Source organism: Schistocerca cancellata, chromosome 1, assembly GCF_023864275.1.
Source record: "Schistocerca cancellata isolate TAMUIC-IGC-003103 chromosome 1, iqSchCanc2.1, whole genome shotgun sequence".
In the NCBI taxonomy this organism is placed as follows: domain Eukaryota; kingdom Metazoa; phylum Arthropoda; class Insecta; order Orthoptera; family Acrididae; genus Schistocerca; species Schistocerca cancellata.
Window position 1 is genome coordinate 958,227,256 of NC_064626.1, and position 576,716 is coordinate 958,803,971.

Sequence of the window (576,716 nt, forward strand, 5' to 3'; positions counted from 1 at the left end):
TAACTGGTTCTAAGTTCTAGGGGACTAATGACCTCAGCAGTTGAGTCCCATAGTGCTCAGAGCCATTTGAACCATTTGAACTACCCTTAATTCGATCCCAGCGAAACCCTACATTTCAGCAGGATAATGCACGATCGCTTGCTGCATGTCCTGTACGGGCCTCTCTGGATACAGAAAATGTTCGACTGCTGCCCTAGCCAGCACATTCTCCAGATCTCTCACCAATGGAAAACGTCTGGTCAGTGGTGGCTGGGCAACTGGTGAGTACTCTTGGTGAACTATCGTGTTGAACCCGCATGGCTAGCTGTACCTGTACACGCCATCCAGGCTCTGTTTGACTGAATGGCCAGGCATATCAAGGCCGTTAGTACGGCCAGAGGTGGTTGTTCTGGGTACTGATTTCTCAGGATCTATGCACCCATATTGCTTGAAAATGTAATCACATGTCAGTTCTAGTATCATATATTTGTCCAACGAATACCCGTTTATCTTCTGCACTTCTTGGTGTAGCAATTTTAATGGCCAGTAGTGTATCACAAATATTACTTTATTTCTTTACACACACCTTTGAAACACTGTCAACAAATTACTCACTAATAGCTAATCTGCATTGCACCACACTTCCATACCAACACCTTCTAGTACTTCTGGCATCACTGCCTCTGTTTTAGATACATGATTGATTATTATAGTTAGTAAACCCACACTGTTTCCAATACGCTCCTGTTCAACAGCATTGTCTCTACTAAATAATTCCATAACGCAATAAGCAGAATACTCATTACTTTCATTCTTTGGGCCAGTCTCGCGAACCATTGTTGAGAGTTTGACACGGTTTACACTAACATGTAGACTGATTTACGACAAAGTTTTGCGCATGGCGTTCATTGGTATTTCGTGCAAAGTGATCGCACTATGATGAAGCCCTCAGACTCCGTGAAAACGATGCCATTGCTAACTGATGAGAATGCCAGAAGGCACATGTCTTTGATATCGTTGTAACTTGTGCACCCTGTCGCTGTTGTGTAGCAGAGGAAACTTAACGCCGATATTGTGTCTCCTAGTGTTTTCCATAGGAACGTTGTGTGGTAGTGTCTGCTTCCCACTGAGAATGTGTGGCAGAGGGAGGTTAGTAACGATGTTGTGGACAGCATACTGCTAGTTAGAGCGTGCATCATAGTGATGCTAGGAAATGCTGTAGAACAGGGCTTCACAATATACGTGCTCGCGGAGCAAGCTGTGAGCAGCAAGGCGCGAGCACGGAGCAGCGCGAGCACGCTACCCCCACTACCGGACGAGAGTGGAGAGTGGGAAGAGTCACGTGGGGCACATAACATCTGCCGCCAGTCAATGTAAATCCGCGGCCACCTGCAGGGATATCACTCACGAATTATTTCTGCGACAAATGAAGCAAATAAAGGAGAATGTAAACGTGCCACATAATTTTATTAGCTTAGTATACGCATATACATTCATAATAATTTGTGAACTGTCACACAATAAAAGGTATCACTGAAGTGTGGGACTCTCGGTTATCTTGTACGTTTTGCCCTTTACAATTGCGTCTATGTTCAGAGTAATTGTTCTTGCGCAATGTAGGCGCAGCGTGCAGTTTAAATTTCGATCAGACAATGCGTTTCTCAGGCGCGTCTTGTTACGTTTCACTGCAGACATCAGTTGTTCACAAACATACGTGGAACCGAACGTTGATATTATTGTAGCCGCCAGTTTGTGCAAACCAGGGAATCCATCCTGAGGGAAGTGTCTGTGGAATTCCAAAATGTATTTCTTGTTCTGAAATTTGTCTCTGTATTCTCTGTCACACTGCAGGTTAATAATTTCTAGTTGCAGCTCAGGACGAATCTCTTGAATATTCGCTGAATATGGAGAGGAGAACAGATCAAAATCACTGTCTAGTGCTGTCAGATCTTGAAAGCGTTGATAAAATTCTTCCTTAAGGGCAACTAAACTATGTGAATAACGTTCACAGTCTTTGTGAACATCTTGCATGGATGATAATTTAGGAAAATGAGCTAGATTTCCTGTTTCCATCTGACTCACCCAAAGTGTCAATTTCATTTTAAAAGCTCGTATTCGATCTATGAAATGAGTAATTAGCAGATATTTATCTTGTAGTGAAATGTTCATAGCATTCAGATGGCTAGTTAAATCTGCTAAGAACGCGAGATCACATTTCCGTGAAGGCTCCTTCAATTCAGGAACACACATGTTATTTATTTCCATGAACATATTTATCTCATCTAATAGGCAAAAAAATCGATTTAATAATTCGCCTCGACTAAGCCAGCGGACCTCGCTGTAATAAGGCAGGCTACCATACTGGCATTCTACATCCTCAAGAAAGCTTTTAAATTGCCTGTGTTGTAGCCCATGCTTCCGTATATAATTGGTTGTGCGAACAACACTCATCACATTTTTTAGAGCGATACTCTTTGCACATACGTTTTCCTGGTGGATCACACAGTGAACGCCCCTTATTTCATTCGGCACGGTCAGTTTTTGCATTTTCTCCTTCAACAGCGCAACGAAACCGGTTTTTTTCGCTGTCACCGCTGGTGCACCGTCTGTAGACACTGAAACTAAAGAATTCCACGACAATCCTATATTTTTAACACTTTCTTCAACACTACTTAAAATATCACCTCCGGTTGTAGTGTTATTCATGGCTATTACATAGAGGAGCTCCTCCCTTACCTGAAGATCTCAATTAACACCTCTAATAAATATGGCAAGCTGCGCTATTCCAGTGACATCAACACTTTCGTCCCGAGCTAGAGGATACGCCATAAAATCTTTACAGATATTTGCAAACTGGCTCTGGACGTCGTCTGCCACGTCCTGTATGCGACGCATAATGGTCATGTTAGGTAATGGCACAATCCGAAACTGTTCAACTATAGATGGACACAAATGTTCTCGTGCGGTTCTAGGCACTACAGTCCGGAACATCATCACCCTACGGTCGCAGGTTCGAATCTTGCCTCGGGCATGGATGTGTGTGATGTCCTTAGGTTAGTTAGGTTTAAGTAGTTCTAAGTTCTAGGGGACTGATGACCTCAGAAGTTAAGTCCCATATTGCTCAGAGCCATTTGAACCATTTTGAACAAATGTTCCGCTGCAACTACCAAACATTCTTTCATTAAATCGCCATCAGTGAAGGGGCGCAGGGATTTTGCTAAAGGCAAAGCAATTTTGTAACTCACTCTGAGAGCGGCCTCAGTTGATTTTTCTTCGTCGTCTAGATCTTCTTCGGATAGCTTCCTTTTAAGTTAAATAACTTCCTGTGCACGATCTGGTCCATCACATTTTCCACTTCCGTATTCTTTCGCATGGTACGACATATAATGTAGCTGCAAATTAAATTTCCTAAATGAATTCAGCGTTTTGTGACATACTAAACATTTTGCAACACCATCTTTTTCTGTAAACAATTACAATTCCTCCCAATGGAGGTTGAACTCCGAAAGCATGGTTTGGGTTACACAACGGCGACTTGACATGATTCTTAACCAGCGAAGTGACTGTTAGAGCTGATCGTAGTACTTTAAACGTTACACAGCCGGCGCGAATTCAATAGGCACGCTGCGGCCCTATTCCAGCGTGCGCGCGCATTTCCCCTCCTCCCTCCCTCCCTCCTCCACGACCTAGCACCTGCTCGCGAGCACGTGCCTGAGCAGACGCGAGTACTCACGCTCAACAACGGCCAGTTGTTAAGCCCTGCTGTAGAAGGTCACACAGAATACGTGCCTTGTACCAGACTGGCAGAGTAGTCTGGCAGGCTAGGTGACAGGGCAATTCACAGATCCTGTCGTAGCCACGAGGTATCACTCCAAACGCGAGTAACACTCGTGACCCCCAAATGTTTTCCTGATATGTGTTGCTTTAATCTAAGGAATGCTGCAGCACACTTCAGGGGTTGTAGAGGATGTCGTGAGGAGCAAATGGAGGATAGGAATCCATGTCGGGAAACATCATCCACTGACGCGCCAGAACGTCGAAGTTACAGGCGCCGGATCCTGCCTTTAGACCAGTAGTAAACGAGACTTTGTACGATGACGGACAGTAAGCGGAACGTCGCCATGTTTATTTGTTATTCAGTGATAGCGAGTGAATTCCATGATTGCCAGTGGAGATGCAGAAGCTACCTGCTGCGTCGTCAGACCTTGCCTCCTATGAACGTGATGCTGTGTTGGATGACGGTGGATGCTCGGTGGATGACGGTTTTGGGCAAGGGTTTACATCTGTAGTATACCGAAAAACATTAGAGATTTTTAATGGCTCCAGAGCTGTGGACTATAGCCGCCCCCTGTGTCTAAATTATACCCGTTTGGCATAGGTGACTGAAATGAAAATGTATATGGAATGGCGTATCTTTTGTATTTTATGATGAGAAGCGAGAGTGTGGAAGCCGATGCCAGTAGGGAGACTGCTCTTCTCTGTCAACACCAGCACGATACTGGGCTTATTGTCTCCTTCCGGTGAACGGATCCCCGAGCCTGAGTGCATTAGGTAAAGCCGGCATATTTGTAGCTCTTTTGTCTCCATCATTCGTGAAGACCAGGCAAAGTATGGGCCACAAGGAATAATGGACTTCGCATTAGAGACAAAAGAAGCACCATTAGCCATTACCAGTGGCCTCTAATTGAAAAAATGTCTTATCACGATCTCTCCACTGGCAAAAGATTTCGTAGTATTGCCCCCTTCGGTTCTCCAAGAGGGGGCGACCGATGGGAGGAGGCCATGAGAAAACGATCGAATAACCAACGAAAGGCGAACGTTCTACACGTTGCAGTGTGGAATGTGACAAGCTTGAACTTCGTAGGGAAGCTAGAAATCTGAAAAATGAAATGCTAAGGCTCAATCTAGAAGTAGTAGGGACAAGTGAAATGAAATTGAAGGAAGACAAGGACTTCTGGCCGCACGCGTGTAGGGTCATATCAACAGCAGCAGGAAATGGTATTACGGAAGTAGGACTCGTTAGGAACAAAAAATGTTTCAAATGCCTCTGAGCACTATCGGACTTAACATCTAAGGTCCTCAGTCCCCTAGAACTTAGAACTACTTAAACCTAACCAACCTAAGGACATCACACACACCGTAGCAGTCGCGCGGTGACGGACCGAAGCGCCTAGAACCGCTCGGCCACCGCGGCCGGCCGTTAGGAACAGGAAGGTAGGAAAGAGAGGGTCTTCCGTGATATGGTTGCTCTCATCATAATCGAAAACAAACGAACACCGACTTCAATAGTTCAGGTACACATTCCGAAGTCGCAAGAAGAGGCAGAGCAATTGATGATTTGAACTAGTAATTCAGTACGTGAAGGGAGATGAAAATCTAAGAGTCATGGGAGGATTGGAATGCGGTTGTAGGAAAAGGAGTTGGAGAAAGGGTTACGGGAGAACATGGGCTTGGTGTTAGGAACGAGAGAGAGGAAAAAGACTAATTGAGTTCTACAAAATTTTTCACATAGTAGTAAAGAATGTTCAGGAATCACAAGAGGATGTGGTATACTAGGAAAAGACCTAGATCTACGGGGAAGTATTTCAGTTACACTGCACCATGGTCAGGCGGTGATTCCCATGTTAGATATTGGACAGTAAGGCTTACCCAGGAGCAGACAGAGACTCAGTAGTGATGGTGAATATGCTGGACTTTAAGAGACTAGTCACGAAGAATCAACCCGTAAATAAGTGGGATACGAAAGAACTAAGGAAAGAAGAGGTACGGTTGAGATTATCTGACTCTACAGATACTGCGATCAGGACTAGCTCAGTAGGTAGTTCAGTTGAAGAGGAATGGACTTGATTGACGAAACAAGAAAATGAAAAAATGGTCAGGGAATTTCAGGAATACCGTAATACTAGTCACATAGGAACGAAATAAATATGAAGTACAGTGAAGGTGAAATGGCTGCATGAAATATGTGAAGGATTCGGAAAATAAACATTGTCGGAAGAACGGCCTTAGCATATAGAAAATTCACAAGCCATCGGTGAAATTATAAACACGGATGGCACCGTAGTGGAATGAGTGCAGACGAGAAAGCGGATATGTGGAAAGATTACACTGAAGGCTTCTTTGAGGGGGGAGAATAGTCTGATTACGTGGTACGAGATGAAACAGGAGTACAGTAGAGCGTCGATTATCCGAAGTAACTGGGGGACATGGGTGTTCGAAAAACTGGTTTGTACATGTATTTGCCAAAAGAAGTACTGTGCAGTAAATTTATTCATAAAAACAGACATCTCTTTTAGTATTACGAAGTAACATACAAAGGCAACTTCAGTAGGTATACATAGTAGCTTCGATACTGCCGCTACTTCCACTGCCAGTGCCAAGCCGACAGAAGTGTGCTGATTGTTGAAACACAGCGACTGGCTGCTTGGCAGGTCAGCAGCGCCTTCTGAAGGCCCCATTAGAAGCAATGTTCCACCAGCAGTGGCCCAGTGCGGCGACTACTGTGGGGAACTTGGTTTGTGAGTGAGGGTGATGATGGACGGAGGGGGGGGGGGGGAGAGTAACAGGTGCGAGTGAGTACACAGTTCGGTTAAGTGGTCTTTCGGTTGACCGACGTTCGGATAATCGACGCTCTACTGTATATATAAAAGAGATAGGGGATGCAGTACTAGAATTTAGAAGAACTTTGAACGATATAAGATCAAATAAGGCTGAAGGGACAGGTAACATTCCATCGGAATTTTTAAAATCACTGGGGGAAGTGTCAACAAGACAACTATTCACATTGGTATGTAAAGTGTATAAAGCTGGCGCTATACCACCAGATTTTCCGAAACACATCACCCTCACAATTTCGAATGATGCAACACGTGATATGTGCAAAGATAATCGAACAATCAGCTTAACCCATGCAATCAAATTGCTGACGAGAATAATATACAGAAGAATTGAAAAGAAAATGTAAGAGTTGTTAGATGACGATCAATGTGGCCTTAAGAAAGTTAAAGGCGCCAGAGAGGCAGTTCTAACTTTGCGGCTGATAATGAAAGCAAGGATGAAGAACAATGAATCATGTCGATTGGATTTGTAGACTTCAAAGAATGTTACGATAATTTAAAATGGTGCCACGTGTTAGAGATTCTGAGGAAATTGTGTTAAGCTATAATAAAGGACGAATAATGTGTACGAGAACCAGGAGGAAAAATAAGACTGGAAGACTAAGAACTAAGCACTCGCATTAAAAAGTGTGTCAGGTAGGGGTGCAGATTTTCGACCTTACTGTTCAAGCTGCACATCAGAGAAGCAATGAAGTAGAAAAAAGAGAGGCTCATAAGTGGGATCATAGTTCACGATGAAAGGACATCAATGATAAAATTCGGTGATTACATTACTACTCTCAAAAATTGTCCTGCAAAATCTTGGCCAATGATCCAGACTATGAGAGCAAAACAGGATGAAATATTTGGTGTCGATGGCCTTTTGATATCTGAATCTGCCCCTGTGGATGAACAGTGGAGTGCATACGCTAGCAGACTGCGTGGCTGTGCTTCAGAAGTCTTGGGAAAGCCTCAGAAGAAGCACCAGGATTGGTTTGACGACTCAGATCCAGAGATCAGAAAGCTAATTAATGATTTCAGAACCTCTCTTCGCACCCCTGATGATAACAACGTAGAGCAGCGCATTACAATCTGAAAGTGAAGGTACGTGCTCTCAAAGACAGTTGGTGGGCAAATGAAGCAAATGAAATACAGTTCTATGCCGACACACACCAAACGGGCAGATTCTTTGAGTCCCTGAAAACTATCTTTGGTCCCAGAGTTGGGAAGATAGCACCAGTCTATAACAAAGATAAAAGTTGTCGGCTGACGCAACAGAGTGACATCCTGTCTCGGTGGGCGGAACATTTTAATGACGTTCTTAATCCCGACCATCAGACAACCGATATTCCATACACAGAAGCACTTGAAGACCTGCCAGTTGAGTAACAACTTGCGGACGCCCCTTCCTACGATGAATTCATTTCAGCACTGGCTAAGCTGAAAAATGACAAAACAGCAGGATTAGATAACTTGCCATCAGAGCTATATAAATATGTGGGCCAAACATCAAGAAACCATTGTTTGCTCTGATCTTAAGGATTTGGGAGTATGAAATGATTCCACAAGACTGGAAAGATGCTTGTACTTCCAAGATCTATAAAGGCAAGGGTGAAATATCAGACTGCAGCTCCCACAGGGGCATTTCTCTTCTCTCAGCAGCGGGAAAAGTCCTTGCCCACATAATTAACACCCGGTTAACACACTTTGCAGAAAAACTGCTACCAGAGACCCAGTGTGGCTTTCGCCCAAACAGAGGCACAGTGGATGCCATATTTGTTGTCAAACAAATGCAAGAGAAAAGCTTAGAGCAACATCGGCCTTTGTTCATGTGCTTTGTAGACCTGGAAAAAGCTTTTGATCGTGTCCCACGGGAAGCTCTCTGGATTATACTAAAGAAAACTGGGTGCCCTGACAAAATTGTCAGTTTGATTCGGCAGTTTCATGAAAACATGATGGCAAAAATCCGCCATGAGGACAAGCTCTCAGAACAGTTTCCCGTGACATGTAGTGTAAAACAAGGCTGTGTTCTGGCTCCCACACTCTTCTCACTTTACTTCGCAGTTGTTATGAGAGACGCGACCAAAGCCTGTAGTAATCAAATTAGTCTCGACACAAGGACAGACAAAAGTGTCTTCAACATCTATCGCCTCAGAACAAAAAGTCGCGTAACCAAACTATCCATCTTAGAGATTCTCTACGCGGATGATGTATGCATGATGGCTAATTCTTGCGAAACTCTTCAGACTTACATAAATCTGCTAAATGCCTCCTGCAGAAGATTTGGCTTAGCCATTAGCATCACTAAGACGCAAGTTCTCAAACAGCCACTTAGAGGTCTTAATGCAGATGACTCCAGTATTGAGATAAATAACAAACCCTTGCAAAATGTGTCAAATTTCAAATACCTGGGAAGCCAAATTAGAAGTGACAACAGCCTGACAACGGAAATCGCAGCGCGTATAGCCAGCGCAGCCTCAGCCTTCGGTAAGCTTAATGACCGAGTATGGAAATCACATGGTCTCAAACTACAAACAAAAATTGCAGTCTACAAAGCAGTAGTATTATCCACCTTACTCTATGCCTAGGAAATCTTGTGCTGTTACAAAGCTGACATTAAGAAGCTAGATAAATTTCATCTTCGATGTCTGAGATCAATTCTGCGCATCAAATGGGAAGACCGTGTCCCAAACACGGAGATTTTGCGCCGCGTGAAACTGGCTGGTATTGAAGCTTTAATAATGAAACATCAACTGAGAAGGAGTGGTCACATAGTACGCATGGATGACAGTAGGCTACCTAAAGCGGTGTTCTACTCGCAGCTCTCGTGCGGGAAGAGGAGGAAAGGTGGTTAACACCTGCGATATAAAGACACCATTAAACGCCACCTTGCAGCCTGTGGCATTCCAAGCAACCGTTGGGAGGAGCTAGCATTGCGCCGATCGGAGTGGCGATAAACTGTATATAAGAGCATCGAACAATTCGAGCAAAAGCGTCTAATGAACCTGGTTGCTAAAAGAGAGCTCCGAAAATCTCAGCTCAAGCCTGTCTACACGTATACTTACAACTCTGCTGGTCAACTTCACTGTGCTTCATGCAACAGGATATTCAAAGCGAAATTCGGAATCGCGAGCCACATCCGAGCCTACCACAACAAGGACAGAGAAGACTGACGGAGTCGCTGTCGCCGGACATGGCGAGGAGGACATCACTCTCAAAAAAAGTGGAGAAGAATAACAGGATGTAATGAATGGAATAAACAGTCTAATGAGTACAGATTATGGACTGCAATAAATCGAAGAAAGACGAAAGTAATGTGAACTATGAGAAATAAAAACAGCGAGAAACGTAACGTTAGAATCGGGGATCACGAAAGAGACGAAGTCAAGGAATTCTGCAAGGTGGCAGTAAAATAATCCACGACGGGCGAGCAAGGAGGACATAAAAAGCAGACTATCTCTGGCGAAAAGTGTATTTCTGTCCAAGATAAGTCTCTCGGTATCAAACGTAAGTCTTAATTTGAGGAAGACATTTCTGAGAATACACGTTTGGAACACAGCATTATACATTAGTGAGACATGTATTGTTGGAAAACCGGAATAGAAGGGAATCGAGGGATCTGAGATGTGGTGCTACATAATAATGTTGAAAATCATATCGTCTGATAATGCAACGAATTAGTTTCTCCACGGAATCGACGAGGAAAGCAACATGCGGAAAACACTGATAAGAAGAAGAGAGAGGATGATAGGACACCTCTTAAGACATTAGGGAATCACTTCTACGGTACTAGAGGGAGTTGTAAAGGGCGAAAACTGTAGAGGAAGACAGAAACTGGAATGCACTCAGGATTCATACATAGAGGCTTCTTGTTGGCAAACAACTTCAAGGTTACCCAATTAATAAAGGGATTCTTTGTTATCTCGCCCATTATTATGCCAAATCTATAAATTTGTCCACTTATGGAACTTATCCCTGCTATTTTCGGTATTTTCATTAATTGCTGACATTTGGTGATGCATAAAACTATAATGAATGAGTATGAGGATTGTGATTTCGTGTGAATCAGAGCGGGAAAATTTGCGTTGCATTGAAAAAAAATGTAATTGGAGGATGATATTAGAATGTATTGCATAGGTAATATCTATGTTCACAGACATAGAAACACAGTGACTGTATATAACCTCATTTCCTTTCTCACATAATGTGGAGCAGGCTCATCTTTTTATGAATGACTTTTGTCTGTGTGAAAAAGCACAGCACATTGAATGTGAGATGGGAAGGACATGGAATTCGGCGAAAACACGGGTTTTAGGTAACGGGCAGAATCAGTGGTTGCCTTTACAAAAGCAGAGATGTCTAAGCACAGTGTGGGGTAGCGGCTCTTGTGTATCTCGTTCCTCGTCTATCCCAGCAGCCATAATGGGGCCAGGTGACACCAGGAAAGGGCAGGTTTTTCTTGTTGTTCAGAGGGCTTTTATACACAGCCACGTATTTGGAAGAAAACATGGCCAGCAGAAATAAAGGCCTAACGTTGTTGCTGCTCTCAGAATTTCAGAGAGGCTCTGATGCAAGTATAGTTGGCAGTCATGAAAATGCGCCTTGGGAATTTTAGTCACTGATGTCACGGAGACGCGGCTGTAACAGCTGTTTTGTAATGATAGGAGGGAGCTATGCGGTGTGATTGGCATTAGAACACGACTCACTATTTTCGGCAAAGTTCAGTATGTTGGAGAAGCATCGCTATTGGAGTGCTGGTTTCAACAATTTTCGTTACTGTCGAGGAAGCACAGTTCGCCGGGAGACGAGTCTTATGGAACTGGCGCAAAATTGGGGTAGATATCTCAGATGTAAAAAACACACCTATCACCTATCGTTTATGTCGCGCAACTCATTCGTGTTAAGATTTTTTTTTCGACAGTGTATGTCATGAACACAATCACGAAGATAAAAGGACAGAAAAATGAGAGCTAACGTGCAATCAGTTTAAGTGGTCATGCATCCAGGTGCTGACGAGAACAATTTATAGCGAAGAATGGAATTTCTCTGCCTCGCGATGGCTGGGTGTTGTGTGCTGTCTTTAGGTTAGTTAGGTTTAAGTAGTTCTAAGTTCTAGGGGACGGATGACCATAGATGTTAAGTCCCATAGTGCTCAGAGCCATTTGAACCATTTGAAGAATGGAACAGAATTTTGAGTATCATCTAAGTGAGATTTGTTGGGTTTTAAAAAAGATAAATACACAACAGAGAAATTTGCCGTCGATAATGGACGTAAGGTTTAAGAGAATGTAAGAGATGTTGATATGATTTGGTGGCGCAAGGAAATCATTCGGCAACAAGTGTTGAAATTCCCAGGAAAATTCAGGTCATCTATAAGGAAATACGGATGAAATGTGATATGTAAAAGAAGCGCGAGAGAAAAGAGCGTGAGATCATGAACGAAATACTCTGCTTATAAAGAGCCGTTTTTCACCCATACTATGCAATGTATACAGCGAAGAAGCAATAATGGGAATTCTTTTTTTTGGTCATCAGTCTACTGACTGGTTTGATGCGGCCCGCCACGAATTCCTTTCCTGTGCTAACCTCTTCATCTCAGAGTAGCACTTGCAAACTACGTCCTCAATTACATGCTTGACGTATTCCAATCTCTGTCTTCCCCTACAGTTTTTGCCTTCTACAGCCCCCTCTAGTACCATGGAAGTCATTCCCTCATGTCTTAGCAGATGTCCTATCATCCTGTCCCTTCTCCTTATCAGTGTTTTCCACATTCCTTTCCTCTCCGATTCTGCGTAGAACCTCCTCATTCCTTACCTTATCAGTCCACCAAATTTTCAACATTCGTCTATAGCACCACATCTCAAATGCTTCGATTCTCTTCTGTTCCGGTTTTCCCATAGTCCATGTTTCACTACTATACAATGCTGTACTACAGACGTACATCCTTAGAAATTTCTTCATCTAATTAAGACCGGTATTTGATATTAGTAAACTTCTCTTGGCCAGAAATGCCTTTTTTGCCATATCAAGTCTGCTTTTGATGTCCTACTTGCTCCGTCTGTCATTGGTTATATTACTGCCTAGGTAGCAGAATTCCTTAACTTCATTGACTTCGTGACCATCAATCCTGATGTTAAGTTTCTCGCTGTTCTCATTTCTACTACTTCTCATTACCTTCGTCTTTCTCCGATTTACTCTCAAACCATACCGTGTACTCATTAGACTGTTCATTCCGTTCAGCAGATCATTTAATTCTTCTTCACCTTCACTCAGGATAGCAATGTCATCAGCGAATCGTTTCATTGATATCCTTGCACCTTGTATTTTAATTCCACTCCTGAACCTTTCCTTTATTTCCATCATTGCTTCCTCGATGTACAGATTGAAGAGTAGGGGCGAAAGGCTACAGCCTTGTCTTACACCCTTCTTAATACGAGCACTTCGTTCTTGATCGTCCACTCTTATTATTCCCTCTTGAAATAAATGGGCACCAAGACCGACTTTAGAAGAATCCGTGCTAAGGCAGAAATCTTATGACAGATCTGGACGAGCAAGTATTGGCGCGTTAAGTAGCGATTCTTTCAAAGAATTGAATGCCAACTGTGCTTGTTCGGCCCAGTTCCAAATAGTATTTTTTCCAGTGAGAGAACAAAGTTTTGGTGTAATTAGAATTTGCATATTCAGAGAACGACGGTAAAAATTTACAAGACCTAGAAAACTGCGGACTTGTTTTATTGTGGATGGAACTGGAATGGCTCTTATTGCTTCTAACTTTTCAGGATCCGGCTGAATGCCTTCAGAAGAAATAATATGTCCCAAAAACTTCACCTTTGTCCTACCGAATTCAGACTTTTCCAAGTTAACTGTAATGCCAGATTCTGCAAAAATATGTAACACGCTCTTGAGGATGCGATTGTGTTGTTCCCATGAGGCTTCTGCTATCAGAATGTCGTCCACATACAAGGTGATGTGACGTTTTAAGAACTCAGGTAATATGGAATTTAGCCCGCAAATGAATACTGCCGAAGAAATGTTCAAACCAAAAGGAAGTTTCCGAAACTGATAACAAACGCCGAAACAAAGGAAAGCGGTGTATTTTCTACATTCTGGATGAAGTTCGATCTGCTAAAAGCTGGATCTGAGATCAATAGAAGACAACACTTTTACGCCATTAAAATTTTGAAGAAGTTCTTCCATCGTTTGCGGCCTGTCTGTTTCAGGAATGATGATGGTATTGATTTGTCTCGAATCTAAGACAAGTCTGATCGATCCATTTTTCTTCTCAACAACATGTAATGGATTGTTGTATGAGCTTACTGCAGGTTCAATAATGCCTTCGTCAAGCATAGATCGTATTTCTTTTCTAACACGGTCCCTATAATGTGCTGGAATTACGTATGGTCTAACACAAAATTTAGTATGCTCACGAACACGAAATTGGTATTGAAATCCCTTGATTATTCCTGTTTTGTGAGTAAAAACTGTGGAATGTGCTAGTAAAATCTCAAAAACGTCGTGCCTGTCAATCTCATTACAGTTCTCAATTGTTTGAATTTTATTCTGAATTAACTCATCAGTATCAAATACGCCGTCGATATCATCCCTGTCAGTACTTGCAGAGTGATTGTTAATGTCAAGTTTCGTCGAAAATTCCGAACTGTTGTCTAGCAGAAGGTAAAGCCGGTTAATTTCCTCGTCATGGTTTGAGAGCCAATCTTCAAATTTCAAAGCAATTGACTTACCTTCTTTCTCTAAACTTATTTCAGCATCATGAAAGTTTAAGATTGTTTTGTATTCATTAAAAAAGTCTATTCCCAATATAATTTCCGTCTACAATAATGGAACAATAACAAAGTTCATAAAGAAGCTGTGGCTTTGACAAAAGAATTTTAAGTTGGTTTGTTGGCATACATCTACACTTTTTCCAAAGATTGCACCTTGTAATTTAATCTTACGTAACGGAAGTGTGGGACAATCGTTCGATTTGTTGCATTTGCTAAAGGCTGTTTCACTAATTACTGAAATGGGACTGCCAGAGTCAAGTACTGCCGTAAATTTTACGTCATTTACTGTAATGTGAATCACAGGATATGCAACGTTGTTATGTTTTATGTTGTGCTCCTGGAGTAAGATGTCCCTAATGTCTTTCATTTTTACGTAATTACTAGCTACGGCAGCTGCGACGTCAGTTTCATAAGCACGTTTTGTGGCTGCCAGCGGTATGAGTCATTGCCTATTGTGTCTTTGTTGGCGCGCGTCGTTATTGGGATTTGGAGACCTAACTTCTAGAAATTCACCTTGTCGAGAGGGCCCTTCTCTGTTTGAATCCCGCCAGTTCTGATGCAATTCAGATCTGTCGTTACGATCATATCGTCTGTCGTCGTGTCGGTAGATTCCATAGTTTCTTTCTTGTCGGTCACATGGTGGAGAATTTCTCCCTGAATCGTAACTGCGCGCTGGACCGTTGCATCTAAAGTTATTGTGTCGCCCTTGATAATAATTATTTTGGTTCCCAAATTGTCTGTTTCTCTGATTGTCTCTGTGATAGTCACTACTGCGGAGAGGTGATCTTTCCCTGTAATTATTACTACTCCGCCAAAGGTTGTAATACGGGTGGTGTCTGTTTTGGTCACGATCTGTGTTGTGAGAATAGCCTTGTCATGTCCAGTTATTATTTCTTTCATTGCGGAATTGCGACGGATGTGACCTGTAATTCTTGTGTTCCTGTTTTCGCGTTCCGCGATTTTCAGCGACAATTTCTAATTCTTGTAAGAGTCCCTGAAAAGCTTCAATGTCGTCTTTGCAAGTCCTGCCAAAATAATATGTCGTAAATGTTCAGGTAATTTGATTAAGCAAATGCGGATGAGTTCTGAGGGGCTGTATGGGTTTGACAGGTACTGATTCTTATGCAACATGTCTTCAAAATATTTCATAAGACTGGAAAATTCAGATTGTTCGAACCGTTTCATCATTATGATCCTATGTTTTTCTCGGTCTTGTGTAGCTTGAGACCAATACACTGAGAGGAAGGAATGATAAAATCCTAATTCACTGTGACAATCATGAATGACCGATCGCATTCTTACAGCTGGTTCATTCTCTAAATAGCCACACATAAATTCTAATCTGTATTCTAATGACCAGTTGGGAGGAAAACAATGAGAGAATTGATGGAGCCATGCTTGTGGGTGAATGTCGTTGCCAGAATTCTTAAATGTTTCAAATTTACGTGTAGTAATGAACAGCTTATAGTCAAAATCATCATGTTGGCGAGTCTCATGTCGGTCACTGTTACGTCGTTTCGGCGGTTCCATCTCAAAATTCGGTGTACCTTGCCAATTAATTTCATAATTTCCGAAGTGCCCTGAGTTATTATTTTGTGGCTGTTCCATATCTCTATGTCCCTCATCCCGTATTGGAGCGCGAGTGGCCTCTGAAATACGTAATTCTTGTATTACCTGTGTCAGCTGATCTTGTACTTCCCAGATTTCTCTTTGGTGTTGCGTATTAATTTGATTTTGATTTTGTTTGAATTTTCTAATTTGTTTGCACTCCTCTGTGTCATTAAAGACTACCGCTTTCGTGTCATTCAGATTATCATCTACCTTCATAGATAAATTATTTAGCTGATCCGAAAGTTCAACTACTTTCTCTGATAATGAACTAATTTCCTCCATGTGTCTTTCTACTCTGTCCTTTAAGTTTTCCTGAGTTTTTTCAAGTTGCGTAACCGAATCGGTAGATGCAACTGAGTCAATTTTAGCTTGCAAGGTCTCATGATTTTCATGAACAATAGTTTGCAGTTCTTTTACGGCTGCTTCGTGATTCTGTAATGCATTTTCATGACGCGAAAAAATAGGTTGGAAATGCTCATAAGTTTGTGTTTTTACGTCATTACAGACTTTTTGACATTTCGATTCTATTTTATGTAACTCAGTAGTTAAATCTTCACGTGTTTGTTCAAGCGTGGTGTGAAGATTTTGTTCTATTGCATCTAACTGTTGGTGTGTTTGTCTCTGGTGTTGTTCCATTGTGTCTAACTTTTGAAGCTTTTGCTGTGTTTGTTCCATTTGTTGTATTAATTGTAATAACAATGCACTGGTGTCTGAAACAGGTTCCTCAGTGCTTTTCGGCAGTGAATTTGCACCGGCAACATTCACATTTTGACAAGCAGAAAATGTGTCTTGACTTATTTGAGAAAACGGTGAGGACCCAAAACCTGAATCTGCACTATTTGCGAGATTGTGTCCTGTCCTTTCGGATTCCTGAGGCAAGCTGTTGCCGACCGATCGATCGATAATGCTTCCCTGTTCACTAATTGTTTCACTGCCTACACCATTATTTGCAGCCCACTCCATTTCCCTAAGCACAATTACCAAATTACTACTTTGAACATTAGTTAATTCATTACACGATGGTGCTAACACACTGCTTTCGTCTTCACTGTCATGTCTCAGTTTACTTTGGAGCCTAGTATTACGTTTTTCTCACGCCATTGTTGTCACAATATTTCACACGATAACACAGAAACACACAATTTGAACAACAAAAATAAGAGACCACATTAACATAGCACTGAAAATAATATCTAGTTAATTGCAAGCGCAGCTGCGAAATACTTGGTGCAAATCTACATGCATGCCACAACAAAAAGCAACTACAAAGGAGATTCTCTCTACAATTACGCGCTAGCAATAAACAATAGCTACACTAATTACACAAACTACAAGAAAAAAAATCAGAAGATTGCAGTGAGGTATCCTCGGCTAAGGGTCGACATGTGAAACGTCCCCTTAGAACAATTATACATAACTGTGCTTAAACTGACACAAAATATTTTTTTAGCGCAACGCAATCTGACTTTCAAAAATCCCTACAAAATAATGGCCCTGACTAACAATAACGTACACCTTTCACAAATCACTTACCTCACAAAAATCTTCGTTACTCGAACTACTGCAATACAGCGAGCGGCACTACTGCCAGCTAAATAAAAGATTCAAAGTACTGAAGGCACTAACTACTAATAGGCATAGTTAGCAAATGAAAGATTTTGATAGGGAACAAACAATGTGTTTACCTCAATAGTGTTCAAAAGTCATAATGTATATAGCAGTTCATGACATCCAGTCTTACAAATTTCAAAACTCCGCCATCTCTCTCCCCACAGCCAACACTCCTGGCGGCTCACCTCCAACTGCGCCACGCTACGCGCTGTTAACATCCAGCTGCCCAACACTACAATGGCGGACAACAATGCAAATTAGCCACAGACTGCACACAGCACAGCCAGTGATTTTCATACAGAGCGCTACGTAACGTTGCCAATAAGAAAACATAAACAGCCTACTTACAGTTGTTGTACATATTGTATATGACCCGTCTCTCCCTATAGCTTACCCCTACTTTTTTCAGAATCTCGAACAGCTTGCTTCATTTTATATTGTCGAACGCTTTTTCCAGGTCGTCAAATCGTATGAAAGTGTCTTGATTTTTCTTTAGTCTTGCTTCCATTATTAGCCGTAACGTGAGAATTGCCTCTCTCGTCCCTTTACTTTTCTTAAAGCCAAACTGATCGTCACCTAGCGCATTCTCAATTTTCTTTTCCATTATTCTGTATATTACTCTTGTAAGCAGCTTCGTTGCATTGTTAAGCTGATTGTGCGATAATTCTCGCACTTGTCAGCTCTTGTCGTAATCGGAATTGTGTGGATGATGCTTTTCCGAAAGTCAGATGGTATATCGCCACTCATATATTCTACACACCAACGTGAATAGTCGTTTTGTTGCCACTTCCCCCAATGATTTTAGACATTCTGATGGAATGTTACCTATCCCTTCTACCTTATTTGACCGTAACTCCTCCAAAGCTCTTTTAAATTCCGATTCTAATACTGGATCCCCTATCTCTTCTCAATCGACTCCTGTTTCTTCTTCTATCACATCAGACAAATCTTCACCCTCATAGAGGCTTTCAATGTATTCTTTCCACCTATCTGCTCTCTGCTCTGCATTTAACAGTGGAATTCCCGTTGCACTCTTAATGTTACCACTGTTGCTTTTAATGTCACCAAAGGTGGTTTTGACTTTCCTGTATGCTGAGTCTGTCCTTCCGACAATCATATCTTTTTCGATGTCATCACATTTTTCCTGCAGCCATGTCGTCTTAGCTTCCCTGCACATCCTTTTTGTTTCATTCCTCAGCGACTTGTATTTCTGTATTCCTGATTTTCCTGGAGCATGTTTGTACTTCCTCCTTTCATCAATCAACTGAAGTATTTCTTCTGTTACCCATGGTTTCTTCGCAGCTACCTTCTTTGTACCTATGTATTCCTTCCCAACTTCTGTGATGGCTCTTTTTGGAGATGTCCATTCCTCTTCAACTGTACTGACTGCTGCGCTATTCCTTATTGCTGTATCTATAGCGTTAGAGAACTTCAAACGTATCTCGTCATTCCTTAGTACCTCCATATCCCAGTTCTTTGCTTATTGATTCTTCCTGACTAATGTCTTGAACTTCAGCCTATTCTTAATCACTACTATATTGTGATCTGAGTCTATATCTGCTCCTGGGTACGCCTTACAATCCAGTATCTGATTTCGGAATCTCTGTCTGTCCATGATGTAATGTAATTGAAATCTGCCCGTATCTCCCGGCCTTTTCCAAGTATACCTCCTCCTCTTGTGATTCTTGAACAGGGTATTCGCTATTACTAGCTGAAACTTGTTACAGAACTCAATTAGTCTTTCTCCTCTTTCATTCCTTGTCCCAAGCCCATATTCTCCTATAACCTTTTCTTCTACTCCTTCCCCTACAACTGCATTCTAGTCGCCCATGACTATTAGATTTTCGTCCCCCTTTACATACTGCATTACCCTTTCAATATCCTCATACACTTTCTCTATCTGTTCAGCTTGCGACGTAGGCATGTATACCTGAACTATCGTTGTCGGTGTTGGTCTGCTGTCGTTTCTGATTAGAACAACCCGGTCACTAAACTGTTCACAGTAGCACACCCTCTGCCCTACCTTCTTCTTCGTAACGAATCCTACACCTGTTATATCATTTTCTGCTGCTGTTGATATTACCCGATACTCATCTGACCAGAAATCCTTGTCTTCCTTCCACTTCACTTCACTGACCCCTACTAAATCTAGACTGGGCCTTTGCATTTCCCTTTTCAGATTTTCTAGTTTCCCTACCACGTTCAAGCTTCTGACATTCCACGCCCCGATTCGTAGAACGTTATCCTTTCGTTGATTATTCAATCTTTTTTCTCATGGTAACCTCCCCCTTGGCAGTCCCCTCCCGGAGATCCGATTGGAGGACTATTCCGGAATCTTTTGCCAATGGAGAGATCATGATGACACTTCTTGTATTACAGGCCACATGTCCTGTGGATACACATTACGTGTCTTTATTGCAGTGATTTCCATTGCCTTCTGCATCCTCATGTCGTTGATCAATGCTGATTCTTCCGCCTTTAGGGGCTATTTCCCACCCCTAGGACAAGGGAGTGCCCTGAACCTCTATCCGCTCCTCCGCCCTCTTTGACATGGCCGTTGGCAGAATGAGGCTGACTTCTTATGGCGGAAGTCTTCGGCCGCCAATGCTGATTATTTATCAAAATTTAGGCAGTAGCGGGGATCGAACCCGGGACCGAAGACGTTTTGATTATGAATCAAAGACGCTACCCCCTTTTTTTTGTCATTCCATTTTGTTCGTTATAGTTCGTTGCAATTGTTCGTGGCGTGCGTCCCCAGACGCCCTTTGAAGTTCGTTATCGATCCATTCACTCAGTTTCTTTTATTACAGAGGGCAGCTAACCCTCTGACCGGACACGCTGAGCTACCGTGCCGGCACCCCTAGACCACGGGTACCTCATAATGGGAATACGAGAACAGAATTGGTATTTCCACTACAGCCAGCATTTTCGTTACAAGGAACTTAGCTGTTGAGTCGAAATTTTAAATATGTAGTTTATTTTGCAGTCTCAGTTGTAACTTTTTTAAATTTAACTTTTTGGTTATGGCCTGACAAGTTTCAATCAAAGATGATCGTTCTGATGTGATAACATCGGACTGCTTACACAACTAGATTAACCTGAAGATTGGATAAAAGCTTTTGATATTTTGAAAATGGTTTTGCAATTGAGACGTCGAAGTAAACGGAGAACTTTGAAAGGAAATAAATGATATCATTGACGACGCAGCTTTCCACAATGAAAGTGATATACTGTTGGGGGAACAGTGAAATGTAATGAACAGTTCAATAAGCGTACACTATGGACTGAGAGCAGAGCGAAGAAAGACGAAAATAATATGAAGGAGAAACAATATTAGCGACATACTTAGCATACAAGCTGGGGACGACGAAGAAAACGAAGCCAAGGAATTTTGCGACCTTCAGAGCACAATAATACGTGACGGACGAAGCAAGGGGAATATAAAAAAGCAGACTAACACACGGGAAAGGGCATTCTTGGTCAAAGGAAGTCTACTGGTATAAAACATAGGCCTAAAATAACAAAAAGTTTCTGCGAATGTACGCTCTGTACACAATGTTGCATGGAAATGACCCACTGACTAAGGGGAAACCAGAAGCGAAACTCCACAGAAACAGCGAGGAGAGGAACGTGTGGCAAACACTGACAAAAAGATGGGACAGGACAACAGGAAACGTCTTAAGACAACAAGGAATAACTACCATGGTCATCGAGAGAGCTTTATTGCCCGCATCTCGTGGTCGTGCGGTAGCGTTCTCGCTTCCCACGCCCGGGTTCCCGGGTTCGATTCCCGGCGGGGTCAGGGATTTTCTCCGCCTCGTAATGGCTGGGTGTTGTGTGCTGTCCTTAGGTTAGTTAGGTTTAAGTAGTTCTAAGTTCTGGGGGACTGATGACCATAGATGTTAAGTCCCATAGTGCTCAGAGCCATATAAAAAAAAAAGAGCTTTATGGGCTCTAGAGGGAGAAACAGGTTGGAACATATCAAAGATACAAGTGACGAAAGTGGCTGCAAATGCTGGTCTGAGATGAAGAGCTTGGAATATGAGGAGTAATCGTGGTTGGCTGTATGAAAACAGCCAGAAATGAGGTGACCCAAAAAACATGTAAGATAAATAGATAAAAATAATAATAAGGTAAGAAAGCAGCAAGTCTCTGAGGTGATACGGGGGATTCTAATTCCTTAAATTTAATATGTATTGCAAATGTTAACAAATGGAAGAATAACTCGGGCCGAAGAATGGTCTATTTACGATAAACAACAGGAAAAATTGCCATAAAGATAGGACAATGTATCGCTAACTCTTTCATGAACTTGTAGACTAGTAGTCAGAACTTCTGGCTATTCAGTTAACTTTAGGGTCGACCAATCTATTTGTATTTGCACAAAGCATGTGTGAACACGGCTGTGGATGGCAACTGACGGCAGTCGACGATAAACCGATGCTCCTGCCAGAGTGTTAGCCATGCAGGACGTTACGGGGCGAAAGTGACGCAGCCGTTAATACGTCCAGGCGATATCTGATCTTGTTGCCGCAGAGCACCGTTCGGTACCCACTGGGAATACGGCAATGCCATTACCGTGACACACAGTCAGTCGAAGTGATAATGGCTCATTTGTGGGCAGTTCAGCTTGCGGGCGCTGCCATAAAATTTAACTGAACGCTGATTTCGATCAGATTTCTCTCACTGTGGCGGCCGCGCCAACCGAACGAGCGTTCTATTGACCGGAAGTGCTACAGGCCCCTACATCCTCTTCGCAGCAGTCACCACACAATTACTGTTGAGCCGTACCGAGTACACTGCTAAACCTCACTTCTATAACATTTAGCAGTACGTTAGCGACCCTCAAATAGTTATTTCACTGGTTGTTAAGTGCTAAATTATAAACTTCATTTAGCAACAGGTGTACCATCATTTCTCCCCTTAATCATAGCTACATTTTGCGGTTTTATCCACCATTTCCTGTTCTCTTATCACGCAGAAATCGAGTTGTCAACCATAATTTAAGATTCTATGGGTTTCTCTGAATGAATAAGCTAAGCATAAATACATTCCTTAGCAATGTATGACTTCGACACTCCAGCCACATCATTCTCTGCTCACGTCTGAAATACAGTACTGTTGCCATGCACACTTATTTAAGAGCACTCTGGATGTGTCGAAAAAGTAATTCATAGTTACAACACACTTTTAAAAATAAACGAAATTTAATAATGTTTATATATCTAAAATTAAATAAATGGATATCCAAGGACACCGGTTAGTTAATATTAACTCCTGTAATGACTGTACACGAGATTCGGTTTTTCCCAGTTGACATTGGTAAAGTGGCTTGACAGTGATGTAATCGAACACAGAAATTGGTTGTGTAAATAGACTAAATGACAAAGAGTGGAATGGAAGTGTTTTAATTTTCATTTAATACTGAACAACCGAATTTCTCGTAACTATCTACTACAAGGATGGACATAGGTACTCCTGGTAGGGAGCTGCATCTGTTGTTGCAGGTACATGTTGCATATAAGCTGCAACTAGAAACACCTTTGCGCGAAATTTAATTACGAAATGAACTTTCACGTGATGTGTTACCGCCAAGTAATATAGCTTAATGAAACTTGGACCACACCTAGGTAGATGTGCTGCAGTACTGCACACAAGGTGGGAGATAGAGATACCCAATGCCGCTAACAGAAGTGACACGTTCATGGAAGGACAATAAGAACACTGAAGTCATTTCGATTTACGTTGGTCAACTAGACTCTAAAGAAGATGGGGGGAGGGGGGGAGGGGGGTTGTTAATAAGGAGTGTGATCACCACGGACATTAATGAATGTTCTGCAACGTGCATCGATTCCTGTGGTAGGTGATTTACAGAGACTGGATGGTCGTTAGTGTATGGGGACGTGATGCTATACTTCTTTCTAATTGACATGCTCGACGGGATTTAAGTCGAGGGAACGGGCCGGCCTGTCCATTCGCCGAATAATCCTCTCATTGCAAGAACTTCTCCTTCTGTGCCTTCCAAGCTGTCGTGCATTATCATCCAATGGAATGAAGTTGGAGCCTATTATATCCCTGAAAAGAAGCACATTGGAAAGGGAAAGGAGTAACATGTCACAATAACATTTATCGCTGAGTGTACCATAGGCTCGAGCGGAGACATGTCTGCGAGAAGTCTTTATAGCTATTGGGAATATGTGAAGCGTTAACGACGTTGGTAAAACATAAGAGTTCACTACTTTGTCCTCAATGTTAACCAGCCTCGGCTGTTGCACATTCAGCTCCGTGCTGAATGCTAGTTGACGTCCGCCAAGTCAGTTCAGCGGTTGCACCTCCAGGAAAAGATGTCTGCGACCCTGGCGCCGCGGCGGACTGCCGGCTAACACCAGTGGCCCCTGCGGACTGGCTGCTGGAGTATTCTCGGTCCCTCTCCGAATTCTACGATGCCCGTTGACGACACCTCCTCAATGTACCCGGCGTCGGTGCTCGTGTGGTCTGTTGATCCTCTGCATTCCCCCGGTACGTGGTGGCGCCCAAAGGCGCCTGAGTGTTTAACAGGAACGTGGACCCCAAGAGGTCCTGTTGCAGGCTTCCGCGTCGAAGTTCAGCACTGGGAGTAATCTCAGATGTGGTATTGTCTGAAGACAGTCAGTTTCTTCTTCAGTAGATGGTAGGCGTCGAGCAGCATGTAGTTCCTCGGGTTATGGCCATCACCTGGAATACATCTTCGCTAGTTCATACCCTGTGGAATCGAGTGTTATTATTGTGAAAGCCCTCAGTCCCAATGGTCAACTCATGGTTAGAGCTGGAGGGCTGGAGTATTTAAAGGGAGTTAGCGTAAGGTTTTGACTCAAGGTTCGGTTCGTAGTGACCTCACGTTTCCTCCTTATTCTGCTATAATCTCTTCACTGGGTATTAACTACTGCATCAGTTCCTCGCTATATGCTCTTGTGATAGAGTAGAGTTCCTTGCAACATGTCTTACAAGCTCATCAATATGCCTGTATCGCTACTTTTGGTTTCCTGCCACGATCAGTTGTGCTGAATACATACCCTCACTCGAAGACGATGTCTTAAATGTCATCGGCGTGACCCGCTTGCGACCTAATGAGTCGCTTCTCACGTACTATTCTGTCTCTCTCATAACTTCAGTTTGCGTATGGCAATGTGAATGAGCTGTAATAAAACTTTCTGATTTCAACCCCTTTACTATTCTGTGCTGTAACATTGTATTCAGTGTCAACTGGTTAAAATTGACCAGTGAATTTTGTCTAATTGCAGCTGCCTATTCAGCAACTGTTAGTATTTTTTTCTTTGCAGTTCTGCATTTTGCTTTCTACTGAACGCCAGTGGGTCATAAGTAATAGTAGCTGGTTAATAATGATTTCCTTAAAATCTGATCAGAGAATTTTGGCTAAATGTTACTGCTTATTCGGTGACTGTTCATTGTTTCTAAATTCATTATTTTGCTGTCTACTGAATAACAGTGAGTTCATAATTAATAGTAGCTGTTTAAATTGCATATGCTCAAAATCTGATAAGTGAGTTTTGGTTAACTGTAGGTGCTTATTCAGTGACTGTTAATTTTTTTTTAATTCTGTGTTTTGCTGTCTACTGAATGACAGTGAGTTCGTAATTAATAACAGCTGTTGAAAGGACATTGCATATAATCTGTTTAGTGGAAATTGGCTAACTGTAGGTGGTTACTCAGTGACTCTTAATTCGTTTCTATTTGTTGTGTATTTTTCTGTCTACTGAATAACAATGGGTTCATAATTAACAACAGCCATTAAAAATCATTTGCTTAAAACCTGATCATAGAATTTTAGTTAACTACAGCTAATATTTAGTGACTGTTAATTGCTCTTAAAATTCTGTACCCTTACTGTCTACTGAGTGACAGTGGGTTCATAATTACTGGCAGCTATTTAAAGATCATTTAGTTAAAAAGCTGCTCAATTGATTTATTTAAGTGTAGTTAATTTTTTTTTAAATTTTATACTTCTTGTGTATACTTATTGGTTGGTGTCTCATAGTTAGTGGTAGTTGTTTAACAGTCGTTTTCTAAACTCTACTTAGTCAATTTTGCTAATGATTGCTTTTAAAACTCGTTCAACTTTAAAAAATACAAGTTATATGTTAAAGCAGTTATGTGGGGACCTCAGCACTTCCATTAGGGTTACCAGATCCCAAATCTTCACACCTGAATTCCCAGTTGTCAGTCGTTTCTTTCCGATTAGTGCTCGTAGCACACATTTTCGTAACTCTACTTGCGGGAGCTGACAAAGATGGAAAACCACCAAACAGCTTCGAGTCTAAACTGTGACTCAACACCAGTATACTTAGGAAGTTTGAGACCTCAAAGTTTCAAGAGTTTCATCATCAAAAGAAATCCTTCTTCCTAGATGTTGATATCGAACAGTATTCTAGCGATTTTCCTAGTGTTTTAATGTCCATCCGCTGACAGAGTAATTGTAACAAAACTATTACAGAAAGGCGGAATCGGAGATGCCAAATGCATCAACAAAAATAGATGAGACTGAATACCCAGGTGTACAGGTTCTACGTATACTGAATACAGACAATAAGAAATTCAGCCTTCAGTTGCAAGGTAAAATTTTTATTTCGGTTTACCTAGATTACGATGCCAATAATGGCATCTTCATCAGAACCTATAAATTAACCCATACGGACATATATTAAACATTGTAATACATCATCAATCTAATAATTTCATAATAAGGAAAATCTTGATACCTACAAAACTAAATTATTTTTAATGTCAAAAGTTGGCCATATCACAGAATAAACCAATTCAGAATGAAGACGCATAATCACAAGATTATGTCTGTCAGTACTAAAAACAACAGAAAGACATAATCTTATGATTATGCGTAAGTACCTTTCTATCTAATGACTGTGGGCCACCAATAGTATCCACAAGAGTTTATCCAATAACGCCCATTCTTCTACATCAGCGTGGCCATATTATCCTATGACGATGGTTCACTAATGGTAGCCACAAGAATTTTCCCCACTGCTAGCAATAGTGGACACCAGAAGATCCTGAAGAAGATCCCAGCAGAGCGGTCGAAATGTCGTTTATTTTAGAGGAAATACGACGCGGCCTAACACCCAAGAAGATTTTAACTTTGGTGACAACGTCCACTAATGCCTACAGACTTACATAAACAATTTATTTACAACTAATGTAAATATCGTATGTGTATCATAGGTGTATGTATGTGTGAGTGACTCAGCACGTTTTGCAGACTGGCTGAGGTGACACAAGAGAATGAAAAACTAACAAAAAACACCCATGACGTGCATGTTTAGCTTGTGTTACAGCAAGTTTATTTAGAAGCTTCAGACGCACTGAGATGTATTGTTGGGACTCATTGGCGCAATTACTTGTCATGGTATATGGCAGATTTCGCAGTGTCATGCAAACGATCCTCTTTATCTCAAGGTTTGATTCAAGGGAGGTATGTAGCTGAAACTGAGTCGTCTGCTGCGCTGTTGAAAAAAATGTAAACGATGCAGAGTAGCTGGAGTTGCTGAAGTAGTTTTTTGTGGAAAACATGTTACTTGTAGCATAAAAGATAAAACATCACTAAACCGGGACGGCTCTTATCGACTTCTCTTTCCGGCGACTTCCTCAGCTTGGTTTCTCCTCTGGTCGTCCGGTGGCGCTACCGCCGCGCCGCTACTGGTGGCCGAATTTTCGCGTTTTCCGTTTTGACAATGCTGGGAGGAATTTAGGGTTCCGAGCTGAAGCGATCGTTACGACGACTAGCCGATTTTGTGGGAAATGACTATAGACTACTGTGTGGCCGCCGCCGCCCATTGTCTTGGTTCAGATGGTTCAAATGGCTCTGAGCATTATGGAACTTAACAGCTGAGGTTGGTTCAAATGGCTCTGAGCACTATGGGACTTAACAGCTGAGGTCATCAGTCCCGTAGAACTTAGAACTAGTTAAACCTAACTAACCAAAGGACATCACACACATCCATGCCCGAGGCAGGATTCGAACCGGCAACCGCAGCGGTCGCGCGGTTCCAGACTGAAGCGCCTAGAATCGCTCGGCCACACCGGCCGGCCCATTGTCTTGCCGTTCGTTGAAATGACCTCATGGTAGCAAGCTGTCAGTTGGCGATTCACTTGCTATCTTTTCCCTTGCCCGTGATTTCATCGGGAACGACCGTTGGTTGGTTGATTGGTCGGTCGCCTCATCGGACGACGTGTAATGGGTCTTCTGGCCGCTTCTGGATTCTGTGTGCCCCACTTGCAATTGGTCCTTGTTGGTGCACAGCCACTATTTTTAGTATTGTTTGAGTTTTTTGTGGAATTTTTTATTTTTTATATTTTATTTATTTATTTATTGGATACGCGAAGTGTCCCAACAAATAGTAATAGGAGTCCTACTGGGATAACAGGGTAATTATTGCGCTAAGTTGTTAAACGCTATTTTCAAATTGTGTTTTAGAATTACATTGGGCATCCAATGGCGTGACCGCTAGCCCCAACCGCACAGCGAGAAGGCTGTCATGTAGCGGACACTTTGGGCTGTTGATAAGAGGTCTCTATTGGTAAAGAACATTACTTGTATCTAATGAAATTTTTGGGTGAGCAGTCAATCTTAACGCCTGCTGAGTACTGGATTTGTGGAAGTAGGCCGGTCAGTGTGGCCGAGCATTTCTAGGCGCTTCAGTCTGGAACCGCACGACTGCCTCGGACATGGATGCGTCTGATGTCCTTAGGTTAGTTAGGTTTACGTAGTTCTACGTTCTAGGGGACTGATGACCTCAGATGTCAAGTCCCGTAGTCCTCAGAGCCATTTGAACCATTTTTTGTGTGTGGAAGTAGCTTGTTGTAGTTACCTGGGATTACTCTTGTGTTTAAATATGCCCTCTTGTTTAAATGTTTGTCAGTATATATAAATTAAGAGTTCTTTGGACAATGAACAGTTGTACTGAAGTTAACTTTGATTATTTTAATCAATTCAATTTGTGGTAAGGACTATGGGACCAAACTGCTGAGGTCATCGATCCCTAGGTTTACATACTAGTTAAACTAACTTAACTATGTTACGCTAAGGACAACACACACACACACATACCCATGCCCGAGGAAGGACTCGAACCTCCGACGGGGGGAGCAGCGCGAACCGTGACAAGAGGCCTCAGACCGCACGGCTAACCCGCGCAGCTTTGATTACTTCTAGGACTTAAGTGTTTGTAATTTTCTTAAAACAGACCGGAACAGATTTGCAGAAGATTCAACTGGCGAACTATTCTCGTGTTTTACGTACTTACGAAGTTGATCTAATACTAATATGACGTCAGTTTTGCAGGCTTGGCTAGTTAGCCACATTGTATGCTAACCAATCTCCTGGTGGGCCACCGGCCAACAAACTGTTCCGGTGGGAGAGGAAGCAGGCGCGTTTCTGGGTGGTGGCCGGTACTAGTGTATCATTGGGACCTTTATTCTGTGCCGAGTTACGGTTGCGGGTCGTCGGTTACTTAAGTTTTTATGCTTATTGCGATGTTCTGTCCAGCGGATCTTCGTAATTCTCCGTCCCTCGTTAAATTTGCACGTGTCCGCCTTCACCTCCTGGAATCAAGACTCAAAATTGTCCAAATAAGAAGGTTTCAAGCCATCAGACTGTTATTAAATTTCACGAAGTTGAATCTTATTGTAAGTGTAGTTAGAACTGCTTTTTACATTAAAAGGGAATATTTCTGCATCGATCTTGAACTTGCTGTAATACTTAAAAATTTCAAGGCAGTTTCTTAGCTTTCTGGCGGTGGGTGATTATTGATTTTGATTTTGCCGTAAATTTTCCTTTGAAGTGAGAATTTTAAAATACATTCTAAGCCTTGTCGCGCACTGTGATTATCGTTGTTGATAATGTTGTAATCTTTTTTAAAGAAAGATAAATTTCGAGGCGAATTTTTAAGCCGTTCTAACCTCTCTCGTTATTACTTGTTCTTATCTGGCCTCTCGTTTCATTCCATTGTAAAGGAAAATTTTAAATGTTTTCACGAAATAAATCTTGACGTTGTCGACCACAAGTGATGTTGGCCCCTCCATGAATTCCTGCCGCAACCAATGAAAGTCCATTTCAGTCGTACCAGCAGTATGGGGTTGGTGGTTGTTCCATTGAAGGAACTGAGGGGGGTAGGGGGGGGGAAGGGATGTTTGTCTCCCCCTTGTTGACATCTCTTGTGGCTTCATTATTGAATTGTATTACTAGTTGATATTCTTGTCTAATATACGTTGTGGTTATGTAGGGTTGTATTAAAGGAGATGGATTCTACACTCATGCTCATAAATTAAGAATAATTGCAGCATGTGGCGCCATAAAACGTGGCACTACACAAAACTGGCGCTAATAGCATAGGCGCTAATAGCATAGGGAACACACACGACGCAGATCTGTAAGTCCACGGTATTGGTGATAAGTTGAGAAAACCGTCCCGAAACACATGTGCTGCAAAACGCCACTGTTTCCTGCGCATGTACCCCGACATCAATATGGGATATTATCATCATGCACAAGTACACAGGCCGCACAACGGGTTGGCATACTCTGGATCAGGTGGTCGAGCAGCTGCTGGGGTATAGACTCCCATTCTTGCACAAGTGCCTGTTGGAGCTCCTGAAGTGTCCTAGGGGTTTGAAGACGTGCAACGATACGTCGACCGAGAGCGTCTCAGACGTGCTCGATGGGGTTTAGGTTTGTAGAACAGGCAGGACACTCCATTCACCTGCTATCTTCTGTTTCAAGGTACTTCTCCACGATGGCAGCTCGGTGGGGCCGTGCGTTATCGTCCATCAGGAGGAAGGTGGGACCCACTGCACTACTGAAAAGGCGAACATACTGGTGCAAAATGACGTCCCGATACACCTGACCTGCTACAGTTCCTCTGGCAAAGACATGCAGGGGTGTAAGTGCACCAATCATAATCCCATCCCACACCATCAAACCACGACACCCATACAGGTCCCTTTCAAGAACATTAAGGGGTTGGTATCTGGTGCCTGGTTCACGCCAGATGAAAAACCGGTGAGAATCACTGTTCAGACTATACCTGGACTCGTCGGTGAACATAACCTGGGACCACTGTTCCAATGACCATGTACTGTGTTCTTGACACCGGGGTTTATGGGCTCTCCTGTGACCAGGGGTCAGTGGAATACACCTTGCAGGTCTCCGGGCGAATAAACAATGTCTGCTCAGTCGTCTGTAGACTGTGTGTCTGAAGAGAACTGTTCCAGTGGCTGCAGTAAGGCTACCTGAAGTACTCCGTGGCCTTCTGCGGGCACTGATGGTGAGATATCGGTCTTCTTGTGGTGTTGTACACTGTGGACGTCCCGTACTGTAGCGCTTGGACACGGTTCCTGTCTGCTGGAATCGTTACCATAATCGTGAGATCACACTTTGTGGCACACGGGAGGCCATGCTACGACCTGCTGTGTTTGACCAGCCTCCAGCCGCCCTAGTATTCTACCCCTCATAACGTCATCACTATGTGTTCTTTGAGCCACTGTCAACACACAGTCACCATTAGCACGTCTGAAAACGTCTGCACACTTACTCGCTGCACCGTAATCTAACATGCACCAACACACCTCTGCATATGTGAACTGCTGCCAGCGCCACCGTGCGACGACCGCAGGTCAAATGCACCGCATGGTCATATCCCGAGGTGATTTAAACTCGCAAACTTCCCACCAAAGCGTAGTTTCACCATGTATCAGCATTATCCTTAATTTATAGACATGAGTGGCTGGCCTATTTAAAAGGTGACCAGCTTTAATAAGAGTTTAAGTTACGGCGGGAACCAATAGTTGGCGGCGTTGCCGAGTTAGCTGCGAGTTTGCGCCCGTCCTTGGACAGCCCGTTTCATGTTTCTTCCAACCTGATTGGTGAGGTAAGTGCAGTGCTTTCTACTTGTTCTGGTGCTCTCAGTGAGCTTAGTGCAATATTTAATTTCTTGAAGAAGATCAGCTGAGTCACAAGCAAATGGCGAGAGTTCAGGCTCAACTTTTCCATTTGAGGAACCGTATCTCTGATTTGAGGAACATCCATCTTACTAAGGAGCAAAATGTCATGATTAGTCAATTGTTTACTCACGGCAAGGACTGACGAGGAACCACTATGGCGACGAGTTTAGAAAGAGAGACAAGTGCCATAGAGGGGCGGCGTCACCCAGGATTTGACAGGTGACGCGGGCCAGAGTACTGATGCTTACCTTCCCAATAGATCGGCTGTAGAATCATTTGCTAAGTTGCCCGACCCACTTACGCATTTGTTTCGGGGTGTTTCTGATCTAGCCACTGACCAACTGCCCCAAGTTGAGGACCTGTTATGGCTGATTGTCCTATTTGAGATTCATGCTGATGCATTGCATGTTCCCCACTCAGTTACATTGCATTTAATATATTCTTTGATCCGTTGTTTGCCGTAGTGTACTTTCGGAAATAGGAGATATGAGGAGCCGCGACAGTTAAAGATATCACCCCGCGCCCGTAATGAATAAGTGGGTGACCATTATAGGCGGGTACAAGGGCATAGTGAGAATTTGCTCAAATACATAGAACGTGTGCGCAAGGCAGTTGCGGATTTGCAGATGACTGTGTCGGAACATGGCAAATGTGCTCAACATTCTCCAGGGAATGAGACTTATGTGTCTCCCATTTTTCTCTTGGCCACAGGATAAGACAAGGGTTTTAGGCCGGTGGTCCATTATAGGACCCTCAACCGAAAGATCGTCCTTGACTCTGTGCTGTTGCCCCATTTACACAATTGTTTCACGTGGTTCTCTGGGGCCAGCTATTTTACTGGGCTTGATCTTAACCAGGCCTACTAGCAGATAGAGCGTCATGAGGATTCCAGGCAGCTGACTGCATTTTGAACCGACTGGGACCTGTATGAATTCAGTCGGCTTATCTACCGGGCAGCGGTCTTGTGTCGTCTATTGGTCCATTTGTAGGGCTATTTCAACTTTGGCTGCGTGTATGACTCCTCGACGATGTTCTCATCTGTAGTAGTTCTTTTGATCAGCAAATGTATCATATTCAGAGGTGCTATCGCGGCTTCGGACAACTGGATTAACGGTTAAACCATCTAAAGTCACCCCAGATAGAAGTCAGATCTCCTTCCTGGGGCATCTTGTTTCAGAAGACGGGATCAGCATCGGCAGAGAACGCACCCTCTTCTGGCGACGTTCTCTCCCGCGCCAAATAAAAAGGGAATTATTCGATTTATTGGTACGGCCAATTATTTCTGTAAATTTGTTCCAAATTTCGCCCAGCTTGACACCCCTCTTAATAGTTCACGTAAAAAGGGGAAGGCCTTTGTTTTGGAAGAGAGTCAGCAGTCTGCCTTTGAGGTCACTAAACCTACCTTAAGTAACCCTCCAGTCTTGGCCATCCCAGACTTCCAAAAGAGCTTTAGCATCCGGACCTAAACCTCCAATGCTGGTGCTGCCGCTGTTCTATTGCAGGCATTCTCTGATGGGAGGTGCCCTGTCGCCAATGCTTCAAGGAGCTTAACATCGACTGAATAAAAATCCTCCATTACGACTATGAGATTTTAGCCATACTCTTTATACTCTAAAAGTTTAAATTCAACCCGGAACATAGTGAGTGTGATCTCTAAACTGACAATCAGGTAGAATTTCTAGATAGGCAGAGTGCATATTCGAGTTCCGCTTTCGGGTGCAACTTATAAGAGGGGTTGATAACCACGTGGTCAACGCACTTAGCCAGATGCTTCAGGAGGCCGGCGAGGAGATACCAGACTGTGACGAAGCATCCAAGGAATTGGCAGGTGCCATCTTAACCGAGATGCTGGAGCTCTTTGCTGATCTTGGATTTAAGCAGGACTGGGACCCCAAGCTGGGCACTATTAGAATGCGTCTGCTTGCCTGGGAGCGGGTGCCAGGATATCTGTTGATTAAGGGACTTTTGTCATTAGGTTGGGAGACCACCTGAGCAGAGAGTTTGTTTGCCCAAGGAAACTGTCTCGTCCAGTTTTGGCTGTCTGCGGACATTTGGGGTTTCACAGGAGCATCGACAAGCCGAAACTTTGGTGTCGCTGCGTAAGGATGAGTGGGAGAGTGCGAGCTATGTACGTAAAATGGGAAAACCTAATCACAAGTCACCCAAGGGCTTCCTTCGTTCGTATGGGCAAGTCATTCATCGATTACGTGGGCCCCAGTGCCCACACTAAAGTAGGCTGTCATTATATCTATGTCGTTATGGATGGCTTTTTCTGGTTCAGCTGTCTTATTCCTAGTAGGGGAGTTACAGCTGCAATTACTATCTATCTTCTTTCTAAGGTCAGCGATGCTGGTATTTCTAGGAAGCTTGTTCCGATTTTTCTAGGACAGTCAATTGAAACAAGCCCCTCCTTTCTCCTACTCTACTGTCAGGAATAAGCTCTGGGGAGGGTTTATTCATCCAGAGGGGTGGTTGAGCTGTGTTGGCCCGTATAGATTTCTTTTCTAGGCAGCTTCTCTGCTTGGTTTCTCCTCTGTTCGTCCAGTGGCACTGCTACCACGCTGCGGCCGGTGCGCTGAATTTTCGCAGTGTGCGAGTCTCGTTTCGAAATTGTTAGAAGTTGGAACTCTCAGCTGAAGCAGTTGCCACTATAGTTGGCCATTTGTGTAGGAAGTGACCAAAACCGATTCTTCATGAGAGGCTAGTGGCTGTTCGTTTTCTATCGAAAGTGTGTCCACCGTTGCCCATTGAGTTCCCATCCGCCGAAGTGACCTCCAGGTAAGAAACTGTCAGTGGGCGATTCTCTTGCAACATTTTCCCTTGCCTCTGATTTCATCGGGAACGACCGTTCGACAGTTGATCGGTAGTCTCAGCAGACGACGTGTATTAGGTCTTCTGGCTACTTCTGGCGTCTTTGTGCCATTGTTTACTTGCAGTTCGTCCCTGTTGCTGTACAGTGGCTGGTTATAGTATTGCTTGATTTGTTTGTGGTATTGTTTTTTTTTCGCTTGATCCACGAACACGTCCAACTAATAGGAGTTCTGCTGGAATAGACAGGGCAGTTAGGGCGCTGAGTTGTTAAACACGTTTTTTTAAGTGTGTTTCAGAATTACAATGGCCATTCAGTGGGGTACCCATTAGCCCTAGCTGGAGAGTGAGACGGCTTTCATGTAGCAGACAGTGTGGACTGTTGACGAATGTCCTATATTGATAAGGAGCAGTATCTAATTGAGTTTTTGAATGAGTAGTCAATCTTAACGTTGTCTGAGTACTGGATATATGGAGGCAACTTGTGGTAACTACCTTGGACTAATCTTATGTCTAAATATTAACGTGGTTGATGGTGTGGGTTCCTGGTCTCATGTCCTAGTTCATGAACCACGGGCAACGTATGAGTGGCTAAGTAAGTGGTCCTGACAGTCGGGATACCAGTTACTTTGGAATAAGGCTGGGCATCTCGGACATATTCCGAGTCGTGGCCACCTTTGTGCTCAGACGGCAAAGACTACCAAATCCACCGGTTAGTACTTCAACCGTCAGGGGTAAAACTCAATGGGACACTGGGCAAGTAAGGCTAGCAACCTGCTTCCCTGGTAATATAAATATGATGCTGGCAACAAGCAGAGCAAAATGCCTCGGACCTTTGGACGTGACGGAGATCCACCTCTAATTGACAAACTAGAGACTCCTAAGATACGACTCGGCAAACGAATAGTAACGAGATGGGGAGCTATTAATATCAATGGGGGCTACTCTGGGAAGAAGGTAGAGCTGGCAGACGCTGCAAGTAATATGGGGTTGGACGTATTAGCTGTTAGTGACATTCGGGTAGGGGGTGAGAAAGAAGAGGAAGTGGGAGAATACAATGTCTACCTGTCAGGAGTCAAAGCAGGAATAGCGCAATGGGGTGTACGGCTTTTCATCAGGAAAGAAATAAGGTATGTAAGCGAACGACTGATGTGGATAGATTTGACAGTGTCTAGCAAGAAAATTAGGATTGTGTCAGTATATTCGCATTGTGAAGGGACAGATCAAGATAAAATGGATAGTTTTTATGACGCACTCAGTGATGTAGTTGTTAGAGTAAAGGACAAAGACAGTGTTCTGCTCATGGGTGATTTTAATGCCAGGATTGAAGAGGATATGGAGGCCAACAGGAACGGGAAACAACTCTTGGATATCTGTGCCAGTATGGGCTTAGTAATCACAAACTCCTTTTTTAAACATAAGAACATTCACCAGTATACTTGGGAAGGCAGGGGAACCAGATCTATCATTGACTATATAATAACAGATCAGGAATTCAGGAAGGCTGTGAGGGACATTCGTGTATTCAGGGGATTCTATGATGACACTGATGACTATCTAATCTGCAGTAAAATTGGTATTGTGAGACCGAAAGTGCAGGAGGTCAGGTCCATGTGTAGGAGGATAAGAGTGGAGAAACTTCAGGATAAGGAAATCAGACACAAGTACATAACGGTGATCTCAGAATGGTACCAGTTAGTTGAATGTAGTCAATTGCAGTCACTGGAAAAGGAATGGACAAGGTACAGGGACACAGTACTAGAAGTGGACAAAGAATGTCTTGGAACGGTAGTGTGTAAAGGTAGTATGAAGCAAACAGCTTGGTGGAATGACACAGTCGAGGCAGCCTGTAAAAGGAAAAAGAAGGCATATCAAAAATGGCTACAATCTAGAACTCAGGTAGACTGAGAAAGTTATGTTGAAGAAAGAAACAAAGCCAAACAGATAATTATAGGATCCAAGAAGAAATCTTGGGAAGACCTTGGAAACAGGTTGGAGACCTTGGGTCAAGCTACTGGAAAACCATTCTGGAGTGTAATTAGCAGTCTTCGAAAGGGAGGTAAGAAGGAAATGACAAGTATTTTGGACTGGTCAGGAAAACTGCTGGTGAATCCTGTTGATGCCTTGGGCAGATGGAGGGAATATTTTGAAGAGTTGCACAATGTAGGTGAAAATACGATCAGTAATGTTTCATATTTCGATGTACAATGGGACAGGAATGATGACGGAAATAGGATCACATCTGAGGAAATAGAGAAAATGGTCAATAGGTTGCAGTGCAATAAAGCGGCTGGGGTGGATGAAACTAAGTCGGAACTCATCAAATACACTGGCATGTCAGGTCTTAAATGGCTACACAGGATAATTGAAATGGCCTCGGAGTCGGGACAGGTTCCATCAGACTGGACGAAGCAGTAATCACACCAATCTTTAAACATGGAAACAGAAAAGCTTGTAACAACTACAGAGGTATCTCTTTGATCAGCGTTGTGGGTAAAATCTTCTAAGGTATTGTTGAAAGGAAAGTTCGAGTATTAGTTGAGGACAAATTGGATGGAAATCAGTGTGGGTTTAGGCCTCTTAGAGGTTGTCAGGACCAGATCTTTAGCTTGCGGCAAACAATGGAGTAGTGTTACGAGTGAAACAGCAAATTGTATCTATGTTTTATAGATCTAGAAAAGGCATATGACCGGGTTCCCAGGAGGAAGTTATTGTCTGTTCAACGTGATTATGGAACAGGAGAGCAAACTTTTGCAAGCAATTAAAGGTCTTTATATGGATAGTCAGGCAGCAGTTAGAGTTGACGGTAAATTGAGTCCATGGTTCAGAGACAAGGCTGCAACCTGTCTCCACTGTTGTTCATATTGAGTCCATGGTTGTGAGTCCATGGTTGTGAGTCCATATTGAGTCCATGGTTCAGAGACAAGGCTGCAACCGGTCTCCACTGTTGTTCATATTATTTATGGATCATATGTTGCAAACAATAGACTGGCTGGCAGAAATGTAAGGACTATGGTATGAAGATTAGGATCTCCAAAACAAAAGTATTGTCAGTGGGAAAGAGATATAAACAGACTGAGTGCCAAATAGGAGGAACAAAGTTAGAACAGGTGGACGGTTTCAAGTACTTAGGATGCATATTCTCACAGGATGGGAACATAGTGAAAGAACTGGAAGCGAGGTGTAGCAAAGCTAATGCAGTGAGCGCTCAGCTACGATCTACTCTCTTCTGCAAGAAGGAAGTCAGTACCAAGACTAAGTTATCTGTGCACCGTTCAATCTTTCGACCAACTTTGTTGTATGGGAGCGAATGCTGGGTGGATTCAGGTTACCTTATCAATAAGGTTGAGGTTACGGATATGAAAGTAGCTAGGATGATTGCAGGTACTAGTAGATGGGAACAATAGCAGGAGGGTGTGCACAATGAGGAAACCAAAGAAAAAGTGGGAATGAACTCTATAGATGTAGCAGTCATGGCGAACAGGCTTGGATGGTGGGGTCATGTTAAATTTTAAAGGAAAATTTTAAGTGTTCCCTCGAAATAAATCTAGAAGTTACCAACTGCAAGTGATGTTGAACCTGGAGCTGGGCCCTTCCATGAATTTCTACCGGCTCCAATTAAAATCCATTTCAACCACGTATTTTCGATTCATGTGTTTTTCCCTCGTGCAGTTGTTCTCGAACAACTATTTCAAATTTTAGGTTGTACATCACAACATTATGATCAGGTGGCTACCTTTTCATTATTGATCGTATTTATTACGATACTTCCAAACTGAGAGAAACACTGCCCATTTTTCAAAGGACTTCCAGATATTTAAGGGTGCTAATCTCATTTCAGCAGAAATTGTCAATGTAAAGTTAGAGCTAGGTAATTGGCAGAGTAAAGGAAATTGACCCAAACGGGTGTCGATCCATGCCTGGACTCTTCCGACGTCTGTTGCAGGGTGTTTCCTTTAAGTCCGACGGAGTGTCAACGCGATTCATCTGTCCGACCAATTTCGCAGGGTGTTTGCTTTCAGTCTGGTGTAGCATGAACGCGTTTCATCTGGAAAGGCCACCTGTCGCCACTCAGTGGACATCCAGTTTCGGTACTGATGTACAAATTCCAGCCTTCTTTGCCGACGAACAGCAGTCAGCATGTGTGTACGAACCTGGCGTCGGATTCGGAGACCCATAAGCAGCAATTTTTAGTCAACAATCTTTGAGGAAACGCTGTTACTAGCCCCTTCGTTCATCTGGGCGGTCTGTTTCTCGACAGTTGCACTTCTATTCGCCTGTACACATCTCCGCAGCAGTAGTTCCCTCTTGTCATCTATGGCCAGTGTTGCACCACGATCACCTGGGCGCCGCTTTTGAAAAGCGCCATTTTGCCCTGCACGGTGTAGTTTAACCACTGCGGCATCCAAACAGTTCACAGAGTCGACCATTTCGGAAACGCTTCCGCCTTTGGGCCGTTTGAACGTCAGATAAATCGCTCCCTTTCAGCGACGACTGCACTATTTTCCCGTCCCCACAACACGTTTTATGTCACCTCCACTACTCATGTTTCCACCTGCCGTCTATGAGTGGTTATCGCACGTTGACGGCGAACGTAGACGATGGGCACATAAATGTGACTGGACCGTTTGTGATCACCCCGTATCAGGGGTAAGAAGAGGTAAGAAATAGAATAATATGAAATAAACATCACATACCCTGGTGTCCCAGAAGTCGTCCCTAATTACAAACATAGATCAGGCATAAAATAAAACACACAATCTTGATTTGCATGTGACACATTCATGTTTCTGTGCTCATACATACATACTTACTGTTACTTTGTCCCAGGACCCAACGACGTAAAAACAGCGGAATAGGACACCATGCGCAAACAACATGTACTCACGCCAGGTGAAAGATTAATGTGTCTCCGGTGCCACAATACACAGACACGAAAACCAGTCAAGGGAAAATTCCAGACGTCATACCGTAGAGAGCCAAAAGACTTTAAAAGCATACATATGTTGTTTGCGAATTGATACAATTGATGGTGAACCTTCAGGTGTCCTTTATTTTGCACAATTCGCTTCGTTACAAGTTTCTGTCAAATGACGATTATGAAGCATAAGCAGGCATAAACCGCTGCTTGATAATGGTCATTTGACAGAAACTAGTAGCGAAGCGAACTGTGCAGGCTGGAGGTTCACCATGAATTTCAACAATTATTTTGCGGCTGAATACCTCCACCAGGAAACATACGTAAATAGCTTTATGCGAAGTTTAAGGGAAAAGGGAGCTTATGTGGCCTCCCTAGAAGTAGCAGCTCTGGACCTAGTTCACAGACAATTTGAAACTACCTTCTTAATTATTTTTTTTACTAAACATTGACTTACATAACTTTCTCTGACGAAGACAACTCAAACTTAACATATTCATTTATTACCCACAATATACAAGCCCAACGAATCTGACTGTTTTACATTGACAGCATGACTTCCAATAATTAACACAAAAGAATGCCCTGAATTGCAAGAAATCCTAACAATAATACAACTATGAAATTAAAGAAAACTGAAACTACCTCCAACTCTGTTAATCTGCTGAACTCATTTCAGTCACGAATCCCGATAGTGGAAACCTCATTCTTCTTCATAAGTCACTTACCTCAAAGAAAATCTTCATAACACGAACTACAGCAATTACAGCAAATAGCAACAACAGCCAGCTAAATAAAAAGATTCTAACTATTGTAGACTCTAACTACTAGGAGGCATATGGTTAGCAAAAAGAAAGATTTTGTTCAAGAGCAAACAATATATTTAGAAAATTTTACCTTAGTCATGTGACATCCAGTTCCAAAAATTATATAGTTGCCAATAATTCCACTACCGAAGCATTATCAACACCATCGATCGTCATACATTTCCTTGTATATTTTTTTATAAACACATCATTTCAATCCACATTACACTGTGGGTCCTACCAGCACAGAGTCTCCACTAAGAAAATCATGCCCATGCACTTCCCTATCCACTCCCTAAATGCTAGTCTGTCCAACCACAGAATTTTTGCCGAGGGCGCAGAGCGCCATCAGCGATATCAACACAGTCCGTAGCGCTGCCAACATACAAAGAGGCTACTTCCAAATTCCGTGGGAGAGGACTTCGTGAGATGCCCAAGGTAGTCAGAGTCTTCAGTGAGTTGCAGATTACGAAGACATCCTACGCAGGCAACTTCGTTTCCGTGGGTGCAGGCCCCGTCGTGCAGTCCCTCCAACCAACGGATCAGAGTGCTCGTAATTACTGGGCTGTTGCGTGAGACTGAGATCGCCCCGCTGTATGTGGGACAATCAGAGGTATCCGTAAGTTGAACGTGCGGTACAGTCTGATACAGCTGTTGTTACGTCACTGCGCCCTGTAGCAAACAAAAAGTAACAGTAAGTATTTATGCATGCAAAAGTTTGAATATGTCACATGCAATTCAGGATAGAAAGTATTTGTTTATGTGTCATATTTTATGACTTATGTATGATTGTAATCAGGGGAAGACGTCTGGTAGTCAGGTTCAAGTATTTCTGAGTTCTAGGGGACTGATGACCTCACATGTTAGGTCCCATAGTGCTCAGAGCCATTTTTTTAAAGACGAATGGTACACCTGGTATTTTAAATTCAAATGTCTATTTCGCAATTTAACTTTTTTCAAATGGTTTCAGGGACATTATTGGTTTAAAATACACTACTCGCCATTAAAATTGCTACACCACGAAGATGACGTGCTACAGATTTAACCAACAGGAAGAAGATGGAGTGATATGCAAATGATTAGCTTTTCAAAGATTCACACAAGCTTGGCGCCGGTGGCGACACCTACAACGTGCTGACATGAAGAAAGTTTCCAACCGATTTCTCATACACAAACAGCAGTTTACCGGAGTCGCTTGGTGAAACGTTGTTGTGATACCTCGCGTAAGGAGATGAAATGTGTACCGTCACGTTTCCGACTTTGATAAAGGTCGGATTGTAGCCTATCGCGATTGCGGTTTATCGTATCGTGACATTGCTGCTCGCGTTGGTCGAGATCCAATGACTGTTAGCAGAATATGGATTCGGTGGGTTCAGGAGAGTAATACGGAACGCCGTGCTGGATCCCAACGGCCTCGTATCACTAGCACTCGAGATGAAAGGCAACTTATCCGCGTGGCTGTAACGGATCGTGCAGCCACGTCTCGATCTCTGAGCCAACAGATGGGGACGTTTGCAAGACAACAACCATCTGCACGAACAGGTCGACGACGTTTGCAGCAGCATGGACTATCAACTCTGAGACCATGGCTGCGGTTACCCTTGACGCTGCGTCACAGACAGGAGCGCCTGCGATGGTGTACTCAACGACGAACCTGGGTGCACGAATTGCAAAACGTCATTTTTTCGGATGAATCCAGTTTCTGTTTATAGCATCATGATGGTCGCATCCGTGCTTGGCGACATCGCTGTGAACGCACATTGGAAGCGTGTATTCGTCATCGCCATACTGGCGTATCACCCGGCGTGATAGTATGGGGTGCCATTGGTTACACGTCTCAATCACCTCTTGTTCGCATTGACGGCAGTTTGAACACTGGACGTTACATTTCAGATGTGTTACGACCTGTGGATCTACCCTTCATTCGATCCCTTCGAAACCCTACATTTCAGCAGGATAATGCACGACCGCATATTGCAGGTCCTGTACGGGCCTTCCTGAATACAGAAAATGTTCGACTGCTACGCTGGCCAGCGTATTCTCCAGATCTCTCACCAATTGAAAACGTCTGGTGAATGGTGGCCGAGCAACTGGCTCGTCACAATACGCTAGTCACTACTCTTGATGCACTGTGGTATCGTGTTGAACCTGCATGGCCAGCTGTACCTGTACACGCCATCCAAGCTCTGTTTGACCCAATGCCCAGGCGTATCAAAGCCTTTATTACGGCCAGAGGTGGTTGGTTTACGTACTGATTTCAGGATCTATGCACCCAAATTGCGTGAAAATGTAATCACATGTCAGTTCTAGTATAATATATTTGTCCAATGAATACCCGTTTATCATCTGCATTTCTTCTTGGAGTAGCAATTTTAATGGCCAGTAGTGTATTTATGTTTCGTACTGTCTCACATCATAGCCTGATGATTTTGATTATAGGTCATACGATTTTTTATTGGGATACTTCAAAATTAACTCACTGCCCTTTATTCGAAGAATTTGCAATGAATAAAGACTGCGAATTGTGATTAGTAATCTGAGTTAAGCAGAAACTGGCAGCCTAAAATTGAAGCTATATTAAAGGTAGAGCGAAAACAACTGACGTAGGTGCGATCCTACAATCTTTGTAAAGGCAGATAATTTACGGCTAGACCACCACACCACATGCAAGTTACACAGCTCCTGCTGCGCTCTCCAATCACTGTTCCTCTCTCGAATTATAGCGGCAATGATTTGACAACTTCAATTCATCACAATTCAGACGATGTGTACGAAATATTTATAAATTATTTACGAAAACCTGATTCACGGAATCAGTGTATCTATTAGTGAAAACCAAATAAAAATCACTTAAGTGTCTGAGCATGCATATACGGACGAATGTAAGCAAGCGATTTCAGTTTATGCTCTATGTATAGATAAGTATAAGAACCTAGAAGGTTCAATAACATGGATCTGAGGCCGACTTGTTGTCTCTTACCTGTACTGCTCAATCTGTACATAGAATAAGCAGTATCAGGTATAAAAGGAAGTTTCAGAAGTACGATTAAAATTCAGAGTGAAGGGATGTCAACAGTAAGATTACTGCTGGCAGTTGTAGCGACTTGAAACTGAAGAAGAGTGACAGGGCCTGTAGAATGGAATGAACATTCTATTGTGTACATAATACAGGAGCAGAGTATATCGAAGAAAGATGGAAGTAGTAGCATAAATCAGAATGTGAGATAATTAATATCAAAATTAGGGACTTTGAAGCAGACGATGTCAAAGAGTGCTGCTATCTCACAAGCAAGAAAGCACATTACGGACGAGGCAAGATATACGCAGAAATGAGAGTAGCTCAGGTGCAGAGGGCATTTCTGGCCAACAGATTCCTATTAGTTTCAAACTTCGACCTTAAGCTGAGGAAGAACAATCTCATAATGTATGTATGAAGCTTAGCATTGTGCAGAAGTAAATAATAGAACATTAGGACAACCGGAAAAGAAGAGAATCGAAGGGTTTCAGACGTATTACTATAGAGGCTGATTCGCCGAAGAAAGGAACTTATCTAGATCACTGGAAAGAAGGGGCCGGATAGTTAGACATGTGTTAAGACATCGGGGAATAATGTTCATGGTATTAGGGCGAGCTGTAGTTTGAAAAAACTATAGGGGCGGGCAGAAAATTGAATCCATGCATCAAATAATCGAGGAGATAGAGTGCAAGTGCCACTCTGAGATGAACGAATTTGTGGAGGCCGCTTCAGATCAGTCAGTTATCTGATGTAGCCCCCTGCCCTTACACCCTAACCCACTTCAGCCAAAAAACGGACACTAGACTGCACTTAAGAGAATGGCAGATCAGATCTTCACCTGGAAACCAGATTTAGTTATTTTTTTCTGTAGATTCCCTAAATCACCTACAGAAAACGCGTCAATGGTTCTTTGGAATATTACACGACCGTTTTCCTCCGGCATCCTTCCACAATCAGCTGACCGTAGCCAGTAATTTTTGCTCATTATCAATAAATTTGTAAATGTCCGTAGATCTACAAAATAAATTAACTGAAATAATATTATAATTATGAGATCGAGCAAACAAGTCAGCTCTGAGCATTATTGCGTTACATTAAGGAGATTAACAAATTCTGTAACTCATTTAGAGCATAAGCCAAAAATGATTCGTAGCCAGTGTGGTGGTATCGTAAGTTTATAATAGAACAATAACTGTTCACAAAAGACTTAATAGTATGTTTTCTTCGCTGTAGGATGTGCTTACTGTCGATCCAAGAAGAGTAACGTGGTCCATATGGATGAAGGGTGAGGTACTGACAGCAGGACTGGTCTCGATATGTAAGTAACGGAGAGATGATATCCCTACAACACAACGTATGGTCATTCCCCACTTCTTTTAAAACTGAACTACAATTCTGAGGAGAAATTTCGTGGTGCTTACTTAACTACACACATCAAAAAAACTTTTGCATCACACCTGTTCCCCGAACTTCTGAAGATAGAAGTTGACTATGGACACGGTCCCTTTGACTGTTAGTGCTGTCACTAAAACCGCCCAAAGATGTAGAAAACCATGCTTGAGCAGCTCCTATTAGGTGGAGGGGGTCGGACAGCCGATCCGTTCCAATCATTCCATCAGGAGGGGGTTCACGGCTCGTGTTGTCTGTAGTTCAATCATGCCTAGACGGTCAATAACGCCGTTAAATCGCGTGCGCGTTGTTACTTTGTGCCAGGAACGGCTCTCAACAAGGGAAGTGTCCAGGCGTCTCAGAGTGAACCAAAGCGGTGCTGTTTGGACATGGAGGAGATACAGAGAGACACGAACTATCGATGACATGCCTCGCTCAGGCCGCCCAAGGGCTACTACTGCAGTGCATGACCGCTATCTATGGATTACGGCTCGAAGGAACTCTGACCGCAACGCCATCATGGTCAATAATGTTTCTCGTGCAGCCACAGGACGTCAGTCGTGTTACGACTCAAACTGTGCTCAATGGGCTGCATGATGCGTAACTTAACTCCCGACATCCATGGCGAGGTCCATCTTTGCAATCGCTACATGCAGCGCGGTACAGATGGGCTCAAAAAAATTCCGAATAGAGCGCTCAGGACTTTCTCTTCGCCGATGAGTGTAGCACAAGCCTTCAACCAAAAACTAATCAGAGACGTGTTTGGAGGCACCCCGGACAGGCTGAGCGCCTTAGACACACAGTCCAGTGAGTGCAGCAAGGTGGAGGTTACCTGGTGTATAGGGGTGTCCGATGGTGGTCACGGATGGTGCTATAACGGCTCTACAATACGTGAATGCCATCCTCCGATCTATAGTGCAACCATATCGAAAGCGTATTGGCGAGGCATTCTCTTCATGGGCGACAATGCGCGCCCCCATGGTGCACATCTTGTGAATGACTTCCTTCAGGATAACGACATCCCTCGACTAGAGTGGCAGCAGACATGAACCCTATCGAATACCCTGAGAAATTGGTCGGACAGATGAATCACGTTGACACTCCGTCGGACTTAAAGGAAACACCCTGCAACAGACGTCGGAAGAGTCCAGGCAGGGGTCGACACCCGTTTGGGTCCCTTTCCTTTACTCAGCCAATTACCTAGCTTTAACTTTACGTTGACAATTTCTGCTGAAATGAGATTAGCACCCTGAGATAGATTGAAGAGGGCTGTTTATGGAAGACGTGGCCTAGCAGCAACTCTGAGGGATCTTCGCCGAATCGCCGTTGAGGAGTGGGACAATGTGAACCAACAGTGCCTTGATGAACTTGTGGATAGTATGCCACGACGAATACAGGCATGCATCAATGAAAGAGGACGTGCTACTGTGTATTAGTGGTACCGGTGTGCACAACAATCTGGACCATCACCTCTGAAGGTCTCGCTGTATGGTGGTGCAACATGCAATGTGTAGTTTTCATGAGCAGCAAAAATGGTGGAAATGATGTTTCTGTTGATCTCTATTCCAGTTTTCTGTACAAGTTGTAGAGCTACAACGATGGAATTAATATTGCGACGATGTCAAACCTTATTTTCATGATTTAAATAAGTATTCATTATATTAAAAATGTAATTATAATTTTATTATTTTCATTTTTGTGCTCAGTGTATCAAAGACTTTCTAGTGCACGGAATAAATTAGCCTCGTTTGTACTACGAAACTAAATATGATTGTTAAGGGTTAAGCATGTAATAATTCGATGTGAGACATTTTGTTGAGTCTGAATTGTGTTCTCGTACTGGTCGGTAGAGAAGGAAAAGTTCCTTAATCGATGTGAAGGTATAAAGGCTGTAAAAAGGAGAGAGAGAGAAGGTAAATACAAGTTATTCAAAACAAATATCTTTCAAGTGTAACGTCTTATGATTCCCTATAACTAAGAATTGCAAGGTCTAATCTGAGCCTGTACTGAATAACAGCGAAGAACATTTATGTTATCATATATTTTCTTCGTTTGATCACGGTTGTGATTTGCATTTTTCTTGTTGTTACGCGACGTGTTATGAATATTTTCATTATACGCGCAAAAGTGCACACAGCTTTAATCATACCTGTGTCTTTCGGAAACGATAACTTTTAATCAGTACGATTACGCGAATACTGTCTAAATCGCAACCGTGATCGCAAAAGTGTTTCCTGGGCCAAATAATTCTTATAAAATGTGTATTCTCCAAAGCGAGCAGCATTGCACTTTCGCTGACTCGCAACAATCGAAAGAGTAAAAACAGCGCTTAAATAAAATTGCCACCTTTTAATAATTATTATTATCCCATTAAATAAATAAATAGTAATTCAGTGGCTATTCAATCAATAAACAGAGTTGGCAATTCAGTGGCAACCTATTGACAGGACTAGCTTATATATGTGTGCTAATGTGTGTTTTTTCTATTTGTTTCATGCTGTATTGACCGGAAATCTACGACGACCCTAAGTACGATATCTTTGCTGTACCATTCCATCCCAGCGGCTGCAGAACGAAGCACTGCATAAGGTAGGCACAACATCTTCTTCAACCTGGTGCTGTATCTTACTATAAAAAAAAAAAACAATCGAAACAAAAAAAATTACATTTTGTGAGTGTCCTCTTAGGAAGCTATGAGTCAATTATATTTAAATAACTGCGAGAAGGATCAGTAAAGTACAGCACCAAGTGTTTTCAGTAGAGGTTAACTGAACGATATTGGAACTGAATTTTAATCAAACGAAAGTGAACCTTTATAGTAGTACTGATTCCAATCTCGTGCAGTGTAGTAGTTATTTTATGTTTTGTGTGACGGAATAATTGATGTGTTGCGTGTGACGTTTTCCCGATTAGACTTGCACCCAAACATTTGCAAACATGGTGAAAACAGTGCGACGAGTAAGAAAAGCTACACAGCAGGAAGTAACTGTAGAACATTTAGAGGAGAAGGAATAACTAGTGATGTAGAAATTGATAATATTTTTTTCAGATCAGACAGAGGATATAGAACAGGACACTAATATTAAAGTCAGTGATCCATCTGCTGTAGAACACTCAGGCGGAATACAGACGGTAGTTCAAGTGCATACTGAAGCAGAACCACACGAAACACCAGTTACAGTCGATTTACCACCGGTAGAGCCAACACAAACAGTAATGGGTCCATTTTCTCTCTTAATTATGAAAATGGAACAAATGTTTAAAATAAAGGAACAATCACAGATACAGCGTGAACAAGAAACTGCTAAACAGCTTGCAACTGAGATTAATAATAATTTAGATAAACGTATTAGCAGAGTAGATGAACGGATTAGGACCTTGGATGAACGCATTAGTCAATTAGACGAGCGTACGTAGTTAAGCTTTTCACAGTTCTCAAAAGAGATAGATCAAAAGCTTGAAAACCGATTAAAAGAACACGATCGCCAGCTGCGACAGCAAATAGATATCCAGTTGTCTGCTATACAGAACAACATTTCAAGTATGCAACAAACATACCATCACTTACCACAGAATGTAAAGCAAGTAACCCACGATGTGGACAAATTACAACAAACACACACTTCTTTGGAAGCAGAAATACCCAACATAAGTACACGTATAGAAAACCTTACGGTTGATAATCAAAACGCAATAGAACAAAAATTCAAAGAACAAGGAGAACGCGTTGTGACCACATTCAACACATGGCTAAATGACAAACAAATTAGTTCTGTTATACAGAAGGAACCACCTGTGATGTTACAACGAGCAGGAACACAACTGATACATGAAAACAACACAAAGATTCATGAAATCTATACTGAATTACAAAAAGTGCAGAAAGTGCTTAAAGAAACACGTATGCAAACATCTTATGACAGTTCACTGGAGTGTGTTAGTATCACAGGAACACACCCTGATCATTATGAAACGCCTTTAACACAAAGTAGGGGGCAGACGGGCAATAATTTCAACCCAACACGTGGAGTAACATCCGTTTATGAAGACCATACACAATCATTGGTGACTCAGGATGCTTTAGTGAAGAATTCATAGTTTCAGAAATTTACCAATGATAAGAACGGACCCATCCAATTGTGTTTATCAAAGGGATCCGCGGAAAAATGCCAAAAAGTTGTAACGAAAGTGAGAAAATTGTCTTTACCATTACCCATATTCAAGATGAGCCAGCGTTGTTCGCGACACAGAAAGCTGAACAATGCAGCTCCTTCGATGAATTTGAACAAGCTTTTCTAAACAAGTATTGGTCGCGTGGGGTACAAGAACGATTAAGAAAAGAAGTTTATAGTCCTGAGCCATTTAATAGAAAAGGCGGTACTTTGCGGAAATATTTCGAAAAGTATCTGGACAAAGTGAAATATTTATCCACACCAATTCCTGAGTGTGATGTTTTAAAGATATTAAAGGAGAAGTTACCGCGTGATCTAAAGGAGAAATTGTTTCACATTCCTGAGGACAACGTGGAACATTTTCTATCTGTACTGGACTCTTTAGATTTGGATGTCGAAGAGGAAAGACACCATTATGGGAATAATTCGTCGAATAATGGTAATGGTAATGGCAACGGGCGAAACCAAAAGAACAATAGTAATAGAAACACCTACTATGGGAATCAAAATCATTGGAATAGTCCGAATTTATCTGGATGGCAGAACCACAATATGAACACAAATGAACTGTACGGTAATGCACCGAATCACAATTATCATCCACAGAACAATAGTGGACAAAACAATAACAGAAACTTTTCAAAGAAACGGAAACGAGATTTTAGAGCTAACACCAATTACAGTAACGGTAATTTTTCAAATAATCAGCAAAACATGCAACCACCACATAACTGGTCAACACAGAATTATGCACAACAGCAATGGCAGCAGCCTAGGCCACCGCAATATCACAACAACAATCATGTACAACCCCCGTACAATACAAATATGTCAAATAACATGCAGCAGCATATGAATGTGCAGCCATGGCAACCACCGAATCAAAATATCAAGATCATTGAGGTAAGTGAACCGCAACCATCAACCAGTACCAACTAGTCAAACTAGATGCGACGACATTCTGCTCCCGTGTGTCAGTCGCAGGGTGTGTAGGGGGCACTTGCATGAATTATGTTAGTAATAACGAGCAACCAAGCGTGCAGACAGCCAGCTGTAGCAACACTGAGAATGTGTGTCGCATAGAATCAGCAGCGATCGGGTCGAACGACGCAAAAGATTCAGTGTGTAGGAATAATTCTGGTGATGTTGCTCAGCAATGTAGTTCAACTATGCAGATGTAAAGCTATAATGACGGAGTCGATATACGAGAGGAATTATGTCAAGATTTTCGGAAGAAGTGTAATTTGTTTGAACGGGAAGTTGTACAAGCAGCTATAGTTTGTGATATTTATGGTATTCAAACTACGGTACGGTGATTTTAGATAGTGGAGCATCTGTTTCTGTGCTAAATTAATCGTTCTTTCTTCACTTAATGAAGATTAGAAAGATTCCGGTTTTTCCAGTCACTAATTGTCGAGTTACAGGAGCCATTTGTCAGAAAGCCCAACTATTTAGGGAACAGACTCGGATTTGTAGTAGTTTTGGAATGGGAGCCAAAGAGTGCACCTTCCTTATTGTAAAGAATTTAGCCGTGAACTGTCTCCTCGGATTAGATATCTTGCGAGAGACGGAAACTATAATCGATCGCGCGACGGGTGAATGCAGCATGTGTTTCGGTGACATGAGAGTCAGGTTAGACTTGGTAAAGACCAAAGAATTGCATGCAAATATTGTCAAATTTTAAATATAGAACCAATTCGCGCACATTTATGGCACCTTCAAGATAGTTTCAATTGCAGTACATTCCCGGTCATGGAAGATGTGAAGGAGGAGGAGAATATCCACCTCTCTGAAATAGTAGAAAACGTACAACAGTCCTCTGGTCTTGACAGTCTGCAACAAAAGCAATTATTAGACACTCTTACTAATTATCGTAAAGTATATTTGAAAAAACCTGGACTAATTGAAGGTTACGTGTACGACATGCAAGTGTTTCCCCATGAAATTTACTGTCATCAAACGTACTCAATACCCAGCGCGGAAAGGGAAGCAGTAACAAAAGAAATTAGACGAATGCTGGAATGGGGAATTATTGAGACCTCGTTATCACCATATAGTAACCCACTTTACCGGTAATGAAATCCGATGCCATCCAGATCTCAGTAAGGATTTTTGCATAACCTCAGATGCTTCATGTACTGGGTTAGGTGCGTGTTTATTTCAAACAGAAACAGTAGACGGACACGAGCAAATAAAAATAATATCTTTCGCAAGTCGTGTATTATCGGAATGCGAATGCGCATATTCCACTACAGAGTTTGAAGCATTGCCAGTGGTATGGGCGTTTCGCAAATTTCATTATTACGTTTATGGTAAACACGTTCGGGTATACTGTCATCATCAGGCTTTGAGTTTCCTGCTGACCTGTAAACTTCTCCATGCACGTTTGGCAAGACGGACATTAGCGTTGCAGGAGTATGATTTCCAGATTATTTACATCAAAGGAAGTAATAATATTGTGGCAGATGCTTTGTCTAGGCTACCCCAAGATTTACCTCAATTTAGTGAACTCACAGAGCAAGCATCGGAATTTAAAGTGTTACTAATGGTGGACAATGTTAATCGTAAATATTTTCTAGACATGTGTAAAAATATGGCACAAAAACAGGATATAGATAATATTTGGCACGAGATCAAGGATCAACTGAGGACGGATCCTGCTTCGAAATTGCATAAATATTACATGTTACATCAGGATGTGTTATTCTTTAGAAGACATGAGGATTCACGAAACTGGCTAGTATGTATTCCGCAGCAATGTGAGCAAAAGCTAATAATATATACACATAATGTTTGGGGTCATTTCGGTTCAAGTAAGTATAGAAAGATCTTACGGATGACCCGAGCATGTGACATTTGCCAGCTCGTAAAGCCGTGTGCTTTATCATCGCAGACATTAATGCAGTCAATTGTTCCAACTGCTTCGCGCCAACTTTAAGTACTGACATCTGCCAACTGCCAGAGGAGGGGTCAAATACCTCGTAGCAGTGCTAGATAACTTTACTAAGTTTGTAAAGCTATTTGCTACAAAAACAACAGCCACGATAACGATAATAAGCCGATTGGAAAATGATTACTTACCTCATTTCGGAACGCCAGAAACATTACTCTCTGACAATGCCTCAAATTTTACGAGTGTTACCTGGATTAAATTCTTAGAGAAACATAATATAAAACCAATTTTCATTTCGAAGTTCCACCCCCAAGGTAATCCCACGGCACGTGTGTTCCGCGAGTTTAATCGCTTTGTGAGAATGTACTACTCAGCTAAACAAACTAAGTGGGTAGAATACATAGAGCCGCTTGAAAGTGTTGTAAACTACATACCACATTTATCGACAGGTTTTACTCCAGCAGAGCTCACATTAAAAACAAAAGAGAACAATAGTTGTGTCAACCCACTTCCAAAACTAAATACCGAACCGGAAGACTGGGAGACAAAGATAGACAACCATTGGTCATACTATAAGAGAATGCACAGAAACGGCAAGAATCACACAACCGGAGACTACAGAATACTCAATAATTTAACGCGGGAGATATGGTGTTAGTAAGGAATTATCTGATGTCGTCATTATTAAAGAGAAAAATAAAGAAGTGGTTTCCGTTATATTCAGGACCATTTGTGATCTTAGGTACGCCACATAAAAATAGTTATTTCTTGCTCTATCCCAACTCAAATAGACAGAAAGGACTATACAATCACAAAGACTTGAAAATATATGTATCTTAAGTACAGTAGATGACCTTTTATGTGCGCCGTGATGAGGTGAAGTCAAACATCGAAGACTGAAATACTGTGCGAGACTAGTGTATAAGTATTTCATGGACACACTGCGATGTGGCGTGTGGGAGAATAGGGACATACAACATTGGAAGCATCAGTACTGCTTGGAGGAAGAGACTCTCAGAATACCAGTAAGTTGTAAGAAAATTTCAGCTCCAGTTCGACGGAGAAAAGGACGCCGAGCTGCAGCAAGGAGAAGAAGAATTGCTTCAAGATGATTCCACCCTAAGACACTTAAACATAATACAAACTTGTTGAGATTTACTAAACTTTCAGGAACTTATGCGCGTGAAACTACGAACAGTGAACCGAACTGCATATTTCACACAACATTAGGATATAGTGACTTTAGAAAATAAACGTTTCATTTTGTTGATTGTTAACTATTTTGAACTCACTAGGGTGAGCAGGTTACGTATTTTTTTTTCTTCTTTCAGACTGTGTACAGGACACACTTACAACATGTAAAGTTTACGTGAGTTACGTATAGGTTTAACAAATTTTCCACCGTAAGTTAGTGCTCGGACTTGCATGAGCTATAAACCAGGTCGAACAAGATGTTGTCCATGAGTGAACAGATCATTACACAGACAAACATATACAAACTTGTGTTTATCACTGCACAATTCTTTGTATGTCCAGGAGCACCATTTCGAGAAAATATATGACTTAGGATTTGCTTTTATATTGTAAATGACTACAATTATGTACAATCATTCAGTTATTTATCATTATGTAACTAGACTGTGTAAAGACATTCTTATGTGTAGCACAAGGACTTTACCTTGTCAGACTTGATAACTGTGATCAAGTGACTATATGGTGGAGTGAACATATCACAGATGACCTATGAACAAAGACTTCCTGTGAACATTATCCTCTGCGCGTACGAACTTTATTTAACTGGCGAAAGAGTGGAATCTAACACAAAAGTGGACGCTCAATGAGTGCGTTGTGTTACCATGATTTCTTTTTCAAATTTTGTGCTACGAGTGTTTAGTAATGCCAAGTATTCAGAGTGTTATTGGGACCACATGCGTGGACGTAACTTTCCAGGCCAAGTAAAACTCAAGAGCAAGTGTTTTTATCGATCAGTCAGCAACAGTGGTGAGTCCTAACAGTGTTGGAAACTGCTACTGACTATATCATTAAACCCGTTGCAGAACTGTATCAGTTTTGGAACGTAATTACATGAACCTTTATTTGCAGATAGTCAGTTACGTCGGAAGGACGAATGGACTTGCATCATGATAAAGAAACTCACAAACAGTCGAACACCTCACAAAAAAAAAAAAAAACACATTCTTCTTGGTGAGTGAAAGAGTGCGTAAAATATGATGTAATTTAGATGTTAATTTAAGGAACTGATACTGCTGTTTGATTTTCATGTGACTGTATGCTGGGATGCTGAGCACACGTGTCGGTGAGGGCAGCATACTGCAGCGACATCATCCGTCATCCCTTGCCGCACCCTGCCACGTCATCGCAGTCCATCGCAGACTTACCTGATGGGGCGAGACATCGGTGTTGCAGTACACCAAGTCGCCAGGCGTCGTCACCAGCAGCACTATCATGAAATTGTACCATTACTAAATGTCACACGAAGTAAATATTCAAATGTTGAAAATTAAAAAAGAGGGTATGGAAGATGCGCTCGCTCCGCCGTGGTTTCTTTCCGGGGATTTTCCCATTGGCCTTTGCCTGAATGGGGGAGCGTAACTCAAAATCACTGAGACTTAAAAGTAAACAAAGCACATGCTTCCAAGTGAAAGAACACAGTTAACTTTAAACAGAACAGACAATGAAAATGAGCCTGCTTGGATGAAACAAGTGTGACTGTTCATCCAAAGCGGGCAATGTAGTGCTACAACGATGAAAATTACTATTACGACCATGTCAAACCTTATTTTCATGATTTAAAGAAGTATTCATGAAATTATAATTTTATTATTTTCATTTTTGTGCTCAGTGTATCAAGGACTTTCTAGTGCACGGAGTAAATTAGGATTGTTTGTACGACGAAACTATATATGATTGTTAAGGGTTAAGCATGTAATAATTCGGATGTAAGACATTTTGTTGAGTCTGAATTTTGTTCTCGTATTGGTCGGTAGAGAAGGAAAAGTTCCTTAATCGATGTGAAGGTATAAAGGCTGTAAAAAGGAGAGAGAGAGAAGGTAAATACAAGTTATTCAAAACAAATATCTCTCAAGTGTAACGTTTTGTGATTTCCTATAACTAAAAATTGCAAGGTCTAATCTGAGCCTGTACTGAATAACAGCGAAGAACATTTATGTTATCATATATTTTCTTCGTTTGATCACGGTTGTGATTCGCATTTTTCTTGTTGTTACGCGACGTGTTATGAATATTTTCATTATACGCGCAAAAGTGCACACAGCTTTAATCGAACCTGCGTCTATCGGAAACGATAACTTTTAATCAGTACAATTACGCGAATACTGTCTAAATCGCAACCGTGATCGCAAAAGTGTTTCCTGGGCCAAATAATTCCTATAAAATGTGTATTCTCCAAAGCGAGCAGCATTGCACTATCGTTGTCTCGCAACAATCGAAAGAGTAAAAACAATGCTTAAATAAAATTGCCACCTTTTAATAATTGTTATTATCCCATTAAATAAATAAAGAGATAGTCACTGGCTATCCAATCAATAAACAGAGAGGGCAATTCAAGGTTCCAGAACTCCCGGAACCGAGGTGACGCAAAACTTTTTTTGATATGTGTATATTGGGCAATCTTTGTTCCCCAACGTTCCTGGTTAATAAAAGGTTCACTAAATAATTAATTTATTGAAGATTATTCAGTGTAACTGCTTGTAACTAGAGTATCAAATTACTAAAATAAATATCTGCTGTATATCGATGAGGAAGCTCTTTCTATAGTTATGAACCGGCTTTTCACTCGTTTACATGTCAAACTGTAGCAGATTATTGAGTCACGGATTAATGACCAATAATAGAATAAATTATTATGTGGATGAGGTGACTCGAATGAGGGTATGAACAGAGTCTACAGGGGTAATTCAGTACCGGTTCTACATGGCCGATTTCTGCAATATACGGGATCAACCGGGCTTCGAAGTTTCTCTCAAGGTGAACAATAACATCACGAATACTGTCCGTGAAAGCCTCCTTTGTGTTATTATGCTGTGTCTGCAACTGTTTTAAGGAAATCGCATTCAATCAGCGCCATTGTGATATATATATTTTCAGCTGTATAAATTAGCTATCATTACTGAATTACTGCACTGTACTCTATTGGCAGACGTTTCTGTAAGATTTTGAAAAATAATCTGTGCAGTTGTGAACCTTACTAAGCAAATGTAAGTTCTGAGTTCGGAGTTTCACTTACGCGAGATAAATTCCTTGTTCAACATTGCTGATATTTGATTACTGGGCCTAAAGCCTCGTCATCTACTACTGGACAATTCACAATAGGCTTTTAACGACTCAGAAAGGTCTTAGAGGCTCCAAATAAACGCAGCAAGCCGAACCGTTTATATGTATCTACTCAACGGTCGGTTCGTTATGTCATCAGACCGTTGCCTAGGATACATACAAACAGTTCCCTTGCTGCGCTTTTTCTGAGCCCGTGACAACTTTCATACTCGCTAAAGCTTCTGACGAGCTCTGTAGTAGTGGAACACGAAACGTTAGACAGGAAATTACACATTGGTCATAGCCTCATGCGCATAAATCAAATATCAGTAACATCATAATTACCGGCCGTGAAAGCCTACTTTGTGTGATTAAACGGAGTCTGCATCTGATTTAGTGAAATCGCATTCACTCAGTGCCATTGTGGTACTTATATTTTGCAAATAACCTGTAATGTAAACGATGATGGTTCATAATAAACCGACTTAAGTTTTCTGGTAGTGCAGTGTACATCTGAAAGCGGCCAGTTTGGGCTCGCAGTCAAATTCAGGTTGTTAACTGCCTGAGCACAGTGTTCCGCTTATATAGGCTAGGCAGAGTCGGACAGAAGACGTAACTGGGTAATGGAAGTAGATAATAATTTGCTAACCTGAAAAATGTACTTGAAAAATCTTAATTGTAGCCGAGATGAAAAATTGTTCAAATGGCTCTGAGCACTATGGGACTTAACATCTATGGTCATCAGTCCCCTAGAACTTAAAACTACTTAAACCTAACTAACCTAAGGACAGCACACAACACCCAGCCATCACGAGGCAGAGAAAATCCCTGACCCCGCCGGGAATCGAACCCGGGAACCCGGGCGTGGGAAGCGAGAACGCTACCGCACGACCACGAGATGCGGGCATAGCCGAGATGAAATTAGCGAGGTGAAAGATGTAACTGGGTAATGGGAGTAGATAATAATTTGCTAACCTGAAAAATGTACTTGGAAAATCTTAATTGTAGCCGAGATGAAATTAGCAAGGTGAAACTGAGGACATGGTGCTGAAAGATTATAAGGGAGATGCAACATTTATTTCCGAATTTCAAAATTTCCACAAACTTTTCACAAATTTAAAGCGAAGATATTGTGCAGTACGCAATCAGACCAGCTACAGAAACTCGATCCGAATATGAATAGAATGTATTTATTGCAGTAAACAGTTTGATAATTTCTAATGACGCTATGAAGGAAACTGAACAGGAAAGCACTATGTGAACAAAAGTAACGTATAACTGGCTGAAAATGGCTTTCTAGTTCGTGGCGCCCTCCAGCGGTAATGCTGGAATTCATTATGGTGTTGGCCCACCCTTAGCCTTGATGACAGCTTCCACTCTAACAGGTCTACTTTCAGTCAGGTGCTGGAAGGTTTCTTGGGGAATGGCAGCGCATTATTCACGGAGTGCTGCACTGAGGAGAGGTATCGATGTCGGTCGGTTAGACCTGGCACGAAGTCGTCGTTCCAAAACATGCCAAAGGTCTTCCGTAGGATTCAGATCAGGACTCTGTGCAGGCCAGTCAATTACAGGAATGTTATTGTCCTGTAACCACTCCGCCAAAGGCCGTACATTATGAACAGGTACTCGATCGTGTTGAAAGATGCATTCGCTATCCCCGAATCGATCTTCAATAGTGGGAAGCAAGAAGATACTTATAGCATCAATGTAGGCCTGTACTGTGATAGTGAGACGCAAAACAACAAGGGGTGCAAGCCCCCTCCATGAAAAGCACGATCACACCATGACACCACCGCCTCCGAATTTTACTGTTGGCACTACACACGCTGGCAGATGGCGTTCTCCGGGCATTCGCCGTACCCACACACATCCACCAGATCGCCACATCGTGTACCATGATTCGTCATTCCACACAATGTTTTTCCACGGTTCAATAATCCAATGTATCCGCTCCTTACAGCAAGCGGGGCGTCGTTTAGTGTTTACCGGCGGGATGAGTGGCTTATGAGCAGCCGCTCGACCATGAAATCCAAGTTTTCTCACCTTCCGCCTAACTGTCATTATACTTGCAGTGAATCCTGATGCAGTTTGGAATTCTTGTATGATGGTCTGGATAGATGTCTGCCTATTACACACTACGACCCTCTTCAACTGTCGGCGGTCTCTGTCAGCCAACGGAGGATGTCGACCTGTAACGCTTTTGTGCTGTACGTGTCCCTTCACGTTTCCACTTCACTATCACATCAGAAAAGAGAACCTAGGGACAGAAGCGTGGGAATATCACGTACAGACGTATGACACAAGTGGCATCCAATCACCTGATCACGTTCCAAGTCTGTGAGTTCCGCGGAGGGCCCCATTCTGATCTCTCACGATGTGTAATGACTACTGAGGTCGCTGATATGGAGTACCTGGCAGTAGGTGGCATCACAATGCACCTAATTTTAGATACGTACACTTTCGGGAGTGCCAGGATACTTTGGTAACATAGTGTAAGCTAGGTGAGTTTAAGCTTCAAATGTGGGTCAATTACGGTTGCTTTATGCTTTTATAGACCACGTAGCAGAAACTATAGTGGCAGAGCACTTCAGAGAGAACATGCGGAATTTCGTGTCCTGATTATTGTCATAGCGGGAGACACCGATTCGTCAGCTATAGAATGAGAGAGGGAAACGATCAAAACTGGTGCCAGCGACAGCAATTCATGTGGCACTGCTCTGAATGTCTCGTCGGAATACTACTTCCAGCAAACAGAGAATCAGTTCGTAACATCTTATAACTGCTAGCGACAGAGAGAATTGAAGTTTTCGAATCAGTTAACATAGATTGGGACAGCAGTAATTTGAAGACGTTGACAGTCTTGGTGGGTATAGAAGTTAAGTATTAATATGAATGAACGTAGTAACATATTTATTTACCAAGGGAGGCAGGATAGAAATTGCATAGTATCTCATTAATCAACGCCAAATATTCTGCTCTGAAGACGAAAATGTTGAGCTGAAACAGATAAAAATCAAACACTTTGTTCGATACGCCCTGAAGAAATATGTGTCGAACTAGGTTATAAGAAATGAAGAAGCATAGTTTATAGGATTATCAGAAGAGAGCGATTTCACTTCCGATAAGTTGAAGCCTATCTGACACACAGTGCTGAACGAAATTAAAATGAACATAAGGAGAGCAACGAGAGAAATGTGCTATTAATTTGAAAGTGAAATTTATCTAACTGATCTGACTAAAACCCATAAGAAGTTTCGGTCTAAAGTATAGCCAATAAGCGGACTGAAACTCCTACTAATTTGCACAGTGATCGCATTAGCAACACAACAACATACGGCAGAGAGAAGGCTGAAATACTGAATTCGGTATTACGAAACTTTCACTGCAGAAGTTTTTATTACGTCCCCTCCTTTCAGTCCTCGCACGAACGCCGAAACAGATGATACTGATATTAGTAACATCGGAATAGAAAAATAGCTACAGTCGTTTAACAGTGGGAAGACACATGAACGAGACGTAATACCTGTAAATTTCTACAGAGATTATGCAAAAGTACATTCCCCGTTTGTAGTAGTATTTTTTGTTACTCGCTGGAGAAACAAGCGTTATCTAGCCAGTGGAGAAAAAAGTGTAGATCATTGCAGTTTTCAAGAAAGGTCGTACGACAGATGTACATAACACGACTATAAGGTAATACGTTTACTTGCTCACATATTATGACGGTTTAAGAATGGAAATGTCTTTTGCGGGAACCACCATGGATTCTGCAAACTGAGATCTTTTGAAAAACAGCTCACTCTATTCGTCCACGAGATCCAGAGCGCCGTAGACGTGGGTGCCCAGATCGATGTCGTGTTGCTCAACTTAAGGTATCCATGTGACACAGTTCTCTGCTGTCACTTAGTGATCAAAATACAAGATTACGGAGTATCGGACGAGATTTATGCCTAGAGCTCGTGCCTAGAGCTCAACACGCGGTTCGTATAGGAAGAAAATCAACGTAGGTAATTTAAGGAGTATTAAAAAAAACTGTGACAGGATCGTCGTTGTTTATTATCTATGTAAATGAACTAGTGGATAACGTCCTCCATAAAACCATTTGCTGGTTATTCGCTTGTCTATAGGAAGGTATCTACGCCGGAAGATTTCAGCGTATTGCAAGACTCACAGATAATCCATGATTGGTGTAGGGACTGATAGCACCATGAACGTAAATAAATCTAGCTTACTCTGCATAAAGAGGCAAAGAAACCACAACTACAGCATTACCGTATTGTCGAATAACCACAGGAAACAGTAAGAACCATAAAATACCGAGAAATGACAGTCCGGGACGAACGGAAGTGCAATGATCAAATAAAATTAATTGGAAAAGTATATGTCCGGCTGAAAGGTATTGGATTAATATTAAGGAAATGTAGTTCATTCACGAAACACGTTGCTTACGAAACACTTGCCAGAATAATTCTAGAGTAATGTTCATCAGCGTGGGATCTTTATGGGATTGAATTACTAGGAGAGACAGGAACTGCGAGATCCATGGAGACTCGAGTAATAAATTAGTTCCTCCCACATATGTCCCACGAAATGACCAGAACCAGGCAATTCACGAAATTAGACATAATACCCTTTGGCGACAAACATACTTCCTACCAGCTTCATCCTGTGCAGTGTGCCTTAAGGTTACCTTTGTAGATAGAGATGTAGATGTGACTCTTCAGGCTTTCCCGGCGGATATGTTGTAAATAGTCTTCACGGGTGTGCCGCCGGATGACGTTGTGCAAATCCCACAATATTTCCTCGGAGCAACTGTCCGACATTATCAGGTGGTTGAACCTCGCTGGTGGCTAGGTACGACTGACAAGGTCTGCATGTCGATGCCGCTGTATATAGAGCACGCGCGTGAAGATTGCGGTGGCGCTGGAACCCCACATGCGCAAAAATTTGCAGATAGATGGCGCCAAAGTCTAACGCCCTCTCCCGGGAAACGCAGAGCGGCCGTTCTGCGCGTGCACTGACGCTTTTTTTTCTAACACGCTGACAAAGTTATGGTGGGTCTATTATCGAAAGCTCTTTGCTTTCTCGTCGAGATTTAAGAGCAGCAAATGCAGGGTTCCAGGCTGTACTCAATTGAAATCCCGCATCCCTGTTATACGGTTATCAGCTGTACGGATATGTATTGCTTCCTTAATGACGCAATCACAGAAAGAGGATGCTGGGGGATAAAACTTCCGTCTTTTCATAAATCATGTGATGTCCTGTGTTCAGACAGTCTTCTGCAATTTCCGACTTCTCCGACTGGCGTAGGCGTGTATGACGCTGATGTTCATCGCAACGTTCTTGTACTGTGTGACATGTCTGACCTAGGTGTATGCCGCCCCACACTGACAATGAATCCTATTCACACCACGTTTCTTCAGACCGAGATCATCCTTAACCGAACCTAACAGGTTCCTCAGTTTTGCAGATGGTCGGTAAACACACTTGATGTCATATCTTTCAAGGACTCTTCCGATTCTTGACGACATAGCACCAAAGTACGGCAAGAAGGCCAAGGTGGTGGGTGTCTTCGTATCTTCATTCTGCTCCATAGATTCAACTCGCTTGGCTTGCATTACGTATCTGTCTCTCAGAATAACCGTTTTGACGGAAGACTCTCTTCAAATGTTGCATCTCACCCGGCAGGCTTTCAGAGTCAGATACCACACGCGCTCTATGAACTAGCGTTAACTGCATTAAAGACACGTAACGTGTATCCGCAGGAAATGTGGCCTGTAATTGAAGAAGTGTCATGATGATCTCTCCATTGGCAAAAGATTCCGGAATAGTCGCCCTTTCGGATCTCCGGGAGGGGACTGCCAAGGGGGAGGTTACCATGAGAAAAAGATTGAATAATCTACGAAAGGATACCGTTCTACGAGTCGGGGCGTGGAATGTCAGACGCTTGAACGTGGTAGGGAAACCATAAAATCTGAAAAGGGAAATGCAAAGGCTCAATCTAGATATAGTAGGGCTCTGTGAAGTGAAGTGGAAGGAAGACAAGGTAATAGCAACAGCAGCAGAAAATGGTATAACAGGTGTAGAATTCGTTATGAATAGGAAGGTATGGAAGAGGGTGTGTTACTGTGAACAGTTCAGTGACTGGGTTGTTCTAATCAGAATCGACAGCAGACCAACACCGACAACGATAGTTCAGGTATACATAACGACGTCGCAAACTGAAGATGAACAGATAGAGAAAGTGTATGAGGATATTGAGAGGGTAATGCAGTATGTAAAGGGGGATGAAAATCTGATAGTCATGGGCAACTGCAATGCAGTTGTAGGGGAAGGAGTAGAAGAAAAGGTAACAGGAGAATATGGGCTTGGAACAAGGAATGAAAGAGAAGGAATTGAGTTCTGTAACAAGTTTCAGCTAGTAATAGCGAATACCCTGTTCAAGAATCACAAGAGGAAGAGGTATACTTGGAAAAGGCCGGGAGATACGGGAAGATTTCAATTACATTACATCATGGTCAGACAGCGATTCCGAAATCAGATACTGGATTGTAAGGCGTTCCCAGGAGCAGATATTGACTCAGATCACAATGTAGTAGTGATGACGAGTAGACTGAAGTTCAAGACATTAGTCAGGAAGAATCAATACGCAAAGAAGTGGGATACGGAAGTACTAAGGAATAATGAGATACGTTTGAAGTTCTCTAACGCTATAGATACAGCAATAAGGAATAGCGCAATAGGCAATACAGTTGAAGAGGAATGGACATCTCTAGAAAGGGCCATCACAGAAGTTGGGAAGGAAAACATAGGTACAAAGAAGGTAGCTGCGAAGAAACCATGGGTAACAGAGGAAATACTTCAGTTGATTGATGAAAGGAGAAAGTACAAACATGCTACGGGAAAATCAGGAATACAGAAATACAAGTCGCTGAGGAATGAAATAAATAGGAAGTGCAGGGAAGCTAAGACGACATGCCTGCAGGAAAAATGTGAAGACATCGAAAAAGATATGATTGTCGGAAGGACAGACTCAGCATACAAGAAAGTCAATATAACCTTGGGTGACATTAAATGCAACGGTGGTAACATTAAGAGTGCAACGGGAATTCCCCTGTTAAATGCAGAGAAGAGACCATATAGGTGGAAAGAATGCATTGAAAGCCTCTATGAGGGTGAAGATTTGTCTAATGTGAGAGAAGTAGAAACAGGAGTCAATTTAGAAGGGAAAGGGGATCAAGTATTAGAATCGGAATTTAAAAGTGCTTTGGAGGACCTACGGTCAAATAAGGCAGAAGGGATAGATAACATTCCATCTGAATTTCTAAAATCCTTGGGGGAAGTGGCAACAAAACGACTATTCACGTTGGTGTGTAGAATATATGAGTCTGGCGATATACCATCTGACTTTCGGAAAAGCATCATCCACACAATTCCGAAGACGGCAAGAGCTGACAAGTGCGAGAATTATCGCACAATCAGCTTAACAGCTCATGCATCGAAGCTGCTTACAAGAATAATATACAGAAGAATGGAAAAGAAAATTGAGAATGCGCTAGGTGACGATCAGTTTGGATTTAGGAAAAGTAAAGGGACGCGAGAGGCAATTCTGACGTTACGGCTAATAATGGAAGCAAGGCTAAAGAAAAATCAAGACACTTTCATAGGATTTGTCGACCTGGAAAAAGCGTTCGACAATATAAAAGAGATTTTGAAAAAAGTGGGGGTAAGCTATAGGGAGAGACGGGTCATATACAATATGTACAACAACTAAGAGAGAATAATAAGAGTGGACGATCAAGAACGAAGTGCTCGTATTAAGAAGGGTGTATGACAAGTCTGTAGCCTTTCGCCCCTACTCTTCAATCTGTACAGCGAGGAAGCAATGATGGAAATAAAAGAAAGGTTCAGGAGTGGAATTAAAATACAAGGTGAAAGGATATGAATGATACGATTCGTTGATCACATTGCTATCCTGAGTGAAAGTGAAGAAGAATTAAATGATCTGCAGAACGGAATGAACAGTCTAATGAGTACACAGTATGGTTTGAGAGTAAATCGGAGAAAGACAAAGGTAATGAGAAGTAGTAGAAATGAGAACAGCGAGAAACTTAACATCAGGGTTGATGGTCACGAAGGCAATGAAGTTAAGGAATTCTGCTACGTAGGCAGTAAAATAACCAATGACGGACGGAGCAAGGAGGACATCAAAATTAGACTCGCTATGGCAAAAAAGGCATTTCTGGCCAAGAAAAGTCTACTAATAGCAAATACCGGCCTTAATTTGAGGAAAAATTTCTGAGGATGTACGTCTGGAGTACAGCATTGTATGGTAGTGATACATGGACTGTGGGAAAACCGGAACACAAGAGAATCGAAGCATTTGATATGTGGTGCTATAGACGAATGTTTAAAATTAGGTGGACTGATAAGGTAAGGAATGAGGAGGTTCTACGCAGACTCGGAGAGGTAAGGAATATGTGGGAAACACTGATAAGGATAAGGGACAGGATGATAGGACATCTGCTAAGACATGAGGGAATGACTTCCATGGTACTAGAGGGACCCGTAGAGGGCAAAAACTGTAGAGGAAGACAGAGATTGGAATACGTCAAGCAAATAATTGCGGACGTAGGTTGCAAGTGCTACTCTGAGATGAAGAGGTTAGCACAGGAGAGGAATTCGTAGCGGGCCGCATCAAACAAGTCAATAGACTGATGACAAAAAAAAAGGATGATCTCGGTCTGAGGAAACGTGATGTGTACAGAATTCCTTGTCAGTGTGGGTCGGCATATACCTAGGTCAGACATGTCGCACAGTACAAGAACGTTGGGATTAACATCAGCGTCATACACGCCTACGCCAACCGGAGAAGTCGGAAATTGCAGAACACTGTCTGAACACTGGACATCACATGATTTATGAAAAGACGGAAGTTTTGTCTCCAGCAGCCTCTTTCTGGGATTGCGTCATTAAAGAAGCAATACATATCCCTACAGCTGATAACCTTATCAACAGGGATGCGGGCTTTCAATTGAGTACAACCTGGAACCCTGCATTGGCTGCTCTTAAATCACGACGCGAAAGCAAAGAGCTTTCGATAAATGACCCATCATAACTTTGTCAGCATGTTAGTAAACAAAGCGTCAGTGCACGCGCAGAACGGCCGGTCTGCATTTCCCGGGAGAGGGCGTTAGACTTTGGCGCCATCTATCTGCAAATTTTTGCGCACGCGGGGTTCCAGCGCCTGCGCAATCTTCACGAGCGTGCTCTATACAGGATGTTACAAAAAGGTACTGCTAAACTTTCTGGAAACATTCCTCACACACAAATAAAGAAAAGATGTTATGTGGACATGTGTCCGGAAACGCTTAATTTCCATGTTAGAGCTCATTTAGTTTCGTCAGTATGTACTGTAATACCTCGATTCACCGCCAGTTGGCCAAATTGAAGGAAGGTAATGTTGACTTCGGTGGTTGTGTTGACATGCGACTCATTGCTCTACAGTAATAGCATCAAACACATGAGTACGTTGCATCAACAGGTTAGTGTTCATCACGAACGCGGTTTTGCAGTCAGTGCAGTGTTTACAAATGCGGAGTTGGCAGATGCCCATTTGATGTATGGATTAGCACGGGGCAATAGCCGTGGCGCGGCACGTTTGTATCGATACAGACTGCCAGAACGAAGGTGTTACGACAGGAAGACGTTTCGAAGCAATTAAACGGCGTCTTAGGGAGCACGGAACATTCCAGCCTATGACTCGCGACTGGGGAGGACCTAGAACGACGAGGACACCTGCAATGGACGAGGAAATTCTTCGTGCAGTTGACGATGACCCTAATGTCAGCGTCAGAGAAGTTGCTGCTTTACAAGGTAACGTTGACCACGTCACTGTATGGAGGGTGCTACGGGAGAACCAGTTGTTTCCGTACCATGTACAGCGTGTGCAGGCACTGTCAGCAACTGATTGGCCTCCACGGGTACACGTCTGCGAATGGTTCATCCAACAATGTGTCAATCCTCATTTCAGTGCAAATGTTCTCTTTACGGATGAGGCTCCATTCCAACGTGATCAAATTGTAAATTTTCACAATCAACATGTGTGGGCTGACGAGAATCCGCACGCAATTGTGCAATCACGTCAACACAGATTTTCTGTGAACGTTTGGGCAGACGTTGTTGGTGATGTCTTGATTGGGCCCCATGTTCTTCCACCTACGCTCAATGGAGCACGTTATCATGATTGCATACGGTATACTCTACCTGTGCTGCTAGAACATGTGCCTTTACAAGTACGACATAACACGTGGTTCATGCACGATGGAGCTCTGGCACATTTCAGTCGAAGTGTTCGTACGCTTCTCAATAACAGATTCGGTGACCGATGGATTGGTAGAGACGGACCAATTCCATGGCCTCCCCGCTCTCCTGACCTCAACCCTCTTGACTTTCATTTATGGGGGCATTTGAAAGCTCTTGTCTTCGCAACCCCGGTACCAAATGTAGAGATTCTTCGTGCTTATATTGTGGAAGGCTGTGATACAATACGCCATTCTCCAGGGCTGCATCAGCGCATCATGGATTCCATGCGACGGAGGGTGGATGCATGTATCCTCGCTAACGGAGGACATTTTGAACATTTCCCGTAACAAAGTCACGCTGGTACGTTCTGTTGCTGTGTGTATCCATTCCATGATTAATGTGATTTGAAGAGAAGTAATAAAATGAGCTCTAACATGGAAAGTATGCGTTTTCGGACACATGTCCACATAACATATTTTCTTTCTTTGTGTGTGAGGAATGTTTCCTGAAAGTTTTCCGTACCTTTTTGTAACACCCTGTATACAGCGGCGTCGGCATGCGGGTCTTGTCAGTCGTACCCAGCCACCAGCGAGGTTCAACCACCTGATGATGTCGGACAGTTGCTCCGAGGAAATATTGTGGGATTTGCACAACGTCATCCGGCGGCACACCCGTGAAGACTATTTACAACAGAGATGTAGTTGTTATGGTCCGGAAGAAAACAAGAGCTGGTGGGTGAGAAAAATAATTCGTAATCAGTCCAGTATCGCATTCATCAAAAAACTAACCGAAGTACTATATCGAATAGTAGAAGAGAATAATAGAAGCTGATAGGTAGAGGCACAGTTTACATTTTTAGGAGAGGCGGTGGTACTCAAGAAGTAACTTTAGACTGTATTCAGTATCGGAGGGTAGATTTGCGAAAGACAGTGAAGTATTGCATTCGTTAGATTATAAAAGATATTTTATGAATAAAATACTCGCAAAAGGACAATTACGAATTTAAAAAATTCGAATCACTAGCCCGAGAGTCTCATACATTCAGTTTTCCTGAATACCCAGAAAAGAGACATGAAAATATCCATAGATTACCTTTGTAAGGATTTTATGTGCTCTAATTCCACATCATTTTCATTAGTCTATAAAGTCACGCTGAAATGGTTTTAACTTATTTGTTTCATGGATTCGGTACTTTAACAGTTAGGTAACGTTCTTCCGAAAGCGATACGGGAGACAAGTAATAATACAATGCATTACAGAATTAATAGCGATCAGATCAGCCGTTTTCAGCTGTGTACTAAATGTCGTTGAGTCATACACCAGTAATGCGGTATGGAGAGAATTGAGGACGACAGCTGTACGTGCCCGAGCAATTGCCCTCTCCAGTTCCACCCCTCCATTCTCTCCTCCCACGACTCACCCACTCACAGCGCCGATTGTCACAGCGCATCACCCGCTGCGTTTTAGAATGGAGTTGTAGGGTGAAATGGGGAGGATGAGCTCATAAGCTTTTATTGAGACTAGTACAGCGGAACAAGAATGCTGAGCGTTCCAGCGTCTGTGGTTCACTGTAGTTTCTCTTGACAACTTGTCTCTTGAATACCCGACTTTAGGAAGTATATCGTTCGTAGAGTTAGTAATCATTTCTGCCCCCAATACAAATTTTTCCGGTCTCAGTACGAGACAGAATGGTATGCATACAGTTCATACACGACACATATTTTGAGTTGTATTTGGCATTACAGTTCAACACGTGTCTTTTAGAATCCAGTCAGGTGTAATTAAGACAACAGCCGCTCTCACGTTGAAGTCACGACCACAGAATTATTAGGACCGTAGTACAAATAAAAGTCGTGTGACTAGGGCCTCCCGTCGGGGAGACATATTGCCGGGTGCAGGTCTTTCGATTTGACGCCACTTCGGCGACTTGCGCGCAGATGGGGATGAAATGATCATAATGAGGACAACACAACACATTGTCCCTGAGCGACGACCACTCAGCTACCGGGTGCGGACAGGACCGTGGTTATCGACACTGGTGTAAAACTAGCATGTGTCTCTTGAAAAGGAAATTTTAAAAATATTTTCTACATCTGTATTTCTAACAATATCATAACAAATGTTCTTTTTTCATTTCAAAAAGGTGAATCAATAAATTATATTCATGTCTCATCACATTTCAAAATGGCTAATTCATGTCCATAAATCTCATAACATTTGTATAATAATCATTATCTGCTGGCCTGATCATTTGGCACCATCTAGCACTACAGGATCTCATTTGTTACATAAAACACATTTTTTTGAATTTGGTTCCCGTTATCACTTTGTTTTATTGAACTTTTTTTACAAATCAAAAGACAAACGGATACTACTTTATATTCTAATCTTATTGCGCGCATTTTGGGGAATAAGACCGCGGGCAGAACCAATGTTGGAAGCTCCATGAGGTATATAGAACATGAGTAGTAAGTCTCAGACGTTCGATTAAAACACTCAGTTTAGTGGTTTCAATGTCGTTTCGGGAACAGCGATAGTATAATGGTTACTACTTCAGTGTGATAGACTTGACATTCTGAAACAAACAGCCTAATGTCTTGTAGGCAACGGTTATATCCCTATTACACATTTACTTTCATCCTACTTTACAAAACTTGTCTACTGATAGTTCCACTGTAGAATCTAGCATTTCTACAAAATTAGAGACTGACAGCTCAGACTTCGCACTCAGAATATCATTGTTAAAAGTGAGTGTGAAACAGCTATGCTAAGAAATTACTTTAGAAAAAAATGGCAGGTGCAACATATACTTCGAGGAAGACTAATGCTTGCTGCGTGACGTGTCTGCCTCACATCCACTGCAGATATTCTAAAAACTGGAAGTTCCTTCGTAATTAATATACTTTCTGTGCATTTTTCAGATTTGTATCAACTTTGTATTAAAACTGAATTAGTAATGTTATTACGAAATGAATCATTGTTTATATTTTTCACCTGCTGAAATTCTAATGCAGCTTAGTAGTATGACCATAGAATTAATGGAAAAGCGATTATTTTGTAAGAATATTATGTGAAAATTGTGGTGTGATAAATTCTGGCTCCATATTTGTGATAAGCAATGTCAGATTATTTCCACTCATCAAAAATTTCTACTCAAGACTCCTATTAAGTACACATTAACGAACTTCTGCAATTACTTCCTTCGCATCACATAGGTTAAACAGGAAATACCGTTTAATTTCCTTTCAAATACCCATCCAAAAGTATTTAGTACCACTACTCCTACAAGCTGATCAGGATGTTTTTGCAATAACATATTTCAGATTTTATGTACGTATCATCTCACGAAATGCAAGGCGTTGATGCAGTAATTGCTGATGCCTGGTAGGCGAGCGTACATAACGAGTTATGGTCTTCCACCGACACTGTCAACACAAAAAATTAAGATACTGCAGTAATGTACTTCGATTTACCACTGAAAGTTGCTGTGATAAAGGACATTTCCAAATTCGATGTCCAAGCAACAAATTCGAATAGAGATATTGCTTGGCACAAAAAATTGAAAATTGAGAAACTTTAGAAATACTCTCCTAAATGGGTGTTCACTAATTCCACAGAGACGTGAGAAGCATATCACCTGTCATATAGTGGGGTTTCGATTCTTTGTGCTAGTCACATTTTATGCCCTCAGTTGTCGTTCAGGCGTAACAGAAAGCACATAATGGTCTTACCAATGAGAGCATTATTGCTCACAGGTTGACTTCCTTGCACGAAGCTATTCATTCCTTTGGGGCTGTGTTGTGTATCTAGTTACAGTTAATAACAAGTATAGCTTTTCAGGAAGGGCGAGTCGAATGGAAAACGGTAACAACTGCAGCGATGAATTATACATTCATTCAACTGAGACGGACCCAATAGATAATTTATGCCGGCCGCGATGGCCGTGCGGTTCTAGGCGCTTCAGTCCGGAACCGCGTGACTGCTACGGTCGCAGGTTCGAATCCTGCCTCGGACAAGGATATGTGTGATGTCCTTAGGTTAGTTAGGTTTAAGTAGTTCTAAGTTCTAGGGGACTGATGACGTCAGATATTGAGTCCCATAGTGCTCAGAGTCATTTTTTGATAATTTATCAACTGTTCCTCAAACATTATACCTAAGCAAAAGATCTCCTGAAAAAATTCTGGTCTTACATAAAATCGATAAGCGCATCCACGACTTGTATCTCCTCATTCGTCAACCAGTCTGGTGTCAGCAAAACGAAAGCCGCAGTTTTAAATTCTACGTTGAAGAAATCGTAGACGCAAGAGAATCCTACAAACACACCATAATAACACCATCGCACAGACCTACGTATGGGCGTCGCAGTAATAGGCTTCTCTGACGCAGAAAACCAACTGAAAGAGTTTAAACCAAACAAGTCGCCGGATCCAAGCGGACTGATAATTTAAAAAAATGACTCTGAGCATTATGGGACTTCTAAGGTCATCAGTCCCCTAGAACTTAGAACTACTTAACCCTACCTAACCTAACGACAGCACACAAATCCATGCTCAAGGCAGAATTCGAACCTGCGAACGTAGCGGTCGCGCGGTTCCAGACTGTAGCGCCTAGAACCGCTCGGCCGATCCGGACGGCCTGATAATTCAGTTTAACCAACAGTAATCTACCCATGGTCTAGGGGTAGCGTCTTTGATTCATAATCAAAACGTCTTCGGTCCCGGGTTCGATCACCGCCACTGCCTACATTTTGATAAATAATCAGCACTGGCGGCCGAAGACTTCCGGCATAAGAAGTCAGCCTCATTCTACCAACGGCCTTGTCAAAGAGGGCAGAGGAGCGGATAGAGGTTCAGGGCACTCTCTTGTCATAGGGGTGGGAAATTATCCCTAAAGGCGGAAGAATCAGCAATGATCAACGACATGAGGATGCAGAAGGCAATTGAAACCACTGCATTAAAGACACGTAACGTGTATCCACAGGACATGTGGCCTGTAATTGAAGAAGTGTCATGATGATCTCTCCATTGGCAAAAGATTCCGGAATAGTCCCCCATTCGGATCTCCGTGAGGGGACTGCCAAGGGGGAGGTTACCATGACAAAAAGATTGAATAATCAACGAAAGGATAACGTTCTACGAGTCGGGGCGTGGAATGTCAGAAGCTTGAACGTGGTAGGGAAACCAGAAAATCTGAAAAGGGAAATGCAAAGGCTCAATTTAGATAGAGTAGGGCTCAGTGAAGTGAAGTGGAAGGAAGACAAGGATTTCTGGTCAGATGAGTATCGGGTAATAGCAACAGCAGCAGAAAATGGTATAACAGGTGTAGGATTCGTTATGAATAGGAAGGTATGGCAGAGAGTGTGTTACTGTGAACAGTTCAGTGACTGGGTTGTTCTAATCAGAATCGACAGCAGACCAACACCGACAACGATAGTTCAGGTATACATGCCGACGTCGCAAACTGAAGATGAACAAATAGAGAAAGTGTATGAGGATATTGAAAGGGTAATGCAGTATGTAAAGGGGGACGAAAATCTAATAGTCATGGGCGACTGGAATGCAGTTGTAGGGGAAGGAGTAGAAGAAAAGGTTACAGGAGAATATGGGCTTGGGACAAGGAATGAAAGAGAAGAAACACTAATTGAGTTCTGTAACAAGTTTCAGCTAGTAACAGCGAACACCCTGTTCAAAAATCACAAGAGGAGGAGGTATACTTGGAAAAGGCCGGGAGATACGGGAAGATTTCAATTACATTACATCATGGTCAGACAGAGATTCCGAAATCAGATACTGGATTGTAAGGCGTTCCCAGGAGCAGATATAGACTCAGATCACAATGTAGTAGTGATGAAGAGTAGGCTGAAGTTCAAGACATTAGTCAGGAAGAATCAATACGCAAAGAAGTAGGATACGGAAGTACTAAGGAATGAAGAGATACGTCTGAAGTTCTCTAACCCTATTGTAATTTTTCCTCTTATCTACGTAATTCTGTAGCTCTCAAGTCGTTCGAGCAATCAATCATTCATGATAGGAAAAACAGTCATAGCTCAGTCACTCAAAATGATTCTGAAATTTTACTTGTTGGAATGAAATCAGGCGATGATTCTTCTTCTCTGCAGGCTCGTGCTTTGCGGCAGATTGCTAATCTGTACAAATAAAATGCCTCGTAATTTTGGGAGCGTTGTATAATCAGACGGGAAACTTCAGATCAAGCGGATATTTGGCATTGATGAAGTTTAACCTTCCGAAGAAGTAATGGAGCTCTTGGATTATTAAATGCAGTTTCATATCCAGTCTTTCGGAAGTCCCTTCTGATTAACAACTACGCAATATATCGATAAATATCATTAATTCTCAAATTTAAAATACACACATTTTATTTGACGGAGCCATCTGCATATATTTCCTTTCAATCGTACAGTTCGTATCAGTTATCTTCTGTTATAAATCTCAATAATCAGATTACAGTTCTTCCAAACCAAGCTCAGGCTAATCGGCACGAAGCCAATCACGGAAGCCCCCTTCCTTTTTTTCTAACAACCACCAGAGAGAGTACTACAAAGAATACTTATGCGCTCATGGCATAGCTATTGCATGAACTACTTTTCGCATGGATTCTGCGAGTATGAAGATAGTAAATTAGTAAACGTCATTAAAGGGTAGAATTGTATCAGAATAATTCATCGAATATAAAGAGATATTACACTATAGATACAGCAATAAGGAATAGCGCAGTAGGCAGTACAGTTGAAGAGGAATGGACATCTCTAGAAAGGGCCATCACAGAAGTTGGAAAGGAAAACATAGGTACAAAGAAGGTAGCTGCGAAGAAACCATGGGTAACATAAGTACACTTCAGTTGATTGATGAAAGGAGAAAGTACAAACATGGTCCGGGAAAATCAGAAATACAGAAATACAAGTCGCTGAGGAATGAAATAAAGAGGTAGTGCAGGGAAGCTAAGACGACATGCCTGCAGGAAAAATGTGAAGACATCGAAAAAGATATGATTGTCGGAAGGACAGACTCAGCATACAGGAAAGTCAAAACAACCTTCGGTGACATTAAAAGCAACGGTGGTAACATTAAGAGTGCAACGGGAATTCCCCTGTTAAACGCAGAGGAGAGAGCAGATAGGTGGAAAGTATACATTGAAAGCCTCTATGAGGGTGAAGATTTGTCTGATGTGATAGAAGAAGAAACAGGAGTCGATTTAGAAGAGATAGGGGATCCAGTATTAGAATCGGAATTAAAAAGGGCTTTGGAGGACTTACGGTCAAATAAGGCAGAAGGGATAGATTACATTCCATCAGAATTTCTAAAATCCTTGGGGAAAGTGTCAACAAAACGACTATTCACGTTGGTGTGTAGAATATATGAGTCTGGCGATATACCATCTGACTTTCGGAAAAGCATCATCCACACAATTCCGAAGACGGCAAGAGCTGACAAGTGCGAGAATTATCGCACAATCAGCTTAACAGCTCATGCATCGAAGCTGCTTACAAGAATAATATACAGAAGAATGGAAAAGAAAATTGAGAATGCGCTAGGTGACGATCAGTTTGGCTTTAGGAAAAGTAAAGGGACGAGAGAGGCAATTCTGACGTTACGGCTAATAATGGAAGCAAGGCTAAAGAAAAATCAAGATACTTTCATAGGATTTGTCGACCTGGAAAAAGCGTTCGACAATATAAAATGGTGCAAGCTATTCGAGATTTTGAAAAAAGTGGGGGTAAGCTATAGGGAGAGACGGGTCATATACAATATGTACAACAACTAAGAGAGAATAATAAGAGTGGACGATCAAGAACGAAGTGCTCGTATTAAGAAGGGTGTATGACAAGGCTGTAGCCTTTCGCCCCTACTCTTCAATCTGTACATCGAGGAAGCAATGACGGAAATAAAAGAAAGGTTCAGGAGTGGAATTAAAATACAAGGTGAAAGGATATCAATGATACGATTCGTTGATGACATTGCTATCCTGAGTGAAAGTGAAGAAGAATTAAATGATCCGCTGAACGGAATGAACAGTCTAATGAGTACACAGTATGGTTTAAGAGTAAATCGGAGAAAGGCGAAGGTAATGAGAAGTAGTAGATATGAGAACAGCGAGGAACTTAACATCAGGGTTGATGGTCACGAAGTCAATGAAGTTAAGGAATTCTGCTACCTAGGCAGTAAAATAACCAATGACGGACGGAGCAAGGAGGACATCAAAAGCAGACTCGCTATGGCAAAAAAGGCATTTCTGGCCAAGAGAAGTCTACTAATATCAAATACCGGCCTTAATTTGAGGAAGAAATTTCTGAGGATGTACGTCTGGAGTACAGCATTGTATGGTAGTGAAACATGGACTGCGGGAAAACCGGAACAGAAGAGAATCGAAGCATTTGATATGTGGTGCTATAGACGAATGTTTAAAATTAGGTGGACTGATAAGGTAAGGAATGAGGAGGTTCTACGCAGAATCGGAGAGGAAAGGAATATGTGGGAAACACTGATAAGGAGAAGGGACAGGATGATAGGACATCTGCTAAGACATGAGGGAATGACTTGCATGGTACTAGAGGGACCTGTAGAGGGCAAAAACTGTAGGGGAAGACAGATTGGAATACGTCAAGCAATAATTGAGGACGTAGGTTGCAAGTGCTACTCTGAGATGAAGAGTTCAGCACAGGAAAGGAATTCGTGGCGGGCCGCATCAAACCAGTCAATAGACTGATGACAAAAAAAAAAAAAAACTCTACGGTATTAGCCCGTTACTTTTATTCCATTTATCGTGATCCTCTCGTCCAGCGCCGTCCGCGGTGACCGAGCTGTTCTTGGCGCCTCAGTTCAGAACCACGCTGCTCCTAAGGTCGCAGGTTCGAATCCTGCCTCGGGCATGAATGTGTGTGATCTCCTTAGGTTAGTTAGCTTTAAGTAGCTCTAAGTCTAGGGTACTGATGACCTCAGATGTTAAGTCCCCTAGTGCTTAGAGCCTCACGTTCAGCGCAGAATCCCAAGCGACTGGCAAAAGGCGCGGGAGACTCGGCAGACCATATTCTTAATATTTGTTTGCTGCAGAATTCTTTAACATATTCTCAGTTAGAATACAATAAATTTCCATCAGACTGAAATGCTTCTGTCCACAAATGAGCATCGCTCAAGTCAAAAATCAGCTTGCCCATTTCCCACATGATATCTTATGGACTCTGGATGAAGCGTAACTGGCAGATTTCATATTCCTGGATTTCCAAAAGCGTTTGGCATGTTGTCCCACTGCGGACTGCTGACGAAGATAGAAGCGTACGTGGTAGGTTCCCAGAGATTTCTTCAGTAATGGAATCCAGTACGTTGTCCTCGACGGCCAGTGTTCATCAGGCCCAATGGTATCGCCAGGTATTCCCCAGTAAGTGTGAATGGACTACTATTATTCTCTATACACCTAAGTGACCTGACGGGCAGTGTGAGCACCAGTCTGCGACTCTTCGCTCGTGGTGTATGGGAAGGTGTCGTCGTTGAGTGACTTGATGAGGATACAAGATGACTTAGACAAAAATTTCAATGACTTGATGAATGGCTACTAGCTCAAAATGTATAAAAACGTAAGGTAATGCAGATGAGTAGGAGAAACATTCCCGTAATGTTCGATTACAGCGTTTGTAGTGTCCTGCTTGATATTGTCGCTTCGATTAAATATCTGGGCGTAACGTTGCAATGCGATATGAAATGGAACGAGCACTTAATGGGGGTAGTAGTGCGACACCCTCTTGTGTACTCCTCGAGTGTTTGGGATCCCCAAGTGGTCTGACTGAAAGATATCATCGAAGAACACAAAAAGCGGGCTGCTAGGCTTATTACCAGAAGATTAGATCGACACATAAGTACAACAGAGATGATTCGGAAACTAAATGGGAATACATTGAAGGAAGGCGGCCTTCTTTTCTAGGAACCCGAACAATAAAAAAATAGAGTACCGGCATCTGAAGCTGCCTCCAGAGCCATCATACTCCAGCCAGCGTATATTTCGCATAACGAGACACGTATGGAGGCATATAGATAGTCGTTTTTCCCTCACTCTAATTCTGAATGAAACACCCTCCACCACGCACCGCATGGTGGCTTGCGTAGTATGTATGAAGAAGCAGTTCATCTGTTTGTAATCTACTTTCATAGCATTTTGTTGTTCCCTTTTTCCTCTCTTTTCTAAACAAATTACCATTTGTGTGGCCTGCGGCCATTTGTGTGGCCGGTGGCTACAAAATCTAATTAATTTTCTTTAGCAGCCTCTTTGTCAGTATGGCTATTTTCTACTAACAAGCGTCTCTTTACTCCATCCAGGAAATTCATTACGTTTATCGGAGCACTTATTTTCCAGCAATGTCTGTGCAGTTCTGATTAGTGTATGTCTAGAGTACAGTTTTTTGGCAAGTAGTCATTAAGGTGGTTACGTATGATGTGTTCTAAAGCCTTGGTTAGTTCTAGATGAAAGTAGTTGTGTCAGCATGGTTCGTGGGCATTTTTCTTTTTCCTTTTTGCTGTTTGGATGACTGTCTCGGTACAGCACTACATCGTACGTCTTTTAGCGAAGGGAATTGGCAATAACTTCCAATATCAATGTAATTACAGACTTACGCTAGAGCCACCGATCGTCTGATTTCTTTGCCAATATTAGTGCAGCCACATCTTTAAAACCTTAACAATATTGTAAGCTGCTATGAAAGCCAATGTCGATGTTTCTCCAGATCTTCCACCAAAATTCATTGTTAAATAACGTAACTGCTACGTCTGTCATGTACATAACATAAGTTTCACCATGTACACTGGCTACAGTTATATACACGATGGTCAGAAACAGTCTGAAAAGCTTGTAATGGTTTTGCACGGTATGTTGTGCTAAGAAATAATTGTTAAGGAAAAAAGTTCGATACGTCTCGCTGTTTCTTAGTTAATTATCATTTAAGTTTGCCCAGTCAAGTGACAGTTAAAGAGGACCGCCAGAGACGGTGTAGCCAAACGTGTTCTTCGTTTGGTTTTCTAAGACCGAATAAGAGAGCCAAAGGCTTAGCAATGTACGCTGTGGGAAATAATGACATTAATTGTACCTGGCGGGCTGCTTGAATCTGCTAGAAAAACAGTTTGATTGACTAACCTCAGTGCTAATTAACTCGGAAACGGTGTAAGGTACCCAAATTTCCTTAAGAGTTATTTCTCAGCATAACCTATTCTAGCCGGCCGGAGTGGCCGTGCGGTTCTAGGCGCTAAAGTCTGGAACCGCGTGCCCGCTACGGTCGCAGGTTCGAATCATGCCTCGGGCAGGATGTGTGTGATGTCCTTAGGTAAGTTGGGTTTAAGTAGTTCTAAGTTCTAGGAGACTGATGACCACAGCAGTTAAGTCCCATAGTGCTCAGAACCATTTGAACCATTAACCTATTCTGCAACACCCTTACAAGCTTTTCAGTCTGTTCTGACCACCCTCTACGTTTGTATCACAGACACAGAGTCCTCCCCCGATTTTTTTTTTTTCGCATATGGCAAGACTTGCGTAATGGAGTAATCTCTTACACCCCTGTTCGGAGCTCGGAGCTACAGTCGATAGCCAAGCTCTATTTCAATTTATAAGAATGTCTAGCTGACAAACCCGGAGTTTCTCGGATATTCATGTCGCCTATTTTCTGGTAGAAACGGAAACAAAAAAGAGCCGTGTTTTTAGTGTAATATAGAAAACGTTCCTTTGCCGTGTATAACACCGTTGAAGTAAGGAAAAATTCGTGCAAATAGGCGTGTCTTCGGCGTGATTTTGTGAACGTTGCTATGGCAACGTCTTTTCGTAGCTCTGTAGATGGCGATTGTTTTCGTCTTCAGAGGTTTGCGTTTCGCAGATGGACGCTGTCGAAAACGTTGCCAGGCGTCATGGATTTTCTTAAGCGGCTCCGACTGTAGGAGTGCCTTAGCAATAAAGAAAAAGAAAGTATGAAAACTTCATGCATAAGGCGCCATTTTTCACGCGACTCATTGTTTATGACGTCATATGTCCTGACTTAAAAAAGGTAGGTGGTTCTTATGACCCCAGCGATTGTTGTCTGACAGTAAAGGATTTGTGTAAGAAGTTGGGTGAATTCGGTTCCGTGGTTAAGGAGAAGATGAAGAGCACACATACAGACACACAGACTCAGGCACTATCATACGTATATCCGTTTTTATAAGAAGTACTGATTTACGCGCTCCATACATAAATGGGACGGAGAGAACTTCTTGTAACTGGTAAAACTGGAAGTTTTACTTGTTTACAAACAGTTGTTGGTAGAATATGCACTCCGTCTTCAGGCCACAAGTGGCCCATTGGTACCATCCGACCGCCGCGTCATTCTGACATGGGAACCTCCCCATCGCACCCCCCTCAGATTTAGTTATAAGTTGGCACACTGGATAGGCATTGAAAAACTGAACACAGATCAATCGAGAAAACAGGAAGAAGTTGTGTGGAACTATGAAAAAAATAAGCAAAATATACAAACTGAGTAGTCCATGCGCAAGATAGGCAACATCAAGGAGGGTGTAAGCTCAAGGTTGCCGTGGTCCCGTGGTTAGCGGGAGCAGCTGCGGAACGAGAGGTCCTTGGTTCAAGTCTCCCCTGGAGTGGAAAGTTTACATTCTTTATTTTCGCAAAGTTATGATCTGTCCGTTCCTTCATTGACGTCTGTGTTCATTGTAATAAGTTTAGTGTCTGTGTTATGCGACCGCACCGCAAAACCATGCGATTAGTAGACGAAAGGACGTGCCTCTCCAATGGGAACCAAAAACATTTGATCGCAAGGTCATAGGTCAACCGATTCCTCCACAGGAAAACACGTCTGATATATTCTATTCGACACTGGTGGCGGCATGTGCGTCACATGACAGGAATATATTGTCGACCCACCTAACTTGTACACTTGGCGGATGGGTAAAAAGATTCTTCTACCTTGCCCGATTCAGGTTTTCTTGTGGATGTGATAATCACTCCCAAAAAGTAATGAAAACATAAGAGTTTGTCACATAAACCGCAACAAATGATTGAACAGTTTCACAGTTTTCCCTGTGCTCTGTCAAAACATATGTTTTTAACGTTTTGAAATTTGTCTTAGTGTAGACCGTCAGTTACCTCGCATCGAACCGACGTACGGACAGATAATAATTATTTGAAAATAAAAAATTAAACTTTTCACTCGAGGGAAGACTTGAACCAAGAACCTGTCGTTCCGCAGCTGCTCACGCTAACCACGGCACACCTCAGCTCACACTCTCCTTGATGTTGCCTATCTTGCGCATGGACTACTCAGTTAGTATATTTTGCTTATTTTTTTCATAGTTCCACACAAATTCTTCCCGTTTTCTCAATTGATCTGTGTTTAGTTTTTCAAGGCCTATCCACTGTGCCAACTTATAACTAAATCTGAAGGGGGTGCGATGGGGAGGTTCCTTTGTGAGATGAGGATGCGGATAGGAGGGGTGTGTGGTCAGTACACCGCTCTCCCGGTTGTTATGATGGTTTTCTTTGACCGGAGCCGCTACTATTCGGTCGAGTAGCTCATCAATTGGCATCACGAGGCTGAGTGCATCCCGAAAAATGGCAACAGCGCATGGCGGCCCATCGAAGTGCTTAAGCAGCGCTTAACTTCGGTGATCTCACGGGAACCGGTGTATCCACTGCGGCAAGGCCGTTGCTCTTTGGTAGAATATGGATGTCGATGAAAATATAAAAACTGAGGTAAAATTTCTTAGCGCAGGCTGACAGATAGGCTCCTGTTGACGTATGATTGTACTGTCTTCTTCAGTTAAATCAGAAAATTTAAAAATGACACAAATCTAGATGTTAGAAATACAAATTTTATGAAAAATCTTGAAATTAACAAATTAATCCCTCACAGAAACAGTCAGCTTTAAAAAAAAATTAGACGATTTGCTCGTCCAGTTGAATTTGGGTGTATAGGATTTCAGTAACGTAAATGCCTCATAATTACTACAATAGTAACCGCAGTTTCGTATGAGACGCTTAAGAAAAGTCAAATGGTTCAAATGGATTTGAGCCTATGGGACTTAACATATGAGGTCATCAGTCCCCTAGAAATTACAACTACTTAAGCCTAACTAAACTAAGGACATCACACACATCCATGCCCAAGGCAGGATTCGAACCTGCGACCGTAGCAGTCGCGCGGTTCCGGGCTGAAGCGCCTAGAACCGCTCTGTCACCGTGGCCGGCAAGAAAAGTCATCCCAGAGAAAATATCGAACTGGTTTGCTTGCATGTAATGCAACAATGTCAAGGTGTCTAAGTGTCAGTATCTCGTTGTCAGTACCACATCCGTAATTTGTAATGGTGTCTTCGGGGAACAGCGTTATTTATATGGCAGTTCAGGGAGCACACGCAGTTGAAGATGGCCGCCACACGTTTTACCGTCACAATCAGAATGTCCTGCAGCTGGGAGCGCCCTCATGACGGGCTGACTTATTACGGCCATACAGCGCCGCCACAAAAGCGTACTCCACGGTGCAAACAGCCTGGCCTTGAGCTAAAGCGACGCTATACAGTGGTTTCAAAACAAATGTCGCTTCACTAAATATTATGCCGCTCCCTACATTAATAAAGGCAAAATTACTCGAGTCCAGCAATTCTTGTCTCACAATAACAGCAAGCGTTTTGTCCTCGCAATGTTTGCGTGAATCCGGAAGCCTGCAAATTACGGCTGTCGAGATAGCTGTTTCGTCGCTCATAAAACATAAACCGCCACGCAGCAAGAGAACATTAATCGTTATGGATGCGAAACAAAGCTAAGTTTTCTTTAGTTAATTTCCTGCCGTATCAAACTTTGGAATACTCTGCGATATGATAAGAAATTTAGTAGAACCATCATGAATAGAACACATGAACGATAAGAAAATTTAAATTATAGGGCGCTGCCATCTACAGTAACGAAACTTAAGAAAAGATACCAGCACTCAAATTCAAATTGCGTTAATTTACTGAAACACTTGACATTTAGTCTTAATGGGCAGAGGCACATGAAGATGCACCGGTATATGGGTAAAAAGACAAAGAGGTCTAAATAATCTGTGCGATATGCAACGCGAAGGCGGCAAATGAAATTTATGATATACGTAATATGCACGTGAGGAGTATTAAAGGCGAGTACCGCATCGTACTTCTAGGAGTTTGTTGGATACACATTATTATACCGTGATTATAACCACAATTAAGGGAACCGAGACGAAAAATGTTGATTGCTAAAGACTAATTTCATAGGTCATCCAACTGAGGGCATACAACGTGAGTTTCACAGAGAATGAGAACGTCATTATATTTGCGTCATTATTAGTTACTCCATATTTAAAGGTTGCTGTTGTTCCATACATCTATACTCGGTTACTTTCTGCTTTGCCGCGCGGGGTAGACGTGCGAGCTATGGCGCCTCGTCATGGTTTGCGCGGCAACCTGCGTCGGAGGTTCGAGTCCTCCCTCGGACGTGGGTATGGGTGTGTGTGTTGTCATTAGCGTCAGTTAGTTAAAGTTAGATTAAGTAGTGTGTAAGCTTAGGGACCGATGACCTCAGTAGTTTGGTCCCATAAGAACTTATCACAAATATCCAAATTTTCCAGTTTCTGCTATATCTCCTTTTAAGTCCCCAGCAGGTTTCAGCCTCCACATGTGGGTCCTTTAAAGCGTACACTGTGCTGTGTGAAGCAACATCCAATGATCATGTGATGTTGTTTCATTTGACGTTCTTTCAGCACAGCACAACGTGCACTTGAAAATGGCCTGGATGCGAAGGCGGAAACATCTCATGGGCTTTGAGAAAGTACCTAATAGCAACGGAAGTGGCTATTCGTGAGCATCTTATTTCATAGCAGAAAGAAAAATAGTTACAAAAAATAATCAGTAAGTTAAATGACGGATCTTCCACAAATTACGAGAAAAGAAGACAACATAACAATGCACACGGAAATAGAAATTCATTTCAATTCTAAACGAGACACTTCATTACATATAGCTTCCGGTATCAGTCACATTGGTACTAAGGCCATTATAGAAAATACAATGTGGTCTTGCATAGAAACAACAATCAAAAAGGCACCAAAACGCAAAGCAGCAAGGAATGATGGGATAGCGTATTCACTGAGCTCTACCTCCAAATTGTTTACTAAACTGGCCAGCACCTAGTCGTCAAATGTTCAGAGGAAGTGTATGACTTCAAATCCCCGATATCTCTGCTAGAATAACTGACAATCTGAGAACCTGAACTCAATTCCGGGAAATTTCAAAGTCGAAGTCTCATAATGTTACTAAAATTCGATTTAAGGTTATGAGAACTCCAACGAAGTAACAAAAAATTATCTTCCACAAGATCCTGGACCTGATCAGGGAACGTAGATATCCTAACAATCTATGTAGAACTTTCTTACAGCATGGTTGTACACAATTCATTCTGTTTAACACAGAAAATAAAAATCAACGATAGCTCGGCCAAATTACGACAAATTATACATCTACAAATTTTGGAATATGCATTTCAGCGACGTAGGTAGTGAACTTGTTTATTATCACTGGAATGCATTCCAAAAGTACATTCCGTCATCAGTTAATTAAAAAATATTGTAAAAACCAGCTACTGATTAGAAGCATCACGTCTCAATCATATTACATCCAACACTGGCGGGACCAGTTTTAAGAGAAAATTTTTAATACATGCACAGTCTACAAACGTAAAAACTCATTGTTTCTCTAGCTATCACGTTGTGAAGTTAGAATATTATTTGCCAAACTACCGAAGATGTAACACTAGGCAAAACTATTAGTTGGAATCCACGCATGCAAACGGTGTGAAAATCAATAAAAGCAAATCACAGTAAAACATTGTGTTAATACTCGAAGATCACCCAGCTATAGAATGGTTTAACCAAGTGGAGAGTAGAAGGCAATTCTTAATGGTCACTGAGTGACTCCCATGGAAACGACAATTTTAAATTATTTCAGTATGCTAATCAAAGACCGGGAAACACGGAACGCACGTTTTGCAAGGAATGAAGTAGACTAACAAGTAACTTTTAGGTAGGCATTAAAATTCACATAACCATGACATTATCTTTCCACAGAAATACTCATCATAGGTTAATGGCACGTTTAGGTTGGTACAACAGAAAAATAAATTAAATTTTAAAGCACCCATCAGATCCATCTATATTTCTTATATGAAAACGACGCGAGTTCAAAGAACGTGCAGTACATAGCATGATCCTTTCACTTGTAAAATATTAAAGGTCAGTCAATACATCCTGTACCCCACCACAAACTGTATAGTCAGTTCGATAACACTTGGATTTTATAAATTACATAATAGCACAGCATTACAGAGTCAATAGGGAATTTACCTACAAAATCAGCAGTCTTCAGCATAGCACACCTTCAATGAATAAATGTTTTCACTCTTAGCACCGTTTCCAAAATACGAATTCTGCTTCTCCTCGTCTTTCGTTAGTGACATTTTATTAATTCCGAGGAGTCATTCCAGTCCTAATGTATCTAATATTCTTAGATAAAAACATAATTCCTAGTTTCCAGAACGAATTTTTCACTCTGCAGCGGAATGTGCGCTGATACGAAACTTCCTGGCAGATTAAAACTGTGTGGCGGTACGAGATGAGGTAATGGCGGAAGTAGAGCTGTGAGGGAGGTCGTGGAACGTGCTGGGGTAGATCAGTCGGTAGAGCACTTATCCGCAAAGAACTAAGTGTCCCGAGTTCGAGTCTCGATCGGACACAAAGGTTTAATCTGCCAGGAAGATTCATAATTAATAGTTACTTCATTATAATATAGTGACTGGTAGACTTGGGAATATGGATGTAATCTACCTACCAGTCGTTGCAGATTTTACCCTTTGGCTTTCTACAGCTTCCGTAAACAAATGAAAGCCTACAGCTATCTGCCACTCCGCGTTCCTCTACCCAAGAACACCTTCCACTGCCTTGTGATAATGTGTGAATATTTCACTGCACAACCCAACGGAGATCCAGGCTCTGTCTCAGAAGCTGGGGCTGCCTCCTTGAATTTTCTGCACTAATGATTCTCAAAAGAAACGTAACTTCTCATACTTCACACTATTTCTGCAAGACTTTACAATTTATTCACCAATATTTCCAGTAACACATCTGCGCCTACCGCTTACCACTCTTACGATGAAATTCCTTAAAGTTCTTAGATATACGAATCTGTGTCAGATGTATAGTTCCAGAAATAATTACCACAAGTTGGTGAAAATAAATCAATCCAGTACAGTTTTGTCATAAAAGAAAAATTCTGTATCCACTAGTTTAGAGCTCCAGTAAACTCCAGTTGAGCGCTCTAAATGAACAAACGAGCTAACGATTTCTTTCCGCGTACAGCCATCGTATGTTATCTTACTCGGGACATCAGAATTCTTTCACGACACACACTTTAAAATCATTAGTTTGCTGATTGCTTTCTACTACTCTTTGTCGGTACTGTATTTGTACATGTTCATCCTTTAGCTTTTGTAGCTTTGCGTGTAACGAATTGTTTTATATTTGACAACTAGAAGATCCTACACACACTTCCAATGACGCAGATGATCTTTACACAAATACGAAGAAGAATATTGGGTGGTAGTATTACGAAATTGTATCCTTGAACGTAAATTAATATACCAGCAATTTTATGGCTGTTGATAAGGAGCAGAGTAATAAACGAAAAGGTCTATAAACATCTGACACGGTAATAACCGTTTATTCCTCCATCGAGAAAGAAATAAACTTTAAAAGAAGATATCGGAGAAATTAAAATGTCTTCTTTTTGTGAAATGAATAATGAGAATTACGTTGATGTTATGCTGAAACACAGATCATAAAATCTGTAACCTTTGTTTAGTGACATTGATTAATGTATGGAAAGTTTAGTGACGGAGGCGTCCGTGGACGTATCAACTATGTTGGTCTTTCTCGGTATACATGAGCGTCGTAAAATAATAGATATTCAGCACTGGAATAATCAACATTTCAGCCGTACAGCTACAGTCTTTCTTATGGTATAAACATCTCATGCTGCTGATATCTACATATTTTTCTTACGTTTCTACTGGCTTTTCACAAATGCCAAAAGTGTTAAATTACTTTTCTAACATCCATAAAATAATTACGTCTTATTATGAGTATAAAGAGGAAATATATGAGAAGCATCTGAAAGACATAAGAGCGACGGTTGCAGTGTCTGAGCCCTCTCCCCAAATTGCGTGACGATGCACAGCCTTACGACCGCTCACACGGGCCAGAGCTGAATTGCTGGTAACTGGGGCCCGTGGCCATTCCCTCTGTTAATTTGATTAGGCAGCTCCAATTTTACGATGCACGTCCTCCGACTGCCTCGCAAGCTCTCATGCCAGCTTAAAGGTACCTTGGTTTCGACCTTCTTTCTCACCCACACTAGGAAGAATTTTAGTGAAAGTACGTGCTTTCAGTATCAGTAGGAAAGTTTACAATATTCTAGCTTAATTTTGAAGCTCTCATGCGTTTTTGATTTCTGCAATTGCACCTCATACATTGCTCTTTTCCTTTGATACCCATAATATTTCTAGACGTATATTTTCTTTCCCTTTCTTTTGAGGTAGTTACATATTCAGCCGACTTTTCCGGTCCTCATAGTGAACAAACTGTGCAAACGTCAGTTAACAATAGAAGCAACATTATGCCTTCTCACTTGTTTGACGTTTTCTGCCCACATTCCGTTCCCAATCCACCACATACAGAAACTTTAGCATTTTATCCATCTTCAGCAATTGGAATATTCAGTGACCAACTGCACAACAGGCTTTTTATTGGCTCTGGCTCTGTGCACTATATGACGTAACAACTGAGGTCATCAGTCCCCTAGAACTTAGAACTCCTTAAACCTAACTAACCTAGGGATATCACACACATCCATGCCCGAGGCAGGATTCGATTCTGCGACCGTAACGGTCGCGCGGTTCCAGTCTGAAGCGCCTAGAACCCGTTCGGCCACCGGCGCTTTTTATTTCCTTAACCGATTTCAATCACTTAGAGCTCTTCTTCGGAAGATTATAAATATCGCATTATTTTGTACCTGTCGCGTTATTTGCCAGTGTCAAAAGCAAGATGCATGCTGCATATTGCCATTGTGCACCTGTGACGGAATTGAGATTAAATATATTTCTAGAGTAAATCACTTCCACATTAACGCATTAGAATATCTACCAAATTTCTCTGACATAAGACAATTACAGGCCACACTGGACGTCTGTATGGAATTTCACTTTAAATATAACCACCCGGTACTTTTGATATATTTTGTCGTCTTATATGTGACAAAAACGGTGGTTTCAAGAGAAATAATTATCGTTGCAGAATTTTTTACGAGAGCATCCTTGTGGGAGATTGGGTGGGGAAGGGGGATTGGAACGTGAGACAAACAGCCTAGTTTTACCTTAGTAACGTCTCTCAACTTCTCTTTTGTTTTTGCTGTTTCAGTCGGATAGGTAGCTCTGCTGAGTTTTATATATCTGGCAGACTTCTCTATGAGATCGAAAAATGTTTGAAATGTAAAAGAACGAGGGAAACAAGAAACGACTTACTTCTGTGCTTTCTGGGTGGCTGCATGAACACGCACAGCTGTGAAAATGTGTCTTTTCTATGTTCGGGAGAAAAAATAATCCTCTTACGTTATACAAGTGGCATTAAATTAGTATCTGGAATTCAGAAATGTGTCAGTGGCTGGAGAACGATTGACATACCGCCGCTCTTATGAATGAGTAAAGGTTTTTATATTTGTTTGCAGTTGCAGGCAGGGATGTTATACAGCAACAGCAAATACACAAGTGAACGTTTCATTATTTCACAAAACGTTACTAATAGTTTCACCAAACCATTACACTCGTAACATGACTGTTTTTCGATCCTGTATCAGTTCCGTTCATTTCATTTCACTTTGGAGTTCCGGCTTTAGTCAGGTTGAGTTTCGATTCTGGGGTGGTTTTCAGGGACTAATCGGCGCATTCTGAAGTCGTGGTTTCTGCGAGTTAATGCTAGACACTCGACCACAGCAGTATCATAGTCTCCAATGTAGCAAGTATCTATTCAGAACAAATGTCAACAACTGACTGTTAGTACTCCCCCGATCCCTGGTGACACACATGCACTGTCCGACGGAAGGATATGCTCGCGAGAGTGCACGAACACGCAAGGACCGGGTTCAGCGAGTTTTAGTTGCATGGACCGTGATATTCGGGTAGTGCAACTTCGACTTGCGTGTTTGTGTCCGCCCGTCGAAGTGACCTCATGGGAATAAGTAGTCAGTCGATGGTTTATACTGGGATCTTCCCCGTGCCTGACTGGTGTGGAGACGACCGTTGGTTGGTCGTTCGGTCGGTCGTCGCAGCGGGCGACGTGGATTTGGTCTTCCGACCGCTTCTGGCTTCTCTGTGTTTGTGCTGACTTATAATTCGTCCGTGTTGTTTCACAGTGACTGGTTTTAGTATTGTGAGTTATTGCATCCATGTGTATGTTGTGGTTTTGAATGAGCAGTTTTGTAATACTGTCTGTGAACTGGATTTGGGGGGGGGGGGGGAGGATTGCGAAGGGACATCAGGTCGGTTTGGGGCGCAGCAGCGAGCAGGCCCGTGCAGTGCCAGAGCAAGCCAGGGCCGCTGGCAACGTACTGCCACTGTACTTCGTTGCACATCGTGCCCTGGACGTTGAAGTTAAGAGTTAACTGCTAATGCAACCACGACTATTCTGAGATTCCGCCTTGGGTCGGCGGGTTGGCGCTCCCAGGGCTGCTGAGCCTGGCGGCAACGAGTGAAGTGTTTGGAGGCGGTATAATATTACATCCGTCTATCTCTATTTGTTATTTATCATTGAATTTTAAACAAATATCACAATCTAAGGAATCAGGACAAGCGGTTGTCAGCAAGTTGTCCAAGCGTCGGCCTGGGACGGTAACTGAAACGTACGGTAAGGTAAAACAGGCAGCCAAGAGTTGTACACACGTAACGGGATGACAGCTGAAACTAGGAACAGCTTAAGCGCCGACCGACCGACTAACCAATCCGCCTAACGTCCGGTCACCGGTACAACGTTGGAATATTTTTAGGCAAGGGCGACGGGAGAAACAGCACCACGTCTTCAGGAAACACCCAAGGCCGAAGGAAACACTAGAACCAAGGTAGACCTCCAAAAAAATAAGCACAGTACAATAGAAGAGGCTGTCGAACTACACGCCGTGTCAGACAGCATCAACACAATGAGGAAAGGTACACTGCCAGAAAAGAACGCTAATCTCCGGGGCAGGTAAATAGGGCATTAGCGGCCACAAGGCAGGTAATACCGCTGGTTGCCCTTCACTAATACGAATATTACTGAATACAATGATGAATAACAAACAGAGATAGACGGCTGCAGTATTTGACCGCTTCGAAATACTTCACTCGCTGCCGCCAGGCTCAGCAACCCTGGGAGCACCAGCTTTCCGATCAAAGGCGAGATCTCACAATAGTCGTGGTGGCATTAGCAGTTAACTCTTCACTCAACTTCAACGTCCAGGCTTTGGCGTGCAACGAGGTCGTCGCTCTCGCAACTACCCCTCCTCCATCCGGCAGTGGCAGCATGCCGCCCCCGCCTCTGGCTTGCCCTCGCCCTGCACGTCTCTGTTAGCTGCTGCACCCCAAAGCGACCTGATGTCCCTTCGCCACCCCCCTCCCCCCCAATCCAGTTCGCAGACAGCATTAAAATAATTGATCATCCAAAACCACAAGATACATACGTATCCGGGAAAACAACTCCACCAACAACTCACATACTAAAAACAGTTGCTGTGAAACAACATAGACGAATTATAAGTCGGCACATACGCAGAAATGCCAGAAACGGTCGGAAGACCAAATGTAAGTCGTCCGCTGCGACGACCGACCGAACGACCAACCAACGGTCGTCCCTACTCGAATCAGGCACTTGAAAGATCCCAGTATAAATCGTCGTCTGGCAACTTATTGCCATGAGGACATTTCGACGGGCACACACACACACACACACACACACACACACACACAGGTGAAAGTTGTACTACTCGAATATCAACTCAAACTCGATGAATCCGGTCCTTGACGTGGTCGTGCACACCACATCCTTCCGTTGGACAGTGCATGTGTGTTGCCAGTAGTCAGGCAAGTACTGGCTGCCCGGACCTCACTGCTGCTCCGTCCCAACTCAACTAGGTCGACACATGACGACCCGGAAATATTAGAGGCAGCTCCAAAGATGGTACCACAGTACGAGCTATCGACAAGTGCTGCTGCTGCCACTCACGGAGAGACAAGGCGAGCAAACGTAGTGACGCCAGTGAACACACTATAAAAACGAGACGCCACTATCGCTATTACAAGATGCCAAGCTATGAACGGCCTCAACACGAGCCGCACACGGCTCAAATCCTGCCTTTCTATTCCCATGAAAATGTGAGAAATTTCGCACTATCACTAATTCTGTTAGGCCAGTTTTCTGTACTATCCACCCTCCTACGCACTGTATATCTTATGTCATCCAATAATATAAGACTGTTCTGAACTTCGGCAAAATTCCAAACAGCCAAGATCGCTGGTTGGTTATTTATTTAGATGGCCGGTTTCGGTAAGACTATGTCACAAGCTTCCAATCTTCCTAACTAAATAAATCCTTTGTTAGCAATATTGGCTCTTTGGAATTTTGTTGATGTTCATTACAGTACAGATCGCTCCCATTCTGGCAATTTAAGGAATATATAAAAACTGTCTAACTTGGTACCAACCTTAAAAATTGTCTACGGATATCTGTAAGTCGTATTAGGGAAATTTTTTCAGAGTTCCCCTCTATTTTCCTGCTTCGAGGCACTTGTATATTCACCATATTCGCTACAAATTTGTTGCCGCCCCTTCAAACCGGGGTTGAGCTGCTTATATAGAACTTGGCCATCAGATCAGTTGGTTTGCTGGAACTCGTCCTGTGGCAACTATCGTTAGCCTCGTGCCTGTCATCCCGTGCTGACTGTGCAGTCTGAAGAAGTAAGTGTCGCTTGTCGCTGTAGCACGAAGAGTTATTTTCTTAGAGTACATATTCTAAGCAGCTCATGTCTGTGCATCTTGAATGAGGAATTCACTTTGCTATTTATCTTGTACTTTATAAAATAGGGGTTGCGCATCTGAGGAAATCTGATTTATTCTTATTTCAGTCTTCGCAACAATTTCAGTCGTATTGCCCCGTTATGATCTTCAGTTTTCCAGTTAATTTTCTGTGTTTCTGTTTTCCAGCTAAAATATTGGAGTAAGATTTGGTGTGGTTTGAAATTTGAATAAAAATTTAGTAATTTATGAAATCTACATCTGTTTATGAAACTTACTTTCTAGAAGTTCTCGAATTATTACGTGACCCTACTTTAACAAATATAATCAAAATACACCATGATGATTTTTCATTGTGATTGTATTCTCCTTGTGCGCAGTGAAAAAATTATTAATGGAATGTCGCATAACACGCGAAGTTATTTGCTGCGGTGACGAGTTGGTAGCGCTCGCAGGTTTTTATTTCGGTGCTAAAACCGGTGTTAATGCTCATTTGGTAAACACTGTACGACTTGTTTATCAGTATACACTATCTATCAAAAAGACCCGGACAGCAGTTAGTGGTGTTTAACATAGGTATGTCTACCCTTCGTGTGTATGACCACTTGAACTCTGCTTTCAAATGAGGCGTCTGAAAGTTTGTGGAGCAATGGCAGTCCATTAGATTAGATTATATTAGTTTTTCGTTCAATAGATCCGTACTGAGGAGATCCTCGTGGATGTAGAACATGTCACATTTTTTTAAGCTGAAATAACAATACTAATAGTATGAGTGTATACTATACATCATTTTTTAACCTGAAATAACAATACTAATAGTATGAGTATATACAATACATCATTTGTTTCTATTAAAAAATTCGACAATGGAGTAGAAGGACTTGGCCACTAGTAAGTCTTTCAGGCTTCCTTTAAACTGATTTTTATTTGTAACTAAATTTTTTATGTTTGCTGGCAAATTATTGAAGATGTGTGTTCCTGATTAGTGGACCCCTTTTTGAACTAATATAAGTGCTTTTAAGTTCTTGTGCAGATCATTTTTGTTCCTGGTATTGTATGTATGAGCTGTATATTATTTAGGACAAATTTCATTAAGGAGTAAATATACTGAGAGGCAGTAGTTAGTATACCCAGTTCTTTGAAGAGGTTTCTACAGGACGTTCGTGAATATACTCCACAAATAATAATTATTACATGCTTTCGGGCTTTTGGAAACTTTCGTTTGACTTGAAGAGTTACCCCAAAATATTATACCATCCTCCCTAAAGAGCCGAACCCAGAGTGAAGTTAGATGCTGGCGTCTGAAGCGAAGTCAACATGCTAACTCGTCCCAATGGTGTTCCATTGGGTACAGATCCGGCCTTTGGCGGTCCAGTCCGTTTCAGGAGCGTTACTATCCACAAAATATTGCCTCAAAGATGTTTAGATTAGATTAATTATTCATTCCATAGGCCCATAAAATGGGGACTCCTCCTGGGTGTGGAACATATCAGATAACACATTACAAAAATGTAATTAGGAAAACTTGAGTTTCATTACTTTTAATGATCCTCAGTCAATAAACAGTAAAATTATGTACATAAATTAAATTTAAACTTCTAATATTTACAGGTTAAATACTTACATCTGCTTTCATGAAATCCATCATTCAGACATTTGCTAGTTTCTTGGCTATTACTACCAAGTATTGTCAAAAAATAAAGTAAATTATTCATTTCGGTGATCCTCAGTTAAGAACAGTCAGATTATGTACAAGATTTAAAATTAAACTTCCACTATTTACAGACTTAAGGCTTACATCTGCTTTCCATACATCCATCATTCACACAGTAGGTAGTTACTTAGCTGTTACAAGCAAGTATTGTCTCAAAATTAAAGTATAATAAATCTTCATAAAAATGGATGGAATAGAAGGAGTTGGCCACCAAAAATTCTTTTAAATCATGTTTAAATTGTGCCTTGTCTGAAACTAAACTCTTAATGGTTGCTGGTAATTTATTGAAAATATACGTTGCTGAATACTGGACTCCTTTCTGGGGAAGAGTAAGTGATTTTAAATCTTTATGTATAATGTTCTTATTCCTAGTATTGATACTGTGTACTAATCAGTTTGTTGGAAAAAGAGATGTATAATTTACAACAAACTTCATTGCTTTGTGGCAGGATGCATTGTCATGGCGATACAATCATCATCGACTCCGAAAGGTCCCTCTGCTGCATGCAGTACACATTGCTGTAAAGTGTATTCAGACCCTTAGCCATCACGCGTTTTCTTAAGCGCAACGAGGGGACTATATCCTAACTCCACGAAAGACGTTCTTATACCGTAGCACTATCACCTTTGTGTTTACCGACTGAGGTGATGCATTGGTTAGCAGACTGGATTCGCATTCTGGAGGACGTCAGTTTAATTCCCTTATGACCATAAACATCTAGGCTTTACGAGATTATCCTAAATCACTTAAGCCAAATGCTGGGATGGTTCCTTTGAAAGGGCACAACCGATTTCGTTCCCCAGCCTTCCATAATCCGAGCTTTCCTCCGTACTTCGCTGTTGGCACTACAAGTGATGGTAACGTACTCCGGAAATTCGCCAAACCCAAATCCTTCGCCCGCATCTCGTGGTCGTGCGGTAGCGTTCTCGCTTCCCACGCCCGGGTTCCCGGGTTCGATTCCCGGCGGGGTCAGGGATTTTCTCTCTGCCTCGTGATGGCTGGGTGTTGTGTGCTGTTAGGTTTAAGTAGTTCTAAGTTCTAGGGGACTTATGACCACAGCAGTTGAGTTCCATAGTGCTCAGAGCCATTTGAACCATTTTTTGAACCAAATCCTTCCACTGGAATTCCACAGCTTATCGTATGAGTCGCAATCCCAATGACTCACAACAATAATCCATTGCCCAGTCGTGTCACTCTTTTCTCAAAGTCAATCATCGTGTCGCTCTTTTCACAGCCTGAATCGTCGCTTAGCACATACTAAAGGACAAAGAAATTTGTGGCGTATGAGGAGCTGCTCGCGATTGTACCCCAGGACAGTCATTGTGCTACCTGTACTGCTGGTGACATTTTTTATCCCGCGATTGATTCCTTACGGTGGTTCCATGCGATTTTCCCCAGCCACTGTCGACAATTTTTGACGGTCCATGTCCGTCAGTAGGTGAGGTATGTCTTTGTCTTGTTCAGCTGTTGTTGTTCCATCACTTTTCAATTAACATACATGTCACTAACAGTCGAGTGGGTAGCTTGAGAAGGATTTAAACGTGTTTGATTTGATACTCAAAAGATCATCGAATAATTAGTTCACGTTCGTAGTCACTGACCACTCCTGACCGACTCATCCCGCCCTTACTGCTGGTAGGCCTCTTGTTATATTTATTTATCAGTTCCTATGACATATGGGTGCCTAAACACATTTGATCTGTTAGTGTAAACAAAAAAAACCACGAAATAAAATTGGTACCAAAATTTGTGAAATAGCTCTGGCTAAAAAAAAAAAAAAAAAAAAAGAAAGGACTGTTTCTGTTTTGTAATACGAACTAATGAAAACAACGTGTCAAATTTCTTGAGTCGCGGTGTGTTTCCGACTGAGTAAATTCAATATTATTACACTCATGTTAGATTTAGGTAGCTTCTATAGCTACACCCTTCAAACTGCATTTGCAATATTTTGAATAAAGGTATAGGAATGAATCAGAATGTCATTAGATTAAGAGAGGGAACATTTTAAAGTAAGAAGTAATGTTTAGTTCTAGTGGCTGTATTATATCTCTCTTTAAGGCATCACATAAAAGTGTTATTTATTTCATCCTGACAGTGCTGAGCTAATGCAACACAGCAGACCGGATATCAGCCGGCCTGAGCAAATGATACCTCCGCTGCTGTCTACGTAAATGCATCGGTCGCGGCGGCAGCCCCGGTCACCGCGCGCGAAGTCTGGCGGACGTCCTGCAAACCGTGTTACGAACAGCAAGTTTGGAGATTTTTGCCGAACAAATTGCCTTTGCATTGATTGGATGAGCCGAGGTTTGCGCATTATTTCCATCGCCGAGCCGCCGGATACGTGACAGTGAATGCGGAAAGAGGGCCGGCGAACCGGGAAATCTAGCAGCGCCGGCTGACGCGCCTTTATTAGTGTGTAGCGCAGCGTGTAATTATTTGTTTGTGTCCTCTTCTGCGTTTTGAAAAACGATACTGCGTTTTTAATCGAATCTGGTGGAGACAGGAGCGCGTGAGGGTGAGTACAGCGCTTTTTATCTTGCGCACAACGCTGCGTGATAAGAGCGACTGCAGAACCGCTATTGAGCAGTGTAGCACCGTAGCTACAGTTCAGAAACTCCAGTTTCTTCATTTTATACATATTCTTCACCCCATACTTGTATCTGCACATTGTTTTCCTCTATCATCTGTTATCTTTTATCTCTCTCTCTCTCTCTCTCTATCTCTCTTTCCCTCCTCTCTTTCTCTCTCTCTTAGGAGTATAATACGACCGTATGAGATCTTTACATAATGTTTCCATATTTTCAAGATGATGAGGTGAAGTTACTGGAATAACACACAGTCGTCCGCCGGCCGCGGTGGTCTAGCGGTTCTAGGCGCTCAGTCCGGAACCGCGCGACTGCTACGGTCGCAGGTTCGAATCCTGCCTCGGGCATGGATGTGTGTGATGTTCTTAGGTTAGTTAGGTTTAAGTAGTTCTAAGTTCTAGGGGACTGATGACCACAGATGTTAAGTCCCATAGTGCTCAGAGCCATTTTTTTGAACACAGTCGTCCACTGTCAACAACCTGTTGTTAACATTTCCTATTAACTCTTTTCCCTCGGCGAAATTAACTCCTGTTTTCCATTTGAATTGTCTGTGACAATATTTCAACACCCTCATACAATGAGATTGCGCTTGTATTATACGCAGGAAGTATACTACAAATGATCTCAGCGGACAAAACATTGACCATATCCTTAAGAGCTCACACTGGACGCTTTGAAGCATTGTATACGGTGCAGAACCCACACTAAGAGCTCCTTTGATTTTACACCGCTGCCAGTATGGTGTTTCTGTCTGTTGGCTTTATGGAATCATTGATGCCGACATGTAATCTTGACAGAATGGTGAAAAAGAGAAAAAGTGTCCTTGCACGAATTACTACTGTATCAACGCGGACTGTCCATCGTGTCTGCAAGGAATTGTGTTCCACTGGCTGCCGTGTAACCGCGCGTGAGATCGGTGTTAGTAAAAGGATCCTCTCCGATAGAGACTGGAGATCAGTGTCACATGTTGTAATGACAATCTGTTTCAAACCCGACAGGAATCTCTCCTGCCAGTTAACAGAAGTCCATTTCAATCAATTTCCGAGAGAAAAATTGCGAAGGGAAATGTATGCCATGGATATCTGGAGTCGGGTAACTCTCAAACGGACGTTGATAATGTAATAGGGTGACGTACAGCTGCACGTCTTCAAACAACATAGAAAGTGGAAAGTAGCTGACTAGAGGTAAGTAGAAGGATCTGACGACTGGCAGTTTCGCATCTCTAAATTGATACTAATGACCGACGCCCTACTGAGTCCCGTAACCCGCTGCGTAAAGTCCACGGACATTGATCTGTGTTGTTTTACTGATTTTTTCTGCACCACGACTCGGGTGCTGAAATTCAGGTTACAATGAAGATGACATAGGATGTTAACATCAACTTCTCGAGTCCAAAATATTTGTACTCTTTTCTACATCTTTATGGTGAATATGCAGTGTCTTCGAAGATGACAGGAGCCGTGGCCATAGGATTGCGTACATACGTTCCTAATTGGCCGGCATCCCGACTCACCTCGATTGGCCCCCGTAAATCACACAATCTTACTCACAAGGTAACTCTTGAGTGCGGGGCCGCAAGTTCCATCTTTCGTAAGGCTCGTTTGAAAGTGTTGTTTTAACAATTTTGACAGGAAAAATAGAAGTATTATTTGCCAGTGAATCACCACGTGCAGCATAAGGGCGACAGAAACTGGGTGTCTGGGAGGTGCAGTGTTAAACCTTTTGCGGGATGTATGTATTACACTTCACAACATGGACATCGTCGACGTTCAAGAAATGTTCAAAACAAATCATTAACTAGCGCTATGAACACCGAATGAAATGGCACGCACCACAGTGATCACAAAGGTTCGCACCGTTGGGATCGGTTGCGAACTGCTTAGGAGTTACAAACTGTGCAGGACGTTCAGCTAGGTATCCTCTCTTAAAGAATGCATACTGAATGATATTGATGTAGGCGGTGATGAGGACGGATGGAATGTGATGGCATGCAACTGAATGCGAAACAAGCTGCCGTGGAGGTTATTGTGAAACAGAGTATATTTTAAGACGTGGCTACAGATAATGCGATAATAGGTTTTACGGCAATTACACACATTTCCGGGAGTGATAGTTGGTTCTAAAGGAGTATGGTTTTTATACGCAGACGGGGAAGCAAACTTAAGGAAGTTATTTTGACCAGCTATTGGCAAAAAGCAGTGCTCATATCATAGCTGTAGTTCTCTTGCTCCCATTTTCCCGCTCTTGCTTGCTGTGACGTAAATATTCCCTACTGCACTTGGAAGGTCACAAACGCGAGAAAGAATCATAGGAGGCTGACCACCTCCAATTTCTGGCAGTACAATAAATAACTTCCCTGCCAGTTTACCAACTAGATTAATAGCTCGAATAATTGTATACGAAGGCGTTAAGGCATTGATGTCAGCTGATCTTGATACAACTCTCTTGGTACTTTTGTCCGCAGCTCGTGGTCGTGTGGTAGCGGTATCGCTTCCCGCGCCCGGGTTCCCGGGTTCGATTCCCGGCGGGGTCAGGGATTTTCTCTGCCTCGTCATGACTGGGTGTTGTGTCATGTCCTTAGGTTAGTTAAGTTTAAGTAGTTCTATGTTCTAGGGGACTGATGACCATAGATGTTAAGTCCCATAGTGCTCAGAGCCATTTTTCTTGGTACTTATAATTTCCAGGGTTCCTTTCATATTCATTCCCTCTTTAAATCCAGGTTGTTCAGAGTTCAAAACAAATTCCTTACTGAAGGATGGGTTAAGTTCATCTCACCTACATATTTTCGGGCCGATTGCACAGTGTGCTGTGCATCGTCGAACGGACACTTTGTTGGAAATTTTGTTATCTTACGTCTTCGATGTCAGCAGCACTGTTTCAACTTAAACAACCAGTCACTGCTTCCCTTGAAAACACTGTAATCCATCTCGAGCGCAGCTTGATGTATATAACGAAGTAGGTCACTACAACGCACATTCTGTAAATTGTGTCGAGCATCATTGAAAAGCACAGACACCAGTTTTTGTAACAAGTGCGCCTTGTCCTTCCTTGAATATCCGTAGTTTTTCTTTTGCACCATACGGTCATATTGCTGAGGACTTATTCAAAATCTCCGTGTGCGTGATTATTATTAGTACCCGCTGCTTGGGCAACAATTATTCTTTACAGCTTTTCACTGGAGACGGGATTTGTGGCTCCCTAGCTGACAATGTCGATGAATTATATGGCTCGACAGCCGTTTCACTACTAGTTTCACTTGTTAAGCAGGTATCGTCATCACTGTAGTCCTCACGAACATCGTATGCACAGTGTAGCGTACACGACACCACACATTCCACTGACTCATCTTGCAGAAACGCTAGTATTTCATCTACCACTTCTTTCTCACTCCGAGAAACTGATTGGGTTCCTTTCTAACGAAATGTTAGCTTCAGTAACGGTTGCAGATATAATGCAATATTTGCGTCGTTTATCGTTGCTACTGTAGCGCTGTGGTTACTAGTCGACTAAGCAGTTCAACTACGCTCCGCAGTCTCATGCTGTGCTCCAGCATTGGATGCCTCCAGTCTCGCTGCCTGTGGCCTTTAGCAGGCATGGTGGACGATATGTTGGGCGTCGAATGCCATACACATCATTGGTCTTTTGCTACATCGCATACAAGGGGTTCCTTGTCAGTTGATGACATCTTCATCAATTCCTTTTGTAGCAAGGAGACTGTCATAAAGCCAAGAAATGAGAAAAAGATATCTGTAAATAAATATAGGCTGTAACTAAAATCCGAAATATACAGTGTATTACAGTATAAACACACACATTGAATTTTAAAACACAAATGCACAAGTTGGCTTCAAAAAGCATAATGAAGTATCAGTAATTTGTGGCTTGTATTTTAGAACAGAGGAAGGAGTGTTAGTTATCCCTTCATCTGGGATTCAGTCGTATAGTGAGAGACCTTTATACAGTTTCGATGGAATCCTTATCAAATGTTCTAGAAACTTATTGATTCAACCTATGTGAGTACACTAGAAACATATTCAGCCCTACGGTTTTCTTGGGACTTCATCTCTATAATGAGAAATTTAGTACTGAAGGTAGAGTCAGGCAAGGAGATTCTATATCATCAAAAGAGTTCTCAGCAGCCCCGTACACGTTTCCAGACTCCTGCAACTTGGAGAGCGAACACGGAATACCTGTCAATGTTACCAGCCTGAACCCCATCAGTTTTGTTGATGGCATTGCACGTTCTCGCGATACTACGGATAAAATTGAACAGTTAAAGATGAACGTCAAAAACGAATGGGAGAACTTAATAGAGAAAATTTGAGAGTAAGCATGAGTATGAACTACAATAAGACTAAAATAAGACATAAGCAGCGAATCCATAAGGATGTATAAAATGCATATTTGAACCATTAACTGCTTTTATTTTATACCCAAACATCTACCGGTTTCGGTCTTAGAACTTCTTCACAAATGAAGGGTTAAAATGATTTAAGCCACCATGCTGCATTAGTCAGTACTTAACATGTGTAGTGCATGCCGTGAATGTAAATATATGGCACAGGACTTTAAAAGAACACATACAAATGTTAAATATATACAGAGGAGTACTGACAAATCTATAAGCAAACAGTAAGAATTAAGGATGGAAACATTAATCCCTGTGAAGAATTTTTCAATATAGATCAGCTGAAGAAAAAGACTGGATGAACAGCCAGGGAAATAAACAGAAAAATTTGAAACGACTAGGGTGCTATTGGTACCCTACATCTCCAAAACTATGCTTCCGACGTGCCTGAAAAAGAGAGCATGTACTCTGTTTGTTTAATTAGTCCCTCATGCTTCTTTGACGAATAGATTGAACATCAGGGGCGACAGAAGACGTAATTGTCTTACAAATTCTTTAACCCGTGCACTTCTTTCTTGGTCTTCCACACCATTTTACAATGCCGATCCCTTATATCACGTCGAAGAATCCTAAAAGCGTGCTTAGATTTGTCTTCAGTCTTGTTTCCATTTTCAACCACAACGTTAGAACTGCCTCTCTGGTGCCTTTACCCGTCCTAAAGCCAAACTGTTCGTCTTACAACAGAGCCTCAGATTTCTTTTCCATCGTTCTGTATATTATTCTTGTCATCAACTTGGATGCACGAGCTTTTAAGCAGATTGTGCGATAATTCTTGCACTTGTTGGCTATTGTTATCTTCAAAAAAGTGTGGACGAAATTTTTCCGAAGGTATATCGCCTGTCTCATATATTCTATACACCAACGTGAATAGTTTTGTGGCCACTTCTCCAGTTGTTTTAGAAATTCCGATGGAGTGTAAACTATCCCTTCTACCTTATTTGACTTATATTCCTCCAAAGCTCCTCTGGATCCCCTATCTCTTCCCCATAGACTACTGTTTCCTCATCTGTCACAAGATAAATCCCCCCGTCGTACAGGCCCTCAGTGTAGCTTTTCCACGTATCCGCTCTCTCCTCTGCACTTAACACTGGAATTCCCATCGCACTCTCAATGTTACCGCTCTTGCTTTTAATTTCACCAATGGTTGTTTTACCTTCCCCATATGCGAAGTCAGTCCTTCTGACAATCATTTCTTTTTCGGCTTCTTCACATTTTTTATGCAGCCATTTGGTCTTGCTTCCCTGCACTTACTACTTAGTTCATCCCTGAACCGCCCTGAACATTTTTGAACTTCCTTCTTCCGTAGATCAATGAAGAATTTGTATACTACCCATGCTTTCTTCGCAGTTACCTTCCACGTAACTATGTTTTTCTTTGCAGCTTCATCTTCAACTGAAATGCCTACTGAACCGTTCATTATCGCAGTATCTACAGCCTCAGAGAATTTCCAGCGTGTTTCTTCATTCCTTTAGTACTTCTGCATCCCACTTTGTGCCATTTATGCCACGTCTATGACCACGTTTATTACATTTTGTTGCTACGTTTTAATGCACAGTATAGGAAGATTTTGTTGCGTGTGTTGGCGAATAGTTACGATCGCATGGCTGACTTACAGAACGACGCGGCAGACGATCACATAGAGTGGGAAAGGCCAGACGAGCAAAATTCTATCGTATTGTAGCAGAGAGAGAGTGAGAGAGAGGTCAATTGGGATATACTTCCCACACTGGGTGCCAAGAAACAAATCCTTTATTCTTCACATTTGCTGTTTAAATATTAAATTACAGCTCCACCGTGCTTGTGACGATAGCTTCAGTGAGAATTTATTAATAATAATTACAGTATCACTCAATTCATCATGAAACGCTAATTTCCAATTTTAGTAACTGTCAGTGCTTATTGATGGAAAGGATGGACTGCTCACAAGTGCACTCTCAGAGGGCAGTTGCGAAACTGCTGAGATAGCTCACTACTAGTCTATGATCGGTTTCCGAGGAGGTAATACTTGGATATGTGTGTAAACCTGACTCATATAAAGACGGAAGAGTTTGTTGAAAAACTGAATCGGATGATTTATCGTACCTGTGCGATGTTGCTTTGGTTAAAGTCAGTCTACGATTGGTTTTTGAGGTGGCAACACGCGAGCTAGTATGTGAAGTGCAACTCCGAGTATGGATGAACTGATTGTTAAATATGAGTCGGAAAACCTATTTGTGCAATCTCGTGTTTATTCTAAGATCGTGTGAAGTATTGTTGTGACTTTTGAGGTTCTTGGGAACTAATGAATACTGACTGTAAACCTTGTTATGAATATAAATGATAGAATGGCTCTCAGAATCTTTATCTTGATTTTTAGCTTCTTCACACAGAAATAAAATCCAGTGGCATCCCAATATTTCCTAATTTCAATTTTGATATTAATGAATTCTTTCCTATTTGCCACTTCTTTATGCATTATTTACTGCAGGTGTGTTAGAATCTGCGGTTAGTGGAGGTGGAACCAATTCGGACGAAACTTACATCTTTACAAATAGAAAGCTAATCAAATTGCGTCCAGTTACGCTGCGAATATTGAACACGGACGTTATTAATTACTGAAATCCACCGTGTTCGTTAATCCTGACACATCTTTTTTTTGTGGGAAGTGTTATTCAGGAACCCACGGTGTATTATTTGAGCATAACAATCTGCATCTTTTGGGAATTATACTTGACGTACCCACATGCATACCTTACATCTGACATCCCGTACCTGGGCAAAATACCTTTAAACGTCAGTTAATTTTAATAGGATGCAGTAAACACTCAGTACGCTTTTCAACTTGCGCATTGATTCAAATGGTTCATATGGCTTTGAGCACTATGGGACTTAACATCTGACGTCATCAGTCCCGTAGACTTAGAACTACTTTAACCTAACTAACCTAAGGATATCACACACATCCATGTCCGAGGCGGGATTCGAACCTGCGACCGTAGCAGCCGTGTGGTTCCGGACTGAAGCGTCTAGAACCGCTCGGCCACCGCGGCTGGCTGCACTGATTCATCCTGACTAGTCCCGTAAGCTTCAGCTTAGTCCTCATTATGACCAAACTGTGATCTAAATCTATATCTGCCCCTGGATACACCTTACAAACCAATATCTGATTTTGAAATCTTCGGCTGACTGTGATATAATGTAACTGAAACGTTCTTGTGTCTCCCAAGATTCTATCTGAAATTTATTGCAGAACTCAATCTTTCTCCTCTTTCATTCCTAGTACGAAGTCCATATTCTCCCTTAACCATTTCTTCTTCTACTTACCCTACAACCTCTTTCCAATGCCCCACGACTATTAGATTTTCATCTCCATTTACGTGCTAAATTCAATATCCTCATATACTTTGTCTCTTCGTCCTCTGCTTTCGACGTCGGCATATATACCTGGACTATTGTTGTCGGTGTTGGCTTGCTGTCGATTCTAATGATAACAACCCTATTACTAAAGTGTTCACAGTAGCTAAATGTTTTCTACCTTCCTATTCATAACAAACCCCATTCCAGTTATACCGTTTTCCACTGCTGTTTTACCCTAAACTCGTATGACCAGAAATCCTTGCCTTCTTTCCATTCCACTTCACCGATGCCCACGATCTCTTTATTTGGCCTTAGAAGTTCTGTTTGCAGATTTTTTTATCTTTCTTGTCGCGATCAAACTTACATTTCACGCTCCGACTGGCAGAAAGGTATCCTTTCGTTAGTTATTCAATCTTTTTCTCGTGGTCACCTCTTCCTTGGCAGTCCACTCCTGGAGAGGTTCATGGAAGAGAGTCCGAAATATTTTGGCAATGAAGAGATAATCATTACAACTTATGAATTACTGATCGCGTGTGCTGTGGACATACGTTATATGTCTTTAGAGTAGTGGTTTCCCTTACCTTCTGTATCATTATGCCATTGATCATTGCTGATGCTTTCGCTTTTTAGGGCCAGTGTCCCAGTTCAATGGCAATAGAGTGCTCAGAAACTCTGTCAGCTCCTCTGCTCTTTTTGAAAAGGCCGTTGCTTGAATGAAGGTGACTTATTACGCCAGAGGTCTTCGGCGGCCATTGCTGATCATTTTCATTGAAGATTTAAGCAATGATGGAGTTCGAACCCGGGACCGAGGATGTTTTAGTTACTCATCGAAGACGCTGCCCCTTCTTCACAGGTGACAGTCAATACGTAGAAGAAGCAGTGAGGCAATAAACAGCTTCAAGAGCGGGATTAAAATTCAAGTTGAAAAGATATGTATGCTAAGATTAGCAGATGACATTGCTATCCTCAGTGAAAGTGAAGAAGAATTATAAGACCTGTTGAATGGTATCACCAGTCTAATGAGTACATAATATGGACTGTGAGTAAAATGAAGAAGTACGAAAACAATGATCAATAGCAGAAACGAGAACAGCGAGAAAGATAACGTCAGAATTAGTGATCACGAAGTTAAGGCATTCTGTTGTCTAGGCAGCAAAGTAACCCATGACGGACGGAGCTACGAGAGCATAAAAAGCAGACTAGCATTGTCAGAAAGGGCGTTGCTGGCCAAGAGAAGTCTATGGTGTCTTAACCTAAGGAAAAAGCTTCTGAGAATGTAGTTTGGAGCACAGCATTGTGCAGTGAGGCACGAACTGTGGGAAAGCATGTGGGATGTGGTGCCACAGAATGAGAAGGTTCTCCGCAGAACCGACGAGGGAAGGAATACTTGGAAAACATTAACAGGACAGGATAGGACAAGATGATGGGACATCTGTCAGGGTATTAAAGCATCAGGGAATAACTTCCATAGTACTAGAGGGAGCTTTAGAGGGCAAAATCTGCAGAGGAAGACAGAGACTGCGATACAGCCAATAAAAATTGAGGACATAGATTGCAGTTCCTACTCTGAAATGGAAGGATGGATGGAGGAAGTTCTTTGCTGGTCTTGAAGATCAAGAAATACCGACAGGAGGATCTAATGGAAGGTGATAGAGGGTGGATGATAGTAAAAGACATACAGGACAACACTTGTGTGCTCGTATATCTGAAGACCGTGGTAATCAGAAAAGTCTAGACGACATCCGTATACAGTTTTAGTAATCCTGCTCATTTAAGAATAGTGCCCACAATGAAATACTGTTTAGACCTACATTTTGCCCAGCGAAACTATACATCCGCGTTAAGTTGTTTTGCAGGGAATGACTAGATATTACAATAACTACTAGAGTGTTGCACAGTGATTGGCAATAGATTTTACGGGATGCATAGGAGACACGCTTTCGAAAGAAACAGTTATCATAGAGCTACAGTAAAATACTTCCACCAATTATCTCGGCTTGACAATCACTAAATCTGAAGATGTTCAGTGCCGAATGAAATTAATTATCTGCACTTTTAATTAATTTGAACAAGGACTGAATTTTATAGTTTTATACACATGTTGTACACACTCGCAATTATAGGCCATATTGATTTTACAAAGACTAAGTTTTATGGTTTCAAACCTGATTTGGAGATATTCGCCATTATAGACGTTACTGATTTTACAAGAACTAAATTTTGTGGTTGTAAACGCATATTGTAGATAGTCACAACTATAGATCATGTTGGTTTTCGTTAGCACCAATCGAACGATACTGCACTGAAGAGCCAAAGAAAATGGTACACCCGCCTAATGTCGTGTAGGCCCCTGCGAGCGAGCAGAAGTGCCACAACGGGACGTGGCACGGACTCGACTGATGTCTGAAGTAGCCCTGTAGGGCACTGTCTCCATGAATCCTGCAGGGCTGTCCAATAATCCGTAAGAGTACGAGGGGATGTAGACCTCTTCTGAACAGCACGTTGCAAGGCATCCCAGATATGCTCAATAATGTTCATGGAGGAAGTCATGTTATAGGAAGTCACATCATATTCTTATTCGAACAAATGTACCTGTAAGAAAACTTGAGCGAAGATAACATAGTTAGCAAGCCTCTTGAGCACCAGAAAGATGTTCTTCCTCCACCTCTTCTTATAATACGGGATTTATCAGAACTGTATGTTTCAAAATAATAAATCATGATGGACAGGCGTTTGGTATTTAAGAGATTAATTTCCGATTATAAGTGATGCAAAAGTAAAAGAACATATATTTGTTTGAACACATATTTGAAAAATATAAAAAAATCCTGCTTTTAACGGAGTTTAGGAGGAGAAGGTAAAAGCTTCATGGAAACTATATTTTAAAAGTTACAAGATTTTAACTTGTTTTATAAGTTCTTCAGCTGGTAATAATGACTTAGTAGTAACTACCACGTTACTTTCTTAAGCGGCAGAAATGCAACTTTCGTGATTGACTATCCATGACGTTATGCCGGAGACGGTGGGAGTGGCTTCAAGTATGTAATTAGCAGCTGGCGTCCTTTACGTTGCAGTACACCACATCCGCAAGCAAGAGGGTTGCCATGCGCTACCGCCTCCGGCAGACATCTATGGTATATCGGCGTTATTTACTGTTTTATCAATATACGATTTCATCTTTTATGTGTTTGTAAGGATTCTTGTTCATTGTAGGTCTGAAGATGATCTTATAATAAGATCGAAACCGGTCACCACATTAAAAAACCTTTATGCGATCAAGACTGCTTCCAGTTAGTTTATAATAATTGTAGATCGCTGTTTCCTATAATAAGAACTGTGTTTTTTAAAATATTCGATTCATGGAAATCCATAAAGGGATTCATTTATGGTCTTTTTGGCAACATAAGGGGTGAAAATTGAGTTATTTGGTGATAGTATTTCTGCAAAAATTCCATAACTACACTTATCTCCTCCTAGTAGTGGAATTGTCAGTGATGAAGAAAGATTCCGTCACGATATTTCTGTCGTAGAACGGTCATATCAAGGCTGCTGGAATGAAACAATGCTTGCGGATTACTGTAGGTCTGTGTGTAGAAATGCTCCAGAAGAAATTTACAAGAGGCAAGCAAAAAGACAATTACACCATAAACCTACCAAATGTTTCTCTTCAGATCCAATTATGTGCCATACATTCCGATCAGTTCAGGACTCTTAGAACGTAATTATTATTAAAAAATATCAGCCGAACCTTCAGTGATGTTGGATAATGCAACTAAATTGTATCATTTTCTCTTAATTCGTTAAGGTAAAATATTTTCACATATTGTGTAGCACAAAATTTGGAAGTAATAGAAATTTTTGTTGCATTAGCTTGTATGAACCCGAGATTAGTTATATTTGGCTTCGGAAGTGAAGGAAACATTGTAATAATAATAACAATCATAATAAAAGCAGTCAAACCTATGTATTAGGACGAAAACAACTTAGAATGCAAACTGAGAAATGCAGTTTAATTAAACGTCTAGTTGTTGGAGAAGTTACTTGCACAAAGTTTTCGCTGTTCAGTTGGAATAGGTAGACGTGGCACTAGTTTAACACTCTGTCAAGTTCACTTTACTGTTTTAGCCATGTTCAGATTAGCTTCAGTATATAAGACGTACATCATCGCCCTAGGAAATTTATTACTCGATTCACAGATGTAATATGGAAAATCGGTTTAAACTCAAATCCCTATCACATGGAAGGAAACCTAACCGATAATAATTGATACAGGTAGAGATGTTCGTTTTTCCAGTCTACGGTAAAAATATCTGCATAAGTTTTTAAAAAGCCAAGAAACCTGTTGTACATCAAATTTTAAGTTTTTTTCTAATGTCGTCACAAGTATATTAAATCAAATAAAATCAATTACTTCAAGTTGTTTTAGATCTAATTTTTGTGATACAACACTGCAGCAGCATCTTGATTTTAAGTCAAAAGATGATCAGTTAAGGTCGTTCAGATAAGGTGTTAATAAGGTCGTCGTTGTATTATTTTTTATATTAGGTATTGAGCCGGCACGGGAGCACAGCCTTACTATTCCTTACAGAACTAATGTGAAGACAGTCCTCTAATCGTAATACTGTAGCTTGAAATGGTCATATCAGGACCTTGACTTAATGTAATTTTAGTGTATCCTAAAAAGTATCTTCGTAACCTAAAGAACCTTTTTTATGGGCAGATGAAGAATTTCTTCTTCAAACATTGTACAGGACACAACGAGTCACAACAACAATATTTATATTCGTAAGGTCTGGATTTAAGTTGTAGTGTAAACTTGGGGACCTAGATGCTTAAATATCATTTCCTGCAATGATTTGGTTTTTTGCATCGTAGCAATGATCAGACCAAACTGATTTTCATAAGCAAACCACAGCGTGGCGTTTCACTTTTGTTTCGAAAATAATGCCGTCCACGTAGGTTAATACTGCGTCAATGGCATGGGCGAACTGGAGACAGTTGTACGAGGTGTCAGTACACTTCGTCGTGTAACAGAGGTTAACCTTATTCTGTCTCCTCCACCTGCCATTTAATGGTTGGACGAACTTGGAATTAGCTCCTGAATTCGTGACTGTCGGAGAAGCCTTCATTGCATCTCTTATTACATTCTCTGTCCCGAGTGGGCTGTCAGCAAGGCAGGATAATTCCCGAAATTTCGTCAGCCTGTTCTCTCAACAACATTATCTGGTTTATATGTCCTGATTTGGTATGCAATGCAGCTTGCGTTCCTCTACTGGCAAAGGGAGCCTTACCAAACATGGGAAAGCGAGAGGCGTATGAACTGTAGCGAGCAATGCAACTGTTAATCTTCGGTAAGTGTTCTAATCTCAAGTAGTTACAGTGATACTGGGGATAGGCTTTGGAAACAATGACTAAAATGTAAGTGTAATCAAACCTTGTCCTGTGTATTATAGTAGATTAGTTACCGAAGTTCCTCTACTAAGCTGATTCATTTCCATCTGTTGAGTTTTGGTTATAACTTGAACTTTCATTTATATCTTCTGTTAGTACTGTCTTGATATAAATTACGTCATTAACTGATATACGTCAAGATGGACTCTGCAGTTTAGGAAGGAAACTCACATCCGGGTTTTCCGTTATTCGAGTCCCTGTCGAGGCACTGTGTATTAGGTATACCAACATTTCCTTAAGCACTTGCATGAACAGAGCCCATCGTATTAACATGTCCGATTTCTTTCATCACACCTCTCCAAAAGAACGGTGTGCTGTTTCAAGAGACCCCATTTCCTTCTCAGTCATTCACGTTGTTGTTCTTGTTGTGGTCTTCAGTCCTGAGACTGGTTTGATGCAGCTCTCCATGCTACTCCATCCTGTGCAAGCCTCTTTATCTCCCAGTACCTACTGCAGCCTACATCCTTCTGAATCTGCTTAGTATATTCATCTCTTGGTCTCCCTCTACGATTTTGATCCTCCACGCTGCCCTCCAGTACTAAATTGGTGACGCCTTGATGCCTCAGAACATGTCCTACCAACCGACCCCTTCTTCTGGTCAAGTTGTGCCACAAACTCCTCTTCTCCCCAATTCTATTCAATACCTCCTCACAAGGTATGTGATCTACCCATCCAATCTTCAGCATTCTTCTGTACCACAACATTTCGAAAGCTTCTATTCTCTTCTTGTCTAAACTATTTATCGTCCATGTTTCACTTCCATACATGGCTACACTCCATACAAATACTTTCAGAAACGACTTCCTGACACTGAAATTAATACTCGATGTTAACAAATTTCTCTTCTTCAGAAACGCTTTCTTTGCCATTGCCAGTCTACATTTTATATATTCTCTACTTCGTCCATCATCAATTATTTTGCTCCCAAAATAGCAAAACTCCTTTACTACATTAAGTGTCTCATTTCCTAATCTAATTCCCGCAGCATCACCCGTCTTAATACGACTATATTCCATTATCATAGTTTTGCTTTTGTTGATGTTCATCTTATACCCTCCTTCCAAGAGACTGTCCATTCCGTTCAACTGCTCTTCCTAGTCCTTTGCTGTCTCTGACAGAATTACAATATCATCTGCGAACCTCAAAGTTATTATTTCTTTGCCATGGATTTTAATACCTACTCCGAACTTTTCTTTCGTTTCCTTTACTGCCTGCTCAATATACAGATTGAATAGCATCGGGGAGAGGCCTGTCTCACTCCCTTCCCAGCCACTGCTTCCCTTTCATGTCCCTCGACTCTTATAACCGCCATCTGATTTCTGTACAAATTGTAAATAGCCTTTCGCTCCCTGTATTTTACCCCTGCCACCTTCAGAATTTGAAAGAGGGTATTCCAGTCAACATTGTCAAAAGCTTTCTCTAAGTCTACAAATACTAGAAATGTAGTTTTGCCTTTCCTTAATCTATCTTCTAAGGTAAGTCGTAGGGCCAGTATTGCCTCACGTGTTCCAACATTTCTACGGAATCCAAACTGATCTTCCCCGAGGACGGCTTCTACTAGTTTTTTCCGTTCGTCTGCAAAGAATTCGCGCTAGTATATTGCAGCTGTGACTTATTAAACTGATAGTTCGGTAATTTTCACATCTGTCAACACCTGCTTTCTTTGGGATTGGAACTATTATATTCTTCTTGAAGTCTGAGGGAATTTCGCCTGTTTCATACATCTTGCTCACCAGATGGTAGACTTTTGTCAGGACTGGCTCTCCCAAGTCTGTCAGTAATTCTAATGGAATGTTGTCTACTCCCGGGGCCTTGTTTCGACTTAGGTCTTTCAGTGTTCTGTCAAACTCTTCACGCAGTATCTTCCATTTCATCTTCATCTAACTCCTCTTCCATTTCCATAATATTGTCCTCAAGAAAATCGCCCCGGTATAGACTCTCTATATACTCCTTCCACCTTTCTGCTTTCTCTTCTTTGCTTAGAACTGGGTTACCATCTGAGCTCTTGATATTCATGCAAGTGGTTCTGTTTTCTCCAAAGGTCTCTTTAATTTTCTTGTAGGCAGTATCTATCTTATCCCTCATGAGATAAGCCTCTATATCCTTACATTTGTCCTCTAGCCATCCCTGCTTACCCATTTTGCACTTCCTGTCGATCTCATTTTTGAGACGTTTGTATTCCTTTTTGCCTGCTTCACTTGCTGCATTTTTGTATTTTCTCCTTTCATCAATTAAATTCAGTATCTCTTCCACTACCCAAGGATTTCTACTAGCCCTCGTCTTTTTACCTACTTTATCCTTTGCTGCCTTCTCTATTTCATTCGTCAAAGCTACCCATTCTTCTTCTACTGTATTTCTTTCCCCCACTCCTGTCAATTGTATCCTAATGCTTTTCCGGAAACTCTGTACAACCTATGGTTCTTTCAGTTTATCCAGGTCCCATCTCCTTAAATTCCCACCTTTTTGCAGTTTCTTCAATTTTAATCTACAGTTCATAACCAATAGATTGTGGTCAGAGTTCACATCTGCCCCTGGAAATGTCTTAAAATTTAATATCGGGTTCCTAAATCTCTGTCTTACCATTATATAATCTATCTGAAACCTTTTAGTATCCCCTGGGTTCTTCCATGTATACAACCTTCTTTCATGATTCTTGAACCAAGTGTTGGCTATGATTAAGTTATGCTCTGTGCAAAATTCTACAAGGCGGCTTCCTCTTTCATTCCTTCCCCTCAATCCATATTCACCTACTATGTTTCCTTCTCTCCCTTTTCCTACTGACAAATTCCAGTCACCCATGACTATTAAATTTTCGTCTCCCTTCACTACCTGAATAATTTCTTTTATCTCGTCATACATTTCATCTATTTCTTCATCATCTGCAGAGCTAGTTGGCATATAAACTTGTACTACTGTAGTAGGCATGGGCTTTGTGTCTATCTTGGCCACAATAATGCGTTCACTATACTGTTTGTAGTAGCTAACCCGCACTCCTATTTTTTTATTCATTATTAAACCTACTCCTGCATTACCCCTATTTGATTTTGTATTTATAACCCTGTATTCACCTGACCAAAAGTCTTGTTCCTCCTGCCACCGAACTTCACGAATTCCCACTATATCTAACTTTAACCTATCCATTTTTAAATTTTCTAACTTACCTGCCCGTTTAAGGGATCTGACATTCCACGCTCCGATCCGTAGAATGCCAGTTTTCTTACCCCTGATAATGATGTCCTCTTCAGTAGTCCCGCCCGGAGATCCGAGTGGGGGACTGTTTTACCTCCGGAATATTTTACCTAAGAGGACGCCATCATCATTTAACCATACAGTAAACATGCATACCACTAAATACTATAGTCATTCACATTATGTAATTGAAAACCTGGAAGTATGGAATTAGTGTATTAACAGGTTCAGCAATAAATAGAAACTTGAAGTGAGATGGTGCATCGTACTGGACTCTCATTCGGAAAGATGTCGGATTAAATCCACGATGGTCCTGCACAGGATTTCTGTAGTTTCACTAAATCCTTTGAATAGGACACGGCCAATTTCCATCCCGATTCTTCAAAAATCTGAGCTTCTGCTCCGTCTCTAACAAGCTAGTTTTCCAAAGGACTCTAAACCAATAGAGATGGACATACGTTTTCGTGACTATAATGCCTTATATTTACTCCACTGACAATATTTCTGCTTTTTTTCTGTGTCATTCAGTGCATATGATAATACTTTTCATTTTAACAACATCACGGACTCACACGATGACGCTTACCTGTTAACAGCTAATCGGTTTCGACCACCACTGGTCACTGACGTTTTATTCGCAGTACCTTGTACGATCTAGAAGGCATGAATAATCACAACAAATTGCCTGAGTGTGACCATGTATCACTCGACTGACTGATAGATTTTAACACAGCATGGCTTGCAAAATTCGTAAGATATAATGGCGTCCCGCTTAGCGGAGGAAGGTGTGCAATGGTGATATATTTCTTTCTATTCTTGCAATTGAACGTCTTAGGAACTAAGAAAAAGAAATCAGTCGGTAATAAATTAGAACTACAAACTACTGGTGTTAAACTCTTAACTAAAATATACAGTGAGCTTACTAATCGTGGTAAGGGTAGCACGTGACTTCTCTTGTGCTGGTTCAACCTACTGCTCATCAAATGAATTTACTGTGTTTGTGAAGATCTCAAGGGTATTGCTAGTAAACTCACAAGTAACATACCACTAAATACTGTAGTTATCATCTTCTACTTCTTTCTGATACGGAATTAATGTTTTTTAAAAGCTTGTACTCTAGTCCCTGGCACTCAGAATATTTTTAATCCGTAGCAGCCATGCTGTTCAGGAAATGTCGTTTTCTCCTCACACTGCTCTCTCAGTAAACGTTCTGCGATACAAATATCGCTAAGTAAGTTTCCACTGGGCCACTTGAAGCAGAAGCTGCTGGAACTTATTTGCTAGGGTCGACATTAGTCTACTACTCTATCATTAAAACTAATCCGTTAATTTGTAAGGTGAACTCAACGAGGCATGTTCCTTGTAGACAGCTGAGTTTGGAACAGTATGCTGCTCGCTTACATTTAGCCATTGCTTAAACATAGAACACACCTGCTCCCTTTCTGTGTAGCGGCACCACCGTTTAGGATAGGGAAAGTTAGATTTGTGCGATATTCGGAGCAGGAGTTACAGCCAGGTGCAGGCAGGACTGCAGTAAGTTACGCATACCAGCAGTTGCGAAGGCAAATAGAGGCCACAGGAGCGTAGAACTGCCAGAGAGGGCGCACACAGCAGTTTCCCTGGCGCAAGTTGCAGGCAGAAGATGGCCACTGGTCAACCTAAGTGTTATGAATACGTGACGCGAAGTGGAATGCTTGACAAAACAGAGGAGCACAGCCGAGTATAAATAGGTGCCGTTTTCCAAAGAGACTCATTCAAGTGTGACAGCTCTCGTGGACGGCGTGGCGTGTTACACCACTGGGCTACAAACAGCAACAGATGAAGCGACAGCATCCCAGTCCATGGCGGGTCATTGGTTCGACCCTCTGAGGCCGACGCGTGGTCTGCAGCCAGCCAGCGACAGGCTACTCTTCGGCTTGCTACTGCGGGCAGTCGTCTTGGCTCCCGACACATGTCGAAGACTTCCAAGGCTAGGGCCGCAGATTCGGACGGTGGATTGAGAGCGGTCGTTGCCGCTGCGTTCTCAGCTTCGCCAGGGAGGAAGAAGCAGCAGCCGGCTTGCCTATAGTAGCGCGGAATCAACAGGGATGGTGGCTGCTGAGTCGGCTGCTGGCGCAGCCATCCTGACATCATCAGGTGCCTCCTCAGCATTGTGGGGCCCTGTGACGCAGACCGAGGTGAACGGAGAACTGTAGCGGAAGCAAATAAATCATTTGGAAAGATCTCACTGAGTTTTAATATGGCACCTCCTGGCACCCATCCACTTCAACTGTATTGTTCCAGTATTTGGAAATCGACATGAGGCTTAATGAAAGTTGTAATATGGACAGAAGGAAATTAGATGACTGTATTTCTACACATACCCAAGTGGACATCAGTTATACATTTACCCCCTCTTCTGTATTTAGCACAAGCACCAACAGGCTTCATACTCAAGTTTCAAAATGTTACTGATTCATCAAAAACTGGCATTTCAGATGTCCATTAAGTCTCTCAGAAATTCTCAAGAAATCTAGACACGTGACAGAAACTAAAATACAGTTATATAAATTCTCCAACTCTGTGACCATGGTACAGAAACTGTGATATATTTTGAGTAGAAGAAATAGTCTGGGTTGCAAATGACATCAGAAACTTTATTGACAAGTTTAGCTTTTTTCAATCATCTTTAGAATTTGTTTGGAATTGCAGGTAATGCATTAGTCACAAGTAGCAAAAACTTCCGGTGTGCACTTTCGGCAAGGCCTGTAACTATGCTAAGAAAGGGCCGCAATTGTAATCCCCATATCTTAGAAAAACTGCAAGCCTTCGCTAAAGGTGCACACCAAAAGATTAATTATCCGCAGTTCCTAAACAAATTCTGGAAACACCTGAGAAAGGTGCTACGACTCCATAAAGCTTCTGTTGTAATTTCAACCTACAGTGTTTTTCCGTACTGCAAAGACTAAAAAGAAGGGGTTTAGTTTCAGCCTTGTACAAATACGATGGAAAATAAAAAACATCTGTACATTTCATGTTCCGAAGTAATGTTATGAATTTGGCTGTGAATTATATTTGACGTATTCCTGTTACAGGTCTGTCTGTCTAGACCAAAGTAGGGTAATCTAGATCAAGACTGTGTAGTCCTAAAGCATCGAATGCACACTGACTAGATCAGCGCCGCGAAATGGCATCAAGAAGACGCAATGGGAAGAGCGGGCAGCGCCACACCTCCAGGAAGACCAGAGTTCAGTGCCCCCTGTCAACGCTGATTTAATCAACCATCTATCGGTGGTCGGCCCAGTTTGGTCACTGACTTCGACAGCATCAGTACTGAGTAATAGGAAGACATGCCCACCCGGTTGGCTGTGCGGTCTAACGCACGGCTGTCTAGACAGGAAGGAGCGCCTGGTCCTCGGCACGAATCCGCCCGGCGGATCTATGTCGAGGTCCGGTGAACCATGGCTGATTTTTGGCGGTTTTCCATCTGCCTCGGCGAATGCGGGCTGGTTCCCCTTATTCCGCCTCAGTTACATTATGTCGGCGATTGCTGCGTAAACAAGTTCTCCACGTATGCGTACACCACCATTACTGTACCACGCAAACATAGCGGTTACACTCGTCTGGTGTGAGGCGTTCCCCTCGGGGGTCCACCGGAGGCCGAGTCGCACAATATCCCTGGGTTCGGTGTGGGGCGGCGGAGGGGTGAAGTGGACTGCGGTAGTCGTCGTGGGGTTGTGGACCACTTTGACTGCAGCGGGGACAGAGCCTCTCCGTCGTTTCTAGGTCCCCGGTTAACATACAAATACAATACGAAGACATTACCTAGCCTGCGTTCTGCGAGCAGTAATATGCACTAAGGTACCTGGAAGTAGGAGGCACTGGCAGCCACCTCATAAAGAGAAGTTTTGTTTACATTCTTTTTAGAAATAACATGTCCTATTAATTTGAAATTGTTTTGTACAGATGATTTTGGATTCCTGCTACCGGCCACCACAACTTCTCTTCTTTCTTGTTTGTGTTGGTGCTGACTCCCCCAGTGGCCGACACAACAAAAAAGCTGTATATTACCAAAATAGCTGTATATTACCCGATGTGAACGATAAAATCTCACCTATATGGACCACAGTGTCCAAGCAGGTGTGACATTCTTCAGCCCCACTTTTACAACACTTCATGCATTAGAAATCTGAAATCTATCTCTAGTGAATTAATCTTTGTGGTGTGATAACAGAATCCACTTAGCACACAGATTCCGTTTTGGTGAAATTTACATGAGAAAATAAAAGAATGGCTTATCTGAGAAGGTGATTATTACCAATCATAGACATCGATCAGAAGACAGAGGCCCAAAGAATTTATACAGCGGTTTCTAATAAATAGTAGTAGCTAAATTCTGTCTTGAAAGCAAAGGTAGTTTCGAACAAAAAACTGCTGTATTAAACGGTTTTGTTCAGTTTCACCTATAAGGGGCAGTCAATGAAAACCAAACACCCGCCACAACGGAATCATGGAATGGTTCCATCCAAAAGCAGTCAGTACACGCATTAACACTTTAGTCCCACTGGGAGAAGACATAATCGATTCCTGTTTCGTGGAACGTGATCGATCGCCGAAGGATCCACAACCAAACCTTCGCTTCACTTCCTCGTCCAACTGAAGCCGACGTCACGCATGTCTTTATTCAGGTCGCCAACGACGTGATATTCATGCGGTGTACGATGCGGGCTGCAGTGTTTCGAAACCAAATCCGACTGACGTTATCGTTGAACAGGATGATTCCGTCCGGCAGCATTCCTGAGCGTTTTGACACCATAGTGCGTAGCAGTTCCTGCAAGTTATATTTCTAGCCTTGCGCAATAAAGTCAGTTGCACACTACAGGAACTCGACGAGCGCAGTGCCCCTGCAGTCGAATTACATGATAATGCCCCACCCCCCACTGCCAATCGGACGAAGGCTACCTTCAGTGATTCGGTTGCGAAACACTGAAACATCCTCCGTATGCCTAGATCCTTCACCTTATGATTTTCACATCGTTGGTGACCTGAAGAAAGGCATGCGTGGACATCGATCTCGATCGAAGGAAGATATGAAGAGAGGGTGCGGTTGTAGGTCCTTCAGCAGCCGAATGCGTTCTACGAAACGGGAATTAGTCGTCACCTCTCCAATAGGGATAATTGCGCTAACGCACGTAGTGATTACTTTTCAATAGAACGATTCAATGGTCCTGGTGTGACGTTTGTTCAGCTTTCATTTGACTGCCCTTCATACTTGATTTTACCTCAACCACCAACCGCATTGAATGAATTACCTTTTCTTATATTTTACGACGTCTATATGCTTTTCACAACACCCCTTCTCAAGCTTCTCTCTCCTTGATTCATGATTTTAAGCTTTTCTGCATTAAATTCATTATAATAATTGATCTTCAGTGCAGAATGCCTCATTATGTGTTTCGCTTGGATGTTTTTCTTAAGTTCTAATTATGAACTCTCGAATTGGCAAAATACACTGAGCTAAAATATTATGACCACCTACTTAAGAGGCTGTTTCTCAGTCTTTAGAACGAAGTATATCAGTGGTTCTGCGTATCATGGATTCGACAGTTTAGTGCTAGGTTTGAGGAGGTATGTGCCATTAGATGTCTACGCACAGGTCACGTGTTAGCGTAAATAACGGACCGCCAATTTTCGTACGCGGTGATGGCACCCGATTGCGACCCAGACGGTTCCACGGGATTTAAATTAGGCGAATTTTGTCACTGAGACTTCAAAGTGAGTCCATTATAGCGCTAATCAAACCACCGTAGCACTTTTGTGACTCCGATGCATCGACAGGTATCATGCTGAAAATTGACGTCGCCATCGGAAAAATCGTCAAGCATGCAAGTGACGCAGGTGCTTCGTAAGTGTCATTTGTCTTTGACTACTAATAAGCACAAGAGAAGGCCTACCGTAACATAATACGACTCACTTTAGCCTGAGTTCGTGGCTCGCTACGTGTTTCGAGCCGACGTTCACCTCAATGACGACGTCTGTGGAGATGACCATCGACCTAGTGCAGCAAAAATTAGGTTCACCCGAAGAGGTGACCCATTTCCGTTGATCGACGGTCGAATCCCGATTGTCCCGTGACCACTGCAATCGTAATTGACGATGTCGTCGTGTCAACATGTGTACATGTAGGGGCGGTCTGCTACGGAGCTCCATGTGCAGCAAGGTACGATGATCGCTGTGCGCCAAAACACTTGTGCTAACCTACTTTACACAGCATACAAGCATCCGAACTCCATGTTCTGTGGAGAGTCGTGACTTCCAACAATTTTTAACCTAGTGGTAGTTTCACTGTCCTTTTACCTCTTTCCGTAGACACTCATGAAGTAGCACGTTAACATTCGACCAGTTTCGCCGTTTTCAAGTTACTCGTTCACAGGCTCTGCGTAATAATAATCTGCCCTTTGTTACACTTGCTTATCTCAATGGATTTCGCCATTTGCAGCCCATATCTTAGTTAGCGTGATAACCCGTACGTATTTGCTTTGCTTACATACTTTTGTTATCACGTCACGCGCAGGCAACGCCACCAGGTAGCATCCAGCATCGCGATGGACAGTCATCTTATGAAACTTCCTGGCAGATTAAAACTGTGTGCCGGACCGAGACTCTAACTCGGGACCTTTGCCTTTCGCGGGCTTCTGTAAAGCCTGGAAGGCAGGAGACGAGGTACTGGCAGAAGTAAAGCAGCGAGGACGGGGCGTGAGTCGTGCTTGGATAGCTCAGTTGGTAAAGCAATTGCCCGCGAAAGGTAAAGGTCCGGATTTCGAGTCTCGGTCCGGCACACAGTTTTAATCTGCCAGGAAGTTTTATATCGGCGCACACTCCGCTGCAGAGTGAAAATCTCATTCTGGTGACATCCCCCACGCTGTAGCTAAGCCATGTCTCTGCAATATCCTTTCTTTCAGGAGTGCTAGTTTGCAAGGTTTCCAGGGCAGCTTCTGTAAGTTTGGAAGGTAGGAGACGAGATACTGGCAGAAGTAAAGCTGTGAGGACGGGGCGTTAGTCGTGCTTGGATAGCTCAGTTGGTAGAGCAATTGCCCGCTAAAGGCAAAGGTCCGGATTAGGAGTCTCGGTCCGGCACAGAGTTTTAATCTGCCAGGAAGTTTCATATCGGCGCACACTCCGCTGCAGAGTGAAAATCTCATTCTAGTGATCTTATGTTTTAGCTTATCAGTGTATTTTAACAATATGATGCTACAGTTCCGCTTGTACTGTTTCTCACCTTCTTCTACACAACTGACCATCCAAAATTCAACACCAAGAAGGACAGCAGATATCGCAGCCACACTGATTGGGGAGATGACACGTTGTATATAGTTCACACGATTGAAAATACAATCCCATGTGAAGTGAGGAAGATGATAAAATCAGAACTATGTGTTTCCGCCTTTGCTAACTACACCACTCCTACATGTCTCGGCGTTGAATCAGAGAGGCTCTGGACGTGTTGTTGGGGTATAGAAGTCCATTCTGGTCCAATATATTTCCAAAGTTGATCTAGTGCAGCAGCGGCTGGTGTAACCCGGTTGGTGCAGCCGGCTTGTCCACCACGCTTCGCCAACACCCGACTCCATGCAGGACCCATGGGAAATCAATATTTAATTGAAAAGTAAATCATCCACGAGACGTTTTCGATAGGCAAGAGGTTGGTAGAACAGGGAGGTCAAGGCAACAAAGCAATCTGTTGGACGGCGGAGTAGCACTGAATATTGCGAGCCACGGTCGCGCGTTATGCACTTGCAATGTGGCGATCGGCAAGCAGCCCTGTGTCATGCTAGATTATCTCAATAAACTTTCTCCATTGGCAGGCAGTACCTGGTATATTCCCTAGGGTGATTCCCTGCTCGTGTCTGCTCGGCTTACATACATTTGTTACCGCGTCACGCGCCCTCAACGTCACCAGGTGGCCCGCAACGGCATAACGAGCAGTGGTCTAATGTTTTGACTTATCAGTGGGAGGACAACAGGCTCCATCACTTAAGAGATGTAAAGCTGGTTGGGTAGTGTATCAGCAACGCGTAGTGGTAGAGGGCGAGAGTGGGATCCAATACCGAATGGTTCAAATGGCTCTGAGCTCTATGGGACTTAACTTCTGAGGTCATCAGTCCCCTAGAACTTAGAACTACTTAAACCTAACTAACCTAAGGACATTACATACATCCATGTCCGAGGCAGGATTAGAACCAGCGACCGCAGCGGTCGCACGGTTGGAGACTGAGGCGCCTAGAACCGCTCGGCCACCCCGGCCGGCGATCCAATACCGCCGCAAGCCATAATACCGGATACAGGACCAGTATGGCGATGGGTAACGCAACAGTTCAACAGTGTCTCAGAACGCCGTCTGCAGACTCTAATCCGACGTCGTGGTGGTGCAAGCAGAATCGGGATTAAACGGTAGAACAATTTCGTTACATTCGGTTATCCATCTCCGTCGTTTATCGCATCATTAGCGGTGCAAACATCAGTGACGTTGGCTCAGTGGTAAATTCAGTAATGGACGCCTTGCGGACAGTCTACTCTGCTGCGAGGCCAACGAGGTGTACAGACCCCCCCTCAACGAGCTTAAGACGTCACGGTAGCTGGCTTGTGACGTCACACGTGGCGAACACTCGGCTCCTTGCAGGGCCCACGGAAAATAAGTAATTTTGCCGTGTGCTATAGAGAACTTGCTAACTTTAACTCGCAATCAAGAATTACTAAACTCGTCTTAAATAGTCACTCGCTACCTGCCGGAGGCAGTTGCTAGCACTCGTGAAGACCTACACGTACGAGCTTCGGCCTGTTTTTGCTTCGCCTCTGCTGCAAATATGGTCGAATGATACGCACGGACACCTACTGTTGTAAAAAAGAAAGAATTTGGTGCAGTACGGTTTGTGATGTGTAAGAGCGATCCATCGCTGCCATGGGCACAATATGCCGGTCATCAAGTGTAGTGGTGCTTCGAGGTGGGTGCAATCGGTCCCATCGGTCCGTCGTTCTCTCTTTCATCCAGCGATTACAGATCCGCATCACAGCTGCTCGGTTCCGTCTGACAAGATTTATCTGAAGGATTATCCGCTATCCCTATGGGAAACTCCTAAACGTGCTTGCTGTCTTCTACGTGGCATATTGAAGCTACTTTGCAGAAGGACCACAAGAAAGAACAATTCTAGTACGTGCGCATGGCCGTCCGTTCCACTTTATATAGCGCATGCAGGTGGTGATACAACAGGTGGTTTTACAACGCGCCCGTGATGTGCGCTTGCGACTGAAGTGCTAATCATGCGCATGTCTCGTCGTTGCAAACACACGCTACAAATCTTATTTTATTCGGATGCTTCCTTCAAGGTGTAGCTTGGATGGTCTACAGTTTATCCTCTTTGGAAGCCGATACAGACTATTGCATTGAATAATACTTTCATGCCTCACCAATCGTAATACAAGGTTGAGATGGGAATTTCAAAATTTAATTTAATATATTTCAGATTTTTTCCTTTCGGAACTGATATATATAGAAACTCATAACATTATTTTGGTGTTATTAATAGTTTCAACATAATTTTATAACTATGTTTACGGCCATGACATCTATTTAAGCGAAAACTTTTACCAGTTTCAACAGCCATTTCCTGTACGAAACATCATAGTCTCAATTTAAAAAAGAACTTTTGTTAAATGAAAATATCTTCTATCATGTACTCTCAATGCCGAATCGCCATTAAACAGGAATTACTAATGGTATATCTTATTTATTCAGTTATATTGTCCAGAGGAAGATCTCACGTTTGTGATGTAAGTGCTACATAGGTAAACACCCACCCTGCAGCTTCTTCATGCGCTCCTGACTCACTGTGATAGCACATCTTAACACAGACACATATGCAGGTTCCAGAGCTGCTGATGGCACTGCTGTGTGGACTTCTGGCTGTCTGCCAGTCCCCGTTGGAGACGGCGTCACAACACAACGGCTTATCGGAGTCCTATACTAGTCACCTGGCCGTGCACCCCAGCCCGCCTTAGAGCGTAGTGACAGATTCGTGTATTTCACTGATCCGGAGCTTGTAGGAGACAGAAATCCTCCTTAACTGCTGCGACAGACTGCCAGATCTTGCTTCTGGTTACCAGATACCCTGGACAGTGGTTGCTTCTTCTTACTTATCGTCACTCGCAATTCTTTCCTTCCAACGAATCACTGCGCAGATGCTTATTGGTACGAAGAAGTTCACTGTACGGGTGGAAGTCGGTCTTTATCACAAATAAATATAAAGTCTTTACTTCACTTGGTTGTAAGCATGTTTATCTTAACAACTTAGACAGTGATGAAACGGTAATTTCCTTAGATTTATGTATTAATTACGCCCTTAATCACAAATCACTTTTTCCATATTAAATTCACACTCAGCGTCTAGTGGATACATCTTCAGGAGATTTTTCTCCCACAGCATCTACATTTATTTATGCACACTGTATCATTGTAGCATTGTACCAGTGCAGCTACTTAAACTAGCTCCACAAACGCAGGAAATGTTGTCACGTAACGTTATAACATCACAGCGCTTACATGAACGAAACAGCACAATGTAAACTCAATGTAACTGTATATAATTTGGTAACTGAAGACGGAAAGTATACGTACATTCGCCTAAGAATATTAGCCTGATTCCTCCTTACTTTAATGCTCAGCTCACCTTGATATTCCATGTTGGTTGTTCTTCCGATCAGGAATGAAATTAATGTAACGTCCACTCATAGGATTTCAATAACTCAATGTTTTCAGTAAGATTTCTTTTCAATCAACATTGTTATTTTCACTCATTCTGATTAGTGAGATGGTGAACGCATATAAATACTATATGGAGCGCGCCTCTTGATAACGCGTGTTTGAATGCAAACTATTTGTAGACAAAGACTCTCCATAATGTCAACAAATCATTAAAAAAACTGACAGATTTCCAACGAGACGAACATGTTTGATCCAGTGTCAACAATTTATTAGACACAATCACTTTTATCTGTTAGCAAGTGACTTTCTTCGACAACAATGCACATCTTCAGATCCCACAACTAGCATTCTGTAATTGTGTGTTAGTTTATATGTCACAACTCATGCTTTGTAGGTACACAAATCAGAACGCTGCTTGCAGGTGTCTAGGGGCTGCCGAAACCGATTAGCTGTTAATAGGGTGAAATGGTTGTGTGCGACAGTAAAATTGTCAAACTGAAGTGTTTCCACACGCACTGAAAGATACGAAACAACATCAGAAGTATAAACAAAGTTGTACATATTGGGAAATTTTAGATGTTGAGACTTATGATCGTTTCTGTTATTTTCTTCTGCGCAAAAACACAAGACTCAGTACAGATCCTTGATATCAGAGGATGTACTGAATGTAAATAAAAAAAAAATGCAGGAAATGAAACAAGCCGAAGAGAACATAGACGAATAAAGTTTGAGTTTCAAGAGAGGTGTAAATGACAAAGCAAGAATACAAACAATAAAACTGTAAGACTGTGAAGATTCTATGACTACAGAAAAATTCAAGAGGTCATTGACGAAAATAGATGCGGCTATTAAAATACTACGAGTCAAGACGGGAAGCCAGTACCAATCAAAGAAGGGCAGGCTGAAAGGTGGAAGGCAGACGGAAGCTGTGACATCAGTATGAAAATGGAAGAGACCATCGTTGATACCATATTCTGAGATAGAGTTAGCAAAAAACTTCAAGAGCTCAGAGACAGTTAGCTATTTGCGTAGATGACATTCATTCAGAATATTTTTTTTTTATCCAAGGAAGAATTACATTCATAAAACTATTCTATCTGAGATGAAAGATGTATCAGACACAAGAAATTGAAAATCGAGAATATAACAGCTCGAAAAAAGGCAGGAACTGACAGGTAGGGTTATTACCTAACCATCATTTAATATGTCGTGGGTGAAAACTGCTAATACTCATTTTATTAATGGAATCATTTTTTGTGTTAGGTTGCATTTTTCTGGAACACTATACAAATAAAATGCCGGCGGTTTGACAGACTATGCAGTGGTTCTTTTTTGGGCGATTAACTGAAGGGCAGAAGGCTGACAGAAAATAACATCGGGGAAGATCAGTCACGGTTTTGCAGAAATTAGGAATGCTCGAGGCAATACAGGGTGCACTGACGAGAGCCAAACTTTCATTTATAGCATTCGCAGGTTTAGAAGAACCCTTCGACAGTGTTGAATGGAATGCACACTTCGAAATTCTCTATATAGTTTATAGTGGAGCGAGCAAAATGTTATTTCTAACTTATACAGAAAACGAACTGCCGATATTAGAGACGAAAGACGTGATTGATACATAGTAATTATGGAAAGAATAAATCTGTGTTTAGCCTATCACCCTTGTTATTCATGCTGTACACTGAACAAGCGGTAAAGGAAACCAAAGAGAAATTAGGAAAGGGGAGAAATAAAGTCTAATCTTTTTAAAACTTGGTTGGTTAGTTCAAATTAATCTATAGTAGCTTGGAATGGGGTTGCAAAGTAAACAGCGACAAGAGTAAACAAGGGTAATGTACTGTAATTGATTGAAAAAGGCTCTGTGGGGACAGTTCTGGTATTTGGACAACAAAATGGCTGCCAATAGCCAAAGTAGAAACGATATGTAACTCGTACTGACAGTAGAGTGATATCGTTTCTACTTCGGCCACTGCCGATTATTATTTAGAACGGACAGAGAGGTTCAGTAAAGAAGTGTGCTCACATAATGCTTTTGAATATAGTCATGGACAACAGCATAACGAAAGATCGCCAAGGATCGATATCAGACGATACGAAAATCGTAGCATTTTCCGATGATGTGATGAGTAGGAAAGAAGATGAGCAGAAATTGGAAACAAATAAATACCTGGCAAACAGTAAATAGAGAAGTAAGCATCGAAATAAGCGTAGTAAAAAGTGAAATAATTAAAATTAGGAGGAAAAATGAAAAAATGAAGGATGTAAGTTGTAATGGAAAAGCTTTAAAGGACATAGTTGATTTCAAGTACCTGGGAATTCAATTAACAAGGAAAGGCAATATTAATGATGAAATTTCAGAGAGAATAGAAAGTAGTTCGAAATTTTATTATTGTGTATCGGATATAACTAGAAATTTGAAAATACCTGTCAAAGCAACTCACATAATCTGCCAGGTTTGACTATGGATAAGTATGTTGGACTTGGACAAAGAAAAATCTCTGTAGAGTACAAGCAACTGACAAGCGCTTTCTACGAGAGATACTGGGTAATACGAGACAGGTCAGGATAAGGAATGACACATTACGAAACAGGCCTGCAGATTGAGCCCTGAAAGAAACTATGGAATGACGTAGGCTTAAATGGTTTGGCCACATTAAAAGAATGGAACAAGAAGAGCCCCAGAATGGACAGAATCAGGACGAAGACTCTTTGGAAGACCACCAATAAGATGGAGAGACCAGGTGAAGGATGACTTGAACCGCAGAGGACTGTAGAGGAAGGAGGTCCTGAATGACAGACTCTGGGTGAAAAGAGAAGCGTGTAAGAGGGTCTGTGAACAGCTAGCATAAACATAAACGTTTCAGGAAGAAGAATGATAAGTAGACATACAACCGCTTCTTTAACATATTACACAAATTTCAATGTTTGATAGTCTTCTCTGAAGGTAATAGTCATGAGTGTAGCCCCTTACATCATCAAGGGTGGGCTACTTAACAAATGAAGTACCGAATCGAAACATGCATGAAAAAAATCTATGTTACTATTGGACCGAAAGACGATGTCGATTGATAGGATGCAGTCTGAGGAACCAAAACATAATCAATTTGGCGATGGAGGGAGGTGTGGCGGTAATATACACTCCTGGAAATTGAAATAAGAACACCGTGAATTCATTGTCCCAGGAAGGGGAAACTTCATTGACACATTCCTGGGGTCAGATACATCACATGATCACACTGACAGAACCACAGGCACATAGACACAGGCAACAGAGCATGCACAATGTCGGCACTAGTACAGTGTATATCCACCTTTCGCAGCAATGCAGGCTGCTATTCTCCCATGGAGACGATCGTAGAGATGCTGGATGTAGTCCTGTGGAACGGCTTGCCATGCCATTTCCACCTGGCGCCTCAGTTGGACCTGCGTTTGTGCTGGACGTGCAGACCGCGTGAGACGACGGTTCATCCAGTCCCAAACATGCTCAATGGGGGACAGATCCGGAGATCTTACTGGCCAGGGTAGTTGACTTACACTTTCTAGAGCACGTTGGGTGACACGGGATACATGCGGACGTGCATTGTCCTCTTGGAACAGCAAGTTCCCTTCCCGGTCTAGGAATGGTAGAACGATGGGTTCGATGACAGTTTGGATGTACCGTGCACTATTCAGTGTCCCCTCGACGATCACCAGTGGTGTACGGCCAGTGTAGGAGATCGCTCCCCACGCCATGATGCCAGGTGTTGGCCCTGTGTGCCTCGGTCGTATGCAGTCCTGATTGTGGCGCTCACCTGCACGGCGCCAAACACGCATACGACCATCATTGGCACCAAGGCAGAAGCGACTCTCATCGCTGAAGACGACACGTCTCCATTCGTCCCTCCATTCACGCCTGTCGCGACACCACTGGAGGCGGGCTGCACGATGTTGGGGCGTGAGCGGAAGACGGCCTAACGGTGTGCGGGACCGTAGCCCAGCTTCATGGAGACGGTTGCGAATGGTCCTCGCCGATACCCCAGGAGCAACAGTGTCCCTAATTTGCTGGGAAGTGGCGGTGCGGTCCCCTACGGCACTGCGTGGGATCCTACGGTCTTGGCGTGCATCCGTGCGTCGCTGCGGTCCGGTCCCAGGTCGACGGGCACGTGCACCTTCCGCCGACCACTGGCGACGACATCGGTGTACTGTGGAGACCTCACGCCCCACGTGTTGAGCAATTCGGCGGTACGTCCACCCGGCCCCCCGCACGCCCACTATACGCCCTCGCTCAAAGTCCGTCAACTGCACATACGGTTCACGTCCACGCTGTTGCGGCATGCTACCAGTGTTAAAGAGTGCGATGGAGCTCCGTATGCCACGGCAAACTGGGTGACACTGACGGCGGCGGTGCACAAATGCTGCGCAGCTAGCGCCATTCGACGGCCAACACCGCGGTTCCTGGTGTGTCCGCTGTGCCGTGCGTGTGATCATTGCTTGTACAGCCCTCTCGCAGTGTCCGGAGTAAGTATGGTGGGTCTGACACACCGGTGTCAATGTGTTCTTTTTTCAATTTCCAGGAGTGTATATTGAGGAAGACCGTAAAATGACTACAGATCAATGTGTGCGTAGGTAGCAGTAGTTAGGAAGCGATGCAAATGCTTTCGCAGGGCAGGCTACCATGAAGAGCTGCGTCACATCAGTCTTAGGAGTGGTCAACAAGAAACTCCCTACGAAACATGTACTGTGCCTGTAAGTTCCCTGTTGATGCGACTGTCATTTCAGATGCGCGATAATTAATTGCCTCTACTTTAACACATTGAGGAATAATAGTGTTACTGGTTACAACTTGAAACCAATGTTAATAAAACTAACTCACGAATGTAAGATTTTTGTGTCTGCATCACTGTACTCTGTAGCAAGAATGTTCGACCTTTGCGTTATGCAAGGATATCCCTCTAAAATATTGTGAAAATCAGAATTACAAGTATTTTCTATTAAGTCTCATTTACACCTTCCCATATATTCTTCTTCTTCTATGGCATTTGACGCTACGGCTTCTCAAAGTCCTTTGGTCGCCACACAATCTCTTCCTTACATGTCTGTTCTCTGCTTTTCTCGGAAACAGCGCCGCATTCAAAGCATTTATTACAGGCCTCCAGGTCATGTAGTTTTCTCTTAGCCTCCGAATTGGACATTATCATGTATTTTGTCTTGTTTCAGTTCACAGTAACACTAATTTTCTAGGATCTCTTCTCTGGTAAGTTCAGGAAACAAATCATCCCACATTCTTGCTCCTGATCGACCCTTCCTTCTGGTGGAAACCAACACTCTTTTCATTGTTATTTTGGGCATCGTAACAGATGAAATCTACCAATACGCCCTCCGCAGATTTCCCCGAGAGTTAATAAGTTTTAGAAATAACTTTTCCCTGTATAAGATGTTGTATCTCATGGTTTCTCCTACTCTCCAACCCTCTGCTTGTCTCATTGACTCATAAATTTTCCGCAAGATTCCTTTTATCAAACGTCCTCAAATTGGTAACACGTGATTCTGTCATCGTCCACACTTCTGACACATACTTAGTAACAAGTCCTACAGGGGAATTGTATGCTCGTAACTTTGAATACCTTGTAATTAGAGAATTCTTTTAAAAAAATGTCGTTGAATCGCGTAATAGGTTCTACCTCCTGTTTGTATTCTAACACATTATATTACTGTCACTGATTAAAAGGAAACTTAGATAACGGGAACAGCGACGCATTTAAATAAATTATTAGGCCTCCAGGTCATGCAGCTTTCTCCTAGTCTCCTAATTGGACATTATCATGTATTTTGTCTTTGTTTGTGTTCACAGTAAGCCTAATCCTTACTCCTTCCACTACCATTAATTAGTCCATTTCTTTAAGGGTACTGCTTTCTCTGGTTATAATTGCAATATCACCTGCATATGCACGTAAATGAATGAATTTAATCAATATTGTGCCGCTTGTGTTTTGTATCAGACTATACAGTGCTAGATGAAACAAGAGACAAGAGACAAACACCATGTTCCACTCCCTCTATAAAATTATATCTCTCGTTCACAATTGATATTCATCTTAAGTCCTTCATTGGACCGAAGAGCCCCAGACGGACTCTCCCCTCCATTAGAGACATACGATTATTTTCAACGCAAATAACCATCTTAGGGATTTATGCAATACAGTCGTTTTAACACCATGGTTTTGCATGCTGTAAGCTATTAACCCTTGTGTTGAATTCAGATTACGTGCAAATATGTACCCTAAACATACCGTTTTTTAATATAAAGTTTGTGGAGATATGATATTGTAACGCTGTCCTAGTAGAATGTCTTAAAGGAACAGAAAAACGAAGTAACAGGTATAGCTTACTTGGCGAACCTTAATAGACGCGAGCATAAGTGCACATCTGATTGGATTCCATGACTGTACTAACTAGCGATAAGACCACAGCAAGTTTACAAAAGCTTGTAGCCAAGTTAAACCGAGTGAGAAAGCTCGGTCTGTTAATATGATATTTTCTAATTAGAAAACCGAAACTGAATGATACTGAGCAATCACGCCATATATAAATTGCGTTTCCTGCTGATGTTAGCCTTCTGGCGTGAATAGCAAGTAACGAAACAGCGGAAGAGTTTTGCTGACTGTAGTTTTGAGAAACGTGTTTACTGATTGTAATAGCGGATCAGTAAGACCTATCTCTGTGGAGGGCAGAAAATCTGTAACATAAATACGTGAGACAGCTCGAGACAGATTCCATACTATACTCCCAATCGTAGACATACTTGAATGTTTAAACTGTGGCAAGGGATCACGAATAAACAACGTAAACTTTAGTTCAAGAGAGTATAATTTCACCCGAAAGATGATCATGGTCACAATAAAGTACAGACTCGCCCATGCATGGGTCACGTAGAACATTAAGTATCCATAAACCAATGATTTAAATTAAAGAATTTCAAAAGCATTAGAAAGCAGTTCACTAGAAGAGGATGAGATGAATTCCACAAAGCAATTCGGATCCCACCAAACGACGGAAGGTAAGATGAAAAATAAGATATACGCAAGCTTAAGCTCGGTAAAAGCTGCAAATACCAAAAACCCAAGCTGTGAAATGTAAGACAGAATATCGGGGAACATATGTAACATGAGATCTCAGATTGATCAACAGAAATTGAGTTCAATTCTACTTAATAACGCGTACTTATACTTAAAGCACAGCTGCTCACAGGGATCCAGTGTGGGCTGTAGTTATTGTGTTGCAGGGAAACTAGGTAGATATCCTGATGCGTTGATACGGAACCAACTTGGAAAAAGAAGTTCCAATTACGGCCACCAGGTGCAATTCTGATATTGTGAATGCAAGACAGACGTATGGAAATGTCCATGTGTAATGTATTAGGAAAGATACATCGGAAGACAGGTCAAACAAGTGGGAAAGGAATAATGCTGATTTTGTTATTAACCATCGATTACACTATATGTTGGAAATTAGCACCATTGACGTCGGTGAATTGCTGCATCCGTAAAATAACGTGATCAATAGTTGCTCACAGCAGTTCCTGTGTAATCTGAGCAACACGTTGTTGTATGTTGGCCTTCAGATCAGCTAGAGACCGACGTGTTACAACTAAACGAGTTCCTTTAGACGTACCCAGAATCAAAAGTCACATGGGCTCATACCAGGAGATCTTGCACAATCATCTGGAGAAAGCACGTTCGTCAAAGACCGCATTAAGCAGATCTTTCAATGGGCGAGTGATATAATATCTTGAATGAAAGCTAGTTTTCACACAGTTTCGCTCTTCCCAAGCGGGGATCACATGTGGTACAAGACGGTCCCGATAACGTGCAGACGTCATGGTACCCCAAACAGGCCCTCTGGTTGTATTCTTTTAAAACAAGAACGGACCAAGAATAAAGGCGTTTGTGAATCCACACCACGAAGACACATACGGTGCTCTCCATGACTCTTCGTGAGCAACACTCGGTTTAACAGTACGACAGATTTGGTGGTTCTGTGTGTTCACTGTACCCCGTGTAGTTTAAAATGGACGTCGTCACCCCACAGAAAGTTGCCAGTGAAATGTGGTTACCCACTTTGGCCTCAGCATAGGTAGCTGTTTGATGAGACAGCCAGGCAATAACAAGTAAATATATATATTTCAAACACCATTTATTAAATAAAGAGTTATACTAACATTTAATTTAAAGGAATAATTTACAAATCACTTATAATGAAACTCTTTAAATCCTGTTTGTACAGCTTTTCCAAAAAATGCAAAACTAAATTTTGAAGAAGAAGCCTTAGGATAGGCGCCATCGGTGACAGTCACAAACGGTTGGGCCCAGTCACCATAAGAAGAGCGCACAAGTAAACGCGCAGACATGGATATAAGGCAGTAGCAATCGAATCAGTACAACAGACTAAAAACCAAAATAACGTTTCAAATAAAAAACAGAGCCCCAACAGACCCTTTTTCGAACAGAAGCTAAAACCCTAAAATCTTAAACCATGACACGGTGGAAAGGTAATATACATTTCAAGAAAAGTTTGGATACACAGCTTCGCTATGCGTACACGGCCACAAAATTTCAACCCCGAAATACTCAATCTCTTTCCGAAACGCTTCCAGGAGGCCTCCGGTTTCATCAGTACAGGTCATAAGAAAGGTATTACAGTTGATTATAAGTGTTGACTTAAGAGCAAATACCTGCTTGACGTTTAACAACTATAAAAATTTCAGGTCTGCAACGGACAGCTCTGCAGTAAATTTTACATTTGTATGGTTAACTGCAATGAAACAGGAAAAATTGCCATGTAGCGGCCCTTCAGCGGCACCTGCCACTTGTGAATTAGACTGCTTAATGAGGTGGGTGTTCATCCCACATGCAGCACAATGCGCTGTAATGACTTCTGGGTGTATTTGAAATTGCACCGTAGCTTTACAGCTTGAGAATTTCAAAAAAATTTCTAGGTAACAAAACGTTTTAATAAATTTCCTCAGTATGAAGCTACATAATATTTAAGGCCAGCATTATCAAGAAATCGAAAACGCTATATTCGGCACATTGGTATAAAAATGTTATTTACTTGGTCTTATTAAGCAAAGTGAAACCGGAAAATAAGGACTAAGAACATTCGTTCAGCACCTTGGCCTCAATACGCTTTCAGCGTTTAGTTAAAAAATACAAAACACACAAAGGATGCAATGCCTATGTCTTGCGTTGCATTCAACTGACAACTTTCACCAGTCACAAATATCAGCGGAATCAATGACATTTAAATTTGTTATGTTTCCTATTGTACAACAGCACAAGCTGCTACTACAGGGTTTACAGAGACTCTTAACTTGAGCCAAACGCCACCAAGCACATAAAAATAGCAGCACCAGATTACACAGACAACTAAGTTGCTCACCAAATTATATGTAGTCTTGACAAATAGTCAGGTGAATTAATACATGCACATTCCCGGTAGAGGCATTTGGCTTCAAAGTGCATGAAATCGAGAGCAAGCCGTTTCACCGACCGGGGCAGCACCAGTAAGCATGCAGGTGACAGGGTATGAGGTACCGGGTGGCCAACCGCCTAAGGTCAAGTCCTGCAGCCACGCTACAACAACTGGTCCCTACTCACCGCATTTGCACTCGGTATTGCTGCTAATTTTTTGATACCTGACCGAGCCGTCAGGCTACGACTGCCCCTTGCAGTCCTGCACCACGTGTGACACTTGCACTCGCTTTCCAGGTCTCCCGCCGTGGTTCTCAGTCAAAGTTTACAACCCCCTTTGGGAAACGAGATCGGGCGGAGGCAGCATGGCTCAACTATACACCAAAGAGGAAATTCAGAACGTTGCTGCAAATCATGAGGTTGCACTCCTTGCACCGTCTGGGTCTTCTAAGGGTACTGGTGAATAATAAACACCAAAACTTTCTGTACTGTTCTTCCTGGGATGGACAGTTCGCGTGACATTGCACGAGCACTAGCACTGCCCTGGGCGCGTGCTGCATGGCCAGCTGTAGCGTCAGCCAATTGTCAATGACTTCCAAGAGCAGAACGCCTTCCCCTTCCAGGTTCCTCACCTAGTTTACCAGTGTTTTACATTTTAATTATGATCTTATTTAAGGACAGGTTCGCATTCAAAATGGTCGAAAATTTTAATGCTTTTATTGCCTTTTTTTGAAAAAAAAACTCGAATTTTACGAAGGTTATACGTGTTTAGACCGCTGGAGCGAAAAGATTTTTAATCCATGAATTACAATGGTTTCTACAGCCCATTATTCGAAGCGGTGTCATGGCCCCCGAGGGACGCTCTCAGCCAGAGACGCCCGGCTCATGTACAAAATTTGTCGTGCAGAGACGCACGTTCACAAAATGATTTATGTTTCAGTAAGCATGCAAACATATTTGCAGGAATGTCTGACGAACAACGTATGCAGGCTGCAGGAGGCAGTTCATCCAGCTCGGCCAGATCGGCTTTTCTTGCCAATAAGGATGAAGGAATTGCTCTCCAGGAACAGCTCAAACTTTTCGAGTTATAGGGAGAGCTGATTTATCGTCTTCGTGTTAAATACCAAGTGTAAATAGCGAAAACGCATTTTTTCGGACAAATTTTGATCAAAACAGGTCACAACACAATTTTGGTCCGGCATATTTGATTGGTCATTTTGAAAATACAGGGTGAGTCACTTAACGTTACCGCTGGATGTATTTCGTAAACCACATCAAATACTCACGAACCGATTCCACAGACCGAACCAGAGGAGAGGGGCTAGTGTAATTGTTTAATACAAACCATACCAAAATGCACGGAAGTATGTTTTTTAACACAAACCTACGTTTCTTTAAATGGAACCCCGTTAGTTTTGTTAGCATATCTGAACATATAAAGAAATACGTAATCAGTGCCGTTTGTTGCATTGTAAAATGTTAATTACATCCGGAGATATTGTAACCTAAAGTTGACGCTTGAGTACCACTCTTCCGCTGTTCGATGGTGTGTATCGGAGAGCACTGCAACATACATCGCGTTTCTACAGAATGATGTGCCAACGTTGCTCGAAAATGTCCCACTGGAAACGCGTCGACGTATGTGGCATCAGCATGATGCTGCACCTGCACATTCCGCAATTGACACTAGGCTGACCCTTGACAGGATGTTCGACGGGCGTTTCATAGGACGTGGAGGACGCATAAATTGGCCAGCCCGTTCTCATGATCTAACACCTCTGGACTTCTTTCTGTGGGGTACGTTAAAGGAGAATGTGTACCGTGATGTGCCTACAACCCCAGAGGATATGAAACAACGTATAGTGGAAGCCTGCGGCGACATTACACCAGATGTACTGCGGCGCGTACGACATTCATTGCGCCAGAGATTGCAATTGTGTGCAGAAAATGGTGGCCACCACATTGAACATCTATTGGCCTGACATGTCGACACACTCCATTCCCCTCCGTTATTGAGAACGGAAACCACGTGTGTACGTGTACCTCATCCCTCATGGTAATGTACATGTGCGTCAGTGAAAAAGACCAATAAAAAGATTCGCATGTGGACGTAATGTGCTGTTCCAGACTCTTCTGTACCTAAGGTCCATCACCGTTCCCTTTGGATCCCTACGTAATGCGGTGCTCTCCGATACACACGATCGAACAGCGGAGGAGTAGTACTCAGGCGTCAACTTTAGGTTACAATATCTCCGGATGTAATTAACATTTTACAATGCAACAAACCGCACTGATTACGTATTTCTTTATATGTTCAGATGTGCTAACAAAACTAACGGGGTTCCATTTAAAGAAACGTAGGTTTATGTTAAAAAACATACTTTCGTGCATTTTAGTATGGTTTGTATTAAACAGTTACACTAGCCCCTCCCCTCACGTTCGATCTGTGGAATCGGTTCGTGAGTGTTTAATGTGGTTTACGAAATACATCCAGCTGTAACGTTAGGTGACTCACCCTGTATAACTTCAGATGTGTGTTCGGTGACATCAAAAGTATATAATGACATGTAGTTTTTGTAAATTGAAAACCACAAATTTTGTAAATTGAAAACCACAAAAGATACGATTGCTAAGGTTACCAAGCGGCCAGACACGGTGGTCTTTCTCAGGACGCTGCCTAGCCAAGACACTAGTGTAAAAAAAGATCCAAGAACTACTGACTACAACCATTGACCAAGTAAAGGACAAGATCAAAATAAACAAAGTCTAACCAAGTAGGAACCCGGTGATTGTTGAGGTTGCCACCGAGGAAGATAAGGAAAAATTATTAAACAACCCCAAGCTGAGCTCTGTGGTCAAGTGTGAACCACCGAGGAAAAGAAACCCTCTGATCATACAATATGATGTTCCCACACCAATGACAAATGAGGAACTTCTTCTTCTTCTTCTGTAGTGGCTACAATGGCAGCTTGTCTCCATTCTGTGCGCCTTTCAACTTTTCTCTTCATTTCCTTATAGGTGTTACATGCCACATCTTACACGATTTGACCCATGTACCTCAGTCGTGGTCTTCCTCTTGGTCTTTTTCCCTCGACATATCGCTCTATGATTGTGTTCAGGAATCCTTTATGTCTTAATAGATGGCCTGTAAATTGCACTCTTAACAATGAAACTCCAGAAGCTTCTCTTCTCACCTGCTCTTTCCAGAGGAACTTCATGAAACAATTAAAGAACAAAACATTGAGCAAATGAATGATGTTGTTGTTGTTGTGGTCTTCAGTCCTGAGACTGGTTTGATGCAGCTCTCCATGCTACTCTATCCTGTGCAAGCTTCTTCATCTCCCAGTACCTACTGCAACCTACATCCTTCTGAATCTGCTTAGTATATTCATCTCTTGGTCTCCCCCAACGATTTTTACCCTCCACGCTGCCCTCCAATACTAAATTGGTGATCCCTTGATGCCTCAGAACATGTCCTACTAACCGATCCCTTCTTCTGGTCAAGTTGTGCCACAAACTTCTCTTCTCCCCAATCCTATTCAATACTTCCTCATTAGTTATGTGATCTACCCATCTAATCTTCAGCATTCTTCTGTAGCACCACATTTCGAAAGCTTCTATTCTCTTCTTGTCCAAACTATATACCGTCCATGTTTCACTTCCATACATGGCTACACTCCATACAAATACTTTCAGAAATGACTTCCTGACACTTAAATCTATACTCGATGTTAACAAATTTCTCTTCTTCAGAAACGCTTTCCTTGCCATTGCCAGTCTACATTTTATGTCCTCTCTACTTCGACCATCATCAGTTATTTTGCTCCCCAAATAGCAAAACTCCTTTACTACTTTAAGTGTCTCATTTCCTAATCTAATTCCCTCAGCATCACCCGACTTAATTCGACTACATTCCATTATCCTCGTTTTGCTTTTGTTGATGTTCATCTTATATCCTCCTTTCAAGACACTGTCCATTCCGTTCAACTGCACTTCCAGGTCCTTTGCTGTCTCTGACAGAATTACAATGTCATCGGCAAACCTCAAGTTTTTTATTTCTTCTCCATGGATCTTAATACCTACTCCGAATTTTTCTTTTGTTTCCTTTACTGCTTGCTCGATATACAGATTGAATAACATCGGGGAGAGGCTACAACCCTTACTCCCTTCCCAACCACTGCTTCCCTTTCATGTCCCTCGACTCTTATAACTGCCATCTGGTTTCTGTACAAACTGTAAATAGCCTTTCGCTCCATGTATTTTACCCCTGCCACCTTTAGAATTTGAAAGAGAGTATTCCAGTCAACATTGTCAAAAGCTTTCTCTAAGTCTACAAATGCTAGAAATGTAGGTTTGCCTTTCCTTAATCTTTCTTCTAAGATAAGTCGTAAGGTCAGTATTGCCTCACGTGTTCCAGTATTTCGACGGAATCCAAACTGATCTTCCCCGAGGTCGGCTTCTACTAGTTTTTCCATTCGTCTGTAAAGAATTCGTGTTAGTATTTTGCAGCTGTGACTTATTATACTGATTGTTCGGTAATTTTCACATCTGTCAACACCTGCTTTCTTTGGGATTGGAATTACTATATTCTTCTTGAAGTCTGAGGGTATTTCGCCTGTTTCATACATCTTGCTCACCAGATGATAGAGTTTTGTCAGGACTGGCTCTCCCAAGGCCGTCAGTAGTTCCAATGGAATGTTGTCTACTCCGGGGGCCTTGTTTCGACTCAGTTCTTTCAGTGCTCTGTCAAACTCTTCACGCAGTATCGTATCTCCCATTTCATCTTCATCTACATCCTCTTCCATTTCCATAATATTGTCCTCAAGTACATCGCCCTTGTATAGACCCTCTATATACTCCTTCCACCTTTCTGCTTTCCCTTCTTTGCTTAGAACTGGGTTTCCATCTGAGCTCTTGATGTTCATAGAAGTGGTTCTCTTATCTCCAAAGGTCTCTTTAATTTTCCTGTAGGCAGTATCTATCTTACCCCTAGTGAAATAAGCCTCTACATCCTTACATTTGTCCTCTAGCCATCCCTGCTTAGCCATTTTGCACTTCCTGTCGATCTCATTTTTGAGACGCTTGTATTCCTTCATTTACTGCATTTTTATATTTTCTCCTTTCATCAATTAAATTCAATATTTCTTCTGTTACCCAAGGATTTCTACTAACCCTCTTCTTTTTACCTACTTGATCCTCTGCTGCCTTCACTACTCCATCCCTCAAAGCTACCCAATCTTCTTCTACTGTATTTCTTTCCCCCATTCCTGTCAATTGTTCCCTTATGCTCTCCCTAAAACTCTGTACAATCTCTGGTTCTTTCAGTTTATCCAGGTCCCATCTCCTTAAATTCCCACCTTTTTGCAGTTTCTTCAGTTTTAATCTACTAGTCATAACCAATAGATTGTGGTCAGAGTCCACATCTGCCCCTGGAAATGTCTTACAATTTAAAACCTGGTTCCTAAATCTCTGTCTTACCATTATATAATCTATCTGATACCTTTTAGTATCTCCCGGGTTCTTCCATCTATACAACCTTCTATCATGATTCTTAAACCAAGTGTTAGCTATAATTAAGTTGTGCTCTGTGTAAAATTCTACCAGGCGGCTTCCTCTTTCATTTCTTAGCCCCAATCCATATTCACCTACTACGTTTCCTTCTCTCCCTTTTCCTACACTCGAATTCCAGTCACCCATGACTATCAAATTCTCGTCTCCCTTCACTATCTGAATAATTTCTTTTATATCATCATACATTTCTTCAATTTCTTCGTCATCTGCAGAGCTAGTTGGCATATAAACTTGTACTACTGTAGTAGGCGTGGGCTTCGTGTCTATCTTGGCCACAATAATGCGTTTACTATGCTGTTTGTAGTAGCTTACCCGCTTTCCTATTTTCCTATTCATTATTAAACCTACTCCTGCATTGCCCCTATTTGACTTTGTGTTTATAACCCTGTAGTCACCTGACCAGAAGTCTTGTTCCTCCTGCCACCGAACTTCACTAATTCCCAATATATCTAACTTTAACCTATCCATTTCCCTTTTTAAATTTTCTAACCTACCTGCCCGATTAAGGGATCTGACATTCCACGCTCCGATCCGTAGGATGCCAGTTTTCTTTCTCCTGATAACGAGTGATGACGAATTCAAAACAAGTCCTGGGGATCGTGATATTGTACATCACGTTGCCGGTTTTACCGCACCCATGTGGAGGAAAGTAATGACAATGGGCAGACTATATGTTGGCTTTCATGCCGTCAACGACAGAGACTATCTCGTGGTACCACGATGGCACAACTGCGGATACTTGGACCTTATCCTAAGGCACTGTACCAGGGGATCGGCGTGCTACAGGTGCGGTGAAGACGGTCGCACCCGAAAAAACTGTGGGGCTGCGGGTGTCTGTATCCCGCGCAAGAGACGTGGTAAAAATTCTTGTGGAGCCACAGGTCGGAATTGCCCTACATACCGGATGTTGGAACAAAGATTGATCTCCAGAATCGATTATGGTTGAGTACGTTAAACAGAACAGGATGCCACAGCGGAAATCCCCGAGCAAAAGGAGGAGAGATGCCATGAGGGCGAACAAGTTTAAAGAATTTTTGAGTTCTCTTCCGAGAGACTCGAAAATTGAGACAGTCGATAAAGGTGTACAAACTGAGGTCCCAACGATGGACAAAGGTATTCAGACTGAGCCCACCCTCATGATCACAACTCCCTCCTCTCACAGCTGGTAAACGAGGCGGATTAAAGACCAGCAGCGGCAAGGGCATCCTGTGGTAGTGGCAATCCCGAAAGATGAAATCAGTCATAAAGAACAGTACAGTAACAAGAAAGTACAGTAACGAGCTCAAAAGATACCCCTGTAGTGTGGCTACCACCAGTAAACCCGATCAGAGTATATCCTAACATTGAAAAGACAATGCAATTGGCAAGGTTGGAGCAGCCGGCTACCCTAACCACTGCCTTACGATATGCGGTTCGTGTGGGACACGAAAACGGCCGAAAAGTCACCTTCTCGGTAATGGAGGCTGTAGACAGGATACAGCTAAAGTCAGTGAATCTCCCCACCGACTTCGGAGCCCAGTGCGACCTATTAAAGAAAGCTTTTGAAAGACAAGGAGAGAAATTCGACCTCAATGACATCTATGAACAATCTATGTTGGCAAATGGACGAATTACGTTTGACTGGAGTAAGACATGGCCTAACGATCATATACACACCTACTTTCCTTAATGACCAAAATTACCATTGGTCAGTTTAACACTCACAACAGCAGACAAAAGCAGACTAGTGATGCAGGAGCTGCATAAGGAGGTGGAGGAGAGGAGGCTGGATGTGCTCTGCCTACAAGAGCCGTGCTCCCAAGCTGGAAAAATAGCTTTTGCAGCCGCGACCTGGCAGGTTATCAGTCGAGGGGAAGACCCGAAAACGGCGATAACAGTTACAAACAAAGCCCTGAGAGCAACAATACTCTCACAATACACGACTAGCCACTGCAATGTCATGGAGGTGCAATCTCCCGTCGGAGTAATGACACTAATTAACATGTATTTTCAATACGGTGACAACATCGAAAAACATCTCGACCACCTGACCATAGTAACCGTATCAATTCAGGGACGAAAAATGATAATTACTGCTGACATAAATGCAAAATCCCCCCTATGGTACAGCGGTACAAGGGACACAAACGGAGAAAAGGTTGACGATTTCATCATGCCCACCAACTAGTGGTGGCTAACAAGCCCGGCAACCCTCCTACCTAGGCTGCGGGAGGAGGAGCAGGCACAAATATTGATGTAACCCTAGTAACACCAATATCATTAATATCTTCACTTAAAACTTCCGGGCTGATAGGCCGTGGTCGAAGTCGCAGTTCGCCGCTTTACCTCCGAGGATGTCTCCCGCAGTCGGAGACGAAACGTCAGGAGAGTGTTTTATACTTCGACCACGGCCTATCAGCCCGGAAGTTTTAAGTGAAGACAATACCGGCCGTGAAAGCTTACATTGTATGATCATTAATATCATTCAACAATGGAATGTCGAAGAAAATGCCACTACTAGCGACCACAATCTCATAATATTCACCTTAGGTGATAGAGTGTCCCGCTGGGCCATGGTGTGGGAGGTGCAATTAAACTACAAAAGAGCTGACTGGGAACGCCTAGCAAGGGAGTGCGACGTTCCTGCCTAACCAGAGGGTGACACACACCTGGACATAGTCATAAATGAGAGAGCAGAGGAACTGTTGAGCGTAATAACTAGAGCGGTGAAAGCAGCGGTATGAACTAGGAGGACGGCCATGGCGGCTTCTCCGTCCCCATGGTTGGCCGAACTCGAGGAAATGCGACGGTCTGTCAGAAGGTTGAGGAGGCACTACCAGCTCAGTGTCATCTGGCTGGAATGGCAAAGGTGGCTGCTGCAGTATCAAGAGGCCAAACTTAGGTTCCAAAAGGAACTAAAAGCCGTAAGGACAAGAAGCTGGGAGAGCTTTGTTCAGAATAAAGACCCCTGGGGCACACCATATAAATTAGTCAGACAAGATCCGCTCTCCTATGGAGTTGTCAATAGTCAGGCATAGGGACAGGATGACGGAAATCTGGCAGGAGACTGCTGAAGTCCCTGCTGCCTGACGATAGCGCGGATGGGGAATCTGAAGGACAGCGGCAGCTGCGACATGATGGCCTCGAAGAATACAACAATAACACGGCAGAAGAGGAGGTAGCTGCCCACATGCGATCACTAAAGAGGGGTAAAGGTCCCGGGCCAGACGGCATTGTGGGGGAGGCAGTGAAATTCCTAGCTCCCCAGCTAACTGCACCACTCACTCACCTGTATAACGAATGCCTCAGTTAACGGAAGTTCCCGAAGATCTGGAAATTGCGAATGTTCTGATCATCAGAAAAGTCCCCGATAAAGATCCAACATAAACAAAATCATATAGACCCATATGTTTGCTGGACATACTTGGGAAGAAATCAGAAAAACTACTACTGGCTGGCAGATTGGCTGCACACTGAGTGCTGTGTGGGATGAGCAGCAGGCAGTTCGGCTTCAGGCCTGGGCGATCGGCATTTGATGCTCTCGCCCTGGCGGCTGAGGTCTGTGGCTCTACCCCACATAAGTACGGAGTGGGCATCATGGTAGACCTGTGGTGGCCTTCACTCTCCTGCTTGCGGGAGAAAGAGTGTCGCCGGCCGCAGTGGTCGTGCGGTTCGAGGCGCTGCAGTCTCGAACCGCGAGACCGCTACGGTCGCAGGTTCGAATCCTGTCTCGGGCATGGGTGTGTGTGATGTCCTTAGGTTAGTTAGGTTTAACTAGTTCTAAGTTCTAGGGGACTAATGACCTCAGGAGTCCCATAGTGCTCAGAGACATTTTTAGAAAGAGTGTCCTGGGCCTCTATATGGCTGCCTGGGGAGCTATTGTGAGGATCGAGAGTTCTGGCTATCATCATCTAGCGGGAAAATGGGAAAATCAATAACAAAGCGATGAAGCCAGGGTTCCGTATTAGGTCCCCTGTTTTGCGACATTCACATGGAGCCGCTATTGGATGCTTCACAAGAAAGTGAAGGATTGCCTACGCAGATGACCTCCTCCTATTGGTTGGCGGCCGTAATCTAGAGGACATAGAGTCCAAAATAGATAGAATGGAAATAGAAATGAATAAATTGCAACTATGGTGCCAAAACACCAAAATGAAAATATCACCAAGTAAGTCAATTTACGTATAACTGATAGGACAGTTAATTAGAAACCCAACTGTGAGAATTGAGGGCTCACCAGTTCTTCGGCCACGTGAGACACGGTAATTGGGGATCTTCACTGACGAAAGGTGGAACTTCGGGAAACACATTGACACCATAATCCAGAAAGCCCTTCAAACATTAAACAATCTCATCTCCATCGGACATAAAAGATCTCATCTTCCCCCTCAGCTCTTAAAACTAGATCACAGCAGTATTCTAACACCAATAGTAGGTTACGGCTCCGGAGTCTGGGCACACAGGCTCACGAGGGTTGTGCCCTCCATGACAGTGAGAAGGGTTTAGAGAAATATGATACTGAGATCGGTGGGGGCCTATAGAACATCCCAGGGGTGAGTCCTAATAGTAATAATGGGGTTCTGCCTCCTGGATATTAAAATTGGAGAACAGGCTGCGTGGTTCTGGGCTAAGAAAGGGAACACCGCGAAGACAGAAGAGCTATTAGGCATTGGGGTTGAGGATAATGGTGAGATAATGCGAAGAGGCGAGAAATTGTGGCAAGAATTATGGGAAGCTGAAGAAACAGGTCGTAGAACTTTTGAACTTCTTCCTAACGTCAGGCAACGACTGGACATGAGATACTTTGAACCTACCCGAGGACTGATCCATTATCTCACTGGTCATTGTCTTTACCCGACATGTTTATGTCGGTTCGGGAAAAGGGCTACACACACGTGTGAATTGGGTGAATCAGAGGGTACTCCCGATCATGTGGTCTATGAGTGCCCCCTTTTCAGTGATGTAGCGTCCACATTACGTGACCAATTACCTGACCATGACACATACCACTTACTAAGACAAGAAGACACTTTTCAAACTCTTAACCAACTGGCGGATGAGGTATCACGAAAAGTGTTAAATGAATACCTGAGGGACATAAACTAACTTAACAAACTGAGACACATCAAATACTGAATTAGCGCCCTATTCCCATACCGCCTGTGCGTGGACAGGCCGACTTCCCTCATAGTCTGGAATCCGCCGCGTACAGGGCTAGGGGGAGTGGGGTATAACATCACCGATAGAGGACAAAGCACCGGACTTAAATTAGGTTAAAGCTAGTTAGTAGGACTTAGATTAGGAAATTAGCTGCTTAGGAACCAGCAACAAATAACATCCTTGGCCTGCCCACTGTCAGGGGCACGCCCATCGGTATTAACTCGATGGGCAAGGCTCTGAAAAGTAGGTTTGTAAACTACTGACACAACTGTGACGCTGCAGGCAGTAGAGTTTAGTTAAGCGTAGGTAATATAAACTTAATATTAACAATAATAAACTAGTTGCCCATTGTTATCTAGTTATAGCTGTAGCTCACTATTTAATCAAATTTGTATCTAGCTGCAATTAATGTTTGGATAAAATTAGGACCCACTAATCGTTTAAGGAAGCGGGTTGTGTTTGTATAATTATTATAAAATTTGTAATAAAGAATTTTCCTTCTTTTAAAAAAATGAAATAATGACATATATAAAAGTTTTCTCTGAACTTTAATCAGGTTTTTCTCAATCACCGATTTGTCAAAACTGCGTGCAGCATACAATAAAAATTGTTCAAGCTATTTACTTCTACCTTTGACCATCGAAATGTAAGGACATTTTTTGGGAACTTGTATCTGTAATATATGAAATTTGTTTTCATTAACTATTTTTTTTGTAAAGCCATAACAGTGAACAAATCCCCCAAAAATCTAACTCAAGGTTAGAGTTAGCACCATATCGTTAAATTTAAGGTATTTCATTCTAGTTAGGCAAAAGCTCCCATAAATTTACTGTAGTATCGCCTTTTGTTACCCATTTTTGATTTCACATAAGTACTGAGGGGCTACTCCGCACGCATTCTGTGTACTTCAAATTCGCAGTCCCTTGGTCAAACCATAACTACCGGCCCCATTTTTGGTATTGAAAATCTATAATAAAATTCAAGTTATGTTCAGCCATAATCCCCAGACAGTATTTTCACTGTCTCAAAAAATTTACAAACTTTTCCTACTTTCTGCTCATTTGGACCAGAAGTTGGTCTTAAACTAGTTAATGACATCAGACCTGTTCTCAGCCTTTTCAGTCGGCGATACTCTCAGTGCCACAATGTCGTTGGTGCCACTGAAATAAAACACTTTCACTATCAACGCACGGTCTCTCTTGTAGACGTGCATACTGTACACTCACATTATGGCTTGTCAATGACAACGTGAATGTCACACAGAAATACAAACGGTGTACAGTGTCAGATTTGCGCCTGGTGGTCAAAACGGGAAATAATAATTTTCCAGCGTAGATCGGTTCCACATTAATGCATTAGATTCGCTACCAAGTTCTGCAGTCATACGATAATTACAACCGACAAAGGACCTTCGTGTGTAGCTGCACATTAATTATAATCAGGCGGTCCATTACTCAACCACAGCAGCGCCCCTGCACTCCGAAACACGCCAGCGGAATCCCAAACCATACCAGCCTTTACTTCATCAGTTTATATCGGAAGTTCTTAGCTGAACACTCGGCACACGCGCCTCTGATTGGCGTTACATTCACCAAAGTGTTTCACTTCATATGTCCCTATCGAGTTGGTCGAAGACTGAGAATTTTTAAGAAATCGACTGCTCGGTACAGTTGCATCTTTCCAGAAGGTCTGCGGCTTTGAATACGGGGAAGAAAAATCAGTTGTGAAAGCTATAGCTGTGAAGACGACTTTCAGTACATTTAATGTCGATTGAAAGCAGTTTTCCTCTGCCCTATTGCAAGACCGAATTTTCTTGCTTTATTGAAATCCTTTAATTCTCCTTGCTCATAAAATTTTGCTGGCAGCCATTCCTTTTTCCTTTTCGTAAATAGCCTATCGGCATTTAAATTTAGTTGTTTATGAACCTTTACATTTTTTTTCTTGTGTCTCTGTAGTATTCTCAGTCTTCCTGCATTTTCGTCTTCTACTGCTAATCTGCATTCCTTCGAAAACGATTCATATTTTTCCTTTCTTCTTATCAATTCTGTTTCTTCTTCTGCTCCTTGAACCGCTTCTGACTTGTGTTCCACCTGTCTTAGCTTCCTATCACTTTCTCGTCTGCTGTCAGATCGTCCATAACTATTATTTGGTATAATTTGCAGTTTCCGGACCATACATTTTTTTTTGTATTCCAATGTAATCTTTTTTCCATTTCAGTTTTATGTATTACACTATAACGCAGTGGTCCGAGTAACAGTTTGTACCCCGTACTCTGTGCGTATCTGGCTAACAACGCAGGATGTACATTTTCTAACATACGACATACTTGGTTAACTGCTACATAAACAGTCGACTTACGTGTTCCAACGCGTATTCTTTTGTGTGGAAAGCAGCTGGTAGCGAACTGACGTAGCTTAGCTTCATTCTCATTACTTTCATCCTTTAAAATGTATTTCCCAAAAATTACTCCACGTACGATCCATCTATTTTAAAAATCAGATTAAAATTCTCTTCGAAATTCCTAAGAGGGAATCTCCACTTCTTCCAATCTGACTGTGTAAGTGTAGACCAGATGTGGTTCAAAGAAACAGTATCGACGGCAATTGAGATATACAATCGTATACTATATAAATTAATAAAAGATGGTACTAATCCCCCCTTGGTATACAAAAAATGTCAGAACACTGTTGCAGAAGATAGCACGCAAAATTTAAAAGAGCGCAAAATCCCCACGATAGATGCCGTTATACAGAAGTTCGAAATTTAGTGCGAACGAGAAGCGTTTAATACCTTCCACAACGAAACTCTACCTCGAAATCTGGCACAAGACCCAAAGTGATTCTGGCCCTATGTAAAGCACACCACTGGCAAGACTCAATCAAGACTTTCACTGTGCTACAACAATGATGAAGTTATCGATGACAGTGTCACTAAAGGAGATTTACTAAACACTGTTTTCTGAAATTCCTTCATAACGTAAGACGAAGTAATTATTCCAAAATTAGTATCAAGAACAAGTGCCAGCAAGAGTTACTTAGAAGAGGTATCTAGACTGTATCCCAGTCAGGTTCCTCTCAGAGTATGCTGATACAATTGCTCTATATCTAGCAATCATATAATGCCGCTCACTCGTAGTATGATCAGTACCCAAAGACAAAAGTTGCACAAATCAATTCAACATCCAAGAAAAGAAATAGAGATAGTCCTGGTAATCACAGATCCATATCACTAACGTCAATTTGCAATGGGTTTTTGGAACATATACTTGCTTGAGATATTACTAATCACCTCACAGAAAATGATTTATTTCCAAATAACCAACAGGGATTTAGAAGATATCGTTCTTGTGAAACACAGCAAGTACTTTATTCTCACGAAGTGATAAGTGCTATTGACAGGAGACTTCAAAACTACTCATAGGCCTTACCTCACAACAGACATCTCGTTAAATTGCGTGCCTCTGGAGTATCGTCTCAGTTGTGGGGCTGTATCCGTCATTCCCTGTCAGAAAAATCACAGTTCGTAATAACTAACGGAAAGTCATCGAGTGAAGGAGAATGAAGATCTGGCGTTCCCCAAGGAAGCGTTTTAGGCCATTGTCAATTACTGAAACGATTTAGCAGACTATATGAGCAGCCCTCCTAGATTGTTTATAGCAGATGCTGTCGTTTACTGTCTTGTAATGTCATCAGATAATCAAAAGAAATTGCAAAATGGTTTAGACAAGATATCAGTTTGATGGAAAATGTGGTTAATGAAAAGTGTGAATTCAGCCACATGAGCATTAAAAGGAAACTGCTAAATTTCAGTTACACGATAGATATTACAAATCTAAAGGCTGTAACTCAACTAAATACTTAGGGATTATAATTGCGAATAACTTAAATTCTGAGCGATCACACATACAATGTTGTGCGGAAAGCAAACCAAAGACTGGGATTTATTGGCAGAACACTTAGAAAATGCAGCATATCTACTAATGAGACTGCTTACACTACGCTTGTCCTCAGTCTCCTGCAATATTGCTGTGAAGTGTGGGATGCACATTAGATAGGATTTACGGATGACATCGAGAAAGATGAAAGAAGAGCAACATGTTTTCTGTTGTCGAGAGGTAAGAGAGAGGGTGCCACGGATATGATTCATGGATTGGAGTGGCAGTTGTTAAAACAAAGTGGTATTTCGCTGGAGCAGAACCTTCTCATGATATTTCGGTCATCAGCTTTCTCCTAAGAATGTGAAAATATTTAATTAGCACTCACCTACGTAGGAAGAAATGATCATCATAATAAAAATGAGAGATATCCAAGCTCGCCCGGGAAGATATAAATCTTAGTTTTTCTCACGTGCTGTTCGAGAGACGAAGGGTGGAGATGTAGCTTAAACGTGGCTCGGCGAACCCTCTACCAGGCATTTAATTATGAACTACAGAGCAACCACGTAGATTAATAGATATGCATGTAGATGTAACTTTCGCATTAAAGTATCCTGAAAGTATCAAAAAATCGTATCTTTGCGTTTTAATGGATGTTGTTTCTAGGTCCAAATCAGTCTGTTATTTTATTTTATGTTCTGTTATTATCCTACGTTCTGTTTTCTCTGTTGGCGCATATGCTGTTATTATCGTTATAGTCCTGAATTTCCCGTTTATTCTGCCTCTGCTGAGTCTCTCGTTTATAGGCTGAAGTTTCAATATGCTTCTTTTTCACCTTTTTATTATTATAAATCCTGTTGCTGACTGACCTTTTCTGCATCACTAAACAGCAAACAATACAGAAGCATAGCAATCTGCCTTTTTCTGTCGTAATAAAGTGCTTAAACCTCAAGGCATTTTCAACTGTTTCTTTCTTTTTTCTAGGCTTCAAGTTCGTTTTGTATATTCTAACTTGTACTATCAAATCTTTTGTCCTTTTAAAAATTGCGTTCCTTATGTCCCTTCCATTATCAAAGGCTATGTTCCAGTATTCTTCTCCTCCTCCTCCTCCTCCCCCTCCTCCTTCTTGTTTTCCTCCTCCTCCTTGTTTTTCTACGTTCTAGGATTAGGCCTTATAGCCTGTGCCGGTCTCACCATTTCTTCCTCGGGCTTCCCACCATCTTTCATATAATAGGACTGTATTCCTTCGCTTTCCAAGGGGTTCTCTAAGTTGACTTAAGCTGTAGACGCTCTCTCTGTCCCTGCTTTCGGAGGATTACTTCTTCAGCTAATGGCTGTGCCACCAGTTCTTCCATTATAGCTTCATTTCTTGCCTTCTCTTGTGCATTTTTTCACTGATCTGAGGAATGTTGTTTTACATCTTTTGATCTTAAAGTCCAACTTCCTGCTACATGTAATACTGTTGCGAGTGCCATGATCTGTAAAATTAATTTTGATTCCTTTTCTAGTTTTACTCTTCAGTGTTATTCTCGTCGTGGCATATATAAACTGATAGATATTAATTTTCTTGTTTATGTCTTTCTCTTTTCCAAAAATTATTTCAAATCCCATATACTGGAAATGGGACACCTGTTAAGCTATTGTGTTACTAATGATTTCTCTGGTCTGTGTGTGATATTTTCCTAAAACTCCATTCGTTTTGTTTTAATTGTTGATATATTCAGGTTACAATTTGGGCTTATGTTGTTTAATCTGTGTACTTCCCCATGTAGTTTGTCTTCACTGTTCTGTATAATTATCTGGTCGTTCCCAAAAAGCGTTGTGTTAAAGAATTTATCTGTCCCAATTCTTATACCTTGTAGTATTATGTCCTCCAGTCAGTTCGCAAAGTCGTCGATATACACGCTGAATAGCTTTAACTTTCTCCCTGCTTTACCCTAATTTCTGGTGTCAGATCTTTGCCAGTATCTATCTTACATAAACCTTGGAATACTTTTATCACGTGCTTATCTTCATTATTGACCAAAGATTTCTTCTGATGGTGCAGTCTGATGCTTTTTCGTTCTCTATAAATGCTAGGTGTGTTTCCAAATTGAATTCTCGTCTTTCTTGTATAAGTTTCAACGTGAATATATCATCGGCACGGGATTTTGCTTTACGGAAGTTTGCTTGCTGTACTGATATGAAACGTCCCCTTAGAACAATTATACACGACTGTGCTGATAAACCTCTTACACTATTTGCTTTTCAAACAGCTGAGCAAAACTGAACGTACTCAAACATTCACTAAAGTGACACACAATATTTTTAGTGCAACGCAATCTGACTTTCAATAATCCCTACCAAACAATGGCCCTGACTAACTTTAACCTATACCTTTCACAAATCACTTACCTCACAAAAATCTTCGTTACTGGAACTACTGCAATACAGCGAGCGCCACTACTGCCAGCTAAATAAAAGATTCAAACTACTGAAGGCACTAACTACTGATAGGGATAGTTAGCAAATGAAAGGTATTAACAGAGAACAAACAATGTATTTACCTTAATATTCATAATATATATAGCAGTTCATTACAAATTATTACAAAACTCCGCCATCTCTCTCCCCACATCCACCACTGCTGGTGGCTCACCTCCAACTGCGCAACGCTACGCGCTGTTCACATCCAGCTGCCGCTGCCTAACACTACAATGGCAGACAACAATGCAAACTAGCCACAGGCTGCACACAGCACAGCCAGTGATTTTCATACAGAGCGCTACGTAACGTTGCCAATAAGAAAATATAAACAGCCTACTTATATAGCCCCCATGCTCCCCAAAAAAAAATTTACAAAATATTTTTGGGCAGTGGCCAATAATGATTTGAAAAAAATTGTCATAATTACAATAACAAAGATATAAAATGCACACACTTATTTATATAATGCTGCTGGTCAAAAGCTAAAATTTTCTCACAGTCCATAAAGACAGTCCAGATTGTTCATCACAGTAAAATTTCAGTGTTTTTTTTTTTTCTAAGTCTGAGCAGTAAAAGACAATGCACACGGACGTAGTGGATTTCCATGCAGTCTTGAAGAAGTAGTGTTGTCCTTCCAACTGAAAGACTGTGCTGACTCTTGACATGCTGACAGGTAATGGCCCACAACAGAGAAAACCCGCAGCAGAGTCATTCGACGATTTGAAGAATATTGGTAGGTAGGTCATCACAGAGCAGACCCACTGCAGTCCTGGTAGAGAGTATTGGTGGGCCACCCGAGGTACAGACCCATGCAGTCCTTGTAGAAATAGTGGCATTGGTGGGCCATGAAAGATGCAGACCCACTGTAGTCCTTGTGGAGACGGCCAGCAGCCATCTGTTGCGACTGTGCTGGTGCACATTCACCATCGAAGAGTCTTGCGGAGAATATAGCAAGTCCATAAACCACCACTTGTCCACTCACAAAAAAATTTGTTTGAAATGTTCTTAGAACCAGCAATGCTGTTATCCAGTCCCTTGCTGAATTATTAACACACGTGCTAACACTAACAGTCCCAACTTCTCACATATTGTCCATATACTATGACCAACAGAAACGTGTGCAGTGAAATGTAACTTACAAGTTACTTAATTTGATGAACTGGTGTCAATTACAATATTATAACATGAGAATACAATTACAAAGGTACAAAATACATCATTAAAAACATAACAATACAGATAACATTTGTAGTAATACAGGCTTTAAAGCTTTAGCTATCGTTTGGGCATTTAACAAATTCCGTTTCTTTCTTTCTGGTAAGCACGTAAAAGTATACAGTGATCATCGTGCATTACAATTTCTTATGTCTTCAAAATTAAATCATGATAGGTTAAAACGTTGGGCATTGTTTCTGCAAGAATTCCGCTTCACAATAGTCTACATTCCCGGCAAGGAGAACATTGTTGCGGACGCGCTGTCACGCGCACCGGCTGGGCTTGAGAAAAGTAACACAGAAGGCAACCTCGAGAAAAATTTCAGTATTCTTTACATTCAGGAAGTCGCCTTTGAAAACTTCATCACCACATCTTTAAAGGACATTGCTCATGAACAAGATAAAGATCCGATTTGGAAAGACATCAAAAGTAAATGGCATGAAAAGACACACACTCAGATTCGGCATTATTACCTGGTTAGAAACAACATACTCTTCAAACGCTGCACTGTTGATGACAAGCTATGGGTACTTTGCATTCCAGACGATTTTGTTAATAAGCTCATTTGGTACATTCATTTCAGCTACGCACATTTTGGTCCACGAAAATGTTATCATATTCTTCGAACGACTTGTTATTTTAACAATATGGAAAAGAGAATTCGAAGAGTCTTGTCTATTTGTAAACTTTGTCAAAAGGCGAAACCATCTACTGTCTCACATCGTGCTCCGCTGTTTCCTATCATTCCCTCTAAATTAAAAGAATTTGCTGCTGTTGATCTCTTGGGACCACTTGTCAGAACATCTAATGGATTTGCGTACGTTCTAGTCGCTGTTGAACTTACTTCAAAATTTGTTTCTTTCACTCCGTTACGTAAAGCCACTGGACAGTCTGTATCCAACGCCTTTGTTAAAAATTTCTTATGTGAAGTTGGACACGTTAGTAAAGTCATTTCAGATAATGGACCGCAATTCAGATCTGCTGTTTGGTCACGCATTCTTCGGAATCATAAAATCAAACCTGTTTTTATTTCATTGTATTCACCACATTGTAACCCGTCTGAACGGATTATGAAAGAAATCAATAAGCTTTGCAGACTTTATTGTCACAGAAAGCATCAGCATTGGGACAGATATTTACACTTATTTCAAAATGTGCTGAATGAAATGCCTCATGATTCCACTGCTTTACCACCTACTCTTGTACTGAAGAATGTAGAACCTCCGAACAGAATCAGAGAGCTTGTACCTTTACCGAATACACGTAAACTTCGACACAAAGACATAATTGATTTGGCTCTTAACAATATAAAATCTGAAGCAGACAAAAGGAGAAAACTACACGGTAAAGCAAATGCAAAGAAATTATGTATTGGTCAGAAAGTTCTCATTAAAAGTTCATTGTCACATAAGAAGAAACACTTGAGTCACAAATTCTTTCTAGTTTACAATGCACCTTACAGAATCCGACGTATACCACATGATAATTGCGTTGAAGTTGAAACTCTGCGTACTAGGAAGAGTAAAGGTTTACACCACATTTCACATGTAAAACCGTTTATTGAAAGATAATCTGCTTTTTAACTTTGTCTTTGCCATAAAATTTTTCACTTCACGTTACTAGTACTCTTTGTCACACTTACAAACTGTTAACATGCAACTATTTTTTAAAGCTAACTAACTATCCAGTCAAGAACATAGGTAACTTAGACAAGTAATTGCGAATGCATTGTTATTGCGAACAGACGACACAGTGTTGTTATTTATACATTCCTCCTTGTTAGTTGCACGATTACGTAACGAATATACGGCTTACATACTTAGAACATATACCAGCACTGCTAATGAGATTTTAATGCAACATTTTGGTTTACTTGAAAATACATTTGGGATTTAAAGTACTTTCTGTGAGATTAAAGATGAATTAGTATTTGGTTTCTTTGACAGCTACACGGTTATATTACGACACTACTAATGTGTGACACAATTTACATTGTTGCTTTTGCGGAGTATCTGTTTTATATCTGCACAGTTTTTCTGAATTCTTCTGGAAAGCAAAACATGTTTTAGTAGTAACTTTTGTGGTATAGCTACAAGGAGACAGCCTTTTCTGTAGCACAACAATACGTTACAGCACAGTACTTTCTTCATCACGGCAATAAGCGTAATAAGTAAGATATCTATACGCAAAGCATTTCACTTTTGTTTACCATGAGGTCAGTACATCGACTTCTGCAGAACTTAGCTTTTGGAGGATGATAACTACGACACTTCCACAGAGATTATCTTACAGCAAGCCGCACATTTAGCGCTACAGGAGACGTATTTGACTGATTAATTTTGTACAAAAAACATTTATTTTTAAAGATTTTTGAATTACAAAGAAAGTTTTCCATAATACATATCATTCCATTGCTGTAATCTGTAACACCTGAGGGTATAATTACAATAATCCTCAGGGGGCTACATGCTTACTTTGTGTATCATGTGTTTGGCAAGCACAAGGAGCCCTAGCTAATATGGTATTTGCTTATACAACTTTACACATCGGTACCATACTTCTCTAACACATAAATTACACAGCTATCTGACCATTTAACTGAGAGATAAACTCTTTTACTACATCAGTGACACATGTTTACACAATTACACAGTTGGATAACTTCACACTTATGACACTGTATTTTGCCTGTACTTTGTGAACTGTTCATATTTTTTCAGACCCATTGTGATATTATGAGAGCTTTGAATGATGTATTTGGTATGAGATCATGATTTTTAAAGTACGTTTGAGGTAGATGACTCTACTGAAATGAGCAGAGAATTTTCTTTAGGTTTTGAAATTATTGCAGAAAGCTACGACGTTTTGGAAATTTGACTGAGGTGTTATGATGTTATTATTACAACGACAATGTGTATTATGCTGCTGAGGTATGTTTATGATTAATAGGCTGATGCTATATGAGTTATTTGATTAGGCTACATACTTCTTAAGATGAATATTGAAGAAGTGTCGACGAATAAGGTAAGGAATAATGAGTAGTGTTTAGGGACTCTGATTTATGAAAAGGATGTTGGAAACCAAGAAACGTACTTTAAGAGTTATGAAATGTGTGTGTAAATGCATGAATGTATCACAATGCTGGCGAAAATTTTTTTGGACACACTTATATTCATAGGATTTTGTTTCTACACATTTGTAACGTAAATTTTCGACCTGTGAAATTTTATATGAAACTGTCACTGTAGCGGAAACTGGTGTCGTAAATATTTCGGTAAGAAAGCCAAGTGACCTTGACGTAATGCGTCTTGAGTGGCCAGCTGTGCGTCACTGGAAAAAAGCCATTAGTGCCTCTCAGAGGCACAGGTAGAAAAAAAGAAAGGGGAGGCCATTGTCCTCGCTATTGACATTTCCTTGTTGAAAGCATACTGTGGAGCTCGTAATTTATGATATTTACTAAAATGCCTAATGAAATGATTAGAAACATTTTACATCAATTGTCTTTGTAGTTAAGAGATTGCTCATTTTGTTTAATATCTGGTTTCCAGCTGTGTTGCAGCATTAGTTTTATAAAATAAACTTGGATGCATTTGCTAATGTGAACACTTTCTGTCAACAGATCTATTAAATAATAATTTTGTAGTCCACATTCTTTAAAAAAGGAGCACTTGGAAAGGAAAGAACAATAAGAAGGGACTAGTAACAGTAACTGGACACATAATTTTCTTTTCAAGTACATGGTAATATTTTTTTTACAATAAGTTGTTGTGGTGCACCACTTTAATTACATAGACATTAAGATGTGAATATACATTTCCCTTATCTGCATTGTTGTTTTTACTGTAATATTTTTTCTGCTTGAGCTATGTTATGTTTAGGTATAAGTTACTGCTGTTTGCCAGGCATAGTGTTATTGAATTTGACTTTGTATTATTCTGTTAAGCCAGTTTTACTAATTCTTTATTTTTATTGTTTGCTGCACATTGCCTTATATTAGTTGTAATATTACAATTGCTTTGCTAATTTCTTAATGCTGCTTGCTTCGCAAATCTGCATTTTTTTTCATTTCTGTTTATATTAATTGTTTTATGTGATGCTGCATTGCCTCGAACCCTTAGTATATATATCTGAGCTCAGTAGATTTAAGTTAGCTTAAGAGGGGTAGACTATATAAGAAACTAACTATGATGACTTGGAAGAAATGTATTGAGAAGCTATATGAAAATGGTTTGGGCAAAAAAAAAAGGATACTGTACAGTGGAGAAAAACTATTTTTGACAGAGGATGTGAACAGAATACAGAAAGCAGGCTTAGATAGGACTTTTGGGAATAATGACGAACGAAGGGAGATCTCCATGCAAAATACTGCAGTAAAACAAACCCTGTCCTTTCCTTTTGCGTCATCCCTCTATATGTTTGTGTACCCTTGTGTATTTGTGTTTTTCCTGTCTTTATGTGTTTAGCTGATGAGAGCTATGTTGTAGAATTTTTCTAATACTCTGTTATTTACTTTGTAAAGATGTTTAGACATTATTTATTCTGTTTTGTTTTAATGCTCATGTGTAAAGTTGATGTTTCAAAAGTTATTCTGATCTTTTATGTATTTACTCATGTCATAATTCCTGTAACACTGATGTATATGTTTATTTCTATTCTGTTGTAAAGCCTGTACTACAAATGTTATCTGAATTCTTATGTTCTTTAATGATGTATTTTGTACCTTTGTAATTGTATTCTTAGTTATAAAATGGTAATTGACACCAGTTCATCATATTAGTAACTTGTAAGTTACATTTCACTGCACACGTTTCTGTTGGTCATAGTATATGTGAGAAGTTGGGACTGTTAGTGTTTGCACATGTGTTAATAATTCAGCAAGGGACTGGATAACAGCATTGCTGGTTCTAAGGACAATTCCAAAAACTTTGTGCATGCACAAGTGGTGGTTTATGGACTTGCTATATTCTCCGCAAGACTCTTCGATGGTGAATGTGCACCTGCACAGTCGCAACAGATGGCTGCTGGCCGTCTCTACAAGGACTACAGTGGGTCTACACCTTTGCTGACTCACCAGTAACGTTATTTCTACAAGGACTGCAGTGGGTCTGCACCTCTGGTGGCCCACCAATACCATACTCTCTACCAGGACTACAGTGGGTCTGCTCTGCGATGACCTACCTACCAATATTCTTCAGAACTTCGAATTTCTCTGCTGTGGGTTTGCTCCATTGTGGCACATTACCTGTCAGCATTTCAAGAGTCAGCACTGTCTTTCTGTTGGAAGGACAACACTACTTCTTCGAGACTGCATGGAAATCCACTACTTCCGTGTGCATTGTCTTTTACTGCTCAGACTTTGAAAAAAAAAAAACACTGGAATTTTATTGTGATGAACAATTTGGATTGTCTTTATGGACTGTGAGAAAATTTTAGCTTTTGACCAACATTGTATTAATAAGTGTGTGCATTTGATATCTTTCTTACTGTAATTATGAAAAATTTTATCAAATCATTATTGGCCACTGCCCAAAAATATTTTGTAAAATATTTTGTGGGGAGCATGGGGGCTATGTAAGTAGGCTGTTTATATTTTCTTATTGGCAACGTTACGTAGCGCTCTGTATGAAAATCACTGGCTGTGCTGTGTGCAGCCTGTGGCTAGTTTGCATTGTTGTCTGCCATTGTAGTGTTGGGCAGCGGCAGCTGGATGTGAACAGCTCTTAGCGTTGCGCAGTTGGAGGTGAGGTGCCAGCAGTGGTGGATGTGGGGAGAGAGATGGCGGAGTTTTGTAATTTGTCATGAACTGCTATATATATTATGACTATTAAGGTAAATACATTGTTTGTTCTCTATTAAAATCTTTCATTTGCTAACTATCCCTATCAGTAGTTAGTGCCTTCAGTAGTTTGAATCTTTTATTTAGCTGGCAGTAGTGGCGCTCGCTGTATCGCAGTAGTTCCAGTAACGAAGATTTTTGTGAGGTAAGTGATTTGTGAAAGGTATAGGTTAATGTTAGTCAGGGCCATTCTTTTGTAGGGATTTTTGAAAGTCAGATTGCGTTGCACTAAAAATATTGTGTGTCACTACAAATGTAGTGTGTGGACAGTAAACTGGAAGTGTGGATCTCACGGGGAGCGTGCCATCAACACCTGTAAGCACCTAATGGTCTGGATTTCATTGTAATTTCAGATCTACATAAGTTTTATCTGACGAATTTTATTCGTTTCGCGTCCGCCGCTCGTGGTCTCGCGGTAGCATTCTCGCTTCCCGAGCACGGGGTCCCGGGTTCGATTCCCGGCGGGGTCAGGGATTTTCACCTGCCTCGAGATGACTGGGTGTTTGTGTTGTCCTCATCATTTCATCATCCTCCAGGAAAGTGGCGAAATTGGGCTGAGCAAAGATTGGATAATTGTACGGGCGCTGATAACCACGCCGTTGAGCGCCCCACAAACCAAACATCATCATCATCATCATCATTATTCGTTTCGCCGCAGATGGCGCAGTAATCGAAGGAATAGAAATGGGTACACCATCGTAATTTATCTCAGGCTTCTCTGAGGCCCTAGAATATCCGTGCTGCGAGGGTAGGACAGGCAAGTATTTCGTAACTTGTAATAGGAAACCCCATTCGCAACGTTGTATTTCTCTGACGTATCGAAAAGGGGTCTACTCGATGGGCCACCGTGGCCATGTAGCGAACTACGACGTATCATACCAGGCAGCACACTGCTTTCGGAGCTCACGTATCGCGCAGACGTAGAACAGATAGCGGCTCTAAACATTACAACACTTTGTTTATTGCCTGCACGCCTATCTATCACTAGGAGAACAGTCGTGCATGTGGACGATGAATGTTTCAACAGAAGAAAAAAATGAAATGATCCTGATTTACGGAGAATTTAGGGGAAATGTTGGGGCTGCTGTTGGCTTGTATGATGACTGTTTCCCAGAGAAAGCTTGCTCTCGTCCGTTCTTTTACAAAAAGTAAACGCTTTTTTGGCTGATGGCAGCTTACAGGCCGGCAAAAGGAAACGAAGCAAATGTGTTACAGGTGAAGCTAATGTATTAGCTGTACTAGCGGCACTGCACGACGGCTGACGGTTAAGCGGCCGGTAATTTGACCGCGATTCCGGTATGTCCTTAAGTCGTATTGTTACAACACTGCATCGTCATAAGTATCATCCATACCACGTGTCATTGGATGAAGAACTTCATGGCCCCGATTTCCACAACCAGGTGGAGTTCCGTGAATGGGCACTTCATCAGATGCAAGGGAGTCCCATGTTCTTTGGCGAAGAACTATCTTCCGAAAAGTCTACATTCAAAAACCATGGTAGCTTTAATCGACATAACATGCATTCCAGAAATGTACATAATCCTCACTGGTAACGACAAGCTGATCATCAACATTTTTGTTCGGTTAACGTAAGATTTGAAATCATGCGGCACAAACTCATTGGTCCGTATCTCATTGACCGTGCGTTGAATGGGTGCAGATATAGAACGTTTTTGGAACAAGAATTGTTGGTGCTACTTCAGGATGTTGTCCTGGACGTTCGACAGCTTTTGTAATGTCAGCATGACTGTTGCCCGGAACATTATGCATCTGAAGCACTCGAATATTAGACTGTGTTTGCACTGGCCGGTGGATCGGCAGAGATATCCCTATTAATCGGAGGGCTGACTCGTCGGATTTGACGTAGCCGTATTTCTTTCTGTGGGGATACTTAAAAGATAAGGTGTAGCTGCAAGTGCCAACATGCCGTTAAGACATGGACGACTACATCAGGAAGCATGTGGAGACGTTCTTTACATCCTGTGTACGGTCATTTGAAAAGCATATCACTAAGTGTATTGAAGTTGGAGGTACTACGTTCGAGCCCTTGTCGTAATTGGAAAAGTAGAGTAGTGTTAATCTCGAGCCACGGTCACAGTGGCGCGTCGAGTAGTTCCCTGTTCAATATGTCGGAGGAATACAACGTTGGTAATGGGGTTTCCAATGAGAAGTTATGAAATGTTAGCCCGTTCTACCCTCACAGAATGGAAGAGGTATCCACGCGCCATTGAATATTCAAGTGCCATTGAGTAGCAAGTTGTAAATTAAGATTATGTATTCATTTCGATTCTTCCAGTTACAGAGGTATCTACGCCAAAGAAGGAATGTGGGCCGCGTGGGGTAGCCGCGAGGTTTGAGGCGCGCTGCCACTGTTCGCGTGGCTCCCACCCTCAGAGGTTCGAGTCCTCCCTCGGACATGGGTGTGTGTGTTGTCCTTATGTCCTTAGCGTAAGTTAGTTTAAGTAATGTATTAGCCTACGGACCGATGACCTCAGAAGTTTGGTTCCATAGGAACTTACCACAAATTTCGAAAAGAAAATGCTTCATAGAAAACGTATGCGATGTTGAGTCGAATCGTAATCTGCAATAAAAAACGGGGGTTCCCGCTGAAGGTTTCAGTGTTTTCCCCCGCCGCCCACGAACGGGTTTATGGGGACGGGGGGGGGGGTTTCGAATTTCCCCGTCTGAGCCAAACAAACTGAAATTGTAGCTTGTTTTGGTCCGAAGCGTAGTTTCCTAGCTATTTAAATCTCTTTAGTTTAAATGACCACGCTATGTACATACAAAACCATCCGAACAGGCTCTGAAGGCCCACGTCACCGAAGAGCCGCCGTGTCATCCTCAGCCCTTAGGCATCATAGGATGCTGATACAGAGGGGCATGTGGTCAGCACATCATTCTCCTGGCTGTTGTTAGTTTTCGTTACCGGTGCCCCAACTTGTGAATCAAGTAGCTCCTCAATTGGCCTCACAAAGGGTGAGTACAAGCACGGTGAACCATCCATGTGCTAGCCAAGCCCGAACGGGCGTAACTTTCATTGTCTGACGGGAACCGGTGTGACGACTGCGGCAAGGGAGTTGGCATATATATAATACTGGCCATGAAAATTGCTACACCTAGAAGAAATGCAGATGATAAACGGGTAATCATTGGACAGATGTATTATACTAGAACTGACATGTGATTACATTTTCACGCAATTTGTGTGCATAGATCCTGAGAAATCAGTACCCAGAACAACCACCTCTGGCCGTAATAAAGGCCTTGATACATCTGGGCATTGAGCCAAACAGAGCTTGGATGGCGTGTACAGGTACAGCTGCCCATGCAGCTTCAACACGATACCACAGTTCCTCAAGAGTAGTGACTGGCGTATTGTGACGAGCCAGTTGCTCGGCCACCATTCACCAGATGTATTCAGATGGTGAGAGATCTGGAGAATGTGCTGACCAGGGCAGCAGTCGAACATTTTCTGTATTCAGAAAGGCCCGTACAGGACCTGCAACATGCGGTCGTGCATTATAATGCTGAAATGTAGGGTTTCGCAAGGATCGAATGAGGGGTAAGGCCACGGGTGTTAACTAATTTGAAATGTAACGACCACTGTTTAAAGTGCCGACAATGCCAACAAGAGGTGACCGATACGTGTAACTAAGGGCACCCCATACCATCACGCCAAGTGATACGCCAGTATGGCGATGACGAATACACGCTTCCAATGTGCGTTCACCGCGATGTCGCCAAACACGGATGCGACCATCATGATGCTGTAAACAGAATCTGGATTCATCCGAAAATTACGTTTTGCCATTCGTGCACCCAGGTTCGTCGTCGAGTACACGATCGCAGGCGCTCCTGTCTGTGACGCAGCGTCAAGGGTAGCCGGTCTGCGAGATGGTGCAAACGTCGTCCAACTGTTCGTGCATATGGTTGTTGTCTTGCGAACGTCCCCATCTGTTGACTCAGGGATCGAGACGTGGCTGCACGATCCGTTACAGCCATGTGGATAAGATGCCTGTCATCTCGACTGCTAGTGATACGATGCCGTTGGGATGCAGCACGCGTTCCGTATTACCCTCCTGGACCCACCGATTCCATATTGTGCTAATAGTCATTGGATCTCGACCAATGCGAGCAGCAATGTCGCGATACGATAAACCGCAATCGCGATAGGCTACAATCCGACCTTTATCAAAGTCGGAAACGTGATGGTAGGCATTTCTTCTCCTTACACGAGGCATCACAACAGCGTTTCACCAGGCAACACCGGTCAACTGCTGTTTGTGTATGAGAAATCGGTTGGAAACTTTCCTCGTGTTAGCAAGTTGTAGGCGTCGGCACCGGCGCCAGCCTTGTATGAATGCTCTGAAAAGCTAAGCATTTGCATATCACAGCATCTTCTTGCTGTCGGTTAAATTTTGCGTCTGTAGCACGTCATCTTCGTGGTGTAGCAATTTTTATGGCTAGTAGTATATATATATATATATATATATATATGTGTGTGTGTGTGTGTGTGTGTGTGTGTGTGTGTGTGCGCAATGAATTAATCGCAAAACATAAAAACATTATTGCACTAATTACTGCTAATCACTTATACTTCATCTAAATATACAACTCGTAAGCATCTACTATTAGCTGGCATCACATCTGTGACTATATTTCTGCCTTAGTGTTACGTCTTTTGGGTTTCCTGTTCATTTGTGTAAAAATGTACTAACATTTCTCCATAACGGGTGGCACAATGATATTAGGAAGATAAAATGAAATACTATCATTCTCCTAAACGTCCATGGGCACACGAATTCGTAGTAAGGTGCACTGTACCGTAGAGACATATTTTGTATGATGATATTGGAGACTACAATGCAGATGCTCGTGGCTCAGGGCTGGGCGTCGGGGACCTCTCTGTCGTTGTTTGCGTTCCTGTTATGCAGAACGCTTCAGGGCATACACGGTCGGCAGGTGCACACAATGGGCAGACGCTTGCAGCAGGCATCTCTCCCCTAACTGCTGCCTGTGAGAGGTCTCTAATGGGCTTTCACAAATTCATGTGGACACCAATGCGGTGCTGGTGAGGTGTGCGCTACAGGGAAGGTAATGAGAATACCTTCCCATATTGTAAGATAGGGATTTAAACGTGTAGAATGAAACGGAAGTCGAAGGAAAATAACAGTGAGAACTGAACGCCTACATCTCGTGGATAACCAGGTCTGACTTCATGTACCTCCGAAATACAGGAACATTAGATATTGACTTATTCAACAAAACTAAATGGGTGTATATTCATTAATGTATCTCGATTGCTGTGAACTTGTTCACAACGGCAAAGTTCAGAGGAAGGTGCAGAATATTATCCCAGGTTCTTTGGTTTGGAGCCTAATGGAGGATCTCAGTGAGACGTTTCCGCCGATTCTGTGATAGTCTTTGCTGCAGTAGTCTCACCCTGTGTTATGAGATGCAGAACTGACGCATTCCTCTTGACAGGTCACATGTATCCTTCACAGAGGCAGCAGCTACTCAGTTAGCAGGGATCATGTGGAGCGGCCTGCCGGTGTGGCCGTGCGGTTCTAGGCGATTCAGTCTGGAACCGCGCGAGCGCTACGGTCGCAGGTTCGAATCCTGCCTCGTGTAGGGATGTGTGTGATGTCCTTAGGATAGTTAGGTTTAATTAGTTCTAAGTTCTAGGCGACTGATAACCTCAGAAGTTAAGTCGCATAGCGCTCAGAGCCATTTGAACAATTTGAACCATTTGGAGCGCACTTAGAGTTGTTAGACTTCGAAACAACTTGAGGTCCATTGACGAATTACGACGTAACATAAGTTGTCCACCTACCTCGATACTGCTGCAGATCTGCACACGTAACACCTCACTGCAGCTACTTAAGAGATCTCAGAAAAGCAATGTTGAAGAAACTGAGATTTCATAACGACACGTCGGAGGCCGCTATAAGTACAAAAAGCTGAAAATAGTCTTGTGAATTCTAAAGAATAAATCGGAAGTGGGTTGCTGTTCCAATTTCTTAGTTCATAGGTCCCATTAAACTTGCATTAGGATTTTTTTTTCATTAAGCAAGATCATCAGCCCATATGTGATGAAATCATTAAAGTTCCTGTTTACAGTCCTCGTCACATTCAAACAGCCAGAAATTTTCCAATCCAATTCCGAAATCATTTACGAGAGTAACACAATCAATGAACTCCTATTTACTTTTGCACTCTGCATTCTGTGGTTGTCTTTAAATAAAGTTTTTGCTCGCCATAAATACTCAGCAAAAAAAATTTATTTAGTACCGCCACGCATTTAGTTCAAAGTTTACACACGCTATTTTCTCCAGAACAAAATATCTCTCGACACCTAAAACGTCACAACTAGTTAATGGTAAACACCAGCTACCTTTATCACTGTACCGAAACGCGGAAGTCACAATATCACTTCATTTTACACATAATGCGTTCGGACACTTCCAGAGTGACCGGCTCCTTCGAAAGATAGGCCACAACTTCCTTCTTATCTCTCTTTCTCTACAAACACCTCTATCTCACGCGTTAGGTGGCAAATCGTCTCACTTCTTATTGGCTGTACAGAATTACGGCCAATCAGAATTGACTTTCAGGGCGCGGCTCGCGCCAAAATCTAGCAAGAACCAACCACTGCGCTCAGTTCATTGACGTCATTAAAATAAGCAACTCAAAACTCTCTTGTTAAACAAATAAAATGAAATAAACTTTGAGCTGTACTTTACATCTGGAATTTAACTATATAGTCGCGAACGTTCTGGCTGCCTCTTACATATTCAAACATGGTTGGACATCCGTCATCCACTAGTAGGGGAACCACGGTGGATTCGTTACCACGATACAAAGCTGGAACACTTGCAAGTTCCTATAGAGAATTGCAAACTCAAAACTGAATGTTGGTGAATGTCCCACATACAAAGTACTCTCTTTCACACTCACCCTTAAACAAAACGTAAGTATCTACTTGAAATTCTTAAAGTTATTAATACAGCAAAATTACGAAAGGTTTTCTAAAATGAGAACTTTCCAAATTTGAATCTAAACACTGAAGGTGTTATCATGTCTTTTCAAATAGTCACAGTTGGTGAACTATTGACACATATATATTGATTTGGTTTTTCAAGTGTCGGATAATTACATTTTTTACTGACTTTCGAATTATGACAGTTATTGACTTCAGATTTTGACAGATTGCTCCTTTTACACAACAGAAGGTTATGTACCTAACATGAGGTTCCTCAGGCTATTTGTAGATCAGTTATTAATTTTTATAGTTCCAGAGAATGTAACTACTCTGTAAGCGCCTCTCCGCTACTTTCATACGCTGCAGTCACGCCTCTATGTTCAAGACGCACGTCTGCAGGACACAGCTCTCCCGTTGCAGATCGTATAAAATTATGACTGCTTACACTGGATTCATTCATACAAGAAAGCTTTAATAGACAAATTGGCGATCGCGCCCTAGCTGCGACACCTCAGAATGAGCACCAGTATACATGAAAGAGAGAAAACATACCGCCCATAAAGCAAAAACACTTATAATATTAAGGCTGTAACAGTGAACTGCCGAAATATTCCTAACAGAGTATAGCAAACGTGAGTATGTTAAGAAAATGGAACAACTCCTCACATCTAATTCCTACCATATCCTTAACAAATATCCCACCGAAGGTTTCAAAGGATAAATTAAAAACTTAACCCAGAACTGCAAATGGATAATACCTTAATATGATGCTAAGTATTTGCTAAGTATTTGGTCAAACTGAACCCAGTAGCTCCTATAGTGTGTAGACTCCTAGAACTCTTGTGCCACCCTACACCGCACCAAACTGTACAACTACCACAGAAATACGTCTTTGTATAAAAACCGAGACAAAATTTAAATCTAAGGTTGGAACTGTAAGTTCAGTGGATCTCGTTAATGAAATTAAAGACCTCTCTAATCCACACAATGAAAGAAGTTAGCAACTTACTTACAAACAAACCAGTCAAAGAATGCCTCTATAGTCCAAAATAACTTCTGTACAGAGCATTTGTCAACCCTATACAAGCAGAAGATGTAGAACTGGCCACCCGCACATGTTTAGAACAAAATTATTTTTAGTCAGAAGGTACTCTATACAAACAGATAGATGGTTTGGAAGTGGGGTCTACCCTCAGTTCTCTATTAGCAGAAATCTCTATGGGCCATTACGAAAAACCTTTCCTACATAATGAGCCTTTGAGTGATAACATAAAATATTGGTTCAGATATGTAGAAGACATACTGTGTCTGTGGACCGGAACCAAAAGGCAACTGAACACATTCAATGAACATCTAAACTCACTACATGAAAACTTACATTTCACTTTGGAAATTGGTGAAAAATTCATTAACTTTTAGGCCTCAGCATAGATACCACTACAAATACACGTAGTTTCAATACAAAAAAGCGACCAAAACTTACTCTGTAATACTCTCATATTCTCAACACCCAGTATCACACAAACATGTTGCCTTCCATTCCAGGGTACATCCTTAACAATGTCAAAACAGAATTTTTAAGCACAATTAGACGCCATTATGAACATTGCATCAAACAATGGCAATTCACCTGAAGTAATTGACAACATTGTAAACAGAAACCAAAGAAGCAAAATGTTCCCTTATGTGTAAGCCCCCTCTACAATCAATTCGTGAGCTATAGCATATTTAGGAAAGCTGTCTGACAAATTAGCAAATACCCTCAAGTTCTACAATTACAAAACTTCATTTTATGTTACAGGCACTACAGCCCACATCCTGTTCAACAGCAAGGACTAATAAGATCTGTTAAGTAACATTAGTGTTTACAAAATCGCTTCCAATGACAGCATCAATCTGTACATTTGTCAGACAGACATGGCCATAACAACTAGGCTCATTGAAAACGAATGTAGGTGGAGGTTGCATTAATAACAACCTTTGCTGAACATGTGCTGAATTAAGAACAGAAATATCAAGTCCACACAGAAGAGCTACATATAACCAACAAAGGAAGAAAAGTGAGTCTATTAGAAGCACTTGAGGTAAACAGACATTTAGCTCAAAATCCCAAGCTGGTTCTAATGGTCAATGACAGCTAAGCTGTTCCCCAATTTTAAGCTTCACACGACGGTGTCAGCCACGACAATAACACATACTGATACACAAAATTAAATCATAACAGAATTTCCTACTCTTTACCCCACAAACGTGAACAAGAAAACTTGTAGTACTTTAATATTACATATTTTAATCATGTAGTATGTAAAATATTTCCAGTTAAATAAACACATTATTTACAATGTAAAACTTGTTTGCTACTAAACGTTACTTGCTGGTGCGCAGATACTTCTCAGCCAATGACACAACCTCACAAACCACAGCATCATAGCCCTATAACCTGTAATATTGTAAAGTTATCTACTCCAATCGTTTTGTGTAATACTGTCCATTGACTAAAGTTTAGTTTTCAAAGTTAAAAAACATGTTTGCTGCACAACATAAACGAAGAATTTTTCGTTTTTGTGGTCATATGGTTAGATGCTTTACAATTCTTGAGCGTATTTTCATTCTGTCTTTGCAACTACAAAAAATTCAAGTTCTTTTTCACCAGAACCGTTTCGCTTTATTGAAGTAAAACATGATCAGAGGTCAATAGTTAAGTTGTTTCCATTTTTATTTGCTTTAAGATCGAAAAATAGTTCGTTAACAATATGGTAGTTTACACTTCTGGTAATTAGCGCTTGATTCCTCGCCTACATCGGGAAATGCCGTCTGTTAGCACTTCGTTGATGTTTTCTCCTTCATACACTGATAGTTGTAGCCTGATTTTTAGTTATTCTGCAGAACTATGCTTTTCTTGTTTTACACATCACATTTTTCGCACAATACTGTTTCCTCTTTGATACATACTTCGAAGTATAAACTAAAAATTAGTTCTAAATAAACAAAAATCAGTCGAACAAAAACAGTGTGCTTGTTATTCAACTTTAAGTTGGATGATTTATTCAGGAGAAAGAGCTATACAAAGTGTTGTGGGTTGGCAGGAGAGCCAACACCGTATTATTAGAGGAAGCCGAAGGGCACACGTTTTAGCTCACGCAGGCTGGCGTGAGGTCTAGAACAGGACAAGGAAATTAGACTTTAGAAAAACGGACGTAGCTGGTGGAATACTTAACTTTAATCCATTAATGATGAGCGTCGCTCTTGACTGTACATAATTCAGTATCAATAGTAACTGGTAATGGCGCCTTGCTAGGACGTAGCTGAAGGCTATGCTAACTATCGTCTCGGCAAATGAGGGCGTATTTTGTCAGTGAACCATCGCTAGCAAGTCGGTTGTACAACTGGGGCGAGTGCTAGGAAGTCTCTCTAGACCTGCCGTGTGGCGGCGCTCGGTCTGCAATCACTGATAGTGGCGACACGCGGGTCCGACGTATACTAACGGACCGCGGCCGATTTAAAGGCTACCACCTAGCAAGTGTGGTGTCTGGCGGTGACACCACATTCCTCCCCCGCAAATCGGCGCACGGTTGTGGGATAAGGCATCCGCCCGCCGTGGGGAGGACCACATGTTGACGTATGCGACGAGATGGGGAGCCTAACAACAGGCGAGGCTGTGCCACCCGCACCCTGCCATTCGGACCGCGGGGAGCTAGGAAACGCCTGAAAACCTGCTCCAGGGTGCACGCCAACATACGGTGTATGCGCCCATAGAGAGACTGGAGGGGCCGAAAGGTCGACCTCCATCGGGTCGGGGCACCCGACGGGCGAAGACGACATATGGTCCGGAGCGGGCAAGAATTCCATGTCGGAGGACAACTGGTCACGGGAAGCGATCGGCGGCGCGAGACCCAGGGAGGCGCTCGGCGGTTGCAGCGACGCGTCCACTGTGTGCGTCGCCGGCGGGAGAACAGGCGGCGGCGGCGGTGGCGGCGGCGCGTCGCCATGGGGCAAAATGGAAGGTAGCGTCGGTAACACCTGGGGCTGAGGCGAGCCAGTAGATGGGTCCCCAGGGCGCTGACCGGACGGCACCGTCGCTGAAAGCAGACGGGGAGCGGCAGATCCCGTGCGACGATAGAGGCGCAGCTGATTGAGATGCCGACGCACCTCACCAGAGGCCCCCAAAACCAGATACATAGCGCGGCCGAGGCAGCGAAGAATGCGCTCTTCGAGCCAACGCCGTGAACCTCGATAGTGGCGGTAGTAGACAACGTCGCCTGGGGCAAAAGCAGGTGTCTGCCGCTCCACAGGAACCTGATGCGGCGGATGTAGCAAAGACATCAAGGTTCGATGAGGGCGACCGTGGAGCAACTCAGCCAGCGAGCGACCATCTCGGGGCTGAGAGCGATACGAGGACAAAAAGAGCAATAACGCATCCTCCCGAGAATGCGACTCTTTCAACTTCAACATCTGTGACTTGAAACTCCTGACCAATCGTTCAGCGGCACCGTTTGATTGTGGCGAAAACGGCGCGGACGTCAGATGTTGAATATTATTGGCCTTGCAGAATGACTGAAATTATGCGGACATGAATTGTGGGCCATTATCGGAAACAATAGGCTGTGGAAGACCTTCTATGCAAAAGATAGCGGATAACGCTTGGATGGTGGCAGATGACGTCGTGGAAGACATCCGGACAACAAAAGGAAAATTACTGAATGAATCTACGACAACCAACTATCGAGCATTCCAGAATGGACCAGCAAAATCGATGTGTAAGATTTGCCAAGGGGAAGTGGCTTTTGGCCATGCAAAGAATTTCCGCGGTTGTGCTGATTGTTGTTCGGCACACACCATGCAAGAAGAGCACATATTCGTAATTGCGGCACCGATTCCGAACCAAGTACAGTGCTGACGAGCAAGTTGTTTCGTTCTCACTATACACCAATGTCCGTGGTGGAGAAGCTGTGAGACAGAGGACTGTAACGAACGTGGGACCACGACCCTGGACTGATCATTATCAGAACGCAACAGCAAAACACCACGTCGTACAAAAAGTCTCTCCTTGTGAGCAAAAAATCGGCGAACTAACGGATCCCCGATCCATGACGTTGACAAGAGCCATTGCGTAGCAACAAAACGCAGAACGGTAGCAAGGACAGGGTCGGCAGCTGTGGCTGTAGCTACACGACGAAAATCAATCGGAAACGATTCGACCACGTCATCGGTTTTCGAATCAATGAACATGCCAGCAAGTTCGGAGGAATCGAATGCTCTATCCTCAGCAACAGGCAAACGGGACAACGCATTGGCGTTTCCGTGCTCAGCAGTGGACCGATACAAGATATCGTAGCGGTACTGCGAGAGGAAAATAGACCAGCGAATGAATTTCTGCGCTGTACGTGGAGGTACAGGCTTGGTCGGATGAAAAAGCGATGTCAAAGGTTTGTGGTCTGTGATGATGGTAAAGTGACGACCATACAAGAAATCATGAAACTTTGTAACACCAAATACGAGAGCCAATGCTTCTTTCTCGATCTGTGAATAATTTCGTAGCGCAGACGACAGCAATTTGGACGCAAAGGCAATAGGGCGATCGTGCGAACCATCTTTGTGCGCAAGCACAGCACCGATCCCGAAATCCGATGCATCCACCATCAACAATAGGGGCTTCTGGGGATCGAATGGCGTAAGCCAAGTATTGGAAAGCAACGCCGATTTCAACTGGCGAAAGGCGCGTTCGCATTCCGTCGACCAGACGAACGTAACACCTTTACTGCGTAAGCGATGAAGCGGAGCTGTAATGGAAGAGGCATGGGGAACATATTTGTTATAGTAATTTATTTTTCGCAGCACACTCTGTAGCTGCTTCAAATTCTGCGGCGAAGGCAAGTCTTGTATGGCACGGAGGGGCTCTGCACTGGGATGTATGCCTTGGGCATTTAGTACATGTCATAGATAGGGTAAGTCACGAGCAAAAAACACACATTTGTCCTTCCGCAAGCGAAGACCATTTTGTCGCAAGACCTGAAATAATGTTCTGAGATTGGCTAAATGTTCTTCTTCAGTCTTTCCGGAGATCACAATATCGTCCAGATAGTTTGCTGCAGTAGGGACCGACGCACAAACAGTTTGTAGATATTGCTGAAACAATGCAGGGGAGGATGCACACCCAAATGGCAGTCGTTTGAATCGATACAAACCAAGATGCGTGTTAACCAGCAAAACGCGCTGAGATTCTTCGTCCACCGGTATTTGCAAGTACGCATCTGCGAGGTCCAACTTCGAAAAATATTTACCCAGGCACAGTTTGTCAGAAAGATCTTCTGGGCGGGGTAAAGGAAAAGATGCAATCACTAGGTGTGGATTCACTGTTGCCTTGAAGTCCACACAAAGTCTCAATGTTCCGGAAGGTTTTGGCAAAATTACTAAGGGTGATGCCCAGAGAGAAGTCTGCACACGTTCAATTAAACCTTGTGATTCGAAATCGTGTAATGTTTTTGCGACCTCATCACGCAATGCATGGGGAACATTGCGCGCTCTGAAAAATTTCGGTTGCACGTTGACTTTCAGTTCCAAATGTGCTTTATAGTTCTTAGCGCAACCGAGGCCCGGTGCAAAAATGTCTGCAAATTCTTCACATAGACGAGAAACACTGTCTGAAGGCACAGTCTGGTTCACTGATAGGACCTGATATACTATAGACAAGTTAAACAACTGAAATAAATCGAAACCAAACAAGTTCACTGCAGAAGAAGAACGAAAGACGTAAAATGACACAAGATTTGTTTGTACCTTGTATGTTGCAAGAAGGCTGCACTGTCCTAACACAGGGATCTCTTGACCTAAATAGGTACTTAACATTTGCGGCATGCAACGGAGGTGTGCCCAGCAGTTTGTAAGTGTCCTTATTGATCAGTGAAACTGCAGCCCCAGTATCGAGCTGAAGTGGTATCACTTTGCCGTTAAGGTCCAAGTTCGCAAAAAGTTTATTTGTCCTGCTGACGACAAGAGCGACTGTCTCGTGCAACGTGAACTGACACTGGTACAAAATCACTTGCGACTTGACGGGAGTTCGGGCGATGTCGACGCACACTATTTGTGGGATGAACACAGTCACTGTTAGAGAGAGTGGCACTGGGCTGAGTGGCATGAATTATATGAATTTCCATGGGCTAAGCGTCGCGAGCCTGAGTATCCTTGGTTCGATTCCGATTCCGGCGTGAAGTAAAGGGCCTGGAATGGTTTTGAGCAACCAATCTGAGCTTTTTCTGGCAAACACTTTGAACACGTCCTTTCTTATTACAGTAAAAGCAAAGAGCCTGGCGTGACGGGCAATTCTCATGCGAATGTCTAGTAGCACACCGTGGGCATGATTTTAGAACTGCATTTGCTTGCTGGCGCGGTACACGTGGCTGAGAGCCTGCCGGCAGCGGCGCGGCTGGGTGCGAGGACTGCTGACTGTTCTGTGCAGCTCGCCTGGCGGGCCGTTTAACCTGACACACGGGTGGCGAAGTTTCAAATGATTCCTGAGCAAAGTCAAGTGTGTCCTGCCGATCCAATATGTCCATCACTTGTTGAAGGGAGGGATTGACTAGTTTCAAAATCTGTTCCATTATACGAACATCAGAAACGTTCTGTGCAATTGCATCACGTACCATAGTATCTGAATAAGGGAGTCCACATTGACACTCAAAAGCACAATCCCTAGTAAGGCCTTGAAAGGTTGCAACCCTCTCCCGATTAGTCTGAGTTGCTGTATGTTTTGTACGAAAGAAGGTATACCGTTTGGCAACTACATCGACTGATTCTTTGAAATATGCATCTAATGCAGAGAAAATTTCGTCGTAGGACAGAGTTGCTATGTCCCGCTGGGGAAATAATTTGACTATCACACGGTACGTGTGCACCCCTAAGGAGGATAATAAAAAAGGCTGCCGTTCGTTACCTTCAATTCTGTAGGCGGCGAGATGGAATCCAAATTGGTGTGACCACTCCGTCCAGCTTGCCAGTGCAGCACCAAAAGGACGAAAAGTCGGTGCAACTGCGTGTTGTGGCTGCGTTAGCAGTGGAGCGGCGGCTGTCGCATCGTTTTGCATTGCACGTTGACCCTGGACGAGCTGTCCAAGAGCATCCAGTAAGGCCCGCATCTGCTGATTCTGTAAGCGATAAAATTCGGACAGTACATCTGGAGATGGTGGCGAAGCCATTACACAAGCAAATCAGGGTAGTATAGTTACCAACGCGGTGTTGCCTCGTCGCCAATGTTGTGGGTTGGCAGGAGAGCCAACACCGTATTATTAGAGGAAGCCGAAGGGCACGCGTTTTAGCTCACGCAGGCTGGCGTGAGGTCTGGAACAGGACAAGGAAATTAGACTTTAGAAAAACGGACGTAGCTGGTGGAATACTTAACTTTAATCCATTAATGATGAGTGTCGCTCTTGACTGTATTTAATTCAGTATCAATAGTAACCGGTAATGGCGCCTTGCTAGGACATAGCTGAAGGCTATGTTATCATATCGAGCGTATTTTGTCAGTGAACCATCGCTAGCAAGTCGGTTGTACAACTGGGGCGAGTGCTAGGAAGTCTCTCTACACCTACCGTGTGGCGGCGCTCGGTCTGTAATCACTGATAGTGGCGACACGCGGGTCCGACGTATACTAACGGACCGCTGCCGATTTAAAGGCTACCACCTAGCAAGTGTGGTGTCTGGCGGTGACACCACACAAAGAGTGCAGGTTTATAACTCGTTGGCTCCCGTTTGCAAGCAGTTACTCGGATTCGCATTGTTGATGCAGATGTTGGTTGTCCTCCTGAAGGATAGCATGCCACGTTCTGTGCGACTCGTGTGCTGGATCGCCAAAGTCCTGGGCTGGATGTGTAAGTGAATATATTTGTACTTTCTGATATATTCATTTGGTTTAGTTACCCTTTCAATAATTCAGAATTATGATAATAAAAAACTTCTGTCAATAATATGTCACAAAGTTATCCTGCGGCAATATTTCGATCAGGTAACCTCTGAGAAAACAAATCTGTTAATCCGACATGGGTAACACGGAGGGTGAGCGAGGGGTGGGTGTGAAAACAAATAAGTCGCATTCCTTGTACCTTTTGTGGAACTTAGAAGCAAACGTTTCATGACTTATAAGATAAAGGCACGAGAAAGACAATTCTGACGTTTCGGTTGATAATGGAAGCAAGACTAAAGAAAAATCAACACATGTTGATAGGACATGTCGACATAAAAAAAGCGTTCGACAATGTAAAATGGTGCAAGATATTCGAAATTCTGAGAAAAGTAGGTGTAAGGTATAGGAAGAGAGGGTAACACACAATATGTTCAAGAACCAAAAGGGAAAAATAAGAGTGGACGACCAAGAACGAAGTGGTCGGATCAAAAAGGGTGTTAGACACGGATGAAATATTTCGCCGCTGCTGTTCAGTCTGTACATCGAAGAAGCAGTGATTGAAATAAAAGAAAGATTCAGGAGTTGAATTAAAATTTAAGTTGAAAAGATATCATGATACGATTTGCAGAGGACATCGCAATGCTGAATGAAAATTAAGAAGAATTACATGATCTGCTGAATGGAATGAACAGTCTAATGTGTAAAGAATATGGATTTAGAGTAAATCGAAGCAAGACGAAGGTAATGAGAAGTGGCAGAAATGAGAACAGCGAGAAAATTAACATCAGGATTGACGGTCACGAAGTAGATGAATTTAAGGAACTCTACTACCCATGCAGCAAAATAGCCATTGATGGACAGAGCGAGGACATCAAAAGCAGACTAGCACTGACAAAAAGGGCATTCTTGGGCAAGACAAGTCTACTAGTATCAAACATAGGTGTCCTTTTGAGGAAGAAATTTCTGAGAATGTACGTTTGGAGCACAGCATCGTATGGTAGCGAAAAATGGACTGTGGGAAACCCGGAACAGTAGAGAATAGAAGCATTTAAGATGGATTCTAGACATGGATGTTGAAATTTCGGTGAACTGATAAAGTAAGGAATGAGAACGTTGTGCGTAGAATCGGAGAGGAAAGAAATATGTGGAAAGTGACAAGGTGAAGTGACAGGATGACAGGACATCTGCTAAGACATCATGGTACTAAAGGGAGCTGTATAGGTCGAAACCTCTAGAAGAAGGCAGAAATTAGAATACATCCAGCAAATAACTGGGGACATAGGTTGCAAGTGCTACTCTGAGATGAAGAGGTTGGCACACGTGAGGAATTGACGGCGGGTCGCATCAGACCCGTAATAACACTAATCTGGCTGTCTAAGATATAACTGATCTGACTTTCCCTTCATGCAGAAGTGGCTGGCACACACCGTACTATAGCTTTTGGTGCAGAAACGTTGTGATCTCAATATGCGGTAGCGCCAGTTTCCTTCCTTCCAAGCTGGCGTCATAAGCAGAAATTCTGCGAGGTAACCAGGTGGAGAGAGGAGTCACATGAATTCCGTTTCTACTGCTCAACAGCGTCTGTCAAGGAAACCTAGCTTTGCCTTAATTTTCGTTACGAGATAGCGCTAACTGGCTGGAAAAATAAATCTCTAAGAGCACAGGTCCCATTCTCTGGAATGTTTTTTAACTTGGCCAACGAGTGAAATTCTTCTTAAGTTTCCTCGGAAAACAGCCATTCTTCACTCTTTCTGTCTCTTTCCTTCCAGCATTGTCGTGGTCTTAGTCTCTCTGGGAAATGTTGCATATGAACCAATGTCCATCCTTCAAAACAAAGTTTTCTTTGTAGAACCTGCGCCTTTAGCGGCATCCCAAAGTTTTCTAGGACTAGGTGCCTTATTTTCACCTGTCCAGTAGCAAACTCAGGTGTTTACGTGCGGACGACATCAGTGCTTTCTGTTAAGGTTCCACCTCACTCCATCTCGTAACGTGTTTTCGCAGATTGTCCCCCCACAAAACTTTCCTGTTGCAGTATTCGGCCGGCGGCATCAGGGAAGGCCGTGCTGGCTCTTTGTCAACGTGTGACAACTCCTATTTAGGGTCCTTCTCCAGAGAAGCACATTGGGGCGCCTAGCAGTCCCAGTGTTCGGTTCACTGGCCGTGTCATCCAGTTTGTTTCCAAACATTTCCTTACCTCTCAGTAGCATGCAAGACCATTCTTAACTACTGCGAGTAAGCAACAGTCATTCATACACTATTATACCTAATTTGATTATTGTGAATAGGCATATGCTGCGGGTCCGTTTCGAACGACAGTCCCATAACATTTGAAGTTCGCTGCCCACAGTGCTCCAAAAGTTCTAAATTGGGGAGAGAACCGCCGATTTTGTGTGCCAAGGTAGGGTCTCGAAAGCATGAAGGCCAGAAGTAGATAATCTCGCTGTGTGTGGGAGGGCATTATCTTTCCGAAATTTAAGCCCAGGACAGCTGACCATGAAGGGTAACAAAACGGGGTGTAGACTATCGTCGACAGACCGCTATGTTGCAAGGTTACCGTGGATGACAAACAAGACTGATAACAGTATGCTCTGTAACTGTTCATTTGTACTTTGTGATGCAATTATTGTTGGCATCTTGACTTGGTTCATGTACTTTGGAAAATGTAATTTTGGCTATTACATGATATGAAAATCATTCTCGGCCTGAAACTAGTCACAAACTAAATAAAAGTGAACTTTGCAACTTTGGCCATTTTTCCGTTGTATTAACTTTATTTTGAACTACTATAAAATTTTTTGAACTTATGTTCTAGACGTCAAAAATGTTGCAGATTATACTGCAAGCATTTGTCATGATTTTCCAACGGCAGAAAGTCCTGGGAGTACGATACGGGCTGAGGTATATGGCAAGGAGAGCTTGTATAAAACATGCTTTATTACGTAAATGGAAAATACATCGATGTACATGAAAACAGCTCAGTTACAGATTTGTAATCATAAATAATGCTCCCAGAAGAGCGAGTGAATTTATACGTTAAGTACACTGCAGGGACGATTCAAAAAAATCAGTCACTCTATCTCTTTCAGAACAACTGCAGAATTATGTCACGAAACATGTCTACTCATAATACGAAATGGAGCAACAGGGAGCGCTAGATGATGTGTAATAGCGTCTCTTTGTATTTTCTAGTTTTATAACTGAAAGAAAGTAAATGGCCTATAACGCGGAACTACCCGATTATGCACTATTAGTTGGAGTCGACTTTAATCAGTCGAGGATACATTGGGGCAGATAGTATGGTGAAATAGTTCTCAGTTCTTTATTGTAAACAGATCTTAAGATATTATTTCGACAAATAACTCTCTATAGACATATTTTATGGACCTCATAGACACAAAATAGTAAAGCTATGAGGACTCAAACGCTCTTTGACCCTTACCGGTTGGGCTGGCTCTAAGGCAAAGGGCACCTCGTGACGTCACAAGCCACTATCTAACTTATCTGTCAAGTGATAAGCCACTTCCTGCTTATCAGTGACGTTACAGGCAAACGCTGCGGTAGACCACGGCCCTCTCCTTCAGTCACAGCGCATTATGTTTCCTCGAAACAGCCAGTCACAGCCCTGTATTTTATCAGCCATTAAAATGATGTAGATTAATCAGTACTTGACAGTCGTGTTCAAAACTATACAAACGACTTTCATTATCTTAAAAAAGAAATTATGTGGAATAAAAATGGTTCAAATGGCTCTGAGCACTATGGGACTCAACTGCTGTGGTCATAAGTCCCCTAAAACTTAGAACTACTTAAACCTAACTAACCTAAGGACAGCACACAACACCCAGCCATCACGAGGCAGAGAAAATCCCTAACCCCGCCGGGAATCGAACCCGGGAACCCGGGCGTGGGAAGCGAGAACGCTACCGCACGACCACGAGATGCGGGCTATGTCGAATACTGTACTCATTAATTGACATAGCGGCACACAACATCAAATATTATGTGAAGTTTGTAATTTGATCTAATTTCCTTATTTTATTTTGATTCGGCCCGCCACGAATTCCTCTCCTATATCAACCTCTTCATCTCGGGGTAGCATTACCAATCTACATCCTCAATTATTGCTGGTTGTATTGCAATCTCTATCTTCTTGTACAATTTTTACCATTTACAGCTCCCTGTATTACCACCGTAGTTATTCCTTTAAGTCTTTCTAGATTATTCTGTAGCACTACAGCTCAAATCCTTCAGTTCTCTACTATTCCTGTTTTCACATGGTTCATTTCCCACCACAAAACAGTGCTGTGCTCCAAACAAACATTCTGAGAAGTTTTGTCCTCCAATTTAAGGCGTGTTTTTGATACCATGAGAATTCTCTTGGCCAGGAATGCCCTTTCTGCAAGCGATATTCTGCGTTTTATGTCCCCCGTGCTCCGTTGATCATGAGTTATTTTTGCTACTTAGGAAGCAGAATTCCTTAACTTCATGTACTTAGTAATCCCCAATTGTGGTGTTAAGTTACTCAAAGTTCTAATTTCCATTATTTCCCATTACTTTCGTCTTTCTAAGATTTACTCACAAAGCCACAGTCTTCACTCATTACACTGTTCATTCCATTCAACAATCCTCCTTCACTTCCACTGTGGAAAGCAATACCATCAGAAAATCTTGTCATTCATACCCTTTCACAATGAATTTTAATCCTACTCTTGAAACTTTTGTGATCTCCATCGACGTATAGAATGAACTGGGGGCAAAAGACTAAGTCCCTGTCATACACCTTTTTTAATCCTAGCACTTCGTTCTTGGTTTTCCAGGCTTATTGTTACGTCTATCCCTATAACGTGCCCACATTTTTCTCAAAATTTCGAAAATCTTAAGCCATTTTACATTGTTGAACGCTTTTTTTGAGTCGACAAATCCTATGTACGTATCCTGATTTTTTCTTCAGTCTTGCTTCCAGTATCAACTGCTACGTCAGAACCACCTCTCTGATGCCTTTTTGCCTTTATCTTTCCTAAAGCTAAACCGACATTCATCTAACAGATCCTCAGTTTTCTTTTCCATTCTCTTGCATATTACTGCATAATAAGTTAAGCAACTGGAATGCGTGAGCTATTGAGCTGATTGTGTGAAATTCTTTCACTTTTTGGCTCTTGCAGTCTTGAGAATTGAGTGGATGATGTTCTTTCGATAGTCTGACGGTATATCGCCAGTCTCATACGTCCCACACGCCAATGCAAATTGCCGGTATGTTGCCACTTCCGCCCATCAAAAATTTTAGAATTTATCATGGAATCCCTTTTGCCTCATATGACCTTTAGTAATCCAAAATTCTGATTCTGAAGCCATATCTTCTACCTGTTCCCTGTCGACTCCAGTTTCCTCTTCTGCGATGTCATCAGACAACTCCTCCCCTGAAAGAGACCTTCAATGTATTTCCACCTATCCGCTGTCTCCTCTGCATTTTACAAAAGAGTTACCATTGCAGTCTTTATGTCACAGCCTTTGCTTTTAATTTTATTGATGGCTGTTTTGTGTTTTCTTTGTGCTGAGGCAGCCCTTCCACCAATCGTTTCCTTTTCGATTTCCTCATATTTTTCGTGTAGCCATTTCGCCTTAGCTTCCCACCTCATCATGTTTCTGTCATTTCTAAGTGACTTGTATTTCTGTATTTCTGAACATCCCACAACATTTTTGTACTTCCTTGTTTCATTGATCAAATGAAGTATTTCTTCTGCTATCCATGATTTCTTCGTAGTCACGTTCCTTGTACTTACGTTTTCCTTTTCACCACCTTTGACTGCGCTTTTTGAGGTTTCCATTCCTTGTTATCCAAAATGCCTTCTGAGATATTCATTATCGCAGTATCTATAGACTCAGACACTTCAAGCGTATATCTTCATTCCGTAGTACTGCCATATTCGACGTCTTTGGGCATTGATTCTTCGTGACTAGTCTGTTACACTGCAGCCTATTCTTCATCATTACTAAACTGTGGTCCGGTTTTCTATCTGCTCCTGGATACGCCTTACCGTCCAATACCTGATTTCGGAATTTCTGCCTAACCATTATGGAATCCAACAGAAATCTTCCCACATAATACGGACATTTCCCAGTATACCTCGTCTTCTTGTGATTTCTGGACAGAGTAACCGTTATTTCTAATTGATTTGTATTGTAGAACTCAATTAGTGTTTCTTCTCTCTCGTTATGCTTCGAAGCCCATAATCTCCGGTAAAACTTTCACCTACTGTCTCCTCTAAAACCGTATTCCAATTAACCGTTCTACTGGTTATTCAACTCCGCTCACGTGCCGAATTGCCCTTTCAATATCCTCAAATACGTTCTCTGTCCCTTCATCGTTTGCTGGCGACGTCGGCATGTGTAGCTGAGGTGTTGTGGTCGGTATAGGCTTGCTGCCGATTCCGTTGAGAACAACTTTTCTCTGTAATTCATACTCTTCTCTATTTTCTTATCCATAACGTATCCTACTCCATTTATGGCATTCTCTGCTACTGTTGGTGTCTGACGAGAAATCTTTGTCTTCTTTCCATTTCATTCCCTATCATTTCGACAGGTTGAAAATCAAGGTCATGTGCACCGAAGCGGTAAAACAGTATTTAAAATTGTTACATTTATTGCTGAATATACAAGTTTTTGCTTCTTCAGCGCCAACTAGCGAATACGTAACCCGGAGAAGAATCCTTTGAATTCAATAGCGGACTTGATGCTGCCAGGGACGCTGCGTCACCTTCGAGTGGAAGCCGATAACTCCCTGGTGCAGCGGTTTTGGCTCTCACTGGCGTGTGAGGAATACCCTGTCGATAGCTGTGCTTTCACTGATGGCAGTGACCAAGACGTGTGTATTTTGATTTGGGAGTTTTTGATCCCTCTCAGAGCACTGGCCAAGTTGTCGCCGCAGGTGGACCGTGATGTCAGATGCAGTGTAATGATGCCAAACGGGAACCTGGCCCACTGTTACTCTAGGATATCAGACTCATGCGACGCTGAAGTGTAGGACAGATTCCGGCCTGTACCGGAGTGTTGTTAAACCCTCAGCCAAACCCAGTAGTGCTGGCTGCTGTGCTGACATCAGTATGGGAATCTGACTTACATCTGTCATGGGTGCGGTTTGCTGATCGTCTCGTGTGGCATCATATGCAAGTTGAACACCAGATCAACCTAACACAGAAGATGCTACTATCCCATTACGGAAAGTCAGTAGCGAACGCCGTCGATTCCACTGATCGAGTGACAAAAGCTAGAGGGGGTGGAGTATTAGTGTCACCTAAGAGAGTCTGTGATCAAAGGCAATGGTGGAACAAGGTTAATACGATATATGATAAAAGACGATGGTGGTACAAAGCAAAGATAAAAGTTCAATGTCTGGAAAATATAGTCATTACACCAAAATAAAACTGATCGGGGAGACCACGATTGTAGTGCCTGTTCATGCTGTCCGACAGGCAAAATATTTCGGCGATCCGACATTTTGCTGTCGTCAGGTGCGGTGACGAACTGAGATCCGGCGCTGACGCTGCACTGAAGAGGGTGGACCCTCTACTTGAGACGGACATTCTAGCGCTGGAGCGCTTCGCCTTCCTCTTGGCGGTGTGGGGAGTGGTGACGTGGTGGTGTGGAACTCTTGACAGTGTGCATATTCAGGTTTTTTTTAATGGAGAATAGGATAGTAGAAGGGACAGTAAGAGAAGCAGGAAAACGAAAGGCTCAACTGACAAGCCGGTTACTGAATGAGAGAGGAGAAGACAACAAGGAGAAGAGAGAGTGAGAGAAGAAGGAAGAAAGTAAAGCGAAGGCCAAAGTGGCCGGATGTCGACAAACCGACGGCGAGGCAGTGACAAGGAGATTGAGGGGGTGGGAGAACCTAGGAAGGGAGCGGAGTGGTAGTAGGGCCCCAGGAGTGGACAGACTATGGAGGGAGTGGAGGACGAGCACAAGGAGGGAAAGAAGAACCAAGGAACGTCCAAGTCGGGTTGGGCATCCAGCGGGGAGAGAGGAGAAAGAAAAGAAGGGGGAGCCAGAAAGGGAGGGGATGACAGGCGATGAGGGATCATTGGACAAGGAGGTTAGGCCAACGGGTGGTGGCCAGGCGATGGAGGCAGGTACCAAGGGAGAGGATAAGAGGATTGGTGGAGTGACAGGACCGGTGGGAAAAGGAAATGGTGGAGGAACATACACAGTCGTGAAGGAGGGGGATACCAACAAGCAGGCGGAGTTCTCGGGTAGGGAAACGGTAGGGGAGGTGGAGGGCAAGCCGGAGAGCACAGTTTTGTACCATCTGGAGTCAGTAGAGATGTGTGGGGGCGGCATTGTCCCACATGACCGAAGCATATTCGAGGATGGGGCAGATCAGGGACTTGCAGAGGAGGATACCAAGATGCTGGGGAATGGAAGAAGTAGGGTTGATGAGGGGGCAGAGCTGGCTGATGTGCCCCAAGGCTTTCCGCCATATGTCCTTAATGCGAGGACGCCAGGTGATGGCCCTGTCCAGGGTGACCATCAGATATTTGGCGCTCCTGGCCCATGGGGTGGGGGTACTGAAGACTGTGACACAGGGGTAATTGACGGGCCACCTGCTCTGACACATGATGAGCACCTGTGTCTTGACCGGGTTAAATGGTAGGTGGCATTTTGTGGCATACTCGACTAGGGAGCCAAGGGAAAGCTGAAGGTTTTGGCGGAGGAGGGCCTTGCACCGGGAGCGAGCATAGACTGCGGTGCCATCGGCATACAGGGCGAGATGCACCTGAGGGATGGTGAGCATGTCGGCTGTGAAAAGGCTGTATAGGACAGGCCCTAGCATGCTCCCCTGTGGAACACCCGCCCTGATGCGCCGCCTGGTACAGGTACTTCCTGGGATACAGACATGGAAGGTGCATCTTTCGAGGTAAGTGGCGATGAGATGGACATGGGAGGTGGAGAAGCCATGCTCGAAGAGCTTATAAAGCAGCCCCCCATGCCAGACTGAGTTGAAGGCCTGGGAGACGTCGAGACAGATCGCCCCAAAGTACTCCCAACGCTCAATGGCGTCCAGCGCCACGTCGACGAGGTGGAGAAGTTGGTGTGTGGTGGTATGATCTTGGCAGAAGCCAAATTGAACGCCGGGGAGCACACACTCCCGGTCGACATGACCAAGGACTCGTTTGAGATATAGCTACTCAAACAGCTTGGAGAGCGCGGGTAGGAGGCTGATGGTACGATAACTGGAAGGGGAGGGACGGTCTTTCCCAGGTTTAGGGATGGAAATCACTTCTGCATGTTTCCATGCAGAAGGGAATTGGCCGGAGGAGAGTGTGGAATTGAAAGTGGTGGGAAGGGTAGGAACGGAGGCTGGGTGAAGCTGTTTGAGATGCTGGTTGATCATGGTGTCAGGGCCACTGGTTTTCCAAGGGTGGAGTGACTTAAGCTATCGGGTAGCCTCCTCATCCTTGACGGGGGTGATGACGTCATCAGGGTCACGGGCGGTGAGGAACTGGTGGACTCGGGCTGTGACCATGCGGACATGGACGGGGTCAATGTTGTCGTCGATCTGCATGAAGCTGTGTGTGAAGGCATCAGCCTAGGCATTGGTCTTAGCATCAGGATTGCACACTGCTTCAGCGCTGACCAAGAGGGGAGGAATATGGGGACGCTTACGCAGGAACCCGGAGACCAGTCGTCATGCATCGCATATGTGTAGGGTGGAGAGTTTTGCCTCCCACTCCTGATTGCAATGGGCTTCATTAGCATCCAAGACCTTGCACCGCATACGATTCACGCAGCACTTGGTGCCAGGGTCCCGGGTTCGTTGCCATTCACAGATGGCCCAGTTATTGTCAGCGATGAGGGCACAGAGGGTGCAGGTGTGTCGGTGGGTGTGGGGGATGAGGAGGGGTTGCAGCAACAGCAGCAGCAATGGCGGCATCTGTGAAGTGTGCGAGCGTGAGGTCAGCCCACACCCTGGCGGCATCAGGAATGGTAGGCAGATCCACTTCGGTCCGCCTCTGATAAGACTCCCATTCGATGCCTTGCAAGTCCGAGGAGGCACAGGGTGGCTCCAAGGACCCAGAAAGGTCGACAGAGTGAATGATGGGGATGTGATCAGAGGCAAGGGTGGTAAGAGTGGTGGCGTTGATAGGGAGGGGGAGACCCATCACAAGGGCGATGTCAAAAACATCAGGAGGGCCATGAGGGGGGAAGCTGGTGGGGTCAAACTGGCCAACAATACAGGCAGCATGCACTTTGGCCACTCAAAGGGGACAACAGCCATGGTTCTTCGTAAGGCAGCTGTCCCAGGCAACGTGCTGGGCATTACAGTCGCCCCCAGACGGTGCCTATGGACAGGACCGCAGCAAAGTCGGGGGCATGGAGTAAGCCACGGAGCCGACAGTAGAGGGCCACAAAAGTTATTGGGCCTCACACAGTGTGCACCACAATGCCAGTAGCTTCAAGGGTGGGTACGGTGGGGAGGGTAAGGGTATGGTGGCGGAGGGAGGCGCATACATACACTGCTGGGCCACCGAACACAGTGGGCTGAATCAGTCTGGTAGCAGCAGAAGTTGGGGACCTGGACACTCAGCCCTGGCTTAAGGTGGGTTTCAGTAATGAGGCAAATATCTACCCCCTCGTCAAGAAGGAACTGCCGAAATTCCCCTTGTTGGCGGTGGATGCCATTGGCATTTCAGATAAGGATGGTGAGGCCATAGATTCTAACAGCCAAGACAGGGGTGGGGAGGGTGGCAGTGATGGGGGAGAGGGAATGGGGGAATAGGAAAGGACGGCAGCCATTTGTTGGGGAATGGAATGGGGGACAGCATCAAGGGCCCCAGTGATTGCAAAGGTAAATGCCTCCACAACACTGCAGATAAGGTCACCAAAAAAAAAAAAAAATGGTTCAAATGGCTCTGAGCACTATGGGACTTAACATCTATGGTCATCAGTCCCCTAGAACTTAGAACAACTTAAACCTAACTAACCTAAGGACATCACACATATCCATGCCCGAAGCAGGATTCGAACCTGCGACCGTAGCAGTCGCGCGGCTCCGGACTGAGCGCCTAGAACCGCTAGACCACCGCGGCTGGCAAGGTCACCAAAATCCAGGGGGAATGGGGAAGAGGGGAGAAGGTGGGGGGAAGAACTGGGATGTGCATGTGGCCGGAGGGTAGGGGGCTGAGGGGAGCTGCAGTGAATTATGCTTGCTGGGGGTAGGGGGAGGGAGGGAGGGACTAAGAAGGAGGGTTAGGGGTGGAGAGGAGGGGGTGCAGGTATGAGTGGGATGCCGGTGGGAGATGGGGGGGAGGGAGGTCGGGGTGGGTGGAGATGGGCCAGGCCGACTGGACCACATGTGGGAACCCACAGAACCAACCCCGTGGAGCTCCGTAGCGGAATGCCTTAATTTTTGGCAGCCAAGGTAGTTGCCCGTGTGGGCGCCACCACAGCGAGCATTGGTGCCCTTGACGCAGCGCACCGCACCCCACGAGTGCAACCACTCGCGATGTGCGCCAGGCCCTGGCACCAGAAGCAAATGAGGATGATGCATCTGGGTTGGGGCTTCTCCATGGTGACCGAACAGCGGGCTATGGAGGTCAGGACTCGATTGGCCGACGTGTCGTTGGCGGAAACAAAGAACAGGGGGGGGGGAGTTTGGTATGGGGGAGACGACGCAGGAAATTATATCTGGGATAATACTGAGGGCGAGTAACGCCTCCAGGAGGTCATTAGCAGCATACTTGAACGGGAGGCCGCGAACGACAATCCGGATCTGCTTCGACTTCTGAGGGGGAGGGGGGCGGTGGAGTAGCCTATGCCCTAGGTGCCAAGGACATGGAGGACCTTAATGAGGTCTTTGGGGGTGAGGAGGTAAAGGCAGTAGAGATCCTGGCCTGCAGGCTTCACACGGAAGTCGGAGCCAGATTACATGGGTGAGGAGGTCAAGTAGAGTCTTATATGGCTCTTTCGGTCATAAGGAGAGGGAGCGGGGGAGGCTTACTGCAGGGGGGCTGGGAGAGGGAGAGGAGTGTCTGTCGCGCCGTCGGAAATAGGTGCAAACAGGTTATGCACTGTGATGACTGGTGGCGTGGTAATGCGGCTGCAGGGTGCCGTCTTCTGGAGGATGGTGAATCCCTCCATGACAGAGGCTGCCTTCAGCTTCTTGCCCCATGTGACGGCAGTGGGGGCGGCCTCGGAGTCGGAAGGGGCGTGCTCTTGCGCGACTCCAGCTTGGCAGCGGCGTGCGGGTAGAAAAACTGCCGAGCCCGCAAAACAGGGTCAGACGGTAAGTCTCTCTCCTCTGCAGCGTCACGGAGGGCAATGAGATGTTCCTCCAGGCCCTCCGCGATGTCGCTGTCGTCCAGGTAGTCAGCAAGGGAGTCGCAGTCCGACGGTTCAGAGACGTTAACGGCGTCGGAAATGTCCGGCATGTCAAGGGCAGACGAGGGGCGGGGGATAGACTTGGAATCTTGCCTCTGCCTCGGCACGCGTGGGCTGGTCCCACGTGAAGGGGGCCCTGATGTGCCATGTGCCCTAGCTATTCGCCTATGGTGTGGAGACAGTGGGGCAGAGAGCGTGCCTGAACTGCCAACCTGGGTACCGTTTTTTCGAAATACATTTCGGCTCTTGGGGCAGACTCATTACGTCCGAAGTGGTGCTCACCTTGAGTACTAGTATTTTTAGAACCCCATTCCTCTGCGAAGGGTCATGGCAGCTGTATGTAGTGAAATATAGGTCAGTGTGTGATTTCAAAATGTAATCTCATTTTGCGGAAAGCCGGAGTTTACCAGATCCCATGTCAATGTGGGTCGACAAGTAATGGGCAGACAGCTTCACCATCGAAGGTCGCTCCCGAGTACACAAGAGGCACACTCGACTGATGTATCCCACTAACTCAGTGGTTGCAGAGCACTGTCTGAGAATCACGCGATGGAATGCTTACGCAGCAGGAGCATGGATTTCCGAATACTGGGACACTGCCGTTAGGGAGTCCACAGAAATTCGCACCAGCGACGATCTCATGAACCAAGATTGCTGCTGTAATCTTAGCAGGGCTTGGGAACCAGGATTGGGTACAATTAACAATTAAGAAGACTCGCAGGAAACAACACGATCTAGCGACCAGGGCGGACAGAGAGCTTACGTCAATTCTATCACAGACGCCACCGCTAGCGTCTCCGCGATCGCCGGCGCACGGCCGCCTGCGCAGGCCGGGCGGGAGCGAATCTAGGGCTAGGGGACACTAGCCGGCGCGCGCCCTCAGGAGCTCAATGCGTCAGCGCGTCTGTCGATGGCGACATGTCTAATCGTCGAAATGTTGTACCTGCTGAACACTCTGACCCGGCAGTACCCCCGCGGACAGTTCAGTCAACAAATACCCCGGGAGAAAATGAAGAATCGCAAAAAATTATTGATCATAATAAATAAAGATACTCAGTACACACCCACACGCACCCACACACACAGGTTGCTTAACATACAAGTTTAATTACAAGTTTCTAATCGAGGACGGAAATTCGAGCTTTGAACCGGAAAATGTTATTTTTTCTCAAAGCAGGGAAGACGTTGAGCACAAAGCATGTATCTCATTACTGTCGTAACTTAATTGTTGTGTAAAAAAATTAAACAAGCGTTGTAACGGGACATTCTCCTCTAGCATTACGTTTCCTGAATAGTAGTTGTCGGTACCAGTATTGTTTTTTGAGTTTTGGACATATCAGTATTACCTCAGTTGCTTTTCTGATAACTTTCATATGATTTTATATGCAATATGTTATATTTCGAGCTAAAATTTATGAAAAGGAATTTTTTCTAAAAAAATTTAATTTTGATGTTATAATCGGTAAGTATTTGTTCTAAATGTACAGCTGAAATTTTTTTTAGAAACATTTGAAATTACGAATTACTGGCACACTTAAAATTTCTATTATGAGTTACATAATCCTGTACTGTTTATTATGTTTATTTTGGGATTCATTTATCAAATAATAATAGAAATTAATAACATAACGGAAACAAGCAGAAATTCATTTGTTAAGAAAAACGTAAACCCTTTGAAATATTGTTATTTCCGCAGAATTGTCCCTGATGCGATCGGACGTATTTTTGTATTATTGTGAGAAGGATGTGATTTCGAGTTTGTTAATGTTGAAAATCAAAATACTGTATGATATACCAAAATGTGAGAAAATGTATTTACTTAAGAGAAAGGCACAACAACAATCTTCAAATTTAGTAGTTCAAACCAACCGTGAGGTCCTGATGACAGATTTTGTGCTTCAAGATACCCCTAGACAAGGAGAACTGAAGCTCTCTCATCATGACAAGCTAAGCAAACTTGAAACATTATTGTTATCTTCGCTCCTCTCTAATTTTCATAAAATACTCTGCTTATTAATTACTTGAACTGGACATTAGGGGGAGGGGGGTCTTTAGGGGGGCTATTGCAGCACGTAGCTTGCATATTGGCACTATAAAATTTACCAGATAAGCAGCACTTGTTAACAACGAAAGTTCGCCAGCCGCTGTGGCCAAGTGGTTCTCGGCGCTTCAGTCCAGAACCGCGCTGCTGCTACGGTCGCAGGTTCGAATCCTGCCTTTGGCATGGATACCTGTGATGTCCTTTGGTTAGTTAGGTTTAAGTAGTTCTAAGTCTAGGGGACTCATGACCTCAGATGTTAAGTCCCATAGTGCTTAGAGCCATTTCAACCATTTGACTATGAAAGTTCGATACATGTACCAGTTTTAGCTAGCACAATGGACAATCGAATTATATATTTCCATATCAAAATTGTCTGTATTACTTATCAAAATACGTGCTGATTGCTTTTTGGGACCACTTAAATAAATTTTAAGTTAGTCAATGAGTGGAGCTCAATTTTTGTATCTCACATGAGATTTATCAAAACAGATAACAATTGGTTCTACAACATGATAAAATGTGCTTGAGTACTAGCTCTGATCTAATGTACAGCTGAAAGTGCAAATGGCACTGGGGATAGTTTGCCCTTTCTACCAAAGTGAACACCGTTACTCCATCTAAACTCAGCTTACTTAAGCTAAAAGCAATATCAAAGTCAGGCAAGCTGCATAGTGATACCCCATGCTCTGGAATTACTTTCAGCTTGCAATACAAAACGTTTGTCATCTTATACTGATTATTCTGTATCATGATGGCATATGGTGAAGACCATATGACACTTCAACTACACTACTAACACACATTTTTTTAGGTAAGAAACGTGGTTGATAAGCTTTCGAACAATGTTGCAGAGGTACCCAGACATTACAGTGACCCAACGTTAGGGTATTAATATTATATTCCAGTATAAAAACTTTGTCATGCCGCTCACCACACACATCGCAATTTTAGAGCGAAACTGTATCAAACTGCTGATTACATAATCTTGTTGTAACAAACTGAAGGAAAGATTGTCAGCTCATTTGGCTAAAATCGGTAAAACCCAGCTAAAACTGTCTACAGAAAATTGCAAGCGACCTTCCAGTGTCCACATTCAAGCATCAACATTTTATCATTTGACCACGTTTACTCCAGTGGCAATACTTTCGCATACCCGTTCACAGTAACTAGCTCTCTGCCTTACCTACCTATTAGTCTTGAACCCTACTCCCAATATACAATTTTCTGCTGATGATGGTATTGCCTATATTCGCCTGAGGAGAAATCCTAATTTTCTCCCATTTTCCTTCACTAATTCTTACAATATCCAGACCCTTTTCAAATATTTTACTTCCATACCACATTCAGACTTCTCACATTCATAATACGAATTGTAGAACACTTGCCTTTCGTCGAGCGTACATTTTTTGTAGTTACCTCTAGTTTAGAAGTCCCCTCCTAGACATCTGAGTGGGGGACTAATCTTTTGGCAATGGAGAAACCATAATGATACTTCTTTAATTACAGGACATTTATCGTGTGGACATACATCAACTTTAATTCAGTTACGTAGCCTCATGCCGTTGATAATTGTTGAGCCATCCACCTTTTAGGAATAGTTTCCCCGCTGCAAGGGCGAGAGGGCGCTCTGTCTGACTGCATCTATTTCTCAAGGCCGTTGACAGAACGAGGATGACTCCTCATGCAGGAGTCCTTGCCTACCATTGCTTGCAATTTTCATTCATAATTTAAGCAGTGGCTCGAAACGAATCAGGGATCTAGGACGTTTTGATCAGTTGTAGAGACTAACCCTACACTACTGTCTCCCATACATAAGAACTGTAAAAGAACGGACTCGAAAAATTACAGATATACAGTCATAACATCCACGTGCTGTAGAGATCTTCAGCATATTCTAAAGTCGTATTTAATGAATTCAGTTGAAAGAGAAAAAGCATTTGTCCGCGCCAACGGAAATTAACTTTCCTTAATCTACCACAATGTCCTGATTGACAACACTGGTATATTTCCGGGAAGTGGTTGACGGAGTGCAAAACTACAGACGGTTAACAAAGGTCCGAGCATTTGGTAGAGATTCTCTGTTACTTCAGTGGGTTGAAGACTTTCTGAGTAACAGTGCCCAGTAAGTTGTCCTGGACCACAAGGGTTCATCAGCAACAAATGCACCGTCCAGAGCATCTTTCAAACGACGAGTCTTCATCAGAGACGTGGCATGGTTAATAGTGTTCTAGGGATGTGTAATACGACGGCTCTTGTTCTCTGTGTAGATATGCGATCTTTCGGTTATTGTCAGCAACAATAAGTGACTGCTTGCTGCTCACACTGCAGTGTACGGAAAAGTGTCGCTGAGTGACTGCAGGAGGGTGCAGATTGATCAGATCAAAGTTCCTGTCAGGTGAGGTAGCAGCTTGCATTACATGCTTAAAAATGAAATTAAATGCAGATCAGTAGGATAAAACAAATCTCGAATATTCGAAAACAGTATTAGTGGCGTGCTGCGTGACACAGTTACGTAAACTAAATGTAAGGCGTAACGGTGTTAGGCGATAAGTAATGAAGCGAGCACCTAATTTATGTTGTAGGGGAGGCGATTATTATTGGGAGAATTCTAGGAACGTTTGAAACACGTCTAAAAGAGACAGTGTGCAGAACAATATTACATCCCATTCTTGAATACTGCTTGAGTATTTCGCACCCCCACAAGGAGGCGTTAAAGGAAGGGAGAAGAAATTCAGAGGGATACTCCTAGATTTCGTACCAGTAGGTTCGATCAGCACATGACTATTAAGGAAATACACTTCGTACGCAAATGGGAAACTATTGAGGGAAGAGGTCTTTTTTTCGCGAAACAATAGTGAGAAAGTTTAGTGAGCATGCATTTGCGAGAGACTGGATAACGATATTACTGCCATCAACATGGACCTTGCGTAATGCCAGCAAAGTAAAGATAAATCAGGGCTCTTACTGGGTCAGGTAGACGGTTAGATTTTCCTCGCTCCATTGGTGAGTGCACCTGGAAAGGAAATGAACAACAGTGGTACAAACGACCCTCCCACGTGGTTTGCAGGGTATGTATGTACATGTCGACGGTGGAGGCACGGGAGGCAACATAGCAGTCGTAGCAAATTCGTGGAAGCATAAAATTATAATTGCTAACAGAAACCCATTTAGGACAACAAATTGAGTTCTATCCAATGATTTAATTCTAAAGTTGATTGATATATCACGGGCATACGGAGACAGGCATCATTTTCACTAGCAGCTTGTAAAAAATTGTGGTATACACTTCCGTCTAGAACGATTTGGGGAGTGTTAATTACAATTCAAATAATTTTGCTGTCAGTATTTAACGAGAAGCTTCACTTAAAATGATGGTAGAAGGAAGAGATAAATGTTTAACTTCCTTTAGACAACTAGGACATTAGAGACCGAGTACAAGTTTGAATTATGGAAGGATTGGGAAGGAAATCGGCCATGCCATTTCAAAGGAACCATCCCGGCATTTGCCTGAAGCGTATTGGGGAAGTCACAGAAAACGACGGAAAACGTGGGTTTGAACCGTCGTCCTCCCGAATGCGAGTCCAGTGTGTTAACCTCTGCGCCGTTAACCATTGCGCCACCTCACTCGTTGTGGTGATACGAGGGGACGTCAAAAAGTAAATTACACGTTATATGTTGTACAGAACCAGATGGCAGTTATAAGAGTCGAGGGACATGAAAGGGAAGCAGTGGTTGGGAAGGGTGTGAGACAGGGTTGTAGTCTCTCCCCGATGTTATTCAATCTGTATAATGAGCAAGCAGTGAAGGAAACAAAAGAAAAGTTCGGAGTAGGTATTAAAATCCATGGAGAAGAAATAAAAACTTTGAGGTTCGCCGATGACATTGTAATTCTGTCAGAGACAGCAAAGGACTTGGAAGAGCAGTTGAACGGAATGGACAGTGTCTTGAAAGGAGGATATAAGATGAACATCAACAAAATCAAAACGAGGATAATGGAATTTAGTCGAATTAAATTGCGTGATGCTGAAGGAATTAGATTAGGAAATGAGACACTTAAAGTAGTAAAGGAGTTATGCTATTTGGGGAGCAAAATAACTGATGATGGTCGAAGCAGAGAGGATATAAAATGTAGACTGGCAATGGCAAGGAAAGCGTTTCTGAAAAAGAGAAATTTGTTAACATCGAGTATAGATTTAAGTGTAAGGAAGTCATTTCTGAAAGTATTGTATGGAGTGTAGCCATGTATGGAAGTGAAACATGGACGATAAATAGTTTGGACAAGAAGAGAATAGAAGCTTTCGAATTGTGGTGCTACAGAAGAAGGCTGAAGATCAGATGGGTAAATCACATAACTAATGAGGAAGTATTGAATAGGATTGGGGAGAAGAGAAGTTTGTGGCACAACTTGACCAGAAGAAGGGATTGGATGGTAGGACATGTTCTGAGGCATCAAGGGATCACCAATTTAGTATTGGAGGGCAGCGTGGAGGGTAAAAATCGTAGAGGGAGACCATGAGATGAATACACTAAGCAGATCGAGAAGGATGTAGGTTGCAGTAGGTACTGGGAGATGAAGAAGCTTGCACAGGATAGAGTAGCATGGAGAGCTGCATCAAACCCGTCTCAGGACTGAAGACCACAACAACATATGACAGGACAAAAACCTTTCACTGAATGGTGCGCTAGTCTTCAAAGTGACATAGGTACACGGCACTATTTTTCACTACAGTGGCCATATCTCTGTAAACAATAGAATTTTCTACCAATTGTTTGAGTCCTCGATGCCAGAAATCCGCTTCAGTGGTTATGAAGAATCGCTATGTGAATGTCCGGAAGTTGGAATATGTCTTTCCATCCACATGTTCTTTCGGCCTGAAGTAAGAAGGGAACCGCTTGGTGTAAGATTTGGGCTTCCCGACCACCATATATTATGTGTGTGTACGGCCATGGTCAAATTTTGGCACTATTTCACTACGGCTGGCGCGTCATGTCGTTAGTTGATATACCGCCAGATTTTCACAGTGAGCCTGTGTGCAATTTATAAATTTTGGTCCACCAGAATTGCACTGTCCCACGTACTTAAGTATTGGAGTACGTTTCCAGTTGCATAGCCATTTCAATCGTACACTGTGACGCACCTGTTAACCGTATCGCAGTAGTACTGTGTCTGCGGGAAACCCGGTACGTGTCCTCTCTTTCAACGATATTCCACTAATTTAATTGTTGGAGTCGCAACGTACTATCAAGTGTAAAAGGCAAAGCAAATCTGTGTAAGGAAATGACAGTAAAATTTTGAAACTATTGAACAGTTAATTACACAGTTTCAGTGAAATGGTATAGATTGTTCTCATTGCTCGTTTACGGTTCAAAAATATCCTTCATCAAGCAGCAAATTCACGGTACTCTATGATGTCTTATGGTGAGAGATTTTCTATAACATGGTTGGTGTACTACTATTTAAAAATTACTGGCGAATGTATGTCTATATTTTTGTAATGTGTTTTGTGAAGGGCCACTAGAACTCAACATAATTTTTTTAAAAAATGGTTCAAATTGCTCTGAGCACTATGGGACTTAACATCTGTGGTCATCAGTCCCCTAGAACTTAGAACTACTTAAACCTAAGTAACCTAAGGACATCACACACATCCATGCCCGAGGCAGGATTCGAACCTGCGACCGTAGCTGTCCCGCGGTTCCGGACTGAGCACCTAGAACCGCTGGACCACCGCGGTCGGCAACAACATAATTTCAAAATTTTATGACACAAAGCATTGTAACATAATCTGTTCACATTCCTGTTGCAGCCTCTCCTAATTTCTTTGTCTATCATTTACCTGCAAATGGATCACTTACGTGTCTTTCTATTATAAGCAAAAAATATAATAAAATTGTATCACTACATTAGTAGGTGCCAAATATACTGCTCAACAAAAGTTTGGGATGTTATCGGAAAATGTAGTCTTCGATACTAGAGGTCTCATTTACCTGGGAACTTCATGCGTTATCCAGCTAGTGCCCATACACTGGACGGAGTTTAGTACTGGCATGCTTTGTGGCCGTTTCCCAGTCATGTAAACGTATCGTAGCCGCAGCGGCAATCCCCAGTAGTCCATCATCAACAACACTTTCTTTCAGTTTACATCCAGCATTGCAGTAACCAGTCACGTAGAGGCGTACAACACTTTGACAGATTCGGGATAGTGGCTTTCATTTCAGCAGGGCATACACAGCAAGACGTTGCAGATCTGTTACACGTCACTCAAAGTGGTGCGTCTGAGGTGTAAAGAAAGCAGAGAGAGGAAGGGAAATGTGAACAACGGACCTCATAGTGGTTGTTCTCGCATGACAGCACCAATGCAGGACTGTTCCCTTCAACTGTCGGCTCGCCGGTGCCCAGCATTAACTGCCAGAAATATTGGAAATGAATTCTTCTGGGCAACAAGGATTCGTATTTCAGGCCACTCAGAGCGTAGAAGATTACATCAGGGTGGTCTTCATTCCAGAAGACCAATGAGAAGTTTTGCGGTGAAGCAATGTAATGGACGCAATCGAAAGACCTGGGCTCTTGCACATAAACATTTGAGAAGCGCTAGACGACACCAAGAGCGTCGATTCGTTCAGGAAGTTCATGCACTGGCAGGTGGAAGTGTAATGTTCTCTATGGAAGAAAACATCGTACTGTGGACTGGACTCTTATAATTCCCGTTTACGGCAATTTGATTTATCCCAGATAACTCCAAGAGGTACTACAACCTATTGTAACTCCCTACAGATGAGAAATCTATGATACCTTCATCCTAGTCAATGACAATGCAAGACCACACGGTGGTCTACCACTGTCTGGGTATCTTCAAAGATGCAGAATCAATTGAATGCATTGGCCAGCACAGCCCCTAGACATGAATGCAATTAAACATTCATGGGACTTGCTGAAGGTGTCCTTTGCAAAGCGTCAGAATCCACCTGACAATCATCAGCACCTCACTGAAGCTGTCATTGAGGAGTGGGACCTCATATCCCGAAATAAACTTGGCTTCATCTACAGCCTCGCAGACTGGAAGAAATCCGTGTGCAGGGAGGACATACAACTAAAGACTGATAACTATCAACATGAGATACAGTTTTTCACTGTTTTTGTTTGCAAGACGTACACACAGGAGAGCGCCTGCATTGTTTTGTGATAATACCTTATAACTATACAAATTCATTCTTGTTTTTCTGAAGGAAAGGTATTTTGCTAAAAAAAGGATTGTACAAACATCAGTGGATGTACTACAAGAAGTCATTATGGTAAACTCTATGACGTTCCAAACTTTTGTTGAGGTGTGTATAAGGTCTCTTACCTTGACCAAATCGGCTCACAAACTTTAGTCGAAATCGAAGTTGTTCGCTCAAATGTTGTTGTTCAATACGTATGGAGCTTGTGTAAATAGCAGTGTTCTTCGCAACAGTGCCATTTTTCCTGTGCACCCTCAGTACCTACACTGGAAAATGGTAAACAGGAAACACAAAAACAGTGCATCAAGCAGCAGGGCAGAGGCAGACGCAGTGGCCGCCCTGCTCGTTGTGGGAGGCGAGGCCTCGGATCCGAGGTACGTGCAAAGCTTCCCAAAAGGAATAATATCAATCTGATTGCCGACGCTGTATCAGGCTCAGTATCGGCAGCAGTTCTAACAAAAATTCGTGACGTTGTTCAGAGGAATACTGCTGAAATTGCCGCTTTCAAAAAGTCTGAGTCTGAGTATGAGAAAAAGACACCTTTGGAAGAAATACTCTATACCGCGATGCACGAGGTAGAACACTACCAAAAGTGAAATAGTGTGCAGCTGTTTGGCGTAGCAGAGGAAGAGGCGGAAATACACACAACCTATTTATACAGGTTTACGTGAGAAATTAGGCACTGAAGTCAGTTAGGCGGAGATCGATAGGAGCCATGGGGTCGGACGAAGATTATCGGCTGCTAAGAAACCTCTTCCAATAATTGTGAAGTTCGTCTCATACCGTAAAGGGGCAGAGATATTTAGCCACAACAAAAAGTTAGCCAGACAGGGCTTACAAAAAGAGAAAATCTTACACGGGGACGTCTGAAATTTTTGAACAATGCCATTTCCCATTTCGGCCTTCAGCGTCTATGGACTCCGGATGGCAGAGTAATTATCGACACTGGAGTACAAAAGAAGGCAGGTAAAATATGAGAGAATTGAATAACGAACCGAAGTGAAAACTTAACAGCTCTCACCTTGATATAACACTAATCTAGTGTAACATCCCTTGTACTCTGTTATCTTCAAACTATATAAATTTCAGAAAGTCTTTGTATCTGTGCCTTCACCTTGTGTTCCCGTAGCTGTAACCCTGTAATTATCTTTGTACTAGTGCCTTCACGAATTACAGTTATAAAATCGAAAGTAAACTCCGTCCGTACAGGCCTTGTATGGCCCAACGGTACCGACCAGTCCCCGTCTCATTCTCAGCCCATAGGCGTCACTGGATAGGGATATGGAGGGTCGTGTGGTCAGCACACCGCTTTCCCGACCGTATGTCAGTTTATCAGACCGGAGCCGCTACTTCTCAATCAAGGAGCTCCTCAGTTTGCCTCAGAAAGGCTAAGTGCAGCCCGCTTGCCAACAGCGCTCGGCAGACCCATCCAAGGGGTAGCCCCGCCCGACAGCACCTAACTTCGGTGATCTGACGGGAACCGGTGTTACCACTGCGGTAAGGTCGTTAGCCGTTACACTTACATTACCCTGACTGTAGTATTATTGAATTTAATTTATTGTTAACTGCCCACTTCACTGATTTAAGATGCATATTTGAGGCCCTCAGTATTCAACGTCATACTACTGCTGGAGAGGTGGCTTCAGCCGAGTACCCCTTCCATGTGTGTGTGTGTGTGTGTGTGTGTGTGTGTGTGTGTGTGTGAATTCCTAAGGGACCGAACTGCTGAGGTCATCAATTCCTAGACTTATACCCATGCCTGAGGGAGGACTCGAACCTCCGACGGGAGGGGCCGCGCAATCCGTGGCATGGCTCCTCAAACCACGCGGCCACTCTGCGTGGCTCCCTTCCATTTCTGTAAGTCTCAATTATGTGCTTCTGAGACATGACAGGTGTAACAGAGGTGGCGATGTGAAAGTACAAAAAAGTATAAGGTTATTCCCCATTGTCGTGCTAACGATCAAAAACCAGGGCAATCAATCTAAATATACACTCCTGGAAATGGAAAAAAGAACACATTGACACCGGTGTGTCAGACCCACCTTACTTGCTCCGGACACTGCGAGAGGGCTGTACAAGCAATGATCACACGCACGGCACAGCGGACACACCAGGAACCGCGGTGTTGGCCGTCGAATGGCGCTAGCTGCGCAGCATTTGTGCACCGCCGCCGTCAGTGTCAGCCAGTTTGCCGTGGCATACGGAGCCCCATCGCAGTCTTTAACACTGGTAGCATGCCGCGACAGCGTGGACGTGAACCGTATGTGCAGCTGACGGACTTTGAGCGAGGGCGTATAGTGGGCATGCGGGAGGCCGGGTGGACGTACCGCCGAATTGCTCAACACGTGGGGCGTGAGGTCTCCACAGTACATCGATGTTGTCGCCAGTGGTCGGCGGAAGGTGCACGTGCCCGTCGACCTGGGACCGGACCGCAGCGACGCACGGATGCACGCCAAGACCGTAGGATCCTACGCAGTGCCGTAGGGGACCGCACCGCCACTTCCCAGCAAATTAGGGACACTGTTGCTCCTGGGGTATCGGCAAGGACCATTCGCAACCGTCTCCATGAAGCTGGGCTACGGTCCCGCACACCGTTAGGCCGTCTTCCGCTCATGCCCCAACATCGTGCAGCCCGCCTCCAGTGGTGTCGCGACAGGCGTGAATGGAGGGACGAATGGAGACGTGTCGTCTTCAGCGATGAGAGTCGCTTCTACCTTGGTGCCAATGATGGTCGTATGCGTGTTTGGCGCCGTGCAGGTGAGCGCCACAATCAGGACTGCATACGACCGAGGCACACAGGGCCAACACCCGGCATCATGGTGTGGGGAGCGATCTCCTACACTGGCCGTACACCACTGGTGATCGTCGAGGGGACACTGAATAGTGCACGGTACATCCAAACCGTCATCGAACCCATCGTTGTACCATTCCTAGACCGGCAAGGGAACTTGCTGTTCCAACAGGACAATGCACGTCCGCATGTATCCCGTGCCACCCAACGTGCTCTAGAAGGTGTAAGTCAACTACCCTGGCCAGCAAGATCTCCGGATCTCTCCCCCATTGAGCATGTTTGGGACTGGATGAAGCGTCGTCTCACGCGGTCTGCACGTCCAGCACGAACGCTGGTCCAACTGAGGCGCCAGGTGGAAATGGCATGGCAAGCCGTTCCACAGGACTACATCCAGCATCTCTACGATCGTCTCCATGGGAGAATAGCAGCCTGCATTGCTGCGAAAGGTGGATATACACTGTACTAGTGCCGACATTGTGCATGCTCTGTTGCCTGTGTCTATGTGCCTGTGGTTCTGTCAGTGTGATCATGTGATGTATCTGACCCCAGGAATGTGTCAATAAAGTTTCCCTTTCCTGGGACAATGAATTCACGGTGTTCTTATTTCAATTTCCAGGTGTGTATGTTCATTGAAATTAAACCTCTTAACAAATATCTTGTCCGTGTAATGTCCAAATCATCCAAATCTGGGCTGCTTTTTAGCTTTTAATCTAAACTCTCAGCTCCTGAATCTTACTTTGAACACATAATTGTAGCCGAATGTGAACATAAATTTCATAAGCAATAGTTCTGGAGTTTCGAATTTCAAGAGCATACTTTCCTGCTCAAATCTTAAACTGCTGCCACATGAGTCAACTCAACATACTGCGGACACTCATATGTCTATCGATATTTTCGCAAGAAAGTCTTCAAACAGGGTAATTCGCACTGATCACATTTCTGCACCTGGATTAACCATTGACGATACCGTATTCGTTGCAGTGTCCAAAGAACAAACAGCGAGTGGCCACTTTTAGAGATATTCAGCTCTTGAATATATCTGAGCTTACAGCTGACGTCTATGATGTCTCTTATCAGGGAATGACAGGAAATAATTTCGACATAAATTATGAAGTATCTAATTTCACTGGGAGACTCAATAATTTATGTGATAAGCATGCTCCGATAAAAACTGTAAGAGTGAGGAGGAAACCCGTACCATTGCTTACCGATCAACTCAGATACCTTTATCAGAGGCAAAGTACACAGGAAATATATATGGCTACGAGTGTGGAAACGCAACCACTTTAGTCAGTCGGAGACAAATGCGAAACTCAGGAAGGCCCACTCGTTAACTGCTGACATTCAGACACCCTCCGTCTTGCCGAAAAATCTAGGAGGGCTAGCAAAAGTCAAACCTCAATCTGAGCTGAGCTCTTCGTTACTATGAAGGATATAAAAGATTATTTCACCGTGTTTCAACTCTGCTTAACCAATGCACAAGGACGCAAACTATCGAGTGCCTTGAATTACTTAAGGTCTGTACAAAGAAAAAATGATTTTTGCAGCCGTAAAATCTTAACACAGTAGAAAGTCAATTGCGCCAATTCGGTCTGATGCTGCATAACACGACAATATTACAATACGAATGATTAGTAAACTCGTTCATTTTTATCGACTGTCTGTCCTCCAACATCTATCCGATGACCTAGAGAAAGGGATTCATAAATCCGCTACCCAAAACAGTAATCTATCAATGAACCTCCTGACTATAGGCCCATTCCATGCTACCAGCATTGTCTTAGGCTTTGGAATACGTAATTCACGATCAGCTTAGCACATACTTAACATCAAATAACTTTCTGGATGAATGCCAATCTCATTTCAGCAAAAACTGCAACACAACGACTGCTATTATAAAAGAGAGCGACGAACTGTAACCAGCTATGTACAAACAAGAGGCGACTGTTATGTGCTATTTGAATATCAGCAAAGCTTTCGACACTGACGATTTGTTCAAGTGCTTTACAATGGTTCACTCATACCTTATATACCGCCAACTATCTGTAATGATCGAAAAAAGGGGTCACAATGGAAGAATGTAGCATCGGGAGACCCACAAGGATCAGCATTGGATCCATTACTTTTCGCGTTATGTATCAATGATACGTCGGCTATCTTCATAACTGTAAATTTCATTTGTTCGCTTATAAACGTAAGTCATACGTAAGTCAAAGCCCAACAAATCTACGAACAGGCATCCAGAACGTAAATGCTGAGCTACTTTGCTTTATCAGAACAGATTCGGAATTTAACCGATCTAAAACGCAAGCAAACTTAGTCGTTCACAAAAGACTTATTACTTCCCAGTTCAGAGAACATCTTCCATCCTTAATCCTAAACAGCATAGCAATCGATCAATGTGTTACTAACACAAAGGCAAATGTTTGTGACAGTAATCGACGTGTAAATAAATGGGACATATCGAGGGTGGCTGATTAGACAACTACCTTTCAAGTCCTGGTGTACATTTTCTACTTTTTCGATCTCGTTTCATTCTATCCTCTGTGATCCACCATCACACCTTATTTGGGAAAGCATTGTCATCCATGCCTTCCAAAGGGCCATACTGTAGCAATCTGTTCCATTCATTAGCTTCCACTATGTTCACTTCCGTCCTTTTCAGTTCTATTATGACTTCATTTCTGGTGTGGTCTAACCTCCAACAGTTCACCTATAGTAATCCATTTGCCCTCATAGCAGCTGACAGTCTTCATTCTTACTTATAACATATCCCGAACGACAAACCTACAGGCGTTTCATAAAGTTATGAAACGCCGCTGGGCTTGCACGCGGGAACGTAATTGCAAATTCTAGCCAAGACAGGAGGTTGCGCTGTTGTATTTGACCATGAATGGCACCTGTACGATGTCCTCAACACTTCATAATCATGGTCAAAACAGTCTTCTGTGTAGCTGGATGTATTATGTCGGATATAAGTGAATTCCAGCGTGGAGAAATTGTTGCTACTTCTACAGTTAGAGCTTCCGTAGCCAAGGGAGGCGAAGTGTTCGGTGTTCCAAGAGGCAGCGGGTCGAAGATCTCTACCGCGCACATTGAAAGCGGAAGTCACAACGCGGATTAAGACTTGCGTGAAGTGATGATTCTGACGAAAAACAAGAAGATGTCGGCTGCAACAGTAACTGCAGAAATGAATTTCTCACTATCGATCCCTATCAGCACTGAAACAACACGAAGACAGCTCCGTGACCACGGAAATGCTGGGTGAGCTGGAATTCCAAAATCATTCAAGAGTGATGTAAATGCCCGAAACACGAAAACGTGGCACCGAAGTCATGAAACTTGTACAGTGGAACAGTAGAAGAAAGTCATCTGGTTGGATGAGTCTTGCTGTACGTGTTTTCAACTTCTGGACGAATTTACATCCCAAGAGTGAAATGTGGCTGTGATAGGGTGATGATTTGGGGACCGATTTTTTGTTAATTTTTTAATTTAGTCTTCTGGCTGGTTTGATGCCGCACGCTACGAATTCCTCTCTGTGCCATACTCTTCACCGCAGCGTAGCACTTGCAACCTACGTCCTCAATTACTTGCTGCATATATTTCAATATCTGACTTCCCCTACAGTTTTTACCCTGCACAGATCCTTCTAATACCATAGAAGTTATTCCCTCATGTCTTAACAGATGTCCAATCATTCTGTCCCTTCTTTTTGTCAAAGTTTTCCATATATTCCTTTTCTCTCCTATTCTGCGCTGATCCTCCTCGTTCCTTACGTTATCGGTTCACCTAATTTTGTGTAGTACCACATCTCAAATGCCTCGACTCCTTGCTGTTCAAATTTTCCCAATGTCCAAGCCAGATTTCTCTTGGTCAGCAATTCCTTTTAGCCAGCGATAGTCTACTTCTTATTTCCTCATTGCTTCATCCGAAATAGGTTATTTTGCAGCCTACTTAATAACCATCAATCCAGATTTTAAGTTTCTAGGTGTATTCATTTCTGCTACTTATCATTACTCTCATCTTTCTTCGGTTTACTCTCATTCCATGTTCTGTACACATTGGGATGTTCGTTCCATTCCGCAGATCCTGTAATTCTTCTTCACTTCCACCCAGGATAGCAATTTCATTAGCGAATCTTATCACTAATATCCTTTCCCGTTGAATTACAATTCATCGCTGAAAACTTTCTTTCATTTCCGTCATTGTTTCTTCGAGGTACAATAGTGGCGAAAGACAATATTCCTGCCTTTCACACTTTTTAATTCGTTCTTGGTCTTCCACCCTTATTATTCCCCTTTGCGCTCTCTCTACGGCTTACCCCTATTGCCCTCAGAATTTCGAACGCCTTGGAACATTTGACATTGACGAGCGTTTTTTCTATATCGACATATCCTGCGATCGTGTCTTGATTTTTCTTAATTCTTGCTTCCATTATCCCCTGCAACTTCAGGGCTGCTTCTCTGGTGACATTACCTTCCCTAAGGCCAAACCGATCGTCTTGTAACACTTGCTCAATTTTCTGTTCCATTTTCCTGTACATTATTCCTGTCAGCAACTTGAATGCATGACTGTTAAGCTGACTGTACGGTAACTGTTGTACTTGTCTGCTCTTGCAGACTACGTGAATTATTTTTTCGAAAGTCAGATTTATATCGCCAGACTCATATATTCTACACGCCAATTTGAATAATCGTTTTGCTGCCAATTCACCCAATGACTTTAGAGATTCTGATGGAACGTAATCTATCCCTTCGGCCTTATTTGGTCTTACGTCTTCCAAAGCTCTTTCAAAGTCTGATTTAAATACTGGATCCCCTTACCTTTCTATATCGATCCCCGTTTCTTCTTCTATCACATTGGAAAAGTTTTCCCCCTTTTAGAGGCTTTCAATGTACTCTATCCGCTTATCCCCTCTCTGCTGCCTGCCGGTGTGGCTGAGCAGTTCTAGGCGCTTCAGTCTGGAGCCGCGCGACCGCTACGGTCGCAGGTTCGAATCCTGCCTCGGGAATGGATGTGTGTGCTGTCCTTAGGTTAGTTAGGTTTAAGTAGTTCTAAGTTCTAGGGGACTGATGACCTCAGATGTTAAGTCCCATAGTGTTCAGAGCCATTTGAACTAACCCTCTCTGATCTGCGTTTAACAGTGGAATTTTTGACTATTCTGTATGCTGAATCAGTCTTCCCGACGAACATTTCTATTTCGGTTTCGTCACATATTTCATTAGGAATTTGTCTTTAGATTTCCTACAACTCCAACTTTTTTTTATTCGTAGGTGACTTGTATTTCTGAATTCCTGAATTTCCCCGAAACGATCAACGGAAGTATTTCTTCCTTTACCTGTGGTATCATTGTAGTTACCTTCTTTCTACCTACGTTTTTCTTTCCAACTTCTGTCACTGCACTTTTTGTAGATGCCCATTCCTCTACAACTGAACTTCCGACTATTTGTTGTCGAAGTATAAATAGCCTTAGAGAACTTCACGCATAGTACTTCAGTAGCATACTTCTTTTGGTGCTGATTCTTCCTGACTAATCTCTCAAATTTCTATTTACTTTTCATGATTATCAAATTGTGATTTGAGTCTGTTTCTGCTCCTGGGCACTGCTTACAGTTCATAAACTGATTTCTGATTCTCTGCCTGACCATGATGTAATGTAACACGAATCCTCCTGTATTTCCCGGCCTTTTACAAGTATATCTCCTCCCATTGTGATTATTGTAAAGAGAATCCGTTATTACTAGCTGAAATTTATTGCAGAATTCAATTAATCACTCTCCCAGTTACTACTACCAAGCCCGTTTTCTCCTGTAGTCCTTTCTTCTGTTTCTTCTCCTACAACTGCCTTCCAGTTCCCTTTGAATGCTATATTTTGATCTCCATTTACCTACTGAATTACACGTTAAACGTTCTCTATTATTTTCTCTATAAATTCAGTTTGCGACGGTATGTACACCAGACACATTTTTGTTGGTGTTGGTTAGCTGTCGATTCTTCTGAGAACACCCTTAAAGTGTTCACGGTAACACGTTCTCTGTCTTACCTTCCCATTCATAACGATCCTACTCCCGTTATACAATTTTCTGCAGCTGTTAGCATTACCCTATACTCATGTGGCCAGAAATCCTTTTCATCTTTCCATTTCACTTCATTGACTGCCACTCTATCTATATTGAGCCTTTTCATTTCCCTTTATAGATTTTCCAGCTTCCCTACCACACCCCAACTCGTAGAAACTTATCCTTTCGTTGGTTATTTATTCTTTTTCTCATGTTCATCTTCCCTTTAGCAATCCTGTCCAGGAGATTTAATGGGAGACTGTTCCTCAATCTTTTGCCAATGGGAAGAGCATAATAAATATTTTTCAATTTTTGGCCACATATTCTGTGGATAACATTATGTGTCATTAATTTAGTAATTTAGATTGCCTTCTTCTTCCCCATGTCATCGTCTACTGTAGATTCTTCCACCCTTAGGGGCAAATTTCCCACCCCAAGGACAAGAAAGTGTCCATAACCTCTGTCAGCTCCTCCACACTCTTTGACAAGGCCGTTGGCAGAATGAGGGTGACCACATATGCCGGAAGTCTTCGTTCACAAACACTGGTGAATTTTATTCAAAATTTAAGTTATGAAGTTGATGAAACCCGGGGCCGAATAATTTTTCATTACCGTTACATTTAGACGTCGCATTGCTCCCAAGGATTATGTGACAACTTTGGCAGATCTGCTCCATCCCATGGTACCAAGCCTGTCCGCCAGTGGTAATTTTCTGTTCCAAGACGACATGCTCCACTTCACAGAGTTCGTGTGTTCCAGGACAGGTTCCGTGAGCACGAGGATGAATTGTAGCACCTACCTGGACAGCTCTGTCACGAGGTGTCAATATTTTTTTAATTTTTGTGGTCTACTTTGGAGAGGAGGGTGCCTGATCGCTATCCATCTCCATCATCGTTACCTGCACATTCCACCATATTGCAGGAATATTGCCTATGGTTTCCTGGAAACCTGGATTAACCCCTCCCGAGACGACTAGAAGCTGTTTAGAATGCCAGTGAGTTTCCTACACGGTATTAGGTATTGAAAATTGTTTTGTTTTATGTGTGTCCATATTTTTGTCCAGACCCTGTATATACTGTAACCTTTTATAGATAATGTTGTGTAGTTATAATATATAGATAAAAAAAGTTCTGTAGAACAGCAGCTGCTTCATTCACGTCTAATATTACCATATAAGTAATATAAATATAGTAAATAATAATAATTTCATGTTTCCACCGTTTTACACATCAAAAACTTGTATATCTTTTGTGGTTTGATAAATCTCACAGACTCCACTCCACGGGTTCCACGGATTTTAACAAATGCAATGTGAAACCAATGCATAGACAACAGAAGGCCACACCTATACTCCACTAGAATGAAAATTAAGAAGAGAACGTAATACTTTTTTTCTTTCTTTCAGTGAATTGCCATGACGGAGCTCGAGATACCTTTAAGGATCTTACATGTTGTGTTGCCTCTTTGTCCTCAGCACTCTCCACCCATCGATCTTCTGTAGGATTCATACGCCTTCAGGGTCAGTTTCTCAAAACCACGCCGAGAGATCGCCTGAATTTTCTCCTAGTAGACATGTGGAAGGAGATCGCTTATAAGGGCAGTAAATCAGTCCCCAGTTACGTTCGCCATCTATGGCGTCTCTACCTCACCAATACGAGGACTAAGTCGCGTGAGTTCACTGATAATGGAAGCTATATTAAAGAAAAATCAAGACACGTTCATTGGATTTGTCGACCTGAATAAAGCGATGTTGGAAATTCTGAGTAAAATAGGGGTAAGCTATGAGGAGAGACGGGAATATGCAATATGTACAATAGCCGAGAAGAACCATGAGAGGGGTCGCCTAAGAACGAAGTGCTCGAATTAAGAAGGATGTAAGAAAGGGATATAGTCTTTCGCCCCTACTTTTCAATCTGTGAAACGAAGATGCAATGATGGAAATAAAAGAAAGTTCAGGAGTGAAATTAAAAATATAGGTGAAAGGATGTCAATGATACGATTCGCTGGCGACACTGCTATCCTGAGTGAAAGTGAAGAAGAGCTACACGATCCAGTGAGTGGAATGGTCTAATGAATATAGAACATGGACTGAGAGTAAATCGAAGAGAGACGAATGTAATGAGACATAGCAGAAATGAGAACAGCGAGAAACTTAACATCAGGACTGATGGACATGAAGTAGATGAAGTTAAGGAATTCTACTACCTTGACAGGAAAATAGCCAATGACGGACTGAGCAAGGAGGACTTCAAAAGCAGACCAGCACTGGTAAAATGGACATTTCTGGCCAAGATGAATCTACCAGTATGAGACATAGGCCTTAATTTGAGAAGGAAATTTTTGAGAATATATGTTTGGAGCACAGCATCGTATGGTAGTGAAACATAGACTGTGGTGAACCCGGAATATAAGAGAATCGAATCATTTGAGATGTGCTGCTACAGACGAATATTGATAATTAGGTCGACTGATAAGGTAAGGAACGAGGAAGTTCTGCACAGAGTTGGAGAGGAAAGGAATATGTGGAAAACACTGGCAAGGAGAAAGGAAAGGATGATAGAACTGCTGTTAAGAGATGAGGGAATGGCTTCCATAGTACTAGAGGAATCTGTCGACGGCAAAAACTGTAGAAAAAGGCAGAGATTGGAATACATCCAGCAAATAATTGAGGACATCGCTTGCAAGTGCTATCCTGAGATGAAGAGGTGGCCACAGCAGAGGAATCCGTGGTGGGCCGCTTCAAACCGGAACGAAGACTAAAAAAACGAATGCAGTGCCCAGATTATCATCAGATTCCCACCATATTTCACTATTGGGATGTAAATTTTTCCAGAAGTTGAAAACAGTGTGCAACACGACTCGTCCAAGAAAATGACATTCTCCCATTGCGCTATTGTCCAAGTATCAAAAATTTGGTACCACTTTTTCCTATTTCGGGCATTTGTGTCATTCATAAATGATTCGAAGAGGGACGACTCAAAAAATATCACTTCACTAGAAATAAATTTAATGACATTTCCCATTCAGACTTATCATAATGGGAGGCTAGAAAATCGCTAAAGTACGGAGAGGTGTCCGATAAGACTGTCCTTTACCTTCATGATCATTTAAGACATATGCGGCAAGTATGACAGGAACAAGAAAAAGTGGAACGAAGATTACGTAAATTAATAGTAATCAGATACAATGTATGTCGTTTTCCGATGATACAATAGTCCGATTATAATCTGAGAAGGATGTGAACCGTATATAGACGAATCAAAACGTTACGATCAATGCCTACGACGAGACTCAATACCGCCTGTCACGTTACGGACATACGATGCGGTAAGGAAAGTGTACAAAAAAGCAGAGGTGAAAGGAGGACCATTCTAATGATGATGCGAGACGCTGTTGGGGAAAACTCGAACATAAGTAATTACTACAAAGGGCAGGTTCTTAGGGCAAAGCGTCTGGGACCGAGTGTCACGGAAACAGCACAGCCACCTGGCCGTTCGCGTGCTACTGTGTTCAGGATCTGTGGAAATTGGTCGAACGACGTGTAGGTGACAAGTTGTCCCTTGTTTTGCTTTGCTGAACGACGTTGGGCTCATGGACATATTGGGTAAGTTGTTGAGAATAAGTACGGTCAAAATGTGCATGGGCACTGTAACTGCACTCAGTCAGGCTGGGACGATGGATTGTTGGAGCCATAAAACAGGACAGATAGAAATCTGTAGCATTTCTGACGACGGTGTACATTGCTGGTGAAGGTCCATGTGTTTCGAAGCACATCATTCTGAGCAGATTGTTGAACATGGGGCCAGGAAACCAAATACTAACTCAACGAAATGATGGTTTAGGAAAGAAGAAAATGTAATCGAAATGGTGACACACATCTATTGATTATTTATAAAATAATTTATTATCCACCACAATCACAATAATGTCAAACAAAATTTCCTGTTCGGGCCGTCAGCGATCATCCTCATGTCACAAAATAGATTCCGATATTCATCGCCGCCTATTGTCGAAATAGTGGGACCGAACCGTGGCATGTGCTTTATGATCTGAGGATGGCCTCTCGATTGATCAGCACACGTGCAGTAATCGGCTGAAAGCAGGAGTGGGGTGTAGGGAAATTTGTGATGTAATAGCGGTGCGGCAGGCAGCGGGGCGTCAAGACGGGGAAGGAGAGTCTGTTTGCTTCCTGGAGAGTAATAACGGCGTCAGAAATAGCCGGCGCCGACGGCCCGTGAGATGTGGGCGCATATTAGAGGGGAGGTGAATTTATCAGGCGCGTAATGAGCGCCAGAGAGGCGCCGGGGGCCGCCGTCCGCCGGGAAATCACGGCGAGCGCCGAACCTACCGACAGCGGCGGCGGCGGCGGCGGCCGTGGCAGCAGCGTAGCCAGCCGGAAACGGCCGCTGACGCTGGCGTGACAGGCGCAGGCGTGCGAGGCGGCGCTGGCCGAACTCCTGGGCGCTGTGACTGCCATGCGAAGGCGTGGGGGGGGAGAAAAAAAAACAAGTCAAGTTCCGCAGGTGGCTGGCAACGTCCGAAGCTACACATTCATGCAGACAAATCGTTTTATAAAACAGAATATAAATTTCTTATGTCACCACCGTACATCACGCACCAAAGGCAGCGCCTCGTTGTTTCAGCCGACCGTCTCTGCCTAGCGCCATCCTTGCCATTTGCTTATACACTGAAGGGAAAGAAATATGGAGGTGACAATTTATATTTTACTGTCGCTTTTCGGCTACATTTTAATGTACTTCTGCCACAACATGTAAAACAGTTGTCAATATTTGCTTCTGAAGACGACGTTTTATATACGTTGAAACCGTGACAAAACAGCTCCAACAAGCCTTTCATTTTGCCATTGCCTATTTGCTGTTTCCACAAGAATTCCAAAAGGCAGTTGTGCGACATAAACGAAAGTTTGTTCAAATGTTCAAATGTGTGTGAATTCTTATGGGACTTAACTGCTAAGGTCATCAGTCCCTAAGCTTATACACTACTTAACATAAATGATCGTAAGGACAAACACACACACCCATGCCCGAGGGAGGACTCGAACCTCCGCCGGGACCAGCCGCACTGTCCATGACTAAACGAAAGTTTATAGGCGTGTTTCTACACCTGCAAGATGATGTCTATTCAAATTTGCCTTAGTCGCCTATGAGTGGCGCCAGAAGCGTGACTGTCAGGATGCAAATCAGATTTTCCTTAAATGTATATCGTAATGGTCATGAGCGTTAGTTACCTTTAGATCAGACGTGGTGAGTCGATGTTAGTACAGAATGCCTTTAATGCCTTTAAGTCGATAAAGACGCAGTAATCAACATCTCACTGAATTTGGAGGAAGTCATATACTACGGATCCGAGAAGCTGGATGTTCCTTCGGCGATATTGCAGAAAGATTCCACAGGAATGCATCCACTGTAGGTGCTGGCAGTAGTGGTTACAAGAATGTACGGTAGCAATTAGTCCGGTCTCTGGGCGGCCACCGGTGTCTGGGCGGCCCCGTGGCATTACCGAGAGGGAAGACCGTCGTGTTCGGCATGTGGCAGTGGTGCATCGTACTGCATCTGCCGCAGCGATTTCACCAGCAGTTGGCAGCACATTCTTACTAATGGTTACTTAAAGGACAAAAAAATGGTTCAAATGGCTCTGAGCACTATGGGACTTAACTTCTGAGATCATCAGTCCCCTAGAACTTAGAACTACTTAAACCTAACTAACCTAAAGACATCACACACATCCATGCCCGAGGCAGGATTCGAACCTGCGACCGTAGCGCTCGCGCGGCGGTTCCTGACTGTAGCGCCTAGCACCGGTCTGCCACTCCGGCCGGCACTTAAAGGACAGCTCCAGCCTAGACGCCCTGTAGTGTCCATTCTACCGACCCCAAACCACAGCCTTTTCGACTTCAGTGACGTCAAGCGAAAGCTTATTGCAGCGCTGAATGGAGGTCTGTTTTGGTTGAAAGGTCTCTGCTGGATTCCTTTCATGTTAATTTCTAAAATCTGTTGCCATTTACGGCATAAATTCCTCTTCTAAATTTACTGTGGCGTTTCTGACTATCTGGGAGGAGACTGAGTAGTGGAACGTGTTACTTTTACACATAAACAAGAACGATCTGTCACACTACTACACTTTAAAACACAGTTTATATGTAATTCATGTCTCACAGTCTCATATGGAACCTACATCCGCTTTCTTTTATATACTGTATATGACAAGATACTGACATCCCCCTTCCCTTCTGTGTGAGAGGATGAATGAGCAAATGTATTTCTAGTTGCATGCTTCAGGGTAGCAGACAAGCCTGTCTGCTAGGGAACAGTAGGACCAACGTCGGAACAGGTAGCTACGCTTTCTAAAAGCAAAGAGGTTTCTATCCTTAGTATGGTCCTGTTCGTCCGTTGTCATGTTGGTATAGGAAGCTGCCCCTCTGGCCACTTCCGTTTGTATTTGTGAACCACCCTCAGGAAGGGACCAGGTCAGTCTGTCCGTGGCGAGCGTCGGAAGTGGTAAGATCTCCGGCTAAGCGCGTGTCTGCTAAGTCTGTAGGACAATGGATTTCTTAAGTTCAGCCTAACTGAAAATTTATTCACCTTTATTTCAGGTTTAGCTCTAAAAATATCTAATGTTATCTTAAATTGCAACGCAGTGTGATTCGAGTGTATAGTTCAGAAATACTTTCAGTAGTTGCTTTGTCACTACTTTGTGAGTAAAGTGGAACCACGTGTTGATCAGTAACTCTAACTAAGATCATCAATCTTAAATGCGAATGTTCGTGAGATTATAACGTCTCGTCTTGACAATATTTTTCAATATAGCAACTTTTCTTTGTGTTCAACCCACGTGGGGTGTACTTTGTGAGACCAGTACCACGTGCTTATACAATTGTTTGACCCATCAGGTTAATAGTAAGACGATAGTAACCAGTTCGAGGTTTTTCTTTTTGTAAATTGCTTTTCGATCTAATTTACTTTAATTATCAAAATTATTGTGGAGTTACACACTTTGTGTAAACCATGTTGACCACGTGAAGCATGTGGTGTAATCATCAAAGTAGCCCTCAGCTATTCTTTTCGGGAAGATTTCACAGAACGTTAGTATGAATTTAGTATACCAGTGTGTGGTAATTACATGACGGACAGGATTGTGCTACGAACGTAACTTCTTTGGGTGAAAATTGAATCGGTTGGTTGTGGTTAATTTCCTCTTGCATATGTTTCAACGTTCTTCGTGTGTTATTTTATGAATGCAGTGTTGTATGCAGTCTCCCAATCTTGGCTCCATATTTGATGTGTTCCGTAAGATTACAAACTCACATTTTCCACAATCCTAAATAAGGCAGAAGCTTAGTTATAACTCAAGTTTAATATGCTGAAATTTCAATGATCAATGTTAAAATAAATTTCCAAATATAAACTGATTTATTTCTTCTTACTTAGATTCTCTTATATATATATATATATATCACCGGTGGTCGTATGACTATTAAAAGATTATAATTAATGTTAGTCTGGTTGGGAATTTGGTAAGCTACACTGGATACCTGGTGAAACAGTTGCTCAGTAATGCAAGGTTAACTTCCCCAGACAGCTCACAGCTTTTAACCAGCTTTTATTGTCTATCAGCACCGCTTTTATAGTAAATTAAAGCAACAACGTTAGATGGTTTCTGATGAAAGCTCGTTCTGCATCGTTGGTCTTTTTCGGTCAGGAAGAAGGCTAGGTGGGCAAGTACAGCCAACCTGTCTGCTTGCTACACACACAGGATCTACACGTGGAGTTATGGTCTGCGTGTGATTTCGTATGACCGCAGGAACACTCTCCTGGCTATCCCATGTACCTTCACTGCAAATTTGTATGTCTGGTGAATCGACCTGTTATGCTGCCATTTATGAACAGCATTACAGGAGAAGTTTTCCAACAGGAAAACGATCCTGCACATACCGCTATTATAACCCAACATTCTCTACAGTCTCTACAGTCAAGTGCCCCAACGGGACAATTCCGACCCCCGTGTCATTCTCTGCAGTGGATGCGGATAGGAGGGGCATGTTGTCAGCACACTGCTCTCCCAGTTGTTATGATGGTTTTCTCTGACCGGAACCGTTACTATTCGGGCGAGTAGCTCCTCAATTGGCATCACGAGGCTGAGTGCACCCCGTAAACGAGCAACATTGCACGGCGGCCCGGATGGTCACCCACTCACGTGCCGGCCACGCCCGACAGCGCTTAACTTCGGTGATCTGACGGGAGCCGGTGAATCCACTGCAGCAATACCGTTGCCTTACATTCTCTACAGACCATTGACATATTGTCTCGGCCTGGTCGGTAACCATATCTGCATCCAGTTGCGCAAGTGTGTGGCATCATCGGATGACAACTCCAGGCTCATCCATGCACAGCATCACGCGTCACTTTATTGACCAACCAGATGCAACAGGCTTCGAATTCCACGCCAAAAATAGATTTCCGAAGTTGGCAGTAGCCCATCTCTTGCTTACATTAACTTTTAATCTTGAAATGTTAGTCACTTAAGTATTTTAACCAGACAAATGTATTCCCGAAATTTCATTACTCTACATTAATTATTTTTTGGTGTTGTGATTTTCTTCTGTCAGTGCAGTTACTGCGGTTTATTTCGCTGGTAAAAACTTTTGTAACACGGATGTTTAAGAGCTCTGCCTCATTTCCTCATGAGAATTAAGAGAGAGTTGTGTTTCATGAGAACGATATTTTATGAATCCGTGTTGACTGTTAGTCAATAAATTGTTTTTTTCGTGATAACTCAAAATGGTTGAACACAGTTCATAGTCCAGAATCCTACTACAAATCGACATTAGTGTTATAGGTATGTAATTCAGCGAATTTCTCCTAGTTCCTATCTTGGATATTGGAGTGACTTCAGCAAGTTTCCAGTCTTCAGGTGCGGATCTCTCAACGAGCGATTGGTTGAATACTATTGCTAACTAAGGAGCTACTATCAACATACTATGAGACGAACCTGAATGATAAACAATCAGAACGGATGCCTTGCCTTTATTAAGTGATTTAAGCTGCTTTGCTACGCCAAGGATATCTACTTCAACTCATATTGGCAGGTTTTCATGGTTCGAATTCTGGAATATTTACTTCGGTTACTTTGGTAAAGGAAGCTTGGAAAATACTGCTTTATTGACACTGTAACATCACCATTGTTATCGTGCAGTGATGGTATTCATTGTGTATTTCCATTGGTGTACTTTGCATACGACCAGAATCTCTTTTAATTTTCTTTCGAGACGGAATTTCGTTGTTGTTTCATTTACTGATCGTATTTCATCTGTAAGCTTTTTATACGTTTCACTCCTCTGATGTCTTAAAGCATTAATGTCATCTCTCAAAGGTTTTGTGCTGTCTGCGCATTGCCTGGCTGTGGCTTCAGTTTTATCGCAAAGACGTTTTTCGCTGGCCCTCATGTCTGTATCCACCTGTTGAAAACGCTTATCAGCCGTTTCCGTGTACGGTTTAAGTTCGTTACATATTGTGGAAAAGTGTTCATTGAACTAAGTAGTGGTGTAAACTTGTACACATACCAAAATAGTTTTGCATCACCACGGATCCGAAAGTTGTGGAACCTGTGCAGAAAATTGGAATAGAGATCTTCATAAACATCATTTCCGCTCTTTTTATAGCTCATGAAAACCACACATTGCATTTTGTACCACCATACAGCTAGACTTTCAGAGGTGGTGGTCCAGATTGCTGTACACACCGGTACCTTTAATAAACAATAGCACGTCCTTTTGCATTGATACATGCCTGTATTCGTCGTGGCATGTTATCCACAAGTTCAAGAAGGCGCTGCGGTCCACATTGTCCCACTGCTCAACGGTGATGCGGCGCAAATCCCTCAGAGTGGTTGGTGGGTTACGTCGTCCATAAACAGGCCTTTCCAACATGTCCCAGGCATGTTCAATTAGGTTCATGTCTGGAGAACATGCTGGCCACTCTAGTCGAGTGATGTCGTTATCCAGAAGGAACTCATTAACAAGATGTACACGATGGGGGCGCGAGTTGTCTTCCACGAAGACGAATTCCTCGCCTATATGCTGCCGATATGGTTGCAATATCGGTCGGAGGATGGCATTCACGTATCGTACAACCGTTGATCCGCCTTTCATGACCACCAGTGACGTACGTCGGCCCCGCCTAATACCACCCAAAACAGCAGCGAACCTCCACCATGCTGCACTCGCTGGACAGTGTGTTTAAGGCGTTTTGCCTGACCGGGTTGCCACTAAACACGACTCCCACCATTGTATAGTTGAAGGCACAAGCGATACCCATCGGTGAAGAGAACGTGATGCCAGTCCTCAGCGGTCCATTCGGCATGTTAAAAAAAATGGTTCAAATGGCTCTGAGCACTATGCGACTTAATTTCTGCGGTCATCAATCGCCTAGAACTTAGAACTAATTAAACCTAACTAACCTAAGGACATCACTCACATCAATGCCCGAAGCAGGATTCGAACCTGCGACCGTAGCGGTCGCTCGGCTCCAGACTGCAGCGCCTAGAACCGCACGGCCACTCCGGCCGGCCATTCGGCATGTTGCTGAACCCATCTGTACCACGCTGCATGGTGTCGTGGTTCCGAACATGGAACTCGTCATGGACGTCGGGAGTTGCGGAGTTGCACATCATGCAGCCTGTTGCGCACAGTTTGAGTCGCAACACGACGTCCTGTGGCTGCACGAAAAGCATTGTTCAAGATGGTGGCGTTGCTGTCAGGATTCTTCAGAGCCTTAATCTGTAGGTAGCTGTCATTCACTGCAGTAATAGCCCTTGGGTGGCCTAAGCGAGGCACGTCATCGACAGTTCCTGTCTCTCTCTGTATCTCTTTTATGTCCGAACATCATCGCTTTGGTTCATTCCGAGACTCCTGGACACTTCCCTTGTCTAGAGCCCTTCCTGGCACAAAGTATAATGCGAACGCGATCGAACCGCGGTATTGACCGTCTAGGCATGGTTGAACTACACACAACACGAGCCGTGTACCTTCTTCCTGGCGGAATGACTGGAGATGATCGGCTGTCGGACCCCCTCCGTTTAACAGGCGCTGCTCATGCTTTGTTGGTTACATCTTTGGGCGGGTTTAATGATATTTCTGAACACTGAAAGGAACCGTGTCTGTGATACAATAAGGAGTTCTGGGAACCGGGATGATGCAAAACTTTTTTTGATGTGTGGATTACCAGTAAGTGTAAAGTGGTTAATCATTTTTTATAATCGTTTATTGAACTGATCCGTTTTGTTACTCTGTTTAACCATCATTTCATCAGTCCCATTAAATTGTTCACTGAACATGTGCATGAGACTTTGAAGCATCGCTTCAGTGTTACTTTGAACTGATGCTACGGGTATCATCTGTGTTGTGCTTTGTGCTGTTTAGACATCATCTACAACCTTGGACGTCTCGTTTTTTGCATTACCTGCATAAAAAAATTATGAGCTGTACATTTTGATTGGCTGAGCCAGTAAATACATAGAAATATAATAAAATTATCTAGACTCAACCTGAAAAGTAAAGATTAAATTATATTAAATGAAAATCGGAAAGAAAATCAGCAGACGCTTTGATATAATTGCAGGTTTGAAGTAAGGAGATGGTTCATCCCCTGTATTGTTTGAACTAATACGAAAAAATGTTCGTATAAATTTAATTGTAATACAAATTACATGTGTAGATGCAACTCACTGTTTGCATATGTTTAGATTATAGCCTCAGAGTCGACACTGAGGAAAGAGTTAATACGAATTTGTGAAACCGTAGAAATTGCAAGAGGTGTAATGGAACTATTCCGGAGAGTACCTTTAAATCAGTAGTAAACGTAACTATGATGCTGGGCCAGAGCAGACACTGTCGGTCTCGAATAGATCATACAGAAAACAGAGAGGACATTTAGGGAAGATGCATCATGAATAAATTTCAAGGCCATGATCCAAGCCGGAAACCGCTGTTTCTCCATCTTCAGCAAACGTTTGGGATAACGTTGTGTCTCAAGACAGTCGTAGATGGGACTACAAAAAATCTTCATATGTGTGTGAAATCTTATGCGACTTAACTGCTAAGGTCATCAGTCCCTAAGCTTATACACTACATAACTTAAATTATCCTAAGGACAAACACAAACACTCATGCCCGAGGGAGGACACGAACGTCCGCGGGGACCAGCCGCACAGTCCATGATTGCTGCGCCTCAGACCTCTCGGCTAATCCCGCGCGGGAGCTGGGACAACACAAGTTAACAATCCATCATGATTTGGTGAAACATGCAGTACTCTGAAGCTTCAGTACGTCTACTCTCTTCAACAGAAGATTTAAGAAAAATCTTTGTATCATTACAGGATATTGCTAAGGGGGAATGGTGGATGCGTCCTAGCAATGGTGAGTCAAACACTGGAATAGAAATAATATTCGATACTTAAGATGCTGAACGTCTTTGTGGTGTGCTTCTTCATAATTTATTAGACTTGCTATTAAAATTAGCACATTTTATTGGTATCCTAAGTGGTTATCCTTCAGTACTCCTATAGTCTTTCATTCTGTCTCGTCTTCCATTCTTCTTGGCGTTTTTTCATTCATCTTGGTAGAAACGAGTTTATGTTGTTAAAATCGAAACGACTTTACTAGATATTTATGGAAGTACTACTAGAATCACTGTCTAGCTATAAACCAACTTCAAGCCATTTTACACCATTCTCAGTCGTGACATTCTCCACTACAGACAAGTGAAATATGCTTATCTTAGTAGCGTGAAAAATAAATCTCACTACCAAACCCAGCAACAGTGACTGTAAAAATGTAATCATAGCACGAATAAGGAGGAAACTCAGTTTCTTCGATGGAAATCAAAAACATCCAGAAATGACAAAACTCGTTTTCAAATAATATGAATTTCTGAAGCAGTATTTCACATCTAAAATTCTTCTTTGAGGATATCTGTTGTGACTGATTGTGACCACAAAACAGTGGATGATTATAATTAAACTTCCGCTGCTTGAGAGGTCCACACGAAAAACGAGTGAACGCACCAGAAAACTTTTAATGACTTGCAGAAGAGAAATAATGAATGAACCTCAGCCGTGGCGGCTCGCTCCGAGTCGACCTTTTACCGAAAGAAAAATCTTTGGTCTGCCGCCTTGCGAGGAAGGCAGGTGGCGCTCCAGAAGCAAGATTAGGTGGCTCGCAAGAAGCAAGTTAGACGGTGTTAGTGGAGTGGGGCCCGGGTCTGGCGAGAGAGTTTGTGAAGGACTGTGCTGCGCCGTCCAGCTCGGCGGTTGCAACCCGTGTCGTATTGAGCCTGGCGGTGTGCTGGTGTCACCTTTCTTAAACTGGACCCATGGATTTGTCGGACGTCGCCTTGCATACAAAATTTTATTTTCTTCAGACTTTCCTCTAGATGTCTCGGGGCGAATGTGGAAGGAATGGTATAACATATCCTTGCCCTCTCAGTCCATGTTTTGTTACCACCTTGTCCTGGTCTTTCACTTCTCGGTGGTGTCAGAGAAAGATAGTCTCTCAATTACGGTTAGAGCCTTGCTGCATCGGCGAAGTTGTATTTACATGCGTGATGTGCTTTGTTCTTAAGACCCCATGTGAGCGACTTCAATTTAATCCTTAGAGCAATGTGGTTGCGCAAGCAGTTGATATTATTTAGTATGTTTTAGTCTCTACGGTGTCTGCTAAATCTAAGGTGTTTTCTATATCACCGTGCTGTTGTGCTATTTGATTTCCAGGGCCTGTTATTTACCTGTCTGCTTGCTGGTGGAACAGCAACAAACTGTAAGTTAAATTCCACTGAATGCTAATCAATGGTGGACGCCCGTCAGGGCCCTGACTTGTTTGTAGTATTCCATTTAATGAAGCTGACTTCATATTTTTATTATGGTAGAATACCCTTCGCATTTAGGGAGACTTGTTGAGTCGCCTAGGGCGAAAATTGTTTAAAGGGCCTTAATATCTTATATTTGTGTGTCAGAACTTGACACTAAACTAACTAGAGTGGCACTTGTGCTTCAGCCTATAATTTATGACTTGTAGTCTGGTATCAGAGTGAAAACATCTGCCTCCCGGAATTTAGCACACAAGCATTGGATGAATTCCCTCCACGAAATCTGCTCGTAGGGTGAAGTCTTCTCTCCCCAGGGGCTACAACCAGACCGACTATAAATGTTCGGTCGCCTATTGTCCTGAGAATTCCGAGGAAAGAAGTTGCCCTATCACAAACTTCCTCAGCATATTACAGCTCCTAATTCGTGGTCAGGCAATGACGAGAAGGGATATGGACCTCTAAACTAAATTTTGAGAAAAATCACCAGTAGAATTAGGAGCTCAAGGAAGGAGAGGGGGTAAGGACAGAGAGGGGGTGAGGAGCTGTTGTAACAATCGACATGGATTTAGTATGTCACGGGCATTCCATTGTCCTATAAGGATATCATTATGTTACGACACCAAGGTCGCTGCTGTGTTTGATTATATTGTTATTAATATATCCCCATTTCGACGTGATTGTTCTCTTCAGGTTATCTGTAAAAAGTGGATACATAGTTCAGTAAAATGTTTTCAGTGTTTAAGTAGATAATGTAACCTATCACTGAACTACGGTTTGGTAAGTACATCAAGTGATCTTGATATCAGCCGGCCACGGTGGACGAGCGGTTCTAGGCGCTTCAGTCCGGAACCGCGCGACTGCTACGGTCGCAGGTTCGAATCCTGCCTCTGGCATGTGTGTGATGTCCTTAGGTTAGTTAGGTTTAAGTAGTTCTAAGTTCTAGGGGACTGATGCCATCAGAAGTTATGTCCCATCGTGCTCAGTGCCATTTGAACCATTTGATCTTGATATCCATATGACATCGATGTCTCAGTTGCAGTCACAGTATTGTGTAAGTATGATACTTTGATGCTGTAGGAGCTATACTGGATGTTAATTTTTTTTTGAGCAACTATTTTTGTAGTTAACGAATTATGGAAGTTTTCTTCATAATGACGTTTCTTGACAACTGTTTTTACAGTCGAGTCGGCGATGTTACTTGGTTACAGGCTGTTTCCTACTTTGGTATTCTGTAGGTAATAATTTTGTTTTCATCAGCTACATTATACTGCCTCTACGATTCGCACTAGTGTGGTTCTATGATCATATGTAATTTAATAGATTTGTTTTTCTTTCTGGAAATGGTTATGTCAGGTAGTGTTGTTGAGCTCAATGTTCGTGACACCTTCCCAATGTTGTTTTCGTAGATTAAATTTTGTCATAACATGATCTCTGATGTGAGAGATGGCTAACGCACAATTGCTACAGCAACCCATCTATTACCAGCTTGGTTTGTATCATTATTTGTTAGAGTGAAATTTAACACTCCTCCACAAAAAACAGAAGGGCCATGCAAAAACACTTGCCCATTAGTGTGGTTGACATCCATATTAATATTATCTATGGCGTGTGCGCCACCTCCTCATGTAATAGTGCGGCATCTCGGTGAATACGTGCTGCTGCTCGTGAGGGTGCTCGGCGACTGACGCACGCACACGCCAGACAGTTTACAAACCATAGATAATATTAATATGGATGTCAACCACACTAATGGGCAAGTTTTTTTGCATGGCCCTTCAGTTTTTTTGGAGGATTGTTAAATTTCACTCTAACAAATAATAGGTATACTTGAAAAAAGAGACAGCATTGGTCGTATATTTTTTGCTATCGCAAAATCGATTTTCTGTCACTGAGTGACCGTCTTCAGTGCTGTATTGTATAACTTAAATTAGGATGCACTGTTGTCACTAAGCTTACGGCAATCACATAGACTCTATGTGATTGCCGTAAGCTTAGTGACAACAGTGCATCCTAATTTAAGTTATACAATACAGCACTGAAGATGGTCACTCAGTGACCGAAAATCGATTTTGCGATAGTAAAAAATATACGACCAATGCTGTCTCTTTTTTCAAGTATACCTGTTATCTGGTCGTAATGCACAAGACGACATGGAGTCGCCAATCAACTAACAAATAATGATAGCAACCAAGCTGGTAATGGGTGGGTTACTGTAGCAATTGTACGTTACCCAGGAGACAAAGTGGATAAATTAGAAGGACTTGAGGCCTTTTATGTTACAGACATTATTGCTTATCGTACATATCATATAGCTGCAGTGTATAACAGGGACATGGGAGCTTCGTATTTTATGTCTACAATGCCTCTTGCTCTAAGGACTAAGAATAACCGTAAAGTCGGTGAATATGAATATGTATGTATCTGTCTGTATCTCTTGTTTGGTAGGATAATTTCAATAAAACCTTCTATGTAATATTTGTGATTCAAAACGATTTCTTCAACTACAATTTCTTTAGGGTAATTTTACATGTATGAATGTATTTCTGTTTCTTCAAGATTACTCTTTAGTGGTTCCTTTTGTCCAATACGTAAAACGTTGACGGCCTGATCTATATCGTCCACTGAATGTCGCTCTGTTTTCAAGTGGTGAAAGACTAGACGGGGTTCTGTCACCATCTATAATGTGTTCTCGGTATCGAATATTGAAATTCCGTCTTTGATCTACAAACAAGATATGGGCAGAAAACAAAATTTCAAACATATGAGAAATCACATATCAGAAATCATGTCATCACGAAACTCAAAGTAAGCACTGGATAGTTTGTATGTTTGAAAATAACTTCGCGAAATTCTCATAATTTATTTCACCACAATACTTTCTGCCATAGCCACTTCCATCAAAAATTGTACGATTAAATTGCATTTTCTCATTGATTTACATAAACACGAATAGTACAAGCAATATAATAAAGCTGATAAGAACAGACGTATGACATAGACAATACCAAAGATGCAAACAACATATAAACTTGTAACACTTCTGACTCAACTGTCAATACCGCTGTCACGAAAAGTCATTATGAAATAAATTTTCATAACTGGACAAGTACATAAATAGCTGCTCCAACAACAAATTTAGCAACTACTATACCACTAATAGCATTAAAGAAGCAAACTTATGCAATACTGTGACAGCAACTGAGAGATCGATGTCGTATGAATATCAAAACCACCTGTTCTTAGCAATCCGTTGGTCTATTACAGGTTATATTATCTACTTAAAAATTGAAAATATTGTACCAAACTACGTTTTTTTCACTGACAGCCTGATGATGGCAACTACACCGAAATAAAATTATAGTGATGAACAATATAATCAATCACACTAGCGTCTTTGGTCTCATAGCATTTTAAAATGATAACCTTATATGATATACACGACGCAGCGCTCCAGATGACCGCAAATTCTGTCTGTGTCGACTGAAGTGAAAAGCAACCCATACCTGGTCACATGACAGACTTCTTGGCACCACAAGGAAACGATTCTATCTTGAAATGAAATATCGCTTTTGGATCGGCAAGAGTTGGATCTTCAAGGACGTTCTCTTGCGAGTCTCTACAATGACGGAGAAACTAGCCAGCAATGTGCACCGCAGATGCGGCTCATCTCGACGTAACACTGTGTAAGCAAGTGCCAGAACTGTCATCTTACAACGCACAAGATCAAGAGGTGTTCCCCAGATAGATAAGGGCCTCTCTGACCCCGAACAACACACAACCTGAAACATCTGTATTTGTTTACCCGTCCTCCTCGCTTCAAGGAATTTGAAAGCAAAACAAACCGCATATTGCCTGGGGAAACTTTAGCGGCACCGTGGGCCAGCGCCACTCAGCCATCGCCTTTTCAAAGGCTTTCCGGGGACTGCGTACGTTGCTCGTCAGGAGAGAACGTTTTCCCTTGGAGAAAGTTCACAAAAGGCCGCCTACTGCTCGCAGTTCGTCAGAGGTCTGTCCATGACAAAAGCATTCATTCAATTATCTGGTGGAAACTTATTCGCTAAATAACAATGAGTAAAAATCGACCTTACGGTACCTCTGCAAAGGAACTCACGTAAGTTACAGTGGAAAGAACAAACTGAGAGTGGTATTGCTAATAGACTTCAGGAACTGTCTCTGATACTTCTTGGAATCCATATTTATTCTTGTTGTCAATATGGCGTACATTGGTATCACATGGAACGAGTCGGCCAAAGAAAAGGCAGATAAGTTTCATGATTCTATTCCCCTGGGTATTTTACATCAGATTACTAATTTTGGAATAGGATACTAGCGGATTCTTCTGTTTTTGGCACAATATTCCGCTATTCCGCTTTATCATTTAGCACGCAAAGAAGAAACGTGTTTTTATTCTAGATTTCACACTACTTCCTTCCTTTCATGCAGACAACGATACAATCTGTGAATAATCGAGAAGTTTTGATGACCCTTTGTCATTAACCGCTTATGAGCAGCACGAACAGAACTCTGTTGTTACGTACATACGAAATAACATAGCTTCCTAGATTTCAGAGCAACATTTGTATCGAGAAAAACATACAGAATAACTTCTGTCAGCCATGCTCCAAGCAAATTAATTATTTATTGATAACTCATGTTACTATCATATCTGCGTAAAAATCAAGAACGAAGTGGTGTCATGTACGTACAGGAAATCTGGTGAGAGTATATTATGTGTTTACTTGCATCTGTCACTTCCATGATAACGTACAAGAAGCATGATGGGTTTCAAACGTCCATGAGCTCAGATTCTTCTATACATGACATGTCAGTATGTTTCAGTTATATTTTTAGGCACGGTTATATTCACCACGTCCAACTCCAGTCATCGCAGGATTTAGAATTATTGCAGACTTCTTGAAGTTTGAGAGTGTAGGAGGCCACAATATTCTACTTTTGAATGCTCTTAAATATCGACTTTACAGAAAATTTCAAGTAGTTTTTTACAGTCCTTTTTTACCTATCTCATAAGAAGGAGAGCCCTTCGGAAGTTTTATGTTACGTGGCAATCTCTGCAGCTCGGGTGATTTGTGAAACTTCATGAAGAAATGGTTGTGAATCTTCTGGTAGCCTTTACGCCCAGGACTTGTTACAGATGCAAGAATAGCAGTTTGCGTGTTCAAACTGTCTTGCAACAAGTGGCACAGGCACCTCTCATAGGCAGCTGTTCAGGAAGTATTCTATAGTATTAAAACAGACAGACAAAGCGCCCCAGGCTGTCCTTCACTAATCGTCATGAGCATCTTATGCTGGTTTCTTCCCGTGTTGTGATGTTCTAAGCTCACAAGTCTGTCTTCCGGATTCGCTTCAACGTTCGGTCTCCAGCTTTATCTTTAACTGTAATCCTATTGCGATCCGTTCCTTGTTACTTACTTACCTTTGCTGTTAGGTGAAGCTTCTCGCGGTAGTCCAGTCTTGGACGTTGTCTGCCCTGAACGAATATTATGACCAGTGGTTGCGCCTTTCATGCTCAGTGACTCTCATTTTAGAATGGACAGACAGTGATTAGAAAACTCTCTGTCAACAGACACAGATCAAACAGGGATCAGGTGTCAACATTTGGTGTAGCTCGTCAGAGGGAGATGCAGAGTGATCTACACGATTTTGGTTGCTCTGAAAATACCTATTCTTTGATTTGGCTAGTAGTATCCACAAGAAAATCCAAGTCTTGTGAGCAACGACTGTGTACCAGGATCCAGTCCATCAAGGTGTCACGCTATAAACTATAAACAAGGTCATTACGTTGCACCATTATCAGGTTTACCTCCAAGTGGACCTGACACGCGGCACGCACGACTAGACAGCTTGGGAAGAGAGAGACTAGGAGAGTGTCTTTTGGACGGACATCTATATATCGCGAGGAGGCAATGACAGGCAAATTACGTACCCAGAGTAATTAGAGCCAAGGAAACGGTGGTGCATCTTCCGATCACTTCATGTCAGGAACAGAATGTGTGACGATAAAAAATTCCGAATCAAGGGAAGAACTCGAAATAAAACTCGAAGAGCAGAATGCACCAAGGCAGAGATTAAGGGATGAGGACGATCCGAGAGGAGTAGCATACCAGATACAGCCATGAGCAGAGAGTTGATGACCAAGACGCTCTGTATGAGATGTACAGAGGTGGAAAGAGCCAGGCTGAGTTAAAGCTTGAGCACTGGTACCCATACAGAGACCGGCAGAAGTAATTGCAGTAGCATCAGCGTAGCTGATGGGATCATAGGCGAGAAGCGGAGAAATTTTTCACGTTGTGTCGTGGGTACAAATCATAGAAACAGCGTCATTTCATAGTGAACAGAACGATGCTAGCCAGGCATCTGCTCTTTACTAAGATTTGATATTTTCTTGGGTACGACTCGTTCAATACAAACACTGTTTCTGAATAAATTTAGGAGTGACAAACCACTTTTACCTGACATTAATTCAAGTCACCTTCCAACCATCACCTTTTGTAATAAAGGATTTAACACTAAAGTCAGTTCGAGGCTCCCTCTCATATTGGCCAAGCGGCTAGTTTCCCGTCGCACAAACCCTGTTGCCCAATCTGAGGCTATATTCACGTTTCGCACGCGACTGGCTGCATTTTTGCAGATGTCAGCAGTGTATTTCAGGCTGGATCGATGCAAGGTCAGGAATGCAGGGTGTCTAGATGTAACGACTGAACGAGCCACATGCAACACAGAATAATGTGTTCTTATGGACCGGAAGCTTCCGCCGTAGTTCGTCAGATTACTTGTGTGGTTGCCTCGGTACTTAACGTCCCTGCACCAAGACACAGGAAATCATCCACGGTAACTGAGAGGAGCAATCGAGAAAATGGCTGACGATACATGAGCAGTACTTTCCATTCTCATTTTGAAACGGGTACACGTTGCCTGGAGACGCTTTCGGCTAGTACCCATTCATTGATTACGTAAATAGACGCATCAGTACACACTCCCACTGGCATGCGGGCGGTGGTCGATAGACTTGTTGTGTATAACCCCTTAGCTTAGGTCGGCTTATGCCACGACACTATGAGATAACGATAATCCGACTCAGATAATAGTACTAACCAAACAATAAACTATACTGGTAGCAACTGGACTCCGTTTTTTTCCTGTGTTGCATCAGGTTCAGCAGCATAGCAGTGGTACAAGCAAATTGTTATAGACGGTAGCAATTCTGTTTATGCAATGTTTTCTGGTGCTACCAAATACTCTCTTCCCCTGGCAGCAGGATCTGTCACATTACTACGTTCAGTCCCTGTGATCCTGCCTGTCTTCCTCACTATTGGCTGTACTGCGTAATACTGTCTCGCCTTAAACTGAAACATATTGCATTCATACCTCTAACACAATTAATATTAGCAGTGAGTGCAACACGTTCAAGAGCAATGCTACAATTATTCCGAGTTTCCCCTTTGCCCTTAATGTCGAGGGGACGTTAGCGCCAACCTTCTTTTTCTTCATTATTCAGTGTCTTGCATTTTTCACCTGTCTCAGAAGAAGTCTGAAATATTCTTTGAAAAAGCGTAAGTTAATTCAATTTTAAGGATATGCTGCAGCAATAAACTAAACGAAGAAATTGATCTTCAACAGGATACGTAACATTTACCGTGCAGAGAGGAGAGGTTCTCACTTTATTTATTCATTACCTCTCTAAAATTACATGGAAATTCAAAGAAGAACGAAAGAAAAAAAGTAGAGAAAATACTGCGAAAAGACTCACAGATGGAGGCACAATTACTGGGACAAGGGAGATAAAGGTAAATGCTCTGGTAGATTTTTGCGTGAGAAACGCGAGTTTGTGAGTTTGATACAGGATGTAATGTATTTTTCTTTATTATGTTCTAATTTTTAAAACATACGGATCCTGTGATTGCAGCATTTTAACATTCAACGTAACAATTGCTGATCATACGTGACACGAACATTCATGAAGAGTAATTATCAGCTCCAACTAAACTTATTGTAACCGCACAGAAATAATTGCAAATATTTTATTGTGGAGATGTTAAATATACTTAATTTGGTAAGAGAGACTGATTGTAATAATTTAAATTAATTATCAGTGACAACGTCTTTAACGAAACATACATACTCTTCACAACGGTTGTTGAAAGCAACCGACATCCATATCCAGATACTTCGCGATTCGGTGGATGACGCTTTTCAGAAATTTTCATAGCACAGCTGCTTCAACAATTCTTAGAGCAGAACGGAAGCCCTCTACCAGTTCTTTCACATTCCCTGGCAATGGAAGGGCGCATCTACACAGTTCGTTCGCGTCAGTGCTTGTTACTAACGCACATCATGCAGATAAGGAAATCCACTTTTAAGTTCTTAAATTAATGTTTAAGTAACAGTGCATCCCTTGCCAAAGTCAACGATATGAATATTTTCGGATGACTTTGGGATTTATTTCCAAGAAAACAGAATAACGATGAGTAATTAATGAGCGGAAGAAAAAGATTATGGTTTAAGGTTTCTTCGATACCGAGGCGATTAGAGTCAGAGCAAAAGGATGGAACGCTTTCAGGGATGGAGAAGGAAATATGTCTTGCCGTTTCAAAGTAACCACTCCGACATTTGCCTAGAGAAATTTAGGGAAGTCACTGGAAAAATGGATGACCGGGTAAGGATTTGAATCACCGTTCTCCCGAATGCGATTTCAGTGTATTAAACACCGCGTCACCCCGCGCGATGAATAAATTAATGGTCTGGAAAATGGGTCGCGTAGCCGGCGTCTTCAGCCATGATGTTAACAATTAATCGGATATGTGTGAGTGTGATTCACGACTTCTTTGATCACAACTTACGTTCTGAATTATTAAAACCAATTACGCCGTATCCCTAGCTGTACTAGACGAACATAAATCTAAAGAAAATAACTAGTCTTTAGATTATGATGTTAATAAAAAAATTCGTAACTACCTGTGATGCGGGTTCGCTCGTCCTGCTGGTGACGTCATAAACAAATGTCATGGACGTGAAATTTCTAGGCCAGATTTTTTTGTATTAATTGATTCAACAAGTGGGACAGGCTGTCCCGGAAATAGGATTCTAATATAGTTGATGAAATACAGCCAAAAAATTCAGCTGGTCGATGTAACTATGTGAGTTACTTGGTTTCACGAGAACTATCTAGGATAAAAGAGGGGATAAAAGTAGGGATGGACTAAAAAGGGGAGTAGTGAAATTGTTTGCAGGTTTCGCTTTGAGGGAAGGGTTATAACTGAAAAAAGACTGTGCTAAGAGTAAATGTTCAAAACTAAATTACGTGTTTAAAGATCTAATAATGAATATTATTATACTCTCATTTTCGAGCTAATCCTAAATAACTGTAGGTGTTTTGTATAGAACCTGCTGTTATTGAACTGTGTTTAGGAATTAAGAAGGTAGATAGCCTGTGACGCAGTCTAGAATTAGGAAATTAAAAAAAAAGGACCTTAACATGGAAAAGAGTTCGTAAACCCAAGCAATGTAACGAAAGCTACCCACTTCACTGCATGGGCAGCAAATTATACAAGATACTTGCCGTTCGTGCGATTAAGATGCTGGCCAATTGCCTATCTTTGACGTCTATTTCCTATGGAGAATATGCTCGGAAACGAATATTATCACACACGTTTTTGGACTGTTGATATGTAAGGAATCGCACTACGACATCTTATTGCGAGAATTTCGTTGTGAAATACTGTAAGAGGAGAAACAGAGTCGAGTAAATTTTAAACGAGGAGAATCATAAGTGAGAGGAAACTAAAAATTATATGATTCACATAACATATATTTGAATTCTCTGCATCAAAATACATTTCCATATTGATGAAGTAAATGATTAGATTAAATTTTCTTTTAATTTGCGTCTATGGTCACAAACGTTTTTTTCACAGGTTACTGGTTTCGGTCTACAATGACCATCTTCAGATGTGTGCTCTATAAAAACAGTGTGCTAATGTACTGCATCCAGGGTGGCATCGTCAAACGTTAAATGCAAAAACAGCACAGAATCGTCAAATATATAAATAACAGTATATGCATGAGTCATATTGTCAGTAGCACTCTTGTTCAAAACGAGCGGCTTTCCATTCAAGTCGCTCAAGGGACTTACAGGCGCTGTCGATTCTTGTGCTCCTTTGTCAGATATTTTGAGACCCATCTTGCGCACAGTTTTCAGTATTCAAGCATTTCTGTGAGTGTCTTCTATAAGAGAGTTATGAGAATTGTGGAAACATTGCAGAAATTTCATCCCCGCCGATGAGTGATCTTCACGAACAGTTTCCTCCATTTTTTTCACCAAATCATCAGCCCGAATGGAAGGTCTTCCTATTCATTCTGCCTCCCTAAACGCCCTACACCGCTTAAACACATTCGTTCTGCTCATAACACCTTTGCCGTAAACCGTTTTCATTCGCGAAAACCTTTCTGTACTAGTTACTCCTTTCGCGAATAGGAAGCGAAACTCAGCACGTAGCTCGCATTTGGTGGGATTCCTTAACGACATATTTCACGCAACAGGACACTGCACCTTGAGTTCACCTTATGCTCGTCGTATTCAGCGAGGTCCCCCTCTTCAACTCAGTATTACCAATACTAGAAAAACAAAGAAACGACAGCCAGTTAAGGTCACAGTACACTTACGTTCTGAACATGCCTCATATCTACAGCGAACCACCTGCATCATTTGCCTTTAGCAGTGTTTACAATCCAAAACGAAATAATATTTTGCGAAAGTTTATAAGAGGAATTATTCCGTAGTCAATAATGTTTAAATTTTGATCAACTCTATAAAACCGAAATTTTAGTACGTTGAAGAAGATCTTGGTAAATGATGTAGAAATGTCAGTTCAGAGAAAATGTAAACATGATTTGTTTGATTATATAATTTTGATTGCATACAGATATACATTTGTATGTAAGTATAGCCATATCTATCATGTGCGAATCTGTGTGTGTGTGTGTGTGTGTGTGTGTGTGTGTGTGCGTGTGTGTGTGTGTATGTGTGTGTGTGTTCTCGTATTGTTCTGGAACAATTTGAAGATATCTTGGGACGAATATAAGTGGTGCTGATATACTATGGCAATAGGGAAGTGGTAGCACTGCTGGTGATGAGGACGTGGTAGGACAGGATAGGAGACAGGGTAGCATAAGTGTAGAGTACAAGGAGAAATGAAAACAAAGACTATATAAATTGGTTTTATCATCTAAATAAAGTGCTGTCGGACTATTCTGCTGTTCGTAGGGATGGTGTGATAATGCCTGGGACATTTTCGATATACCTCTCAAATTGTGCACCAGTAAACTAAATGCGGAAAGTGGCAAAAAACCACCCCGAGTGCCAGGAAGGAGGTTAAACATTGAAAAAAATTTAAGCAATCGATGATAGTGTCTAAGCTATAGTTTGAGGCATTGTTAGGGTGACTGCTGACAGTTCAGGTGACACTGGTAGCGGTTATGGGAGGACAGACATAAAAAAGTGGTCGTAAACGACGAATACTCGTGTCGCATCATCAATATTGCGGAATTTTAACCTCAACGGTAATAGTTAGTGTTTCACTCTGCCAAAAATGCGGTTCACTAGCTTTGGTAAATTACATAAATGACGTAGTAGAGCTAGTACTACCGATAGTACTGTTGGCATTGGTAGAAAAAAGAAAGAAAGAAAAAAAAAAGAAAAAGAAATAGAATGTGTGTGAGAGAAACTACGTGCAAACGACTTCCCCTTGGTTTTCGTTTCTTTCTGTATTTTATATCTCGTTACTTCAGCGCTAAAAGCGCTGATGCAAAATCAGCTTAAATGCTCAATTACACAATAATACATGTCATTATATTGTCATTTAGTACTCAATAAAACTTCTTTATCAAGATCAAAGGCAAGAGTTAATTGTTATTATTGATAGGTGTGGAAGTTGCTCACGAATGGCCGAAACATGTTGTACATGGACTTAAGGAAGTATAGAAGCAATGTTTGACATGTTGTTTCTTTTACATTCTTTTTTACATTTTACCTATCTTCAAGAAATTACGTTTTCTTGCGCTATATGATGTATTTTTTTTTTTTTTTTTTTTTTTTTTACACCATCCATTTATTTCAAGTTACAAGTCTACAATATTCGGGTAAAACCTGAATTAATCATTGACAATTTCAGTTTTGCTATAAATACTGTAGAACTAAAATGTTCGATAAGTTTCCAAACGGTTCACCGCTTCCATTTTGTAGGGGAATCTGCTACAACACTGATCGCTCACGCAAACAAAGCGATCGAAATGAGCCCAATAGGTATGCAACACACCAAACGTAGAGGAAACGCCGTTACAATCTTAACTGACCAACGCTACAAGGAAAGCTACCGTACTCTACGCTTACTTACGATAGTCTAATGTAGCCTAAAGTGGTCTTACAACTTTAGTAATAGAGCTGAAGATAACTGAGGCATAGAGGAAGATGTGGGAGTGGGAGTAGGTAGGAGGCGACATGTAAAGCTTGAGGCTGCGCTGTTTGGATGAGTTTTAGCCAGACTTGGTAGACGTGTTTCTTACTATCTGCAAAGGTACCCGAGGTTAGACTTGCCTCACATCTGTGTGTGCGCCGGATGTTAGGGAGGTAGTGTCATCGAAAAGCTACGGAAAACTGCATCGAAGAACTGATGCTGATTGGGTGTTGTGTGATGTCCTTAGGTTAGTTAGGTTTAAGTAGTTCTAAGTTCTAGGGGACTGATGACCATAGATGTTAAGTCCCATGGTGCTCAGAGCCATTTGAACCATTTTTTTGAACTGATGCTGATTACAGCTCTGAAGGAGTTTGCTACCACTGGTGAAATGGAGGCGAGAATAGGGTAAAACAAAAATACTAAAGGAAGTAACGCTAGGTAATCAGCCATTTTTTTTTCATAAAATGGCTTTCGGAAGGCTCTTTGCTTTACCTTAGGAAGGCGCAGTTGTGTGTGGCTCATTAGTCGTGAGAAGTACATTCAGGTGGAAATCCTAGCACTCACAGGGGGGCTGCTGGTGTTATGTTGGCAGAGGGGACCGCAGCGGCAGGCAGCACAAAGCGGCAGAGGGACGGAGGGCGCGGCTGGCGAGACTCGCTTTGCGGCCGGCGGCCGCGTCTGCTGCGGTACACCGCCGGCTCTTCTCTGTTCTCCTGTCCTCTCACAGCGGGACGAGAGGACCGCCCTTGGTCACCTCGGGTACCAAAGCGTCTGCTGCACACCACCTTCAGCGTGCCTGTATCTCCACACTATTCGCAAAGTTAGAAGATTCATTATAATCCTTCCTTCGTGTGAGTCGGCTGTGGGAGAATACCATACGTTGCGTTATTTGTACGGTTACATGCGGTACCAAAAGTGTTTTCAGTCCTTAATTACGTGGCTTAATTGTGGTGTTTAGATGTACACTACAGAAAAACGTAAATGTACGACAAGAACGCTAATTTGATTACTTTCCATCAATCATTTTACCTGCTGTATAAACGAAGGCGCTTCAAAAACTAAATTTTACCTACATCTACAGGGTGGTCCATTGATAGTGACCGGGCCAAATATCTCACGAAATAAGCATCAAACGAAAAAACTACAACGAACGAAACTCGTCTAGCTTGAAGGGGGAAACTAGGTAGCGCTAAGGGCGCTGCCATAGGGCAAACTGATATCAACTGCGATTTTTAAAATAGGAACCCCCATTTTTTATTATATATTCGTGTAGTACGTAAAGAAATATGGATGTTTTAGATGGACCACTTTTTTCGCTTTGTGATAGATGGCGCTGTAATCATCACAAACGTATAAGTACACGGTATCACGTAACATTCCCCAGTGCTGACGGTATTCGCTTCGTGATACATTACCCGTGTTAAAATGGACCGTTGACCAATTGCAGAAAGGTCGATATAGTGTTGATGAATGGCTATTGTGATCAAATTGCCCAACGCGCGTGTGCTATTTATGCTGCTCCGTATCCTGGACGAGATCATCCAAGTGTCCGGACCGTTCGTCGGATAGTTACGTTATTTAAGGAAACAGGAAGTGTTTAGCCACATGTGAAACGTCAACCACGACCTGCAACAAATGATTATGTCCAAGTAGGTGTTTTAGCTACTGTCGCGGCTAATCTGCTCATCAGTAGTAGACAAATTGCGAGAGAATAGGGAATCTCATAAACGTCGGTGTTGAGAATCCTACATCAACATCGATTGCACCAGTAACCATATTTCTATGCACCACGAATTACATGGTGACGACTTTGAACGTCGTGTACAGTTTGCCACTGGGCACAAGACAAACTACGGGACGATGAGATTTTTTTGCACGCGTTCTGTTTAGCGACGAAGCGTCATTCACCAACAGCGGTAACATAAACCGGCATAATATGCACAATTGGGCAACGGAAAATCCATGGTGGCTGCGACAAGTGGAACATCAGCGTACTTGGCGGATTAATGTATGGTGCGACATTATGGGAGGAAGGATAATTGGCCCCATTTTATCGATGAAAATCTAAATGGTGCAATGTATGCTGATTTCCGATGTAGTGTTATACCTATGTTACTACAAGATGTTTCACTGCATGACAGAATGGCGATGTACTTCCAACATGATGGATGTCGGCAACATAGCTCGCGTGCGGTTGAAGCGGTACTGAATAGCATATTTCATGACAGGTGGATTGATCGTCGAAGAACCATACCATGGCCCGCACGTTCACCGGATCTGACGTCCCCGGATTTCTTTCTGTGGGGAAAGTTGAAGATTATTTGCTATCGTGATCCACCGACAACGCCTGACAACATGCGTCAGCGCATTCTCAATGCATGTGCGAACATTACGGAAGGCAAACTACTCGCTGTTGAGAGGAATGTCGTTACACGTATTGCTAAACTCATTGAGGTTGACGGGCATCATTTTGAGCATTCATTGCATTAATGTGGTATTTACAGGTAATCACCAAACGTAGCGCTATCTGGTTTCCCCCTTCAAGGTAGACATGTTTCACTCTTTGTAGTTTTTCCGTTTGACGCTTATTTCGTGAGATATTTGGTCCGGTCACGATCAATGAACCACCCTGTATATCTAAATTTACATCTACATTTGAACGTCAGTGCTCTCCGTTAGCGCTTGAAGCTCTGATAGTTTCCAAGCATAGCAACAAAAATTCGTAATTCTTATACAAGTGGTTCCTATCCCTACGTTATTCCCGTGTTCGATATGCACATGACTGAACCCATTTCTCTGTTACCCTGAGGCCATCTAACATAAAAATCAGCCCAGTTCACGTCACGCAGCCCCCGCTACCAGTGTAGCCGCCTCTTATGTGTAAAGGACTCTTGATCTACTGTATTTAGCGGAACACGAAACCTCACAACCCTATGGCGCAAGTCGAGGTATCTCCAGCCTGCATGGTCAGAGAACCGTCTGAGACTCTGATTCAGACCCTTGACTCGGCTCTCTACCAGGGGTCCGCAATCGATCCTGTCGACTATGCTGCAAATGGTGAGCTTTGCTTTCATCTAGCAAGCAAGACTAGTAGTCTCTACTACTTCTGACAGCCGCTCGAAACCAGAAGACTCACTTCCAAACCAAAGCGACACCAACTGGTACCGAAGTGAGGCACCACCGGCAGCTGGCTGCACCCTGTGCTCTTCATGGCATTTGGAAGGACCCGTTACAGGTCTGGAATGGCTCCACCGTATATCTGATATATTTTCTAAGTATTCTGCCAATAAAGCGCGGTCTCTGGTTTGCCTTCCTCACAATATTTTCAGGTGTTCTTACCAATTTAAATTATTCGTAATTGTAATTCGTATGTAGTTGATTTATGGCCTTTAGATTTGACTGATTTGTCGTTTAACTGAAATTTAATGGATTCCTTTTAGAACTCGTGTGGATGACTTCTCACCTTTCGTTATTTAGGGTCCACTGCCAATTTGGCACCATATCAAATATCTTTTCTAGTTCGTTTGGCATTTGTGTTGAGCTTCTGATGCATTTACTAGACGATAAGTGACAGCATCATCTCTAAACAACTGAAGACCGCTGCTCAGATTGTCTCCCCACTCGTTTATATAGATAAGGAACAGCCAAGGGCCTCAAATACTACCATGCGGAACGCCAGAAATCACCTCTGCTTTACTCGATGACTTTTCGTTAATTGCCACGAACTGTGACCTCTCGGACAGAATATAACGAATCTTTTCTCATAACTTTACGAATCGCGTCACATATCTGAGACGATTTTAATAAGCACGCAATTAAATTAGAACGCCCGGGTTCCCGGGTTCGATTCCCGGCGGGGTCGGGGATTTTCTCTGCCTCGTGATGGCTGGGTGTTGTGTGCTGTCCTTAGGTTAGTTAGGTTTAAGTAGTTCTAAGTTCTAGGGGACTTATGACCACAGCAGTTGAGTCCCATAGTGCTCAGAGCCAATTAAATTACAAGCCGCTTGTGTGGTACGGTTTCAAAAGCCTTTTTGGAAATCTAGAATGACGGAATAAATTTGAAATGCTTTGTAAATTGCCCTCAACACCTCGTGTGTGTAAAGAGCTAATTGCGTTTCACAAGAGCAATGTTTTCTAAATCCGTATAGATTCTTTGTCAATAGAACGTTCTCTTCGAGGTAATTCATAATGTTCGAACACAATATATATTCTGTGTTCCAATATCTTGCTGCATATCGACGTTAATGATATGGGCCTGTAATTTAGTAAATTACTGCTACTACCTTTCTTTACTATTGGTGTGACCTGTGCAACATTCCAGTCTCTGGGTAAGGATCTTTCGTCGAGCGAGCAGTTGTATATGATTGTTAAGTATGGAGCTATTGTATCAGCCCACTCTGAAAGGAATCTAATTGATATACAGTCTGGATCAGAAGATTTGCTTTTATTAAGTGATTTAAATTGCTCCACTAATCCGAGTGCATCTACTTCTAAGTTACTCGTGTTGGCAGCTGTTCTTGATTCGAATTCAAGATTATCTACTTCGTCTTCTTTCGAATAGGAATTTCGATAGACTCTGTTTCATAACTCTGCTTTCGCCGCACTGTTGCCGATAGTATTTCCGTTGCTATTGCGCGGAGAGACGTTTACTGTGTCTTGCCGCTAGAATACTTCACATGCGACCAGAATTTATTAGGATTTCCTCCCAGATTGCGAGATAAAGCTCAGTTGTGGAAATTATTACGAGCACCTCGCATTCATGTCCGTGCTAAATACCGATCTCCTGTAAAGGATCGCCAATCTTCGGGATTTTGCTTTCGCTTAAATTTGGCATAGAACAGTTTTCTAGCCGGTTTGTGCAACAAGGAGGATCAGCTCCGTCGTCTGTTAATTTATTTGATATAAACCTTTCAATAGCTGTCGATACTATTTCTTTGGATTCAGGAAACATCTGATCTACATTTACACTTTTAATTTGGAAGGTGTGGAGACTGTATCTCAGGAAGGCGTCATGTGACTTTTTTAATAGGTATATTTTTCATTTACTTTTGGAGAATTTGGAGGTTACAATATTCAATCTCGCTACGACAACCCTGTGTTCACTAAGCCCTGCATCCGTTTTAATGCTTATTATCAGCTAAGAGTTATTTGTTGCTAAGAGGTTCAGTATGTTATTACAACCGTTTAATATTCGCCTGGGCTCATAAACTGATTGCTTGAAATAATTTTCAGAGAAAGCGTTTAACACAATTTCGGATGACGTTTTTTGCGTACTTCCGGATTTAAACATGTTTTTTCACCTACATGTCGAGGGTAAATTAAAGTCATCACCAACTATAATGCTATCAGTCGGGAACATATTTGAAATTAAACTCAAATCCTTTCAGCAATTGTATTATCTGAGTTTGGAGGGCAGTATAAGGATGCAATTATTATTTTATTCTGGTAGCCAAGAATTACCTCTGCCCATTCTAACTCACTAGAATAATCTATTCAACTTCAGGACATGAGAGAAACTACTAACACCAACAAACACGCTACCGCTAAGTGTGTTTAGCCCGTCCTTCCGGAAGAACCATTAGGTTGTTCGCAAAAATTTTGGCTTGAACTTATATCCGGTTTTAGCCAGCTTCCAGTGCCTTTAGCGATTTGAGCGTAAGTGCTTTCCATTAGCGCTTGGAGCTCTTGAACTTTCCCAACACAACTACGACATTTTACAATTGTTATGGCGATGGTTCCTATAACTACATTCTTTCTATGTTCTACCGTCACACTTTCAGACTGAATCCCTTATTTGTATTTTCCTGAGACTCTCTAACGTCCAGTCCACGCCACACAGCCCTGATATCTGTGTAGCCGCCTCCTGCATATAGCGAACCCGTGACATATTTAGCAGCACACGAATCCCAAACACCCTATGACGCAAGTCCAGCAATCTGCAGCCTACACGGTCACAGAGCCGTCTGAGCCTCTGATTCAGACCCTCCACTCACCCCTATACCAGAGTTCCGCAATCTGTCCTGTCGACTATGCTGCAAATGGTGCTCTCTACAAGGAAGCCGTTATCACCTCTGTCAAGCGCTTGAAAACAGAGAGAATCTCTTTAAATCGAAAGTGACACACAATTGATGACGACGCGAGTCACCACCTGCGGTTGGCAGTACCCTGTGGTCTTCATGGTATCCAGAAGGATCTATTCACGTCTGGAATGTCTCCTCCGGTATGCACACGGAGTGCACATTGGATTTCTACCACTCCTAAGTAGCCATTCCCTAAGAGGCCCAATAATTTGCCTAACATTGGAGTCCCCAATTACCAATAATCCCAACCTCTGGGTCTTGCAGGTTGAGAGTTTCCCTCTCAAACAGGATAATCAACTGCTGGTGACAATGGACAGTGTCAGCCACAGACAGCACCTGGAAACTATTCGGCAGATTAACCAGATAGGTCTTATGTGCTGCCCAGTGAGAAGTCTTTCGTTACCTGCCACGCCCCAAGGCAACCTCCCACTCGACCACTTGAGAATGGTCATTCTCACTGTGGTCAACCTCGCTGCGAGCAGTAACTGGACTGGTCACCACAGCAGGCCGATTGGCGGAGTCATACGCGCTGGATGTCCATAGGATCTGCGCAGCCAGCCAACAATATTGATGCCCACCCACTGCAGCTTCAAACTGTGTAGCCGAAACTGTCACACCCTGGAACTGAAAGCGAATTGTCTACAACTCAGCTTGCATCTGCACACAACCATCACAGTCCCTATCCACACTACAGACCGCGGGAAACTACACTACACAAACATACAGGACCAGTCGACACAGGCTAAAGATCTTCACTGTGGACAGGCATAAAATCGCCACAACTGTGTCTAATAAATTAGATTCACATACAGAGATTCAAAAACTGAACTACTAAAGCTCACAGTTGAGACTAAGTAATTCGCTCCTAATTAGGAACTTGTAATACACATCAAAAAATTTTGCATCACCCCACTTCCATGAACTCCTGAAGACAGACGTCGACTGTGGATATTGTATCACAGATACAGTCCTTTTGACTGTACATAGATGTCACTAAACCCGCCAAAAGATGTAAACAACCATGGATGAGTAGCGCCTATTACACGGAGGGGGTCCGACAGCCGATCAGTTCCAGTCATTCCACCAGGAGACAGCCACATGGCTCATTTGTCTGTAGTTCGACCATGCCTAGACGGTCAATATCGCGGTTCGATCGCGTACGCATTGTCATTGTGTGCCAGGAAGGGCTCTCAACAAGGGAAGTGTCGAGGCGCCTCAGAGTGAACCAAAGCGATGTTTTCCGGTCATGGAGGAGATGCGGTGAGACAGGAACTGGTGATGACATGCCTCGCTCAGGCCTCCCAAGGGGTTCCACTGCAGACGGTGACCACTAACTACAGATTATGGCTCGGAGGAACCCTGACAGCAACGCCACCATGTTGAAATGTTGAATAATACTTTTTGCGCAGCCACAGAACGTCATGTTACGATTCAATCTGTGCGGAATAGAATGCATGATGCCCATCTTCAATTCTGACGTCCGTGGCGAGGACCATCTTTGCAACTACGACACCATGCAGCGTGGTACAGATGGGCCCAAAAACATGCCGAATGGACCGTTCAGGATTTTCATCTCATTCTCTTCACCAATGAGTGTCGCATATGCCTTCAACCAGTCAATCGTCAGATACCTGTTTGGAGGCAACCCGGTCAGGCTGATGGCCTTAGACACCCTGTCCAGCGAGTGCAGCAAGGTGGAAGCTCCCTGCTGTTTTGAGGTGGTATTATGTGGGGCCGACGCTGGTGGTCATGGAAGGTGCCATAACAGCTGTACGATACGTGAATGCCATCCTCCGACTGATAGTACAGCCATATCGGCAACATATTGCCGATGCATTCGTCTTCGTGGATGACAATTTGCGTCCCAATTGTGCACATCTTGTGAATGACTTCGTTCAGGATAACAGCATCGCTCGACTGCAGTGGCCAGCATGTTCTCCAGACATAAACGCTATCGAACATGCCTGGGATAGATTCAAAAGGGCTGTTCATGGATGACGTGACCCACCAGCCACTTTGAGGGATCTACGGCAATTCGCCGTTGACGAGTGGGACAGTCTGGACCAACAGTGCCTTGATGAACATTTTCCATGATTAATACAGGCACGCATTAATGCAAGACGACGTGTTGCTGGGTGTTAGAGGTACTAGTGTGTACAGCAATGTGAACCACTACCTCTGAACGTCTCACTGTATGGTGGTACAACATGCAACGTGTCGTTTCCATGAGCAATAAAAAGGGCAGAAATGATGTTAATATTGATCTCTATTCCTATTTTCTGTACAGACTCTGGAGCTTTCGGAACTGAGGTGATGCAAAACGTTTTTTGGTGTGTGTATACCATAAAATGTGTTTATTCCGACGCAAACGAAAACATAGGACCTGGGGGCTATTAAATATTAAACTGACATGCGGAAAGTCAAGAGACTAAACTACCAAATCAGACAGATGAAACTACACAATTTGCTCCTGGTTTGCAACTCATGAAATGGAACAAAATCGATTACTTCCCTGTGGTTGCTTGTGTCTCAGATGGCTACTTCTGACTAACTAGCTGACCCTATAAGGGCCCATTATGTGCCTTACATTGCAGTTCCCATCTACCAGTTATCCCGCCCCCGTGACTGCCTGGATCTTATAGGCTGAGAGGTTCCCTCTGAAACAGGACAAGCGACTGCATCATGCTGATGAACATTGTCAAACACAGGTAGCACCTGGAACCTGCATGCCAGGCTAACCGAAAGACCTTATATTTGGCCCCTAGGGAGGTCTTTCAGAGGCTGCCACGCCCTAAGGTAACCTTCCGCCTAACAGTGGGTGAGGGGTCAACCTCAGTGAGAGCAGTAATAGGATTGTCCATGGATGCAGACCGATCTGTGGACTTTTGTAGCTTGTGCTGGATGTCTGTTGGATTCCAATGGAAGGTCCACAATAGTGATGCCCTCCACCGCAGCCTCAAGCTGTGTAACCAAAGCCAACACAGGCTGGAGCAGAGAGCAAAGTGCCACCAACTTCCGTCTGCACGCAGCAATCACAGTCCCTATCCTTACTAAAAACTGTGGAAAACAACTCTACACAGACAAACAAAGGACTATCGAGGCATGCAACGAAACTCTAATGTAGTAATGATGAAAACGCAAGAACTGTGCTTATTAAATGTTAAATTAATATTCAAAAATTCAAAAAATAAACTACCTAGGCCCGCAGATGAAGCTTTATAAATCACTCCTCGTTTGCAACTTGTAAAATGTCGCAAAATCGGTTAATTTCATGATGCTGCTCCGTCTTGGATGGCGCTTGGCTGTCTTCCATGACACAAACTGTAGTTTAGTTTTTACAACATATTTTCACCAGCCGATCCGTCTTTATGCAGACAGTAAAAATACAGAATAACTTTAGGAAAGAGCCACATGAGCCGACACAGAATCGTTCAGTTAAGTGCTGTGCAATTTCTAATGTGAAGCAAACTTGTCATTAGCGATAAATTCTAGCCGTAGCATTTGAAATCTATATACAGCCAAGTACAATAATTTTCATATGAAGTTACATTACATTGTAATGTAAACGGGCTGATGCCTCACATAATGGAAAGATGATGTTATTACGACATATCGAGCTACTTTTATTGAAACCTGGAGTACACTAGAAATCGATACAGATACATTACACTATTTTTCAACACAGTAGTGAAGATTCTGTATACAAGTCACGTTCTACCAGTCGTTCAATTCCTCCATGACGGAAATCTGCTCCTTCATCGTGGAGCAAATAGAGAAGTGCTGTGTGAAGGTTCACATGTTGTAAAATCTCTTTCTCCCCCATATGTTCTTCCGCACCTGCCTGGACATCTACTCTGTGTGGTAGATGTCTATCGCCTTTCTTCCCGATCGGCGTCGCCCGTTTGTAGCCTTAATCAATTATTGGCAATATTTCTTTACGTCTGGACGAGACATTACATTTGGTCCATATGACGCCAGAATATCGCAGTTAATCTGTGTGCAACCTAGACGTTTTTCCCCCGAGGATCGCACTGTTCCGCGTACTTCAACTTGTTTTCACCATCCAATTGATGACGACTACAGCGAATAAACAAGGAACTGTATCATTGTTACAAAAAATACGTCATTCAAAAATTATCATAAGAACTGTGCTACGGGAATTGTTATACAATGTCCCATGTCAATAAATCAAAGTCCACGTGACGGAAATCAGCTATGAAGCACTACCTTGACTTCCATTCCTCTGCCAATCACTTGTGTAACAAATGTGTTTGCAGCAGTTTGTCTGTCAATATGAACCGTGAGTTTTCAAAAAAATTAATGACTTGAGACATTTATGGTATGTTTTAAGCTCTTAAAATTTCGTGTGTGCACTTTGGACTTCACGCTGCATGAGGCTACGTTCTCTTGTCACGACCGCGTCTGTTTATTCACTAATTATCGCGCTATTTACATAGGGATATAGAAACGGATATTGTAAGCGGTTCTTCGTGCAGAAAAAATGAGTAACATTAACATTTATTTAAAAAAATAACTCTTACAGTGGGCCTTAAGGTCACTCAGGAGGTATAAAATGGAAAGAGTTATAGTGCATCATCTAGTATAGCTGCAAAGCTCTTAAAATTGAGTTAGTGGCAATGCTCTTCCTTATGAGCTTTGCAGATACACTAGATAATGCACTCTTTCCGTTTTCTACTGCTTGTGTGACCTTAATAAATGGCCATTCCTAAAGCACTGTTCAAAACATTAAGAATTAGATTATGTTGATAGTAAGTCTACAAGTTTTATATTTTTTATGTTCTCTATTTTATTTTTATTTGTGTCTTTACTGCTACATATTTGCGATAGTAATACTTTTAACAAGTTGTTTTAAAAAAGTGAAGCGGTTTTATATTTGGTGTATATGTCTGTGGCTCACAATGTAAATTAATAATGCGTGATTTCTGAGGCACGGGCATCATACTTTACATCATCATAACTTTTGATTTGCTTATGCTCTTGGTTCAAGTTTTGTGAGACCAATAAAGTTAAAATTGTGAATTTATGACGAACCGCAGGTTTCTGTGCACTGGAACAGATTTTTGAGTAACTCTGTCACCGTTTACAATTTAGAGTCTTAGTGCCACTTTGTGCTAACAAGAGTCAGCTATTTATTTTTATACTAAAACAGAACCTCAGAAAACTACTAGGTTCACCGAACCAGAAAAAACGTAACCTAATATTATTGTTACCCCTAAAGATGAGAGTCAAACTATAGAAACCGGCCGTGGTATGAAATAAAAAGAGTTACTGATCCAGATATTTACTGTATTTGAACTTTTACTGTCCTAAACAGTCGCACTGCGCATTTCCTTGCAGCAGTCCAACATAAACGACATCATTTTATTTTGGCTTCACTTTTACGTAACTGGATAACTACTGTATGAAAACAAAAGCAATTGATAGTGGCTTTTCCATTTACCTCTATCTACATAATTACTTTATGAAAACAAAAGAAGTTGATAGCAGGTTTTACATTTACTGCTCTGTTTATAATAATTTAGAGCAGAATATTCCCGTGTGACTGGTAAAAATCGCAGATCACTTCAATTTTCAGCAAGAGCAAAGCATCGAATACGCAGAAATAGAAACCAGCATCGTTGACGTTCTTCTGTCATCGGATCCTAGGACATACGCTTAGACGCAAACATGACTCTCCCAAAGAATAGGCATAATTTGTAACACAGCTTATTTTATTCGTTAACAACATCTTTCATAAATTATACGCAGGTAAGCAGGTTCATCAACTACAGACCAAGATGCTGTCATATGGCATGTCTTCGCAAATATGTGACTGGCTTGAGGAATATTTGACTAATAGAACCCACATGCTGTCACTGGCTGCCGAAAGATGCACAGAAACTAACGTAACGTTCGCTGTGCCACAAGGAGGGGTGTTAGAACCTGGGCGATTTTGGATATACGAAAACGATTTCGTAGATTCTATCAGCAGCACATTAAAATAGTTCGCTACAGATGTTGTTGTGTATAGGGAAGTACCGTTGTTGAATAATCATAAAAATTGCAGAAATCTTTGGACGAAATGTTCACTTCGTCTAATGAATGACAGGTCTCTTTAGAAGGGAATAAACGTAATAGGAAGCCAGATAGTACCTGACTGCAAGTTTGGTGGTGAATATCTTGAACACATCGTATGATTGACAGCAGTCTCTCACAATTGCTGGTTTCTCACTAGATTATTTGAAGTATTATTAAACCGCATGTTACTGTAAAGATACATTTCTATACCTAGTTATTGATTACTACCAACATAGTTTATGTTTGGCACAGTCTGCAAAGTTTTTATGATGAATTCTTTGAGTTCCAGTTCAGCGGGCCAATCAGATCCCAGCGCTACTAGCGGAGAACTTATGTAGGGTGTTTGAAGGCACACAGCAGTTTGTCTGAAGCTAGCGTGGAGTCTTATTTGGGCTATTTGGTGATGTGGCAGGGTGATTTGGGCACGTCGGTGGGGTAAAGTGCCATTACTATTGTCATCTCTTGCTATCTCATTAAAATGTGTCACAAATGATGTTCTGTTGTCTGATTAAGTGCAGCAACATTTTATTTCATCTTGATGTCGATGACCTCTTTCCTTTACCACCCTTTTTTTAATTAATTACTGTAGAGTGTGGACGCGTGGATGAATGAATTTGGTAAAGCGCCAGTTGTGGCCAGAAAGGTTTCACTTCCTCGGAGTACAGTAGTACAGTAGTACCAACTGTACTAGAACTTTCCATTGATGTCCAGTAGTGAAGCTTGAGGTCAGTCCAGAGCTTTTCCCGCTTTTAGTTCGTGCTACTGGCTAGGTCCAACAACGGACGACATCCCCACCATGTTAAAAAAAGTTAAGAAGACAGGTTCCGCTTCCCTCATCCGTTGACGTTTTTAAAGGCACTCCTGTACTAGCCGCCAATCCCTGAATATCACCGATGTACGGATCATCGTGTTGATGTAAGTTGAAGTTGCTTTTTGAAGTTTAAATATTGATTGGTTTTAAAGAAGTACCCGCTAATATCAATCACGTGGTCAGCAATGATTTTTTTGTTTAAATCATGGTACCATCTGACTGAATCTCAGTGAAGTGCGTAAATTTCTAATGACGCTTTGTTAATCGGGCCGCATCTGATCATCTGCCTTCAGTACTTCTTTTTATTGGCTTTAATGATTTCCCCTGACTCAAATAATTAATATGCAACAGCTGCATATCAGAACGAGTGATTTCAATGAAATTTTTGTAACATAATCAGTGATTGATGGTTACAGGTTCTTTGTTCAAATCGTCAAGAATCGTTAACTATTCTGTGGAGTAATCGCTCTTAGTGAAATATTAGTCACATTTGTGCATGCTATTTGTTGATTTGGTTCTGGATCCATAACCATTTTCTCTACATTATGAACTGGAACTTGAGGTTGACAGGTGATCACGTATAATGGAAGCAATTTCCCGAGTAAGACGGACCCCCGTATATATGGAGGTATTTTCAGTAATCGGATTCTACAAAATTTGAATAATTTCTGCGAGAAAACTCTGAACTTCACTTCAGTCTAGTGCAGCTTCCTAGCCAGGAGCTGCGTTTAGAAGCTTACTCTAATTTCTTTCACCGAGCGAGGTGGCGCAGTGGTTAGCACACTGGACTCGCATTCGGGAGGACGACGGTTCAATCCCGTCTCCGGCCATCCTGATTTACGTTTTCCGTGATTTCCCTAAAATCGCTTCAGGCAAATGCCGGGATGGTTCCTTTGAAAGGGCACGGCCGATTTCCTTCCCCATCCTTCCCTCAACCGAGCTTACGCTCCGTCTCTAATGACCTCGTTGTCGACGGGACGTTAAACACTAATATCCTCCATCCCTCCTCCTCTAATTTCTTTCTTACGACTAATTACGTAAATCGTGAAACGAAACTATTCGTCTTGGAGTCTTAATATTAATTCTCTCGTGGGGTCTCCATGCTGAAATTTATCGTCAAGAAAGTGATGAATGTTATGGAAGGTTAACAATATTGTGTCCATATCATTTGTAACAAACCTCCATTATTTCGTATAGGATCTACTATTGTACTCACCCTCAACACGTTCTTCCTCTCTTTATAATTCTTTTAAGGATCATTAATCAGAACACTGAAAGTCTTAAAGAGGATATTTTTGTCACAGATTCTCTGAGAGAGAAAGATTTTTCTGACATGTAACACGAACGACTAGTGACGCCATGGCAATACCGGTTGCACAATTTAAAAGGTTTCCTACACTTCTGGGATTGATAACACAGTTTCATACTGGCCTGGCCTGCCTGTCATTACGCACACGCGAGCGAAAATTACAAGAAAGGATGTACACTACTGGCCATTAAAATTGCTACACCACGAAGATGACGTGCTACAGACGCGAAATTTAACCGACAGGAAGAAGATGCTGTGATATGCAAATGATTAGCTTTCAAGAGCATTCACACAAGGTTGGCGCCAGTGGCGACACCTACAACGTGCTGACATGAGGAAAGTTTCCAACCGATTTCTCATACACAAATAGCAGTTGACCGGCGTTGCCTGGTGAAGGGTTGTTGTGACGTCTCGTGTAAGGAGGAGAAATGCGTACCATCACGTTTCAGACTTTGATAAGGGTCGGATTGTAGCCTATCGCGTTTACGGTTTATCGTATCGCGACATTGTTGCTCGCGTTGGTCGAGATACAATGACTGTTATTAGAATATGGAAACGGTTGTTTCAGGAGGGTAATAGGGAACGCCGTGCTGGATCCCAACGGCCTCGTATCACTATCAGTGAGTATGACAGGCATCTTATCCGCATGGCTGTAACGGTTCGTGCTGCTACGTCTTGATCCCTGGGTCCACAGATGGGGACAACAACTATCTGCATGAACAGTTCGACGACGTTTGCAGAAGCATGGACTATCAGCTCGGAGACCATGGCTGCGGTTAACCTTGACGCTGCATCACAGGCAGGAGCGCCTGCGATGGTGTACTCAACGACGAGCCTGGGTGCACGGATGGCAGCATCATGATCACGGATGTTTACAGCATCATGATGGTCGCATGCGTGTTTGGCGACATCGTGGTGAACGCACGTTGGAAGCGTGTATTCGTCATCGCCATACTGGTATATCACCCGGCGTGATGGTATGGGGTGCCATTGGTTACACGTCTCAGCCATTTCTTGTTCACACTGATGGCACTTTGAACAGTGGACGTTACATTTCAGATGTGTTACGACCCGTGGCTCTACCCTTCATTAGATCCCTGCGAAACCCTACATTGCAGCAGGATAATGCACGAGCGCATGTTGTAGGTCCTGTTCGGGCCTTTCTGGATACAGAAAATGATCGACTGCTGCCCTGGCCAGCACATTCTCCAGATCTCTAACCAATTGAAAACGTCTGGTCAATGGTGGCCGAGCAACTGCCTTGTCACAATACACCACTCACTACTCTTCATGAACTGTGGTATCGTGTTGAAGCTTCACGGGCAGCTGTACCTGTACACGTCATTCAAGCTCTGTTTGACTCAATGCTCAGGCGTATCAAGGCCGTTATTACCGCCAGAGGTGGTTGTTCCGGGTACTGATTTATCAGGAACTATGCACCCAAATTGCGTGAAAATGTAATGACATGTCAGTTCTAGTATAATATATTTGTCCAATGAATACCCGTTTATAATCTGCATTTCTTCTTGGTGTAGCAATTTTAATGGCCAGTAGTGTAATTTCATCCTCCCTTCCCCACAGAACAGTGTATTTAAGTATGTCGATGATATATGGGAGATACAGGACATTTAAAAGGCTATAATAGTCGTCATAATGAGATATATTACGTCGTTCTTAAATAACGAAACTCGTAGAAAGAAAGACGACATACCTGCTTTGCAGGATGAGCATATTTCCACGAGTTGATTACTTATAAAGAGAGACCGTATACTTTAAGTATATCTATTTTGTTGCTTAGCATTGTGAGATTTGACGTAGAAAATATCACTGTAGCTTTCGTGACTTTCTTGTCTTCCATGTGGAGATATGGTTGTTGTGCCTTGGTGAAAAGAGCGAGCTTTGATGTACGCGACAGAATAAGATTGTTATTAATCCATCCGAATGGAAGATCACTTAAATTTGTCACACCCTGGGCTAATGATTGTTATTCGGTATTTTCCGCTCATCTACAGGAAAATTCCGTGATGATGTTATAAATTTTCAAGAATGATGGAGAAGAGTAAATGTAGCAATTTGAGGTCACTGACTTTGGTATGGAAACAACCTAGTAGAAATGTATTAGTGAAAATCTTTCTGAGATCTCCGGCACTGGACTACATGTATGTTTTTAAATAGACATTGCATGAGACAACATGCACAGGAGGTTATATAGACCAATATACTGTATTTCAGTAAAATGTGTTGTTAAATGTATACCTTAAGAACTATTTGCACCAGCTCATCTTCGATACCGTGAAATAAATCTCTTCTACTGCAGGCTTCTTGGTTTACATGTTTTTGGGGGAGGTCGTATGGAACAGAACAAGAAGGTTATGTCCAGCAAATATGGGCTGTAAAATTAATACCTTATTAGCTGTGGGTAGTTGTTCTGTAAAAGACATAAGATCCATAGTAGAGAAAATGAACAAATATTCATACCTCTTAAGATGTTCATTTTAGAGCCCACGTTTATTTGACATTTTTTTCTTGTTTAGGTGTATACCAATGAGATCCTCTTGCCTAACCACATCTTAGCAACAACATCAGTGCTACATGCATTTCTCTGTCAGAGATATCAGAACGATTTCCTCTTATGTACACATCGGAAAGGGTTTTGTATCACCACGGTTACGAGAGATCCGGAACCTATCATTTCCGCCTTTTTTATTGGTCATGAAAACCACACATTGCATGAAGTACCACCATACAGCGAGACTTTCAGAGGTGGTGGTCCAGATTGCTGTACACACCGGTACCTCTAATACCCAGTAGGACGTCCTCTTGCATTCATGCATGCCTGTATTCGTCGTGGCATACTGTCCACAAGTTCATCAAGGCGCTGTTGGTCCAGATTGTCCCACTCGTCAAAGACGATTCGGCGTAGATCCCTCAGAGTGGTTGGTGAGTCACGTCGTCCATAAAGAGAACTTTTCAATCTAGCCCAGACATGTTCGATAGGGTTCATGTCTGGAGTACATGTTGGCAACTCTAATAGAGGAATGGTTTTATGACCGCTACGGTCGCAGATTCGAATCTACCTCGGGCATGGATGAGTGTGATGCCCCTAGGTTAGGTTTAAGTAGTTCTAAGTTCTAGGGTACTGATGACCTCAGATGTTAAGTCCCGTAGTGCACAGAGCCATTTGAATCATTTGACAAGATCTAGATTTTTTTCGTGAACAAATTACAAATTTTCCTTTACAATAGAATGAAACGAGAAGCGAGATAACAACAACCAATAACTACAGAGGACCAGAACGGCTTAAAACGTTGCCTCAACATTTATATTTCTTTTAAAAAAATACAAGATGAACATTGATAATCGGTCGGAGGATGGCATTCACATATCGTACATTCGGAAATGTTTTGGGCACATCTGTACTGCGCTGCATGGCGTCGTTTTTCTAAAGATGGACCTCGCCATGGACTTCGGGAGTGAAGATGCGCATCATGCAGCCTACTGCGCAAAGTTTGAGTCGGAACGCAACGCCCTGTGGCTGCACAAAAAGCATTATTCAACATGGTGGCTTTGCTGTCAGGGTTCCTCCGAGCCATAATCCGAAGTTAGCTGTCATGCACTTCAGCAGTAGACCTTGGGCGGCCTGAGCAAGGCATGTCATCGACAGTTCTTGTCTCTCTGTATCTCCTTCATGTCCGAACAACATACCTTTGCTTCACTCCTAGACGCCTGAACACTTTCCTTGTTGAGATCCTTTCCTACCACAAAGTAACAATGCGGACGCGATCGAACCCCGGTATTTACCGTCCAGCCATGGTTGAACTACAGACAACACTAGCCGTGTAGCTCCTTCCTGGTGGAATGACAGGAACTGATCGGGTGTGGGACCTCCCTCTGTGTAATAGGTGCAGCTCATGCTTGGTTGTTTACATCTTTTGGCGGCTTTAGTGACGTCTCTGAAGAGTCAAAGGGACAATGTGTGTGATACAATATCCACGATCAACGTCTATCTACAGGAGTTCTGGGAACCGTGGTGATGCAAAACGTTTTTTGGAGTGTGTAATTTTCGAGTCGGTCGTTTTTGGACCAGCGTCGCCCACCTCAAATTGATACCTTTACCTTTTCCATCATATGTGAAAGTTTCCAGCTTTATGATGCAATCACCCTATACATTTCGTTTTGTTCCATTTCCTCACATTTTGAGACTTTATGAACCATATATTTTTGAGCACTAACATCGCGTGTTGTTAATTATTATACGCTTTTCTACACAGATTTTTCCAAAATCAATTACCTTTCCCAGTCACAAGACGTGGCACTGAGATACACCTAACTGTTAGCACAATGTCACTCGACGCAGGGTATACACCTTTCTACACCTCAATTCTGCATTTAATTTAAAATCTTGAGCCAATAGCGGTGCCTATTACATGTCGTTTATCTATACAGCCTTTGTAGTCAGACTGCATTAGAAGCTAAATTTTGTCGGTCTTAACATTGCATATGTGAGAGTACTTTAAATTCAAGTCGCGAACTTGGTTTTATAAGCAATCCACGTCCAAAACCTATCAGGTGCTTACATAAGTATTTATTGATAATACTAAGAAGTGATATTAAATGCAGTTATCGTGTAAATTTAGTATTAGGAAAAGCGGACGTAAAATGCAAGGGTACTGGTAAAATGAAACGTTTCTCTACAGGTAGTACGACGAATTCCCTCGTTCCAGTTTAGAGAGTGCTTATGATGTAGGCATTATAAGAGACATCGTATGGATTTAGAGACACACTGCTACGATCGTAGTGGTGAACTCAAAATGGAATCGTTGGAAGAAGTGTGACGTACTTCTCCTGAAACACTGTTGGCTATGTTTAGAGAATATGTATTATAAACAGGTGCGACTGTAATGCTGCTCCGTCTGTATATTTCAGGAAGTGATCATTAGAAAAATGCGTGTGAGATTAAGGAGTATACAGGAAATACTGACAGTCATTTATACCTCGTTCAGAAAGCCACAGAAAAAGGAAGAGATTTGATAATTTTCGTGCGGTGCATCCTCCATCACGGAATGTACACGTAGAGGTATGTAGATGCATATTAGGATTTAGCCGCAGAATGTGAGTCATGTAACTGTTTGGTGTAGATATTTATTCTAAGCATGAGCTGTCGCTCTTTAAAGTCCAATTCATTAGTATATTGAGGCGGAATACGGGAGGGTAGTTACGCCATGTAGCAAGAAGATTACTGGGCGGGTTGTATCTCGCAAGGCGCGCCCCTCCTGCCGCGACACGCTGCAACCCGCCATACGCTGGGGCTGAGAGCGGGTATTTGTGTCTGGTGTCATTCCGGCCGCAAGAAGTCCCTACTCCTCATGCCGCAACCACGCTGCGGCAGTCGTCGCCGGTTGCTGCTTGTGCTGTTTCTTTACGCTATTCTGGCGAGAATTACAAGTCCCCCGGCGCGGCTCTCTGATTTACTGCTCTTGATGCTGAGTTCTGTAAATCCTTACGAGGAGGAGGCAGACAGAGGGAAGGAACAGGGAGACAGAGAGAGAGAGAGAGAGAGAGAGAAAGAGAGAGAGGGAGAGGGACGGAAAGAGAGAGGAAGGAATAACACTGACGAAAAGAGCAAATGAAAAGAAGAGGTCCGAGAATAAAATTTCTTTTTCATACAGAATTTGTTTTCATTCTCTTTCAATTAATCTGTCTTACTGTCGTTTCAGTTAATTTACTACCTACAGTCGAGAAGCAATGAATCCCTAAATGACATTATTAGCAAATTTAAGCTTTTTTTATGGCAGGGTTCAATCTGATTGCCATTACTATTATGGATGGATTGTAGTACAGACCTAATGAGAGACTGATTTCATTTTACCAACTCTGGTCATTTAATTGAATGTACCAATCTATGTCGTGACTATGACATTGAGGATTCTGAAGCAATGTATTTGCTTTGTATGTCCCTTAAATGCAACATATGCTTTCTACTTAATTACTGAAATTTGTTTTGAAAGATATAACTATTTTTTACAAAATGGATTTTTCATGTGGATCTTACTCTGGAGCTTAGAACGCAGTCCCTATGCTAGCTGTAGCCCAACATGCGAGTCATGTATTACCATGAATTTGTTCATCATTCCGGAGACTTCAAAAAATAGATAGAAGCCTTCGTCTTTACATGTCGTTTAAAACAAAGTGCAGATTCCATTTTTTCCTATCCCGATCAACAGCTTCAGCAAGTAAACGATTTCTTCCTGGTTTTATGTATCCGTTGGATTTATCTGTTTGAATCATGTGCATGATTAAACCCTTTTTGTGTTAAAACAATCGATTCACGTTAGACATTCGGTTCCTGTACATGAACCTCCACACTAATGTAAGACTTGAAACGAGTAGGTCTATCGAGTTATATGACTTCACAGAAGTGGCCCGTTCCCAGAGTAGATGATTACGTCTGCCAAGTCAAACTAGAGTAACACAGCGGATTTAGATTTGATCTTTAGATGAGCTTAGATCGCTGCTTGGAATAAGGATGCTTCAACTGCAACTTTTCGTTCACATACATTAGCTCGACCAGCTTCACATTCTACACGTTCACACTGGAATCGTAAGGTTTGGGTACCATGACAGCCTACGTGTACACATAATATCGGTGTGTCAATATCGATGTTAGGCAACACTAATCTCCTATAGATCTCAGTAATAGAGAAAAACTGTTTCCCTCTTCTTTTAACTAAGTGATTTTGCCCAGTTTGTCTGCAGTGACGTTCTTTTGAAAGATGACATATTCGTCGCTTAAAAGTCTGATACAAATGAGATGTTAGCTAAAGCGTAAATATTTACAAGGTGTGACACTATTAAAGTTTCAACTGCAGAGAGAAAATTATCCAGTAGGAACTAAGTGGCTCCCGACGTACACAATGCCAGCTGTCGACTTATTGGCGGTTGTCGGCGACGTCATCCGGTCACATTTCCGTAAGTTACATTTAATTGACTACTAACCCTATAGGTAGGATTATACATGAGGCTCCAGCAACATTTCTCCATCTCGTTCAAATACAGGGCGTGAGAATAACTACTGTTGTTATGTCTCTATATGAGATCCTTTTTTTTATTTTTTTTCAAATTTACTCTCAGCTGTGGAGTGCCTCTGAGGATGTCAAGCACAGTCCTGGACGAAACGTCATTTACAGGAGAGTTTCTTGGACCACGAACTCACATCCCGAAAGCCTTACCAGCAGCTAAATAATATTTTGTATACACTAAAACTAATTTCTTGATATAAAATGGCTAACACGCAAACTACACACCATGCGATTAATACCAAATAGCCGCAGACTTTTTCTCTGTAATTATAATCTCTTACAATCCCGTTAGTACCAAATAGTAAAATAAGTAAGTGAAATAGGTAGACTATTTTTTTCAAAAGTGGACTACTGTAAAACAGCAGATTTTCAGTAACACAGCTTATTTATCTGTTTCTCTTTTGTTCCTAAGCAGTTTGTCAAATATACGAAAAAAACACTTTCGACTAGTAGAGGTCTGCTTATTAATTATAAGGTTAGGAGCTGGCCATATGTTGGTGAAAATATCAGATTTCTTGACAATATCTTAAATCTTTTCTTTTTGTTCAGAATGTAATACAGAAATTGTATTTTCAGTTGCTGTGAGATGGTGGTTCTGCTCTTTCAAATGAGAACGCAACGTACTACAGATACACACATAGCTGCGTTCTCTGAACATTATCTTAAACTCTCTTCTAGTTTGTGCAATGTGCAAGTTGTCGAAAGATTCACAGTTAATTTTGTAGACTCCTGCGTTGCAAAACTTGTCGGTGGCACATGTTCACTATGATGTAGTAACTTCTGTGGTCTGTTATTTGCTCGGAAACCAGCCTGACTTTAGAAGCTTTAAAGTTATCTGCAATTTTCTTCTGAAGCAGAGCCAATACATGGTAGTAACATAAGTTTGACAGAAATTATATTTTCATCTGTTTTTCTTTCTATTTCCCTGAATATTTTCCCCAAATTCCTGTTTACTGTTTCTGCAAAACTAATCGCTAACCTGGTTTGAATAGTTTTATGAATTTCCTTATATACTTCCTCTGTGCCTAGGACTAGTTTTCATAGCATATAAAACATAGATACAAAGTAGGTCCGCTTATGTACATCTAGATTACATGAGTCTGTTGGACTTACCAAATATGTCAGTGTCGGATTACAAAAGACGTCAAACCTTACTTTTGAACTTGCTCTAGTGATACAGAGATCTAGGAAGTTAAGAGAGCTCTCATTTTAAAATTGAACTATGAACTTCATATTGATTTTTTTTTCTGCGGGACGGGGGAGGGCATAGGGAGGGGGTGCGTCTAGAGCACATGAGATTCATCTTTTCTTCTGCTTCCCAAACATGTTTCACTGAAGTCTTAACGTCATCAATGAGTTTTTATATTCTGTCTGTTAGACAGGGAGAATGCTCTTCACTATGTGTACACATATAAATCTGGGTTTTTAAAATATCACTATAAATATGAAAAACCAACAATGTTATGTGTATGTACCTTTCTACCATATGCTGTGGGTTACCTGGGTTTCTGTGTGTTTTTATGCCACTTGTATTCTTTCACAGATTTTCATGTGCAACCATAGAAATTAATGTAGAAGAGTTATTTACCTCTAAATTTTACGACTGAGGATGATATTGTTTGGTCTAACTCTATCATTAACTAATTCTATATCAAAAATCGGTTGTTTTTCTGTGTGTGTGTGTGTGTGTGTGTGTGTGTATGTGTGTGTGTGTGTGTGTGTCTGTCTGTCAGTCTGTGTGTGTAGAGTGAATTTTACGACTGAGGATGCTATTGTTTGCTCTAACTCTGTCATTAACTAATTCTAAATGAAAAATCATCTGTCTCTCTCTCTCTGTCTCTCTCTGTGGTGTGTGTGTGTGTGTGTGTGTGTGTGTGTGTGTGTGTGTGTAGAGTGCTAGGGGTGTCGCGTGTTTAAGGGTTGATGTTGTCTGATAGTACTAGTTCGAGGGTGGTGAACAGATTCCTTTGCAGAGAACTGTGTGTTGGTTTACTTTTTACTTTCTCTCAACTATGTGATTCTGTTTCTCTATAATGTTTTTCTGCTAGCCATTCTCTACTTCTTCTGATTATTTGTAATTCATTTCTGAAGCAATTTTCACACAGTGCAACAAATGTTGGAAACAGGAATGGACAGAGAGAATGACAAAATATTAAATTTTCGTAATACACATACACAACAACCAACACCAGTTTTCCATATTCAAGAGTCACTATCACCAGCGTAGCAATAGTACTCTAATCATTTGAATGCACAGAAACTAGCTGATTTTCAATATATACTGCACAGACTGAACAAAACTCCACGCATTGAATACAGTTACAAAAATGAAATAGATACACTCAAGCAAATATCTGTAGAGAATGTATATGATACAAATATTATAGTGAACCCGAATCACAATATTTAAACAAAAAATTTGGGGACACTTGCCACACAAAAATAAATAGCACATCGCCAACTTACGAAAACAGAGACAAAGAATATACAAGCACACCACGCAATCAGAGACTCACACACACACACACACACACACACACACACACACATACGAGAGCACATGTGAATAAACAACACACGTAACAAACACGCGCTAAAAGTAGCCAGGACGAACAACTCGATACAGAGAAAACTAAGGCTAACCAATACAAGCACAGTCAAACACAATACTTTTGGTATATACCAACCGACATTACACGACAACAATTCAACTTTGTGGCACAGACCAGTAGAAACTTTAATACTAGATACACAGTAGACAGACGAGTTTCAAAAAGCTACTGCTGTCACTTTGTATTTGCTGAACACCTTACAGACGTGCACCTAAGCCCAACAGATATCAACGCTGACTTGAAAATTTTCAAATGTAGCAACAGGCCTCACAAAAACTAGTAATTGAAGAAAACTATGAAATACAAAATGCCATAGTTGAAGGAAACGAAATAATAAATCAACAGACAACTCTCCATAACAGAACACACACACACACACAAACACACACACACACACACACACACACACACACACACACACACTCACAAACGCGATCTCTCACATAGAATTAGTTACGTTTGACCTAACCATAACATTGTCAATCGCAAAGCTTGCACCACAGGTGGTTGATGATATCGCCGTTGTTATGGTAGAAAACACTGCGCGCAATTCCCGATCGTCAGGCAGTGCGCTTGCTGTATCACGACAGCTGAATGTCCCATGGCCCATTCTATGGAAGTCGCTTCGACCCATTCTTAAATGGTATGCGTACAAGACCCATATCGTACAGCAGCTTGCACCACAGGACGCACAATGACGTGTTGACTTCGCTCTCCACTTTCTCGCAAAGACTGAAATTGTCGAGGACTGGCCCTGAACCATCCTGTGGACAGACGAAGCTCATTTTTCTCTGACGCGTTAGTTCAAAACACGGAACTGCCGTGTGTGGGGATCTTCACCTCCACTCACTGTGCATGAAGTTCATCTGTAGCGTGAACGGGTCAACGTATGGTGTGACTTCGCGAATACGTTCATCAATGGTTCAATTTTGAAGAGGTTGGCGCTTAAAGATCAAATATGTGCACAGTGACTGGCCAGCGTTACTGAGATGTGCTTCGCCAACGTGTGATAGCAGCCCTGAAAGCGGGAGACGCATTAACTCGACAGTTTTCATACAAGATGTGGCCCCTTCACACATCGCTCGTGAAGTTCACCTGCTTCTCCGGAACATATATGGAAACGATCGAATTATCAACTGGTCGTTTCTAAACGCTTGACCGGCACGATCACCTGGTCCCACTCCCTGTGATTTCTGATTGTGGGGCTACCTGATGGACACGGTTTACCAGGGAAACATTCACACATATCCTGATTTGAAGCGCAACATATCAAGCGAATCAGCAAACATACCTACGGACATGCTTCGTTCTGCTGTGCAGAATGCATTCCAGCTCTTTCAAAATCTTCTGGACATTGATGATCGCCATGTTGAGCCCCTTTTGTAGCAGTAATGGTACTGATACGTAATCGTATGATGTACCGTAGCAGCACATTAGAAGTGTTTCAACTGAACTGATCCCACGTTATCTGTCTTCCCTATGTCCTCGAAATTAATGCTACCAAGTTTGGTTCTCATAAGGTAAATAATTTCCATGTTACAACGTGTTAAATAGGGAGTGTTTAATTATAAACCACCCGGTATATGGTAAATAGGTTTTTTGACAGCCACAAAGACTTTTGTCAAAATATAAACTTATGTTTGAGCTTGTATTCATATTTACGCTCATATTTATATTTATATTTCACTGCTATATATTGGGTATGATTCAGAAAAGATAGCCGATGCCTTAAAAATTTTGTAAACTCAGATTGGTTTTCAGACAGATCAGAAACTAAGGAAGCTATTACATCACTGTCTTAGCGTGCCACGGGTAAAATTTTGTATCGTAGGAGGGTGCTAAATTTTATGTGGATTTTGCGATAACCTCTACAGTAGTTTAGCATAAGTTTCAGAGAACACAACTATTCGAGTGGCAATAGTGCAGCGGGTTCTCATTTGAATGAGCGGAACCACCATCTCGGATTAACTGAAAATACCTATTCCATACTAGATAGTGAACGAAAAGACAACATTTTAGATATTCTCGGGGAACTTGAAATCTATATCAACAGTTGGCTAATTTCCGTCTCTATAATTCAATTTATGACCAAAACTCTAGTAGATGAAATGGGTTTTATGGTGTATTGGATGAAGTGGTCGTTAATGAAAGAGATAAATAAGCTGTGTCACGGAAGATCTACTGCTCTAAGTATTTAACTATTCGTCTTGAAAGAAAAAAGTTCTAACTGCTTGACTTACGTATTTTACCAATTGGTTCTTACGGGATAGTATGATGCCACAACTATAGATAAATGGATGCTTTATCGTTTTGTATTTACCCCACTATGTGTTGTAGTTTGCTGTTATCCATTTTATATAAAAATTAAGCTGTACATATAAATAGAACTTGAATATGTATGTTAATTTTTTGACTAACAAGTTTGCATCAGTAGCCCTTAAGATTTATAAATATGTGCGTATTTTATTTCATATGACATTTTTAAAAGTAACGTACATTATAGAAAAATATGTAAGTAATAATAATGATGAACTGATCCAAAATAGCGCCGGTATAGTCACGCCATCAGTTGATAGACAGCTTACCTAGCAGGCACAAAAGGCCGCTCCTATAATTTCATGGCAGTATTCCCACCTGTGAAAGTTATATTTAATAGTTATTTAAAATGATATGTATTTGTCTATTAAAATAGGTAATGTGCATGGTTTGTAGTAACTACATTGCTTTTTTAAGACACCTGTGTTTTACGTACACCAGGTCCAAGTGTTTGAACCCCTCTATCTCTAGGGAACATCAACTGCCTCGGCTGCTGTCCGAGTTGAAATTCCATACAGAAACTGACCACTTCTTGACTATTACCGGCAGACTCTTCTGCCCATTATCGTCATCGATTACATTTCCGGACGTCGCCTTTGCTTCCAGTACTCATTGCCCGCCGACGACATTGCTGCCAGTCCTTATCAGCACTGCATGACTGTGTCATATGAAGTAAAACTGTCAAAGTTACGGCTACAATTGGTGATACCCTTCATCAGGGTAGCTGCGCAATAGTGCTTAGGATTATTCATGACAGTGAGAGGAGAAATCAACTTTAAAATAAAAGTTATTTATTAGTGTTGTGTCGGAATGCACATGTGAAAAAAAAGTCGGCGGAGAAGTGTCAAAGACGTCAGTGATGCATGCAGAAAATGTGCTGGTCGTTTCCACTATCTGATAGGGTACGCTTCCAATACGGAATACTTACACAGGATCAACAACAGAGAGTATTGTTAGATAAAAGATATATAGCACGAATAAAACAAGACATCGAGATAGAAACTACAGTTGTGTGAGAATATGAATGCAGCAGTTATCCGAGGAAAACAGAGGAATGTAATAATAAGATCAACGGCACTCGGTGCGTCCTAGGGTTGTGTATAGAATTACACAAAGTCAGATGGGGGTGGTCTGGTATCTCCACCAAACATGTCTGTCATTTGAGAAGTTGTTCGCGTTTGTGAGCTGGAGCTATCCGTGACTCCAGCGTGAGCGCTACGAGTGTCGCACGCATTGGGCGACGCCTCTGCAGTCGTAACTTTTCTGGTCCGACCACTTGTACCCCGAAATCATCTGATGTTGGCGTGATCCAGCATCTTGTTTACTCGGCCTACACTTGCTTCTCATAAGTATTAAATTCTTCGTAATGTCTCAGTCTTATCGTTTTCGTGTTTCTCATGACTCTTCGGCTTTCCAGCTCGCCGGTGAGACTGACTCGCAGTGATTTTGCGGGCACACACGTCATGGTTCTCTGCGTTCATCCTAAGCTTTTTATTTGGACTCTAACTTCTTGATGCGTGATAATGAGGATGAGATATCGAACATACTTTTCAGTTTGTATGAGGTGGTACAGCAGCTGCGCTCCCTTCACGGACCCTAAGAAAGTAGAATTCTCAGGGATTTGCAAATTACTAACAAACTACTACGCTCAGCACATGGTAGCTGCCCACTTACAAGCTAATAAACATCTGAAATGTCCTGGACAGTCTCTTGTGACGTGGATAATAAACTTATTGGGTTTAGCACTTAGTTGTAATTTTGAGTGAAACAACGTAGCTCTTCCTATATAGACTGCCTCATTCGCATTGTGATAATGCGAGTGGCGCCAGACAGGACAGTACCGACTAAAGCTTGAGCACATTCAGAACCGACGGCAGACGACGTAGGCCAAATTGCAGAGTCGGAAGAATTGATTCCTGCAGTGAAAAATGTATTTCTTGGGGATTGGTAGGTTGCTCAATTTGACTAGTCACACTAGCAGGAAACGTCGAGATCGGTGGCTTTTCAAGCTTTAGCGACCACACCATCCGGGTAATCTGTCGAGCGCTGTCACAGAACGGGTTCTCGGTGTCGCGACAGAGGTGTATGGGCACATTACCTAAGTTTATCAAGATTTTGTGAATCTCTTATTGTGTTGCATTCCCCCGTTTTGTCATTCTTACATTTGGTATACGAAAGTGTCATCTATAAGGAATATTCATTTTAAGATCAACAGATGTTATAAATTTTCTTCCAGTTGATGATGGTTCAAATAACCGAAACCAGTCAAGAAGCATTTGGTACGCTAGTCGGCTTATCAGTGCTTGGGTACAGTCTGCAAATCACCACTTGGTTTCTGGTGGGTATGTTCCTTTCTAGTGCACACGGAAATACACAGACAGTATCCATTACATTCTATGACCAATAAAGTTTCACAAATATGACGTACTGGTACCACTCGTCTCCTATAATTGGAAATCAGGTATTACCCTGAGGAAGAACGTCGTAATACGGTCCGAACGTTCGCTTTATAGTTTATAATTAAAGTGTTTATAGATAGACACAATACTACATTCAGCTCTATTTTGTCCATCAAGTTGTTCTCAAGTTTCCATTTAATTATTTTTACTCCTGGCACTAGGAGAAATAAGTAAAGATTGCAATCTGCTGTTAGATTCTTAACCATAAGCACACATAGTATGTAGGAATACAAGGGAAGCGGTGTACCAAACAGTAGCAGATATGTAGTTACGCTCTAAATCGCACTATAATTCGGAATACGTCCGTACTAAAAATGTACTGACACTGGTATCAGTATAAATAAAATATAGCTCGAATCCCTGTATATACAACTGTGTAGGTGATTTAACGGGACAATCACTCCCAGGGACGTTAAATTCCGAATTTTCCGCAATATATGGAATCCATATTCCACCATGCTTTTCTATGTCTTTGGTAGTATAATCACTATCACATTTTCACACATCAGAATTTCTACATAGACGGTTAAATTATAAATGCATTGGTAGCCCAGTAGTGAATTTTATGATTATCTGCGCTGACAGTAACGTAGGAATTCTCTGTGAAACAATGTACGTGAAGATCCTCTGAGTTACGTCGGTATACATCTTCCAAAGCTACGTATTTATGGCATCGTACTTAAAACAACGGCTCAGTTCAAAATTAGGCCAACGAGTCATAAACTCACTCTAAAATTATACAATGTAAGCCAACTAATATATGACAACTTTCGTGTAGCATTCTCTGAGTTCGTGTAGCTTTCACTGAAGAGCCAAAGAAACTGGCACACCTGACCAATTTCGTGTATGGCCACCGCCAGCATGCAAAAGCACCGCAGTACGACGTGGCATGGACTCGACTTGTACCTGAAGTAGTGCTGGAGGGAACTGACTATACGAATCCTGCTGGACTATCCATAAATCCGTGAGAGTATCTGGGGGTGAAGATCTCTTCTGATCAGCAAGGCATCCCAGGTATGCCTAGTAATGTTCATGTCTGGGGAGTTCGGTGGCCAACAGAAGTGTTTAAACTCAGAACAGGGTTCCTGGAGCCACTATGTAGCAATTCTGAATGTGTGGAGGTGTCACATTTTCCTGCTGTAATTGCCCAAGTCTGTGGGAATACACATTGGACATTATTGGATGCAGGCGATCAAAAAGGATGCTTAAATATGTGTCACCTGTCAGAGTCGCATACAGACGTGTGAGGGGTCCCATATCACCCCAACTCCACACGCCTTACACCACTACAGAGTCTTCACCAGCTTGACATGCAGGGTCCACGGATTCATGAGGTTGTCTCTGTACCCGTACATGTATATCTGCTCGATACAAATTGAAACGAGACTCGTCTCACCAGGCATAAACAGCCCAATGTCGGTAATGAGGGGACCAAGAGAAACTTCTTGGCAGATTAAAACTGTGTGCCGAGCGGAGACTCGAACTCGGGACTTTGCATTTCGCAGGCAAGTGCTCTACCCTCTGAGCTATTCAAGCACGACTCACGCCCCGTCCTCAAAGCTCTACTTCTGCCAGTACCTCGTCTACTACCTTCCAGACTTTACAGAAGCTCTCCTGCGAACCTTGCAGAACTAGCACTCCTGAAAAAAAAAGGATATTGCGGAGACATGGCTTAGTCACAGCCTGGGGTATGTTTTCAGAATGAGATACCGTACATGGACTCTTACCTAAAATTGATACATTAATCCTCTCCACCATCCTTTAAAGTTTGTAGTGCCATCATGGAATCACCCTGCATATACACACACTCACAGACACCGGCGCCTATAACTCTGACGCTCTGTACCACCGTTGGATGACGTTTCTGGATATGGGTTCCTATGTAAAACGTAATCTGTTAAGTCCCCTCTAGATGCTCTAGAATTGTGTAACACTAATTGTGGAACACCCTGTATGTGAATATTTAATTTATTCTAAAATGGAACATCGGTAGAAATTTATATTCTCCTACTATTGGACGTGATATACGTTATTACGATAAATATGGAGTATATGACCTCATGTGGGATCTGGTTTTGAAATACTATGATTGACTTATGTGCAATTAGTCTTCTGAATGCTTCTTTTATTGTAGTTAGTAGCCATCTTGAATTTCTAGTTTATACAGTGCTTTCATCTTAGCCAGAAGTGATGTTGCTCCCCTATTCGAGAAGAGATCCGTTATCGGACAGTTTAAGAATACTGTTAATTCTGAGTCTTAAACTTTTTGGGGAGTTGATCTTTCACTCTGCAGCAGACTTAGGAAATATCCTCCCAGATAATAAAGGTGTGCTGCACGAACTTGATCCCAGAGTTTTTACTTTCGAGTCATTTTAAAAAATATGACTTTAATGTGTCATGATTTGTTAGAGTCAATGGAATAACAGCATTACCTGCAGCCTCATACTGATTGATGGGAATATAACAATAAGGTTAAAGCGACAAATTCTAATGTTTTCGATATATTCCCTGTGCGTGCAACGAGGAGACACCTGAAAATACAGAGTGGAACGCAAATGCTGGCAAGTAGTTAATCCTGCTGTGAGTACTTCCCTCATCATTTAGCATCTTCAGCTGCATATGAAGCATCACTTATCCCACGTGGCATGGAACACGATGTGTAGTAAGAAGATCGTGCATGTCGATTTTTATATAACCATCGTTTGTGCTTGGGACAATAACTGTCTTGTGGAAATATGTTAATTAAGGGTGGTACAGTTTAACAGACGAACTTCAGTTGTTTGGCAGAAATTTCTTGTCGAAATGTGATACACGTTGGAACATTTTTGTGGCTGTGTGTTCCGCTACCTGATAGTCCAGAAGTTGGGCCTCGCAGTCACCACGTGTAGCTCGGCGAGCAGTCGGGCGCTGCAGCCTTTGGCGGTGTAACAACTTCGGCAAACTGCGGGGCGGCCTAATGCACCTTTGTTGACGGGAGGGCGCTCATTACGCAAGCAAAGCCGGGTCCAGGCCGTACCGGCTGCAGGGCGACAGGCACGGCACTGCGCGGCGCGTGCCTCCTTTTAGGAGCAGCGTGGAGGAAAGGCGCACACGGAAATTCAGGCGCTCCTCTTCCAGGTCTCCTGCCTTCAATGTATGTGGCTGTCGTTACAGTTCGACACGAAACTGATACTGCACTGATAATGCACGTCACAGACACATGTCTCTTCCTTACAAGTGGCAACTCTGGTCTGCGAACGATCGAATTCGAATTTTTGTGAGCAGCAGTCAGTGATCTCGAGGAAACAGTACTGTTTCTGTTATTTATTGAAACAAGGAATTTTTGCTTTCCCTTTTATTTTCGTATTGATCAACTAGGATCACGTAACAGTTTACATTTCTCTTCTTTGTTTGGTGTAGTTCTTTTGCTATTTTTTTTTTCATTACTCCTTCATTTTCTCCCAGTGTTATCACTCCTTCCTTCTGTCATGTTGGTCCTGATTTCTCATTCCTTCCCCTTTGAAAACCTTCTGGATTTAGTATTTTGTTCTTAAAAAGGTTTCTTTTTGTCATTTCTGAGTCTCTGGTTTTATTTCTTCATTCCTTATTTTGGAAGTCCGTGCTATAATAGATTACTTCTTGCACAAATAAAGGAATATTTGTCTTGTTAGCATGTTCTCTTAGCAATTGCTTCTGATATTTTGTCATTATTCGTGTAGATCTCCTAATTACTTCTCATTTTCCAACCACTTGTAGTCAGTATTGCACCCATTTCACGGGGAACAAAAATTTCTTTTCTGCAGCATAAGTTCAAGGAGTCTACTTAGATACACACCGTGATGAAATACTTAGTCTATGAATTATTTCGTTTGAATAGACTTTGGTTCTAATGATAAACCGTCCTATGAAAAATATACCTTGTTTAATATTCTACCCTCATCAACGTGTCTTTTTCGAAGTAAGATAGCTGTACTCAAATGGCCTGTGACCCAGTATAGCCAAGTGCCTTTGTCTTGGTAACTATGACAGGAATCCGACAGATGGCACCTCATGGGAATTTGGGAACTACATTAACTATCTCTGCGTCTGACAGAGAGCGCTGTGACTACCAGCCATTTCACTGGCGAGCTTTGGTTGTCTGCCATTCAGCCGTTATTTTGCGTAGGTAACTTCTAGTGTTACTCATTCGTTACAGTTTTTCTGCAAACGCGATACTGTGTCAGCTCCTTCATGAGATTGTCCTGTTTGGGGGTTTTAGTTACAGGCAGGGTGGGCGTAGCAGAGATAGGGCGGATGAGGGATTTATAGGTGTGAAGGATGTGCGGCCAGAAAGGAGCTTGAGGGGATGGAGTCGGGATCGTGCCTTGTCTGGGATTGTACGGAGATGGGGGGTCTAGGAGAGGCGACGGTCAAGGACGACACCAAGGTACTTAAGGGTGGGGGTGAGGGCGATAGGATGGCCATAAATGGTGATGTAGAAATCTAGGAGACGGAAGGAAGGAGTGGTTTTGCCTACTATGATCGCCTGGGTCTTAGAAGGATTCACTTTGAGTCACCACTTGTTGCACCAAGTGGTGAATCGGTCAGCGTTCGCTGTGTTATTCAGTGGTTTGGTATTTAATTAATTTGTAAATGGAAATGATAATCTTATTTTATTACATTGAGTAATTGCTAAATAATTTTTCTCCCGGCTAATTTGATCGAGTTGCTAAAGAACTCCAAGTTAACGTCGTGTTAAAGTGTTGTCTGTAAGTTGTGTCAGTGTCACTAAATCACAGTTCATACAACGGATGCTATACAGCTATGTATTATGATGGAAACAGTTATCTTCAGCAAAATTATCATTAAAACCACCGAATACCAGCCGCGCACAACACTGACGTATGTTACCTGAAACAATATTCTTCGCAACTCGTGCGTAATTAATTTCGGCTCCATACATCAGCTAGATAAGTTTGTTATAACGATCGTGCTATGAGCACTGTTTTTAAAGAACCAATATGATTCGAATCATTTTCATTAAAATGAGTTCGGAACCACCGGTGCACATTTATTTTTACACATTTGTATTACGTTCGGCATTTATGTCTGCAGATTGCGTAATTTAAATTTGAATTTGCCGCTGAGATAATTGTTAAGATGGCGGCAGACAATTGATAGACACTTTCTAGTGTTAGAGCAAATAAGTAAATATTTAAAATGGTTATTAAACGCTATAAAATCTATTTTCGTATTGTGCACTATTTAGACTTCATCAAGCAAACATTTGATTTGTTTCTAAGGAAAACACAGACAAAAACGCGATACAAATTGCTATCATCAATGGCTGCGCTTCTTCCAGCGGAAAGAAATAATTAACACAGACCCGGGTTCGATTCCCGGCGGGGTCAGAGATTTTCTCTGCCTCGTGATGACTGGGTGTTGTGTGATGTCCATAGGTTAGTTAGGTTTAAGTAGTTCTAAGTTCTAGGGGACTGATGACCATAGATGTTAAGTCCCATAGTGCTCAGAGCCAATTAACACAGATAATGCTTACTGAGAGAGGAATTAGAGTTACAAATAATTAACCACTCATATTTATAATAATAATGAACTCTATTTTCAAGTAATAATTAACAAATAATTACAATTTCTTAACAGACCTCAGTTTGATATGCGTCCACAACTTACAAAAGCCAACCAACAAAAGGTAAAAACAAAGGAAGACAAAGGCAGATCATAAAAGAAATTTACAATTGTCATTGTCTTTGTATGATACACATCGATATGTCCAATTATATCATAGAATATTATATAAATAATTAATATTTATAAGTTTTCACTGTTTTTTCATACGTCGAATAGATAATGTTTATAACTGTTAGAGTCATAATTTCCTCTCGTCGCACTGTAGCCAAAGATTTATCACGTGGATATTACAGTGCCTTGGCTTGGATTGTACGGAGATGGGGGGTCCAGGAGAGACGACGGTCAAGGATTACACCAAGGTACTTAAGGGTGGGGGTGAGGGCGATAGGACGGCCATAAATGGTGATGTAAAAATCTAGGAGACGGAAGGAAGGAGTGGTTGTGCCTACAATGATCGCCTGGGTCTTAGAAGGATTGACTTTGAGCAACCACTGGTTGCACCAAGTGGTGAATCGGTCAAGATGGGATTGAAGAAGGTGTTCGGAGCGTTTCAGGGTGGGAGCGAGGCCGAGGAAGGCGTTGTCATCGGCGTACTGGAGAAGGTGGACGGGGGGGGGGGGGGTGAATGTGGCGGCATGTCCGCCGTATACAAAAGGTAGAGAAGAGGGGAGAGGACAGAAGTTTAGAGCACACCGGCGGAGGGGTAGAAGGTGTAGGAATCCGTGTGATGGATGGTGACGTAGGAAGGACGGTGGGAGAGAAAGGAGCCGATCAGACGGACGTAGTTGATAGGAAGGGCGAAGATTTGGAGCTTTAAGAGGAGACCGGAATGCCATACACGGTCGTAAGCACGCTCAAGGTCGAGGGAGAGGAAAATGGCGGATCAGTGGGAGTTGATCTGTTCAGAGAGGAGATGAGTGAGGTGAAGGAGAAGGTCATCGGTGGAGAAGAATGGTCGAAAGCCTTACTGGGTAGTGGGAAAGAGGCGGTCCTGGCGGAGATGCAGGTGGATGCGACGGGTGGGAATGGCTTCCAGGACCTTGCTGAAGACCGAGGTAAGGCTGATGAGACCGTAGGAGGAGACAGCGGATGGCAGTTTGTCGGGTTTGAGGAACATCAGGATACGGGAGGTTCTCCACAAGTCGGGGTAGCAGCCGGTGGACAAGACCACATTATATAGCCCGGCCAGGGTGGAGAGGAAGGAGGCAGGAGCTTCACAGAGGTAGCGATTGGTAACACGATCGTGACCGGGAGCGGTGTTGCGTATCGTACGGAGTGTAGTGATGATATCCTGAGTAGTGATGGGGGCATTAAGTTCGTTGTGTGTGATGTTGTCCAAGTACTGGATCCAGGTGCGAAGGGAGGAACATCAGTTCGGTCGCGGACATCCGGGAAGAGGGAGTAATCGAACGGGGGATCGTCAGGGAGAGTAAAGATATCGGTGAGGTTGGAGGCAAAGTGATTGGCCTTACTAAGGTTGATAGGGAAGGGTTGGTCATCATGAAGGAGAGTGTACTATGGGGGCGGTTTAGATCCGGTAAGGCGGCGGAAGGCTGACCAGTACTTGGACGAGTTGGTAGGAAGCGTAGCATTAAGACTGGTGCATGTCTGTCGCCAACCCGGCGATTCTTAGCCGCGAGCTAGTTCCTGATGTGTCGTTGTAGTTGCCAGTGGCATCGTACTGTGTCCGGGTCATGCGTGTGAAGGAAGGCACGGTAGAGACGGCGGGATTCACGAAGGAGGAGTACGGCCTGTGGGGGTAAAGTGGGACGCTGCGGTGGATGGCGACGGAAGGGACGTGGGCCTCCACGGCCTCAGACAAGGTCTGCTGGAGAAAGGAGGCAGCATGGGTAACATCATCAGGGTGGTGGTAGGTGGGGCGGGGGGTGGTTATCGACCTGAGTAGAGAGAGTATCTCAGTAGGCATTCCAGTCGACACGGGAATAATCATGGACGTATTTCGGGGGAGGCTAGATGCGAGGATTGGGACGGGGGCGGCGACCGTCTGAAACGGTGAGGAGGACAGGGGAGGTCCAGGAAATCCAACGCTATGCAGCCAAGGGGGTTAGGGGAGGAGAGGACGACATCTGGAGTGGTATTGGATTTAGGGTGGGTGTGCTGGGGAATGGGAACGAGGTCGCCTTGATGGGTGGAGAGGAACTGATGCCACCGCCGTAACTGGGCGGCGCGGCGGAACGACTAAGAACGTTGAGGTCGGCGGCGATCACGTAGGAGCAGAAGGTACGGTCAATGTGGGAGAGGAAGTCAAAAGGAATTGGGGCGTTAGGGCAGACATAGATGGTGGCACAGGTAATAGTAAGGCCGGGGAAAAAGAGATTAAGGATCAGGTGACGAAAAGATGCCAAGTGCGGCCTTATATGCTCCACCGCGGCGGTACTGCGTATGCGCGTCACAGATGCTGGTCAGCGGCAAAGTCATACGCTTACACATGCGCCGCATGTGGCGAAGGCGTACATACATTCGATTCGCTTATCGATGTATGTTCGGCAGCGGTGACACCATGACAACATCTCTGCAGTTTAATCACCCCAAGATTTATCAATTCGACTGTATTTGTAAAAGGATGAATAAAAACTTTTTATTACTTTTGTAAATTTACCTACGTCATTGTTTTCATTCTTACTCCTCCAGCCATTCGCTGTTCTTGTTTTATTGTGGTGATACATGGACATACCAGCAATTCCGAATGCAATAGAGCTAAATTAGTTAATTTAATTATTAACCTGAGTGTTGAAATTGACCGCAGACAAAGGCAACTACAGTGTCATGAGTAAATTCACTAATTTAATCTACAAAAATTAAGGATGCAGATCACGATTTGAAGATTGTCGTAAAGATAAAACTTTATATAAAGATAATATCCATTATCACTTGGACATATATTTATGATAAATCCAGTGACATCTAGCAATTTGCTACCCTTGGCTGGGATGTCGAATCATGGCACTTTTGTGTGATAGTGCGTTTCCTTGTGGAATAGGCCCGAGTTTTTCTTTCTTTCTTTCTTTTTTTCCTTTTTTCAAAGCGAGACTACGATGCACTGAGAATATTTACACACGGGTTTGGCGCTATGCCTTGTATCTCAGTAATTTGTAATATGTTCTAGGCATTTTATTTCAGTGTATGTATTGTCTATGTCATCTATTTTTGGGTTTCTCATTGTGTCTTGTCAGTGACTTTTGTGTAACGTCTTGTCTGATGAGTTAATCGGTTTATGGGGATGTGTACAACATTTTAGAGTAGGTTTTGTTTCATGGGCTTGGCATATGTGTGTGCCTCATTTGAAAGAAGGTCAGAGTAGTCTTGCGGCGCGTGATGCGTTAGTGTCGGAAACTCACGGAAGTATCAATTGATATGAATGCTTACGAGAAGCAAAGCTCGTGTGCGTAGTGACCAAGACTGTGCATTATCGTCGTCCGAAATGGAACATGAGCCAGTCATTCACGCAGAACAAGATAGCAGATACAGAAAGAGGTACAGACAAGGAAAGTAACAGTCCGATTTTGGGGGCCAACGCATCATACAGCAGGTGAGTCACGTGCGTCTAGTCCAGAATACTTTACTGGACGTACGCAGTTGGGATCGATCATTCAGTTTATTCAAGAGGTAGAGAAGAAACAACAACAGAAAGAAGACTAAAAGCAGGAGATACTCATTAATGAAATTAGGAAAATTCAGATTCCAAAAGACAAGTAGGAAAAGAGACAGGGCGAAGAAAGAAATTAAGATAAATCAAAAGAGGGCTAATGAACTTGTGGGAAACGTAAATGTGGTCAGGAATGAATTTAAGGGTGGGAAAGCAGAGGTTGAGACATTAGGAAAACGTGAGATGAGACGCGGATGTAGCGGGAGCTAGGATAACCCGATTAGTAGCACAAGATTCGCGAAGAAATGCACAAATTGCGCGAGATTAGGAAGCGCTGGAAAATGGCAAAGTGAGCGCAACGAAGAAGGCTAATTCTATTCTTAAAACACAGGGACAGATAGTAACTGAAAAGAGACCGAAAGAAATGTTAGAAATCACTACTCAACAGAACGAGCTCACAGATGAGATGAGACACATGTGCTAACGGGACGCTCGTGTAGAAATAAAGCCGGAAGCAACACCACGTCCCCGTGAGTTCGTTGGTCACCAGGAATGTCAATGACAAAATAGTGAAACACAGTCTGGAGCCACATCCACGGCTAAGGCCGATATATGCCAGGAGCGCTCGCTTAATGGGATACGACTCTCGACCGAGCGCGCGCAGTCAGTAGCGCGTAGTACACAAAGTACTGAGCCGTATCACAATTGTGCGCGACTCAGACGTACGGAAATATTGCTAGGTGGCTCTGATGACACGAGACGAGGATATATCAGCATACAAATAGCGATCGGCCAAGAAATCTCCGGCGCACGCGCGCCAGAATTTAGAGAAAGTCCAGGGGTGCAAAATTACGAATATTTTGCCTTAAATCATTTTCACTCAATTCAGAATTTTCAGTTTTACAAAGAGAACCACAAATCATTATACCCGAAGTCATGGATTGCTCAGTATGATAGGGTACTACTCGAGTCAGGGCCTCTAGTATACAAACTAGAATTTGTCTGTGGATATACGGAAGGTTCAATAGCAGAGCGCATGCGTAGCACTGCAGGAAAGTGCCACAGTTGCGGTAAATACAGAGAGGATTTCCTAATTACATACTGGGCACAGGACACCCAAGAAAGGATTAAACAGGAGATTGTGTTAGGAAAGGATTCTGAAGCAACAGGGTATCGCAGTCCGGTAAAGATTTTCGAGATGCTTGCCAACAAGAATCGTTACCTGAACCAACATTATAGTTACAACAGATAATGCGACAGTGCTACATTAAACTGAAAATGAGGTACCAGGAACTGCTCATTGGCAATGTAACGACACAATAGAGTCATTCAAGAGCGCTATACGAGAGCGAGACTTTATCATGGAAGCATGAAACACGAGGGATCGAATGAGACATAATGAACGAAGTTCGCTAGGTGCCTCTGGACACAATAACGATGGGCAAAATACAAACGGAAATACGTCAACAACCAATCATTATCAAGGCCAAAGATTTAGTAATGAGCCTGAGTGGAATCATAGAAGCAGACGGGGGACATATAGTGGTAACTTTCACGAAAAAAGATATAGCGACAACATAGAAATGCAAACTTCTAACCACTTCGTTCAGCCGGTCTGGAACTCTTTGCAAACAAGCAAAAATGGAGCGATTCATAGACAAAGTCCGCACCTTGACGACCTGAACAACACAGTGGAAATCAGACCACGTAACCCCTCATACATAAACTGCAGCGGAAGTCCACGTAGGATCTGACTGAAGGCCGCTGCGGCCTCATCCCAAAACAGAGTCATACATAGTATCAGTAAATTAGCTTATTGGAGTATGAGTACATTGGAGAACTGTTGCGGGAGAAGAATGAGGTGTTTAGCGGACCTGATTTACCTCCCAACATTCATGTAACCATAGATGACTTCTGGCTGACAGGAATTATCGACAGTGGGAGCCACTTTATGGCCATATCAGAAGGTGCATACAATAGATGCACTGAAAAGCACCCATGGCCTGTGCTCAAAATCACTAATAAAGTAATAAAAGGTGCCTTGACATGTAAGTACACTAAGGTGCAGTTTCAAACGCCACGGTGATTAACTGTCAAGGGCATATTCTAGATACAAACTTCCCGGTAGTCCCGGTTCTGCCTATCGAGATAGTTTTTTAAATGGCCTTTTTGAGTGAACAGCAGGCTGTTCTGGATGTAGGACGAGCTGCACTGATCCTACAGAATCAAAGCATGTTCATATTGTCATTTGCAGATCGCGCAATAGAAGCACAGATCCCATTAGAATGTTTAAAACTGAGCTATACCAGCAGTGGGGAAGGAGCTGTAGGACCCCCATGTTGATCTGAAATTGACAACCCAAGAGGTAACACAAATGAGGTAAGAGGTGCATGAGGCAATACATTGCTTGTTAAGCCTCCAAGACAATATAACAACGCGCAACAAGGAGGATTTGGAAAGCCTGTTAACAGAGAACGCCAATGTATTCTTGCCAAAGACAGGTGCAATTTAAAATTTCTAAAATGTGTTCCATGCAGGGGACCACAACAATCTTTTTTGCCTCCCTACATGATATTACTGGCATATCGGAAGAAAGTCTACTTGGAGATTAAGAAAATACTGGATGATGATATTATCCAACCAGTGACCTCCACATACAATAATCCAATCACTGTAGTTGAGAAAAAAGAACGACTCACTTGGTGCTATATACGTGGCAAATCAACATGATAATTGAAATGGAAGTAGACCAAGCGGAGAAGTTAGAAGAGCTATTACAAAATGTCCCAGGAGTCACTGTTTTCTCAACAACCGATTTACGATAAAGTTTCTGGCCAAAAATTCTCTGACTGGACTGCTGGAAATACACAGCAGTTCAAGCATTCCGTAAATGCTATCAGTTCAAACAGTTACCATTTGGTCTGAAAGTCTCTTCCGCTGCTTTCTTTAGAGGAGTACACACAGTCTTTAGTGACTCTATTAAATGAAGATTACAAGTTATGTGGATGTCTTACTGATTTTGGAGCCGATGTGGAAGTAACACAGCATTGCATTAGGGTAAATCCTCCATATCTTCAGAGAGTGTGGTGTCACTGCAAATATTACCAAATCAAATACCTAGGTCACATCATTATGACATAGGGATCGCTCCGGATCCAAAAAAAAAAAAAAATAAATAAATAAATAAATAAAAAAATGGAAGCGTTAGCGAAATTTCCTATCCCAACAACAACAAAAATTTCCGTGGGTTTCTTGGAATTGTCAGTTTGTACAAGAGGTTGGTACACATAAAACAGTTGGCAACACCATGGCTTTGTCAACTCACTGGAAAGAAGTCTACGTGGGTATGGGGAGACATGGTTGAAGACGAGTTACAAGCATGCAAAGATGCACTTGTTAACGTGCCAATTCTCTCACACCCCCGTATACAAGAGGAGAGCTCCTATTTTGATCTTGGGGCTATGATCTTCCAGAGGTGTAAAGAAGATAGTAATATGGTAGACAAAACTGTAGGTTTTGAAAGCTGAGTCCTGAAAAAAGTTACTTGCTGGGGCTTCGAGAAATTTAGATGCTTCTTGTATGGTCGAGAAACGAGAGTATACACCGACTGCAGGGCGTTAGTGTTTCTTCTCACAGAAAAATTCAGCAATAAAAGAATGACGAGATAGGTTCTTGCATTACGAGAATTTCATTTTACAGTCACTCACATAAGTGGAGAAGCGAACATCACTGCTTATGTATTGTCACGATCACCTACAGGACTGGAGAGAAACAGTGTGAATCTACTACAGGAAGAGCACTTTAGTCTATACTATAAAAAAAACAGCATTTGAAAATTATGTGACCGTGAGCTTGAAAGACACCGGGAGAGAACGGGAGAAAGACCCAGCTCTGTCAGTCTTGATGGGGCGGGTGAAGAACTGTGCAGAAACAAAGATTAGGCACTTATACATTACTGGCCATTAAAACTGCTACACCAACAAGAAATGCAGATGACAAATGGGTATTCATTGGACAGATATATTATACTAGAACTGACACCTGATTACATTTTCACGCAATTTGGATGCATAGATCCTGAGAAATCAGTACCCAAAACAACCACTTCTGGCCGTAATAACGGCCTTGATACGCCTGGGCATTGAGTGAAACAGAGCTTGGACGACGTCTACAGATACAGCTGCCCATGCAGCTACAACACGATACCACAGTTCTTCAAGAGTTGTGACTGGTGTATTCTGACGAGCCAGTTGCTCGGCCACCATTGACCAAACGTTTCCAATTGCTGAGGGATCTGGAGACTGTGCTGGCCAGGGTAGCTGTCGAACATTTTCTGTATCCAGAAAGGCCCGTACAAGACCTACATTATGCGGTCGTGCATTATGCTGCTGAAATGTAAGGTTTCGCAGGGATCGAATAAAGGTTAGAGCCACGGATCGTAACGCATCTGAAATGTGTCGTCCACTGTTCAAAGTGCCGTCAAAGCGAACAAGAGGTGAGCGAGACGTGTAACCAATGGCACCCTATACCATCACGCGGGTGATACGTCAGTATGGCGATGACGAATACACGCTTCCAATGTGCGTTCACCGCGATGTCGCCAAACACGGATACGACCATCATAATGCTGTAAACAGAAACTGAATTCATCCGAAAAAGAGACGTTTTGCCATTCGTGCACCCAGCTTCGTCATTGGGTACACCATAGCAGGCACTCGTGTCTGTGATGCAGCGTCTATGGCAACCGCAGCCATGGACTGCGAGCTGATAGTCCATGCTGCTGTAAACGTCGTCGAACTGTTCGTGCAGATGGTTGTTGTCTTGCAATCGTCCCCATCTGTTGACTCATGGATCGAGACGTCGCTGCACGATCCGCTACAGCCGTGAGGATAAGATGCCTGTCGAGTGCTAGTGATACGAGGTCGTTAGGATCCAGCACGGCGTTCCCTAGTACCCTCCTGAACCCACCGATTCCATATTCTGCTAACAGTCGACCAACGCGAGCAGCAATGTCGCGATACGATAAACCGCAATCGCGATAGGCTACAATCCGACCTTTGTCAAAGTCGAAAACGTGATGGTACGCATTTCTCCTTCTTTCACGAGGCATCACAACAACGTTTCACCAGGCAACGCCGGCGAACTGCTGTTTGTGTATGAGAAATCGGTTGGAAACCTTCGTCATGTCAGCACGTTGTAGGTGTCGCCACCGGCGCCAACCTTGTGTGAATGCTCTGAAAAGCTAATCATTTCCATATCACAGTATCTTCTTCCTCTCGGTTAAATTTCGCGTCTGTAGCACGTCATCTTCGTGGTGCAGCAAATTTAATGGCCAGTAGTGTATTTGTTAGATGAAGAGGTGCTTTCCTACCATGGTGAAGGGGGAGATGCATTGTGACGCGTCTGCATCCTGTATGAACTCGTAAATAAAGTGAAGCGGCACACACACTTGAGTTACGCCTGCTTCGGTGCCAGTAAACGTTATCCAAAGCTACGTACACTGTGCTGTTTTAAATATGTGAAAAGGAGGATAAGGAGATTTTTTGGCGGTGTTCAAGGCGTGTCAGTGTTCCGAACCCACAACAGTCACAATGCAGGTGCCACAGTAACCTTCCATTACGACGAAATTAAAGCATATGGCCTCCAAAGATCTCATAGGACCTCTCCCACGCATGAGTGTGCGGTACTGCTACATACCACGTGTCGTGGAGGTTATGTCTAAATATGTCACATTGGCGGCAGTGGAAAAGTCTACTACGCAGACGGTGAGTAAATCTTTTTGCCAAAATATCCTGTCAAAAGTAGGACATATGGACAGAATCATCTCTGACAACGGACCCCAGTTTAGAACAAAGAAATGAAAGGTCATGTTGAGACGGCACAGTATAAGACCAATCTATGCATCCATAATTTATTCCCAATTGTCACCGGCGGAGAGAATAATGAAAAGCTTTGGTAATCTCTGCCGCATATACGCATGCCACCTGGAGTATCTTCTTATATCATTTCCAGGACGTAACTAATGACCTACACACCCTGTATATTGTTTAACTGGTTCTAAGACGTCTGCGGGTGACAGGTGCACAGAGAAAGGATGCATGGGACAGGAATGCTCTAAAACGAGGGTTTTATACTGGACAAAAAGTCATCATCAGAAGCTCTCGAATATCGATTAAGCAAAAGCATCTATGCCACAAATTTTACCCAATCTATTTCGACCTGTTCGAATTAGTAGGGTTGCCCATTCAAATACGGTGGAGCTCGAAACACTGAAATCCAAGTAGTTCTTAGAAATTCATTACATCTGCCATGTGAAACTCTTCATGGATAAAACTTGTATTGTTCGACCATTATGTTAGAGCTAAGTACTATACGTTCCCGATTTACTTGCGTAGTCATTTAGTGTATTGTTCTTTCTTTGTTCGCACTTGCACTTTTTTGATGATTTATTATTGTAGTTAGAGGGCAAGATCTCCTGTAACCTCTGATCATTGTGTTTGGCTTTCGTAGTTTTATTTTTTATTTATTTTACACGTCTAGTTCCGTAGGATCCAGTTGAGGGGCAAATCTCCAAGCTCATGGAACGTGTCAGTGCATGAAATTACAACAATATTTCTCCGATAGAAACTTATTTCATGGATAGGAATGTGCCGATTTCTCGGGGAGAAACATCTCGGATTCATGACAAAACTGGTCCGTTCAACACTTCAACACTGATGTTTAGGTAGGATGTCACACCACAGCAAGGTATGTGTTTGAACAATGAAAAAAATTGTATATTTTGGTTCAGGAATAACTGCACAACTCTTGGAGATACAATTTTTCTTAGAATATATCTTGGAATGTAGTGATGGTGTGGTTGTCTTCTGTTGATATTGTGTGCCTTGCCGATGGGGCGTATGCACGGTCTGTTCCGCCATTCAGACTGAGGAGGCGATAATGGTGACGCAGAAGTTGATTTGTGATCCGATAGTGGATCTTGGCGTGATTTGTATCATGCTACCGATACCGATGGGAGTAGCTTGCGAGATGGACGTGGTTTGTCCATACCAGATGCGTGTTGACCCTCGAATGTGGTTATTTCTCTCCCTGTGATTCGATTAGTGTTACCCCAGTCGAGCGATGTGATCTCGTTGGTAGTTTTCGGGTGTGATGTTTTTCGTTGGAGGTACTGTTTCGTTTGTGGTTATCGCTTACGGATTATCGCCAGGATTGTGATGATGTTCGTTTTGAGGTCTTCCGATTGCGGATCGCCAGTGGTGGTATTCTTATGTCACTGCAGCAGTTGTTTATTGATTATATCTGTACATCGGTTTTTGAGGGTTATTGGTCAATTTCAGAGGGAAAGGTGAATTCGTGGCAATGTCTGAGCTATGCTGACAGCACAGAGAGCATTGTACAGATGGCTGTGAGCAGTATTCTACCCAGTTTCTGCGCCAGATATTTGCATCAGCATCACCATCAAATGTTGGCGTGAGGAGAAGTATCAAAGTCCAAGGTAGGGTAAAGTAGAAAGTATTAGAGTTAGTTAAACTTGATAAGGAGTATAATAATTAGAAGCAGGTGTTGCATGGTATAAGAGTGCTTGAAGTATGATTGTGCAGGCTATGCCAGTGTAGCCCATTGGAGGAATGAGCGGCGCTGGGAAAGTAACATGACACTGACATGTACAATTACAACTGCATCATAACTAGAAAATGACTGTCTAGGGGTCTTTTTAATTAAGAGATTAATTTTTTGTGGTTTCTTTCTTTATTTTATTGAAAGACAGCAGCGAGGCACTCTTTCTCATCTTCTTCTTTCGCTTCATCCTCTTTGGGGTACGCTGGATCAATCATTTCTTTGTGCATTTTTCTTTTCTTAGGACCCAGCATTTCTTCATTCTTTCTGATCTTCCTTTAGTCTATTCTTCCGAGATGAACGGTTTGGACTTTTGTGTAAATTTTTGTCCGCCGCTCGTGGTCTCGCGGTAGCGTTCTCGCTTCCCGAGCACGGGGTCCCGGGTTCGATTCCCGGCGGGGTCAGAGATTTTCACCTGCCTCGAGATGACTGGGTGTTTGTGTTGTCCTCATCGTTTCATCATCATCCAGGAAAGTGGCGAAATTGGACTGAGCAAAGATTGGGTAATTGTACGGGCGCTGATAACCACGCAGTTGAGCGCCCCACAAACCAAACATCATCATCATCATCTTGTGTAAATTTGTCTTGGAACCTTATGTTTACATCTTTAGTAATTAATTTAGCTGTTCGATCGATAAGTGAATCTTCTGAACTCTTTAATTCTAGTAGGTCTTTCTCAGATCTTTAAACCAGTCGAGTTTCGTTTTGCTGTTACGGAAAAAGTCAAAGATTTGTTTGGTTAGACTGTTGGAATTCATTCTGAGAAGATGACCATAAAAATTTTTCCTACTTTTTCGCGTAGTATCTGGAAGTGTTTCAGTTTTCTTGTAGAGAGTTTCCTTTTAGATGTATATAATCTTATTGTGTTGAAATTTTGGTCCTTTGATTTTTCTTAAAATTTTTTTTCATATAGCTCAAGTTTCTCCATTCGACATTTGAAATTGATGTTTAGTGTTTCTGCTGCATACAGTGCTTCTGGCTTAATCACTATTTTGTAATGTGTAATTCTGAACCCCCATGAAAGGGATCTTTTGTTCCATGTAATTTTTGTTAGTTGGATGGCCAATTCAAGTTTATTTTTTTCTAGATTCAATTGCTTTGCTTTCCTCAGCATTCCAACTAATCCATTATCCGAGATATTTGCATTCTTTTACAATTTCAATCTTTTGATCTTGAACTTTGAGGTATTTACATGAATGCTTGATGTTTGTCAATATCTTAGTTTCTTCAAAAGAGATGTGAAGACCTATTTTAGCTGCTTATTTTTTTAGTTCAAGGACTTTCTCCAGTGTTTCGTCCATTGCTTCAGCAAACATTGCCATATCATCTGCAAAAGCAATGCAATTTAAGGTTCTTCTTTTTGCAACTCAGTCTTAAACCACTCTTAATAGTTGTGTTCCATTCTCTGACCACTTTCTCAAGTGCACAATTGAACAGCAATGGTGAGAGACCATCCCCCTGTCGCACTCCCGTTTTTATTCCACAGGGTTCCGATAATTCGCCCATAAATTTAACTTCCGAAAATGTATTTCTAAGGGTCGCTTTTACAATATTTGTTGTTTTCTTATCCAAACCCATTTCTGCCAGGACTGATAATACAGATTCGCTATCAATCGAATCATTTGAAATCAATGAAGGAGGTTACGTATGTCTTTGTTAATAATATTGTGAAGTTTAATGACCATCAGTTCATATATTGTTTATATAAGTATTTTTGTAAACATTTGTTGTAATATCACGACACTAAAACATGTGCTAAGGATTTATCAGAGGATTATAGCATTCCAAATGACATCCTCATAGAAGACCAAGGCCAGATGTGGCTGAAGTGCAGCGCAGGCGCCCCTATCACAACAGGGCAGTCAGGGCTTGGGTGTCGTAGTGACATCTTGGACACGGCTACCAATGTGACGTCAAAAGCAAGGGTGACGTTCCAGGACGAGAGACCAACTGACGTGACGTTGTCAAAGGGGTGGCTCACCTGTAACCAGCAGGTAACAGAGGCTCGCCCCTGACGTCACACAACCAACTACCTACAGACGATCCGTCTCCCCTCCATGTGGCGACAGCGCAGGCAGCCGGCGGATGTGATGATTTTGGGACAGCTCAAGTGTAACCGAGAAGCAGACACAGTCTTCTTTGTCACTTTCACTCGTGCCAGCAGAGAGTGAAAGCAACCACACGGGTGTCTCGCCTGTAGCCAGCAGGCAGCGAAGGCTCGCTTGTGGCGTCATGCAACCACCTGGGACCACTACAGTCTGATTCCTCAGTCTCAAGGGATCCGACATAGATGTAACGCCACTGCCAACCATAAAGCAAAACCTGGAGAGCAACAGACCAAACGATTGCTGCCTCTGGGCACTTATATTGACACTGACAACTGCTGATGGATGGCTGTCTGCAACAAGAGCAACTGTATCTCCTTCCCCATATCTGGTCTGTCAGTAGTCCAGATGCCTACCTGTTGATACCATAGGCTGGAGACAGGAAATGCCCCAATACCACTGCCACCACATATGCTGTTAAGTAAAGGTGCAACCATTCTCTTAGCACCAGCTCACCTACTATACCTGCCACATCCATCATGTTACACACCTCTTTAGTGCAGTGCTGTGTTTATATGTCTGTGTTATATTAAAGTTTATTTTTCGTCTCCCTAAAGACCCTTGAGAAAGGAGTAGAAGGAGACGTAAAAATTTTTGTGTTTTTTAAATTCTTATTTTTGTGCGCCTTGCTGTATTCATTTTACTAGGTTAAAGGTAATCTTTTAAGGGACAATAACATTTTTGGATATGTGCCAGGGTACAAGGTCACTTTCATCTAAAAGAGATTGATAAAAGATCACACAAAACAAACAGACTAATATTCAAACAATATTCTGAAATTGACTCCCGTATTTACTTTGTCTTTAATATTTGTGTATGCTCTCACTATATTACACATGCCATTTACATTTTTGTTTATTTTGTGTTAACACCATTCTCTCTGCTGTACCAAAAGAACTAATTTCACTGAATGTTTGGATAGAATTTGTCAAGCTATTGTCTCTATGGAAGACTGTCATGGTAAATGCTTGGAGAGGGATAATAAAACCTCTGAGGCAGAGAATGCTCAATGCTCAACGATATTGTAATGTGGTTAGGGAAACCAATCACCTCTGACCTCAGCTTCGGTATGAATGGGTTAGTTTAATATTTGAATGACCTTTTAAACGTTCAGCCTTTGTTTTTACTGTCAGGAGTGTACCTCAAAGACCTGAGGGCCCAAAGAAACAGCTCCAAGAAAATCACAAAACTTTTGCAAGTATTAGCAGTGAGTGTGTGTGTATGACCCCTGGCTGACAGAACAAGACATGGCGTGGTTTTCTTTTCTTCTTTCTTTCTTTTTTTTTTTTTTATTGGCAAAGCTGTCTTGGTCCAGCGTGTTAATCTCAAAGACCCAGTTAGAGTGTCATAGTTTCTCGTGCTCTTTGTCTCTTTATTGAAATGCGACACTCACTGTGCAGAAATTATTCGATAACAGGGAGGTTGGTCAGATAATCATTCATGTTTTACGTCACGATATCCGTGTTCCCCAATACCGCATTTGGTATGTGTGGCTTATGACCTTTTCAAGTAAGTAAATTTTGAGCAGAATCTTTTTATAGCTTGATATGTAGCCAGCAGGTAACTTGTAACCAAGGAACTGTAGTGGAGGTGAAGGAGAAAAGGGAGAAAAACGGATTGCGGGGCATAAATATTGTGTCCAGAGACCTCGCTGTGCGAGTGATTCGGAGAAGTTGCGCTCTGTGAATGGTATCTCCAGAGGGACCTAATGCCGTGGCAATTCACTTTTCCCACTTAGAGTCGGAGCAGGAGGGCACCGGCTCGCAAAATATTTTACCAGGGCCAGGTGACAGTCCATCGCGAAGGCCATCAGAGAGGAGAAAGTGGATGAAGGTAGCCATTTAAGAGAGACTGCTCTAATCGTAGCTTTTGTGCAAACAGCGGGACGGTCATAAATCTGTCAGTATTCTCACGTTAGAAGCCGGGACGATACGATGAGAGCGGCTGGTGCACTTGTTTAGTGGAGGCAAGACTGCAGCACCCCTTACATCAGGAAGTCATCAGGTTCTTTTAGTAAGCGTATATATATTTTTCAGCGGCACAGTTAAGTGGGAAGCTTAACAGCTTGCTTTCGGAAACTGGAAATGGTCTGCTTGGAAACATTGGATCTCTTCGTAAATGAGGAATTGTGGTCCCATCGAAGCAATCATTTTTTGCTGAAACATGGCCATGCATTCCGTGAAAACGACGCCTTCCTTTCTCACACAACAGAGATAATGAGTCGTTGATTGGCTCCCCTCCGGATATGCAAAGCAGATGCTTGCTCCCCTCAGTGTGGGAACCACAGTGTTGTGTCTGGATTGGCTACCAAGCCATCTGAACAGTCAATAGGCCTGCATGAGGCTTGATGGAAAGTAGCTGTGATTATTTGCCTTCTTCGTCTTCTGGTTCTCCCCTGGTGCAGAACTACAGGTCTTTCCCTAGGGTATGAGACTTGGGGTGTGCAACTTGTGGAGGACTAAGAGTCCGTGGCAATTTTCAACTTTACCGTCAGAAGAACTGCATGTCATCTCGGACGTATCGTGTGTAACAAGGGTGAATTTATTTGTCTTGAGTCGGCTGTCTGACGTTTGACGGTTCCAGCATACGCCACGTGCATGTGAGTCAAACTGACTTAACAGAGCAGTAAACGGGTCTACCTTACACCGAAATCTGTCGGGATGTCAATATGCTGATGGGGAAATTTCCCGTGTTCTAACAATCAGATCGCCAGTCCATGTAGTTCGCAGGTTTTCGTGGACGTGACAAAAAATTACAGCTGCAACCGCGCTCCGCTACTTGCCAACAACGTGCCGTCTCTGCTGCCGCCTAAATGAAGGCGACAGAGTGAAGCACTGCCGCACCGCCGTAGGGTTGTTAATTAATTTTGACAGCTCTCTGTTCTGCGAGAACGATAGTTTGTGGTGTACATGGTCGTAGTTGATTCCATTTGAACAGATATTGTCATCACAGTGGATTCGTGTAAACGAAGTGTAATTGCGTTGTAAAAGGGATTAATTCAGGGGACAACTTTTATAGTTTCCACCCTAATGAGAGTTTTGCAAATAAAGTACCATTTTTTACTGATTTATGTTCGTCTTTTATGTGAGAAGTATCAGCTCGACTATAGCTACAAAAGGATGAATAAAAGCTTGTCGTTATTTTTGTAAACTTAAATATGCCAATATTCTCATTCATACTTTCCCAAAAATTCACTGTTTCTATTTTATTGTGATGATACATGGATTCACCAGCATTTCAGAACACAATCATACTAAATGAGTTAATTTTATGATTAATTTGAATGCTGAAAGTGACCACAAAAAAAGGTTACAAAAGTGCTATGAGTAGATTCACTAATTTCATATGCAAAAATTAACAGTGTAGCCACGATTTGAAAAGATAATACTTTTCATTATGTAAAGATAATGATTTAGCAACACGTGGACATGTACACTCCTGGAAATTGAAATAAGAACACCGTGAATTCATTGTCCCAGGAAGGGGAAACTTTATTGACACATTCCTGGGGTCAGATACATCACATGATCACACTGACAGAACCACAGGCACATAGACACAGGCAACAGAGAATGCACAATGTCGGCACTAGTACAGTGTATATCCACCTTTCGCAGCAATGCAGGCTGCTATTCTCCCATGGAGACGATCGTAGAGATGCTGGATGTAGTCCTGTGGAACGGCTTGCCATGCCATTTCCACCTGGCGCCTCAGTTGGACCAGCGTTCGTGCTGGACGTGCAGACCGCGTGAGACGACGCTTCATCCAGTCCCAAACATGCTCAATGGGGGACAGATCCGGAGATCTTGCTGGCCAGGGTAGTTGACTTACACCTTCTAGAGCACGTTGGGTGGCACGGGATACATGCGGACGTGCATTGTCCTGTTGGAACAGCAAGTTCCCTTGCCGGTCTAGGAATGGTAGAACGATGGGTTCGATGACGGTTTGGATGTACCGTGCACTATTCAGTGTCCCCTCGACGATCACCAGTGGTGTACGGCCAGTGTAGGAGATCGCTCCCCACACCATGATGCCGGGTGTTGGCCCTGTGTGCCTCGGTCGTATGCAGTCCTGATTGTGGCGCTAACCTGCACGGCGCCAAACACGCATACGACCATCATTGGCACCAAGGCAGAAGCGACTCTCATCGCTGAAGACGACACGTTTCCATTCGTCCCTCCATTCACGCCTGTCGCGACACCACTGGAGGCGGGCTGCACGATGTTGGAGCGTGAGCGGAAGACGGCCTAACGGTGTGCGGGACCGTAGCCCAGCTTCATGGAGACGGTTGCGAATGGTCCTCGCCGATACCCCAGGAGCAACAGTGTCCCTAATTTGCTGGAAAGTGGCGGTGCAGTCCCCTACGGCACTGCGTAGGATCCTACGGTCTTGGCGTGCATCCGTGCGTCGCTGCGGTCCGGTCCCAGGTCGACGGGCACGTGCACCTTCCGCCGACCACTGGCGACAACATCGATGTACTGTGGAGACCTCACGCTCCACGTGTTGAGCAATTCGGCGGTACGTCCACCCGGCCTCCCGCATGCCCACTATACACCCTCGCTCAAAGTCCGTCAACTGCACATACGGTTCACGTCCACGCTGTCGCGGCATCCTACCAGTGTTAAAAACTGCGATGGAGCTCTGTATGCCACGGCAAACTGGCTGACACTGACGGCGGCGGTGCACAAATGCTGCGCAGCTAGCGCCATTCGACGGCCAACACCGCGGTTCCTGGTGTGTCCGCTGTGCCGTGCGTGTGATCATTGCTTGTACAGCCCTCTCGCAGTGTCCGGAGCAAGTATGGTGGGTCTGACACACCGGTGTCAATGTGTTCTTTTTTCCATTTCCAGGAGTGTATAATTGGAAATCCTTTCTCCTGCACAATACTAACAATTCTGTTGAGTTCACCTGAATTTAAAAATAATAGTGTATCTGGTGTAGATAACAGAGAATTATGTCTTCATATTGATTTTTCATTGATGCTTTCAATGTCCACAACCCTTCGTGATATGTGAAAATTACGATCGCTCCTGGAGGAGTACTCAGATAGCCGATATTGGGGCAACCACTCACGATATGCGGGAACTACGGACTCGAATCCCGATCCAGAACAAATTTTCATTGATCACGAGCAGCTGACGTCAATCCGAATTCGCAAAATGCTCATCAACTTCGTAGTGCATTTATGTGCACTTTTCTAGTACCACGCGCATTATCTAAAAATAATATACTTATTTCTTTTAAATTATTACTTACGGCACTGAGCTCTTCAATAACTTGCATATATCCATCCTACTGTCATATATACAAATAAATCGTGTCCGTGCATTGTGTCGTAGTGTCACAAGCTCATTTGCCACACTCACGTTTTCGCAGCCGTCGACCAAATGTGTGTGCATTATTTATTGTGTTTGAAAGTACTTTTTTCTAACCAGAAAAGCTTGCGTTTTGTTCTTTTTTTATGTACTTACCGCGGGAGTATTTGATGAGGTTAATAAAAATTAACGTCAAATTTTAGTAGGCAGGTTTAATATCAGTGCACTTACCTATTATCTCAGAATAAATACTGGTAGCGATTTATTTATTTTGGTCTGCTTCAAAGCTAGTGAAAGATGCAATGAATGATTTTACTGTGTCAGGAAACTGTCTGTGCAGAAGAACCTAATTTTACGAAGGACATAATTTATCTCCTGTGAGTTATTTCAATGCTTACTGAGAAACCCATTCGTTTCCCAGTCGTTTCATTATCCCAGTATTGTATTATTCCATCTCCTCGCCCTTCCTCCCTCTCCCCATTTGCTCCTCCCCTTTATCAGTCAATCTTCTTTTCCCCTTCTCCATGTCCTACCCTTCCTTTCTGTGTCTGTTTCCTTCTCTCCTCTCTTTCTGTACATCTTCTCCTCTTCCTTTTCTCCATTTCCTCCTCCCTCTCTGTTTCTTCATTTTTCCTCCACCATTTCTCTGTCTCTTCCTCCCCTTATCTCTGTCCATCTCCTTCTCTTTTCTTTCTCTGTCCGTCTTCTAACTGTCCATTTACCTCTCCCCTATCTAGGTCCATCTCCTCCCATCTATGCCTACTTCCACCTTCTCTCTAGCTGTCTCCCCGTCTCCTCGTCCTCTCTTCTTTGTACACGTTATCACACTCGTCCCAATAGTAGGCTGACGGTTCTTACTTCATAGTATATCTTTCCATACTAAGCAATACGAGTATGTGTACCAAGTTTGATTGAAATCATTCGAGGGGTATAGGATGAGCTTTTTACTCTTGGCTTTGGTCGCATACACACATGTTAAATATATTTCACACGTATTCAACATATTTTATATGTATTTGTACTCATATGTCACCTGCATGCCTAGCGAGTTTCGCACTGAAGATTCATTTTTACGTGGCTTATTTTTTATGACATCGTATCTCCTGGACTAAGTGCTGCACATTGAAGTAATTTTGCACGGATATCCAACATTATAAGTGTCTACTGTCTGCGAATTGTATTGTGAATAGACTTAGTAGTAAAGAAGGAATAAATTAAAATGTCATGCATGACGCTGCAGTTTCTCAACCATCTCAGTGTTAATTACGTTATGTCTCCTGAACCGAGTGCGTACAGTGATATTTTTTTGTAGACATTAGGTTGTGTTTTCCACTACTTTAATAAACATGACAGATATACATAACAGAGCCTTTAGTCATCAATAATATACTCTCCTTCACTGTTTACGCAGTGTACCAATGCTGGGTAACTTTTCGATCCCGCGATTGTAGATGTTACGTGGTTTTGAGGTGAAGAACTCGTCGAGCCCCGTTCGTAACGCATTTACACCTACAAAGCAACTTCCTTGAAGGTGATTGGTAGAGAACGGATAAGGCGAAAATATGAGGACGCAAGATCACATAAATAAAATAGGTGTGGAATGACTTTCCAGCCCAGCTCCTGTATAATGTGCTTTTGTCAGTCAAGCACAATGTGGGCGTGCATTTTTATTTAGTAGCAGTCTTCCTTTTTCTTGGAATATGTCTGCAAGACATCTCAGATGGTGGCTTTGAACGTCAGCAGTTATGATTACACCAAGGGAAAACGTTTCATAGCTCACAACACCGTCGCTCTTCCACCAGATGCGTAACATAATCTTTTGTGCATGCTGTAGTGGGACGAAATTAAGCGTCACCCATCCACCAAAGTTTTGTATTTTTTTTAGGTGTTTCATGTACGGAGAGGGCGGCGCAACGAACGGAGACAGCATCTTCGTTGCCGCGAGCAGAGAGGAAATTGCTGGCCGCTATACGTCGCGGGTCGACAGCCGAGGAGCAACAGAAGATCCTGGACCCGAGTTGTTGCATCGTGCTTCTAAAAAATTAAAAATGTATTTGTATACTCTTTTTGTACAACAATGACGTCATATAGAGCTTAATCTTGAAAAGTCAGTCCTGTCGTATCAACGTTCAAGTTCACAACTGTATGTAGGAAGCTAATAAAAATAGTGGATGTTACTAAAGTTGAAACACGTGTTCTGAGGATTTATTTATGGAGAATTATGTGAACTGATTAATAATATGTTTCACAAGATTATTGGATTTTGACAGCGTCCATCGCAACTTTGAACCTAAAAAGGTTTATTTAATGTGTGGTTCTAATTTCGATTAAATCAAGATAACGTGTATCAATATAAGTTCTGAGGAGAAACAAACGAAATTTAAATTGAAAGAGTTTACGCAAACCAATTGGCCCAAGTGACGAAATTCTTTGCTTACGACTCAACTGATGTTTTACAGTTTCGTTCAAGAACCATTCTGTGACAATTTAAAAGAATGTAAATCATTTTGAAGTGGGTTGTAACTGACGTAGGTGACGAAGTCTGCACATGGTCATATATCAAAAGAAAGTCATTTATCGACAAACCTATACGTCGTTACACTACACCGTGGCGACCGTGACAGGACTTGTGTGCAACTAAGGCACACAGGTACGAAACAAAGCATCAAGAGTCCTTCGGAAGTCAACGCGAGTTTTCGTGGAGCCTTCACCAGCCAGCGGCGACTTCGCGGGTGTGGGCATCTGACGGAGCGCAGCCAAGCAGTACGGTCACGCAGTTGTTCCACGAGAAGGCGCATCTGTTGGGCAGCAGCTGAACGCTGCAAACCCCGACAACCTTTTTTCTCCCTACACTAACAGGCCCAGTACGTCAGCTGCGGGGCGTTCCTCCGGCTGGTATTAAAGGTGTTGCTGAGGGCTTCGCCTGTCTACGGCGGTGCCGGGCGTGGTTGCAACCAGTGACGTCTCCGGTGTTCGACTCAGCGTCCTGCCGGTTGCGGAAGCGGGGTCGCAGCATCTCAGCGGCTGCATCGACGGCTGTTACATCTGCAGCCCATAGCAGCACACTGATCATCGAGAACTACAAATTACAATATTAGTGTCCGGTGAGTCTGTTTCAAGTTGGAAGTGGAGTGTTGTACATAGGGAGTGTGCTTTTACGGGATTGTTGATTACAAGTCTGCGTGTGTAACTAGTTAATATCTTACAATAACGTCTGGAAGTGAAATGTCAGACGAAGAGCAGTCTATGTCCGATAGGAGCATGAGATCCCTTTTTAGGGCGAACGCTAAATTAAAACAGTCTAACGAAGAATCTACTGCTAGATTAAAAGAGGAACTAAAACAGGAATTAAAACAGTCTAACGAAGAATCTACTGCTAGATTAAAAGAGGAACTAAAACAGGAATTAAAACAGTCTAACGAAGAATCTACTGCTAGATTAAAAGAGGAACTAAAACAGGAATTAAAACAGTCTAACGAAGAATCTATGGCTAGATTAAAACAGTCTAACGAGGAATCTACTACTAGATTGAAAGAGGAACTAAAACAGGAGTTAAAACAGTCTAACGAGGAATCTACTGCTAGACTTAAAGGGGAGCTAACAAAATCTACGGACAGTTTACAGGAATATCTTAATGAAACCAGTCGAGAATTAAGTGATAAAATAGAGTCTTCTAAAGTTGAAATGCCGGAAAAACTAGTAGGACTTAGTAATAAGATTGTTGATAATTGTAAAAGGTTAGAAGAACATATCCAGGAATCACGAGAGGAAAAAGCTCGTATGCGAAACGATATTACTGACTTAACCGAGAGACTAGATAGTGTCAATATCTTAGTTGTAAATGAAATACAGAAAAATAACGATATGTTACGAGATGAATTTTCTATGCAAACGGAAACTGTTCGTAGAGAATTATTGGGATCTATTAAAGAGGTCACTACCAAACCTGTAGAGATTTCTTCAATAGATAATGTAGAATTAGAGACATTAACTCATCAAGTAGAAAAGGACCATACCGAAATCGAAAACATGAAGTTTTTAATTACTGAAATATGCAGTAACCTTGAGACTGCCAAAGATAATAACATTGACGAAGGTACAGAGCGTTCACATCGTGAACACAGTGAAGAATCGATATTAGCTAATCGCGTTTCCAATACAGAAATGCGAATACAGGAAATTACTAAACGGTTATCGGAATTAGATAATAACGAAAACCTTTCAGATAGCAGAGGTAATAACATAATCAGAGACAACAGTCGCATCGAATTTGCTAGCTCGGACGACAACAATATGAATAAAGAAATCACGGCAAGCCAATCCGATGCAACTCCGTCTCCGCAATCTAAACAAAATCCGACTATTTCTCTCGCAGAATGTCTGGATGATATAACGACAAATTCAAATGTAGTAAGTCGATTTCCTGTATTCAAACCAGGAGGCGAACTTCACCCTATAATCTTTATAAAAGCTTTTGAAACATCATTATCTCCCAAATGGAGTAATGAAAAACGCATTCAATTTGTAATAGGACATTTAGAAGCAGAAGCTGCGGAGTGGGCAGTACTGCATAGAAATGAATTTAGGGACTGGGATGATTTTGTTAAGCAGTTTAAACAACATTATTGGTCAAGAGGAAAACAACAACACTTAACTTTAGAGTTGCTAGACCCTCCTCCATATTCTAAACGGTGGAGAGGTTAAAGGAATTATTGCGAGTGGCATTTAAACCGTTCTAAATTAATTGGAGACCCAATGATTGAAAGTCATCTAATACGAGTCCTAATTAGTGGATTACCGTATTATGTAAAGGAAAGAAAAATGTTATTCTACGAATTATAGGTGAGCCTTTACTAGCTGCTGTACCTTGGCCACCAGCAAATGAGATCCAACAATGCATCCCAGACGATAAAGTTTGCGAACAGATTATTAAAAATGCCGAACGGAGAATTAAAATTTATAATCAACATGCTATAGAACCCTCATTTCAGGTAGGAGATCTTGTGCTAGTACGATCTCATCCTAAAAGTTCTAAGATCGGTAAGGAATGTAGAAAATTCTTCTTTATCTTTGAAGGTCCATATGTTGTACATAAGATTGTACATCCCAAAGCGTTACTTCTTATGGAACCTTCATCAGGTGTAATTAAAGGATTATATAGTGTTGACCAAATGAAACCCTTCATTCCTAAATAAGTTAATATTTAGTATATGTTACATACGGAAGAGCGTTCATAGTTTATTCATGTGAAGTTTTCGTGATAGTTACGTGTTATTTTAAAGAAATAACAGATAATTTAAACAAGTGTTCTACAATAATCTACTGGTACTTCAAAAAGAGAAAGATAACCAAAGGGGGGATTTATATGGAAGAAAGTTTGCTATTAGGTCAAAAGGAATTTTGTATATTTTCATGTTTACTCGGATAGTAGGAACAAAAGGGGATGGTAAATAATTTTAGGGACCATGGGCGTCCAGAGCTATATGGCTCACGAGAACATAGCAGAGTGCCTTTAATTGAGGTTTGTAATAGTGTTAATATAGAACACACCAAACGGGGCTCTCTCGCATGTTTCTCCTAAATAAATTGCCATTACCCAACAAGGTGTCCGTAGGTAAAGAAAGCCGTGCCGAGTTTCTAAAGAAAGTTTTGCTTGATTTCTTCTTGACCTCAGGCATAAATAAGGAATTAGGGAAAAGAATGAAGTAAAGTAAGTAGTACTATTAGTTATTGTGAGAAACTAATTAGTAATGTACAGTTTAGGAAAGAGTAACTCTAGTAAATGAATAAAACTGAGACTAATTTACCACAATTTGAACGTTCTGTCCTAATGTAACAACGTTAAAGAACGTACTAAATTAGTATTTACTAGCAACTATTAAATGAAGAGGAGTAATCTCCATATATTCGGTTATGAATTGCCACAATGGCACAATTAAGAGTAAATGACAAATAGTCGCAACAATATCGTATTAAAAAGATTAAATCTATCTAAGAGCAAGGACTCTAGATTAAGTAAAATGTGAGGAAAATGTATTAACAGTTAAATATTGTATATTGAAAAGTTTTATTTTCGGTTAAAACCTGACAAACTGAGCTTGTGGGTGGGGTATGTAGTGGGACGAAATTAAGCGTCACCCATCCACCAAAGTCAGCCCAGTTTGCAGGTGACTATAAGTTTAATTTAGTTTGTTTGTATATTTTTCTTATTATTGGTAATAGATGTGAATTATCTAAAAGTTTTGTATTTTTTTATGTGTTTCATGTACGGAGAGGGCGGCGCAACGAACGGAGACAGCATCTTCGTTGCCGCGACCAGAGAGGAAATTGCTGGCCGCTATTCGTCGCGGGTCGACAGCCGAGGAGCAACAGAAGATCCTGGAACCGAGTTGTTGCGTCGTGCTTCTAAAAAATTAAAAATGAATTTGTATACTGTTTTTGTACAACAATGACGTCATATAGAGCTTAATCTTGAAAAGTCAGTCCTGTCGTATCAACGTTCAAGTTCACAACTGTATGTAGGAAGCTAATAAAAATAGTGGATGTTACTAAAGTTGAAACACGTGTTCTGAGGATTTATTTATGGAGAATTATGTGAACTGATTAATAATATGTTTCACAAGATTATTGGATTTTGACAGCGTCCATCGCAACTTTGAACCTAAAAAGGTTTATTTAATGTGTGGTTCTAATTTCGATCAAATCAAGATAACGTGTATCAATATAAGTTCTGAGGAGAAACAAACGAAATTTAAATTGAAAGAGTTTACGCAAACTAATTGGCCCAAGTGACGAAATTCTTTGCTTACGACTCAACTGATGTTTTACAGTTTCGTTCAAGAACCATTCTGTGACAATTTAAAAGAATGTAAATCATTTTGAAGTGGGTTGTAACTGACGTAGGTGACGAAGTCTGCACATGGTCATATATCAAAAGAAAGTCATTTATCAACAAACCTATACGTCGTTACACTACAATGCGCGCAGGTCTTTGTATAGGGAGTTGCTGCTTTCTTCGCGGTTAGTCATTAATTTCTTCTCGCTCTGTTAGCGAAAGACACCATTCATCATCAGCAGACAGGAATGATCGGGTGTTGTTCATGAGCCAGCTGATGACGAGCAAGGAGAGATGCACATATGGTCACCCACTGAATTGTGTGTTTTTGACTTGGAGCGTGCGGTACCCACACACCTGATTTTGAATCTTTCCCATTGCATGCAAATTTCCCACGATGTTGGAACGATCAGAGTTCATCACATTTCCCAGTTCTCGAGTACCAGTGACGTCGATCATTATGGGCTAATGCTTTTAAACCCCATCATCAGCTAATCCAGAAAAACTTCCTGACGATGAAGAGTCACTAATGTCAAATTATCCACCTTCAAAAGAGAAAACAATTTTCTGGTCGTACTCTGTCCGTTGGCATTATCCCCATACACATACTGGCTTCCTCCACTGCTGTCACACATCTTTTGAGCACAAACAGAAGAATAAGCCGGACATCTCCGATTTCTCCACAAGGCCGTCCATATTTTAGCGTCCACAGCTACAATCAGTTTCTGCAAATGAAAAAATGACAATATGTAAACTATAATATCAATACTGAACTACAAATCAAAAACGATAATCAATAAATAAACTCAGAATAATCAATTTACCCACATGCAAAACAAAAAAATCTACGAACTTATGCTCCAACGCAACACATTCAGCGGTAAATGTGGACACAGTCTGCGAAAAGTGTTGCGAATAGAGATAGTAGCAGCAAGTAATAAGTCTAAAGATCTTGCATTAAGCGGCAGTTTTCCACGCATTCAGTATTTATGGCGTCGTATCCCGTGAAGTCAGTGTCATACAACGTTGTAATTTTTATGGGCCATTCAGTGGTATATGTGAATACTGTAAGCAAAACATGTCATGAATTTAGTATGTAGTAAAGAAGTAATAGATTAAAATGTCATGCTTCATGTGGCAGTTTTGCTGCATTAACAGCGAAAATATAATAAGCAACAAACTTTTCTTTATTTCATCATTTTGCGGGGGTCGTCAGCGGGAGAAAGTTCTGTAAAGATTTGAAAATACGTGGAAAGTTTCTTGTATCTTTCTAAGTGATCTCATTCTTAAGTATTCACGCATTTTGGAGTACACTGCTTTTACATCCGAACCCCTGCCTCTTTGATAGGTGTAGGGTTCTTACAACTTCAGCGGTTCTTTGCAAACAGTAGATGAGATGTGTACCAAGTTTGGTAGAAAGCGGTCTCGTGGTTCACATACATACACTCCTGGAAATGGAAAAAAGAACACATTGACACCGGTGTGTCAGACCCACCATACTTGCTCCGGACACTGCGAGAGGGCTGTACAAGCAATGATCACACGCACGGCACAGCGGACACACCAGGAACCGCGGTGTTGGCCGTCGAATGGCGCTAGCTGCGCAGCATTTGTGCACCGCCGCCGTCAGTGTCAGCCAGTTTGTCGTGGCATACGGAGCTCCATCGCAGTCTTTAACACTGGTAGCAAGCCGCGACAGCGTGGACGTGAACCGTATGTGCAGTTGACGGACTTTGAGCGAGGGCGTATAGTGGGCATGCGGGAGGCCCGGTGGACGTACCGCCGAATTGCTCAACACGTGGAGCGTGAGGTCTCCACAGTACATCGATGTTGTCGCCAGTGGTCGGCGGAAGGTGCACGTGCCCGTCGACCTGGGACCGGACCGCAGCGACGCACGGATGCACGCCAAGACCGTAGGATCCTACGCAGTGCCGTAGGGGACCGCACCGCCACTTCCCAGCAAATTAGGGACACTGTTGCTCCTGGGGTATCGGCGAGGACCATTCGCAACCGTCTCCATGAAGCTGGGCTACGGTCCCGCACACCGTTAGGCCGTCTTCCGCTCACGCCCCAACATCGTGCAGCCCGCCTCCAGTGGTGTCGCGACAGGCGTGAATGGAGGGACGAATGGAGACGTGTCGTCTTCAGCGATGAGAGTCGCTTCTGCCTTGGTGCCAATGATGGTCGTATGCGTCTTTGGCGCCGTGCAGGTGAGCGCCACAATCAGGACTGCATACGACCGAGGTACACAGGGCCAACACCCGGCATCATGGTGTGGGGAGCGACCTGCTACACTGGCCGTAATCACTGGTGATCGTCGAGGGGACACTGAATAGTGCACGGTACATCCAAACCGTCATCGAACCCATCGTTCTACCATTCCTAGACCGGCAAGGGAACTTGCTGTTCCAACAGGAGAATGCACGTCCGCATGTATCCCGTACCATCCAACGTGCTCTAGAAGGTGTAAGTCAACTACCCTGGCCAGCAAGATCTCCGGATCTGTCCCCCATTGAGCATGTTTGGGACTGGATGAAGCGTCGTCTCACGCGGTCTGCACGTCCAGTACGAACGCTGGTCCAACTGAGGCGCCAGGTGGAAATGGCATGGCAAGCCGTTCCACAGGACTACATCCAGCATCTCTACGATCGTCTCCATGGGAGAATAGCAGCCTGCATTGCTGCGAAAGGTGGATATACACTGTACTAGTGCCGACATTGTGCATGCTCTGTTGCCTGTGTCTATGTGCCTGTGGTTCTGTCAGTGTGATCATGTGATGTATCTGACCCCAGGAATGTGTCAGTAAAGTTTCCCCTTCCTGGGACAATGAATTCACGGTGTTCTTATTTCAATTTCCAGGAGTGTATATACATAAATACATACACGCATACATCTATTTTATATGCTTATCACATCCACATACTGATTGCAATTGCAGTTTACGTAGAAGTAGTTAATTACTGTCGTCATCCCTGCACTTTTCTCACCAGTTTTACTCTCGCATATTACGAAAAAGTCTTGCAAATAATCATTAACAAGTAATTTAGAAACGGGACTTGGCTAACGTGGTACTGAAGTGGCGTTTGTAGTTTACCGTCTCCTGGCCATTTCATATGTAGCCCCGGATAAGTGACTTTCTGTTACAGCGGAATGGACCTCAATGATATCAATTGATTAAATGTAAATCACATAAGCAAAAGTCGTGCAAATAGAGCATGCAACACAGTTCGAAGTTCCCACACAACTGGAAGCTGGAGCAAGTGAGTGTGCTGACGAGGTATCCCTAAAACCATGTAAGCAAAGTACTTCAGTCTGTCCCTTTATTATGTCCTCTTAACAAAACTTTGATCTACAGGGTGAGTCACCTAACATTACCGCTGGATACATTTCGTAAACCACATCAAATACTGACGAATCGATTCCACTGACCGAAGGTGAGGAGAGGAGCTAGTGTAATTGGTTAATACAAACCATAGAAAAATGCACGGAAGTATGTTTTTTAACACAAACCTACGTTTTTTAAAAAATGGAACCCCGTTACTTTTGTTAGCACATCTGAACATATAAACAAATACGTAATCAGTGCCGTTTGTTGCATTGTAAAATGTTAATTACATACGGAGATATTGTAACCTAAAGTAGACGCTTGAGTACAACCCCTCCTCTCTTCGATCGTGTGTATCGGAGAGCACCGAATTACCTAGGGCTCCAAAGGGAACGGTGGTGGACCTTAGGTACAGAAGAGACTGGAACAGCACATTACGTTCACATGATAACACCTTTTTATTGGTCTTTTTCACTGACGCACATGTACATTACCATGAGGGGTGAGGTACACGTACACACGTGGTTTCCGTTTTCAATTACGGAGTGGAATAGAGTGTGTCCTGACATGTCAGGCCAATAGATGTTCAATGTGGCGGCCATCATTTGCTGCACACAATTGCAATCTCTGGCGTAATGAATGTCGCACACGCCGCAGTACATCTGGTGTAATGTCGCCGCAGGCTGCCACAATACGTTGTTTCATATCCTCTGGGGTTGTAGGCACATCACGTTACACATTCTCTTTTAACGTATCCCACAGACAGAAGTCCAGAGGTGTAAGGTCAGGAGAACGGGCTGGCCAATTTATGCGTCCTCCACGTCCTATGAAATGCCCGTCGAACATCCTGTCAAGGGTCAGCCTAGTGTTAATTGCGGAATGTGCAGGTGCACCATCATACTGATACCACATACGTCGACGCATTTCCAGTGGGACATTTTCGAGCAACGTTGGCAGATCATTCTGTAGAAACGCGATGTATGTTGCAGCTGTTTGGGCCCCTGCAATGAAGTGAAGACCGATGAGATGGTCGCCAATGATTCCGAACCATACATTTACAGTCCACGGTCGCTGTCGCTCTAACTGTCTGAGCCAGCGAGGATTGTGCACGGACCAGTAATGCATGTTCCGTAGATTCAATGCCCCGTGGTTTGTGAAACCCGCTTCATCGGTAAACAGGTAGAACTGCAACGCATTCTCTGTTAATGCCCATTGACAGAATTGCACTCGATGATTAAAGCCATCACCATGTAATTTCTGATGTAGCGACACATGAAACGGGAGAAAGCGGTGACGATGCAGTATGCGCATGACACTACTTTGACTCAGTCCACCGGCTCTAGCAATGTCCGGTGTACTCATGTATGGGTTCCTGGCAACAGCAGCTAACACAACAACTGCACCCGCTTCTCCTGTGACGGGCCTGTTACGGACCCGTTGGCGTGCTACGACCATACCTGTTGCATAAAGTTGGCGGTAGATGTTTTGCAATGTGCGGCACGTTGGATGCTCTCGGTCCGGGTACCGTTCTGCATACACCCCGGCCAGCTTCAGCTGCATTTCGTCGACACTTGCCATAGAGGAGCATCATCTCCGCCTTTTCAGAGGTCGAATACACCATGGTCACAGTTCCTTTTTTTTTTGGTCATCAGTCAACTGACTGGTTTGATGCGGCCCGCCAACAATTCCTTTCCTGTGCTAACCTCTTCATCTCAGAGTAGCACTTGCAACCTACGTCCTCAATTATTTGCTTGACGTATTCCAATCTCTGTCTTCCTCTACAGTTTTTGTCCTCTACAGCTCCCTCTAGTACCATGGAAGTCATTCCCTCATGTCTTAGCAGATGCTCCATCATCCTGTCCCTTCTCCTTATCAGCGTTTCCCACATATTCCTTTCCTCTCCAATTCTGCGTAGGACCTCCTCATTCCTTACCTTATCAGTCCACCTAATTTTAAACATTCGTCTATAGCACCACATCTCAAATGCTTCGATTCTCTTCTGTTCCGGTTTTCCCACAGTCCATGTTTCACTACCATACAATGCTGTACTCCAGACGTACATCCTCAGAAATTTCTACCTCAAATTAAGGCCGGTATTTGATATTAGTAGACTTCTCTTGGCCAGAAATGCCTTTTTTGCCATAGCGAGTCTGCTTTTGATGTCCTCCTTGCTCCGTCCGTCATTGGTTATTTTACTGCCAAGGTAGCATAATTCCTTAACTTCATTGACTTCTTGACCATCAATCCTGATGTTAAGTTTCTCGCTGTTCTCATTTCTAGTACTTCTCATTACCTTAGTCTTTCTCCGATTTACTCTCAAACCATACTGTGTACTCATTAGACTGTTCATTCCGTTCAGCAGATCATTTAATTCTTCTTCACTTTCCCTCAGGATAGCAATGTCATCAGCGAATCGTATCATTGATATCCTTTCACCTTGTATTTTAATTCCACTCCTGAACCTTTCTTTTATTTCCATCATTGCTTCCTCGATGTACAGATTGAAGAGTAGGGTCTTACACCCTTCTTAATACGAGCACTTCGTTCTTGATCGTCCACTCTTATTATTCCCTCTTGGTTGTTGTACATATTGTATATGACCCGTCTCTCCCTATAACTTACCCCGACTTTTTTCAGAATCTCGAACAGCTTGCACCATTTCATATGGTCGAACGCTTTTCCCACGTCGACAAATGCTATGAAAGTGTCTTCATTTTTCTTTAGCCTTGCTTCCATTATTAGCCGTAACGTCAGAATTGCCTCTCTCGTCCCTTTACTTTTCCTAAAGCCAAACTGATCGTCACCTAGCGCATTCTCAATATTCTTTTCCATTCTTCTGTATATTATTCTTGTAAGCATCTTCGACGCATGAGCTGTTAAGCTGATTGTGCGATAATTCTCGCACTTGTCAGCTCTTGCCGTCTTCGGAATTGTGTGGATGATGCTTTTCGGAAAGTCAGATGGTATATCGCCAGACTCATATATTCTACACAGCAACGTGAATAGTCGTTTTGGTGCCACTTCCCCCAATGATTTTAGAAATTCTGATGGAATGTTATCTATCCCTTCTGCCTTATTTGACCGTAAGTCATCCAAAGCTCTTTTAAATTCCGATTCTAATACTGGATCCCCTATCTCTTCTAAATCGACTCCTGTTTCTTCTTCTATCACATCAGACAAATCTTCATCCTCATAGAGGCTTCCAATGTATTCTTTCCACCTATCTGCTCTCTCCACTGCATTTAACAGTGGAATTCCCTTTGCACTCTTAATGTTACCACCGTTGCTTTTGGCTGGTTCAAATGGCTCTGAGCACTATGGGACTTAACTACTGGGGTCATCAGTCCCCTAGAACTTAGAACTACTTAAACCTAACTAACCTAAGGACATCACACACATCCATGCCCGAGGCAGGATTCGAACCTGCGACCGTAGCGGTCACGCGGTTCCAAACTGAAGCGCTTAGAACCGCACGGCCACACCGGCCGGCGTCACCGTTGCTTTTAATGTCACCAAAGGTTGTTTTGACTTTCCTGTATGCTGAGTCTGTCCTTCCGACAATCATATCGTTTTCGATGTCTTCACATTTTTCCTGCAGCCATTTTGTCTTAGCTTCCCTGCACTTCCTATTTATTTCATTCCTCAGCGACTTGTATTTCTGTATTCCTGATTTTCCCGGAACATGTTTGTACTTCCTCCTTTCATCAATCAACTAAAGTATTTCTTCTGTTACCCATGGTTTCTTCGCAGCTACCTTCTTTGTACCTATGTTTTCCTTCCCAACTTCTGTGATGGCCCTTTTTAGAGATGTCCATTCCTCTTCAACTGTACTGCCTACTGCGCTATTCCTTATTGCTGTATCTATAGCGTTAGAGAAATTCAAACGTATCTCGTCATTCCTTAGTACTTCCGTATCCCACTTCTTTGCGTATTGGTTCTTCCTGACTAATGTCTTGAACTTCAGCCTACTCTTCATCACTACTACATTGTGATCTGAGTCTATATCTGCTTCTGGTACGCCTTACAATCCAGTATCTGAATTCGGAATCTCTGTCTGACCATGATGTAAACTAATTGAAATCTTCCCGTATCTCCCGGCCTTTTCCAAGTATTCCTCCTCCTCTTGTGATTCTTGAACAGGGTGTTCGCTATTACTAGCTGAAACTTGTTACAGAACTCAGTTAGTCTTTCTCCTCTTTCATTTCTTGTCCCAAGCCCATATTCTGCTGTAACCTTTACTTCTACTCCTTCCCCTACAACTGCATTCCAGTCGCCCATGACTATTAGATTTTCGTCCCCCATTACATACTGCATTACCCTTTAAATATCCTCATACACTATCTCTATCTGTTCATCTTCAGCATGCGACGTCGGCATGTATACCTGAAATATCGTTGTCGGTGTTAGTCTGCTGTCGATCCTGATTAGAACAACCCGGTCACTGAACTGTTCACAGTAACACACCCTCTGCCCTACCTTCCTATTCGTAACGAATCCTACACCTGTTATACCATTTTCTGCTGCTGTTGATATTACCCGATACTCATCTGACCAGAAATCCTGGTCTTCCTTCCACTTCACTTCGCTGACCCCTACTATATCTAGATTGAGCCTTTGCATTTCCGTTTTCAGATTTTCTAGCTTCCCTACCACGTTCAAGCTTCTGACATTACACGCCCCGACTCGTAGAACGTTATCCTTTCGTAGATTATTCAATCTTTTTCTCATGGTAACCTCCCCCTTGGCAGTCCCCCCCGGAGATCCGAATGGGGGACTATTCCGGAATCATTTGCCAATGGAGAGATCATCATGACACTTCTTCAAATACAGGCCACATGTCCTGTGGATACAGGTTACGTGTCTTTATTGCAGTGGTTTCCATTGCCTTCTGCATCCTCATGTCGTTGATCATTGCTTATTCTTCCGCCTTTAGGGGCAACTTCCCACCCCTAGGACAAGACAGTGGCCTGGACCTCTATCCGCTCCTCCGCCCTCTTTGGCAAGGCCGTTGGCAGAATGAAGCTGACCTCTTATGCCGGAAATCTTCGGCCGCCAATGCTAATTATTTATCGAAATTTAGGCAGTGGCGGGGATCGAATCCGGGACCGAAGACGTTTTTGATTACGAATCAAAGACGCTACCCCTAGACCACAGGTACCCTACAACATTGTACTATCATAGACGTCTGGTAACACGATGTACTACAGTTGGTCTGCGTGCGGAGACGAATGCAGAATAACAATAGCAGCAAGCGCTACATGCGGACACTGCGGCAGGTAGACCAAACCACAACAGTGCACTACAGCCACACTCAAAAATACGGTCGTCATTGTAAACATGTCCCTGCAGATGCTGCTCGCCGACCGTGGCCTGTGTTTGTTACAACACGCAACTGAACGTCGGCGGTTTCAAGCGTCAACTTTAGGTTACAATATCTCCGGATGCAATTAACATTTTACGATGCAACAAACGGCACTGATTACGTGGTTCCATTTAAAGAACGTAGGTTTGTGTTAACAAACATACTTCCGTGCGTTTTTGTATGGTTTGTATTAAACAATTACACAGGCCCACTCCTCACGTTCGGTCTGTGGAATCGGTTCGTCAGTATTTGATGCGGTTTACGAAATATATCCAGCGGTAACGTTAGGTGACTCAACCTGTATATTACTGTCACTGGCGGGACTAGGTTTTCTATAGAAAGGAAACACTTATTGAATGTCCCCTTAAAGGAATGCCTAGCGTCGCTGGCATCCCTGCAGAAGGTTCTGGGATCGATGCCTGGTACCACAAGATACGGAGGTGTAACAGGGGTCCACTCAGGAAGATAGCCCTCTCCTTCCATGCACGGTCATAGATTTCTTCTGGTACTGCCTCGTAGTCAGCAGTCAAAAGTTGGCACAGGCCTTGGGCCTAATTCATGAGTGGTGTTTACGTTGACCCAAGGTTCAAACTCCAATCTCCTTATCGGCCAGTATGAAGTATGCGTACGTTCTATGAGTGAGCCTGAAATAGTGCGATATGTTTTTGCTGTCGTAAACCAATGTACAACCCTAGTCAGCAAAAAGTAGATGGTAAAGGGGAGGTAGCTAATTACCGTCACTACCTCAAACAATACAAATGAAAAATACCTGCGGGCGATGGGTAGGAGCACCATGACTATAGTCATGGGATAGCGATACGCACATCTACGAGGGGCCGTCGTAGTATCACGTACGCAAGGTATAACAGGGCAGTGCATTAACGGAGCTGTCAGTACAATTGAAAAGACTTCCGAAGTGATTATGGCCACACGACGGAATTAACAGATTTTGAACCCGGAAAGCAGTTGGAACTAGACGCATAAGACATTAAATTTTGGTAATACAATATTCCGAGGTCCACAGTGTCAAACAAGCTCCGAGAAAACCAAATCTTAGGCTGTATCTCTTACCACGTGCAAAGCAATGGCCGATGGCCTTCATTTAACAAGTAGAGCAGTGGCGTTTACCTAAGTTGTCAGTGCTGCTAACAGACGAGCAAATCAATGTGGGACGTAAGACGAGCGTCTACGTTAGGACAATGCGGTGAAATCTAGCGTTAATGGGCTGTGGTAGAAGGCGACCGAAGCGATTGCCTTTAGTAGCATTACGACTTTGCTGCAGAGCCTCTCCTGGGCAAGTGACCAAATCGGAGAGACTGTAGACGACTGTAAAGCAGCGGATTCCTCAGATTAGTCCCGATTTAAGTTGATAAGAGCTGATGCTAGGGTTTGAGTTTGGCGCAGATTCCAGGAAGCCATGGACCGAAGCTATTAACAAGGCACTGTGCTAGCTGGCGGTGGTTACTTAGTGATGTGAGTTGTGTTTACATGGAATGGAGTGATCATTGACTGGAAATGGTTATGTTCAGCTACTTAGAGACCATTTCTGCAGTTCGTGGACTTTGTTCCCAATCAACAATTTAATTTTTATGGATGACAATGCGCCATGTCATCGGGCCACAGTTGTTCGCGATCGGTCAAAAGGACATACTGGATAATTCGAGAGAATATCCAGAATTTATGGGACAGAATGAAGGATCACTTCGTGCACAGAATCCTGCACCGGTAACGCTCCTGCAATTGTGGACATTTACAGAGGCAGCATGGCACGGTATTTCTACAGGGGATTTCTCCTACTTGTTGAGTCCACGCCACATCGATATCCTATCCGCCGCTATAGCTGAGTTGCCTGCGCGACTGATTACCGTTCTCCGGGACCGGGTTCGATTCTCGGCTGGGTCGGAGATTTTCTCCGCACAGACACTGGGTGTTGTGTTGTCTTCATCATCATTTCATCCCCATTCGGCACGCAGGTCTCCCAATGTGGCGTGAAATGTAATAAGACCTGCAACAAGGCGGCTGGACCCACGTCCAATGACCCAAACTCTGATTTCCATTCCTATCGATATGCTGCACTACGCCGGGCAAAAGGAGGCGCGACACGATCTCAGGAGCTGCCCCATGACCTTTGTCATCTCAGTGTACGCTTGGCGAACTTATCCAACAAGAGGCATATTTACAAACAAACGAATGAAAATCGAGTCATTGAGTTCAGTGATACCATGTAAACTGAGGCTGTGACGTCCTAGACTTGCTAAGAGTGGCCCCCAAGTCGTATAAACGGTGCATTAGGCACCAGAAGTGGCTGAACTGTGCATGACGTTGACTAGAAATCACAACACAGGAACTCCACCGGTGAATGTCAAGTTCGAGGTCTGATACAACTGGAGGGATATGTGATGCAAATTCCTCTGTTTAACGAGCATGTTCATTTAACAGCAGTCGCCATTTTTAAAGTAGGATCCGTTTGCACTTTCCTGAGCCTGTGCAGTGACTCCGCTTCTCAAGAAAACATCTGTAGTAAAATACTCGTTCACTGGTGATAATATCACAGTGGTTGATGAAGACATGTTGCGTTATGATAAGCCAGTACTAATTTTAATGTAGGTAATTTCGTGTCTCTAGTGACGAATAGTGAATCAGTAATCACCAGGTCACTCGACGTTCGTGAACGCAGTATCAAGTTCTCTATCACGAATACATACTAAAATACCGGCTGTATTTTCTACGACTGAATGTTCTTGTTCCTTAGCTATTTCTGGGGCTATGTTTTTTTATTCTCTTTAACAATGTAAATCCAGTTAACTCTTTGAACTGCAAAGTCCTTGCCCGCCGGGGTGGCCGAGCGGTTCTAGACGGTACAGTCTGGAACCGAACAACCGCTACGGCCGCAGGTTCGAATCCTGCTTCGGGCATGGATGTGTGTGCTGTCCTTAGTTAGGTTGTAGTAGTTCGAAGTTCTAGGGGACTGATGACCTCAGAAGTTAAGTCCCATAGTGATCAGGGCCATTTGAACCATTTTAGCCAATGCCCTTGCGGCGGTGTGAACACCGGTTCCTGTCAGATCACCGAAGTTAAGCGCTGTCGAGCTGGGCAAGCAATTCGATGGGTGACCATCTGGTCTGCCGAGCGCTGTTAGCAAGTGGGGTGCACTCAGCCCTTGTGAACTACTGGATTGAGAAGTAAGGGCTCCTATCTCGGAAACTGACATACGGAAGGGAAAAAGGTGTGCTGACCACGTGCCCCGCCATATCCGCATCCAGTGACGCCTGTGGGGTGAGGGTGATACGGCGGACGGTCGGTAGCACTGGGCCTTCATGGCCTGATCGAAAAAAACCCTTTTGAATTGAAAATACCTTAAATTAGAACAGAGTTATTGTTAACGGACATCCTACAAACTCGATCATAACAGATAACTGGAATGTGATCATTACTGACTCATGATTAATATTCCAAAACGCTATATGAACAGGGTGATTTTTTCTACCATATACAAACTTTAGGGACCGATCTGTGGGAGGATATGTAACTAAAAAGGCATAATGAAGTTATGTCATGGACTGCATGATTTCCATGATAGAGACTATATATTCAATCATGAATAGCTACAGAGACTATGGTCTAATAAGCTCTGTTCCACGCAGTCACAGTTACAGAACGTGTTGGAAATGGTTTCCGTGTGCCTCAACACTTGCGTGTACGTGCCGCAGTATGTTCTGTCTCACACGTTCACGTCGCCCAGGCTGCATCCGAAGGCAGCATGAACACGCTTCCCCAGTATCTGCACATCTGTAATGGGCTCTGCATACACGATACTTTTGAGGTGGCCTCATAACCAGAAATTGCACGGGTTGATATCCGGTGAACGGGCTGGCCATGCAACTGGACCGCCTCGTCCGATCCATCGAACAGGAAAGACACGACTGAAACGCGTCTGAACGTTAACGGCGAAGTGGCCTAGAGCACCGTCATGTAGCAGCCACGTAATCATCAATGACACTTCTTCCAGAAGAGTAGGAAAAGTCACACGCGTTCCGGCCAGTTAGGCGACTTAGCAGGTAGACTGGTCCCAAAATACGGTCGCCAAGTATCCCGGTCCCCACATTCCGTCTGCACCGACGCTGATGATTCGCTGTCACCTTACCATAGTGGTTCTGCGTACTACCCCACAGATGACAGTTATAAAAGTTTAAGGTAACACTCCGTGTAAAGGTGTCCTCATTTGTGATTGGGATGGATGACACAAATCCTGGTATCGTGGTTGTCTGGTGAAAAAAACAGTGACAAATCTGCTCCAGATGTGGAAAGTCTGTAACTGGTAAGCCCTACACAGGCTGTAAATGATAAGATTAGTAACAATTGTCATGGAGAATGTTCCACACGGTCGTCTGGCTTACCCTGTACCGGTGGCCCACTGCCTGGCAGCGGTCGTCTTCCGCGGTGTTAATCACATTTTCCTCCAAGTCTGGAGTCCGAATATTTCGGGTATGTCCTTCATGATTTCCTGCTTCCTGAAACGACCCTGTCTGAGATAAACGGGGAACATTACCGTAAACATTGAATGCTGTTGTTGTCGGCGTCTCCTGATACAATCTTGCTGCCGTCGTCCGTTGCCATTTGCGTTTCCGTAAGTAAACACCATGTCGGCAAGCTCTCGATTTGAATACGGAACCATTGTTTACAACGCTGTATCCCTTCTACTACAAGGCGAGTCCACGAGAAAAGTGAACCGGACACAACATTACCAATTACTGTGGCAGGAGAGAGTGCTAGGAAATGACGTATGAGGAAAAATACCACCCTCTACGAGGAAATAATGCATACTGTAAGTCTGGCCGCATGGTACAGCATGTATTAGACCGCAGTCTCTGTAGCAAAGTAAGGTTGAGTAAGCAATCTCTAGCATAAATACTGGACCAGGTCCACTCGAGGAGCAGTCTCAGGTCGCACCTGATGAAGGTCACGAGCTACGTGACCGAAATATCGTGCAAGTACGACGCTGATATCCGGCAGAACATCCGACAACCCAAGATGTCATTAGATCGCCGGGAAAACCTGAAGAGTTACATATGTTAATCTTATTTTTCCTAAGTATTTCTTTCCTTTAAATATTTTTGTTATACATTCATTTCAGCATTTTCCTGTATGAAAAGGCTTAGTATAGAAAGCCTGATCAGAAAGATGAGATATGGGCGACCGTGAACCTAGCTTTGAGAGTTGCAGAAAGGGTAGCTGAATTCGAATGAGAATTACGTCAGAAAATGTGACCTGAGTGTCACTCATCTGATGTGTAAATTTAACGTTATTCTCATTTAATTAATTACAATTTAATTTAACATTTGTTCCAGAATGTGTTCAAAGTGACATTAACATGACGGCCGTCACACTTGGTTTGCTTTGCTCAGGGTTGTTCCTAATGAAATGACAAATGTTTCAGATAAAAGTTCTTGGTAGGTAGGAAAACTTATCAAATAAATCGGTAAAGAGACAATGGTTGAGACCTTCTATTCGTATTTAAGACTAGAGGGGCTTAACTCTTCGTTCGACCTTCGAGAATAAGGATTTGTACTGGTTAAGCCCAAGCATCTCTGTAAATGGTTTGTGTGGTTGCCTAAACAGGCCACGGCCACTTGTTCATTTCGCAACGAAGTTAGGGCTTAGTCGCTAAAGGTAGTTCTGTCGACAATACTTCAAGCTTTAAAATATTCTCTTTCTATTATTACAGGAGAAATCCAGAACATGACATCACAAATTTCAGTACATTAATGCCCAGTCCATAGGATCCAGCATACAGGACTCTGAATCACATTTATTTCGTAAGGTAGTTTTGGGAATCTCTCCAGAGGTGTTTATATGCTTTCTAAATAATAGTCTGTGTACGTTAGAAACGTGGTGACAAAGTGACAAATGATGTCATGAATGGACTGAACGCAGAAGATACTGATGGAGAAAACGATGTGTTTGGGAAAGATGATGTCTTGGAAACAAAGTGACAGATTTACGCTATTTTATTAACATATTTTTTTCAACGCAAGCACGCGCGTGTTTCACAATACGGTTATCGATATCAGTCTTCCTGCGGTTATTTCCAGACAGCCAATGTAAAAAAGGAGGTACAAAGTTTCATTGTATGATCTATAAATCTACCAAGTAACTATCGGCATAATGATAAAAAAGAATAATAATATTGCTAAAGGCATATGACGCGAGCGGTTTCCGTTGACTTGGAAATAATACGGGAGACAGTTGTAAATAGTGATCGAGGTTTTGTGTGCGGAATGATACCATCACTTCGTCTTCTTCGTGGCAGCTTTAATACTTAAATTCATTAATGTGGGATGACCGTTAAAGCAATTCTTAAAAAAAACATGATTTACTAAATATACAACAGCTGCCACCATAGAGCGCAACACAGATCTGTTCTCACCACCCTGGTACACAGAATGCGAGCCATACGTGACACGTAAAGTCTGGCTATCGAGTAACATCGTCGGCACGAAACTTTCCTCAAAAGCGGCTGCTCGGAGGCATATATGTAAGATACACTGTCCACTCGAGCAAAAATAAGAAAGGAAAAAATCCCAAAGAAGGAATGGAGCACCTGATGTTCCCTCCGTATGCAAAGCAGTCCACAGCTAGCTTTGCCACAATAATGTACAAGCACAACATGAAAACAGTTTTCCGCTCAGTAGTTAGAATCAAGGTATTGTAGGGTTACGGGCACCTATCATATACACCGTAAGTTGCAAGTGTGGCATGCAGCACATAGTTCAGACGCAGTCATGCATCTCGCAGTGCTCTTCACAACATCTGAGGAGTGCTCGCCTTGGGCAAATCAACAACTGTGCAACGGTAGATAACAGCAGCAACAAAGGACATATCTGTATGGTTTTGAACAGACAATGATACTGTGTCCACGAAAGAATTCTGACATGTCTTCCGGAGGCAAGTGATTAGAGTATGTGGTCCCCTGGCTGTGAAGGATAGAACTGGACATGAAAGCGACACCTCGCTTGAACATACGAGTAGGAAACTTACAGAAACTTCGCAAAAATACAACGCCACGACTCGCCTGACAACCAGACAAGATTTAAACAACGTGGAACAATGGATAAATTTTAACACTGTTTCTTAGAAGAAGAGGAAAAAATTAGTTACGTTTATGTTCTTCACATAAATCTTACAGACTATTGGGCCGTGGTCGATGTGTAAGACTTCCCGCTAACGTTTCGAACGATAAATAAAATAAATTCAGTGTCAGTGTATCAAGTAAATTCAAGGGAAATATTTGCTTTCAACACAGTTTTAAATTCCTTATTTTTAACAGTTTATGGGAACATGAAGCTTTGTGGCTTTATTCAGCCACTTTATCACACTGACCAACAGACGGTATTATGCTTTGTGCTTTCAGATCTGCAATAAATGTTTACACCTCCAGCGTCTGTGTATGTATGTATAGATACACCGATTAAAGTTTCTTCTGCAATGAAATAGACAGCTTTTTCATAACCACATCACTGCCATACATCTCTATGTGGTTGTAAGGTTGCTTACATGCTCAATTTCTCATCATTTAATGAATAGTATTCAATTTTCAACATAGAAGCAATACGTATACATGTGAACAACTTTTATCTTTCTTTTTAATTTAATGTAGTTTTCGCGGTGTGACACCTGTCCACGATAGGTGCTGTTTGCACAGGAGAATGTCACTTACTATGGTTATTTAATGAAAGAACGACGGTATGATTCTCTTTGTATATCGACGCCATGTATTAACATGTGCATTTTCCAGAAAGTACGGTATTATGAACATTCATGCACACCACGAAGTGTGTAGCTTCCCTGTGTAAGTATACCATAGTTTTGCTTTATGACGTTTGAAGACTAATTTAACTGTCTGTGTTCGACAAGACTAGCTTATGTTTTTAATGAATAAATTTAGTGGACACTTTAAGAAACTCAGAGCTTACATAAAAAACCTCCAATTGATCCTCGTTTAAATTCATGAATTGTAAGACTTCGTTAACTGTTGCCTAAATGTAAGTGTTGATTCAATATTATCCGTTGCTTACTGGCCACTGGCAAAGATTACCGAATAGCACCCCATTCAGATCTCCGGGAGTGGTTTGTCAAGGAGGAGATGACCACGAGGAAAAGACTGAATATTCAACAAAACGATAACATTCTGCGAACCGGGGCCTGGAATGTCAGGATCTTGAACGTAGTAGGGAAACTAGAAAATGTGAAAAGGGAAATGCAAAGACTCAATCGAGATATAGTAAGGGTCGAAGTGAAATGGAAGGCAGGGAAGGATTCCGGATCAGACGAGTATAGGGTATTATCAACAGCAGCAGAAAATGGTAAACGAGAGTAGGCTTCGTTATGAATAGGTAGGTAGGGTAGAGAGTGTGTTACTGTGAACAGTTCAGTGACAGAGTTGTTCTTATCAGAATCCACAGCAACCAAAACCGACGACGATAGTTCAGGTATACATGCCAATGTCGCAAGCAAGATGAAGAGATAGACAAAGTATATAAGGATACTCAATGGGTAATACAGGACATAAATGGAGATGAAAATCTCTAGTACTCATGGGGAACTGCAATGCAGTTGTAGGGGAAGGAATGGAAGAAAAGGTTACAGGATAATATAGGCTTTTGACAATGAATGAGGTAGGAAAAATACTAATTTAGTTCTGTAAAAAATTTCGGCTAGTAATAGCGAATTCCCAGTTCAAGAACACAAGAGGAGCAGGTATACTTGGAAGAGGCCTGATGATACGGGAAGATTTTAGTTACATTGCATCATGGTCAGGCAGAGATTCCGAAATTACATACTGCACTGGAAGGCGTGCCTAGGAGCCAAATAGACTCACACCGCAATATACGAGTAGTAGTGACGAAGAGTGGGCTGAAGTTTGAGATATTAGTCAGGAAGAAATACTTCAGTTGATCGATGAAAGAAGGAAGTAAGAAAATGGTCCGGTTAACTCAGGAATGCAGAAATATATGTCGCCGAGGAATGAAATAAATAGGAAGTGCAGGAAAGCTAAGACGAAATGGCTCCATGAAAAATGTGAATTAATCGAAAAGGAATGGTTGTCGGAAGAACGGACTCACTATACAGGAAAGTTAAAACAACCTTCGATGACATTAAAAGCAAGGGTGGTGACATTAAGACTGGAGCGGGAATTCCACTGCTAAATGCAGAGGAGAGAGTGGATAGATAGAAAGAATACATTGAAAGTCTCTATGAGAGGGAAGATTTGCCTGATGTGATTGAAGAAGACACTGGAATCTATTTAGAGGACATAGGGGATCCAGTGTTAGAATCAGAATTGAAAGAGCCTTGGACGACTTAAGATCAAATAAGGCAGAAGGGACAGATAACATGCCATCAGAATATCTAATATCATTGGGGGATGTGGCAACAAAACGACGGTTCATGTTGGTGAGTAGAATGTATGAGTCTGGCGACATACCATCTTACATTCGGAAAAATATAATTCACACAATTCTGAAGACCGGAAAGGTGACAAGAGCGAGAATTACCGCACAATCAGCTTAACAGCTTATGCATACAAGTCACTGGCAAGAATAATATACAGAAGTACTGAAAAGAAATTCAGGATGTGGTAATGACGATCAGCTTGGCTTTAGAAAAGGTAAAATTCGTGTGTGTGTGTGTGGGGGGGGGGGGGGTGAATTCTAAGGGACCAAACTGATGAGGTCATCGGCCTTAGACTTACACACTACTTAAACTAACTTATGCTAAGAGCAACACAAACCCATGCCCAAAGGAGGACTCGAACCTCCGGCGGGACGGGCCACACAATCCGTGACATGGTGCCTCTAACCACGTGGCCACTATGCTCGAATAGAAAATTTAAAGGCACCAGAGCGTCAATTCTGACGCTGCAATTGTTAACGGAAGCAAGATTAAAGGAAAATAAAGACACGTTCATAGGATTTGTCGACCCAGGAAAAGCATTCGGCAATGTAAAAGATGCAAGATGTTCAAAATTCTGAGAAAAATAGGGGGTAAACTATAGGGATAGACTGGTAATATACAATATGTGCAAGAGCCAAGAGGGAATAATGAAAGTGGACGATCAAGAATGAAGTGTTCGGATTAAATAGGCTGTAAGAGAAGGACGTAGAGTTTCTCTCCTACTGTTCAATTTGTACATCGAAGAAGCAGTGATGGAATTAAAAGAAAGGTTCAGGAGTGGAATGAAAATTTAAGGTTAAAGAATATCAGTGATACGATTCGCTGACTACATTGCTATCCTGAGTGAAAGTGAAGAAGAATTACATGAATGGAATGAGCAATCTAGTGAATACAGAATATGGACTGAGAGAAAATTGATAAAAGACGACATAATGAGAAGTAGCAGAAATGAGAACAGTGAGAAACTTAACATAAGATTTGGTGGTCACTAAGAAGATGAAGTTAAGGAATTTTGCTACCTAGGCAGTAAAATAACAAATAGCGGAGCAAGGAGGAGGTAAAAGCAGAATAACAATGGCAAAAGGGCGTTCCTGGCCAAGAGAAGTCGACTAGTATAAAATATAGGCCTTAATTTGAGGAAGAAATTCCTAGGAATGTACGTCTGAAGTACAGCATTGTATTGTCGTGAAACATGGGCTGTCTGAAAATAAGAGAATCGAAGCATTTGAGATGTGGTGCTACAGATAAATTTTGAGAATTATGTGGACTGATAAGGTAAGGAATGAGGAAGTTCTGCTCAGAATCGGAGAAGAAACGAACATGTGGAAAACAATGACAGGTCATCTGTTAAGACATGAGGGAGTAAACTCTATGGTGCTACAGGGAGCTGTAGAGGGCAATACTGAACAGTTAGACAGAGATTGGAATACATCGAGCAGATAGCTAAGGACATAGGTTGAAAATGCTACTCTGAGGTGAAGAGGTTGGCACAGGTGAGGAATTCGTGGCGGGTTGCATCAAACCAGTCAGAAGACTGATGACCCCTCCCCCCACCCCCACCCCCCAAAAAAAGCTGTAGGTCCTGAATACTTAATCCTGATTACATGATGTGTTAAAATAACTCACCAGCAAGCTTGAAGTTTGGCATCACGATGCCATGTAAGACAGCTTTTACTGAAACTCAGGAGTGAAAAGTAGAGAATCGTGTTAAGGTAAGCGTCATAGATGTTGAAACAGGCATCAGTGTCATTCAAGCTCTGGAACCAGCAAGTCTGGCTCTCGGCTTGCGGACCATGACAACGACTAGCAGGCACTGCTGACTGATTGCCGGTTTTCTCCCGCCATACATAGCCAGGAGATTACGGAGTTCGATTGCAAAATGGTTTTGCCAGTTGAGTCAGGAGTATTTATTGTCCCTCAGAATAAGTTTTTTGTCGTGTACTCTACCACGGCAGTCCCGATGTGTTACATCATGTACCAATTCGGCCAACCACCGACAACTGAACCAAGAGTTTCTGCTTTCTGGAGACTAGCTGTGAAATTGCGGCCTACATGCGTATTAATTTGTTACATGACGACCAGCTTCATGAAAGGTAAAGTCACCAGAGAGCCAGTTATGACAGTAAGTTTGATTTTGAGAAAAGAAAAAGAAACAATATACCCTCGTAAGAATTTTTTAATTAAGTGAAATGTTCAACAATGTAAAATGGTGTAAGATGTTGGAAATTCTGTGGACCATGGGGGTAACCTATAGCGTAAGACGGGTAATATACAATAAATAGAAGAACCAAGAGGTATCAATAAAAATAAACGATCAACAACGAAGTGCTCGATTAGAAAGGGATGCATTCATTAGCCTCTACTGTTCAGCCTATACATCCAAGAAGCAATGACCGAAATAAAAGGCAGGTTGAAGAATGATATTAACATTCAGTGTGAAAGATATCAATGATAAGATTCGCTCATGACATTGCTAACGTCAGCGGAATTTCAGTAGTATCGCAGAACCTGTGATATGGAATGTACAGTGAATGAGCACAAATTATCAATTGAAAGTGAATTGAAGAAAGACGAAAGTGATGAGAAGTAGTACAAATGAGAAAGGCAAGAAACTTAACATCAGAATTGAGGATCACGAAGTAGAAAAATAACCCATGAAGGAAGGAGAAAGTGAGAAATAAAATGTGGAGTAGCACTTTCAAGAAGAGAACAACTGACTGAGAGAAGTCTATTAGTATCAAACATAGGCCTTTAAGTTGTGGAAGAAATTTCTGAGAATGTACGTTTGGAGTACAGTACTGCTTGGTAGTGAAACGCAGGCTCTGGGAAAATCGGAAAAAGGGAAATGCAGTCACAAGAAGATGATGAATGAGAGGAGTCTTCGTAGAAACGGCGAAGAAAGAAACATGTGTAAAACACAAAGAGAAAAAAAGGCAGCACGCTAGTTCGCTTCACCATAAAAGTGTTCCCTACACTAGGACGGATCCGCAGTCTGTCTAAAAAGTACGCAAATCATAATCACGGTTCCTTCATCCGTGCCATTGTTATCGTATTCGTAGATTGTCACCTGTACTAGTACCGGGAGTCATCAATACAGGGGACATTCTTTACTGCCTCTTTTTTGTCATCAGTCCGATTTGATGCGTCCCGTCACGAATTTCCAACCTGTGCCAGTCTCTTTATCTCTGACTAGCACTTGCAACATACAGCCTCAGTTACTTCCAGGATGTATTGGAATCTCTGTCTACCTCAACAGTTTTTTATCCTCTACTGCTCTCTCTAATACCATGCAAGCTATTCCATGATGTCCTAACAGATGTTCTTGAATCCTGTCCTTTCTTCTTGATCTACATCTACATGGGTACACTGCAAATCACATTTAAATGACCGACAGAGAGTTCATTGAACCACCTCCACAATTCTCTATTATTCCAATTTCGTAATGCGTGTGGAAAGAACGAACTCCTATATGTTTCCGTACGAGCTCTGATTTCCATTATTTTATCATAGTAATCGTTTCTCCCTATGTAGGTCGGCGTTAACAAAATATTTTCGCATTCGGAGGAGAAAGTTGGTGACTGGAATTTTGTGAGAGGATTACTCCCCAAAGTAAAACCCCTTTGTTGTAATGATGTCCATCCCAAATCCTGTTTAGTGACTACCTCTCCCCTATTTCGCGGTAATGCAAAAGGTGCTGCCCTTCTTTGAACTTTTTCGATGTACTCCGTTAATCCTATTTGGTAAGGATCCCACACCGCGCAGCAGTATTCTAGAAGAGGGCGGACAAGCGTAGTGTAGGCGATCTCCTTGGTAAATCTGTTACGTTCCCTAAGTATACCGCCAATAAAACGCACTCTTTGGTTGGCCTTCCCCACAACATTTTCTATGTGTTCCTTCCAATTTAAAGTATTTAGTTGAATTTACAACCTTTAGGTTTCACTGATTTATCGTGTAACTGAAGTTTAATGGATTCCTTTCAGCACTCATGTGGATGACCTCACACTTTTCGTTACTTAAGGTAAATTGCCAATTTCTGCAGCATACAAATATCTTTTGTAAATTGTTTTGCGATTTGTTTCGATCTTCTGATGACTTTACTAGTCGATAAACAACAGCGTCATCTGCAACATCCTAAGAGGGCTGCTCAGATTGTCTCTTAAATCGTTTATACAGATAAGGAACAGCAAAAGACCTATAACACTACCATAGGAACGCCAGAAATCACTTCTGTTTTACTCGATGACTTTTCGTTAATTACCACGAACTGTGACCTCTCTGACAGGAGATAACGACTCCTTTCACATAAATGAGACGATATTCCACAGACACGCAATTTCATTACGAGCCGCTTGTGTGGTACAGTGTGGAAAGCCTTCCGGAAATACAGAAATACGAAATCAATTTGAAATCCCTTGTCGATAGCACTCAACATTTCGTGCGAGTAAAGAGCTAGTTGTTTTTCACAAGAAAAATGTTTAGTATATTTGTCTTGTCTGTGTTTATTCCACATTGCCCTTCCTCCTCAATCCTGCGAAGAACCCCCTTCATTCCTTACCCTATGAATGCACCGAATTTTCAACATTCTTCTGTAGCACCACATCTCAAATGTCTCGATTCCGGTTTTATCGCAGTCCCTGCTTCACATACAGACATTACTCTGTTCCACACGTACATTTTTAGAAATTTCCTCCTCAGACTAAGGTCTATATTTGCTACTAAAGAACTTCTCTTGGGCACGAATGCTCTTTTTTGCAGTGAAAGCCTGCTTCTGATTTCCTGGTTGCTGCCTAGATAGCAGAACTCCTAAAGTTCATCTACTTCGTGGTGTTACGTTTCTCGGTATTCTCATTTCTGCGGCTTCTCACTGCATTCTTCTTGGATTTCTCCTAAATCCACAATCTGTACTCATTAGACTGTTCATTCCATTCGGCAGATCCTGTAATTCTTCTTCAATTTCACTGAGAGTAGCAATGTGATCAGCCAGTCGTATCATTGATATCTTTTCAACTTGAATTTTAACTCAACTCTTGAACCTTGCTTTTAATTCCATCACTGCTTCTTCAGTATATAGACTGACCATCAGTGGCGAAAGACTACAACCCTGCCTTGCAACCTTTGTAATTTGATCCTATGAATGTGTCTTGATTTTTCTTCAGTACTGCTTCCATTATCAACTTCAAAGGCAGAATTGACTCAATGGGACCTTTACTTTTCTAAATTCAATCTGTTTGTCATTTAACACATCCTCAGTTTCCTATACAGTTTCTCTGTATATAACTCTTGTCAGCAACTTGGATGCATGAGCTGATAAGTTGGTTGTGCGACATTTATCGCACTTTTCAGGTCTTGTCGATGATGTTTTCGGAAAGTCAGATGGTATATCATCAGACTCATATATTCTATACACCAACATGAACAGTGAATTTGTTGCGACATCCCCCAGTGATTTTAGAAATTCTGATGAAATGTTCTCTATCCTTTCAGCACCATTTGATCTTGAGTCTTGCAGAGAGCTTTTCAATTTTGATTACAGTACTGTATCCCCATTCTCTTCTATATATACTCCTGTTTCTTCTTGTATCACATCAGACAAGTCTTTCCTCTCACAGAGGACATCAGTGTCCTTTTTCCACCTATCCGCTCTCTCTTCTGCTTTTAATACTGGAATTTCCAACCCTTGCTTTTAATTTCATCGGAGGTTGTTTTGAACTTTACTGCTTACGATGTCAAATAAGAGCACTGTCCAACCACGCAATCTCTGAGCACGGCGTCGTGTGACAAACACAAGTATATTCGTTGCGATGGTTTCATTCACAGCGAGGAAGTCTTTTACAATTGAATGGCAATGCATCGGTCTGTGTTGTCAACCAATGAAATTTTTAGCCGTTTTATGTTCCACACATAAGGCATTCTGCTTACTACAAATATTTCTCCAAACAATATATTTTCTTCGTTCAAGACAAAACTGATACCTTAAGAGCATTTATCATATAAAGTAATTCTAAACTCGAATGACGTGATACACTGACGGAACGAAAATACAGCAGACACAGTTTCTGAAAAAAATGGTTCAAATGGCTCTGAGCACTATGGGACTTAACATCTGTGGTCATCAGTCCCCTAGAACTTAGAACTACTTAAACCTAACTAACCTAAGGACATCACACACATCCATGCCCGAGGCAGGATTCGAACCTGCGACCGTAGCGGTCACGCGGTTCCAGACTGACGCGCCTAGAACCGCACGGCCACGTCGACCGGCCACACAGTTTCTGATTTAGGCCCGTAGGGGCATAAAAAGCAAGTGAATAACAGACTGTTTGGCAGATCGAAGGGAGATCGACTACTGTGAAATGATAATATTGAAAGTCGTAGATTTATTTCTGAGAATTTTTTTCGGAAAATAAGTGGGTATATGTATAAATATCTGATGGGCATTAACTGAATTGTCGGTAACTATGAGAAAACTGAAAGAGCACTTTATCCGCGTTGTAAAAATTCACGTCTAGAGGAAAGTACAAATTTCTGTTTTCCACAAAATTTTGTATTAACAAGTAAATGTATGAAAATATAATAATGAAAATAAGGATTGGCAGTATGGTGTGCGATAATATTGTTGAAGGTTTTAAGTATTTACGGGAGAAGTAGGTTTTTAATGAGGATCAATGAAGCAGGAAGTAACAGCTGGAGTGTTCTGAAACAAGAGGTATACTTCTCTGAACAATATTAAACCTGAGCCGCAGTGAATGGAGCTGGATCCATCTAATGAGCCTGTCTAGCTATACCGAAGTGTTTTTGGCACTTAAGAGCTTAATTTTAACAAGCTGTGCCGTTCTCTTCCCTCATACTCAGGGCCTTGTTGAGCGTTCCGTGTTGACTGCCATACCGCTCTCGTTCTGCCGGATTACTGCCGTTCATCCCTCCTCCCGCAGAAGACATCAAAATGGACCGAGTAATGAGAGATTCGAGGATTTAAAGAAAATCGAAACTTGTTCTGAAGCACCACAAGTACTTGAGAAATTAGGAGAGGAATGTTCATGAAACAAACACTACTATATCTACATCTACATGGATACTCTGCAAATCACATTTAAGTGCCTGGCAGAGGGTTCATGGAACCACGTTCACAATTCTCTATTATTCCAATCTCGTATAGCGCATGGAAAAAATGAACACCTATATCTTTCGGAACGAACTCTGATTTCCCTTATTTTATCGTGGTGACCGTTCCGCCCTATGTAGGCCTGTGTCAATAAAATACTTTAGCATTCGGAGGAGAAAGTTGGTGATTGCAATTTCTTGAGAAGATTCCGTCGCAACGAAAAACGCCATTCTTTTAATGATTTCCAGCCCAAATCCGTATCATTTCTGCGACACTCTCTCCCATATTTCGCTATAATGCAAAACGTGTTGCCTTTCTTTGAACTTTTTCGATGTACTCCGTCAGGCCTATATGGTAAGGATCCCACACAGCACAACAGTATTCTAAACGAGGACGGACAAGCGTAGAGCAGGCAGTCTACTTAGTAGGTGTGTTACATTTTTTCTAAGTGTCCTGCCAATAAAACGCAGTCTCAGGTTAGCCTTCCCCACAACAATTTCTATGTGTTCCACCCAATTGAAGTTGTTCGTAATTGTAATACCTACGTATTTAGTTGAAGTTACGGCATTTAGATTAGACTGTTTCATCGTGTAATCGAAGTTTAAAGAGTTCCTTTTATAACTCATGTGAATGACCTCATACTTTTCATTATTTAGGGTCAACTGCCACTTTTAGCACCATTCAGACTTTTGTTCTGAATCGTTTAACAGATTGTTTTGACCTTCTGATGACTTTATTAGTCGACAAACGACAGCGTCATCTGGAAACAACCGAAGACGGCTGCTCCGATTGTCTCCCAAATCGTTTATATAGGTAAGGAAAAGCAAAGGGCCTATAACACTACCTTGAGGACAGCCTGAAATCACTTGTTTTACTCGGTGACTTTCCGTCAATTACTACGAGCTGTGACCTCTCTGATAGGAAATCACAAATCCAGTCACATAACTGAGACGATATTCTATAAGCTCGCAATTTTACTACGAGCCGCTTGTGTGGTACAGCGTCAAAAGCCTTCCCGAAATCCAGGAATGCGGAATCGACCTGAGATCCCTTGTCAATAGCACCCAGCACTTAATGTGAATAAAGAGCTAGTTGTGTTTCATAGGAACGATGTTTTCTAAATCCATGTTGACTGTGTGTCAATAGACAGATTCTTTCAATGTAATTCATAATGTTCGAACACAATATATGTTCTAAAATTCTACTGCATATCGCCTGTAATTTAGTGGATTACTCCTACTACCTTTCTTGAATATTGGTGTGACCTGTGCAACTTTCCAGTGATTGGGTACGGATCTTTCGTCGAGCGAACCGTTGTATATGACTGTTAAGTATGGAGCTAATGCATCAGCATACTCCGAAAGGAACCTAATTGGTATACAGTCTGGACCATAAGACTTGCTTTTATTAAGTGATTTGAGTTGCTTCACTACTCCGAGGATATTTACTTCTACGTTACTCATGTTGTCAGCTGTTCTCGATTCTAATTCTGAAAAGTTTACTTCGTCTTCTTCTGTGAAGGCAATTCGTAAGGCTGCGTTTGGTAAATCTGCTTCTGCAGCACTATCTTCGATAATATCTCCATTGTTATCGTGCAGAGAAGGCATTGATTGTTTTTTGCCTTTAACACACTTCACATACGAGCAGAATATTTCTGGAATTGCTGCCAGGTTTCGAGACAAAGTTTCTTTGTGGAAACTGTTATAGGCGTCTCGCATTGAACTCCGTGCTAAGTTTCAGTATTCTGTAAAGAATCGCCAACCATTGGGATTTTGCGTCCGTTTAAATTTGGCATGTTTATTTCGTTGTTTCTGCATCTGTTCTAACCCGTTTTCTGTACCAAGGAGGATCAGCTCCGTCGTTTGTTAGTTTATTTGGTATAAACCTCTCAATTGCTGTCGATATTATTTCTTAGAATTTAAGCCACATCTGGTCTGCACCTATATTATTAATTTCGAATGATTTGAGATTGTCTCTCAGGAAGGGGTCAAGTGAATTTTTATCTGCATTTTAGAATAGGTATATTTTTCGCTTATTTTTCGAGGATTTGGATTACAATATTCAATCTCGCTACGACCACCCTGTGTTCACTAATGCCTATATCGGTTTTCATGCTGGTTATTAACTCAGAATTATTTGTTGCTAAGAGGTCAAGTGTGTTTTCACAACCGTTTACTATTCGCGTGGGCTCATGAACTAACTATATACACTCCTGGAAATGGAAAAAAGAACACATTGACACCGGTGTGTCAGACCCACCATACTTGCTCCGGACACTGCGAGAGGGCTGTACAAGCAATGATCACACGCACGGCACAGCGGACACACCAGGAACCGCGGTGTTGGCCGTATAATGGCGCTAGCTGCGCAGCATTTGTGCACCGCCGCCGTCAGTGTCAGCCAGTTTGCCGTGGCATACGGAGCTCCATCGCAGTCTTTAACACTGGTAGCATGCCGCGACAGCGTGGACGTGAACCGTATGTGCACTTGACGGACTTTGAGCGAGGGCGTATAGTGGGCATGCGGGAGGCCGGGTGGACGTACTGCCGAATTGCTCAACCCGTGGGGCGTGAGGTCTCCACAGTACATCGATGTTGTCGCCAGTGGTCGGCGGAAGGTGCACATGCCCATCGACCTGGGACCGGACCGCAGCGACGCACGGATGCACGCCAAGACCGTAGGATCCTACGCAGTGCCGTAGGGGACCGCACCGCCACTTCCCAGCAAATTAGGGACACTGTTGCTCCTGGGGTATCGGCGAGGACCATTCGCAACCGTCTCCATGAAGCTGGGCTACGGTCCCGCACACCGTTAGGCCGTCTTCCGCTCACGCCCCAACATCGTGCAGCCCGCCTCCAGTGGTGTCGCGACAGGCGTGAATGGAGGGACGAATGGAGACGTGTCGTCTTCAGCGATGCGAGTCGCTTCTGCCTTGGTGCCAATGATGGTCGTATGCGTGTTTGGCGCCGTGCAGGTGAGCGCCACAATCAGGACTGCATACGACCGAGGCACACAGGGCCAACACCCGGCATCATGGTGTGGGGAGCGATCTCCTACACTGGCCGTACACCACTGGTGATCGTCGAGGGGACACTGAATAGTGCACGGTACATCCAAACCGTCATCGAACCCATCGTTCTACCATTCCTAGACCGGCAAGGGAACTTGCTGTTCCAACAGGACAATGCACGTCCGCATGTATCCCGTGCCACCCAACGTGCTCTAGAAGGTGTAAGTCAACTACCCTGGCCAGCAAGATCTCCGGATCTGTCCCCCATTGAGCAAGTTTGGGACTGGATGAAGCGTCGTCTCACGCGGTCTGCACGTCCAGCACGAACGCTGGTCCAACTGAGGCACCAGGTGGAAATGGCATGGCAAGCCGTTCCACAGGACTACATCCAGCATCTCTACGATCGTCTCCATGGGAGAATAGCAGCCTGCATTGCTGCGAAAGGTGGATATACACTGTACTAGTGCCGACATTGTGCATGCTCTGTTGCCTGTGTCTATGTGCCTGTGGTTCTGTCAGTGTGATCATGTGATGTATCTGACCCCAGGAATGTGTCAATAAAGTTTCCCCTTCCTGGGACAATGAATTCACGGTGTTCTTATTTCAATTTCCAGGAGTGTATTAAGATGGTATCTGTTCTTTCAGACATGTCCGAAAGAACAGATACCATCGGTGACAATGCAGGTTGTTAGAACGTAATTACAATGTAATGAACACACTTAGCTGCTTACAGGCGTTGACATACGTCAACGGGGACAGATGAAAATGTGTACCCCGACTGGGACACATTTGAGAATGTGGTTTTCGCGCGATGCGTGCCAAAGAGAAATCCCTGCAGTTGCTCTATCCTCTGTGTACTCGGTGGCTGAGATGGATAGAGCGTTGGCCATATAAGCAGAAGTTCCCGGGTTCGAGTCCCAGTCGGGGCACACATTTTCATCTGTCCCCGTTGACGTATGTCTGTAAGCAGCTAAGGGTGTTCATTTCATTGTAATTTGATGAACTAACTGCTCGAAATAACTTTCAGAGATGATATTTTATCCGTACCTCAGGAATTAAACATGTATTTTCCCCAACATATCGAGGGTAAATTAAAGTCACCACCAACTATTATCGCGTGAGTCAGGTACTTGTTTGAAGTCAAAGTCAAGTTTCCCTTGAACCTTTCAGCAACTGTATAATCTGAATTGGGAGGTCGGTAAAAGAATCCAATTATTATTTTATTCCGGTTGCCAACAATGACCTCTGCCCATACTAACTCACAGGAAGTATCAACTTCAATTTCGTGACAAGTTAAACTACTTCTAACAGCAACAAACACGCAACCCCCAACCGTGTTTAGCCTATCTTTTCGGAACACCGTTAAGTTCTTCGCAAAAATTTCGGCTGAGCTTATATCCGGCTGTAGCCAGCTTTCAGTGCCTATAACGGTTTGAGCATCAGTGTTTTCTATTAGCCCTTGAGGCTCTGGTACTTTCCCAACACAGCTACGACAATTTACATCTGTTACACCAATTGTTCCTGTATCTATGTTCTTCCTGTGTTCAGCCTGCACCTTTTGTGACTGAAGCCCATCATGTGTTTTCCCGAGACCTTCTAACCTAAAAAACCTCGCAGTCCACGCTGTGTAACCGAAGCCATTACAGCCTAAAGCTGAGAGCTACCCGTGTAGCCTCCTCCTGCGTATAGTGGGCACCTGACCTATTCAGCGGAACCCGAAACCCAACCACCCTTTGGCGTAAGTCGAGGAATCTGCAGCCTACACGGTCGCAGAACCGTCTGAGCCTCTGATTCGGACTCTCCACTCGGCTCTGTACCAGAGGTCCGCAATTGGTCCTGTCGACTATGCTGCAAATGGTTAGCTGTGCTTTCATCTTGCAAGCAAGACTGGTAGCCTTTAGCACTTCTGTTAGCCGCTCGAAACCAGAGAGAATCTCTTCTGATCCAAAGAGACACACATCATTGGTACCGACGTGAGCAACCACCTGCAGTTGGCTACACACTGCGCTCTTCATGGCATCCAGGAGGACTCTCTCCACATCTGGAATGACTCCGCCTGGTATGCACACGGAGTGCACATTCGTATTATTGCCCTCCTTGTCAGCCAAGTCTCTAAGGGGCCCCATAACTCGCCTAACGTTGGAGCTCCCAACTACCTATAGTCCCACCCTCTGCGATTGTCCGGATCTTGCAGACTGAGTAGTTTCCTATGAAACAGGACAGCTGACAGCAGCTGGCTCAGTGTCAGCCACAGACAACACATGGGGGCCTTACGTGCAGGCCGCCTGGGAAGTCTTTCGCCGCCAGCTTCGCCCTGGGGCGACCTTCCACTCGACCACAGGTGAGGGGTCAGCCTCAGTGCGAGCAGTAACTGGGTTGACCACCGGTGAGGACCGATCGCAGGACTCTGAAGCGCTGGACATCCGTTAGATCCCCACGGCCGGCGCACAACAGAGGTGCCAAAAAATGTGTGTGAAATCTTACGGGACTTAACTGCTAAGGTCATCAGTCCCTAAGCTTACACAATACTTAACCTAAATTATCCTAAGGACAAACACGGACTCCCATGCCAGAGGGAGGACTCGAACCTCCGCCGGGACCAGCCGCACAGTCCATGAATGCAGCGCCCCAGACCGCTCGGCTAGTCCCGCGCGGCTCAACAGCGGTGCCCATCCACTGCAGCCTCAAGCTGTGTAACCGAAGCCATCACAGCCTGAAGCTGAGAGCGAAGTATCACCAACTCGACTCGCATCCGCACACAACAATCACAGTCAAATACCGTAGAAAACTAAATTATGCAGATAAACGGACTGTCGGCATGTGCTGCGCAACTCTAATGTAGACCTTGACGAAAACGCACGAACTGTGTCTAGTAATACGCAGATATTCAAGAACTCAGGAGAAACTAAATAATTTGCCCCTGATAAGATACTTGTAATATATCACAAAGTTGGTTTACTTTCTGACGCAAAGGGAAACGCTATTAGATATTAAATTTACACGCAGAAACTCAAGAAACTAAACTATTAAAGCACACAGATGATATAATATAGTTCGCTCCTGGTTAGGAACTCCTAAATGACACAAAAGCGGTTTGCTTGTCTGTTGCTGCACCTGTTGCAGTCGGCTACTACTGCTTGACAGTTAACAGAAAAGAAGAAATTGATGGTTGAGAAAGGTCCTCTATTTTCCATTGACAGATGTGTATGAGCCACGCACTTGATCCTCCATCACTGCTGCTTTAATGTTAGCACTGCCATTACTTACAAGAGTACTAAGTAATTCGTTCTCAATGTTATTGAAACATCAAAGATACATGTTACATCAATACAAAGGTTCACTCTACGGACATACAATATCAATCTGCACATTTCGCTTTAGTCTGTGAGAATTGTACATTATAGGTGCAAATATTGCGTGCGTGATGATAAACTGCACAAACTGGGTAAAAGTTGCTTATATAATTTGTCATTTGCCGTACCAGGATGTTTGTGGGTTCTACATGGTGAGTTAGGTGGATTTTGGGCGTTGCTATTTGTGTCAAGCGACGTACTGGAGTAAGTTGTCACGCATCAGTAAATAGTTATGTATGCTGTTTGCGATGTGGCACTGTCACGGGATAATTTTTTAGTAGTGATTTCTCGGACACTTGGCAGCGCCGCTGAAGTCTGGTAATGATAGCAGCAGGTGGGTGTCAAGGAACAGACATTTTTGGTAGACACAGATACGAAAGCGTCCGTTATCAGTCTGGATCTCGTTGGAAAGAGTAGACGGGGGCCCCGAATTATGGGTTACTTGAGGTTGGCGATAATAGGGTGTACTCATTGGGTACGGCAATCGTAGAGATTTCTGCCTGGAAAACGAATGCATGGAGCTGTTGTCATTCATAGGTGAAGGCAGCTCAGTGATTCTCAGGATAGACTTTCTCGTCGTGCTAAGATTCATCTTTTGCAACGCGCAGTGGAACTCAGTGGGACTTATTTTCAACTGGAGGTGACAATTGCAACTAAGACAGTGGCACAAGGTTCGCCTATCATGGGGGTGAGATCAATTAAACTGGTACGTTTTCAGTAATCATCGATCAGCTGGATAAGATACGAACAGGTATTGCTTTCAGTGGATACCATTTGCCAACGGAGACATATAGTGGAACACCTCTTCGGCAGAAGAGTTCGCATTGCTTTATCAGCAGTAGTTTAACGCTTGTAACTAAAATTAATGGGTAACATATAATTCCAGTTATTGTGGATAACTTTGGTGGAGGTGAGGTGACTCTGTCAACAGATGCCTCTCTGAAAGTCTTGCAAGATAAGTACTTCGATAAGTCCAGCCTAGAGGAAAGTCACAAGCAAACCATTGATACAGAAGTTCTGTGAGGGAAAGTAAGTCTTTTGATGCGCAGTAATCGAATGACTATGGTGATCTTATTTTTTAGGTTTAGAGATTAACTCTGTGAAAACGGAGGATTACCAGCAGCCGCACTGACATCATATACCGACAGGAGATAGTGCAAGAAGTTGCAGGAAGCCATAATATATAACAAAGCAGCTGCAACCACTGGTAGAAGAATTTATTGAACAACAACTACGGAATAGGATCACAGAACCGAGTGACAGCTCCTCGAGCACAAATATTGTCGTCATGCCAAAGAAGTCGACGGACAGGACAGAGAAATAGAGATTTCATTGTGACTACAGATATCTAAGCGCATGAATCGTATCGAATGCTTATCCAGACCGAAATATTACGGAGGCTTTGGATAATCTGGGTCAGTGGCGGTTCTTTGCAATTGTGGACTTCAGGAGCGCATGCAGTCAATAGGAGCTGGCGCCTAAAGATAGGCCGGAAACAAAGTTTACCATCCCAGGAGGATATTTTTATTACAAACGTATGCACTTTGGGATAAAGAACGCACTAGAAACTTCTCAGGTGTCGTTAGATGGGGTACTGACAGGATTAAAGCCAAAAACTAATTGGTTCTCAATGATATAATCGTCTGTTCGAAGTATTTACCGGAAATTGTGTGACGTTTGGAAGATGTCTTTAGTAGACTACCATATGCACGTTTGACGTTAAGTATGGACGCGCGCAATTTTCAGCAAACTCGGGTAAGCTATGTGGAGCATGTAATTAGTGAGCGTGGTGCACAGAACGATTCTCATCAGTTCAAATTATCCGATACCACAAACAATTAATTCGTTCATTCGCTTCAGTTATAGACGTATCGTGAAAGACTTCGCAAAAATAGCCGGACCATTCAACAAACTACTAAAGAAGGGGATGAAATTCCATTGATCGAAGGAATGTCAGGAGGCATTTGAAGAATTAGAAGAAATGTTAATTTCATATCCAATACTTGTTTCTTCCGGCTTTCGTGAAGGAGTTATTCCTTCCATCTTCTGCTTCAAAAGACGCGGTGGGTTGTGTTTTGGAATAGATGGTAGATGATCAGAAACATCCGGTAGTTTACAATTTAAGGCAGTTAAACAAGGTGGAGCATAAACTGCCCAACAACGGAGAAAGAGACGTTGGCGGCCATATATGGTGTCATGTATTTTAGGTGTTACCTGTATGGTAGAAAGTTTAAGATCGTAACAATCCATGCCCCGCTGAAGTGGTTGCTTAGTTTGAAGGATCCACCTAGTAGATTAACTCGGTGGCCACTTAAGTTTAGTGAATTTGAGTACGAGGTAATCCACACACGAAGGAGATCACGTACGAAAGCGGATTCGTTAAGCCACGGGGTAGCGATGTTAAATACGCTAGGGAAGAGTGTTGAAGAGTGGCAGCAATCACAGGCAAGTGATGAGGAGTGAGAGGCATTTCAGTCTCAGCCACATTTCGTTATGTGAAGAACAAAGAGGTGTGGACCATGTCAGGTGGTTCCAGAGTATCTTCGGAAGGAAGTTTTGCAGCAAGCTCACGACCATATGTTGTTAGGTCATGGTGGGAGATGTGCGACGGGCAGATATGTAGCAGAACAGTTTTGGGGGAGGAGCAGAAAGCGTGATGTGGAGCAATATGTTAAGGACTGTGTGCCAAGCACGCATAGGGCTAACATTACGCATCTGAAAGTGCCATTGCACAGTTTACCAGAGGGGTCAAGTCCATTTCCTATGTTAGGGTTGGATGTCCTCAGGCCATTTAATAAACACCTGCAGGAAACAGGTACTTTCTCACGATCAGCGGTCATTTTCATCGATTTTTGGCAATGGTACCAACGCTGGACCAGAGGTCTAGTACTGTAGCACAGGTGCTGGTAAAGAACTGGGTATTATAGTTTGGGGTGCTAGAGACCATAATTACGGACCACGGTACGAATTTTGTTTCGGGTTTAATGAGACAACTATGCATTGTATTGCATATACGGACTAGTTTGGACTAGTCCATTGCATCCGCAGACCGATGGTAGAACGGAGCATGCACAAGACAATTGGAGAGATGTTGAGTTATTACGTAGGTTCCAGACACGACGATTGGGACATGAATTTACCTTACGTACAGTGTGCCTCTAATTCAAAGGTTCGAACTGTAACGGGCTTGTCGCCATTTGAGGTGGCGTATAGAACCCCAGGAACAAGTGAACAGACGCAAGGGCAAATTGATGCAATGCTGCGTGTGGCAGTGGTTAATAGTCACTAGTCCCTACACGTTAAAGGGGAAAACGAAGAAATTTTTAACAAAATACCAGCGACCAGGCCAGGGGTCGTGGAAATTACATCACCGATCAACATGAAGATACAGTTCCCCACATAAACATCCGTCATACACGTCAGTCGCATAAAACCATTTAAAGGAATAGGAGAGGGAATACGTGGAACCTATGAACGATGCACTGCTCGTATACCGTCTGTTGTTCGGGTAAAGCGCCTGCTTTCATGTTGCGTAATTTGAGTCGCGGGGAGGTAGACGTTATGAAGCATCCGATGCCTCCACCACAAATGTCACGTTGTAATCACACTCATTTGTAAATCTCAAAGCATGGTCGCCGATTAACTGCTGTAATCATATTTATCATGGGCACCAACGTACAGCCTGTACGAAAATGACTTCCTGGTGCCGCTGTTTATACAAACACAGATCGTTCCATAATGCTGGTATTTATAAGCCATCAAATATTCCAAAATACAGAACATCACAAACATATTTCAAGGACGTTCGAGAAATGATAAATGCTCAATAACAAGTAACTACTGAAGGTCGAGTTTGAATGGGTAATGGTCAGCACTCCACCCAGAAACCCTAAGAACTACGCCACAGTTCGTGTCAGTATTGCCTAAACGTTTTTAGACGCTACGGTGTCTCACCTCTGATCTAAGTATAATTTAGAGCAAGAGAAATATTTTTCAATGCCAATGCATGTGGTGCACACGGAGATGCATTAGAACTCGTCAAATCTGTTGACAAAGAATCATAAAAAGGAATTACAGTAATGAAGCAAAATATTTGAAATGGAAAAGAATGCTGTGATGTCTGGAAATTGAATTTATGCATCCAGTACATAAAAAAGGAGACGGAGCAGATGGTGATAATTTGAGCGGAATTTTTCTTCTTCCTGTCCCGTACAGAGCTAGATAGCAACAGGAGGTAATCCTCGTCGTGTCCTCGGTATTTTCCATAAAGGTACACACAGAATATAAATGGCGAATAGAGAGCTACACATTTGTTTACTGGATTCAGGCATTGTAGCGTTTCAGTTTAAGAGGCTTGTTTGCGAAGGATTGCATCTGATGGTCAGTTATCTGCTGGCCAGAGATAGTATTTTCCCGCGGTAATTTACGGTTCGTTGCGCTATTCCTTGCTGCTCGCTAAGATAAAATTTGTGCTACGAGACGACTGACAAAGTTCGCTTGACAACCGATTTCATAGCCTATGTCATATACGTCTGCATATCTCGTTTATGAGATTATTTGAAATGGTATTTGTCGCTAGCGATCACTACGAAAACATTATAACTCCAGGTACTGTAAAACGTGTGTTCGGTGTGAATAAATGTAGAGCGAGATTAATTCGTCGGTATGCGTACCGAGACAAATCATGTATAATGGAAAATTGATTTATATGTGGTTAAAAGGCCCAGTGGTAGTTTTATAAAGACCCACACATTCCATGATATCTGTCAGAATAAATTTTCGGAATAATTTCCAAATTAGTCTCTCTTATTACGTCGAACCTGCACACTGGAGACGAAGTCTCATATTCAGAGATAAAATTTATTAAATACACCAGTATCAAGGAACATTTATTTAAAATACTACTACCAGGTAGTTCAAGTAGTGATAATTGTACTTGAAATCCTCAAAGATAAATGTGCAGTCCATTACAGATTGGCAAACCCGGGTTTCCTTAGCTGGGGACTGCTGAGCGCCGCCAGTTCTATGTAACTGTAAGCTCTGAGCAGGCCACAAGGTGTGCTGTTCACCGATGAGACACATGTCTCTTGTGGTAAGACAGTCATCAGCGGGCAGCCTCTAGGGAAAACTCAGTTATATAACGTGATATTGCTGTTTGGGTCTGGCCGTGAGTTTTGACGTATAAGTTAAGGCTACCGCTAGCGATAAACGGGACGTCCGGGTTTGAGTCCCTGTCCAGTACAAATTTTCATTGTCGCCGTTTCCTTCAACAGCTGATAGTTGTCCATATTCGCAATTGCGAATACATTTAATGTATCCAGTTACATGAGGCTTACACAGCCAATGAAGGGGAGCGTGCAAAGGATAAGCCCCTGCAAGCGCACTTTCCTCTGTGCCCTCGGTGGCTCAGATGGATAGATCGTCGGGTTCGAGTCCCGGTCGGGGCACACATTTTCAACATGTCCCCAATGACGTATATCAACCCCTGTTTGCTGCCAGGGTGTCGATTTAATTATCATTTCATTCTACAGAAGCTGCGCGGTCATCAATGGTATCTGTTCTCTGGGGAACAGATACTACCATCATATAATGAAGATTGTGTCTGTGTGCATGCTTACGTCCTTAACTGCTTGTGGGACTTCATTGAATCCCATTTCCCTTTCTTATACTCCCTGCAGTTCGTGTGGCCCATGCTGCAGTATTAACACCAGATCCTCCCAGAGACCTCTTGTCACTAGACCACCTGAGCCGTCTGAGAACGTATGAGTAGGGAGTGACAGTAACAGTCCACATCCTGTGGTACGTAATGTATTTATTTAGGATAAATGTGTAGAAGGTTAATTTGAAAAACTGTCGCCTTATTACAACCATACATGTCTAGAGGTACTTGCAGGGCAACTGAGATCTCTCAAAAGCTGCGCAATGATACATTCGGAGTTTCCCAAGTAATTAAATTACTAAGTTCCAGCCTACTTGGAGAATGTACTATCAGCATTGAGCTGCACAGTGGGCTAATTGTTGTAAAAGAGCTGTAACATGCCGTGACGTATAACTCTAACATGAATGCCTAAGTGAATGTGTCACTGAAGTTCAGAATTTCATGAAAAGCGTTGATGGTGACATCCGAAATTGTCCGAATATATTGCTCAGCCTTAAAGACAGGTCCTTTGTACCTACTCCAATGTGTTGCTTCAAGTGTCAACGCTGTAGTCACAGCACTACGGGTCGTAATGGTAAGGCTACGTGTAGAAGACGTGGATCCGCTGTTCACGAACCAGGTACTCCTCGTATTTTCCCGCTCACGTTTGTCAAATGTTCCGAAGCCCCTCCAGTCTGGAACAAAAAATTCTGTCTTCGCAGAAAAGGAGAAAACACCTTAGATTAATGCCACCCAGCACATTTCGTGCTCTGATGCAAGACAGTGTTCAAGACCACACCGGTACCCAATTTCGTGAAGTAAGCTATCTCAGCGTTGAGGAAACTGTGCACAAAACTAGTCTCGGCACCAGAATGACAGCTGAGCAGTGCACATCAACATGCACGTATAAATTCAGCTTCAAGCGTGCGCCAACCAAGTCCTCCTGCCACTGTAGTAATGGTGGCTGCAGAACCTAATGTAGGAAAAGATAACCGACTATCATGGCAGACAGTGGAAGAGCACCAAAAAAATGTTACTTTTAGAATGGTCCTGCCACCGGACCCCAAAATCCAAGCTGGGGACGTACAACGGGCCGAAACGATCAGGTTCAAATCCACCAGGCCATGCGACCTAGGTTCTGCCTGAAGGGTCAGACGACTACCGTACTGTCGACGGCATTGACGTCAATGTCCCTCAAGTAAGTCCCACCGAAAGGCAGAAGTAAACCTCCAGGGCTGGTACACAGTTTTTAATCTTCTTGATTAATAACCGCTTCAGCTGTATGTACTCCTTTATTATTGGATGACCATCGATATCGTGTCAATAAAAGCCACGTCTTCAAATGAACAGATAACTAAAACATTAGAGCGGAAAAGCTAGGAAACTTTTATCCAACACCTGATGTCTGTCAGAACAAAAGACAGCTAAAAGAAAGTATCTCATATAATAATATCGGTATTTTGTTCTGACGGACAACGAATGTTGGGTAAAAATGTTCCGAGAGTTACCGCTCTAATGTTTTAGACACACGTTCACCTCAAGATGTCGCTTTTAATGTCACGAATCCGGTAGTGAACCAATAAATACAGCTGAAGCGGCTATTTATACCCATTATGATAACTCATAGCTATGGCTGCCCTACTTGCAAGATTGTGTGCACTTTTTAATCTGCCGAGAAGTTTCAGACCAGGGAGCACTCCACTGCAGAGTGAAAACTTCATTCGGGAAGAGGATTCCGTCGGCAGTTCAGCTATGTTCCCCAATCGAAATATGAGGAATCGCCTTCCCCGTGATTATACTGAATATACTGCATTTACTGCAGAAGTACATCGCGACCCTAAAGACACTGCAACAGATGAGGCATCTTCAGGACAGACTGTCTCCCGTAGTGCCCTACTGTATATCCAGCACATGTACCCAACTGACAAAATACTGCAGCCACTAAATGGCTGAATGTACTTCATTCAGTAACGGGGAAAGCAGATAAATTTATGCTGGGTATTGTGACATGTGTGAATTTGGGGAAATATACAGGCAGACCAAACCATCAATAAGGCTTGCAGCGAACGTACCGTAACACAGTATACCATTCCCCTGCAGGCTGTTATTTCACTGCTACGTCAGAGATTCATATTATTGTGGGAGATGGATTTGAGGCACTGAGGGATAAGATCGGTTGGTGACGCTATTTGGTCGTAGCGTTCCTCATGTCGATGACTCAGGGTGGGTGAAGGGACTATCACACTCCGCACTGAGCGCTGTACACTAATGCATGGCTTTTTACTCTGGCGAGAGAATCCCCAGTCTGTGATGCCTATGGAACGCAAATACTGTATGCCACATTTTAGCTGAGTGCATTTCATATTGTGATGAAAGGGCGGAAGCGAAATCCGGTGGGTACTTGTCCTCTAATTTTCCTCAAAATGAGACTAGTTTGGTAAAGGTTTCAAAGGACCGTGACGTGTGTGGACTCAGCCTAGGCTTTTAGGCAGGAGATTTTGTGTGTTGTAGGGTGGCTGACTCATCCTCATTAATTCCGAGATCAGCCAGCTGCAGATTATGGCTGTATTAAGGTAAGACCGCACTGAGTGGAAATGCATTGCAGCGAAGCGGCGAGGCACGATGATGGTCTATTTAATACATCGCATTTGAAATGTAGCGGCACGACAATTCGTAGCTAATTTTTTATGTAACTCGTACTGCAATCTACTAGAAAAATCGATGAAAATGACATGGTTGTGACAATAATTTCTTTGTTACGTGACGAAGAAGGCTATAAATTTATACAGGATGAGTATTAATAAACCCGACAAACTCTAACAACGGATTTATGACTGGAATAAGAGAAAAAAATATCCTACGGACATGTGTGCTGAAATGCATCGTTGCCACGTTGGATGGCGCTAACGAATGACAGTTCCTGTGAACGAGTGCCTTGTGTTCTCTATTACGTCTACCACAGCTGGCATCATCAGTCTGCAAAATCGTCACCTGTAGGGTACAGACAGCTCACGGGAAATGTTTGAGGTGTCTCATCAGCATCGGTTCAGCGTCAGTGTGTGGGCAGGAATTGTTGTCGACCATATACTAGGACCAGCTATTATTCAACAACGACTCGATGGAGGAGCGTACATGGACATCCTGAGTATTACTCTGCCTAGGCTTCTCGAGAATATACTTCGGCAATACGACAGGTGGTGTGGTTTCCGCATAATGGAGCACTGCCCCACTTCCACATTACAGGTCGCCGATACCTCGACAGCATCTTCCCCAGACGTTGTATAGTACGCAGAGGCCCTGCAGCAGGGCCTGCTACACCACCGGATGTAATCCCCCTGGATTTTGCCTCTGGGAGCATCCTACAAGCGCCGTGAATGCTGAATCGGTTTCGGATGTGCAAACGCTTCGCGATACGTGCGAAACAGTGCGGCAATTGTGAATGCCACGTGTGAAGGGGTCCACTGCCGCCCATGAAGGCCACTTTGAACATCTGTTGTGACGTGGATGCTATGCAGCTCTGTGCTGTGTTTCGGGGGGATTTGTTGTCGTTGCACGCACAGTGTCCATTTCTGGACACATGTTAGTTCGTGGGTTTTATTAATGTTCACCCTGCATATGTAAAAGTAGGTGACCTCGGAAAGAACAGCGATGCGGCGATCATTTTATGGGCAGATTTAGCAAGAAAACTGGAAACAATACCTTGAACATACCAAACCCGAGAGAATTACTAGGCACGAGAGTTCGACTGCCTCACATGAGTGTTGGAGACGAAGCTTCTCCATTAAAAACGTATCTGATGAGACCTCACTCTGGCAGGTAGATAGATGACCAATCGGAAAAAGCGTACGGATACATACATAACAGGTATCGAAGAATTTCAGGAAACGTTTCAGGAATATTGTGTGAAACATTTAGGATCTGTCTCTGTCTGGAACATGTAGAAAGCGTGATTCTACCACTTGTGTCTTGTACGGTTTTCTTAGACACGATACTTTATTGCTCGACGATGAAGAGACTGAGGAGATACAATTACGAGACCTTCCTCAAACAGGAGGCAATTTCGTAAATAATGCTATCGAGATACGGGATAGATTCAAAGATTATTTCAATTCTCCGCATGGTAGTTTGATCTGGCAAAACAGCGTGGGAAACAAGGGACGTCCTTGAAGAGAAAATACGTAGAAAAAAGTATAATACTAATCACACAATACAAAAATGTAATTTGTAGGTATTCACGTATTACGTTCACTCTCAATTCCTTGGTAATTTCTAGTACTACTTCTCCTTATGCCAGTAAACTTTTCCTCGTATAACGCCATTTTGGTAAACAAGCTATCGTTTCACACGTCAAAAGAGCTACAATTTGAATAATGTGTCGTGTCGCGACGCTTGCTATACCGCGATACCGACAACGGAACTACGCGGAGCCTCGTCTTTTCTTGCTTCTCTCTTTTTCCTACCGGTTGTCAGTCTGACAAGGTGTGTGATGTTTGTAAACTTGCGTGCGTGTGTTAATCCACAACTTTATGATAGAAAAAGTAATCCAAGAGTGACGAAATGTATGATTTGAATTTAAAATTGACGAACTAGGAAGGATCAGTATTTAAAACCGACTCCTTAGCTTCTATCAGTTTAACAAATTCTGCAACTAGTCGCTTTATTATGTATTTTAAGGGAACCTAATGCGCGTTTCGGGCTTCACCGATCTTCAATTAAAAAGGCACTTCGTCTTCAAGCCACAAGAGGCCCATCGGGATCATCCGACCGCCGTGTCATCCTCAGTTGAGGATGCGGATACGAGGGGCATGTGGTCAGCACACCGCTCTCCCGGTCGTTATGATGGTTTTCTTTGACCAGAGCCGCTACTATTCGGTCGAGTAGCTCCTCATTTTGCATCACGAGGCTGAGTGCACCCCGAAAAATGGCAACAGCGCATGGCAGCCGGATGGTCACCCATCCAAGTGCCGGCCACGCCCGACAGTGCTTAACGTCGGTAATCTCACGGGAACCGGTGAATCCACTGCGGCAAGGCCGTTGCCGATCTTCAATTAGCGTAATACATATTTGAGACTCCACTCCGCACATAGTTACAACGTCAACAGGTAACAGGATACTGCAGCTGATCTTTGCGAAATAACAGTTTTGTTTTGCTCCCACACTTCGTGGGTTATATATTTACAGTATATTTGTATACCTATTAGGGCTTACTTAGTTTGTACGCTGTTGTTAATCCAAATTTCACTTTTAAGGATGTGGCATAAATACTTTTTTACTTCTGTTTTGCACAAAAAGGACCAGTTGCCGACTGATGTCTTTGTTTACAACTGGAAAATACATCTATGATCAAAGATTACAGTTTCCTTACTATTTCTGCTACAGTAAAAGTTTTATTTTACTTACAGGTTGTGTATGGCTATAAATAACTTAAATTGCTTAGCATGAATGTGCTGAGTATTCTATATGGTTATTAAATAAGTGCTTAACTAGATTATATGGAATATACTAAAAATAAAAATATTTTAGTACATTTTGTATAGAAGAATTAATACTAAATTTGTTTACAACTGAATTGACATATTTAAACAGTGAAGACAGAACAATAGACTTACATTATGTAGAAATATTTTATTCATGGGATGATCTCACACAGTATTATATTTTTTCATGGCTGTATTTAGCGCGCGCGCGCGCGCGCGCGTGTGTGTGTGTGTGTGTGTGTGTGTGTGTGAGTAAATTATGAAAATTCCTTACGAAAATTTTATTTGGCAACTCTCTTTAGGATGTCAGTTCAGGGTCCACATTTGTGAGAATAAACCTAGATTTCTTCAATTAGGTTGATTGCTTTACCTTTTTGGCCAGGTGGAGTAATTGTAATTGTGAACCATGTCTCTCACCTGATATTTGTTTTCAGTTACATGTAGGGGAAATGTGGAATTGATTAAGTTTTTTGAACAAAGAGAATCCATGTATTCCCGGAACCGTACCTTGAATCTTCTTCCTGTTTTGCCAATGTATACCTTTGACCATGAATTGCAGATAGGTTTGTAAATTATAAGTTTGTATATTCCTGACCTGTTGCTATTTTTAATATTATGGATCGTTTTTGTTCATAATATTATCGTGTAAAAACTGATTCTTTTTCCTCGAAAAGGGTTTGCTACTTTATGAGACTGCCCTCCACAGAATGGGATCCCCACACATTCTTCTGTTAGCTGTGATGTGGTGATATATAGTTTTGGTTTGTCCTTGACACTCATTATGTGGGAATTGATGTTATTGTAACCATTATTGTAACCAACTACTTTAATTGCGTTTAGTTTATCTGTTTGGTCACCTGCATCTAATGAAACTTTCTGCATTCTCTTGAACATTGATCTGTATAACGCCATTCTGTGCTGGCATGAGGTTTTATTGATTGTGGCATCCGTGTATGCTGGTTTCTCGCGTGTTGGTTTCTGCACGTTGGTTTCCTGATATTTATGTCTGTTGCTGGAGATACTTATGGAGGGATCAGGAGATTTAAACGTCTGACTGTCGTGTTAAACAGTGAGGATGATATTCTTTCGCATTTTATTCCTTTCTTTACGAGGTCTTCAATTTCTAACGTTTGGCCATCAAATAAGATCAGGATATCATCAACATATCATGTATAATATTTCATTTTGTTAACGCTGAGGGGATTTTCCTACGTTGTTGATGAAAATATTAGCACGTAAACTTATAACACCGAAAATGCAAACAAAATGCACCATTCAACATTTTGCGCCGTTGAATATCCGTTGATAACTTGTACTGTACTTCTGAATCTGAAACGGTAAGCTTTATTACAGAAAATATATTTAATACGTAATCGATGTAATAGTGTATTTCTGACTGTATATAATTTAATGTAGATGTAAGGAAAATATTGTATATTACTGGGTAAAGGCCAAGGGACTATATTTAAATACATCGACAACAACAACAAATGGCAGTATTTGAGAGTCTCTGTCGCGTTGCGAGCAGAGAGGAAGCAGAGCAGTTTGAGTCAAGAAAGTGTGCGGAAGTGTTTGCTGGGCGCTCCCGCGTACACAGTGTTGCAGCTATGATCGCGTCAGTGTGTGCACATATGAACGCGCCAGTGTTCTTAACCCGGGAGTATTGAGATCACGGTAGGAGTGGACAAGCAGAGGAAGCTGCAATTCTAAATATTGCCTGTTCCATAACTACCCGTGGCTCTGGAGACGGCTCGGGATTCTCAGTCAGCAACAACAGCGTCAGCTCAGCATTGTCGTCGGCTACATCGTACAACTACATCGTGAGTGTTAGGTGAAAGTTCACAAAGTATGACTAACTTTAATAATAACCTGCAATAGCTGAAACTTTTAGGGTACCTGTGTTAGCATTGTCCTCAGTGATTATTACCAGGTAGGGCCCCTTTCCTTCCAGGCAGTCACCGAGTGTCACAAAATTATGAAAAGTGATTAACTATTTAGTGAAAATTTTGTGTGTTTGCTAATGACCAGTCTCAGTCTACATTTTCTGCACCAGTAACTGTTCATTCTTGTATTGCATAACAAAGGGGCCTAGCTTTTCAGTTTTGAGTATTAACCTCATTCACTTAAAGTAACGTAAAATTTCATTGGCAAAACTGATAATAAAGATACAGCACAACTTAAGGATGCACAATTTCATTTGTTCTGTATTTAGCTTAGCGAGTTACTTCTGCTGGCTTGGTATGTATTTTATTGTTGTTATGTTAAATGTAAAATACTTATAGATGCTCATTTTGCTAAAGGGGATTCAAGTCAGTCTTCGATTAATCAAAAGGAAATGGCTGGCCCTTTTCTAAATTTTGCAATACGTTACACTTGGGCTACTGAAAGTATTTTTTTTTTTTACATAACAAAGATTTAGTTGCAATTCTTTTCTCGTGAACTGTTGTGCTCTGTAAGATCGTGACAACCTTCTGTTGCCACGCCAGTGATTATTTGCTTAAATTTCTTTGCCATTACTTTTAATAAGATTCTATGGATTCATTGCCTTAACGGGCTGGCGACCGTTTAATTACTTCCTCTTTAGCTAATCAGGGTTCCTTTTTCCCCTTCTGTGCTTCGTGAGTGATTGCATTTTATTGCACCCGTTTCAAAATTATCATCAATATTTAGATTGGGTTTAGAATAGTTTCTCCCCTCAGAAGGGTCTGTTGTACACTTTTCTGCAAATAAGCGGTTTTATGTTGCTTCGAAGCGATAGCCTTACTCACTCTAAAATTTCATCAGGCATAGGCGATCGGGTCAGTTATGTCGTTATCCAGTAGGCCGATCACAAGAGGGATGTTACAAACTGTGAAGGAAGCTGCCCATAGCTAGGCTATCTTTCTGCCGGTATGTTTTGTAATTAAAAGAGAATTTATGTGACAGTACTGATGTTAACAAATCAATGAATTCATATGTTCTGGTAAAGACAAGTTTTTGTGTTTAAACAAGTTATTTTTATTTACATATATTGTTTCCTTGACACATATGTTTGTACAGAGGTTCATGATAACAAGTTATGCGAACTTAGCTGTCTCACGAACATTAACATCCTTTTTACAATGAATTAGTTTATAACGATTCTGTACTGAGTCCGTCTCTTCAAATATGGATTTGTTGTTGAGGATCTCAATCATTTATTGCTGATTTATTAAGTTGGGCTGCTCTGAGACCTGACAGTCGGGATTATAGCGCAGTACTTTTCGTGAATCTTAGATTCTGCTAGTAACAGTGGTGAATAAGGATTAATAACGGTACATCTATTCATGTCTTTGGCAGTGCATGGGAAGTCGGTTTTCTGTATCATATTTTTAATTTTATTCTTCAATTTAGAACCGGGATCTGACTGAATACCAATTTTTTGTTGTTGTTACAGAAATAAATGGTTTTACTGTTGTATTGAAAGCCACACACTACAATAACAACAGAGCTGCCATTGTGTTCTTTTATTACTAAACCACTGCTGTCAATTACCATTTTTAAACGTTTCAAGTACTATAGCAACAATCCTGGACCCAAAGTACTAACAACTAAACGTTCTTACATATTGTAGGAACACCTCAGCACCAAAATATCTAAAAAAGAAATACGGGAAAATTGAGAGTTTCTCAGTTCAAATATTTAAGCGAAACCTTACAGGAAAGTGATCTGTGATAGACTGGTTACAAAATGCGTTGTCACAAAGAGTTAATAGTTCTCCGGCTTGAGAAAGACATCTAGAACTGAAATTCATCTCAAAATACGCTACACTGCGGCACTACAATACAGTAACTAAATCAGAGTGCTTTTATGGAGCTGAAATATTCATTTTAAATATTAGGAGTTAATTTAACGAAATCCAAAAGAGAGAATGAAAATTAATCAAGAAAACTAAATGGAAAATATATCAAAGATGAAACATACATAAGCAGCGGCCATCTCACTTAGATGCCATTGGTTCTTTCGCATTTTGTGACACTCTAGTGGCGTCTTATTTCTGCCTGAGTTACTACCATAACGAGTTGCTGACTTGCGTCTGTCAGTGGCAGCAGCAGCGCTTATCGATACTAGTACTGCTGTACCATTTATGGTGTGACTGATATATTTCCATGTGGTGGTGTGTGTGGCAGTCGGTCGGTTGGGACAGAACAGCGAGGAAGTCTCTACGGCGTGAGGTCAGGCCAGGACCGCTGGCGGCGTGCACAAGTGGTCGTAATGTGAGGCGCTAGCTGTGAGAACTACAAAGTTCATTGCCCACCGAACCTGGACACTGAAGTTGAGTGATCAGTTAACCTATGAAACCTCAACTGCTGTGACATCTCTTCGTTCACTGCTGGTTGTTGCTTCCTGGGCGAAATTTTGCAGCTGTCTTCCTGTATGGCCTTTGAGAATTAAATTAGTTGTTACTTATTAGTAAAGTGCACCAGCGGTATTTTCTATCTTGTGGCCATTAACGCCCCAGTTACCTGCCCTGGTTGTTAGCATAGTTTTCCGGCAGTGTATTTTTCCTCATTGTGCTGAAGCTGTCCGGCACAGTGTGTAGTTCGACAGCCTTTTTGTTGTTTGTTCATATTTTTTTCTTAAGAGTGCTTATTGTGCCTTGACTGTATTTAGATGTTAATTTTATAGACGTAGTTCTGCTGGTACCTTCGTCCTCAGCTGATAATTTCACTGTCGTACCGTTGGTCGGATGGATGGCAGTTGATTGGGTTGTTTGTCGGTCCTTCAGCTGTTCCCGTGTCTGGTTCCCACCCGATTATTTAACCTTACTCTTGGCGGCCTGTCTCACCTCACCTTACATTAGAGCTACCTCCTCAGGCCAACTCTTGGAACACTTCTGAGCACCACTGTTCTGTTGTTTTTAGATTGTGATATCCATTTCAGTCTGATGCATTGTGTGAATCCTCAAGCCATATATTAATTTAGTTTGTTTTAATTTTCAAATAAGGCCTCCAGCCGACTTAAATTAAAATTTGAAGGTTAATTTGCTTAAAAACTAAATTTTGAAAGTTTGTTCTATCTGAAATTCTTGCTATCCAGGCCTTAAGCCCTGAGTTGATCAATGTCCAGTGTGTGTCTTTCAGCCGAGCTTTTACGTGTAATATTTTTCAGATAAGGCCTTCATCCAACTTAAATTAAAGTTTGAAGAGTGATAGGTTTAATGACTAAAATATGGAAGTTTGTTCTATCTGAAATTCTTGTTATCCAGGCCCTAAGCCCTGAGTTGTTCAATGTCTTGTGTGTGGCCTTCAGCCGAGTATTTATGTGAAATTTTTTTTAAAATAAGGCCTTCTGTCGCGTGTATTCTTTAAAGCAATTTTTATAACTTGTGTCCAGGCTTTCAGCCGTTCTTGTTTTTGGTGTGGGTTGGGGCTTTCAGCCCAGGAGGTATCGCAAGTTTTCTTAACTAGGCTTTCAGCCATATTGTTTTAATTTGCTCCTTTTTAGAGCAATGTGTAACTAAGTGGTTCTTAGGAAAATATCTACATGTACATTCATACTCCGCAAGCCACCTGACGGTGTGTGGCGGGGGGCACTTTGAGTACCTCAATCGGTTCTCCCGTATATTCCAGTCTCGTATTGTTCGTGGAAAGAAAGAGTGTCGGTATGCCTCTGTGTAGGCTCTAATCTCTCTGATTTTATCCTCATGGTCTCTTTGCGAGATACACGTAGGATGGAGCAATATACTGCTTGACTCCTCGGTGAAGGTATGTTCTCGAAACTTCAACAAAAGCCCGTACCGAGCTACTGAGCGTCTCTCCTGCAAAGTCTTCCACTGGAGTTTATCTATCATCTCCGTAACGCTTTCGCGATTACTAAATGATCCTCTAACTAAGCGCCCTGCTCTCCGTTGGATCTTCTCTATCTCTTCTATCAACCCTATCTGGACCAGATCCCACACTAGTGAGCAATATTCAAGCAGTGGGCGAACAAGTGAACTGTAACCTACTTCCTTTGTTTTCGGATTGCATTTCCTTAGGATTCTTTCAATGAATCTCAGTCTGGCATCTGCTTTACCGACGATCAACTTTATATGATCACTCCATTTTAAAACACTCCTAATACCTACTCCCAAATTGTGGTAGTGAATATACTCAAACTCTCAACCTATTATCTACGATGCACGACGCTTACCACTACACTACTAGCTGAAAATAAAAGTTTGTGTTTTTTGTGCAACTAACAGTGACTGATTACGGCCCCCTCCACAACCATAACCTGATCCGCTCTATCCTGCGAAACCAGATTTCAATACAGTGTACGAGTAATCAAAGAAAAATATACCAAAATACGCAATGAAAATGTATCTTAAATTCTGTGGACATTTTAAAGAAACTTACCTAATCCGATTAATTACGAAGCTCATTGAATTTTACGAAACTCCCAATAAAGTTATAACTGAAACGCGAAAAGGAAATGGTGCACTAAAAGAAGAGGAAATGTAGCAGGAATATTACAATTTGATATGTCCGACAGAAAAGTATACTTGGAGAAAATACATGACTGGCGACTCGGTCTGGCAGAAAAACACAAAAAGACTATTTTTAAGTCTGTGCAATCGACAAATGCGTGAAGGAGATTTTAGATTCCGTCTCTCTGTTCTCTTTCTTAGATTTCATCGGACTAATCGCAGATACACTCACTGGATGGTGTAGCTCTTTCACTGACATAGGATAAGGTAGAAGTCCGTAGGATTTTGTGAAAGATATTTCGTGTATATTTGAATAACAAAGAATGACTTATATTCCTGCTCCCATATGCAGCTGCTGGTATTAACTTTTAAAACCAGCTGCTATACGTTCACGTTACTGTTCTAGTTTCTAGTTTGCATTTTCGCTGATATCTACGTATTAAATTAACTAGAGGTATCTTCTGGCCATCCTATATTACCTTATACCATTCTGAGTATGATGATATGAAGACAACTTGCTCGTTATTTGGAAAATAGAATCAAAAGAATAGAAGAACTAGTAACCATGATACATGTATTTTATATTTCATTGGCAAGATAGAGTAGTCATCTGTAGTGGGTTTTATCATTGACTGGCTGGGCTTAATGTATCCTGAGCGCTCGTATTGTAAATACTGGCCATACACAAAGTTGACGATATGGCAACGTACGTTCAACAGTAATGCCTATTACCTATTTTTAAACTTTATCAACTTAAATGTAAATGGTATTTTGCTAGGTTCCAAACTGTATAATCTAGAGAGGGGACTAGCTTGCAAAAGCTTAATGTGTCACTCCAGTGTACGTTGCTTCCCTTCCGTATAATTCGTTTTATTACCATGGTCCGTATTTAAACATTTTGATTCATGGACATCCACACACGTGCATGCTTGTCCTACATTGTATCTCTTCTTTTTTGAGTCATCAGTCTTCTGATTGATTTGGTGCAGCCCACCACGAATTTCTCTCCTGTGCCAACCTCTTCACCTCAGAGTAGCATGTGCAACCTAAGTTCTCCATTATTTGCTGGATGTATACCTGTCTCTGTCTTTCTCTACAGTGTTTGCCCTCTACAGCTCCCTCTAGTACGATGGAAATCATTCCCTGATTTCTTAACAATGCCCTATCATTCCATCCCTTCTCCTCGTCACTGTTTCCCACATATTCCTTTCCTCTCAGATTCTACGCAGGACCCCTTCATTCCTTACCTACTCAGTCCTCCGAATTTTCAACGTTCGTCTGTAGCACCAGATCTCATGTGCTTCGATTCTCTTCTGTACCTGTTTTTCCACAGTCCATTTTTCACTACCGTACAATGTTATGCTCCAGACGTACATTATTAGAAATTTCTTCCACGAAATGAGACCTATGTTTGATACTAGTCGACTTCTCTAGGCCAGGAAAGCCCTTTTCGCTAGTGCTAGCCTGCTACTGGAGTCCTCTTTGCTCCCTCTGTCACTGATTATTTTGCAGCCTAGGTAGCAGAATTCCTTAATTGGCTTCGTGGCCATCGTACCGGATGTTAAGTTTCTCGTTCTCATTTTTCCTATTTGTCATTACTTTCGTCTTTCTTCGATTTACTCTCAGTCCATATTCAGTAATTATTGAGCTGTTTACTCCATTCAGCAGAGCATGTAATCATTTTCCAATTTCACTCAGAATTGTATGAGGAGATGGTGGACTAAGATTCCGGAATAGTCCCCAATCTCCTCGTATAATGTAAAATGTGCACAACATTGTTTCCATTTGTTTTTATCTCAGCTGGGATAAAATATTTTCTCGTAATATAATTGACGTGTATATAAAACCTACAGTAGATGGTTTACTTTCTTTGTGGCATAAGTGAAAATTCACCCGATCCGTGTTCGGAATTGTAAAATTACTTTTAATGTAATAAAAGGTAAATAAAACATCTTGGTTAAAGCCATCCTTAATTCTCAGGTACGAATTCTTTTCCTGTGAAGAATATTAACTACTCATTTAATACTTCTGTACCCGACGCATAAGAAAATTCATCAAACCATTTCTTCTCACATTTACAATAATAAGTGAGAAAAAAGATACAAATTTATCAGATCTAAGTGCGAAACCATAACAAATCCACTGCAAAGCGTAAGTTATGTTCGTGTTATAAGTGCCTTTATAAATCCCGTATTAAATATTTACAATAGCTAGGAAAATGTGGCATTAACATTTCTCTTAACCCTGTAATCAACAAGCAAAATCTGTGTAGACTGCAATTAAAGTTTCTGAAAGGTTACAGCACTGTGAACGTCCTAGTTGTCAGACTAAATGTCTTCACCATTGGAGCATACGGTACCTGTAGAACTGCATTCGGTATACCGACACAGAGAACCCACACTCAGGCAGCCAAATAACCTCATACGCCGAGAACATTCTTTGTAAAAGAACGGTACCGATTTCGTTCCTCAATCCTAAATTTAACTCCGTCTACAACTAATGCATCGCCCATGGGACGCTAAACCCTTCATTCTCCACCTTGTGGAGATATCCTGTAGTGTCAAGTTTACATTGATACTGGTGATGTGCCACCACTTGTCGTTTAGCCGGAAGTCTGGCGCCAAGAGGCTTCAGTCAAAGAATCCAGATCGTCGATTATTTTGGGTTGATGGTCGTGAATGTAACTGATGGTGTTCACTGCAGTACTAAAATCTTCTGCACTCTTCCATCAACAAGCCTTTCTAGGCAAATGAATCTAACGTAGAATGAGCTAGGCAGAGCATGTGATATGACTCGTTTCCACACGGCAATGAATTCAGATGAGACTTGAAGGTGTGGAATTTGAATAAAAATGATCAACAATGGCGACCGAAGACTTCCGGCAAAAGAAGTCACCCTCATACTGCGAAAGGTCTTGTGAAAGAGGGCGGAGGAAAGAAAAGAGATTCAGTGCACTCTCTTGTCCTTGGTGTGTGAAACTACCCCTATAGATGGAAGAATCAGCGATGATCAACGGCATGAGGGTACAAAAGGCAGTGGAAACCAATGCATTAAAGACATATAACGAGTATCCGCAGGGCATGCGACCTGTAATTGGAAAAGTGTCATGATGATATCTCCTTTGGCAAAAGATTCAGGACTACCCCCATTCGTATCTCTGGGAGGGAATTGCCAAAGGGGAGGTGACCATGAGCAAAATATTGAATGACAGAAGAATGGATAACGTTCTACGGGTCGGTCATGGAATGTCAGAAGTCTGAACGTGATACGGAAAGTAGAAAAATCTGAAAAGGAAAATGGTGAGGTTCGATCTAGATACTGCAGGGTGAGTGAAATGAAATGGAAAGAAAGCAATGATTTCTGGTCAGCTGAGTATAGAAAATGGTGTAACTGTAGTAAGCTTCGTTATTAATAGGAAGATAGGGCAGAGACTGTGTTACTGAAAGCGATAGGTTTGTTCTCATCAGAACAGACAGCAAACCAACACCGGCAACAATAGTTCAGGTGTATAAATCGACGTCGCATGCCAAAGATGAAGACATAGAGGAAGTGTATGAGAATATTGAACTTATAATTCAGTACGTGAAGGAAGTTGGAAATCTAATAGCCATGGGGGATAGAAATATGGCTATGGAGGAAGGAGCAGAAGAAAAGATTACAGAAGTATATGGGTTTCGTACTAGGAATGATAGAGGAGAAAGACTAGGTTCTGCAATAAATTTCAGTTATCGGTAGCGTATACTTTGTTCAAGAATTACAAGAGGAGGGAAGGTATACTTGGAAAAGGTCGAGAGCTACACGAAGATTTCAGTTAGACTACATCACTGTCAAGCAGACTTTCCAGAATCAGATTCTTGATTGTCAGGAGGAACCTGGGGTAGATATAGACTCAGGTCACAATGTGCTAGTGATGAAGAGCAGATTGAAGATTAAGAGACACTCGTCAGGAAGAATCAGTACCCAAGGAAGTGGGATATGGAAGTACAAAAAAATTAAGAGATATTGTTAAAGTTCTGTGAGGCTATAGATACTGCGATACGGAATTGCCCAATAGGCGGTTAAGGTGGAGAGGAATGGTCATCTCTGAGAGGTCAGTAACAGATATGTGAATTAAAAACGTAAGAACAAAGAAGGTAACTGCGAAGAGACCGTGGGTAACAGATGAAATACTTCCGTTGACTGATGAAAGAAGGAAGTAAAGAAACTTCAGGGTAAATGCAGGAGTACGGAAATACAAGTCATTTAGGAATGAATTAAACAGGGAGTGTAGACATGCCATGCAGAAAAGACTGCATGACGAATGTGAACAAATCGAAAAAGAAATTGTTGTTAGAGGGAGGGACTGAGTAAACAGAAAACTAGAAACTACATTAGGTTAAACAGAAAGCATGGATGGTAACATTAAAAATGCCGTTGGAATTCCACTGTTAAATTCAAAGCAGAGGGTGAGTAGGTGGAAAGAGTACATTAAAGGGGTCTATGAGGTGTAAGACTTGTCTCTTGACGTGCTTGAAGAAGAAACTGGAGTCGCTATAGAAGACATAGGGGATCCAGTATTAGAAACAGAATTATAAAAAAGCTTTGAAAGACTTAAGATCGAATAATAAAGAAACTATAGATAACATTCCATTAGAATTTGTAACATCAGTTGGTGAAGTGTTGTGTAGAATGTATGCATCTGGCGACTTACTATCCGACGTTCTGAAAAACATCATCCACACGGGTTTCAGGAAAACGTTATCCACACGTTTCCGAAAACTGCAAGAGCCAACAAATGCGAGAATTATCGCACAATAAGATTAGAAACTCAAGAATCCAAGTTGCTGATAAGAAAAACATGGAGAAAAATGGAAAAGAGAGATGAGGAAATGGTAGTTGATGATGAATTTAGCTTTAGGAAACGAAAAGGCATCAGAGAAGCAGTTATGACGTTGCGGTTGATAATAGCTTCAGGTCTACCCAAAAACCAGTACATGTTTAGTGGACTTGTCGACTTTCAGTAAGCGTCTTGTAATGTCAAATGGTACAGGATGTTCCAAATTCTGAGAAAAATAGTGGTAAGGTAGAGGGGCCTGCTAGTAATACACAATATGTTCAAGAGCCAAGAGGGAAAAGTATGATTGGAAGTTCAAGTACGAGACGCTTATATTGAATAGGGTGTAGGACAGTTATTAGTTTTCCACCCCTTCTGTTCAATTTATACATCGAAGAAGCAATGACAGATACAAGGGAGTGAGATTAAAATTCAACAGGAAAAGATACCATTGATAAGGACATTGCTATCCTTAGCGAAATTATAAAAGAATTCAGGATCTGCTTAGTGGAATGAACAGTCTAACGAGTACTCATTATACATTGAGAGAATTACGAATGTAATTAGAAGTAGTAGAAATGAGAACAGGAAGAAACTTAATATCACGACTGATGATCAGGAAGAATCTGAAGTTAAGGAATTCTACCCAGGCAGCAAAATGACTTACGACGGACGGAGCAAGGAGGATATAAAAAGGAGACTAGCACTGGAAAAAAGGGCATTCGTGGCTAGGAGAAATCTGCCAGTGTCAAACATAAGCTTATTTTATGGAAGAAATTTATGAGAATGTACGTTTGCAACACAGCACTGTACGGTGGTGACACATGGACTGTGGGAAAACTGAAACAGAAGAGAATCAAAACATTTGAAATGTGGCGCTACAGCAGAATATTGAAAATTAGGTGGACTGATACGATAAGGAGTGAGAAGGTTCTCCGCAGAATCGGTGAGGAAAGGAATACATGGAAAACATTAACAAGAAGGGACGGATCTAAGACATCTGTTAAGACATCTGAGAATGATTTCCATGGTACCGCAGAGAGCTACAGAGGGCAGAACTGTAGAGGAAGACATTGGAATACATCGAATAAATAATTGAGGACGTACATTGTAAGTGCTACTCTGAGATGAAGAGGTTGGCACAGGAGAAGAATTCTTGGAGGGCTGCATCAAACCGGTCAGAAGACTGGTAGTTAAAAAAAAAGGAAAAGAAAAGGCACACTCGTATAACTGGTTCTCATTTCTAGCCAGAAGAATTGCTGCCAACCCCCCGTCCTCTCTCTCCCCCCTCTCTCCCTTCCCACAGCACTGAAGAGGACCTGCGACGGACGGCCCAAAAGTCTACAAGGATCAACCACTGACGAGCACGTGAGAATTATGGTTGGGAAGGTGACTGATCGAATTCGATTTACTGGGTGCTGTGCAGGAAAGTGTGGTTCATCTTAAAGAAGACCGCTTGTAGGACGATAGTGAGACATATTCTTGAGTACTGCTCGAGTGTTAGGAATCCGCACCAGGTCGGCTTCAGGGAAGTCGCCGAAATAATTCAGAGGCGGAATGCTAGATTTGTTAGGTTCGAAGAACACGCAAGTTTTGCGGAGATGCTTTGAGAACTCAACTGAGGATCTCTGGAGGGAAAGCGACGTTCTTTTCGAGGAACAGTACTGAGAACATTTAGTTAAAAAGAGCAATGCAGAATTATTTGCTCCAGTATCTTGTGCTAATGTGGAGTCTGAAGCATTTGTTATACCAGACAAAGTGAGTGTTTGCTGTACTGAAGTAAATGCGTCTGTGAGTGGCAACATGCGTGATGTAAGTTCAAATGCTGTACTGTCTACGTCATTGTGTTACAATAGTTGTGGATTCGTTGGCACCTGTAATGACACCGCTTCCTCAGAAAAGCGGAGGAAGGATGAAAAGGTGTGGGAGAAATGCTTGTAAAGCTATTGTACAGGTATATAAGAAGAAATCCTTTCAGGCATGTTACCTGAGGGCCAGGAAGTACTTAAATTGACGATACTCGCATCCTTGTAAATCTGAGTGTAAGCATAGACGAGAAATAGTTGTTCTTCGGCACCGCACCGTAAAAATTGGAGAGGCGTAATTTGAACGGCAGGAGACCACAATAAATGATACATTGTCGCAATTTCTGTTACATTTAGGTATAAACACTCTATGTACGACGTCATTAAGATTCAGTTCACACGATAAAGTGCCAAAATAGCGCTGGAAACTTGCTTTTTATGAGAGAAGGAACAAGAAATCATGGCATTGTAAGGGGTAGTAAATATTTAACTAACGTAATGTAATGGGAAAAGTAGTAATTATCAGGCAGTATTTAATGAGTTGTAGTACGATATGTAGTTTTTGTATGAGCACAGTATTAAAAAAGTGTTTTCTATGGAAACAGAGAAAACTTTCGTTTCGAAGACGTTTCGGATGATGTGCCAAAGCAGCAAGTTAAGAAACGCCGGATAGACAGCAACTAAAGCCGAGAACAACTGATCAGAGGTGCTGGACCATTTGCAGTGATGAATTGTTAAGGATGATTTGTTAATGGGAAAGAATTTGAAGTATTATTTTTAGCTTGTTCTATAATATTTTGCTTGGCGGCTCAATAAAATAAGCCGCCTGATTAGCAAGGACAAATGCTAAGCATAAAGAGCTGAGCGAAACTATTGATTGTTAAATGATTGCTGAGGGATTTGACAAGAAAAGGGAATCTGGTAACGAAATTGTAATACTTGAACTGATGATGCAAAACAATGAATAAAATTAATAAACGGTCAATGAACATTCTGGTTTAAGATGAGCTCCGACTAACTGTATTGTATATAACTGCTAACATGTAGTATAAATATCGAGACGTTGGAGAATTATTGTCATAATCTGGATGCAGAAGGACGGATCTCTCTGTACCTTCAATAATTACTGGACACTGCTGAGTAAAACTGAGACATTGTCGAAGTGGATCAGTTTGAACCGGCCAGGCAATACGAAATATACGGTCCCTCGGGCGTCAAGCACATTTCATGTAGCCTGGCACAGAAGAGGGACCAGAGATGTGATATCATCGTCGCAGCAATAATGAAGAGCCACTGTGGTAAAGGTATCTGATTCCTGAAAGTACTAGCCGTAGTCTTATTATGGCAAGCCCGCGTCAAATACTTGTAGTTTCTAGTCAGAGGGCCTGGAATATACCAACCTAGAGGGGACCAATGACAGTCCGAAGATCTATGAGTCTACAGTACATGGATGAACCAGTCTCCACATCTGACTATCCTGCTGCTAGCTGCAACACTACTCCCCACGCTGTGTGAAGTTCTGTGGACAGCGTCTTCCAAGAGGTGGACCGCCTGTACACCTGCCACAGCCGCTACCTGCCTCCTACCCTAGAGGTCTAACTTCTTGCTGCTTGCCTCTGTTCATTTCGATGTACACTACTGCTGCTGCTGGGCCGATGTCATGATGGTACACGGCCCATCCTGTGCTACATTACGAGCCTCCATCCGCTGCTGTGGTCAGCGTCCTTGCAGAATGGCTACCAACATTACACGCCGGCCGCACGACATTGGAGGCTGTCAGGCCGCCTACTGGCTGCTACGCTTCCTCGAAGGCCGCACACAGCTTACGTCCTGTGGCAGCTACTTTTGTAGTCGATAAACAATAAAATAATGTTTTAATAATGATGGTTCCATAACAACACATCAGAAGGCAGTCAGACACACAGTTAATGCCCCACTGTACCCTGCCACAATATAGGTCACACCATCGAACACTACATTACGTTTCGTGGCAAGGCTGGAATCAATGACGAAGTGGGCGCATCATTATCGAAAGCTCAACAGAAGGTCGTTGCCGGATGGGAAGTGTGGGAAGTGTCTCCCCCAGTGTGTCATTGTAATTCTGAGCTCGACCCAACGCTATTCCGAGAAACCATGCACGTAATTGAGGCGTTCTACAGATTAGCAGTTTATATATACTACACTGAGGTGACAGAGGTCATGGGATATATATGCACTGGAGATATTGGATATATATGCACTTATGCTGAACAGAGGATGGTATGATATGGGATATATTTTCACTTATACTGAATAGAGGATGGTATCATCGCGTACAAAAGGTATATAAGGAGAGAGTATTGGCGAAGCTGTCATTTGAAATCGGGTGATTCATGTGAAAATGTTTCCGACCTGATTATGGCCGCAAGACAGGAATTAACAGGCTTTGAACGCAGAATGGAAGTTTGTGCTAGGCTTGCAGGATATTCCTATTCGGAAATTCTTAGGGAATTTAATATTTCGTGATCCAAAGTAGCAAGTGTGTTCCGAGAACCAACGCAATGGCCGACGGCCATCACTTAACGACAGAGAGCAGAGACATTAGAGTAGAATTGTTAGTGCTAAAGCACAAATAACACAATAACACTGGGTGAAATGAACGTAGAAATCAATGTTGGTAGTTCGGCGAACGTATGTTTGGATAGTGCGACGAAATTTAGCGTTAATGGGACATGACACTAGACGACCGATTTACTAACAGCACGACAACACCTGCAGCGCTTCTCCTAAGCTCTTGACCATATCGGCTGGACCCTAGACGACTGGAAAACGTGTACTCTGAGATGAGTCCCAACTTCACTTTGTAAGAGTTGATGGTAGGGTTTGAGGGTGGCGTTGACCACTAGAAACTATGGATCCAAGTTGCCAACAAGGCACTGTGAAAGCTGGTAGTGACTCCATTATTGTGTCGGTTGAGTTTACAAGGAATGGTCCAGGGCCTCACGTCCAACAGGATCGATCATTGACTGGAAATGGTAACGTGCGGCTACCTGGAAACCAGTTGCAGCCATCATAGGCCATGTGTTCCGAAACAACGACGGAATTTGTATGGATGACAATGTGCCATGCCACTGGACAACAACGGTTTGCGTCTGGTTTGAAGAACGTACTGGAGACTCTGATTAAATGATTTGGCTACCCGATTGCCTGACACGAATCCATTTGAACATTCGTGCACAAAATCCTGCATTAGGAAGACTTTTGCAATTAGGGACGGCTATAGAGGCAACAAGGATCAGTATTTTTGCAGAGGACTTCCAACGACTTGTTGAATACATGCCACGTCGAAACGCTGCATGAAGATTTTTGTCACCTCCTTCTAATTTAAGACCCTACGCGCTAGGGGTTGTGTCATGGTTATATATCAGGTGTCCTTGGTCCCAGGCGTGATCCTACCTCTCTGAATAAAAATCAGCGTTAGTGATACTCAATCACTTCTGGTATAAAGAGTAACACTCATTCTGTCTACGGCTTCATTGATGAGGACAGAGATACTGACAGAGGTTCACGAAATCCTCTTTTTCTTGATGTAGGAAGCTGTCCTTAAGGGCTGTAGAGTCATCAACGATCAGTGGCTTCAATAAGCAGACCACTTGTATCTGAGAAGATGTTACGATTTTTTAATTACCAACAGATTCAAAATTTTCCCCGAGTCTAATTTCTGAGGGATGATTTCCAAGCCGCGCGGGATAGCCTTGCGGTCTGAGGCGTCTTGTCACGGTCCGCGCGGCTCCCCCCGTCGGAGGTTCGAGTCCTCCGTCAGGCATGGGTGTGTGTGTTGTCCTTCGCGTAGGTTAGTTAAAGTTAGATTAAGTAGTGCGTAAGCCTACGGACCGATGACCTCAGCAGTTGCGATTTCTGGTCATCTCTTCTTCTTCTTTAGCGGGAGAATTTCCTTGATCATCCTTCGACCGGTTACCAATGAATTGTGCTTTCTTTTTATTTGTTTCATGTCGTAAATATGATCAGTTATATTGTATACATTCCATTACCTTGTGCCCAAGACGCCACTGACTATCAGATCAACCCATACATCCCTATGGCCCTTGACGTTTCTCTTGGTACGCCAAACCCATACATACCCAAGTTGGTCCTAAATTGTCTTCACTTGCATGAATAGATCAAGTTTTACGATGAACAATACATTCCTTATGCTAGTGCCCCATGAGACAAGCGTAATGACTGCTTACCTATGGAGGCGAACAAACACAGTCAGTTGTTTCGTCTATGAATGACAGCAAAAATATGTATGAGTTAGTACAAAAAAAGCACGAACAGAATAAGCTTACCCGTTGAATGGTAATTATTAACGTCGGAAGAATCTCTGAAAGGAAACCAAATACAGGGTGTATGGTACATTGAACACCAGACATTAAACGAATCCAGACAGGGAGAGTGAAATGAAAAAAAAAAATGATCTCCTATGAAAATTTTTAAGTGTAGCAGAGAGTGTTCTACCTTCATAATTTCTTATTCAATTATTTTGAAATGACAGTATTCACTTTTTTCACGCTGCAGTCTTTATTTGAAATTTTCAAAATTAACTCTGCAAAAATAAGGTTTTTCCAAATGTGAAAACTGTTCGAAGGTACAAAACAGTCATCATATTCAATTATATTCCATTCCGACTGAAAAGAATTACAATGAAGAAATAATTGTCGCTACTGGTCTTAATAGTAATCTCTGTGTTACATTACTATTCTACAACACACAATTAATCAGGACGTGAAATCATATTAGGCCTGAGGTGAAGTATTATCAAAAACCAGTTATAAGTTAGAAGTGTTTTGATGTAGGCATCAATGGCAACCACCCAAATTTACATTTTCAGGACGGTGAAACTGTTAAGGCATTAAAGAAACTCATTTCACATACCAATACAACTTCCGTTCGAAGGTGCAAAATGGTGCATAACTGACAAAGTATGGCCTAAGCGCACACAAGTTACGTAACTAGTTCTAAACATATACAGAATTTCACTCACAATAAAGCTCTCTCACTGAAGAATTAACAGTACCCTCCAAATAGCTTAAAACATATTGTACACCACATAAGTCTGTATAACTCGTAATACGAGGGTTGTTTTTTAAGTAAGGGCCGTTCGCGCCTATAGTCCCGTAGTTCGCGCGGACGCCGCAACAAGCCACCGCGCCACTTGCCGGCATCCTTCCTGTTCACACTGATGCAAGTTGCAGCTCTGTAGCTGAAGTGTACGCATCGCTGTGCTACTTTATAATGTTTCCGAATATTCAATCGCCCGCCGCGTGTGAGATACGGTCAGTGGTACGTTTTTTGACCGCGGGAAGCCTATCAGCTGCAGAAATTCATCGTCAGTTAACAGAAGTTTATGGCTTGAATGCAATGAGTGAAGGTAAAGTGCGTCAATGTGTTAGAGAGTTTGAAAAGGCCATCAAAACGTCCATGACGAAGAACGCTCAGGCCGGCCCTCTGTGATCACTGATGATTTGGTGGCTGCAGTCGAAACAAAGATTCGTGAGGACAGAAGATTCACAATTTCCACTCTTTCTTTGGAATTTCCACAAGTTTCAAGATCGGTTTTGTACAAAATTGTGTCTGAAAACCTAAACTTTAAGAAACTGTGTTCTCGGTGGGTACCCAGACTCCTCACAGAGGACCACAAAGGGAAGAGATTTGCCACCTCATTGGACTTTTTGATTCGTTACGAGGAAGAAGGGGATGACATGTTAGGTCAAATTGTCACTGGAGACGAAACATGGGTATCCCATATCACTCCCGAAAGCAAGCGACAATCGATGGAATGGCGACACAAAACCTCACCCGTCAAGGTCAAAGCCAAACAGACGCTGTCAAAGCGCAAGATTATGGCAATTGTGTTCTGGGACCGGCGCGGTTGTTTTGCTAGTGGATTTTATGCCACGAGGGACGACAATCAACTCAGATGCCTACTGTGCAACTCTAAAGAAGCTCCGCAGAGCAATTCAAAACAAAAGGCGTGGCAAGCTGACAAAAGGAGTTTTGCTCCTGCACGATAACGCTAGGCCTCACACCTCTCAAAAGACTCGGGATTTGATTGATTATTTTGGCTGGAAAGTTTTGGACCATGCACCATACAGCCCCGACCTTGCTCCTAGCGATTTTCACCTTTTCCGGTACCTGAAACACCATCTTGGCGGGCAGCGCTTCAATGACGACAATGAAGTGAAAGCAGCCGTGAACTCTTGGCTGTCGGAGCAGGTGGCCGAATTATTTGAAGAGGGAATTAAAAACTTAGTTGTACGGTATGACAAGTGCTTAAGTAAAGAAGGCAACTATGTAGAAAAATAGGTAAAAGTGTGTAGAATCAGAAAATAAAAGTTTTTTTACAAAAGTATTTATATCTTTTTTAAAAAGTAAAAACGTCCCTTACTTAAAAAACAACTCTGGTATTTGCAGACGCTGCATTAAGCACATCACCACCTGTCACGACAACAAAACTTAATGAAAATCTTGGAAACTTCTAATGGCGATCTCTAGTACGTATCCTTTCATCTGGCTGTCAAATCGATCACTAGACCGAAGCACCGCCCAGGAAAATTCATATGTGTTTGGCTGCACTATCCTCCAGGAAGAACACTCTATCCTACCGAAAACGTACTTGTCAACGCTGGGCGTAAAGTCTTGAAATAGACTGGTAATGATCATAAGTAAACATTCATTAATTAAAACACCTTCATCATGAGATTTTGCGTATTGCTTCCACGTAATAATAATAAAAAATATTGTAATCGAAGAACTGTAATTCATGTGTGCTTTCACATATATTAAACTCGATGCTAAAAGAGCAAAGAACTGAAAAGTATTGTCATTAGAGGAGGAAACATTTCTTTGAAAGTCTCGATGTCAGGCGTATGCTGATTTAGGGTGGACAGTACGTCGCATGTGGAAAGGAAAGACAAGACAAACGTGTATAGCAGATGTAATAGACAGATTATCACATCGACCACCGGTATGAGAAAAGCAGATAATGTCATGAGAAAAATGGGTAATCTGTGCAGTGAAGTAGAATGAGCCGGTCCGCCTTTTTTTCTCAATTTGTTCGCTTTTGTTCGTTGCGTCTGCTCGGGGCGGACGTCGTAAGACATCGGTTTACGTTCGTTGATGATCAATTAACTCAGTTCTTTTATTACAGAGGGCACGTAACCCTCTGACCGAACACGCTGAGCTACCGTGCCGGCGACCCGGGTTCGATTCCCGGACTTGTAAGGGATTTTCTCCTCTCGGATATTCGGTTTTGCATCGTCCTTACATTTGTATAGTCACAACTGACATTCCACCGTCAAGGTGGCGGTATGGGCACGTACCGAAAGCCAATACATTTTAAAAGAACGTGTGATACAGAAATATAAGGAAAGTACTGTGTTCGAAGGGAGAATGAAGTGAATGCAGAATAAGCAAGCTAATTGATTTAACTTCGTTTTAGAAAATGCGATCTGAAGTGAGCAAAAATGAACAAGTAACGAAAAAATTCGTGGAAGGAACAACGTCCAATAAAAGTAGAAATATACAAATATTTCTGTAGTCTACGGTCACAATGTTGTTGTGTACTGGCTTCCGGTCTGTGACTCTGTTTTGACAAGAAAATGAAGATTTATTCTTATCCCTCCTTTCTGCAGTTGCTATCTAAAATTATCATTCATATTTACTTTTAGTAAATCACACACCTATTTGGGAAGGTACATTGACGACCAAGCACCAGGGGTAAGGTGCTGCGGATATTTAAGGTTTTACTCTGTACTACGTGTTTGGTTTCATACAGAAAAATATTTTGTAAATGTTTTTTAAATTATTATTTCAACTATGTACAGTGATGTTTTGAACACAGAATGTCGTGATGATGGTACTTGGTACCGAAACCGGTAGCCAGTAGCAAAAATAAAAGCGCGGTCATAGCCTGAAGAAAACAGTCTTTTGTAACTAAAAATTACAGAGTGAAGAATGAAAGGGCAACATGTGATTTAAAGTACTTGTTTGTTCTGTTAAGAATATAACAAGGTAAATCAAATAAATAACATATCATCCCAATGAAACCTTCCCGTCTCCTCTATACCTCTTTTTTTATGCAACCTTCCCTTCTACAATAACCTATGACACATTCCCTTAGGATTTCTATCTCTTGCTTAATAATAACAAATGAAATCTTCCCTTTAAAATTTATTCTCTTTCTCAATCTTCGCACACAAATTTAATTGCTGCTTATTAAAAGTGATTTTCTGATTATTTCAACGAAACGTAGAATGTGTCGTCGTCGTGGCCCTCATTCGTTATCTGCAATAACCCAAACTTTTCCTTACCTTTATACTGATACTTGATCGCCATCTGACTGCTACTTACTCTGGTTTACAATACCCTATTAACTGCTGGTTGGCTGTCATAATAAGTGACTGTATTTATTACCAAAGCTGAAGTTATTCTTTACTAGCAAAGCTGACGTTATTCTTTAATTAATTTCACTGAAGTTACGTAATTCACAGTTACACTTTTTCTTGACAACAATAAAATTTTTGCAAAGTTTTATGTTGCTGGGTTTTTGGGATGGATTATAATCAGTAATGCAACATTGCTGACAAAAATTAATTATATTCTGAAAACGCTTCAAATATTTACTGTTGGTAATGAAATGATTTTACAATCGTTCAAATGGGAATTACTTTTTGCAATAATCTTACGACTACCATTGCGGAAACATACCTTCAGTAATCTTGAGTTTCGCAAAGAAAATAATTCAATAATATTAGTTCCTCTTATGATAATAGTTAGTTGTTGTCTCTGTACATCGGTTTATAATTTCTTGTAAATCATAGCTGGTGGCTGGCAGGCACACTACTCCTCTCAACCTCTCACTTCAGACCTGCAGCCATCTCAAATGGCTCAAATGGCTCTGAGCACTATGGGACTTAACATATATGGTCATCAGTCCCCTAGAACTTAGAACTACTTAAACCTAACTAACCTAAGGACAGCACACAACACCGAGCCATCACGAGGCAGAGAAAATCCCTGACCCCGCCGGGAATCGAACCCGGGCGTGGGAAGCGAGAACGCTACCGCACGACCACGAGATGCGGGCACAGCCATCTCGCATCACATCTCGCTTACTACTGACTTCCTACGAACGCAAAAGTGCGGTCTCTCCTGCCAACAATGGTTTCTGGTGCAGACAGTTCCTGCTACCATTACAAAATGTATCAATGCGCGGTCTTTCCCGCCCTTTTTAAAATTATACCAGTTTGCGGTCTCTCTTGTCAACAATACTTTGGTGCAGACATTCCCTGCTACCTCAATTATTTCCAACTTGACAAATATTAATTATTCCTACTTAATCCTATTAATAAAATATAAATATCTTTAATAAATTGTGATTTGACAATAGACAATAGAAATATACACGTATTACACCAAGTTTGCGTGTTGATTAGTATGTACGAAAGTGTTTCATCAAATTGAGAATGTATTTACTAGAAAAGAATTAAACAGCACCTACGTGATAAACGCTCATCAAAAGACCAATTTTTACAATCACAAAATTCTGTTTTATGGTGCGCTCACAACAGTAGAGGTCTACAGTAGGCTGTTATTTGTTCGTGAACGTGTGCAGTTGTATAGTGTGCGAAGTGCGAAATTAATAGATTTGCTGTGTATGAAGGTGGGGAAATGGTCCACATACAAGGTGTGGACCGACTATACGAGGTAGTTTGAGTGTTTCCGCTGTGTGCTCTCCGAGAACGAAGCGGCAACTGCAGCCCGTGTCCTGGCAGTAACTCATTGCCCCAACAGCCGCCGTGGCGCTCTCACGATAACAAATACCTTAGCGGCCAGTTGACATCTCCAGGGGACGTTTTGTTGGCGACCACTCCACGATAAACGCCACTTTACATCGTTGTCAACATGAAATATTTGTTGTTTCCCAATTCTTCCCGCACGTATGAATTCCAACTTGTAACCATGCATCCATGTCGAAATTCACTGAAGTTACCGAAGCGTAATTTTCGGAATACATGAATTAGACTGATTTCTGGAGTGAAAGTTTCAACTTCAATACATATGGTGTCTTAAAAGTATTGTGCACTATCAGTTTTTTTTCCTTCACTACATTTACCTGGTATAGAATTCCTTAAGAACGTACTAGAAGCCCAGTGTTTTTGCACATTCACCAGTGCTTTACAAATATCCTTCTTAATGCCTGAGTAATTCATATAAACTAGTTGTGCCCACTAATGGATTTTGAATACTATAAAAATGCCCCACACAGGAATAATATCTTTCAGTTTGCATTTCGCAAGTTACTTTCAGTCCTGCCATTCATGCCTCAGACAAAATTTGTGATTCACATGAAGAGGAAGGAAACCAGTTTTAACCTGTCTCGGTAGGAGCATTTAGTTTTAGTGTTGTAGTCGAGGTTGCACTATCTTTTTCTGTTATTAGCCTATCTGCCCCAACTTTCCATCATATCAAAACCGGGTTTATACATATGTCACTCATTAACGTTTAACAAGACCTGTACCATCAATGTACGTTAAAGAACGTAGATTATCAACCATTATCACGTCATCACAAGTGAGTTTGTGTAGATGGTGGTGAGAAACAAGCTTAAGAGCATATGAGAGTATTGCACAGTAGGTTGTGATAAGATTGTTAAGAAAGCACACCATGCGCTGTTTCCGAGAAACATAGTATTGAAGTCAGGCAATCCGGCGGTTGCGAACACAAATTCGAGCGACCCGACAGAGACGGTGTCAGCAAACGTGTTCTTTCCTAAATCCAAAGAAGAGAGCGATCCAAGTATTGGACATGGGACGGTTGGAAGGATCGAACCCAAGCCAAAGGCTGAACAATCTCTTGCGCTATCTCGGAAATGGCGCAACGTGACGAATTATTTTCTTAACATTTATTTCTCATCACAACCTATCCTGCAACACCCTTACAAGCTTTTTAAAATATCTCTGACCACCATGTGTAATTCTGTAGCAGTGCTCTAATCACGCCCAGGAAACAAGCACAACACTGATATAGTCTGGCCGAGATCAGCTAACAGCAGCGAGACTTCTTAGTGTAAAAATACTTGAGAATGTGCTACGCAAATGAACACATCAATTAGGAAAATAGCGTGGTACCTTAATTTACTGTAACAAAGAGCCCTAATTTAGACTACGTAACTGTTAAGACTATCTCCTCTGTGTGTGTGTGTGTGTGTGTGTGTGTGTGTGTGTGTGTGTGTGTGTGTGTGTGTGCGTGTTGCGTGTGTGAGTGTGTGTGTGTGTTTGTGTGTGTGTGTGTGTGAGAGAGAGAGAGAGAGAGAGACAGAGAGAGAGAGAGAGAGAGAGAGAGAGAGAGATAAAGAGAGAAAGCACACAGCGCTGCTCCATACTTTACGGGAGGCTATCCGAAGAGCCATCCTGCCGCAAGATCCCTCCGGCCATACAACTTTTATGTTCATCCATCCCATAATCTCTACTAAGCAAACGGACAAACGGAAGCACCGCACCACACAAGCTTGATGTCTTTCTCCTGCGCATTGGGCCAAAACCTTGTGATCCTTAGGAGCCATCAAGCTAATACCTTTGGGACCTGCCTGTTGTCTTGACAATTGGCCTCAATTCGCCTTGGAAGGGAACCCAAAAAGTTCTTCAGGTATGCGTCTCCGTAATGGTACGCAACAAAGGACGAATTTACTGGGGTACTAACTGCCGTGTTTCACCTGCTGTTCCACATCCTCACAAATAATTTCTGTGGGCATAAAAAATTTAATTTCCTGATAGGTTTCAGTACTCTCCTGCAGAAGGTTAGCTATCACAGTATTTGCAAGTGTCAACAACAATATGCATGCAACATATTGCTGTGGTCATGTGGGTCATAGTTCCTATACAAGTATAAAAAGCCAAAGAACAGATGCAAATGTCTGCACTTAACGTTTGTCATTTTTATACCATTATTGTACAAGGTCTAACCTGCTGACGAAGGACATCAAGTGCCTGAAACCGAGTAAGAAATAAATTTCTTTTTCTTTACCTTCTTAATACGGTTGCTGTTTGTTTCGTTATAGACAAGTACAATTGCGGAAGATGGATAAAATACTAAACTTCTATGTACAGGCGATATACAGGGTGATACGGTGAGTCCTCCTACGAGACTGGCTGTTCTCTTGCAAGAAGAGCATGTGCACAGCATATCCGTCACGAAGACGTAGAAGAAATGGCAAAAGATCCTCAATGTAAATGTTGAAATGAGTATCTCTTTTCATGTTAACGGTAGCCTGAATGAGTCACGGTGAGAAGAAATTCGCCAAACATAGCCGATCTGCTTCCAGCGTGTCCTCCACCCTCCGCACCTACTGCGGGCCCAACGTCTCAGGGGGCTCTCAGTGCACTTGGCTCATCCCATCAGCTAAAAAAAGTCGTGCCTCTTAGGCCACCAAAATAGCCTCAAGTCTGCTGCTGTTAGTTTCCATACTTTGCGGCTTACTGAAATGCCGGTTCATTGACCAGTGTGATCAGTGGTACTTCGCGACGCATCTAACGCCAAATTTGTTAAGCATGTGCGCTGTTTCGCAATGTTCGCTCTTGAACTGGTTGAGATGTGTCTGCATTCGCAGAGATCACCAATTCCTGTAGGGACTGGGGTAAACACTCATTAACAAAGTTTGACACTTGTCTCAGGTGCTTGTTAACAAGGACGTTTTTGCAAATGTTCTTACGCCATGCTACCTGCCTGCTAAGAGATACGCTGTTCCTTGTGGATCCGAACGGCAGTTTGCGTGGGCTCGCTACAAATCGCGCAGCTTCCCTCACGGCGTGGCCTTGAGCCAATCCAACCACGAATGCTGGTTCCACCATTCTGTCACGTCTCCACGTCGACTCATCTGCGCTGGTTCCGAACAACCGATCGTTGCACATACTTACTTCACCGATGACTTACGTCATCTGTGCGTGGATGGTCATATGACATGGAAATACTGTTAGTCACATCCTTCATGTAATCTTTTTCACAAATCGGGTTGTTCAGGTTCATTTGAGCATGGAGTCAAATTCACACCCTTCGCCTACTTCTGAGCACTAGGAGTACACTCTAATTGGTTGTTTTTTTTTCTTTTAATGGATTGTGAGGTACTGGGATGTGATTACACGAATGGGGAGCAGAGGCGAAGGAAGGAGGAAGGGAGAGGCAGGGGAAGGGAAAGCGTATGTGGAACAAAGCACAAGAGAGCTAATTCTGCCACCTTGGATTTTTTAAATATTTTTAATTTTTTTTAAATTTCGTGTCATCTTGTACGTTTTACTTTCCTGAGATCTTGGGTTTTTCTAGTATCTCTTCATCCACAATCGTTTGTTTTTAACACTAGGACCGCCGAGTGGTCAATTTGCCCACTTTTTATATTTTAACATGTTATTATTCGGTCAATTTCTAATCTATGCTGTTGTGAGTTAATGACTTTTCCTAAATGTTTATGTAGATCACACAATTTTATTTTATCTTCAATAGTTTTCTTTGAATGACCAGTTATACTTAAAATTGCCGAGTGGTCACTTTGACCACAAACATGTATATTTGAAAACAGATTATTTTAAGATTGTTGTGCGTCACTCCCCGGACTTATTCTTAGCACTCGTCAACAATGTACTAAATATGTTGGTTACTGAAGGTTATTCGCATTTGAACTTAAAAGCTCAACAATGCAATATGTCATTTATTGTTTGCTATTGGATTTCGCATAAACAAGACTGATTATTTGAGTACTGGTCTCAGAGCAGTAGACATGGCTTAGATGTCACAGCGATACAAACCACAGCCGCGGCCACTTTCAGATGAAGAAATTGTCACATTTTTGTATGAATCGGATGCTGAAAATGATCCTGAAGTTGAGGACCTTGTGGAAGATTCTACAGATGAAGATTACCAACCAGGACCAAGCTGTAATATAAACAATGCTAGAGTAGGACCCTCCATGGGTAAAAAAAGAACTGGACCTCCTGTAAGTGGACCAATACAGAATCGACGTAGAAGAGGCGAACGAGGTGAGGGTTCACTTTCAGGACCTGGCTCAAAACTCCTGGGGAAGGACGGCGGACTGTATCAGACTTCGGTGTTACTACTCCAGGTAGGATAGGTCAACAGAATATATTGAAAGAAACACGGGGACTTACTCCACACGCAAAGCGGCACGTCTCAAATGATAACGTTTCGAGGTCCTGGCGTCTTTTAGTTGATCAATCAATGTTGAAACACATAAAGAAATGGACAGAAGCAGAGGCACAACGGCTTCTTGGAATTGATTCCTGCAGTTTGCATTTAGAGGAATTAGATGCATTTGTTGCTTTATTATATGTTCGTAGTGCACTAGGTGCCAAATGTATTGAAGTAGATGAGTTGTGGTAGAGAAAGCGGGGAGCCCCATCTTTCACTGACACAATGAGCAGAAACAGGTTTCGAGAAATTTTGAAATATCTACGTTTTCAAAAAAAAAAATTATGGTCGGAACGTTTGAAAAGTGACAAATTTGCACTTATATCAACTACCTGGAACCATTTTATAGAAAACTGTCAGTTGAATTAGATACCTGGATCAAATGTCACTGTGGACGAACAAGTTTTCCCCAGAAGAACCAGGTGTCCGTATTTGCAATATATGCCGAATAAGCCTGATAAATTCGGAATAAAATTCTGGCTTCAAGCGGATGTAGAAACAAAATATCTTTGTAATGGGTTCCCATATGTAGGAAAGAACGAACAGAGGGCACCTAATGGGAAACTTCCAGAACAAGTAGTAATGAAGTTGGTAGCTCCATATCGCAATAAGGGCCGAATGTGACTACTGATAATTTTTTCACTACGGTCACACTAGGGGAGAGACTGGAGAAAGAGAAAACTAGTCTTGTCGGCACTATGAACCGTGCAAGAAAAGAAATTCCAAACACCATAAAAAAATGAAAACTCCTCTTCATACGTCTGTTCTCTTGAAAAGGGAAGGTGGTACTCTGACTGTTTACCAAGGGAAAAAGAACAAAAATGTTCTTCCGTATAGCACCATGCACACAGATGTTGAAATACAAAATAATTCGAAACACCTACCCGAAACAGTGAGCTTCTACAACAGCACAACATTTACTGTAGATGTCTTGGACCAGATGACGAGGAAATATTCTGTCCGCTCTGGTACTCGTCGATGGCCTGTACACGTATTTCACAATATCCTTGATTTGGCAGCCATCAACGCATGGATCATTTTCAAGCTAGTGACAGGGATCAAAATAAGTAGGAGGAATTTAATCCTAAATCGAGCAGAAGAATTACGTAGAGCCTATATGGAACCAGAAATCAGGAAAAGATGCCAAGGGATGGAAAAGGAAAGGAAGAAAAGGACGATGGTGATGAAGAAGGAGAAGAAGCGGAAATTCCTGCGAAAGTAAGAAAACTATGCCAAACGTGGAAATGCAGAAACAAGACACAGGAAGTGTGCAGTAAATGCAAGAGATATGTTTGTGGGCCATGTACATATAAAGTGATAAAGACAGTAGTTGGTAATACTTGTAAATAGTATCAGGTACTATACATGGTCATATTTTATGATTGGTCTTTCTATTAACATATTCATGGGTACTTAGTTTCTCCAGTAAGACTAATTTCTATTAATTTTAAAACTACTGCAATGCAATTAGTATGGTTGCAGATAAATATTGTGAACTATGTTTTTTAATATTAGAAATATTATGTTCCCATTGTTGTTGTAAAATACAACAAACAGCACAGCATGTACTTACAAAGAAAGTGGTCACTTTGACCACATCGGCGGTTCTAAGTATGGTACTAGTTCCGGCGGTTCTAGTGTTAAATTTCCCGCTATTCACCACCTTTAATTTTTGAGCCAACAGAGCAGCTGCTTAACTTCAGGTATTGCTAATTGCAGGGCACTGAAGTTTAAGTCCTGTCACCTAAATAACCGAAATTAGCAATCTAATCCACTTAGTTCTGTCTGAACTGCTCTCTATGCCCATTATTCACTAGACACTCGGCCTTTCAATGTCATACGATCACTCGTAAACAGCGACTTGCTATTAATGTGGCAACGGATGATCGGTGTCCGCTGAAAATGTAGACTGGATCTATTGTATGGAAGCACAAGAACTGTAGAGCATCAACTGGATCCGCAAATGGAGAACTGCAGGAACTGGCCGTGTGCGGCAGCGCGCTCAATTTGTCGGTGACCAGTGGGATAACCTTACACCTGCGATCTCGTTGCTGACAGCACAACATTACTTTCGGTAACAGCTACCGTTGTGGGGTCTGATGGAAGCAGCGGCGGATGAATTCAGCCTCTGAAGATTTCATGGTGGGGGTAGAAGTTCATTCCAGATCATGAGCGCCGCCTAGGTGGCAACTTTTTGGAACTTTGTGGCGATTGGTGTGAAGTGTGGGTGCTTCGTGGCGCCCTCTGGTGCAGCAGCTGTGAACTGTACGACTGCAGACGCAGCATGCTGGTGGACGTTCCTTATTCTGGCAGGTGACAAAAACCCAAAAACAAGGTTCAAATGGCTCCAAGCACTATGAGACTTAACATCTGAGGTCATCAGTCCCATAGACTTAGAACTACTTAAACCTAACCAACCTAACGACATCACACAGCCGGCCGTTGTGGCCGTGCTGTTCTACGCGCGTCAGTCTGGAACCGCGTGACCGCTACGGTCGCAGGTTCGAATCCTGCCTCGGGCATGGATCTAAGTAGTTCTAAGTTCTAGGGGACTGATGACCACAGATGTTGAGTCCCATAGTGCTGAGAGCCATTTGAACCATTTGGCATCACACACATCCATGCCCTAGGCATGATTCGAACCTGCGACCGTAGCAGCAGCGTAGTTCCAGACTAGAGCACCTAGAACCGCTCGGCGGCTGGTGGCAAAATACGATCTTGTCGTAAGTAATCAAGTTTGATATGCAATATCCCCCTTAATGAGGAATCAGCTGTGTGGCATTTCGAGAATTCCGCTGACAACTGGTTTAATTGTAGTTTTATTGACATACAAGCGGTTTCGCGGCCTAAAGCCGCATCTTCAGGTTCAACAGTGTTAAACCCTGACAGGCATATCCATTCCTCGCAGTCAACATATTCAGTTAACACTTTTTACATTACATTGACGAACGGAGGGTGACAAAGCTGTGATCCTTTAATGTCTTTAAAATTTCTGGTGCGTAGTTTGAGTAGTTATAGACTCTTGTTTCGAGATGTGTCCGTATCGGTGTGATGGCAGAGCAACGCGGATGTTGCGAAGAGTAGAAGCGGCCCGCACAAGTTGCTAAGACGGACTCAATAAAAAACAATTTTACCAGCTGTCAATGGAATTCCGCTTACCAACATGCCCTTCAACATCTGCGGATGCCCAGAATGTAAAACACTTTCTGATAGCTGTATGACATTTCCTTATATCGGGTGTCTGTCCTAACAATTTTCAGGCGCATGTTCTCTTGTGTATCGGCAGGTATTTTCAATTTTGTTCTTAATTATGTGTAGGTGACGTCAGCAGAAATAATTATCATTAGTCACGTCTTTCATGGGACGCCCGTTGTCAACGGAAAGCGTAGGCATCTTTCCCATAACAAAAACATTCAAAATTCTAGTGGTCATTCCTTAGAGCGTTCCCAAATTAGTCTATTCCTATAGTTGTATAGTCATTACGCATTAAGAGGGACAGTTAAACACGAGGAATAAACAGAAACTCAGCAGCGACTCAGCAGCACTGCATGTTTGGCGGTAGACGACAGCATGGGCCAGGGCAGTGCAGTCGCTGCTTGGGTACTGGTTATTCCTCGAGATTTACTGTCCCTGTTAATACACATTGATAAAACAGATATCGCACTACACTAATATGTGACCGCTTTGTCTAATGGGCCCTTAAAAGTTGTGTTGAAAAATCTTTCTATTGTAAAGGGGAACTCACCGACGCTTTCCGTCGACAGTGGGCGTCGCATGCAAGACGTGATGAGCAGCATTTGTTTGGGCTGGCACTAGCTACACAATGGAAAAATGAAGCTGTAAATACCTTCCGAAACACCGGAGAAAGTGCACCTGACGTATCTTCGAAGAGACACCTCAAAATGGCTCAAATGTCTCTAAGTAATATGTGACTTAATATCTGAGATTATCAGCCCCCTAGACAGAACTACTTAAACCTAAGTAACCTAAGGACATCACACTCATCTATGCCCGAGGCAGGATTGCAATCTGCGACTATAGCAAGAGCCTGGTTCCGGACTGAAGCGTCTAGAACAGCTCGACCACAGCGGCCGGCCGGAGAGACACCCTCTGTACTGAATGTGTATGTACTTCCACTTAACTTTGTGTAGCTACGCAGAAATTGTAAGCAACTACGTATCTAAACACGTGGTGCACGTCATACCAGTCTGACGCCTGTTGCATGTTGCCGTCATGACGTTGCAAATGCAATGACCTCTTGTGTAGTGCTGACAATACATAATTTGGTGCAGATGCAACCAATACAAGTAAAAGTCCTAATAAGGACTGGCACATGAGCCAATAGCCGTTATTGATAATAGAGGTCACACTATTTTCTTCGATTCCTTCCTTCCTTTACGTTTTGGCACATACATCAATTCGATTAAGTTCCTGCACAGAGGAAGAAGGTAAGCTGAGGTCATCAGTCCGCTAGAACTAAGAACTACTTAAACTTAACTAGCTTAAGGACATCACACACGTCCATGCCCGAGGCAGGATTCGAGCTTGCGACCGTAGCGCTCGCGCGGTTCCTGACCGTAGCGCCCAGAACCCCTCGGCCACAGCTGCCGGCTCAGAATTGTTGGTGTGAAAAATGTTAGCTGATATATTTTATTTCTATTTCTATCCTCCTTTCTTCCACTTTCACTTGTCCGTTGTTTTCTGTCTCACACCACATTTAACAATCTAACTATTGCTACCGGATGCCTACGAGGATATGTGTACGCGCGCTGTGACCCGTATGTGCGAGTGTGTCTGTGCAGGTATGAGCGCATGTATGCGTAACGATATATCTGAATTCCTTCGGGAGAGGAATGTGTTTTATTACGCGCATTACTGTGCAGTTATTAATATTGATTACTTTTTTCAGAGCTTTCCGTTTAGAGCAACTTCGTCGGAATGCGGGGATCCTTTATCTTCATTACACGGATTATTGCTATCCAAAAATACATTGCATGTGTTTCTAACTCTACGGCGAATGTAACATAAAAAATCCCCCTCCCCTATATTTAGTGTGTGTCTTATAAATTTTCTTACATTTTATAATTAGACAGAGAACAAGGAAACTTTTCCCATCACAGCTGATTTTTGAAATCAAATGAAATGAAATATTGTACTGTGGTTTGATATTAAATGAATTAAAGCTTGTTACATGACACGTCTAGGTATTCGCCAGGTGTTTCTTCTAGGAAAGGTGACTGAAGACTGTCGAAATGTAAGGTGAGCGACCCGCTACCCAAATGCCCAATACGATGCTCAGTGGTTGTACCGCCTCTTCTGCATGCTATTATCTAGTCTCGGTGCATTTCTTATGGTATTTTCAGAACCCGGGTTTTTCGTTTAACGATTTAGACTGAAAATATGCTAAAGAAGAAGACCCCCATGTTTATCGACGGTGTCGAGAAAGTGCACCAACGGTTGGTTCTTTGGGTCGCCGATAGTCTTAGGCACTATAAGCTACTTCCCTTCTGCCTCGCGTCACCGCCACACGTAAGCATCTAAGTAAACTAACACAGTTCTTAGTCCTACATAGGCTCCAGGTGCTTACATGTAAAATTTAACAATCGGTGCCGGCCGGTGTGGCCGAGCGGTTCTAGGCGCTACAGTCTGGAACCGCGCGACCGCTACGGTCGTAGGTTCGGACCCTACCTCTGGCATGGATGTGCGAGATATCCTTAGGTTAGTTAGGTTTAAGTAGTTCTAAGTTCTAGGGGACTGATGACCTCAGAAGTTATGTCCCATAGTGCTCAGAGCTATTTTAACCATTTTTTAACAACTGGTTTGGTGCTCAGAGAGTTTGGAAGTACAACGGCTGAAATAATTTGTCTAGGGTATGTTGCGTACTGTGATAGTTGATTAACCACTGCAACCGGCACATTCGCAAGGCTCTTCAACAAAAATTGTGGAGAAGGATATGTTCCTCTTTGACCTGTGGCTGCCGGCCGGAGTGGCCGAGCGGTTCTAGGCGCCATAGTCTGGAACCGCGCGACCGCTACGGTCGCAGGTTCGAATCCTTCGTCGGGCATGGATGTGTGTGCTGTCCTTAGGTTAGTTAGGTTTAAGTAGTCCTAAGTTCTAGGGGACTGATGACCTCAGCAGTTAAGTACCATAGCGCTCAGAGCCATTTGAACCATTTTGACCTGTGGCTGCTCTAAGTTAATTATTTTTTTTCTGGAATCGCAGTATATAACGAATGGAAGATACCAACCAGATCTAAATTTTTCCTGAATCTGTGGAAATTCGATATCTCTCCTTTATCAGATTTTCTACACGACACGATATGAAGTTCTAGTATTTCTGTATTCCAAAAAGCTGTTTCACACTTGCGTATTTCGCGATTCCAGATATTCGAGTGTCATTTTCCGATTATTTCATACATATTGATCGTATTCGTTCTCTACCTTCTTTTTAATAGCAGTTTCTATTACTCATTTATTTATTTTGTTTCTTCGAACAATACTTTTGGAGGGTTACAATAAATCAGCTTTTGTTTTGCCTCTTTTGGCTTGATTGTCGTTGCTCGCACACTTCGGTCATCATTCGAGAGTGTCATTCCTTTTCTGCTTAGGTCAACTTTATTCCTTTTGAAGACCTCTCTCTTTCCCGAAATCCTGCCTTTTGCGTTGCTTCTCTAAAAAAGTATTATATGGTCTATTACGTCCATTCGAATTCCTGTGTTGTTCACATCGTTGTGAATTTCGGTGAACCATGTGGGTTTGGATTGCATGATTATTAAATTGAGCAACTGCTTGGTTAGTTTGTTACCTATTCGGTGAATGTGGCCATAAAACTAAAGCATTCTTTTCTTCATTACAACACTTACTCTTTCCATTTTCAAACAGTGCACTCGGTTTGATTAAGTTTGTATTAAACGTAACTATTACTTCTAGGTCCTAAACTTTTCCTTAGAGTTCTTCCTTCGAATATTCGAGTTTTCCAAGATCCGCAAATCTTGTTAGTTTAACTCTTTCTACTGCATACAGTTTTCTGGCCTTACCACTGTCTGATAGTGTCGTATTTTTGTGTTGCAAGACACTTCCCTTGGTTTTATAAGTTTTTACGCATTTTATGCATTTATTATACAGGGTGTCCCAGAAATATTTCCCTGATTACAAACACGGTTAAGACAGGAAATAGGACATATATCTTCTATCTTGACGTGCAGGTAACACAATTTTAATTTTGTGTTCCCGTACACATACACAGTTAATAAATTTCGACGAGTGCACCTTACGTTGCCCGAAGGACATCGAGGTGACGTTCAAGTTCCATCCTTGTGCTCGTCAACATTTCGTGGGGAATGAATGTTATGACGTCAGTAATTCTGCGCCGCACTGCTGCGAAGTCGTTCACTGGCGCTTCGTAAACGTGGTTCTTGACGTAACCCCAAAGGAAGAAATGCAGATGTGTTACATTCAGTGATCGCGTAGATCAGTTGGAAGAACCATCATGCCCGATCCATCTTCACGGAAATGTTTTATCCAAATAGACATGAACATCTAGCCCTCAATGAGTTGGCACATCATCTTGCTGGGAAATGAAGTCCCGAATATCGTGAATCTGTGGGAAACCAAATAACAGCAACACATCATGATAATTACTGGCTGTGGCTGTCGTTTCATTGTAGAAAGAAATCGTACGATTTTATCTTTTCAGTCTGAGCCAGCATGGCAACAGCAAAGTCGTAACGAGAACTGTATTACGTTCGTTGAATGCGGTGCACTGATATGTTCGGAATCTGTAACTCACATGAAGCTCTGACTTCTTGGGACTCCTCACGAAGGCGTCGCCTGGTTGAAATATTCTATGTTGTTATTATCCTTAGAGCTGTCTTTGACGTATTCTGGCAGCATTGACATAGGCATTATCTTAGAGTGATTTATGGGAGTTAAATTGCGTATATCTAGCCTCCAATCGCACCTCTATGTTTAAATTGTTACCAATGAATACTTTTAAAACCTTCCATCTGTTATGTTGCAGGATTTAAAGGCTTATTTCTTGACGGGTCGTAACCTTACGTCTGATTAAGTATCAAACAACCAGTGCCCACATAATTTCACTTGACTGGCTCGACCTACTTGTAACGGGGTGTGTTGTCAGCGAAGAAGGCACCGGTTAACGCAGGTATTGTTTTCGTGTGCTGGGCCGAACGAGGCCTATGTTTGGGGATGTGCTGTTAGACGATTACCCTAATTAGTGATTTGAACTTAAACTCCCTAGCACCTCTCATTGCTCAGGAAAATTAACCTGCTTAGTTTAGTGACGTCTACAGCCATGAAGCGATGAAGCTGTTTTAAAGAGATTTTTTTTTTATGTGATAGTGGCCAAGGGTCGGATTAAAAAAAATGGACTATTCCTGGATTGAAAATGGCTTGTGCCGATTCGAACTGATAAATTCATTTGAGTTTTAAGGACATCTAAGCCTTGAGTTAAAACAAAAATGTAATGTGTTTGTGTAAGCCGACTGTATGACTGAAAATTTAAAAAGCTAGTGCCGATTAAAATTCATTCATGCATTTAATCTGTTTGTGTAAGCTGTTAAAAGGGTTAGCATCGTGTGCATTTCAGTAATAAAGTGCTTGTTCAGCTTGAAAAATTAAACGCCTAGTGCCAATTCAAATAGTGAATCCAATGCGACTAAGCGCTGACTTAAGCTCCACGCCTTTTTTATCTCTTCGAACAACCTTTGGACCATTGGGATGATTATTTTATATTGCACATAGTTTGAAATTTAAATGGCTACTAGAGGTTCAAGTAGGGAAGTCGAGATAAGTATTTTAAGATGGTTGCAAGACGATAAAAACTTTAGTGTTTTGGGTGTTATGTAATCCCACGTACAAGGCTAGAGCCGTTGCTCATTCGAATGTTTCTATGACTTAGGTTGTTTTCTTCCATAGAGCGGCTAGTTCCACCTGGAACCGAGAGTCACAAATTATTATTTTAAGCGAGGCTGTCGAGATCCATGTGAAATACCAAGGTTTTACTGTCTTGCAACTATTTAAAGACAGAAGTCTTGTTGAATTTGCTTGACTTGTTAGCATGTGTCACTTGTTTTAAAGGCGGCTTGGGCCGCTTATGTCCTTGTTACCACTGTCCCAAAGGGTACCCCATTCCGTATTTCTGTGGTAGGACAAAGTGGGGGTGGTTTTCAGAAGGTAGCAGAGTGTGGTTTTATTTCAGTTTGAAGTACCTGCCACTGAGCAATTACTGTAGTGAGTTTGTGTAAGCCCTAGGTTAAGAGAAAATTTTAATTTGGTCCTGTGTTTCAGCATTAGGTATCATGAAGGTTCGCAGGATGTTAGGGACAAATTAACTGAGGAAGGAGGACCTATACTGGGTGCTCCGCTCTAGGGGAGTGTCAGACCAAGAGACAGTGGCGTCATGCCACAGTGGCTTCTTGGGCCACTGCACAGGCCGATTGAAGTACTGCACAGGCAGCTGGTGAGGTGAGTGCTCCTTGCGCCACAAACATGTCCTTACTTAATGTTGTGGAGGAGGAAGTAGTCCACTTGGAGGGTACTGCACCCTCACAGGCACAAATCTTGTGGCTGCACGCCCTGCAGATCATGTAGTAAATAGGATAGGTGAAAGTTTTTTAGCTGACCATGATCGTTCGATCACCTCTGCTCTACAGGCTTTACGGCAAGAAGTTATTTTAGTTCAGCGCCTTCTGTGTAATCTTAAGGGAAAAGTAGATGGTGTTACACGCGGATGCCAGAAGATGTATTTGATGCGCCAGGTGCTCACTCGCAGTGCTTTTGCTAAACACCTGCACTGCTTATAGCCTCTTGTAAGAGGCATTCAGCTAAGTCTAAGATGTTGCCCATATTAAAGAAACTGTATGGCTAACTGTTAAGCTAGAAGAACGTCATAGTGTTGCAAGTAGTGGATGAAGTAGTGTGACAAATTTTTACCCATTTGCCGAAGGTCGGCAGGGTCCGGTGGTAGCCGAGGTGTTGGGAGATGGAGGATCATTGATTTCTCTGCGTAGGAAAATTCTGGAGGGCTGCCTAAACGCGCGAAGGTGCAAAGATCCAGGTGACCAATATTTTTATACGCTACAGGGAAAGGATAAAATTTTTTTTGAATACATTGAGCACGTTTGGGTGGCTAGGGCAGCCCTATGTTTGAACATTCTTGAGATGGAGGTGGTTATAAGCGTGGTGGAAGGCCGACGACCTCTATAGAGATAGTGCATTTTGATTTCTGAGGGACTCAAGACATTTTTGGACCTCGACAGTCTAGTAACTCCTATTGAGAATGTGAAATATAGAGAAGTGATTCATGGGGAGGCTGATGCTGTCGGGGGAGGTATGAATTTAGTTGCGAGAGAGGCAACAACGCCAAGAGGTGGGCAGAGTACGCAGGGACGTGGTTTTGTTGTGGCAGGCGGGAACTCTTAGTCTGACACTGTCCAGGACCATATTGAATGTGGCACTAGCTCCTGACGCCAGAAACCTGGTCCACCACGTTGGATGCTGGGACTGCCTCGTGGGTGCCTAGTGACTCGTACTTGCAGGAAGGCGCTTGCGGTAAACGCTAGCCACTTGCCGTCTATCTGTGCACATTTAGGGATGGATCCAGTGCGTGCATTAATGGATTAGGGTTGCACAATATCGATAATTAATATTGACTCTTTTAGAAGGCGCTGTAAGCTTGCACAACCCAAGCATAGAGGATTGTTTTACTGTTCCAGGGGACGTTTTACAGATTCCAGTGAAGGTTCGCTGTAAGTTAACGATAGGTAAAGCGGCGAGTGAAACTTTGGGTGGAGTCGCGGCTGGCGGTAAGTTTGCTATTGCCGTGCAAGATTTTGGGATATTCTCAGTGCTTTTTGTGTTGTGGGGGAAAGAGATACATTTTAAGTTTAGCCCCAAAGAGGAGTTTGGGATTGTGAGAACAGTGTGAAATTGACTGAGCTGTGTAGGCAGCGGCGAATGTGAATTTCAGGTTGGGCTGTCACCTGCTGCAGAGAGGCAAGTCCCTGCTAGGTTTCGTCCACGTTAGGTTTCCGGATGTGCTCTCCAACAGCTTAGTGGTGACCACGAAAATTGTGTATACCATTCGCCTGACCGATCAGGAACCGGATATACAACCGTCTTATAGGTTACTTCCACCTGCGTGAGTAGCGCAAGAATTGAATCAGCAGATGAGGTGATTAAGCAGTCGATATCACCGTACGCCTCTCCCAAATTTTTTATTTAAAATTGTAATAATTCCGGTTTCTGCCAGCCGTGGACTACCAGTCGTTAAATCCGGAGGCAGTTATGGAGTCTGTGCTTCTTCCAGAGTTGCATAAAAGTTTTTCATGGTTCCGCAAACCTCAATCTCGCATACCATCAAATTCCATTGACAGAGGACTCGTACATCTGTTGCGATTACATACTTTATTAATATAATCGAGTGTCGTTTTGTATGCCCAGTTCGCCTGCTGCTCACTCTCGTCTGTAGGACTCCATGATGAGGGTTTTGAAATTCCTATGAATATACAATTACTTGGACGATGTGCGGCGTATAGTCTCATCTTCACTGAGCACTTAGGGCACTTAGAGTTGGTAGGAAACCGGTTAAGATCTCCTGCGATCACAATAAAGGCTGGATGGATGACCTTGGGAACGAGGGTAACATCATTTCTCGGGCACATTGTTTCAGCATCTGAGGTCATGATCGACCAGTCCCGCATTGAGGCGATCCATAAGATCCCGATTTCCCGGAATAAAAAAGATATTTCCCGTTTCGTAGATACGGAGAATTTCTTAAAGACGTTCTTGCCCAACTTCATAGGCTTGACGGCACCTTCGAACCAGCTGAGGAGGAAAGAAGAGAGATAGATAGGCCAGAGTCAGCAGGCTCTTTTCGAAGCGTTGAAGTCGGTACTTAGAAAGCACCTGTGTTGGGGATCTGGATTGCAATCTCCCGTTCCTTCTACAGACAATTGCTTCAACCGGTGTGACAGCTGTGATTCTGCTGCAAGAGCCACAAAGAATATATAGACCTTTTGCATATGAATTCAGAGCCCTTACCAGTTCTTGAGGTATTGTTTGCATTAGAAAAATTCAAGTTTTACTTGGAACACTGAAAACTTAGGTTATCGAGCGTTTGGTGTTGGCTCATGCCCGAAAAACTGGATGGGTAGCGAGGAAGGCAGTCGATATTTGGGTCTTTCAATTTGAAAAGGCCACATCAAAGGTGATGAGAATCAAGCCTTTCATGCCCTAAGCAGAATATTTGAGTAAGAGGAAAGGAAGGGGAGAGATGGGGAAACCAAAGCATCGACATCCACTGTAAATATAGATGTTTTCAGTCCCCAGTATGCGAGTGCTGTCCTGACCGAAATAATGATCTTTACTGTATCTAGCGACCGAGGAAGAGATGATCGTGAGTTTGGTATGACTCCGAAACAGTGCAAGATGTAGAGATACACCATGGAGAACCGGGTACTCCTCTATAAGGTCAAAGGAGACAGTAAAAACGGGATCTGCTTGTCTCACAGTCTTTTTTCTGCAGTGTTCTCCTATTGCCACCAGTTTCTCTGTTGGGGACATTCGGGATCAAGTGACTTAGCAGTAAATGGAGAAAGAGATCTGTGATTTGGTGGTACGGTGTCCTGAATATAAAGCACAAGGTCTAATAATAATCGAAAACTTGGAGCTTTAGACACCGCTCTTCAATTTCGGCCCTTCGATAAATTACTCATAGATTACCTGGGGCCGCTTACCAGGACAAAGGAGGGCAATAGGTTGCTACTGGTGATCGTCGGCACACTCCACGGTGTTGTTGGTTGGTCCTCACAGGTTTTGCTTTGATATGGGACTATGCAGACCACTACGAGTACATAATAACTGCAACGGTCATTCACTGAGTGCGTTAACGAAAACTTGAAGTCTGCACTCATCATTTACGATATTAAATCTCACACGAAGAGGGACCAATCTCTGTGGTGGCTGAGCCAAGCATTCAGTGTGTCTTGTGGCTCTTAAGGATACAGGCAAGGCTCATGTTCAAGTAGGAAGTTAATTCTTCGCTAAGCAAATTCTGGTCACTAAACGACTTTCTGTCAGAATGTGTGCACAACGATGATCCAAAAACCAGATGTTAGGCTGAGTGGGAGTGGGGTGGGGTGGGGGGTCGCATTGTCCTGTTGGAATTGCCCAAATCTGTCAGAATGCACAATGGACATGAATGGATGCAGCTGATCAGACAGGACGCTTACGTCCATGTCACTTGTCACTTATCTATGTATATCAGGGGTCCCATATCACTCCAACTGCACACGCCCCACAACATTACAGAGACTCCACCAGCGTGAACAGTCCCCTGCTGACGTGCATGGTTCATGGATTCATGAGGCTGTCTCTACACCCGTACATGCTCATCCGGTAGATAAAGTTTGAAACGAGACTCGTCCGACCAGGCAACATGTTTCCGGTCATCAACAATACAATGTCGGTGTTGATGGGCCCAGACAAGACGTAAAGCTTTTTGCCATGCAGTCATCAAGGGTGCTCTGAAAGTCCATATCGATGAAGTTTCGTTGAATGGTTCGCATGTTGACCCTTGTTGCTGGTCCAGACTGACATCTGCAGCAATTTGCGGAAGGGTTGCGTTTTTGTCACGTTGAACGGATCTCTTCAGTCGTCGTTGGTTCCGTTCTTGTAGGATGTTCTTCCGGCAGCAGCGTTGTCGGAGATTCGATGTTTTAGCAGATTCTCGATATTCACGGTGCACTCGTGAAATCCCACTTCATCGCTACCTCGGTGATACTGTGTCCCATCGCTTGTGCGCTGACTTTAACACCACGTATATCTTGATAACCTGCCATTGTAGCAGCAGTAGCCGGTGTAACAGCAGCACTAGACATATCTTTTCTTATACAGGCGTTGCCGACAGCAGCGCCGTATTCTGCCTGTTAACATATCTCTGTATTTGAATGTGCGTGCCTATACCAGTTTCTTAGGCGCTTCGGTGTAGACGATCCACACGTAATATACGTGAGTTGTGCTAAATACTGAGTCAGCAACTGACAGATGGAGTGATTAGATCGTCGTTATCACCGTATACTTCTTCCGTATTTTTGGTTCCAAAATACAATAAGTCCAGATTCTGACCAGTGTTGGACAAACAGTCGTTAAATCAGAATGTGGTTTGGGAGTCTGTGCCTTTGCCAGACCATTATAACTGTTTTACTCGGTTACTTTGGTTCAGGTGTTCCTGGTCTTGGGACTGGTGCCCTAAGCAGACTATGTGAGCAGGCGGAAAAGGATGGAAGCGAAGGATACCTAAAGCATGGACATCCACTGGAAATCGAAATCCCTGCTCTGTTCTGTAACGTAGCGCCCAAACAAGAGACGAGCCAGAGTTTGCGTAAGAGGTGGGCATCCGGTGGAGATTTATTACACTGAGTACAGGATGCTCTCCTACATGTCCAAAGGAAAGAGATGAAATATTATCTGCTTGACTAACATTCTTGTTCCTGCAGTGTTCTCTTATTTTCAGTAGTCTCTTCCTGCGGGACAATTCGGTGTAAGCAAAAAATGTGCCAAGATCGGGGAGAAAGTGTTACATGGGGCCACTTCTCGTGTCAGACGAGGGCGATAGGTTTATATAGGTCAACGCATTCACGCATTATTAGTTCTTGGTCCCACGTCACGACACTAGGGTTGTCATCACTTTGCAGCATTCCACATGTATATTTTCGAATTTTGGCCCACCCTGTAAGCTTGTGAGCGACTCTACAACAATGTTCACTTCAAAGGAGTTCCAGAAGTTTTGCTTTTATCACGGGATTAAGCAGGTCACTAAGATCCCGTATTACCTACTGCCGCCATTCAGCGACTGATTTAACCGACACCTGAAGTCTGCCCAAATTATTCACCGTAGCAGAACCCAGGTAAGATGAAACCAGTCTCTGGGGTGGTTGAGCCTCGCATTGAATATCGCATGTCAGGAGACTCAAAAGGAGTCGCTAGCAAGGTTGAGCTTCAATTAAGTAGACAATATATCGCTCAGAAACATTTTGTCACTTAATGCTCTTCTCCTGGAAAGTGTCGACCACGACGATCTGAAAACAATATTGTAGACAGCGGGACGCAACATAATGCGTGCTCATTAATGTCATTCGTGGCATTGCAATTGACATCAGCGGAGAAATACCAGAGTGCCTTTGAAAGACGATAGAGTATTTCTCCAGAACGTTTGTGAACAGGTCAGGGGCGATGCTTGTGTCCCAAGAATACTGTCACTTAGGTTTGTGGGTCTTCACCAGGTGATTAAGATCTCTACTCTCTGTTTTGTCTCTTTGCGCAATCTTTAAACCATTGGAAAATTTACTTTGTTTCATACTGTATGTAGATTGCAATTTAAGAGGCTACTGCCGGTTGATGTAGGGAAGTCTAGTAAAGTGTATCGAGGTCTCGCAATTTTGAATGTTGTAGAATCCTACGTAGATGGTTAGAGCCGATGTTGGTTTTAATGATTCATTTGGGACCGACAAACGCCGGTGAACTATTTTAGGAAAGGAAATTTTGCAAAAAAAGATTCAAATGGCTCTGAGCACTGTGGGACTTAACTTCTGAGGTCTTAGAACTACTTAAACCTAACTAACCTAAGGTCATCACACACATCCATGCCCGAGGAAGGATTCGAACCTGCGACGGTAGCGGTCGCGCGGTTCCAGACTGTAGCGCCGAGAACCGCTCTTCCACTCCGGCCGGCGAAATTTTGCATTTGTTCATATGTGAGTGTCTAGAGCCGCTTCGTTGATATATTCTATATTGTCATTATTCTTACGGCCGTCTTTAAAATGTTCTGGCGGTATTGCCATATGCTTTGGTTTAGAATAATTTGTGGCAGTTAAATGGTTCATGCCTAGCCCCCAATCGCACCTCTATGTTTAAAGGGATATCGCTGCATACTTTTAAATATTTTCACCTGTTATGTTGCAGGATTTAAGGGTTTATTCCTTGACGGTTAGTAACCTTATGTCTAATTGAGTATCAAGCAGCTTTTGCCAACATCATTTCAAGTGACTGGCTAGATTTACGTGTACCGTTGTGAGTCGTCACCGCCGAAGGCACCGGTGAATGCAGCAGTTGTTTGCCGGTGCTATGTCGACAGCGCCCTATGTTTCAGGAAGTCATTTTAGATTAATATCTTCATTAGTGCTCTGAATTTAAACTGCCCAGCACCTACAACGGCTCAGTAAAATTGTTAACCTGCTTAGTTTAGTGGTGGCTAGAGTTGTGACGTTATTTTAAAGAAAATTTTTTGCAGGAAAGTCGCTTTATTCTTAGGCATCTGTATAAGGACACATGATATGTAACCTTATGACGAAAACAAGTAATTATATAACGGTGCTTTTGTTGTTAATCAACCAATGGGTCCTTAATAATATAGTGACTGATACTGCAAACAATCTTCCTGATGTTACCATATTTGGAAGGAGTTGGCACGCAAACAGCTCTCAGCCACAACATGTCACTTTTACCCGTGGTGTTACAGAAGCACGGTGCTCTTTCGCTCGTTTCTGTTGCGATTCTTTCTTCAAAGAATTCTCTTTATCGATGAAGCTGCAGGTTTTCCCTTTGCCTTCTGTGTAGCATTCCAGTGCCCTTCCAATAATATTTCTTTTTCCCAATTCCCTGAGTGTCATGCTTGCAGGACACCGTCTATCGGGATACATTTGCGCGTACATCTCAAAAGTTTTCTTCATATCTCATTTGCATTCTCCAAAAATAAATTGCCTATCGAGTTTCGTGACAGACACTTATTTTCTCAAGCGAACCAGCACTTCAACGACACAGGCGGAATGAACGTTACAATTTCTCTGCGGCCCTTTGTATCATCATGTTGGCGTAATACTCTGTTTGATCTTTATGTGACTTGAAATCACCATTCCACCTGTCGTGTTTTTCATTTCTGATTTGGCAGATGGGGGGGTTTGTAGCACTCGAACATCTGTCTCACTGTGGCAATGTTATAATAAATTAAGCAATGTTTGAACGACGAATGGGAGCTGACGCCTGACCAAATTGTGCGATTCAATCAATTCATTTTGCCAAAGATTTTAATTGAGCTGAAATTATTGCTCAATTAATGGAACCATTTGTTTGTACACCGTTCAGGTTTTAAGTGCCAAAACAGTCACCTTTAAACAACTACGGTCGAGAGCGAGACAGATGGTACAAATTTGGTCCACCGCTTTATCGGACCTTGATCTAAGATAGTTCTTAACCCCTTTAAATAATTTTGCTTCGTTTGGATTTTACGTGCAAATACACGAGTTTCTGGGAGATTCTCGAAGCACTCCACTTCATACTTTACACTTGTTCGAATTGGTTCAAACTTGGTACTGTGGTATATAAAGAAATAAAGTCATAACGAAATATTTATATCCGGTAACCTTTCCCGTTGCTGAGATACGATGATCTGAAGTCGAGCTAAGTGTAGCACGTTCTTACGTGATCTGAATGCTCTAAACGGTTAAGGTGAATCAAATAAATAATGTAGACTCACGGTAAAACTGAGAACTTGCTTTCAGAAATATAGCTTCATTCTGATTTTATGTGCAAGAAGAACGTTTCTATGAGTTTTCTTAAGCGCGTCATATTTATGTTTACATTTACAAATACATGTAATTAATGGTGGTCTTGTTGTTTTGCGAAAGCTTTACCCGTTGCCATGATATAAGCAAAATATTTCGAAATAAAATTTTAAAAAACCACTACATGATCGGTCGTCGCCCAAGCCAAGAAAAATCTACGTCGACTGCCAAGCTGTGGCGGTCTAATTTTAATATTATGGTGGATGAAAGTTTACGATGAGTTCACTTAGACCCACTCATTGTTACATGTACGGTGCTGGGTGTAAGAACAAATACCTTTTCTTTTGTGCTGCTGAAGAGTAAGATGCATTTACAACAGTAAACACCCGCGGGTGGGACGTGCATCTATAATAGGCAGTATCCCAGAATGGGGATCCATGTATCCTACAACTTTATGTCATTTTGCATGACATGATAAATACCATGTTACTTTACTTGACACGATGTATGAATGACATGGGTACCAATACTAACAAATAGGAAAAGCGCGAATTGGTCAAGATTTTTTGATTTAAATATCTTTGAAGTTGCCAGATAAGTTGAAAAGCTGGTTCCCTTCCGTCACATCCGTAACACTTATTACTTATTCGCCCTTTTGTGCCACGATAGGAGTATTTTTCGCTCTTGTTATACTATCAACCAAGTATGTAGTTATATATTTATTTAACTGTATTTTGCCTTCTTCAACTCTGTGATGCTGGTGAAAAATCGCTTTCCAGCATCAGTTTGTAAACTTTTGTTGTTTAATGCTAAGCCTCATTTTTTCTGGAATGTATGTCCAACGTCAGCAGAAGCTTCAGTCTTCACACGAACAACTCAAGGATGTATTGCACGCACGTCAGTAATCGTTAACAGCTGTTTATATCTAGAATTTTACGTGATAGCTGCCATTTCGTCAAATATGTTTCATTGATTCTCCTTCGTTAACGGTCAGCTTGAAGACTGAGATAAGGGTGGTGCAACTCAGCATAAATAACGGCTTCTGCGACGATCAGCGAAGTTAGAAAAACTCGTCAAAGGGAAGGATCGTCAGTCAAGTGTTGATTTAATTATGACAAATAGAAGAGATACAATGGATTACTTTTACCTTCAAAAGAAATTACCATGTGCTCACATCACACAACCATAGATATTTCCGAGTGACGATGTACAAATTTAGTTTTATCTCCTTACTGACAACAAAAAATGTTTCAGCTGTAAACTATTAAAAATATTTTGCTGATGAAAGTCGTGCCATTAAGGAAGAATATGAAGATATATGAAGTAAATGGGAGTGAAAGGACTGATTTGGGCCATAATTATCTCAATGTTTAAACTTTTATTCAACAGCATATCAAAAAACTAATATTACAGCCTATTCCAAAAACTTAGAGGAGCACCGTGTTAAAATTCAATACAAAATGCAGGACACAAGAAATTTGCAGTATCAGACTGTCTGATATCCTCTCAATCAGGGCAAGGTAAAGAAAATACTAAATAAATTATATACAATTGAGAATCAGATAACAGGCTCCAAGGATATCAAGCATGTTATTCAGATAATTAATCAAATAAAATTACTCTGGACGGCCCACGAAATGAGTACAGCCTGAAATCTTAAAAATCGATACTAGATACAAAAATAAGCGTATTGCACTAAAGCCACAGCACCACATAGTATCGTACCATAGCCTCACAACACATATAAAGCATCCTCTAAATAATTATGTTTATCGTCTGGCAACTAACTCAGTGACAAAAAATCAGAAATATGATAAGACGTTACGAATGTCGCGACAATACAAATTCCAACATGGCGAGTAAAAGTTTTCAAATACTTTGCGGAGTAGTTTTATGCCTTGTACTTAAAGCAACAACATTAACAAGAATACACAACGTACATAACTCAATAACTGTAAAAAGAAGCATTCCAGTAAATATATAACAACAATGAATCGAGCGCACAGGTCCCCTGGAGAAAGATTCAATAACATAAGTCGCGGGTGCAGTAAGTACTACCGCACAGCTGCACTAAATGATTAAAATCATGCACGCAGGAGCACTAAAAAAATCCTTTACAGCCAGGCAGTAACAACTTATCACCCTAGCACAGACAAAAAGCCTACGTACACAGCAATGTCATTGTTTGCTCTCCCCTTCAGGCACAATATCGACTGTATTGGAGAGGTAGTTAACAGAACCTTGCACCAAAAAGTTAGGGCAGCGCTTGATGGCTACACACTCACAGAGGTCAATACGCTGCCCCAAGTCGTGCCTTCCAATAACCGACAGGAACTGACTGCTCTACAGCGAACAGGCACTGGACTTCCACAATCCAGCCAATACAGTCCTCTTATCGGTTGCGCACTAGACATGGCTCTGCAGCCGTGCTGTCAAGTCCATACTGATTGCTTGCTCGGCGGTACTTCTGGGTTCCCTCTGATACTCCTCTTGTGTCCAGCTGGTCTCGCCGACAGGCTTGCGCCACAGCTCGAGTCTTGGTGCCCTCGCCGCTAACACGCAGCTTCCAAATTGCTTCGGCTAAGTGACGTATTGTGACTAGCACAGCCAAAGGGAACTTAGTTTATTGATTTTCTGTGGCAAATACTTAAATTGATAGCACCAATTGCTCCTTTTCAATTTTAGAGCCTCTGGCTCATTCTATCCAACACTCCAGTCGTAGTCCAAGAAGTGAAGGGAAGCCCCTGTCCTTAACGTTACGAACAAAAAATCTCTGGCACTTCTCAGCTGCACCAAACCCAAGATAAACGCAGGTAACTTAGCTAGTACACTTGCGAATACTGTCTCCAATGACACGTGCACTGAGTCAAATCTGTCAATGTGTTGATTATAAAAGAAAAAGAAATAAACAGATAGAAATAGACAGATAAGAATAGACCATCTGTGGTATCAACTGCAGTTGAGAGATATATATCAAATAATGGGAGATGACATTGATCCCCCATGGTCCACAAATTTAGAAGAACCTCCAAGCTTGGAAATGTTTTACAGAAGCCCGAAATATAGGGTGAACTTCATTGCGAGATGTTTTCTTTAGTTTTCATAACGAAGCTCTGTTTCGAAGTCTGGCAGAAAGCCCAAAAGAGATTCTGATCGTATGTAGCGGCAGGAAGCTATCAATACTTTCTCTGCAAGATAACAATGGTGGTATCACTGATGACAGTTGCAATGAAGGAGAGTTAATAAACAGTTTTCCGGAACTTCTTCACTAAATAATATGAATGAAATATTCCAGAATTCTACAAGGGATGCCCAGATAGTAACGCACCGCATTTTTTTTCTTCGAGAATTCGTTATAGAACATAATGAGAATTACACACCCTATTTTTCCACGTAATCTCCATCCTGGTGTATGGCCTTTCTCAGCGCGAAACAAGGGCGAGTATGCCCTGTAGGTATCAATCCTTTCCCTGGTTGCGCAGCCAGTGTTTCATTGTGTGAATCACCTCCTCATCGTCCTCGAAATGTCTTCCACGAATGGCACTCTTTAATGGCCCAAACAAGTGGAATGACATCATCAACTCGCTGCAACATATCAGGTGTGATAGATGTGGATGGTCTCCCAGCCGCTGCAAATAGTGGAGCACCACCGAACCGCCTTCTGATAACCTCACCCTCCGAGCCCAGCGACTAACTGTACTTCTGTCGACAGCAAATGTTCCATATACTTTGCACAAGCGTTTGTGAATATTTGCCCGCAGAGTCTTTCTCTGCAGTGAGAAATTCAATGACGGCACGCTTCTTATAACGTACATCACCTATAGACGCCATTTTGAAACTGTCCTGCTGCTACGATATCTGTCGGAAGTGACGGAAAATTGGCACGCTCGCTCAGGAGACTTCAAATAACACATACATGTTGTTTCGCATTCGCAGCATTGTTTTCGGCAAAGAAAAGAAACGCAGTGCATTATGTTTTGGGCAACACTCGTAATCAAGAGCAACGGTCAACACGACTTACTTAAAAACACATATCTTCGGTGTTGCGAAGCCGCTTAAATCGATAAAAGCAAGGCCTCATATACTGATTGTATACCGGTCAAGTTCCTTTCAAAGTATGCTGATACAATAGCTCCGTACTTTGCACTCGTATACAACCGCTCGCTCGTCGAAAGATCCGTACTCAAAGACTGGAGTTGTACAAGTCACACCAATATTCAAGGAAGGAAATACGAGCAATTCGCTGAATTACAAATCAATATTTCTAACATCGATTTGGTGTAGGAGTTAGGAACATTATACTTTGTTCGAACATTGTCAATTACCTCGAAGAAAACGATTTATAGACGAACATCCAAAGTGGATTCAGAAAATATATAACTATCTCTTTATTCTCACGCAGTAGTGACTGCTATCGAGATCTGATGTCAAATTGATCCCAGTTTTTAGATTTCCAGAAGACTTTCCACACGGTTCCTCATTAGCGACTTCTAACCGAATTGATTGCCTATTGAATATCGTCTTAGTTGTCCGAGATTCGAGACTTCGTGTCAAAAAAGTCACAGTTCGCAGTAAATGACGAAAAGTTGTCGAATAAAGCGTTCCCAAGGCAAATTCATTTTTCGCGATTCATATAAACGATTGAGCAGACAATCTGAGCAGTCCTCTTATGTTGTTTGCAGATGATGCTGTCATTTAAGATCTGAAAAGTCATTAGATGATCAAAACAAAATGCTATATGATTTATACAATATACCTGTATGGTGCTAAATGTAGAAGTTGACTCTAAATAACGAAACGTTTGAAGTCATCCACTTGAGTATTAAAAGGAATCGGTTATACGATAAATCACATAAAGCTAAAGGCTGTAAATTCAGCTAAATACATCGGAATGACAATTACTAATAGAGTTAATTCAAACGGTCACATACAAAATGTTGTAAGGAAATCAAACAAAAGATTGCGATATATAGGAAGAACATTGAGAATGCAACAGGTCTGCTGGAGAAACTGCTTACACTATGCTTATCCACCCTCTCCTTGAGTTTTTTTGTGCGGTGTGGGATCCGCATGAGTTCGGATTGATGGAAATTCAAGTTCACAGGAGGGCAGCTCGTTTTGCATTAACGCTAAATAGGGAAAAGCTTGCCACTGGTATGACACGGAATTGGGATGGCAATGAGAGGGGTATTTCGATGCCGCAGGACCTTCTCATAAAACGTCAATAACAAATTTTCTCCTCAGAGTCTGAAAATGTTTTGTTTGCGCCCACCTCCAAAGGGAGAAATGGTCATCATAATAAAATAAGAGAAAGCAGAGCTCACATGGATGGTGGTGGTGGTTAGTGTTTAACGTCCCGTCGACAACGAGGTCATTAGAGACGGAGCGCAAGCTCGGGTTAGGGAAGGATTGGGAAGGATATCGGCCGTGCCCTTTCAAAGGAATCATCCCGGCCTTTGCCTGAAACGATTTAGGGAAATCACGGAAAACCTAAATCAGGATGGCCGGAGACGGGATTGAACCGTCGTCCTCCCGAATGCGAGTCCAGTGTCTAACCACTGCGCCACCTCGCTCGGTAGCTCACATGGAAAGACTTATGTGTTTGTTTTTTCCGCGCGCTTTACGATAGCGGATTGGTAGACAAACAGGGTGAAGGTATTTCGATGAAAGCTCACTGAGGCATTTAACTGTGAATTGCAGAGAAATCATGCAGATGTATATGTTGATTCTCTGACAACAAATTTTCTTATATTCTGTCTGGTCGTTAATAGAGCATTGTTCTGTGGTCGATGAAGCATCCTGAATTACGTACACCACTGACATAAAATAGTGACTTAAAAAACAAATCACAACACTAAGAAGGAGTTGTGCGACAAAAACGAAAGTTGGTAGCCGTGTTCCGACATCTGTCAGACGATATATACTGCAGGTTCGCGCGAGTCGCATAAGAGCGGCGCTCATACCGCCACTATGAGGATGCAAATCAGATTTGCCTTAAATACGAGCTGTAGCGATAGAAGGCATTAGTCATCTCTGAGAATGGACGTGATGCGTTGAAGTTGATCAGGAATTCCTTTAAGCCGACAAAGACGCCATGAACAACACCCCTCTGAGTCTGAACGAGGTCGTGTAGCAGGGCTACAAGAAGCTCTATGTTCCTTCTGCGATACTGGAGGAAGACTTGACAGGAATGTACTGACTCTACATGATTGCTGACATTGGACGTCACAAGATTGCACGGCCGCTGGAAGACCTGGCTCCAGACAGCCGCGTGGCCCTACGCTGAGAGCGTATGGCTCTGGCTCATCATATTAAATCTACAGCAACAATTTGGGCAGCAGTTGGCCCCACAGTGACACAACGAACTGTTACAAATCAGTTACGTCGAGTTCAACTCCGAGCCAGAAACCCTGTAGAGTGCTTTCCACTGAAAGCAGACCACAACCATTTGCGACTTCAGTGCTGTCAAGCGACAGCTCATTGGAGGGTAGGATGGAGATCTGTTGTGTTTCCTGATGAAAGCTGTTTCTGCCTCGGTGCCGACGTTGGCTGTTTATTTGTAAGTATTTATAAAATGGAGGTAGTTGAATGCCTGCAAACAACCTGTCTGAGTGCTAGTCACACTGGACCTAAACCTGTAATTGTGGTCTGAGGTGCGATTTGGTATGACAAAAGGAGCTGTTTCCTGGTTATCCCAAGCACCTTGACTAAAAGTTTTTTCTTCAATCTGGTGATTCGATTACCTGGGTGCCATTCACGAACCGCATTCAGAGGATGCTTTTAAGCAGGATAACACTCGCCCACATACCGCTGTTGTAACGCAGCAAGCCCTACAGAGTGTCGATATGTTCCATTGGTCTGCTCGATTATCATACCTGTCACCAGTCGAGTACATATGGATGTCATCGAACGACTACTTAAACGATATCCACAAAGAGTAAAGAGTATTAACGTCCCTGTAGTGATCGACCAGGTGCAACAGGCATGGAATTCTGTTCTACAAACTGAATTCCGGCACCTGTACAACAGAAAGCACGCACTTTTGCATGCTTGCACTCAAACATTTTGGCTGTTTCCACGGTTAATAATGTACCAGAATTTTACATTTGTAATGGCTTATCTCACACTTACGTTAACCTGTGATCTTGCCATGGTAATAATTTTATGTATGTGCCTGACAAATGCATTCTCGACATTCCATTAATCTACACTAATCATTTTTTAGATCTGCCTTTTTTCCGTCAGTGTAAATGCAACATCTCACAACCGTCCGCGGCTCGTGGTCTCGCGGTAGCGCTCTCGCTCCCAGCGCGCGGGGTCCCGGGTTCGATTCCCGGCGGAGTCAGGGGTTTTCTCTGCCTCGAGATGACTGGGTGTTGTGTGTCTTTCATCATCATTGCATCCTCATTTACTCGCAAGTCGCCGTTGCGGCGTTAAAGAACTTGTGGAGCGGCGGTCGAACCGCCCCGCGAGGGGTTTCCCGGCCACCAATGCCATACGATAATTATTATCCTTACAACCAAACTAACATGTTGTGGTTCTGAATCCCTGTAAGTTGGAGAGTTGTTGGTTTGGTTTTCAGTCTGAAACTGGCTTGATGCGGTTCTCCACGTTACGCTATCCTGTGCCAATCATTTCAACAAAATAATTACTACGACCTACATTCGTCTGATTCTGATTGCTGTACTCATTCCTTGATCTCCCTCCTCACTTTCTGCCCTTTTTCAGTTTCTTCCATTACCAAACTGACGATAATGTCATGTCTCAGAATGTGACCTATCAACTGAGTCCTTCTTTTAATCAAGTTGCACCACAGATTTCTTTTTACCATTTTCTCATTAGTTTATCTACCGACTTAAACTCAAGCAATCTTCTGCTGCACCAAATTTCAGAAGTTTCTATTCCTTTCTTGCCTGAGCTGTTTATTTTCCACGTTCCACTCCACTACAAGGCTATACCTCGGAAAAAAATCTTCAGAAAATACATCCGAGCACTAAAATTTATATTAGCTCTTAATAAATCCCTCTTCTTCAGAAGTACTTCTCGTGTTGCAGCCAGTCTCTATTTTATATCGTCTCTACTTTGACCATCAGCAGTTAATTTTCTGCACAAATAGTAAAAATCTCTTACTATTTTTAGCGTCTCATTTCCTAATTAGTTCCTTCAGCTTCATCTTATGTAATTGAGATGCATTCCATTACCCTCGTTTTACTTCTGTTGTTATTCATCTTTTAATCTCGTCTGCTGGCACTATTCATTCTACTTGACTGCTCTTTCATGTCATTTGCTGTGTCTGATAAAATTACAACGTTATTGGCAAATCTCAAAATTTTTATTTCTTTCTCTGAACTTAAATTCCCTCTTTAATTTTCTATTTACTTAAACTGGCTGCTCAATGTACAGATTGAATAATTTCGGAATAGGCTACAACCACGTCTTACGACCTTCTCAATCGCTGTTCCCTGTGACGTCCAACTGTTGTAAATGCACTATGCTTTCTGTACAAATTAGTAATATCATTTCGCTTCCTTTATTTTATCCCTATTACCTTTTTCAAAGAATTTGTTCCCGTTAGCACCGTCAAATCTTTCTCTAAATGTGAAAGTGCTATAAATGTGTGTTTACCTTTCGGAGGTAAGCCCTAGGTTACTATTCGCAACAGTACCCCTGAATTTTGCCAAAACCAAAAGCAATCTTCTTCAAGGTCAGTTTCTCCCACTTTTTCGATTCTTCAGTATATAATTGGTGACACTGTATTGCGACCATGATAGTTCAGTAATATTCACACCTTTCATTGACTCCTTCTTTGGAATTTGAATGATTAGATTCTTTTTGAAGGGAATTTCGACTGCCTCATATAAATCGGACAACAGATGGAATCGTTTTTTGCGGTCGGTTATTACAAGGATTTCAGTAGTTTTGAGGAACTATTGTCTACCTGTTTTCAACTTAGGTATTTCATTGCACCGTCAAATACCTCTCGCAATATCATGTCTCCCTACAAAGTTTCATTTACTGGTCTTTCCTTTCTATAATGCTTTCCTTTCTATAAACTTATTTTCCTTTGTATCTCGATTCTACATATTCCTTCCACCTTTCAACTTTCCCTTATTTACTTGCTACTGGCTTACCATTTGAGCTCTTGATATTCATATAGATGCTTCTCTCTTCTCCAAAGGTATCTTCAGTTTCCAATTGGCGGCATCTATCTTTCCTCTGGTTATGCGTCCTCATCTCCTAATCTTCATCTCAAAATCATAGATATGCATTTCGTGGTTTATCACTTGCAGCGTAACCGTCTCACAATACACAGTTTGTAGCAGTTTCTATCCACTCCAGCAGCATCGTATCCAAGCAATACTGTTGTTCACCCGGTTGGCCCCGAATTTCAGATTAGCACATACGGGTGTCTGCTTCTCATAAACGTGCTATCGCATCCTACTAATTAATTATAATTGTCATTTTCACCACTTTCAGATTTAATTGTGTTTGAGGTATTTAGTATTGTCACTTCGACTGTTTCTTATGTTGCCACATATTCACTTATAGGATGATTCAAATGCTGTCATATCACAAAATAGTACAGACGCGGAAACTACCATTGTCAATTAACAGGGGAACTGCATATCACAGAAAGAGCCGGAAACCGTGATTTCGATGCCACTATCAGTTGCTGTCTGTGCATTCAAATCTCCTGCATACTCTATTCCCAGCATTTCACTGTTTTGTTACTTGTGAGTGATTTGAGAGGAGGAGTCGCGGTTAGTGACCAGTTGAATGCAACAGATAATGGTGCTCACTGTAAAGTAGCAGGCATTGATAGTCAAGTGTTACACCAAGCATAAATAGTGGAAAAATTGCGCGGTACTACTTTTTGCAACAGTTTAATCTGTAGATATTATAGTAAAACGTCCAGAAAAGGTCATAATGGAAACCTTAGCGGCAAAATGTCACGAAACATGGCACGCAACTGGCTATGTAGATAATATAAACTGTAAACACCCAAAAGCCTTCAGACACCATAAAACGTAGATCTAGTAAAGAAAGAACTGAAACAGTTCGACGAAATCACTACACTTGTTATCAGCGCATTTGATAGCAAAAGAGTGAGGTTTGACGTCTCCGTCAAATTAATTATTTAACTTCACCTTCTGATTGTGTGATAAAATATTATGTTCCGTCTAAGTAGGTACAGCACCAGACAGCACATCCGGTTTCGTACTCTTCATTTGCTGCTAGAGATATTTAGAGTACCTTTCATATGTATATCCTTCCAGTGTTTCACATCCTTTCTTAGTGGCATTCAATGCCTTCATTGTTCAATTGGGCAGATGGCCAGCTGATCGTGTGTTCGAAACATTAGGTTGTGGTTTTTGGTAGAGCTTTATAATATTCAGGCGAGCATGTCTTCCTTTCAGTAACATTGAATAAAGTCCCACGTGGCAGTAAAATCTTCATTAAAGGCTATTTAATAGTTTATACCTGCTCTAATATTCGAATCGTTGGTGATAGTTATTCTTGGGTTGTAGAAATAGCAAAAGATAAGCAAGCGAGCAAGGGAGGGTATTTGCCTGATACAGCTGCCCTTCGTGTTCCCTTGTCTAAAATAGTAAGGGGGAAACATAACTATAATCATCAACTCCTTTCGAATGTAAGTTGTCGATTCGCCACTTGTCTAAATTTAAATAGTCGTTAAAGTTTCGTTCTTTTTATTTGTGGCTAACCTCGTACTTACCAGACCACTTCAATTTATTAAGATTATCTTCGATAATTACAGCGTGAAGTAAGGGGAGAAGGAGAGCAGAACTTTCCTGGAGTCACAAATAGACGAACTGCTTAAGTGTCGGCGTTTGAGGCGGTCTCGGCTTATTACAAGCATGAGATAGCCGTTCTCACTCGGCCTAACGTGGCTGATTAATAGCGTGGCACCTGTGCTCCTATGTAAATGGACACTGACATCCAACCACCACCACTGTAATGCTTAGATTTCGTTTACTGAAATGCATTCTACTGGTTTTCGCTGTTGTAAGGTGTAATTCATTATTTTTTTCAAAATATCATCGGACATTTTCCTTTCAGAGAGGAGTATAGGTGATTCGGGTAAAACCACGTCTGCACACGCTTGGGATCAGACTTAAAATGTAACAGCGCAGCACTCGGATCGGTACGTCTGGTCGACAACATTATAAAGAGAGCTGTGTACAGGCTGAATCTCACACCTGGCTCAAACAGGAGGGGAATGGCGGCATTCAGTACCCACAAAGTCTGCAACTGACAGACAAGACGTGGTACTGAGATATCACCCAACAGTCTTTTTTTTATTTAATTTTTACATGAAAATATTTAGAAAGAACTCGATATACACATGGATGGTTTTGTGTACATGAGATATTGATAACATTGATCATAAAATCAGGGTTAGTTACCCATGCTGTAGTCCGTTATATTAGGCACGAAAATTGTCTTCATATGAAATTTTTTGTGCTTAGTGTTACTTTCACCCTTAAGACCTCAATATTGCCGTACATTTAGACGCTGTTATTTTCGTTAACTAACTATTTTGTATGTGATGTTCAACGTTAGAGCTTTTTACGCTGTCTGCGCGCTTCACTAAAGAGCATCGATAGTGGTGGCTTAGTAAGTCACTTTTAAGTCTCCATCGCCTAGAAAAATCAAGTAAGAAATATAAAAAGGGTTTATAGTACAGACGCCAGTAATATCTCTAAGCAAGTCAAAAATTAGTGAAAGTTGTATCTGCAAGTCAAGTCTCGAAACCGTGACCGCTTTTTTCTAGTTGATCACCGAAATAACTTTCTCGGCAAAGGATCCTTCCCATGTATCATATCGTATTGTGTTTTTTAAGTATGAGTATCGGAAAATTTTCTTTCTTAGTATACATTCAATATTTAATTAGTAGCATGTAAGAAGTTTCAAGACTCAATATCCATGACAAATTTCGTAAAAATTGTGATATTCATGTGTTGTATGGATTTCTGTAATGTCTCTAAGCGTGTTTTAACCCTATTAATGTATACCTCTGAAACTGTCACATGAACTGTACACCAGGTTCACAGTGACCGTCAAATACGTTTTTAAAGAATTAACGGAATATAGGATATTTTATAATTAAATTGGACGGTAATATACGAAACGCATTTTGTGTCTCCTCCATATGTATTTTTCAATGGACATCGTTATTAACGCAATCAAAATTCCAGGCTAAGTAAAAACTATCGTGGAAACTATTCAATAATGAAGCTTGAAAGTGCCCTGGATCTTATAAGATGAAGACGCTATTCATTTAATGAAATACACGTATTATATAAATAGTTTGACGTGTTTTCAATTATTCGTAAATGCATTCATTCATCATTTCCACACTCTTGGAATATGAAGTACAATGTCATCGGCTGCTGGCATACCTCTTATACTAGGACAGATATGTTCCATCAGTGAACATTCTTACCGTATACAAATGTAGTTCTTTCATCCTAGTATGAAAAGTCGACAGGCTTCTCTTTTTCGACACATTCCATAAGTACTTCTACAACTACGTTCTTCTATGAATACTTCCCGTGCCAACTTCCGTTAGCAAAATGTCATTTATACGTGCCATTTTCACATACATGGACTTCACACTCACAGACAGAACAGTTACACAATGTGTATTACAGGGTCACAGCGTATCTTTAAAAATATTTCAGTCAAATTAATTGAAAAACAGTGTCTCACTACTTCGAACGTCCATCGTCTAGTAGATCTTCCACAATGTTGGATTTACATTCGTGGCAGTGTGCTGTGTAAGCGCTGTGGTGCACGCACAGTAACAAACAAAAAACTGCAGGGTCAGACTGATCCTGGTGTACAGCTCTAGAGAAAACTGCAAGTTTCGCATCTGGAATGGTTTCTTACTCTAGGAATGACAGGAACAACGCTCTGAGCCCCTGAAGCGACAGAAAATCCAAGGTTCTCATTGCTACTCTGCTTGCTCACAGTCTAATACTAACTACATTAATTTGGACAGCAAGTCTACTGTAAATGGCTTTTTCGGCACTTACTTTCGTAATGAAACGAATAGATGAAGCAAAAAAAAAAGAGTAAGTTTGAAAATGTGGAAAGGTATAGACCACTAAAGGAAAAGGCAGACCGCGTCGAATTATCGGGAGAAGGGCGTGTAAGGCGTAGAACTCCAAGGAAGAGAATCTGCTTGAGTACAAATTCAGTCCCATTTATGGTCCAGAGCTGTACGAGAGATAATATGCGGTGGAAGTAAAGGGACGTTGACGGGGAAGGGCCGGGAGGGGGGGGGGGGGAGGGAGGCGGCGAGCAGTGGGAGGCAGGAATCGATGTCGGAAGGAGATAGCAACGGCGGGCACCTCTTACCTCTACCCGACCACCCTCCTGGGAGTTGGAGGTGACGTTACGTCGATGTCCCACAGCAACCGACGGATTTCAGCGCCGCATTTCGCGGTAATTTGACGCGGAGGCTGAAACCGATATCTGATTTTTCACAGCCAAGTCCCACGGAGCCGGACTGACCGCCCGCTGCCACGTTTGGATGGGAAGCGCTTTGATGGGCCCGAGTTTAATTCCGCTCCATTGATTTGCAGCAATCGTCTCCGCAAATACGCAGCGCAGAAGGTTGGAATTCATATCTAAACTCTCTGAAAAGGGATAGCGGTTTGTCGTCTGTTTTGCTGCATTCCCCTGGTATTCCTTTGCGGTTAGTAAACTGATATGACTGAAACATTATTGTAATTAATATACATTTTGAATTTCAGTTAATACTTGTATTGTTGAGCCATAAGCCTAGCATATATGTATAACAGTTTAATTAAAGGGTTGTTAATAAGACGAACGGAAATAATTCCTCCATGGAGCAGTCTACAAAGCCTACCAATAGCTGTTACATTTTTGTGCAGTAATCTATAAAGCATGTGTAATATTGTGTATCACAAATATGTTGAGTGCTCGAGCTATGGAGTCTGTGTGTGAATGCTGAGTTCAAATGAAAATATTTTCTAATGATTATAGATATCGATATTAATTTATAAAGTTTTGCTTATTGAGAATAATCAGTGTGCAGTTAGGGACGAAAGTACATGCTTCACAAATGAGACGTTGACACCACGAGAATTTTGTTTTAAAACAGATTTTGATGATCATCCAGATCAGCGCAGAACCACGATCCATCGCTGAACACAATGCGACGCCATTCGTCAGCCGCCTACACTTCCTAGTCACTCTAGCATCCAAATGCTGCCGTTTTTGCTGTCGAGTTAACGCAGCTTACGCATGGGACAGTACTTCCCTAACCCGGATTTTTTTCCTACCAATGGGGCAGGGGGAGTCCATTAGTTGTTCCCAGATTACAAGCACATGTATGAATGGGTTACTACAGGTATGTGTTCGGTGCACAATACTGCGATCCTGCCTTGTGGTGCTCAGACGTGGTCGACCGGAACTTAGACGACCAGAATCCTATACCAGACCTCACGTTTCCATGCAGTCCACTGACGGGCCACTGTCACATCCAAATGCCCCATGAATCTAGATACTGAAATATTCAACCAGCTAGCCAAATAGAGGTCGACAATTAAGCACTTTTAAAATCCTGTCAGCTGCTAGGACGTAGCATCTCCGTGTCCCTCCGTGTCCTGGAAGGATTACTTGCATACCCAGTTACTGTTGCCATTTCTATGTTTCATGGCTTGATGATAGACAGGTCTTATATCCAGCTACTTTTACACAATCCGATGACGCCCCAAATGGGTGAACGCGTCACTCATGTCAAATAATTTCGGAACCCAGATCGTTTTTATTCTGTGATGTCATAAGGTCTCGTCCAAGGGATAGTGACATTGACCGATGTCATTCATATAGATTTAGGCACAGTTTTAATGCCCGGTTCGGCGACGTTTTCATGCATGCATTTAGACAGGTGGCCGTCTCAATGGCCATTTATTAAGAGCTAAAATTTCAAGCTGTTTATGTCAATAAGAATCTGTATTTTCGTTTCTTACCTTTAGTTCCTTAACTCAACGTTCTCATTTTGTTATGCTCTACATAATTTTGATGGTAAAGGTCTGGGAACCCACTGGAACAGCATTCCATGTCCTCTCAACCTGTGAAATTTCATTTCGTTCTCTCTTCGTTTCTGTATGTTCTATCACTTTGCGGATATGTTTACCGTGTGTAACTAGGTCTTACAATTACACGAATGATAGATTATAATTGTCTGAACAACTAAAACACATCATACGGTCAGGGTACAGCGCTATTGATAACTGTACATTTACCGAGCGAGGTGGCGCAGTGGTTAGACACTGGACTCGCATTCGGGAGGACGACGGTTCAATTCCGCGTCCGGCCATCCTGATTTAGGTTTTCCGTGATTTCCCTAAATCACTCCAGGAAAATGCCGGGATGGTTCCTTTCATAGGGCACGGCCGACTTCCTTCCCCATCGTTCCCTAATCCGATGAGACCGATGACCACGCTGTCTTGTCTCCTTCCCCAAACAACCAACCAACCAACCAACTGTACATTTATACACTGATCAGCCGGAACGTTATGACCACAGACCAACTATTGATGCAATCTAGTACAAGCGATAGCTGTGTCACCTGACGAGGAGTAACTGTCAGTCAGAGACACGCACGGTACATGTAGTATTGGTGAGCGTGCTCTCCTTGTATAGAATGGTGAAGGCGCGCGATCTATCTGTGGATGATCGAGGGCGTCGGCCGGAGTGGGCGTGCGGTTCTAGGCGCTACAGTCTGGAGCCGAACGACCGCTACGGTCGCAGGTTCGAATCCTGCCATGGGCGTGGATGTGTGTGATGTCCTTAGGGTAGTTAGATTTAAGTAGTTCTAAGTTCTAGGTGACTGATGATCTCAGAAGTTAAGTCGCATAGTGCTCAGAGCCATTTGAAACATTTTTTGATCGAGGGTAGATTGTGATCGCCAGGAGGCACGTTACAAACGTTTAGGAAACTGCACGACTTCTCGGGTGTTCGAAGAGTTCTGTGATGAGCGTCATCAACATGTGGTGAAGCGAAGGCGAAACCACGTCCAGGCGTTGTAGGGTAGGGCGGCCACCCCTCATTACAGATGACAGACGTCGCAGGCTGGGCAGGCTGGTAAAACAGGACTGAAGGCGAACTGTGGATGAACTAACATAATAGCTTAATGCTGGGCAGAGTACAAGTGTGTGTGAACATACAGTCCACCTAACACTCCTAAGGGTGGATTTCCACAGCCGACGACCCATGCCTTTACCAATTTTAACAACACGACATGGGCAACTACTATTGAAATGGGCACATGACCATCGATACTGTTCTTTGGCGCAGTAGCAGAGCGTTGCATGATGTGATGAATCCCGATATCTTCTTCATCATGGCGATGGGAGGGTCCGAATCCGTCGCCTTCCAGGCTACAGTTCCTCGACACCAGTACGGCGGGACGGATACAAGCTGGCGGCGGCTCGGTTATCCTATGGGAGACATTGACGTGGGCATCAGTGGGTCCAGTGGAGCTCTTGCAAGGCACCAGGACTGCCAAGGAGTATCGCACACTGGTTACAGACGCTTACACTCCTCCTTGACGATCAGGTTTCCACACGGAAATGACATTTTTCAGCAAGATAATGCGCTATGTCACAAGGATAGGAGCGTGAGGGAATGGTTCAAAGAACACAGTGGTGAGCTCCAATTGATGTGTTGGCTCCCTGTCTCACCAGATCTGAACCCTACCGAGACATCTGGGATGTGATTGAAAGTGGCGTCTGAGCTCATCACCACATTTCCGGGAACTTAAAAGAATTAGGTGATGTGTGTGGGCCACGAAGTGTTGCAACTTTTACCCGTCTGAAAGATGGTCATAATGTTTTGGCCGATCACTGGACGTCTTACGTCGTCCGCTTTGTTTCTAAACAAGTAAAATCTCAAACTATTCCGAAACATTTTAATGAAAATAATTATATTAATATTACTTTTATTTGAATGAAAGGTTAGGCTTGATCTTGAATCACTTCGATTACTCTCCTGAATTTCGATTATAGAATTGTCTTTCGAGCTGTAAACACCCGTCTCTCTAACTTGCTGGACAAAGTCGTTCCCGTTCACCAAGACACGATTTAACTTCTTTTACCGAATGTTGAGCTGTCATTTCGGTGGCTGCAGGCACAAATATCTCGGCGACCTTGCTTTTTCTCGAGTTTCACAATGTACTCGATCGTGTCTGTCACAATTTTCTAATAAATGTGATAACTTCTTTCGATTTTACTCATGACGCATGCCAGGTCCTAGCCACCCTTTCACTGGTAACCACACCACAGTGAACGGTCATGGCCACGCCAGTGAAGTCCCTCATTCATGTCACTTCGTTTTGTTCTTAGGAGTCTTGTTGCAGCGTACTGCCATGTAACTACATCGCTGTACCACACTGAGATAAAGATTCGCGGTCCGCCCTTACTTCGATGACGTCATGGCTTTAGTACGAAATGCCGACGATATTTCTGGGCTCAAGGAAACCGTGGTTTTCTTTGGTCGCCTTGCTGGTGCCCACATAAATGATCGCAAATACATATTCCTGACGCCATGGGGCTTTACCAAGTGTTAATTCCTTGGGCGACGGTTGTCCACTTTAGGGATCATACTATATCGCACCCCGACCAAAGTGGCGGTACTTAACTGCGAGAAGTTACGACTCGTCTTCAGGGAGCAATTCTTCAGCACGAACGCCATTCCCTAAACTCCTTCAATATGTGCGGGTATTGCACACCTATATTTTGAGTAAAATGTATTACTTTGTACAGATATTCCGCTTCCCTGCAGACTCAGATAACTATGCGGTCGATTCTTGTGGCGATGACACACATCTTTCGAGTCCAGTATGAAGTGGTGGCCAGGCCCCACAATCTCGGAGGAATAGGTCTTCCGATGTTAAAGTGAAGGCGTCCATCTTGTTCGTAAGACGCGATGTGTTAACATGCATACAGGTGCCGCATTCCATTATATCTCGTTTATGTCCCTGTCGCCAGTCCGACTGTCTGTCTCCTCCCGTAGATATTGGTCGGATTAAACATAAATTGCGACGTACCAACGAATATTTTACAATCGTCGTGTTCTTAGGTGCTGACGTCCTTTAAAAGATGCATCTCACTATCTATATTTTTGGGGAAAACCATCTTGCCTCTCCCTTGTTGAAAAAGCTTCCCTGAATACATCCTGGGAAACTGGCTGGCCTCATCTTAGTGTACCTATATTATCGATGAACACTGATTCGTCACGTTATAGGGTCATTCATCATCTGACACCGATTGGCGACCGTCTTTTTCGCAAAGGCGTTCGCTCGACTCATTAAAGAGACGAATGTCACCACACTGATACATTACTTAACACCTTGTTGTCCTGTGAACGGGATAGTTGGCTCTCGATTCGTCGAAATTTGGCTTTCCTTTCCCGAGGGTCTGAATCCGCTTTTCCGAATGAATTTACTACTCGTCCTCACATATCCTTTTTTCGTAAGACGAAAACGAATACGGTCGTCTGGCTCCTTGGTCACTATGTTCACTATGTGGTTGGAGGAAGGAACGGCACTTGTACACTTGTTTTGCACCAGTATCTGCACATCGCGCATTGGAAGGGGCTGCGGTTAAGCGAGCGCTTTTTGCAAATATACTTTTTATGGTTTCTAGTCGACATGGTGTTGGTTAAGATCCCCTGTGGTCTTTGTTCCTTCCCCGTTTCTGGTGCACAGTTATGTGAAGCCTTTTATTGTTCATTTTTTCCATAAGCTCATAATAAATAAATAATAAAAATATATAAATAAAATTATAAAATAGACAATAGATTGTAAGTTTTCTTGTTTCTCGGAATACTTGCCTATTGTTTTGTTACTATTAATAATTTGCCGTGGCGGGCTGCACGATGTTGGGCCGTGAGCGGAAGACGGCCTAACGGTGTGCGGGACCGTAGCCCAGCTTCATGGAGACGGTTGCGAATGGTCCTCGCCGATACCCCAGGAGCAACAGTGTCCCTAATTTGCTGGGAAGTGGCGGTGCGGTCCCCTACGGCACTGCGTAGGATCCTACGGTCTTGGCGTGCATCCGTGCGTCGCTGCGGTCCGGTCCCAGGTCGACGGGCGCGTGCACCTTCCGCCGACCACTGGCGACAACATCGATGTACTGTGGAGACCTCACGCCCCACGTGTTGAGCAATTCGGCGGTACGTCCACCCGGCCTCCCGCATGCCCACTATACGCCCTCGCTCAAATTCCGTCAACTGCACATACGGTTCACGTCCACGCTGTTGCGGCATGCTACCAGTGTTAAAGACTGCGATGGAGCTCCGTATGCCACGGCAAACTGGCTGACACTGACGGCGGCGGTGCACAAATGCTGCGCAGCTAGCGCCATTCGACGGCCAACACCGCGGTTCCTGGTGTGTCCGCTGTGCCGTGCGTGTGATCATTGCTTGTACAGCCCTCTCGCAGTGTCCGGAGCAAGTATGGTGGGTCTGACGCACCGGTGTCAATGTGTTCTTTTTTCCATTTCCAGGAGTGTATTACGTGACGAAGTCAATCTGATAACAAAAAGTCGGTACAGCACTTGTAAAGATTCCGAGTTCGAGTCTCAAACCGGCACACAGTTTAAATTTGCCACGGAGTTTCAAACCAGCGTACACTCCACTGCAAATTGAAAACTACATTCTGAATGTCTCCTAAAAGGTCTCAACGATAAAAATAAGTATCATTTATTACCAACAATGCTTGTTGACATAGGTTAAGTGTGGAGCAACGAGTTGCTCCTTCCGTAATTAAACTAGTCAGTCGATACTATTCATTAACGAAAAAAGAATATCGGAAGCATTGTGAAGTAAACTTATAATCTGTATGTACTCTACAATTCTAGGACAGACTGAGTGAAATAGGTGAAACGTTCGTTGAAGAAATCATATTTTATATTTCGGTTTTACTATTTTCTTCATAGATGAATCTGCTACTGCTTTTACACTTGTATGCTAATCAGTGTTGCTTAGGCTCTGTTGTACAGGGCTATTACAAATGATTGAAGCGATTTCATAAATTCACTGTAGCTCCATTCATTGACATATGGTCACGACACACTACAGATACGTAGAAAAACTCATAAAGTTTTGTTCATCTGAAGCCGCACTTCAGGTTTCTGCCGTCAGAGCGCTCGAGAGTGCAGTGAGAAAAAATGGCGACAGGAGCCGAGAAAGCGTATGTCGTGCTTGAAATGCACTCACATCAGTCAGTCATAACAGTGCAACGACACTTCAGGACGAAGTTCAACAAAGATCCATCAACTGCTAACTCCATTCGGCGATGGTATGCGCAGTTTAAAGCTTCTGGATGCCTCTGTAAGGGGAAATCAACGGGTCGGCCTGCAGTGAGCGAAGAAACGGTTGAACGCGTGCGGGCAAGTTTCACGCGTAGCCCGCGGAAAATTGGCTCATGCCACAACTGAAGACCGACAGCGCCGACTTCATCATTCATCAGGATTGTGCCCCACCGCACTTCCATCATGATGTTCGGCATTTCTTAAACAGAAGATTGGAAAACCAATGGATCGGTCGTGGTGGAGATCATGATCAGCAATTCACGTCATGGTTTCCACGCTCTCCTGACTTAACCCCATGCGATTTCTTTCTGTGGGATTATGTGAAAGATTCATTGTTTAAACCTCCTCTACGAAGAAACGTGCCAGAACTGCGAGCTCGCATCAACGATGCTTTCGAACTCATTAATGGGGACATGCTGCGCCGAGTGTGGGAGGAACTTGATTATCGGCTTGATGTCCGCCGAATCACTAAAGGGGCACATATGGAACATTTGTGAATGCCTAAAAAAACTTTTTGAGTTTCTGTATGTCTGTGAAAAGCATTGTGAAAACATCTCAAATAATAAAGTTATTGTAGAGCTGTGAAATCGCTTCAAACATTTGTGATAACCCTGTATATAGCCAATAGAACTCACAAACATAAATGACAAGGAAATCACATGAAATTCAGCAAGAGCCAGAAAGCGTATCTCTGCACTTCCCAGTCATGTATATAATGCACCGACTGAGGCTTCTAGTGACTCTACACTCAAATTAAAATTGCCTGTAACTGACAGATTACAGTGGCGGGGTGGAGGGAGCGCGGGGGATGACATTTTCGCAGCCGACGTCACTTCTGAAGGCACTGCACGTATCCAAAAAAACGAGCACGTGGAGCTCGAGAAAGAACAGCGGGAAAGAACAGAAGATGGCGGTTGGCTTCTACCACTCGACTCGATGATACGTCAGTCGCAAAGTAACAGTCACAAAGTAATTTTAATCGGAGTTAAAGCATGATGTGTGTGTGTGGGGGGGGGGACTGGTGGCATAATAGTACGTACAATAATTAAATGAACGTGCAAAATTAATAGGGAATGGCTTGAAACCACCTACAGTAGAACTGCGAAGAGACCTCACCAGCACGTCTCTAACATAAAGCAAAGTCGCACGTTTCTTGGCTATGAATGGATCAGGTTACTTAAATTTTGTCATTATGTCAGTGAACAGTCAAAACTATTTGACTGCTACCATACCAGCGACGTGAAACGCAACAAGAAGAAATAAATTTAGAACAGCAAAAGTTTCCTGCAGATCCCTTCTAATATGGCCCTTATCTCAACATCGACCTATACCGAAAGTCTTCGAAGTAAATCATGTAGCTGCAAGACGACTACTGCGCTTAGGAGCTTGGAGAAATGCATGGTAAACATTGTGCTGTCTTACAATCTAATTATTAACAACCAATTGCCATTATTGATCATATTCACACAGGGAAAATAGTGTGACAACTTCATATGTCGTACATGCCATTTAATCAGAAAAGATGTCATAGCTAACTTGCAAACGTCAGTAAGAGATACTTCACACCATACTACCGGATTACACAAGCAGAAAACATTGAAAAATGTAACCATGTAACAGCAGTAAGTGCACAGCACCATTGCTCAGGCTGCACAGCATTTCTCCAAGTACGTCGATGCTGTTGACAATCGCCTGAAGATTATTTTTGTTTTACGGTTAGGTGGTCCTGAACTTCTGCGTTATCTGCCTGAGAATTGCTGACGGAAAGGAGTATGAGCGTAGAACAGCTGATAATGAAGAAGTCATTCCTTTCAGGTCACACGTATTGAGTGTGGAATATAAAGGGACGAATTTTAACAACTCGATAACGTAAATATGAGGTAACTCTTACAGAAAACGGGAAAGGCTAATGACTCTGGCAATGAGAAGCAGTTAAGCAGAAACGGTGTTACAAATAGAGTTACAAATAGAGTTCAGTACCACCAGTGCACATTTATTTCTTACACATCGGAATAATGTTTGCAGTTTCAAGTAATTTAAATTTGCCGCTGAGATAAACGTTAAGATGGCAGGATTTCTTTTTTAATTAAGATTTTCCTTTGCTCAATAAATAATTAATCATTTAAATTGATGCCACCAAAAAAATTGTTAATACTGTTTTGCAAATTAGTTTAACACAAACCCTTGATATTTCGGCCAGAAGTACACACGAAGTTGCTATATAATCACAACTAACAATGGCTGCGCTCCTTGAATCTATGATAAAACTATTAATACAAAATTATAATTAAAAGAGGACGCGATTTTTCAATAATTAATCATAAATAGTTTTAACGCATTTGGCTCTATTTGTTTTTTACCAGCAAATGAACATCAAAGTACAATAAATTTACGTTAAATGTTTCTCACTCAACAGACCTCAAATCGATTCGCGTCTTGCGTCGGCGACGTACATCAGAAGAAGACTACAAAAGGGTACAAAAAAAGAGAAAAAAATGACATCGACTAGCAAAGAATGTGAGCAAATATTGTCTCTGTTTTACATAATTATCATATTTTTAAGAAATAATTACATAATTGAATGAACACTATTGAGTTACGTTATCTTCCACACGTTAATATTCCATTCGTAATATATATATATATATATATATATACGTGGATGTTATATGACGTGACAGGAATCAGGGTTGTTATCCTATTACGGAAGCTCATTAGAGCCTTAATTTCGTGTGTCCTGATTATCTTTCAAGCCACACAATCTGGGGATATTGCTTTAGATCGCGCATAAAGTTCTGTGTCACGTACCATGTTTTCCTATCTCCCGTTTGTTGTTTTGAATAACATAGCAGCCTTATGTTCATTAAAAGAAACTGTTGAAGGATAAGCTTTAAATCGTCAGTTAAACGTTTGTACACTTATGTGTTCAGTTTTACCTTTGTTTGTGACACTGGTCGCCATACACAAGACAAATTATTGATGAATGGTCGTTATTTCACACTAAGCATTTGTGTATGAGAAGTAATGCTCATTGCAGCACGTAATAGCCCTGACAGATTTCTCCCTTTGTTGTTAGTTGCGAGAGAGTTACCTCCAAAATCGTTATCGCTAGGCGTGCCGCAAAGTTTTATCCCTCTCAATAGCTCCTCTCTTGTTATTGGGGAAAACAGACATTAATGGCTTGCATGTGCCACGTGCACATGGCGTTACTACCCGAACGTCCGAAATATAACTTGTAATAGCTACACAGAGTGTCTCAAAATTAATATACTGGTTTTAAGGCAATGTGGTACATTTTACATTCACCTTACAACTGTAAATAATACACCAAATGAAAGAGAAACACAAACAGTTTTCCTTACAATCATTCAGTGTGAACAACGATTACACATCGAGCCGATAGGCGAGTTGTTCCGAACCCTTGTTCAAAGTGTCAGGAGTAACTGTTGCAATAACAATTTCTAAAGACGGATAGCTCAGTTGGTGGAAGAGGAGGAGATTAGTGTTTAACGTCCCGTCGACAACGAGGTCATTAGAGACGGAGCGCAAGCTCGTGGTGAGGGAAGGATGGGGAAGGAAATCGGCCGTGCCCTTTCAAAGGATCCATCCCGGCATTTGCCTGAAGCGATTTAGGGAAATCACGGAAAACCTAAATCAGGATTGCCGGAGACGGGATTGAACCGTCGTCCTCCCGAATGAGCTCAGTTGGTATCTGGGGCATATATCCACGATCGCGTCAGATCGTGTGTAAACGTGGAGGCCATGCATAAAACACTGTGTCAACGGTCCCCTTGCTCCCAGTCCACCGATCGGATACAACGCCGTTTAACCAGTCGCGTACTGAGTTATCCCAGTGAGGCCTCGCACCATTGTGCTCCGAAATAAAGATGTGTTGTTCAGCTTCTTCCCACTGAGGCACGGGCCCTAGCTGTAGCACTTCAAGAGAAGAAATATCAGTTACAGCTGATACACCGAAAAAGAAAGGCCCATAAACTCTCTGCGGGGATATTTCTTAGGGCTAAGTGTGAAAGACTCGCACTCGTGCCACACGTTTTTCAGTCACTCCTTGTCATTCCATTCCCATTGCGCACAGGTATACAAACAAAACTGTTTGAATTGCTCTTTCATTTGGTGTATTGTTTACAATTGTAAGTTGTACATAATAAATGCTACAGCGCCTTAAAACCGGTATCTTCATTTTGAAACATCCTGTCAGCCGATGACGTAAATAAAGATGTAATGTTTTTACACCCTGTAGCCTCTACTGAGGAGCCTAAATATTACGACTGTCTGCTTAGTAGTGTGCTAACCCAACTTTGTAACGCAACACAGCAGTACTTTGAGTGGCATGGATTCGAAGTATCATTGGTATGTTTCCATGTTACATGTTTCCATGTATGACACCTCAGCAAAACACTGCCACGACCGGCCCGCGTATGCAGCGTGGCGCATGTTCGGAGCAGCAGTTCGCCTGGATGATCCGTCCGACCACTCGACACTTTTCCATGGACCCGCCACTCAGTCTCGGTGATCTTGTGCGCACTGGCTTCATAATCAACGATGTCGTTGGGTCTACGGGAGAACACGTCGTCAAGACTGCCGCAGGCCGCCACCTACCCTGCTTTACAGGGTGGGCAACCATTCAATCTCCATTTTCTGTGATTAGGCGCACAATGGATTCACTGTCCTTCAACCACTTTCCATAGATACACAAGAAAGTGGCATGGAACAAGCGAATAGCATCCCGGTTCGGATATACTCGTTCGCAGGCAGTCTACCCATTGTCAGACTCCGGACGGTATCACCTCTACAATGATTTCCCATTCGCCTATGCTCCACTTACATACTTTGCTTCGCGTATCACGAGCCAGTAACACCACCAGGGGTATTTCAGTCTCGTAAATGGACAATGATCATAAAGCTTTCCCTCATCAGAGAGTCTTTATTTGTCGAGAAAGCGAACTCGGTTGCCATATACAAACATCCATCAAAGACATGCCACTGAACGGTCTATTTTTGTGGTTTAATGTAGCTTTCGGAGCATCGAGAGAGAAGATTATTCGAAGATGTCGTCGTCGAGGTGTACTACGAGGATGACGAAATTGTAAAAGAAACATCTGGGGAGATCTCCCTCTTTTTACGTCGATATTAACAGGTTTCTGGATATACTGGGTGTCTGGGCTAGAGTTATACAAAAGCATTTGTTTATATTTGAGGTTTATAGCTTCAATTGTCGAAGATTGTATGCAGGAGCTCAAATATTTTTACGCATCTTGGTAAAGTTAAATGTAGGCACCGTCTGTACCTCGACAGATATCGAAAAGTACTCTACTTCTCCCCTCATGTTCATGATCATGACAGGTGCCTGCTGTGTCATACCTATGCTACTGGCCATTAAAATTGCTACACCACGACGATGAAATGCTACACATGCGAAATTTAACCGACAGAAGAAGGTGTTGTGATATGCAAATGATTAGCATTTCAGAGCATTCACACAAGCTGCTGACATGAGGAAAGTTTCCAACCGAGTTCTCATACACAAAAAGCAGTTGTCCGGCGTTGCCTGGTGAAACGTTGTTGTGATGCCTCGTGTGAGGAGGAGAAATGCGTACCATCACGTTTCCGACTTTGATAATGGTCGGATTATAGCCTACCGCGATTGCGGTATATCGTATCGCGACATTGCTGCTCGCGTTGGTCGAGATCCAATAGCAGAATATGGAATCGGTGGGTTCAGGATGGTAATACGGAACGCCGTGCTGGATCCCAACGGCCTCGTATCACTAGCAGCCGAGATGACAGGCATCTTATCCGCATGGCTGTAACGGATCCTGGAGCCAGGTCTCAACTCCTGAGTCAACAGATGGGGACGTTTGCAAGACGACAACCATCTGCACGAACAGTTCGACGACGTTTGCAGTAGCATGGACTATCGGCACGGAGACCATGGCTGCGGTTACCCTTGACGCTGCATCACAGAGAGGGGAGCCTGCGATGGTGTACTCAACGACGAACCTGGGTGCACGAATGGCAAAACGTCATATTTTAGGGTGAATCGAGGTTCTGTTTACAGCATCACGATGGTAGCATCCGTGTTTGGTGACATCGCGGTGAACGCAGATTGGAAGCATGTATTCGTCATCTCCATACTGGCGTATCACCCGGAGTGATGGTTTGGGGTGCCAATGGTTACTCGTCTCGGTCACCTCTTGTTCGCATTGACGGCACTTTGAACAGTGGACGTTACATTTCAGATGTATTATGACCCGTGGCTCTACCCTTCATTCGATCCCTGCGAAACCCTATATTTCAGCAGGATAATGCACGACCGCATGTTGCAGGTCCTGTACGGGTCTTTCTGGATACAGAAAATGTTCGACTGCTGCCCTGGCCAGCACATTCTCCAGATCTCTCACCAATTGAGAACGTCTGGTCAATGGTGGCCGAGCAACTGGCTCGTCACAATACGCCAGTCACTACTCTTGATGAACTGTGGTATCATGTTGAAGATGCATGGGCAGCTGTATGTACACGCCATCCAAGCTCTGACTCAATGCCCATGCGTATCAAGGTCGTTATTATGGCCAGAGGAGGTTTCTGTGGGTACTGATTTATTAGGATCAATGCACTCAAATTGCGTGAAAATGTAATCACATGTTAGTTATAGTATAATATATTTGTCTAATGAAAACCAGTTTATCAATTGCATTTCTTCTTGGTGTAGCAATTTTAATGGCCAGTAGTGTACAAGGTTTGGAAGCCATGTCTTGTTAACAGTGTCCTGATAAACACCCTTGCACTGAAATCCAGTGGAGTTAGTTCGAGGGACCGTGGGGTCCAGGAATGCGACCGCTCTTCCATTCCGATCCAATGCTCAGGAAACGTCTCATGGAGAAATGTGGTAAAATTCCAATGAAAACGGGTTGGGGCACCATCCTGCTGGAAAATGACGTTGGGAAGCATCTACGGAACTACATAGTTCACTAACATGCTGAAATACGTGTGCCCCGTCACTCTACATTCAACTAAAAAAATTGATCAATCACATCATGTTCAGGTAAACCCATACACACAATAACTTTTGATGTGTCTCTTTCGCATTTAGTCATTTCTCCTGGAGTCTCACTTCACCATTTTTTACGATTACGTTGGTTAACTTTGCCATAGACGTGGAAGGTAGATTCATCACTAGACAGCACTGCATTGAGGTAGTCGTTGTTTTCGTCTACACGATGCAACATTTCAACAGCAAAATCACACCGTCTGCTGTGATCCTCAGTGTTAATGTGGTGCGACAGTTGTAGCTCGTAAGCACCCCACCATCGATGTCTATTCCTAGTCTCGTGCACATCGAACGGGAGAAGGTTAGTTTCATACTAGCTTGTCTAGCAGTAGGCATACGCGGATTTCTAAAGAATGTTTCGAGCACACGTTCCACAGTCTCTTCTTGCACATGAGTTTTAGACAGCTTTCCGGTTTTTGAAATCAGACTTCCCGTCTCTCGAACAGTTTTGTCCCATTGATAAATAGACTTACATGTGGGAGGATCTACGCTTCATTCTCTTCTTCCACATCCCGAAATACATGCTATAGATCTTAACTCTGTTAACCATAGCATACTTAGCACATTTCGTCATGGCATCCACATGTTGACTATCAGCAGAATGTCTGGCTGCTAAGCGCTAAAATTTTTTGATAATGCACGTGTATGCACCGTACGACTCAGCGCTGTTCATGAATTGGTGAGGACCACATCTTGGAGAGTGTCTGTACCGACTGCGTAGTTATCCAACAGCATACACTGTCTAGTTCATTTCATTATAAGCATTTGTTCGTGTTTTCCTCGAGCGCGTGCACTCTCTGTATACGTATGGATCGATGGAAGAAAGGCCTCTGCCACTCTGTTCCTCCTTTAAAGTTTTTAACTGCGTTATTTATTGTGTTAGTACACATTTCTTTATGATGGTGTATCCAGTACCATAGCCGGGAACACCGTTTGTCATCTGTGGCTTCATCGCTGACACAATATAAGTAATGCCACGTCACTGTTTAAAATGATATTTTTGGTGATCCGGTGGTCCTGCATCATGTACGCAGTGCAACGATTGCAACTTAAGTGGCACTTAGGAGTACGGCGGGGTCTCTAATTTGCAGGAGCCTCCGTTCCTTGCGTGCACGTCGTTTAAAGTGCAAAGCAGCCGACACAAAGGTGGAACGACCTGCCCCCTTCCCCTTTTCGGCAGGAAGTTAGTTCGTGCCCTTGCAGGAAGTTTAATTAACTCGCTCAGCTCAAAGACTCGTGACACACATGACGGAGAGCCGAACGTACCTCCCGTTATGGCTGTACCCATTTGGCGAGAAGCGTTCAATAAACTCGAAACTTCGCTCTCATCTGCCAGTTTCTTTAAAAAAAATCTTGTAAACTTTTAAACGAACATATACGCAGCCAGTGGATCAAAATCGTCAGTCCATGAACTTAATGCAGACACTGAATGGCACATATAATAATTTAAATTCCTGAAACTGCTTCACCATAATATATCACCATAAATTTCCCATAGACACAGAAAAGACAATTGCAGAAATAAATAGTGTGGCAATGAACAACGGATAAAGATGTGTAGAGGAAGGTATGTCACCATAAGCTTCTCACTTCGATAGGTAAATAATAGACGAACTTCTCAGGTTACCGACAGAGATCAGCCCGTGATCTAAAATGGTTCAGTAAGATTGACTTAGAACGAAAAGTTGATTTAAATTCGTTTGATTGACTGTGAAAAGTTTAATAAGACAAAAAATGATAATGAATTTCATATTCCATATTTCAGGGTGAGGACTTCCGTTTAGTGTGTAATTACTTTAAATCGAAAAGTGTTACTTAAATGGCTTGTTTCCTTTATCCTAGGTAACAATTTTACACTTGGACTACAGGATACAGTTGTGGGAAACAAAATGTAGCATTACTTCACTCAGAGCTCGAAAGGAGACATTACTATGTCAAACGATTTCAGAAAGGTACTGACAGTGTGCAATACGGCCGTTACACTGAGGCCTCATTAAGTGCTTGACTTCCCACATTTGCAGTAGAATACCGTGGGTATAGAAGCTATGCTCTTACAGGGGTTATTTTGTACAAAGCCTCTTTCCTAAGTTTCAAAACAGCTTGTATGACTGGTTGGTTTCCTGCAGAAAATATTTTACTCTCCTATAACTTCGTCTATACGTTAGCTAAAATGACAGTAAAAAGTTCTTGCACTTTCAACGGGACGGTACTGCCTGCTCCTGATGGCGTTATAGAGACATGTTTAGCTTTCAGTAACCATAAGACCTCATACAGTTTCTTCGATATCTCATCCTCTAGCATGACGGTTTTCACGTCCATTCCGACATGCAAACTGGAACAAGCAATCGTTGTCAGTATGGCTTTCCTGTTATTCAGCATGCTGTCGAAACATATTGCTACAAGACCCCACTGTGTTCCATTTTCAGTGTGGTTGATGATGTGCAGTATTTCTCTTATCACTCAGTCTCCAATACAGAAGAGGGAACATAGCTGGACTTCAAAGATTTAATTATCCTTTTCACTACACAATAAAGTTCGTAAAGTACAGATACGCCTCACGCCCGAATTTCAAGTAACAATGAAGTAACTGAAAAGGAGTAGATAACAGTGACATTAAAAGACATGTAGTTATCAGTTTATAAGAGACGCTGGAAGTGGTGGCCATGGATGTGACAACATTACCAGCAGCACGATGTAATTGTACAGACGCGATGCTGTTAATTTCTCTAGCATTGTGCTGTTTAAGATCGTCTATTGTGCGAAGATGGTCAGCATACGCTTTGCTTTTTGGTGTGCTCCCTAAATAAAAGTCATACAACCTTAAGCCGGAGATCCCTTGAGTACAGAGGCCTCCACTGAGAGGTCTGTGTTCAGGGAACACGTTGCAGATGTGGGGCATTCGTTGGTTGAATGTGTGAGCTGTTGCTCCATCATGTTGTAATACTGCGTTGAGCTTGTCTGCGTCTTCCAGTTGTGAACTCAAGACATCTTTCACCGTTTAAGGTGTAACTGAAAAATCTGAGGCTAATAATGCGCACGCCCGACAACGCATACCGAACACCTACCTCAGTGGAGAGATTCATCATGCAGACTATGTGAGTTGTCCTGCCTCCAATTTTGCGAGCTTACATAACCTGATAAGTGAAACCAGTCCTCATCTGATGTGAAATATAGCAAGTAGTCCAAGTAACCGTTCAAAATTGATGTTAACAGGCAGTTGCAGTAATGAACTCTTCTTTCCTGATCCTCAAATTTCAACTCTTGCTCCACATTCACCCCTACAGGCTTTTAATTTCATATCTTTTACTACGAGTTGACACGATGTATGTGATACAGCTACCTGCTGCCATGATCTCCTTAGCGACTCGCGGGGACTTCTTGTAATGTCCAAGCGATTTCCGTCTATAGTGTCAGGGATCCATTTCCTGCACAGATCTTAAACAGTGAAGATCGTGAGGTGTTTCCTACCTGAAACATCTCTTTATATTTCTTGACGGATCCTATCTTAATGTAACACTCCACAGTGTCTGTTCGGTGTTCTAATACAAACTGCCTCATTCTGTAACAACTCAACAATACGAGTTTCTCATAACAAACGGCGCACGAACACACAGCTGCAGTCAAATTTCCGATAAAATGTAGTGTAGCCAACCATCGAGACAGTGTTGCCACTTCACAAGCCATTGGATTAGAGATGATTGACCAGTACGTGAGGAGTATCTGTTTTATGTGGGAAATTTTGTGTAGGGTACCCTGTACGTCTAGAACCATAACGGCTCGGTCGCTACTTTTGTGCTGTACGTCGCACAGCCTATGCTAGCTATATTCGGATATCGTCGTTTAAAATATTTGCCTGCAACCGGCGTATTTCACAGATTCTCTGTTATAACATCAATGAACTTATACTCGTCTGTCTCCTCGGTAATTCAGGTGTGGTATCGGCACAGTATTGGGTCCTGCTGCCTTCCACCACGAATGCTCTTGTAAAATATTTATACTAAGGGGATATTGTGACTCTAGCTTAATACCCGGAGTTGGCAATTTTATTAGCCAGTCTCCTCCTCTCTCCCCTCTCTGTGCATTGCCCCCTTCTTCTCCCATCCCCCTCCTCTCCCTCTTGATCTGCCCCTCTCCCTCCACCCTCTCTCTGTGCCGTACATAATTTTGTAGGTACATTCTGCGGCTTATGTGGATACTGTCTGCTAAATGTTTTGGCAGTACAGTCAGTATCACAGACGTAATAAATTCAAACATCACGCACGAAGCGGCAACCTCTCAAGCATCTCACTGTTTATGACGTTATGAATAAAATTTTCTCGGTTTTCAAGCCGCGTCAGTTTGAATAAAGTTCTCGAGGTTTCGATAGCTATCTCCGCCATTTTCGTCAGGAGTGAAACCATCGACTGCCGGGGCTGGTTTTTTTTTCTTTATTGATTTTCAATTCCCCCGACGGGGGCGGGCTGGCAGCAGTCTAGAACGCTGCTCTACGGCCTACAGACTTTTCAGAAACGGAAGAAGAAAAGAAACAAGAAAAACAGGCGATAAAACGGGGACTTAAAGTGTAAAATGGCGAAAAAATGCGGAAAGTTAAAACAGAAAGCAAAAGGGGTTGGCAATGTTAGTAAAAGACACAGGAATCAGACAAGTAACATAGTACACACACAATTAAAAAACATGGCGACAATCTGGTTTCTGTTCGCAAGAGATAAAAAATCACACCCAGCGACAGTATGATGGCCCTGCACGAAAATGGCGGCATAAAGATGACACTCCCGAGCCAAAGGCAGAGAGGGGGGGACCGGGAGGAGGGGGCAAAACAAGGAGGGAGGAAGGAAAAAACGAAAAAGGGGGGAACCAAGGAGGGAGAGGACTCATAAGGGGGGGGAGAGGGGCAAGGGCAGACGCGAGAGGAAATGAGAAGAGGCAGAGGAGGGAAATGCAAAAGGACTTGGGGGAGAGAAGGGGGCAGAGAGAGGGGAGGTGGGGAAAAAAGAGGATGGATGGGGGGGGAGAGGGAGCCTGGGAAAAGGACAGAGGAAAGGAGGGGGAGTGAGGATCAGAGTTGATATGAGGGATAAATGGAGGGAGGGAGGGCATCATCTGGGAGGGTGAGTTGAAGGAAGCCACCTTGGGAAAGGAGATGCAGGGTGTAGAGATGGAGGGTAGGGGGGACACAACAGTGAAGACGTGGCAGGGGGCGGAAATGGGTGAGGAGCAACTAGGGGGTGAGCGGGATCAAGGCGGCGGGAGGCGTAGAGGATGCGGATATGTTCGAGGAGTAGGAGCAGATGGGGGAAAGGAATGAGATCATAGAGGATCCGCGTGGGGGACGGGAGGCGTATACGAAAGGCGAGGCGGAGTGCATGACGCTCAAGGATCTGGAGGGGATTATAGAATTTTGGGGGGGGGCAGATATCCAGACTGGACTGGCATAACAGAGGATGGGACGGATTAAGGATTTGTAGGTGTGGAGGATGGTAGAGGGGTGCAAACCCCATGTCTGGCCAGAGAGGATTTTGAGGATTCGGAGACGGTTGTGGGCTTTGGATTGGATGGAGCGGAGATGAGGGATCCAGGTGAGGTGACGTCCCGGGGCTGGCACGGTGCTGCACTTACATAGCCACAACCGTGGCCTCTGGCATCAATCAGAGAGGGCCGAAACGACGCGTGCTTTGAAGGCCAATTGGGCAGCTCGCAGCCTCTCCGGCCCGTCTCGGGGCCGAGTGACGTCAGGTGGAGCGAGGGGCCGGCGCCACGTTTCGAACTGCCGTTCTTGCCTCCATCCAAGCGTCAGTTATTCGTCGTTGCTTCCTTTCGACATCCAAAGCCCGCCCCCACGTCATATCTTCTGAACTATGTGCCGCATAATAATATAATCGTGCATGCATATTCAGTACTACACTACTGGCCATTAAAATTGCTACACCAAGAAGAAATGATTGGTGATTACATTTTCAAGCAATTTGGGTGCATAGATCCTGAGAAATCAGTACCCAGAACAACCACCTCTGGCCAAAATAACGGCCTTAATACGCACGGGCATTGAGTCAAACAGAGCTTGAATGGCGTGTACAGGTACAGCTGCCCATGCAGCTTCAACACGATACCGTAGTTCATCAAGAACAGTGACTAGCGTATTGTGACGAGCCAGTTGCTCGGCCCCCATTGACCAGACGTTTTAAGTTGGTGAGAGATCTGGAGATTGTGCTGGCCAGGGCAGCAGTCGAACATTTTCTGTAACCAGAAAGGCCCGTACAGGACCTGCAACATGCGGTCGTGCATTCTCCTGCTGAAATATAGGGTTTCGCAGGGATCGAATGAAGGGTACAGAAACTGGTCGTAACACATCTGAAATGTAACGTCCACTGTTCAAAGTGCCATCAATGCGAACAAGAAGTGACTGAGACATGTAAACAATGGCACCCCATACCAACACGACGGGTGATACGCCAGAATGGCGATGAAGAATACACTCTTCCAAAGTGCGTTCACCACGATGTCGCCAAGCACGCATGCGACCATCATGATGCTGTAAACAAAACCTGGATTCATCCGAAAAAATTACGTTTTGCCATTCGTGCACCCAGGTTCGTCGTTGAGTACACCATCGCAGGCGCTCCTGTCTGTGATGCAGCGTCAAGGATAACCGCAGCCATGGTCTCTGAGCTGATTGACCATGCTGCTGGAAACGTCGTCGAACTGTTCGTGCAGATGGTTGTTGTCTTGCAAACGTCCCCATCTGCTGACTCGGGGATCGAGACGTGGCTGCACGATCCGTTACAGCCATGCGGATTAGATGCCTGTCATGCCGACTGCTAGTGATACGAGGCCGTTGGGATCCAGCACGGCGTTCCTTATTACCCTCCTGAACCCACCGATTCCATATTCTGCTAAAAGTCATTGCATCTCGACCAACGCGAGCAGGAATGTCGCGATACGATAAACCGCTATCGCGGTAGGCTACAATCCGACCATTATCAAAGTCGGAATCGTGATGGTACGCATTTCTCCTCCTCACATGTGGCATCATAATAATGTTTCACCAGGCAACGCCGATCAACTGCTGTCTGTATATGGGAAATGGGTTGGTATCTTTCCTCATGTCAGCACGTTGTGGGTGTCGCCACCGGCGCCAACCTTGTGTGGATGCTTTGAAAAGCTAATCATTTTTATATCACAGCATCTTCTTCCTGTCGGTTAAATTTCGCGTCTGTAGCACATCATCTTCGTGGTGTAGCAATATTAATGGCCAGTAGTGTATATGTGAACGCTGTCTCCAACATGTGTCATGAATTTAGCTGTAAAGATTTAATAAATTAGATGCCTGATGCGACAGCGGTAGCTGAGGGGTCAGTGCGACAGAATATCAATCCTAAGGGCCCGGGTTCGATTCCCGCCTGGGTCAGAGATTTCCTCCACTCAGGGACTGGGTGTTGTGTTGTGGCGTCCTAATCATCATCATTTCATCCCCATAGACGTGCAAGTATCCGAAGTGGCGTCAGATCGAAAGTCTTGCACCCAGCGAACGGTCTACCCGACGGGAGGCCCTAGTCACACGACATTTACTGCGTAAACAACGAAAATGAAGCAAACTATAAATTTTTTCTTTCACCATTTCATGGGACCAACAAGAAAAAGATTTCATGAAGGTTTGAAATTGTGTTTAAAGTTTGTTGCAGGTCACTAACAGCTCCAGTTCTCATATAAGGAAAACTGCCTATAGTAGCTATACATTATACATCGTATTCATTATGAAACTCATGGTCTGGAAGTGTGGATTAAATATGCTTAAGTTTGTATAAGTACTGTATTCATTACTTTCAATCGTATCATGTAGCACACATCAGACAATACAAGCATTTTCACTAATATCATAGAGTTCAAAAGTAAAAGAGTAAATATCTTGTAAGTGCCAGTCTTTTGCTGCACTATTTATTTATTTACTTTTAGTGATACCAGTTACACTACGAGCTCGTTTCAGGGTTTTGCTATTGTCAAGTGTACCTGTGAAGGTGGTGTGACACTGTTTCTTATGTCTATGTCAGTCTGTCTCTACATATGGCACATTACGGTTACGTCTTAGCTGGTATGACATAGCCCATACTTACGCTCAAAGACGCCATATGGATCACCTCAGACCTAGACATAAGTTGCCATATGTAGACACAGACTAACATAAACGTAAGAGACAATATTATACCACCATCACAAGTACATTCGATAATAGCAAAACCCCGAAACGAGCTCGTCGTATAACTTCTATCACTTCATGTAAATAAAAAAATAGTGCAGCAGAAAGTTTGTACTTGAAATAAAATATGTGGTTCTTCGATATCATGCAAGCTGTGGGCCTACTCTGCGGCCCCACTGCCAAGCAAAGTAAATTTCATTCCTTCATTCGCCCACTATTCCTCGAATCAATACGTATCTTGTACTAAACACTTTCTAAAGCAGCCTCTGTTCTTTTCCGCAGTTCAAGCTATCTTCTTACCTATTTTAATCGAAATCCATTCAGCGGTTTAGTAATGATAAATTTAAACATCATACATGATGTGGCAGTTTATCAAGCATCTCAGTCTTTATGATGTGATGTAGGCTGAATTATGTGCCGTACAGTGACATAATTTTGCAAGAATATCCAGGAACATATTTGAACACTCTCTACAAAATTTGTCGCGAATACAGTCAGTGGTAAGGTATTAATGAATAAAAACCTTATGCCTTATGTGAAAATGAACGGGGAAATTGTAGTAAGCGAGAAATCTTTTTTTTTTCATCATTACGAGTGGGGAGGGGGCAGGTGTCAGCGAGTTAAAGTTCCTTACTCGTTTGAATTTATGTGTAAAGTTTGTTGCAAGTTACTAAGTACTCTCGTTCTAAAATAATGGATTAATTTTTAGACCTAATGTTCTAGAAGAGTTAGAAATTTTGCTATTAGGTAATACAAAATTTTTAATGATGTGAAGCCGTTACTTCCAAATGTGTAGAGTTGAGCACCTTTTCTCCTCAGAGGAGCCTCAAAATTTCGTTTTCCTACCTCTCCTTTTCATTTATTACGTTGTAATCGTTTCGTTCAGAAATGTACCTGCTGCGTTGTCCTATGTCATTTTTCATTTTGTATAGCTCTGGCTACTGAAATTTAAGGAGAATATTCATCTCTTGTTGAGAAATTAGAAACAACGATCTGTTTTCGTTGGTAAAAAAAACTTGCTGTAGCTAAGATGACACAAATTCTTCTTTATTTTTTACACTTATGAGTTAGTTAGACATTTTTCATAAATTAGGTAGCTGTTGTCTTCGATTGTTACTAGATGGCTCGACGTGTAGTGATATCTTCGTCATGTGTGGCTCTTATTCTGATGCCACCTCCAACCTCCAGTAACCGTTATCTCTGGCAACGCTTACCGGCGTGTACCATGCTACGCCCTGTAGCTATAGTTACCGGCATTATGTAAGTTCCAGTGTCTATCATTTTATGTGTTTTTAATATTAACTTCTGAATATAGTATTTTACGATACGAGAGCATTGCTCTTAAATTCGTTCTTCAGTTACAACATGTGAGTACAGTCTTCCTATAAATCTATTAAGAATAAAAATTATATACTTTTTAATTTTCTCTGTTGTTGTTGTTGTGGTCTTCAGTCCTGAGCCTGGTTTGATGCAGCTCTCCATGCTACTCTATCCTGTGCAAGCTTCTTCATCTCCCAGTACCTACTGCTACTTACATCCTTCTGAATCTGGTTAGTGTATTCATCTCTTGGTCTCCCTCTACGATTTTTACCCTCCACGCTGCCCTCCAATACTAAATTGGCGATCCCTTGATGCCTCAGAACATGTCCTACCAACCGATCCCTTCTTCTGTTCAAGTTGTGCCACAAACTTCTCTTCTCCCCAATCCTATTCAATACTTCCTCATTAGTTATGTGATCTGCCCATCTTATCTTCAACATTCTTCTGTAGCACCACATTTCGAAAGCTTCTATTCTCTTCTTGTCCAAACTATTTATTGTCCATGTTTCACTTCCATACATGGCTACACTCCATGCAAATACTTTCAGAAATGACTTCTTGACACTTAAATCTATACTCGATGTTAAGAAATTTCTCTTCTTCAGAAACGCTTTCCTTGCCATTGCCAGTCTACATTTTATATCCTCTCTACTTCGACCATCATCAGTTATTTTGCTCCCCAAATAGCAAAATTCCTTTACTACTTTAAGTGTCTCATTTCCTAATCTAATTTCCTCAGCATCACCCGACTTCATTCGACTACATTCCATTATCCTCGTTTTGCTTTTGTTGATGTTCATCTTATATCCCCCTTTCAAGACACTGTCCATTCCATTCAACTGCTCTTCCAAGTCCTTTGCTGTCTCTGACAGAATTACAATGTCATCGGCGAACCTCAATGTATTTATTTCTTATCCACGGATTTTAATACCTACTCCGAATTTTTCTTTTGTTTCCTTTACTGCTTGCTCAAAATACAGATTGAATAACATCGGGGAGAGGCTACAACCCTGTCATACTCCCTTCCCAACCACTTCTTCCCTTTCATGTCTTTCGACTCTTATAACTGCCATCTGGTTTCTGTACAAATTGTAAATAGCCTTTCGCTCCCTGTATTTTACCGTTGCCACCTTTAGAATTTGGAAGAGAGTATTCCAGTCAACATTGTCAAAAGCTTTCTCTAAATCTACAAATGCTAGAAACGTAGGTTTGCCTTTCCTTAATCTTTCTTCTAAGATAAGTCGTAAGGTCAGTATTGCCTCACGTGTTCCAGTGTTTCTACGGAATCCAAACTGAACTTCCCCGAGGTCGGCTTCTACTAGTTTTTCCATTCGTCTGTAAAGAATTCGTGTTAGTATTTTGCAGCTGTGGCTTATTAAACTGATTGTTCGGTAATCTTCACATCTGTCAACACCTGCTTTCTTTGGGGTTGGAATTATTACATTCTTCTTGAAGTCTGAGGGTATTTCGCCTGTTTCATACATCTTGCTCACCAGATGGTAGAGTTTTGACAGGGCTGGCTCTCGCAAGGCCGTCAGTAGTTCCAATGGAATGTTGTCTATTCCGGGGCCTTGTTCCGACTCAGGTCTTTCAGTGCTCTGTCAAACTCTTCACGCAGTATCGTATCTCCCATCTCATCTTCATCTACATCCTCCTCCATTTCCAAAATATTGTCCTCAACTACATCGCTCTTGTATAGACCCTCCTTCCACCTTTCTGCTTTCCCTTCCTTGCTTAGAACTGGGTTTCCATCTGAGTTCTTGAAGTTCATACAAGTGGTTCTCTTATCTCCAAAGGTCTCTTTAATTTTCCTGTAGGCAGTATCTATCTTACCCCTAGTGAGATAAGCCTCTACATCCTTACATTTGTCCTCTAGCCATCCCTGCTTAGCCATTTTGCACTTCCTGTCGATCTCATTTTTGAGACGTTTGTATTCCTTTTTGCCTGCTTCATTAACTGCATTTTTATATTTTCTCCTTTCATCAATTAAATTCAATATTTCTTCTGTTACCCAAGGATTTCTACTAGCCCTCGCCTTTTAACCTACTTGATCCTCTGCTGCCTTCACTACTTCATCCCTCAAAGATACCCATTCTTCTTCTACTGTATTTCCTTCCCCATTCCTGTCAATTGTTCCCTTATGCTCTCCCTGAAACTCTGTACAACCTCTGGTTCTTTCAGATTATCCAGGTCCCATCTCCTTAAATTCCCACCTTTTTGCAGTTTCTTCAGTTTTAATCTGCAGGACATAACCAATAGATTGTGGTCAGAGTCCACATCTGTCCCTGGAAATGTCTTACAATTTTAAACCTGGTTCCTAAATCTCTGTCTTACCGTTATATAATCTATCTGATACCTTTTAGTATCTCCAGGGTTCTTCCATGTATTCAACCTTCTTTCATGATTCTTAAACCAAGTGTTAGCTATGATTATGTTGTGCTCTGTGCAAAATTCTACCAGGCGGATTCCTCTTTCATTTCTTAGCCCCAATCCATATTCACCTACTAGTTTCCTTCTCTCCCTTTTCCTACACTCGAATTCCAGTCACCCATGACTATTAAATTTTCGTCTCCCTTCACTATCTGAATAATTTCTTTTATTTCATCCTACATTCCTTCAATTTCTTCATCATCTGCAGAGCTAATTGGCATATAAACTTTTACTACTGTAGTAGGTGTGGGCTTTGTATCTATCTTGGCCACAACGATGCGTTCGCTGTGCTGTTTGTAGTAGCTTACCCGCATTGCTATTTTCCTATTCATTATTAAACCTACTCCTGCATTACCCCTATTTGATTTTGTGTTTATAACCCTGTAGTCACCTGACCAGAAGTCTTGTTGCTCCTGCCACCGAACTTCACTAATTCCCACTATTTCTAACTTTAACCTATCCATTTCCCTTTTTAAATTTTCTAACCTACCTGCCCAATTAAGGGATCTGACATTCCACGCTCCGATCCGTAGAACGCCAGTTTTCTTTCTCCTGATAACGACATCCTCTTGAGTAGTCCCCGCCCGGAGATCCGAATGGGGGACTATTTTACCTCCGGAATATTTTACCCAAGAGGACGCCATCATCATTTAATCATACAGTAAAGCTGTATGCCCTCGGGAAAAATTACATTATCATAATTTTCTCTATGATAATGTATATTTCCTGATGAAGACTCCCATAGTCGGTGTCGAAACCTGGTAAACGTAAGATTTTGTTGCAACCGGCGGCTGTTTCCTACCTCTCGTACTGCACTAGTAAAGTCTGGGTATTCGTGTATCCTGGCCTACACTTCCCTTTTAACTCCACCCTACACCTTTGATAGGTAGGTGGTCCCTACCCCAACAACGATCCTTTCCAGACAGTAAGTGATATATGTACCAAGTTTGGTTGATAAAGGTCCATTTATTTCTGAAGAGATGTGGGACAAACACAAATTTGTATATTACTTACATACATTTTTACAATATGTATGAATACTTTTCCTTCATTATCCGAGTTTGGTCACCCATAGCCTTTACGGTGCCCCTAGCTACGCTGAGGTTACCAGTTAAGACCCCAAAAACATCGGTCTAGTAATTTTGATGAATACAGACAGACAAGAAAGTCTTACAAGATATTTAAATCTCGACCTTTTTTCGTGATCAGATTATGATTAACTAAAGCCCACAGGGCGAGTGAAACTATGTTCAAGTTACTTACCCAAACACCATGAAAATTCGTGTAGTGGTTTTCAAGGTTAGCGTCTTTGAAGACAAGCGGACAGACACGACAATTTTACAGATTTATTAGCAGTGTAGAGTAGGCATGCTGGCCCGAGCCATCTATCCAAATGTCCATAATCAATGAGAGCCAATGTAACGTCTAAGTCTTCTGTATAGTAGCTGCCTATAGACGTAGGTCACCTCCAAGTGTCACCTCCAAGTGCATGATACGCATGTGCGTCAAAACTACGTACTTGCTTCTATAAACCATCTCACGAGTATTTCGATATTTTATAAGCGAAAGCGGTACTTCTGTTGTGTATACTGCTCTAGTAATATTTTCGTTAGCTTCTTCATCTGTGACTGTTAGACGGGAATATGGGCAACGGTACTCCAGTCAGCTTAGGTGTGCAGACGGCTCGATAGTGTACGGTAGAGATTTCTCTAAACCTCTGTTCGTTTCTCACTGGATGTAGGATGTGTTTAATAAGTTGTGGACGTACCTGACATTCGCTAGATGCTGGCGCAGTCGCGTCACCAGTACATAATGATACTGTAGATACCTCGCAATATTTGCGCCGGATCCTGTACACCCATCTACTGCTCATGTTCCATATTGTTTCCAGGCAATGCCATACGGCCACGTCGCTGCGGAAGGTCTGATAAGTACGATGGTCTCAGACTTATCCGCACATAAACTTGCAACAATGAGTCAACAGATGCGTGATTGAATCGAACCTTCTGCCGCCAGCAACTTCTAACTCTTGCGCTTCCTCTAACGAGCGTTTCCCCGTCTAGGCGTGTTTCGCTACCCATAGCACACATCGGTCTCGTTGGTTGCAGAAATTTGGACAACTAAGCAAATCGTTAGGCAGCCATTTAAAATAATGCCTTTTACAGTTAAATCAATTACATTGGTATTTCTACATCTTGAGGCAGCACTATCGATAAAAAACTGAAATTTTATTTCGTACAAGCTAACACGTCCAATGCAATCGCCGTTGGCTATGCATGCAAAATCGATTAAATTTTAGATAATTTTAATGTGGTTCTCAAAATCGTCACATCGAACATAAAGCATCTATTATCCTTTCTTTCAGGAGTGCTAGTTCTGCAAGGTTCGCAGGAGAGCTTCTGTTAAGTTTGGAAGGTAGGAGACGAGGTACTGGCAGAAGTGAATCTGTGAGGACGGGGCGTGAGTCGTGCTTGGGTAGCTCAGTTGGTAGAGCACTTGCCCGCGGAAGGCAAAGGTCCCAAGTTCGAGTCTCGGTCCGGCACACAGTTTTAATCTGCCAGTAAGTTTCATATCGGCGCACACTCCGCTGCAGACTGAAAATCTCATTCTGAAAATGAATAATGTTTATTGGATTTACTGGAACCTGAGCTCTCCACGTTGAAACATACGAGTGTGCTGGGTCATAGTGAGGATCACTTTTGCATTTACTAAACTCAGCAACATGTATTATAAAAATCACAGCCAGATACAAAGTTATAATTTTAAAGGCATAGCACAACACTGACACATTGTAGGAATAATGTTAGGTAATGAAGCACCAGTAGCGGCTTATAATCAAGAAATAAACATGAAGTGAAATAATCGAATTTTGTTTAGTTTCCAGAATTTGAGCCAGTCATGATCATCAGAGTGATGAACGTATCACTAATAAAGTATATATTGCGCTGCTGTTTTATAATATATCACTATCGTATCATTTTGATTTTTAAACTAGTGACATTAATTGAGATTCCACCACACTTTAAGTCATTGAACTCCGGGTAAAACGTTTGAGAGCTACTTACCAATACAAGTAATTAAAAACATGAATCTCTACTGACACTTGGCACCTGACATTTGAGAATGGTTATACCTCCAAAACTACATGGTAGTGAACTGTATGAAATAAAATGATGGATTTATCCTAATAATAAGAGCGAGTTCGGAAAACTGACGTCACAAAAGAAATTTTTCGTCGCTGAGGATCCTCTTACAATGTATACGTTATCAGAGAGATAATTACCACTGAACTTTTATAACAGGCAATTTGTTATTATGACGAGAATGTAAAAAGTTCCACTGGAACGGTAATTCATGCTTAACATTTACTGGGCAGCAAGATTTAGAACGAATGAACTTACATCCTTGAATAATTGTCTCTAAATAAAATGACTGGAGTAACAATTTCAAGGATGTTGTGACGTATAGATAGTGATAAAACCCGTACTCCATTTCCAACTAAATTAGCCTTTCCGTTAATTGTGATTGCTCCAATTTAATTACAGCCGATAACAGACTTGTGTTACTAGGCTTTCTGCACTTATTTCAGTTTTATCAGTCGATTTATTTTGGTTAATGTTGACGCTCAGGGTAGTATGTTAGGCTGATGTCAACGTAAGTCAATAGTCATCGCATGCCAACACGTGCAATGTAATAGCTCTCTTAATTACAGGTTACTCCTGGTGACTTACCAAATTTTGTTCCCATTTCGCTCTTGCTTTTGTGTATTTTGGGGAGATCTTGTAGGTGAATGATACGATGAAAAGTATCAATCATTGTTATTCATTTAAACTTCACAAGAAAAGCTAAGAGATACGGTTCAGTATGATTTTGTTAAGAAACGAAAAGTTACTCTTACAGTAAAAATTATCAGTCATTGTTGTTCATTCTAACTCAACAAGAAAAGGCTATGAAACACAGTTTGATATTATTCTATTAAAAATGATTTCCCGTAAGCACGAGAAGATATGTAAAAGTAGATGGGTAAAACTGAGTAAAATGAAAGAAAACCTAATGAGACATTTAGAGTAATAATACAGCAGGGTACTGCCTTTGTAGTTCATTTTTTGGTTGTTGTAATTATTGAATCATTTTTTCTTCGTTGGATTTATGTTATTGGATATCACATAAGGGAATGGTTTTCAGTTTTAGAACGAGTCAAATCAATAGTCTCTGAACTACAGAGTAGTGAGATGTGAAGGAAAAGTGTTCTGGGCGAGCAGTGTTACTGAAGTAAGTTACAACGGACGAAGACTTTGCTTTGAAATATAGCTTCATGTTTAAAAACAAAATTTAAAGTGGAACTAGTGGTACAGATTATGCAGTGCAACGTCACCAAACTATTGTCCTAAACTGGGTGAGTCGGTTAACGTGTATCATCCATCTTATTTTTTGAATCTTTTGCATTATCGAGCGAAGCTTTCGGCAAATGATTGTACGCAAAGGGAGACGTAATTTCTTTGCGTGTTTGGTCTTCACATCTCTTATTTTCAGTGTCATACTGAAACGAGAATGCTTTTATTTTTTACACCGGCTGTCGAATGCTCATAAAGATGTTTATGGCGCTATAACACCGGTTAATGCTGCCATTGGGAAGTTTCACAAAACTATCCAAGAAATCTGCTGAGACTGAAAGGAAAGGCTGCCGGAGCTGATTGTTGCCGTGTGAACACGGCCAAGTGTGGTTCTCATGCTAGGATTCATCGCAGTATCAAACCCTACAAATGCTTATTTGTTTCCATAACAAAATTAACCTAAGTATGAGTGCGTACGTATATTTGAAACATGCCTTCTTATATAGAAGAAATTATTGTACAGTTCTATTTACAACAATCCTAGTTGATGCTTAATATATTTTTCATAAATTGGGACCAAGAAGAGCTTTGTTTTATCTTAGTAGCTAGGCCTATCTGTTTGCTGCTTATAACGGCGCATACTCGCATAAGGACACATTTGGCGATGTGTCACCGTAATAGGTGATTCCAAACGTCTTGACTTTTTAGCCTACTTCTTGAACAGTTTTGCAAAGCGTTTTAACGACAACATTGGCAAGAAACATATTGTTTTACCCATATAATTAAGATCTTTCTAACGCCTTAAAAATTATTATCCTTCCATTATAAAAAATACTTACTTCAGTATCTTGGTTATCTGTTTCAACATGTCGAATGTTTCACGAAATACGAGCGGTGTTACATCCTAGGCCACTCACCCTGCATAAAGTACACAGCTGCTCCAAGCAACATATGTACCTCAGCTGCATGATTCGTGCAGTGGCAAGGACTTTTGTTATAAAGTCGTGAGATATGTCAAGCCGCCCGTCAGATGAAGATCGTTATGCCTCATTATAATTCCAGTCTTAGGCCACAATGTTTGTTTGTAATCCGGTTATTAATTTCGGTCGGTGATGACCATCTTCCGACCTAGAAAATAAAGCACATACACGTAGCCTAATTTACAAAACAATCCAAACAGTACGAACGTAAGGTAGAAAATAACTCCAAAGAACTGTACAACATAGAGGAAAAACGTATTGCATTACACATATTGCATTGTAGTATTTTATAAATGTTCAGAAACTGTAGTGGTATATAATGAAATAATAAGCAACCAGTTGCATAAAAGAAATTTAAATTCTTTACCGGTTCAGCCGTACAGTCTAAGTCGCCCTGCCACGGTTCGCACAGCTACCTCCGTCTGAGGTTGGAGTCCTCCCTTGGGCGTGGGTGGGTGTGTTGTCCTTAGCGTAAGTTAGATAAAGTTAAGTAATGTGTAAGCCTAGGGACCGATGACCTCAGCAGTTTGGTCCCATATAACTTACCACAAATCTCCAATTTTACCGGTTTCGTGAACTTAGTGCACTTCTTCAAAAGGTTATACGTATCGCATTATTTGCGAGTGTCAACAATAAAATGCATACAGGAAAATACCATGGACACGTGATTCGTAGTGTCTGTACAAAATTGGTATAAAGAAGTGAAGTATAAAGAAGCGAGCAACAAGTGCGGACATCATACCAGAACAGTAGCTAGATATGATTATCTCCTGTTCTGGTATGACGTCTGCATTGTTGTTTTCCTTCTTTATACTAATTTTGTACAGACTCTATGAACCACATGACCAAATCACTTTGCTGTATGCACTTTATTGCTGATACTCGCAAATAATGCGATATTTATAACCTTCAGAAGAAGGACTCTAAGAGCTGAAACCGGTACAGAAATTATTTTATTTTAATTTTTGCAACTAGCTGCTTATTATTTCATTCTATTATACATATCACGCTTTTACATGTGTTGGTACAGTCAAAATCATTAGCCATTTCGGATTCGTCTAAGAAATAAACGTATGGTATGTAAAGAGCACAACTGAAGCGTACATACTGAAGATGAAGATCCTTTTCTAAAATAATAATCATACACATATTAGGGACAATAAAAAGGCCCTAAATGAAGGTATTGATAGAAAGACGTGTCAATAAGACTCTCTTTTGTTAATACAGAATAACAAAAATAATGTTAACATCACATCAAGAATTGCAAGAGGTTTTCTTCTTCTTCTGCTATTTCCCTCAGTCCTTTATAATAAAGTGAAATTGGCTTCACACAATTTTCGCTTGGAGCAACTTCTGTGAAAGCGTTAAAATATACCTGCGCTCTCTTTAGATGTCTTTTAAGTTGCCCGGCCTCAACCATTTACCCAACAGCGCCTTCTACTACAGAGCTAATTAAACCCACTGCTACCGCAGAGAAATGTTCCGTAAGACTTTCTCTCCCCGTTTCACGTCGAATACGCTGGCTCGTTTTGCAGATATTTATGGCCGCTTACAGGCAGACAGAAAGAGTAATGTGCGTTTGGTTTTTAGCATACTGAACAATTACCCTAATTAAAGCGGTTTGATTAATTTTCGCGGCTGGCTGCGGGTTCGCTCTGACGCCGTGCCGCTGTTGTGGCTTTGCTGCGTGTTCTACAGCCAGCTGCAGCTCGACTCAGCACAGCGTTATAAGCCTGGGTGCCTGCGGGGAGAGACCGTCAAGCTGGAAGGGGACAGGGCGTTAGGTGAGCGAGGGACGAGGTGTGAGTCGATGCTAGTAGGCTCTCCTACAGCTCCAATGTATTCCTTGGACACATATCACTGTAGGTTTTCTTGTATTCTACTTCATGTAGTAACAGGTTAATCAAACCATTCGCTACTTTTTAAGTAGTTCCTGCGTATTTTTATTAGTAATGATTTTAGAACCAAAATGAATCTTCCAATTGCAGAGGAATATGCATGGTTTGAAACTTCCAGGCATGTTATAAGAGCGTGCTGCAACGTGACGCGAATCCATGACGTCTAAAGTTAGGGAAGTAGGAGATGGATGGTGTTGGAATTGAAGCACTGAGTATGGAGCCGTTAGTCGTGTCTGGATTGCTCAGTTGGTAATTTCCTACGAACGACAAGATTCTAGGCGGGCTGTTTTAATCTGCCTGAGAGCTAAAACGGTTTAGAGCTTTTGTCGTATGCGTACGATGCATAATATAATAAAAGTAATAAGAAATAAATTCCCTTCCCCTAGTCGTTCTGGCCATATGCTAGGACCGTTTCTTCCATAAAACCACGACCTGCAGATCCAACAATGCTTTTGCTGGATGAACTGCCAGAATCCACATACGTGAATGAAGATGTTAAATGAAAGAGAAATTATTTCTTTATAAAGACTTACTTTCAAATCTCCGAGGCATAACGCTTACAGGATGACTTAAGCTTTATATCTGAGGAGATGTAAGTGTTTGTGTTTTCACACTCCAAGCGGTAAAAAAGGTCGAAAATTAAACAGACAAAAATGCACGAGTAGTCATCTGCTTGTCCAGTGACAGAAAATAATGTAGTTCACATTCTTCCGTGGTTCCAGCGAATTATATAGATGCCAGAGTTGATCTTCATGAAAAGAGTATCTCAGTGAAATATTTTCCTTACTGACCAATAAAAATATGATTATGTATTAAAAAGAGCTTAATAAATTACAATATTGTGTCTTGTGTGGCATATAGGCTTCCCAAAATCTAATAACAGCGCAGAAACTGTACAGGAAAAGTGTACATATGAAATTTAATGATGATATTGTCGACAAGCTTGTGTTTGCTAAACATATTCTAAGTATTACATCACCTAAGAGTTTGCTGTGAAACATTACGGACGTGAAAATGCACAACCTATTACATACAAGTCGTTGATAAATGCGAAGTACATTTGTCCAGTGAAACGGCAACGAAACTAGTATAGGGATGCGTATTCAAATACAGAGACACGTAAACAGGCGGTCGGGAACGCCTATAGAAGGTAACAAGTGTTCGGCGCAGTTGTTAGACCGGTTAATGCTACTACAATGACAGGTTATCAAGTATTTAAGTGAGTCTGAACGTGGAGCTATAACCGGCGCACAAGCGATGGGACACAGCATCTCCGAGGTAGCGATGAAGTGTGGATTTTCCCGTGCGACTATTTCACGAGTGTACCGTGAATACCAGGAATCCGGTAAAACATAATTTCTCCGACATCGCTGCGACTTAAGAGAATCGTTCAGCGTTACAGAAGGGGAACCCCTCCACAAATTACTTCAGATTTTAGTGGTGGTCGATCAACAAGTGACAGCATGTGAATCGTTCAAGGAATCACCATCGATATGGGCTTTCGGAGCCGAAGGCCCGCTCGTGTACCCGTGATGACTGCACGAAAAAAAGTTTTACGCCTCTCCGGGGCACGTCAACACCGACATTGGACTGTTGATGAATGGAACATTTTGCCTGGTCGGACAAGTCTCGTTTAAAATTTTGTCGAGCAGATTTACAGGTATGTAGACAACCTGACGAATCCATAGACCCTGCATGTCAGCAGGAGACTGTTCAAGCTGGTATGGCTTTGTTATGGTGTAGGGCGCGTGCAGTTGGCGTGGCATGGGACCCTCATACATTTTGAGACGACTCTGACAGTTGATGCATACGTAAGCATCCTGTCTGATCACATGCATCCATTCTTGGCCATTGTGCATTCCGACGGACTTGGGCAATTCTATCAGGACAAGGCGACACCTCACACTTCCATAATTGCTACAGAGTAGCTCCAGGAATACTCAAGTTGGTTCACATGATTCTGAGCACTATGGGACTTAACATGTGAGGCCATCAGTCCCCTAGAACTTAGAACTACTTAAACCTAACTAACCTAAGGACATCACACACATCCATGCCCGAGGCAGGATTCGAACCTGCGACCGTCGTGGTCGCGCGGTTCCAGACTGAAGCGCCTAGAACCGTTCGGCCACACCAGCCGGCCAGGAATACTCTTCTGAGTTTAAACACTGCCGCTGGTCACCACACTCCCCAGACATTAACATTATTGAGCATATCTGGGATGCCTTGCAACGTACTGTTCAGAAGAGATCTCCATCCCTTCGTACTCTTACGGGTTTGTGGACAGTCTGCAAGTTTCCTGGTGTCAGTTCCCTCCAGGACTACTTCAGAAATTAGTAGAGTCCATGCCACGTCATGTTGCGGCCCTTCTGCATGCTCGCGGAGGCCCTACACGATATTAGGCATTGTGTACCAGTCTCTTTGGCTCTTCAGTGTATATGCACCTTTGAGTCCACGCTAAGATAGAATATCTTTCGTACTAAGAATATCATTCGTATGAAATGAATGAACAAGATAATTAGAAACGGATAAAATTCTAATTATTCAGTGCAATGTACAAGTGTTCATGAAAGATTTTAACCATGAAGATTGCGAAACAATTTTCTGCAAAGACAACTAAAGGAAACATGATGTATGGTGCGAATGAATTTCTGATTTTTTAAGTACAATGACGTAGTTACCGTGTGCCGTGTAGTAAGTATATATATACGAGGGTAATCCCAAAAGTAAGGTCTCCCACTTTTTTATAACTATAGATCTCTGTTTATGTGGCAGTTGGTCACACTGTTACGAAAAGTGCTCCACGCGCTGTGTGTAAACATGCTCATACCGCGCTGAGAAAGGAGCTCCCGTTGGACGTTACCGCCAAGTGCGAATTGCGCACAGCTATTTGGTTTTTGAAGGCAACGGACACTGCGCCGATAGAAATCCATCGTCAATTGACGGAAGTGTATGGTGGGTCGTGCGTCGATGTCAAAAATGGTAGTAAGTGTGTAACGCTACCGCCATGTCGGACGTGAGTTAACTCTATAAAGCCTGTACTGTAAGAAGTTCACGGGTTTCACCTTATAAACAAGGATTTAGTACATAAGTTGACCGCGTGTACCTAATGGAAGCAATATCGGACCTATACTCAGTAACTAACTACAGTGATGCAGTCAAACAAATGTAAAGTACAAATACGCGTTTGCATGGACAAGAAGTACACACAGTAGATACTACCAATGATTAATAATACGGTCGCCAGCCTAATTAGGCATTGAGTGAGTTTTTCCTTGTACAAGTGGGTGTATGTACAAGCATGACAACACGTAGTAATGTTGCGTTTTATGGCAAAATTTGGAACCAGAAAGAATCTACTGAACTAAGGTTTTCTTCTTTTGTACTAATTTGGACGAGCTAAAATTACACAACACCACACAGCAATGATTACTACGAACTGCATTTTGTATATTGATCAGACTGAAATCGGGCATAGATTACCCTAGAATTAGCAATTTTGAAAGCATACATACAATGTCACTATTAAAATTGGAAAAAACACTAATACACTTCGGTTTAATATAGAACTTAACTTTGCTGTTCAAATCTGATCACTACACTTCAAGATGTGAAAGAATGAGCAAGAGAAGGGGGGGAGGCTGAAACTGTTATGGTCGTTATACTGAGACTATTAAGTCCTGAAGGTAATTTAACACTCAAAATTATCAATCGATGGATAACTGCTCTTTTCTCTTATTTCTGAATTATTTAATTGTCATTATTTCTGTCTCACATTAATTAAACAACATTGCTAACTCGCTTCAAAAAACTCTCTTCCAATATAGACATACTTTTGTTCTTTATCAACATTTGCAATAACACTCTGAAATTTAAACTTCTTTATAGCATAGCTTTGTCTGCTGATAATTCTCGTTAATACTATCTTTAAACTTTCAGTTCGGGATACTCGGGTTGCACAATAGGTGGTAAGGACCCTGTCTAGGTCAGTGATAAGCATGATTAATTGTTAGGGCAATTCTGGTAAAAGTCACGTTATTATTGAACAGTTAGAAACAGTTTCGACACTGGTCCACACAGATACACTTCTAAAGATGAAATAAATGTTTGACCTGTGCACGTCGGTGCGGCGGTTGGCGGGCAGCGAGATAGCGGGCAGCACAGCACACATACAAGCACGGCTAAGGCTCTCACTGCATCGGCACTTTCCTTCTCCTTAGCGTCGTAATCTTTCCAATTTTGTGCCTAAGAATATAGCCACGCCATGTAGTCGTCGGAATCGGCCCATCCGAGGCTCAATGGAATCCACTTTTCCTAGATAGCCTCCTCGGTACCGTACATGTTCCTCTGACCGATGCCCAACTCCGACTGTGACACTGAGCCCGTTGTGCCGAACCGCGCCATTTTGCATTTTCCCGCGCTCGCCTACCTCCACCTTTTCCCGCTCCCCTACAGGTAGGGTATTCACCACAGGTTTTCTACTACACATATCCTAATGCATTACCTACGTATGGACCAAGTGTATAAATTACAATTTTCACATCTTACAATAGTTTTTACATTAAGTACACTTTCTTTTGATTATCAAATTGCTTGAAATCTAACATAAATAATAACATTCATTTCAAAAGTTGCTTACAGTTTCTTTAACATGACACGAAAAGAAAAAGAAATTCAAAACATTGCTTACATTAATTTATCTAAATTCATAAAGAAAAAAAATTATTATATGTACAGTTGTCGTTACACATGCCCCTGTTTCCAGAAAATTTTCTAAAGTCCAAATTTTATGGGAACACTAAATTTTACAATTATACAGTGGTTCTGAATCTTTACGTAAATGTCCAAAAAGATTTACACTACATATTTCCTTTTACTTTTTTTTTTTTTTTTTTACTAAGAACAATTATTTGTAATTTACTCAAGTGCCTTTTGCACAGTCCAACTTCCCATCATAACATTACTAAAATAGCAATTTAATCATTTTTTCTAAATTTCTCAAAGAAATAATTTAAAATTCTGGAATACAAACATTTAACTACAAAAACAAATGCATATTTCGTATACACTATAAGATAATTTGTCGCTGCTTGCTTTGAATAGCAGGCCATTTCCTTACTTACTAAACAAAACACACACACATATTCTGAAAATTAACTACACATATTTGCTGCCTATTATGCGGATTTGGGCAGTCCTTTTCACTTCATATTGTCACATCCCCTGGAACACATTTACAATTTTCCATCGACTATTTATCTGCCCTCATTGGTATTTGGCAGTCCTTCATATTCTGGTTCATACACTGCCCATTTTCATTTTTGACAGTTCCATCTTTTATCTGGCTGATAGCATTTATCCTTTCTTTTCAGTCCTCTCCTCCATACATTTTTACAGTTATAGTACAATTGGTAATCTGAAACTCACATAACTACATTTACAAAGATTAGTTACATTTGAAATAACTTGGTTTCAGCATAAGATACAGCACAATTACTCGTTCCTGGGGACATACAGTTTCAGGTCCACAATATTTCTCACACCTAAAGGTCTTTTGGATTTTGGGTAGATCAGGTAGTAAGCATTATCGTGTGGAATGTTCTGTATTATATATGGTCCATTATAAATATATTTAAATTTTGAAATTTCATGGTTTAGTTCACTAGACTTTTCGTGGGTTTTTAAAAGAACATAATCCAATTTTAAATTTTGAAACTTTTAGATTTTTATTGTGTCTTTTAGATCTAGATTCGGCTTTTTGCTTTGCCCTTTTTATTAACAATTCTTTCTTTTGATTCAATCCCAAACTTGTACAAGGTGGAAACTCTAGTTTTTCTTCAATTAAACTTTTACTACTTCTGCCTAACAAAATTTCTTCCGGTGGGAATCCTGTAGTTTCATGATGTAATGTGTTCATGACATTCTCAAAATCCGATATGAATCTGCCCCAGGCTCTAATTCAACAAAACAATAATGCTCTTTCAGATAACACTGAGCTACAGTAATAATAAAGTCATGCATAATATTAATAATATATACAAATACAGCATCCTGCCCCTAGTCTCTTCATTAACAAGGCAGTCTTTTATGGTTCATAAAACAGTCGCATAGTCTGGTGGCTTTTTAGGCCTCTGGAGTTCAAAGTCTTTGCTTATTTGAACTCTTTGCAAAATAAATACAGAGTCGTCAGGTGGTTCTTTCTTTCTTTGTTCAGTCTCTACATCTGGATTCTGCTTTGATACGTCGTCATCATTAGGTACAATATCGTACTTAACTGCATCCCCTTTATTTTCACTGATTTTCTCATACCCTCTTTCAGTAAAAGTATATTCACTTTGTTTTACACCTGAAAATTCATCTCCACTAGAGTCATCACTACTCTCTTCCTCTCCACCAGATTCACTTACGTACGCTGCTTTTGCACAATAGGGAAAGTTAGTGCATCCAATTTTGTCTGGATTTGCGTACCATTCATCATCTGAACTATCGTCGGAATCCGACCATTCCGGATCGCTTTCAGGTTCTAACATAAAAGCTTTTCTGAGACAGGCACTAAGTTCTTCCTCGGTATTGTCGTCAGGCTTGGATTTTAATTCAATCTCCTCTTTTGGCAAAACGGCCTCATCATCAGTTTTATTTACATCTACTGTGACTTCATATTCAGTGTAATCCTCGTGGACTTTAATTACTTTCAGGTAATCATCTGCCCCTTCTCCACGGTGCCTCTCGGTAGCAGCTTGTACTATTAGCGGACTGTTAGCAGAAGTTATTTCTTCGTTAATGCTGAGGATTTCATCCTCCAACTCTTTCCTATCATTAACCTTCCTCCTATCGGCAGCACGCGTACTTTGCGCGGCGCTATTTATTCTCCCCTCTTCAAATTTGGGCCACATCACTTTATTGACATCCCTACTCTTTCCCTTTCCACCAACTAATTTATTCGCCTCATACTCCTTCTTAAAATCCTCCCACTCACATTGCTTTAGGCCCTTGTACAGATCGTCGATCTGCACACGCCAATCAGTTACTTCTGCTAATTCATTATCGCCCTTTACCTCATTGCAAACACTGCTAACCGCACCTCTCTGTGTACTCACAGTCTCATTTATGGTTTCCTTTGCCACGGAATTATCACTCGTAAAATTTTCCTCAGCTCTGACGGCTATGTTCGTACCTACTGCTGCCGTATTGCTAGCGGCTTCTCTCTGAACAGATGTTCTGCTAGGCTGGGTCGTTGCCCTCTGATGCTCCACTCGCCTGTTAACCTGTAGCGCTCTGTGCGGCCGAGATGACTCATGCTGGCTCGCACCTGACGCTTGTCTCGCCACAACACATTGCGTCGTTACACGTCTGTCCCTAGCCTGTCTCATTACATTACGGTCGGCCCGGTATCTTTTCTTAATTCGGGGCCGATATGTATTGTCCGCTTCCGTTTGGCCCGCAACGTTCGCGGAATTTAGTTTCCCGCGTCGTTATTATTTTGCGCGGTGTACCCCCTACCGCGACCTGGATAATTTCCTCTGCCTCTTCCTCTCTGTATTACATTGACGCGAAATCCATCGCCGTCATTTCTTTCGTCATTGTATCGGTTATTACGGATACCAAAATTTTGATAATTGGCACGACTTTCGCGCCAATGATCTTCGTCTTCGACTCTTTCGAGAAATGCTTGGAAGCTGCGATGATTGCTTCCTACATACCTCTTTGAATCTTCTGGAAGTTTTTATATAGCTCCCAGATAATTTCTGAATCTGATCTTCGGCCTCTTAAATGCGTCAATTTCCGGTACCAATACTCGCAGAAATCTTTCAAAGAATTCCTGCCCCTGTTATCATGCTGTTTGGCCATGATAAACTCGCGCCATAAATGGTCCTGCTTTTGTTCAGACCAATATTCTTCCGTAAATCTTAGCCTAAATTCTTCGAACGTCATTCGTTCGGTATTTAAATTTATTCCCCAGCGCTTAGCGTCACCTGCTAAGGCGCTAATTACAACGTTTATCTTTTCCTGATCAGATAAATGCTGTGATATTATTGGATTTCAGACATTTTGCATATTAGAAAAGGACAGCCATCGAGCTGTAGTTTGTAATGATACTAAGCATGACAACGCGAGAGTAAAGAAATGAAATCTGTTTATAACGTGTGCCTATACCAAGATGCGCGGCCAGCGTTTAAAAGGTACTTTTAAATACTATGACTCGCTGGGCGCAGATATTTAAAACCATTGCCACAGCGCTTGATAGCAAGAAGCTGCGAAACAGAAGAAAGAACAATTTATCATTTGTTAGGAAAATTCTAGAGTCTTTATAGTTAGTTGTACTTCTGGTCGCCGATATGTTAACATGTACTTCATTACCTTTGATGTTTGGTTGCCGACTTGTTAAGACGTGTTGTGTAGCACCGCTACAAGTTATATTTCTTTTGGTGTGAAAAACCACGTTATCACCAAGAAAACAAAAACGCCTTTATAAACTTTGTGACGATAAAAAATACTTACGCGCACGCCAGGACATTTAATTTTTACAAAATATCACACATACAGAAGCAGCGATTGTTGGACTGCTCCATGTATGAGAAAAACATAAAAATGTAAGTTTTGTATTCATTGTAAATTTGGTAATGTTTATAGTTTAACGCCTTTCTTCTTTAAAAATATACTTTTCCTCCACTGTACAGAAAATCTATGCTTATTCTTTTCTTTAAATTAACCACAAATAATGTTTATGTTTAAATGAACTTTGTTACAGGTTCGCTCTTTATCGCGGTGTGTCGATTGTATTTGGGAGACCATTAACGTGTTCAATTTACGATCTGACAACTTTTTTTACAAAATTTCACTGTTTTGCATTCATTTGCATTTTTTTTTATTATTCAAATAGGTCCCTTAGGTAATTTCATTGAAGAGTCTGATTGCGTGAAAGCAATCCGGGTTAAGAGGTCATTTGAGAAACTATTTTCACGCAATCAATCCGTACGTCTCCTAAACACAATCGAGAACCGACGCATCATCGATCATTCATTAATTTTTCTCTTTTTCCAAGTCGTACCAAGAAACGGCCAAGGAGAACTGCCGTGAGTACGCAATCTAGTGTTAAAAGGTTGCATTCTTTATCTTGTCGGCAAACATTGCCATGAATTATCATCATCAATGTTGAAACTTCCTGGCAGATTAAAACTGTGTGCCCGACCGAGACTCGAACTCGGGACCTTTGCCTTTCGCGGGCAAGTGCTCTACCAACTGAGCTACCGAAGCACGACTCACGCCCGGTCTCGCAGCTTTACTTCTGCCAGTATCTCGTCTCCTACCTTCCAAACTTTACAGAAGGTCTCCTGCGAACCTTGCAGAACTAGCACTCCTGAAAGAAAGGATATTGCGGAGACATGGCTTAGCCACAGCCTGGGGGATGTTTCCAGAATGAGATTTTCACTCTGCAGCGGAGTGTGCGCTGATATGAAACTTCCTGGCAGATTAAAACTGTGTGCCCGACCGAGACTCGAACTCGGGACCTTTGCCTTTCGCGGGCAAGTGCTCTACCAACTGAGCTACCGAAGCACGACTCACGCCCGGTCTCGCAGCTTTACTTCTGCCAGTATCTCGTCTCCTACCTTCCAAACTTTACAGAAGCTCTCCTGCGAACCTTGCAGAACTAGCACTCCTGAAAGAAAGGATATTGCGGAGACATGGCTTAGCCACAGCCTGGGGGATGTTTCCAGAATGAGATTTTCACTCTGCAGCGGAGTGTGCGCTGATATGAAACTTCCTGGCAGATTAAAACTGTGTGCCCGACCGAGACTCGAACTCGGGACCTTTGCCTTTCGCGGGCAAGTAGAGTACTTGCCCGCGAAAGGCAAAGGTCCCGAGTTCGAGTCTCGGTCGGGCACACAGTTTTAATCTGCCAGGAAGTTTCATATCAGCGCACACTCCGCTGCAGAGTGAAAATCTCATTCTGGAAACATCCCCCAGGCTGTGGCTAAGCCATGTCTCCGCAATATCCTTTCTTTCAGGAGTGCTAGTTCTGCAAGGTTCGCAGGAGAGCTTCTGTAAAGTTTGGAAGGTAGGAGACGAGATACTGGCAGAAGTAAAGCTGCGAGACCGGGCGTGAGTCGTGCTTCGGTAGCTCAGTGGTAGAGCACTTGCCCGCGAAAGGCAAAGGTCCCGAGTTCGAGTCTCGGTCGGGCACACAGTTTTAATCTGCCAGGAAGTTTCATATCAGCGCACACTCCGCTGCAGAGTGAAAATCTCATTCTGGAAACATCCCCCAGGCTGTGGCTAAGCCATGTCTCCGCAATATCCTTTCTTTCAGGAGTGCTAGTTCTGCAAGGTTCGCAGGAGAGCTTCTGTAAAGTTTGGAAGGTAGGAGACGAGATACTGGCAGAAGTAAAGCTGCGAAACCGGGCGTGAGTCGTGCTTCGGTAGCTCAGTTGGTAGAGCACTTGCCCGCGAAAGGCAAAGGTCCCGAGTTCGAGTCTCGGTCGGGCACACAGTTTTAATCTGCCAGGAAGTTTCATATCAGCGCACACTCCGCTGCAGAGTGAAAATCTCATTCTGGAATCATCAATGTTATATTTGGTTAAATATGAAAAGCCAAACAAAAAACCTTTTAACGCTAGATGTGGCGCCCGAACAGGGACTCGAACTAAAAAACTAATTTGTTCTTTTTATTTTCATACTACCATCTGGAGAAAATTTGAAGCCAAAACCAGTGATAAAAAAAGGACGCATATGCAGAAAATCGCAGCAAGAATCCACAACAGCAATAAATAGCAGCGCGCAAGACAACTAATGTGAGTACGATTTTTCATTACGTTTGAAGCTTTGCGTACCGAGCATTCAGTCGGCTCGTGACATTCACTCTCTACGCTTTTTTCCTTTTCCTCAAGCAATTTAATTTCCAAATTTCTGTTGGCTTTTGCTATTAGATCCGCCTCTATCACATCATTTCGCTTAAAATAGTTAGAAATAGTTAGCAAGAATTCCATTGTTGTGCATTTTAGTAAATCACAATGGCCGCCAGTTTCAGTGCTCTATAAGTGTTTTTCATTTATTTTATCTCTCTCGTTGCCATATTGGCATTTTCGTGTGTCAAGAGTTTGAATTGTTTATAACGCGCAAGCAATATCTGGGAAATCAGGACGCGAAATCCTTGGCGCACCTGACAAGTGAAAATCATAATAAAAAAAAAATTATCTTTTCTAGCTCGTGCAGTGTAACTACTTTAAAATTACGATGGCTGATGAGCAACCAAGGCAACTTAGACCGCGCGCGGGTGTAAACAAACCTGAATCTCGTAGTGAGGGAACAACAGACGACGAATCGACACGTGAGCTGTCGGCGCCACAGACCGCGTCGCAGTCACATGAATGCTCGCTGTCAGATATACTAAAATTGTTTGCTGATATGAAAACCAGTTTTGAAGCAAACATGGCACAGTTAACAAACCAAAGTGACAATATTGAAACGCAAATCAGTCAGTTAACAAACCAAAGTGACAATATTGAAACGCAAATCAGTCAGTTAGAAAATCAAAGTGACAGCAGGTTCAGCAGTTTAGAATCAAGGATAGAGGACATCCAAGCACAAATCAAAAATTCGAATGACACCATGGAGGAAAAAATTAAAGCCATTACCACTGCTTACGCAAGCGAGCTAAACGCAAGCGTACACGCAAAAATTGATAGTGTTCTTTCGATGGTGGAATCCGCCGAGACCAATATTGGTAGCAAGTTCATAGATATGCAGGCCCAAATAGATGTGTGTAAATCAACTGCGAGTGACTCTTTGAAACATTAGAGTGATGTTTCAAAGAGAGTAAGCCAATTGACAGAAAGTGTCAACCACGTTGGCGAGCGAGTCGAAGACCTTGCTCAGCAAATATCCGATGTCAATATTAACAAAAAGATCGCAGATGTCAAAACCGGTATAAGCAATATACTTAATAGGGAATTTGAAGAGTGGATGCAATCCAAAGAACAGTACATTGTCAGCAAGGTACACGCTGAACTAAAGGGTACGGTTAAATCTGCTACAGCAGAAATCTTAACCGCTCCCGGTACTTCTGGTGACACTTTAACCAGTGAATTAGGTGAAATCAGACGAGCATTTAGCCACGATCTTCCGGAATGGAAACGTCAGCTAAGCAATGATATAGATCAACTGAGACGACAAGTTACGGAATTGCAAGGTGACAATCAAAGTGAGTATTCGCTACCGCCAGAACACGATAATCGTCAATATCCCGAGTGTCAGGTACAATTCTCACCAACAGTAAATAATACGCGTTGCGAAAATTCTACGTCACGTAGTCATGCCGATCGCCTAACATTCGTTGAACTAATGCGAGACGAGAGTGTGCTAAAACACAGAGCTTTTCAGCCTTTTATACCTGAAAAACGAAATATACATCCCATAGTATTTCTAAAATCATTCACAGGTGCTTTTCCGGAATCATGGAACGATAGGCAGCGGATACAGTTCATCTTAGGCTATGTACACGGTGAAGGATCAATTTGGGGTACAGAAATAATAGACAAATGTCACACCTATGCAGATTTTGAAAAGCATTTTTTGAATAAATTCTGGAGTTCAGGTATACAACAAAGACTCCGAAAGGAGGTTTACAACGCCGAACCTTTCAACACCAAAGGAGGAGGTTTGAGATGTTATTTTCAAAAATATCTACGTAAAATTCAGTATTGGGACACGCCCATTTCAACCAAAGATGTAATCATGATCTTAAAATCAAAACTTCCTGTGTCAATAAGAGAGAAACTAGTTAATGTGAGTGAAGAAGACCTAGAAGCCTTTCTTTCTGTTCTTGACAATTTGGATATGATCTATGAGGATGTGCGTGCGAGTGCGCGGAATAATTATAATAATGGACCGCCCGCTCCGCAGCAGCACATAACAAATTGCGTCAATGGAATGTCATACCAACATAACACGGGACAACCAAACGCTCAGCCTTACGGCAATCATAACAGTTTCAACCGCCGTAATGGAAAACAATATAACAAACATCCACACCAGAATAGATACAATCCGATTTATCAAAACACTCAGCAACAATACGGTAATTCACCGATGAATCATAACGGTAATTACCAGTACCAGAACAACAAGACGAATAATGGAAATCGTCACAAGGGACAGAAATGGACCAATTATAACAGACCACAACAGTACACTCAGCCGAGTCACTTCACTCCCTCTCAGCAAATAAATTTTTCACAGCCGAAAAATGCGACATTTTCTCACCAACCGAACCAACAGTTCAGGAACAATAGTCAGGACAATTCGTCGGATGCTTTTCCTGACACAGCCGGTTATAATAGCCAAGGAAATCCGACTATTTTTTACACACAGGCGAGCCAAGCACCAAACGCGATGTCAAATAACACGCAATCAACAGATGCACAAGTCGTATGGGATACGAACGCAAATTTTCGACTTGGTAGGTCGCAAAATACTAGTCAAATAAAAATAACTGACATTTCAGCTCCACCCCAGTCGGAAAACCATTAGCAGCTTCTTTATGCCTCCACGGGGAAGCTGCGGAACCAATAAGCTCTCACATCTTTAACCACTCATGCCAACCTAAGAAAAAAAGGCGCATGACAAACACATTAGCAAAGTCTTATCGTATCGTATAAATGAACGAGTGCTATTAAAGACCCACTTCAAACCATCTTTGATTCATCATAAGAATCGCAAGTGGCAGCACTTGTATGAAGGACCATATATTATCTTAAGAAAGCCGCACATTGGTTGCTATCTATTAGCTGACCCTGTATCTGGACGAATAAAAGGATTGTTTCATCACGCAGACTTGAAGAAATACCGAGTCAACCATTGAAAATATCTGTTAAGTTAAGCTGCTAAAAGAAAATATACACACACACTATAAGTTGTCATACTATGTGTGAAGTACCAACGTATGTAAGAGTAATGCACAGGACTAACACCCTGTCGACCTGCCACAACAAGATAAGTAATTTATATGAGCACCTTAAGTAAAACACATTTATTGTAGGAGAGCAAGATTTGCCTTAGATGTAAGTTAGTTTTAAGTTAATTGAGCCATGAACGGCCATAGCCGAAAGAGCTGACAAATAAATATTATAGTAGGGACGTGCTAAGTGCCACCTGCTATCACTAGTTTTAAGTATAGCAAAGCTCTCTCCTCTTGAATGAAATAAATTAAAATGATCATTCAGACCAGAATGATTGCTCGTAGGTAAAAAAAAAAATGGATTAAGGTCGCTTACTCTAATGAGGTAAATGTTATGTTATGCATAAGGAGTGTGTGACAACAAATTTTATGAGACCACCTATGAAACGCAGCAGGCAAATAGCAGCAGCTTAGCATATAAGAATCAAGTAAGTCAATAACGATCCAGGTAGCAGGAAAGAAGTGCGCAACTCAATTATTTTATTATAATACGGAGAAAACCGTATACGCTCATAACAATTTTACGGCACAGTGCAGCTGAAATACAAAGATCATTTATAAATAAATTAGTTTAGTACTAGAAATATCTATTTCAGGTCCTCGAGATACGACGATTTTTTTTAGAAAACAATTTTACGATACATGGAACAGAAGATAGTTAACAGACACAGTTCACTGCTAATGCATGGTTTAAGTAATTTTAGATATGCCTAGAAAATTGTTTAGAGAGCTGGATCAGACGACACTGCAACTACTGTATCGATTTAATTATACTATTTGTCATGAAAAACTAAGGTGATAATAACTTATGTTAAGCTCATCATATCATACGTCATTAACACTGTGTCTTCAAATCTCTTCACTCCATAAAAGGCTTTTGTGTTTTCCTCTAACCAGTATCCTTACCATCCTACCTTATCCAGTAGAGAAGTGAATTTTACGAGCTGGTTGCATGATTGATACATACAGGCTATACGAATGGATAGTCGTGACACATTGGTTGTCGACGGGCTATGCTTATTCTCCGCAAATTGCGAGTTCAATTAAGATTTGTTATGTGCAATTGCACGACAGGGAACACCAAGCTTCCCAGTTACCCTAATGGTAGTTTGAACACGAACTGTTCATCACGTAAACGAAGCCACATTGACTATGTCTTCAAACTAACGACGTAATAGAGAGAAAATAAAAGAGCTGAACTTGCGAAAAGAGTAACTGTTGTAAAAAGAAAAGAATAACAAGATTTCGAACAAAGTGTAAACCTAAAGTGCCTTGGAAGCACAAACTACGAACAAGAGACACGCTTTTCGTCAGGCCTTGTAGTCACAGAGACTAAATATTTCTTTGTAAATAATTTTTAGACATGATACATATACTAAATGTTAACTGTACTTTGTAGTAATAATGCAGTCAGCAATAAATGGACACGTATGTGCTGCTGCGTGTGAACCGACTATAGACAAGTAATTAATGGACACGTATAAAAGTGGTGCGTGTGAACCTTAACATGACGACCAAATAAATGTGAACACGAATTAATAACAAAGTGTGAACTGAAAAGGTGATAACTCCAAGGGCACGTGTGAAGTAACGTTATAAGTACTTGTACCACGAAATCACGATGTAGAAAGCCGAAGATTGAAAGTGAATAAGTGTTGTACTTACCACAAACGGTACTGTACGCCTTTCCACGGACACATTCTTCGAAACAGCTGCGGGAGTCGCCGCATCTGGCTGCATCCGTAATCCAGTCGATGAAGAACTGTGTAAAAACTCACACCACGGCTAGTAGACACCTAACGCTCTGCTTCTCGCAGAATACTGCTGCTAGCGTTGTGGAACTGTCAAGTTATTGTCACGTGATTGTGACCAACGGACGTAACACTGTGTACGCTGAGCGCTCAACAATCAATTTTTCTTTGCACAACGAGCGCGGATGCCAAATGTGTTTGAAATGCATTCAAAATAAAATATGATAAAGCAATGAATTAAGCACTCATGTACCTTGTGAAATTATAAAGACACTAATCGGAAGAGTCTTAAGCTCGATTTTGACAATAGCTACCGAATTTACTGACCAGGCCGAGTAATGACGAAAACGTGTCGAACCAAATAAAACCAGGAAAATAGATAAATATGAGAACTAAGCATTCCTAAGAGAATGAGACCTTATGTACATAAACAATTGTTATCCTTACCTAACCCAATTTTCTTTTAGACTAAGTTATTAGTAAGTAAGCACATTCTAATACAGATTTTTTTTCTGTATTTTTCATGTACGAAAACATAAATGGAAGCATGGACAAGTGTCAAGTGAAATAGAGACCCCCACCATACGGCTCAACATGTTGCAGAACCAGTCTTCCAGTTCCTGACCCACGACGTATTTTCAACGCAACGTCACACCCCGACAACTACTCCAACTTCCACAGTGAAAGTGATGCCCTACCTTTCCTCCAATGTGAAAGTGTAATCAATTTCCCCACTCAAGTGCAGTGCTATCATTTATACCCGAAGTTCTACTACTCCCAGTGCAACTCATACCTACCCAAGTGTAGTGAAACCTTTTTTTTTTTTTTTTTGCAGGTCATAAAAGCCACAAATAAGTAAAGTGCTACGTATTTACTGCAAGAAATCTTCGACGAAACAACGACAAAAATATTCATGTAGTATGTCACTGTAAAACAAGAATGTCAATTTTTTGTAACATATTTTTTTCCACGAGTGCACACAGCACCCAGACTTCCTGCGAAGTCATGTAATTTATTTCTTTGTTTTTTTTATATATTTATCATGACATGTATAATGTATCTATGTATGTGTCTCTTTATCTTAATTTCATTATCTTTTACCGAGAAATGAACATTTGTTATCCTTGTACAATACATTAGAAAGGGCACAGTTCAATTGTCATGCAGTTACCCTATGGACAAATTACTATCAATTTCAGTCGTACGAATATACTTACCTGCTACTCTGTATGTTAACCACTTTGCTTGATGTAATGTGTAAAATCTATTGTAAAGAATTTTTGCAAGTAATACTAACTTGTTTCACGAAAACAATAATATCACGACTACACGTGAGTCGCGATGATCCTGACGGAGTCATCGCTCCTCACGCGGGAAGCAATGTGATATTATTGGATTTCAGACATTTTGCATATTAGAAAAGGACAGCCATCGAGCTGTAGTTTGTAATGATACTAAGCATGACAACGCGAGAGTAAAGAAATGAAATCTGTTTATAACGTGTGCCTATACCAAGATGCGCAGCCAGCGTTTAAAAGGTACTTTTAAATACTATGACTCGCTGGGCGCAGATATTTAAAACCATTGCCACAGCGCTTGATAGCAAGAAGCTGCGAAACAGAAGAAAGAACAATTTATCATTTGTTAGGAAAATTCTAGAGTCTTTATAGTTAGTTGTACTTCTGGTCGCCGATATGTTAACATGTACTTCATTACCTTTGATGTTTGGTTGCCGACTTGTTAAGACGTGTTGTGTAGCACCGCTACAAGTTATATTTCTTTTGGTGTGAAAAACCACGTTATCACCAAGAAAACAAAAACGCCTTTATAAACTTTGTGACGATAAAAAATACTTACGCGCACGCCAGGACATTTAATTTTTACAAAATATCACACATACAGAAGCAGCGATTGTTGGACTGCTCCATGTATGAGAAAAACATAAAAATGTAAGTTTTGTATTCATTGTAAATTTGGTAATGTTTATAGTTTAACGCCTTTCTTCTTTAAAAATATACTTTTCCTCCACTGTACAGAAAATCTATGCTTATTCTTTTCTTTAAATTAACCACAAATAATGTTTATGTTTAAATGAACTTTGTTACAGGTTCGCTCTTTATCGCGGTGTGTCGATTGTATTTGGGAGACCATTAACGTGTTCAATTTACGATCTGACAACTTTTTTTACAAAATTTCACTGTTTTGCATTCATTTGCATTTTTTTTTATTATTCAAATAGGTCCCTTAGGTAATTTCATTGAAGAGTCTGATTGCGTGAAAGCAATCCGGGTTAAGAGGTCATTTGAGAAACTATTTTCACGCAATCAATCCGTACGTCTCCTAAACACAATCGAGAACCGACGCATCACCGATCATTCATTAATTTTTCTCTTTTTCCAAGTCGTACCAAGAAACGGCCAAGGAGAACTGCCGTGAGTACGCAATCTAGTGTTAAAAGGTTGCATTCTTTATCTTGTCGGCAAACATTGCCATGAATTATCATCATCAATGTTATATTTGGTTAAATATGAAAAGCCAAACAAAAAACCTTTTAACGCTAGATGTGGCGCCCGAACAGGGACTCGACTAAAAAACTAATTTGTTCTTTTTATTTTCATGCTACCATCTGGAGAAAATTGGAAGCCAAAACCAGTGATAAAAAAGGACGCATATGCAGGAAATCGCAGCAAGAATCCACAACAGCAATAAATAGCAGCGCGCAAGACAACTAATGTGAGTACGATTTTTCATTACGTTTGAAGCTTTGCGTACCGAGCATTCAGTCGGCTTGTGACATTCACTCTCTACGCTTTTTTCCTTTTCCTCAAGCAATTTAATTTCCAAATTTCTGTTTCCTTTTGCTATTAGATCCGCCTCTATCACATCATTTCGCTTAAAATAGTTAGAAATAGTTAGCAAGAATTCCATTGTTGTGCATTTTAGTAAATCACAATGGCCGCCAGTTTCAGTGCTCTATAAGTGTTTTTCATTTATTTTATCTCTCTCGTTGCCATATTGGCATTTTCGTGTGTCAAGAGTTTGAATTGTTTATAACGCGCAAGCAATATCTGAGAAATCTGGACGCGAAATCCTTGGCGCACCTGACAAGTGAAAATCATAATTTAAAAAAAAATTATCTTTTCTAGCTCGTGCAGTGTAACTACTTTAAATTTACGATGGCTGATGAGCAACCAAGGCAACTTAGACCGCGCGCGGGTGTAAACAAACCTGAATCTCGTAGTGAGGGAACAACACAGGACGAAGTGACACGTGAGCTGTCGGCGCCACAGACCGCGTCGCAGTCACGTGAATGCTCGCTGTCAGATATACTAAAATTGTTTGCTGATATGAAAACCAATTTTGAAGCAAACATGGCACAGTTAACAAACCAAAGTGACAATATTGAAACGCAAATCAGTCAGTTAGCAAATCAAAGTGACAGCAGGTTCAGCAGTTTAGAATCAAGGATAGAGGACATCCAAGCACAAATCAAAAATTCGAATGACACCATGGAGGAAAAAATTAAAGCCATTACCACTGCTTACGCAAGCGAGCTAAACGCAAGCGTACACGCAAAAATTGATAGTGTTCTTTCGATGGTGGAATCCGCCGAGACCAATATTGGTAGCAAGTTCATAGATATGCAGGCCCAAATAGATGTGTGTAAATCAACTGCGAGTGACTCTTTGAAACATTACAGTGATGTTTCAAAGAGAGTAAGCCAATTGACAGAAAGTGTCAACCACATTGGCGAGCGAGTCGAAGACCTTGCTCAGCAAATATCCGATGTCAATATTGACAAAAAGATCGCAGATGTCAACACCGGTATAAGCAATATACTTAATAGGGAATTTGAAGAGTGGATGCAATCCAAAGAACAGTACATTGTCAGCAAGGTACACGCTGAACTAAAGGGTACGGTTAAATCTGCTACAGCAGAAATCTTAACCGCTCCCGGTACTTCTGGTGACACTTTAACCAGTGAATTAGGTGAAATCAGACGAGCTTTTAGCCACGATCTTCCGGAATGGAAACGTCAGCTAAGCAATGATATAGATCAACTAAAACGACAAGTTACGGAATTGCAAGGTGACAATCAAAGTGAGTATTCGCTACCGCCAGAACACGATAATCGTCAATATCCCGAGTGTCAGGTACAATTCTCACCAACAGTAAATAATACGCGTTGCGAAAATTCTACGTCACGTAGTCATGCCGATCGCCTAACATTCGTTGAACTAATGCGAGACGAGAGAGTGCTAAAACACAGAGCTTTTCAGCCTTTTATACCTGAAAAACGAAATATACATCCCATAGTATTTCTAAAATCATTCACAGGTGCTTTTCCGGAATCATGGAACGACAGGCAGCGGATACAGTTCATCTTAGGCTATGTACACGGTGAAGGATCAATTTGGGGTACAGAAATAATAGACAAATGTCACACCTATGCAGATTTTGAAAAGCATTTTTTGAATAAAATCTGGAGTTCAGGTATACAACAAAGACTCCGAAAGGAGGTTTACAACGCCGAACCTTTCAACACCAAAGGAGGAGGTTTGAGACGTTATTTTGAAAAATATCTACGTAAAATTCAGTATTGGGACACGCCCATTTCAACCAAAGATGTAATCATGATCTTAAAATCAAAACTTCCTGTGTCAATAAGAGAAAAACTAGTTAATGTGAGTGAAGAAGACCTAGAAGCCTTTCTTTCTGTTCTTGACAATTTGGATATGATCTGTGAGGATGTGCGTGCGAGCGCACGGAATAATTATAATAATGGACCGCCCGCTCCGCAGCAGCACATAACAAATTGCGTCAATGGAATGTCGTACCAACATAACACGGGACAACCAAACGCTCAGCCTTACGGCAATCATAACAGTTTCAACCGCCGTAATGGAAAACAATATAACAAACATCCACACCCAAAAAACCTTTTAACGCTAGATGTGGCGCCCGAACAGGGACTCGAACTAAAAAACTAATTTGTTCTTTTTATTTTCATGCTACCATCTGGAGAAAATTGGAAGCCTAAAACAGTGATAAAAAAAGGACGCATATGCAGAAAATCGCAGCAAGAATCCACAACAGCAATAAATAGCAGCGCGCAAGACAACTAATGTGAGTACGATTTTTCATTACGTTTGAAGCTTTGCGTACCGAGCATTCAGTCGGCTCGTGACATTCACTCTCTACGCTTTTTTCCTTTTCCTCAAGCAATTTAATTTCCAAATTTCTGTTTCCTTTTGCTATTAGATCCGCCTCTATCACATCATTTCGCTTAAAATAGTTAGAAATAGTTAGCAAGAATTCCATTGTTGTGCATTTTAGTAAATCACAATGGCCGCCAGTTTCAGTGCTTTATAAGTGTTTTTCATTTATTTTATCTCTCTCGTTGCCATATTGGCATTTTCGTGTGTCAAGAGTTTGAATTGTTTATAACGCGCAAGCAATATCTGGGAAATCAGGACGCGAAATCCTTGGCGCACCTGACAAGTGAAAATCATAATAAAAAAAAAATTATCTTTTCTAGCTCGTGCAGTGTAACTACTTTAAAATTACGATGGCTGATGAGCAACCAAGGCAACTTAGACCGCGCGCGGGTGTAAACAAACCTGAATCTCGTAGTGAGGGAACAACAGACGACGAATCGACACGTGAGCTGTCGGCGCCACAGACCGCGTCGCAGTCACATGAATGCTCGCTGTCAGATATACTAAAATTGTTTGCTGATATGAAAACCAGTTTTGAAGCAAACATGGCACAGTTAACAAACCAAAGTGACAATATTGAAACGCAAATCAGTCAGTTAACAAACCAAAGTGACAATATTGAAACGCAAATCAGTCAGTTAGCAAATCAAAGTGACAGCAGGTTCAGCAGTTTAGAATCAAGGATAGAGGACATCCAAGCACAAATCAAAAATTCGAATGACACCATGGAGGAAAAAATTAAAGCCATTACCACTGCTTACGCAAGCGAGCTAAACGCAAGCGTGCATGCAAAAATTGATAGTGTTCTTTCGATGGTGGAATCCGCCGAGACCAATATTGGTAGCAAGTTCATAGATATGCAGGCCCAAATAGATGTGTGTAAATCAACTGCGAGTGACTCTTTGAAACATTAGAGTGATGTTTCAAAGAGAGTAAGCCAATTGACAGAAAGTGTCAACCACGTTGGCGAGCGAGTCGAAGACCTTGCTCAGCAAATATCCGATGTCAATATTGACAAAAAGATCGCAGATGTCAACACCGGTATAAGCAATACACTTAATAGGGAATTTGAAGAGTGGATGCAATCCAAAGAACAGTACATTGTCAGCAAGGTACACGCTGAACTAAAGGGTACGGTTAAATCTGCTACAGCAGAAATCTTAACCGCTCCTGGTACTTCTGGTGACACTTTAACCAGTGAATTAGGTGAAATCAGACGAGCATTTAGCCACGATCTTCCGGAATGGAAACGTCAGCTAAGCAATGATATAGATCAACTGAGACGACAAGTTACGGAATTGCAAGGTGACAATCAAAGTGAGTATTCGCTACCGCCAGAACACGATAATCGTCAATATCCCGAGTGTCAGGTACAATTCTCACCAACAGTAAATAATACTCGTGGCGAAACTTCTACGTCACGTAGTCATGCCGATCAACTAACACTCGTTGAACTAATGCGAGACGAGAGTGTACTAAAACACAGAGCTTTTCAGCCTTTTATACCTGAAAAACGAAATATACATCCCATAGTATTTCTAAAATCATTCACAGGTGCTTTTCCGGAATCATGGAACGACAGGCAGCGGATACAGTTCATCTTAGGCTATGTACACGGTGAAGGATCAATTTGGGGTACAGAAATAATAGACAAATGTCACACCTATGCAGATTTGGAAAAGTATTTTTTGAATAAATTCTGGAGTTCAGGTATACAACAAAGACTCCGAAAAGAGGTTTACAACGCCGAACCTTTCAACACCAAAGGAGGAGGTTTGAGACGTTATTTTGAAAAATATCTACGTAAAATTCAGTATTGGGACACGCCCATTTCTACCAAAGATGTAATCATGATCTTAAAGTCAAAACTTATGAAAAACTGTGTAAAAACTCACACTACGGCTAGTAGACACCTAACGCTCTGCTTCTCGCAGAATACTGCTGCTAGCGTTGTGGAACTGTCAAGTTATTGTCACGTGATTGTGACCAAAGGACGTAACACTGTGTACGCTGAGCGCTCAACAATCAATTTTTCTTTGCACAACGAGCGCGGATGCCAAATGTGTTTCAAATGCATTCAAAATAAAATATGAAAAAGCAATGAATTTAGCACTCATGTACCTTGTGAAATTATAAAGACACTAATCGGAAGAGTCTTAAGCTCGATTTTGACAATTGCTACCGAATTCACTGACCAGGCCGAGTAATGACGAAAACGTGTCGAACCAAATAAAACCAGGAAAATAGATAAATATGAGAACTGAGCATTCCTAAGAGAATGAGACCTTACGTACATAAACAATTGTTATCCTTACCTAATCCAATTTTCTTTTAGACTAAGTTATTAGTAAGTAAGCACATTCTAATACAAATTTTTTTTCTGAATTTTTCATGTACGAAAACATAAATGGAAGCACGGACAAGTGTCAAGTGAAATAGAGACCGCCACCATACGGCTCAACATGTTGCAGAACCAGTCTTCTAGTTCCTGACCCACGACGTATTTCCAACGCAACATCACACTCCGACAACTACTCCAACTTCCACAGTGAAAGTGATGCCCTACTTTTCCTCCACTGTGAAAGTGTAATCAATTTCCCCACTCCATGATAAACTCGCGCCATAAATGGTCCTGCTTTTATTCAGACCAATATTCTTCCGTAAATCTTAGCCTAAATTCTTCGAACGTCATTCGTTCGGTAGTTAAATTTATTCCCCAGCGCTTAGCGTCACCTGCTAAGGCGCTAATTACAACGTTTATCTTTTCCTGATCAGATAAATGCTCAGGAAATACTCTCTCGCAATTTTTGATGAAATCTAACGGATGGCACTCGTTATGTTTGTTGGCTGGATCGAAGCGTTCCTCACCTTCTAATAGCTTCGTAATCGGTGCGCCATTACAGACAACACCAGGCCTATCTTTAATTTTGCTCTCCAGATCGAAAATTTTGCCTTGAATTTTCGTACAATTTTGAACACATCCGGTTACTTTTTCAACTAAATTTCTTTCAGTGTCTAAAACTACCTTTTTCAATTGTGATATTCCGTGTTGACATTCGTTTACGATCTCAGTTTTAAGACCGAAAACTTTTTCGTCTACCTTAGTTTCAACCAGAGGTTCTACTTTTTCTTGGATGTTGAGAATTTCAACATCGAATCTACTGTTAATGTTACCAATTTCCTCCTGCATAGTATCCATATTTTTGTTAATGGTATCAATTTCAAATTTCAGAGTATTTACCACAGAACTTAAATTTCCCACCTTTTGTTCTACTTGTTCTATTTGTTTACTAATTTTAATTCCCTGTCCTTCGACCTGTGCTTTAATCTGATCACTTTGGGTTTTGAGCTGCTCGTCAACGTGTGTTTTTAGCTGTTCATTCTGTATTTTGAGCTGATTAACCTGATTACCGACTTGTTTTTGAAGCTGATCACTCTGTGTTTTTAGTTGCTCAGTCTGTCCTGCAATTTGTCTGGTTAATTGTTCAAATAAGTCGTTCATGCTTAAAATTTTTACACTGTTTTGTTCTACGTAATCCGTGTGTTCCGATTCTACTTCAGAAATTTCTTTCGGTTCTTTCTTCATCTGTGGTGAATCAAACATGTCAGTGGATTCGTTCACGTACCCACTATCATCTATAAAGTCACCCTCTACTTCCTGTTTGGTCCCTTGCTGTGTTCGAGACGATCTCGACATTTCAATCTGTTCGTTGACGTGTTCATGGTATTGTATGTACGCCAATTGTCTTCCGCTAACGCCATCTGTTATCTGGCCGCGTAAACACCGGCTACTGCCAGCCGCATTCTCCATTTCGCTCGGCACGTCTACCGTGTCCACTTTCCTGTCCATATTGAATTCCAACTACACCTCACTACTATACTTGATGCACCCTGCAATTTACTTTGCTAAATATTTTTGCTATTCGTGCCACTGAACATCCACTGTTCGGTCTTTACGTTAATTTGTAACCGACAACACTGGATGTCCTGTCACCGGGAAGCCACTTGTAACGCTACCGCCCTGTCGGACGTGTGTTAGCTCTATAAAGCCTGTACTGTAAGAAGTTCACGGGCTTCACCTTATAAACAAGGATTTAGTACATAAGTTGACCGCGTGTACCTAATGGAAGCAAGATCGGACCTATACTCAGTAACTAACTACAGTGATGCAGTCAAACAAATGTAAAGTACAAATACGCGTTCGCATGGACAAGAAGTACACACAGTAGATACTACCAATGATTAATAATACGGTCGCCAGCCTAATTAGGCATTGAGTGAGTTTTTCCTTGTACAAGTGGGTGCATGTACAAGCATGACAACACGTAGTAATGTTGCGTTTTATGGCAAAATTTGGAACCAGAAAGAATCTACTGAACTAAGGTTTTCTTCTTTTGTACTAATTTGGACGAGCTAAAATTACACAACACCACACAGCAATGATTACTACGAACTGCATTTTGTATATTGATCAGACTGAAATCGGGCATAGATTACCCTAGAATTAGCAATTTTGAAAGCATACATACAATGTCACTATTAAAATTGGAAAAAACACTAATACACTTCGGTTTAATATAGAACTTAACTTTGCTGTTCAAATCTGATCAGTACACTTCAAGATGTGAAAGAATGAGCAAGAGAAGGGGGGGGGGGGGCTGAAACTGTTATGGTCGTTATACTGAGACTATTAAGTCCTGAAGGTAATTTAACACTCAAAATTATCAATCGATGGATAACTGCTCTTTTCTCTTATTTCTGAATTATTTAATTGTCATTATTTCTGTCTCACATTAATTAAACAACATTGCTAACTCACTTCAAAAAACTCACTTCCAATATAGACATACTTTTGTTCTTTATCAACATTTGCAATAACACTCTGATATTTAAACCTCTTTATAGCATAGCTTTGTCTGCTGATAATTCTCGTTAATACTATCTTTAAACTTTCAGTTCAGGATACTCGGGTTGCACAATAGGTGGTAAGGACCCTGTCTAGGTCAGTGATAAGCATGATTAATTGTTAGGGCAATTCTGGTAAAAGTCACGTTATTATTGAACAGTTAGAAACAGTTTCGACACTGGTCCACACAGATACACTTCTAAAGATGAAATAAATGTTTGACCTGTGCACGTCGGTGCGGCGGTTGGCGGGCAGCGAGATAGCGGGCAGCACAGCACACATACAAGCACGGCTAAGGCTCTCACTGCATCGGCACTTTCCTTCTCCTTAGCGTCGTAATCTTTCCAATTTTGTGCCTAAGAATATAGCCACGCCATGTAGTCGTCGGAATCGGCCCATCCGAGGCTCAATGGAATCCACTTTTCCTAGATAGCCTCCTCGGTACCGTACATGTTCCTCTGACCGATGCCCAACTCCGACTGTGACACTGAGCCCGTTGTGCCGAACCGCGCCATTTTGCATTTTCCCGCGCTCGCCTACCTCCACCTTTTCCCGCTCCCCTACAGGTAGGGTATTCACCACAGGTTTTCTACTACACATATCCTAATGCATTACCTACGTATGGACCAAGTGTATAAATTACAATTTTCACATCTTACAATAGTTTTTACATTAAGTACACTTTCTTTTGATTATCAAATTGCTTGAAATCTAACATAAATAATAACATTCATTTCAAAAGTTGCTTACAGTTTCTTTAACATGACACGAAAAGAAAAAGAAATTCAAAACATTGCTTACATTAATTTATCTAAATTCATAAAGAAAAAAAAATATTATATGTACAGTTGTCCTTACAAGTTGTGTAGAGAGTTTGCAGCTAGTCGGGCCGAAATTCACGACGAACAAAGGTGCGGGAGACCGTCAATTTCTAAGGAGACAGTGTTGAAGGTTGAGCAAAGCATGCGTGAAGATCGGCAGATCACCCTGGACGATCTTTGCACGTTGATTCCTGAGGTTTCCCGAAGCACCACTCACAGATTTTTAACGGAAACGTTGAACTACCGGAAAGTGTGCGCGAGATGGGTGCCACGCATGCTGACTGAGGACGACGTGCAGCAACGAGTTGATGCTTCCCGCGCATTTATTCACCGTCTTGCGCCCGAACAGGACAACTTTCTCGATACAATTGCCACGGGTGACGAAACCTGGGCATACCACTTTACACCAGTGACCAAGCAACAGTCACGCCAGTGGCGGCACCCTTCTTCGCCACAGATGCGGAAATCCATACAAAGACAGTCTGCTGATAAAGTCGAGACAACCGCTTTTTGGGATCGGTATTGTTCGTCGACTCTATGCCCTCTGGGACCACAATTAACGCTACAGGTACTGTGAGGATCTGAAGAACTCAAACGGGCGATTCAGAACCGGAGAAGAGGAATGTTGAGCAAGAGCGTACACATTCTCCATGACAACGCTCGCCCACACATCGCTCGGCAAACCGTTGCTCTCCTGCAACAGTTTCAGTGGAACATAATCACCCACTCACCCTATAGTCCTGACTTGGCACCCAGTGACTATCACCAATTCTCTAGGTTAAAAGAACATTTGGGCGGAAAACTATTCAGCTCCGACAACGAGGTGAAAGAAGAGGTTCATAACTTTCTGAACAGCATGGCGGCGAGCTGGTATGACATGGGCATACAAAAACTGCCACAGCGTCTACAAAAATGCATCGACAGAAATGGTGATTACGTAGAAAAATAGCTAAATTTTCAACCGGTAAACTGATGTAAACCATTGTAGAAATAAACAGGTCTATGTACTTACAAAACAATAGGAGACCTTACTTTTGGGATTACCCTCGTATATATATATAGTGGTCCCTTGGTAGTGACCGGGCCAAATATCTCACGAAATAAGCGTCAAACGAAAAAACTACAAAGAACGAAACTTGTCTACCTTAAAGTGGGAAACCAGATAGCGCTGTGGTTGGGCCTCTAGATGGCGCTGCCATAGGTCAAACGAATATCAACTTCGTTTTTTTAAAATAGGAACCCCCATTTATATTACATATTCGTGTATTACGTAAAGAAATATGAATGTTTTAGTTGGACCACTTTTTTCGCTTTCTGATAGATGGCGCTCTAATAGTCACAAACGTATAAATGCGTGGTATCACGTAACATTCCGCCAGTGCGGACGGTATTAGCTTCGTGATACATTACACGCGTTAAAACGAACAGTTTACCAATTGCGGAAAAGGTCGATATCGTGTTGATGTATGGCTATTGTGATCAATATGCCAAACGGGCGTGGGCTATGTATGCTGCTCGACATCATCCAAGTGTCCGGACAGTTCGCCAGATAGTTACGTTATTTAAGGAAACAGGAAGTGTACGGCCACATGTGAAACGTCAACCACGGCCTGCAACAAATGATGATGCCCAAGTAGGCGCTTTAAGTGCTGTCGCGGCTAATCCGCGCACCAGTAGCAGACAAATTGCGCGAAAATCGGGAATCTCAAAAACGTCGGTGTTGAGAATGCTACAAAAATGTTTCAAATGGCTCTGAGCAGTATGTGACTTAACTTCTGAGATCATCAGTCCCCTAGAACTTAGAACTACTTAAACCTAACCAATCTAAGGACATCACACACACCCATGCCCGAGGCAGAATTCGAACCTGCGACCGTAGCGGTCGCGTGGCACCAAATTGTAGCCGCTAGAACCACTCGGCTACTCCGGCCGGCGAGAATGCTACATCAACATCGATTGCACCTGTACCAAATTTCTGTGCACCAGGAATTGTATGGCGACGACTTTGAACGTCGTGTACAGTTCTGCGACTAGGCACAAGAGAAATTACAGGACGATGACAGATTTTTTGCACGCGTTCTATTTAGTGACGAAGCATCATTCGCCAACAGCGGTAACGTAAACCGGCGTATATGCACAATTGAGCAACGGAAAATCCATGATGCCTGCGACAAGTGGAACATCAGCGACCTTGGCGGGTTAAAGTATAGTGCGGCATTATGGGACGAAGGATAATTGGCCCCATTTTATCGATGGCAGTCTAAATGGTGCAATGCATGCAGATTTCCTACGTAATGTTCTACCGATGTTATTACAAGATGTTTCAGTGCATGACGGAATGGCGATGTACTTCCAGCATGATGGATGTCCGGTACATGGCTCGCGTGCGGTTGAAGCGGTATTGAATAGCACATTTCATGACAGGTGGATTAGTCGTCGAAGCACCATACCATGGCCCGCACGTTCACCGGTTCTGACGTCCCCGGATTTCTTTCTGTGGGGAAAGTTGAAGGATATTTGCTATCGTGATCCACCGACAACGCCTGACATCATACGTCAGCGCATTGTAAATGCATGTGCGAGCATTACGGAAGGTGAACTACTCTGTTGAGAGGAATGTCGTTACACGTATTGCCAAATGCATTGAGGTTGACGGACATCATTTTGAGCATTTTTTGCACTAATGTGGTATTTGCAGGTAATCACGCAGTAACAGCATGCGTTCTCAGAAATGATAAGTTCACAAATGTACATGTATCACATTGGAACAACCGCCAAAAATTTTCAAATGTACCTACGTTCTGTATTTTAATTTAAAAAGAACCTACCTGTAACCAACTGTTCGTCTAAAATTGTGAGCCATATGTTTGTGACTATTACAGCGCCATCTATCACACAGCGAAAAAAGTGGTCCAACTAAATCATTCATATTTCTATACGTACTACACGAATATGTAATAAAAAAATGGGGGCTCCTATTTTAAAAAAAACGCAGTTGATATCCGTTTGACCTATGGCAGCGCCATCTAGCGGACCAACCATAGCGCCATCTGGTTTTCCCCTTCAATCTAGACAAGTTTCGTTCTTTGCAGTTTTTTCTGTGACGCTTATTTCGTGAGATATTTGGCACGGTCACGATCAATGCACCACTATGTGTGGCTCTCTCTCTCTCTCTCTCTCTCTCTCTCTCTCTGTGTGTGTGTGTGTGTGTGTGTGTGTGTGTGTGTGTGTGTGTGTGAATCGGGAAGATATGCAAAAAATTTAATTTGTTATTCTACAAGTAAAATTAAAGAGAGAAATTCATATAAGCATAGGTCTGCAAATTTTAGTTACAGAGTTACAGCTAGTAAAAGATTTTGCCTGAAATTTGACAACTTCGCTAACATGAATCCATCCCAAAACCGTACGAGGTTAAAGTAAAGCACGATTTCCCTTTATTTTGTTGTTATTGACCTGGTGAATCTAATAAAGATGACACAGACGTGTATTTGCAGTAGCTTTCCACAACATCCAGAGAAGCAAAGAGTATTACAGACGTAAATTTCTTTACTTTCCATTAAGAATGTAGAAACGTTTATGTCACTGTTGGCAACCGTTATTCAGTTGTTTCAGTCGTTTACTAACCTTGAAACGAGTTAGTTTTCTGTACTGTTCAGTGAAAGAACATCATAACAACAGTGTATTTAAGTGAAACCACATATTATTTATGAAATAGGGATGCCTTTCAAATTCCCGACAGAGGAGTGCTACGGCTGCAGTGAACGAATATCGTGTACGTTATAATGTTCTGCACGGCACATGGTAACTTCGTCATTGTATATAAGATCATAAATTGATTCGCACAGTACTCCATGTTTCCTTTTGTTTTCTTACAAATCGTCTCTCAGTCTTCATAGTTAAAGTCTTGTATGAACACTTGTATATATATTCGGGATTTGTTGAATTTTACACATGATTACAACGAGTGCTGTTTCAAAAACTGAAGCAAAGTATTAAGACTTACAAAGTTTAGTGGAGACCCATGTAAATGATACAATTTCTTTCATACTTCCAGAAACTTATCTAATTGAATTTCTTGTCACGCATTTTAGAGATTTGTTTAAATAATCGGCTGTAGAAAGGCTACTGAGGACCATTTAGAGTTACCATATATGCTCACAACCTTAACAATAGTGGCACACCTTTCAAAACATTATTGACTCTGAGTAGATATAAGCACATAGTGTTTGTAAGTAATATCGTAAGGTTCAATGGTTTCCAACATCTGCATAATAAGTGTGTCACCATATCGGCAAAAGTTCCTGGTAATTAGCTGGATAAAACACCGTAATTTTTTACTTTCAAATCCAACATATACTAAAACATCTTCAGTTGTCGCTTTATTAAATCATCACATCGCGAATATTTCTTTTCACTTTTTGAAAATTTTGCACTCTTTTCCTCTCTGTACTCTAAAATTAAACGTAACATTTCTCGCTCTGACAACTGTAATTAGTTTATTGTCAATCGAGAATCCTAGCAGGCAGCTGACGTTATTAGAAAGTGCTGATGGAAGCGGAGTGGCCAAACAAGGGTTGCTACTGTGTTGTTTAACCCCACAGTACCATAGTACAGTAACGCCTTCATTTAGCTGTGTGAAGGGCCTTTCATCAAAGTAGTCATTACAGACTACTGATGAAAATAATGTGATAACAACATTTGAATCATAAAACGTATGAACGACCTGAACCATTTCGTGCTTTGTCGTGTTGTCACGAACAATGTCCAGTAAGAATGATTCCCACGGGCTGTGAAGAGTCTCACGCTTTCCTGTGGCCAGGGAAGTGGCCAACGTCCAGTAAAGATGTAGTTTTTGCTGTGTATCTAGCAAATCTTATAGCCTACCTTTCACTGACCTAGGATTATTACTGTAAGAGAAGACGCCAAGTTAGTACAATTTAAAGAACTTTGCCATCTATTTCGATGTTTTAAGATCCAACAGTGATCCTCACGCGGACTGCAGTGTCAGTACAAATCAGGCTTGCTTCAGTTCCTTCAAAGTTTCCATCAAGAGATTCTTTTACAGTATGTTCTTGCGTTTTTGTTTCATTACGATCGCAAGCAGTTTGATTGGACTTAAACTGTAATGATGGAAGGTAGCCGTATGATGGAAAAACCATTTCTCAATTAAAATATCGTTCATAGTGAGAGGTGTCCTCTACCAAAACTACGGTTCCGTAAAGGACGCAAATGACATAGTAAATGGTAGGATTACGGTCGCATTGGTAGTACTGGTAAGGAAAGAAACATAAATCAACGTGTGAGAGAGAAACAGGGAACCGACGACTTCTCTATACTTTTCGTTTGTTTGTTTGCACATAATTAGAACCGCAGATCGTTCATTGTTAATCCACTGTTTATTTTATATCCTTAAAAATATAAATTGCATTTTACACAAATTAAAATCAGTTGATGGCGTAACTTCAGCGCTTTTATGTACCAAACAAATTACTTTTGATGTAAGTACAATTTACATGCAACAAGCTAATAAAATCTATATTAATATTGTAGTTATTTGGTACATCAAAGGCAAGAGTTTCCTGTTATTACTGATAAGTGTAAAACTAGTTTGTGAATAACAGAAACATTTTTTATGCCAGCGCGACGAAGTAGTGAAGCGATGTCCTATATCTTTCTGTATTGCATTTTTTTAAAGTATATTTTTTGATGTAATTGAGTTTTCTAGAACTATATCATAACTCTTTTTGTTTTAAATTTTTGCTATAACATCACTACGTTTCACGCGGCAAATCGACGATTTTTCGGACCAAACCTGAACCAAACTTTGACAGTTCCGATCATGAAACAAATGCTGTACATTTTTAAATAACTAGGGGTAACTGAGCAGAATAAATGGTTCTGTAGGTTGCATGGCACTTGGTATATTTTCACTCAGTTTGTAGACGGTTCACAGATTCCGATTTCTAGGAGGATTTAGTAAGACACTGATGGCATACAAATGCAGGGATCGGAATGAGGCAACGTCCGACAGGTATGAAACACACTTAACGTACAAGTAACACAGTTACGACTTTAACTGACCAAAGCTAATAGGAAAACTACCATAGTCTGCACTTACGTAAGATAGTCTGCAGAAACCTATAGTAGTTTTACAACTCTGTTCATAATAATAACACAATCACATTTCCTATTTTCTGCTGTTACCACTTGTTGACATATTATATCATTGATATTGAGTTTTTCGAGACCATGAAGACATGCGTTCGTAGCAGAAAGCAAGGAAGACAACCGAATTTCTTTGAAAATGTGGGACCTATGTGGGTGTGTCCATACACCTGATCGGCCTTCACAGGTTTTTTTCCCTACCAAATGAATTATATTAAATCAACTGAAATGGGTTTTGCGTAAGGCTCACTATGTCAGCTCTTTCTTCGAAAAGCGCTTTTATACTGCAATTTTTCTGATTGTCTATAGCCAGCCATGACATGTGGATTGAAAGTCTCTGTGCCATCTGGTCGGACAATGGTGCTTCTGTATTGAATTTTGCGGCCTGGCTAGCCAATGGCCTAGTCCAGAAACTTCTGGTACCGTTCTCGTACTTTGCATTCAGTGGAACCTAGACACTGTTTCGTGTAACTCATTACAGCACCAAAACTATTAACAAAACACTTGAAGAACTATTGTGTCGATGTTTCATTAAGGTTTTCTTCCTTCACAGATATCAAGTTCTCATCGTTTAGAACCCCTCGTACGAAATCTGTCTTCAGGTGGCTTTTCATCAGCACGAATTTCCTCGATTAATAGCCTTAATAATGATAGATTGCTACTGCTTGCAAAGGCTAAGATTAAACAAAAAAATTACAGTTCATTTCAAAACAAATTTCAATCTCTACCAGAGTTTCGGGAACATTCTCATAAAATATGATAATGCGGAACAATTTCTTTCACAGATCGTTGTTAGAAAGCGTAAAAAAACTACACTCCTATCAGATTCTCCCTTGTAAAACATTATGTTTCATTACTGTCGCGCGAGTCAAGTTTTTCAATACTAGTTGTAAATAAATATCCATTGATGTTATGGAAGTTGTGATCAACAAATAATAAATCATAATGTTTCTTAAACTCCTTACGTTTTGAGGAAGTGGTCCTTGGAAAATTAGGATTGTTCAGCTCCTTATCAATTTCTTTCGAAATAAAAAAGGAAATGCTGGAGAAGAGTAGGAGTAAGTAATGTTCGAACTGAATTTGTCAAAGAGGATACTATTTGGAACATCAGTGCAGTTGAAGGCGGCCTAGTTGACTGATTGAGCAGATATTTTACAAACTGCTTTTCGTAAGTATAGAGGAACAGAAAAAGATGCATAAATGTGTCTATAGCTAAAGACCACTCTGCTGCACACTTTTAACGTGCATGTTGACAACAGTCTGCAGCTGGAAAAACTAGAGATAATTCCAGTTATTGCTAGTGTTAACCATCGCCAGTGTTTCCTGTTCGACGTTAATGCTTTGAAAGATGCAAGTCAGCATACAGTACTAAGTTAACGATAGATACTGTGGCTTATTGGAAATATTTTGTGACATGGTTAAGTGTTTTTACTATATAGAACATGGTATACCCCTAAAAGTTAAAGAATCATTCAATAGTAGACAGATAATATTCCAGGTTTTTGTCCATACAGATGACAAAGAATGTTTATCAGTTTAATTCAATAAAATATCATCACACAATCAGTACTTGAAGCATAAAGACATAGTGTAACACTAGATTCGCCATTGAGTCCTCTTTGATTCTGACATACATTCCATTCCACGTACACGTTCTGAAGATGCACATTTTGTCCATTTTCCAAGAATAAAGGGAATAAAAGAGCATTAGTACCGCGTTTGCTATGACAGCATGTTATAAAATAGTCGGAAACTTCAACAGCTGAATTATAATAGGTGATTTCTCATTTAATTTTGACAAGACGCGGTATATACAATTCCGTATTTCTCATACAACTATACGGCTTATACAAACGTTCTTCTCAATCAGTAAAATACGCCATGTAAAAAGTAGTACCTTTTTGGAAGTGAAAGAAATACATAATTTTGTATTGTGTTGTATTGTATGATAACCGGGGACCTAGAAACGACGGAGAGGCTCCGTCCCCGCCGCAGCCGCAGTGGTCCACAACCCCATGACGACTACCGCAGTCCACTTCAACCCTCCGTCGCCCCACACCAAATCCAGGGTTATGGCGCGGTTCGTTCCCCGGTGGATATCCCGTCCCACCCCCAGGGAATGTCCTACACCAGACGAGTGTAACCCCTGTGTTTGCGTGGTAGAGTAATTGTGGTTTACGCGTACGTGGAGAACTTGTTTGCGCAGCAATCGCCGACATAGTGTAACTGAGGCAGAATAAGGGGAACCAGCCCGCATTCGCCGAGGCAGATGGAAAACGGCCGAGAAACCGTCCACGGACTGGCTGGGTCACCGAACCTCGACTACAGAGCTTTAGTTCGAATATCTAATGACCAGAATGAATACAGAGCCGTAGGTCAGCTACATATGCAGTAGTATGCTACGGGTAAATTAAAAATGCGAAAAAAGTTTATTTTGCGCAGCACGATTCACGGCAGAGGTAGAGAGTATGGTCCCATTTTTTAGGTAAGCAGCGCTGTGGAGCCGCGCCGGCGTGGGCGCCTTGCCACGGTTCGCGCGGCTCCTCCCGTCGGAGGTTCAAGTCCTCCCTCGGACATGGATGTGTGTGTGTGTGTGTGTGTGTGTGTGTGTGTGTTGTCCTTAGCGTAAGTAAGTTTAAGTTAGATTAAGTAGTGTGTAAGCCTAGGGACCGATGACCTTAGCAGTTTGATCCCACAGGAACTTACCACAATTTTAGGTAAACTGAACTTAACGGTACCATATCTTCTGAATGTAAGATCATCTTAGAACGATTAGATTTGATGTTAATTATAGAACATCCAGCCGATATCTCTTCAAGAAACATTGTGTTTTGACTATTACTTTCTGTTACAATAGTCGTTATGTTCTTTGTTATTACAAATATTTCTACATATGTGTTGTCTATTCTTTCAAAAGTGTGCGAAAGAGCGGAAACCACATGTACAGTTAAGGCGAGGACGACATATTCATCACTTCAGTGCGGATGCACACCTTGATCGAACTATTACAGGAATCGGCGAAATGCCGCGAATAATTACTATAGTGGGCAAGGGCATGTATGGATAAGCTGAAAATGTGGGTCTGGTGGCACGCGTTCAAGGGTCGTCCGTGCAGCTGCGATGACCTCTGTGTCGGGATGGTAAAGTGATCAGTGCGTCTGCCTAGTAAAGAGGAGCCCTGGGTTCGAATCTTGGTACAGTACAAATTTTCAGCTTTAACCTTTGATTTAAATCAGTGCCCACTGGCATCTGATGTAATCAATTCCTTTGTGTCTTGATTGACCAAAAAAACTACGCAAAGCATCAATATATTGAACCAGAGAAGACGACCTCTGGGAAAACTTCTCTGTGTGCAAATTTTACATTAACCCGTCATAGTGAGGATCACCAAACAGTAATTGCCTGTAAGCAAAGCTTTAATAGTGCATGAATCAAAAAAGTTTATGCATTCATTTCTCAAGGAAGACAACACTTCTGCTGCAGATATAAATATAACTTGAACCTAAATGATCTATTAGGTTTTCCCATAATCTTAATGAAGACAACACCGAGTATGAAGACGCCAATAATATATTCTCCTTAACAGTTACAACAGTCTGCCAACGCCATGTTTTCGATTCCTCGACTGTGGAAATCACGAGGTTTTGAGACGAAGAACTCGTCGAGCCACGTTCGGAGCGCATTTACATCCAGAAAGTAAGTTCCTAAAGGCGGCTCGATAGAGAGCGGAAAAAGTGAAAATCTCTGGGCGCAAGATTAGGTGAACAAGGTGGGTGCGGATGACTTCCCAACCAAACTCCTGTGAAGTGTCCTGTGTCAGTCTAGCAGAATGTGGGTGGGCGTCAGGGTAGAGTAGCATCACTTCCCGCAATCTTCCTGGCCGCTGTTCTTGAAATGCGTATACAGTTCGTTTCAGTTGACAATAAACGCCGGCAGTGATGACCACAACTCGGGGAAGACATTCGCAGTATACCACATCGTCACTGTTCTCCCATATGCATGACATTTTCTTTTAAGGATGCGTGCAGGACTTTGTACCGGGACTTGCTGCTTTCCTTGAGCTCAATCATTCCTTTCTTTATCTTATTTAGGCATAAAGACACCGTTTGTCGTCACCAGTAACTACACAGGATAGGAATGGCCCGTGCTGTTCACTACCCAACTGATGGCGAGCCAGTAGAGAAGGACATATGTCCACCCGCTGATTTTTCTGATTTTGGCGCATAGCGTGCTGTACACATATATCAGATTTTTGATCCTTCCTCGTTGCATGGAAACGTCACGCGAGGGTGCAATGACCACAGTTCATCACATTTGCCAGTTTTCGAGGTGGATCATTGTGGACTAATGCGTTTAAGCGATTTCCACTAATCCCCGAATGACTTCCTCAACTTAGAGTCACTGGTGTCAAAACGATCCTCCTTGAAATTAGAAAAGCATTTGTTTGCCCTGCTCGGTCCGATAACATTATGCCCGTCCACAGAGAAAATGTTTCTGGCTGCCTACGCCGCTGTAGCTCCTCTATTGCCTTCAAACAGAATAATAGGTCAGAAATGTTCCGATTTCTCCATTTTATAGCGTCCACAGATTCATTCACTATCTCCAAATAACAAAATCACATTATGTAAACTCAAATAGCAACAGTGAGCGACAAATAGAAAATGGCAATCGATAAATAAACCCGTAGCAACAGGAATACCAACATGCAAAACAAAAACACTACGTACTTACGCAACAATCTACAAATTATTATCTGCATATCACGTTAGTTCAATGTTTCGTGTTTAATAATTTGTGTTACACAAAAATAACAGATCGTATTCAGTTTCTCAAGTTCTTCCAAAGAAAACATTTTAAGAAATTAATTGAATAACTTAAGAATTAACATTAGAAATATTGTTTTTATAAATAGTGGGAGATATGATTACTTGAATGAAAATTCCTGAAGAAGTACTGAAACACATCACTTTAAAAAGCCTCGAGCCACAGCACCGTAGAGCGTCGCTAAGGGACAGAAAAGTAAACGGCGAAGCCGTTCCCCATTTCATCGGTCGCTTATGTCATTTGGTTTTGGCGCTTCTAACGGAGTGCTACAACAAAAGTGACGCGAGGGTTTCATTGCATACCAGGACTGCAGATATTTACCTAAAAATACAGTAAATTAATTGCGTAACTTTATTTTTATTGGTGATAGGTAAATCTTCATGACTATGCTATTTTGTTCCAAAGACAATGGATGAGGCGTCAACTACCGTATGCTTATTATTAGCGTCTCCATGTAACACTATCAACTGATTCTATAGGTTGATATGTTTCACATATTGAATAAAATTTTATTGTTCGTGTTCCATTTTAATGTTGCAAAAGAGTATTTATTTGGAAATTCTGTAATTAATACTGCCATAGAGATGTTTCTCTACCTGTTACTGTATTAAGAACAGTAAGGTTAAATATAGACAGGAAACGTTATGTAACTGTAAGTAGCAAAAACAAAGTGGAAGTGCCTGTGCATTAGACAAACAAGAAGGTATTAAAGGAAATAAAGGGAACGAGCCGGCTGATTTCGCATCAAACTACACTAAGTCCAGCAAGTAGCATAAAGTGAACACGTTTGAGGGGAAGCCTGCGTGCACTTGCGAAATAGTCAGCACGATAAATGTATTTGTTCGGAATAGCCTCAAACGTCATAGCATGAGGAAGTATGTAAGACATACTTGGTACGAGCGTAAGTCAGTTACCATCAGCAAAGTAGTTATGAAATTTTGTTGTAATCAAATAGGAAACTTACGAGAACGTCATTTTTCGTCATAGTCTCCTTGCGTTTCAGCGCACTTGGTCCATCGTTGTACAAGCTTCCTGATGCCCTCACAAAAAACGGTTCTCGGTTCAGCTGCGAGCCAGGAGTGCACCGTTTCTTTCTTCGTCCGAGGCAAATCGACAGCCCCTTAATGCCTTTTTGAGTGGACCAAACAAGTGATAGTCAGAAGGGGTAAGATCGGAACTATATGGGGGATGATCTAGTACTTCAAATTTTAGTTTCTGGAGCGTTTTAGCAGTGTGGGAAGCAGTATGCGGATGGGCATTGCCGTGGAACAATACAACTTTTTTTGAAAGCAGTCCTCGGCGTTTGCTTCGAATTGCAGAGTTTAGCCTGGCAGTAAGCATCTCACTGTAACGTACACTTTTTATTGTTGTACCCTTTCCCCATAGTGTTCCAGTAGTGGATCTTGTGCGTCCCAAAAACCGTAAGCATCAGTTTTCCTGTGGGCAGTTGTGTCTTGAAATTTTCCTTGCACAGCAAATTTGGTTGTTTCCATATTCTGCCGTTTCTTCTCCGTCTCGTAATGATGGATCCATGTTTCGTCACCAGTAATGATTCTGTCTAAGAAGTTGTACCCTTCCTTACCATAGCGATCCAAATGTTTTTTGCAGATGTCCAAGCGCGTTTGTTTATTCAACTGTGTGAGGTGTTTTGAGACCCATCTTGCACAAACTTTATGAAACCCAAGTCCGTTAGGGTTGATGTCGTAGGCAGAACCGTGACTAATCTGCAGACGATGTGCCACTTCGTCAATAGTTAATCGTCTGTCTAAGAGAATCATTTCGCGTGAACGCTCAATGGTTTCTTCATTTGTGGCGGTAAACGGTCCTCCGGCTCATTCATCGTGCGTAAAACGTGTGCGACAATTTCGGAATTTTTCAACCCATTCTTAGACACTCCGTTGTGGCAAAACCCTTTTCCCGTACTGTATCGGGAGTCTTCGATGAATTTCGGCCCCTGATACGCCTTCCGACCACAAAAAACGGTTCACTGAACGCTGCTCTTCTTTGGTGCAAATAGACAGCGGAGCAGCAATGATTAACAGCACTGCAGCGTTAACGAAACTAACCTAGCAGCTTGAAAATTGCAAAGATATAACAACAAATAAACAAAGCATGCGCCATCAACGTAAAACGACATACTACCAAAATAAACAAAAATATAACTAAATTGTATATTTTAATTGACTTACCCTTGTAAAGTAGTAGACTCTATAACGGCAACAGCCTTGTACCTGCCTGGTGTGGTTCGTTTCTAGATGCACTGACAAGTTCTTCTGGTTATTGACTGAATAAACCACATGCGAATTTGATACATACGTGTGAATGCTGATACTGTCCTTCTTGACTTCCTGATTTCGTATCTCGATTATGTGCAATATAAAATCAGATATCGATTGTAAAGTCATCCAGAAAGGGTAAGATAATTCAGTGCAAATTTTGTTTATAGTGAATGTTTCAGAATTTTAAATGGATGATTTATGTTGAAAAGTAATTTCATTGCCAAGCACAGGTCTTACCCTCGTGGGAAGTTGAAACGCATCTATGAGCAAGCATTAGAAGCTGTTTCGTGACTGAGTAGTATAAATAGGTGCAGTGTTTAAAGTTGCCGTTAGGTGTGATTTCATCTCTGTAGATCCGCTCTGACGTTGCAGAAAGGCAATTTGGTGGTCAGATTAGCGCCAGGAAAATCATTATCTGAAGATTAAGTGTTCGAGGATTACGTGTTGATATGAGGAGGCCTCATTCGTGGTTTCTATATCTCATCGAAGTTGTTTGGTGAAAGTATTAGTGTAAAATAGGAATTCGTTTTGGTAAGACTGTTCACAATCCTTAGCAAGTGAGAATAGTGTTTTACCACTTGTAGAAAACTTTGCACCAGTGTAAAGAAACGCTGTTTAACCTAATGGTTGAAGTAAGCGTAAATCGGATCTAGAATATACAGCTTGCATACCTTTCACAGTTAACAAGAACAAAACTGTGTTGCGGAGTTTAGCCATACTACTCTCACTCTGTTCTGTCGAGAAAAAGTGTTACACCTTGAAATTATTTTATGGATCCAGTTGGTAGGCACTTTCGTTGATGCTTACTAGTGTCACTCCTGTTCATCGAATGCCTTATTTACACTTACATAATACGATCACGGTCAAGACTTCAAAAATGTAAGGAAATCTGGTCAGCTTTTGCCCATGATACTATTAGGATTACGGCTGTCTGTATCGTGACCAAATTAGACGTAAAGGACAATTGCACGTAAAACTTTTCGAGACAAGACTGTAAAAAAAGCCACGGTGCACAAAAACCATAGTAATGTTACTATAAAAGCGATTATTAATCTCTGACCTTATTCCGCTAGTATTTTGGTGTTGGTGTTGTTCATTGCTGCTCTGAATGATATCTGTGACCTTGAACAATATATCCACAACACCACATTTGTCTTCTCGACAATTCCTTGATATCATCGAGTGAATAGAAGTGGATTGCAGAAAATGGTGGGTACTTAACAACAGGTAACGTCATTCGAATATTGTCAGCCATATGGAGATGTGATTAATGTTTCAATATTGATGTTACTAATTTCTTTTTGGTGTCGTTCGGTAATAGAAAAAATTTTACTTCACATGCGTAGGTTGCCAGAGGAATGCTTATCACTTAATATCCGTTTGAATTCAGTAATATCGTCCTCCATAGCACTGCAACTTTGACGACACGAAAATAAATCTCTTCCTTGGACTCTCTTAAAACTTCTGTAATAAGAAAGTCAGCCGAGAGAATCTCACTTTTCAGGGCTTAACGCAGGAACTGTAGAAGGAGGAAGATTAAAAGGAAAAGACGTGCAGAATTACCTCAGAATTTCATTTGTGCTGTTTGGTACTTTTTTGTGGTATTCGTGATTTAATATTCTCCGTAGAAGGCTGTGAGATCCTATGTAATACGTTTACTGTAAGAAGTAACGTAATAGTTTTAATTACGTTACTGTACAGAAGGTCAGAGATAACTGTTTAAGGTCCTATAATGCTACACTCCAAATATTTGCACCTCCTCTCAGATAAAATGGTTTCATAATTCCCTGTCACGGTACAAATCATTACTAAATTAAGTTACACTTTCCTATTGTCTTCTAAATTTACACTGCCTGACAAAAGATTTGAGGATCTCGGTAGACACGGTCGGATGTCCGCGTAACTTAGTACATGTGCGCACCACTATCGGGTGTGTAAATAATTAGAGTTGCATTTCACGGATGGAACAGCTACCAGAGCGCATTAGTAATTTGCATGTTTCGTGCTGTTACCAGACTAGGTCGCGTGTAGGGAAACGAACGGCTTCAGATCTTGCGTGATCAGTGAGAAAGGGACAGAGATGCCGCGTATCGTTGTGGGACACGGTTATCAACGCCTGCCAGAGAAGGAAAGGAATCTCTTGGTGTGTTTCCATTTGGCTTGCTGGTTGAATAATGCAATCTCCAGGTTTGTAAGGCATCAGACGCGAAAGTGGCCTTATGTTGGACTGCATGGGAACGCGACGGCAGGCATACCTGTCGTTAGAGTTCTGGTCAACCATGCCTGACCAGCTCAAAGGAAGATAGCCTTAACGTGCACCATGTGTATCGCAAACTCTTCATTTGTGTGCCTGCTATCAGGGGACATGTAATGGGCTCCCTGCAACGTTCTGTCTCATCATGCGCCGTTTGTCTGCGACTTGAGTGGAGATGGACTAGGGAATTACCGTCCGAGGAGTAGGCAGTTGTTAATATCGCTATTCAAATGGTTGTGTTTAGAGGTGTTCAGTACCGAGAAGCATGAACTGCTGATGAAATGGGGTCACAATGTGTTCTGCAACGATTCCAGGTTCTGTGCTACCCCGGATGACCATTGTCGGGGAATATGAGGGCGGTCTTTGGAGAGGTCCCATTCTTCCACGTTTTAGAGGTGTTCGGCGCTATTACTGCTGGTAGGTGGTAGTGACTGAGAGAATGCTGACGGCACAGCGGGTACCTCGTGGACATCTTGCTTCCTCATGTGTTACATCTCATGTAACAGTGCCACTGGGTGATTGCTCAACAGGACAGTGGTCATCAGCATACGACACACGTCCCTATTAATCGTATGCATGATGTTGAGATATTCCTATGACCAGCAAGATATACAGATCGGTTCTCCATAAGGTAATTTTGATACGCCGAAGTTCACGTTTGGAAATTTCGCTATCGTGATAGAGTCGGTTTCGAAATTTATTGTTTCTTCAGCTTATTTGTTTTACAACGATAGGTAACATGTAATCTTAATTTCAGTCTCGTTTCATCACAACTAATTACCACATTAGTTGATAAGATCACGCGTTTCATTTATCTTCAATTTCGTATTCTTTTGTGGATACTTAACTCAGTATTTTCCAAGAGGTATGTAGAGCTTATCTGACTTATACATTACGTTTTCATTCGTTCTTCTGACGGGTTTGACACAATTATTTTGATCTTATTAAAGATTAGATGCTTTCATTTTCTAATCATCATCATCATATCATCAACAGCCAATTCAATCACTAAATGATGTGGCCTCTTCGAGTCGTGGACTCAGGTAGGCTTTCAGCAGTCTTCTCCAAGTGGGACGGTATTGGGCAGTTCTCTGCCAGCTGTTACCAGCGATTTTCTTGATGTCTTTGTCCCATCTGTCTGGTGGTCTTCCTCTAGGCCTCCGGTGCCCTCTCGGACTCCACTCCAGTACTAGCTTCGTCCATCTGTTGTCTTTTCTTCTTGCGACGTGGCCAGCCCACTGCCATTTCAAGGAACGTACTGTCTATAAGATGTCGTTAACCTTCGTCACAGACCGGATGTCATCTGCCCTTTTCCTGTCCTTTCTTGTATAGCCCAGCATTGATCTCTCCATGGATCTCTGTGCTGTCCTAAGTTTCCCTTTTGTAAATGAGTTCAGTGTCCATGTATCGCAGTCATCACAGGAAGAATGCATTAGTCAAATACAGATTTCTTCAGATTTACTGGCATTTTTGATCTAAATACTGTTGAATTCTTCCCAAATGCTTGCCAGCCAAGCTTGATGCGTCGACAGATTTCTGGCCTTATGTCTTCCTTCATATTTATTATCTGGCCGAGGTAGACATATTCACTGACCTCTTCTAACAGACTATCCTTGACTTTCACATCTCCAGCTGGGACCCATTTGTTGGACATTAATTTGGTTTTGGATATGTTCATGTTCAAGCCAACCAGCTGACATTCCGATGCAAGATCTGTAACTAAGTTTTGGAGCTCTGCGAAGTCTTTGACCAGTAAGGCAATATCAGCAGCAAATCTCAAATTGGTAAGCCTTCTTCTGTTAATTCTAATTCCCTTACCTTCCCAGGTCAGCTTCGACATAGCCATTTCCAATACAGCAGAGAATATTTTCTGCTAAACGTACCTTATTGGCAAGTAGATCTCCCTAGTCAGTTAATTAAGTCTGAGAATAATCTCTTCAATTTATTCTCGCTTTACAAATTATGAACTTCAGGCAACATCTCGATGTTACTACACTGACAATGCACAATGTAAAGTTAACGGAGAAAGCTCAAGGAGTGGAAATGGATCGATCGGTCAACGATTGGATATGGAATGGAGAGCTGAACTGTTTTACACGCAAGGGGCAGAAAATCGGATGCGAGAGAGATTAGGAAACGCTAAGTTAACTGTTTAGCACTTCAAAAGAAATCATTTTAACTCTTAAGACATTTGTCCTACTTCCAGAAAACACGGTCAGTGCCTTCATGGAAAAAAGTTTTCGATTGCACGTGGGACCGTGACTGTACCAAGGCGTGCAACTCTTCGCCCGAAGCAAATCGACGCCCACGGGTGTCTTTCTTCTGGGATCCAGAATTGCAGAAATCGTATGGGGAGATATCGGGGCTCTGTGGAAGGTATGTAAAGGGCCAGCCGGGGTGGCCGAGCGGCTCTAGGCGCTACAGTCTGGAACCGCGCGACCACTACGGTCGCAGGTTCGAGTCCTGCCTCGGGCATGGATGTGTGTGATGTCCTGAGATCAGTTAGGTTTAAGTAGTTGTAAGTTCTAAGGGACTGATGACCTCAGAAGTTAAGTCCCATAGTGCTCAGAGACATTTGAGACATATGTAACACCTTCCCAGCGAAATTTCTGAAACATACAAGCTGTCTCTGTTTCATTTGACTGTCCCTTATAATGTCGACCGAACAAGGGCCTTATAGGCTTCTAGAATGTTACAGCGTTGTCAATATTACAGTCAAGTTTCCGCGTGGGAAGGCAACTTTGATTCAGCGTTGAGCGCTTCGTTTGAGGAGAAGACTACCATTCAAATACAGGCCTAACATTCCATTCAGCATCGTAATAATCACCTTACAATATTCACTGACGGTTAAATGTAACACCCAGACTTTGAACTTATAATTGCCTTCAGAGAGTTGTGAACTCTTACTTTTCCTGCGCACTTCCTGAAACACCAATCTGCCACTTTTCTTTAGGCTGTCGTCTTGTTACCTCTTGAAACCAAGCTTCCTTGATTATTTTACCATACTTTAACATGATTACTTTCTTTACTACCATAACAAAATCTTACAATTTTTACTTATCTATTTATTTTGTTGCTAGTACATGTCTGAGATTTCTATCTGAAAACTGCCGCACATGGTAACATTTCGTTGTTAAATACAAGTATTTTTCGAATATTTTGTATTATTTTCAGAGAAGTAACGTTTCTCAGCTAATTCCATAACTGCCATGACAGCCCTACTTACTAAAATAAAATTTAACTCTATACTATACTGCCTACTTTCAAACCACAATCTAGCTGTTTACATTTTCCTTACATCAGAGGTTAAACATGTCTTCATGTCACAACAATAATAGTTGTTGTAACTACCTCCTGCATAGCGATTTTAAAATTTGTAAATGGACTCTACAATATTATTAAATAGATTAAATTCATTAGACCGTGACTAGGTTACAGAATCCAAATATCGTGATTCCAGAATTTTGTTAAGTTTCCACCGATCTGCAACGATTCTAAACTTTTGGACTAGTTTCATTTCGTGAAGCCGTAAGTATCGTACGCCTTCTCGCACACAGGTTGATTTCAAGACTGCAATACGGAAACACGGCGGACCACGTCGTGCGATCAGTCTCGTTGTGTGCTTGGCTGGATTCCTGCAACACATCGCAGAGGTGAGTCCCACGATCTACAGAAATTATAACAAACGCCTTTCACTACACCTCAAACAACACAATATATATTATGCCGCGATCTTCCATTGTATCTATTTATATAATTGGTTATTCATAGTTACCCGGATACTCTCCTGTTTCTACCACGAATCACACCTTTTCGTCTACTTTTTAACTTACACTGAAACAATTCGTCCCTTACGATGTTGTTTAGTGTTCCATCCACTACATCAGCTCCTTCATATCATTCAGCGCTCCGGTATCTCCGCAGAAATATCTGTCGTAAAGTATTTCTCCCATGTTGTTCTTGTAACAAAATGAATCATATGTAACATCCACGAGATACATTTTAGCTACAGTGCGACGAGAGGAAATTATGCCTCTAACAGTTATAAACATTATCTATTCGACATATGAAAAAACAGTGAAAACGATGATAAATATTAATTATTTATGTAATATTTTATCATGTATTTGGATATATCGATGTGTATCATACAAAGACAATGTTAATTGTAAATTCCTTTTATGATCTGCGCTTGTCTTCCTTTGTTTTTACCTTTTGTTGGTTGGCTTTTGTAGGTTCAGGACGTAAGACGTATATCAAACTGAGGTCTGGTAAGAAATTGTAATTATTTGTTAATTACTACTTGAGAATAGAGTTCATTATTATTATGAGTGAATAATTATTTCTAACTTTAATTCCTCTCTCAGTAAGCATTATCTGTGTTAATTATTTCTTTCCGCTGCAAGGAGCGCAGCCATTGATGATAGCGATTTGTATCGCGTGTTTGTCTGTGTTTTCCTTAGAAACAAATCAAATGTTTGCTTGATGAAGTCTAAATAGTGCACAATACGAAAGTATATTTTATAGCGTTTAATACGCATTTCAAATATTTACTTATTTGCTCTAACAATAGAAAGTCTCTATCAATTGTCTGCCGCCATCTTAATAATTATCTCAGCGGCAAATTCAAATTATGCAACTCTGCAGACATAAATGCCGAACGTAATACAAATGTGTAAAAATAAATGTGCACCGGTGGTCCCGAACTCATTTGAATGAAAATTGGTTCTTTAAAAACAGTGCTCATAGCACGATTGTTATAACAAACTTTTCTAGCTGATGTATGGAGCCGAAATTAATTACGCACGAGTTGCGAAGAATATTGTTTCAGGTAACATACGTCAGCTTTGTGCGCGGCTGATATTCGGTGGTTTTAATGATCGTTTTGCTGAAGATAACTGTTTCCATCATAATCAATAGTTGTATAGAATCTGTTGTATGGACTGTGATTTAGTGACACTTAAACAACTTACAGACAACACTTTAACATGACGTTAACTTGGAGTTCTTTAGCAACTTTACCAAATCTTTAGCCGGGAGAAAAATTATTTAGTAATTAATGTAATAAAATAAGATTATCATTTCCATTTACAAATTAGTTAAATACCAAACCACTGAATAACACAGCGAACGCCACACATACTACTCAAGTATAGGTAATACTTCAGTGGAAGACTTTCCCTCAAACTACGTTAAGATCTCACAGACTCTAATCCTTTTGAACCTACAGTTCAGTCTTCCTCCCAGTCTTGTTGTACACGAAGCTATTTCTTCCTTCGAATGTCCGCCTGCTTAGCTGGGGGGGGGGGGGGGGTTACGTGCCGGCCTCCCATGCAAGCGGGCCCGGGTTCGATTCTGCTGGAGGACTGGGTATCGTGTTGTCTTCATCATTTCATCCTTATCGCAGGAACGCGAGTCGCCCAATGTGGCGTTGAATGAAATAAGACTTGCACTTGGCGGCCGAACTTCCCCGAATAGGGGCCTCCCGGCCAAGAATGCCACACGCTCGTTTTCCTTCGAATTTCTTCTTTGCCTAATAACTTCATTTTTTCTGAGTGTCGTCAGCGAACCAGTACTGAGCTCTCTTCCTCCTAATTACCAGCTATAGGGACCACATTCCTACAGTATTAAGAACAGATATTTCGTAGAACTGGTCCAGTACGCATTTGTAAATCTCAGTAGTGTAACCTCTGCATTCGCTTTAAGTTTTTACAGGTTTAACTATGCACCCCAAGTTCACATTACCTGATACGGAGTCAAATATTGATGCACCATACAGACTAAATCTGATTCTGTCTAGAGCTAAATATACACTCCTGGAAATTGAAATAAGAACACCGTGAATTCATTGTCCCAGGAAGGGGAAACTTTATTGACACATTCCTGGGGTCAGATACATCACATGATCACACTGACAGAACCACAGGCACATAGACACAGGCCACAGAGCATGCACAATGTCGGCACTAGTACAGTGTATATCCACCTTTCGCAGCAATGCAGGCTGCTATTCTCCCATGGAGACGATCGTAGAGATGCTGGATGTAGTCCTGTGGAATGGCTTGCCATGCCATTTCCACCTGGCGCCTCAGTTGGACCAGCGTTCGTGCTGGACGTGCAGACCGCGTGAGACGACGCTTCATCCAGTCCCAAACATGCTCAATGGGGGACAGATCTGGAGATCTTGCTGGCCAGGGTAGTTGACTTACACCTTCTAGAGCACGTTGGGTGGCACGGGATACATGCGGACGTGCATTGTCCTGTTGGAACAGCAAGTTCCCTTGCCGGTCTAGGAATGGTAGAACGATGGGTTCGATGACGGTTTGGATGTACCGTGCACTATTCAGTGTCCCCTCGACGATCACCAGTGGTGTACGGCCAGTGTAGGAGATCGCTCCCCACACCATGATGCCGGGTATTGGCCCTGTGTGCCTCGGTCGTATGCAGTCCTGATTTTGGCGCTCACCTGCACGGCGCCAAACACGCATACGACCATCATTGGCACCAAGGCAGAAGCGACTCTCATCGCTGAAGACGACACGTCTCCATTCGTCCCTCCATTCACACCTGTCGCGACACCACTGGAGGCGGGCTGCACGATGTTGGGGCGTGAGCGGAAGACGGCCTAACGGTGTGCGGGACAGTAGCCCAGCTTCATGGAGACGGTTGCGAATGGTCCTCGCCGATACCCCAGGAGCAACAGTGTCCCTAATTTGCTGGGAAGTGGCGGTGCGGTCCCTACGGCACTGCGTAGGATCCTACGGTCTTGGCGTGCATCCGTGCATCGCTGCGGTCCGGTCCCAGGTTGACGGGCACGTGCACCTTCCGCCGACCACTGGCGACAACATCGATGTACTGTGGAGACCTCACGCCCCACGTGTTGAGCAATTCGGCGGTACGTCCACCCGGCCTCCCGCATGCCCACTATACGCCCTCGCACAAAGTCCATCAACTGCACATACGGTTCACGTCCACGCTGTCGCGGCATGCTACCAGTGTTAAAGACTGCGATGGAGCTCCGTATGCCACGGCAAACTGGCTGACACTGACGGCGGCGGTGCACAAATGCCGCGCAGCTAGCGCCATTCGACGGCCAACACCGCGGTTCCTGGTGTGTCCGCTGTGCCGTGCGTGTGATCATTGCTTGTACAGCCCTCTCGCAGTGTCCGGAGCAAGTATGGTGGGTCTGACACACCGGTGTCAATGTGTTCTTTTTTCCATTTCCAGGAGTGTAAGTTAGGAAATTTGGAAATTTATGATAAGGACTATGGGACCATACCGCTGAGGTCATCGGTCCCTACGCTTACGCACTACTTAATCTAACTTCATGTGACTTAAACTAAGAACAACACACACACACCCATGCCCGAGGGAGGACTCGAACCTCCGACGGGGGGAGCCGCACGAACCGTGACAAGACGCTGCTGACCGCACGGCTACCCCGCTGGGCAAATGTAAGTTATTTTGGCCCTCATTTACAATATCATTCATGAGAATAAAAGTTCGGTGACATAAAATTTCAAAATACTTTCCGTCAACTTTAAAAATTCTAGTTAAATCAATAAACTGATCGTATCTCAAAAAAAAAAAAAAAAAAAACAAAAAAACAAAAAAAACAAAAAAAAAAAAAAACACGCGAATTACTCCACTGTGAGCGCCTAAATCTAATGATACACAGGAAATCTGTATTGAATCATGGAAACTAATATGCAAATAGGGACCCCATTTTTAATCCTCTCCTCGCTAACTGCACCGTCCTCAGTATTCAACTACCTTAAAATATTGAGGATTTGTTCCCTCGACCGTGAGCCAAAGAGTGGACGCTCTACGTGATCACGAAAGTGTGCGCTCACCGTACTACACCGTTCGTCATCTATAATTTCGTCGCACAAGTATCCCGCCACAACAAGATACTTCTGCGCAACTGTGAACGTACTCACCAGACATTTAGTCCAGAAATCATTGCAAGTGCTGCTCTCGTAAATCGTTACCGCCAACCAGGCAGCTGCCTTCGGGTCGAGCATATGCTGTCCAAAAAGTAATGCATTACACACCGCCAGTCCTTTCGCACACAGATATGTATCTAAACCCTTTGGTATGCGTTAGTGTGGAAGCTATTTGTTAGACCGATGCTACGCTATTGTACGTTCACACCCAGCTTCGTAAAAACAGTACCCAAAGCTGGCATGAACTGAGTTGCAAGGACACTTTCTTGTCGCACTGCAGGCACCTCCTGCTCGAGAACAGACACTGTCTTTTGTATGTCGCCTAATTACTGATAAGTTTCCTTCTGTGCCTGCAAGGACGATTCCTTGTCGTGACACATCCGTTTGGCAACGCCCAACATTTTTGCTGCTACTCGTGTTTCCACGTTGTCAACTCTCGTCATTTGGGCCCGGATTTGGATTACGTGTCGTTTTTTAGCTTTGCGATGAATTTCACATGAAATTATGCACGAATCCAGGTATTTTAGTGTAGAGAATTGTATTTTTATAGTGCTTATAAACTTTTTTTATAATAGGTCATATTTCGGCCAACTCTTGTCGCAATAGGTCATATTTCGGCCAGCTTTTGTCAAAAATGCATTTCTTTGCCACATCTTTAATGCCGCAAAAATAAAAACATATAATTGTTGCTCACATGACCATGTTTCCGGAGACAGTGTTACAATTAAACGCTACAATTACTACTAAGTTTCTTTATTTAGCAGAAAAAAATCTGAAAATAAACAAAATAACACAATAGTGGGTTTGATGACGTAAGGGACGATAAAACGCTCTAGAAGCCAACACAGACTGCTTCCGACGTAATAAAAATCTTATACGTGGTCACACTATCAAGTTTGAATAAAATTTCAGATTTGTTCAATATAAAACAAGAAAATCGTTCTCCAACAGCATGAAGTTGCGCGGTTTCGTTCATGATTTTTGAGAGAAACTCTTCGTCACTGAAGGAGAAACATCATTTTTAAAATATGTGAGTTTAAATTTAGAGCAAGAAAGCGCTTCAGCGTGTAACGACACTGTATACCGCCATATGCAGCAGCTGTGTGAAGCGCAGTGCTAAAACAACAGAGAAAGACTGTTATTTGAGCAGACAGGTCCACCTTCAACCATGCAATCGTTCTTCGATCTTGTGCAAAGAGATGGTGTATTGCAACATCTCATTGGAGTAGCTAAATAATCCACACTTCAGACAGTTCTTGGCGAAATATACAACATGTCCACTTCCAGATGAACGTACATTTATTCGCGTGTTATGGGTAGGTACTCAACACAATGCAAATAAGTGTTGCTGACCAAAAGGTCTGGATGTCCTCAGATGCAATCCTCTATGTGGGTGGGCACTATGCTGCAAATGCTGTTAGTGTTCTTAGAGTTGAGGGGACTGAAGAAATTTGTAAAAAACCCTACAATTGCCATTTTGTTTGAAAACTCTATGATGTTACTGTGGCCGGATGGCATGAACAGAGACATCGTTTTGTTACTAATTACAAATGGTGCATCATACATGGATAAAGCAGCCAAGTGGGTTCAGATTCGCTTTCCGGTATGGTGTACATCACTTACCTAGCACAAGCGTTACATAACGTTGCAGGAGTGGCACGATGAAATTACGCTCTGTTGACCAACTAATTTCCTGGGGCTAAAATAAATAAATGTGAAAGCTCCGCTACTAGTGCAGAAATTTAAGTATCAAGAACCTCCACGAACCCTCTTCCTACAGCCTGTCCTTACACTAAGAGGTTCTTGGCTTAATGCTGCTGAGTATTACTGTACTGACTATGTCAAAATAAAGACAATATTTTGTGAGCTTGAGAACGATGAATCGAGTGTTGACGAAACCGTGAAAAAGATCTTTACAGATACCATGTCTCGAAACTTGTCGTACATCGACGCCAACTCTCCAGAGGTATCGAAAGCTTCAAAGGCTGGAAGCCGCCGGTATTCAGCTGTGTGACAAGCTGCATATTATGCAACATTATATTAGAACAAATAAACCCTCGGTTACAAATATTAAGTCAAAATTGACCAGGTTTCGACGCTGCTATGAGCGTCGTCTTCAGAATTAAACTAACTGTTCTAAAACATAATAGATATATAAGACATTAATAAACTAAAGTGTGTACTGACTGGAAAGAGATGCAGTACTTACAAGTCACATTCTAAAAAAATCTAAGCCGGAAAGGCCTTGTTCACTCAGGTACGAGCAGTCCTTAGCGGCTCGCCATCTTATCTTATTTACAACTTTTCATGACGTCGCCTTTCCGGCTTGGATTTTTTTAGAATGTGACTTGTAAGCACTGCATCTCTTTCCAGTCAGTACACACTTTAGTTTATTAATGTCTTTTATACCTATTATGTTTTAGAACAATTAGTTTAATTCTGAAGACGACGCTCATACTAGCGTCGAAACCTAGTCAATTTTGACTTAATATTTGTTACCGAGGGCTTGTTTGTTCTAATATAATTCTGACACGGTCACTGAACCTTAGCAGCTATGTTCAAAAATTATGCAACCTGTTCACAGTGAACTGGGTCGAGCTCGTCACCAAGTGGCAGACAAAGTGAATAACAGATTGCGAAGTATTCTCCAGCGGAATCGTGGATATTTTACTAGGTGCAAAATTAGAGACAGGCTCTCTGGGAATGCTACAGTATTTGAAGACAGTGAACCAACGCTGGCCTGGAGTGACCTCCCCGACATCAAATACGCTCCTGTGACGTCCTGTGATGTGGGAAGGAGTTTCTCCAGGTAAAAATTATCTTCAGCGCTAACGGTAGGTCGTCGTAAATGTAAAACAGAAAAATGCGCCTTGTGATCCAGTGCAAATCTGTAGAAACTTTGGCCTGACGGGACGTGTTAACTGAATATGAATAATTTAAACAAATGTTGAGATTTAGCAAAACATGGTTATATTACTTGGATAGCTATTGGATTTTCACTCTACTTCGTCCTACTTTCAGAAACATGCAAACATTTCGAAAATATTAGCTAGTTATTTACAAACACTCCAAAAATACTCATTATTCGCACGAGAACTTCTGTAAAGTTTGGAAGGTAGGAGACGAGATACTGGCAGAAGTAAAGCTGTGAGGACCGGGCGTAAGTCGTGCTTCGGTAGCTCAGATGGCGCCGGCACGGTTGCTCAGCGTGTTCGGTCAGAGGGTTAGCATCCCTCTGTAACAAAAAACTGAGTTAATCGATCAACAACGAACTTGACCGGATGTCTTACGACGTCCGCCCCGAGCAGATTCAACGAACAAAAGCGAACAAAATGAGATTTAAAAAAAAAAAAAAAAAGATGGTAGAGCACTTGCTCGCGAAAGGCAAAGGTCCCGAGTTCGAGTCTCGGTCGGGCACACAGTTTTAATCTGCCAGGAAGTTTCATATCAGCGCACACTCCGCTGCAGAGTGAAAATCTCATTCTGGACTCATTATTTTGTTCAGAAATGAATTTTGTATTACATGACGTATGAAAAATCAACAAGAACATTGAAATGCTTGAGCTAGCAGGACAGAGAGGATTAGGTTGTGGAAAGGGGCCAAAGTGAGTTCCTGTCAGTTACACTCAACATACCAACCTTATTTATCAACACACAATATTACAACAAGGATGCAAACTTTAATCGACCTCCTTTGATTAACTTTAGATCGCCTTAAGACCACATTCAAAATCCAAGACACAAGGCTTAAGCAAAATTAAAATACAAGGTTCTTTACTATTTTCTGCATTCACCTATTATAGCACAGCTAGTAGCGACGCAGTGGTACCATTACTTTGTTTTGGTTGAGTTACCTAACCTGCGTTATGTTCTAAGTGATAATGTGGTGTAAATAGCTAGTTTTAGATAAACTAACTGATCTGCAGTTATGGCATTTCCTTGTTTAATCCAAGCAGATTATGTTGCGTGGTGTTCGCTGTATGATAGCGAGTATGCGAGCCCGCAGACGTTGTACGTCCCCAATGGAAGTGCCCTGCGTCTTTCAATGTCCTCACACTATCAATAAACGGAGATTGTGATGAAATCGAGACGCCAGGCAGGGCTCAAAAAATATGATTAATGTGCAACTCAAGGAAATTAACATGCAAATGGCCTGAAGCTGGGTGCAAAAACTTGATGTTGTTGTGGTATTCTGTCCTGAGACTGGTTTGATGCAGTTCTCCATGCTACTCAATCCTGTGCAAGCTTCTTCATCTCCCAGTACTTACTGCAAACTATATCCTTCTGAATCTGCTTAGTGTAGTCATCTCTTGGTCTCCCTCTACGATTTTTACCCTCCACGCTGCCCTCCAATGCTAAATTTGTGATCCCTTGATGTCTCCGAACATGTATTACCAACCGGTCCCTTCTTCTTGTCAAGTTGGGCCACGAACTCCTCTTCTCCCCAATTCTATTCAATACCTCCTCATTAGTTATGTGATCTACCCATCTAATCTTCAGCATTCTTCTGTAGCACCACATTTCGAAATCTTCTATTCTCTTCTTGTCCAAACAGTTTATCGTCCATGTTTCACTTTCATACATGGCTACACTCCATACAAATACTCTCAGAACCCACTTCCTGACTCTTAAATCTATACCTGATGTTAACAAATTTCTCTTCTTCATAAACCCTCTCTTTGCCATTGCCAGTCAACATTTTACATTTTATATTCTCTCTACTTCGACAATCATCAGTTGTTTTGCTCGCAAAATAGCAAAACACCAGTACTACTTTAAGTGTCTCATTTCCTAATCTAATTCCCTCAGCATCCATTCCGCTCAACTGCTCTTACAAGTCCTTTGCTGTCTCTGACAGAATTACAATGTCATCGGCGAACCTCAAAATTTTTATTTCTTTTTCACGGATTTTAATACGTACTCCGAATTTTTCTTTTGTTTCCTTTATTGCTTGTTCAATATATATATTTAATAACATCTGGGAGAGGCTGCAACCCTGTCTCACTCCCTTCCCAATCACTGCTTCCCTTTCATGTCCCTCGACTCTTATAACTGCCATCTGGTTTCTGTACAAACTGTAAATAGCCTTTCGCTCCAGGTATTTTACCCCTGCCACCTTCAGAATTTGAAAGAGAGTATTCCAGTCAACATTGTCAAAAGCTTTCTCTAAGTCTGCAAATGCTAGAAACGTAGGTTTGCCTTTTCTTATTCTAGCTTCTAAGATAAGTCGTAGGGTCAGTATTGCTTCACGTGTTCCAATGTTTATACGGAATCCAAACTGATCTTCCCCGAGGTCGGCTTGTACAAGTTTTTCCATTCGTCTGTAAGGAATTCGCGTTAGTATTTTGCACACGTGACTTATTAAACTGATAGTTCGGTAATTTTCACATCCGTCAACACCTCTTTCTTTGGGATTCGAATTATTATATTCTTCTTGAAGTCTGAGGGTATTTCGCCTGTCTCATACATCTTGCTCACCAGATGGTAGAGTTTTGTCAGGACTAGCTCTCCCAAGGCTGTCAGTAGTTCTAATGGAATGTTGTCTACTCCCGGGGACTTGTTTCGAGTCAGGTCTTTCAGTGCTCTGCCAAACTCTTCACGTAGTATCGTATCTCCCATTTCATCTTCATCTACATCCTCTTCCATTTCCATAATATTGTCCTCAAGTGCATCGCCCTTGTATAGAACGTCTATATACTCGTTCCACCTTTCTGCTTTCCCTTCTTTGCTTAGAACTGGGTTTCCATCTGAGCTCTTGACATTCATAGAAGTGATTCTCTTTCCTCCAAAGCTCTCTTTAATTTTCCTGTACGCAGTATCTATCTTACCCCTAGTGAGATAAGCATCTACATCCTTACATTTTTCCTCTAGCCATCCCTACTTAGCCATTTTGCACTTCCTGTCGATCTCACTTTTGAGACGTTTGTATTCCTTTTTGCCTGCTTCATTAACTGCATTTTTATATATTCTCCTCTCATCAGTTAAATTCAATATTTCTTCCGTTACCCAAGGATTTCTACTAGCCCTCGTCTTTTTACCTACTTAATCCTCTGCTGCCTTCACTACTTCATTCCTCAGAGCTACCCATTCTTCTTCTACTGTATTTCTTTCCCCCATTCGTGACAATTGTTCCCTTATGTTCTCCCTGAAACTCTGTACAACCTCTGGTTTAGTCAGTTTATCCAGGTCCCATCTCCTTAAATTCCCACCTTTTTACAGTTTCTTCAGTTTTAATCTACAGTTCATAACCAATAGATTGTGGTCAGAGTCCACATCTGCCCCTGGAAATGTCTTACAACTTAAAATCTGGTTCTTAAATCTCTGTCTTACCAAAAAAGTAGTAAAACTAATAAACAGATGAATTAAGTTATGAAAACATTACGTTTATTATTGTTTAATAAGTACAAATATAATTGCCAGAGACGAACTGCCTGGCCACAGGCAGCAACAGAGGAGGAGTGGGCTGTCTAACCTCACCACTCGCTGGAGTTAGTTTTGAATGAAGTCAAGAACTGCAGATACTATGGCAGCACGATGCGTCCATGTGAAGGCAGCAGCTTTCATCTTTCCTGATTTACAGCTTCCTGGCAACGATCTGGATGGCGTATCTCGTTTCATCTTCCGTCGCGTCTGAATCAATCTTACTGGTACAGTACGCCTGGTGGCTCTCGGTGATTACTGACAGCGATGAATATCTTGCAGAAGCAGTGGTAGCGTAATATTGGGAGACTGACGTCAGGCGAAGAAAGTAAGTTGGATACTTAAAGATTCACGTATCGGATCCCCAAGTAAATCCATTTAACATGGTACAGGAAACAAAACTACAGAATGAGTCAATTAAAGGTTGACATGTCTCCAGGAGACTGATTCACTGTGCGCTGCTGGCTTGATTGCTCAATCGCTGATTTAGCATCTCATGTCACCATGTCACTAACTGTTGTCCGTCCGACTAGCGACTGGCCGATTGCCCACTGATCGACTGACTATGCATTGCCCGATTGTCGTTTGAGTGACTGACTTTTCACTGCCTTATTGATTTTATCTCGTTGGACACTCTGTGTCCGATTGACCTCTGATTTACTAGCTACAACCTGATTGTCCTTTCACTGCCCCTTCTTTGCAGTTTTGCTATTGGTCTCCCTTGTCCTGTCGCCCACGGCACTGAATTTTCATTGTACCATCTCTAACATTTACTATAGCAGAGATTCGACAACAATATCAAACGACTCTGACACAGATAAAGAGCCCTGTAGCATCATTTAGATAGATGATTTTCTCACACCATACTCGGAGAAAATAGCTTTGCATTTTTTCTTTGCCTGTATTCAAACATCAAGTATCCATAAGAGAACAACTCAGGAAAGAACAGAATATCAGGAATTGTTGCGATATCATCATGAAGCCAATTACGTACATTTTCTTTGATGTGCTGATAAATTTTGGGACACAGTTCATAGCAGCTTGTTATATATGTGGACTGGTGGTGGAGACAGAATAATTAGTAAGTGGCGTCTGCTGGTGGATTTCAACATCATAATTAATGTTTCTTGCAAAACACTTTTTCCAAATAAACGTTAACTGCTTGCTTCATCAGTTTCTAAATAAGGGCTAACTTCCTTTTGACAGCTTCAACATTTGCAAGGGAGGTTACTGGCATAGTTAACTTTAGAAACCATAAGACTTTGGGAAAGTGATATTGTTGGATATGTAATTCGTACTGACAATTATTGAATATCTTAGCACAGCAACCTAGTATACACTGACCGGAAATAAAATAATGATCACCGACCTACTATGGATATGAACGAGATAGCAGCGTCACCTGACAAGGAAAAACTGCTAGTCACAGACATGCACGGTGCACATACCCACATCAAAAGTAAGTTTTGCATCACCTCGGTTCCGAGAGTTCTGGAACCTGCCCTTTTTATTGCTCACGAAAACCACACCTTGCATGTTGTAGCACCACACAGCAAGACCTCCAGAGGTGGTTGTCCAGATTGCTGTACACACGAGTACCTCTAATACCGAGAACGAAGTCCCCTTGCAATGATGCATGCCTGTATTCGTCGTGGCATACTAACAACGGGTTCGTCAAGGCACTGTTGGCCCAGATTGTCCCACTCGTCAACGGGAATTCGGCGTAGATCCCTCAGAGTGGTTGGTGGGTCACATAGTCCATAAACAACCCTTTCAAATCCATCCCTGGCATGTGCGGCTGGGCTCATGTCTGGAGAACATGCTGGCCACTCTAGTCGAGCGATGTCGTAATCCTGAAGGAACTCATTCGCAAGATGTGCACATTGGGGAAGCGAATTGTTGTCCTTGAAGAGGAATGCCTCACGAATATGCTGCAGATATGGTTGCACTATCGGTCGGAGGATGGCATTCACGTATCGTATAGCCGTTACAGCGCCTTCCATGACCACCAGCGGCGTACGTCGTCCCCACATAATGCCGCCCCAAAATATCAGGGCACCTCGACCAGAAGCCGGCCAGGGTGGCCGAGTGGTTCTAGGCGCTACTGTCTGGAACCGCGCGACCGCTACGGTCGCAGGTTCGAATCCTGGTCGGGCATGGATGTGTGTGGCGTCCTTAGGTTAGTTAGGTGTAAGTAGTTCTAGGGGACTGATGACCTCAGCAGTTAAGTCCCATAGTGCTCAGAGCCATTTCAACCATTTTTGAACCTCCACCATGTTGCAATCGCTGGAGAGTGTGTCTAAGGTGTTCAGCCTGAACGTGTTGCCTCTAAACACGTCTCCGACGATTGTCTGGTTGAAGGCAACGTGATACCAATCCTGAGCGGTCCATTCGGCATGTTGTTGGACCCATCTGTACAGCGCTGCAGGGTACCGTGGTTGCAAAGATGGACCTCGCCATAGGCGTCGGGAGTGAAGTTGTCCATCATGCAGCCTGTCGTGCACAGTTTCAGTCGTAACACGACGTCCTGTTGCTGCATTAAAAGCATTATACAACATGGTGACCTTGTTGTCAGGGTTTCTCGGAGCCATAATCCGTAGGTAATTGTCATCCATTGCAGTAGTAACGCTTGGGCGGAATGAGGAAGTCATGTCATCGACAGTTTCTGTCTCTCTGTATCTCCTCCATGTCCGAAAAACGTCGGTTTGTTTCTCTCCGAGACGCCTGGACACTTGCCTTGTTGAGCCGGACGCTGTGGCCAAGCGGCACTAGACGCTTCAGTCCCGAACCGCGCTGCTGTTACGGTCGCAGGTTCGAATCCTGCCTCGAGCATGAATGCTTGTGATGTCCTTAGGTTAATTAGGTTTAACTAGTTCTAAGTCTAGGGGACTGATGACCTCAGATGTTAAGTCCCATACTGCTTAGAGCCATTTGAACTATTTGAACTCCTGTTGGGAGCCCTCCTGGCGCAAAGGATTAGTGCGGACGCGATCACTGTGATCGCATGGGTAAGCTGCCGACAATACGAGCCGTGTACCTCCTTCCTTTTGGAATGACTAGAGTTGATCGGCTGTCGGACCTCCTCCGTCTAATAGCCGCTGCTCATGCATGATCGTTTACATCTATGGGCGGGTTTAGTGACATCTCTGAACAGTCAAAGGGACTGTGTCTATGATACAATATCCACAGTCAACGCCTATCGTCAGGAGTTATGGGTAGTGGGGTGATGCAAAACCTTTTTTTGTGTGTAGATCACCTGGCGTGGACTCTAGAAGTAAAGTTAAACTGACCTTTCGACTCATCAAAAGCGCATTTAACAAAACGCTCTGTTCATGGAACGCTAAAGTGAGACATTACAGCACAGTAATGAAACTGGAAGCCCTGTATGCAGCCGAAACCCTGTCCATCACCACCCACGGCCCCAAAAGGCTTGAGGTCAATGAAAGATATTAAGAAAAATCCTTGATCCAAGTTTCCACAGCAACAAAGTAATTTGTACCTGAAATAAAACCTTTTACCAAACTACCGAAAAACGTTCAAAGACAGTGAGAAAAAGAAGAACTGATTTGTATGGAAACATTATCAGAGCGAACTAAAATACAGTAGATTAACAAAAATTCGTACCTTTGCAATAAGAAATAACCTACCAAATTGGCATAATAGAAAGACCTTTGAGAACTCTAAATCACAGGAAATATGCTCATGGACAAAACTGTAAGAAAAAAGAAGGAAAGGATAACCAGTGACATGAGAAAGAGTTTAAAACTTACAATTAATACCAAAAGAACCTTCAGAATCCTTGAAAAAGCGAGAAAAACAAGATCAGAAGAATGAAGGAATATTACGATAGTAAAAAGGCAATGAATAGTAGAACTGATTATTTTATCGTACCACAAAGTTAAGCGAAATAAAATAAGAAGAAGAAGTACTTTATGTCTGCACCGATAAAATAAATCACACTGGCACGGACTGGTTTAGAATTATACAAATATAATGACGCCCGATGTATTTGATCCCTACGGAGATGCTATGTTAGTGTACATCGTAATGATACCACTGATATAAAATTGGTAATTAGAATAAATAGTGGCGATTGCTATGATCCAGCTGCCATTTGAAATCTAAAATATGAAAGACGGACACAAAATGCTCACTTACTAGTGAATATTTACATAACTTGAGGCTCTGGCTTACACAGATACTGTAGCAGACTATACAAAGTGGTACACTTAACTGACGTAAGGTTACCCCAGAACAGAAGGGCCGGGCCAAATAAGGACTAAAATCATTTGTATCAAGATTTTTGTAAACATCCTCTGGGAAAAGCAACTTTTAAACAATTTAGGACATTTACTGATAATCGATCAAAAATGTTATCAAATATTTCAGTGGGATCAAATAACAAACAGTTAGTATTGATTCAAATACTTGCTCTCAACTGTCCAAAAGTCATTCACAGCAACATGAAGTATGAACATTTAAATTTACAACAAGTATTATTCTCTTCTCAAAATACACAATTCTGGCGTGCCACTAGTTACTACTTTGAAATATTTACAAGCGATTTCAAAAAGGGAAACAATATAATATTTAAGAAATTGAAGTTACGTAACCGTCTCTTCAAAGGTTCTAAGAGAGCAGCCAAAATTATCTATAGAACGTGTTTGACTAATGTACAAAAAATGGTTCAGCTTAGCCGAAAACGTTCATTAAAAGGGAAGCAAAACCAATTAAATTTCCTTGATATAAAACCACCACACGTTGGACAATATGGTACGTACGAACGTACCCGAAATTACTTACGACAGGCCGAATGCGTTGCTCACCACACCCCTTTTCCATGGAGCCAGTGGGAATACGCCCCAAGGCACAAACATACAATGACAGCCTGACGACCAGAGAAGTTACATTTCAGCAAAACGAGTAAAAACTTAAGTTATCACTTTATACGCCGAGAGAATAGGCAAAATACGAGGGTTGGAACTTTAATAGTGGCAACTGTTTATTTACAGTTCGTGCAAAATAGATACATGTGTTACGACTTCTGCACCACTTGTTATCAGCAGACACTGTGGCGGTGCCAAAGACTGAGACGGCGTGGAGTTTTACAATTATTTATTGAACTTTCTTTGCAATTTCTCCCTCGTCGTCGCTGCACAGCCCTGCGTATCCCTCCGCCTGGCTGCTGCTGTGTAGATTCTCCGACAATGGGCACAACGCGCGCCGCTGATCGCACTCGGGAGCCTCAGGCCACCAGTGGAGCACTGAAGCCAGGATGCCCTGTGGTTGAGATGAACTCGTCGCTGCTCCGGCGGCTGGGAAGCCGTCAGTCGCGATGTCCGCGAGGTCCCGTCATGGACGGACCATGCGCCGTGGGGCCGCGTTGCCGTGAAGTCCGGGCGTCACTCCCCAGCGGCGCCTGTGACCTAGACCGCGCTGCGGCCGGTCCTGCTGTAAGTTCTCGCTGTAGTTAGTCAGCCATGGTGCCGACCGAACTTGGGCCGACCTCCAGAGCTGAAGCTGACATCTGGCGGCGAACGGATGACTCCTGCGAGCTGGAACAGACTTCCGGAATCGTCACCTACGAAGACTGAACATTCGGACACGGACCACGTCTGTCCTCAGATCCGAACTGCTTTCTAATGGCTTCTGTGTGTTGCTGCCTGCGCTCCATTATTTATATCTGGCAGGAAGACACTTTTTACCCCCGGTGGTAGCTTTTTGTTATTACTCCCACAGTATATTGCAGCGTAACTTAGCGTGCTGGACTCACTTCCCATTACTTAGCACTCTCCAGGCTTCGCTCGGCGCTCAGTCTGTGTGCGTCCTTGCGTCAGTCTGTTGGTAAACTGCTGCTGTCAGCAAGGCTATCTGTGCCTGCCTACTTCGCAACGCCTTTGTCTCCGGCGTGCCTCTGTTTTGCCATTCTTCACTGCGTGAAACAACACTTACTACATGTGGCCGCAACACGTGTTTCAAAGTTTTCCTGACCGTCAGAGTAGTCACCAGCATTGTGTATAACCCATTGCCAGCGATGTGGATGTCGTAGGATACTTTTAGCAGTGCCAGTTGTTTTGACAGTTCGAGCGGCACGGTCTATTGCCCGAAGAATTTGTAGCAGTTCTGAAGCGAATGCCGTGAAGTGTTTCCTTCAGTTTAGAAATCGATTTGAACTCACGATGGCTTATGTCAGGGTAGTGCAGTAGGTGGTACAGTACTTAGCATCCCCTTCTGTCAAACAAATAACAGCTTGCACTGTACTTGCTTGAGATTGCCCTGCAAAATGATGGTCAGGTCCTGCAGAAAGTGTCATCACTTCTGCTTTTGTGCTGTTCATATTTGGAACACAACCTACGACCAGCTTAGAAACAGAAGTGATGACACTTTCTGCACGACCTGACCATCATTTTGCAGGGCAATCTCAAGCAAGTACAGTGCAAGCTGTTATTTGTTTGACAGAAGGGGATGCTAAGTGCTATACCACCTACTGCACTACCCTGACATAAGCCCTCGTGAGTTCAACTCGATATCTAAACTGAACGAAACACTTCACGGCATTCGCTTCAGAACTGTTACAAATTCATCGGGCAATAGACAGCGCCGCTGAAACTGTCAACACAACTGGCTCTGCTAAGAGTATCCTACGACTTCCACATCGCTGGTATCGGGTTATATACAATGCTGGTGACTATTTTGAAGGTCACTAAAACTTTGAAACACGAATCTATTTTGTACGAGCTCTAAATAAACAGTTGCCACTATTAAAGTTCCATCCCTCATAGCTATCAAAAGTTGCTAAAAGATAGTAAGATATCTGGCCAAGGCAACCACTCCCCACTTACACATGATATGAAGAAGTTTAATGGCCAACTGACATTCAGCTTCAATTCACGCCACGAGGCTTAAGCGTTAAATCTTGAACCGTCGTACGGGACGGAAAACTAAGTAAAGGAAAGACGCGAATGGATGGCTGATGAACCTCACTTACATATGCACAAGCTTGGCTAGGAAATATTACCAACAAAAATACATGCAAGACTTGTCCAGTTAAGGCACATAAGCTTGTGGGCTTCAAATAATTAACGAAAGCGACTTCGCGATTTAGTGCACAATATACCAGATTTTTAAAAAAAGCATTTTGACCTTCCTAATTAATGATGCGTAAAACACTGAAGCAATTTACATGAAGCAATTTAAAAAGCTATACCACCATGAAGTCACAACTCTGTGGCCGTTAGCTAACGGAAGCCAGTATGTTTTGATATGAGCGACCCCCACCTGAAATCCTATGGCCAGACACAGGAACAGAGATCAACAATAACGCAAGGCTGAACCGAATCCGATATAGAAGCAGCAAGACACAAATACGCGTAGGAAGCGAACTGTCGAAATTATCACGCTCAAGGCGGAGAAAAATTCGGTATTACGAATGCCGCGTGGTCTCTGTTCTGAAGCAAGGAACTAAAAGTATCTCACCAACCATGGAAAGCCGCTGTGCGGTGACCAAAAGTGGAAAGACTTAGAGCCGCCAGAAAACGTTTATATGATGACCCACCGCTCACCTTCAGACCTGATCGGCCAAGTTTCTGGAGCGTGTCCCCCGTGTCCGGAAGATGCTCAGCCATACAAACTTGGAAGTCACAAGGGCGGCAGAATAAACATCCGCCCTTTTGCCCTATAGGCCTCAGCTGTCGGTGCAGCTTCTCACACTCCGTTCCCGGAGTCACGGCCTCTAAGGCCCTTTCGGCAAAAGTGCCACGCTACCTTTACGCCAAAGACTGTGCTCCAGGAGACGTGGTGCGAATTATCTATCTAAAATGGTTCAGAAACACATATCTACTAGTCAAACTTAGTCTGTGCTACAGAATATGTAAAGATTATCTGGATGTATGGATCGTCTGCAATTTTTCATTATTCCGTGCAACAACAAATAAAAGCACTCCTTTAAAAGTGACATACCTAAAATATTACAAAGCATAGGAAAGGCAAAAGCTCCACAACAATGAAATGAAGTGAACATGTGTCAATGGTACAACAAAACATTGCCCCTATGTGATAATTTACTGTTGCCTAGATTAGCGTATACATTCAGTCACTGTGTGGTACGCGTACCGCGAAGATAGTCAAAACTAGTGAGCAATATAATACCATGCATATCTTGTTGTAGAAGTCTACAACAAGCAGAGTGACATCTATGTGATAGAGGTCAGTGACGCAAATTAAAAAAATGCAATCAAAGTCGAAACAAAGAGTTAAAATGCAATATTGCCCTACAAACTCAATCGCTGACTGCAAATAGTAGCTCATCATCATCGTTCAATATGTAATGCTTTGTGGGGTGCCTAAGTTACATAAGTGGTTTTAGAAATGTACGATTTGTAGACCTACGTCTACAGGGAAGAGGTCAATGTAGTATATTTAAGAAGTGGAATAACTATCGAAATAAATAGTATAAATTCTATTTTTTCTTGCAACTGAATCACTGACGGCAAATAACGGCAGATCACAGTCGTTAAATGTATAATACACTCCTGGAAATTGAAATAAGAACACCGTGAATTCATTGTCCCAGGAAGGGGAAACTTTATTGACACTTTCCTGGGGTCAGATACATCACATGATCACACTGACAGAACCACAGGCACATAGACACAGGCAACAAAGCATGCACAATGTCGGCACTAGTACAGTGTACATCCACACCATGATGCCGGGTGTTGGCCCTGTGTGCCTCGGTCGTATGCAGTCCTGATTGTGGCGCTCACCTGCACGGCGCCAAACACGCATACGACCATCATTGGCACCAAGGCAGAAGCGACTCTCATCGCTGAAGACGACACGTCTCCATTCGTCCCTCCATTCACGCCTGTCGCGACACCACTGGAGGCGGGCTGCACGATGTTGGGGCGTGAGCGGAAGACGGCCTAACGGTGTGCGGGACCGTAGCCCAGCTTCATGGAGACGGTTGCGAATGGTCCTCGCCGATACCCCAGGAGCAACAGTGTCCCTAATTTGCTGGGAAGTGGCGGTGCGATCCCCTACGGCACTGCGTAGGATCCTACGGTCTTGGCGTGCATCCGTGCGTCGCTGCGGTCCGGTCCCAAGTCGACGGGCACGTGCACCTTCCGCCGACCACTGGCGACAACATCGATGTACTGTGGAGACCTCACGCCCCACGTGTTGAGCAATTCGGCGGTACGTCCACCCGGCCTCCCGCATGCCCACTATACGCCCTCGCTCAAAGTCCGTCAACTGCACATACGGTTCACGTCCACGCTGTCGCGGCATGCTACCAGTGATAAAGACTGCGATGGAGCTCCGTATGCCACGGCAAACTGGCTGACACTGACGGCGGCGGTGCACAAATGCTGCGCAGCTAGCGCCATTCGACGGCCAACACCGCGGTTCCTGGTGTGTCCGCTGTGCCGTGCGTGTGATCATTGCTTGTACAGCCCTCTCGCAGTGTCCGGAGCAAGTATGGTGGGTCTGACACACCGGTGTCAATGTGTTCTTTTTTCCATTTCCAGGAGTGTACATAGCTGAAAGCCCATGTTTTGTAACTGGCTACAGATGTAACCGATACTTAGGAATCTGTCTAAATAGCAAGAGGCTGTAGCGAAAGGTTGATGATGAAACACGCGTTGCAGAGTAAGTACAAAAAGACTTAGAACAGATGTGTAGAAAATCGTCAACGTGGTACGCTAAACTAGTAAATACTGTCCAAAACTTAGGGAAATTCCCAAGTGATCTTAATACTGTTGAATACTGTTGAAATGTTGGCAGACTACGCGTGTATGTAAACATATTGAGAAAGTGTCAACACCAAAAGTGTTAAACTAACAAACCCTAACACTGAAAGTTAAACAATATGTTAAAATGATGTGTGCAACGATGTCTATGTTTAACTGATTATACAGGGGCTATTGTTTACAGTTTACCGTGTAGACAGTGATGTATGTTGATCACATTAACATCTTACAGATGGTCACTGAAAAGATTAACGAAATAATTTTGCTTCCATTGTAACTGGTCATTCTGCTAACGTATATGTGTAGACTTTCCAACAAGTTGTCTTATCTCCATTTCGTTGCTCTATCTAAGATCCCCTTATTGTGGTCAGCACTATTGGTGTTACGATGCGTGCTGCTCAAGTCTAACCCGAAAGTTGTTTTCTTAGTAAACGTATGTGGCATGTCTGGACGATACAGTTATGATGGGAAGCATCGCAGTTTTGTTCATATACGCCTGAACCATTATATTTGCCTTTTTAGTTTCTGTCTGGTGGAATAACAGCTATTTAAGGTGCCAGTTTAATTTGAAACTTTTGAAAGTATCAGTGTATTTGTTTCTGGAATGTATCCCATGCACTCCATTAGAATATACTTTGTTTTAGTTCTATTTTGATTTTCAATATGTGTTTGACTCTTAGTCTTTGCTTTTTGTTTCAATTTATTATATATTTTATGTACGGTATTCCTACTGTACCCATCAGCAACAGTATTTCTTAATATTTCTAAGCTCTTTATCAATGTTTTGTTTGATCAGCTGGGAGACGTTGAATACAGTGGACCATAGAATTAAAAAATGGCATTTTTTACCGGATTCGATGGCAGGAACTAGTTTTTGAAATACTGCCAGTGTTCGTAAGCTTAGATAAATGTCAAAAATATATTTCACATTATCGTTTATTGCTCTAAAATCTAAAAATAATTATGGAAATATTTTGTTGAACTCCAATATTAATTTCATTTTAGATATTGAAATAAGAGAATAGTGAAAATACTTTGCAGTGATTTTGGAAAATTAAAAGTATTTCAAAATCAAACTTCCAACGTGATTAACACAAATGAAGTTCTGTTACTAACTCACCCAGATATCCAGAGGTAAAGTTCAGAACATGCACATACGTTCTTCAAAATGTACGTAATACGTCCTTCTTGTATGGCGTCCAGAAAAGGCGGACTAGTTCCTCAGACAACAGAAAAAAATGGTTTCAGCGGTACAACTGCACTAAGATAGCCTCCTGCCTGGAAAAATTGTAGGTGACTGAACATGTACTGTTAGCTTTGCTGAAAATGACACCTATTCTAAGGTGATGTCACGTATCTCTAAGAACGAGTCATAAGAACATTACCACAACTGCGCTAAGTAATGAAGGACACATGGCTGAAACTTAATTTCAAAGAAGTGTAGCTACCGACAGATAGAGTCGAGTTTAACATGGAAGAGGTGGCACACGCTACTCAAGTGGCAATTCCAGGAATCACTCAGAACGGATAGAAATACAAAGCAGGATGGAGCAAGGCCACAGCAGAACTTGCACAGCGATCGAGGCAGCAAGGCAGTCCAAGAGCTGAACGTTCAGGGACCTAGGATGAAAATAACTCATCTGAAGGCTGTAAGATTACTGAAGGGACGCAGCACCGTCAAGGTTACATTAGGAATCAGTACCAACTACACTGCCTGAGGCAGCATGTAAGCAGCCAGAAGAGTCTGTTGTACTCAGTGTTACTTCACACGAATGCACACTATCGGCGGGTATGTAAATGTTTAGAACTGCAATTATCTGAAACAGGACGGCCACCAGACATGGAGATGCCACATATTAATGAGAAGACATGTTATCTGGTCTGGTGGAGCTGGAAAGGGGCCTCTATGTAGGTCTCAAATTCGCCAGCTAACTGAATCGTCAAAATATATGCGGCATTCGGAGGAGTCAGTAGCCTAATGTTGGACTGCGTGTGAACATCGGGGCATGCATACTCTTCAAGGTTTCTTTGGACAGCTGAACACCGCAAAAGAGGATCTCCGTATTGAGCACCAAACACATCGCAAGAACTTCATATCTGCAGTCGCCATCCGAGAACAAGTAATGAACAACATTGTGTGCCATCCTGCACTACTCCGAGACTAGCATCGTCTGTAGTGGGAGAGTTGGCATGTGGTAAAACCACAACTAGAACGGCTGTATTTGGAGTGATGCTTTGACTGAGAAGTAAGGACTGTTGATGAACAGCGTCACTTTGTGTTCAGGAATGAATATCGATTCTTCACTATCACAGATGCCCAGTATCGGCGACCTCGGGTGAGGTCGCATTTTTAGTTTTGGAGGAAGGCAACCGTCACGGTGTGTGCAGCCATTGTATAGTATTTCAGGTCACGCCCGGTAGTTATTGAGAAATTTCTGACACACAACGGTACGTCACAGGCATTCTGCGATTTCTTGGGTTACCCATCACAAGACAGAATAGGGACGCCATTTTTCACCAGGACTATGCTCTTTTACACATGGCACGAATCTTTATAAACTGTCTGTGTGATATTGAGGTACTGCCAACTATTTTCAAAGTCACTCCCACTTCCTCTTTTCCCGAGTAGACACCCTTGTTTAACACATTACAAAAAATTGTTCAAATAACTCTGAGCACTATGGGACTTAACATCTGAGGTCATCAGTCCCCTAGAGTTAGAACTACTTAGACGTAACTACCTTAAGGACATCGCACACAACCATGCCCGAGGCAGGATTCGAACCTGCAACCGTAGCAGTCGCGCGGTTCCGGACTGAGGCGCCTAGAACCTAAAATAAGTCGTCCTGAACCAATAATTATCTAGGCTGTGTTAGAATTGTGCTTGTAAGGATAGTACGTGTCTGAGTCATTCATGTACGAGTATTATTTGGGGTCAAGGACTCAATTATTTTACAATTAATACTACCTCAGTTTTAGACTGAGATTGTCGTCTTGGACCATATGGCGCTTTCTAAGTGAAATTCCTAAACACAGGAAGGGGTAGGACAAGGAAAGCATGGAAGCGCAAACCCAGAATAGCGGCATCATTTGACGTTTGAATGGATACATTTGCGTAACTACTACGTAGTAGTATTAATAAATAAATACAATATTCACAAAAGAATTCTGGTTGGTTACTGAAGTAATCAGCTTTGACAAATGATTTTACCTCAACAAGCCACAAAACACAGTTCCATTACAAAAATGAAACAGCAAAATTCATTTAACAAACTTCTTTCCTTTCGAAACAGAATCTACTCGAAGGACAACAGCAAAGGTATCTTTAAGACAATTTAAGAAAAGGTCTTTTAAGGCCTTTAAAGAATTTTCACAAAACTAATTAACTTTTTTAAAGTAACAGGCCATTAACACACAAGATTGCGAGCACATTGCTAAAATCAGCATATAATCTACTGAAAATTTCACAAGTACCAAACCAGCAAAACAGAAAAATAATTGTGGTTAGATCCTATGGGACCAAACTGTTGAGGTCATCGGATCCTAGGCTTACACACTACTTAATCTAACTTAAACTTATTTACGCTAAGCACAACACACATCCATGCCCGAGGGAGCACTCGAACCTCCGTCGGGGAGACCCGCGCGAACCCTGACAAGGCGCCCTAGACCGCCCGGCTACTCAGCGTGGCATCAAAACAGATTAAGATTGTCCACACGTGAGGCAATTACAACCCCAATTTAGACCTAACTACTAATTATGGTTAATTATTTGAAGATATTTATGTATGATAATAATCAAGACAGTACCTTGTGCTTAGGGAACTTTAGGAAGAACTTAGCAACCCGAACTTCATAACATTGGCAGTACAAGCATATTCCAAAGGAGATGTACAACTTTAAGTAAAACTTTAAATAAGGTTCCATAGGTCAGAACATTAAGTAATACAGCCACTACTCTACGTGAAATTTACTAGCAGACAGTGTGATCCACTGCGCTAATACAATAGTGGACGTATCTCAAAGGTAGCCAGTAAACAGAAAGGCGGTGCATAACAGCAACAACCCCATGTGGCCACCAGCCACTGAAAAATTGTCTGTGAAGGTCAGAAGACTGAATAGGGCTGGTAACGAACACTACTTACATGAGACATAGGCCACATAAACGAGGCCGCCTTCTCGAGACATGGTCAGTATATAGCCCGTTAATATACCATGAAATTTCAATCTTTTATCTTTTACCAAATCTACAGAATATCAAGTAGTGGTGAAGGTAATGTCACTTCAACCATTTAGGTGAATAAACTATGATACAGGAAAACATTACAAATGCACAGAGAATAAGATCTGAGTGTAGTGTAGCCAAACAACACGGCAATGAAACTTGTGTAAACCAAACACTTACGTTATGAAAATGAGAAGCTTACCTCCATGAGGCGGTAGTTTATAATTAGATCTTACACACAATGTTTCCTTCCGTGGTATTTAGAAATGGAAATCTACAACACAATCTTAAAACATGTATTACATACAGGAAATTTCAGTTAAAGCAAACTAAATTTAAAACTAAAGACTACATGCAAAATCCTTAAAAAACTAAGATCAAAATTTAATGTCATGGCTTATTGCCATAACATCTATCCAGAATACTACAGCACAAGAAAGCCATTGGCCGTATCAATGGGAAAAACCTAACGTTAAAGCTTAGTATTCCACACTATGTATAGCCAAAACAAACTATAGTGAAGCTCTCACTGGTACGCAGAAATATCTAAATAGGCACAGTTACGTATTCAGCCAAACATTCGACTGATCTGAAATATAAATAATCTGAAGCAAAAGAGCCTTAGCTCAGGTAATTAAGCTCAAACAAATATTTCACAAAGGCACCAAGCGCAGGCAATAGAGGTGGGTGTATCATGGTGTGAGAAATACTGACTGTAAACATACAATGTGGCAGGCATTTGATAATCTGGGAAATATCCAGTGCAGCTCCCAGCACCCAATCGCAAACAGAATGGAATATCAAAAGCTGGACAAATCAGGGGCGGGGATAGAACGACGCCGTACTCACCTCAGTATCGCATCTCAGACGTCACCAGTTACAACATGTCCTGACATAAACAGAGCTAACAGATGTCTGACCCACTATGACCTAACTCAGCTCGCGATGACCTCCAGTACGCTGTCACTATTTGTCTCGCTCTTACTGTTTCCACAGCACTGCTCAAGGCCTACATTAGGACTCGCTCTGTCAGAGGTAATGTGCGACAAGCTACAATTTCCCTACACTGCCATTAGTAGCGCCAATGAATAACACTGTAATTCTACATTCATAAGAAATTGAAGGATAGTTATACTAACCTTCAATTGCGTTAAATCGTTCAAGTTTCTTCCTTAGGACGGAAACCATCAAAAATATACACTCCTGGAAATTGAAATAAGAACACCGTGAATTCATTGTCCCAGGAAGGGGAAACTTTATTGACACATTCCTGGGGTCAGATACATCACATGATCACACTGACAGAACCACAGGCACATAGACACAGGCAACAGAGCATGCACAATGTCGGCACTAGTACAATGTATATCCACCTTTCGCAGCAATGCAGGCTGCTATTCTCCCATGGAGACGATCGTAGAGATGCTGGATGTAGTCCTGTGGAACGGCTTGCCATGCCATTTCCACCTGGCGCCTCAGTTGGACCAGCGTTCGTGCTGGACGTGCAGACCGCGTGAGACGACGCTTCATCCAGTCCCAAACATGCTCAATGGGGGACAGATCCGGAGATCTTGCTGGCCAGGGTAGTTGACTTACACCTTCTAGAGCACATTGGGTGGCACGGGATACATGCGGACGTGCATTGTCCTGTTGGAACAGCAAGTTCCCTTGCCGGTCTAGGAATGGTAGAACGATGGGTTCGATGCCGGTTTGGATGTACCGTGCACCATTCAGTGTCCCTTCGACGATCACCAGTGGTGTACGGCCAGTGTAGGAGATCGCTCCCCACACCATGATGCCGGGTGTTGGCCCTGTGTGCCTCGGTCGTATGCAGACCTGATTGTGGCGCTCACCTGCACAGCGCCAAACACGCATACGACCATCATTGGCACCAAGGCAGAAGCGACTCTCATCGCTGAAGACGACACGTCTCCATTCGTCCCTCCATTCACGCCTGTCGCGACACCACTGGAGGCGGGCTGCACGATGTTGGGGCGTGAGCGGAAGACGGCCTAACGGTGTGCGGGACCGTAGCCCAGCTTCATGGAGACGGTTGCGAATGGTCCTCGCCGATACCCCAGGAGCAACAGTGTCCCTAATTTGCTGGGAAGTGGCGGTGCGGTCCCCTACGGCACTGCGTAGGATCCTACGGTCTGGGCGTGCATCCGTGCGTCGCTGCGGTCCGGTCCCAGGTCAACGGGCACGTGCACCTTCCGCCGACCACTGGCGACAACATCGATGTACTGTGGAGACCTCACGCCCCACGTGTTGAGCAATTCGGCGGTACGTCCACCAGGCCTCCCGCATGCCCACTATACGCCCTCGCTCAAAGTCCGTCAACTGCACATACGGTTCACGTCCACGCTGTCGCGGCATGCTACCAGTGTTAAAGACTGCGATGGAGCTCCGTATGCCACGGCAAACTGGCTGACACTGACGGCGGCGGTGCACAAATGCTGCGCAGCTAGCGCCATTCGACGGCCAACACCGCGGTTCCTGGTGTGTCCGCTGTGCCGTGCGTGTGATCATTGCTTGTACAGCCCTCTCGCAGTGTCCGGAGCAAGTATGGTGGGCTGACACACCGGTGTCAATGTGTTCTTTTTTCCATTTCCAGGAGTGTAATCAGGACGCTCATGGTGCTTAAAAGACACGACGATAGTGCAATGAATTATTTCATCAATGAAGTGAATTTTGTTGAATTGTGTTCGTACCGAGCGTTGTAACCTCACCTCTCTTAGTAGGTCTTCTGCACTGCGATATAACTGACCGTGATCACGTATGACTAATGAAATTTTACAGTGAGTATGGTGATAGTTGTCGAAGGAAAATAATACCGGTTAGGAGGAGGAAATAGTACAAAAGACCCTCCAGATGGAAGGATCTATACTAAACCTAATCTAAATACTGATGATAATTTTGAAATCGGCAGAATATAGTGCTTTTACCCACTCACCACACAGGGGGAAAAGGGTACCACGTAATACTTAATGTATTAACTATGCTGATAATACAAAGGATACTGATTAGCTAAAAAAGAGGTACTTAAACAGTAACTAGCCAGCTAGGGCAATGAATCTCCAGAAACGTAAGAAAGGTAATAGCAGAGAAATTTAAGCAGATAATCACTGGTTTTTCAATAGAAGTTTGTCACTGCTCTTTCACAACACAAAAGTTCACGAGTAAATGAATGAATCAGAAAGCACTGACTTTGCTGTTACTTATTCTGATAAACTAAATTTTGAACGTAAAGTTAAATGAAGTTACTGGTTAAATAAATAACTCTGTAACTTAAACTTTGTTATGTAAGAAATGGCTTTCAGTAATCTCGCGTTAACGTAAAGCAAAATTTAGAAAAAGCAAGCAATTTTCTTTTGATTATTGAAAGGTTGAATTGAATTTACTTTAAGCAAATGAGTAGCTGACTTAATATAACAACAATAAAATATATAGCAAGCCAGCACAAGTCACTCGACGTCATGGTGCCTTTCACATGCTCCACTGGACCCATGAAAGCTCACGTGAATGATCCCCAGAGGTAAGGTGTCAAGGAGCTGTTCACTTGGAAGACGACGGATTTGTGGCCTTCCATCACCATGATGAGGAAGATACGGGATTCATCAGAACTTGCTACACTCTGCCACTGCGCCAACGTCGAGTGCCGATGGTCACGTGCCCATTTCAGTCGTAGTTGCAGATGTCGTGGTGTTAATATTGGAATACGCATGGGTCGTCGGCTGCGGAGTCCCACAGTGCACGGAGTGGTCAGACACACTTGTACTGTGCCCAGCAAAAGGCTGACGTTAGGTCCGACACATTTCAACTCCTGTCCTGTTTTACCAGTCTACCCAGCGTACGGCGTCCGACATGTATAACGAAGGATGGATGCCCAAGCCTACAACGTTTCACCTTAGTCTCGCCACGCGTTGAAGACACCACAGCACTCCTCGAACACCCGGCAAGTCGTGCAGTTTCAGGAAGGCTCACACCGAGCCTCCGGGTCATCACTATCTGCCCTAGGTCAAACACTGATAGATCGCGCGCCTACGCGTTTCTATACAATGTCAGCACCCTCACAGTTACTACACACATTACAAAGAATATTGGATCAGCCCAGTTTCCTGAACTTCTGAAGACAGACGTTGACTGTGGATATTGTATCACAGACACGGTCCCTTTAACTGTTCAGTTATATCACTAACCCCTTCCAAAGATGTAAACAACCATGCATGAGTAGCGCCTATTAAACGGACTGGGTCCAACAGCCGATCAGTTCCAATCGTTCCACAAGGAAGGAGGTACACGGCTCGTGTTGTCTGTAGTTCAACCATGCCTAGACGGTCAATACCGCGGGTCTATCGCGTCCGCATTGTTACTTTGTGCCAGGAAGGGCTCTCAACAAGGGAAGTGTAAAGGCGTCTCGGATTGAGCCAAAGCAATGTTGCTGAGAGATGGAGGCGATACAGATAGACAAGAACTGTCGGTGAGATGACTCACTCAGGCCGCCGAAGGGCTACTACTGCAATGGATCACCGCTACCGACGGATTATGGCTCGGAGAAACTCTCAAAAAATGGCTCAAGTGGCTCTGAGCACTATGGGACTTAACATCTCAGGTCATCAGTCCCCTAGAACGTAGAACTACTTAAACCTAACTAACCTAAGTACATCGCACACATCCATGCCCGAGGCAGAATTCGAACCTGCCACCGTAGCGGTCGCGCGGTTCCAGACTGAAGCGCCTAGAACCGCTTGGCCACCAACGGCCGGCGGGAGAAACTCTAACATCAACGTCACCTTGTTGGATAATGCTTTTCGTGCATCCGCAGGACGTCTTGTTACGACTCAAACTGTGCGCACTAGGCTCATTATGTGCAACTTCACTTTTGACGTCCATGGCGAGGTTCATCTTTGCAACCACGGCACCATGCAGGGCGGTACAAATGGGCCCAACAGCATGCTGAATGGACATCTCAGGAATGGCATCACGTTCCATTCACCGGTGAGTGTCGCATGTGCCTTCAACCAGACAATGGTCGGAGACGTATCTGGAGGCAACCCAGTCAGGCTGAACGCCTTAGACACACTGTCCGGCGAGTGCAGCAAGGTGCAGGTTCCTTGCTATTTTGTTGTGGCATTATGTGGGGCAGACGTACGCCGCTGGTGATCATGAAAGGCGCTGTAACGGCTGTACGGTACGTGAATACCATCCTCCGACTGATAGCGCAGCCATATCGCAGCATATTGGCGAGGCATTCGTCTTCATGGACGACAGTTCGCGACCCCATCGTGCACATCTTGTGAATGACTTCCTTCAGGATAACGACATAGCTTGACTAGAGTGGCCAGCATGTTTTTCAGACATGCACCCTTTCGCACATGCCTGGGATGGATTTTAAATGGCTGTTTATGAACTACGTGACCCACCAACCACTCTGAGGGATCCACGTCGAATCGCCGTTGAGGAGTGGGAGAATCTGGTCCCACAGTATCTTGATGAATACAGGCACGAATCTATGAGGATATGCTAAGGGTAAATGTGTGTGAAATCTCATGGGACTTAACTGCTACGATCATCAGTCCCTAAGCTTACACACTACTTAACCTAAATTATCCTAAGGACAAACACATACACCCATGCCCGAGGGAGGACTCGAACCTCCGCCGGGATCAGCCGCACAGTCCATGACTGCAGCGCCTGAGACCACTCTGTTAATCCCGCGCGGCTTGCTATGGGTATTAGAGGTACCGGCGTGTACAGCAATCTGGACCATCACCCCTGAAGGTCTAACTGTATGGTGGTACAACATGCAATGTGTGGTTTTCGGCAACAGTAAAGGGAGTGGAAATGATGTTTATGTTGATCTCTATTCCAATTATCTGTACAGGTCCCAAACTCTCGGAACCGAGGTGATGCAAATCTTTTCTTGATGTGCGTGTTTTCCAAGATAGTTGAGTTCATTGACGACCTCTATTTTTTGTTCTCCCTCTTTACAATGTTTTGTTCGGATTTCTTATCTTTGTTATTAGTTTGGTCGTTTCGAAGGGGATTTTGAGATCTAAAATGGTTCAAATGGCCCTGAGCACTACGGGACTTAACTTCTGAGGCAATCAGTACCCTAGAACTTGGGACTACTTAAACCTAACTAACCTAAGGACAGCACACACATCCATGCCCGAGGCAGGATCCGAACCAGCGACCGTAGCAGCCTCGCGGTTCCAGACCGTAGCGCCTAGAACCGCTCGGCCACAGCGGCCGGCTTTGAGATCTATTTTTCCTATTTGTTTTGTAGTTCGAATGTCTGTTCTTTGACTTCTTTTCAGGTTTCTGCAAAGGCTAGACATTCGACTTTGGTACCTTTACCTTGTTCCTAGTCGGATTCTACTATGGATATTCGTGTGCCACTCTTCCCCTAGGACACAATTAAATAGCAGTGGGAAGAGTCAATATCCTTGTTTCCTTTCCGTAAACCATTTTTTATCTCAGAAGGACTGAAAAGTTCTCCCATGAACGACTCTGAAGTGAGTGTTGTGGTTTTGTTGCCCAGGCTAATTTGTTTCGTATAGAGGTAAGGTAATCCCGTTATGATGAGTCGTATGGTTTTTGTAAGTCAATGAAAGTGATAACGTATGATTTTGTTCATGAATTGTGGAAGGTCATGAGGTTTTTGAAGTTCATTATTTGTTCTGAGCAAGCTCTTCCTTTCCTGAAACCCGCTTAGTATTCTCCAAGCTGCTAGTCTAAATGTGGATCTACTGTGTTTAATAGGACTTTGAGAATATCTTGTTTTGTTTTTCATCTAATATGACTCTAGAGAATATCTTAAATTTTACCTCTAGGAGTTAGATGCCTCTGTAGTTGTTGGCGTCTGTTTTGGTCCATTTTGCCTACGGGGTGCTAGGATGAAGACCGTCTTCACCTGGGATTCTTCATTTATCCAGATTCCTTCATAAATGTTTTGGATATATGCTATGGTATTCTTGTCGACATTTTTACTCAGTTTAGATGTGATTAGGTTTTCTTCTAAGGCCTTATAGTTTTGAGATTTCAAATGAGTGCCTGCAGTTCCTTCTATATCTACATCTACATCTACATCTAGATCGATACTGTGCAAATCACAGATAATTGCCTGGCAGAGGGCTAATCGAACCACCTTCACAATTCTCTATTATTCCAATCTCGTATAGCACGCAGAAAGAATGAACACCTATATCTTTCCGTAGGAGCTCAGATTTCCCTTATTTTATCGTGGTGATCGTTCCTCCCTATGTAAGTCGGTGTCAACAAAATATTTTCGCAACGGGGGAGAAAGTTAGTGATAGGAATTTCTTGAGAAGAAACCGTCACAACGAAAAACGCCTTTTTTAATGATTTTCAGCTCAAATCCTGTATCATTTCTGTGACACTGTCTCCCATATTTCGCGATAATACAAAACGTGCTACCTTTCTCTGAACTTTTTAGATGTACTCCGTCAGTCCTATTTGGTAAGGTTTCTACACCTCGCAGCAGTATTCTAAAAAAGGACGGACACGCGTAGTGTAGACAGTATCCTTAGTAGATCTGTTACATTTTCTAAGTGTCCTGCCAATAAAACGCAGTCTCAGGTTAGCCTACCCCACAACATTTTCTATGTGTTCCACCCAATTCAAGTTCTTCGTGATTGTAATACATAGGTATTTAGTTGAATTTAAGGCTTTTAGATTAGACTGATTTATCGTGTAACCGAAGTTTAACGAGTTACTTTTAGCACTCATGTGGACGACCTCACACTTTTTGTTATTTAGGGTCAACTGCCGGATTTCGACCATTCAGATATGTTTTCTAAATCGTTTTGCAGTTTGTTTTGATCTTATGATGAATTTATTAGTCGATAAACGACAGCGTCATCTGCAAACAACCGAAGACAGCTGCTCAGATTGTCTCCCAAATTGTTTATATAGATAAGGAACAGCAAGGGGACTCATTTCTGATTTACTCGATGACTTTCAGTCAGTTACAACGAACTGTGACCCCTCTCTCAGGAAATCACAGATCTAGTCACATAACTGTGTCGCTGTTCCATAAGCACTCATTTCGCTTGTGTGGTACCGTGTCAAAAGCCTTCCGGAAATCCAGGAATACGGAATCGATCTGAAATCCGTTGTCAATAGCACTCAACACTTCATGTAAATAAAGAGCTAGTTGTGTTTCACAGGATCGATGTTTTCTGAACCCATTTTGACTGTGTGTCAATAGACCGTTTCATCGTGGTAATTCATAATGTTCGAACACAGTATATGTTCCAAAATCCTGCTGCATATCGACGTAACGATAAGGGCCTGTAATTTAGTGCATTTCTCCTACTACCTTTCTTGAATATTGGTGTGACCTGTGCTACTTTCCAGTCTTTGGGTACGGATCTTTCGTTGAGCGAACGGTTGTATATGATTGTTAAGTATGAGGGTAATGCATCAGGATACTCCGAAAGGAGCTTAATTTGTATACAGTCTGGACCAGAAGACCTGCTTTTATTGAGTGATTTAAGTCTTTTCACTATTCCGAGGATATTTACTTCCATGTTATTCATGTTGGCAGCTGTTCTCGATTCGCATTCGGGAATATTTACTTTGTCTTCTTTTGTGAAGGCATTTTGGAGGTCTGCGTTTAGTAACTCTGCTTTCGCAGCACTGTCTTTGAAAATATCTCCATTGCTATCGCGCAGAGAAGGCATTGATTGTTTCTTTCCGCTAACATACTTCACGTACGACCAGAATCTCTTCGGATTTTCTGTCAGGTTTCGAGACAAATTTTCGTTGTGGAAACTGTTATAAGCATCTCGCCTTGAAGTCCGGGCAATATTTCGAGCTCCTGTAAAAGATCGCCAATCATGGGGATTTTGCGTCATTTTAAATTTCGCATGTTTCTTTCGCTGTTTCTGCAACAGTGTTCTAACCCATTTTGCGTACCAAGGAGGATCAGCCCCGTCGTCTGTTAATTTATTCGGTATAAATCTCTCAGTTGCTCCCGATACCATTTCTTTGAATTTAAGCCATATCTGGTCTGCACTTATGTTATTAATTTGGAATGAGTGGAGTTTGTCTCTCAGGAAGACGTCAAGTGGATTTTTAACTGCTTTTTTGAATAGCTATACATTATTCGCTTATTTTTCGAGTATTTGGGGATTACAATATTCAATCTCGCTTCGACAACCCTGTGTTCACTAATCCCTGATTCGGTTTTGATGCTCGTTGTTAACTCGGGATTATTTGTTGCTAAGAGGTCAAGTGTGTTTTCATAACCGTTTACTATTCGTGCGGGCTCATGAGCTAACTGCTCGAAATATTTTTCAGAAAATACGTTTAGCACAATTTAGGATGATATTTTATGCGTACCTTCGGAATTGAACATCTATTTTCGCCGACATTTTGAGGGGAAATTAAAGTCACCACCAACTATTATCGTATGAGTCGGGTACGTTTTTGAAACCAAACTTAAGTTTTCTTTGAACCTTTCAGCAACTGTCTATCCTCTGAACTGAGAGGTCGGTAAAAGGATCCAATTGTTATTTTATTCCGGTTGCCGACAATGACCTCTCGCCATACTAACTCACAGGAAGTACCTACTTCAGTTTCGCGACAAGTTAAACTACTTCTGAGAGCAACAAAGACGCCTCCGCCAACCGTGTTGTAGCCTATCCTTTAGGAACACCGTTAGGTTCTTCGCAAAAATTCTGGATGAGTTTATGTCCGGCCTTAGCCAGCTTTCAGTGTCTATAACAATTTGAGCATCAGTGCTTTCTATTAGCGCTTGGAGCTCTGCTACCTTCCCAACACAGCTACGACAATTTACAACTGCTATACCAATGGTTCCTGTATCTTCGTTCTTCCTGTGTTTAGCCTTCACCCTTTGTGACTGAAGCCCTTCTTATGTTTCCCCGAGACCCTCTATCCTAAATAACCGCTCAGTCCACGCCACACAGACCCTGCTACCCGTGTAGCCGCCTCCTGCGTATAGTGGACACCTGACGACCACACCTAACCTATTCAGCTGAACCCGAAACCCAACCACCCTTTGGTGCAAGTCGAGAAATCTGCAACCTACACGGTCGCAGAACCGTCTGAGCCCCTGTTTCAGACCCTCCATTCCCCTTGGTCGTGGGTGGATCCGAGGTAGGACTTAATTTGAACATTTTTATGAACCATTCTCTAAATATTTTGCCATTACATCTTTTATTGTGGGCAATATTTCCTTTTTTGTGTTGGAGTTGTAGGATCGCTGTGCTGTGTAGGTTATTTTATGTTGAAAATTCCGATAAAAATTCTTTGTGTTATTTTTGATGTTCATGATTGATTTGAAAGGGGAGTTAGCAGTTAGTCTTCTCGTATTTTCTTTATTTCTCGGAGATATTTGATCACTAATTTTCTTATGTTCAAGGTGTTTTTTCTGTTGCGTTATCTCCCCTGTGACTGTCATTGTTGTAATGCTTTTCTTAATAGTTCAAGGAGCTTCAAACACGTTTTTTGGCTTTGGTTATGAGAGATAATTGTTCGGATTTACTTATTAAAGAGGATGTACATGAAGACGAAAAGGGAGATATGATACAGCGTGAAGAGTTTGACAGAGCACTGAAAGACCTGAGTCGAAACAAGGCCCCGGGAGTAGACAAAATTCCATTAGAACTACTGACAACCTTGGAAGAGCCAATCCTGACAAAACTCCACCATCTGGTGAGCTAGATGTGTGAGACAGGCGAAATACCCTCAGACTTCAAGAGGAATATAATAATTCTAATCCCAAAGAGAGCAGGTGCTGACAGATGTGAAAATTACCGAACTATCAGTTTAATAAGTCACGGTTGCAAAATATTAATGTGAATTCTTTACAGAAAAATGGAAAAATAGTACAAGCCGACTTCGGTGATGATCAGATTGGATTCCGTAGAAACGTGGGAACACTTGAGGCAATATTGACCCTATGACTTATCTTAGAAAATAAATTAAGGAAAGGCAAACCTACGTTTCTAGCAATTGTAAACTTAGAGAAAGTTTTTGACAATGTTGACTGGAATACACTCTTTCAAATTCTGAAGGTGGCAGGGGTAAAAAACAGGGAGCGAAATGCTATTTACAATTTGTACAGAAACCAGATGGCAGTTATAAGGGTCGAGGGACATGAAAGGGAAGCAGTGGTTGGGAAGGGAGTGAGACAGGGTTGTAGCCTCTCCCCAATGTTAATCAATCTGTATATTAGGCAAGCAGTGAAGGAAACAAAAATTCGGAGTAGGTATTAAAATCCATGGAGAAGAAATAAAAATTTTGAGATTCGCCGATGACATTGTAATTCTGTCAGAGACAGCAAAGGACTTAGAAGAGCAGTTGATCGGAATGGATAGTGTCTTGAAAGGAAGATATAAGATGAACATCAACAAAAGCAAAACAAGGATGATGGAATGTTGTCGAATTAAGCCGGGTGATGCTGAGGGAATTAGATTAGGAAATGAGACACTTAAAGTAGTAAAGGAGTTTTGCTATTTGGGAAGCAAAATAAATGACGATGGTCAAAGTAGAGAGGATATAAAATGTAGACTAGCAATGTCGAGGAAAGAGTTTCTGAAGAAGATAAATTTGCTAACATCGAGTGTAGATTTAAGTGTCAGGAAGTCGTTTCTGAGAGTATTTGTGTGGAGTGCAGCCATGTATGGAAGTGAAACATGGACCACAAATAGTTTGTACAAGAGGAGAATAGAAGATTTCGAAATGTAGTGCAAAAGAATAATGCTGAAGAATAGATGGGTAGATCACATAACTAATGAGGAGGTACTGAATAGGATTGGGGAGAAGAGGAGTTTGTGGCACAACTTGACTAGAAGAAGGGATCGGTTGGTAGGACATGTTCTGAGGCATCAAGGGATCACCAATTTAGTATTGGAGGGCAGCGTGGAGGGTAAAAATCGTGGAGGGAGACCAAGAGATGAATACACTAAGCAGATTCAGAAGAATGTAGGTTGCAGTAGCTACTGGGAGATGAAGAAGCTTGCAAAGAATAGAGTAGCATGGAGAGTTGCATCAAAGCAGTCTCAGGACTGAAGACCACAACAACAACAACAACAACAACACTTATTAAACTTTGCTTTATTTTATGCCATGTTTTGTTTTGCATGTCTTTAGTTGGGAGGGAAATTCCTTGAAGCTTATTATCTTGTCTAGATGATATTTTCTCCTTTTCCGTTGGTGGTTAGGCTTATACTTCTGAGGATGATGTAAGTTTTATTTTGGAAAGGTAGTACTCGTAATCTAATGTGTCTCCTCTGAAGACTTTGACATTTTGTGCTTCTTCATGGAATTTCAGTGTAATTGCCATTCAATCTAAATGAAGATAGATTCATCTAGGTGAGTGTTTAGTGAGACCCATATTCTCCAAATTCTGGGTAGCTTTTTAAGGGCTGTGGAGTTTACGGTTATGTTGTGTGCTTGGCACTGTTCTGTCATTATGGTTAGTTTTCGTATGTGGTGTGTAGTTTAAATTCTTTTTCTGTATTTCTTCTCCTTCACTCCCTCGGAACTGAAGTTCTCAACAACTAAAACATTGAGTTTTTGTAGAATATTCACACAGTATCATCTATTTAATCCCAAAAACGTTCCATCTTTTCTTTGTCCTTTCTATTATCTTCATTTATGGAGGCATGTGCATTCACAATGGTATACACTTTGTTAGCATTTAAAAATAAATGTGGAGAGTCTTTCAGATTGTGAATGAAAGTTGATAGTAGAGTTCAAAACATTTTTGTCTATTATGAAACCAGTTCCACAGTATGGGATCTTTTCCATTTTTTTTACCTTCTCTTTGGATATTCTGAAGCTCCCAGAATCCAAATTATTTTCACCCATGAATCTGGTTAATGTATTGTCGTTATGTGACTTCTTTTTGGTCCTTTAGAGTGTTTGTACGATGCTCGAATGTTTCAGACTTGAGAATCCTTGTTGAAAGTAGCTACACAACTTGTTTTTATGCTTCATCTTGCTTGAGGTTCCAAGACAGATTGACATTTGTGCAATGTTACAGACTCCCACGAATCAGATTATCTGCTTGCACAATTCAGTGCAATGGACTGTCCACTGGGGTAATTTGTTTCACATCACACACTTCCATGATTCATTATATTATGTATAGGGTGGCTATTACTGTCAGGTGCAAAGACTGCCCAACCTGTGTACAGCAGCCTTTGGATTTTGATTTCTGTGTTGTCCCACAGGTAGTATTCTATCTTCCACAAACCCAGCATATCTGCAGAACCTTTCCTTATCCGCCACCTGAGAACGCACCCAATAGGGAGAAAGAACGCCCTCTACCCTTGAGGAAATACTTTTTGAATAGATCTGTGTAAGTTATTATAGCATTACTCCTAATTTGATAAAATGTTTTATTACCTTACGACATCTACACGGAAACTCTGTCTCTACAGCTTCATATTTATATGTACTTACGGAACTTGTGTATTTTACTTAAATAATTTCATTACAACAATTCTGATTTCAACTTTTGAAGTTAACTGTATAGTGCCTCTAATGCTACTCACAAGGGAACCTCCCCATCGCACCCCCCTCAGATATAGTTATAAGCTGGCACAGTGGATAGGCACTGAAAAACTGAACACAGATCAATCGAGAAAGCAGGAAGAAGTTGTATGGAACTATGAAAAAATAAGCAAAATATACAAACAGAGTAGCCCATGCGCAACATAGCCAACATCAAGACTAATCAAAGCCCAGGAGCGCCGTGGTCCCGTGGTTAGCGTGAGCAGCTGCGGAACGAGAGGTCCTTGGTTCAAATCTTCCCTTGAGTGAAAAGTTTACTTTATTTTCGTAAAGTTATGATCCGTCCGTTCGTTCATTGACGTCTCTGTTCACTGTAATAAGTTTAGTGTCTGTGTTTTGCGACCGCACCGCAAAACCGTGCGATTAGTAGACGGAAGGACGTGCCTCTCCAATGGGAACCGAAAACATTTGATCGCAAGGTCATAGGTCCACCGATTCCTCCACAGGAAAACACATCTGATATATTCTATACCACACTGGTGACGGCATGTGCGTCACATGACAGGAATATGTTGTCGACCCACCTAACTTGTACACATGGCGAATGGGTAAAAGGATTCTTCTACCTTTCCCGATTTAGGTTTTGTTGTGGATGTGATAATCACTCCCAAAAAAGTGATGAAAACATAAGAGTTTGTCACATAAACTGAAAATAAAACATTAAACTTTTCACTGGAGGGAAGACTTGTTGCTCACGCTAACCACGGGACCACGGCGCTCCTGGGCTCAGATTATCCTTGATGTTGCCCATGTTGCCCATCAACTATTCAGTTTGTGTATTTTGCTTATTTCTTTCATAGTTCCACACAACTTCTTCCTGTTTTCTCGATTGATCTGTGTTCAGTTTATCAAGGCATATCCACTGTGCCAACTTATAATTAAATCTGAGGGGGTTGCGATGGGGAGGTTCCCTTGTCATCATTACTGCACAAAGTAGAAAAGAGGAAGAAACTAGTGACACTAGACAGAGGTGGAGACATAGCTATGCAGCAGAGCGAAAGAATCTACACTGTTCGTCGTACATACACTTGAGCACACATAGCCACACTGGCACCAGTAGCCAGGCCCAAGTTACACATTCAGCAAAGTGTCCTCTGACAGATAGATAGATAGATAGATAGATAGATAGAGAGAGAGAGAGAGAGAGAGAGAGAGAGAGAGAGAGATAGTTGTTAGCTCTTGTTACATCAAGAAAGAATCTCTACCTTGGATACAGAAACACCTTTCACAGAGTTGACTGTACAGTTAAGAACCTGCAATAAACTGTCAAGAAAACGAAGCGTAAGAAGGACTGCTGAACACTAGTAAAGAAGCAAGCCACATTCGATCATAGCGAGCAGAGCCTCAATAGCGACCAGAGCCTCACATCATTATCTCCCACTCATCTCCTTAAATACTGCAGCTCTACAGCACTCAATTCAGTTTGCCATTACGATCGATGGCGTTCATACCTAAGCATTCAGTAGTGTAGTGATATTTACAATGTAGTAACACCTGTGCATTATATGTTCCAGCAATTCTCATGAATATGATGCCTTCCATTCCCAAAATGACAAAATTTGAGTAACAAGACCTGGTCTTGGCAAGGGCTGCCACCTGCCACATATCTGATGGGCAGACTAAATGTCTTCCAGCACCGGTGTGGTGCTTATTTTACTAGCATCAACGGCAGTGCTGGGTGAGAGGGCCACCCAGCTCCTCTGTTCTCTCTCATCATTGCAGGCGATTTCCAGGTTCCAGGGCCTATCCGCCCAGTCGAACCAGCAGCATCCAGCTACATGACCTCCAGCAGTGCATTACATCCCAATGGGTCACAGTGTTGAGCACATACCCATGCAATGGCTTCGCTTGTAGACTGTCAGAAAGCAACCCACAAACAGCTGGGGTAACAGACCTCGACACTGACCGGCCGTGCTGACAACAGGAATCAGTGGAATTACACTGTGTCACTGGAACGAGATTTTAGCCATGACTAATGAGAAGATATGGAACTGTAAATCTGAACGAATTGATGTTAACTTGCTAATCATGCTTAACTATTTCTGAAAGGCGCGCTACAGGCTCCAAAACACCGTCCTGAACACATAATGGCGCCTCTGCATGGCACTCCTGCAGTACTGTGCTGCCACGTTCTGTCGTTTTCTTCACCTATAAGCTTGGTCACGTAATATTCATTAGTCTGCTAACGACCATCTCCTGGAAACTTGGTCACTGCCAGCAGACAGCATGGATGTTTTCAGTGTCATTTTGAATGAACAACGACTATGGTTGTCTATACTTACTGTATAGCCATGATACAGCCACAAGTTCGAGGGTACGGCATTAAATAAATTGTTTCATGTAACGTTTACGTTATTATCGTCTCATTCATAACATACAGGGTGATCCAAAAAGAATACCACAACTTTAGGAATTTAAAACTCTGCAACGACAAAAGGCAGAGCTAAGCACTATCTGTCTGCGAATTAAGGGAGATATAAAGTTTCATTTAGTTGTACATTTGTTCGCTTGAGGCGCTGTTGACTAGGCGTCAGCGTCAGTTGATGCTAAGATGGCGACCGCTCAACAGAAAGCTTTTTGTGTTATTGAGTACGGCAGAAGTGAATCGACGACAGTTGTTCAGCGTGCATTTCGAACGAAGTATGGTGTTAAACCTCCTGATAGGTGGTGTATTAAACGTTGGTATAAACAGTTTACAGAGAATGGGTGTTTGTGCAAAGGGAAAAGTTCTGGACGGCCGAGAACGAGTGATGAAAATGTAGCACGCATCCAGCAAGCATTTGTTCGCAGCCCAGGAAAATCGACTCGCAGAGCTAGCAGAGAGCTGCAAATTCCACAATCAACTGTATGGAGAGTCCTACGAAAAAGGTTAGTTATGAAACCATATCGTCTGAAATTGGTTCAAGCACTGTCTGCAGCTGATAAGATTAAAAGAATCGATTTCTGTGATTTTATCCTTGCTCAAATGGAAACAGATGAATCTTTCGTTTCAAAGATTGTGTTTAGTGATGAAGCAACTTTCCACACTAACGGGAAAGTCAACCGTCACAATGTCTGTATATGGGGCACTGAGAATCCGCGGGAAACAGCTCAGTATGAACGTGACTCGCCTAAGGTGAACGTTTTCTGTGCCACTTCAGCCAATAAAGTTTTTGGTCCCTCTTTCTTCGAAGGTGCTACTGTAACTGGACTACAGTATCTGGAGATGTTAGAGAATTGGCTGTTCCCTCAGCTCGAACAAGAAGCACAACAATTCATATCTCACAGGATGGAGCGCCACCACATTGGCACTTATCTGTCCGTAACTACCTGAACGTCAACTACCCGAGACGATGGATCGGCCGCCAGGCAGCCCGTGACAGAGCACTTCATCACTGGCCTCCAAGAAGCCCTGATCTTACCCCCTGCGATTTTTTCTTATGGGGGTATGTTAAGGATATGGTGTTTCGGCCACATCTCCCAGCCACCATTGATGATAAAAACGAGAAATAACATCAGCTATCCAAACTGTTACGCCTGATATGCTACAGAGAGTGTGGAACGAGTTGGAGTATCGGGTTGATATTGCTCGAGTGTCTGGAGGGGGCCATATTGAACATCTCTGAACTTGTTTTTGAGTGAAAAAAAAACCTTTTTAAATACTCTGTGTAATGATGTATAACAGAAGGTTATATTATGTTTCTTTCATAAATACACATTTTTAAAGTTATGGTATTATTTTTGAATCACCCTGTATATAGACTTACATCATGCTGTATCTGTGTCGATTTTCATGTCATTTTACGTATATTCTCTATATTTGACATTTCCTTGCGTATTTAACAGCCAAGAGCAAAAATGTCCTCTTGTCTTAGACATGATTTTTTATACTCTGCTTTGCAGTGTTAAATAATTTTGTTGAAACCCTTGTGAATACCATTAGTGTTGAATGCAATTTCTGTATTCAATATCTTTCCAATCTGAAGATGAACGGAAATTAGATATCTATTTTTCCTGTATGCGATATTGGCTAGTAAGGATTTTACAAAATATCAACATTCATTGAAACAACACTCTGCTGTCTCTACACTAAGAATGTCAGGTAACAACGGTATTATTTGCACCTTGGTGTTTATATATTTTAATGTAATTCCGAACGTAGCTTATTTCATATACTACTAAAAGCAATGACTGTTGAAGACATGAAGTTCTGTATCAGGTACCAAACAGATCAGAAATCATATCCAATGACGAACTTCACTGATACATAGTGGTAAATGATCACCTTTTGCTTAGAGGGCAAATTTTAGTATTTTTAATTGCACATAGTTTGTCTCAAAGTTCTATTCAATAAAACTGTAGACACACATTACAAATATTCCAAGATACTTAGTTTAACATTATCTTAAAAAGACGGGTATTATCCTCATTCATCTGCGGATTACAAATGTACAGGTTTCACAGTATTACGTCTTTGCATCAAAGTACGAAGACCCATTTCAGAGACCACAACACCGTTCCGCCACGAAAAGTGGTAGCCTCGCCACATGACTGCCGACCACTCAAGCTGCCCGATTGAAGAACGATGAAGTAAGCAGTATAATTAGCCGCAGGGAAGGATTATTTCATTTCTCTTCGTGCATCCACCTCAAGAACATCATCGCCGGCTACCCTAAGCTGTCGTTTTCCCAGAATCAGTGCCGATGAACCCCCCCCCCCCCCCCCCCAACGGTGCTCTGCTCCACTAGTCTGTGCCGAATAGCTGATAGGTTCGTAAATGTTCCTTCTCGATATCTGTGCTACGGTGACATACATCGCGGGAAAGATTCTTTAACTTTTTCGGCCGCTGCTCGTGGTAGTGCGGTAGCGTTGTCGCTTCCCGCGCCCGGGTTCCCGGGTTCCCGGCGGGATCAGGGATTTTCTCTGCCTCGTGATGCCTGGGTGTTGTGTGATGTCCTTAGGTTAGTTAGTTTTAAGTAGTTCTAAGTTCTAGGGGACTGATGACCACAGATGTTAAGTCCCATAGTGCTCAGAGCCATTTGAACGTTTTTTTTAACTTTTTCCCTGTATTATCAAGTGGTGGCGACAGCATGTGCGACAGACGTTAATATAGCGAAATATCAGTTTCCTCTACTTCATTTATTTTTGTGTGGAGTTGAAATTTTCGTGCACAAAGATCCACTGCTTTAATTTTCGATAATGATCAATGGTCATAAATTACAGTAACAGTAAAAATGTTTATTTATTTCTGGATATTACACCACTCAAGAGCCTGTAGAAATGCAACAGTCAGGTTGAGAGCGACTTCAGGAGAACCTGCCCTTAGAGACGAAGTACGGCAAGTAGTTCTGGTTTGCCTTAAATACACACTGTAGCGATAGTGAGTGTTAGTGACGTTTGAGAGTGGACGTGGTGATTCAATGTTAGTTAAGAATGACTTTAAGGCGACAAGGACGCCATTATCAGCACCTCATTGAGTTCGAACGAGGTCGTGTGCTAGGGCAACGAGTAGTTGGATTTTCCTTCTATAAAGCTATAGAAAGACGTGGGAGAAATGTAGCCGCTGTTCATGATTGCTGGCAGCGATGGATACATGAGGTACGGTGGCAAGAGGTCAGGGCTGCGTACGGCCAGGTGGCACTGCCGAGAGGAAACACCATCGTGTTCGACTTATAGCTGTGGCGCCTCTAACTGCTCTGCAGCAGCAATCTGAGCAACAGAGCAGCAGTTGGCATCACAGTGCCACAACGAGAAGCCACAAATCGGTTACTTCAAGTAGTTGGGTTTAAGTAGCCCTAAGTTCTAGGGGACTGATGACCTCAAATGTTAAGTCCGATAGTGCTCAGGGCCATTTGAACCATATTTTGATTTTCCCAGAATCTCCCATAGGCAGCGTTTCGTAGTTCCTATCATACGTTTCCAACAGCCTCCCCATGAAGCTGCCCGTGGCACAATAAACTTCCAAGAGACGTCTTCGCGAGCGATGTGCTGGCTGATCCTTGCGTCTTCGAAGAAATGAGCGGTAGCCCTCAGTTCTGCGTTTGCTGCTTCAAAAATTTTTGCATTATTCGCATAAGCAGCATTGGTAGCCCTTTTCTTGCAGTAATTCTTATGAAGGCTATAAAAAATTAGTCTCTGCTCATATCTGGTGAAAATTCGAGGTGGAGAGCTCTTGTAGTAGCACATGTAAATAGTAACACAAAATTCTGGTAACGGGTTACCGAGTTTGACGAAAAAACGTCCTACGAAATTTAAGACTGTTAATGCGAATTTAATGCGGTACGGTGGCAAAGGACTTTCTCTCTCGCAAGATCGGTCACTGGCGGCTATCTTACAAGGGAGACACGTGTGTATGATTCTTATAACTATTTATCTTCCCCTTAAAGTCGAATATTCTTTCCGTAATTCAGTTAATACTTCAGCATTTCCTAGGTGGTGTAAGTGTATTTAAGTTTGTCGAATAAGTAACTTTGTGAATGAAAACCTTTTAAGAGCACTGGATGTTTTTCCAGTATATTCAAGTCTCCAAAGTGAAGTTGTCCTCCACGTCGAACGATTCCATTCTGAAAAAAACAGATTTTAACTTTCTATCTTTGATTTCGCTGGAACTCGGTCGTGTTTTTAAGCTCATAGTATTCCGCTGGAAAGCTTTCGTGCTGGGCCATCCGTATACAACTTGATTCTAGTTCATTAGCAGTGACTTTAACAGTGTATTACGTCCTGCAGATCAATCTCCAAATTTTAATTTCTGTGGCGAATTACATGAATTGGTCCGCTTCTTACGCCTGCAAGACGTGTTGGTATGTAACTACCCGACGTTAGTTAAATTTACTTTCTTTACTTCGACTTTTAATAGCCAGTTAGATAGATTTTACTTATCAGACTGCCTGGGAAATTGAATTCTTAGTTTTTAAGTCATCCCATCTTCCTTTACGAATCACTGTCCTGTGACTACAATCCTTGATCTAGAACGGTCACCAGTCAAATTGTTTCGCACTCCGTGGATGTTAGATGTCGCTCATCTAGCTGACCCCTCTCTCGATGAGGTGATGCGAACCGTGTGGGAGCGTACTCTGCCGTCCATTGGGAAGTACTCTTCCAACCTTGACTGGTGGACACAGCTGGCAAAACCGAGGCACAGGCAAACTTTGGAGACTTTCGGAGAAGTTGCGAATATTACTATTCTGTCCTGCGTGAACTTTATGATGCTGCGAATCACGTTCCACTGCGAATAGCGGATGTTAGACGGGCGTGTAAAGGAAAAAGTGTTGACCTTGAAAAGAATACGAATGGAGGGGTTGAAAATGCGATCCCAGCCAAGAACATTGGTGACGGAAGAACTGACTTTCTTATATCACTTGCTTCAGCATCAGACCCGACGCCGACGCTGTTGTATTCATTCTCTCACGACAGACAATGGACGTATCGTATCGGAGCAAGCTGATATAGTGCGTGTCTTACACCAATACTATGCAGACATCTACGACATCGATGAGTCCAGCGCACCGCCTTACGACCCACTAGTCAGCACCATGGATACGACAATTACACCTAAACATAATGAGATGCTCTTAGCTGAATTTCTGCCTGATGAAATTTACAAACTTATTGAAGGAACGCCTTCTCAAAAGTCCCCGGCTCTAGATGGACTTCCCAAGGAATTTTACGTGCGCGTTTGGCCGCTGTTGGGTACTACCTTTACGTCTCTTTTGAATGAGGTGTTACAGAGTAGAGCAGTTCCGACCTTGTTCAAAGTGTGGAAAATTGTTTTAATCCCGAAGCGCCCTGGACCGGCTTCCCCTGATACCTTTCGCCAAATTACTTGTGAAACTTTCATTGTAAAACTGTTGTGAGGGCAGTTAATAGTAGGATGTCGGCTCTGATGGAGGTAATTGTTGCCAAACATCAAAGCTGCGTACCTGGTCGCACCATTCGCACTCCTATAGTCGAGTGTCGTGAAGTGGTTTCGGTTGCTGCTGTAACGTGGGTCCCTTGTGCCCTTGCTTTCCTAGACTTTGATAAGGCATTTGATCGTATTCACCACGACTTCTTGCTTCTGATTCTAGAGGCAGTTGGTTTTACTGCTGACACACGGCGAGTGCTCTAAAATCTATTTACGGGCATTTCAGCTCGGTAGTTGTTAATGACCAACTGATGCCCCCGATAAATATCCGTAGGGGAGTGCCTCAAGGAAGCCCGCTATCAATGACTTTGTTTGTGTTGTCTGTGGAGCCCCTACGATGGATGCCAGCATCCCAGCTGAAAGGTTGGACGCATTCTGGAGGGACTACAGCTGTTCGTGCATATGCAGATGATGTGATGGTTCTACACCGAAATTCTGCGGTGATACCTCGAGTGAAGGCTGTAATCGATGAATCTTGTCGGAGTTTAGGTGCACTACTTAATGACGGTAAATGTAGGCTTCGTACATTGCAACGTTTAGATGACGCAGTTGTTCCATGGGCTCCTGTGGTGGATCGGCATACGTCTCTCGGTATCATCATTCATCGTTGTCCACTGAAAATGGCGACGCTCAACTGGAAGTTTGTTACGGAAAAAATTCAGGGAACGGTACTAGAACATGAAAAGCGTTCTCTTACTCTGCTCCAAAAAGTCCGAATACTGTATACATACGTTTTATGCAAAGCGTATTTCGTGGCCCAAGTTTATCCGCTTCCCTCGATGATGGCGAAGAAACTACAGCAACTGTCTAGTCGTTTCTTATGGAGAAGGAATATCTTTCGCTTATGGTATGAGGTGATTACAAAGCCTCTTTCCTTTGTGGGGTTGGGCCCGCCTAAGATACGAAGAAAGAAGCAGATGCTATATGAGCGACTTACTGTTTTGATGATAGCTCAAGCAACTCACACTTTCACGTCTCGTTTATTTCTCTGTGTCCGTCCTTCTAGTTTTGAACTCCCTATTGATGTTGGTCGCAGAAATTATCAGTTAAAACACATTCGTGACATCTATCTTGCCGTTAGCTATTTAGCGGCTGACATTTTATGGTGACCTGTCCTCGCCATGAAATTCCTAGAGATTCGTTGGGAAGCAGTCCCTTGCCCCAACCTCGTTGAAAGAGAATCGCCGTAAACAACCTGGACAACTGTTTGGCTCAATATCTGTCTTCCGATTTTGCCGATGCGCTTAGCGTCCTCGTGGTAGTAAATAACATGATTCCTACGAACGAGCGACTTTTCCATCTTGGACTTAGTGACACGGATTTACGTAGTTACTGCACGTCTGTAGATGCGATACGACATCGCTTTAATTGCTGAGGTCATACGGCAAACTGTTCTTGGATCAGGACACAACTGGCCTTCGTTACTCGATCTTCTGAGACTGCTCACACTACAGACATTACATTTCGCCCAGATTTTTGTTTCTTTCCACGATCGAACACGGCACACTGTTTCAATCTGCTGGGAATTTCATATCAGCGCACACTCCGCTGCAGAATGTAAGTTTTATTCTGGAAACGTCAAAACTGTCACTACTCAGTATCCTCGTACGTAACATTCCATCTTTGTTAAGGAACATGAGTTAACATAAGCGCCCATTAATAGGCACCTGGCAGGAAAAATGTGATAGACAAATGAGGGCGATGAAGTAATGAGATTACAGGCAGCCTTGATACATGCTATCTCCGCCCTTACCTCGTTTCGAGGACAGGAAAAAAGCGGACGTCGTTTTCTTCTTTCATTTTCCGTCTAGCAGGTGGTTCATTCACAGCAGCACTTTACATATAGTATAATCATGACAGGACAACATATATCTTTCTGACAACTTTAATTACGTTACTAGATAGACATATACATAATACAAAGACTAAAACACTACAAACAGAGTATTTATTTAACCATCAACTTAACTACTTGGAGAACTCTCTTATCTTCAGCAGAACCCCACTTGCGCTCTGAGGGCGGAGTAAATGGTTTTGAAATTGTTAATATTTGGGACGGCATGTCCGTTTTCGGTAGTAACCTGGCATTTAAGGGAAAACTCCAAAAAGTGATAACAGTGTCACCTGGTAAGGAATGACTGCCAGTGAGACACAGCTCATGTGCTACGACCAACTTTTAGGTTTGATACAAATGTTGCTAGCATCCTACTCTAGTCTTCTTTAACATACATATAATGTCAGTGAGCGTGCTGTCCGAGCGTAGAATGAAGAAGAAGTGCGATCTACCTGAGTTTGACCAACGGCTGCTTGTGATGACCAGGAGGCTCGGCAAGAGCATTTCGGGAACTGCACGACTTGTCGGGTGTTCGAGGAGTCCTGTAGTGAGAGTCTTCAGCACGTGGCGAAACCAAGGTGAAAACCAAGGTGAAACCAAACGTTGTGTGGTTGGGTGGCCACACTCATTACAGGTGTCGGTTGTCGTAGGCTGGGCATACTGGTAAAACAGGAGAGGCGGTGAACTGTGGCGGAATTAATGTTGGACTTTCGTGTTGTGCAGCGTGTAAGTGCGTCAGAACACACAGAGCACCGAACACTCCTGAATATGGGATTCCGAAGTCGACGACCTATGTTAACACCACGACACTGGCAACTACAACAGAAATAGGAATGTGACGGTCGCATCAGACATGGTGCAGAGCGTTTCATGGTCTAATGAATCCCGAAACCTATTTCATCACGCAGATAGGAGAGGGCGAATTCGTCGTATTCCAGGGGAACACTCCTTGACAGCTGCACTGCGGGACAGAGACAAACTGGCAGTGGGCTCCATTACTCATTGGGGAACATTCGCGTGGGCAACCATGGATTCAGTGGAGTTCGTGGCAGGTACCCTGACGCCGAAGGACTCACGTACACTGTTTGCAGATCACGTGCACATATTCATGACACTCATGTTTTCCGATGGCAGTGGCAATTTTCAACAAGATAATGCACAACGCCATAAAGGTCAGAAATGTGATAGAGAGGTCTGAGGAACACATTGGCGAGTTCCAGTTGATGAACTGGCTCCCAAGTCACCAGATCTTAACCCGATCGAACACATCTGGGATGTGACCGGAAGTAGCGCCAGAGCTAATCACCCCCTCTCCGGAATTTTTTGAAGTTAGGTGACTTGTGTGTGCAGATATGGTGCCAACTCCTTCCAGCGATCCACCAAGACCTCACTGGATCCATGCCACAAAGCTTCGCCGCTGCTATCCGTGCCAAAAGTGGACATATCGGCTATTAGGTATGTGGCCATAATTTTCTTGCTGATCAAAAAAAAAAAATCAGATTAAGAGCAACTATCTATTTTCTTTACAGTTTTTATACTCTACCCTTGAAGACTGTGTGAGCTGGTACTAGGGCGACGCCTCTGGCCGCAAAGGAAAGGGGCGGGGGGGAAGTAAGTAGCTACTCAAAGCGGATTAGAATTTGCACCAAACGATAGTTACTGATAGAAGGTTGCCACTTACACATTTTGAATCTACATATTATAAGCTATTGCACTAATTATGTATAACTAGTGAAAAGTCCCCTTAGAAAAATTATACATGACTGTGTTTAAACTGACATGCAATATTTTTAGCGCAACGCAATCTGACTTTCAAAAATCCCTACAAAAGAATGGCCCTGACTAACATTAACCTATACGTTTCACAAATCACTTACCTCACAAAAATCTTGGTTACTCTAACTACTGCAATACAGCGAGCGCCACTACTGCCAACTAAATAAAAGATTCAAACTACGGAAGGCACTAACTACTAATAGGCATAGTTAGCAAATGAAAGATTTTGATAGAGAACAAACAATGTATTTACCTTACTAGTGTTCAAAAGTCATAATATATATATAGCAGTTCATGACATCCAGTCTTACAAATTTCAGAACTCCGCCATTTCTCTCCCCACATCCACCACTGCTGGCGGCTCACCTCCAACTGCGCCACGCTACGCGCTGTTAACATCCAGCTGCCCAACACTACAATGGCAGACAACAATGCAAACTAGCCACAGACTGCACACAGCACAGCCAGTGATATTCATACAGAGCGCTATGTGGCGTTACCAATATAAAAACCTAAACAGCCTACTTACGTAGTCCCCATGCTCCCCACAAAAAATTTTACAAATTGTTTTGGGCACTGGCCAATACAGATTTGAAAAAAAATTTTCATAATTACAGTAAGAAAAATATCAAATGCACACACTTATTAATACAATGTTGGTCAAAAGCTAACATTTTCTCACAGTCCATAAAGACAGTCCTGATCATTCATCACAGTAAAACTGCCGTTTCCTTTCTTAAAGTCTGAGCAGTAAAAAACAATGCACACAGAAGTAGTGGATTTCCATGCAATCTTGAAGAAGTAGTGTTGTCCTTCCAACGGAAAGACTGTTCTGACTCTTGACATGCTGACAGGTAATGGGCCACAACAGAACCCCCACAGCAGAGTCATTCGACGTTTTGAAGAATATTGGTAGGTAGGTCATCACAGAGCAGACCCACTGTAGTCCTGGTAGAGATTACGGTATTGGTGGGCTACCAGAGGTGCAGGCCCACTGCAGTCCTTGTAGAAATAATGGTACTGGTGAGTCAGCAAAGGTGTAGACCCACTGTAGTCCTTGTAGTAATAATGGTATTGTTGGGTCATCAAAGATGCAGACCCACTGTGGTCCTTGTAGAGATGGCCAGCAGTGACTGTGCAGGTGCACAATCACCATTGAAGAGTCTTGCTGATTATATAGCAAGTCCATAAACCACCACTTGTGCACTCACAAAGTTTTTTGGAATTTTTCTTAGTACTAGCAATGCTGTTACACAGTCCCTTGCTGAATTATTAACACACATGCAAACACTAACAGTCCCTACTTCTCACATACTGTCCATATCCTATGACCAACAGAAACGTGTGCAGTGAAATGGAACTTACAAGTTAATAATATGATGGACTGGTGTCAATTACAATTTTATAACATAAGAATACAATTACAAAGGTACAAAATACATCATTAAAGAACATAACAATACAGATAACATTTGTAGTACAGGCTTCACAAAAGATTCGAAATAACATATACATCAGTGTTACAGGAATTATGACATGAGTACAGACATAAAAAGTCAGAATAACTTCTGAAACATCAACTTCACACATGAGCATTAATAGAAAACAGAATACATAATGTCCTAACATCTTTACAAAGTAAATAACATAGTATTAGAAAAATTCTACAAATAACTCTCATCAGCTAAACACATAAAGATAGGAAAAAGACAAATACACAAAGGTACATAAACACATAGCGGAATAATACAAAAGGAAAGACAGGGTTCGTTTTCAGTGTAACATTTGGTACTGCAGTCCAACCCAAAACTTCATTCCATAGATCTTTCGTCTTAATTCAACATTTGTTTCCACCAAAAAAATCCTATCCAAACATGCTTTCTATATTTTGTTCACATCTTTCTTACCTCATTATTTATTTTCCATTATCTTACCTCATCATTTATTTCCCAGAAAATCCTACCTAAACCTGTTGTCCCTAAACCCTACTTTTTTGTTCATATCCTCTTTCAAAAATACTTTCTTGGCCAAACCATTTTCTTATAGCCTCTCAATGCATTTCCTCCAATTCATCGCAACTCATTCTCTTATATAGCCTACCCCCTCTTAATCTAACTTAAATCTACTGAGCTCAGATGCTAAACTAAGGGACGAGGCAATGCAGCAGCATGAAACAACTAATACAAACAGCAACGAAAAAAATGGAAATTGTCAAAGCAAGCTGCAGTAAATCTAAATTACCAAGCAATGGAAGATTACAACTAATATGAGCCAATGTGCAGCAACAAGAAAAATAAATCAGTAGTAAAACTAGCTTAACAGAGTAACCCAAAGTGAAATTTAGTTGGACTATGCCTGGCAAACAGCAGCAGCAAATGCAATAACGTATATCTAAACACGACAAAGCTCAATCATAAAAAATATTACACTAAAGATGGCCATGTCTAATACTTATGTCACATCTCAATACTAAAGTAATGCATCACGATAAGTTACTGTAGCAGACAAGTTAGCAAATCGTTTAAAAAATTCCTGTGAAGGGAAATGTCTATTTGTGCTCTCTTTTCTAAGAAAGTACATCATAAATGTATTCCTTCCTGGGTCTGTAGACAGAAAATAGTGATATTCGTACATCTATTAAATTTTATAATAACCAATGCTGCAGTGCAGCTAGAAACTAGATATTAAACGAAATGAGCAAATATATATAGCCTATATAGAGCAATGCACGAAACGTCATTCACTAGGCAAATGGCGTCTCCAAAGGCAAAAGAATCTCTCAACTAGAAAGACAATAAATGTAAAATGTTTCTCTCCATTTCATTAGGCATTTCAGTAAATATCATAAATTAAGAGTTCCACAGTGTAATCATATGTTTTCAAGTTTGAGTGTGTCGTATTTGCGATGATAAAAACATCTATTCGAATTACATGCATTTTACCGAAGGCTTACATAGTGACTAATCTTCGTTCCTAAGCGGGTACTGTGGCCTGTACCACTGCAGCAGGATTCTGTGTTTTCCTAATTTCTGAGTACGTTTTCTAGGTTTATTGACACCCTAGTATCTGAAAGAACGGAAAAAGGCTGCAGCAGGCCATTTGAGCCGACCTTTTGCATTGAGCCAAATGTTACATTAGCAGATGCTGTTTTAAGTAATTGGTTCAAAATTGTCAGAGAGAGAAAGAAAGGCGGATGATAGTTTTATGTATAGAAAGTTTTAGAAGTTAGTTTTGTCTGTTGTATTACGCATGTTTTTGGAAGTAATTAACTCGTATTAGGGTGAACACCTTGGCCAATTTTACCGAAGGGTAGTGTGACCTCCCGATCGGACGCCATGATAGCATTAGTGATAAACAAAAAAATTGTCAAAATAAAATAAATAACGAAAAGAATTACATTGTAGACCACAAGACGTTTTTCAAACATTGATAGGGTCAAAGTCATTACTCATCATAGGACTGAGGTAGGAAGAATAAAATGAATGATGAATTATCTTACATAAGCAGCTTTACTGTATGATTAAATGATGATGGCGTCCTCTTGGGTAAAATATTCCGGAGGTAAAATAGTCCCCCATTCGGATCTCCGGGCGGGGACTACTCAAGAGGATGTCATTATCAGGAGAAAGAAAACTGGCATTCTACGGATCGGAGCGTGGAATGTCAGACCCCTTAATTGGGCAGGTAGGTTAGAAAATTTAAAAAGGGAAATGGATAGGTTAAAGTTAGATATAGTGGGAATTAGTGAAGTTCGGTGGCAGGAGGAACAAGACTTTTGGTCAGGTGAGTACAGGGTTATAAATACAAAATCAAATAGGGGTAATGCAGGAGTAGGTTTAATAATGAATAGGAAAATAGAAATGCAGGTAAGCTACTACAAACAGCATAGTGAACACATTATTGTGGCCAAGATAGATACGAAGCCCACACCTACTACAGTAGTACAAGTTTATATGCCAACTAGCTCATCAGATGACGAAGAAATTGAAGAAATGTATGATGAAATAAAAGAAATTATTCAGATGGTGAAGGGAGACGAAAATTTAATAGTCATGGGTGACTGGAATTCGAGTGTAGGAAAAGGGAGAGAAGGAAAAATAGTAGATGAATATGGATTGGGGCTAAGAAATGAAAGAGGAAGCCGCCTGGTAGAATTTTGCACAGAGCACAACTTAATCATAGCTAGCACTTGGTTTAAGAATCATGATAGAAGGTTGTATACATGGAAGAACCCTGGAGATACTAGAAGGTATCAGATAGATTATATAATGGTAAGACAGAGATTTAGGAACCAGGTTTTAAATTGTAAGACATTTCCAGGGGCAGATGTGGACTCTGACCACAATCTATTGGTTATGACCTGTAGATTAAAACTGAACAAACTGCAAAAAGGTGGGAATTTAAGGAGATGGGACCTGGATAAACTGAAAGAACCAGAGGTTGTACAGAGTTTCAGGAAGAGCATAAGGGAACAATTGACAGGAGTGGGGGAAAGAAATACAGTAGAAGAAGAATGGGTAGCTTTGAGGGATGAAGTAGTGAAGGCAGCAGAGGATCAAGTAGATAAAAAGACGAGGGCTAGTAGAAATCCTTGGGTAACAGAAGAAATATTGAATTTAATTGATGAAAGGAGAAAATATAAAAATGCAGTAAATGAAGCAGGCAAAAAGGAATACAAACGTCTCAAAAATGAGATCGACAGGAAGTGCAAAATGGCTAAGCAGGGATGGCTAGAGGACAAATGTAAGGATGTAGAGGCTTATCTCACTAGGGGTAAGATCGATACTGCCTACAGGAAAATTAAAGAGACCTTTGGAGATAAGAGAACCACTTGTATGAACATCAAGAGCTAAGATGGAAACCCAGTTCTAAGCAAAGAAGGGAAAGCAGAAAGGTGGAAGGAGTATATAGAGGGTCTATACAAGGGCGATGTACTTGAGGACAATATTATGGAAATGGAAGAGGATGTAGATGAAGATGAAATGGGAGATACTATACTGCGTGAAGAGTTTGACAGAGCACTGAAAGACCTGAGTCGAAACAAGGCCCCCGGAGTAGACTACATTCCATTGGAACTACTGACGGCCTTGGGAGAGCCAGTCCTGACAAAACTCTACCATCTGGTGAGCAAGATGTACGAGACAGGCGAAATACCCTCAGACTTCAAGAAGAATATAATAATCCAATCCCAAAGAAAGCAGGTGTTGACAGATGTGAAAACTACCGAACTATCAGTTTAATAAGTCACAGCTGCAAAATACGAACACGAATTCTTTACAGACGAATAGAAAATCTAGTAGAAGCCGACCTCGGGGAAGATCAGTTTGGATTCCGTAGAAATACTGGAACACGTGAGGCAATATTGACCCTATGACTTATCTTAGAAGAAAGATTAAGGAAAGGCAAACCTACATTTCTAGCATCTGTAGACTTAGAGAAAGCTTTTGACAATGTTGATTGGAATTCTCTCTTTCAAATTCTAAAGGTGGCAGGGGTAAAATACCGGGAGCGAAAGGCTATTTACAATTTGTACAGAAACCAGATGGCAGTTATAAGAGTTGAGGGACATGAAAGGGAAGCAGTGGTTGGGAAGGGAGTAAGACAGGGTTGTAGCCTCTCCCCGATGTTATTCAATCTGTATATTGAGCAAGCAGTAAAGGAAACAAAAGAAAAATTAATCCATGGAGAAGAAATAAAAACTTTGAGGTTCGCCGATGACATTGTAATTCTGTCAGGGACAGCAAAGGACTTGGAAGAGCAGTTGAATGGAATGGATGGTGTCTTGAAGGGAGGATATAAGATGAACATCAACAAAAGCAAAACGAGGATAATGGAATGTAGTCGAATTAAGTCGGGTGATGTTGAGGGTATTAGATTAGGAAATGAGACACTTAAAGCAGTAAAGGAGTTTTGCTATTTGGGGAGCAAAATAACTGATGATGGTCGTAGTAGAGAAGATATAAAATGTAGACTGGCAATGGGAAGGAAAGCGTTTCTGAAGAAGAGAAATTTGTTAACATCGAGTATAGATTTAAGTGTCAGGAAGTCATTTCTGAAAGTATTTGTATGGAGTGTAGCATTGTATGGAAGTGAAACATGGACGATAAATAGTTTGGACAAGAAGAGAATAGAATCTTTCGAAATGTGGTGCTACAGAAGAATGCTGAACATTAGATGGGTAGATCACATAACTAATGAGAAGTATTGAATAGGATTGGGGAGAAGAGAAGTTTGTGGCACAACTTGACCAGAAGAAGGGATCGGTTGGTAGGGCATGTTCTGAGGCATCAAGGGATCACCAGTTTAGTAGTGGAGGGCAGCGTGGAGGGTAAAAATCGTAGGGGGAGACCAAGAGATGAATACACTAAGCAGATTCAGAAGGATGTAGGTTGCAGTAGGTACTGGGAGATGAAGCAGCTTGCTCAGGATAGAGTAGCATGGAGAGCTGCATCAAACCAGTCTCAGGACTGAAGACCACAACAACAACAACAACAACAACAAGAAATCAAAAACGTTTTTACTTAAAAAATAACGGAACAAGCTTTCTTTGTCAAATTGACTGGCAACTGTGGCCATGTGTATCAGAACTAGGCAGTCAGTTGCAGCATTTTCTTTACAACTGATCGATGTTTCCTGTAAATCGTTTCCAGAACCAGGGGATGGGAAGCATTTTTTATTTAATTAATGAATGATAATTTCCAGAAGACTTTAGGACAGTACTGTGTATGTGTATGAGCACTTTCTTATGTATAAAGTCGGCATCTCTCGAGAATCATGTGTGCCGGCCGCTGTGACCGAGCAGTTCTAGGCGCTTCAGTCGGAACCGCACTGCTCCTACGGGCGGAGGTTCGAATCCTGCCTTGGGTATGGATGTGTGTGATGTCCTTAGGTTAGTTAGGTTTAAGTAGTTCTAAGTCTAGGGGACTGATGACCTCAGATGTTAAGTCCCGTAATGCTCAGAGCCATTTGAACCAATCGTGCGCGCAGCTAGTGGTCTAGTGATGACGACCAGGACATCCCGCCGTTTGTGCACACACCCGAAAGAAGATAAGGAAGATACAACAACGCAAGTATTATTAATAAAAACAAAAGAAAAAGTTTAAAACAAATAAAATACAATAAAGTATTGTACCCCTTCCTTTATCTTTACCTTTTTTTAACAAAATGTTAAAAAAGTGGCTAGCTTCCTGCCTGTGGATCATTTTTTTCGTCTGGGACTGGGATTTTCTGTTACCCTCATCATTTCATGATAATCATCATTCGTGAAAGTGGCGAGATTGGACTGAGGAAAGATCGAGAATTTGCACGGGTACTGATAACCGTGCAGTTGAGCACACCAGTGACCAAACATCATCACTATCATCGAGAATCGTTGCCCCTATATCTATGGCTCAACCAAAGCATTGCTACATTTCGTGAAATTTAAATATGTGTTCCAGGAATTTCTACAGTTCTACCTCTTCACTTTGTAACCTCCCCCTCACTTATCGCCCTTAATGACAGTGAAAAATTAAACCGCGTGTACCTAATGGAAATTTGGGGAAAGCAATCGTCACCGAAGTTAATTTGTCGGTGAAGAGGGAGGAAAGGGTTACATCTAAATGAAAGGAAAAATGCAAATGAAACTGGTGGAAATTAATTTTGAAAAGGGGTAAAGTTAATAAATAAAATAAATGTGCAGCCGTTATGTTAACAATTAACTAGCGGTAATTAGATATTTGAGATTTGGGGAAAATTACGGTCGCCAGTCCTAAGGACAATTACTATAGTAACTGAAAGAGAAAGGTTATTACACATATAATTAGCACTAGAAGCGTGGCAACTGAAGGTTGACACGTGTAGTGTGAAAACTGAAAGTTTGTCAGAAGTAATAAATTTCGCTACACTCTGACTTAATTTAGCAAAAGAATTAATAAAACCGGATAATCGAAAGTTAATTTAGTGACTGAAGTTAATAGTGAGCTTTCTTTCTAAAGCACATCGAAATTCAGTAAAATACGGTTAGCCTTGGACTACCTCAACAATCATTTCAAAAGCTACTTGAATCTACGCAATTTAGAAATAAGGGATTTAACTTTGAACTTGAAGTAAATGATTCTGAACAATTAGCAATAGTAAAATTTAGTACATACCAAGCTGAGCTACAGTCACAGGTAAGCTAAAATATGGTAACAAAACTCGCACTCTTAATTTGTGCTTGCGTAATCTAAATATCGTAGCCAGCTATGAATACCTTAACTGAACTTTGAAATTAAAGCAGTGAAATGCTATATTATTACTTTAATGCTGGCGTTTGAATTTCAACGACACTCGGGTTCATTTCAGAAAAGGAAGGGACCCTATTTGGCAATGCAATTGGGACAATGAGCAACAAAGGTTCATGCTAAGTTGCTGTAATTATAGTTACGAAAATAGTACAGTTTGAAAAGTTGAGGTCTGCCATACAGTTCTAAAACTTTACGTGCTTCTAGTCTTCCTTGTTGGTTGATTGAAGGTTTCAAGCCGTCGATAGAGGAGGTGGCGACAGTCACTCATTGTCGGCCGTCGCTGTTGCAGAAGCTGGATGTTGGCGCGCCTTCTTCTCGACACGGTTACCAGACGAAACGGGCTCTTGATGTGCGCCAGCTAATGCTTCCCGTCCGTGACACCTTGTCACAAACTATCATCGCAAGTCGAGCGCAATTACATGCTGCCAAACCCCGAAAGCGCGGCAACTCGCGGGAGCTTCACACAACACACCTGCTCCACTCGCTACTCCCGCCAGACTCTCTCTGCTCAGCCCGCGCTCCACGCGGCAGAGTTAACACTACCAAAGATCCTACATACTTTGATTCTTCACACGACCTATCGACGTAATCGTTCGATAGCAGTCTTCCCTAGGCAGGACCCAGCGTAATAATATAATATTTACGAAACAAACCAATTATATATGCATTTATGTCGATGTGTAATTGGTTTGTTTCGTAAATATATATATATATATATACAAATAGTAAAACAATTACAATATGTAAAGACACAGAAATGTCATATATCCAGGTAACAAAAATAGGAAAAAATTATAGTACAATAGATGGAAATAGGTGGATATGCATTTCCGGCGTTACAACTTACTTTTTTCAGAAAACCTCTTGACACACATTCAGTTTAGAGTGTTTCCGGTTACGTACTAAACCGTTGTGTAATGAATATTCACTACTACGTATACTTTAGTTCAGTTTTCTTCATTAGTAATTAGTCCCCGCTACCATGACCTCCAACGTGCAATAAACAATTCTGTATTATCCCATCACTTTGATGAACAGCGACAACCAACTTATTATCTGTGCTGTTCTGTGTCAGCCTGTCTCTTCAGAATGGCGAGGCGTAAGTTATATAATGATCATAAATGGAATAATTAAGCCTGAAGACTACTCCACTGAGATGAAAGGACCCTAAATGCACTCTGACAATTTCGAATCAAAATCAGGCAGTATTTTAGTATGATTCAGGACAAGTAAATGATAATTCAAAACGTAGCACTGAGTTGAGGAAAGTGAGGAGGTGATTAAAATACTTTGTGCTGATGGTAATGCTTCACCAATCACCATAAATTCCTGGTTCGGAACAAGTCTATCTCACGTCTATCTTTGTCCATCCCAGTCTCAAATTTCCCTACAGAAACAAACAGACGACACCTGATTCTGACTGGTATACCCTTCATGCTTCCTTGAAAATAAAACGCACCATCACCAATTCCTTACAACATAACGTAACTGATAGAACTAAAATGCTCGTGCTCTACACCGCTGAAGTTTGTCTTCTTCTGAAGCAGATTTCCTTTTTTCTCACCGTAAAATCTCTCTCTGTCACATACACTATACTCTCCTCCTCGCGCTGCTAAATCAGTCAATACGAGGGCTATTCGGAAAGTAAAATCCTGTCGGTCGCGAAATGGAAGCCTCAGTGAGAATCAAAAACGTTATAACTGCAACAGTTAGCTATATCTTCCATCATCTTCTCCGACTTGAACATCTGTGGTTGCATTGCATCAACTTTCCATTACCCTCGTCCTCATCGAAAAGAGCAACGTGACGCGATCGGCGGGTATACTAGAGACACTGCCCAACACACCAGTGAAAAGCGCCGTACTTTCATTGTGGTCTCCATTTCGTCCCCGATCGGACCTTACATTTCGAATTGCCATCTTAAATGATATCATAGCCTGCTTCATTCTGTCAGTAATAAGCACTATTCCCACGGACCTCTGCTCATAGACGAATAATCCTACTATTATTATAACAATAGTTTGTGTAATAGGTTTTCAGTCTTATTCGACCGTCACTTCAGGGTGCTCATTTTCGAACTATTGTCAAGTCAAACAATGTATGTGGTAAGATGTATGCTGATCGTTACATACAATTTTGTCAACTTCTCAGGATAAACCAGGCTTACAGATATAACTTCATGTGTTTATCAGACGTCACGATTTGTCAGCCGATGAGAAGAAAAACTTCCGTAATATGCTGACGAAAAGGTAATCAAGATTCTTCGTGTAATCAGGATGCAGCAGGTCATAATGATAAAGAATACTACAGTAGGATGCCAGCAACATCAGAAGCAAAACCCAAAAGTTTTTCGTAGCAGTAGAGCTGAATTAAAAGGAGGTAATCCATCTTTGAAATGAAATTTCCTGGAAGGCCATAACTAAGCCGGACCGAAATTCGAAATCGGGACTTTTGTCTATCGCGTGAAATTGCTGTGTCGTTGTTTCTTTTTCTCCCTTTGTTTCTTTTTATATTTTAATTTTTTAGTAGAACGGAAAAGTGCGTTCGGGGACCAAGAGTTCAGGAGTCGCCACTCGAGGCCTGGCCATGATGTCCCGTTCTCCCATTCAGAACTACGAAGAGTGGAAGGAATAGGATGCAGGAGGGCCCAAAATATTTGAAGGAACAGGGGAAAGGAATCTCTTTTTCTTGGTACCATCGTCAATGTATTGCAAAATTTCGTGTTACGACACGTCTCACAGTACCGATGGGTATATCAATGAAAGACGTTACTCGTCGGCTATTAACTACGAAGTAAAGCAAAAGAGATCGTTTTGTTACGTGAGTACGCTCAATGGTGCTGCTCGCTACGGGATTAACAACGTATGTCTTCTTGTAGCAGTGTGGTTGCCACTGGCAGTTCAGATCTAACAAACAGGGTTCAGCTTCCCCTGTCATAGATAATTCAGCTACGAGGTGGGTTATGGATTACTGTACGATCGCACTGTGTCTTTCAATTAAGTAGTGCCAAAAATTGACATTTGGCGCACCAAATGCCCAACATCCTTCGCCGATCTGCAGATAAGGCTATAGTCATCTATATCCATCATTCCCTGGCGACACACAATGAAGATTCCGCGATGTGGATTTGACGTGGGTGAGACTGAAGCGTCTGAGCTACGCAGGCACGACTCGTTCTCTCTCCTCACAGCTTTAGTTTCACTAGTTCCTCATCGCCTATCTCCACACTTCGCAAAAGCTCACGTGTGGAACTCGCACAACTACCACTCCTGGAAGAAAAGATATTGCGGCGAGTGGGATGTCTCCAGAACGAAATTTTTACTCTTCAGCGGAGTGTGCGCTGCTATGAAACTTCCAGCACACAGGTTTGGCCTGCCAGAAAGTTTCGTATCGGGGACTATGCCACTGCAGAGTGAGGATTTCGTTATGGAATCTACGAGATGTTTGTATGAGGTTCAAATGAACACTCGGAGAAAGCTGAAGAATCAGCTTGTTTCACAGGCCAGAATTACACTATTTTTAGTGTTTTCAATACGCCGTTACAAGAGCTATTCTGTACGATGAGAACAATGATGTCGGCCTACATGGCGACAATGCCTTAAGTTCCCGCTGAAACTAAATTCCATATTCCGTTGTTGTTGAAGTGCGTGAATGGTAGTCACGAGCCTCCACTTTCAATAGCTTCCGCTGCCGGCTGTGTAATATTCGTTCCGGGAACAGCGGCAGCTGCCAAGTTTCCCGCGTCGGCCGAGGCGCGGCGCGCATGCAGATACCGCCGAGGCGCAGACACGTGCGGCGGATTCCTTGTGCCCGCCACGCTGTCCACAAAGCAATTCCTGCAGAACCGATGGCCGTCGGAGCATTGTGCTCCACGGGCGACATGCGGACGCTGCGGTCCACGGTATATTTGAAACAGGAATCTCCCTCCACGTATGCTGAGTCACGAGGCGCAGTGGCATGACCGGCGTCTGGATTCTGGAAATTGAGCTGGAAATACACCTACCGTAATTCCCATACCCGTTCTTGAACTTTAAGAAATTTAAGAGAATGTCAAATCAAACACACTTCAGCCGTCTAAATTCCAAAATTGTTATTTCATTGGGCTACAAGTTTGGGCCATATATTATGCTATCTTCAGGACCCTTGACCCACCTTTGATGCAGTCAAAATAGGGGCCAGCATTCAGAGTTTGTTATCCGTATATTTAGAGACAGCGATCACTTCAAACATCATCTGCCGACGTCGGTAGAAACATACGGATATCAGTATTTGACTGAAAAAAAAGGAGGCAATCGTCTTACACGTCGGTCAGGGGGCCTGAAGACAGCGTAATATATCGCAGAGACTGGTGCACAATAAAATAACAATTTGGAAATTTAGACTACTGAAAGGTGTTTCATTTGACATTCTGGTTCAATTGGCTCTGAGCAATAAGGGACTTAACATGGAGGTGATCAGTCCCCTAGAACGTAGAACTACTTAAACCTAACTAACCCATCCAGGATTCGCACCTGCGACCGTAGCAGTCGCGAGGTTCCGGACTGAAGCGTCTAGAACAGCTCGGCCACCGCGGCCGGCTTGACATTCTGTACTGAACAGGTTCCATAACCATTTGTGAAAAGATGGACGTACTAACCACACTGGACACGAAATCACGAAATTAGTCGCTCTTGCCAAGGGTCTCCCTCCACTCCCCCACTACCACCTTCCTCGACCCCTTCACTCTAAGATACCACACTATCACCATTTCTATCCTTGATAGTCTCCGCTCACCGAGAGTCCGGCAGTACGCTCAGGCATGTGATATCCAACTGGTGCTAATAATTGAGTTATCCCAGAGAGAAACCAGATCTACCAGACTGCGTTGAAGTTGTTTGCAATATTTCCCCATCGGCTCTATTCACTTCCAGATATTTTCTATGGGATTACGTCTGTTTATTTAGCAGGCCAGTCAAGGTGAGTTAATTTGTCTGAGTGTTCGTCAGAGCAGGAGCACTTGTGTAGAATCAGTTCAAGTTAAATTCAGTTTACTGCTACGAATTTTGGACCTGTTATCTGGATGTCTAAACATGGCGTAAGTGTTAAATAAACGTGGTGACATACAACGTTTTACATTGTGTATGTTGTAGTAAATCATGTTAACAACAACCATTGGTAAAATTAAGGTAGAAATAAAACAGAACATTTTAAAAATAAGAATCAAATAAAATACATGATATAAAAGGAAAATTGAAATTGCAAATTAATAACTTCCGTCTTACATTACTGGATATGTTACTGGGAGCCTCGGACGAACTCGAGGTCTGTCACTAACTACAACTATATCCACTTCCCAACGTATTGTTGATACACTATTTTCTACATCACTAAGGCTGGTATGTTCATGCCTTGGTAATACTCGAGTATACATATACCCGTGTGCGTGGCCCCAGCATTTATTTTCTTTTATTTTCTTTTTGACATTTAGAGCGTCCACTTCATCTTATATTGTGAAAATTAAGCAGTTGTCAAAAAATGGTTCAAATGGCTCTGAGCACTATGGGACTTAACATCTGTGGTCATCAGTCCCCTAGATCTTAGAACTACTTAAACCTAACTAACCTAAGGACATCACACACATCCATACCCGAGGCAGGATTCGAACCTGCGACCGTAGCAGTCACGCGGCTCCGGACTGAGCGCCTAGAACCGCGAGACCACCGCGGCCGGCAAGCAGTTGTCTATTAGGTATTGCATGTGTTATTATACTGGCTGTAGCTCATAGTGGCTGTAGCCCACAAGCTTTGATCACTTACAGTTGTTTCCAGACCGCTGTCTGGTTTTAAAGTCTCTCTCTACCTGGAAAAGAGGCATCTGACAACGACAAGATCAACGGGACCCTCCACTCCACATTCACAGGTAGGTTTGTTACTGTATAACACTCGATGTAAATGTTTGGGATTTGGACCGTGATGTGTTAATAGGTACACCGTACCTCAACCAGGGGTAATGTCTCGCAATTTGAGTCTGTTTCTGATGCTTAGGAATATGTTGTAAATACTCCTTGCAGTGCTGCTAGGTCCCAATCAGACTGCCATTCATCTAACTTCATGGCTCCTAATTGTCTTTTTCAGTAACATGTGTTTCTGTGATCTCGTACACAGGATCATATTGCTGACGTCCCAACGAATAGAGCGCTACCCAGATATCCATCGGACACATCCCCAGGATCAGGAGTGCTATGAACATGGCGTATGTGTACATAAGGAAAAGCCCCAACAAAAACCAATGATAATAATTATTAGCGCGGCCCCTGTAAGCGTCGATAAAGATATATTTTGCTACGCCGGAGGGCGAATAACAAATGAAAAAAAACCTCCTTTAAATTTTTTTGTCAATCATTAGAGACACTGCCTTTAGTCCTCGAGTGGAGAAGACGTATGTTTTGTAAGATGTGTGTGCTAGCCATTTGAGTTGTCTGAATAATAATTGTTATAGGAACGAAACCAAGAAGTTATTCAGCTATCTTCCGCGCAATACGTAAACATCATGTTACGAGTGCTGCCTGTATATAAAGAAGAAGTCCGATAAATGAAAATTACATTACCTAAACGGTCAAGATTGATTAGTTTTGCGGTGTCGGAAGAAGAAACCCCTAACAGGAGTGTGTAGATCTCGACTACATGGAAGTAAGTTCACGTTAAAACGGACTCAAAGGAAAGAAACTATAAAAATCCAAAATTTGGGCATTGATTGAAAATAGTTTATTTCTATTAATGTCTATTTGTACCCTTTAGGATTGCCCGTTGATAATGACCAGGCCAAATATCACACGAAATAAGCGTCAAACGAAGAAACTACAAAGAACGAAACTCGTCTAGCTTGAAGGAGGAAACCAGATGGTGCTAGGATTGGCCCGCTAGATGGTGCTGCCATAGGTGAAACGGATATCAACTGCTTTGTTTTAAATAGGAATCCCTGTTTTTTATTACATATTCGTGTTGTAAGTAAAGATATATGAATGTTTTAGTTGGACCACTTTCTTCGCTTTGTGATAGATGGCGCTCTAATAGTTACAAACGTATAAGTACACGGTATACGTAACAATCCGCCAGTGTGGACGGTATTTGCTTCGTGATACATGACCCGTGTTAAAATGGATCGTCTACCAATTGCGCAAAAGGTCGATATCGTGTTGATGTATGGCTATTGTGATCAAAATGCCCAAAGGGCGTGTGCTATGTATGCTGCTCGGTATCCTGGACGATCTCATCCAAATGTCCTGACCGTTCGCCGCATAGTTACGAGATTGAAGGAAACAGGAAGTGTTTAGCCATATGTGAAACGTCTGCCACGACCTGAAACAAATGACGATGCCCAAGTAGGTGTTTTAGCTGCTGTCGCGGCTAATCCGCACATCAGTAGCAGACAAATTGCTCGAGAATCGGGAATCTCAAAATCGTCGGTGTTGAGAATGCTACATCAACATCGATGGCGCCCGCACCATATTTCTATGCACCAGGAATTGCATGGCGACGACTTTGAACGTCGTGTACAGTTCTGCCACTGGGCACAAGAGAAATTGCGGGACGATGACAGATTTTTTGCACGCGTTCTATTTAGCGACGAAGCGTCGTTCACCAACAGCGGTAACGTAAACCGGCCTAATATGCACTATTGGGCAACGGAAAATCAACGATGGCTGCGACAAGTGGAACATCAGCAACCTTGGTGGGTTAATGTATGGTGCGGCGTTATGGGAGGAAGGATAATTGGCCCCCATTTTATCGATGGCAATCTAAATAGTGCAATGTATGCGGATTTTCTACGTAATGTTCTACTGCTGTTACTACAAGATGTTTCACTGCCTGACAGAATGGCGATGTACTTCCAGCATGATGGATGTCCGACACATAGCTCGCGTGCGGTTAAAGCGGTATTGAATAGCCTATTTCATTACATGTGGATTGGGCGTCGAAGCACCATACCATGGCCCGCACGTTCACCGGATCTGACCTCTCCGGATTTCTTTCTGTGGGGAATGTTGAAGGATATTTGCTATCGTGATCCACCGACAACGCCTGACAACATGCGTCAGCGCATTGTAAATGCATGTGCGAACATTACGGAAGGCGAACTACTCGCTGCTGAGAGGAATGTCGTTACACGTATTACCAAATGCATTGAGGTTAACGGACATCAATTTGAGCATTTATTGCATTAATGTGGTATTTACAGGTAATCATGCTGTAACAGCATGCATTCTCAGAAATGATAAGTTCACAAACGTACATGTATCACATTGGAACAACCGAAACAAGATGTTCAAACGTACCTACGTTCAGTATTTTAATTTAAAATATCTACCTGTTATCAACTGTTCGTCTAAAATTGTGAGCCATATGTTTGTGACTATTACAGCGCCATTATCACAAAGCGAAAAAAGTGGTCCAAGTAAAACATTCATATTTCTTTACGTACAACACGAATATGCAATAAAAATGGGGGTTCCGATTTTAAAAAAACGCAGTTGATATCTGTTTGACTTATGGCAGTGCCATCTAGTGGCCCAACCGTAGCACCATCCGGTTTCCCCCTTCTAGCTAGACAAGTTTCGTTCTTTGTACTTTCTTCGTTTGACGCTTATTTCGTGAGATATCTGGTGCGCTCACGATCACCATACTGTATATATATTTGCACAACTGGTGACCGTGACAGGACATTGAGAAAGCCATGAAACCAAGTGTGTAAATTATTCAAAATTATTTATGACATTGTATGAGATTTTTATGCGTGTAGTAACTATTTTCAAATTTTCATGTGCAACATCATGACTGGGAGAAAAATAACCAGAACCAAAAACTATTGTGGAGAAAACCAATTAAAAAAGGAAGCAAAAATAAACCGGAAATTGCGGAAAATTTTGGAAATACAGTGTTTGCTTCATTGCAGCAAAGGTAGGACAGCTACGCAACCGCTTGCTCAGCTATGCTTGGTAGCGCCCCTACGTAATAATTAGAAGTACCTTTCCTTAATTTTCTTTCCTAAATGCATTGTAGTGAGTTTTTCAGAAATTTTACATAATGCGTAGAGAGATAAAAGTTTAAAGTTTTTGTGTGAAACATTTCGCGCCTCATAAAAGTAGCTATTTAACGCTTGACGAAACGTAAATCGTATCTTTAAATTCACGACAATAATATATTTCAGTTTTCTGTTTTCCAAAAATTTTCATTGGAATATTCAAACAAAGTGGCACAAACATCAGTTTTTATTGTTGTTGACAATGGCGAAAACGCAATGAGCCAAGGTGGCGTACAATTGTACGATGGAACATCTTAAGTACCATCGCCATGTCTTCCACAATTATACGTATTAAATAGTTCACTGATGAACATGACGACAAGTGCTAGTGAGCTTTCGCTAAGCTCTAACTTTGATGATACGTTGATGACAATAGATGAAACTACATCACGCATGAATAACATTCTGTTCGCACAGGAAAACATTGAAAGCGCAGATAACATGATTTTTGACTACACTTTACCGCCACCCATCACACAAAATTCAAATCTTGATTTGCAGAGCACAGTTGTCAACTGCCAAAGTATATAAAATAGCAGCCAAAATGACGCACTTGCCGCGAGACTTCAAAAACTAGATAGTATGAACACCAATTACACCAGTTCGCGTGCAGACGTAAAATACGAGGTGCATTCAAGTTCTAAGGCCTCCGATTTTTTTTCTAATTAACTACTCACCCGAAATCGTTGAAACTGGCGTTACCTCTCGACGTAATCGCCCTGCAGACGAACACATTTTTCACAACGCTGACGCCATGATTCCATGGCAGCGGCGAAGGCTTCTTTAGGAGTCTGTTTTGACCACTGGAAAATCGCTGTGGCAATAGCAGCACAGCTGGTGAATGTGTGGCCACGGAGAGTGTCTTTCATTGTTGAAAAAATCCAAAAGTCACTAGGAGCCAGGTCAGATGAGTAGGGAGCATGAGGAGTCACTTCAAAGTTGTTATCAAGAAGAAACTGTTGCGTAACGTTAGCTCGATGTGCGGGTGCGTTGTCTTGGTGAAACAGCACACGCGCAGCCCTTCCCGTACGTTTTTGTTGCAGTGCAGGAAGGAATTTGTTCTTCAAAACATTTTCGTAGGATGCACCTGTTACCATAGTGCCCTTTGGAACGCAATGGGTAAGGATTACGCCCTCGCTGTCCCAGAACATGGACACCATTATTTTTTCAGCACTGGCGGTTACCCGAAATTTTTTTGGTGGCGGTGAATCTGTGTGCTTCCATTGAGCTGAATGGCGCTTTGTTTCTGGATTGAAAAATGGCATCCATGTCTCATCCATTGTCACAACTGAAGAAAAGAAAGTCCCATTCATACTGTCGTTGCGCGTCAACATTGCTTGGCAACATGCCACACGGGCAGCCATGTGGTCATCCGTCAGCATTCGTGGCACCCACCTGGATGACACTTTTCGCATTTTCAGGTAGTCATGCAGGATTGTGTGCACAGAACCCAAAGATATGCCAACTCTAGAGGCGATCTGTTCAACAGTCATTCGGCATCCCCAAAAACAATTCTCTCCACTTTCTCGATCATGTCGTCAGACCGGCTTGTGCGAGCCCGACGTTTTTTCGGTTTGTTGTCACACGATGTTCTGCGTTCATTAAACTGTCCCACCCACGAACGCACTTTCCACACATCCATAACTCCATCACCAAATGTCTCCTTCAACTGTCGATGAATTTCAATTGGTTTCACACCTCGCGAATTCAGAGAAAGAATGATTGCACGCTGTTCAAGTAAGGAAAACGTCGCCATTTTAAGTATTTAAAACAGTTCTCATTCTCGCTGCTGGCGGTAAAATTCCATCTGCTGTACGGTGCTGCCATCTCTGGGACGTATTGACAATGAACGCGGCCTCATTTTAAAACAATGCGCATGTTTCTATCTCTTTCCAGTCCGGAGAAAAAAAATCGGAGGCCTTAGAACTTGAATGCATCTCGTATATATCACCAGTTTGCGAACGGACTAGGACACAAAATTTGACAGTTTGTCGACCACAGTCACACAAAACATAAACCACACAAAACAAGAGCAAAAACAAGTTTGAAGAGATTTTCAGAATACAGTCACACAGCAGATCAGTGATTTGACAAAGAATTTTCGCGAGTAGATGCATGTAAAATTTAAAGACATGGAAAAACGGCTAAAACAAGATGTACTTTCCGAAGTAAACAATGACATTACTGGTATAAAACAGAAATTAGACACTCTTAACGAGCAGAATGATACAGTAGAGCAGCAAATAAAGGCGATGAAAGACACACACACACGAACCTGGAAGCTGCAGAAACACAATTAACTTCCCCGGTAAAGAACATTTCTGCTGTAGTGAACAAACTGCACAAGGATTGCGAAAATATACCAATAGCTATTGATGAACTCACCTTAAAATTAGCATCACTTGAAATCGAAGTCTGTCCCTAAAAAGAAAGAGACAAAATTAATAAAAATTTATCTGACGTAATTTCACAAGCTGAAGCAGGTACTTTAGACAAAACCAGTACCGCAGCGGGGAAAAGTAGTGAAGGAATGTAAATTAATCAATGATTTAGTTGAAAAGGTTCTTCAGCAAAAGGAAAATGACATTATCGGCAAAGTAAACACCAATTTGCAAGCTACAGAGCACAGGATACGTACTACTTAGGTGAAACTGATACAGAGACACCAGTTGTACACATAAACAAAGTACCAGCCACAGCAAACCAAATTAATGTATGCACGCAGATCATTGCAAAGCCTACAAACAATGCCAATTGTAATGACAGACCACAAAGTGTAAGTTTACATGGCGTAACACCAGAAGCATTATTTACGAGAAGTGAAAATAATTATGACAGATATGCAAACGCACCACAAAATGCAAACAGCTTATCCACTATATTTTCTGACGGAGGTCTGTTAAGACACCGTCAATTTCCAACATTTACGAGTGAAGGGAAGAAGATGAATCCTGTTGCGTTTATTAGCGCTTTTCGACATGTGTTTCCTAGAAATTGGACGGAAGCACAAAACATAGGTTTGTTGTTGGGTACACGCAAGTACATGTACTTTTGTGGGCGACCGAGGTAGCTGAGCGTTGTACCATATATTTACAATTTGAACCGGCATTTCTTGACAAATACTGCTCAGAAGCCGTACAGGAGAGACTTGGGCGAGACATTTTTAACCCCGCCCCTTTTAATAGCAAATATGGTAGCTTGCACAGATATTTTGGGAAGTATCTCAACAAAACACCTTACTGGAATAACCCTATTTCTCATGTGAATGTTTTAAAGGTTTTAAAAAGTCTATTGCCATCACACATTCGTGAAAAAATAATTACTACACCTAAGCACGACACAGAATATTTTCTATCCATTTTAGATTCAATCGACCTAATATATGAAGAGAAAGTGGTAACAAACAGGGCGTCAGACAGCCAAGCACCACAACAATATAACTTGAATGGTACATACCAAAACCCAGACACGAACATACAGCAAAGCTAGCGCGCGCAACCGCAAGGATACATTAACAGTGGTAATGGATATGGTAGGAACAAGAGATTTAGACAAAACTTTCCGTATAACAGGAACGATTACCATCAACAAGCTAATATCAGTCCCTTCTCTCAAAGATATGCACCGCGTGTAAATGAAAACAGTCAGCCGCATCGGTGGCCGGCGCAGGGCATCAACAATAACATACAACACGCCGTACCGCAGCCAACCTTTGCGCAGCAAAATCACAATAAGGCAACATTTCACAACAGCCACATGAACACACGAGAAAGCATGTTGGGAACTAGAAATGATACACACTGGAGAAACAATCACACAGTACAACTGACAGAAGTTGTCCCGTGTACCGAAGTAGATCAGACAAGACCGCATCAAAACCCGAATCGGTCGTATTTGAGCCCCATACTATAGACCTTATAAGCGACGGGGGCAAACCAGATTTGCAAACATGTTTCGTACGATTCGATGAACAAGGAGACATAGACGAAATATACCAACATGAAATAAAATCGGCGAAAAGTGCACAGAAAAAAGAAGTGCAAGCATTAATCAGAGTGAAAATTTTTGGTATAGACATACAGTTATACTAGATACAGGGTCCACGACTAATTTAATGTCTGAAGCATTTTTCACTGAATTTAAAGACGGAATAAATTTCCTGTTCTGCCAGCGCAAAACTGCAAAGTACAAACCGCTACAGGCGGCAAAAACGAAATTAGTAAAACACCAAACTTTTATCACCGTGAACATTGAACGATTCGCTGTGCAGTGTAATTTTTTAATAGTAGACAAACTTATAGTCAACTGCTTGATACGTATGGACACATTTAGAGCCTACAAACCTCAAATAGACATAGGTAATTGTAAGTGCCATTTCTCTGTGAAGGACCAAAGATCTTCTATCAGCCTGATTACCACACCGGAGAAGTATGACAAAGTAAACACAGACACTCATTTCACTGTACAGTATTTATATCTCATCGTTTTTTTTTGTGAACAAATGTGGTAACGAACACGAGACCGACACTGAAGTTAACCAGGAATTAGTAGAACAAAAATTGAACGAATCAAATATTCTAGATGCTACACAACGACAAGAGCGTTCTGACTTACATTTTAAATATGCAAGTATTTTTAATAAGAATCCACGAGTAATCAAAGATTATGAACATAGACCTAATGTATATCCTCACGAAACATTTTGTTCTATGTCTTACCCTATGCCGTGCGCAAAGCGTGAAGCATTTAAGCAGGAAATCAATAGGATGTCCGAATGGGAATCATACAGCCATCATTTTCTCCATATTGCAGCCTCTTACTACCAGTTACCAAACCTGATGGATCAGTAGGACTATTTTTAGATCCAAGAGGCATAAACAAAATCCTACTACCAGTCAGAACAAAACCAGGTAATTTAGATGAACAATTGCTAAAATTTCCTAACACCAATTATATCAGCACTCTTGAGCTGGCAAATAAAGTTGCATGAGGAGAGTAGAAAATGCACGGCATTTGTCTGCAATGGCAGGGGTTATGAATTTCAAGTTCTACCCTTCGGCTTAAACACTAGTGCAGGCATATTTATATCAGCCTTGGACAAGGACTTACGACCTGAACTACTCAGTAAGGTTACCATTTATGTTGACGATATGTTAATAGCCACATCAACTTGGGCAGAACACATCAGTATAATAGAAAAGGTATTTCAGAGATTTACAAAGTACGGAGTAACAGAGAATCTAAAGAAATCTAACTTTGGCAAAGAACAAGTAAAATTTTTAAGGACATATCTTATCAGAACAGGGTATATTACCAGACCCAACGAAACTAGATGTCATACGTAATTGCCCACCCTCAAGGAACAGAAAAGAATTGAAAGCATATCTAGGACTAACTTCCTTTTCCCGAAAATTTATACCACAGCAGCTTATGAATAGCGATGCCCCGATGCCCTACTTAACCCATTGAGAAAGAATAAGCCCTGATTATGGGACGAGAGATGCCAGGAGGACTTTTCCAAAATTAAAAATGCGTTAATATCGGCAAACATTTTGAGTCATCCTGATATCTCCAAAGACTTTTGCTTAAGCACGGACGCCTCGACTCAGGGGCTGGGGAGGTGTTTGTTACAGATACATAAAGAAGAAGGAAAAACCGTACCCAAAGTCGTCGGCTTTGCCAGCAGAACTTTATCAGAGGCAGAAAGATCATACTCCGTATGGAACTGGAAAGTTTAGCATTAATTTGGGCGTTCAATAAATTTTAATTGTGATCACCAATCATTATCTTCTCTCTTAACATGTAAACTGTTTCACCGAAGACTAGCGAGGTGGTGTTTGTACCTGCAGGAATTTAATTTTGAAATAATATACATAAATGGCAGTCAGAATGTTATAGCAGATGCATTATCCAGATTACCGCAAGGACTAGACGACTACAGTGAACAGTCTGTACACAATTCAGAAATCCGTACACTATTGATGCAAAGTAGTACACATAAATCAGACTACAAAAATTTTTGTAAACAAATTGGAATAATACAAAACCAAGACCACATGTGGAAAAAGGTAATACAAAGTCTTAACCGGAATGCAAACCACAAGGTAAGTAAATGGTATCACTTGTACAAAGACGTTTCGTTTCACCGGTAGCACGAAAGTTCTAAACATTGGTGTGTATGCCTTGCAGACGAATATATCGATGAATTTATCAAACGCCGGCCGGTGTGGCCGTGCGGTTAAAGGCGCTTCAGTCTGGAACCGCGTGACCGCTACGGTCGCAGGTTCGAATCCTGCCTTGGGCATGGATGTGTGTGATGTCCTTAGGTTGGTGAGGTTTAAGTAGTTCTAAGTTCTAGGGGACTGATGACCACAGATGTTAACTCCCATAGTGCTCAGAGCCATTTGAATTTATCAAACACCCGAACGAAGTATGGAGACACTACGGAGTAACAAAATGTACAGACAAGATTTCCAAACTTTGTCACGTTCCTAATTCACGACGACGTTTTTCACAAATAATAAAAACGTTTGCTATTTGTCAAAGAACAAAACCATCGAATATGTCAAAGTTTACAGAACTGCACCCCATAATAACCAAAGCTCCACTGGAAATGATATCTCTGGATATCGCAGGGCCATATCCTAGAGCAAAAGGTGGTGTCAAATACATAATAGCTCTTTATGATACTTTCACAAAATACATCAAACTTTATGCTATCAAAAGCGCTACAGACATTAGCATCATAAAGAGAATTGAAGACGATTATTTACGAAGAGTTGGGAAACCTAAAGTCATATTAACAGACAATGCAGCCTATTTCGTAGGAAGAAAATGGAAACAATTCTTGAGTACACAGGGCATTAAACTCATCTTGGTAAGTTTTTACCACCCAGAAGCAAGTCCCGTGGAGAGGGTGTTTAAAGAATTCTATACATTTATAAGGACTTTCGCTCATAATAAACATTCACGATGGATTGAATACGTGACTCCATTTATGAAAACAGTAAATAATTTCCCCCACTCTCCCACAATTTTCACTCATAATGAGCTTATGTTTAACACAAAGGAAACTGATGAATGTGAATCACCCATACCAACCTTACCTGCTAAAGAGTTAACTTTACAAGATAAAATCGAACAAGCAGTAATTACACTAGAATGCTGCGGAATACAGAAAGAGGAGATACAACAAAAAGTTAAAACGAGTTACACATTTTTTCGAAGGGCAACGATTCCTCTTGAGAACACATCCCAAATAAAAAAAGATCGGTGAGTTGAACAGAAAATGGCAATTACTATGCTCAGCGCGTTATATTATTACAAAATTACCTTACCCTGGAACTTATAGGTTGGTATCAAAGAACAGGGAGAGACAAAAGTCTCCACCCTCACAAAGACTTAAAATCTTTTCAAGAGTAGTGACACAATGTCACAGCAGTTTTCTTGTCATAAAATACATTTATAAGTAATGTCATAGTTTTATAAGCAAGAAATTTTATTATGTGTATTTTAAATGAAATGTTTATAAACTCAAGTAATTTTATTGTTTCGTAAGCAAAGACAAACTTTTGTTTGGGAGGAAGTGGACAAACACGGCTTCACGCAAAGCGATATGCAAACGGGAGCAGCGTACGACTCAGCTGTGCGAGCTTAACAATGCATGTTTACGTCAGTTCTAGGGATGATACATTGACCTTGCGCTATCGCAACAGGCTATCTCGAGGCGCAGCCAAATAGAAACGCGAAGCTGCACAAGTATTAACCGCAATTTGAAAATGAGTAATAACATGTAACAACTATATTTACTATCAGGGAATGAAGGAATATAAAATTACATTTATATCAACATGCGAAGCTGAGTCACTACTAAAATTTATACAGTGTAACTAGAACTAAAAGAAATCATTACAACGAAACATACAGGACGTGTCAGCTAACAAAAGGATACGATACCGTATGAGACGTCAAAGTATCTTTCCTTGCGCGGTGATTGATTAAAAGGAATACAAATGCAAGTAAATAAACATATAAACAAATAACATTGAAATATGAAAAACGTCTGCAAACGATTGTGATGACCGAGTATATGCGTGACGTATGAGCTACGAAACACAATTACTTTTGAAGTTAGCTGTAAGTTTATTATACTGCAGCGAACAATGCATCGACAAGGCGCAGAAGAAGAGAGTTACGACGGGTGCTATAGGTAAAAAAATGAAAAAAAAACGGGCCGCACCTCATGGAAATTATTTAGTTAGTAGTATGTCTATGTGTATATTTTGGTCATCAAGCAAATGAAGAATAAGAATATACATCGTCTCAGTACAACTACAAAACATTTACACGTACCTACTGACTACAAAGTGCACATAAACACAGAGGCATGTGACCTCAAATAAAACTAATTAATTCATATTGCGTCACATGCGAATATAAACGACATTTCCACATAATCGTAAAGAGGTAAGCATGACGTAATGCAGGAACTTTTGCGTTCGAACAAAAAGCTACACGTAAACAATTATAAGCAACTCAATGGCATATAGAACATGACCGTTAATGCATTTCGATTCCATGAAAAGGGAGTTCCCTGTTAAGTGATTTAAAAAATGGTTCAAATGGCTCTGAGCATATGGGACTTAACATCTGAGGTCATCAGCCCCCTAGAACTTAGAACTACTTAAACCTAGCTAACCTAAGGACATCACACACATCCATGCCCGAGGCAGGATTCAAACCTGTGACCGTAGCGGTCGCGCGGTTCCACAGTATAACGTCTAGAGCCGATCGGCCACCGCGGCCGGCTAAGTGATTTAAAAAAGGACGAATAGCATTTCCAGAGTAATCCATAAACCAGTAGAACAGTATTCCTAATTCCCTCCCCAACGCAGGAGGCGACGCCAAAGCGTAGTTAAGTCAGCAGCACCTAAAGTAAAATCCTGATGTAAATGTTTTTTTTTCTGTTTCTCCCTAGGAAAACCTTAAACTCTCATAACTAATGTATGCATGACTGGAAAATAAAATGCAGATGCATTAAATGCACATATAGTAACACAATGTAAAGGAATGTAAATAAGTTACTTCTATTTATGTACATAGGAATTTTTTTGAAGTTAACAAACAAACTGTACTAACCAGTAACTTTAATTGGAGAAGGAATTTTGTAATGTTTTAGTATTTAAGAATTTTCTAAGTTTGATACAAATAATGGGTGGGATGTCAGCTTTAGATATAAGCCATTGTAATATGCATTGTTATGTCAAAATGTTAATGTGAATTTTATGTGTACATCGAGCCATATGTAAAAGATGAACTTGAGAAATTAAGAGAAAAGGAAAAAAACCTCAAGGACTAAAAATAATTCTCACGCCAAAGTGGACGACGAAATAGATAGTGGTATCCAAACGCGTGTGCAATAGTGCATCGAATGAACTATGGTAATGTCATGCTACGCAACATCTGGTATATTAATCAGCAAACTACAATCGTGCAAGCATCACTTACCTTGACGTTGGGTGTTGATGTGTAGTGTTCACCCCACTGAAAATGTGGATACCACATAGAAGATCCTTCCCGGGCCATATCAAAGGTGAATTATCTGCTGCAGCATCGGTTCTTCCCTCTTCCGGCCAGCAGGTAAACGGAGCGCGCTCGGTCCTACAGGCGACCACAATGGGACGGACCGGTTCCGGCGGCGGGTTCTTTCTGGCCCACGCGAACGCGCAGTCGCTAACGGCTCACTTCGACGAGTTCTGTGACATGTTCTGCCAATCGCTGTTCCATATTATCCTCGTCTCTGAAACTTGGTTGAAACCAAACATTTCTTCCGACGCGTTCCGAATCACTGGTTATTCTCTCCTAAGGGCAGATCGTGAAACACGACGAGTGGGTGGTGTGGGTGCCAATGTTCGCTCTGATCTGAGACCTACTATACTATGCACATCGGATGAAAAGGGCGAAGGAGAAACAGAGTTCTTGTTTTTCGAAATAAATACATCAAATCAGAAGCTGCTAATTGGAGTAATCTATAAACCTCCAAACGTCGGTGCTATGTCCCCCTTTCAGTCTGCCCTGTCCTCGCTCATAACACTGTATGAACACATAATCATTACGGGCGACACAAACATCGACTTACAGTTAAAAAATCTCCCTCTGCAGAAAAACTAAGGAGACTGTTCCACTCCAATGATATGAGTTTAACACCGATGGACCCAATTCATCACACGCCACACAGCCATACACACATAGATATAATAGCAACAAAGCGACCAGATAAAATAATTCGCGCCAACCAGACATCCGCTCCGGGACTCTCTGCTCATTACGTGATATTCTTAAATTACTCAGTGCATACTACCAAAGAAAAATCTCACCTGGTAACCTACAGAAACCTAAAAAATGTTAACCATGACGCTCTTCAAAAGGACTGCTCAGACATCCCTTGGCATGATATAAGCAATGAACCGACTTTAGACGGAAAAATTCCGGAATTATGTCGCAAAATTGTTGCACTGTATGATAAACATGCTCCTCAACGCACTGTCAAGGTAAAGCGAGCTCCCGCTCCGTGGCTCGCCACTGCATTATGCCAGTTAATGAATAAACGTGATACTGCACATAGGGCCTTCAAGCGTAACCCAACTCCCGAGGCGTACGAAGCTTATAGGAAACTCCGAAACAGAACCAAGCAAAGCGTGAGGAATGCCAAAATCACACATGCCCGATCTGTCGTATGCGGCATATCAAAACCTACTGCACTGTGGAAAAAGCTGCGCAATTTCGGTATAGGGAAGCGAAGATCTGACACTGTTTGTCAAGCGTCTGCAGAAGAATTAAACGATTTCTTCTCAACAGCTGTAAACTGCCACGCAGCGACAAATTACCAGCCCCAAGATATCAATCTCTCGAGAGACAAGTTTTTCCTAAAACATGTCACTACAGGCACAGTACACAAGGCAATTATGAGAATCTCTTCCGAGGCAGTAGGAAATGGTGGAGTGAGCATTGGCATGATTAAGAACGTCGTAGACCCTATTACTCCAGTTATCACAGACATCTTCAACCTGTCTCTTGTCAGTAGTACATATCCTACTGAGTGGAAGCAAAGTTTAAAGCAACCTATACCCAAGACTGACAACCCTAAGTCGCCAGGTGACTACAGGCCGATCAGCATACTACCTGCAATATCTAAAGCCCTAGAATACATCGTCCAGGAACAGCTGACGGATTACCTCAAAACTCATAACATCCACGACAAATATCAGTCAGGCTTTCGAAAGCACCATAGTACAGCAACTGCATTAATCAAAGTAACTGATGACATTAAACAGGCTATGGACAGACGTGAAGCTACCATCCTAACACTGCTTGACTTTAGCAAGGCTTTTGATACAGTTGACTTTGATATATTACTAATTAAAATGAAGCAGCTGAATTTCTCAAACAGCGCAATACACTGGTTCGACAGCTACCTCAAAAACAGAAGCCAACAAGTCATTTGTGGGTCGGAAAAGTCATCATGGAAAAACGTGCGCTCTGGAGTTCCCCAAGGCTCCGTCCTTGGTCCATTACTCTTCTCACTGTACATTAATGATATTTCTTCAGTGATTCACTCCTGCAACTACCATCAATATGCCGACGACATCCAACAGTACATAAGTGCAAGCCCCAAGAACATTGCTGACGCAGTAGCGAGTATGAACGCAGATCTTTGCTCTGTTTCTCAATGGGCACAGAACCTAGGTCTGAAACTAAATCCCAAGAAATCCCAGGTCATACCTATATCTCATCCAAAGTTAATCAGCCGGTACTTTCGCGAAACAGTCCCTCAAATACTCCTCAATGGTACCCAACTACCATACCAAACAACAGTAAAAGATCTTGGAATAATCTTGGATGAACACCTAAACTGGGAAGAACAAAAAGTCACACCTTGCCGGAAATCGTCCTCCTCCCTACATGCAATTCAAAAATTTAGAAAAATATTTCCAACCCATGTTAAACAAAAATTAATCCAAACACTAGTCTTGCCTAATCTTTACTACTGTGATGTAGTTCAACACGGCACAAATAGTGAAAATTCGAGATGCCTCGAGCTAGTGATGAATGCTTGCGTTAGATACGTATGCAATATGCGGTTGTATGATCATATCATACTCCCAGCTAGGTGGGATACGCCCACATAAGGCACGCGATCTCCACACGATGCGCTTACTTCATCGATTTCTTAGCCACTGGTGCCCCCAATACTCCCAGCTAGGTTGGATACGCCCACATAAGGCACGCGATCTCCACACGATGTGCTTACTTCATCGATTTCTTAGCCACTGGTGCCCCCAATACTTATGTTCTCACATTAAACACCTATCATCATTCCACAACCGCAATACCAGATCGGATACGTCTAGCATCTTGACTGTACCTTTCTCCGTGTCATTCTCCATCTCAGCCATACGACTATGGAATGCATTCCCCTGTGATCTGCGTCTTATCCAGAACCACTCAACATTCAAGAGGGAACTCAAGACTTACATATTAGGGACAGTATAGCCACCATTGTTGTGCCCCTCTCATCTCTTTCTTTCTCCTCTCCATCATAGCTTCGAATTTTACCATTCTATTTCTCTTCCTCTAACCTGTCTACCTCTTCTATATCTCTTTCACCCCATTCTATCGTCTCATGTCTCTGCTCGATGAGAATAACTCACAAGCTGCAAGAAAATTCCCAACTAGCAATAGGACTGACATTCATAAAAGAAAAATAAGTTTACTTTCATATACATAGTCATTACAATTATTATTATCATTATTATTATTCTTGATTGTTATAATTATTTTTTGATTGTTATAATTATCATTGTACTACTTTTATAATCTCTATTTTTTTCTTGGATATTAATACTGTATATCATGTTATATGTCCTTAATGTTCTGTAGAAACTGAAATTTGTTCAATCTGAGTATGCCTGGTTAGGTGTAAGAGAGGGCCTGAAAGCCCTAATCTTGCCAGGTAAAATAAATGCATAAATAAATAAATAAAATAAATTCACATGCTCCGCACTCACAATGGAAGACAACGCCACAGCAAATTATTCGACGGATAGTACGGCACTCAAAGTGAAATTGACACTAAAAATGTGAATGGAAGCGCTGGCGAGCATACCCAATAATATGTGGAACATTTAACGGTTATTGCGCAGTCAACAAACATATTTAGCGCGCATGCGCACAGAGACTAGCAGTGTTGCCAAAGAGACAAGTAACCGCTCTCAGAGCACCCTAATGCAAATAATTGACAAATTATCATTCCATATGTAAGTTGTACGTTTTTCTATAAGATAGTGTGAAATCAAGACAAGCGGACATTTTCAACTCTAAAATACAAAGAGAAATACGCCGGCAAATGAAGGTCATTTTACCCCCTTCGGCACAAACTTAAATTCAAGCTGTACAAGTGTATACGAAACACTGTGCGCCCCCATGGATGTCACCGTACAGTGTGGGAGCAATTGTATAGGTACATAAGCGAAAGCCCCAGAAAGCTATGACAAAAATTTGAAACCAATGATAATAATTATTAGCGCGGCTGCTGTAAGCGTCGGTAAAGATATATTTTGCAACGCCGGAAGACGAATAACGAATGATAAAAAAACTTCTTTCAATTTTTTTTCTCAATCATTAGTGAGACTCTGTCTGTAGTTTTCGAGCGGAGAAGATGTATTTTTTGTAAGATGTATGTCGCAGCCATTTGTGTTGTCTGAATAATAATTGTTACTGGAACAAAACCAAGAAGTTATTCAATTACCTTCCGCACAATACATAAACGTCATGTCACGAGTGCTGACTGTATATAAGGAAGAAGTCTGGTAAATGAGAATTACATTACCTACACGGTCTAGAATGATAAGTTTTACGGCACAATGGCTGTTGTCATCTCAGAAGAGGAGAGTGTCAACAGCAGACGTATTATATAGATTGCAGAAGAAAGAGCAATACGCCACTTGCTCACAGAGATTCGTCAACTAAATATCATTGTTAATGCTTACGGTATCGTGAATGCGTGGGCTCAAGACGTTGTATCAAAAACATTGTGAGTTGGGGTGGTTGTGTTTGTAGTAGTGCATACTGGAGTGAAGATCGTTAAGCAATTATGCGAATTTACGTTTGAAAGGTAATGAGACAAGTCACGGGAAGGATAACGTCTTATTAAATCAGAATTTAACAGCGGGAGACCCCCTTTAAAGGTTAACAGTTATGCATTGAATGCACAGGTCAACCACCAGACAACACCACATATTAGTTAAGAGACGCATCTAACTACTGAATGAAAATGTACCCTTATAAAAGACGCTATTTATTCCGGTAAGCCAAAACATTACGACAACTGCCAACGGAGACGCTGGATGCCGCCTGGTGGCGTTTCGGGTATGTGGCACAATTCAAATGGTTCAAATGGCTCTGAGCACTATTGGACTTAACAACTGAGGTCATCAGTGCCGTAGAACTTAGAACTACTTAAACCTTACTAACCCTAAGGACATCACACACATCCATGCCCGAGGCAGGTTTCGAACCTGCGACCGTAGCAGTCGCTCGGTTCCAGACTAAAACGCCTAGAACCGCTCGGCCACACCGGCCGGCCGTGACGCAGTTACTAAAATATGTAAGCAGAGTAGACACGAACGAGAGATCACCCTGGAGAAAATATGGGTTGTAAAGGGGGATATCATTTGAGATAAGCGAATTTGACAAAGAGTACAGTATTATTACTCAGAGGCTGTGAACGAGTGTTTCGTAAACGGCGAAGTTGGTCGAATGTCCACGTGTTACTGTTGCAAGGATCCACGGAAACAGGTAGAAGGACACTGAAACTACTACTCCGCAGACCACCCCTATGTGTTCACATGTTGACCCAACGACATAATCATTTGAGACTGAAGTGGCCACGAGACCGTCGGGATTCGACCGTCGATCAATGGAAACGTGTCGACTCTTCAGGTGAATCACATTTTTGCTGCACTAGGTCAATGGTCCTTTCCACAAACGCAGTCATTGATGTGAACGGCGGCTCGAAACGTGCAGCGCGCCCCGGACAGTGGCAGATGGGAGCAATATTATGCTGTGGAAGACATTCTTCTGCGCCTCCATGGAACCTTACGTAGTAACCGAAGACTCGATGAAAGCTGCGAACCACCAGCATCCCTTCATGCTTGATGTCTTTCCCGATGGCGATGTCATGTTTCAGCAATGGAATTGTCCGTGTCTCGGAGCCAGACCCGTGCTACAAAGGTTTAAGAACCGTTATAGTGAACTTACATTGATGACTCGGTGACAAAATTCGTCTGACGTAAATCCTATGGAACTCATCCGTGACGCTGTCGGGTGCCATCACAGAATATGCAAATCAGCGGCCCATTATTTACGCGCATTACATAACCTGTGCGTAAACATCTAATGCCACATACCCCTAAAAACCTATCAACAAACTGTAGGATCCCTGCTACGCAAAATAATTGAGGATTTCATTCCAAAGACTGGCAAACATGCTACTAAGCAGGTGATAATATTTTGTTTTATTCTTACTGTGCATTCAAGTGGGAAAACCTTCAACAACGCAATGAATGCAAATATCAAGAATCAATTATGTTCAAATCCTATCTTTGTAATAATAAATGAAAAGAAGCAGTTTGCTTTTGTTCTACAATATTTTTTTATTGCTAACCGGTTTTCGGCTTACAAGGCTTACAAGGCATTCTTCAGACATTTACCTATCTTTGTACCGATTTTGGGATAGCATAATGAATATTGCCAATGATCGAGCGAAAAACATATCAGAAAGTCCTAACAATAAATGAACTCGGAAGAGTAAACATCGTTCAGAGGTGCAAATTGCATTCTTCAATCGAGCCACTAACTGCAGTTCTCAATCAGCGAAACGATTAACTCCGCAACGTTAACAATTACCGCGTCCCCCTGAATCATACCACGGAAAAGCACTGCTGCCTGAAGCTTACCAAATAACTATCACTACTCGTGCCAGCGTGCGAGCTGGCGGTGTGAAGAAGTTAGCGGCGTTGGAGACTCATCTACACGAGTGCAGCCCAAGAGGTTGCAGCAAGACCATCATCCTTGGAGGCAGAAGACAAAGTGTGACTTTACCAAAACTCTAGTTTTGGAAAACCTCCAAGTCATCCACCATCGATGGTAAGGGTTCCGAGTGCTATCTGATCTCTGGCCACATTTTGCCTAGGTTGCAACCACCGCCCCAACGAAATTTCAAGACTTCGACAGAGCGTCAGCAAGAGGGAGACCTTATTGTTTCACATTTAGACTGGGACTAGGCGAAAACGTGACCATGTTTCTAGGCACGTTCTAAAGCATCGGTAGAGACGCTGCGTCTTTCAGTCCCCACAACAGGCATCCAACCACCTCTTTTGTTTAAGTAAAGGAGAAAATCTTTCACGTAGTCCTCACATCTTAGCAGGAGCGCCTACTAACTGGCGGACACGCTACCCCCGTCGCGTTAACGTGGCCAGCCTCGAGCCGGGGGACACAGCGACTGTGTTGGCAGCTTCGTCCGTTAATCCCGCTTTAACCCATTACCTCCCACATTTTTCTTTCTTTCTTTTTGTTTGAGAAACGACTATACTTTCTTGCATTTATATTATACAGTGATGTCAAATACATGAATAAAAAAACCTTACTTATTTTTTAAAGCACTCTAATGAAAAGAATTGCCTGAGCTATTAACAGATCACAATGAAGATCCAGTAACAGATGTTTATACAAATACCTAGATTCTGGTATTTTTTTTATTATTTATTTTCGTAAGAAAATTATTACTGTTTTATTATTTGTACACGTAAATTACATAAAATAAACAAAATTACATATACTCATGATATTATTCGCCGTTATTATATTTTTGTATTACAAATTTCTTACACTTTTAAAAGAAAAAGCTTTATTTCGAAATTTTCTTTACCTCTCACTGTAAAAACCTATGATTTTCAGTTATAACCACCTATTTACACTTTTATGTTATTCCGTCTTAATCTGTGGTAAGGTTCAAAGCAATTGCTTCAGTGGGTAATGTTACATATATTACAAAAGGTCAGTGGGCTGCCTTTGCAACTAGCAAACAGACAACGTCACTGAAAATTACGTGTTGAGATGAAGTAATTCTTTCCACCACATCTAACTTCATGGAATACTTTTCTTGGTGTAGATAAGGGAGTCACACACTGCGACAGGTAGCCATTTTCAGATACTGCACAGGTAGACATCGTCGGAACTGCAATAAATCCGGAGCTCTTGCTCCATGTACATTGTGTTATATGATCCAGCTGTTCACAACAGGCATTTCAATTATGCTTGTAAAGAGAGCCGAATACCATTTTAGTGGTATATTTAGATCCTGTCAGCAAAATTTGTTGCGATTAAAGAAGACAGTAAAGGTGTAATAAGTTAAAACGTCATTTTTACGCAACTCAGTGTTTATGATGTTATATCTCATAAACTATGAATAGTACAGTGGTATGATACTGTCTGCGAAGGGTGTTGCGAATAGAGTCAGGAGCAGAGAAGTAATTAATTCAAACACTATGGCATGATGCGGAAGTTTTATCGCATCTCAGTGATCATGGCGTCGTATCTCGTGAAGTATGTGTGCAATGATATAATTTTGCAGGTATATTCAGTGGTATGAGTGAATACCTTATGCAAATTGTGTCATGAAGAAATTTAGCACTTAGGAAATAATGAAACAAAGCTTCAAGCCTGATGGTGCTCTTTTACTGCATAAACAGCGAAAATGTAATAAACAATGAACGTTCCTGCATTTATCATTTTGTGAAAGCTGTCAGAGAGAAAAAGTTTCGAAAGTGTTTAAAATTATGTGTGAAGTTTGTTGCAAGTCGCTAAGTGCTCTCTTTCCCAAATAATGGATGAATTAAGTCCCCCACCCCACCCTCCAAAGCAATGTTTTCAAGATCGTAAGTGATACCCGTACCAAATTTGTTTGCAAACAGTCCAGTGGCTTAGGAGGAGATGTGGAACATACATACAAGGACGTCAAAAACTGTCTCATACTTTGAGAGGTTGTAGTTCTCATCGAAACAAGAAATTTAAGTCCAATAAATATTGTCCGGGAACCAACACTTTCCGAGATAAACACGTGTTCATAGCAAGGGCTGCTCAAAGCTTGTTTGCGAATATTAGCACAGTCGTTGCACTGGCTCTCCATAAAATGTGTCGATAGTTATATGATGTTTTACTCACAGTACTCTATCTACCATTAGGTGGTCTGCAGTTAGTTGTGTGGTTCGAGTAGCGTTGTAGGCTACGTTAGTTTTCATGGTGTTTGTGTATTATATTGTATAGTACGGTCAACCTTGGGAACTTATCATGGTGTTTCACCTTCTTCGAAACGCGGATTCAATTACGTGTTTGCTGTTATTGTACTGTTTGAATGTATAAATGGAGTAGTACATTTACATTTACGCTTCCACCACTTGTTATCAACGGAAGCCTATTATGCGATAGGTGAAATGGTTCAGAAATGGACGTAGCCTACGAACCCGTGCCCTCTGTGCCGAAAAATATCCACAGTGGAGAGTGCCGTGTGATAAGCTTTTCGGCAGATTTGCGCCTCGGAAGACTGACGATGGAATGCCCCGCAGAGTCCGCATGCCTGACCTGGATGAGTGTGTGCTACCTTCGGAGGAAGAAATCTCTGGGGCCTGTGTGCACGATTAACAGCAGCAGATGGCGTGTCTTACTCTCTTATCCGGGGAGGGGTACTTCGTAAACAATTGCTGTACCTATAATATCTAAAGCGCGTTCATGCCTAAGGCCACAGGATCATCATGGCAGACGGCGGTTCTGTCAATGGCTATGGCAGAAATGTGCCGCAGAGACACTGTACACAACCAAGATTTTATTTACCGACGAGGCAGGATTCACAAGAGATAGTGTTGTGCATTTTATAACCAGTATGTATGGACAGATGTGAATCCCCAAGCAATTCAGGAAAGAGGGTATCAACACCGATTTGCTACTATGAAGATTAACTGGGGCGTATTACCTGTACTTCCTCATTAACGTATTGCCAGCCTTGCTGGAGGCCGTGTCATTGCAGAGACGAATACAATAATGATTCATGCATGACTCACACCAGCACACTTTCATTAAAATGCACGCGAACATCAGACACTAAGATTTGTGGACCACTAGGTTCGTAGGGTACGGGGAGGTGGGGAGGGCGGGGGCACTCTACACCTTGGCCTTTTCGTTCCTCAGTCAGCTAGACTTTTGGCTACGGGAACACTTGAACGAATTGCTCTACACCACGCCAGTCAACGACGTGCAGACACTACAGGATCGCGTCTTTAATGCGTGCAAGCAGGTACAACGACAACCCGGTATACGTCAAAGGGTATCTCATTGCTTATGGCGGAGGGCAGAGGGGTGCATTTTCATGAATGTACGGGACGTTGAGCACTTCCTGTAAACACGTGTTCATCGCAGAAAGTATGTGTTTCCGGACCCAAGTTTACTGGATTTACTTTTCTTCTTTCGATGAGTGCTACCACTTCTCAAAGTATTCGACATCTTTTTTTAAACACATATATACATACGCCAGTGCATAAATTTTTATCGAGTATTTGAATTTAAATTGAATGATGTTTAAACTAGGAACGCACTTGATACTAACCCTCATTATAGTATATGGGAAACGAATTGTTTCAGTATCGCTAGTCTGAAAATAATAATATTTCTTTTACAATGTTGTCAACTACAAGATACAATATTCGTGTACCAATGTGTTCTACTGCGCGGCTGAGTCATGTAAATCTATGAGACCATGTTTCTATCACAGGACATGTGCTCTGTAATTAAAAAAGTGACATGATGATGTCTCCATTGGCATAAGATTCCGGATTAGTACTCCATTCGTATCTCTGGAAGGGGACTTCCAAGTGGGAGGTAAACATGAAAAAAAGACTGAATAACCAACGGAAGAATAACGTTCTACGAGTCGGGGTGGGGGTGGACTGCCGGAAGTTTGAGCGTGGCAGAGTAGCTAGCTAATATGCAAAGGGAAATGCCAAGGATCAGTCTAGATACAGTAATGGTCAGTGAAGTGGAATGGAGGGAAGTCAAGCATCTCTGCTTAAATGACTATAGGCTAATATCAACAGCAGCAGCACATTCTGTAACAGGAGTAAGATTTGTAATGGACAGGAAGGTAGGACAGAGAAAGAGTTACTGTGAAGTTCAGTGACAGGGTTGTTCTCATGAAAATCGACAGGAAACCAATACCGACAACCAGAATTTAGGTATACATGCCGACGTCACAAGCCGACGACAAAGACACAGACAACTTATGTGAGGATATTGAACGGTCAATTTCGTACATAAAGGGACATGAAAATCTAACAGTCGTGGGATACAGGAATGCGGTTGTAGGGGAAGGTGAAGAAGAAAAGTTTCCAAGAGAATACGGACTTGGTAGCAGTAATGAGAGAGGTGAAAGACTAATTGAGTTATGCAATAAATTTCACTTACGAAAAGCGAGTACTTTGTTCAAAAATCACAAGAGCAGAATGTGTACATGGAAAATTCAAGGAGATACAGCGAGATTTCCATTAGATTACGTCATGGACAGGCGGAGATCCAGAAATCAGGTACTGGATTGTAAGGCGTACCCAGGAGCATATATATATACTCAGATCACAATTAAGTAGTGATGAAAAGATGACTGAAGTTTGAGAGAAATTAGTCAGAAAGAGTCAATCCGAAAAGAAGTGGAATACGGAAGTACTAAGGAATGAAGTTATGCGCTTCAATTTCTCTGAGGCTATAGGTACTGCGATAAGGAATAGCTCAATAGGCAGTTGTAGACTAAAGGTCATTTTTAAAAAGTGCAGAAGTTGAAAAGGAAAACACAGGCATAAAGAAGGTAACTGTGAAGGGAATAATGGGTGACAGAAGAAGTACCTCAGTTGATCGAAGAAAGAAGGAAATACAGGACTGTTTAGGGAAATTTAGCAATACAGATACACTAGTCAGTTAGAGAAGAGATAAATAGAAAGTGCAGGGAAGTTAAGATTAAATGTTTGCTTGAAAAATGTGAAGAAATCGACAAATAAATTACTATCGGAAGGGCTAACTCAACATGCAGAAAAGGCTAACAACTTTCAGTGAAATTAAAATTAATGGTGGTAACATTAAGAGTGCAGTGGGGATTCCATTGTTAAATGCAGAGGAGACAGTGGATAGGTGTAAAGAGTACTCTGATTGCCTCTTAGGGGGGGAAGACTTATCTGATGACGTGATAAAAGAAGAAAGAATACTCGATATTGATGAGACGGGATTCAATATTAGAATCTAAACTTAAAAGGGCTTTTGAAGACCTAAGATCGAGTAAGGCAGAAGGAGGTGATAAAATTTCGTCAGAAATCTAAAATCAGTGGGGGAGGCGGCAACAAAACGACTATTTACGTTGGTTGTGGAATATATGAATCTGGCGAAATACCACCCGACTTTCGGAAAAACTTCAACCACACAATTCCGAAGATTGCAAGAGCCAGCAAGTGCGAGAATTATTGTACCATCAGTTTAACAGCTCATGCACCCAAGATGCTGACAAGACTAATATACAGAAGAACGGAAAAGACAATTGAGAATGTGTTAGGTGACGATCAGTTCGGCTTTAGGAAAGGTAAAGGTACCAGAGAGGCAATTATGACGTTGTGGTTAACAACAGAAAAAGACTAAAAAAAATAAAGGAACGCTCATACGATTTGTCGACCTGGAAAAAGTTGCCGACAATGTAAAATGGTCCAATCTTTTCGAAATTCTGAAGAAAACTAGGGTTACCCTATAGGGAAAGAAGAGCAATATGCAGTATATACAAGAGCCAAGAGGGAAAATAACAGTAGAAGTGCAAGAACGAAGTACTGGGATTGAAGGGGGTGTAAGACAGGAATTTAATCTTTCGCCCCTGCTGTTCAGTCTAATCATCAAACAAACTGTGACGGAAATAAAAGACATATTCAAAAGTGAAACTAAGGTTGAAGTTGAAAGGATATCAATGATAAGATTCGCTGATGATATTGCTATCTTCAGTGAAAGAGAAGAAAAATTAGAGGTTGAGTAAAATGGAGTGAACAATCTAATTAGTACAGAATCTAGAATGGGAGTAAACCGGAGAAAGTCGAAGATAATGAGAAGTATCTGAAATGAGAACAACGAGAACACCAGGATTGGTGGTCACAAAGCAAACCTAGTTAAGGATCTCTGCTACCTAGGCAGCAACATAACTCACTATGGACGGAGCAAGGAGAACATCAAAAGCTGCCTAGCACTGCTGGTATAGGCGTTAATTTGAGGAATAAATTTCTAAGAATGTATGTTTGGTCCACGGCATTGTATGATCGTGAAATCTTGGAGAAAATTCTGAAAATTTGGTGGACTGATAACGCATGGAATGAGGAGATTCCCCAGAGAATCGGCGAGGAAAGGTACGTTTGGAAAACACTGACAAGAAGAACGGACATGTTGATAGTACATGTGTTAAGACATCACTGAAGAACTTCCATGATACAACAAGGAGCTCTAGAGTGTAAAAGAAGAGGAAGACAGAAATTCGAATACATTCAGGATTTAGGCTGCAGTTGCGTCTCTGATATGATAAGGTTGGCACATGAGTAGAGTTCATGGCAGGGCGCATCAAAGAAGAAGAAAAAAATAAAAAAGGCTTACATCCGGTAACCCAAAGCATACAGCTACTGGATATCCCACAAACGGGTTACACTGTTCTATACGTTGCTCTCATGATAGCATGTATGTGTAATCCTTCACTTGTCTTTCTTTTGTAAGTAAACACACAAATTGTTGGAATTGTCCTTGGAGCAAGGAAATCAGATTTTGATATGTTATTGGAAATATGAAAACATGAACGAAGTTCTGAGATAATAGCTAGCTGATTTTGATACTACACCATCGTCACGTGTAACAAGAAGTACATTTCGCGACAAATTTGAGAGGGAAGGAAGTGTACGCGATCTGAAGTAGGGACGATGCGGCAGGAAGAAATCAATAGTTGACGAAAGAGGAGTGGACGCAATGATAGAAGTCTCATCAGGAACCCTAAAGAAGTCCATATGGTAAGCTGCGAGTGAATCAGGTGTAAGCAAATCAAGTTTTAAAGCAAGAAAGGTGGAAACCATACATTCCCAGATTACTTAACGGGATAATTGGGTACGATCCGGAGAGGCGCCTTCAATTTTGTAAATGTATTTGCGATAGTTAATAGCTGACCTGTGCCACTGTTTGATCTGATGAGGCTGCGCTTAAATCGAATGGGGCCATCATTCACCATAACTGTGTGTACTCGGCAAGAGATAATCCCCGTGTCACGGAAGGACTAGCTGTTAATATTACAGGGTTATCAGTTTGGTACAGTGATCGGTGTAAAGTACCTTCCCATGTTGCAGAAATGAATTGTATTAATTTTTCACCAACTGTACCAAGATGAAGGTTTGTTTTACTTTCAACAAGGCTGCGGCTGACTGTCACATTACCACCGTGACTTGACATAATATCTCCATAAAAGGTGAATGCTGAATGGTGAAAAGGAAGTGTTGAGTTTGCACTCAGCTCTCACGATCTAACGCCGTTAGACTTCACTCTGTGTGGATTTCTGTCGTGTCCCGTTACGGCACAAAGCCAGGTACGCTACATGACATGAAAAAGGCGATTGTGACAGCCTGTTAAGATAACTGTAGCCGCCCCTTTCATAAACGTTTGTTACGTACGCAACTGAAACATGCCGCTTTTGTATGTATATAAGCATCCAACTCTGCAATTTTTTCCAGAAGCCAGAAACGTGAATCGACTAGACATCTCACTCTATAATAGTTTACATTAACGTGAAGAATTGTACCCACATTGAGTAAGATCTGATCCATTTAATCGCAGAGACTGAAGCTAAGATTCTTGCTTTCACATAGTTCAATCAAGAATAAGATCGCTGAAATTTAATTGAGACGAATAGTGTCTCAACGTCGCCATTTCCCATCAGCCCTTAGCCCATGGCCCATACTTACAATCTATCCAAAAATCTCATTGCTGCTAGTTCCATGTTTTAACCAACTTTATTTACCTTGTGTATCTTCTAGGAGCGCTTCAATCTTTGGCATTTCATCTTCACTGACTGTCACATTTTCAGCAGACAGTACTACTGGCAATGCTTCACTGAAGCATACTGGCGGTATAGCTGATGGAAAATTGGGATACTACATAGTTTTAATCGTTTTCTTGGTGAATCCATCTGTGGTGGCCAGAAGAAAATAATGGTCCCTTGTATGGTGCTTTGGTTTCCTCCAGTGAATGGAAGCAAAAAATATGTCCAGCATCCCAGTAGTGCAGTAAATAATGAATAGCGTAAGTGGACGGCCAAATTCTTGACCTGACTGCCAGTCTTACGTCGAAATAAAGTTCATTACTCCTCCTTACCATATAATTAAGTGTATGTTTTTAGGAATTCGAACTTTTCACACGAATAACAAAACTAATTAATGTTATTTACACAGACATGAGGCATTCGTTACTCTGACTTAACAAAAAACACAAATTACAAGACTTCACGAACTTAGAAAAGTACATATACACTTTCGACAATTGTCAAGAATCTCAATGCTGAGATGGAAGTAGCAAAAGGGCGCAACGTGATTCTACGTCTTCAAGCATGACTCATTGGCAATGCTGTCGAACTACATTCGTTTGCCGGAAGTAGGTTTTGTAACGAAGGGTTTTGAGTTGGAGTTTCTTGTATATATATGGATTATTTCTCAACAGTAAAATTTTCAGGATATTTAGTAGTCAGAGTGTAGAGTGTCAAACAGAAACTGAGCCAGATAGACGAAAACGGATTTCAGTTTCGAATTCAGTATATAAGGTTTTTATAACAAAAACTTTGTTGAGGGTGTGATTGCAATAAACTACCTTATAAATGTATAATAGTATATGTATCTGTTTTCAGTCTTAAATCATCTTTACTCCAAAATAGCTGAAGTTATGGCGAGACAGAAATAACTGCATTATGATGACTGAAAGAGAAAACCATAGAGAAAACTTGAAGAGCTGGGTTTGGGAAGAAGAAACACAAGTATATATCACGAAGCTAGTGTTTCATACGTGTTCCTTCCGAAACTACCTATGGGACTTTTATAATTGTTTGGTATTCACAAATACTATAATAGTAATACAGATGATCCTATAGTTTCCTGTGATTTACAGACAATACTGTTTACCACAACCGTGGTTGTACAACTCGTTAGGGAAAGAGCCCAGCGCTCATTGAGACAAGACGGGTATATATATATATATATAACTGTCTTGTATTAAAAATACTTCGCCACAGAGGAAGAACAAAAATCGAAAACAGACGATAATGTAAAGTGTATCTCAAAAATCATTTGAACAGCCGTCTGATGATGAACGTCTCAGTTAAAAACCGGTAACGGCGCTATTTACCTAAATAAATAGCAGTATTAATAGTAGTGGCTGGTTGCTGTCTTCTTCTTTGTAAGAACTAACCTACATTAATTGAACACAGCCACGGTCTCACCATGTCAGTTTTAGACAAAATAGCAATATTGTGACTACCGTAACGTGATACTGGACCTAAAAAAATGATCGTGTTCGACAATGCTGGATGCACTCTCATATGGTGAGAGGTAGGAACACGTTTATTTGTGGTCGATACGCTGTTTCTGAAGCATCGTTTACTGTGCATTCGTCAGGGGGCGGATATGTATTTAGTTATTGGTGGACAGTGTCGTGAGCGGTGCAATGCCCGACTGTAACTGAATCGATGTACTGCGGTAATAATTGAATTTTTTGCTACTGTAATTCATATGCAGTATAAACATAGAGCTAACCATACAGAATTTATTTTCTTTGATGAAGAGCTGTAAGGTAAATACGATTAATGCCGCCGAGAAACAGAGCAAATATTTATATCGTACGAAACGAGCTGAATGAAGCGCACTTGTTTGTTGTTTTTGTTTGCGTTGTGAAATGTTGGCGATCACGGAAGCGCTGGACGGTGTTGTAACACCGAAGTGCTCCCCTCCCATGTATGATAATACCATGCGAATTGTATGTGTGGGAGCACAGCAGTAAATTTTGGATCTACTGGTGGCGTATAATGTTCAGTTTCTTATAGTTTTCTAGATATCCTCGTGAGAGGGTAATAATCATTGTTTACTCCCATTACAAAGCAGTGCGCAAGACTGCTGTCAGCATCAGGTAGAGCGCCGTAGTGAAATTCGGAAATTCGATGTACGGGAAATGAAACGCTGTTGCGTGCCACTGGACACACATTCGGGAGGAAGACGGTTCAAACCCCCGACAAACCATATCGATGTTGGTCATCCTAGGATTCCCAGTTCGGTTTAGTCAAATGCTTGGGTAGTTTCCTTGGGAGTGCACAGCCGATTTCCTTGACCCGAGCTTGTGCACCGTCTCGAAACGACCTTATCTTGGATAGGACGTCAAACCAGAGTTTAGAGGGGGATGTAAATCTACATGATCATTTTGCAATTCACATTTAACTCTTTGGCACAAAGTGCATATAACCAATTTCCGACGGTTTATCTGTCATTCCACCTACCTAATCGTATTTCCAGGCGAACTCAGATGTCCCTTCATTTATAGCGATAATTACTTACCCCTATGGTAGCGGTCGTCAACAACACATTTTTGGAATTGGAGGAGGAAGATATTGTCATAAATTTCATGAATATCTATCACCAAAGCGAAAAAGCCTTTATTACAGTGATTCCTACACAACTTGTTGATCATACCCGTGACACTGACACCACTATTTCGTTACAGTGCATAACGAGCTACGCTTCTAAAAGCGTATTGCCTACAGTCTCTTTAGTCAATTTGTTGCACTGCCCATGTGATATGTTAGCCAAGCGCAGTCTCTGTTTCGTCCTCCGTAAAACATTTCTTTTTGTGATGGCTCTAATTTAAGTTGTTTGTAATTGTAATTTCTAGATATCAATAATCTTTGAATTTGTACAAATTATCATGTAACAGATAATTAAAGAAGTTTTTCGTACTCGTGTGGAAGACCGCACATTCTTTGTTCTTCAGAGTCAAATGCCACTTTCTGTACCATTCCGATAGCCCGTCTGAAACATGTTGTACTTAGTTTTGATTATCTTTACTAGATGGCAAACATCAGCATTATCTGCAAACAGTCTGAGGTGCTCAGATTGTCTCCTTAATCGTTGATTAAGACTGTCATACGTTCCTTGAGCACACCAGATAAAAGTATGGTTTCACCAGATGACTCCCCGTCACTTAACGTGAAGTGTGACCCTCCGACAAGAAATCACACATACAGTCCCACAGTTGAGACGATGTTCCACAGGCACGAAATTTGATTAAATGCTGTTGGGTGACGATTGGTGTCGATAACGTTCTGGAAATCTGGTGGGCAAAATTTAAGGACAGGCGTAATTTTCCCATGAAGTGTCTTTGACAAGCAACAGAGATCGATGAAACTTGGACTGTGCATAGGAAGAACTATTACAGTACAGCACAAGAAGAAAGACGCAACGAGACGAACAGGAATGACACTTTTATACAAAGTCATTAATTCCACTGAAGTCATCGCGATTTAATATGTCCACATAACATTATGAAATGCAGGATTTGGTTCTTTTTTAATGTGGTGCATCACCTCGAACTGTAGGGCATATTCTGCAACGTGCTCCCGTGCTGGCCACAACGTTAGTATGGAGTTCTTGTGGTAGGGCATTCCATTCTCCTGCAACGCGGTTGACACCTGCCAGATGATGGACACTGGCGCATGTGGAGTACAGTCTCAAACATAAAAACTGACCACCGGCCGGCCGCCACAGAGACGTCTGAGTCGTTCACTTAAGGTGGCCAATAAAACCGACCGCCCCTGACAACGCTAAGTCATGCTACCTGCACAATCTGGAAACACTGTAAGATGCGGAAATGTCAGGAGGAAGTTGTGAGGAAACTGGCGAGTTGCGGCGCCCTGGAAATATTCTTAAGTTCTGAGTTGGCGGCCACCGCCCGGACCGCGCGGCAGGGCCGAGCTCGTCAGCATCCGCGTGGTGCCTCACAACGGCCGGAGCACGTGGTCCATCGAGCACGTGGCTGGGAATTCCTTGGAGCCGATGTGCGGAGGGAGGGCCAAAGATGGCGGTCTTTGTGAAACCTTAATGCCCATCATTTCACAGTTCGTATAGAAATTAATAGTAGCCAGATGAATCATGATACCTCAAAAAGAAACATGTACGTTACTATTATTTGCACGACGGTTCTCATGGTGTAATCAGATTTTCAATATCTTTATTGGATTAAAGTTTAGTATCTGATGGTAAATTTTACAAGTAACACCCAGCAACGAATTTCCAAAATTTATACGCTTCATTCGATTTCGTCGATCGACGTGTCTTTAGAAAGCTATAAGTGTAAAACTAAATTGTTATGAATTACAGGCAAGTAACTTGAATAATACATGAGTTATTGGAGGTCAAAATGGCCGATTACTATAGATCGCGTCAGGCCATAAGTGCACCACAGTTACACGAAAAAGCGGTAGCAGAATTCTTATAAATATATTTATTCACCTATGTCTTTGTTTATATCCGATATATACAATTTAGGAACAAATTAGATAAATATTTATTGTGTTATAGAGAGCACAGTGACACTAGGCTACTGGCCTATCTTTTGTTCTATTCCTTTGATGTATGTTTGTTTAATTTGTTTATGTATCTAATAATGTGTGTTAGAGCACGTTTATGGTCCAGCCCTAGGAAAATTTATTGAATTTCATGTTATTTCAATGTAAATCGAGTATTTCGAAAGTGTTTTATGTTTGTGATTGTACGTTAGCTTGGAGACGTTGAGGGAGCGCTGTAGCCACTCACGGCGCTCGTTACTAAGGGAGGCGACTACCGAAGTTCTGGACAGTGAGGTGCGGGAGAGAGGGACTTGAGGGGTCGCGGGAAAGACTTGGAGCAGTTTGCGCATGGTCGCGCGAGACAGAAATAGTTCGTAGTGCCGACTTGTGCTCTTGTGTGATTTCCATGGCTTCTACGTAGTATGCGTTTAGAAGTGAATATCTCGCGATCTATGTTGTTGTTCATAACTAATTACGTGCAGTAGGAATCTATTGTTTCCCTGTTATTAAACTTAGATTTTATTTAATTGCATTCTCAAAAGTACTTCTACTATTGTGCTCAACATTTAAAGTCCTTAAGATAGTACCTGCAGTTTTTATTTAATTGCAGTCTTTCATTGATAAATTTATATACTTTCATAATTTCGCAACTGCTCAGTGATAGAAACCTTCGACCATTAGATTCATGTGTGTATTTTTATTGTACATCTACATCTACATCCATACTCCGCAAGCCACCTGACGGTGTGTGGCGGAGGGTACCTTGAGTACCTCTATCGGTTCTCCCTTCTATTCCAGTTTCGTATTGTTCGTGGAAAGAAGGATTGTCGGTATGCCTCTGTGTGGGCTCTAATCTCTCTGATTTTATCCTCATGGTCTCTTCGCGAGATATACGTAGGAGGGAGCAATATACTGCTTGAATCTTCGGTGTAGGTATGTTCTCGAAACTTTGACAAAAGCGCGTACCGAGCTACTGAGCGTCTCTCCTGCAGAGTCTTCCACTGGAGTTTATCTATCATCTCCGTAACGCTTTCGCGATTACTAAATGATCCTGCAAACGAAGCGCGCTGCTCTCCGTTGGATCTTCTCTATATCTTCTATCAACCCTATCTGGTACGGATCCCACACTGCTGAGCAGTATTCGCAGTGGGCGAACAAGCGTACTGTAACCTACTTCCTTTGTTTTCGGATTGCATTTCCTTAGGATTCTTCCAATGAATCTCAGTCTGGCATCTGCTTTACCGACGATCAACATTATATGATCATTCCATTTTAAATCACTCCTAATGCGTACTCCCAGATAATTTATGGTATTAACTGCTTCCAGTTGCTGACCTGCTATTTTGAAGCTAAATGATAAAGGATCTGTCTTTCTGTGTATTCGCAGCACATTACACTTGTCTACACTAAGATTCAATTGCCATTCCCTGCACCATGCATCAGTTCGCTGCAGATCCTCCTGCATTTCAGTACAATTTTCCATTGTTACAACCTCTCGATACACCACAGCATCATCTGCAAAAAGCCTCAGTGAACTTCCGATGTCATCCACCAGGTCATTTATGTATATTGTGATTAGCAACGGTCCTATGACACTCCCCTGAGGCACACCGGAAATCACTCTTACTTCGGAAGACTTCTCTCCATGGAGAATGATATGCTGCGTCCTGTTATCTAGGAACTCCTCAATCCTATCACACAATTGATCTGATATTCTATATGCTCTTACTTTGTTCATTAAACGACTGTGGGGAACTGTATCGAACGCCTTGCGGAAGTCAAGAAACACGGCATCTACCTGTGAACCCGTGTCTATGGCCCTCTGAGTCTCGTGGACGAATAGCGCGAGCTGGGTTTCACATGACCATCTTTTTCGAAACCCATGCTGATTCCTACAGAGCAGATTTCTAGTCTCCAGAAAAGTCATTATACTCGAACACAATACGTGTTCCAAAATTCTACAACTGATCGACGTTAGAGAAATAGGTCTATAGTTCGGCACATCTGTTCGCCGTTCCTTCTTGAGAACGGGGATGACCTGTGCCCTTTTCCAATCCTTTGGAACGCTACGCTCTTCTTGAGACCTACGGTACACCGCTGCAAGAAGGGGGGCAAGTTCCTTCGCGTACTCTGTGTAAAATTGAACTGGTATCCCATCAGGTCCAGAGGCCTTTCCTCTTTTGAGCGATTTTAATTGTTTCTCTATCCCTCTGTCGTCTATTTCGATATCTACCATTTCGTCATCTGTGCGACAATCTAGAGGAGGAACTACAGTGCAATCTTCCTCTGTGAAACAACTTTGGAAAAAGACATTTAGTATTTCGGCCTTGAGTCTGTCATCCTCTGTTTCAGTACCATTTTGGTCACAGAGTGTCTGGACATTTTGTTTTGATCCACCTACCGCTTTGACATAAGACCAAAATTTCTTAGGATTTTCTGCCAAGTCAGTACATAGAACTTTACTTTCGAATTCATTGAACGCCTCTCGCATAGCCCTCCTCACACTACATTTCGCTTCGCGTAATTTTTGTTTGTCTGCAAGGCTTTGGCTATGTTTATGTTTGCTGTGAAGTTCCCTTTGCTTCCGCAGCACTTTTCTAACTCGGTTGTTGTACCACGGTGGCTCTTTTCCATCTCTTACGATCTTGCTTGGCACATACTCATCTAACGCATAATGTACGACGGTTTTGAACTTTGTCCACTGATCCTCAACACTATCTGTACTTGAGACAAAATTTTTGTGTTGAGCCAACAGGTACTCTGAAATCTGCTTTTTGTCACTTTTTCTAAACAAAAAAATCTTCCTACCCTTTTTAAAATTCCTATTTACGGCTGATGTCATCGATGCCGTAACCGCTTTATGATCGATGAGTCCCTGTTCTGCGTTAACTTTTTAAAATAGTTCGGGTCTGTTTGTCACCAGAAGGTCTAATATGTTATCGCCACGAGTCGGTTCTCTGTTTAACTGCTCAAGGTAGTTTTCAGCTAAAGCACTTAAAAAAATTTCACTGGATTATTTGTCCCTGCCACCCGTTATGAACGTTTGAGTCTCCCAGTCTATATCCGGCAAATTAAAATCTCCACCCAGAACTATAACATGGTGGGGAAATCTACTCGAAATATTTTCCAAATTATCCTTCAGCTGCTCAGCCACAACAGCTGCTGAGCCAGGGGGCCTATAGAGACATCCAATTACCATGTATGAGCCTGCTTTAACCGTGACCTTCTCCCAAATCATTTCACATTTCGGATCTCCGTCAATTTCCTTCGATACTATTGCACTTCTTATCGCTATAAACACGCCTCCCCCTTCACTGTTCAGCCTGTCTCTGCGGTATACATTCCAAACTGAGTTTAGGATTTCATTACTGTTTACGTCTGGTTTCAGCCAACTTTCTGTCCCTAGTACTATATGGGCGTTGTGACCGTTTATTAGTGAGAGCAGTTCTGGGACCTTTCTATAGACGCTCCTGCAGTTTACTATTAGCACATTAATATTGTTATTCCCTGTTGCATTTTGCCTACTCCTACCTTGCCGCGTCTCAGGAGGCGTCTTGTCGGGCCTAGAGAGGGGATTCTCTAACCTAAAAAACCCCCATGTGCACTCCATACGTACTCCGCTACCCTTGTAGCCGCTTCCGGCGTGTAGTGCACGCCTGACCTATTCAGGGGGACCCTACATTTCTCCACCCGATAGCGGAGGTCGAGAAATTTGCACCCCAGATCTCCGCAGAATCGTCTGAGCCTCTGGTTTAAGCCTTCCACTCGGCTCCAAACCAGAAGACCGCGATCGGTTCTGGGAACGATACTACAAATAGTTAGCTCTGATTCCACCCCGCGAGCGAGACTTTCCGCCTTCACCATTTCCGCCAACCGCCTGTACGAACTGAGGATGACCTCTGAACCCAGACGGCAGGAGTCATTGGTGCTGACATGAGCAACAGTTTGCAGTCGGGTGCACCCAGTGCTCTCTATCGCCGCCGGTAGGGCCTCCTCCACATCTCGGATGAGACCCCCCGGCAAGCAGACAGAGTGAACACTGGTCTTCTTCCCCGACCTTCCCGCTATTTCCCTAAGGGGCTCCATCACCCGCCTAACGTTGGAGCTCCCAATAACTAATAAACCCATCCCCCCGTGTGCCTGCTCGGACCTTGCTGAAGAAGCAGCCACATGTCCACTCACAGGCAGAGCGGGCGATGCCACACGGCCAGCCTCCACATTGACCCTCCGCCTCGTGCGCCGCGAACGCCGCTGATCCCGCCACTCCCATTGGGGAGAGGGTGGCCCAACAGCGCCCAGTACCCGCGAAGATGTCTCGACAGCAGGGACAGTGGGTGAAGCATGTAACACCTGGGGTGTACCTTGCGACGCACCAGATTCCCCACTGCCGCTACACTCCGAGGCAGCAGCCTGAAGACGGCTGACCGCGGCCATCAACACGCTCAGCTGTTCGCGAACAGTGGCCAGCTCCTCCTGCGTCCGTACACAGCAGTCACACATCCTATCCATCCTAAGGAATCAATATACTAAAGAGAGTTAATCAACCTTTAACTAGACTGCTAATTCACTAAAGGCGGCTGTTTATTCACTAAACTGTGGTTGCTAGCCACTTCTTGTAGAAAACAATGAAAATAGCACTACCTGTCTCTGGACTGTATTGAAAACAAACACTAGCACTACTGGCACTATGGTTGACTGAAGGGACTCTCTCTGACTGTATTCAAAACAAACACGAAAGCTATGGAACACTATTAATAGCACCCGACAATTAAAGCTTCCTAAAAGCAAATACACACGGAAGAAGAAGTGACAAGTAAGAAAAATACAGTTAATACTTAAATTAAGGTAGCTCGCTGCACAGCAGACGTGAAGCAGACGGCAGTTACGACGCTGTAGACTCAGCAGGACTTGGCCTGTAATGCGACAACTACGTATACCGGCCCCTAGACAACGAAGCCAGCCAAAACTTCTAATATTTCAACTCTGAGTTGGAGGTACGTAGTTGAGGGCCACCACACCCTCATTTCATTCATTAATTATTTTGAAAGCCCACAATTAGGGGTTCGTCCGAGATTTGTGTCCTGCAAAGTGGTAATTCCTTTGCTCTTTGTTATTGAGCATAGTATGCGAAGTGTAAAAACCTTTGCAAAACCAGTAGAGATTTCTGTAGGGTGAACCTCTCACAAAACACAGTGTGAGATCGGTTTTCTTTCGAAAGTAGGTTTCTGGAGATAGTGATATTACGCAGTAATTTTCACAATTAACACATTCCATCGACAGAGGTCCTAATCTATCACGTCAAAGGCCATTTGCATGGAGGCTCAGAGTCTAAATAAGTTGAGTGCAGAGATCAGTAGCGGGTAGCGCGTTTAATGGATAGCGGTATCGGAGGTGGTTGGAACATTCGGCCATCGGCAGCAGGCGGACGCAGTTCAACAGCAGTACGCCGGCAGCCTCTTCGAGTACTCCAGGGCAGTCTTCAGTGTCAACTTCCACTACAACCTACGCCATCACCATGGCAGAGGGAACCATCTCTGATCAGATAAGTGTCTGCGCACATAGAGAGATATTGTTTGTTTCTGAAGTCCAAGCTCCACTTACAGATCTCGCGGATATAAAAAAAGTCACCTAGTATGTGTAATTCTGACAAAAGAAGTGAGCCGGTTATTCCAAAATCAGAGCGCGAAAGTATATTAAGTAGGAATTCAGCCAAGAGGAATGAATGTGGGGGAGATATGATGTCTCGGCTAATGCAAATGATACGGGGATTGGGATATATTGTGAATACAATGGCAAATATTATCAGTACAATTTCAACAGTTGCGGATACATTTCGGTCTGATATGGGGTACAATGCGAACTGAAATAGGTTCCACTGTAAAAGAGGAAGTTGAAAAAATAATGGGTAACCTTGAAAAAGCAATTGATGACAAATTTAAATGTATCCGAGTGGATATGGGGAAAATTACAGACGAAGTTGTAATAGTAAAATCTAAAATCGAATCAGTGGAAAAAAATTTTGGGGAAAAATGGATAAGATACACACAGAACTTGGGGGCAAAGTAAGCGACTGTATAAAAGCGCAAGATGCTCGTAAGAGCGAAATTAAATTTATCAATTAGTGACATTGCCAATCGTGTAGGTGAGGGGGAGAAAGAAGTGAACACAATTAAAGATAAAATAGAGTACAGCATTACCAGTGAAAATGAATTTAAAAAACAAATGCTACAGATAATAAGTGATTTAAATTCGTTAGCCTCCCAACGGGCCACGGCGGTTATAAATATCCCTTGGGCAAATACCGGATCTGTGAAGTGTTACACAGATGACTGAAGATATCACCCAGTAAATTTCTTGGCTGCATGTAGGGACGCTTTTGTTCACGACATGTCGGACGAAACGAAAATATAGTACGCTAAACGGCATTTGGAAGAAGACCCACAGTCTTCGGCAAATTTTAAATGTAGTTCGTTCGAATCGTACGAAGTGTTCGAAAAGCGTTTTTTGAATAAATTTTGGAGCGAGGCAAAGCAAACTCGGATGAAAAATGAATTTTTAAACGGGCCGAGTTACAGGTAGGGTAATGGGACGATGAGAGATTTTTGCAAGTGCGAACTTGGCAAACTTATGCACGTAAAAATCCATTTGGGGGGTTTTAACGGAAATCACCACGTTAAAAAGGCGTTTATCCGATGATTTGCAGTGGGATTTTGTCCATAGTCCATGTGATTCCGTGGACGAATTTCTAGATTTTGTAGATAAATTAGAGAGGACTTTGAAGTTCAAATCTCAGAGCAAACCGGGCGGTAGATACCAAAATGGAAAGTCAGATAATCATCGCCAAAATAATAATCGTGAGAGAAATCAAAGGAATTCACAGGGAGATAGTAGCTGGAATGAGTAGAACGGTCGGAGAACGGAGTGATAACTTCTGTGAACGGGATCCAAGGAATGGACGCAGTTTTGACGGGGGAAATTTGCAGGAAATGCAATCGCGTAACAACCGGACGGGAAACTAATTTTCACCACGTCTCAGGGCCGAGAATGGCGATCTAAACAGGCGATGAAAAGGACTGGAGATAATGGTAATGGTACAAATGTAGATAGGTTTTGAGAAAGGCAACAAATATGTAATATAGAGTATGTTAAAGAGGAAGGCTATATAGGTGGCTCTTTGAATAAAAGCAGGCGCGAACGGCGGAAGCATAGGTTTGTGAGAGATTTAAGTAAAAGTAATGGGATGAAATTTGCAGGGAATGATGTAAGTTATGAACGTGTAATGAATGAGTGTGTCAATGGCGATCAATGGAAGGATTCCATGGTTGAAAAAGAAGTTAAAGAGGAGATGAATGTTGTGAAAGCAAATAGTGTAGAGAATTCTGAAGAGGTATTAGCAAACAGTAGCAATTGCAGTAAGGAAGGTGTTGTAGTAGCCAATATCTGTGAGTCGGCGAAAAGTGTTGATTTTAGTGAAGGCGGCGTAGCTTTCGTCTTGCTAGCTGCAAGTGAGGGTGATGGCAGAAAGCGTCAGTGTTACTAAGGGAGGCTTAGAATTGGTCTCGCCAGCAGTTGAAGTTATAATGTATCTGCGGGGGTAGATGATTTCTGTATAAAGGAACAAAGTAATGGTAATTTATGTAATAATGTAAAAGCTACTGGCATTGATATTTTGCAGGATGCAATTTACACATTTCTAGTCACGAATGAAGCCAAAACGAAACTTATTGATGAATGTATGGATCTAAAACATTTGTCAGAGTGTGGAAGTAATAATGTATGTAAAGTAGGATCGTGGGTTAATCTGGATGAAAGATGTGTAGAAATGGCAGTGTGTGCTGATTTTTGACCGATCACAGCGGAATGTAGCAAGTCAGGATGTCCCTAAATTGTACGACAAGGTAGTATCAATTTGTGTAATGTAGCGGCGGAGGATAAAGTTATGAACGATTCACGTAAAGTTAATTTGTCGACGGAGGAAAGTAAGGTTTCTGATATGAATTTTTGTAGTGATTTGAATGGTATATCAGCAGATAAGGTTGCTTAGACGAATATCTATGGTAATGATGGCTTAGGCACCGATGCATTGTTTCAGGAAGATAAGGTGTTGAACAGTGAATTGATGTGTAACTAGGTTGAAGCTGCAAGTGTCGATATTTTGGAGGGGGAAACAATACAGTTGTGCGTGCTGTGAGTAGTGAATCGGCGAAAGGTATGGAAGAACTAGCAGAAAATTTAGAGAGGGCTCAAGTAAATAATGTGGATATTGATAGTTTGTGTATTGAAGTTCCTACGAATTGATATTTGAAGGAGGAGTGTGATTTTAGTGTGACTGGTTGGCGTTGGTACGGTAGAACGCTACGATAGTTACTGCCGCATATGTGTAAACGAGAGAAGTTTAAAATTGCTAGAGGTTTAGAAAGGGGAAGGAATGAATTTGGGGCGAAGGAAATAATTAATGAATTATTTTGGGGTGAACCTGAGATTGAGGGATGGATTGAACAGGATGTGTGTACCCTAGAATTGGAGAAGTCGTTAAGATAGTACCTGCAGATTTTATTTAATTGCAGTCTTTCATTGATAAATTTATATGTTACTTTATAATTCGCAATCGCTCAGTGATAGAAACCTTCGACCATTCGATTCATGTGTGTATTTTTACTGTATACTGTAGACTCAATAGTATTTGGCCTGTAATGCGGCAACTACGTATCCTAGCCCCTAGACAACAAAACCAGCCAAAACTTTTCATGTTTCAACTCTGAATCGGAGGTACGCAGCTGACGGTCACACTCCACCATCACCATGTTATTTTGAAAGCTTGTAAGGTGTTGTCTACTTCCGAGATGTTATCCTGTTGGGGGGCACGTCGTCTAGTAGTATTCGGATTGCATTCGCGTCTAACTATTTTTTTTATCACGTTTCAGCCCTCTTCTAATGATGTGAGTCTGATTGAACGTCGAAGATAATTCGCATCACACTCTACCCAACAGTAAAAACAAATACTTCCAGAAACAATCCCGCAGACAGCTCGTGACTGCGTCGCTATCAGAGCAGCTTACGCTCGAGCGTTTCCCGCCGTGTAGTGGCTACCGGCCACCGGCCAGACGCCACCCGCCACCTGAAATCGGGCGCCGCCCAGGTGAACGCGGCGCGACGCTCTTAGTGTGTATATCAACTGTCATTTTCGAATTTGAAGCTCTAGTTATCATCTTGCAGTTAAGCATTGGATCTTGCATACTTGAAAAATCATAAACTACGATTAAGCGGTGTAAAACTAAGTCGCAAGTGGGAAAAGGTGTAACATCTGCGTTACAATATTTACTTTTAGGATAATAGAAGGGTGAATGCCGAGGAGGCAGCTCGAAAGATTTGTACTGTGTGTGGAGCAAAAGCTTTTGAGAAAAATTCGCCAGAGAAAGACACTTTTGTTTCAAGATAGATCGTTCTGGCATTGATGATTTTGCACATTAAGGAAGTCTCGACTACAGATATGTGATGGATTAGCATTTAACCATCTTGCGACATTTGCATTCAACAGGCAAGGTTCAGAAGTCTTGTGTAGGAATACTGTATGCTCTAATTCGAAATAACGAAAATCAACGGAATGACTATTATTGCAGATTGGCCTGAACGTCATAAGGTCGCTCATTGAGCAACCAATGCAATACTGTTACTGCTCACGAGATATGGTGCCTTTATCGTTAACTTCCTCAGAAGAAATGAAAGGCTGAGCCCTATCAAAAGACAGAGACTCAAAGTGTAGTGTGAACATAATATTCTCCATCTAATGGCTCCAAAAGTGTGTTTTGCAAGACGAATTCTTCACCAAGTGTGTGTCCATCACAGCTGGAATTTGTTGCCAAGAATTGAGGCGCTTTTCTTTCGCAGTGCGAGAAAATCGACCGACAAAACTACGTGTGGCTACTGCATGATAACACACTCTGTGGATTTGAGAAACAAAACTGTCCAGGAGACTTACAAGGAACTCATGTCGCAGGCACTAGCATTAATAGGGTAGGGTTGGGTTGTTTGGGGGAGGAGGCCAGACAGCGAGGTCATCGGTCTCATCGGATTAGGGAAGGATATTGAAGAAAATCGGCAGTGCCTTTTCAAAGGTACCATCGCGGCATTTGCCTGGAGCGATTTAGGGAAATCATGGAAAATCTAAATCAGGATGGCCGGACGCGGAATTGAACCGTCGTCCTCCCGAATGCGAGTTCAGTGTGCTAGCCACTGCGCCACCTCGCTCGGTTATTGATAGTGTTCTCTCAGGCACTAGTCCCTGTGTTCGTATACTAGTAAGAGTTTACCGTTTCCGCTCTTGATCGATCAATTATCAAGGCAATTCATTTCTAGAGGAAAAAGCTCTTCAAACTACAGTGGTTTAATGACGTCATTAGAGCCAGCAGGTTTCTACAAGCGTTGAATTTGTAAACTAATTTAGCATTGTCAGGTGTTTTAGATATTGTGAAAGAATACACTGTTTGCAGATTAATTTCTCTTTGATGAATACTGTTGTGTTGAGTAAGCTAATGAAAAACGCAATTAAAATATTTACTGTACCAATAAAAATTAAATTCAAATTACTACAGAAATATCACGATGGCAGATCTTAAAAAAGCATTAATTGTCTGTAAGACGATTGTGCCTATTTTAACACGAATTAGTAGGATATTACCGACCTTTTTACTTGGAAAATGTCTGTGTCCTTCATGTCCTGTATCATACTCAAGTATTATGAAAAGGTGGCCGTTCATAGACAAAATTATGCATTTACAACAACAAAAAATATGTCGGATGGAAACAAAAGAGGCATTACGAATTTTGCAGTACCATAACGTATTCGCTCTGACACTAAGGGGTACTGAAAGTAGCAGGACGAATTTTGCTCGAGCGTTATCTTACGATTCCCTTATTGAGTTTCTATCAGTCTGCTTGTAGCTCTGCTACAAAAGAATTAAAAATCTGGCTTTCAGCGAGTCTCTAAAGGCAAGCAAAAGCAGTTTCTACCTAGTAGGCAAGCACGTTACCTCTTTTTTTCATTTTTTACGGAAAGGGAATGAATACTAATGGCAGATGCATTGGGACTGTAGACGAAATCAGGGCGTTATGTGAACATATGTGCATTACCGGGATTGGAAGTGAGGATCAACAGCTTTTTTTTTTAAACGCTTCCTGCGGCTGTTGTGGAAGGGTTGATTATTCCTATTCACAAACTGTCCAGTTTCTCACGAATGCAGGACCACAGCACGTTGACGCTATTGAACTGCGACCATCAGATATTTTCTCACTGTTGGCGGCGCGGATACTCTAGACCTTACATCATCTCACCCGATCCAACGTCGTTAGGAGGCGACAATAATATTCAAACACCACTCAGTGAATATCGTGAGTTGATCTCACTGGCGAGTCCATGTCGTCTGAAGGGTGCGCTGAAGCAATCGATTTCAGTCAAGCTTTCGATCGCCTGGACCACTACAATTTGGAAGCAATCCTCCAGCATATGCGATACCCACAGCCAATTGTCACTGTCGTCATTCGACTACGCGACTACTCCTTGGCGTGACATGCAAGGTGGTCGTCAACGGCGATACGTTTTACTCTGTAGCCATGGAAGCACTCCTATGCGTCCTGCTCCAACGACTAACGGGTATGGTGTTATGAGGCCACATTTTCCGATCTAAAGCATACTCTGACGACGTGGTGATTGTCATCAGCAACGACGACGACACCGCCAACCCACTGAATTGGATAGCGACATATAGCATGGCTACTGGTAGTCGCATCAACGTAGCAAAATCAGTGGCGATGAACATCGGGGTCGGACTGTCTGAGGACAGCGTCACACCCTTACAGGTCAGAGATACTTCGAAATGCCTCGGCATTGATTTCACAGACGATATACGACGAATAGTTGCTCACAACTTTCGATGGCTTTTACGAAATGTTTGAACTGGGATAGCCAACACCAACCTACGAGCCCTGGACATTGTCCAACGGAACCAGTACGTCAACACACATTTAACGTCACACATTCCGTACATCGCCCAGATATTACCTATATCGGTGACGTTAGCTCGCCGCACTCTCGGCATTTGGGTCCTTCGTGAGTTCAGGAATGCTTTTTAAGATCAAATATGAGACTCCCACCCTTCCCTCGGATCGGGTAGGGCTTGGCCTTTATCATGCACAGAGCGGTCGCCCTATTTGTGAGCTCATTTGTCGAACTATGGCAGCACCATCTGGACAGTCTGACGAGTTTGTCAATAGACGAACTAGCACCGCCCTTCCTGTTACACCAGTGCCGATACACCACGTCCCCTCGTCACTCTTCTTCTTCGGTGTCTATTACCTAGAACTCAGTTACGTTGGACTTAAGAGCGATTCGACTGGCGACGGCCGGGTCCTGCAAAGTGGACCACCCAATAACGTCGTGGAGAGAAAGCACCCAAACGTCAACTGGCGAGTAGTGTGGAGGAGAATTCACCACGTAACACAGGACACTGCCGTCACGGCTATGTGGTATATCACTGTCAACGGTCAGCAGGAGACCAGATCAGGGCTACAAGCTATCCATATGTTAGACTAACTCATGTGCACGAGCTGTGGCCTTCAAGACAACGATGAACACCGTCTTAGCTGTGGCGAGTCTACGGCGATGTGGTACTTAGTTAAGCAAATGTCAGGGGACTTCCATCGAGTGACGCCGAATCATATCGACCCCAAGACTGTCTTATTCCCGGATGAGACGTACTACCCTCGCTCGAAAACTAATGCCATAATGTAGCACCGTGGACATGCAGTCATTATTTGTTTCAAGATGGCACTAAGAACACTTTAGACTTTTGGAATTATTTGCAGGAACGACATTGCAAGACCATAACCCAAAGTACTGACTATATTTTTCCAGTTATTTGTGAAGCGCGTTCCACGACCCTCCACGTAGCTGGAACATCACGGGTGAGGGAAGCTAAAATTACAAGACGATGATAGAACAGTACACTGCACAACGTGGGTGCTACCTTGGTTCAAAAAAATGTTCAA